This window comes from Canis lupus, chromosome 30, assembly GCF_011100685.1.
Source record: "Canis lupus familiaris isolate Mischka breed German Shepherd chromosome 30, alternate assembly UU_Cfam_GSD_1.0, whole genome shotgun sequence".
NCBI classification, from domain to species: domain Eukaryota; kingdom Metazoa; phylum Chordata; class Mammalia; order Carnivora; family Canidae; genus Canis; species Canis lupus.
The window spans coordinates 36,716,878-37,184,527 of record NC_049251.1 but is presented as its reverse complement, the minus strand read 5'-3'; the positions used below and the strand labels follow the sequence as shown (position 1 = coordinate 37,184,527).

General features: G+C 42.6%; 2 protein-coding genes, 1 long non-coding RNA gene and 2 pseudogenes across 8 annotated transcripts; 2 read left to right on the top strand and 3 right to left on the bottom strand.

Annotated features, from left to right (window-relative positions):
- Positions 1-62,268: 62,268 nt before the first annotated feature.
- HCN4 (hyperpolarization activated cyclic nucleotide gated potassium channel 4) lies at positions 62,269-106,242 on the top strand. Its single transcript, XM_038579892.1, has 9 exons — positions 62,269-63,032; positions 86,666-87,089; positions 96,093-96,254; positions 98,233-98,451; positions 101,381-101,527; positions 101,636-101,876; positions 102,100-102,264; positions 102,370-102,847; positions 102,910-106,242. The coding sequence occupies exons 1-9, from the start codon at positions 62,269-62,271 to the stop codon at positions 103,493-103,495; spliced, it is 3,186 nt and encodes a 1,061-aa protein (XP_038435820.1). The 3' UTR covers positions 103,496-106,242.
- Positions 106,243-115,768: 9,526 nt separating this feature from the next.
- On the bottom strand, positions 115,769-116,949 carry LOC100685547 (annotated as a pseudogene).
- Positions 116,950-120,173: 3,224 nt separating this feature from the next.
- NEO1 (neogenin 1) lies at positions 120,174-355,286 on the bottom strand. Of its 6 annotated transcripts, none has more exons than XM_038580915.1 (29): positions 355,145-355,286; positions 288,550-288,867; positions 281,718-281,996; positions 277,740-277,893; positions 261,835-261,971; positions 227,005-227,159; positions 225,521-225,641; positions 177,646-177,865; positions 170,138-170,292; positions 167,609-167,757; positions 166,906-167,044; positions 162,877-162,926; positions 161,799-161,946; positions 157,634-157,744; positions 156,389-156,583; positions 155,154-155,249; positions 152,237-152,460; positions 152,014-152,152; positions 150,004-150,111; positions 148,198-148,392; positions 147,491-147,523; positions 143,827-143,895; positions 139,645-139,792; positions 133,465-133,703; positions 132,786-132,878; positions 129,183-129,341; positions 124,977-125,240; positions 123,001-123,137; positions 120,174-122,800 (listed from the first exon to the last, which is right to left on the bottom strand). In XM_038580915.1, the coding sequence occupies exons 1-29, from the start codon at positions 355,284-355,286 to the stop codon at positions 122,717-122,719; spliced, it is 4,461 nt and encodes a 1,486-aa protein (XP_038436843.1). In that variant the 3' UTR covers positions 120,174-122,716. The 6 variants fall into 6 exon arrangements, with proteins under 6 accessions (XP_038436843.1, XP_038436845.1, XP_038436844.1 ...); XM_038580917.1 differs by having other exon boundaries at positions 177,646-177,805; XM_038580916.1 differs by lacking the exon at positions 355,145-355,286 and adding an exon at positions 310,618-310,742.
- Positions 219,468-220,204, bottom strand: LOC119866937 (annotated as a pseudogene).
- Positions 355,287-384,681: 29,395 nt separating the features above from the next.
- Positions 384,682-394,244, top strand: LOC111093401. The gene is made up of 3 exons (XR_005381387.1): positions 384,682-384,801; positions 391,658-391,865; positions 393,147-394,244. It is a non-coding gene; the product is annotated as an uncharacterized LOC111093401 (long non-coding RNA).
- The last annotated feature ends 73,406 nt before the right edge of the window (positions 394,245-467,650 follow it).

Below are 467,650 nucleotides of genomic sequence, written 5' to 3'. Positions count from 1 at the left end.
CCACGTCGGGCTCCCTGCGTGGAGCCTGCTTCTCCCTCTGCCTGTGTCTCTGTCTCTCTCTCTCTGTGTCTCTCATGAATAAATAAATAAAATCTTTAAAAAAAATAGAGTTATAATGCAAATAGTTTCTAAAATTGCATGTCAAAGGGTGGTAAATGCATAGACAATGGTTAGAGAGGTGGCAGTTTATTCATTCCACGAAGCAGCGCATAACTATACCAAGTCAGCAGAGAAAATGGAAAAGCCATGCATCTAGCCTCCTGGGACCTCAGGATCTTATAAGGAAGACGATGAGAGATACCCACGATACCTCATAGCTACTGCCACATGAGAAATACAGACCATGTGCTCCAAGGATTTAGATGAAGAGTGGCAGAGGCAATTCAGTGTGAACTGGAAGGGTGAGAAGAAGTCCCCCACACACACACCCAAGAGGAATATAGAAGAAAACTGGTATTCCATACGGAGGGCAAGTTTGAGAAGCCAAGTTTCAGAGACGAAGATAGTGACATGACCAGCCGGAGTGCAAGGTGTTTCAAGGAAGATGAGGCCACAAAGCTGAATTGGGCAAAAGAGCACCGAACAAGCAGCTCGGGAGAGTTAAGTTTACTTGGTAGGTGATAAGGAGCATGGGAAATGTGTGTAGGGGAGTGACACTGTGAAAATGGTGGACTAGGCAGGCTAATCTTTCAGGGACATTTAGAATAAATTGCATTCAAAGCAATTTTTAAAAAAGATTTTATTTATTTATTCATGAGAGACACAGAAGAAGAGAGAGACAGAGACAGGGACAGGCAGAAGCAGACTCCATGCAGGAAGCCCGATGTGGGACTCAATCCTGAGACTCCAGGATCACGCCCTGAGCCAAAGGCAGACGCTCAACCGCTGAGCTACCCAGGCGTCCCTTCAAAGCAATTTATATAGAGGATATATGTTACTTATCTTTCCATTTCAGATTTCAGAAACTGCTTCCGAAGGTCCTTAAATGACACAGCACTACTGCATTTAATATAGTAGTAAATAGTTCGAAACTTGGTGTGAGTCCCAGTTCTGCCACTTGCCAGCTGTGTGACCTTGGAGAAGTCATTTAACTTCTCTGTAAAATAGGGATAGCAAATACCTATCTTACAGGGCCATAGGAAGGATAAAATAAGATCATATGAGGGAAAACACATGGTAAATTACAAAGTGGTACACATGTTGGTCCTTTCTGTTTGCAGAGTTAAAGTGACTTTCTGTGGGCTCCCTATAGGCAGGAGTGTGGGAATGGGAGCCTGACATTCAGTCTCAGAGGCACTCACCTTCCAGGTCCAGGGCTGTGGATGCTGTCAGACACCCTTCACAGGAGCAGATGGTGCTCACAGTTGGGACCCTGTCAGTGCCCAAGGACACCCAGGGCCCTGCTGGGTTCCCACCTGCAAGCTCCCTTCCTAGACAATGCACCTGTGCTTGAGCTTCTGGGGCAACCAACGTCTGCCAAGAACAGATCATGTCTGCAAAGGGAGATATGAAAAAGCCAGAGCACACGCACAGAGGCTCTTAAAAACTTAGGATATTAACAAACGTGGCTTGAGCATTCAAAAGATCCCAGATGCTCTACTTGGTGCTGGAGATATAGTGGAGAACAAACAAGGTACAGCTTCTACCCTCCTGAAGTTTAGAGTCTAGCAGGAGGGTGGAGTGAGTAAGGGAGAGCATGCAGAGCACTGAGCAAATTACTCCACATTTTGAAGGGTCGTTGTATTTTCTTTTTAAAAGATAAACCTATAATGTTTTTCCAAGGTACAATTTTATGCAATAAAAGCACAGATAGGGCAGCCCGGGTGGCACAGCGGTTTAGCGCTGCCTGCAGCCTGGGGTGTGATCCTGGAGACCCGGGATCGAGTCCCACATCGGGCTTCCTGCGTGGAGCCTGCTTCTCCCTCTGCCTGTGTCTCTGCCTCTCTCTTCGCTCTCTCTGAATGAATAAATAAATAAATCTTTAAAAAAATAAAAGCACAGATAATACATGTTCAATTAAGCAAGTTTTGACACCTGTATACACTTATATAATCACCATCCAAAACAAGATATAGAACATTTCCAGGGCAGCCCAGGTGGCTCAGCAGTTCAGCGCCACCCTCAGCCTAGGGCGTGATCCTGGAGTCCCAGGATCGAGTCCCACGTCGGGCTCCCTGCATGGAGCCTATTTCTCCCTCTGCCTGTGTCTCTGCCTTTCTCTCTCTCTCTCTCTGAGAGTGTGTGTCTCTCATGAATAAATAAATAAAATATTTTTTTAAAAAATTTCCAAAAGCCCCAAGTCCCCTTAAAAGTGTCTTGTTCCTGTCAGTCTCCAACTATCAAGGACAACCATTGGTCTGATTTTTATCATTATAGCTTGGCTTTCCTGTTCTTGGACTTAATATACACGAAACCATACAGAATGTACCCTTTAATATATGCTTCCTTTGGTTGGTATAATTTTGTTTTTTATCTCGATCCCATGTTGTTATGTGTAGCAGTAGTCCATCCCTTTTCAGTGCTGAATAGCATTCTGTTGTATGATTTATCATAATTTGTTCTTCACCTGTCGATGGTCATTTGGGTTGTTTACTGTGTTTTTTTAAAAAGCTGTTATGAACATTTTTGTACCCGTCTTTTTTGTAGATACATGTGCTGTCAGTTATTTTCAATCTATACCAGAAGTGTGAATTGCAGCATTAGAACATGTCTAATATCTCTAATATGTCTCTAGAGAGAGACATGTGTTTTATGCTATAAAAAAAGCTGCAAACAAGTTTGTGGCAAGAGTGCTCATAACATTTTGCACTCCTACCAACAAAATACGGGAGGTCGTTGCCTTGCTGACATTTGCTTTGTCAAGTCCTTTTAGTTTAGCAACTGTAGTAGATTTATAGTGATGTCTCATTGTGGTTTTAATTTGCATTTCTTTGATGATGAATAATATTGAGCCCCATTTCCAATGCCTTACTGGCCATTTGTATATCTTATTTTGTGAAGTGTCTGTTCAAATCTTTTGCCATTATTCATTTTTAAAAGTTCCTTACATATTCTGGATATAAGTCTTTTGTCAGATATATGCGTTAAAAACATTCTGTGACTTGCCTTTTCATTTTCTTAATAATGTTTTGCAAGAGCAGAATTATTTAATTCTGAATGGAGTCCAATATATTAATCTTTCAGATGCTTTAAGTTTTTTGTGTGTCCTAAGAAATTTTGCCTACCCTAAGGTTTTACGTATATTTTCCTATGTTTTCTTCTAGAAATTTTATGGTTCCAGTTTTTATATCTAGACACTTGATCCTTCTTTCATTAAATTGTTCATAGGAAATGAAGTAGGACTTAAGGTTCATCTTTTCCCCATACAATTAATGTTACATCGGAACAGCCTTCTACCAATGACTGCTGGAAATTGGCATATAAATACCCCAATTTCTTCACTCCTCACGTGGGATAACTCTTGAGATTTGTGAAATACCCTATTTCCCAGAGTTCACCCATGGGATTAGGCTCCTGTTACCCATGGCATAACTTGCTTTGTAAAGCTTCAGTTTTTGGCTAACTTCCCTTTCCTGTCTCCCTCCCCAACCACTGTTTCCTGGAATCACCTCTCAGATAAATTATTTGCATAAATCTTTGTCTCAGGGTCTGGTTCGGAGGGAACCCAAACTAAGACAGTGACAAACAAGGCACAGTTTCCCTGCCTTCCTATATTTGGCTACAATATTTGCATACAAAAAGATAGTACAAAAGGCGGTAAGAGGAGGGAGAAGTCACTCACACTCACTTCCAAAGCAGACGTTCCAAAGCCGTGTTGACCAGCAGGAACAGAACAGCAACATCTATGATCAGGATTAATGAATGATGGGTGACCCTGAGTGAGCACATCTCCTTCCTTTGGAGGCTATTACCTGTTTTTAAAAAATACAGACAAAACCAAAACAGACAAAAAATCCCCAAAATGACAACAACAAAAACCTAGCTCCTAAAGTGAAAAAAGCTTCTTTATTTCACTGGACATTTTCAATCCCAAATTCTTTTACTGTGCAACTCTATTTTGCAGGTGGCATGAATGACAGAGAGATATTGGCTACATGAGTAGTCAGCATCGTTGTTGGATGCAGGCCACAGGGCTGGCTTTGAAATCCTAGCACCTCCCTTTCAAAGCAGACCGGGGACCCCATACATTCAGTCAGTAGAGGAAATGATGGCTTCAGTCCTGTTGGGTCTGTCTCCTAGATGACAAAGAAATATGGACCTTAACTCTGCCTGCCGTGTCCCTCAGCAACAGCTCTGAGATCTACACAGAGTGACTGGGAACTGCAGGGCGCTGTTGATGGCTGAGGGGTTTCCCAGAAAAGCCATTCCCATCAGTCAGGCCAGATCAGTCCTCATGATGTCAGACCTGGGCATGCTGTGTAAGACACACATATTTCCATGGAACTCTACACCCCCTGCTAGAAAGCAACTACTGTCAAGTGTCTACTCTGTACCTTTCACATGCAAAAACTAACTGCTCCATTTCAGATAATTCAAGGGATTTCGAAGTAAATGGGCACTGACAATCCCAACCTGTCCACAGGCTGCTGATCATTAGCACAGCATGAGGAGAGATTAACAGTTCATTGTTCCAGTTATTAAAAACACAGAGAATAATAAGGTAGTGGAAAATGTTTACCAGCTGGCAAATTTGGGGGCACATTTTACAAAGCTGGATTAGAGTCAGAAATGGGAAAGAGGATCAAATCCTAAAGAAAGATTACGAACTCATACCCGGAAGGGAGGGATTATATTTTACTTATGTTGGAATCCAGAGTTCCTGGCACCTGGTAGGTTCTCGATATTTGTTAACAAAAGGATTGCAAATTCATCCGAGAGAGTGAAAGTGATCATTTAAAAGTCATTATGAGGACATAAAGGGCTGACATGAGGGAAATGGTTAATGACTCCTTCCCCACCTTTATCTCCACAGGAGTTGGAACGAGAAGAAACATCTTCAGCCCTGTCATAAAGGATTGCAGCTAAAGCCAAGGAAGACATTTTTACATCTCAAAATCTTAATCTGATAGCTGGTATATTCAGAAAAGGTATAAACCTGAAGCCTACAGAGAGGGAGTCTATAGGAGCTTAGACAGGAAGACCCCTTTGAAGTCTCAGTTTGATGCATTGTTTATTTCATTGTTTGTTGCCTAAGGGGTGGGGGGAGTCATTTAAACCCACTCTTGCAGAGTGAGGCTGCCTATATTTGCATTTTATGCCCTAGAGGACAGATGGGAGCATCGTAAAAATGCTTTGTGCTGGAGGGTGACTCAGCAGAAGCCTCTCTGAGCTTAGTTATTGGGAATATTTTGAACAGTGGAGCCTGTAGCCATTGTGACTGCTCCCCAGCAGATGCTAGGTGAGATCTGGTGGAGGCTAAGAGGTCAAAGTTGTAGGGGGCCCCAGGGACCAGTTAGGGCTGCTTGCCCTGTGTCCTTATACAAAAGGTTTCAGTTCTGAGTGCGCCACAATATGTTCCCGAATGAAAATCCTTTCCCCAGGGGATAACTCTAACAATAAATTGTGAGACCTAGAGGAAGAGTGTGATTTTTTTTCTGAGTGGTCTCGTGAGTTTAACTAATTTGTTCATTCATTTATTCAGCAAGAATTTGTTGGGCTTACTTTGTTCTGGACACTAAACCAGGAAACAGAGAAACAAATGTGAATAGGATACACTCCCCTGGGGATCCCTGGGTGGCGCAGCGGTTTAGCGCCTGCCTTTGGCCCAGGGCGTGATCCTGGAGACCCGGGATCGAATCCCATGTCGGGCTCCCGGTGCATGGAGCCTGCTTCTCCCTCTGCCTATGTCTCTGCCTCTCTCTCTCTCTCTGTGACTATCATAAATAAATAAAAATTTGAAAAAAAAAAAAAAAAAGGATACACTCCCCTCTTCAAAGTGCTTTATGATCTGGTAGTGGGACAGGCACAAGGACAAATAACTTGCAATATAATGTGAAAGATGCTCACCAAATGTATTGACCTGGTATCATGTTGGTACAAAGAAAGAAAGATACGTTCAAACAGCACTAGTTAGGAAGGTTTGCGGTAAGGTGTCTTGTGGTACAATTCATATAACATAAAATTCGCAATTGTAAGCATTTTAAGGTACACAATTCAGTGGCATTTAGTACATTTACACTCTTATGCAACTATCACCATGAAGATGGTTCTAGCTCTGAACCATCTTCATTACCCCAAAGGGAAATCCCATACCCATTGGTAGTCACTCCCCATTTCCCCCACCCCCAGCTCCTAGAAACCATCAATCAGCTGTCTCAATGCATTTGCCTATCGTGAATATTTCATATAAATGGAATATTACAATGTATGGTCTCTCTTGTTTGGCTTATTTTCTTAGCATAACGTTTTCAAGGTTCATCCATGTAATAGTATATAAAGGTACTTCATTCTTTTTAATGGTTGGTTAATATTACATTGTATAGATCTACCACATTGTGTTTACCATTCATCGGTTGATGGACATTTGGTTGTTTCCACCTGGATGGGGACTCTTGAACAGTGCTTTATTTATTTCCAAATAGAAATGCTGCTAAAACAAAGCAATACAGACTTCTAGATAGCATAGTAAAGTTCAGCCCTCAATTTCTCCCATCTCCAGACACAGCAATGACAGGTCAAATATAAGAAGAGATAACCAGAAATAGAGAGGTAGGATGAAGGAAAAGGTGAACATCTATGGGACCAGAAATCCACAAAGGTGAGCAAGGATGAGGACAGGGGCATGCCAGGCCAGGTCTGGACCCAGACAGTGATGGTAGGAGACAGAGTCCAGCAGAGAAGCAGGAACAAAACTGCTCCACACAAGGCACAGAATAGAGTCAGGCTCCCTGCATGCAGCCAGCAGCTAGAGTGGGGTGCCCTTTCTTTGAAAGGGGTCCCGAAAGCTGCCACTCTGCTGCTTGGTGTAAGGATTTCCAGGAAAATCAGGACCTACAGAAGCAGACAGACACAGCCTCACAAGCAGGACCTGAGCCAAGTCTCCTGCAGGCTCTGAGACTGGAGATCCCCAATGTTGCTGCAGAGGAGGTATGCTGAAGAACCCCCTATACAGCTGGGCTGGCAGCTGCTGAGGTTAGGAGAAAGCACCAGTACACCCCCTACGACACTAGAAAGTAAGAGAAAGATGAAGAAGCAGAAAGCTTTCTACCTGAAATGAACTTAAAAATCAAAAATCCAAAATTAATGAGGAAATATAATTCTAAGAAAGCCGAAGAAAGCAAACAAATTCACTTCTAACAAAATTAATTCGGAATGGACCAATAAAAATGCTTTAAGGGGCACCTGGATGGCTCAGTCGGATAGTGTCTGCCTTCAGCTCAGGTTCTTATCTCAGGGTCTTGGGATTGAGCCCCGTGTTGGGCTTCCTGCTCATTAGAGGTGTCTGCTTCTCCCTCTCCCTCTCCCTCTATCTCTCCCCCTGCTTGTGCACATACGTGCTCACACTTAAATAAAAATGAAATCTTTAAAAACAATGCTTTAAAATGAGCGATGCTATTACAACCTGCAACAATATGGATAAATAATATAATATTGAACCAAAAAAAAGAAAGCAAGAACAAGAGTACAAAACACATGCTTACATTGATATGAAAATAGGTAAACTAATCTATGATGTTATAAGTCAAGATAGTAGTTCTTCTTGGAAGAGAGCCCAAGGCAGATGCTGGAGACGATGTTTCTTGACTTGTGTACTTGATACATGAATGCTTTCACCTTGTGAAAAGTGTTAATGTTATACCTACACTCAATCTTCATTATTTGCAGATTTTGTATTTGCATATTTGCCTACTCACAAAAATTTCTTTGTAACCCCTAAATCAATACATGTGCCTCTTGTGGTCATTTGCAGACATAGACAGTAAAGGGGGAAATTTTGAATCATCAGGTATTTATGGTCCCATTAGAGGTCAAACAAGGCAACACTCCGCCTTCTTGTTTCTGTTCTATTTTGTAAACAAATGTCCTTTTTGTAATGTACCTAGGTGCTACGTTCTTTGCATCTTTTGTGCTTTTTGTTAGTGATTTAGCAAGCATAATGCTGAAGTGCTGGCTAGCCTTCCTAAGCTCAGGAAGCTGTGCCTTGAGAAAATACATGTGTTAGATAAGCTTCCTTTAAGACACTAGTTATACTGCTGTTGGCCATGAATTTTGTGCTAATGAATCAACAACATGTATTAAGTAAGATATCATTAAACAGAAATATACACTAAACAAAGTTATATGTTGATTGGTTTATGAAATGTCTCCATAGACTCTCAGGAGCCTAGCCCTATATTTTCCCTAGGAGCAATAGTTTGATATTCGCTAATTTTATATTCCATTTAAGCAACAAATGCATTTTTAATGTAATAACAGCTAAGAGAATTTATACTTCCAGACACTCACTAAAATAATTATTAGAAGGTGCACTGAATGCTAGCACAGAAACTTGTTTAAAATGTAGAGAAATTTAGGTATTAACTGTAAAAAAAATACCTTTTGTGTAAAAATGTAAAATGGAAATTCTAAAGAAGTATAATAAAATGAAGGATGAGAGACATTCAAAGAGTAGTTAAATTATGACAATGTCCAAAGGTAGGATTGAAATATTTAGTAACACTACTTTTGCTAGAAAAGTGAAAAATTGTGTATATATTCAAAAAATTAGAGAAACTACTAAAAAAAATGGAAGTATAGTCTGTAGCTTTCAAAGGAGTAGACTAAAACATGAGACTAGGGATACAGAAAAATCTATCAACAGAAAGAAAGAATAAAGAAAAAATAGAAAACAGCAATCCTCATAAGCTGGTACTGAAAATTCAGATCTGCTCATATTCAAGAAAATGTAAATAGATCATACATACATATTAAAACATGTATTGTCAGATTGGATTTTTTTTAAAAATCTAGCTATATGCTAGAATTAATTATATAAGGTTAGAGTTATAAAATTATCAATTAGAAGAACAGTAGACTGTAAAACATTCAAATTATCAGATGAAAACCCTGCACATGCAGGTATATACAGATATCCCAGGAAAGCAACCTCAGATTATAAAGTGAAACATCGATATAGTAAAATAACAAAAAAAGGTAAAAAACAAATGAATAGGGACTCCTGGGTGGCTCAGTGGTTTAGAGCCTGCTTTCAGCCCAGGGTGTGATCCTGGAATCCTGGGATCAAGTCCCACATCAGACTCCTTGCATGGAGCCTGCTTCTCCTTCTGCCTGTGTCTCTGCCTCTGTGTCTCTGCCTCTCTCTCTCTCTCTCTCTCTCTCTCTGTCTCTCATGAATAAATAAATTTTTTAAAATCTTAAAAAAAAGAATAACTTAAAAGACCAAATGTATTGCCATAGCAAAAAATGTAGATTATCAACTCACCTGGAAAAAAAAGATTATGATCTCAAAGCAAAATGGAAGAGAGATTTCTACAAGTTTCTGAAGAGAGAAAATTACATAAAGAAGGGTAATAGATAGAGTAGGACAAGGGAATTTTCAGCCTGGAGCATACCAGGAGGACAATATAGCCTAGAAGAAAGCCAACATACCCACAGAGATAGCATGTATCCCCAGAGGGCAGGAGTAAAATGTAGAGCCTACAATAAATGGATTAATTGAACATCTATGAATGCAATACCTTCTCACAACACATTTTTGGATTGGTTTTTACTCCTTTCCTCTCGCACTCTTCCCCATCTTCCCCTCTCTATGTCCTGGGATCACTTCCCAAAACAAACAACTTGCACGCCAAACCTTGTCTGACTTCTGCCTTTGGGAGGAATCTAGGCTATGACGTAAATGGTTCCCAAATTTTTTATGATTATAAAAGAATCCTGCTTTATTCTCTTATATGTTTCCATGTGACCATGTGTAAGTTTTTCTCTAGGGTGTAAATCTAAAAGTAGATTGCTCAGTCACATAATGCCTCCGTTTCCAATTTAATTAGAAATTGCCAAGTTACTTGCAAAAAAAATATTTTTCCCTTTACAGTTTATAATTTTGTTTACATCTTAAGAGGTCCTTCTTTTCATGGAGGTTCATGATATTACTTGTTATCACTTTTCATAGTTTCAAAATTTAGTTTCACATTTAGGTCTTTAATACATCTGCAATTTATTTTCATGCATGGTGTGAGGAATCAGTGTCTTTTAGCTAACAAGCATTGAGAAGAAGCTCCTCTTTGCTTTTAAAAAAAATGCTTTTTGCCCAGAAGTCTCGGCATTTTGCATAATGCACATTTGTCAGACCTGGAAATGGCATTAAGGTAGCAAAGGAGCGGGGAAATATGAAGAAACCAGAGATAGAAGAGGAATTCCACATTTCCTCCAAATGTGGTACCAAGACCTTCTCCTGGGTAAAGCAATCATATAAAGCCACTTTTGAAAAGGTTTATAGCAGGCCTCAGTTGTTTATAGTGGCACATTAGTGAATATCTTTGGATCCCTTCTCTCCCATTACTCTGTTGAAATATACTCAGGGAAATTGTGAAAACTGGGAGAAAAGAAGTAGCTTTAGTCTGAATGAAACGTGATGAAAAAGAGAAGTCTGCAGCAGGAAAATCACATTTCAAGGACTAAGCTAAAGGTTTGGGGATTTTCTGCTATTTTGGAATAGTTATGTACCTTATATTCACTAGTTCATTTATTCGTTCATTCAACAAACATGTATTCAGGACCTACAGCATTCTAAGGACTATCCTAGATGCATAAGAGCTATAAAGAGGAATAGGTCCCTCTTCCTGCCTTCAATGAGTTCCTTTCTAGACAAAAACCCCACAAATGTATATAAGGAAATAAATCTCCATTCTGTGTGATCCACAGAAAAGCAGCTATGGACACCATACAAAGTTGGTACTGAGCAAAGAGGAATGAAGTATCAATGTTGGGGAAGAGGAGGTCAGGGAGATGTTCCTAGAGAACTTAATATGTGTGGGGTTATTCAAAGGTGAGTAGTAGGGAGGCCTGGGTGGCTCAGCAGTTGAGTGACTGCCTTCGGCTCAGGGCCTGATCCCAGGATCCGGGATCGAGTCCCACATTGGGCTCCTTGCCAGGAGCCTGCTTCTCCCTCTGTCTCTGCCTCTCTCTCTTTGTCTCTCATGAATAAATAAATAAAATCTTTAAAAAAAAAAAAAAAGGGTGAATAGTATTTACCAGGTAGGCAAGGGGTGAACAGGAAGAGTCTTGAAGGACATTCCAATTGGAGGGAGCAAGGAAATCAGGCATGAGAGGCAACTGTGCCTCCAGGGAGTAGGGGAAGGTTTGAAAATGTCACAGAAGCAACATCTGTGGTCTCCTTTTCAATATGAACTTGTCTTTGTTCTGAAGAAAAGACACAATTTCAGCAAAGAAAACACACACGGACTGAAATTTACCTTCTTTTGCATGTATATCCAGATTCCTTTCATCCATCTAATAAAATTCTTGGTTAAGCACTGCTGTTTGCCAGGTGCTGGAGATACATGAGGAATTCTTGTGAAAAGACAGGTGTGTTGTACACCTAAAATTAATACGATGTTATTTGTCGACCATACATCAATTTTTTTAAAAAAAGACAGGCAGACAGAAATATAGATGCTGATAAGACTGGCCCTCCAAAGACGGTATACAGATGCTGACACTCAGATGGTACATGTGTAAAGACGGCACCCTGTTCTGCCTGGGAGAATCAGGGAAGAGAGACCAAAGAAGCAGTCCTTGGCAAATAGAGTTTGTTTGCATAAGTAAAGTAGGAAGGAGGCCATTCCAGTGGAGGCTGCAAGATGTTATGTTAGAGGCCTAATCATCATGCCCCTGTCAGATGCACTACCTTATTCACAGCACCTAGCTCAGAGAAGAGAAGCAAAGTCATCCTCTGAAGTACAGTGGCCACTGATTGGACCAGAGATGACCTCATGACAAGAAGGTGATGTCCTAATGAAGCAGGTGGGTCAAAGGGCTTTACCCAATTAGGAAGCACTAGAAACTGAATTTACCCAATCTGGTTGGATCCTTCAAGAATTTAGAGACTCAAATTGGACACCCCCCCCCCCCCCCCCCCCCCGGTCAATGTAGAAGGATGATGAAGCAGGTGTACAGGGAGAACAGATGACCTGGTTAGGGCACCTGGTGCCTAGATTCCCCTTAGGGCCTGAATCGCTTTTTGGATGCCAGATCCAGTCCACATGTTTTGTTTTGTTTTTTTTCACATGTGTTCTTATAATAAAGTTCCTTCCTTTCATAAGTAGCCTCATGACTCCAGGTCTTGCAGATGAATTCTGCACACCTGCCCACACATGCATACAGTGTGCAAAGTATTGGAGGGTGGGGTGCCATAACATTTCAGGGAACTTGTAAAGGTTTAGAGCAACTTAGGGTGAGATATAAGGAAGGTCATAAGAGGTATTATTTACTGAGTGCTTACTATGTGCCAGGAACTGTTTCACATGCCTCATAAATATAAACTAATCTAATCCCTAAAGGAATCCCCATGATATGCTATTACCTCATTTTATCAATAAGGAAACCCAGGTGTGGAGAGGTAAAACAACGTACCCAAGCTTGTACAGCTAGGAAGTGGCAAAGGATTTGAATGCAGAAAGCTTGGCTCCAGAGTCCTCCACCTTAGACACCGAGCCACAAAGATTCTATAAAGTTAAGAGATGTTGTTGGAGAGGTCCGCAGGGGACAGAGCAGGAAAGACCTTGTATGCTTCACTTCGGAGTCTACGTAATTCAATAGAGCAGTCCTGCATTTATCTGCTTTACATACTGCCCTTCTGTGTGAAGATTTCATTTAGATACAGGGTCTGCTTCTAAAGCTGCTATAGGCAATGGCAATGACAGGAATTTTGAGCTAGAGTGATGTAGTCTGATTTGCCATTTAGAAAGATCACGTTGGCAGCGGTGTGGAGAATGAGTTGGTGGTATCTGCTGCTAGAGGCAGGGTCGTTGCAATGGTCCGGAGGAGAGATGACAAGGTTTGATGAAAAGCGTGTAGCAGGAATGGGTATGAGCTATATTTAGGAGTGGGACTTGCCAGGGTAGAAGAAACAGACCGAATGTGGAGGAAGAGGGGAATAGTGGGCCCACGTGACTGGGACCTGAGCGCTCCTGTGCACGCTCAAGGGCATGCCCCGTACACATGCATCATTATTTGCATGCACACACATACATAAAGAAGTATTGTTGGGCAGCATTGGGTGGCTCAGAGGTTTAGCGCCGCCTTCAGCCCAGGGCCTGATCCTGGAGACCTGGGATCGAGTCCCACGTCGGGCTCCCTGCATGGAGCCTGCTTCTCCCTCTGCCTGTGTCTCTGTCTCGGTCTGTCTCTCTCTCTGTGTGTGTCTCTCATGAATAAATAAAAACTTTTTAAAAAAGCATTATTAATCAGGTAGAAACACACATACTCAGATTCATGAGTGTACTTCCACACGCACTAGGTAAGAGCCTCCCAGCCACATCTGCAAAGCTCCCTTTCTCCTCATACCCTCTATCAGAACCCTGTTCTGAAACAGGATGTTGCTCTGTTACAGAGAGGTCTATTCTAGATTGTCTTTTGATCTAAGTCCTCTGCAGCCTGAGGTATCCCATCCTCCCACAAGAGGTTCGAAAAAGTGCAGGGGCAATTTTAGTTGCTATAATGACCCAGGTATCCTATTGAATTTTAATGCCTAGGGACCAGAGTTGCCAAATATCATGCAATAAAAAACTATCTCTCCCCAAATACCACAGCACCAACCACCTCTGAGAAATTCTGGACGAACTCCATAGTCAAAGAGCCCTAGATTTGACACTCAGCTTCTCCCCTTACCAGGTGGACCAGTTAGCATTTTTTTGAGCCTCAGTTCCTTCCCCTGTAATATGGGAATCTCTTACCTGCCTCTCAGGATTGTTATGAGGCTTCCGCCTCACATACAGGGAGCTCTTGGTAAGAATAGTTTCCTTTCCTTGTTTAGCATCACAGTCCTCTGCTCAGCTTCCCCTTAAGGGCCTTGAACTAGTGTGCTAATTTCCAGGAAGCAAATGTTGCTCCCGCCTCCTCATGATTCTGGGTGCAGAGCAGACCCGTGCAGTCCACTTCAAGGGTACATGATTGACAGCAAAGTGTCCCTTGAAATAACTTATGAACAGCTCGTGGAGGTTGAGCTGTTAGAGATCCCAGCTCAGGAAGAGCAGTTTCCAGCCCTAGTGGCTGACAGTCCAATATATTTATAGAGACAGGGGCAGCATGGATGAATGGATGGTTCAAGCCCAAAACGGGGGTGAAATTATGGAGAGGCCAGTGGCTGAGCTTCCTTGCATCAGACATCAGAGAGCTAATCTTCCTACAAGGACATTTGTAAGCCCTTGGGTTCTCTGAGGTTTTTCAACCACTCTCTTTGAAATGCTAATAAGTAATGCTTATCATTGATTAGCTAAATGACTAACTAAAGCGTCTAGCACTGAGCTGGACTTCTTATTCACACTACTTCTAAATGTGCATAGGCAATTTTCAAGGCCAATTCTTGTATTTCTTTATAGATGTGAACATTGAAGCTTGGCAAGGTAGAGTGGCTTGCCCGAAATGACACAGCTCTAATGAAAGGATCAAGCTCATTGTGATGCTGGTTTATCTTGACTCCTGTGCTATCTCTCCTCACTAAATTCAGAGGGCCAGGGAGGCTTGGGGGGGAGTTTTAGTTTTGTTCTCTTGAGTGCATGCTTCCTTTGGTGCTTCACAAATGACAGTCCTGACCTCCCTTGAAACCATGAAGAGGGGGGTTCCCTCTGTCCAGGCACAGTGTTGGGTTGGATATCAGTGAGGGTCCTCTGGCTACAGGATGCCCCATTCTAGGGGCTAAAGGTAGACTGGACAAATTATATGAGATATTCCGAGTTGATGGGGACTGCTCTGCAGTAACAATTCTAATGGTGGCTGAGGTTACTGACCCTCTGCTTGGTTGGATGGCTGCTCAGGTTGACTGATAATTGTGCCACAGTGCTCATTAAATATTTTGAATATCACCCCTAATTGTGTTATCAAAGTAATTATCAAGGCTGATTTCAGAACGCTGGGCCTATTCTAAATATTACTATGGAAAATGCTAGTGAAAGGGGTTTGCATATAGAACACTATTATAAAAGAGCATTTTTACATTTATGGTTTCTAAAGCTCCCAAAGAAATACAAGCTCACTATAAAAATTAGGAATACACTTAAATACATTCATTTGTTTGATGCCTAGCTAGCATTCTAGCAATACCCAGACTTTTTTTTCCAGGTATCTACTCCTCCCCGTTGGAGCCCATCTGCTTTGGGTTGGCCCTGTCTGTCTATTCTGAGATAATCAGGATAATGATTCAGAGATGGAGATGTGACACAATCTGATCAAGGAGACTCAGGTGTTAGTTGTCTGAGTCATACGAAAATGAAATTTCCTCTTCTTTTGAAAGAGCTACCAAGAGAGGGATCATCTCCCCTGAACAGCATGGTAAGTAAATACAAAGCCTGAAACTTTTGTAGCCATTTTGGCACCATGAAGGAAGCCCATCTAGGGGTAAAGCTGGAGCCTTGAAAAGCAGAGCAGAAAGAGACAGGAAAACAGGTCCCTGAAGGGAAGGAGCATTGCTGAACCTCTGAACCAAATCAGCCCTATTTTGACTCACCCCATTACTGGTCTTTTCAGTTATGTGAGTTGATAAATTCCCTTTATTTTTCAAGCCAGTTTGAACTGGGTTTTTCATTTCTTGCAACTAAATGCAGAGTTGGTTGGCTATTTGTTAACTGCTATAGAAACCTAGAAGGAAAAAAAAAATAGCACACTCACGTCTGCCTACTATCAAATCAAGACACATTATGAAGCCATAGGGCTGCATGGCAATGTTTCAAGTGACCCTCATCTCCATCAGATAGAGGAGACAGATTGTGCTAAAAAATCAGGCCATTTGATTGCAAAGGAGGATGAATTCACAGCCCTAACAAGTCTATGCTGAAATCAAGGCCCTGTAAGGTGAGATCAAGACTCTGGTACACAAGATAGGGATATTTGGATAGATGCCTTTGAGAAACTGGAATCCTCTGGGTCAGCAGAGGTGCTGCACATTTGCTAGGAGAATAGCTAGCCTCCTATTGCCATCCTTAGATTGCTAACTGTAGTCAGGTCTCAAGTTGGCTTCAGTTGGGAAGTATTGTCCTTGCTACAGAATAAAAGGGACTATTTCCCAAAAGAGCTGCAGGACCTGGCATATTTGTGGGAGGGAAAAAGAATGTATGTGGGAATGGACCTCAAGATTGCTGGACAAAGGGTTGCCTGGGTGGCTCAGCGGTTTAGCGCCTGTGTTTGGCTCAGGGCGTGATCCTGGAGTCCTGAGATTGAGTCCTACGTTGGGCTCCCAGCATGGAGCCTGCTTCTCCCTCTGCCTGTGTCTCTGCCTCTCTCTCATGAATAAATAAATAAAATCTTAAAAAAAAAAAGATTGCTGGACAAAAAAGTCTCAAATATAAATCTGGTATGCAAGATTTAATGATATGAATTTAATGATATGAAGACACTTTCATGACTTCAAATTTAACATCATTGCAAGGAATCAGTCAACAAACAACCTGGAGCTAGTCCTCATATGCTGCTATAATGATTCCTTGAGTCTTGGAACCAATGATGGTCTATAGGAAATAAAGTAGAGATGCCTTAGCAGAGTATTTTTTTTTTTTTTTTTGCAGGGGAGGGGGAGGGGGCGCGGCGGGGCGCGGCGGGGCGGGGCGGGGCCCGGGAGTGCGCGCCCCGGGGAGGGGCCCCTTAGCAGAGTATTAAAGAGGAGGTCAAAACAACTCAACACCAAAAACCAATCTGACTTAAAAATGGGCAGAGGATGAGAATAGACATTTTTCCAAAGACATACAGATGGCCCACAGTCACAGGAAAAGATGCTCAACATCACTCATCATTAGCGAAATGCAAATCAAAGCCACCATGAAACATCACCTTTCACATGTCAGAATGGCTATTATCAAAAAGATAAATAAGTGTTGGAGAGGATGTGGAGAAAAGGGAACCCTCATGTACTGTTGGTGGGACTATAAATTGGCACAGCCATGGTGGAAAACAGTATGGAGGTTCCCTCAATAATAAAAATGATACTACCATAAGATCCAGCAATTCCAATTCTGGATATTCATCTGTGAAAACACTAATTTGAAAAGATATATGAACCCTATGTTTATTGCAGCATTATTTACAATAGTCAAGATATGGAAGCTACCTTTGTCTATCAATAAAGAAAATGTGATATATATACACATAATGGAATATTACTCAGCTCTAAAAGCATGAAATCTTGCCATTTGAAGCAACATGGAAGGACCTAGGGAGTATTATGCTAAATGAAATAAGTCAGCCAAAGAAAGACAAATACTGTATGATTTCAATTATATGGGGAAATCTAAAAAAACAAAACAAGTGAACAAACAAAACAAAACAGAAATAGACTCGTAAATACAGAGAACAAATTGGTGGTTGCCAGAGGGGAAAGGGTGGAGGAATCGGAAAAATAAGCAAAGGGGATTAAGAGGTACAAATTTCCAGTTATGATATAAATAAGTCACAAGGATGAGAAATACAGCATAGGGAATAGAGACAATAATATTGTAATAACTTTGTATGGAGACAGAGGGTAACTAGACATTTGGTGATATTTGGTGTCACTAGACATATGGTGATCATTTCATAACGTATATAAATGTCAAATCACTGTGTTGTATATCTAAAACTAATACTATATATCAACTACTTCAATTAAAAAAAAGCCTCAGAGGGATAGGCATCTTCAAATGAATTTATTATGTAATACCAGAGAGTTCTCTAGCTGACTATATTCCCTGGGAAGGCCCTAAAGACACTTCCTTCATTAAGGAAATAAGGAATATGCTAATGAAGTGGCTCAGTGGTTCCTGTCTTCTGAAGGCCAGGGTTGCTAGTAAGAGATGCTACTGTGGAACAGGGGTCCCAATGTCAATGAGATGATAGAATTCTTGAATAGAGGGAGACCAGGAAGTAGCACTTAACTGTCAGAGACAATGTGAGTGCAATTACCATAATGAACAGGAAGACCAGATGGAAAACAAAGGCCTTGATCTTTGGGGATCAGGACAATGGCTCATCAGCAGTGTTTCTAGGAGTGAGGTAAATGGACAGTGAGGAAGCTGCTTAAATCCTATAACCAAAAAAATCAAGAAAGAGTGAACAAAAGATTGGTTGCAATAGAAAAATATCATGATTTCTTACCTGTTTTCCAAAACTGAGCCAGTTTTTAGAGCTCTTGATTCAAGGGGGCTGGGCCCCTTGAAGAACCCTGCAATGTCACAACAAGTTTATGCAGCAGAGATTCTTCCAATTATTCCTTCAAAGGGGCCTACGTCATGTATCAGAGTAATAGTACACTGAATACAAGGGGATATCCAGATTTTTGAAAGCTATTTCATATAGGATCTGAGCTGACACTGACACTGACACTATGGGGACCCCCAAAATGCCATCATAGTCTTCATGCTTAGAGATGGCATATATGGAAGCCACGTGTTACATGGAGTCCTGGTCCAAGTCCATTTTATCCATCTCTAATTGTATAATTGAGATGGATAGACTTCACAACTGGTTCCCTGGCCTGTAGGGTAAGAGTCATTATATATAAAAGGCAAAATGGAAGCCCCTTACCCTACTGCTCTTCAACCAAGATAGTAAATTAGAATACTGCATCCTGTGGGATAGAAGACATTAATGCCACTCCAAAGGATCTAAAATCAAATGAATTGAGGCAAATGATGATACATTACCATATATTTTTTTCTTCAAATTTTAATTTAAATTCTAGTTAGATAACATATAGTGTAATGTTGGTTTCAGGAGTAGAAGAATTTAGTGATTCATCACTTACATATAACATCCAATGCTCATCACAAAAGTACACTCCTTAATACCCATCCCTATTCAGCCCATCCCCCACTCACCCATCACCTATTTAGCCCATCCCACCTTCAGCCCTCAGTTTATTCTCTATCATTAACATTCTCACAGTTTGCTTCCCTCTTCCTTTTTATTTATTTCCCATATATTCACCTGTTTTGTATATGAGTGAAATCATATGGCATTTGTCTTTCTCCAAATCACTTATTTTGCTTAGCATAATACACTCTAGCTCCATCCATGTCATTGGAAATGGCAAGATTTCATTTTTGATGGCTGAGTAATATTCCATTGTATATAATACATATATACACCATATCTTCTTTATCAGTCAATGGCCATTTGGATTCTTCCCATAGTTTGGCTTTTGTTGATAACATTGCTGTAAATATCAGGGTGCATGTACCCCTTCAAATCTGTATTTTTGTATGCTTTGGGTAAGAGCCTAGTAGTGCAATTGCTGGATTACAGGGCAGTTCTATTTTTTAACTTTTTAAGGAACCTCCGTACTGTTTTTCAGAGTAGCTGCATCAATTTGCATTCCCAACAATAGTTTAAGAGGGTTTCCCTTTCTCCACATCCTCACCAACATCTATTGTTGCCTATGTTGTTATTTTTTTTTAAGATTTTATCTATTTATTAGAGAGAGAGAGAGAGAGAGAGGCAGAGACACAGGCAGAGGGAGAAGCAGTTTCCATGCAGGGAGCCCGATGCGGGACTCGATCCCGGGTCTCCAGGATCATGCCCTGGGCTGAAGGCGGTGCTAAACCACTGAGCCACCGGGACTGCCCACACATTCATGGTCTTGCCCAGGGCTAGATTAACTCTCTTACTCTCTGCCACAATGTCTTTCCAAGGGATCTTGACCATCTTGCTGTTCCACAGAACTTCATGCTGGTCTACTTATATTAATGAAATCACATCAATCAAAATGGGTAAGCGCAATGATAAGTATCCTGGAAGCCCTGGTGAGACACCTGAGTGCCAGAGAGTGGGAGATAAATCCTACAAAAATTTAGGGAACTTAACACACTTGTGAAGCATTCAGGTATCCAATAGTTTGGGGCATGCTGGAATATCCCCTCCAAAGTACAGGAGAAATTATTGTGCCTTCTACCCCTACCATAAAAAAGGGGAGCACAGTGCTTAGAAGGTCTCTCTGTATTTTAGAGACAGAACATACCATGGGACTTATTTATCAGATGAATTAGAAAGCTGCTAGGTTTGAGTAGGGCTCAGAGTAAGACAGGGCTCTTCAGGAGGTCCAGGCAGCAACAAAAGGCCCTACAGTCATAAAACCCAGCAGGGACAATGAGGCTAGAGATATCCGTGGTAATTAAAGTGACTGTGTGGCCAGTTTTATTAGGGAAGTAGCAGTACAAACAACTAAGGTTCTAGAGTAAGGCTATGCTGTCTGCAGCAGAGAGATATCCATTGTTTGAGCAGCAGTTCCTGACATGCCACTGAGCTTGGGCAAGGACTGAGTGTTTAATCATGGGGCATCAGGTGACTGTCTAACTAGATGTGACCTTCATAAGTTGGATCTTGTCACATCCACCAAGTCCTAAGTTTCAGAGGCACAGCAGCAATCACTCATATGATGAACTCTGCCCAAACAAAACTGGAGAGTTCAAATAAGTTACACTCTTAAGTGTTCCAAATCTCCATGCCACGTCCCTCTGTTGCACCAATACCTCTTCCTCAGCTCAGACCTAAGATCTCATGGAAAGTTCTGTATGACGAGCTAAGGAAGAAACAAGGCAGGAAGAAACAGGGTCTGGTTCATAAATGGAATGCCTTGATTTGTTCCTGTGAACCATAAATGGTCTGTTGACCCCACTACTGCTCCACTCAATACCACAAATCTTCTAACTTCTGCAAAGCTCTATGCAGTACACCTGGCCATCAACCTTTGTGCTGGGAAAAGTGGCCTGAGATAAGTGTACTAATGTTCCACTGTAAGACTCTCCTGCCTTTTGTTTATCCATTCATGAGCTGATGAACTTTTAGGTTGTTTCCACTTTTTGACTATCATGAATGATGCTCTTATGAATGTTTGTGGACAAGTTTTCATTTGAGGGATGCCTGGGTGGCTCAGTGGTTGAGCGTCTGCCTTTGGCTCAGGGCGTGATCCCGGGGTCCTGGGATCGAGTCCCACATCGGGCTTTGTGCATGGAGCCTGCTTCTCTTTCTGCCTCTGTCTCTGCCTCTCTCTCTCTCTGTCTCTCTGTCTGTCTCATGAATAAATAAATAAAATCTTTAAAAAAAAAGTTTCCATTTGAATGTGTGTTTTTCCAATTCTCTTAAGTGGAATTGCTGAGTCATATAATAATTCTGTATATAATTTTGGGGGGAATTGACAAAATTTTTCACAATGGCTACACTATTTTATATTCTTGCCAGGAATGTATAAGGGTTCCAATTTCTCAGCATCTTTACCAGATCTTATTTCTGTCTGGTTTTTAAAATTTATTTATTTTTTTTTTGTAGCACATTATAGTCATCCTAGTGTCTGTGGAATAGTATCTCACTGTGGTTTTGATTTGAGTTCCCCTGGTGGCTAATGAAAGATTCATTTTTCTTTCTTAAAAGCTTGACCATGCATTTTAAAAAGTGATATTTGTCATATTTTCTGTGAGTTTGTAGTGGACATACCCAGAACATTTTTCCCACCACAACTCAGAGTTTTTCTCTGCAGTCAAGGGCTATTATTAGTAGTAAGGAAGAAAAGACTAGACTTAAGTACACAGAGGCACATCTAGAGAGAGCAGTATGTTTTAGATCTCCTAGAATCAGTACTAAGAGAAAACATTTCATATCAAAGTTTTTGGTTTATGGAATAAATAGCATAGAACTGAGATGACTATTGGCAAGGTAAGTGTTTGTTGAGGAGCTGGCCCACTTGGTCACAACAGAAGGCTCATTGCAGGAGTGTACATTTGGAGAAATAGGGGCTCTCAAGCTTAGCTTCTCCTGTGTCCAAAACCTTCTCTTACTCTAGGTTCAATTTCTCCTAATCCGGGATCCCTGGGTGGCGCAGCGGTTTGGCGCCTGCCTTTGGCCCAGGGCGCGATCCTGGAGACCCGGGATCGAATCCCACGTCGGGCTCCCGGTGCATGGAGCCTGCTTCTCCCTCTGCCTGTGTCTCTGCCTCATTCTCTCTCTCTCTCTGTGTGACTATCACAAATAAATAAAAATTAAAAAAAAATCAATTTCTCCTAATCCCATATTTCAAAATACAGGATTCAAACCTTACCCACGTGACCATCCAGACTATCCCAGCAGGTTGCCAATGTGACGACACAGCTGCAACTCATTTATTCCACCTGTTTATTTGTTCAGAACTAGTTATCAAGCATCAAGGGCCAGCACTGAGAACATTGTTCTAGGCATAGGATATATGGTGGCCGACAAGACAGAGCTGTGCCCAACTCTCCTGAGTCTTATGTTATGGCAAGACACAGAACTAGATAGCCTCCAACTGTTTTCCGGACTGACTCCTCTCCCTCTTGAGCAGGGCTTTTACCTGCATACAGGACAGTCACTTCTTCAAAGCAGCCCCATGGCACCCTCAGAATGCAATTAGAATGATCGAGATAGAGACCATCAAGTGTGCACTTTCACAAAGAGACAATCTGGATTTAATTAGAGAGAGGATGCCATTAACCCATTATTCAATCAGCTGAAAGGCCCTCTAACCTGAAAATTTGGAAATGCAAATGAAGGCAGACACAGTCAGAGAGATTTTTAATATCTAAGTGTCCAAGGGCCAGATTCCAGCTCACTCCACACACACAGTTGATACTCTCCAAGCCTTTTCCCAGTAATTACTGTAAAAAGCTTTGAGATACCTTGAGCATAATCACAGTTCCAGGAAAACAAATTAGATAGCACATTAATTACATTGATTGCTGAAAATATGGGGGCCAGGGGGACCAAAATGCAGAAGGATTGGGGCCTATGAGACAACCATGATGGGACAGTGTACTTCAACTTGTAAAATATGCAAACCAGGGCATCTGGGAGAACTGTCATCTGGAACCCAGAGACGGTCAAGGGGAAGAACACGGCTGAACAAGACCCTGAAGACCAGAGGGGCCTTCAGCCAAGTCACTGAAGGTGGAGCTCTGGGCTGGGCCCCATACAGTAGGCATTATCTCGACTTGCAAGAACCTTTGGTGAGATGAGGGGCAGCACTGGGACGAAGCCCTGCAGAATGCCATGTCAGAGAGGGCAGAGAGACACACTGACTGACCTCCAACTGATGCACTCCAACATAAACAATTTGCTGAGGTCAAATTGATCACTGTCCCCAAGCTGGTTGGAGTCCCCCCACATCACTGCCCTTGTTCATGCTGGAAGCTCTTCCATTCTTTTTCCACTTACCAATTCCTGTTTATTGTTCATGACTCAGTTCAAATGCGATTGTTTGGACCAGATAACCTACCTTGATCTCTTCCTTCCCTAAGCATTGTTGGCTTTAATTTGTATTTCCTTGATTAGTAATAAGATTGATGGGCAGCCCGGGTGGCTCAGCGGTTTAGCGCTGTCTTCAGCCCAGGGCATGATCCTGGAGACCCAGGATCGAGTCCCATGTTGGGCTCCCTGTGTGGAGCCTGCTTCTCCCTCTGCCTGTGTCTCTACCTCTCTGTCTGTCTCTCTCTCTCACTCATGAATAAATAAAATATTAAAAAAAAAAGATTGTGTCCCTTTCCTTAAGTATATTCACCATTTAGATTTCTTTTTTTTTTTTGTGATGTACCTGTTCAAGTACTTTGCCATTTTTATTTTTTATTTTATTTTTTTAAAAGATTTTATTTATTTATGATAGACATAGAGAGAGAGAGAGAGGCAGACACACAGGCAGAGGGAGAAGCAGGCTCCGTGCCGGGAACCCGACATGGGGCTCGATCCCGGGGCTCCAGGATCGCGCCCTGGGCCAAAGGCAGGTGCTAAACTGCTGAGCCACCCAGGGATCCCCACTTTGCCATTTTTAAAATGCTGTTGTCTTTTTCTTATTAATTTGTATGTGTTCTTAATGGTCAGTTGTACGTGTGGAAAATCTCTTCCCCTTCTCCATTCTGTGGCTTGCTTTTTCACTCTTGTAATAGTACCTTTGGGGATCCCTGGGTGGCGCAGCGGTTTGGCGCCTGCCTTTGGCCCAGGGCGCGATCCTGGAGACGGAGGATCGAATCCCACATCGGGCTCCCGGTGCATGGAGCCTGCTTCTCCCTCTGCCTGTGTCTCTGCCTCTCTCTCTCTCTCTGTGACTATCATAAAAAAAAAAAAAAAAAAAAAAAAATAGTACCTTTGATGGGGAGCTTCTCTTTCAGGGTTGGTACTTTCAGCAATCTTCTCTTTTATGCAGAACAATGTAGAATAATATTCTTTTTTATGGTTGATACTTTTGTGTGTCTTATGAAATTTTTTTCCTATTCTAAGGTCATGAAGATATTCTCCTATATTATCTTTTCAAGGCTTTATTATTCTATCTTTAATTTTTAGAACTCCACTCTGTCTAGAATTTTCCAATCCATCTGAAATTCAATTTTTTGTAGATGGTATGAGAATACGGATCAGATTTTTTTTTCCACATAAATACCTGATTGTATGGTTACCTCTTACTGGAAAGGCTATCTCTCCCTTAGTGCTCTGCAATGGTATTTTTATCATGTATTGAGTGTTTTTCTGTTCCTGAGTTCCTCGCTGAGGATACCATTCACCCCAGAGCTCCTTGTCCACTCTCCCCTCAAGCCTACGCCAATCCAGCAAGGACAAAGACTCTTTCTCCACTTCTACCTTCTCAAGCCATTTACCTGTTCACCATTTCTCTTTGAAGCTATCCTAAATGCTGTAGATCACCTCTGCACCAACTCAACAATGATCACAATTCTCTGTCACCCCTCATGCTGCTTGCTGGTATGACAAAAGGTTGCAGGCAAGTGGCTTTGAAGTGTTGGTGGGACTTGCCATGAATACTTCCCTGAATTCCTTCTCACAGTTGCCTGTAAATCCCCATGGTAATGCTCCAGCATCAGACAGTTCGTTTTGCAATCTCTACACTTAGTGGCCTCAAGAATTCTATAAGCCTACACTTCCTGTCCAAGGTCTGAGGATACCTGCAGGTACCTGAAGCCAAGGAGGCTGAGATGGACACTGAAGAGAGGTATCCCTTCACCTCCCGCCACCCCCACCGGCAGTGCGATGCACAGATTCTCCACAAGGACAGACTGACATATGTTCTGTAGTCCACATTCCCTTAGTTAACTCAGGCATATCATGTGATTTTCTCAGCTGTAGATTCCTCACCTGCAAAATTAGGATAACACCTACCCTGGCAGCTGTGATAGAAGAGCTGACTCAGCATCCCAGTCAACCATTATTATCTCCTGCCTTACTCTACTGCAGACGCTGGTGAGTGAAATATTTATATCCCAGTCTCTTTTTCAGATAGAGGTGGCCATGATATGGCACAGCACCAGCTAGTAGGATGCAGGCAGAAGATTCCAGGCAGGCCTTCCCTTCCAAAGTGTCTTCTGGGTGACACCTGATGAGGAAGAGGCTGTTGCTTTTTACCATTTACTTTTTGCTCCCCTCTTTCTGCCTGGAACTCAGATGGGATGTCTGCGGGTACAGTATCAGTTCTATTTAAGGGAGGAAAACATGCTAATGGTGATGGAACTGAAACCTAGTTCTTCATAACGACCTTGACCAGCAATACAGTCCTGAATTTTCTAACCTGAACACCTATTGATATGGGAAAATATAAACTCCTTGCTGTCTGAGTATGTGGTGAGGTTTTCTGATGCTCGTGGCCCAAAGCACACAAGGATGTGATGGGAAATAACAACAATGTATGGCAGTTGCTCAATAAATGGCAGTTATTATTACAGACCCCTGTGTGTGAGTCTGTGCCTATTGCAGACAGATTAGGGACTTCCTCGAAGACAAGGCCCAAGAAAATGAACTGGGCACACGGTGGAGGTCAGGACAGACTGAGTCAGACTTAGGGGATCTAGCAGAGGATGGATGCATTCATCAGTTCAATGCAATAAACAGAAATCATTCTATGTAGTTCATGCATAAAGAGAGATAGTAGAAGGGATGAGGCATGTTTTTGGAAGAGATTTGTGGTGTGGAAGTTAGGGTTCCAGCCTTGGTCTGCAGAATAAGCAAACATACTGCCGAAGCTACTAGAACCCACTGCTGTTGCCACCCCTGCAGCAGGACTTTTGTGCCACAGACTGGACTCTAGACACTGGAACTCTGAGTCCAACTGCCACTAGAGCCTGGAAACACACCCAGCCTTGCTTACCACCAGCGGCAGTAAGATGGCCTCCCCCTACATCTTGCTTCCAAATGCAATTCAAATGCATTTACTAATGAAAGGAACTTTGAATCCAGGAACCTAGCTGCAAAGGAATCTGAGAAATGCAGTTTTTACCTTTCCAACCTCTTTAACTAGAGAAAGGTAGAATGGAGTTTGAGAGGCCAATCTCCCCTGCAGAGATGTGGAGAGAAGAGGAGATGGGTAATAGGAGGGGAGAGGGGGGAAGATGTGTGTGATCCACGCTTTTCCTCTAGTTCTGTTGGAGGCGGCAAGGAACAGGGGACCAACAACGGTATCGTCTGATCACTGATGGTTTTGCAAGAATAAATTCTGACAGGCAAGCTGACAGCTTCTGGAGAAGGAGTAAAGCCGACCACATGCTCAAATGGATCTCATTCTCCTAGTGAAACAGAAGCAAATAAGACTGAAAGACTGAGCTAGGGGACGCCACACCAGGGGGTGGGGAGGCAGCCTCTGTGAATCGTCAATGCTCCTGTCATTTTTACTCTGGCTCTGTGTACATCAGAGTGTGCCTAAGAGAAGCCAGGGGAGGGGAGGGAGGCAGGAGTGACCCTTTCACCCTGATCCTTCATCCCTGGACTTGGTCAGGGAGATAACGATCTGGGGGACACTTGTCTGGAGAGTCTATGAGGGCATCTGCTCTGCCAGGATCTCACCAGCCAGCACCCAGGGCTGCATCACCGTGTGCCAGGCCCTGTGCTAACTGCTCTGTGTGTGGGTTTCATTCAACAGTCAACAAACACTCACTTAACAAATGTTGGGCGTCCCCCTGGGTGGCTCCGTCAGTTAAGCATCTGACTCTTGATTTTGGCTCAGGTCATGATCTCAGGGTCGTGAGATGAAGCTGGCCATGGAGCCTGCTTAAGATTCTCTCTCTCTCTCTCTCTCTCTCTCTCTCTCCCCCTCCCTGCCACCCCCTCCCCACCTCATGTGCATGCTCTCTCTCTCTCTTTTTCTCTCTCTCTCTTCAAACAAACAAATATTGGAAAGGTAGAATGTTTTTTGTGTAGTAGGCTCTGGTCTAGGTAAACAAAACAAAAGTATTTTCTTATATAATAAATATAAATAAGAGCCATGAGCCTCAAATGCAGGGATTTTCAGATTTATGTATTTATTTTTACAGACCAAAATAAATCATCCTCTGAGCACCCTAACATTTCAACATATAAAGAAGTGCTCACCACATCTGCCCTAGTGCTTTGACTTCTTTGTTACCACTACTTGGTCATACTTGGGTCATACTTGGGCCCCAAGGGTTACTTGGGGCCTGGTCCTTAGCCTCATATGTCCTCTCTCCTGTCTCCTATCTCCTGCACTGCTGTTCCTGGTGGACTATTGACTCATTCATCGTAGGGATGTATCTACTGACCACCACTCTTGTGCCATTCCAGTCTTCCTTCAACTCATTTCACCCTAATGTCTCAAAGGTGCATGCCTCCTGTGACACAGTGAGGCCTTCAACTTGCAGAAAACCTCCTTGATGAGAGTCTTCTGCTTGTGTGAGTGCTTCTCAGAGAAATTTTCCTGTTCTTCCAATGAGAGGGAAAATGGCTCATCAGAGAAGCAGCCAGAAAGCCTGAGGACACTGATTCATTGAGACCTGACGTCTATCATCAACTATGTATCTATGTATCAACTGCAGCTGGATAAGGAGGAAAGGTATCCTGTTCTAATAGTGGTGGTAGCCATTCTCCTGCATCCTCTCTAGATGAATCTAGCTGGCATACCAGCCCATGTTGGGACTCTGAAACATCAACACATTTAAAGAGAAAATCTATGTGATCTTCTTAAGAGAAGCAGAGAAAGCAGTTGATGCAACACCCACTCGTATTTAAAGGGAAAAAAAAGTGACTCAGCACAATAAGAATAGGGGGAAGGAGCATCCTCAACCTAATAAAGGATATTAATCAGAAACTTACAGCAAGTGGGTTAGAAGCATTCCTTTTAAAGTCAGAAATAAAACAGGATACCCACTAATACCTCTTGTTTTCAAAGAGGTAATGGAGGTTATAGCCAGTACAGAAGGAAAGAAAAGATGTTGGAAAGAAAAAAAATCCTTCTAATAAAACACAAAACAATTAGTACAAAGCTGCCAAAAATGTATGGAAAATAAAGATACAAAACCATGATTATTTGCAGAATATTATTTGCATAGAAAAATGTAAGACAATCTACAGGAAAATTATGACTAAGAGTAGGAGAATTGAATGAAATATAAATTTCATTCATATACAATGTGTTAAAAACTTGTAAAATGTAATTTAAAAATACAAGCAAGACAGCAAAACAAAACCATTAATTGACTGAGAATAAACCTAACCAAAACATTCAGAATAAACCTAACCAAAAGCCTTTAATGGAGAAAATTAAAAAACATTATTGAAAGATTTCGAAAAAGACCCAAATGTAAGTGAATAGAGATATATTTCACATTTATATTTGGGAAAACCCAAAATTGTAAAGATGGCAGTTATCCCTAAATTAATATCTCCAATCAATATAGTTTGAGGCAAAATATCAATAGGGTTTTCTGTGGAGCTGAATAATCTGATATTTATATGATATTTATATAATATTTATATGATATTATGGAGGATCATATTTATATGATATTTATATAATATTTATATGATATTATGGAGGATCATATTTATATGATATTTATATTTATATGATATATATTTATTTGATATTTATATTTATATGATATTATGATATCATATAAATATTTATATGATATTATGGAAGATCAAAAATAGGTAAGGGAATTTTGAAGGAGATACTCCCCCAATTAGATATCAAGATTTAGTATAAAGCTATGGTAGCTAAGAGTGTGTTCTTGGAATAAACTTTGACAAATTGAAAACCCTGTGTAACAGAGAGCCCACCAACATGTCTATGCCTATATGGATATTTGATATATGATAGAGGTAGAATTTTGAATCCAAAGTAAATGGTGCTGAGGGGTGCCTTGGTGGCATAGTCAGTTGGGTGTCTGACTCTTGGTTTAGGCTCATGTCGTGATCTTGGGGTGGTGAGATTGAGCTCTGCACTCAATGTGGAGTCTGCTTAGGTCTCTCTCTCTCTGCCCCGTCTCCCCCCATGTTCTCTCTCTCTCCCTCAAATAATAAACAAACCTTAAAAAAAAGTGGTGCTGAAAATGTTGGTTATCCACATGTGAAAAATTAGAACTATAGCTCGTAGCATACACACAAAAATAAATTCCAGATGGATTAAAGTCCCTGTTATGAAAGGAAAAACTTTAAAATTTTTAGAGGAAAATATAAAAGAATATCTATCTATATGATCTTGCAGTAGGAAAGGATGTCTTAAGGGGGGAAAAGCATCAATATTAATAGAAATAACGGATAAATTCAATAGCATTAAAAATTCAAAATTCTGTACAAAAGAGATATCACAATTGAGAAGTCAGATTAGTGACTGGGAGAAGATCTATGCATAAAATCATAAAGAGTCAGTATGGAGAATATACAAAGAGCTTCTACAAAGCAATAAGAAAAGGACCAACAATATCAAGGAGAAAAACTGGTCAAACAGAATTCACAGAAACCAAAGCTTCAGGAATAGAGGGGAAAAGATGCACAGCCTCACAAATAATCAGAGATATACAAAATTAAAACAACTGAACATAGGATTTTATACTCAACAGACTGGCAAAAATTAGGAAGTCTGATGCAACAAGGACTCTCATACCACCACTCTGGGCAGAAGCTACAAAGTAGGAGATGTGTATACCCTAGAAATCAACAATTATTTTACCACGAGCTTTATAGAAACTCTCATACATGTGCATAAGAAAATATCTACAAAATTTTCATTTTAGCACAGTTTGTAATAGAGAAATACTGGCATCAACCCAAATGTCTATCAACAGGAAAGCGAATAAAGAAATAAATAATGATGTGATCTGAATCAACATAATAGATCTTGCAGAATGCGAGTGAAAAAGCAAATTGCCAAAGGATATGTAGGTATGGAACAATTTATATAAAGTTTAGAAATACATAATACAGTGCTAAATACTGTTTACAGATGCATACCTACATAGTTTAGGAATAAAACCTTCGTGGGAATGATGAACATCAAGTTCAAGCTCATGGTTGCCTCTGAGGAGAAAGGGAGAAGGAAATTGCAGACTGGCTCATAAAAGCTTCCACTGTACTAGTATTTTATTTCGATCCATTAAAAAGGTCTGAAGAAAGATGGCAAAATGTGAAGATTTCATAAACTGAGGGGTAGGTACATGGATATCTGCTAAACTATTTTATATACTTTTTTTGGTGTTTGAACTATCTCTTAATTTTAAAAATTATTTTTAAATGTAAAAATGTTCACATTTTTAAATGTGAACAGAGCTACCGTGGGGTTCAGTCCATGGGTTCTCAGGGACTTTTCTGTCATCCCAGGCATGTCTAGTCTTCCCTTCATCTCCAGTCTTCCTGGTGTGAGCTGACCCTACATAGATAGACCCCTCTTTGTGAAATAGGATTGGAACAGCCTATATCAAAGTAGCCACACCATCAGCTGGTTATATGCACATCTGGAATTGTGAAGATGTTTAGTTTGTCCTTTCCTTAAGGTCCAAGTACTTTCATACCATTTTTATCTAGCTGGTTGGTAGGAAAGTTCTTGCCTCTGGACTGTTGCTCCCTTGATTGGCATCTCCTGCATGTGGGACATGTGACTGCCCTCCCAGGAGGCAGGAGCACCTTCTCGGCACCCTCTCTTCTCTTTGACAATCGTCCTGTCCTTTTACATTTCATTTTACTATTTTTAACTCTGTATTATGAAAATTTTCAAACATATAAAAGGAGAGAGAATGGCAAAATGAAGTCATATCATCACCCAGTTTCAACAACTATTAATATTAATACTTTGTCAATCTTATTTCATCTATCTCCCTGATTTTTTTTTTTCTGCAGCATTATAAAGCAAATCCTGGACATCATTTCATTTCATCCATAAATACTTCAGTGTTGGCAGATGACTTTAAAAAATTACCATAATACCATTATCACACCTAACAATATTAATAATAATCCCTCAATATCTTCTAATACAAGAATACAATATTACTTTCAGAACTGAGCAAGACTGTCTGTAGAAGTTCCCACATATTTCAAACACACAGAAAATAAACTTATTCGGTAAGGGAGGGAAAACCAAATGGAAAGTCATCAGAGAGGGAGAAAAAACACGAGAGACTCTTCACTATAGGGAACAAACTAGGGGTTGAGGAGGGAGGTGGATGGGGTAACGAACTGTGTGATGGACATGAAGGTGGGCACCTGAGGAGATGAGCACTGGGTGTTACTTGCAACTGATAAATCATTGAACACTACATCTGAAACTAAGTATGTACTTAATGTTGGCTAATTGGATTTAAATTAAAAAAAGAAGAAAATATATTTATTAAAGAACTCACGGGCACTTCTACTACTGTGGATACAATGCTGAGGCCTGCCACAAGTGGGTGACCCATAGCCCTGACATCCGCTCTAGTGACTGACGCAACTCAGACACCAGGGCATCATTTCTCCACCCTTCTTGCCCTACAGCCTCTGGACAAAAGGTGTCTGCATTCAAATACCTACTCAGTAGGCATCTGAGCTGTGCTGCTCTTGAGGCTGGAGATGGGTCCACTGCAGAGAGCCTGCAGGATTTTAGCAGCAGAAGCACGTAAGTATAAGACTAATTAACATGTCACATCCTTCCTCTTAGAGACTGTGGTTGTGGTAGATTCTTGCATAATGAATTGTCTGTTCCAGTAGTGCTAAGGCACCATTTCTTGCTTCTCTCCATATTCCAGTTCATGGCTCTGGAGGCACTTGTGAATTAGCACAGTATTTGCGGTAATTGTACATGGAGAGGAATGTTTTGCAAAGTTAAACAATTCATGGTATTCTTAAATTTGTGTATGTTAGGTCTAGATATAAGATCCCTGAAACGTGAGCCTTAGCTTATGATTCTTAGGCAGTTAGAAAGACAATGGATGCTAAGATTGCAACTATTTTTAATAAAAATACTCAATATAGCTGCTTTTTAAAAATATGAACTTCAGCTTCAGTTAAATAATTTGGACTTCAACTCTTGATATTCGTTAGTTATGATTTGTATTTTGCCTTTTAATCCAATAGATAATTTAGAATATTTCAGACCCAGAATTCCAAACTTTTCCTGTAAAGATCCAGACACTAAAAATTTAAGGTTTTGTAAGCTACATATAGCAAACAGCCTCTGACTCATATTCTTCTTGGTTTTTGTTTGTTCTTACAACCCTTTAAAAATATAAAAACCAACCACAATGAGATACCACATCATAGCCTGTAGGATAGCTAAAATAAGAAAGACAGACAATAATAAACGTTGATAAGGATGTGGAGAAATTGCAACCATCACACGTTGATAGTGGGAATATAAAAGGTACAACCTCTTTGGAAAACGATTTGGCAGTTCTTCAAAAAGTGAAACTGAGGGATCCTTGGGAGGCTCAGCGGTTTAGCGCCTGTCTTCAGCCTGGGGCGTGATCCTGCGTCCTGGGATCGAGTCCCACATCGGGCTCCCTGCATGGAGCCTGCTTCTCCCTCTGCCTGTGTCTCTGCCTCTCTCTCTCTCTCTCTCTCTGTGTGTGTGTGTGTCTCATGAATAAATAAATAAAATCTTAAAAAAAAAAAAAGTGAAAATGACTCCAGGGTACGTATCTAAGAGAATCAAAAACACATGTTCACACAAGACTCGTGCATGAATATTCACAGATGCATTATTCATTATAGCCCAAAGTGGATACAATCCAAATGTCCATCAGTTGATGAGTGGATCAACAAACTGTGGTTTATTGTGGCAAAATAAAATATACATTTGGTCTTTGTCCCCAGTTCCTGGTACAGAGCTCCTAAAACTCTTGGAATGTCCTAAGTGATATTGTTGATCATCAGAACCCCTTCAAACCACAGCTGAGGCAACTCAAGGTGGAATCCTTAGAGTGGTTCAGGATGGGAGCTGGTCACCAAAAAGACCAAATACATGGTTAGAGGGTTGAAATTTTCAGCCCCATCCCTGACCTCCAGGCAGGAGAGGGGAACTGGAGACCAGGTTATTAAAAACTCTCCAACACGAAGATCCCAGGTGCTTTAGTGTTGGTGGATACATTGATGTGCTGGAAAGATGGTACACCTGGAGAGCATGGGAGCACCATGCCTCACCCCCTATACCCTGCTCCATGCAGCTTTTCCATTTGGCTGTTTATTTGTACCCTTTATTATAAACCAGTATTTGCAAGGAAGGCATATTCCTCAGTTCTGTGGATTGTTCTAGTGAATTGTGAAAATGAATAGGATTCTGGAAGCTCTTGACTTTGTAGTCAGACAGGCAGAAGTGTTAGTAGCCTGGGCACCCCGTTTGGAGCTGGCATCTGAATGGAGACAGTCTTGTGGGAGCGAGCCCTTAACGTGCAGGGTCTGTGCTGACCCCAGATTGTGTCAGAATTGAAGGGAGTTGTTGGACTCCCAGCTGTTGTCTGAGAATTGGCTGTTGGTGGTGTGGGAAAATGACTTGTATTTGCTCCGAAAGAGAAAAACCACACATCTGGTGTCAGAGGGGGTATCAGAAAGCACCACACAGACGTCCACACAATGGAATGTTGCTCATATATACTACATATATGATACATGCTACACCATAGATGAACCTTGAGAATGTTAAGTTGAGTAAAAGAATTCAGATAGAACAGGCCACATATTGTATGATTCCACTTAAATGAAATTTCCAGAACAATGTCCAGGAAAATAGATTATTGGTTGCTAGGGACTAGGAGGATAGGGGATAATGGATACAGATTTCTTTGGGGAGTAATGAAATATTCTGGAATTAAATAGTGGTGATGGTTGTCGAATTCTGTGAATGCACTGAAAACCACTGAATTGCACACTCTAAAAAGGTGAACTTTATGGTGTGTGAATTATATTTCACCAAAGCTGCTATTTAAAAATGTAAAAGCCATTTTTTTTAGCTCAAAGACCATAGAAAAATGGGCTGAGGGCTGAATTTGACCTGTAGACTAGCGTCTGTGGGCTCCTGTTTCAGATGACAAAACTTTTTTTGAAGCCTATGGGAAAAATAATTCAAATTTCTACCCTTGACCCAAGCTCTGTAAATGGAAGGGATGGTCCTGATCTACTCTCTAATCTAATTTTAAATGTTCTTGATTTTCTCGGTGTCTTTAACACATTCATTGTCTGCCCCCCAAAGTCTGTCCTCTCTTGTGTCTCCCTCCAGAGCCATAACCTGGTCCTTCTCCATCCACCATTCCATCTGGTTCCATAGCAATGAGGGAAGAAGAGAAGCAGGGAGAGGTCCTGGGCCAAATATCTGAAGCACAAGCAAACCTTGCACACTGTGAGGACTCAAGAGTGCAAATCCTACATGTGTTATATAATGACGTAATTGAGCTAGTGATGGTGACCTGGGCCCTGGTGGTCATGGGTGATGACAGTGGGCAGGATGTGTTGGTGGTATTGTTGGTGGTGGTGGTCGTGGTGGTGGAGGACAGAGTCTTGATGCAGATAATAGTGGTCCATAACGGGATGATTATCAAATGGGAGATGTTTGGGAAGAGCTCCTTTTTTGCTGGCAATTTTGCTATTTTCTCTCATTCTTGAGTAAGCCCGGAAAATGAGTCTCTGCCAGGGTCTGGGCAAGTAGGAGTCTGCAGTAATATTTAGCGTTCTATTTTGTGATTTTATGGAACTGCTGAAAAGGTCAAGAACATTTCTTTAAATGTCAATGGCCTGAGGGTCCAATTACCCAGGGGAGGACATTCTTGGAAGAGGAGTTTTTGTAAGTCTGGCAGAATGGTGTGGGAGGGGCTCGGCAAGTAGGGAGCCAAAGGGGTGGGCCCAGGCTTCCCACCGAGAGGGTCCTGGGCAGAGCAGCAGGGGGAGAAGCTGTTGATGCGTTCCCTGGTGGATGGGAAAGCCTTGGTAGAGTCACCTCTGAGCAGAACTGACTGTCCCCTCTGCCCTCCTCGTGAGGCTGGGACCGACCTAAGGGAAGGAGTGTGCTCCAACCCCTGAGGTAGTGTTTTTAGACTTTAGCGAACATAGGTCTCTCCTGGACAATGTATTTAAGATGCAGAATCCTGAGTCCCATGTGGATTCAAACATCTTACTATGAACAGTGTTATTGTTTTATAATCGAGAAGGATGCTATTTTCCTGGGGGTTAGATAGCTTGTGGAAATGAGAATTCCTAGGCTGCCCCACCCCACGGAATCAATACCTGAAGGAAGAGGGTTCAGGGAGGGAGGGGATGGAACCTAAGAACTTGCACTTGCAGCAACTTCCCCAGATAATTTTGAGGCTGGTCCTCTTTAGGCCTCCCTCCAAGAACCAATGCACCTGCCTGAAGAATCATCTGTCTGTCCCCTTTGAACCTCCGAAAACCACGCTGTTATGGTGCCCAGGTGGGTGCAGGGGAAGAGGACCTGGAATCAGATACAGCTGGGGTTGAATGCTGGCTCTGCCACATTCTGCATGACCCTTGGGCAAGTTATGTAACCCCTGGGCTTCCAGTCCCTCATCTGTAAAACAGGTACACTGACGCCCATCTCTGGGATCGTGGAAGAGAGTTAATGACATCACGAAGGTGAAGATGTTAGGCCCAGCGCCTGGCACGTGGTAAGTGCTCTGTTCGTGCAGTCTCAATGACTATTATTAGGCATCTGGGAGGCTTAGACATCAGGTAGGGCTTCTGGTCTCGGCCATCTGTTTCCCTCTGCTCACAGGGCCGGCATGTGCGAGGGTGCGTGTGTGTCTGAGAGTGTGCTTGCATGTGTGTCCACAGCTTTGATCCTCCTTGCACCCCACCCCCACCCCCGACGCACACACACGCACACACACACACACACACACACACAAACTACTATGTCTACCAGTCAGGACCTCAGGGACGCTGGCCCAAACAAGGGAGAGGGTTGAGGCTGGGATGTGTTTGCCAACGTCTCATCCCCAGGCATGGCCAGCTCCTCAGAAGGGACAGCTTGCACTGATACACACAAGGCTGATTTGAACACAAATGCAGATTGTGGTCACATGGGACTCTGTATTCAGGGTTTTCCCTGTGGCCTGAGACATTTGGAAGCTGAAGCTTCCTCAGAACAGATGTGGCCAGGATCTCATGCAGGGTCTTCCTCCCTTGATCCACTCTGCTTTCAGGCCGGACTCTAGGGTATCAGTCCCTTTCTTTGAGGCCAATGGCAGGCCCGAAGTCTTTATCAGGGCCTTAGCATCCACTCAGGCAAGAGAGGGCTCCCTAGAGTTGACCTGAAGGGATGTGTGTGGCTTAGTGGGGGAGGTGGATTGAGGTTCTCTCTGTCAGCCTGCATCCGGGAGCCTAGGATTTGAAGGAAATCCCCACCACCTGTCCCCCACCTATCACAAACAGTACTTGCTCAGATACAACGATCTTGCTATTTGAGTAAAGAGCTGAGAAGACTCTATACCTTGGCATGGCTTTTTTCAGGCTACCACTTCTTGAGTCCCTACTACGTACCATGAGCTTACACTCACCATCTCTTTTAACCTGTAGCGTAACTCTGTTGGCTAGGTGCTATTACCTTCTCCATTTTATATGTGAGGAATGAGAGGGAATTAGACAAGAGGAGCTAAGATCCAACAGGTAGTAAAGAGAGCTGGAACCTGAGACGCTTAACTCAAACTCAGGTAGATTGAACTCCAAATCCTAAGCTCCTATCTTTGGTCTCTATTTCAACTGCTAAGCAAAGCTGACCAAGATGAGAGAATGCCAGAAGAAGACGTCAGGTGTCGGTGACCAGGGCCACATCTGGGGTGACATGTGAGAGCAGTCCATGACTCAGGATGATAGGTTGCTGTAGACGAGGGAAGGACATGCATCCAGCTGTTTGTGGTCCTAGCAAATCAGAGGTGGTGAGAGTCATATTCACAAAGTCTCTGTAATAAGACCTGCAAAAAAAGGTCCACTGTCCTCGTGGTCAGAGAGCAAATGAAGTAGATACCTACTGATTGGTCTCTCCATCCCTCCGGTCAGTTTCTGGAGTGAGCACCCCCAGCTTATAGTAAACTGCTTCTTCCCCCTTTCTACACACAGGGATCCCATAGGAGCAGCCATTTCTTCCGATGACGAATTGAGTGCTCCGGGGGCAGGATCACCGTCCAAGCTGAGCCAGTCAGGCTCCTTTGTTGGGATTTCTTTGAACTGGTACTGAGAAAAAGGGCCCCTCTCTCTCCAGGAGCTGAGATTGTGCGGGGTGAAGCTCAGGAGATATAGGGAGCCAATCTAGTGTCAGGGAGAGGCAAGGACCCAGATGGAGATGTAAGGAGGAAGATGGATTCCTGGCAGCATTCAAGACTGAGTTCACATGTCCCTGCTTTCTCAGGTCGACCCTTCCTCTGGTTGGGATATGTTTGCCAATACCTCATACTTGACCCCTGGCTGACCACAGCTACTAACAAAGTCTCTTTTTGTGCCCATGTGAGTATGAACTGTCCTGCCACCAAGTGACTTGACCAATCTGTCTCTTCATCTATCACCACTGCATGAGGAGGACACAGTAAGTATATTCCAGAAAGTTGGGGCAGTGAAGCAGATCAGAGGGGCCCAGGTGCCTGATGGTGACATGAGGACAAGCGCAGGGGAATCTCAGGCCTGGAACAGCTGGCCCCACCCTGGCCTGCAGAGCCCTGGTTGGAAGCCAATCTTCTGGGCCAGGCTGGCTCTTGGTACCCAAAACGGAAGCCAAAGAGATTGGGCTTAGAGGTGGCTGCTCTAAATTTGTCATCACTCAGATGCCCGAGCCAGAAATGATGCCTTTCCTCTGACCTGGACAGCAGGACTGACTTTCAGGGAATCAATATGAAACTCGCTGGGCTTTCCCTGGGAGTCCAGGGCCTATCGGAACCTTCTGGAATCCCTCAGCTAGATGTTCCTCAGAGCCCACAGGGACTGGGGAGGGAAGAAAATATGGGAGAGAGAAGGACACAGAGGAGAGGGGGAGGAGAGAAGAGAAGGGAGATGGTAAAGAGGAACCTGAAGACAAATCCATCTTTATTTCTTTTGTCAGCAGTTCCCAAGAGCAGCTTCCCCCTCTTTCCTTCCCTCTTCCCGTAGGCACCGTGGAATTTACCCTCCTTTCAAGAAAGAGCCTTTCTGCTCAGCTGGAAGGAGTAGTCAGGAGCGTCAAGCTGGACAGCAAAGCTTTACCAAGGTTCTGAGCTGCCCCTCTGGGTCTCAGCTACTCCCCTAGGGGCTTCTAGATCACAGGGGAGGGTCCTAGAAGATGCCCACTTTAGGATAGAGAGAGCTTGAACCTGAGCCTCTGCAGCTGGCCCTCTTGTCCATACGGGACACAGAGCTGAGTACTTGGGCCTCAGTTTGCTGCCTGTGAAATGGGGATGGTGCACAGCCGATTAGCATCCCACTGCTGTTGTGCTGGGGTTCTCCTGGTGAGGGTGCAGGGCAGTAAAGAAGACACTCGCTGCCCAATCCCCAGTCTCTTTCTGGCTCACAGTGGCCTTTCCCTCACATCATCTCATAGGAGGGACACAAGAGTCCCCAGAGAAAGACCCAAGTGATGGCTAGCATCTCTACATTCCTGGAAGGATAAGCAGTGGAAGTGGGAGGCCCACTTGTTCAAAAGCACTCAGTACCCTTCACCCCCAGAACTGAGTTCTGCCCATGCACCATTTTGCCTTTTCCTGCAGCCTTGTGGCCACCTCTATGGCCCTGCAGCTCGGCACTGCCCCTGGTCCCCTGGCTTGCCCTGAGCACTTCTGCCTTTTGTCACGGGTTAACTTGTGACATATGATGCTCAGCCTCTTTCACTAGGTGAGCTGGCGGAGGCCAGAGGCTGTGTTTCACTGTCTCTTCCTCCCACTGTCTCTGGAGCCCGGCTCCCTGCCCCTCGCCCATCCGCCTCCAGGAGCAGCCCTGTCTCAGATGCAGCGGAACTCAACAATGTCAGGGGACATGCAGGCTGACTGGAGGGGCTTGCTGTGCATGGAAAACTGCTTGGACCCCACCTTAGCCCCTCTCCCTTCCCCCTCCAGTCTTCCCAGACACCCCTGAGGCGGACCAAAGGCAGGTCAACCCCCTGAGTGCTTGGGAGATAGGGAAGGGGGAGGAGGCTGTTCATTAAAATTCACATCAAGAGAAATAACTAATCAGAAGCCGTTGGTTGCTTAATTGGTTTTAAACTTCAGGAAGATTCCTCATTAGCCTAAGGGTGGCCTCTGCACATCAGCCCACCTGGGAAAGGGCTAATGGGGGGAAGGGAGCAGAAGCCCCCTCTCCTGCCAGCCTGCCCCCTGTCTTCCACTGGACATTGAGAGAAGGTTCTGCACTTCCTGCGCCAAGCACCCTAGCCAGGCTCCAGCTCTGCAATCCTCTTCTTCCTTCAAGGCCCCCTCTTCCAGGAAGCTTCCTCGGAGTGGCTCCCAGGCTCCAGCTCCTGCATGTACAGTCTGTGCTACCCAAGCTGGGTACCTTTTAGAGTATTTGGCGGTGGCTTGCCGCCTGGGAATTCCTAGAGAACTGAAGCTTCCTTCCCCTTTTCTTCTTTGACTTCTCTCTCCTTTCCTTCTACTTCCTCTGCCTCCTCTCCTCTTCCCATTCTTCTACCTTTTCTCCCTCCTCCTCTTACCCCCATTCTCCACCTTTGTGCTTCCTCCCCAGTCAACTCCTCTTGCTTGGCTAGAGGAAACACCAGGTTAGTGACCCGGCGCCAAGGGATGCTAAAGCCCCTCCGTGGTTTTCATCAGCATTCTGGTAGATACTTCTCAGATCTGGGCCCCTTCCAGCTTCCCCCAGATTGCTGCCTTCTGCCCAGGGGTAGAGGAGGAAGAGAGATGGAAACCTATTGCACTGAGAGAGATGGAGGAACTAGAACTTGGCTTGGAGAGAGAATAGATTGGGGAAGTCATAAAGACTCTTCATATTTCTAAGGGGCAGGCTCAGTTGAGTGAACAGCTGTGTCCTTTGAGGGCCAGGACAGAGCTAGGACTGCTGCTGGCCTGGAGGTCAGCAGAGGGACAGAGAATCAGACCTAGTGTAAGGAAGAAGAGTGGCTTTCCATAGGCTTCTAGAAACATTCCTCCCTTTGGGGATTCTATCCTCCCCCATTCCATATGGTTCCAATCTGGCTACCACTTAGCATTGCCTATCCTCGGGTCATGTAACAAGGCCTAGCCAATCACAGCTGCCCCCGGGCCTGCCCGTGGTGATTGACCCGAGGCTGACCAGGCTCAGTCCTTCTCTGGGACTTTGTGTGTTGTCATTGGGACCAGGAAGCTGTCTCTTCTGATTCACTGAGATGTGATGATAGACGCTGAGAGTTGTGGGCCGCCTTCTCTGCAACCACGTGGAGAAACAAAATCAAGAGTTGCTAAGGGAGAGAAGGAAAGTCCTGACAACGTTGTTTGGGTCTCAAGAGCCCTCAGGGTCACCTCAACTCCCGCCCTTTCCAATTTCTTCGGCCAATAAATTCTCTCTTTTTTGGTGCACCATTTGAATTGAATTTCTGTCACTTCAACTCAAAGTGCTCCCGACTGACGTAAGAACTTTCTCACAGTCAGAGCTGTCCAAATGGGGGCTGGGCCCCACAGGAGGCAGTGGTGCCTTGGGGCAGAGCTGCACAGTCTCCAGCCAGAACACTGTGGAGAAGACCTCTGGATCCCGTTGTGCCAGAGAACAGCTAATAGTTATAGAGTTCCTGGCGCTTTATAACTATTACCTCACTTAATCTTCACAGCATCCCTGTAGGGAGGCAGTATCACACACGCTCCCCCCTCCATTTTATAGATGAGGAAACAGAGTCTCAGGGAGCTTCATTAATTTGTCAAGGAGGCACAGATCCAGGGTAAAGTGCAAATGTTTTCTGGACTCCCGGCCTCACGCTCCTTCCTGCAAGCCCAGAGATTCAGAGGGCTTTTGCCTACACTCCACCTCAAAGCCCTGCCACCTCTGGAGGGGGCAGGGGCAGACCTGGTCTCAATGGCTCTTAACTAGGACAGTCGATAGAGGCACAGTGCTGTGTCCAGGTGAGCAGAGAGGCACACAGCTCCAGCTGGCTCTGGGGACAGTCAGCCTCAGAACCACAGCAGTGGAAGAAACCCCGAGGTGGGGCTGGGCAGGCCTCAAGGGAGGGCACAGTCCAGCGGGAGGTGCTTCTTTCCCCAAAGACCTGGATCAGGGGCTCTACAGTTTTTGTGTGTCACAGATGCCTTAGGGAATCTTTTTTAAAAAATATTTTATTTATTTATCCATGAGAGACACACAGAGAGAGGCAGAGACACAGGCAGAGGGAGAAGCAGGCTCCGTGCAGGGAGCCCGACGCGGGACTTGATCCCAGGACCCCCAGGGTCACGCCCTGAGCCAAAGGCAGACGCTCAACTGCTGAGCCACCCAGGCGTCCCACCTTTGGGAATCTGATGGCATCCGTGGCCCTTCTCCTAGAAACAGAGACACATGTGTGATGTTTTGCACACATCAGGGGTTTCAGAGACCCCCCCGAAGCAATGCATGGAACCCCAGGAGCTCAGTGAAGAACTCCTGACCAAGGAGCATGAAATATGCTTAGAGGCCTGCCCCAGGCCAAGTAGCAGTGGCAATAAAATTTCAGAAACGCAGACTTAGCACAGCCAGTTATTGTAACCAGGATGTCTAGCTGGGGAAGGTGACCAAGTGTCTTTGTCCCCTTTCCCTTAGGACCCTGCCCACCAGCATCTTGCTGACCTATACTTCTACCTTCACGGCTGCTCCTGCCCAGGTGAGGGTGGAGGGAAGTATCTGATGAGCTTCTTCAGCTCCTAATGGGGGGGACACCCACCCCCACATCTTTTCTCAGTCCACAGCTGCCCCAGCCTGCACCCACATGACACTGTCAATCAATCCACCCTCTCCAGAGTGAACTCGCAAAGTGAGACTGGTAGCTGCTTCTCTCCGGGGCCCAATAATCCGAGACCCATGAGTAAGGTCTTAGACCTGTGTTGTCCAATAGGGTAGTCATACGTAGCCATTTATTTGTTTTTTTAAATATTTATTTATTTACTCATGAGAGACACAGAGAGAGAGAGGTAGAGGGAGAAACAGGCTGAAAGCCTGATGTGGGACTCGATCCCAGGACCCTTGGGATCACGACCTGAGTGAGCCAAAGGCAGACACTCAACCACTGAGCCACCCGGGCGCCCCAGATGTAGCCATTTAAGTTAAAATGAATTAAAGTGAGATGAAATTTAAAACTCAATTCCTTTGGTAGTCACCCTAGCCCCATTTTGTGTGCTCAATGGCTACATGTGGCTAGTGGTTACTGCATTGGGCGGTGCAGATGTAGAGCATTCCTGAACTGCAGAAAGCTCTATTAGACAGCACTGGTCTAGATTAGACAGATTCTGAACAAAGACATAGCCCTGGGGTCGGGGTGCCTTGCCTCAAATCTGTAGCCTACCATTCACTAGGTAGGATTAAGGTAAATTTCTTAGTTTCTCTGGGCTTCAGGTTCCTTCTTTCTAAAATGAGGATAATAGGGGTGCCTGGGGATGCAGTCGGTTGAGTGTCCCACTCTTTGTTTGGGCTCAGGTCATGATCTCAGGGTCGTGAGGTTGAGGCCTGCTTTGGGCTCCATGTTCTGCGCAGAGTCTGCTTAAGACCCTCTTTCCTTCTTTGTGCACACTTGTGCTCTCTCTCTTTCTCTCAAATAAATCTTTAAAACACAAAATAAAATGGGGATGGTAATAATGTCTGCTTCATAAGATTCTCATGGTCCCTAAATGAGTTGAGCTATATGACACTACAGCACATAGTCAGATGAGCTGGATGCCTTCAGTTTACCCCTCAGGAGCCACCATCCACTCTTTTCCACCCTACTCCGTGCCTGAGAACCTGACCTTTATGGACTGCATCAATGGATTTTCTTGTCCTGTTTTCCAGGTGGATTTGGCCATTGGAAGACACCACAGAACATCAGAGGGCAGGAAGAGAGAGACATCGGAGTGTTTGTTTTGTGGCCTTCTCCCCGCCAGGCCACTGTGCGTAGGCACTCTCCCTCTATGAAAAGCCACACAGCACTGTCAGGTGGTCCTCTCTGGAGAGCTCCTCCATCCATATGGCCCGAGGTGGAAGCTGCTTCTTGCTGATTCTTGTTGGGGTGCTTCCCTGTCTTTGTTGGTTTCCCCTTATGATATTCTTCATTAAGCTCTCCACCTTGACCTACTGGGAATATGCCTCCTCTGTCCTGATACCCAGACCCCCACGTAGGCTAACCCTACTGGTAGCACCACCGGGCAGCAGGGGAGTATGGATGCTCCTCTCTCATCACCTCTGCGTCTGCCTTCAAGCTTCCTCAGAAGAAATTGAATTCTAGGAGCTATCCAAATGAGGAAAGATGGAAAAAATAGCTCAGGGTAGGCTGATGAGGCAGGAGGGATGAGTTGTTAGCGAGGTGGAGAGTCAGCGAATGGGAGGAAGGAGGTAGAAAACAAGGCAGAGTTCAGGAGTCATCTAGGGCTTCGTAGAGAAGCTTTGGCCTCTAGACAAGACCGATTTGGGTCGAAGAGCAGAGCCAGTTTGACTGCCCGGGGATTGGAGGGCCTGCTGAAAAGGTCCTGGAGCTCGGGCCTCTGCCACGGGGTCTAAGCTTTCCCCCTGCATCCCTTCAAACAAGATGTCAAGTCCCTTCCCTCCTGAGGCCTCCCTCTGGGGTCTGACACCCCTGCCTGGGGCCTCTTTCATTTGAGCAGGCTGTCCTGCTTATCTGTCCCCTTTGCCTCTGAGCTGTGACATTTATCTGGTGCTCTCACTCAAGCAGGAGACAGAGTGGCGCAGGAATGATGGAGGGTGGGGGGATGTGTCTGGAGAGGCTCTAAGAGGAAGGTGTGGAGTTCCTGCTTCCCATCCCAAGCTCCCCCAACCTGACCCTTCACCCCAAGTCTGGGCTATGTGTCCCTCCTCCAGGCTCCCAAAGCCAGGTGCATTTTCCTTACCCTAATTCCTAGCTCCTCTCTTGTCAAAGTGCCATCTAGTCCATCATTGTATCATCAGCACCTAGCAACTTGCCTGGCACACAGTAGGCTTGCAGCAACGACGTGGTTTCCAACCAATATCTGTCTATAAGAGGAACTTCCCCCGCTGCCCCAGAGCAGCAGACCTCCAGCAACACCAGCATAGACAGGGAGTGGCTCAGCAGTTGAGCATCTGTCTGCTTTTGGCTCAGGGCATGATCCTAGGATCCGGGATTGAGTCCTGCACCAGGCTCCCTGCGGGGGGCCTGCTTCTCCTCTGCCTATGTCTCTGCCTCTCTCTGTGTCTCTCATGAATAAATACATAAATCTTTAAAAAATTACAAAACTCATTAAAAAAAACCAAAAACAAACAAATAAAAAAACACTGGCATAAACACTGGGAAGAGCCCTACAGGGTCCAGGGCCAAGAGGACTGTACTGTATTTTCATTTCACTAGGCTGCTCGCTTTGGACACCCCCTTTTTGTTCTGGACCTTGGTTTTTCTTTTTCTTTCTTTCTTTCTTTTTTAAAATATTTTATTTATTTTTATGATATAGAGAGAGAGCACAAGCAGGGGGAGTAGCAGGCAGAGGGAAAGGGAGAAGCAGGCTCCCCACTGAGCAGGGACCCTGATGTGGGGCTCGATCCCAGGACCCTGGGATCATGACCTGAGCCAAAGGCAGATGCTTAAGCATCTGAGCCAGCCAGGCACACTGGACCTTGGTTTCTCTTATCTAAAACTTGGACTCGGTTGGACTTGATAATCTGTGGTTCCAGTGCCAAGGAAAGACTTTTTTAAGTATCATGATTAATACATACAAATGATTAATACATACAGATTCTGAATCGCAGTTACAAACTTTGGCTTCTTAGCATTTCTTTTTTACTCATGGCTGAGCACTGTAGATATTTTTATCTATGTGTTCCTAGTCTAAAAAAGAGTTGATCTCCTCATCCAGCCACGTAAGGCCTCTGTGCCCACAAAACTAGGTAATAGATTAATTCACTCCCTTATTCATTTGTTCGTTTAACAAGGATTTATGGAGTGCCTATCACAAGTCAGAGATGAATTGTGTGTTTCCTTCACTGTCTTTGTAAGAAGCTCAGAGAAAGCTAGTAGGTACCAGAGAGGGCACCTGTCCCACTTCACCCCTGCTGTTTCAGTAAAAGGACCTGGGAGAGGTGGCCTTGCTGCCCAGGGCAGAAAGGTCTGGCTGCGTATTGGGTTTCCCATGGGGTAGATGGTGGCATCTGATTTAGAGGTCAAAAGCTCAGGGGTCTAGAAAGAGTAGAGGGCCAGGTAGAGGTCCAGGCTTTTCCACATGGCCCAATGGAGACATCCTCATATCTGCCAACTGTGCCCTTATACACACGAGCTGAATATAGGTAGGAAGCATCACTCAGCTCCTCTCCAATGGGGCTGACCCAGAGCAAAGCCTCTGAGCCCAGAAGCTGCCCCAAGGGCTTTACTTGAGTCAGACTCACTGATGCATAGAGGATGGACCAACAAACTAGGCCAGGATGAGTGTGCTCATGAGCCAACTCAAATTTGAATGCTGTATAGGACTCATCAAGGATTCTGGCTAGAACGGAGAGGGCCATCCTTCCAATTGCTGGATTCTGGTCCACCAATGTGCTTTTTCTCTTTGGTCTGGGTACAAGTGGTCTCCAGATAGTTGTCTGCAGGGGTTGCAAAGAGGGGAAAGTTTCATTTATGTAGATGGATAGAAGATGCCAGCTCAAGGATGGTGGACTGTCTATGGAGCCCCAGGAGGGGAATGTAGGGCAGCTCTTCCTGGATGTGTCCCATGGGCGACCTGTGAACGGCACTGGGCTAGGTACATCGCTAAATTTGGCCAGGTTGTTTTCCCTTTGGTAAGGGAAGCTGCTGAGTGCAGCTGGAGGGAGTGCATTCAACCTCATACATGGGCCCCTTGACAGATTTCTCTTCCAGGCTCAGATGGGATCCTATTGCTTCTTGACAATCCTTTTAAAAAATAACTGTGTTATCTAACTTACTAAAAAAAAAAAAAAAAAAAAAAAAGGCAATACAAACACACTGTTGGAAGTTTTAAAAACAAGTGTAAGTGGAAAAGAAAAATCACCCTGAATCCTTACATTCCACCACTCAGGAACAGTGACTGCTAACTGGTGTATATTCTTACAGTCTTATATCTGTCCATATATATTATATTTTCTTTTAAAAGAAATCATTTTGCCAGGGGCACCTGGGTGGCTCAATCAGTTAAGCATCAGACTCTCGATCCTAGCTTAGTTCTTGATCCCAGGGTTGTGAGTTGAAGCCCGACATTGGGCTCCACCCTGGGCATGGAGCCTACTTTAAAAATAAATAAGTAAATAAATAAACAAATAAATAAATAAATAAATAAATAAATAAATAAACTGAAAAATAAAAAAAATCAGATTGCCATGTTCATACTAGTTTTTCAATTAATATGTCCTAAATATTTTTTCACGTCATCAAATGTGCTTGTTTTATTTTCCAGTATCATTTCAAATGGTTGCATTAACATTCTACTATATGTACCTGTTTAATCAACTTGGGGTATAAATAAGAGAAACATTTCATAAATATTCATATTAACTACTAAAGCCTATCTGAAGTAACAAGAAATACAGTGTCTCTCTCTTGGGTTTTTCCTTCACCTTGAATTGTTGAAGCATACAAGGACTTCCTCAAAAGGGCTGGTTCATCCAAAGCTGGGTGACAGAAGAGAGCACTGGAGCCTCTGATTAGCCGTGGCTTCTGTTGTCACACCAAGGTATCCCTATAGAACCTGGTCCCACACAATCTCTACGTCCTCGTCCACCAAGGCAGTGATGTGATTTCCTCAATGGTCAAGATTTACAAGGGATTTCTAAGGTAGTTCTCCAGTGGAGAAAGACTCTGATGTGCCAAAGTGCCTGGGATGGGAGAAGCTTCCAGCCCCAGACCGCACTACCCAGAGCCCTGCCAGCTTAGGGCCTGGCACTGAGCTAGACAGTCAGTGCCAGGCAGGCCCACCTGCAGTGGACTTTACTCAGAACCATTTCAATCCATCAGAGAGGGGTCGACCATGTTGATCCCCAAAGGGACCAAGGGGCCTTTCCTTTTGGAGGCTCTTTGCCACCCAAAGATTGACCTATCTCCTTCTCAGCAACCATTCTTTTTTCTTTTTTTTTAAAGAAGTGATTTTTAAAATTTAATTATTTAGGAGAGAGTATGAGAGATCACAAGCAGACTCCCAGCTGCTGATCAGGGAGCTGGATGCAGGGTCAATCCCAGGACCCTGGGATCATGACGTGAGCCGAAGGTAGACGCCCAACCAACTGAGCCACTCAGGTGCCCCTCAGCAAACCATTCTTGAGAAGCTAAATGAGTTCTCTTAACTTCCTTTTCTGCACCTCAACTTTTCCCTGGCCTGTCATGCATTTTTGCACTTGCCTCTCACATCAGGAACTATCCTTCCTTCTCTTCCGGGCTAACCTCATGTCTTCTCCAGAATGTTGGTGCGGCTTCCTTCCCTCCTGAACCTCCTCTCTTTATTAATTTTTCCTTCTACATCTTGCATCTTCAACCTCTTGCTCTTTGCTAAGTCCTTTTCCTCCCCAGACCGACAGATCTCTCAAGTATAGAAGGCTAACAAGCAAGTAAATCCTCCTCCAACCTTACTTTCCTTCCAGCTATGACCCAACTGGCCAAACTTCTAATATGAACAAGCTACTCTTATTGTCTTGACACCTCAACCCAGACAATGTGAGCACCGTAGGCATCATCTGCTGAGACCACTTTCTCAGAGATCACCGTCATCAGCGTCACCGTATGTCCCAGTTCACCAGAAATAATCCCTGCTGTCTCAGGGTCTTCAGTGTGCTAGTTTAAAGCTTGCATTATACAGTCACCTTACCGCTAACCAGCCACAACCAACACAACCCACAGCTTCATCACAGCCATTTCCCCCTGAACTCCCAGCAACACCTGCCTCTGTTGACTGTGTCCTTCTTGAAATGTCCTCCTCTGGCTTACTTGACACCTCTCAGCTAGTTTTCAACTCTCCCTTCTGTGTGCTCCTTCAGCCACATCCACCACATTCACTTTCCCCCCTAGAAGCTAGAGCTTTGTAAGGTTCTGTTTCTTTCACTTAGCATTTAATCTTCTGAATTTCACCCACATCCACAGCCTTGGCTCATCATCTCCGCCTTCGCCCCCAGTTCAGTGCAAATCTAAAGACTTCTGGGAATCATGGTGGCTTAAATGCTGGTTTACAAAACTACCTTCCCCCAACTTGACAGCAATGAACAAAAAGAAACAAAAATGAGAGAAAAGGTTACACCAGGGCTGAAAGCATGGCATGATTCTCCTCAGACACAAAAGAAGATTTAAATAGAGACAGTCCTTCTCCTTGGATGGGAAGATACCGTGATATAAAGATATCTATTTCCTCTGGATTAATTTGTAAATCCCATACAATCCTTTTTTTTTTTTTGTAATCCCGTGCAATCTTAATCAAAATACCAGCATGATTTCTAACACAATCAAATAATTATGTGATTAATCGTGCAAGAAATAGCTCGGAGAATTCTAAAAGAGATAAGCAATAGAGGAGGAAGATTCTTTTATCTTCTTTTTTTTTAAAGATAATAGTACATTACAACAATCTTTAGGAGGAGTTGTGGATAGGAACAGGAATAGGAAGAAAATCATGGGATGGATATAGACTCCAGAATCTATATCCATCTATAGAGAAATGTACTGTATGAGAATTGGGTTTTGCCAATTAATAAGGGAAGCATGGATTATATATGTATTTGAAATGTATTTATAGATAAGAAAACATAAATGAATATTTCTTGAGGTGGGGAAGAGCTAGCTATTCAAGTGTGGTATCTAGGTCAGAGATCATAAAAGGAAAAGGTTGACATTCTTCACTATATAAAAAATGAAAAATTTTGGAGCACCTGGTGGTTCATTTGGTTAAACAACCGACTCTTGATTTTGGCTCAGATTATGATCTCAGAGACGTGAGATTGAGCCCCGCATTGGGCTCCAAACTCAGTGGGGAGTCTACTTGAGGATTCTCTCTCTCTCTCGCCCTCTGCTCCTTTCCCCACTTGCATTCTCTCTCTTTCCTTCTCTTGCTTGCTTGCTCTTTCTCAAATAGATAAATAAATCTTAAAAAAAAAAAAAGGCAAGAAAATCTCTGGCATGGCAAACACTCCATATCAAAAGCCAAATAACAAATGCGGGGTAAGTGTTTATAGCAATGAATGACAGGAAAGGGACTACTCTGCCCAATATAGAAAGTACTTCAGCTCCATAAGAAAAAGATAAAAACTGAATGGAAATGGGGAAAGGGGATTAAAATAGTTTGGGAATTATTACTTGCTTCATCAGCCACCTTGTTTGTATAAAGGCAGGGAGGCAGTAGTGAGCTAGAAGAACAATGTGACACAAATGTTATCAGACCCTCCCAGTCTGGGACTATAAATAAAGTTCTATCAACATCCATCATCCAGAGTTCCTGCTGTTTCTCTTCTGGCACCTACAAGACCTCTGCCCTCTTCCTCCTCTGCCACAGTATTTCTGGGAGTTCCAAAAAGGGAGCCCACATATGCTGAAGCATCACCCCATCAGCCGCAATCCCCATATGGCTTCTCTGGAGTTCTCTCCCGGTTCAGTGCCTGCTGCCAGCAAAGCCACCCTAACAGTGACCCACGTGTGACTCCTGCTCTGAGGAGGTGCCCTCTTTTCTAATGTTCCCAAGGCCCCCATTCCCCGGAACCAGAGGGCCCTGGGCCCCAAGTAGAGGTGAGAAGAACGGCTTTCTGTTTTGCTCAGTGTCTGGCCTCCCTGCTCACACCAAGGGGATTAACCCAACTCAAGAGGAAGACAGAGGGGACAGAGAAGAAGGACGAAAAGGGACCACTTCGTTCGCTACCACTGCTGTAACTAATGACTACAAACCTGTTAGCTTAAAGCCATACACCTGATTCTCTTACAGTCCTGGAGGCCAGAGGTCCTGAAATCAAAGTGTTGGCAGGGCTGGACTCCTGCCAGAGACTCTCAGGGAGACGCGTTCCCCTGCCTTTCCCGGCCTTTAGAGCCGTGTTCTTTGTGTTGTTCCTTGGCTCCATTTTCAAAGCCAGCAGCAGAGCATCATGCTTCAGTGGTGACATTGCCTTCTTGTTCCATGTCACATCTCCCTCTGCTCTTCTCTTACAAGGACACTAAAGGTTGCCTTTAGGACCTTCCCAGATAATCCAAAATAATCTTCCCATTTTCAAGAGCCTTAATCACATCTGCGAAGTCTTTCTTGTCACATGAGGTAACATTCACAGGTTCCAGGGATTATGACTTGATTATCTTTGGGCACCATTACTCAGACTGCCACAGGGCCAGGTGCCTTCTTATCCTCCTCCAGGCCGCTCGTCGCTTTTCTTACTTTCTCCCCAACCTGCCCCCCACCCCCCCCAGTTTGGGAAGATAGCCTCCGTGAATATTTGTAGATGCAAATAGATACCAATATTGGGGGGGGATGCTGTCTGTACCGGAAGTGTCCGAGGCCCAGAATGGCAAACCAAGGCCCCAGGATGGGGTTCAGGCCACCAGTCTTGGGCATATATGGGAAGTGGGTGGCTGGGACACCTGGGTGGCTCAGCGGTTGAGCGTCTGCCTTCAGCTCAGGGAGTGATCCCGGGATCCTGGGATGGAGCCCCACGTCGGCTCTCTGCAGGGAGCCTGCTTCTCCCTCTGCCTGTGTCTCTGCCTCTCTCTCTCTCTCATGTCAGTGGACATGGTAAGGAGTAGACATCTGAGAGATATTTATTTATTTATTTATTTTTTCTGAGAGATATTTATGGAGGAGAAATAGCAGCACCTAGGAATTAATTGGGTATGGGGGCTGGTGGTGGAAGGAGTCAGGAATGATGCTCATGTTTCTGGCTTCAGCCACTGGAAGGACGATGGAACCATTCACTGAGTGGGGAGAATGGGTCTTTGGAGAAGAGTGTGCAGAGCACGGCTTGTGAGACATCCAGGAGGCCATTGAACAAACAGGTTTGGATCGCCAGGGAGAGGTCTGGGCTGAGGGATGGATGGGAACCCAACCTGAGGGCCTGGGCGAGAATGTCTGAGGAGAGAGATCGCACGAGAAAAGCAAGCACATACCACAGAGCCAGGAATGACACCAATGGGTGAGGAGTCAGCAGAGGAGGGAAACTGAGGATGGCCAGAGATGTAGGGGAAATCAGGGGAGTATGTGTTCCTGGTCAAGGGAAGAGGATGTTTCGGGAAGGGGGGAGTGGTCAGCTGCGTCACATGATGCTCAGAGGACGAGGAAGGAAAAGGATGAGAGGTGGGTCTGGTCTTGCTGAAGACATGGCCTAGTGCAGCCTGCTGGCCGTGCGCTAAGGTACGAAGGCAAGGCCAGCCCCCCCCTTCAAGATGAGACGTGGTGGGAAGGAGAGAATGAGACAGTGGGATTCAAAGAGGACCTTTTGGGATCCAAGAGATCTGATCAGGCTTCAATGCTGACGGGAAGGACCCTATAGGAAGAGGCTGAAAGCCTGAGAGAGCGGGAATGGTGGACCGGCACGGAGACCAGGCAGCTGGGAAACTGCAGCGGGACGGCCAGGCGGCACTGAGGCGCGCTAAAGGCCGTGAACCCGAGGAAGCACCAGTCAGGGCGACCATGTGGCTTTCTCTGGCGGCCCTGGCAGGGCTGCTGTAGGCTGTGCACGGCAGGTCCCAGCCAGTGAGGGTTTGAGGGCCTCCTTTCCACTGAACAAGTCTCTGGCTTTAAAATTTCAAAATACATCTGACCTGAGAGCACTTACGATCGAGAAGGCAGCCAATGGTGGGCGAGGAGGACGCTGCGCCAAACGCAACGGCCCGCAAAACCTGCTTCTGCCTCTGCCGGGGGGACCTTAGGTAAGTTAGTCAACCTCTGCTGCCTCAGTTTAATCATCTGTAAGATGGAGACAAGGGCACTTACCTGACCAGGACTCCAGCCAGGATTACACGAGCCGATCCCTGCCGAGCGCTTGGCGTGGGGCCTGGCAGTTAGCTCTCCAGGAGCGGCAGTCGTCGCGGCCAGGGATTCCGTTCTACTTTAAAGCAAATTGTTGTCTGGGGCACCTGGGTGGCTCGGGGTGAGCACCTGCCTTCGGCTGAGGGCGTGACCCTGGGGTCCTGGGATCGAGTCCCGCATCGGGCCCCTGCATGGAGCCTGCTCCTCCCTCTGCCTGTGTCTCTGCCTCTCTCTCTCTCTCTCTCTCTCTCCCTCTCTGTCTCTGTCTCTCATGAATAAATGAATAAAAATCTTTAAAAAACCCAAACAAAACAAATCGGTGTTTTATTCATCACGCCAGCACCCACACATGGGGAAACGGTTGTTCATGTGTGGAAGGCACGTTCCTTCTTCAGTCAGCAGGCTGGGGCCGCGGAGACTTCAAGGGCCCTGGCCACGGCTGGGAGCCTCCCAGGGATCCTTGGTCCGTCCGCATCTGCTCCTGTCTCCTTCTGCGACCTGGCCTCTCGCCACGGCGGGCATGACTGAGGAAACTGAGGCCCCGAAGCTCACCCAACGGCCACACGCGAACCTGGGGCAGAGCTGCTGGGAACCGGCCTCGCTCACCCCCCTCACTCTCCTCCTGTGGCAGCTCCAGCCTGTTGGCGTCTCCACAAGTGCCTGGGCCTGGCTGTGCCCATGTGTTTGCTATGTTGCTGCTGTCACCGCCAACTGCTCTGTCAACCGTGGGAGTGTGGGCCTGGGCTCCAGGAGCTGTTGTCCCAACTCTGATTGTGGTTCCAGCCTTAGTCACATTTCTGTCCCAGGCTCTCTCACAGTCCCTGTTTCAGCCTCTGCCATAGCACTGTGGCAGCATCTGTCGTAGTACCTGTCACAGCCTCTGTCACAGCCTCTGTCACAGCCTCTGTCACAACCCCTGTCATAAACTCTGTCACAGCCTCTATCACATACTCTCTCACAGCCCCTGTTGCAGACTCTGTCACAGCCTCTGTCACAGCCCATCACAGCCCCTGTCACAGCATCTGTCACAGCCCCTGTCACAGCATCTGTTACAGCCTCTGTCAGAATCCCTGTTGCAGACTCTGTCACAGCCTCTATCACATACTCTGTCACAGCCCCTGTCATAGCATCTGTCATAGCCCCTGTTGCAAACTCTGTCACAGCCCCTGTCACAGACTCTGTCACAGCCCCTGTTGCAGCACCTGTCACATACTCTGTCACAGCCCGTCACAGCCTCTGTCACAGCCCCTCTCACAGCCCCTGTCACAGCCCCTGTCACAGCGTCTGTCACAGCCCCTGTCGCAGACTCTGTCACAGCCCCTGTCACAGCCCCTGTAGCAGACTCTGTCACAGCCCCTGTCACAGCCCCTGTCACAGCCCCTGCCACAGCCCCTGTCGTAAACTCTGTCACAGCCTCTATCACATACTCTCTCACAGCCCCTGTCGCAGACTCTATCACAGCCCCATCACAGCATGTCACAGCCTCTGTCAGAACCCCTGCTGCAGACTCTGTCACAGCCTCTATCACATACTCTGTCACAGCCCCTGTCACAGTGTCTGTCACAGCTTCTGTCACAGCCCCTGTAGCAAACTCTGTCACAGCCCCTGTCACAGCCTCTGTCACAGCCCCTGTTGCAGCACCTGTCACAGCGTCTGTCACAGCCCCTGTCGCAAACTCTGTCACAGCCCCTGTCACAGACTCTGTCACAGCCCCTGTTGCGGCACCTGTCACATACTCTGTCACAGCCCGTCACAGCCTCTGTCACAGCCCCTGTCACAGCCTCTGTCACAGCCCCTGTTGCAGCACCTGTCACATACTCTGTCAAGCCTGTCACAACCTGTCACAGCCCCTGTCACAGCCTCTGTCACAGCGCCTGCCACAGCCCGTCACAGCCCCTGTCACAGCATCTGTTACAGCCTCTGTCACAGCCCCTATCGCAGACTCTGTCACAGCCTCTATCACATACTCTGTCACAGCCCCTGTCATAGCGTCTGTCACAGCCCCTGTCGCAAACTCTGTCACAGCCCCTGTTGCAGCACCTGTCACATACTCTGTCACAGCCCGTCACAGCCTCTGTCACAGCCCCTGTCACAGCCCCGTCACAGCCTCTGTCACAGCCCCTGTCACAGCCCCTGTCACAGCCTCTGTCACAGCCCCTGCCCCAGCCCCTGCCCCAGCCCCTGCCCCAGCCCCTGTCGCAGCGCCTGCCACAGCCCCGCCCCCGTCTCCCTGCCGCTGCCTCTGCCCTGGGCCCTGCCGCGTGGCCTGCGGGGCACAGCTCTCATTACCCAGCGGAACTGTCTCTCTCTGGAAGGCGTCCAGGGAGAGGCTCATGTAATAGCAGGTTACCCTGACGTGCAGGGCTCGCGGGGGGGGGGGGGGGCCGCGCCCGGGGCCTGCACGAAGCATGTGCTTTGCGGGGCGCCGAGAGCCGCTGCCAGGCCTGGCTGGGGCTCCCGCACGCGCCCGGGCGTCCTCCCCCGCAGGGTGCCTGAGCGGACTGTGATGCCCTCGACCCCGGGGCCCCCAGGGAGGGGCCGGATCATCCCTGGCCTGTTCCCTTGCTACACCCGACTGCAGGGCGGCGGGGCCCAAGCGCGGGGTCACGTCTGCTCCCCTCCCGGGCACCTCCGGACCCAGCCGGCGGGGGTCGCTGTGCTCACCCCCCCGCCCCCCCCCCCCGGCCATCCCAGGCGCGGGCTCCCCTCGGCCCCTCTCTTGCCCACCCTGTGCCCTGCACCTCGGATGTGTCACCTCCTGCTCCCGCTTTTCCAGATCCCACCCGCCTTCCGCCAACGCCACCTCAAGCAGGACCAGGCCCCCCGCCCCCGCCTTCCTCGTCCTTCCTCTGCTCTCCTGCCACTTGTCCGCAGCACGTGGCCCTCGTCCCTGACTTCTTTCCAGAGCCCCGTCCCCGCCTTGCTGTGGCGGCAGCAGCGCTGGCCGTCGGGCCTGCATCCTCAGCTCTCGTCCTAGGGGCTCCGCGGCCGGGACAAGGACAGGAGCGTGGGAGAGCGGCTGGACAAAGCCGGGCGGTGAGGTTGGGAGGAGGAGCGGAGGGAGAGAGCGAGCGAGAGGGCGGCGGCCTGGCGGGCAGGACCCAGGAGCCCCGCTTGGCAGGAGCGAGGACGCGGCGGGAGCCCGGGCCGCAGGCCGAGCCCGCCCTGGGCCCCCCGGGGCTGCCCCTTGCCCTCCTCCCACCCCAGCACCGCCCCCCCTTCTCCCAGGCCGCCCTGTCTCTTCCTTCCCTCCCTCCCCCCGGCCGGCCTGTCGCGATCGTCCCAGGGGGGCCCCCTCTGAGCTCCCTCCACCCCTGACCTATGGTGAACTCCAGACTCGGGGCGCAGGCGTCTCTGGTACTTCAGCTCCTGGCAGCTCAGCTCAGCCAGCACCTTGGGGGCCTCCCCCCGCCCAAGTGCCTCGCTCCCCAGCCTGGCTCGGTGTGCAGGTGGCCCAGACGTGCTGGAGCCCCAGTGGGACACGGAGACACAGTCCAGGCCTGGCTAGGCTGTCGGCACATCTGTCTTCTGCCCCTGCGAGGAGAGGGGCGTGGAGTCCCCGCGGCGCCCGGGCCAAGTCCCAAGGGAGTAGCTGGGACCACAGGTTGGGAAGATTGGAGAGACCAGGAGGTGGCCTGGAAATGAAGGGGCTGCGGGCACCCTCGGGTGGGGTGCTGCACAGAGGCAGGGGGTGGAGAAGGGGACAGTGCCACGGCCCACGGTCCCAGATCCTAAAGAAACCAGGCAGGGCTGGGACGACACCGGAGGTAAACCGAATAGGAAACTGAGCCTGTGGGGTCTTTCTCTCACTAGTGCCTTAACGACATTAGGGGAGGTGGGCACGTGGCCTGCCAGTGGTTTTTGCAGCCAGACTCTGGGGGTGAGGGTACTGGGAAGAGGGAGTCAGAAGGACCCAATACCTTCCTTCTGTTGGGACAGCCGACTTTCTCCCCGGGTCAGCTTAGAGCAGCCGTTCAGGCATCCTAGGGTGGACCCTCCGCTGGGTGCGCCCTTCGGCAATGCCTCATTTACCCCACAGAGATGCAGCAGGCCTTACCCCCACCTGGCAGCTCCGTTCACTGTTTCCCCCAAAGAAGCACACATCCAGTAGCCGCCGTCTGGAAAACCCAGTTCACTTTCCACCCCCGCCGGGAGGCCCACCTTGACAGTACTCAGGAGCACCACTGCTCTGAGCTCCTGAACCACTTACTCTGACCCTTGGTGACAAACCTCCAGGATGGTCTTTCACCACTGACCAGACTGAGAAGTGCCCATCTGGGCATCTCACTCCTCGGCCTCCATCCATTTGCGGCTGTGCTCAGGGATGGGCACCAAGGCTTGGTCAAGACGAGGTGCTTGATTTGTTCTCTCCATACATCCACGTGCACTCGGCCTTGCTCCCCATGTCCTTCCCCCCTTCCAGTTTCTGTCTTCCCTGGGACAGGAAACCTGAGGCAGTGTAGCAGAGTCCAATATTCCTCCGTGGGTCTTTGTCCCCAGGTCAGGCCTGCCAGCGGGAAGTTTCCATATCCCCGATTCCAGCCCATAGAGCAGACCTGCCTCAGAGCAGAGCAGAAGGTGCCCTGGGAGGACCATATGCAGCCTAAACAGAAAGACGAAGCCGCACCTGCGCACAGCGGGGCTTTGAGTGTGGGGTCAAAGGTGTGGCCTCTGAGGTCTCCCTTCTCTCTCAGACCCAGATTTTTTCTGGGTTTACATTCCAGGAATACCCAGGCCCCCTGCAGCCCTGCAGGAAGCACCTCAGTCTCCTAGAGACACGCAGTTCCCAGTTCCCGCACGGAAGCCGAGAGCCACACGTCTCTATCTCAGGCCTCAGGCAGGGCCCTTCCCCTTGCTGGAGGCCCTAGGTCCCCTCTGCCGTGTTACCAGATGAACCAGAACAGACCTCCGGCTTTCTAGAAGGCACTGGAGAAGGCATGAGACCTGGCTGGAGCAATGGGGAGAATATAGAAGGTGAGGGCTCTGTTCTTTCCTCTGATCCCACTTAGGCAAGTGCTCATCCTGGAAAGAAGAAAGTCTGCCTTCTGGAAACCCAGCCAAGCCTTACCAGGGATGGAGAATTTGAGGAAAGTGATCCTGCATAGCAAGGCATCACTTCTGTCCACACTACAATTTTTAAGACACATATATGACCTAAATTGGATTCCAAAGGCCAAGTGTCTCCTTTCCTTTTTTTTATTTTTTTATTTTAAGATTTTATTTATTTATTCATGAGAGACACACACAGAGAGAGAGGCAGAGACACAGGCAGAGGGAGAAGCAGGCTCCACGCAGGGAGCCCGACGCGGGACTCGATCGCGGGCCTCCAGGATCACACCCTGGGCCGAAGGCGGCGCTAAACCGCTGAGCCACCCGAGTGGCTGCCCAAGTGTCTCCTTTCCATCGGCGACTGCAAGTTTTATTCAATATTCCCCCACTCAGTGTTTATTGAGAACTTACTACAAATGAGATGTCGTACCGCACGCATTCATTCTCTCAGTCTTCGCAGCAGCGTGTGAGGCACACATCGTTCGACCCATTTCACATACACGGAAGGAAGACGGAGGCATACACGGGCAGTAAATGACAGAGAAGTATTTAATTCTACAGCTTTTGTTTCCCAGTCTCGCGCTCTATTGTTTACAGCAGGGGGCCCCTAGACTTTTGGAATTCACAGACCAATAACATTTCAAAAATGATTTTTGGGAACAAACACAGGATCCCATGCCAACTTTTTATTTAGCCAAGGACAAAAAAAAAAAAATACCATCTCCTAGCACTATGATTTCATAAAAGGGCATTTTAACACAGAAAAAGCGGCAAGGATATAATGTTAGAATAAAGACAGACTTCTAAGAAGGACAGTTGGCAACCTTACCCTAAAATATCCTACATTGTTCTCTCTCTTTCTTTCTCTCTCTCTCTGTCTTTTGTTAAATTTCAGCGAACCAGCCAAAACCTTGGCATTACGCCCTGTGGGAGCCACGCCCCTACCTCAGAGCTGCCCCTTTAAGCAAGAACAATGCTCTCAGCCAACAAGCAAATAAACTTTCAGAATTTCTCACCCCCTTCTGCCTGTCCAGGTTCCCACCAGGTAAGATCTGAGGTGGACCTACAATAATAATCAGCTACCTCCTTGCCCCCCCTCCCAGGTGGTCTTCCGAATCAGTATCCCTTCCAGGGAAGAAAGCCCATCTTCCCCAGCTCCTTTCTCTCTCAGACCCAGATTTTTTCTGGGTTTACATTCCAGGAATACCCAGGCCCCCTGCAGCCCTGCAGGAAGCACCTCAGTCTCCTAGAGACACGCAGTTCCCGCAGTTCCCGCACCGAAGCCGAGAACCACACGTCTCTATCTCAGGCCACAGGCAGGGCCCTTCCCCTTGCTGGAGGCCCTAAGTCCCGTCTGCCGTGTTACACAGATGAACCAGAACAGACCTCCGGCTTTCTAGAAGGCACTGGAGAAGGCATGAGACCCGGCTGGAGCAATGGGGAGAATATACAAGGTGGGGGATCCGTTCTTCACCTTTTCTCTGCTTCAACCACGCCACACTCAGAACTGCCTGTGCTCCCTCCCGCACCTGTGCCCGCCCCCCCCCCACCTGCACCTGCGTGAGTCAGCTGGGCAGCAGCGAAGAGCCTGACCGGTGGGGCGCTTGGCCCGAGGTCCAGTCCAGCTCCACAGTTTTTCTTGCCATGAGACATTTGGCAAGGACCTCTCGGTGCTTTATCTTCTTGCTCGCGAATGGGAGTAAGAATGTTAGGTTGGGACACAGAAATCATAAAATGGTCCACAAAAATGTCGTGCGGTTTAACAGATGACATGTAAGGTGCCGGAGACACGTCTCTTACCAAATCGGCCCCCTCCGTCCAGGGAGTCCTCTCTAGCTACGCCAAGCTCAGCGAGGTCCCCCTCAAATCCCTCACTGGTTGAGGCATGAATTTAGAACACATTCCTTTCCTATCTGGAGTTTTCTCCTCTCTCCTCTGGAGAAGTCTAAGATTCCCCACAAACTGGAGCCCATCACGGGCTGAGTTTCTGGCTCCTCTACCCGCCACACTGCTGGCATGCCCCGCCGCCCCCCATTAGAGTTTGCACACAGAGGAGACAGGAGAGGCCAGTGTCACCACATGCCTACTTTACCTACTGGTCATTTCTGCACCCAAGGGTGGTCCTAGGTGGCCCTGGATGAGTGGTGCTAACCAGACTGAGGGTAGGTGAGGTACCAGAGGGAGAGGAATCCAAGGGCCCTGACCCTTGGCCAGCCTCTGGCAGCATATCCCAGAACACAGAACCTTGGTTCTATCCTCCATCGACTTCAAGGAGCCCCTTCAATGGCACTAGCTAACTTCCAGGGTCGCTCATGCTTAGTTGACATCTATCCATCTGCTCTCTGTCCCTCCTTGTTTTGGCGCTGAGCTCCCTGATATGAGTCGAATCTGTCCTTCGAGGAGCTCAGTCCCGAAGGGGACACAGGCTGCACTGTGTAATCGGTGCTCGGGTTGCTGAGAGCTCACCGGGCCACGAGGGCTAAAAGGTGGGACACGGCCAAGATTTGGGTGGCCGGGAAGGGTACCTAGAGGAGAGGATGCCCTTGCCACTACAGGTCGTTGGGACCCAGCATTTGGGTTGACTTCCTGAAGCCGGGGTAGGGCAGGCTAGCTCCTGGCTGTATACAGAAGCCCAAAGAAGTGAGTTAAATGGAGGTCTTCTCCGTAAGGCTGGCACATCAGGGCAGGCGGGGCTCCCAGCCGGTTAAGAACACTCCTCAAGGAGACCCAAGGACATTCAAGGATTAGGCCTCCCAGCATCTGTGCAGAGAACTGTCAGCTCAGAGCTGCTCAAAAGTAGAAATGTGGTGATGTCATCACCCTAGTCCTTCCCTCCCCCTCCCATGGGAGGCCCTGTGGTCCAGTGGGTAGAGCAGAAAAGCCCCTGCCAGGCTGCCTCCTCATACCTGGCTACCAAAATTTCTGCTCTGAACGGGGTGGGGGAGAGATGGTCCCAAGTGGGCTAAGAATAAGAGTGAGAAATCCTTGGAAGAACAACTCGGTGTTATTCCTCAGATGGCAGGGCCAGGGGACCTTTTTGCATCCCTCCTGTCAGCCTTGGCTGAGGATCCACTTCTGCAGTAACCCAAACTCCAGCCCTCCCTGGCCAACGCCTTCCTTCTAGCCTCCCATCTCCATGTTTGAGCTGGTCCCGGGGTATTGGCCCCCACGGGATCTGAGTAATAACCCCTGAGCCATCTTAGGGGCCCCCAGGCCTAGGAGAAGGCATCTGGCCACCCCGCCTGTGCCCCGCCTGTGCCCCGCCTGTGCCCCGCCTGTGCGGAGGGGAGGTGTCAGGCTGTCCTGGGGCGCGAAGGGGACAAGAGCCGTATTTCCGGGGGGGCCTGGTGGGATTTGTCCATAGACCCAGAGACTGTCCGCAGGGGGAGGAGGACACACAGCTGGATGGCCCGCTGGCCTGTGGGTGGGGGTGGGGAGCGGACTCGAGGGGGAGGGGACTGTGCAGCTGCTTGGGGTTAGGAGGCTCGGGTGGGGCGGGAACTCCTCTCGCCTGGGTCACACGGGGGGGTCACAGTTTGGATGGGAACCCAGGCTGCAGGAGGGCGGCTAGCCCCAGCCCGCCCCAGCCCGCCCTCCTGCTCCCCGCTGCAGCCCCGCGCGGCTCAGGACCCCCCACCTGCACCGCCGCGGAGGGGTGCGCGCGGGGACCGGACCCCGCGGCCGCTGTGGGCGCATTTCCTGGAAGTCTTACCTCGAAGGGCTGGGTCTCACCCGCGCGCCCGGCGCCTCCCGGAGTTTTCCCTCGTTGCCGGGCTCCGCGGGGGGCCAGGCCGGCGCGGGGTTCGCCCCTCGACCGTGCCGCAGGGAAACCCCGGGAGCTGCCCAGAGGCAGCGCGATTCCTGGAAACCCCCTCTCCGGGCGCCTGGCGGAAAGGGCCGGGGCTGCGCACTCAGGCGGCCCGCCAGCCTCCCCAGAGGTGGGTCGGGGACTCGGCCGGGCAGCTAAGCCGCCGCGGGAAAGGCGCGCCCGGAGCTGGGGGAGAGCTCGGGAAACCCCGTCCCCCGCCCCTTCCCCCCGCCCAGTCTCCTTGGGGTGGGAGCCGGCAGCCCAAGCCCTGATCCCAGACTTGGGGCGCGCGCCCAGCCGCGGCCAAGGAAAGGTGCTGGAGGTGCAGGGCGCGGGACGCCCCGCGGCGCCGCCCGCGGGGTCCGGCGAGGGCCCCCCGCGCGCCCCCGCGCCCCCGCAGGGCCCGCCCCCGGCCCCCGCCCCCCGCCCGGCCCGGCCCGCGCGCCGCTGCTCCTTTAAGAAGCCCAGGTAGGCAGGCCCGGCCGCGGGAGCCGCTCCTATGGCAACCCGCGAGCTGCGGCGGCTTCATGAATATTCCGGGGCGCGGGAGCCCAGCGCTGCCGGAGGGCGCTCCGGGGAGGGCGGCCGCTGATGTAAGCCCGGCGGGCCGCGGCGCTCCGCGCGGCTGCGGAGGGGGCCCCGGGACCGGCCGGCCGCGCTCGGCCAGGGCAGGCGAGGCGAGCTCGCGGGCGGCCGGCAGCAGGGCCGCGGCGGCGGGACGGCCTGACAGCGCGCGGGCCCGGGGGGCGCACGGCGGGGAGGCGCGCGGGCCGTGCGCCCTGCGCCCCGGAGCGGCTCTCCAAGCGGCTGCCCCGGCGCCGCGGCCGCTGCGCCCATTGTTCCCCGCGGGGGCGGGGCGCCTGGAGCCGGGCCGCGCGCCGCGCCCCCGGACGCGGGCGGGGGGCAGCGGCGGAGCGCGGGGGCCCGGAGCCCGGCCGGGAGCCGCCCCGCCGCCCCGCGCCCGCCCGGGCATGGGCGCCTGAGCCCGCGCGCCCCCTCCGCGGCCGGGCGCCGGCCCCGCGCGCCATGGACAAGCTGCCGCCGTCCATGCGCAAGCGGCTCTACAGCCTCCCGCAGCAGGTGGGGGCCAAGGCGTGGATCATGGACGAGGAGGAGGACGCCGAGGAGGACGGCGCCGGCGGCCGCCGGGACCCCAGCCGCAGGAGCATCCGGCTGCGGCCGCTGCCCTCGCCCTCGCCCTCGCCCTCGCCCTCGCCCTCGGCGGCGGACGGCGCGGGCAAGGCCAGCAGCAACGGCGACTGCAGGCGCTTCCGCGGGAGCCTGGCCTCGCTGGGCAGCCGGGGCGGCGGCGCGGGGGGCGCGGGGGCCGCGGGGGGCGCGGGGGGCGCGGGGGGCGCGGGGGGCGGCGGCCACGGGCACCCGCGCGGCTCCGCCGAGGAGCGGCGGCTCATCTCCGAGGGCGACGCGTCCCCCGGCGAGGACAGGACGCCCCCGGGCCTGGCGGCCGAGCCCGAGCGCCCCGGCGCCCCCGCCCAGCCCGCGGCCCCGCCGCCGCCCCAGCCGCCGCCGCCGCCCGCCTCCTGCGAGCCGCGCTCGGCGGACTCGGCCATCAAAGTGGAGGGAGGCGCGGCCGGAGACCAGATCCTCCCGGAGGCCGAGGCGCGCCTGGGCCAGGCCGGCTTCATGCAGCGCCAGTTCGGGGCGATGCTCCAGCCCGGAGTCAACAAATTCTCCCTGAGGATGTTCGGCAGCCAGAAGGCGGTGGAGCGCGAGCAGGAGAGGGTCAAGTCGGCCGGCTTTTGGATCATCCACCCCTACAGCGACTTCAGGTAAGGGGCCCGGGGCGATCCCGCGGCGGGGGGTGCGGGGGCTGGGGTGCGGGGTCCCCGGGCGGCCTCTCCGCCGGAGTTAACTTTCCTGCCTCGCGCGGGGAGCTCCGAGACCAGTGGGGCGCCTCCAGGCAGCAGGACACCCCCAGGCCGCCTCCTGCCCCGCGCTGGCAACTTTTCCTCCGTGTTCGGGGCTCCAGTCCCCTCCCTCCTGGGGTCTGGGCCACAGCCGAGGCAGGCTGGAAGGGTGTTGGGCGCCCGGCCTAGCCCTGCAGGCAGCCAGGACCAAAGCTCTGCCGCTGTAAGGCGCACATCCCGCCTCCCCGGGCTGGGCATCCTAGGCGCAGTGGCAGGTCATCCAGCCTGAAGAGCCAGGGCCACGAGGGAAGGAAGACACAGGTGCCAGCTCCCCGGGCACTGACCCCAAGGGTTAGTTGTCTCCTTCTGGTGCCCCCGGAAGCTGCAGCTGGGAGGGAGAGCTGGGCCCCTGGAGGACTGGGGGCGCTGGAGCCTCAGGTCCCGGATTAGAGCCCTCCATGCCCACCTTACCCCTGGGTCCAGACCTTCATGGCGAGCGCTGGGCCAGGCACCCGGGGCACCTGGCATCTGGACTGGCAGGACAGGATGACCTTGCTCATACAGGTCAGGGAAGACGCCTGGTGTCCCAACTGATGAGCAGCTGTCCTGTGACCCCCCAGGTTCATGCAGTGCCCCATCTTCACCCCAGAGGCCCGAGCTTCAGTAGCTACTAGGACTCTCATGGGTCAGTCATGGGTCCCCAAACAAACGGTGTGACTGCCAGTCGGGGAGAGGGACCCTGTCCCCTCCCCCATCACCTGAGTCAGATGCCACTGGGGGGCCCACAGGGGGTATCTGCAAAACAGGAGATTGTTTTCTGTTTTGGCAATGGCGGATTGCTTCTGAAGTTGAAATAAGAGAGCCCCCCCCGCCCCGTCTCCCAGTCAAAATCTTGGGATTCCCCTGTCCTCCCCTCTGAATTTTCCTGACACACAGGACTGAAGTGAGGGTCTTCAAAACGTTCACCCTTTAAAGCTGGGTCTGATTCATTCTCTCTCTCAGCCCTGCCCCCTATTTAGCTCCCTTCCCTGCCTACCCTGCTTGCCTGCCAGTATAAATGAACATTTTACCAACCCAGAGCCCTCTTTGCAAACTCCAGGGAAGCTAGGTTTGTAATGAGAGCAAAGCCATTTTCCATCCAATGAGAGAGATTTCTCGTGCTGGGAGTGACCAGTCAGGCAACACTCGATGGCTTAAAATAGTGGTGAACAGAGCCCCCCGCCCCCCCCCCCCCCCCCCGCATTTTCTTGTTTTGAGGGACTGCTCTTTGTAGCCCTAATATCTAGGGTTCCCATTCCCTGAATGAGAAGTGTGGGAGGCCACAGGCTAAACAGATGAGCATAGTCTTCAAGGTGTGTGAGCAGATGTGAGACACTCCCATTGGGAACTGTGGCTGGTTCCCGGGGCCAGCCAGTTTCCTGAAGTGTGGCCTCCCCTCTGGTCAGTGCTAGGACTTCAGGCTCCCAGCCTGAGCCAGGGAGGAGTGGGCAGGAGTTGGATCTCCCGCACCCTCTGGGTGTCCTGGGCTTGTCCTCCTCCCTTTGAATGCCCTGCAGGTGGTAGCAGGTGGGCTGTGCCCTCCCTTCCCTTGCTCATCTCCCCATTGTCTGAGAGCCTCTGGTCAGGGTTCTCCTCGCCAGCCCCATTGCGTGGGATGTGAGGGGGTGCAACCCCAGGCATGCCTGGCCTCCACAGACCGCAGGCTTTGATGGAGCACCTTCTGGGAACTGGGCCTTGCCTTCCCAGTACCCCCCCTTACCCTGGATGGTGGAGGGTTAGGGCTGGGTTGATTGCATCCATGGGAACCTTTCTGCCTTCCTGATCTTCCTCTGCCCGTCTTGGCATGTCTGTCTGCAGTACCCCCCGTTGCAGACTCTCTCACTAACTGCAGGCTGCCCGGGACGTGGCGGAGGGTGGTGGTGGTGGTGGGGATAGGGAGGGGTGAACACAGCCGGATTGATAAATGGGCAACAGGATAAGGGTCAGACTGGCCTTTGAATCTGTGTTTGTAGCGACAAGCAGCAGGGACAGGTAGCTGGAAGCACACGTCTGAATGCGCAGCCTTGTAGCTCTCTGGGGCTGGGTGGAGTGTAAGAGAAGAAATCCAAGAAGAAAGACCCAAGGGTGTGTGTCTGGAGGGGCAGTGGTCATACCTCTAAGCCAGGGCAGCTGGTCTCCTGTGCACAAGGTCAAAGAGGCAAGGGCCTGGCTGAGTCTTCTAAGTAAGCTAAGGAAACCCACCACTCAACCTGGCATCGCCCCAACCCTCAGTCCCTTGAGTTTCAGCCACTGGCCATGGGCCTCTGCATGGAGCCAGTCCCCACTGCCCAGCTCAGCCTTCATAAGAGCTTCTGCAAGCACTGCTCAGACCAGTTGAGGATTTATTCATCATTTTGACGGGCAGGAAGCATTGATCCAGCAGAATTGGTTTAATAAAGAATCGCCAGCAAACCATGATAGATTGAGTTTGCGGTTTGGAGTTCAGGGCTCACTGTCATGGGCTGCATCTGGCATCTCCCGTTCCTAGGGGAGGAAGGTTGGGTGCCTTTTTCGAGGGCTGGAGTGGACTATGCTCTGAGGGACCTGCAGAACCTGACCCATGTCTAATAAGAAGCTTCTTGGCTGCCTCCTCCCCAGCTATTGCATGGCTCCTCCAGGCTCTACAGACTTGTCTGGCCTCCCCCCCCACCCCTGCGCCTCCCCGCCTCCACCTCTCCACTCCCCCCCCCACCCAACTTTCCAGTTCCCTTTTGAGACTTATATTTAAGGTTGGTAAAGGAAGAAGCCAAGACACACAGCCCCTCAGGACATTCCTTCCCGGGCTCCTGCCCAAGGCTGGAGCTCTTGGGTTCTGGATGGGTCCTTCCTTCCACGTGAAGCCATGTCCTGGGAGCTGAGCTTGGCTTGGCTTGGAACAAATAAAACATATTGTTTTTTCCAAAAGGATAGGAAAGGAGTGGGGACCCGAGTGAAATGTACTTGTTTTTGTTCCCAGGAGCTTGTCAGGCTTTCAAGTGTCAGGCTCAGGGTCTTCCTGGGTGTGTGTATGCCCAGGTATCTGTCTGAGCAGGTGTCTTGGAGCTGCGTGAGTGGACATGAAGGCCGGTAAGGAAGTCCCTATGTGGGATGTCAGTTATGGAGCTACTCCTGTGCCCCAAACTCTAGCTTGGCCTTGAAAATAGAGGCCAACAGAAGCTTGGCCCTTCTCATCCCTCTGCCCCTCCCTGTCCTAGCCTGAGCCTTCTGAAGCTGTGAGGAAGGGAAGGGAAGAACTGCCCTCCAGGGTCCTTTCCTTGGGACAGAAACAGCTAGACTCTGAAATCATGGAAACTGGACTAGTGGCCTGATAAATCCCAAGGGTGACCTGAAACTCAATGACTTCCTGTGCTGGTCCCTGGCCCCAGGCAGTGCCATGGCCCACCTCACGTCACTGGCCCAGCCCTATCTGCTATGGGGCCTTGCTTGGGTTAGGAGCTTTGTCTGAGCCTCAGTTTCCCCACCAAGGAGAACGGGAATCCTGTTGCCCACATCAGACCCATACAACTGTGGTCGCCCTGTGGAGGTGAACGCTCCCATGCACCGTCAGAGACCAGTGATGCTGCTGGGCTCCATGCGGCCCCCACTGGCACTGCCTCCTTCCCTTTGTCCTGGAGGGACCAGATGGGCCTCTGTCCTTGTCTCAGGCCAGCGGTTCCAAACCTGGGTCCTGGACCTAAGTGAGAACCTGCAGGAAACCATAGAGTCTGTATTGAGAAAGATGCTCGTATATCCAGAATCAACACGACGCTCAATTTTCTGGGGTCTGTGGACTTCCTAAATTGGAGACCACCTAGGTTGCGAACCCCGCTCTATCTAGACCAATCCAGAAAAGAGTCCTGGCCTGGCAGGCGCAGGTGCCAGCCCCTTAGAGCTAGCCCTCCCCGGGGCCCTCTGTACCCTGAGGCCGAGTTAGATGCTAAAGGAGGGACTCTGAGGACTAGTTACTTTTCCATTTCCTCCGCCCCACACCCAGCTCTCTCCAGCTCTCTCTGCTTCTTCAACCAGGCCGGAGTGCATGCACAGGAGGGGGTGAGGAGGAAGGAGGGAGCAGCCCGGCTCTGGGGGTGGGGGCTGGGGGGGCTCCTGGAGGCTGCGCACAGGAACGCTGCTGCCCCCAGCAACAGGGGTGCTCACTCTGTGCTGTAGTAGGACGAGGCTGAAAGGAGCTGCGGGCCTTGCCTTGCGGCACCGGGCGGGGGAAGGGCGCCTTGGTGCAGAGGGGAATTCCAAGGTGAGCTGCCTGGGCGCTGCTGTCAGCTGGCACGGTGGGCAGCCGGGCTCTCCGCCGAGGACGTGCTCCACCTGCCAAGACCCAGCTCAGGGCCCAGGTGCCACCGGGATGTGGGGTGTGTGGAAGCCCCGCGGGGCCAGGCCCCTTGTGTCGCCGGCTGGGGAGGCCTGGGCCCCGGGTCCTCCCCCTTGTAAGGCTTCAGTTATCTGTACGACCGCGCCTGACCCAGCTGGGGGCTGCCCTCCTGCCCTGCCCTGGCCCTGTTCGTTCTCTTAGCTGCCGCGAGTTGGGAGGCTGTGGGCTGCGGGTGGCCTGCCTCACGCAGGGCTGGGCTGTGTGCTTGTCTGTCCGCTGGGCCAGCTGTCCTCCTCCCCCCTGCTTCAGGGGCCCCTGGGTCTTCCGGGATGCCCCCTGGGGCCACACAGCCACCCCCATCCGTGGTCCCACCTGACCGCCTCGGGGCATCTGGCTGGAGCTCCCGGTTTGTTCTACGCAGGGCTTCTCACGTGGTCAGGGCATCCGGCTCTCCTGGGGACCTTGTGCAACTACAGATTCTGACTCATTAGGTCCGAGGTAGGGGTGGGGCCTGAGATTCTGCATTCCTGGTAAGTGCCCAGGTGATGCTGATGCTGTTGTGCTTGGGGGACTGGGGTTCATTCACATCATGTGTGTGTTCTCCACTCAGCCCGGGCTCCCGGAGGGCAGAGACCCCGGCTTCCCCTGTGGGCCTCTAGCACCGAGCACAGCGGGGCGAATTCTGTGACCCGGGTCGAGCAACCCTTAGTGATAGAGGTCAGCTGCACGCTTAGGGGGGTTGACCTCACAGCCTTCCTCCCCTCCCGCACTGCGGCTTGGACCCGGCTGTTCCTGGATGCTGACTGATGGTGTGGGATGAGCAAGAGGAGGCCAGATAGCCAGAGGGCCCTCAGGAATCCACCCTGTCCCATGGCTTGGGCAGCTTCTCTCCGACTCGAAGGGCCAGAGGGGTGGGCCCAGCTGGAGGAGCAGGGGCAGAGGGAGTGCGGGGACCGCTGTGCCGCAGTGAGGTTTCTGGGAAGGAACAGATGTCAGTGAGGGAGTCCAGACATGTCAGGGCAGGAGAGTGGGTGTGAGGTGGCCTTGACAGTGGCTGCCTGGGAAGGGGAAGAGACATCCAGTAAAAGCAGCTGCCCTGGCACCTTGAGGTTGTGTTGGGGGGGTTGTCTGAACCCTAATGCCCCTTCCACCGCCCCACACCATGCCTAGCAGCCCCCCTCAGTGGGCTGGACTTGCCTGTCCCCCCCTCAGCCCCCCTCCCACCCTGGAAGGCACTGTCTACACACAGATGACAGAGCTGATGGTGCCATAGCAGCCCGAGCGGCCCCTTGTCACAACACTGGCCATCATGGGGGAGTTTGCCCAGAGCAGAAGGCGAGGTCTCAGCTGCCCCCGGCAGGAAGGAGGGCTTGGCATATAACCGAGGAGGCAGCGGGCTCCAACATATACACCCCTTGGCTCAAGGACTCTTACAAAGCTGCTACTGCCAGTTGCTAATTAATAGAAGGGCCACTAAGGCTGGCCAGGCGGTCCTGCTTGGGCCCAGGGGATATTGAAGAATCCACATTTCCCAGCCAGAGCGGGCCTTGGGGAGGGCAGGGGCATTGCCTTGGCTTTGGAGAGGATGTTCTCTGCCAGCCGGGCTTTACTGAGAAAGCATTGCCAGGGCCCTGGAAATCTGTGATTCCAAAGCCTAGGAGGCCACTCACAGACACTCTCAATCATCAGCACCTGCCCAGAATTGAGGCAGAAGTAGCACAAAAAGATGGTGAGCTCCCCGTCACCAAGGGTGCTCAAGATGAGACAGCAGTACATAGACCAGAAGTTGCTAAGCAGCATCCCATGGACCAAATACAGCACCCAGATGTGTTCTGTTTGGGCAGCACAGTGTGTCATAACAAATCTGAGACACTGTTTTAAAATGGAAAGATGTAACATAAGAATTTGGCTTTCGGGCTTCTCCTAAAAAATTGGAAACTCTGGCAGCCTTGGCCCCACGTTCCCACACCACAGCAGGCAGCAGGGGCACACTAGAGGCCTCTGCTCTCTGGTTGCCCACTGTCCCTCAGGTCCTATACGAAGCCGTGTCATTCTTGCACATTTATCAGCCTGACGCCTGTAGGTTTGAGTTGACAACCCCAGAATCAAACCAGCAAAGACTGAAGCCAGGATGATTCACAGATCGGTAACCGCCCCCTTATGAACCGTCTATACTATGTACCAAGCGGCTAGAAGCGTTGTATCTCATGTTTTATTTACTTTTCACGGTGGCCTGAATGATAGGTTCTATTGTCCCCAGTTTACAGATAAAGAAACTGAGTCTCTGATGGGAGGAAAAAAAAAAGATCTATCCTAAATCATGCAGCTCTCGAGTACCAGAACTGCAATTTGAACCTGGTCTCTAGGACTCTCTCTATCCCTCTTCCTTCCTCTCTCCCGCTTTGTCTCCTCCTTCTTCTTTTCTGTTAGCTTTACAAAGCTAAATTACAAAAGTAGTTCAAGAAGACATTCTCCTGAGAATGCAAACATTGCCGGTGATGTTTGCCCACATGTTACCGGTATGGTGGGGCTGTGGAGGGATGGGGCTGAGCTGGCAGGGGAGATTTACCACCAGATCTGGACGGGCCTTAGCGAGCTCCTGGCCTAAAGCCTTCGTTTCTACAAGGGGACCAGAGGGTCAGAGAGGGGAAGCCACTGGCCCAAAGTCACAGAATGAGTCTGTGTCAGAGGTGAAACCAGAACCCAGTGGCTTATGTAACATCTGGCTGCAGAGACCCCAACCAGAGGTCCTGAATGGTCTTGTCACTGGGGCTTTTTTTTTTTTTTTTTAAGATTATTTATTTGAGAGGGAAAGTGAAGAGAGAGAGAGAGAGCACATGAGGAGGGGCAGAGGGAGAGGGAGCAGCAGACCCCTCGCTGAGCACAGAGCCTGCCATGGGACTCCATCATAGCCTGAGCCAAAGGCAGATGCTAAACTACCTACCCCACTGATCTACCCTAAGAGGAGCTGAAATCCTATTGTCGTCTTTGCCGGGTGGGTACCGTCCTCTATGATGGGTAACAAGGGTCTTGGAATGCAGCGTCTGGTCTCTGCGGGTGCCACGCAGTGCCCGGTCACTGGAGCTGTTTCTGGTTGTCCCGGCTCCATGCCTGAATTTTGAGGTGATAGATATTTTCAGAGTCCCTTCTGAACTTAAGCTTATCCGTGAGAAGGGAGTCTTTCCATATCGGGGGATGCAGCATCTGGAGGCTGAGCCATGCTTGCCCTAACCCCCCGACTCTGGGGCTGCTCTACTCCCGGGGATGCAGGATCAGGATGCTGACTGGTGTGGAAGCCTCTGGGATTTTGGAACCGCATCCAGATGCCGTTGAGGCATCTGTTCTTCAACAGGGGTGAGTAGGGATCCTAGAGGAAGGGGACAGGCAGCCAGTGGACTCTGGGTTCTCTCCACCAGAGAACTAGGTGGTCACATGGTCTATCTAGTACATCCTTCAGGGATGTGAGGAAGTGGAGTCCTGATTTAGGACCGTGCGTCTGGGGTCGGAGTGTGATCAAGGTCAGATCTTTATCTGAGGCCACGGTCTGGGCCCACACTGTGACCAGGATCAGGGTTCAGCCTGAGACCAAGATAAGGCCTGGGTCAGAGGTCAGGACCCGAGTCCTTGGACAAAGCCTCGGAAGCAACCCCAGTGCCTCCCTGAGGCACCAGGGCTGGGGGCAAGGTGAGCACCTGGCCCACCCCGCCCTGCACCCTCCCCTTTAGGATGCCCTCCCTTTAAGCTCCCCGAGCTCCTACACCTCTTAGCATCTGAGCCAGCTGCCTCTGGTCCTCTCTGGGAGGTAAAGCACAAATTATAAATAAACAACAGTGCCACTGCCGCCGCCGCCGGAGCCACCAAATCTCACACGTGACGGCTCCCCGCCCCACTCGGCTCTCCCATTGTTTGGGGCTGGTGTGTGTCTTCCCAGCCGGGCAGCCAGCTCAGGGCTCCTGCACAGCGGTGCCCAGGGCTGGGCAGGGATGTGTGCTGGCTTGACGGAGGGACTCCCTGCGCCCCGCCGCACTCCCCACTCCACAAACTGCTGAACCTGCAGCGGGGCCTCCAGGTCGGCTCACGGCAGCTGCGGGGGCCTGATAATTGGCTGCTGATGATTTTGTGTCTGTCTAAGCATTTATCCGTGTGGGTGGACGTGTTATGTCTGCGTGAACAAGGCTTTCAGAAATTAATACGTAACATGGGGCTGGCTAATACACCGTCTTCTGGGCGTGGGGAGGGACAAGCGTCAGGGGTGGGGGGGTGGGTCATGCTCCTGCAGAGACCAGATGCTCTATTCCAAGACTCTTGTCACCCATCATAGAGGACGAGGGTCACTACCAACTGGCAAAGAAGACAATAGGATTTCAGCTCCTCTTAGGGTAGATCAGTGTGGATTAGTGGTCAGGGAAGGCTTCCTGGAGGAAGCAGATCTGAGCTGGATTTGAAGGAAAGAGAGAACCATTCTGCACACTTTCTTGGAAGCAGGTTTCTGGGAGATGGAGCTAAGGGGCTGGGGTGGGTGTTGGTGGGCACTACGGGCAGGTTACTCAACAGCTGCTGCTTTGGACCTGTTCTTATTAAGCTCTGTGCTTCACCCCTGAGGACTGTGACCCCACTGCCCTGGGGCTCGACCCTGATGCTGTCTGAGTACATGTACTCGTATATTGGCACGTGTGTGCATATCTCCCTAGCCTCTCACCCCAGGTCCTTGTGGCCCAGGGCGCTCTCCTGGCTCTGGCCTCAGCCCCAGCTGCACAACCTCTGAGATGACCCCCTTCTTTTGCTATACTACGCCTGGAAGGCAGCTGTTGCCGCCGCATTAATGTCACTGAGTGTGTGGCCTGGAGCCCAGAAGTAATTACCCTGCAGTTCCCTGTTGTAGGCTGGAGCAGCCCCTGTCAATGATTAACGTGAGTCCTCAGCCACTCATCACCAAAGCCAGCTTCTCCCACCTAGAGTCTGTCAGAGGACACAGGGCGCTTGTTCCTTCTGCAGGGACAGGAAAGACCCTCCAGCCCTCAGGCCTCAGCAGTGCCATCGGCATCTTTTAGAAGCAACACGGGCTGGCGGGGGAGACTCTGCAGCTGGGGCCTCTCTGTGCAGCATCGGGGCTGGCCCACCCTGGAGCCCGGGTTCTCTCATCCTGAGCTTGCTTAGCTTGTAACTCAGTGTGCTCTCCTGACCCTTCTCCTGTTCCTCTGTATGACCTCAGCAAGGTCCTTTCCTGTCTCAGTGTCCAGGGTCAGGGCTCAGTCTGAGGCTGAGAAGAGAGCAAAGCTAATTGCCCAAATAGGTATTGAACCTGTAATCCTGACCCCATTAGTACAAATTGAGCCAGCAGGGCAGGGACAGCGCTGTTGATGAGTAGAGCTGATGAGCACCTCCCTCCCTCTTTCTGGAGACTCCACAGAGGCCTATCCAGGCAGGATCCTGGAGCTGTGCGACGCCTGTGCTCCTGGGGCAGCGGGAGTCCCCGACACACGGGCCTCTCTACAGAGGGCCAGCCCTCTGTGCTGGGGAATGGGGCGGAGGCTCCCCAGCAGGTTGTGCGGCGTCTCTGTGGTCTGCTGAGCACCCCCAGTAGGTCGTGGCTCCTGTGGGAGTGGATGTCGGGTTTTTTTTGTTGTTCGCTGGGCAAAGGACCCCGCCCCCTTCTCCTCCCAGTTATGTCTCCTGGGGGATGGTTGTCCCCTCCTGGGAGCTCAGACCTGGCCTGGGGAGAGTTCAGATGGGAGGCTCCATGGGGAGTGCAGGTCAGCCTAGACAGCTGTGACTGGCAGCACCATGGGCTTTGGAATTGGCAGGGGAAGGAAATGCGGCAAGCTGTTCATCCTGTCCCAGAGGCTCTGAGGAGTCATCATCCCGCTGTGTTGCTTCACAGCTTCTGGGGACAGAGCCGAGGGGGCCCGTGGTGAGTAAGAGGCCAGTGGATGCTCTCTCGCCCCATCCAGCAGTGAGGACTGAGCCGAGGCCTCCCCTCCCTGCGCCTTGCTTTCCTCATTGAAAATGCTTCCAGAGAGGGATGGGGTTCTAGCAAGACCCCAAGCTGAAATTGGCAGGCCCGGGTCGCCTGGGAGCTTTGTGCAACCCCGGATGCCTGGGCCTCCCGGCGTGCGGCCCCAGGGTGGGTATGATTTGGGGGAGCACCCAGATGATTCTGCTTCTGTCACTGGAGGAGCCAGGGAGCGGGGCACTTGTAAGGCCCCTGCAGGCCCATGCACGGTCTGCAGCTCCACCCACACCAGCCTGCCCAGGCCCTTGGCCCTGGGCCCCCGCCTGGGGGTGAATTGCTCGCTCCCTAGCCCGCTGCTCCCTAGCCCGCCGTCCAACCTCATTTGTGACAGGCCCCTCTCCAGGGAGTCGTTACCTTTCTTCTGTTAGCGATCAGAATCAGAAAACTCTGGGCTGGCGGGACCCCAGGGACCATGGCCCTTGCTCGGCAGCGTCCTTGTCAGACTGTGTTTTCCTAGACGGAAGGCAGCAGAGTCCCATCTGGCTCGTGTTGTCAAGAGCCCAGGCACCTCCAGGGAACCCCCATCTCAGCAAGAAGGGGCCACATAGACCCTCTCAGAGCCGGTACTTAGCTCCCTTCTGCGGGCAGCCCGCCCACCGCGTCCCAGTCCTCCCGAGGCTCATAGTCACTAGAGCACCACTTCTGCGCTGAGTCCATCTGGTTCCCCCTTCACCCCGGTGTCCCCTCCTTCAGGAGCAGGTGAGCTCTCCTACCTGAGTTCCCCTGGGGTTGTGCTCACGTGCTGCTCCTCAGCGGTATGCTATTTTTGTTCCAGTCTCCTGAGTGGGGACAGCCAGAGCTTGAGCCTTTGTTTCCTGGAAGCTGGGCGGGGAAGAGCTCCAGCTGCTAGTCCCCTCCCAATTTTTCCCCAGATGGTCTGGCCGCCCAGCTGGGTGCAGCTCAGAGAGGCTAGGCCACCAGCCTGAGGGAACACAGCATTCTGGCATCTGGGGGCGCTATAGGGCAGATGACCCCCGCCGTACACGTTGGGGTGTATGTGTGTGCACGCACTCACTCTCACATTAGTGTATCTGCGTGCACAGGCTTAAAGTCTCAGCCCTTCAGAGAAGCAATGGGCTGATATCTCGGTTTTCCTTACGGTCGGGCCCCTGCTCTGTTGCACCGTCGAGAAGGTGCAGTCACAATCCCTTCCCCGGAGGAACTCTCTTCCTCTGCAACCTTTGTGGTCTCCCACGGCCCCGGAAGAGGGAAGAGTCCCAGCTACGCGGTCTGGCTTTCAGGATGCCCCCGTCTTCTCTACAGACCAGTCTCGAGTGGAGGGACAGGATGCCAGAGTTCTCTAAGGTTTGTACTCTTCTCTTGGCGAGCTTTCCATCTGGCCAGCTGCCCTTGGTTGGCCTCTTTAGCCTCTGCACTGCAGAGATTCATGGAATTGGTGTTCTTTAGAGATCGTCCAGCTCCATCCTCCCTTATCAAGGGGGAAACTGAGAGAAGGATTAGGAGAGGCAGGGACTTGTTCGGGGCACACAGCAAGTTGGGGGAGGGAGAGGGAGCTAGAACCCATGGCTCTTGGCCCCTGGCCTGGATTCCTTCTGCTGGTAGCATGGGCCCTGCTGCTCCCTGTTCCTTTCCGGCCACATTCTCAAGGCTGGCTGAAGTTCCCCTCCAGCTATCCCCAGCCCACACAGCAGAGCCAGACAGTCCCCTCACTACCCGCCCCCACCAGCTTGTGGCTCATCTGCCCTTGGAATTGGTCTGGCCCATCAGCTGCCCTGTAGGGGTGGGTCTGTGCCTCCCTAAGACTGCAGGCTCCTCATGGTGAGACTGGCACCCACGTCAGTGTCCCCATAGCCCTCAGGCCAGGAGCTGCGTCTTCATGGTCACAAGAATAACAATGGTGATGATAACAGCCAGCATACACTGAGTATTTACCTGGTGTAGCACATTATAAATATCTCATTGAATTCTCCCAGAATCCTGTGAGGTGGGATTCATGTTCTCGTTTTACGCATGAGAAAACGGGCTCAGGGAGGTTAAGGAATCTGTCCGAGGCCACACAGCCAGGTATTTAAACACTACAATGCCTAAACTCCCTACTGTCTGCTACAGCCTGGCTACTGCGAGTGAGGTCTGGGGACCAGCAGCCTCACTGTCACTAGGGAGCCTATTAGCAATGCACATGTCAGCCCTCACCCCACACCTAGTAAATCCCCGTCTGTGCTTTAGTAAAATCCCCAAGTGATGTGTGTGCAAAGCAATGTGCTGGATGATTGAAAGATCACAGAAGGAGGAAGATTCCATGGGTTACAGCCCTCAGCTCACCTCTGCTTGGGGAATAGCCGAGAGCTAGCCCTCACTGTATGCTAAAGGCTAGGCCCTCGGCCCAGGAGAGGGAGAGACTGAGCAAAGAGACAGCAGTAACGGGTCTTCTTGGGGCTTCAAAACCAAAACCCAAACCAAATTTTCTTCCTTAAGTCACATAGAAAACTTAAAAAATAAAAATACACCAGAATCCCAGCTATCTCACCCATAAACGAAGCACTAGATGCCCTTGGCTCTGAATCTGTTCTGGAGGCAGCCTCAGGCAGCTGAGGGAGCAGCTACCTGGGAGCCCTGTGATTCTGAGTCAGAGAGTTTGAGGTGGGTTAAAAATAGAGCCCTAGTGGCCAGAGGCGGGTGGGAGGAAGAGAGCAAGTCATCTATTAAAGGGGGGGTGGGGGAGACCCCAAGTCGGGGAGGTTGGGCCAGAAGAGGGGGTGGTGAGGATGGGGGGCTATGCCCTCGGAGGCAAGAGCTGTGGGCCCAGCCTGGCTCTGGAAGGTTGTGGGATGTGGAGTTCTGGCCTGGGGGGCGAGGGGGAGGAGTCTAAAATGCCAGGTCCAGGGCATAGGCAGGGAGGACCCCCCCTCCCCACCCTCAACCCCCAACCCCCACCCCCAGTCCAGCCCCCAGGGAGCCAGTAGCTTCTCTGGGAGGGCATAGGGCTGGGCAGCAGCTCTGTCTCGAGAATACTGAGCAGGAGCCTAGACACGGAGGGAGCAGGCAGGATTGGTGGAAGATCCCAGTTTTACCGTTGGGAGGGAGGAAGGCAAGGAGGGAGGCTCTCCTGTGTGCCTGCCCACGTGTGTGGTGTGGGCAGGCACGTGGTCTCCTTTGCCTGTCGCACCTGCCCTTCAAATGGCCTCCCTCCCTCCCTCCTTCATCACCACCCTCCTCCAAAAAATCTGCTCATCCTGACCTCCTCGTCATGCTAACACGCTCTCTGCATGTTTATGCTGGCTGCCTAAGAGTTTCCCCGAGGACCCAGTGTGTCTCTCTCCTGACACGTGTGAGGGGACTTTTCCCAGCATGGGGCACCGGTCATTGGCTAAAGGCGATTTCGCTTTTTGATCATAAAGGAAATATTTGCCCTTTTAAAGAAAATATGGAATTTAGAAATAGAACAGAATGTAGGAAATATAGAAAGGTGTGATGAAGCAAACAAAATCACTCATAATCCCACCATGTAGCCATGATCGGTGTTAACATTTTAGGGTAGTTTCTTTATTTTTATTTTTGGCAGTCCTCCTCCCTGGCAACAGCCTTTAGTCCATCCATCCATTTAGCAATAAGACAATTTTACTGAGAGGCCCCTGCACCCCTCACTCCCCACCCCCAGGCCCAGCTATGTGTTCACATCTCAGAAAAGGAAAAGCAATCGTTTCTGCTCTTGGGGACGGTGGGGAACAGGGCAGGGCTGAGGACATAAGACTCATCCTGGGTCTGCAGATGGGGGCAACACAGGAGGGTTCTAGAAGTGGGACTGTCTCCTTCCTGCCCTTGCCCTTTGCCTCTTCCCCTGCCCCAGGCCCCCCTCCCCTGCCCCATCTCTGTGGTAGGCCCATTTCCAGCCAAGAGGCAATCCTTAAGATCCCCACCGAGAGGGCATGCCCCTAATGAGGGGGTGTTCTGCTACCGTAGGCCTGTGTCGGTCAGGCTGGAAACAATTGTGCCAAGGTGGAGGTCACTGTGTCCCCCTACCAGCCCCCTCATTCACCCCGTTCTGTCAGAAACCCAACCCCCATGCTTCTGGCCTGTCTCTTGTTCATCTACTCTTTCTCCACCCCCCCCCCCCCCCCCCCAGCTCTGCCCTTCCTTCTCTGACTTTTCCACCATGGTTTTCAGCACCAGGTGGCGGCCATCCTCTGATGGGTGTTCCCGGGAGTCTTGGAGTCTTGAGGGGTTTGGACAGGACACGTTCCACCCTGATCATCGGAGGCCTGTGAAAGCCTCGTGGGTCTCCGTGAGCTGCCATTTCCTGCAGCTTCTGCTGGGCCACCTGTCACTCAGCTTTGTGCATGCATCCATTCACACACCCATTCACACATTTATTAGGACCCACCGTGTAAAAGGCCCTGTGCCAAGTTCAGAGAATCTCGTACGCCGTAAGATGTAAGCACACAAATCAAACACACAATTTCATCATAGTGTGATAAATACTATGCTGAGGCAATGCTGATAAGGGGCATCTAACCAGATTGCCTGGGATACCAAGAAACAATGCCTCCTCTGAACCAAGGGGCCGGGGTGGGCAGGGGTGGGGAGGAGAGGCCAGGCAAACGCCCGCATGTGGGCTAGCCCAGAGGACAGGAAGCATGGTGCATTTGGGGCACCGAGAGCTGGTGGTATGTGTGGAGCAGAGCGATGAGGGGAGGAAGGGTGACAAGACATGGGAAGGAGGCAGAGTCCAGATCCAGAAGGACCTGGGGGACGACAGTGAAACTTGGTTTAGCTGGGAACACAGGACTCTGAGCAAAGTGTGGAGAGTGGGTTGCTGGGGGATGCGGACCCCACCCAGGACCCTGAGGTGTGTGGGGTCCTGGAAAGGCCAGGAACCCAGCTAGGAAGCCGCAGGGTAGGAGGCTGCTGATGAGGCTCAGTCCGACTGGTTGGATGTTGGTAGGTGAGGGAGGTGGAGGGTAGCTCCCGGGTGTCTGGATCGTGCGTTTGGATGGCTGGAGGAACTCCTGCTGGGAGCGCAAGAGTTTCAGAGGAAGCTGTTTAGTTCTATCTGGAGGTGGTGAGAATGAGGTTCCTGCAGGACATCCCAGGTGTAAAGGTGGAACGGGCAAGTGAGCGCACGGGTGTGGAGCTTCAGAGAGAGGCCTGGCTTGAAAGCCAGCAGAATAATGGAGGCCGTGGGAGTTGGTAAAATCACGCAGGGAGAGTGTGGAGAGAGAGAAGAGGCTGGGGCCCAAAGGAACAAAAACACTTAAAGGTCACGCAGGGGAAGGAAAGAGAGAGGCAGAGCAAAGGGAGAAAACCCAGTCGTCTCAGCGGAGTGGCTCAGAGGCAGGGATGCTGAGGGTCAGCCAGGAACAGACCAGGGAGCACCCCCTGGCCTGCGTGGCTGCTGCGGGGTCCGCAGGAGTGATGGAAGGGAGAGGGCGGGCCCTGTGACACCTCCTCCAGGAAGCTTGTTTCTGCTGGGTGAGATAAGGCGGCAGGATTCGAGAGTGGTTTCATTTTATTTTTTAAATGTAGGGAGCTTAAAAGAACGAGCTGATGGGAAAGGACACTTGGGGAGGGAGACTGAAGGCAGAGGCCAGGGTCAGGGTCCCTGGGGAGGCAGAGGGAACTAGTCAGGAGGCAGGGGGTGGGGTCCCCAGTGCTCTTGCTACTGGAGGAGGGGGTGGGGAAAGAGGAAGGGGACATCCCTGATGGCTTCTCTTTTTCTCTGTAAAGTAGAAGGTGGTGTTATCTGATGAGAGTGGGGTAGAAAAGTGGTTTTAGAGCTTTGAGGAGGGAGAAGATAATTTGAAGTGGCTGCTGGAGGAGAATGGTGGCGAAAGTTTCCAAGGCTATCCTGGAAGGCTGGGCAGTTGGGGGTGAGGGCCATTTGAGTATGGAAACCCCGATGGGGAAATTGAGGCACGGGAGCTAAGGTGCTTACATAGCAGGGTGGGCCTGAGGCTGTGGGATTTTTTGCACAGTCCCCATGAAACCTGCAAAGGGTGAATGCTGGCCCTGATGAATGGTGAATGGTGTGTTGTTGTGAAGCGAAGGCTAGAAGGACAGGGGTGGGGGGGATGGGGAGGGGGGTGGGAGAGCTGGACCATTAGGTCTCAGGGGAGGGGAGGAGGCAAGAGGGTTCCTCTGTAACTCACAGGTCCTGGGACAGACACTACAGAGTAGACTAAGCAAGACTCCTAAGAGAGCTGGAGGGAAAGGAGGTCGGGGTGAGAGATGGAACAGCCAGGGAGGGTGACATGGTCCATCCCACGCTGAGGGGTGACTGACATGCTGTCATTAGACTCAGGGCACCAAGCCCTCGAGGGGCCGGCTGTTGGGGGTTGATATATGGAGTAGAAGTCACCAGGACCGTGACAGGGTTTGGAGTGGAATGGGAGGTTGTGAACCAAGTGCCAGCACTGCCAGGGTCCCCGAGCGCGGCAGATGGATGCCGGCAGGCTGGCCAGAAAATGACAGGCTGCTCAAAGGATCTTGTAAACATCCCTAGCACAGGCAGGAAGCGGCACAGGGTGGAGTGGGGAGGGTGCCGGCCCCACCCCTGACTCGGCGGGGTGTGGGGTTTAGGAGAGGGGCATCTCTAGGATACAGCTTGTGAAAGGGAAGCGGTGGAGGGGTCAGGGAGTAGAGATGTTGAGGGTGCAGGTGCCATGGTGGAAGCGGGAAGGGCAGGGGGAGGTACAGAGTGTGGGAGGGAGAAAAATACTAGTAGCCAGATTCCTATTTCTCCAGAGTGGTTAAAAGTGGGACTCTGGAGGCAGGCTCCTTGGGCTTAATTCTTGATCCACTATATATAGCAAATTTCTCAACTTCTTGTGCCTTAGTCTTCTCATCTGTAAAATAGGTGTAATCGTAGTATCTCCCTCACAGGGATTTTATGAGGATCAAATGAAATAATCTGTGTAAGGTACTCCGATTAGTGCCTGGTACACAGTAAGCGTCCAGAAAACATTGACTGCTGTCCTCCACCAGTCTGATTGTCGTCGCTGTCGTCTGTGCTGGGCCTGGAAAACCAAGGGCCAGCTCGGGAATCCAGGGGGAGTTCCCCGCTCCCATTGCTGTCCCAGACACAAGGCTTCCTGGATTCCTGGTTTCTGTGATGTGTTGGGAGGCTAAGAGGAGACCTAGGTGGTGCCTGATGGAAGGGGCAGGATGTGAAAGCTGCTCCCAGGCACACAGCATGGGTAGGCAGACGTCCTGGAGGAGGAGGCAGTCAAACTGGGTCTTGGATGAAGGAAGGCATTTCAGGAGGTGAAGGTTCAGGAGGCAGGGCCAGTGCTTAGGGGGAGGAGCTGGAATGTGGATGGAGATAGAGCCAAGGGCTGGGTGTCCGTGGCTACTGTGAAGGAAGCAGGAGGGAGAATGGGGAAGTGGGGCACAGGGGATGCCAGACCTTGGAGCTCAAACTTTCTTCTATAGTCATGGGGAGTCTGCCAAGACGGCTCAAGCAAGGGGTGATATAATCATAATATTTGGGAAGATAACCCAGAGATCATGTGAGCTGCAAGGAAAGAGTGTGGAGGCTAGAGACAGGCAACAAGGGCAAGGGTCCAGGCGAGGAGCAGTGAGGAGCTGATCTGGGACACAGCAGTCACGGACAGATTCAGAAGCCATCGTAGATGTTAGACAAGGCGTGTCTGGGTGGCTCAGTCGGTTAAGTGTCCAACTCTTGATCTCAGCTCAGGTCTTGATTTCAGGGTTGTGAATTCGGGCCCTTCATGCTGGGTGTGGAACCTACTTAAAAAAAAAAAGATGCTAGACAAGACTTGACACTGCATGCGGGGCCTGTAGGAAGGAGAAAACAGCTGAGGATAGCTTTGAGGTCTTGAGCCCGGGTGATTGAGATGCTGAGTGTGCCATTCAGCTCTGAGGAGGAAGATGCTGAGTTCAGCCTGGGACTTGGGTGGAGGAGCCAGCAGGCCTCCAGGTGGCAGATGGGAATGCAGGTCTGGTGCTAGGAGAGGTGTCTATACAGAGGGAGGGGTTATCGATGGGGCGCTGGGTGTGCCGCTCACCTGGGAGAAGGCATGGGGCCCCTGGCCTGCAGTCAGCATGGCAGGAGTGCAGGCATGTCTGGGACAAGGCCCTTGCCTTCAGGGAGCCACAGCATTCCAGGGCGTCCAAAGTCAGGACTCAGGCTGGGCTGAGGCTCCATCGTTGAGGGGTTGGAGAGGCCTGGAAGGAGTAGCACTTCAGACAAATCCCGAAGGATGGCAAAGAATGTAATGGGCAAAAAACTGACACTCTCTTCTAGCTGGCAGGATTCCCAGTGGATGTCATTTGTGTCAAGATGTATGCAAGCGGGTGTGCAAGAAAGTATGCATGTGTGGACAAGGGCAAAAATGAGCAGGAATGCATAGGTGAGAGTATGTGCAAAAATGTATTATGGGGGTGTGTATGTAGGTGTGTACATGTGCGTGCCTGCGTGTGTGCAAGCGTATGTGCTAAAGGCAAACATGGGTGTGTGTGGACAAAAGGAGGCTGAAGGGGGCCATCCCTCTTCTGACTTGTACTTCTTCTGCCCCATTTTATTACCTTTCACTCCTCTTCACCTCTAAGGAAGGAGAGGGCCCTTGGTCTGGTCCTTGAGTCTCTGAGTTCAGGGTCAGGAGCCTTCCATTGCCTCTTCCCAAAGGTATTGGGGCCATATCTTTCCTTTCAGACCAAACCATGAAATATTCTAGGTATCAGTGTAAAAGTGCTGCTTGGCTTTTTGCCATCCCCCCATTTCTTCTGCACATGACACCTGCTCCTTCAAAGCTGCCCTATAGGCCATGCCCACCTGCTGAAGGTTCACCTGTCTGCTTGCATGGCCAGGTAGGAAGTAAGGTCCAGGATTAAGGGAGGACAGGTCTGGGGTCCTGGGGCTGAAACTAGGGTGAGGTGTCTTTGCTGGCCAGGATTTCCTTTTAGCTTAGAGGACACTGGGATAGGGGAGGGTTGTCTGGCTTTGGAGAGAACAAGGCCTGTCATTCAGGCATGTGCCAACGCCAGCATGGCTGAGTCTGGCTGTCCCTTGCTTCCCTGCCAGGACCTGCCACCCGCCACCATGGATGCACACCCTGGATTGTGGGGGTTAGCCATGAATGATTCTAGGGCAGCGAGGTGCTGCGGGAAGGTGGTGCATCCAGCTTGAGGTTTTGGAAATGTTACTATTCCCTCCTCCATGGACCTGAGTTTGTACCTCCCTTTTTACAGGATGGTGCAACTGTGCCCGACTGATCGCTTATGACTGGGATGCTTTTAATATTTGAAAGGTGTGCTACTTCCCCCACCTAGCAAGTACCTCAGAAGGCTCCAGCATCAGGAGGATGGGTCCCCTCCAAACCTCTTCACAACTCTCTCTTCTCCTCTCTCTTTTTAAAATTTTATGATTGAACTAGAGGTGACATACAATGTTATATTACTTTCAGGTGTAGAACATAGTGATTCAACAGTTCTATACATTATTCAGTGCTCACCACTATAAGTGTAGTCACCATCTGGCACTATCTCCCTCTCCTCTCTTGTCTACAAGAGAGGACTACACCCGCTGTGATAGGCTACCTCCCCAGTGTGATGCAGAGGTGCCAGTAAGGCTGGTCTCCCTCACTGCATCCCAATGAGGTGCCTAAAATCCTAAGTGGTCAGGCTCTCAAGTGTCCCAGACCTCTCGGAATCTCGTTCTGTCCCTCACTAGCTGTGCGATCTTGAGTAGATACTTCTCTCTGAGTCTCGGTGTCATCATCCGCAAAATAGCAGCCACCTCAGTGCTGGTACAGGGATTCAGTTAAGTAGTATGTGGAAAGCTCAAAGCAAGTGCTTGATACGTGTGAAACGTTTTGGAGTCTTTATGAATTCAGTCACCAAGAAGCCCCCCTAATAAAAAAGCTCAGAGACATTATGGAATCACTTGAGATGCTTCTGATCACTGGGGTTGGCAAGAAGAGGGGCCCAGGGGCTGAAGATGCTGTGCGGAGGCTGCTGCCAAGATCCCCTGGCTGAGCCGCCCAATGGGACTGGCCGAGTGCCGGGAGCTGTCCGTGGTGCTGAACCCCCAACCCCTGGCCTGCTTTAGAAAATCTGTGCAGCTGTCTTGCAAGAGTAAGGAGAGGTAGTCTCCAGGGCCAAGGGCAGCTCCCAAAGCCCAGCTCCTCCAGGAGCACTTTTTGGCCTCACCCTTCTGGGCCAATGGGACCGCACCTCAGATGGCTGGGCTGCTGCCTAGGATGGTTTCTTACATCGTTGCCCAACTTGTCTTCTAAGTCTTATCTTCTGACGGGACCATGAGCTCCCTGAGGTCAGGACATCAGTTTGCTGAGTTAGCCTGGTTCTGTTGTCTGTTCACAGAATCCTTGACTTCCACCACTGGACTCTCTCAGGACCATTATAAGTTTCCTTCCACCACCCCCCCCCCCCCCAGCAGATGCTTTGTTTTGACTCTTCCTTGGACGTTTTCATTTTCCTCCCTCACCTTTTTCCTGTGAATAAGGTCTTGAATCCTTATTGACTCATTTAATAACATAGATAGGCATAGGTCAGAGCATTTTACAAATATCAATTCCTGTCATTCTTATAACAGTATAAATTAGGTACTGATTTTTTTTTAAGGGTTTATTTATTCATGAGAGACACAGAGAAAGAGGCAGAGACGGAGGCAGAGGGAGAAGCAGGTTCCCTGTGGGGAGCCTGGTGTGGGACTCGATCCCAGGACCCTGGTATCACTACCTGAGCTGAAGGCAGATGCTCAACTGCTGAGCCACCCAGGCATCCCAAGTTAGGTACTGTTATTTTCCTCAGTGAGCAGACAAGGAAACTGAGGCATGGAGAGATTAAAAGCCTTGCTAGTAAATGATGGAACCGAGAATTGAACCCAGGTTGGCTGGCTCTGAAGGCCTTTCTTCCCATCATATTATGCTGCCTTTTGGGTAGCTCTGTGATGCTCCAGGATAGTGGTTTGTGGGGAGGAGTGCTCCAGCATTCTGACCCTAGCCCAGATCAGGCACCAGAAATATGCCTTAGCATCTGGAAACTCACGATTGAAATAATTAGTCAGAATGCAAGGAAATGGTTGTTTTTGCCTCATGTAATTTGGTTTTTTGAAGACCACTAAATGCAAACATTCTCCTGTTAATTACTGTCTCAAATTTGGTCTGTAATTGAGGGAACTAGAGCTGGGGAAAGTGTAGAAACCCGCTGGAGTGGCAGGCCTGCCCAAGTCAGCATTCTCAGCCGCCTTGCTCCTGCTCTGTTAATTTTAGAAACTCCTCTAGCTTGGGTGTATTATTAGCTTTATGTACAGAGGGCCATGAGGCCCTCAGTAGCCTCTCGATGCCAGTTTTGTTTTGGTTTTCCCAAGAGATTAAATGAAAAGGCACAGTGACCATGTGTATATAGGGGTGTTTGCACACTCTGTGTGTGAATGGGGATACCTGTTTGTGCTTCTAATGAGTGTCTGCAGCTGTCTTTGAGTGACGTGCATGAGGCTGTGTAGAGAGTGTACACAGCTCAGGAACACCCCATTGAAGCTGAAACCATCCTGCTGGGGCCCACGCGTCATTAGCAGGGTGTGCGGTATTCTGTGTGTGGGGTGTGATGGCCAGGGTGGGTTCTTGGGTCTTAGGTTGGGTTCTCCCAGATGGCATAGAGGCTCGGAGCTGGAGGAAGGGTGGTGGGTTGCAGGTCAGGGAAGGAGCTGAAGTTGACCTTTTGGCAACAGCCTTAGAATGAGAAGCTTTTAGCCTGGGAGGCTCTGACTTGAGGCCCTGAATGGCTTGGTTTTCAAAGGAGCTGTCCAAAGCTGCCCTTCCAGAAGCTGCCCTTTCCCTGAGCTGTGTGATGTGGGACGGCTGTCTCATCCACTTTCAGTGAAGCAGACCCTGCCCTCTCCTTGACTCATAGCACCATTTTGAACCTGGCAAAGACAGCAATTTGCTGTGAAGTGATTTTTTTCAAACCTGGAACTCCTCTGGCAGGTTTTGGAGAGGGACTCTCTGAAGACTTGGGGGAGGCTGGTCTTTTTGTCTCCTACTCCCTCCTGGCTTTCTTGCAGTCGAAAATTAAAGATGGCTGAAAGGTTATTTCTCTTGGGAGAGAACATGCTTACTTCTGCCTGACTTAACAATACCTTTATCTGTCATTTTGTAACTGTCTAAATTAATAGCAGAGGGGAAATAGCTATGCAGTGCAGGTTTTAGATCTTGGGGCCAGCCCTGGGGTGGCTGGTACTCGGGCAGGGTCCCTGGGATTGATTGGTCATACCTTCTAGACATGGGGTCTGTGCCTGCGTGTGCTGTGTGCACACTCCAGAGGGGCCCCTGCTAGTCCAGGTGGCTTCACCCTGGAGCCCTTCCCACCTCCCTCAGGAAACCCTTGCAATTGGTTTGACACCTTAGGAGAAATGATACTGTAAACCCCCACTGATCTCACTCCATTGCATTGAGTGGCACCTTACTGGTGCCTGAAATCCCCTCATTAACACTTCATGCCCTTGAAGATCTCACTGTCCTTCTCCAAACCTGTGTTAGAATGTAAACCTCTGGGAGAGGGAGATGGCCAGACATTTTCTGACTATAGGGGCTAGACTAAAGGGAGAGCCCCAGAAAGCCTGTGTGGGTGAGGGCCAGATCAGAATTATGGGACAGAGTGTTTAGACTCCCCCCCTCATTGCACAGTGAGGAAACTGAGGCCCAGAGCAGGGAGGGTCCCTGCTTAATGTCACACAACATGACTGTGACAGAGCTGGGGCTAGATCCCAGGCATCCTGCCACCCAGGTACCTGCTGTGTGTCTGGACTTCCCCTGCTCTCTGGTCACAGGCTGTAGCATGTGACCTGCCAGCCTGTCTCAGGCCATAGCTGACCCTCAGGGAGGATGGAGCAGCTTGGCCTAAGGCTGGAGTATTGTGGGGCGAACTGCTCCTACTGCTGAAACAGCTTCACACTTGTCTCTGGACATCATTGGTTTGCTTCTCAGCCTGACTCCCACTGGGAGGTGGGGCTGGGAGTGGAAGGCCTGTCACTGGGGAGCAGACAGAGGGACAGGCAGGGGGCATCCTTAGGGAAAGGGGAGCCTTTCTCTGCCAATCTCTATATCTTGCCTGTGGTACCCCTGTGCCTATCTCACACAGTCACTTAGAACCTTCTGAGACTTCATTCTTCCACATGTGCTCTCCCTTGGAGTTTTCTCCCATGGTCTGTAACTCATTCTTTCTGTCTTCCTGGAGACTGACCCCTGTGTCTCTGGGCAGATTTTACTGGGACCTGACCATGCTGCTGCTGATGGTTGGAAACCTAATCATCATTCCCGTGGGCATCACCTTCTTCAAGGATGAGAACACCACACCCTGGATTGTCTTCAATGTGGTGTCGGACACATTCTTCCTCATCGACTTGGTCCTCAACTTCCGCACAGGGATTGTGGTGGAGGACAACACAGAGATCATCCTGGACCCGCAGCGGATTAAGATGAAGTACCTCAAGAGCTGGTTTGTGGTGGATTTCATCTCCTCTATCCCTGTGGACTACATTTTCCTCATCGTGGAAACACGCATCGACTCAGAAGTCTATAAGACTGCCCGGGCCTTGCGCATCGTCCGCTTCACCAAGATCCTCAGCCTCCTGCGCCTCTTGCGTCTCTCTCGCCTCATTCGATATATTCACCAGTGGGAAGAGGTGAGTGGTAAGACCCAAACCTCTCAGAGGATGGGGTATTTTTCCCACAGGGGGAGTGAAGGGCCAGCAGGTAGTCTCAGATAGTTGGATTTGGGCTGTCGGATCATAGCAGGCACATCTGCTCCAAAAGGGCAAATATTAGTAATTTCTTGACTTCTTATCGTGTGCTCGATACTATGAAAATTACTTTACAGGCAGTATCCCATTTAAGTCTCTGACAACTGTAGAGGTACTCACTTTTTACGTAAGGAAACCAAGAGACTGGAAGTTTAAGGGATTTGTATGAGGTCACAGAATCAGTAATTGGTGAACCCGGATGCCAGAGCCTGCACTGTTAACCACTGGACAATATTGTAGAGAACGTAAACTCATGAGGCTGTAGGGGCCAGGCAGGGAACATAAATGGGTGAAAGGGGCCAGTGGGAGGCAGTACGGAGTATGGTGAGACTGGGGATAACTGAAGAATACACCTCCATCTGCCTCTACTCCACTGTAGCCACTTGTTGCCAAGAGAGAATAGGCCCAGGGTTTCAAGATCTACAGACTGATCATGAGAAGCAGAAATCTGGGTTTTTGTGAATTTTGTTGGCAACATTCTTAGGTGTCCTGGGGGTTCTTCTGGAGCAGACCCTGAGGTGAGGATCTGCATCAAAGTGGCTTTTTCCCCCAGTGGGGCTGAGGCAGGGAGCATTCCCAAGAATAATCTGGTAGGGGGCTGGGGAAGAGGGACAGAGGGTGGAAGGAAGGAAGCCAAATAAAGGTGACACCAAGGAAAGTCCCGTGGGGAGCTCTGGGGACACTGTGCTTCACACCTTGGAGTTGTCCCAGTCAGGGCAAGGAGTTGGAATTTTTATATCCCCTTGCACGGCAGCCATTGGTTCAGGGCACTTCCCGCCCTTGGTGCTAGGCAGGCAAAGAGCAGCCTGGGGTGGGTCTCTGACAAAGAGCCATAGTGGCTAGCTGGCGGGAGTGAAAAGCCCACAAGCGAGGAGGCTGGAGTCATGTGCACAAGAACCGTAAAGGGATCCTAGGGGCTGTGGGCAGAGTCCTGGCTACAGAAACTAAATAAAAAATTGTAAAAGAACTGGGTGGGCCAACACTGTTTGGAACAAACCTAACTCAGCCATGGGCTGAATGCAGTCCTCTGTGGGAGGAAGAGAGGAGGACTGTGGGCTGGAGTTTGTAAAACAGCAGGTGACTGTGCCAGCGCTTCTGTCTGCATCTGCCACCGTCCAACTTATGCCTTTTGGCAGTGGCAGCAGGCTGGCCAGCCTGGAGGTGCCAGCGTGGGGGTAGGTATACGCTGTGAGGCTGCCCACCTTGGGGTGCAGAGTGGGCTGGAGCCTGGGGAAGGTTCTGCAGAGGCACGTTTCTTGCCATGGCTTACTGCCGGTCTGCTGGTCTTCAGGACCCCTGCGCTTGGTTGGATGGAAGTTCCCATGCTCAGGACATAAGGCCCCCACCCCAGCAGCAGCTTGGGCCCTCACAGTAGCACCCGTGGCTGATGGTCGAGGCACTGGCAGATTGAGGTCAGAGGGAGCAGGAACGTACACCTGTGCTGCGAAAGTGCCTACACCAGCCTGGCAGTGTCACTCTGTGGCAGAAACTCTCTTTGCGTAGGAGAATTTGCATTATTCCTGCTGACAGAAGAGGGGCAATGACTTGCCCAAGGTCATGTGGCAGGCATCTGGCCGAGCTGGAGCTGGAGCTCAGCCCAGTTAGCTCTCCTGACTCCCAGCAATGAGGAGTGGAAGCAGTGGAAGGTCTGGGGGCTCTAGCAAGGGTTACACATGTGAGGCCTGAATTAGAATCCTGGCTCTGTCTAGCAGGGTGACCTTGGTGCCAGCTTGCCTCCCTGAGCCTCAGTCTCTCATCTGCAAAGTGGTATAATCCTCACTGGATTGTTGGAAGGATTAAATGAGATGATGTTTTGTTTTGTTTTTTAAAGATTTTATTTTTTTATTCATGAGAGAGACAGGGAGAGAGGCAGAGACACAAGGAGAGGGAGAAGCAGGCTCCATGCAGGGAGCCCGATGCAGGACTCGATCCCAGGACCCCAGGGTCATGCCCTGGCCTGAAGGCAGACGCTCAACCACTGAGCCACCCAGGTGCCCCGAGATGATGTTTATAAAATGCTTAGCATAAAATTTTTAAAAAAGATTTTATTTATTTATTCATGAGAGACACAGACAGAGAGAGAGGCAGAGACACAGACACGGGCAGAAGCAGGCTCCATGCAGGGAGCCCGATACAGGACTCGATCTCGGGTCTCCAGGATCATACCCCAGGCTGAAGGTGGTGCCAAACCACTGGGCCATCGGGGCTGCCCGCCCCCCAAAAAGATAAATAAAATAAAATAAAATAAAATGCTTCGCGGGAAGCCTAGTGGATGGTCTGATAAATGCCCCTCCCTGGTCATTTGTCTGAGTAACCCTCCATACCTCTATGGGAGGGCTTACGTTTCTCAAGTACTTTTTTTTCCCTTAAAGACATATTTCCTTATTTTAGAGAGAGAGAGAGGAGAGAGAGAAAGAGAGCACGAGCAGGGCGGACAGAGGAAGATGGAAAGAGAATCCCAAGCAGACCCCACACTGAGTGCAGAGCCCAATGTGGGGCTCGATCTCATGACCTTGAGATCATGACCTGAGCTGAAACCAAGAGTTGGATGTTTAACTGACCACGCCACCCAGGCGCCCCTCAAATACTTTTTACCCTTTGTTTTATTGGCTCCTCACACCTAGCTGGCAAGGCGAAGCAGGCAGGATTGATTATTCCTGTTTGTCAGTGAGGAACAGGGGCAGAAAGTCGGGCTGGCCCAGCGGTAGGATTTTGGAACTGGGCCTCCTGATTCTGGGTTCCCTGCACTTCCTGCATTCTTAGGTCGCCTGAAAGCAGGATGCCAGTGATTTTGTCATCTGTCCCTCTGTTAGGGAAGACTCCCAGCTGCGCTTGGGACGGCAGGCAGTGGGGCAGGCAGCGGAGCGGGCCGAGGGGTGGGGCAGTTCTGCGTGATGGGTCGGACGTGTGGTACCTCTGGGACCTCCAGGTGCAAAGAGATAGATGTTGGCTTGGGGATCTGAGCTCAGACCTGAGAGGGGAGAGTGTTGGGGTGGGGCTGGGGGCCGGGGGCCCCCCTGAGTGGCTGCAGAGGAAGAATGGAGGCATATTTCCTAGAATGTCCGGACAAGTAGTCTCTTGGTTTCTGTCCCAAGTCGAACTACAGTGGCCTGGAGGTTGGACCGTAGAGACCTCCAGGTAGACCTCCAGACCATGTTGGGTCCCTCAGTCCCCAAGGCCACCCCCCAGCCTTCAATTTGTCTTAAACATACAGCTAGACTATCATCAAAAGCAGTGAAGTAGCCACTCTTGACCTTCTGTGGCATTGGTTCAAGTCTCCAGGCTCCAGCCCCCCGGGAGCCACCCATGCTCCTTCCTTACGCCTGGGCCCTGGGGGCCATGGTATTTGGGGAGAGTTGGCAGATGGCAGAGAAACCATGTCCCCGCACCATGCATCGCGGGAGCTCGGTCCGGAGCTTCTGTCCCCACCGCCTCCTTGGCCTGGCTCCCCGCTGGGCTCTCCAGAACTGGATAGGCAGGCCTCGCCGTGGCTCTTCCCCGGGGTAGACAGAGGCCCCAGGAGGCCTAGGTCAGAGCTCTGAACTGGACATTGGTACTCAGTCTCGAGGGCAGGGACGGAGATCCCAGGAGGCCAAATAGATGACTCCCCGCCGCCTCCGCACACACCCTTATCTGGCCACCAGCGGGGAGGAAGTTGCTTTGAGCTGGCTTCTGCAGGACACCACCCAGCCAGGGGCTCCCACTGGACCCCCAGGATTGGATCGGGCTTCCCCAGCTGGCCCCGGGAACCCTGTCTCCACATAGCCTGCCCTAGGCCTGGGGCTTCTCGCCTCAGCTTGGCCTGAGATAGTAGTGGGGGGACCCCAGAAGTCCCAGGTCTTCGTGAGATTCAGGAGAGGAGGTATCCAGTAGAGAAAAGCCTGCTCTCTCTCCTCTAACTCCCTGTGTGAATCTCTTTCCTTTTGGGGACCTCGGTTTTCCTGACTGCGCTCTGATGTTCTGGGGTCGGGGCTTGGTCCCCGCCCTGGCCTCCCCTGGCAGGGACCATGTTAGCTGACCCTGAGGACACTGTCGTGGCCCTGGGTGGCCCTGGTGAAGCCGTGGAGATGCCAGACTGCCTCGCCCAGCCCAGCCCCCGGCCAGAGAGTCCTCAAGCGTCTCGGGAGTCAGGAGAGGCGGAGGGTCTCGGGCAGGTTGCAAGCCAGCCCCTGCCTCCATCCCGGGCGATCTAGGTCAGCTTCCTCTTCCCAAGCTTCTCCCAGCCAAGCCTCTTCCCTCCCTGGGAGGTGTGAGCTTGTTACAGGCACAGAGGCTATTGTTAGAAACCGTGGTCGCCGCCCCCCCACCCTCCGGATGTTCCCCAGCAGGCCCAGCACCCCAGCGACCCATCCCAGAATCCTCTTTCCCTCGCAGCCGAGAGCCGGGGGAGGAGGGCTGGAGAGAGGAGGCTGCGCCTGGCCGAGCCTCCCGAGGAGTCTCCTCTTCCATGGACTTCGATTTTTCTTTCTCGCTCAGAATTGAGGAGTGCTCTTAAGGGTAGGGGTTGGCACTCTATAGGCCCCAGGAGGGGACCCAGGGTGACCTTCAGCTGGGCCACCTCCAGGCTGTCCCCAGGACACTCGGGCACCAGCCGTCCTCTCTGGCCTGGGATCGCTGACCCCAGGGTGGCCACTGGTCCCTCAGACGCAGGGAGAAGTTGGTCTTTTCCCTGAGGAGAATATGAGTCTCCCTGGGAGGGAACTCAACCCTGCCCTGAGCAGAAGCCTTGGCGGAAACTCCAGTTTCTGGTCTCTCCCCAGGACTGAGAAACCAACTCTTTGTTTGAAGGCTGGGGAAGAGAGGGAAGGAGAGGAACCAGCATGCATTGAGTACCTACTGTGTACCAGCTGTGGACATCATCTCTCCTGATCCCCAAGACAGCCCCGGGAGCTGGCAGTTACTGGTCCATTACACAGATGAGCAAACAGGCTCAGAGCAGAGAAGGCGCTTGGCCGAGCTGGAGGACATGTCGCTCTGTCTCCGCACGGTGGCCGGCAAGCTCCGGAGCCTCCCCCGAGGGCCATGTGGGGACAGAGGGCCAGCCGCCCAGGCTGCCCGCCCAGCGAGCCTTACAGGGCCTGGAAATGAAGGTACTCAACCCCCACAGTCAGAACCAACATCGTAAAAGGGGGTTTTAATGAAGTATAAAGAGCAAGACAAATATTTGTGCAGCGCAGCTGACTTGCGGGTGGCCTGCGGCCCCAGCCCACAGCGGGGACACACAAGTGGTTAGCCGCCTCTCCCAGCAACTGCCAGACTCACTCTCAGCAACCACACCTGGGTGCCGTCGTGTTGGGGCCAGAGTGCGTGTGCGTGTCTGCCCCGCCCGGGTTACCCTCCTAGCCTGGATGGATGTGCCCCCCACTCCACCAACCCTTGGCAGGAAGTTCAGATTTTGCCACGTAGGTGCCTTTGGCTTTGCATGGAGAGCTATCCAGAGTGCCCCTCCCGCCGCCCCAGAGTCCCACCCCACACCCCTCCCCACCCCCATCAGGCCCCCCTCCAGCTTCCTCAGCCCAACACCGAGCTCCACCACCGCTACCGCCACCACCACCACCACCACCATCACCACCATCACCACCACCACCACCATCACCGCCACCACCATCACCACCACCATCACCACCACCGCCATGCAGGACCCGTGAGTCCATGCCCACCTGCAGGCAAAGGCCCCTTTCCTTCCCGTGAAGGCAGAGGTAGGGTCCCCCGTAGGCTGCACCTGCCCAGAGCCTTTTCCAAACGCCACCATATACACTCGTGGCAGCCCTGATTACCATCATCCCCATCACTGTCATCGTCACCTTCCCCTTTACCTCTGTCTCTGAGCACTTCTTGGTTCCTGAGACCCTACCATGTGGTCTGCTTTGTTCATTGCTGAGGTCCTGATAAAGGCAGACTAGACAAGTACCTGATCCTGGAGGAACAAATCACATAGGTGATACCCAAAGAAAAGAAGGTATTGCATAGGGCAGCCCGGTGGCTCAGCGGTTTAGCGCCCCGTTGGTCCAGGGCCTGATCCTGGAGACCCGGGATCGAGTCCCACGTTGGGCTCCCTGCATGGAGCCTGCTTCTGCCTCTACCTGTGTCTCTGCCTCTCTCTCTCTCTCTCTCTCTCTCTGTGTGTCTCTCATAAGTAAATAAATCTTTAAAAGAGGGGAAAAAAAAGGTTTTGCATAAAAATATACCAACCCACTACTTGTGTCTCTCAGGCCGGGAGTGGCTCATGCAGAAGAGCAGTTTCCGTGAGCTGCCCCAGTCTGGGACGCTTTCTGACGGGGTCCGCGGCTCCTTCAGCTCCGGCACCGTGTTATGTGGCATATACTGCAGAGGAGGACGCTGCACCATACCCTGTGCCCTAGACACCATACGTACGGTGCAGCTGGGGCTGTTAGAACAGAGAACTTGCAGACCCGAGGGCTTACACTATAATCATTTGCTTCTCATGGTTCTAGAGGCTGGAAGGACAAATCGGGGCGCCAACATGGTCGGTTTCTGCCTAAGGCCCTTGCCCTCCTTGTTGCGTCCGCACATGGCGGACAGAGATCCTCCTTCTCATGTCTCTTCTTCTGAGGGCACTGACCTCATTCATGGGGGCTCCACCCCAATGACCTAATCACCCCCAAAGGCCCCAGCTCCTATTGCCATCAGTGGGGGTTTGGGCTTCAACATATGGCTTTTGAGGGACACAAACCTCCAGTTTGCAGCAGCTGGGAAATGAAGGAGCTTCGTAATAATGACCCACCGCACGGTGTTGTGTTCAGGGCCCAGAGGACTTTCTCAGCCAGTTTAATTTCTCCAGCGACCTTGAGAGAGGGGGGGCAGATGTGTAGCTCGTCTTAACCGAGGGAAGGCTGAGATCTGGTGGGATGGGAGGGCGGGTGCTGGTCATCTCCGACACTGGATGCGCCCATGTCACTTGCCTTCCCCATCCTCCACGTCCGGGGAGAGACTTTGAAAGGTTAGTGGCTGGCCCAAGGTCCCAGGGCTGTTGTGCTCACTTCAGACCTCCCGTCAGAGCCGCACGGGGTGGGGTGCTGGGCTCAGGAGCTGCTGGGGGTGGTGGGGAGAGGCTGAGGAGCTTCCGGGCTCAAGGTCCAGGCCCCAGGTCAAGGCCGGCAGCGACGGTGGCCAGAGGCACGGGTGTCACGCTCAGGCACGTGCGGCCTTCTAGACGCAGGCCCCGGTCCCGCACCGCCCTGCCCGGTCTGCGGTGCCCGCCACTGCTTACGTGTATCAGTCTGCTGGGCGCGCGGATGCTGGGCACCGCGGCTAGCCCTGGGGCCTGTGTGGCCTGCGATCCCAGACACATCCCTCGGCCACTTTGGGTTAGAGTCCTTTCATCTGCAAAACAGAGCTCCTGGGCCCGTCTCATCGTCTGCAGGCAGCCCTGGGTCAGATAGGCCTCTTCCACTGCCACCGTGGTGGCGCCCAGTTCCTCCTCCGAGCCGTGCTGACAGTATTTTCAGCAAAGGGTCGTCGTGAGTTTACATGAGGATGACTGTGGGACCGCATGCCCCGCATGACTGGGATGTGGTGTTACTGTCCCCCTGTCACTGGGGCCGTGGGGGTGATGGAGCTCCATCCTCCATGAACCTTAGGGTCTGCTTCATCCTGAAAAGACTCCACAGCCTTTGGGCTGGAACATCCAGGGTCATGCTACTAAGGGGACCGCAGGTGGGCACGGCCCCGGAGGTGGTCGACCAGTAGTATTCATGTTTGACTCCTCAGAACCTGGACCCATACCAAGCCCCCTTGTTGAAGGGGAAACAAGTCACTGGCATCAGAATATCCTGCCACCCACCAGAGTCCACCCCATCCTGCCTCCAGGGTCTCCTAGGCCAGAGGCAAGGCCAGAGCTTCCAGAGGCCTCCCTCTAGACCTCCTCCCCTCTCTGTCCCCTCACTGCCCTGTCAGCATGGCGACCCCTGCCCACCCTGGACCAAGCAGCAGCTGTGGCAGGAGGGCCTTGGGGCAGGGATGCTGGGTATGCCCACCCCACCCCCTCCCCACAAACTTCGGGGCCTCACTAGGAGCCACAGCAGTGGGCACACTCGGGTGGCACTGGGCTGGGGTTGAGGGGGTGGAATGTTGTTAAATGATACTGGAGAGCATTACTACTACTACATATTAACTAGTCATAAAGATTAATTATTAATAACAGCTCATTAATTAATAATGGTGTGCAATTTATGGAACATGTCTATAGCCAGGGCCGGGCACTTTATATGTATAATTTAATCCATTTGATAATCCATTCAGGTAAGAATTTTTATTGCCATTTTCCAGATGAGCCACGTAATCAGAGAGATTCAGGGACTTTCTCAAGATCGCACAGCTAGGAACTGGGTGGAAGTGGGCCTGGGATCAAGGTCCGTGTGAGCCCAGGGGACCCCGTGTGTCCAGGCTGCTTAGCCCCCCGCTGCTGCTAGGTCCTTGGTGTCCAGTGGCAGATTTGGGGAGACACAGTGCCCCTGGCCTGATGACAGACTGTGGTCCCCCGAGGAGCCCCACGCTGGCTGACTTTCTCCCTGTCGTCCTCCCGGCCAGGCCAGCTGATGAAGCAGCGTCTCTGCCCACTTCAGGGCTGTAGGGGGGATGTCCTCCCTTCAAGCATCAGGCCTGAATGGATGGCTGGACTTCCGGGGAGGCCCCCACACCCGCAGGAAGCCCTGGAGGTGTCCCCCTGGGGCCCTACGGCCTGCTGCGAGCTTCTTCCAACCCCCCGCCCTGGCCACCTGCACCTGCCCAGCCCCAGGCCGGTGCCCGCCAAGCAGGCGTGGGGCAGTGCCCCGGGCAGCTGCAGGCTGGGCAGGAGCGGCCACCCCCTTTCCCGGCGGGCCGGCCAGCCACCTACGAGGTCCATTTCTTTCCCTGTGCCCCCAGATCTTCCACATGACCTACGACCTGGCCAGCGCTGTGGTGCGCATCGTGAACCTCATCGGCATGATGCTCCTGCTCTGCCACTGGGACGGCTGCCTGCAGTTCCTGGTGCCCATGCTGCAGGACTTCCCCGACGACTGCTGGGTGTCCATCAACAACATGGTGGTGAGCGCCCAGCTCGGGCCTCCCTTGGGGCGTCGGGGGGTGAGAGCACCAATGGGCAGCGTAGGTCCACAGCACAGGTCTACACCTGAGCCCCGGCACATGGGGTCCTGAGGTGCCAGCACGGTGGCCAAGGCCCACGGCTCCAGCCAGTGCAGGCCCATCACCCCCACCCTGCGCCTCCCTCCAGCCCCCTGGCGCGGGCCCCGACTCCCCTCAAGGAAGTGAAGACCTGCTGGTTCTCACTGTATCAAGTGTGGCAAAGCTGGGCTGGGGGTTGCCATCCTCCCTCTGTCCCCCAGAGGCCCGACCAACCCTAAAAGCTGAGCCCGAGAAAAGGGAAAGTGGGGAGGGGCACCGTAGGCGGCTTGTGGCGGGCTTCTGAGTGGGGGGGCTCCCTCCCCGGCCCTCCCCCCAACCCCACCCCCTAGGCCCCCACAGGTGGGGGCCTGAGCCCCCAGGAGGGAAGATGGAATGGGGGCCGGGAAGCCATCACGCAGAGCCCCCCACCCCACGCCTCCCACGTGCAGAGTGGGCACCAGGCGGGGCGAGGACCCCCTGGACCCGTGAACAACCCCCCCCAGCTTTGGGAGGCCCGCCTCCCTCCTCCTCCCACCCTGTCCTGTGGTTCACCTGAGGGCCAATCCCCGGAGCCCCAGGGGAGGAGGAGCCAGCTTTGAAAGAGGTGAAGGGACCTGAGGCCTCTTTCAGCATCAACTAGGCCTTGACCAAACAGCCTTTTGATGAGCTAAGTGTAAATGAATCGGCCAGATGGATTGAATATCCGGTCCCCCGAGGCTCAGCAGGAAGCCCCCCCTGCCCCCCATGCCAAGCCCTGACTAGAGGCAGCTGCAGCCACCCTGGGTCCCCAGGCTGGGAGCTGAGGCAGGCACCCCAGGATCAGCCCCGCTGACCTCCCAACCGGGTCTGGACCGAGAGCCACCAGACCGGCTCTGCTTGTCTAGGACCACCTGAGTGGCCTTGACTGTGGCTCACAGCTCCTGTGCCTTGCCCCAGGTGCTAGCAACAGCCTGGGAACCGTGGAAGGGTTTGGGGCCCCGCGCCCCGGTTCTTTGGGTCCTGAGCTAGGTCATGCACAGAGTTGCTCATCCATCCCCTATGTGAACAGGGAGGCACAGGGGAGGTAGCAGATGCTGGGGTTCATCTGGCAGCTTCCTCTTTTGGGACAGTTTCCTCTGTGTGAGGGTGACAGGCCCACACATGCACTAAATTCAGGAGATGGCCCTTCTGCGCCCAGCTTTCCCACGCGGAGGCTTCCTTGAGACACTGGCTGGCTTTGGAGACAAAAATAGCCGGGAGCCTCGCTCACTCCCTTCCTCCCTCCTCCTGCCCTCAAGCATTGTCTGTTCCAGACAGTCCATCTCCTGGCAGGGGGGAGGATAACTAGCGGCCTCAGCCCTGAACCCATTCCGGCAGGGCTCACCCAGGAGGTGAGTTAGCTCTGCAGCGCTCAAACTTTGCTCGCCCAAAATGAGGACAGTGTTTTTGGCTCAGTCTGCCAGAGCTTGTCCCCCCCGGGAAGGCATATCTGGTTTTGTAATTGAGGTCAGTGGGGAAATGGGCTTCACTTGGCAGTAGTTTGGTGGTGGTGGTGGGGGGTGGGGATGGAGCTATTTTCAGCAAGTAGAGGACAGCAGGGTGGCTCAGCCTGGGGCCTTTGGCGGCCTCGGGGCTCCAGGCTGCTCCCTGAGGACTGAAAAGTCGGAGGGGGGTGAGGCTGGCTCCTGTCCCTTTGCTGGGGCTTCTAGTCTGATCCTGTCCCCCATAGCAAGAGAAAGGCCTCAGTCGGGGGTTCACTGTCCCTGCACGTCGCCAGTGCGGGCTCCTGCCCCTCACCCAAGGCTTCCAGCCAACAGCAAGGTTGGAAGCCCTCCCTGGGCTCAGCCACTGGGAAAGAGTTAGGTTGAGGGGTGGGAGGGGACAGGGACCTTCTAGCTACCCACCCACAATCTGTCCACAGAACAACTCCTGGGGAAAGCAGTATTCCTATGCCCTCTTCAAGGCCATGAGCCACATGCTGTGCATCGGGTATGGACGGCAGGCACCCGTGGGCATGTCAGACGTCTGGCTCACCATGCTCAGCATGATTGTGGGCGCCACCTGCTACGCCATGTTCATCGGCCACGCCACCGCCCTCATCCAGTCCCTGGACTCGTCTCGGCGCCAGTACCAGGAGAAGGTAGGGCAGAAAGCTGTGCTCCGTCCTGGGAGCCTTAGGAGAGCACCTGACCCGTGGTCCCGAGGGGGCCCAGGCTGGCAGCCAGCGGGTCCCCGACGCCAGGCCCCCGACATGTCCTGCCATCTACCCTCATCTGGCTTGGGCCGTTCTCTTTGCTGTTGTCCACCTCTTTTTCCTGGACAGATTCCTAAAGCAAACAAACGCCCACCTTGTTCATGATTGCTGAACCCATGGCTCAGCCCATAAACTGAAGTTCACCGGTGCCCTCCGCTGTGCCAAAGCCCATAGATCCTTTGGGGTCCTCATCTTGCGCAGCGTCTCGGTGGTATTTGCCAGTTAGCACTCCCATCTTGGCTTTGCTCTTGGTTCCTGTAACTGCACACCCTCCCGCTCTGGCTGGTCTCGGCGGCATGTCCTCTCAGTCGTCACACGTTGGGTCCCTGGTGGCTCAAGCCTTGCTCTCCGCTCCTCCATGCCTTCTGCCCTCGGAGGCGCTATGCTCTGTGGGCAGCTCCGCGCAGTGGGGCCCAGGGGCCTAATCGGCTGTCCATGGAGCATGGGCATGTTACTGCATATCTCTGCCCCAGGTGCCCATCTGTAAGAGGGAGACAGGAGAAGGGCTCCTGTCGTGGGGCTTATGCGGAGTAATACATGCCAACCTGTAAGACAGCACAGAGCAGGCTAGTCGATATTTATTGGCTAAGTGGGCTCCATCTGCCACCTTCCACTCCTTTCTCTGTGTGGCAGATAGAGCAGAGATTTAAAAAATGTAGAGCTGGTCATATCCTCCTGCTTAAAACTCATCCGGGTCTCCAGGTTACTCGTAGACGCAGAGCAACTCCGAGGTGTGGTTCCTCAGCCTGACATTTAAGGGGCATAATCTGGCCCCTGCGCTTCCCATGACCACATCATGCCCTGGGCCCCACAGCCCTCTATTCCAGCCTGGCCAGCGCCCTCCCCCGCCCCCGCCCCGGGCACGGCCTCCTGCAAGGCCTTGGCACAGACACTAGCCTGGAACTCTCCTCTTGCCTTTTCACCTGACCACTTCTCCACCTCTCAGCCTGCACTTGACCTTGGTGGGCCTTCTGTGACCCCATCAGCTCCCCCATCATGTGACCTCTAATTCCCCTTCACCACACTTTGTCCTCCTGATGGATTTAATTCATGGTGTGGTCCTTGTGTAGTGTCCATCTTTCCTGTCCAGGCCGTGGCTCTGTGAGGGCAGGACCCAGGTGTCCATTGAATTCCCAGTGTCCGGCACATAGCGGGGCTCGGCGTGTATTGATTAACTGGCTGCCTGCCTGCCCCGGGTGCCCTCCCTTGGTGGGGTGACCGAGACATGGATGCCCGGGTGCCACGCTGCCAAAAGGAAAGCTCAGGAGAGCCTGCAGAGCCAGGGCAGGGTGGGAGGGGCAGTTTGGGGTAGCAGAGGAAGGAGATAGAATTCTAGGCAGGCATCATGAGGAGCATGAACAAAGGTATGCAGACAGGTAGGAAAGAAATCAGCCTGATGAGAACAAGGGGTCCTGGAAAGGGGACGGTGAGAAGGCGTCAGGTCGTTCCAGCCATTGCTCAGTACAGGGCCTGGTGAGGGATCAACGTGGGCCAGCATCAGGGCCCAGCCTGTGACCGGGTCAGGACTCCGTGTGTGACCCGGGTGGGGTCTCAGTCCGGGATGACGGTCAGGGATAGTTTAGAAAAAAAGCACCAGGGTTCACTCGAGGGCAGAGTCAAGCTGCTTGGGGCTCTCCATTCGAGGGGTGTCTTTATTCTGTTCCTTAGCTAATGGCTCTCCAATCTGAGTCCCCCATAAATCTCTCTGAGATGAATTCCCTCCCACTGGTCTCTACTCGTCCTTGCCTGAACCACGTCAACAAGCTTGCTCTCCGGCCGGGTCTCCAGACCCTGCCTCCCCACCACTGTGCCTTCTCCCCTGGCACGGGAAAGCTCTAAACTATGGCTCCAGCTGTTCCGAGTCCCCTGGCCCCACAGCTGGCCAGGAAGTCCCTGTCCCCTGGGGCTGGGCACAGCCTCGAGCAGCCGGAGCCAACGTGGCCGGAAGAACGTAAGGAACTGTCATCTCCCAGCCCTCGGTTGCCTGCAGGCACCTGCAGCCGGGCTTGTCCCCGCCTCTTGGGAGCACCAGTCCCCGGGAACGGGCTCCCCTCCTCTGCTTGTTCCTTGGGTACAGGAACTGCCCTTCCGTGCCAGTGAGGGAACGGTCCGGTTGTGCCTAATCTGTTTCTGCCGAGCGTGCTCCCGTGGATGCCCGCTCTGCACCCACAGTCTCAGGACGGCCGGAGCAGCACCCGCCCATCACCCCTGGATGGATAGGAGCATTTCGTATTTGCTTGGGGCCTGGGCACTTGGGCTCACCCATCTTTTATCCCCAACCTCTGATTAAGGGCCTGGCCCTCCCGTGGGCTAGAGTCACTCTGACAAAATGACGTGGAGCCGGCTGGGGCCACATTTGGATACCCAGCATCTGGCGGGTCAGGCGCTCTGACTTTAGCCTCCAGTCCCCCAACCCACTGCAGCCCAACCCTGCTGCCCATGCCAGTGTCACCTGGTGGCAAAGAGCACCTCCTGGCGCCAGTGGGGCCTCTCCGGTCCACAGCGTGACACAGAAAAGACCCGTGTGGGGAGGAAACTTGGTGGACCTCCTGGTCAGTTGGCCTGGACCCGGGCTTGGGTCAGGCCCTATTGCCCCTGGCCGTCTCCACGGCACCCAACACGCTGAAGGAGCCCCTCCCTGACCCCCAAGACCCCGGGAGTCAGGGCCATTGCTTGGGGCACACCGACAGCACGGATCTCGGTCTCAAGGAGCCAGGGTCGGCCAGGGAGGCCCACAGGTTGGTGCCAGCTCTGGTCAGCAGCAGGGCTGGGGCCCTCCCGGGGTGACGCCCTCTCCCTGTCTCCCGTGACTCAGTACAAGCAGGTGGAGCAGTACATGTCCTTCCACAAGCTTCCGCCCGACACCCGGCAGCGCATCCACGACTACTACGAGCACCGCTACCAGGGCAAGATGTTCGACGAGGAGAGCATCCTGGGCGAGCTGAGTGAGCCACTGAGGGAGGTGAGCCGGCGGCGGCGGCGGCGGGGGGGCCGGGAGGGGAGCGTCCTTCCTGCTGGGCGGCCCCCGCACCTTCTCCCTCTCTCCCTGTCCGCCCCGCCCGGGGACCAGGAGATCATCAACTTCAACTGCCGGAAGCTGGTGGCCTCCATGCCGCTCTTCGCCAACGCGGACCCGAACTTCGTGACGTCCATGCTGACCAAGCTGCGCTTCGAGGTCTTCCAGCCGGGGGATTACATCATCCGAGAGGGCACCATCGGCAAGAAGATGTACTTCATCCAGCACGGCGTGGTCAGCGTGCTCACCAAGGGCAACAAGGAGACCAAGCTGGCCGACGGCTCCTACTTCGGAGGTGAGGGGGCCGCGGGGGCCCTAGGGGGACCTGGGCTGGAGAGGCCGAGGATGACCGCCGGGGCCCTCTGCGGTGGCCGCCTGGCGCCTGGCGGGTGTCTGCGGCCCAGTGGATGGGCGCCGGGGCTGGGGGAGAGCCCGGCCCCCGCTGGGGGCGCCGGCATGGCGATGGTGGGGACCAGGCCGGAGCCCGCTCGTCCTCCCCACTCCCGCTGTCCCCGCAGAGATCTGCCTGCTGACCCGGGGTCGGCGCACGGCCAGCGTCCGGGCCGACACCTACTGCCGCCTGTACTCGCTGAGCGTGGACAACTTCAACGAGGTGCTGGAGGAGTACCCCATGATGCGGCGGGCCTTCGAGACGGTGGCGCTGGACCGCCTGGACCGCATCGGTGAGGGCGGCCTCCGGGAGGCCGGGAGGCGGGGAGGCCGGGAGGCCCCCTGCACCCCGCACCCCGGTCCTCCGGCCTGAGCCCCCGCTCCCTTGTGCGGCGCAGGCAAGAAGAACTCCATCCTCCTGCACAAGGTGCAGCACGACCTCAACTCGGGCGTCTTCAACTACCAGGAGAACGAGATCATCCAGCAGATCGTGCAGCACGACCGCGAGATGGCCCACTGCGCGCACCGGGTGCAGGCCGCCGCCGCCGCCGCCGCCGCCGCGCCCCCCGCGCCCGTCATCTGGACGCCGCTCATCCAGGCGCCGCTGCAGGCGGCCGCGGCCACCACGTCGGTGGCCCTGGCGCTCACGCACCACCCCCGCCTGCCCGCCGCCGTGTTCCGCCCGCCCGCCGGCCCGCGCCACCCCCGGCGCCTGCAGTCCCTGCTCCCCGCCGCGCCCGCCGCCGCCGCCGCCTCGCCCGCCAGCAGCCCGTCGCAGCTGGACACGCCGTCGTCGTCGTCCCTGCACCTGCCGCCGCCGGCCGGGCCCCCGCCGCCGCCCTCGCCCGGCTCCCCGGCGCGCAACGCCCCCCGCCGGCCCCGCGCGCGCCCCGCTGCAGCCCCCGCCGCCGCCCGCCGCGCGCTCCCCCCGCCGCCAGCCCGGGCCAGCCCCCCGGGGACCCCCGCGCCCGGCGCCCCGGAGCCGCCCCGCGCCCCCCCGAGCGGCCCGGGCCCCCGAGAACGCTCCCGAGCGCGCCGCCCCCGCGGGCGTCCGGCTCGCACGGCTCCCTGCTGCCCCCGCCCGCGCGCAGCCCCCCGGCCCCGCAGCCCCCGCAGCGCCGCGGCACCCCGCCCCTGACCCCGGGCCGCCTCACCCGGGACCTCAGGCTCTTCTCCGCCTCGCAGCCCGCCCTGCCGCACGCCGGGGCGCAGACTCTCCGCGGGGCGTCGCCGCACTCGTCGGGGGAGTCGGTGGCCGCCTTCCCGCCCGCGCCCCGGGCGGGGGCCGGCGGGGCCGGCGGGGGCGGCGGGGGCCTGGGCCCCGCGGGGAGGCCCTGCGGGGGCGCCGGCCAGCGCGTCACTCTGCCTCGGAAGACATCCTCAGGTGCCGCGCCGCCCCCCCTCTCCTCGCTCGGCGCAAGAGCCGCCCCCCCCGGGGGCCCCCCTCTGACTGCTGCGCCCCCGAGAGATCCCGGGGCCAGGCCTGAGCCCGCGCGCTGCTCCAAACTGCCGTCCAACCTATGAGCAGGGCCCCCCTTCTCCCCTCCTGTTTTCTCTTTTTTTGTTTTTCCTTCTTCTTCTTCTTCTTCTTCTCCCCAACCCCCTCCCTCCTCCTCCTCCTCCTCCTCCTCCTGCCTCCTTTCTTCCTTCAGGTTTAACTGTGATTATTAGGAGATATACCAATAACAATAACGATTATCATTAAAAACAACAAACAAACAAACAAACAAAACACCCCACACCAGAAAAACAAAAGACAGCAGAAAATAACCAGGTATTCTTAGAGCTATAGATTTTTGGTCACTTGCTTTTATAGACTATTTTAATACTCAGCACTAGAGGGAAGGGAGGGAGGGAAGGAGGGAGGGAGCAGGGGAGGGAGCGGGAGGGAAGCAGGCAGGGCCCAAAGGCAAAAGCCCGAAGAAGGCAGGCGGGGTCTCTCTCTGGCTGGGGTCTCTGGGGTCTCTGGGGTTGGCCGCAGGTGGGGTGGCCCACGTTTGGGGGTCTTAGAGCAGGTCTGTTACTGTGTCCATCTTAGGGCTGCAGTCCCCGCCACCACCAGCCCCTTAGCTGTGAACTTGGAGCTCTGCGGGGGGGATCCTCTTGTGCCCCCACCCCCCAACCCCCGCCGGAAGGGGTTGCCCCTGGATGTGTTTCTGGGGAGCCTCGGTCACCTGAGTCCTTGAGACGAAACGGGGCCAGGGCCCTGAGAGTCTTGCATTTTTTTTTCTACTGCAAACTTAGCCAGATCCGTATATGACTATGTATATGTATATGTATGTAAGATGTGTACACGTAGAGCTGCGTAGCGCCCCTAGAGCCGTGTAGATAGCCACTGTCATGTGCGCACACTGTAACCCCGTGTTGCCAGGACACCCAGGTCACCTTACATGCAGCAGCCCGCCTTGGCCCTCGGGCTGGGCACCGCAAGGTCTGGGGGAAGTGCTCTCTCCAGTCCTCAGGGAAGAGGACCCCAGGACCCCTCAGCAGGCCCCCCCTTTCTCCGCATCTCTGGTCTCAAGTCCAGTCCTAGCCTGACCTCTCACCGCGCGGAAGCAGAAGACGCCTCCTGCCCTGAGGGGCCTCAAGCACATCCCCGTCACCTCCACGGCCCTCAGTTTCCCCGTCGGTACCGTGGGAGGTGAGGGGAACTCGTAGTTCTTGAGTCTGCTCTGTGCCAAGCACTGGTTTCGCACTTTACACACGTTGACTCCTTTAATTTCACAAAGACCACGAAGCAGGTGCTTTGATTCTCCCTGTTTCGAAGATGGGGAAAGGGAGTTTGGGGTAATTTTTCCAAAGCGTGGTAACTCGGAATGGCAGAGCCAGGGCCCATCGGGGACTGAAATCTGTGCCCGCCGGAGGCTAAGCGCTGAGAGGGACGCAGTTAGTCTCCGAGCAAAGCGTGGTGGGAAGAGACCAGATTATGGAAGCAGTCAGACCTGGGTTCAAATCCCAGCCCTGCCGCTGCTTAGCCGGCTGACCTAGGGCAAGTTGGCCGGCCTTTCCGAGTCTGTTACCTCATCTGTAGAACGGGAGTCACTACGGTACCGCCTCCCAGGGACCCCCGGGGACCAGATGGGAGCAGTAGCAGGTGCGAACCGCCCAGCCTACGCCCGGCACAGGCCATCGTAGGTGCTCGAGGAATCCGGTCCTCCGGGCCTCCTCCTGTGCCCAGCCCACTGCTCCAACAGCCGAGGCGAGAGCCCAGAGCCCCTCGGCTGAGGGCCCCAGGACCTGATGGTCTCAGGACGAGGGAGGTGGCCGGGCCTCCCGAGGGGCAGGTGGCCACTGGTGGGTGTGAGCCAGGCCTCCAGCGAGCGGTGGAGAGTTAGGCCGAAAGAAGAGGAAGGAAAGAGCAGGGAGGAGGGGACCAGGCGGATATGCAGGTGCAGACTCGGGGCTTTGGGGGAGCCCCAGAGGCCTTCGAGGCAGCCTCCTAATGGACTGGCCCCCATTCTGAAGGCACCCGGAGCCGGAAGCAGGTTTAGGAGGGGCGCCGATGTGAAAGCAGCGCAGATGTCCCCCGAGGCACGCTCTCGCTCCCCACGAGGCCCTGCCAGGCCTGTTAGTGGCCTGCGTCCGCCGGTCAAGACCTGAGTAGTGGGTAGGGCTGGTCCCGCCTTGTCCACCCAGGACCCCCCCTCCACGCTCCAGCCAGAATGATGTCAGGATCAGGTTCGGTCCCGAGTTGTCCAGGGAGGTGGGGCAGGCCCGTGTCTCCACGGATGGGCCCACGGAGGGGGCGGTCATCCGGGAAGGACGGTGGTGAAGGATCCTGCGATCTTGGGGAGAGACTAAGTGCCTGGCTGGGGTCTCCAGTGGGCAGGAGAACGCCCCGTGGGCCCAGGGAGTTCTCGGGGCTGGAAGGGCTTAAGTGGCGGCCTCCACCTGCGCTCTGCACACACCCCTGCCACCCTGCCCCTCCTCAGGGAGGCAGGCCTACTCGATCCCCAAACCCATCTAGTCCTGGAGGTGGGCGGGGAGGGCACAGGAGCAGGAGTGGAGGGGACAAGGGCATGAGGCGTGAGGACCACCCCGCTTGCCATCAGGGCCTGGCCTCACTGTCCTCGACACACACGCACACACGCATTTTATAAAACCTCTGACCCAGCCCAGCTGCTCCTTGGAGCCTGGGGAAGCCAGGTCCAGGTCCGCGGGCCCGCCCGTCCCCAGTCCCCCCAAAGCGATTTTCAAATCTACCACTTTTAAAACAGAAAACGGTAAATGCACCGTGTTGTATATTTTATTTAAATAAAAAAATGCCAGCAGATGCTGTCTTCTTCCAGGGGTCAGGGTCAGGGGTCAGGGATGGGGAGCAGCCGAGAGTAAGCTGAGCGGGGTTCGCCGAGGCCCAGGAGCCAGCAGGAGCAGGGGGCAAAGGTGCCAGGGAGCGGGAGGGGGGCTGCGGATGCAGGGGTGCGTTGCTCCCCGCTGGTGGGACCTGGAGGGGGAACGAGAGGGAGCGAGTGTCCTCTGCCAGCGGGTGGCCGGGGGAGACCCTGACCCCTGCCCGAAGTGGGGGCCCCTGAGCGGCCTCCCTGGTGCACCCTGACCGGGAGGCAGGAGAGTCCGGGGCACCCGATTGGATGGGCCCCCAGGAACCAGAGGGCGGCTGGGGAACAGAAGGTGGCTGGCCCAGGGGAGGGGTCAAGGCCAGGCCAGCGGGTTTGCAGCGGCCAGGGGTGGACCTGAGGGTGCAGGCGGGATGGGCGGCCTCACTGTCGGGGGTTCAGGGTGTCTGCGCCCTGCTGATGGGTGCGGGCGCTGGGCTGGGCCCCCAGGCCCCTGAAGCCTGCGGACGGCTGCCCCCACCCCCCGGGGGCTCAGGGCGCCTGCAGCCCTGCGCCCCCCCTGCGGGAGGGGAGTCCTCACGGGGGCGGGGACCCCGGGCCCGGCGGTGGCTGTTTCCATGGTAACCGGCGGAGTCTGGCGGCGGGCGTCCCCATGACAACGGCACCCCGGGGACCCGCCCCAGGCCCGGGGTGGGGGGCGTCCGAGCAGGGTCTCGTGCAGCACACCTGGAGAGGCGAGGCCCCCGTGGGAGCCCGCGCGGGACGGAGCACCGGGGACCTGCCCGGGGTCCGCCCCGCGGTCCGAGCGGGGGCGGCGGGAAGCCCGGGCGTCCCCGAGGCCCCAGAACAGGGGCGCCCGCGGCTGTGGGCGCGCATCCCCCCGCCGCCACCGGCCCGCCCCCTCCCCGCCCCACGGCCCTGACCGCGCCCGGCAAACTGGGGTGAAGTCCCTGCCTCGACTGTCTCCCCAGCGCTCCAGCGGGGTCGCCCCGCCCAGGCCCCCCCCCGCCCTCCCCCGGGCCCCCGGAGCGGCATCCGGCACCTGCTGCTGCGGTCACGTGCTCCCCTCTTCCCCGAGCCCCCCTGAGCACCTTTCAGGTGTGACCCTGGAGTCCGCCCCGGAGCTGCCCTCTGCGGCCTGCCCCGCCCCCCGCGATTCTGCGCCTTGAATTTTCTCTCTCTTGGGGGTAGAGATGTCATACACACACAAGATACAAGTAAACGCGTAAAACGTAATAAATAACTAAATAAGCGATTAAAAATCCGACAAGCAGCCACGTGCCCATCATTTCGGTTTTAAAAGAGCACAAGGAGGGGCGCCCGGGGGGGGGGATGTGGGGGGGTGCTCAGCCGTTGAGCTTGGGCCCAGGGCGTGACCCCGGAGACCCAGGATCGAGTCCCACCTCGGGCTCCCTGCATGGAGCCTGCTTCTCCCTCTGCCTGTGTCTCTGCCTCTCTGTGTCTCTCATGGATAAATAAATAAAATCTTAAAAAAAAAAAAAAAAAAAGAGCACAAGGAATTCCTTTGAAGGCATCCGTGCTGGGTCCCCCCTGTACCCCTCTTCCTCTCCCCACTCACCTGAATTCTCCTTCTCTCATTCCCTTGCTCTTCCCCACATGCTTACTCCTGAAATAAAGTGTCTCTAAACCATGTGCTCAGTTGCTTACCGACGGTGTGTGTGTGTGTGTGTGTGTGTGTGTGTGTGTGTGTGTGTAGGGCGGGGATTGGAAGTAGTTTGCCTTTGCAGGGAGGAGGATTTTATCAATAATATTCAGAATTGTTGATGTACGGGGATAATCGAAAGCAGACCGAGTTTTAGCTCATCTTCTTGTTTTTCATTTCTTTACAAATGATCTACTTTTCATGGCCTGCTCCCCCCACTTCTGTTACGCCCCTCAGTACGCTCCTAAAACTCTGAGCTTTACCTCAGTGGTTTCATGCCACAGGTAGTCTCTAGTAATCTGCTAATTTTGTGCAATATTGTAATCTTGAGACCCTGTTGATGCGTGGAGCACGGTTAAGTCTTTTCCACGGCGGACAGCGCCGGGGTCCGCTGTGTCCCCACTGGTGCAGGCGTTCTTGGGGACATAGCGGTCTTGGTGAGCTCCAGCTCCCGGTACCACAAACACTGCTACTACAACCAGGCTTGTTTGTGGCTCCTGATAAAGACATGTGCGAAGATCTCTAGGCTCCCTGGGTCGTAGGGTAGACTAATCTTGGCTTTGTAAGATCACGCCAAACCGTCTTAAGTCCTTCTAACAATTTATATTCCCACCTGCAGTGTATCAGTTACTCTTGCTCCGCATTCTTGCCAATAATTGGAATCATCAGACTTTATTTTTCCCAATCTAGTGATATCGGACAATGTGCAATTTTTTTTTCCAATCTAGTGATATCAGACAATGTGCAAATCCCTAATTCCTAGTAGGGTTGATGTTTTCTCATATATTCATTTGCCATTCGTCTTTCCTCTTCTGAGAAATATTTTTTCGTGTCTTTTGCGTGATTTTCTATTATCTTGTTATTGATTTGTAGCAGTTTTACACATACGCACATCTATTGGGGAACCACACTGTTCATGAGATGTGTTACAAATATCTTCTTCCTGTTTAATGGCTTTTATTTTCACTTTTTCTGGTTTAAATAAACAGAAGTTTTATCTTTTAGTGAAGTCCAGTTTAGCGATTTTATTTTATTTATTTTTTTTTAATTTTTATTTATTTATGATAGTCACAGAGAGAGAGAGAGAGGCGCAGAGACACAGGCAGAGGGAGAAGCAGGCTCCATGCACCGGGAGCCCGATGTGGGATTCGATCCCGGGTCTCCAGGATCGTGCCCTGGGCCAAAGGCAGGCGCCAAACCGCTGCGCCACCCAAGGATCCCCAGTTTAGCGATTTAAAAAAAAAAATCTAGTATTTCCTTAGTGTCTTTTCTGCTGGTTTAAGAAACCTATCTGCCTCTGATGTTATAAAGATATTCTTCTATATTAAATTTGTAAAAATGTGAAGTGGTGCTTAACCTACCTGACCTGAACTTTGCTATGGTATTGGGGCGGAATTCAATCTCATTTTTGCCCAGTATGGACAACCAATCATTCCTACTAATTTACACCGTCACTTATATAGCATCTCTGAGTCTATGTTGAGGCGTGTTCAGTCATCAGCTTGCCTATCCTTGTTCAAGCAGCGCCCTGTCTTAGCCACTACAGCTTTATAAAGTACGATGATATCTAGTTGAGCGAGTCCCCACCTTCTCCATCTTAAGGAATGTCTTGGTTATTCTAGGCACTTTGCACCATCATGTACATTGTACAATCAGTTTTTAAGATGCGTGAAGAATTCAATGGATTTCTTATTTGAAATTACATAAATATTACTATTAAAATGTGTATTCCTATGGGTGAACAGAGTATAACTCTCTATAACACTTGAGTCTTCTTTAATGGTTTGCTTGTTCAGACTAGTCAGGATAATTAGCACTAGCTGCCCCAGAAGAAAAAGCTCCAAATTTCAATGGTTTCACCCGACAAAGGTTTATTCCAGCTCCAGGAAGTTCTCCTGCAGGCCGGGCAGCCACTCTTCTCACTGATGTCAGCTGGAACCTCTGGTCTCTAAGATCGAGGAGCAGAGACAACCGAGGAGATGAGTGATTATGAACCACTTCTCTCCAGCAGCGACACACTTCACTTCTTCTAGTGTTACTTGGCCACCACGTAACTGCCAAGGAGGCTGTGTGAGGGAGCATATGGAATATTGCTGGGCATTAACTGCCTCTGCGAGATCTTTCACATGGCTTTCTAGTTTCTTCATGAGGGTTTGTGCATGTTGTTGGACTTATTCCTCATACCCTGTCTTTATGTTGTGATTGCTAATTGTATATATTTGCTATATTGAAGCTGTTTTGATAAACATACACAGTCCTATAACTATCCCCAACAGTTAAGACCTAGAACATCTCCATCACTCCTCTAAACCCTCCTGTCCCTGTGCAGTCAACCCCTGTGCTCTCACTCCTGGACCATGGCAGTCTGCCTGTCACCAAATTTTTGTTTTTTCTAGAATTTCATAAAAATGGAATCATAAAAGATGTGTCTTTTATGTCTGACTTCCTTCATTTAGTCTAACGCTTTTAAGATCTGTCTGTGTGGTGTGCATTGCACAGCGACACTCCCTTATATGGGAACGTCACACAATTTGTTTACTCATTCACCAACTGAGGAACACTTGGGCTGGTTCCAGTTTTAGTTATTAAGAATAATGCCCCTATGAACATCCATGTTCAAGTCTTCATGTGGACATGGATTTTCATTTATCTTGAGTAAACATCCAGGAGTAGGGGCGCCTGGGTGTCTCGTTAAGCATCTGACTCTCAGTTTCAGCTGGGGTCATGATCTCAGAGTCGTGACATCAAGTCATGCCCTGAGTTGGGCTTGCACTCAGCACGGTGTCTGCTTCTCCCTCTTCCTCCTCCTCTGCCCCTCGCCCTGCTCACTCTCTTTCTCTCTCAAAAAATTAAATAAAATCTTTAAAAATATATCAAGGAGTGGCACTGTGGGGTCATACGGTAAGTCTATATTTAACTTTATAAGAAACTGCTAGATTGTTTGGTGAGCTGGAATACTATTTTGCATTCCCATTCACTAGCAATTATATGAGAGTTCCGGTTATTGCACATCCTTACAACATTTGATATTGTCAGTCTTTTATTTTTAACATCGAGGTAATGTGTATACACATCAAGGGTGTGTAATGTTAACTTCTGGGTTTAATCTGCGTTTCTATTATGACTAAAGATGCTGAGCATCTTTTCAGGCATTTATTTGCTATCCATATGTGTTCTTCAGTAAAGTGACCATTCCAATCTTTACCCATTGCTTTTTTGCTGGGTCATTTGTTTTCTTAGTATTGAATTGTAAATAATATATTCAGAATGCAAGTCCTTTGTAATATATGTTTTGTAAATATTTTCTCCCAGTTTATGGCTTGCTTTCTCATTTTCTTAACCATGTCTTTCAAACAGTAAACATTTTTAAAGCTTTATTCATTTTAGAGAGAGAGAGAGCATGAGTGGGAGGGGCAGAGGGAGAGGGAGAGAGAGAATTTCAAGTAGACTCCATGCCCAGCACCAGTCTGACTGAGATCATGACCTGAACTGAAAACAAGAGTCAAATATTTAACCGACTAAGCCATGCAGGTGCCCCAAGTGGTAAACATATTCAGTTTTGATGATGTTCAACTTACCAAATTTTTATTTTATGATTTGTGACTTTGGACAAGGGAATTAAAAGGGTAACACTAGAAAATATTTACTTATCACAAAGAAGGCAGTGACAGAGTAATAGAGGGACAATAAAAAAAAAAGACATAGAAAACAAATAGCAAAATGCCAAATAGCAACCTGCCTCATCAGCAATTATATAAAATGTAAATAGATTAAACACCCAAATTAAAAAGCAAACTAAAAAGCAAATTAAAAAGCAAATTGGCAAAATGAATAAAATGATATAATTTTAATATATATGTATTAATATATAATAAAATATATTATAAATAAATATGTATTAATATATTAATATGTTAAATAATACAATCCTATTTGTTGATATATTATTTAATATATTAAATATATATTATATATAAAATTCAACTCTACGCTATGAGAGAGACATATCATATTCAAAGACACAAATAAATTGAAAGGATGTGAAAAGATACATCATACAAATTTTAGCCAAAAGGGAGCTGAAGGGGCTGTATTAATATCTGACAGGATATATATATATATATATATATATATATATATATATATATATAATTTCAGGTGTTTTTTTTTTTTTTTATGATAGTCACACAGAGTGAGAGAGAGGCAGAGACATAGGCAGAGGGAGAAGCAGGCTCCATGCACCGGGAACCCGATGTGGGACTTGATCCTGGGTCTCCAGGATCACGCCCTGGGCCAAAGGCAGGCGCCAAACCGCTGCGCCACCCAGGGATCCTTATATATATATTTCAAAGATTTATTTATTTATTCATGATAGACAGAGAGAGAGAGAGAGGCAGAGACACAGGCAGAGGGAGAAGCAGGCTCCATGCTGGGAGCCCGACACGGGACTCGATCCTGGGACTCCAGGATCGCGCCCTGAGCCAAAGGCAGGCGCCAAACTGCTGAGCCCCCCAGGGATCCCCCTGACAGGGTATATTTTAAGGCAAAATCAGTTCTAAGGACAAATAATATTTTAAAATAATAAAAGGGTTAATCTATCAAGAAGATTTGATGATTAAAAACACATATGCACCTAACAACAGAGCCTCAAAATCCGTGAAGCAAACCTGACATAATGGAAGGGAGAAGTAGGTAACAACAATAGTTGTAGACTTTAATACCCCACTTTCAATAGTGGATAAAATGATTGGATAGATGATCAGGAAGGAAATAGAAAATTTGAACAAGAGTACAAACCAACTGGATCTAACAGGCACCGAGAACACCACACCTAATAACAGCAAAATACATATTTTTCTCAAATGCCCATGGAACATTCTCCAGGATAGACCATGTATTGGCCATAAAACAAATCTCAATAAACTTAAAAGAATTAAAATCATACAAAATATGTTCTGACTACCATATAGTGAAATTGGAAATTCATGCCAGAAGGAAATTTGCAAAAAATGAAAATTAAACAATGGACTTCTGGGCAGCCCAGGTGGCTCAGCGGTCTAGTGTTGCCTTCAGTCCAGGGTGTGATCCTGAAGATCTGGGATCGAGTCCCATGTCAGGCTTCCTGTGTGGATCCTGCTTCTCCCTCTCTCTGTGTCTCTGCCTCTCTCTGTCTCTGTGTATCTCACAAATAAATAAATAAAATAAAATAAAATAAATAAACAATGGACTTCTAAAGAACAAAAGGGTCAAAGTAGAAATCACAAGTTGTATTAGAAAGTAAACTGAGATGAATGGAAACAAAAGCACAACAAACCAAAACTTAAGGGTTGCAGCAAAAGCAGTGCTCAGAGGGAAATTTATAGTAAAGAAGCTACTATATTTTTAAAAAATTTTAAATCAATAACTTCAATGTTCACCTTAGGAAATTAGGAAAAAGAAGAAGAAACAAATCAAGTAGAAGGAAGGAAATAATATAGATTAGAGCAGAAATGAATGAAATATAGAAAAATGATACAGAAAATCAGCAAAACCAAAAGTTGTTTCTTTGAAAAAAAAAACAAAAACAAAATTGACAAATTTTGACAGTTTGACAACTGACCCTGTTGGAGGCAATAAGGCAATTTAGTCCAGTTCCAAAAATGAGATAATAGGCATGTGCACACTTTTTGCAAAATGTACATGCTTTCATATAAAGTGGTTATATAGAGAGTATCAATGTGCTGCTCACACAATCAGCAGAGAGAGTATTTTTCCCCACTGGTAATTATGACTCTGGATGGAATTACCATTATGGAACTTCCCAAGTAACAACAACAACAAAAATCTGTGAACAAATGTATAGTTTCTTTGAGTTTTATTGATCATCAAATCAATAACCTTAAGAAAGTCGGACTACCTCAAGGAAAGTCTTCATATGCAAATGTTATAATTTTACATCATTTGGGGCATCAAATTAACCCTGTTAATTCTACATCAAAGAAAATGAGCTTACAACTTGTATATTTTAAAAAAGGAGCTAGGCTGACAAAAAACAACAGCAAACACAAAGAAAGAGAGAGAGAGAATGAGAGAGAAGACTCAAAATACTAACAAGAAGGAAAGAGGGGATATTATTACTGACCTATAAGCAAAAGAAAGGAATATAGGGGGTATACTGTGAGTAGCTGTATGCCAACAGGTTAGATAACCCTGAGAAATTGGGAAAATTTTTAGAAATGCATAGATTACCAAAACTGAAGCAGGGAGGAATAGAGAATCTGAGTAGATCTATAACAAGTAGAGAGGTTAAGTTAGTAATAAAACTTCCCATAAAAAGAAAAAGTCCAGGACCATATGGCCTCACTGGAGAATTCTCCCAAATGTTTACAGAACAATTTACACCAACCCTTCAAAGTAGAAGAAGAGAGAAGACTGCCCTTACTGATAAGGAAAACCAGATTGTTTTTAAAAGGAAAACCAGATTGTTTTTTAAGATTTTATTTATTTATTCATGAGAGACACAGAGAGAGGCAGAGACACAGGCAGAGGGAGAAGCAGGCTCCCTGCGGGGAGCCCGATGTGGGACTCGATCCGGGTCCCGGGTCTCCAGGATCACGCCCTGGGCTGAAGGCAGGTGCTAAACCGCTGAGCCACCCAGGGATCCCCCAAGGAAAACCAGATTTTAAAAATAGAAGAAAGAACCCCTACATACCAATATCCCTTATGAATATAGGCACAAAAATCTTCAACAAATTCTCCAGGAGAATGACAATTTTTACTTATTTTTAAAATACATCAGTGCGAGTCAGGCTTCCCGATAGGTTTCTCCTGGGGCCTCCTGCCGGGCGCTCCCTCTGGCTGTGGGCCGTGTTAGTGGCTCCCTCCATCCCCTCCCGCCTTCCAGGTTCCAGGTGTTAGGATTTCCTTAGGGCCGGAAGCACCAGCTTCCCTCTTCATTTACCACCCGGGGGCAGGTTTTTGGTCCTCTGTTAGGGAAATCCTTTACTTTCTTTTGAGCCAATCATTTCAAAGACTCTCTGTTGTAATTTCGCCAGCATCTGAATTTTCCCTGCTCTGCAGATCTAGTGCAAGCAGGGTTGGAAGAAACGCTGGCTCCTTTCTCTAGTGGATTCCCCACCAGCCTCGGGTTAACTTCCCGTGTGACCCCCACATTCTGCAGCCAGGGCTGAACATTCCTTCCTCGCTTTACCAGATCACCACTCTGTTGGGTCTCAGTTCTTGTGCCGGATGGTGATCTCCGCCTGGTAAATGTCTGTGTTCTAGACTGAAGAGATGTGAACACATTAGCGGAGATGTTGCTCTTCCTCATTTTGCATCTTTTTTTTTTTTTTTCTCATTTTGCATCTTCAGTGCATGGCATAAAGTGAGGCTTTGGGGGGTATTTGTGAGCAATACCTTCCTCTTGCGTGAGGAAGACCCTTATCTGACTGGCCCCAGATACTCCTCTTCTCACACCACTTGCCCATGGCAAGATCTCTTTGACTCCAGTTCCAGCCCATTTCCCTCCTGTGTGTTAGTCTAGCATGTTCATCGGCTGGTTCTCCTGCCATGCCCTAGGCAACTTTGTCTGTGGGAGTTTGATCCATCCTTTGGTCTTCAAGAGTAGATCTTCCTGTCCTCTTTCAGAAAGCTGCCCAGAATTCTCAGTAAGACCTGGGTTTTGAGTTTATAAAAGGAACCCACTTCATTCTTAACTCACTAGGACCACTCCCACCCCGTGGTACCCGGTTAGCCAAACCCAGCGTCATGGGCCCAAAATCAACTTTTTATTTTTAAAATTCAAAAAACTTGTTTTTTTCATTTAAAAAAGCATTTAGAACACACAAAACAAGGCAACATTTATTCTTTCTTCTCACCTTCTGCTGTGGGGTCTGTCGGTGGCTCCTGCACTGTTGCACTGTTGCTCTCTGAGCCAGTGTTCCTGTCACTGTCCCTTCCTCGGCCGTACCGTCCACCCCCTCCTGCCCGCTCTCCTTGTGCTCAGGAGTAGACGTGCCTTCTTCACCGGTCTGTTGGCTTTCCGTTGCCTCTTCGAGGTGTGTCTCCTCTGGCCCCATAGGGATGCTTTCGTGTCCTTCTTCCCTGGGTCTTGCTAGCAGCTGGCTCTTCCTGGGGAACCACGCTGCTCTGACCACGTCCAGGGGGCTCTGCTGCTTCTGTCTCCCTCTGCTCTTGCCCGGTGTCCTGCCTGTGCAGTCTCAGCGGCAACCTTTTCCATACCCGCTTCTGCTTTCAGACCGCACAACCCTTTAAGTTCATTGTTAAATGGATCTGTGCTTTCTGGGACCTTCCTCTTCTTTTCCTGGTGTCGCTCCTCTATCTGAAGAAGTTCAGCTTCTAGTCTTCGCTGATGAACCATTAAGGACTGGACCTGTCGCTCGAGGACCTGCATTCCAGCCACTGTGACAAGTGACCGAACGTCTGGCACCACACTCCAAGGATTTCACTGATGAGGTGGTGGTTTCTCGGGAAACGTGGGTGGCTGTAGGCTTCACTGAAAGGCCATCATCGTAGTCACCTGGATCTTCAGCAGGCTGGATGCTCATGTAAGGTTGTCCTTTCTCCATGCGAGACTCTGTCAACTCCTTCCTCTAAAGCAGCCTCTGCACGACTTTGGGCCTTTATTAAGCAGGGTGGCGGGGGCCCTATGATAGGCCTCCATAGATTCATCGCGCTTTATCTTTTCTGCCTCGTATTCATTTAAATATTCTTGTTTTTCTTCATCAGTGAGATCTCGCCACATGCCACCAATAATCTTGCCAATCTCCCACAACTTTAGGTCAGGGTTGGAAGCTTCTACTTGGCCCCAGACCTTTCTGCTGTCCTCACGTAGGGCATCAGCGGCCTATCTGGTGGCTTTGGGGGTTTGGGAGGATACTGGAGGATGCCGCGACCCGGCTGTCGGTGCCCGGGCTCCCTGGCAGCCTGTAGTTGTTGTAGGCGAGGTGACTGTATGGATCGTACCCCACAAACCCTGGTGTGCTGGGCATTTGTGTTGCAGGAGCTGGGGTGGGAGGTGGGGCATGTTGACATGTTGGAAGATTAAGTTCTCAGTTCCTTAAGAATGAATCTGAGACACTGCGGGCAGAAAAAGCGCCCACAGCTCCGGCCTCGTTTCTCTTTTCCCCAAAATCAACTTCGCAGGGTTCCAGGGATTCTGGGGAGGATGGCTCTGTGCGTCCTCGACACCCTCTGCTCTGGCCTGCTGGGACTCCAGTGCTTGATCCAATGATGGGCTGAACACGGTCCTAGAGGCCTTGACCTTACTAGGAAACAGGAGGGCGGAGACTGGTTCTCTTCAAGGTATGCTGGTGGAGGGAAGAAGCTTCCCAGCTCGCAGGGGCTCCTCCTTCTTCCAGAAGATGGCCTCAGTGATTCTACACTCAGCTCAGCCTTAACGTCCTCTGCAAAACTGGAGTGTAGGCTCCGGGCAGGAGTTAGGAGGTTGCCCAACCGCCCCAGCACCGGGCCATGGTAGCTCCAAGTCCATCTTCCTCGGGGAAGTCCATTCAGTGAACACCTAGATTGTGCGAGGTATTGGATGGAGGAACCCAAAACCTAGCCGGATCATTTTCCTTGAGGAGTTCACGGTGTATTAGAAAAGGCAGAGACGTGAATTAGAACAGTCGGAGGACCGACGGTTGGGTCGGGCCCTTAAAGATGGATAGAAACTTACTGGCAGAGAAAGCCGGTCATGGGGGTAGTGGGTAGGGTGACAGTTCGAGGCCAAGGGAATGGTTATAGAGGCCAGACTTCAGGGCCTAAGTGTAAGTGCAAATTGTAAATAAACGAGAAGAGGCAACCAGGGCTGCACTGGTTTCTCTTCCGCAGGGCACGTGATGAGGAAGTGATTGCCCGGTGCTGAGTGGGGGGGGGGGGGGAGGCCAGATCGGGTTAGAGCAATCACCTTTGTGGTTGTGTGGAGGCCGGACTGCTGGTGAGGCAGAGGCGGGGGGGGGGGGGGGGGGGTGTCGGCAAGGAGTTTGCCCAACACGCGACCAAGAGGAGCCACTCTGGGGGACATTCGCTGAGCGCGTGCTGGGGTGTCAAGGAAGCGTTAGGATGGCTCTCAGATTCCTCTCTGGGAGGCCAGGTGCAGAGAGGGTAGACCCGTAACAGGAGACAGGAGCACAGCCTGCCCGTGTCAGGCGAGGGGCTCTGCTCCAGGGCGGAGACGGAGGGGTGGAAATCCAGGGTTGCCACCAGGACAGCAGCCGAAGTCAGCCCGTCTCTTAAAATCTGAATACAGCTGACTGGCCCCCACGCTCCTTGACTGTGAAGGGTCTCGTGTCCCGCCTTCTGCCCCCTACCCGCCCCCCGCGTTTCTGTGAGTTCTCAGGTTAGATCCCTGTAGTCATTTCTGGCTCTGGGCTCCTGATCCTGGTGAACCAATCCCATTTATGGTCACCCTCACCCGCTAGATTTGTGGTCTGTCCGTCACCGCGTCGGTCCATAAGCCCCTTTCCTTGTTGCGGGGAAGCCAGTGACTCATGTCAGGCCTGGTGCACATGGCGCACATCATGCAAGATGTGGGAGCTAGAGGGGGTTTGTTTCTCGCTGTGCAAGGAGCACACAGCCTTGTATTACCTCTGAGATCCTCCCATTTCCAAAACCCATCAAGTTCCTCCTTGTTGAGTAAAAGAGCATCTTGAGATGAACATCATCTCCTCTGCTTAGAGAGTAATTGCAGTTTTTAATAGCATTTTTCAACATTACATACTTAAGAGATTATGAAAAATGCAATGTATTATTTCCCTTCACTTAGTCTCTCCTACCTCTTCTCCTTCTGCTGAACTTCCTCCTTTGGAAGCTGGAAACCCAGGGTGAATGGTTGTACGTGCGGTCTGGGGCCCCTCCTGCTCCCTGCTTCTCTGTCCCTGCCCATGCCCCCTTCCCCACCAATTTGATGGCATGTTCAGTGATGTTCTCCAGTCTCCCCTGACGATACCACACCCCCGGCAGGAGACGGGGAGGGGCAACTGGACTGGGGAAGGAGGGCATTTCTCTTTGACATCAAGCCTTGTTCGTAATGTTCATCTTAGAACCAGTGTGGAGGACATCCTTGCCCCAGTTCCCAGCCCCGAGGTGGTCGCTGTGGCATCAGCATCGTTTCTCAGGACTGCCAGGCACACGGGCTTTGTTATGGTTCACGTTCACCCCAGGACACCGAAGGGCTGTGGCCCCTGGAACGGGAGGGGCCTGGCGCCGGCATTAAGAGAGACCTATTAGGATCCCTCCAAAGGAGGGGTGGGCTGGCACTTGTGTGGGCAATCTTCCAACACGCTCCAGGCCAGGAGTCCTCAAAGCTGTCTGTCCATGCATCCAGGAGACCAGCATCTGCTGCTGTCACGCCTGCCCCTGGCGTTAGGCGTTGGGGAGGAGGCACCGACGCGGCCCCACGAGTCCACGGTCCAGCGGAGAAAGACTCGGGCTGATGGATCCCTGTAAGACGTGCCCAGGGCTCCTCCGGGGACGCGGCCGGGGCCAGGCCTGGCGGGCTCTCCGCTGTCAGCCAGGACGGGGCGGGGGGGGCGGGGGGGCTGCAATGCCCTGGGCCCGGCTCACTGCCCGGCCTGTGGCGGGAAAGCCGGGCGCACAGGGTGGCGGGGGCTCAGCCTGGAGGCCGCAGCGACACCGGAGCGCGGACCCCAGCCCGAGGCCGCTCACGGGAGCCTGAGGCTTGGGTTCCCACGGTGGGCTGCGCCCGGCTGGGCGGCCGAGGGTGAAGGGCTGGGGCCCAGGCGCCCAGCAAGGCCCCCCCCACGGCCAGTTCACCGAGGGGCCTACGGCTGCTGCGCTCGCCCCGAGAGATCTCCCGGCCGCAGGGACTGCGCCCCCAGACTCGTATGTTGAAACCCTAATTCCCAGGGTGATGGTATCTGGAGGTGGGTCCTTTGCGGGTGGAGCCCACGAGTGGGCCCGGCGCCCTTCCAGAAGGGGCCCCGGAGGTCAGGAGGGTGGAGCCCCAGTAGTGGGCCCGGCGCCCTTCCTGAAGGCCCCCCGAGGGCGCCTGCCCCTCCTGCCAGCGCCCCGCAGGTGCCGGGTGAGGCCGCAGCGGGAGGGCGGGAGCAGGTCCTCGGGGCCGCCAGAGCGGCTTCTCCTCGGAGCCTGGACCCCGGCCAACAGGGAAGGCGCCGGGGGCCCCGAAGATCGTGAGGGCGACAGGGAAGTGATCTCGAGGCTGAGACCCCGAAGTTCTGTTTTCTTAGGGAAAAAGGAAAAAAACTCTTTGACCACACCAGACTTTGATTGGATTAAAAAAGTGTATTGGATTTCCAATACTAAATAAAAACATGAATTTTTTTTAAAAAGCCATAGAGTTTACAGCATCAACTACAGAAAAGGCCAAACAAAGTGTACAGAAACTAGTCCCCAGCAGCCCTCCAGGCCCCCCTCCAGCAGGCAACAAGGCAACAGACACATTTGTTCCAAATCCTCCTGAAGGAAGCTGCTGAGCAGCAGCTCAACTAGGACATTACAAGACACACAATGGTTTAATTTCAAAAATCACAGGAAAATGTAAGAAAATGTATTAAATTGTGAAAAGGTGCAATACAGAATAGCTTTCCTTTTTCTTAATTTTAAAAAATCCCCCAACTTTGAACAGTTACTTTATTTAAAAATAGGCCCCTCCCCCCCGCCCCAGCTCTGCGGCAGTATCCAGGTACCAAGGCCCTGAGGTAACACAAGTGTCAGGGTTCACGGGAGGGAACGCCCCGAATACTGAGCACGTTTCTTTGGGCAAAAGGTAAGACAGTTTCTGGGGAATCTAGCCCTCCTGGTGTCCAGAGTGCTCTGAGTGCTCTCTTCAGGATCAGTTTAAGTGCACTGGTTTTCCAGAATCCTGCCTGGCACTATCCTGTGTGACCGGCTAGCGTGGCAGCAGGAGATCCAGCATTGCACTTTTCATTGCCCCCAAATAATAAATACAAAGAGTTCATCTTCTACAAAAGCAAATATGTGTTAAGACCTAAAAAAGGGGAAATAACGAATGTACAAAGGCAAGTGGGTGCCTGTGGGGCCAGGGCAGCGCCCGGGGCCCTCGGGCTGGTGGGCTGGGGACCCACCGGCGGTCTCAGCAGCTGACCTCTTCTTGGCTACAGAACCAAAGCCTGACGTGTCTTCTACTCTGCCTTCCACACTGTCTCCGGGGCACGGTGGGGAGTGGGGGAAGATGCTTGAGGGTCAGGCCTGTATTTTGTTAATATTCTCAGTATTTAAAAGAAAACAACACCTCAGCTCCTTACCTTTTTGAGACGAAAAACGTTAAGAACTGTTTGCCAAGGCAAAGGCTTCTGTGTGCGTGGCAGGGCCTCTAGCACGCTGCAGGCACCTCCTGCCACCCCCGGTCTAATCAGGGCCTTTGCTGAGCTGCTGGGATGGGGGTAGCGGCCACCTCCTCTGTCCCTCTCCGCTGTCCTGTCCCCTGCTGCCCACAGAACAATGTTCGGAAGGAAGTGGAGAGCCTCAGGGGTGCTCAGCCCCTGCTTCTCCTAAGGGGCTCTGAAACACGGCAGCGAGAGTCAGAGTGGCCGAGGACGGGAACTAGAGAGAAGCAAGGGGTCCTGCGTGGAAACAAAATTCCTTCCCTCACCCCCCGCTGCCCCCAGGGAGCAGGTGATGACGGAGGAAAGGGGCTCCACGGTGCCCCCTGAGTTTCCAGGAACGGGCTCAGGCTCTCACCCTGTTCCGTCCGCTTCACTCCCGCGATTGGAAGTACAGCACTGGCTTCTCAGCATGGACATTCTCATCGGGATATGACCAAGACATCAGGGCAGCTAAGTCCTCGAACTCACCTATTGCACAGAAGAATTTTTTAACTAGATCCAAATGAAAGTCCAGTTGCAACTTAGTGACAATAGAGATGGACATGCCAGGACAGGACGAAAAAGAAGATGCTTCCGTTCTCTGCAGGCTTCTGGAAGAAAGCACGACGACTGAAACATTCACAGACCTCAGCAGCCCCTCCACTTCTTATTCCCAACCCCCCGGCCCACCCCCACCCCAATACTTTGAAACTGCACAGAAAGCAATAAACAAGTCTTTTCAATGTTACATTTCATTCAAATAGATCTGTGATCTCACAGTGATGAGAGGAGAAAGTCAGGCCTTTAATAATTATAATAAAAAAAATAATAAAAAAAGCTTACAAACAGCAATGCAACATTTCCTCCCCCCTCAATGTGATGGATTAACAGCTGGTAGAGGATGCAAAGACTTGGAATTCAAACATAAAAACAAAAACAAAAAACAAGCCAACCCCTGGAACTACCCACACTGTCAATTACTTTTCATACATAATTCGAACAAGTAGTCAAATGTCAACCACTTGTGGAGAACACCATGGACTCCCTTGGTTTTTGATAGTGTTTTTCTTTTGAAGGTAAAATAAAATAGGACACAAATAAAATCGTACGTAAATGCCAATGTCTACACTCCATAAAGGCGATGCAGTTGCAGCACGAAGACACAGCCTGACCACAAAGTGAAATGTAGGGTGCACTTCTTGCCTCTTCCCCGGACACAAAATTTTGGCCCATGGTGCCCAGTCCTGCAGGATATTAGCAGGCAAAGGGAAGCCGCCTTGACACAGGCTTCTTCCAGGCCGACCAGGAGAAGGCAGGTGGCCCGTGCCTGGAGCCAGCCCCACACAGGGGCACCGGCTGGCTGGCTTGCTTGCTCTGTGTTCTCAAGTGCTGTCCTCACGTGCTCTGTACAATCCTTGCTTTCCAGGCTCTGTCCCAAGACTTCTAGACCTAGGTCTGCAGTCATGTCCTGGGGAAGGTCTCATGCTGTTGTGATGGCGTTTAGGTCCTTCATTAGTCCTTCCAGGTGGGCCATCTCTTTGGTCAGCTCATCTGGTTCATAGCTCTAGGGGGGAAGAGAAAGCACATAAATCCTCAGCACAGCTCCTGGCTCAGAGGAGATGCTCAGCGTACATCTGCTCAGTGAACGAGTGCATCTGTTTCACACCTCTGGGCCAGCACAGAAGACCAGCGTGACCAGTACACTCCCCGCCCGTGACACATACACCCAGACATCCTGGCTGGGCTGATGGCCCAGGAACTTACACTCTCGGAGTCCTCCAACATCCTTGTGGTCTCCTGCACTTCAGGGGCACTGGGAACCACCACTGGCATAGGAGGCCGGCTCCTTCCTAAAGTCCCAATGGAGGCAGTCTTCACCGAGTGAATGTGATGGTTCAGAGCTGAAGGGGAAAGGGCACCATTAGGTGTATGGCTGAGCCGGCTTCCCGAGACCTCATGACGGCAGCTAAGGTCCAAATGCTGCTTTAGGGTGAGGGATGCACCCAGGCCCAGTGCACAGGTCCTGCTCTGAAAAGGCACTGCACTAGACAGAAGGAGGGAGACCGTGGGGCATCTCAAGGCCAGAGAAAGTATTCCATTTGGCTTTAGAAAACTACTCTGCCTCGATTACACGTCCCTCAAGTATTATTTGTGGCAAAATGGAAAGTATGTATAAAGTACTTATGCTAAATCCCACAGTACGGTGGCTGTCGGAAGCTTAAGGCATTTGTGACAGGTTGGGTTACAAGCGGACTGTGGCTTTTGTCATGAAACACCAATGTTAGTCCAAAGAAAGACTGACTGACAAACCAGGTGTTCAGACTTGAGCATCTGGTGGACCTTTTCTAGAAAGTAAAGTAAGCGAAACAGTTCAAGAAAAACAATGGACAGTATTTGTGGCCAATGATAAAATTTATGTTTCAAGTGAAAATTAGAATCTTGAGAAACTTGTATCTGCCACCATGAGCTTGAGAGCCTCCCGATACTTGGGGACTGTGGTGATATTAATAAATGTATTTTCAGATATTGTATAATGAAATCCATCAAGATTTAAGGATTTGTGTAACCTATTGAACCAATATTTTCCAAATGACCAATGTGTGATGTTGGGTATCATGCATTCAAAGTGTAAGATTAGATGGATTTTAATGGAACAGAGGACAAGCAGTTCATGGATATGGTTGTGTTACATTACAAAACCTTTAAGAAAAACAAAAAAACAAAAAAACAAAAACAAACAAAAAAAAACCAAAACCTTTAAGAAACTACAACTTCTTGTGTTTTGCTATAGTATCAAAAAAGAATATCCAGTTATCTGAAAAGGTTACAAAAATACTCTTCCCTTTTCAACTTCATACCTGTGAGGCCACAGTTTTCTTCTTACATTTCAGCCAAAATAACATATTGTAACAGAATGAATGCAGGAGCAAGTATGAGAATCCAGCTCCTTTCTACTAAGCCAGACACTACAGGGATGTGCGAAAATACAAGACAATGTCACACTTTTCTCTATTTTTGTTTTGAAAAGTTATTTTTCATAAAAAATGTTATTTATCTTAACATGACAGATTTATTGCCATTTTTAAGTGAGTTAATAGTTTAAAATGTTCTCTGTTTTAATTTCTAATATACTAAATATTGATAAATACAGCCCACATAAAGAAAAGCTCTTTCATGGTCTCAATAGCTTTTAAAAGTATAAAGAGGTCCTGAGACCAAAAAAGCTAGAAAACCACTGACTTGCTCTAAAACAAACCATCATAACAGATGCGGTAAGTCGGGAAAAGCATGCCTTTCAGGTCAAGGGACTTTCCTGGGCCATGTGAACTTGACGGATTTCCGTCCCATCTGAAGGGCCCCTTAACTTGCATGTCTTGTCCTCCCCGATCCTTCTCTAGCTTGTAGGAACCCTGTAGAGTGAGGCATTTCTGGGAACTAAGTGGACTAGATCTGCTGCCTACACCCTCAGCCACCGGATTTTATCACCAAGAATTCTGCACCCAAAACACAACTCAAAAAATCAGCCCTCACTCCCCACCAAATTATTTTCTAGGTTCATATGCGTTCCCCGAGGAGGGGAGCCCACATACTCCCCGAGAGGGACAATGACTCCCAGCTACCCTGAACTGCTAGGATAAGCTTGAAGACATTTGCTTTGTTATTTTCAAAGAAGAGGTCACTTTTGCCATAAGCCAGAGCCAGAGGGCCCTCCGGGGGGGGGGGGTGCTGTCCTCACTCACCTTGCTGGGATAGTAAAGGTGTGCTTGGCAACGCGGGGTCGTAGGTGGGAGGACCTGGGGGCGGGATTGCCGGCACAGCAAAGCTCTTCAGTGGGTGGGAAGGGCGAACGTGGGCTGTAGGAAGACTCTGGCCTGAATCTTCCTCTTGGGAGCTGGCCAAGTAAGAGGAACTGGTAGCACCTTCGGGATCCTGGTGGTCAGTGCAGCATGTCTGAGACGAGGAGGCTGGCATGGTGTCAGTGCTGGGGGTATTCCGGACGGATTCTACAGCGGGAGAGTCTGAATGTTAGCATTTCTTCTGCTGTTACATTGTACGCACAGACAGGGTTCTGGCTCCTTCTAAGGGCCCCTGAGACCAGCTCAACGAGCACTCAGGCTCAGTGCCGGTCCAAGGGAACGTGGGTGAGCACCACGGCCAAGGCTAGGTGAAAATGGACTAATCTAGAGAATCCCAAACAACTGTCAACCAGCTGCTGGGCTGAAATATTCTCGCCTACGCAGCTAAGTGGCCACAATTTTACTAAGTTCTCCTCACTACCCCCTGTGGAGTACACATAAAGGTTTCTGAGACTGCCTTCTATTAAGATGTAAGTAAGTATAAAAGCAGATTTACATCACTCGTTGGCTGTGATGTCACAGATGACAGGTGCAGCTACTACGGCTGGCTGGGCACCGGCCAAGTACCCGACCTGCCCACGAGGCCTGGTGGCTACTGCAGGCCCCGCATGCCCTCTGGGGACTGTGCACAGCCGCACCAGAGCAACAGCCCCGCAGCTCAAGTGAGACCTGGACAGTCAAGCGGTCTAGAGGTCACTGGCTTTAAGAGCAAGCCATACGAAGAGTGTTTGGGTCCAGAGAAAAAAATAGGGGTACATCAGCCTGGAGAAGGGGAAGACTAAGGAAGAACAGGACAATCTCAAAATATGTGAAGAGGGGTCAGAGTTGTTCCAGAAGGCAGCACGGTGGGATTGAAAGAACACTGGCTTTGGAGTCAGATAAAGCTGGACTGTGATGCTGGCATACTAGCTGGGTGAACCTGGCAGTCACTGAATCTCTCTGAGTTTGTTTCTTCACCTATAAAACAGGGAGAACAAGGTAATTCAGTGAGGATTAACTGAGATGTACGAACCGTGAACACAGGACCTGGATAACTGATAAGGTTCTTTTCTTTGTGAAGTACGGAGGGCTCAGTCTGAGCCAGTGCTATGCGCCTGCCTGATCCTCACTAGCTCGCTCTCTCCTCATGCAACTGAGAGGGCGCTGGGCGGTCCGGCAGTGAGTGCCCAGGACACACTCAGAACGGCCAGGGCAGGAATCCCAATCCTGCACCCTGACTCCCAAGCCCTATGCTCTGAACTGCCACACTATACTGCCCTTCCATTTCCAACACCACCTGTGCCCTGACCCTGCAGGGGCAGAAGTAGCACCAAGACCCAGGTACACCGCATGAGGAAGCCCTTTCAATCGGTGGGAGCTGGTGCAGGCCAACCACCCTATCCTGAGGAGGGGCCTGGAGACGGCAGCTCAGGGCAAAGAGGCTGTACCAGGTAGCCAGAAGGAGGGCCTCCCTGACTCCTAGAGTCCTCAACATTAAAAAGGAAAATAAGCTCTTTGAAGTAGTAATGCACGAGCAGTCTGTAGAAATTCAACTTCTTTCCCTGCCTTTGTCACTGAGGCATCATTGAATCTACTCCTTTGGGCTCTCAGGAGACAAGCCATGCCAGTCATGAGTGCTACCCCCTTAGCTTAAAGATCTTAGGTCTCAGGGGTGAGGGACTCACACACTTTCCCCAGTGTTGAAAGCCTGGCTGTGATAACCCTACTAGGCCTAGGTCACCTCTCACCCTCTCAAGAGGTGCACTGAGGACCTCGTTTCTTGTGCTTAAGCCAGTCATAGCCACAGCTGGGGAGCTGCTGGTCCTACTCCATGTGATCCTGGGCTGGCGGGAAGCTGGTTAGGGAGGGTAGCAGGGGGTAGGAGAGAGAACTCAGACTCTAGCCTGGACCAGGTCAGCGTGTATTGGCAGATGGGTCAGGTCAGCTCTGGGCACACAGGCCTACCTTGGCTGCTTCAAATGCCTTAGTCTGACATATAAGCTTCTGCGGGACAGTGGGAAATGTAAAAAGGAGAATAGGGTCGCCCTACATGAGCCAGGCCCTGGCCTGCTGCCACATACAGGGCCACCTTGCTGCATAACTGCAAGAGGACACTGGGCACAATATATTCCTGGTGAAGGGTGTGTCTTGAGAGCGTGCAACACTGCTGGCCCACAAGGAAAACGATGCTGCAATTGGAATTTCTGCTTTGGTGAGGGGCCTACCCCCTTCCTGACCGACTTACCTCTCAGGGTCTAAGACACACAACGTTCACACTGACCACGGGCCTGGACGAATGGAAAGCGCTCTCGCTATGTCGAGTGGTGGTGACACGGTAAATGCTCTCTAGAGCAAGGACTGCCCTGGCCGAGTCCTAGACATGCTTAGCCCACATGTACAGGGCTGCTGGCAGCACTGAGCTCCAGAGACAAAGGAGAATATAATAGTGAGAGGATCCGGATCATTTCTAGACACGTGCTCTGTTTCAAATCAGTCTTCAGGGATTTCCCTGTCATCTGTTTACCTTCTGGTCATTAAAGTGAGGAACCCTGTAATGATGTAGATCATTACTTTTTCCTCTCTTCACTGTCTGTCTAAGTTTGTACAGAAAGGACCTTTTAGCAGCACTAGACCACCTGGACCAGGGCTGGGTGGGGGCTGCCCTGCTCCTTGCAAACCTTCAACCCCCTCCTGGACAAAAGGAAGGACGAGAGGGGCTAATCTGAATGGAAAGAGCCTGCTGTGCACTGAAGCAGGCCCAAATCCAAGCAGGTGGGATTCTTTTGCCTTACAGATAGAGAATCAGAGTCAGGACACAGGAATTGCTTTCTGAGAGCAGATTTGGAAGGCTGCCTCCTGGTCCCTGTTCCATCTGAGACTATGCCTGTGAGGCAGAGTTTGGTTGTCCAGACAGACACCAGTAGACTGTCTTGTCCTAAGGCAGGGGCCCCAAACCTGGATCTGGAGGGAGAGAGCAGGAAGGCCAATTTTAGACATGAGTTTAAGTGGCGTTCTCTAAACCAAGTAAAGGTCTGCGAGAGGTGACTTTGGGAGTCAGCAGGCATTCCTTAATAAAGCTTTGATCTTCACTTGATGTTCTGGGTAGGTTTCAAACTGGTCAAGACTTAAAGGAGAGGGGGAATGTTATTGCCAACCCAAACTTCTGGCATGAGGTTCTGAGGTGCTTTTTAAAATGGAATTCACTTGAAATTCCCATATTTTCCCGAATGACCAAAATTTAATTCTACTAGTAATGTCATAACTGTTAATAGACAAGTTTCAAATGATGGAAAAAAGAACATATGGTACAGATGAGAAGTTACTAGATTTGCACCTCAACACTGAGAGGATGGAAGTTAACTTTCATTTAATGAGCAACAACAGTATTTGTTCCATTTACCGTCTCCTCACCTTCACTATTTTCTCCTTAAAACACTTTGATAACACTATTTCTTAAGATTTCCAAACTGGGACATGTTTGGTAATATATTTCTTTAAATGCACCGCATATTTTTAGGCTCATTTCCTATCTGCTTTTTAGAGATGATTCATGCCTCTTTGGCCCCTTCTAATGTCAATACTCCGCTGGGTGGCCTGAGGCTTTCAATGTGGCTACTGGTGCCACTGGCCCTGCTGCCCCTGGATGCACTTCTTACTTTGGGCCACAGTATATATATATAGAAAGATCTCATATGAGAATTGTCTCATGGCTTCCCTACAGATCTTCAAGGTAACTAAGGCAAAGGCTACATCTAGTGTCTGAAAATCATCCAGAATGAGTTTTCCTTTCAGATTAGAAGACTGAAAAATAAACAAACTGAAAATACGACTGAATCAAGATGCAACTTGATGAAACAGGACATGATTATGTGATCAGAGTTATTGTGTTTTTACTAAGAGGACATCTTGTATTGAGGACTTACCAACTTAGGGAGAAAAAAAGACGGGGTGAATTTTACAGAAATACATTTGAGTCGGTAACAGAAATGTTATGATACATAAACAACACGGAAAAATTCCAAATCCTTCTAAGCAGGACAAGTCCTTCCCCATTTTGGCTTGCCAACTCTTGGAATGCTTTCCATCTGGGGCTCGAGCCTCATCTCTCACCTGTGGAATTGGCCCTGTCTGAAAGGGACAGGGATGTGCCAACGGGCCACGGGCTGCCCGGGTGGTAGAGATGACTGCGAGCTGGAGAAGCGAGGCTGCTGGAGTGGAAATGATGGTGAGGGTTATCGAGGGGATGGATGGGATGGGCACTAATCACAGCTGTGGATGAACACAAGACAGAGAAGTGCTTAACATGCTTGCACAGACACACACAAGTCACAGTTCAAGAGCAAAGCCACCCCTGCCCCTCCCATGCAGTACAACCATTTCCTTGGCTTCTAGGTGGCAGCTGGCTGGATGCGAACAATCAGCCATGGATGTTACATTTCTTTCTTTCTTTCTTTTTTTTTTTTTTTAAATCAACACGCTCCTATGCATACGTACACACATAAAAAAACCTCTAAGGAATATGTACTAAAATGTTACTGGGATTATCTTGTGGGGAAGTGTGGTCAGGAGTTAAAAAAATTTCTTTTGGTTTATCTGTATTTTCCAATTCTTCTACAATAAGTATGGATTACACGATATATTACAAATATCCATTTGAATATGTCACAAAATATAAATCCACAGGCAAACAAATGATGGTTAGGTTTCTATTATTTTTTCTCCTGCTAAAAAAGTAGAAGTTTCTTTTCCTTTGAGTATATTCCTAATATGTTCTGTTTTTTCTTATTGTTGAATGAGGCATGTGATAGGTATTTAGGCTGAATGGATGAGTAGCTGTTTAATCAGTTTTCATATCTTAAAAGGAACTCAAACAGAACTGAACTCCAGTCTAGTATGAAAGCATGAAACACAGGCCCATGGCACCATCTCTTACTGCTTCTAGTCTGGGAGCTCAGCCACATTCATTCACATTTTAAAATATAAATGGATCTTTCCTAATTGCCTCCTTCCTTCCCACAATGGTTAAGGAATTAAATTTGCTGTATTTTGCTAACAAATCCAAATTTCCACACAGATATTCCATATACAACTTTCTATGAAGACAAAACACTTCTTTAATGAGGCTTCATTATCAATCCTAAAGATGCAAACAAACAAAATCAGAAGCCCGGTTGGGGAATAAGCTTCTCTTAGGTACTCCCTTAGAGTAGTTGTAGAAACAGAATGTTTAAAACCAACATGGACAGCTCTAAACCCCTCTAATAGGCAAAGAGGTGGGGCTGACTAGGAACACAGGGGATCTTTTTTGTCCTCTAAGGCAAGAACATCACGAACCGTGATAAAACTTAATTAGCCTTTGGAGTCTATTAAATGTCTCTGTCACCAAGGATCTCCCTAGATCTCTGTGGGGCTACTCAACATTACTCTGGTGAAGAAAAAATCCTAGTCAACAAAATAGACACTTTTATTCTCCAGTTATTTCCTAACCTGGCCTCCTGTCAGACAAGCAGATGGCACAACCAACCAAGGACCCTGGAGTGTCCTTCTTTTCCTTAAGGCCTGGGCAACAAAACAGGGGCTTTCCCTGCTCTCAGAGACCAGAAGGCTCAGGTGGTCCTTTGGAATAAAACTTGGAAAAGCGGGCAGAGGAGGTTTCAGGGGAGTCTGGGGATCAGCATCTCCTTTAGGGGAAGAGAAGTGGTTTTTAGAAGCGGGGAGCTTCAGCATCAGTGTTTTCCAGAATTAAATCCAGGGCAGAAGAAGCCTCCTGACTTTTACCTAGGAAGTACAACCTGAAAAGCCTTCTAAGTATGTAGGACTCTGACACAGAAAAACAAAATTGACTTTCTCTTTTTAAAGGCATTTCCAGTCTTTCCAAATTGGGTAAATAAAAAAGAAGACAACGTGAAAGTGCCTGCTTAGAACATGGCTGGCAATCGGTGGCTGTCAGCTGCCTGGGGTCCTGGCACTTCTGAGCAAGGCCTTTTACAAGGTTGACTGAACCTCAGCCCAATGTTGGCAAGCTCTCCCCAGCAGTGCTCATCTGAAGGCCGGGTAGGTGAATAGTGGGACAGACTCCAGGGAACCCCAACTTGAGAAAAAGGTGGAGCCACGTGGGGAAAAGGGGATCTCAAAACCTGAAGGTCACAAGTGTACCAGAGTACCTGGTTTCAGATTCTTGAATTAAAGATTCCACTCACTCTCTTAAATACTGAGGCACAAATTAAATAATATTGTATATTTATGTGTACTCCCCATCCCCAAAAAAAGAAAAAGAGAAAAAAAATAACTGATACCATCTGGTACAACATATCTTTTCTCCTTAACATTTAAAAATAAGCCAGTTCAAGTAAAAACTAAAATCTTGTACAAAACAAACAGTCAAGCTACCATCTTGCTATACATCAAAGGCAACTGGAATGGATTTACTCTTTTCAGTCAATGTCTGTAGCCCTGGGACCCTAGCCAGGGTACCTCTTATGAGAAGAAAACCATGTTTTTCCCTTTTAAGCTTCTGGGGTCAGGTCCTTTTTTCATCACAGTCCCTACTTTGTGCAGAAATAACCTAGTAATGAATTAGCCCTTTCTCTTTCAAAGCTGACTTTCAGAATCTAATGCCCACATGTCTGTGCACAGTGTGTGAGACATTGTGCGCGTGCGTGCATTTACACACTTGGGCGTTTCACCAGTTTCCAAGTATAAGGAGCCATGGCTCACTTCTTTGTGTGTAGGCTACCTGTGATCATTTCAATCTCTCTCACTTGTCGAAAGAGAGGTGGCTGAGAGTTCTTGAAATAGGCTATCTTAAATGAATAAAAAATTCAAAAGCTCATTTAGGTTAAACTGAAAAGTGATCTAGTGGATGCTTTCAGGATTTGAATCTAGGTATCTGTGTTCGGCTTACTGGGCACCTGTTCAGCTTACAGTAAATAGTTCTGGTATAAAACTTAAAAAACTTGCTATTAGTAGGCAGGTGGCCTTTTCACCCTAGGAGGGCACACAGGGGACCTGCACCTGAAAGCTCCACTGTGCTAGGTAGTCTGATGGCTTCCCTACCTTGAAAACAGTGACAAGAGAGAAGACACAGTAGTTTGAAAAAAAAAAAAGAATTTGTTTGTTCTATTGTTTTTTTGGTTTCCAATCATGATATTTAACTTACTTTAAATTTCAAATATGATTAAAGGAGGCCAGGTAGCTTTTATGCTTATCAAAGTGAGGCATGATCAGATAAGGTAGGAAAATTTTCTTTTAAAAACTCCATTCTATAAGCTTAAAATTCTCTAAAATATAAAGTCCACCAATTAAAAATAATGACAGATGCCCATCAACACTGAATGTGTATCAGGAAGTCTAAGGAATACTGTGACATCCTGAGCTCCAGCCTGGAAGGATGCTTCTCCATCCCTACTGTGGAGATGCTATGCACACTGTTAGGGGGACTGGTTACTTCTCTGTTAAATACTGTGCCTCAGTATTTAACCCTGGGAGACTAGGGTAGTTGGCTTTTTAGCTTGTTTATCTGAAGAATAATAATCTCAAGAATAATGTTAACTGCAGAATATGAAAGTGTTTGGTATTTCTTGCTCAAGGTGCCAAGGCTCTGGTAGGTCAGCTTTTATGTCAGGATCAAGTAAAGTAAAAGAGATCATTCATAGTGGTTCCCCAGAATGACTGGGTAGATTGGCAGCACAGGGGAAATAACTTTTAACTTACGCTGGGGTGGCTGGGAGTCAAAGGGCATCATCATTTTTGGTCTCATTCCCCGCCTTCCAGCCAGTGTAGACATGCTGTCCTCTGATTCATGCCCTAGACATCAAACATGGAGGTTAGTTATAAGCATGTGCCCTAGGCCACTAAGCAGCCTCAGAAGTAAAACATTTCCAGTGGAGGGTTCAGGACTCACAAACAATATAATGGGATAAGGTGTTTCTGCAGGAAGTGAAAAAAGAGGAAAATGGTCAGTAGCATATTACAGGAGTAGGTGCAGTTGACACAATGCTGCCTACCATGCTTCAGTGTGGTGTCTGTGAGTAAGAGCATCCAAACCAAGAACATTCTGAACAGCACAATGAGAGGTAGACTCCAAATGAAGGGATAAGATAAACAGAGGCGTAGGCTCGGCTGACTCAAATGCTTCAGTTATCAAGTTGGTGACACATGAGAAGACACCTAACATATCTAGAAGGCTGTCTCATCTGGGTACAGAACCTCTCCCCTATAATAAGCTTTTTTTCCCCCAAGCTATCTATTTTTATCAGATGTTGACCAAATTCCACAATACACAATTCTTTAAACCTAACCTCATATAGGAATCACTAAATTCAGGCGACTGTAGGAAATGGAAAATGATTTAAATGGAAATAGTTTCCCCACATCTGGGGACAACCTGCACCTCTATATGAATTCCGCCTTTGATGGATGTTGCTGTCCATGGAATTGTCAACTGGTGTGATATCTTGAGAGTTACGAGGAATTGGAGTATCAGTCATGATGGGGTTTGGGTCTGGAGACTTATCGATGGGTTTCAGCTCCAGTCTCTCATGATGGATCCAGAGGTCAGGGGGTTTGACATCTTTGGAGTTCCCTTTGTACTTGTGGGAGCCATTCACTGATTTGCAAGCAGCTCGTTTCCTAGGCACAAATTTAAGAGGGTGTTTTTTTAAAGTAATTCTTTGGAACTTATTTATGAAAAGGCTTGAATAATTAAAACTGCCCTCTGAGAGATGCTTCAAGCAAAGGCAGAAACTACAAACACACAAACAACAAGACAACAGAAAACAGGGGCAAGAAGTTTACTGGGAACAGTAAATGTATCTCTGCTTTGTCCCCACATATTTAAAGATACATATAAGGACATATTCAACTACTTGCCTGTGCCTACTTTTTAAAATTATTATTATCAACACACTAGACAGCATTCTAAAGCAGGTTTCTCCTCAAGTTCCAATCAACAGAGAGAATGTCAATTAGAAATATAACAATAGAACAGAGGCAGAATTTGTGGCTTATACAAGAGGAAGGGAACAACATTTCAGGTAACCCGTACCAGGACTACCAAATGGGTAAAGTCAAGAATGCAGACAACAGCGTCTACTTCTTTATGCCTTAATTTCTTCATTCACTCACTCAACACTCACTCGCCCACTCAATAAGCATTTATTAGGTATCCAATGAATATTGGTCAATCCCTATACTGGAATGCTGTGCCCTCAGCATTCTCATCAGGTGAGAAAGACAGATGTTCAACTCATTATTTTAAAATATTTTGAGCTTAATGAAATGCCAAGTGTCATAGTTATCTCTTAATAGCTGGCATACAGTGGATAGGACAAACCTGGAGAAAGAGGTGACACTGAAGTTAAGACTTAAAGGGGGAAGGGTGGAAGATGCTTTCCAGATTAAATCAGCTTATATCAAAGCCCTGAAGCAGAGCACAACAGCCTGTATATCAGAGGGACTGTAAGAAGTTCTGAGTGGTTGAAGCACAGTGATTCATATGGAGAATGATACGAAATGCTGGAAAGGTAGCCCAGATCATAAAGGGTTTTTAGAGATATGTCAAGAGTTTAACTTCCCTCTATGAGTAATGAGAAATCATTACATGATTCTAAGCAGGAGAGTAAGGAAATAAATTCTGAGTTAAAAATTTATATCAACTGTGGTATGAAGAAGGGATTTATGGGGGTAGGGGACAGAACGGGAGACCAGCTAGGATGCTACTGCAACAGTCTTAGCCATGACTGATGGTGCTCTAGGACCGTGGAATGGAGAGAAGAGGCAGATTTGACAGTTATTCAGGAGGCAGCAATGATAAGACTTGGTGAATAAATGATGTAGGGTGGGGTGGGAGTAAAGAAGTAAGAGGAGCAGATGATGATGACAGGGTTTGAAGCTAAGCCATTTCCTAACACTGGAATCAATGAGGTAGAAGCAGGCTTGACAGAAAAGATTATAAATTCTGTCTTGAATCTGTTGAGTACCTTTGAGACATTCGAGTGGAAATGCAGAAGAGACAACTGGGCGTGCAACTCTGAGACTCAGAAGAGAGGCCTTGGCTAGAAATAGAAATACAGAGTAACTGGAATGAAGATAGTAAATGAAGCCATGGGAGCAGATATTACTGGGGGAGAGTACAGAGGGAGAAGTAAGTCTAGGACCAGGTCCTGAGGAAGGTTTGATAGCTAGGTAGATAGGAGGAGCTGTGAAAACGTACAATCATGACATACAGGAGAAGATAATGTTTCGAGAAGGAAGGAGTAGTTGAGTTAAATATTGTTGAGAGATTAAGACAAGGACTAAAAAATGTCTGCTGGCTTTAACAATATGGAGGTCCTCAGCAAAACCAATTTTGGTAAAGTGCCAGGAGCAGAATCCAGATTGACAAGAACTGAAGTGTGAGTACAATGAAGGAACGGACGAGTGTATACAGTAATCAAGAAATTCTGTAGCAAAGGGAAAGACAGGCTTATAAACAGCTAGTGGTAAGGACAAGGCAGCAGAGTAAGGGTTATAATTGTAATTTCTTAAGATGAAAGAGGTTTGAGCACACTTAACTGCTAAAGGGACAAAGCCAAGAGAGTGAAAGGTTACCTGTGCTGGAGAGGTGGTAACAGCAAGTATAAGGTCTTAGAAAGATGAGAGCCACCAAGATCCAGAGGTTAAATGGAGAGCTGGCTTCAGGTGGGAGGAAGTACACTGAAGAAGGTGTTGGACTGCACGGTGGCACCGGAGGTAGTTCTCACCTGCTGAGGGTGAGGTAGCTAATAAGGAATATGTTGAGAAGCAATGAGGGGCTAGGCCCTAAATGCTGTCAAGCTTGAGGTTGTGAGTATATAAACAGCTACAAGTAAAGTGGGAGGTACTTCAGATATCAGAGAGGAAGAAAAGTAAGAAGAAAAGCTCACATGTATTTTTTGGTGGTTTACGAACACCGGAAAAGATGGTCTTTGGGAGCTGGGGAGGGAAAGCCCCATGAAGACTCGATAAAATTCTTTTAAGCAAAAGGATCCAAATCTTTTGCAGATTTGCAGATTCAAATACAAATAAAGATATCAAGATTTCTGAACCTAGATATAAAGCCAAGTTCATAAGAGCAGATAAATTTGAAATGCCAAACAAAGAAGCTTGCGGAGGGACGCCTGAGCGGCTCAGTGGTTGAACATCTGACTTTGGCTCAGGGCATGATCCCAGGGTCTTGGGATCGAGTCTCACATGAGGCTCCAGGTAGGGAGCCTGCTTCTCCCTCTGCCTATGTCTCTGCCTCTCTCTGTGTCTCTCACGAATAAATAAGATCTTTCAACAAAAAACACAACAAAGAAGCTTGCAGAAAAGTTCTAGAGTAGAAATAACATCATCTCTGATGCTTTTAAGAGAAACAATTTTCCATAATCAAAAGGAGACAGGGAGAGGTGTAAGAGGCAGAGATCAGGACGTTTATAAAAGGAGCCCCCGTTCCCTCAGAAAAGAGATGCAATGCAAGCTACAGAAAGCTATTTTGTGGTAGGCCAAAGAAATATTAAAAACCTAACATAACCTATACAAGGGGACACAGAACCATCACCAGCAGCAGTAAAAAGGTAGCCTGTACTTGTTCTCTGAATTGAAAACAAACACACTTATTGTTATTAAACACATGCATCTTGCCTTGGGCAGGGGAATTCTGAGGGATAATCACAAACACTGACATGAACTTGTCTTTCTCTTTTATGGAGCAATATCTCCATCTTATGATTTTCTAGGATCCTGCTATTAAAGTCATTTTATTGCCCATAATGTGTTTTTTGCTATTAGGGGTAACTCGGCAATCTTTTTATTTTTGGTATCTGTCTCTTTGTCGAGATACTATATGTGAGTTGAAAGTGGTCTAGGTCAGGGATTCTCTCAAGTTGAGGAGCGTAGGCTGTTATTAAGCAGTATTATAACTGAATTACCTCACTATCTGCTCTAGACAATGACCACAACTCTCAACATCCCAGAGGAGTTCAGGGGGAGCAGCCATTTAATCTGATATGCCAATTATAAATGAGCCTTTCTAATTTACTAAAGCGGTATATCTCCCCACTGACCCCCAACCTGACCCTGCCAGTCCTAAACTTTTTTTTTTTTTAAGATTTAAAAATGTATTTTAGAGAGAGTGCATGAGCAGAGGGTGGTGGTGGTGGGGGGTGTGAGGGAAGAGCAGAGGAAAGGGGAATGAGAAACTCAGACTCTGCACTGACCATGGAGCATGACGTGGGGGTCTATCTCACAACCCTGAGATCTTGACCTGAGTTGAAACTAAGAGCTCAACCATCTGAGCTACCCAGGCACCCCTTGAAAAATATTCTTAAATTTAGATGTAAATAAGAGGTCTGTAGTTTTCTTTCATTTCAGGTGGCATTTGTACCTGAAATGAAAAAGCCTTTAAGTATACCCAGCAACTCCTGTGCATCTGGTTCACCATGTGCATGCACAAACAGTACTCCAAAGCAGCTACCAGCAAGGCTGGACACAGTCCACTTCCCTCTCTCCACGTCTATCCTCTACTTGGCTCTGTGACTTGAGAGGTTGAGTTAAATGAACTCGATCTGCTTTACTTGGCAACCCTGCTCCTGGCTTCCAATGGATTTGGCCAACCGAAGACATAGCCAAGAGACTGGAGTGTAGGAGGTGTTTTTATCCTGTCCTTTCCCTGCTGGACTAGAGGTTGGCAGAGGCGACATTTCTACTACCACACCTAGCTCCTGTTAGGAAGCCCTCTCCTACTGCTTCAGACCTCTGAACAGGGCTCTCTTCAGAAAGACCTCACGCCCTTTCAGGCCTAAGGGTGACAGTGGCCTATCACTGCTGCTGGGCCTTGAACATCTCTGCATTGTCTCCTAAGCCTACCAATGACTCTGTAAATGGTCCCTTTATTAAACTTCCTTTCACCCCTTTTGAGTGTGCTTCCTTTTTCCTGCCAGAACACTCATATACATTTAATAAGAAGAACTATTCTGCATTTCCCTTCAAAATACTTAAAACATCACTTTTCATGTATAGTTAATCCTTGAACAACATGGGACTAAATGGGGGGGGGTGTCCACTTACATGCAGACTTTTAAAAAAAGCTTTTATTTAAATTCCAGTTAGTTAGCATACAGTGTAGTATTAGTTTCAGTTGTACAATATAGTGATTCGACATTCCCATACAACAGCCAATGCTCATCACAAGTGCCCTCCTTCATTCCCATCACCTATTTCATCCCTTCCCCACCCACCTCCCCTCTGGTAACCACCAGTTTGTTCTTTATAGTTGAATCTGTTTCTTGGTTGGCCTTTCTCCCCTCCCCGACCCTTTTAAACTTGTTTTACTTCTTAAATTCCACACAAGTGAAAATTATATGGTTGTCTTTCTCTGACTTATTTCACTTAGCATACTACGCTCTAGCTCCATTCACATAGTTGCAAATGGCAAGATTTCCCTTTTTTATGGCTGAGTAATAGGTCATTGTATATATAAATATCACATCTTCCTTTTTTCCCTTCATTTCTAGGGTTAGGGTTAGGGTTAGGGTTAGGGTTAGGGTTAGGGTCAGCATGAGGGTATGTACCTAAGATCCTGCAATTCAGAGACCTCTCCAGAAGGTTAGGTGTAGGGTCAGGGTTTAGGATTTGGGTGAGTGTATGTGTCTGATATCCTACAGTTCAGAGACCTCTTCAGAGAATAAAACTCCAGACTTCTTGGGTAAGAACAGACATGGCAGCCAACTACTGGGCTGAGGTAAGGAAGAGATTTGGGTTTCTAAATACTCTATAAATAGATATTCAATTGTCTCTTAGGTTTTTATCTTTACCTTTATATCCATTTTCAGAAATATCACCAATTCTTAAATATTTGGGGTCTTCTCCAGAACAACTAGGGTGCTTCTCAGCTTTTCTTACCATGTGTTCAGAAACCCACTTTTCACATCTAGGATTAGGGTTAGGGCCAGGGTAAAGGTATGTGTTTAGTAGCCACGTGTGGACTATTTTTTGATACAGTATAGTACTGTAAATGTATTTTCCTTATGATTTCCTTAATCCTTTTCTTTTTTCTAGCTTTCTTTTTTGTGAGAATACAGTATATAATATATAACATACAAAATAGGTGTTAATCAACACTCTATGTTATCAGTGAGGCTTTCTGTCAATAGTAGGCTATTGGTAGTTAAATTTTGGGGGTATTAAAATTTATTTATTTATTTTTTTAAATTTTTATTTATTTATGATAGTCACAGAGAGAGAGAGAGAGAGAGAGAGGCAGAGACACAGGCAGAGGGAGAAGCAGGCTCCATGCACCGGGAGCCCGACGTGGGATTCGATCCCGGGTCTCCAGGATCACGCCTTGGGCCAAAGGCAGGCGCTAAACCGCTGCGCCACCCAGGGATCCCGGTATTAAAATTTATATACAGATTATTGATTGTGTTGGGGGGGTCAGTACCGCACCCCCCACATTGTTCAAGGATAAATTATATTCTATGTTTTAGCTCTTTGTACAAATCTAAATACAGAAGTCACATAGAAGCGAAAGAATACATAGCAAAAATCATGGGTTACATTTGGGGCTCCTTACTTTTTCTGGTGAGAAGTGGTGCGCCTGGTGCAAAAGACAGCAATGACCACAACCACCACAATGGTGACAACGCCAACAGAAACAATGATGACCAGCAGCATGCTACTGTCCAGGGGAGAGGTGGGGCTTCCATGCGGGCTGTTACTACCTGTACAGGGAGAACCAGTACATTTGTTAGTGTTAGAGAATTCCAAAAATGCACACACTCAGAGTATGGAAACTTCATGGAGCTTTTTTGTAATACACTCATCACCTTGTATACAAGTGTTCGTGTAATTTAGAGAGCCAGGTTTCTGCACTGTGTACAGTTCTTAACAGTGCCTTGCACAAACCTGGAGTTCAATAACAGCTTCTCAAATTATACTAAACATTTTACTCAAAGAAAGGGCCTGCCCCCTGGTGTTTTATGTTACATTATGCATAAATTTGTCTTATAAAACACCAATTGTAAATCATTTAGTTTTCTGACTTTCAAAAGCATTTAAAAAATATATAGTCACAACAAGCTTAAGTTTTTTTCCCACATATAGATGTCTGAATGTCTGAGATCACACACACACACACACACACACACAATACAGTCTGCTTTTATAAATATAGTCTTTGCAAAGTTAATTCTCTTATTCAGTTTCAGGAAAAAGTAAGTCTGTACATGTGAATTAATTTGAAAAGTATTTACTGAGTAGTTAAGTGCCAGACATTGTTCTAGGTACTAAGGATGCAACAGTGAACAACAAAGATGTAGCTTCTGGGATGGGGGCAGAAAAATAAACGAGTAAGAAATTATTAGTAATAAGAGCCATAAAAAAATAAAATGAGGGGATATGACACAGTGACTGGGTGGCTATTTTAGATTGAGTGGTTGGAAAAAGCTTCTCTGAGGAAATGGCATTTGAGCTCAGATTTGAATGACAAGGAAGGTCCCACCATACAAAGATCTGGAGGAAGAATATTTAAGAGAGGGAACAGCTGTGGAAGGATCCTAAGGCAGGAATGAGTTTAGGAATGAGCTTCAAGGAAGAGAAAGGCAGTCAGTGTTGCTCAAGAAGAAAAGTGCAGAGTTAGAGGGAAGCAAGTGAGCAGAAAAAAGACAGACATGTGTGTCCAGAGGCTAGATCATTTAAGCCCTTGAGGAAGTTTAGCTTTTCTTCTTTTTTCTTCCAGTTATTATTTCCCCATTGCAAACAGGAGGAGGACCAAGCTTTGTATTAAGGCCTTTTATAATCTACCTCTATTCTGTTTTTTTTTTTAAGAGTTTATTTATTCATGACAGACACAGAGATAGAGAGAGGCAGAGACACAGGCAGAGGGAGAAGCAGGCTCCACGCAGGGAGCCTGACATGGGACTCGATCCCGGGTCTCCAGGATCACACCCCGGGGCCAACGTGGTGCTCAGCCGCTTGGCCACCCGGGCTGCCCTAATCTACCTCTATCCTAATTCTTGCTCTTCTACTTTCTGAAACACATTTTTTTTTTTTTTTTTTTTGCTTCCCACCTCATTACAAAAGTTACACATACTTACTACTTACATTAGACAATATGGGAAATCCCACCACACAGCTCTGACTACCACAGGCATCTGGTATCTTTCCTTCCAGTTATTCTCTCTCTCCTATGTAACAGAGCTGTACAAAACAGATAAGCTTACCAAGTAATGAGGGTTTAGTTTCTAGAAGTGCTTAAGAAGAATCATTCTACCAGTCTGGGAGACTGTGGAAGAAATTCCTAACATGAAGATATGGTTTGGGAATCTGTGTTTTAAAAAAGTTCCTAAAGTGATTCCCAAATATAACCTTGGTTCATAACCTTACGATCTAATTCAAACTATACTTATTGACACTGCATTAGCGGACCTTCCAACTTTTGATTGTATGATTTTTATAGACTACATCTAAGCACAGTGCTAAATCTGGGATGATTCCGGAAGGCTTAAGAGCTTATTCTTCTCCATCTGGTTCAATCATTTTTATTCCTCATTTCTGAGAAAAAGGTAAGCAGACAGACAAAGTTGTACATATTGATCTTTAATAAATAACATTTTTATATTTTGTCAAGACTACAGAACTAGGGACCAATAAAATTAGACTATATTGGGGTTTTACACAGAACTTCTATTAATAGCAATGCTGAGTTCCTGGGTAGGGTATGTGGTGGGGCAGGTGCTGCAAATCAGAGGCTGGAAGCTGGGGTGCAGAGGCTAGCAGAGGAGGTGGTGGCAGTTGTTGCTTGTATTCAGCAGAGGTAAATTCCCATCTAACTGCATTTGACTTCTAACTTCTTTTAAATTAAAATTTCTTTTTTTCTTTTTATTTTTTAAAAGATTTTATTTATTAATGAGAGATACAGAGAGAGAGAGAGAGAGAGAGAGGCAAAGACACAGGCAGAGGGAGAAGCAGGCTCCATGCAGGGAACCCGATGCGGGACTCGACCCCAGGACTCCAGGATTACACCCTGGGCCGAAGGCGGCGCTAAACCGCTGAGCCACCTGGGCTGCCCTTGACTTCTAACTTCTGAGAGGACCAAAGGCTCCCATGGAAGAGTGATTAAGAGCTGCCAAGGGAGCATGTCCTGCCAAGGACATTTATGATAGACCAGTTCTAAAACTTCATCTGGACGATGGCAACAGCTTCTTAACCACTCTCTCGGACTTCATAATCTGAGCCCCCAACTCCCTCTTCATTCACTGGAGTAGGAACTCTTAGTACTCAATAAATGGAAGTCACAATTTACTCATGGTACAAGGTACCTTATGTGTGTTATGTACAGGATGAAGCTCACATATTTTTTTAAAAATATTTTATTTATTTACGAGAGAGAGAGAGGCAGGCAGAGACACAGGCAGAGGGAGAAGCAGGCTCCACGCAAGGAGTCCAATGTGGGACTCGATCCCGGGACTCCAGGATCAAGCCTTGACCTGAAGGCAGATGCTCAACCGCTGAGCCACCCAGGCGTCCCAGAAACTCACATTTTGTAGCACTGGTACCTGAACTTTTGGCAAGCTGGTTCTGACCTACCACCTCCTCTAATGTGAGAATCTTTTTCCTGTCTTCAGACAGTGTGATCCCTGGAGAGAACCGGCTGTTTTGCTGCCATGCTTTTGCACGTGCTGTTAGTGCTTCCTGAAATGTCCAACCCCCTGACATTTAGCCATCTTCCACGCATCCCTTCATATCTGGGTCAGACATCACCTCTATGAAGCTTTTCCCTTTTCTCTGTTGGCTGGTTTGCTACTCCTTTTGCTCCCATAGCTTGTTACACAGAACCAGAACCTTTAAAAACGTGTGAATGAATGAATGTATGTATGAAAGAAAAGACAAGGAAACAGTTGTGTTTCTCATGGCCTTGAATATTCTACTGTGGACAGCATGTAAGTACAATACACACACCTCCCAGGAAGAAAAGTGCAGAATCCTGGAAATCAGCCTAGGACTCAGATTCCCACATCTGGTACAGAACCCCAGGCTTTTCAGGCTGTGTGTGATGATGGAAAAGTCATAATCAGGAGTCAGAAGATCTAGATTTTGGTTGTAGGACTTCCATAATTAATGGGTGGATCCAGGTACATTACTTCACTGGGTCTTTTAGTGCATAAAATGGGACTATCTGTTCTCCCCATTTCACTGTGTTAGAAGGACTAAATGTAATTTCAGGTGTGAAAGTAACTTACGAACAACAAAGTTCTATAGAGAAGAAGGTGCCATCATTTAAGTAATAACAAGGCACCAGCTCTTAGGCTGGCTAAGAGAGTGGAAGAATTTTTTAGAATTCCTAAATTAAAAACACTGGGATAAGCAGTGTGGGGAGAAATTCATGATTCTGAAGCATTTCTTTGGCTTGCTCTAGGGGATGGATAATCTCATTAGAGAGTTTATTTTTGAAAGCAAGACTCTAATTCTTTTCTAGAGGCAGGCAGTGGGCAAAAGGAAACTCATTTGTTTAGAATTAATCTTATTTTAAGTTGGGTATATGGGGAGACCATTTTATTTATGGATCCTATAATGAAAGGATGTGCAGTAATTCAGCAAACTGTTGCCAGAAAATGCCTAAAGCTAATACTACTAAATAGAAAGAAATAGGTAATGTGCTACAACCCACCACAAAGTAGCTACAAAGACATTTTGGGATTCAAGCAGAACCATGTCATGCCCACCATGGGCCAAAAAGCCATAAGAAAGGCTTTACCACTCATTGGAGGTTTGTAGTCAGATCCCAGGTCTGGCAGCCGGCTTCCTTTTCCCGCAGACCCTGAGGCTGGAGAAGAAAAGAAATCATGTCAGTAATGACCCAAGCCATTGCTGTGACGAGTCCACTTCATAGCTAGTGAGTGTTTTCTACAAAAAAATATTTTCCGTCTACTCTGACCATGAGAAAATGAAGTAGCACATAAACAAGAGAGGACAGAATAGGCTGTGCAAAGCAAACATATGTATAGCTTTCTACGCAATGAGGCATCTGAAAGGCTGACACCCTTGGTCCATGGCTGTAGCTAGCATGTAACTAGACTGCCACTTGCTGTTCATAAGGTGGGAACACACCCATTTCTCTTGCCCAAGAAACGGCTCCTGCAAACTGCACAGGGTGCTCATGGCAAAAGTAGCTTCTCCCAGAAAAGGAACCAAGGGACCAGTTAGGTTGACTTCTGCATTACAAAAGTGCACTTTTCCAAAGGACCTGGCCATGATGATCTCCTAGTAGGTGTCAGTACTGTTTGGATATTTTCTTTTTTCTTTTTCTTTTTTTTTTATTTATTTATGATAGTCACACACAGAGAGAGAGAGGCAGAGACACAGGCAGAGGGAGAAGCAGGCTCCATGCACCGGGAGCCCGACGTGGGATTCGATCCCGGGTCTCCAGGATCGCGCCCTGGGCCAAAGGCAGGCGCCAAACCGCTGTGCCACCCAGGGATCCCTTTTTTTTTTTTTTTTGGAAGGTGGATATTTTCCTCAACTTATAAAGGTGCCTTTTCCAATATAAAGATATCCTAAGTAGGACCAGGAAGACACATGGAGTTCAAGTTGGGTTTTTGGTTCCTGTTCAGTTACCTGAATACCCAAGAATGGAAAAACAAAGTCTTCCCTTTTGTTGCTCACCTAGCACTCTCTCTCCTAATCCAACATCATAAAATATAATGAGCGAGGCTGCCGATCTTAGGCTTGGGACCACCTCACAAACAGACTTCATAAAACACAAAGACCAATATTTTAGTCATTCATATTCTCCATCCTGAATTTTGTTCTTCATGATTATAGAAAAAAAAGCTGCTTGGGTAAAGCAAATATAAGGAATCCTTTCCCAGTACAGCAAAGGTATTCATCAATCCAAGGTTCGGATTCCTCCCGAAGAAGTGTGAAAGAACTGCAAAGTCAAAACTGCTCCTTGTGGTTAATATAGTACACTGCCTGCACCTGAATATTAGTCTATCACGTACTTGACTTCTGGCAAGTCATTTATTATTTCTGGGTTTCAGTTTCTTCATTGCAAAGCAGCAACGATAATGGTATCTACTTCACAAAATTGTACTGAGGATTAAATGGAGATTTGCTCCTATAAAATATTTTGAATCCTGCCTGACACATAGCAAACGTTAAACAAATATTAGCTACTATTATTACAAATAGAATAAAATCTTTAGGGAAGAATATAATCTTTCCCTTTGCAGAGGCACAGAGCATGAAGCTTCAGAAAACACTCATAAATGAGTTATTTCTACAAATAAAGCTTGACCAGAAATGCATAAACTAGATGTTTCTATAAAACATTACAGCTAATGTCAAGTACTTCGATAAATTACCAGAGTCAGACTAAATGAAAAATTAAAATCTGAATGTTTCTGTATATAGTTCATTTAACAGAACAAATACAGAGATGAACACAATGATTTCTATGTTTCCAGAAGCTCAAAACTCCCAAAGTAATGGAAGTTGCTGGGTATTGGAAAGGGCATATTTAACTCACAGTCCCTGATCCCTTTTCTGTTGTCTATACTTGTTACTTCATCCCCTTACGTCCATGGTCATCATTCCTCGCAAATAAATGTACACACCATATGTTATGATTCCAGTAGTTCTTTTCACTATGATGAGGTCTAGTTGGAGGAGATGACGTAGCACTTGTAAGGGTCTTCAGATTTAAGTGTGCTTATTTTTCAGGGTAGCCCACATGTAAGCCCAACTATCCAGAGTATCATATTATATAAATAATTGCCAAAGAACATATTTTGCTAATAAACTGGTTGGTCTAATTCTTGTATTTCCCGGCATTTTTTCTAATGCTATAGGTTAAATATAACCTATAACCTATGAACAAGAAATTCCAAGGATTAACCAAACATCAAAAATTACTATGGGTAAAGAATTTTAAAGGCTGGAGGTGTGGTACAAATAAGACCTGCACTCTGGCTAATCCAGCAAAGGCAGCGGCAGTGGGGGGGGTGGTAGTGAAGAGGGTGCAAGGGTAAGGGGGTAATGGGAGGACCATGAACACATTTATACTCTGTGCATACACAGTATAGTTATTTTTCTGTTCTCACACTTAAGTCAAAATGTCTACCAACGTTAGGGTGCCTCACACATACACGCAAGCATGTTTGCAGTTTCTCCAACATACAATAAAAGACTCACTGAGTACAAATACATTTCTAAAGCCCTTGAAACATGCAACCTCAAGTTCTGACTCTTCCTTGCCATTAACAAGATCCATAGAATTTTTCTTTCTTTTTTTAAAAAAGGTTTTATAAAGTAATCTCTATTCCCAATATGGGGCTCGAACTCACAACCCCAAGATCAAGAGTTGCATTCTCCACTGACTACGCCAGTCAGGAGCCCCAAGACTTTTATTTCTAAAAACTACTCTTCTTTTTTTTTTTAAAGATTTTATTTATTTATTCATGAGAGAGACAGAGAGAGAGAAAGAAAGAGGCAGAGACACAGGCAGAAGGAGAAGCAGGCTCCATGCAGGGAGCCCGATGTGGGACTTGATCCCGGGTCTCCAGGATCTGCCCTGGGCCAAAGGCAAGCACTAAACCACCGAGCCACCCAGGGATCCCTAAAAACTACTCTTAAACCTTGAAAGCAACCATCAAATTTACTTTCATTGGTCTCAGTACAGAAAAGATACCAATGTTGGCTGACTCCCCAGAGATGAAAACCACAGTCAGTGATCTCTCCACCACAGCAATTACAGTGGAAAAACTATGTTGACAATTTCGAGAATGGTGACACTGAAGCCTCTGCTTCCTATGTTTCCAATTTAAATTGTTTCTCTCTTTTAAAATGAACAGATATATTTAAGGGAAGAAACAGAAAAAGAGCTCTGAATTAAGCTTATGGTAACAATAAATAGCACTACTTTTGTCACAGTCACACAATTCAAGAGGGTAAATCTGTAGATTCTTTGTGGGAGGAAGAAAATAAGGTATTTGCTGAATTTGACTACAACCGTTCATTTAGAGGAACTAATGCAATCCTACATGCTACAAATATGACAAGTTGGTATGCCTGTTCTCATCATGGTCCAAATATCTATCATCATTACAGAATTTCAGTATCTTAGTACAGAGGACAAACTGACCCACACTTACTGCCAATTTCCAATAGCTACAGAACCCCATTTATTCTACTTAGTTTTTCCTTGCCTATGTAGCTCCTAAGTAGATTCCCCAGCTTTTCAGATACCCCAAGTGCCACAAACATGGACTCAACTCCACTTTGGCCAATAAATAATATGGATTTTAACACACAGTACTGATTTTCAGAAAAAAACAAAAAAAGAAACAAAAACAACAAAAAGCTAATAATAATAGGTCACAAGAGAGGGGAAAGGAGAGAGAGGCTGTCTACTGATTTACCTTGATCATTAGGCATTTTATCAGAGGAGTCCGCTAACAGGCCAAGCACAGGGGAAGAAAAAACAAGAGCAAGGATCACAAGCTTTGAAGATGGGACCAGTAGAATTTTTAAAGGAAAAAAATAAAACCCCACAAACTTCCAAACAAATTACAAATTGAGTCTTGCTTTCAGTACTAACAGAAAAGAAATCTGTAACATGGTTTCCACATTTCCACAGACTCAAGCCCCAACTAAATTTTATTCCTAGGCTCACTTCCTTCAGTATTTTATCTTCACTTTCTTATCTAGTGTTTTCTTCAAAGCTCCCCTGTTAGTGTCTTTTCTCTCTACAAAGTTCCATGAATAAGCCTTTCAGGTTAAGAGCCTGCATGTGTTGAAAGGGAATCATCCATCACAGTAACATGCTATTATTCTGAGAACCAAGAGAATCACATCTGATCTGACTGGTAAAAACTCTGAGATCACTGCAATTCGTCTGCCTTTGAACAGCCTTGTATGTGATACGGTTAGACCAGGAACCTAGGGAGCACTGATTTGGTGGTCAATGGGTGAGGGATCATTTTGAGATAAATGTTCACACTGTGGCTCATAAGCTCATCACCAGGGCTTCTTATATTCTTCATAGTCTCTATATCCTAAAGTGGTATGTACAAGCACTGCCCCACTAAAGAGACATATAATAAAACACTGTTTAGTGGAGTTTTACCTTTAGGTGTTCTGAATTGGACAGCTTCAGACATGGGCCCCATGCCCTTTGAGTTTCGAGCTTGGATTTTGAAGTAGTACGGTGTGTCAAGTGTTAACTCTTGTATCTGGTGAGTCAGCCTGTTTCCCACAACAGGCTCAATAACCCAGTCATGTATCTCTGCATTCACATCTGTACTATAATATATGATGTAACCTGTCCAAAGGAGGAAATGATAAAAGATATCTTATTCCTGCCTTTTCTTTTGGAATCAGAAAATCAATAAAGATATACATTATAGCATATACAAACAGAGAACCAGTTATTGATTAAGGACCAATGGTAAAATGCATTCAAAATGCTACACTGAACACCATATAAAGGAAACCACAATTTCAACAGTGTCAGGCTGTAAGTTATCATCTGTATCAGTAGCTGAGGCAATAAAAGTGGTTATGATAATAATATAGAGTTAGGAACTCTCAGAAGCGAAGAAATATAAGGAAAACAATCCAATCGCTTCAATGTCCTAATATCTGAATAATGTCCCTATCAACGATCTGCAATTAAAGCACTTTTGAAAACAGACACTTGATGGGATGAGCACGGGGTGTTATTCTATATGTTGGCAAATTGAACACCAATAAAAAATAAATTTATAAGAAAAAAAGAAAACAGACACTGGTCCAACATGCTCTTTTAGCTCCTGCCAATGTGATTTCCTAAGAGAAAATCTCCAGGGAGGTCTGGGAGATGTGGGTGGTACCTTTATTAAGGCTCTTCCAGACTTGAAGTGGGTCAAGTCACAGTGAAACATCACCTGATACTCCCACCAGGGGGCACTCAGTCTCCATGGTTGAGGCAAGAAGAGACAACCACAAGCCTACCTGATCCACACAGCGCAAAAATGCACTGCATCATTAACCGGTTTTTAAAGATAAAATGTAATCTAAGCCAAGTTATGCTTCATTCTCTTACGGAACAGACAAGTTCAAAAACCTAAACAATGACACAGACCAGGGATTTATTATGGAAAGGAGTTCTATCTGAAAGTCGAAGCAGGATAACATTAGGAAATGCTTTCCTTACTCAATGCTTTCAGCCCCGTCGTTCATACAGTGGAACATCAGAGAGCACACTCCTGTTCCTCAGCATACACCTACATGGAGCAGAGGTTCCGAGGGGAATAATTAACAGTTAAATCCCATCAGGCTTTCCTCCTTGATAAAGCTGAGGAAAGCACAGTGTCCTCTACTGTGGAAAGTTCTCTGGACGTCCAAGGAAAAATCCCAAGTCCCTTCAAAGGCCTAGGCCAACTGAAACTTCTAACTCTAGTGTTAGAACACAGAAAGCTGAAATAGCAGGCCTGCGGGGGGTAGAGGGGATACGGAATTAAAAGTCTAATGGGCTTTTTGGGGCATTAGGTTAAAAGAACTGAATCTATATTTGGTGGGTATTACCCTGTAGAACCAGGCAGGGTCTTTAACTCCAAAGCTGATCATATAGTTAGAGGCAGAGAAGAACAGTTTTTCTGATGAAAATAAGTACGTCCATAAGCTCCCACTGTAACCAAAGACTGTCTAATGTAACAATGCCCACCAGACTTTCACATAGTGAGTCAGAACAACCAAATGACAAGCCATTCTTACGTTACTATGAGCAAACAGTACCCCTTTGGTCCACTTTCAAGGACCATCATGACCCCCTGTGCTTCACAGAATGACCAAGCCAACTTTTGGACTCCCACTTCTCCCAACCACACAGTAGTGGGCTGGAATGCTTCTGCCAGATTGGAACAGAGAACACACACACTCAGAGGGATCTTACCTGTAATCTTGCCATTGGCTTCAGAGGGAGGTTGCCAATTTACAATTATGGTCCTAGGTTTTCCCTCTTTACTCACAACTGTCACATCCTTGGGTGGAGAAGTAGGAACTACAAAATAACAAGACTTTCAATAATTCCTGTCCATTCCAATTTCATTCACTATTTTTGCAACCCTTTCCTAAGGTGCAACAAGAGGTATAAGGGAAAAAAGCTAACGCCTCCTGGCTTCAAAGAACTCATAGTCTGTCTACCTGTAAATAGCTCCAATAAAAAGAAGAATATGAAAAGTATCAAAGAAAAAAACACCATACTACGAGGTTACAGAATTGGTATCTTGGGCTGGAGCTCAGAGGTTTATAGGGTTCTTAAGTAGGGCAATCAAAAGACCTCTGTAGTTAATATCTACAAGTATTTACATTATGCCAGGCATTTTACAAATAGTATTTCAATTTATATTTATGGCAACCTGAAAGGCAGTTACCACTATCTCTGCTTGACAGATCAGGGCATCCAACAATGTATAAAGTTATGTAATTTGCCCAAGATGACATTCTTCCCCCTACATCTGGATTATTTTGTTAGAATATTTTCAAGTATAAAACAATTTTCTCTTTCACTTATAGGTGGCTCTCTAAATAAAATATAATGTTTGAAACCCTATTCCCTCAAAGAATAAATGAATTATAAACTGATTTTTTAAGTTTGTACTAAAAACACACTGTCAACTATTTGAGATTATTGCTCTGAAATCTAAAACTGTTTATGAAACAAACATGAATTGAATAAAAACAACACTGCATTTCTTGTATTTCCATGTTATGGCTGATAACTTTCAAGGTACTAGTAGAGAAATGAGCAAATTAAGTACATCCTTAAATTTACTCTTCTCTTCCTAAAATACTGAAATTTTCCAAGCACAAAATTGAAGGAAGCCTGGTGAAATGCAGACATCCTAAGGGAATACATAATATCATTTATTAACTAATGGATTGGAATGAAGCAAAAAGATATTCTTAAGTCTAGCAAAGAAAGCAAACTCAAGGTCTATTTAAATTTTTGTGCACTGTTAAGTCTAATCAACTGTGCAAGAGACAAAAAGACATTAGGGCTAGGCCCAGTCTGGAGAGATTTGATAGCTCCATTTTTCCATTATTTATGTATAGGAGAAAAAAGCCATAGACAGAGACTCCCAATGGTTAGCTATATCCCTGTGCTAGAAAAGTACAAAAGGCAAACCGAATCTCAAACTTGGATAGCTTGCTCTCCCTTTAATTTGTTTGGTGTCTTTTATCTCTCTTGTTTACTTATAGATAAAATCCCTGAGGCTGCCTCAATGGGAGATTCTACTAGATGTTAACTGGTTGTAAGAAGGCTTCTGGGGCAGTTTTGGGGTCCCCTGATTAAGTTCTGAGGCTCTAGGAAGAATGGCATTGGTAGCTGCTTGGTGAAGAGCAGGTCACTTCATTTTTTCTATCTCAATTTAGCAATAAAGCAGGATTAATGACAGTAATCATTTACGTCTACACAGTGCTTTATAATTACCATGTGCCTTTTCATCTGCTCATTTTACCCTTAAAATAACCCTGTAAGGTAAGAAAAGCAGATATTATTAACCCTCTTTTACAGATAGAACACATGATAGGCTGGGTGACTGACTTATGACTTACACAGTCAGTATTTGGTTGACCTGGGATTGAACTCAAGTCCCTTGATTCCTAAAATCTAGTATTTGCATTATATTATCCCATTATTTGCTAATGTTCTTGTTCAGTGATGAAGAAAACATACTTCATCAGCTGAAAAGGCAAACACAGAACTCCAGCTATAGCTGCTCACTCTGTTTTGTAAATGGGTTAATTCACATCCTCAATTCTTTCCTTGACAGTAGAAGCAGGTGACAAGAAGACTCCTGACTTGGAATGTGGCCCAACATTAGCATGGACTTCCACTGGCTTTCACATCTTCTAGGAGAAGAAATGCCACGTGATGTAAGATTCAGACAACACATACCAAATTCAAAGGTTGTCCCATGGGCTGTCATACTCCATGTGCTTGACCTTCGACCTTTGGTCACCATCACAGAGAATTCATATAGTGTATTTGCTTTTAAACCAGTCACCAAATAACTTAAAGTTGTTGCATTTGCATTCTGGAAGCATAAGAATCAAGAACTTTAGAATTGGGAAGTATCGATAAGTTAGCTTTTCTCACCCAGAGCCAATGTGACTAGTACCTTGTACTTGGTGTTTGCTGGGATGTTGGTTTTCCATCGGACTGTGTAGTACCGGGAATCTGTGATCTTCTGGTGTTTGGGCAGCGAGTTGTCCGCCCATGTGATTCTTATGGTGTCATGACTCAGAATGGAAGCCTGAACTCCCACAGGTGGCATCATGGGAGTGGGATCTGGCACTGGAGTGTATGGAGCATTAATAACAAATAAATCAACTTCAGAAGTGTCTGGGTAAAAAGTAATTAAAAAAGGGAAGTGGCATTTTAACATAAACAAAAATAAAAGAAAAGGAAAATGCAGGGTAATATAATGGAATGGAAGGTGAGAAATGAAGAAAGAGAAAGAGAATCTGAGTTAATAGATAACCACCATTCATTAAAAAGAATATTTCCACTTGTGTTCTTTCAGGAAAAATTTGCAGGAAAATGTCAAGGGAAATAATTAGCTATATTCTCTACTGTACTCTGTAGGTATATTAACATTTGATATAACCCAGTTATATTATAGATTATATTATATTTATACTTGAATTTTCTTTAAATTATTTGAAAATTCTACCTCCTTTCCAAAAAAGGATTGTGAGAAGACACAAACAACTTTTAAAATCAAGGGTGTAATTTTAGAACAACCAACACAAAGCTCATGATCTGTTCTGATATTTCAGTGAATGTGGCTGAATTTTTGGGACATGGCTTATCAATGCAATGTACATGTAAGGGTCCTATTCTTGAGCCTGAGACCTGAATGCCAGCCAATGGCAACCTAGCCTGGCCTTGGTATTGGGGTTATCTGATACCCACATAGGGTCCAGTTCAGACCTGGTTGGGTCTAAAAGCAGTACAGCAAGATGGCTCACATCCAAATAAAGCAAAAGAAACTCAAGGGCATTACTCATTCAGGGGAAGAGATAAGCCAACACCATGAAGGAATATCTGCTCTACTTTCTCCAGTAGAATCAGAGAGCAACCCACTTAATGAATCCCAAACAGTTGTGGGAAATGACATACTTATGGGTCCAGCCTTCATGAACGTTAGAAATCAGAGTACTTATTTGATAGAAAGGAAAGTCTATACTCATGGATATCCTGAGCTGTATGCAGCAGACAACTCTAAAGCTCAATGTCAAAACAGAGGCTAGAATATGCCCAATGGCACCAAGGCCCATGAGCTCAGAGCAATACAGCAGGACCCATTGGTCTTTATTAACTCTTGGTCAGTTTTCTAAGTACACACACACACTGATTTATTTTAAGTTAAGGTTTTAAAATGGGTTTCCCACATAGCTATGGAGACTAGCCCTTCCTGTAACTCAAAACCTGAAATGGTATGGACCTTGTTTATGAATAATTGCCAAACTAACATAATAGCCTCCATTTATGTATTTCCTACACAATGAAGACTAAAAGTAACAGAGGAACAGTATACATTATACTCAAGGGCTTTGTCCAATGATCAGGACGCAAACCAATTAGTCATAGAAAATGTATCTTCAGGTGCAAAAATCATTAGACTTCTTTGAGAAATTTTTAAAAATCTGTGATAATTCTTGGAAAAGATAACAAGGTTACATGACTTAGGGACATTTCCCTGTATATTTCTAGCCAAATGGCTGTATTTTTAAGTCACATAAGAGGAAGTAATTTCAGAAATTTTTTTTTTCTATTACAGGCTAATTTAAGAAAGTAGCAAACCACTTATTTAAATATATTTTTTTCATTTTACCCCCCCTCCCTTTTTTTGAACTTTCTGGAATACCAAAGCCCTTTGTAAAAGAGCTTAAAAACTGTGAGCCCACAACAGAAGATAGGACAGAACTATCAGACATGTAGTGATGATGCTGGTCTTGTTAAGTAAAAGCAATAGAGAAAAACAAGGGACACAGATTACAATTTTTAAAAAGAATAATGTGAAATTTGCACTATTTTATACAAAGTGTCCAAAAAACACAGCAGGCAATAGAGAGACACAGTTCTGGAAAAAAAAAACGGAAAATAGCATTTCTGAAGATGATAAATACTTGGGTTTTCAGGACCCTTTAGAAAAATTTACAAATCTAATATATTTATTTCAATAAACTTCCTCATTCAGCTCTACATTAGGTATTTTATCTATAAAAATTTTACATTACATGAATATTCCTTTATTATAAAAAAAAACCTGAGTATTTTGGTCTCTTTTGTAATAAATGCACAGCTGATCAAATGGATAGTACAACTGACTTTATACTCTTTATATAAATAAATTTATGAAAAGCAAATAGAAAAACACTTTCCCAATCAACTCAGGTGACTAATAAAGAAATTGTGAGATGCACTGATCATACATATTTACTGAGACCACCAGTAACCTATATAATTTCTCCAGAGATAGGGAGATCTGTTCATTTTTTTCACTCATTTTAGTTATAACTCACATGACCAAAAGATGAAAATCACTTTTTCTTTTTTTTTTAAAAGAGAGGGAGCAGAGGGAGGGGCAGAGGGAGAGGGAGAGAGGAAGTCTTAAGCAGGTTCTATGCCCAAAACAGAGCTGGACGCAGGGCTTGATCTCACAACACTGAGATCATTAACTTGAGCCAAATCAGGAGTCAGACACTTAACCGACTAAGCCACCCAGACACCCCCAAAATCACGTACAATTCTCTCACAACTATGGTTTCTAGATCCCAACATATTATAAATATGTGATACATATCTACATGGAATTATTTATACAACAGTATTGTTAATATTTTCTAAAAAGCAAAATAGAAATTAATGGAAATTTCCATGCTGAAAGCCTACTTTCCTATATGAAACCTGTAGCCTACACTGGCATATACTTTTCCTTCTGCTATACCTATGGGGCAGACCTCATGTCAAGATTCCACATAAGCTGCTGGAAAAAGTGCTGAAGACTAGAGATGGACAGGATGGCTTACCTGTGTGAGGTCTGGTCACAGCGCTCTCATACAGGGGGATGCCCTCACCCACGTTGTTAAAGGCTTTCAGGGTTATCACATAGTGAGAGCTGGGGTCTGAAGGAAAGAAAAACAATATACTTAGAAACACTTAGAAAACAATCCTCACTCCAGAATTTTAAAAAATTCAAGGGTGATGGTGCATGATCTTAAGTGCAGAGGAAGTCAAGAAAGATTTTAGAAAATTTTGTATGGGATTCCTCCAGAGTGTGGGGAAATATTTGGAGACAGCAGCTTATGCTCTCCAGGATCAACTTCGCAGAGTTAGTCCCAGGAGTGAGGTTGGCTGTGCCTGAATCCTCTCTTGGCTTCAACTAACCAACAGTTTAGTGATGCTGCTGTACACTGGAGGGTTTGGATGAGAAGTTAAAGCACATGCTGGCATATACTTTTCCTTTCATTGATACCTGTGGGGCAGACCTCATGCCAACTGAGAGACATTCTACAAAGTATAAGTGTTCTATATTTATCAGAAATGTCACAGTCATAAAATTCAAGTAAAAAACAAGGAACTGTTCCATATTAGAGAAAACTAATGAGACATGACAACTAAATGAAACAGGAGATCCTGGACCAGAAAACAATGTTTTTCTTTTGTTATAAAAGACAATGAAACAACTAGTAAAATATAAAGGCTGTAGATACTGTCTGAGTGTTAATTTGCTGACTTTCATAACTGTGCTGTAGGGATGTTAGAAAATGCCCTCATTTTTAGGAAATACACATTAAAGTATCAGAGGGTAGAAGGGAATCACATCTGTAACTTACTCTCAAATGATTCAGAGAAACAATATGTACATACAAGAAGACAGAGAATGATACAGCACATGTGGTAAAATACTAACTTTTGGGGACTCTTAGTGAAGAATAAATAGGAATTCTTTGTACGATTTTCTTTTTTGAGAGAAAGAGAGAACTTGGGCATATGAGCGGGGATGGGAGGGGCACAGGGAGGAGGAGAGAGAATCTTAAACAGATTCCATGCCCAGAGCAAAGCCTGACTCGGACCTTAATCTCATGACCCTGAAATTATGACCTGAGCCAAAATTAAGAGTTGGATGCTTAAGTGAGCCACCCAAGTGTCCCTCTTTGTACTATTTTTAAACTTTTTCTGTAAAAATAAAATGATCATACAATAAAAAGTTGAAAAGAAAGAAATCCCATGTGCAATTACTTCCTCTACTCAGCATACATACCCAGATTTTCGATGGTGTAATAGCGCTGCTTATAGTCCACTTTGATGGTCTGGGCATGAGGGCTGCCAATGCCATAGCCAATGGCATAACCCCTGACCACAATGTTCTGATTCTCTGGAGGAGTCCAGCTTACTACAATGCTTGTGACAAGTGGCCGGACGTGAAGAGAGCTAGGCACTTCAGGAACACGAGTTTCTGGGAAAGAAAGTAGAAAAGCAAGAATTTGAATATTTCACCATCCTTGGGGCATGGTGTTTAGCCTCCTGCCAAGTTATTTGGGGTTAAGATTTTTTTCCATTATGCCCAAGGATTCACAGAGAATCTGTATGTAGGGTAAAGTATGATTACTGGTTTTACTACATTCTAAGAAAAAAAGCAAACCCAAATAGTCTGAAAGGCAAGACAATACAATACTAATTTGGAAAGGAAGACAAAGAGATCTAAGAACCTTTGCCCACTGGAGAAAAACAAATAGGCTGCCTTTCAATAGTTATTCATTCCTCTTGGTCCCACATCGGAGTACCAGACTCAACTAGGTGGAATGAAAAAGGCCTAACCCCAACTAATTAGAAGCCTGTTGTCAACAGATGATCAAGCATCACATTACAGCAACGGTATCAATTACTTACTCCCCTCAGTAATGTAAGTCAGAAAATAGGAACCTTAGAACCACATATTGATTTAAATGGTGGGAAACTAAGAGGCTTAAAAAAGGTAGTTATTATAATGTATCTTTCAAATCTGTTACTTCGAGGCATAGCCTGCTGTCTAAATTTTAAAAATTAGTAAACTACAAATGAGAATAAGGACCAAGGTGTTTTGTCTCCCGAGTGCAGCATCTGTGTCTCATCGTATGCACACCTATATATACACAGGTACTCACTGAATGAAGGGGTAGAAAAAAGGCAAGGTGTCCAGAACTAAGGGAAAAGGGGAAACTAGCTGAAGAAGGTGGATTGATGTGGCTCAGTGTTAAATTTCAGATCACCCATGTATTCAATGGTCTTGATAAAAAATTAGACTCAAAGCACTTGTACGTTTTTTTTTGTTCTGGTTCTGCTTAACGGGACAGGTCTTTAAAGCCACTGGGGGAGGGGAAGTACTAATGACAGCAGTGTGATACATTAAAGTTCACAGATTTAAGTCACATACACCCCCCCAAATCTGTGGCTTTCTAGTTTAACTAATTTGACTATAGTTAGTTAGTACCTAGCTTCTGCCAATCCTGTGGATTGTCGTTCTTACCATCTAAGTCACTTTCAAAAGTTTCCGCAGCCAGCCAGTCCGTAGCCGGGCCTGTACCATTGACTGTCAGAGCAGCCACTCGGAAATTATACTCAGTCCCCCGATCGAGACCTGAGACCCAAATGACAAAAAGGGGGGGAGAAAAGAAAAAAAAAAGAAAAAAGACAAGCTGAAATAAGAGATTTGCAAAACAAAACATTAACAACTTCTCATTAAGTATCTTGTCCACCAAGTCAGTACATAGCTTGATAAAGTTGCAGTTAGAGCTAATACAGCACGAGCAATACCTCACCACAGCACAGAGGAGCGCCTGTATCTCCAGGAAAGGCTGATGCCCACACAGTCAAGAGCAAAACCAATGAGCAGAGTTCCCAGGAGATTACAGATCCTTTTTTTTTTTTTTTTAAAGAGCTTGAAGGCCCCTCAGGGATCACTTAATGTAATCCCTTCATTTTGTTACTAAGGAAGCTAGGGTTAAAAAGAGGTCGAGGATAATGAAAGAGTCATAGCAAAGAAACAAAGTCAGTTGGTCTCAGAAGACAGCCAAGACCAGAAAAGAATTAATTCCTTCTGGTAAAGATAAAGATATCAGTTATTTCAGTCAGTTTCTAAGCTGGGCCTGCCATCATATCATGATACCATCTTTATCTTGATATTAGTTATTTTACATCACTGTGACTATGATGTGAACAAAGAAAAAAAAAAGAAGAGATGTAATTCCTGCTGGGTTACCTCACTCTGTTCTCAGAGCCACCCCATAACAAGAGTAGAACAATTTTAAACACCAAATATGGCCTAGAAATCTATTTCACAACAGCCTACCTGCATAGTATATATAATAACTAAAGGCGATTAAGCCTATTATGCGATTTTTCATAATGACTATCAGTAATAAATTTACCAATATATTGAAGGCAACAAAAATCCACATGCAAAAGTCTACCCTACAAAGTAGGGCAACAGCCAATAATATGGTCAGCTATCCATATAGTCATGCATCCCTTTTTTTCTTTTATGTTAAAACACATAACATAAAATTTACCATCTTAACATTTTATTTTTTATTTTATTTTATTTTTTTAAAGATTTTATTTTTATTTGTTCATGAGAAACACACAGAGAGAAAGCGAGAGCGGCAGAGGGAAAAGCAGGCTCCATGCAGGGAACCCGACATGGGACTTGATCCTGGGTCTCCAGGATCAGGACCCGGGCTGAAGGCGGCGCTAAACCGCTGGGCCACCTGGGCTGCCTTTAACAATTTTTTTAGTGTACAGTTCACATGAATATCTCTTTAGAGCACTTAAATACTAGATATTACACATTAGATCTTATAAGGTTATGAGAAATGATCCTACCTCCCCATATGAAAATATTGGGATCTCTGGCCAGCAGCATAGTACAGAAATTCTAAAGAGAGAACCACCGAGAGAGAGAACTTGGCCAGGATGCAGGATGGCTCTGTTAATGAATCCTGTCATATGGTGAGAGGAGAGATGGGAGGTCCTGCTCTCAGCAGACCCCTCCTGAAGCTATCTGCCCACAAGAAAGTCACCAGCAAGGCAGAAGGAGAAGCAAAATGGCTGGGCCCGAGTCAGTTTACCTGTCACCTCCCTGCATACACCGAACCAGAACGTGCCAGAGAGGGCTGTGCACATGTTCATAACTCTTAATAGACAAATACGATGGACTACTGGCAAATGTGGCTCAACTGAGGTCCCAAAAGAATTCAACCAATCAGATTATCATTCCCTGCCCTCGGAGGAGAGTTAGGATGTTTAGAAAGCAAGTGAGAGAAGAGAGAGAGTGTGTGCACAGGTGGAGGTGGACGCACGAGTAAAGAGGCTGAGAGGTCCTCTCCCCCCAGGTAACCTACAGAGTACATAGACTCAAAGTAAGGCCCACTATTCATACTATAAAGATAGGGAAGAATGTGTTAAGTGCTGTAAGTGGCCCAAAGTGAAGAAACAACAATCACTTCCGGCTAACACGGAGTCAGAGAATTTGTGGTTCAGGACAGGACCCTGGTCATCCATATTGCTCTCTGATACTTAATAATCTTCAAGTTAATGCTTCAAGAGAGCAAAGATGTCCTTTTTTTTGCTCAGCATTGTATACCTAGTGCCAGCCCACACTAATAAGAGCTTAATAAAGTCTGGTAAACAAATGAATCTAAATATGCTTTTAAATATGCCAATGATAAAATTTAAAAAAATATGCCAATGATTTTCTCCATAAAGAAAAAGTCGTTTTTACCATGAAGGCGATCGTTCTGCTTATACATCAAACATTTCATTGAGAAAATGAATAATCTTTTCATGGTCCAGGACTATATATTTTTTTCTATTATAGCAACAAGAACAGTACCTGGTATATGGTCAATATCTACTACTAAATATTCAAAATAAAAGCCTTACAGATGAGAAATGTTATCTGTATTTGGGTTCAAATCAGAAACTGGTTTTCAAGAACACCTGAGACCAATTCTACAGTAACATTCCTTTAGTGAGATGTCTCGGCAACACCACCGCAACCATTTACTCCCTGCAGCTTAGAGCTATGGGGTTCATGTGAAGAAACTAAGTGATTGAAAGCTACCCTTGGAGACAAACATTCACCTATATTGAAAGAAGTCAATCCCATCTGGGAGGTGAGGAGTATGGAGAAAAGCTTGCTGGATTACTGGAGTATAAGCTTTCACTGTCCAGTGACTCACCTAATTCCTAGAAACTCATTGCAATTACACTTTTTGACCTCAGATCTTGGTTCTATCAAGAACGTGGCCCCTGGAGGCATAGGAGAGTGGTTGATGTCAAGCTTCTCTACCCAGGAGGGGGCAAGGTAAGGGAAGCTGAGAGCTCCCCAAAGGTGCTGGAATTAATTCTCAGAGCTTAGATAATGTCAGTATCTCAAATGCTTGCAGTTTTCTTCTACCAGTGCTGCTAGGAATCCCCAAAATGGTTTCGTAGGGGCATCTATCTCTATTTTTTGTAAGCACAGTACCAATATCCAAAAATCAAAAAGCATTTCATCTTCTTCCCAAGCTTCTCCTGCAAAGTCAATTGACCATCGCAGAGCTAAGTCTAATCCTCCTACTGGGGGAAGGAAGATGGGGCTATTTGGTCATCTCTAGAGGAAACCCATATTAGAGATCCGGTAAGTCCCATTTTTAGTGCGTATGCCACTTGCTCTGCAGCATATAAAGGGAAAAATACAGAAAAGGAGCTATCCTTGCCAGAATTCCCTAAAACTTTATCATGTAGCAAGTAGTAGCAAGAAAGATTACTCGATTGCTATCGTTATTCACAAATGTCTCAGGCCACATACACATGAGTGGTATCAGTGTTATAAAAATCATTTTGTAGACCTCCCCTACCAGCTAGACAGAGCAGATTTTTGGCCTATATAGCTTTGTGCTATCTTGTTTTGAGATTTCAAAAAAACCAATACAGACTAAGGGTAGTTCAACTTATTATTTTTTGACTTTACAATGATGCAAAAGCAATATGCATGCAGTAGAAACTATACTCCAAATTATGAATTGTGATCTTTTCCCAGGCTAGTGATAGGAGGTACAATCCTCTTTTGTGATGCCGGGCAGAGGCAGATCCCAGTTAGCCTTGGGATCATGAGGGTAAACTCCTTATACACTTAGAACATTCTGGTTTTCACTCTCAGTACAGTATTCAATAAAATACATGAGATGTCCAATAACCTGTTATAAAATAGGCTTTGTGTTAGATGGTTTTGCCCAACTGTAGGCTGATAAAAATGTTCTGGGCATGTTTAAGGTAGGCTAGGCTAAGCTCTGATACGTGTTGAGTGTATTTTTGAGCTAGGAGATTTCCAAATTTTGATGGGTTTATTGGGACATAACCCCATCTATGTTGAGGAAGATCTGTATATATATATATTCAAAAAGGAAAATGTGGAGAATACAGGAAAACACAGTAAAGAAAGAAAACTCAAACCCAATCTCAACACTCAGAGATGAGAGAATCTGTAAGATTGTGTTCCATTAACTTTTATCAAGTCAGAATAACTGAACCACTAGAAGTTCCTTTGAACTGTTTTTACTTTAAGTCAACAGTTCAGAGTAGTCATTAGACTAGTGTAACTCAATGCCTGAGAAAGATCCCACCTCCTACCTTTCACACCCACAGCTTACCTTCAATCAGTTGAGACAGCTGTGTCCCAGGTACCAAGGTCTCAGTGACATCACTCTTTCGGGAGGCCTTTCGGTAGCGAATCTTGTAGCCAATAATCTGACCATTTTGTGTGGCTGGAGGAGGTGGCTGCCAGTGAATCACAATACTCTGGGGAAGACAAGATTATAGGGAAAAGACTGAATATACCAAAAGCTTGGTCCTGTTTTTATAAATTGTTATCCGGAAGTCCCTGACATAAAGGCAGCAGGATCACTCAAAATTACTTTTTAATTTTAAAATCCTCAATGATCAAATGGGAAGATTGTATTTGTAGGCGACATGCACTGGGCCCTTATTTTCCTGGGTATTTAGACATTAGGTAAAAGTTTCAGAAAAGCTTTCATGAGGAAAAATATAGGTCAGAGGCAGCACGGATTAGGAAAGTACACTATGGTCAGGTGTAAGGATCTCCTCTATCTCCATTGTGGAATGGCTGAAATTAGACAACTTCTGCCTAAAACTCTTCAAGAAGGGAATCATTAATTAACAGCTGGTTTTTAATTAAAGGAAAAGGAGTCCCATGGTACTATTTGAAAGGACTGAGTGTCTCAGTTGTCAATGTAGCCCAGAAGGGGCTCTGGGCCTTTGAGAGGCACACCTGCCTTCAGCGTACAGTGTACAGTGTACAGTGAACTTGGCTAGGAGGGAGTTTGAGCCTATGCAACAGCTGATGGATCTACCTTTGCTTCACAGTGGGCTCATCTCACAGCACTAAGGGGCTATGGTATCATAAACAACTTACTTCTTTCTACCTTATCCCCAATGTTCTGAACTGCTAAGATCTACAATGTCATGATTTGTAAAACCACAATGTATCTGCAGAAACTAGAGTAATTCTGGGATCACAGAAACGCAGTAAAGCTACACAGAAAACCCCGGAGTCGGTTTCTAACTCCAGCTTTACTGGCAGGTATAATATCTATGACACCTTATTTCTCTGCTTGATTATCATTCTTTTGATATAGAATCTCCCTTTCTATACACCCTTCTGAGGCTTACTAGTATGCCAGTAAAAATGAATAGCAATATAAAGCTTACCTTTGAATTTCTTACTTCTAGGGACAGATTCTGAGGAGCAGCACCAGGTACTGGACAGGCAAAAAAGGAAAAAAAAAGAATTTTTTAAAAATCACCCACATATCGTCCCATCATGTGATATTCCTAGCCAGACTTCACACAAGTGCGCATCTCGGACACTAATTATGCAACCCAAAGGTCTAAACCTAGCAGCCAGTGCTCTCATGTTGATAGCAGTATGTGGATAAGGTGTGGCCATATTTGGTTCACTTAAAAAAAATGAGACACATTCTTATAAAGGTACCCACACCCAAGTCAGATTGCACCTTTGGGAAGTCAGATACTTCATTCAAGGATAGGACAGTGACTCTAAACTTCTCTAGACCCCAGATACATTCTGAACCTTCGATGTATTCTTTTGATGGCATATCTTTATCTTGGGGAGGAGCCACAAATTTTCCAGAAACAAACCTAATGTATACGGCAAGTAAGTGTACTGGATAACACTGTTATGAGTACAAAATACGAGGTACATAAATCAGTGAGCTCTGAATTCTTGTGGGGTTTCTAAACTGATTTTGAAGGCAATTTCCAAGTAGAATAAAGAGGTATTTACAATGACAGGTTCAGTAAAGGGACCATCTGACTTCCCAAGGCAACTTTTATAGCAGGGAACACTCATTTCGATATGAGAAGTTGGGATTATTGGTTAAATAGCTGCATAAATTTAGTTTCTCACATATGAGAACACAAGACAGGGCTATCTCAAATTTTATGATCTACACACCTCTTTGTAGTAACTATAGTAAGCAAAAAGAATTTAAGTAAATCTGATTAATTTCCTCTCTACTCACAAAATGTTGGCTTTAACTCTTTTCTCCTAATCCACCCATGGAAACTTCTCTCTCCCTTTCTCTCACATTTGGTGCTCAGATATATGACTAAGTGCCCACTGTGCTATATGCTTCTGGAGGACAGAGACTATATCTTGTTCAATGTTGCATCTTGTGCTAACAAAGTTCATTAGGCCTGAATCCTGAGATTCAGGCACAGAGGATCTGGAGTAGGACTTAAAACAATCGTGTTTTGATAAAAACCTATGAATGGTTCCAATCACCTCCTTGTTAAGAACCTCTGACTTAGGTGCAGAGGCAGCCAACATAGGCTGTTGCTGGTTTCTCCATCTTCTTCATCATCATAGCTAAGATTTGCTGCATGCTCCTATATGGCAGGTATCCAATCCTTACAACAATTCCATGGGTGTTTCACTCCTTTAAAAATTTTTTTTTAGTTCACTTATATTTTTTAATTTAAATTCAATTAGCCAACATATAGTACATTATTAGTTTCAGATGTAGAGTTCAGTAATTCATCAGTTGCATATTACACCACATGGTCATCACATCACGTGCCCTCCTTGATGCTCATCACTCAGTTACCCCCCTCCTCTACCCACCTCCCTGCCAGCAACCCGCAGTTTGTTTCCTATGGTTAGGAGTACCTCATGGTTTTTCTCCTTCTCTGACTTCCTATTCAGTTTTTCCCCCTTCTCCTATGATCCTCTGTCCTGTTTCCTATATTCCACATAGGAATAACATGTACACACACACACACACACACCCCACATCATGAAAGACTTTCTGTAATTATTCCCATCTTATAGGTGAGGAAACTATTGAAGAGGTTCAGGGCAGTGAACCTGACTGAGCTTTTGTTTCAGCTAATGTAGGAACCAAGATTTGTCTTACCCTACAGAGCTGCCCTTAACCACCATGCTAAGACACAGTCATGTGTCACGTCATCCCATGACAGCCACTGTAGTCAGTATGCAAACCCATTGAGTACGATTAAAACTGGTTCATGTGTAGATTTAAAATTCTACATTAATCATTTTTCCCTCAACTTTTCTGAAAAGTCTTGACCAAATAAATGGCTTATGCAGTTGGCTGACCAAACTATAGTTTGTTATCACCATACTTCACTCCTAAATACTATATAGTACATATGACCTAAGAAAAAGGCACATTCCAACAAAACTATAAAACAATCACATTCATAAAATTTAATCTTAACACAAAATATTATCTAGAAATCAGTTGCATTTCTATACACTAGTAATGAAGTAGCAGAAAGATAAATTAAGAGAACAATCCCATTTACAATTATAGCAAAACAATAAAATATCTAGGAATAAACTTATCCCAGGAAATATAAGACCTATATTCTGAAAACTATAAAACACTGATGAGACAAACTGAAGATGACACAAACAAATGGAGAAGACATTCTATGCTCATAGACTGGAAGAACAAATATTGTTAAAATGTCCATACAACCCTAAGCAAGCTAAAGATATGGTAACTATACTGGAATTAAGATTTTCTTAAATGTCAAAAAAACTTTTAAAAATTATGTAACATATCTAATATTTAATATTTAAAACTGCCTAACAGTATATCTACCTAGCACTATGTAATTGTCCCAATACTTCCTTTACAGCTGATTTTACTCCCAGATCCATAAGCCAAAGATAATACACGTTTTATTTCTTTTTTTATGTCTTTACTCTTTTTTAACCTAGATTCTAGAATGGTACACTCTCCCATATTTTCTCTGAATAGTCCTTTTACTTTTTTAATTGCTCCCCTCCCCGCACCACCAGTTTTCTTTCATGAGACTAATATTTTTTGAGAAGTCAGGCCAGTTTATTTATTTTTTAATAGATTTTCCCTTTAGACATATCCAAATTGAGGAAAATTCTATAAATAAACAGATCTGAATTCTTAAAAAATATTACAACTTTCAGAAAATACATATACTTATTAACTGCAGTAAACACCATTATTTTCTGTTCTATTGTAAAAATATTTTTTAAAAAATGCTGGTCCTAAAGATACAAATGTAGTGACCTGAAGGGGCATCTGCACCCCAATGTTTATAGCAGCAATGTCCACAATAGCCAAACTATGGAAAAAGCCCAGATGTCCACCATCAGACAAATGGATAAAGAAGATGTGGTGTGTGTATATATTTATATACATATATAAATATGTGTGTGTGTATATATATATAAATAAAATGGAAGAGTACTTAGCCATCAAAAAAAAAAAAAAAGAAATCTTGCCATTTGCAATGATGTGGATGGAACTATAAGGTATTATGCTAAGCAAAATATGTCAGAGAAAGACTATCAGCATATGATTTCACTCATATGTGGAATTTAAGAAACAAAACACAGGAGCATAGAGGAAGGGAGGAAAAATAAAACAAGCTGAAATCAGAGAGGGAGACAAACCATAAGAGACTCTTAATTATAGGAAACAAACTGAGGGTTGCTGGAGGGGAGATGGGTGGGAGGATGGAGTAACTAACTGGGTGATGGAGGGCATGAGATGTAATGAGCACTGGGTGTTACAGAAGACTGATGAATCACTGAACTCTACCTCTGAACTAATAATACACTGTATGTTAATTAAATTTAAATAAAAAGTAGTAAAAAAACAAAAATAAAAATAAAAAAAATGCTGATCTCAACCTCTTCAATCCCCTTGGCAAACTATGGTTTGAAAAATACTGCTCTAGGTCATGGTTCCATGAATATAACTTAGCTTAAAAATTCAGTCACAGGTAAGAAATGAAACTCACAAAATACTGAGGAATTAAAAAGAGCTATTTGGCATACAAATATGATTGCTAAGTGGAAGTAAAGCCAGCCTTCCATCAGCCCTGGAATGGTTTGTGTCATGAACAAGCAACAACATTTACTTATACAAAAGCCCCTACTAAAAAAACAAAAAACAAAAAAACATAAGCAACTATTCAGTACCAGGCACTCCATGTTCTATGCTCTCTCAGCAAATCTTTTAAACCCAGTGAAGTTGGTATTATCTGCATTTTGTGCATAAAGAAGCAAGCTCAAACTGTTAATTTACTAAGGTCCAGAAAAGGGGTAGAACTGGGATTTGAACTGAATCTTCTTGATATCAAAGCCCATGACCTTACCAGGACCCCCAAGTATGGTATATGTGTTTCAAAGGAAGAAAGACTCACCATCTGACAACGTTCGAACAGCAACATCTTGTGTGGAGACTCCAGGGCCGTGTTTGTTGTAAGCCACCACTCGGAAACTATACTCTGTGTATTTTTTCAACCCATTAATGGTATGGGAGTGACTTGAAACATCAACATCCTTGATAAAATAAAACAATTTACACATATACAACTCAAGCCAAAAGAAATGCTTCAAAATAAAGAATTAACTCTACAAGTTCTGCATTTCATACAATGCAGACTTCCATCCCTTTTACAAAACGCTACTTAACAATCAAAGCAGATTAACCACAAACACTGGTAATTTACTGAGAAATACTACTTGATGTTTAGTGACACTTCCTGATAAAAACTGCAGAATAAAACTTGGTACAAAGAAATAGAGTCTGTTGACTCTTCATTTCTTCTATATATCTTTTTTATTCTGAGATATCTAGACAAGCAAGTATTGAGTTTTGGAAATATATTTCAACTCTACTATTCCAATCAATGGATTGAAAAATGGCTTTGGAGTGCCTAGGTGGCACAGTTGGTTAAGCATCTGACCCTTGGTTTCAGCCCAGGTCATGATGTCAGGGTTCTGGGATGGAGCCTACTTAAGATTTTCTCTCTCCCTCTTCCTCTGCCCCTCCCACTCATGCTCTCTCTTTGTCTCTCTCTAAAATAAATAAATATTTTTTTAAAAAAAGGCTTCATCTTATACCTGTTCTTTATCAGTCCCTTTTTCCATATAGTACAATTTGTAATTCTGAATTTCCCCATTGCCAGACAATGGGGTCTCCCAGGTGACAGTGATGGAAGTAGGTGAAGCTGCATATGCTCGGATGTTTGGTGCTGGGCCAGGGAGCTGAACTAGAAAGAAAATTTTGGGACAGCAAGATATGAATGAAATTTACGGCACTCCTCAATAACCATTCTCAGCAATAACGTCATATTGGCCATGTCTTTAAAAACAATAAAAACTAAGTAAAACAATTGATTTGATTGAAGTGTTTCTAGGATAATATAGAATTAAATACATTTCCCTTTATATGACTCAAATTATAACTAAAAAGTCTCTGTGAGGTATCTCAAATATATTCAAAGGAAAAAATAAACATTGCAGAATTTTTCTTGTGGTTTATAAAATCTGAGTTTTTCTGCAGGACCGCAGCACGTAAAAGCTGCCATCACAGGAAGAGAGCCCTCTGGGGATTAAAGAGTACACATATGATGAGCATGAGTAAAGAAAGTATAAAATTGTTGAATTGCTCTCTTGTGCACCTGAAACTAATATAACATTGTATGTTAGTTATAGTGGAATTAAAGTAGAAAACAGTAAAAAAGAGAGAGCCATCTTTTGCTAGGCACTGGGGATACCGTGATGGACAGAGTCCCTGCCCACAAAGAATTCCCAGTCTAGAGGGAAGTCAGACATACAAAGAGTTGCAAATGTCACAAGTGCCATCAGGTCTCATAATGATTGTAATGAAAACAGAAAAAAGAATACACGACTGTAATTTGGAAGGGGGGTGTGCAGGCAAGGGAAGGACTGGGAAGCAAGAAGAAGCAGCTTCCTCAGATACCAAGGGAAAAATCATTCCAGTTAATGGGGAGGATGTATGAGAAGACAGTGTAACATGGTTCAGGTTGAAGAGCTTCTAACGTGCTGCTGTGCAGTCTGCATTTTCTCTTGTAGGTATTAGGTAATTACTGAAAAATTATGAGCAGGAATGTGACATGACATGATCAGATCTCTGTTCAGAAAGGACATGTGAACATATGCATAGAAGAAAAACAATACTTTTAAATCAGCTATGATTTACTGAATGCTTATAATCAGTCCAGCTTAAAGTGCTTTATGTGTATTTAAATTCCATCTTATTTAATCTTTGCACTAACTCACATGAGAGGGATGCTTTTATCATCCCTATTTACAGATGAGGCTGAGAGGCTAAGAACCAACCGTTCCCCTATGATGGGAAATTAGTGAGTGGTGGGGCCAGGAGTTGCACACTTTCTGATTCTAACACGTGGACTCAAGAAGACCAGGTAGGAGATTATTATGACACCCTCTGTGGGACGTATGTGACTGGAAGACTTGATGGCTGGTTATGGGCTGACTGTCCAGCTCTCACTCCTACAACAGCTCCCATACCTTTTTGCTACATTCTTTTTGTCTAACAAGTTCCAGTCCCAATTTATACAGAAATTCCGGAGGTTGCCTATACCTACACTTTGGTAGACAGTCTATATTTGAAAACAATTTCTCTGGTGCCAGTGTTTCTGTAACAGAATCCACTAGGTTTAGGAACAGGAAAAAAACGAGCAAATCGTAAAACGAACCAGCTTTCTTAAACAACAGCTCGACAGTTTCGCTACTAGAGTAGAGAAACCTGAATGTGCTTATTCTGACAGTTGTTTGCTTAATTTAGTCATGAATCATGTTATTCACTTAATGTTAAGAGCATTATTTTGTGCAGCCTGACAGGTGGGATTTGTCACACTTTGGGAGCTACAGAAAACTTTCCCCTAAGTTATTAAAGGGGAAGGAAAATAAAACAATCCTCCAATTCTCTTGAAATCACTTTCAAAATATTCATTGGATAAACACAAGCAAATATGATCCCAAAAAGGCACTTAGAAATTCTTTCACTTCACCTGCATAGTGGCATAATGAATGGAAAAAATTTTAAGTTAGTTTGTTCAGCTAAGTATGTAAAATATTTTCTGAGGGTTGACTCCAATATTTATACCTCCCCTCCTGCCACAGGCTGAATACCTCCAGATGAAGTACAAATCTTTCCATTAACTTGTCTTTTGCCAAAACATGTTATAGCCACTTTCTATCCTTAAAAAACCTCAAGAGAATCACGTTCCCCTTTCATCTACATTCTAATTTAATCTCTTTCTTCTAATCAAACTCCTTGAAATGATTGTGCTGCCTACTTTCCTTAGAATTACCGAGGTACAATATTAGATAGATAGGATCAGAGGAAAGCGGATAGAAGGCATCTGAGCTAGGGCTTAAAGAATCAGGAAAATTTGAGTGTGTATCAGCAGAGTCATATTGCCTTCCACTATTTGCTACTGTTTGATGTGAACTAATTCTATCTCCCCTCGCTAATTCATAAGGTCCTTGATGGCAGGGACCTGGTATCTTCTGTACGCTGTGGTGTACACGGCTACATAGAAGGTAGACCTTCCTACAGTCTACCTACAGGCAGGGCCAACAGGCAGGTGGAAGACTTACCCTCAGGCTGTGTTTCGACGCGGAGTGGGGCTGAACTCTCTCCGGAGCCATGTTTATTCTGAGCCACAACTCTAAAGACGTACACAGTCGCTGGCATTAGGTTTTGAATGGTTACCTGCATTTCTCCTGGCCGACTAGTGTTCTCAACACGTTCCCTTTGGACAAAGAGGGGTGTGGAAAGAAACAGCGTGAATTAGGAATCCCTCCAGAATGTGCAGTTTCATTTTCATGGAAATTTCTATAGATATAATAAATACCACATCAAAATCTTCATTTAAATCAAGTAAACTCTTCAAAAAGCAAACCTGTGGGGGTTGAACAGTAGAATATGGTGAGTGGTAAAGAGCAATGTCCCACATGGCTGATAATTTGCTGACGTTTTTTGCTTAAACATCACTGACTCTCTGGTCATAACCATAACTTCCTTTCAGAGAAGGCACAGACAAGGGTCTTCTCACTGCCATTTCAAACAGGGCAGCTGGCCATCAATTTTGTAGGCTTTAGGAATCACTGAGTTTTAAGGAGTGATTTTCAGGGAGACAAACACAAGGTGATTACAGGTAGGACCAAATTTGCAAGAAAATATCAAAGAATTCTGTGTATTTTGAATAAAAGACTCAATAAAAAGAAAGCTAGAGATGATCACCTTTAAAGTTGGGAACATTAAAAATTTAAATGAATCCTAAAGTAACCCAATCTATAAAATAAGCGAATCCTGATATTAATTTTTATGATTTGTTTGTTAAAACAAATACTCTTTTAGAGTGATTTCTAAACTGACTTGAAATGTTTGACAAATTTTATGACAAACAGGACAAATGAATCTAGCAGTCTAGTGTCATGAACTAAAAACACAGAGGCAGTATTCTGGCTTCTTTAAAAGCGATAGTTTCCAGGCTCTACCCTGGGGCTCTGTGTGTTCACACTTGGGTCCATAATTATACTCAGTCTACGCACTATAATAAAAACTAGTTTATATTACACAAGAGTTTTCGACAAATATTGTGGAAGAATTCATTTGTTTTAGACAAAAAGTTGGTCTTTAAGGATTGCCCATCATGTAAGGAGAGATCTTATCCTGACAGAGTAATAAAAAGGCCCCAAAGTACTGTGGACAAAATTACTTGAAATTACATAATCTGTTGAAATAAAATACTTACTCTAAGATACTGGCAATTTTCCCTGAAATCACTGATTAAATCTGTTTCATTTTACATGGCCATACGCCAATTTGGCTGATTATATGTGAACATTTACGTATCAGAGATTTAAGTGTTTTTCAGTGGTTTTCTATAGTTTTAAAAACTACCTTATTTTAATTTAAAATAAACAGGACTCACATCATATTCACAGACAGTGCTTGTCTATATATAATCAGGTCCATTGGACAACGGTACTATGGCAACAAAAGTTATTGCTGAAAGATACTTAAGGTCTCGACAGGTATTTTCTCTTCAGCTAACCCTCTAAAGCACAAGACTTAAAAGCAGGGTTTCAGCTGATTTCTTACACTCTGAAGTTTCTGACAGTTGCTCTGACCATAAATGATTGCTGTCTAAAAGGAAAAGTGGTATTTTACACTTCACCGAACTACAAGCTCCATGTGAGAGCACAGATTAGGTCTGTTTTGCTCACTCTGTACATAACAGTTTAAACAAAAAGTCTGACTGTATACAAAAAATTGAAATTATCTTGAGAAAGATAGTTGGGGGGCACTATTTTACTTTAAATTGAAGTGAGTGTCTCATTCATGTTCCCATATTACAGAAGAACTTAGCAGAATGCTCATACGTGGAAGCAGCATCACAGATATGTGTGCAGAATGCATGAATGGAAATTTGCCTTCTCTATATAAACTCTGTGTAGTAATATCATGTATATCTTTTTTCATTCCTATGTGAAAGGAAAAAAAAAACAGGAGAAATGAGTGAAGGGAACTAAAAACATAGAACAAATTTCTATAGAAGCACAAGTAAAAAAAAAAAAAAGAAAATCAGTAATAGGTATGATTCCTTAAGATGAAACAAATACCCAGGACCTGCAAAAGCTTTATCTCTAGATTGGTCCAAGGTCCCAGAACCAAGTGCCTGTCTAGAAAAAAAACTTTTGACTTCAGGACAAGATCCAGGGTGAGTTATAAAGTACAAGTCACGTAAATGTGTGAGGTTACAATGGAACTTCGGTTAGAATGTGTCAGCTAAGAGTCAAAGGAGAAAGAAAAAGGTACATTTTATATTAAGATAGTGCTAGGCTAGGCATTAAGAGTTCCAATTCTAGGGCAGCCCGGTGGTTCAGCAGTTTAGTGCCACCTTTGGCCCAGGGCCTGATCCTGGAGACCCGGGATCGAGTCCCGCGTCGGGCTCCCTGCATGGAGCCTGCTTCTCCCTCTGCCTGTGTCTCTGCCTCTCTCTCTCTCTCTCTCTGTCTCTCATGAATAAATAAATAAAATATTTTTTTAAAAAAGAGTTCCAATTCTAGTTCTAGCAAGCTACTACACCTTGCTAGGGGACTGTGGGCAAGTCACTATACTCAGTCTACGCACTGAGTATAGTCTGCTTCTGAGCCAGACAGTAAATATTTACCAGCTAAGAGACAAAATGGAGAATATTAAGTAGTTACTTATATGACCTATTAAAAGGTAACCATTTGAAAATATAAAAAATATTCTTAGCTCGTGGGTCATAAAAATAACGTCTGATTTGGTGCAGGGTCCGTAGTTTGCTGACTCCTGGGCTCAACTAAGATACCTAAGGCTTCATCTATCTCTAAAATGTTATTAACTTCTGGAATAACTTACTCTGCATCTTCCACTTAGTGGCTAATATCAGAAAAGTACTCCCATTTACACTAAAGGAACTGGAGAAAAAAAGGGGGGCAAACATTTCATATTTGAAAAGGCAGAGGAAGGCCCATTTGAAATCTCTGGCACCCAAGAGAATTAGACCTCATGACCCAGTCACAGAGTGCCACCTGGTGGTTGATTTTTCAAATCAGGTAGTAGGATTTTTTGTAAATGCAGGCAGCGGATTCCAACCTCACACTGAATTCTTTGGTCTGTGAAGAAAAGTTCCCATCCTCATTTTTTTTTTTTTTTATGAGAAAACTTAAGCTTATAAAGGTTAAATAAAAGTTCTGTTTACAAAACAAGGAAGCAGGATCTAGTCTTCTGACTTCATGTTCTTTCTACTTCATGGTCTGTATTCAGAAATCACAAACTTCATTCACAAATGAAATGACAAAAACATGACAGTCTCCAAGAAACTTCCTTTGAAATATTCCCCAGATTTATTCTGTCCATTCCAAATCACTATTTTTGCCTTTGTCCGGGCCATACCTACCACATGTCCAGATTAACTAGATTTGTCTCCCTGACTTCATTTCTCCTCCTCTTCTCTTTATGTAGTGCTCATAAACTAAGAAAAGCTATTTAATAAAATCACAGTGCACACTTGCTCAGGAGTCTAAAATGGTCCCTTCTCAAGTGATTATGTCCAAATTCTTACTGGCGTTATGAGATTTGGCTCCAAACTGCCACTTTATTATAATCTCTTACTAATTCCGACCAAAACTCTGGGCCAGTTAAACTAGCTTTCTTACTTTCCCATCCATCAAACACCAGACACACATATTAAATTGGATCCTCCTTGCATCTCTTCTTCCTTTATATATACTTGCCTTGTCTTCCCGCCTGACAATTTAATTTTACATTGAAGTGACAGATTCTCATTAAAAACAAAAGTATATATAGTTTTAAAAAATCCAAAAAATCCCAGTTTTTCTCTCTTCAAAACCTGTCCTTCCCTGACATCTAACTGTGGCACATACTGACCTATATCCTACCAGATAGCTTCATGTCAGGTTTCTAAACCTTAGTGCTATTGAGCTCTTGGGTGGGATAATTCTTTGTTGTAAAGGGCTATCCTGTACACTGCAGGACATTTATCAGCATCTGTGGTTTCTACTCATTGGATGCCAGTAGACATCCTCTCTCATCTGAGTTTTAATAACCAAAAATGTCACCAGACATTGCCAAATGTCTGCTGAGGGATGGGGGCAAACTGTCCCTAGCTGAGAATCACTGCTTTAGGTATTTACACGCACATCAAAATATACAGATATGTTGGGAGACCTGGGTGGCTCAGCAGTTGAGCATCTACCTTTGGTTCAGGGCATGATCCTGGGGTCCTTGGTTTGAGTCCCACATCGGGCTCCCCAGAGGGAGTCTGCTTCTCCCTCTGCCTGTGTCTCTGCCTCTCTCTGTGTGCCTCTCATGAATAAACAAAATCCTTATAAAAAATATATAGATGTCATTAAAAAATTCCTGTATCACATTTAATATACAGATGTTAATTATGTGCCCATTCGTCCATCAGTGGGTGTTTACTTTTTTTTTCATTCTTACAAATAATGTTACAATAAACATTTTTATGGGTGCCCTATGCATATGTATATCTGTTATCTACAGAACATCTGGAAACGTAATTGTTGAATTGATGTGCATTGAAAAGATTTTTAAAAATTCGGCTAAATCACTTTCTCCAAAGACTACTCCAAAGCCTAGAGAGGATTTCTTCCCAGCATTTAAACTTGCTTAACACTAGATATTATCAACTTAAAATTTTTGCCAGCCTTTTAAGTAAAAAAGTTTCACTTTTTGTATTATTTTGTATTTCCCAGACTGTGATCAATAGCAAAAACATTTTTTAACTTTAATGAGCCTTCCCTTAACTTCTGCTAATCATCTACTTGTACCATTTGCCTCTTGTGATATTTGTCTTTTTCTCAGGATTTATAGGAGCTCTTTATATAGATTGGGTAACAATACAATGTTTTATAAATGTTACATATTTTTTCCCAGCTCACCACTTGATGTTTTGATTTTATTTATGATGTTTTATCACATGGAATTTTACAGTGTTATATAAAAAAATTTGTCGATGTCTCCTGTTGTGGCTTCTGGATTTCCTGTCTTTCATTAAAAGGCCTTTTATACTCAAATGATAAGTTGTTTCTATATTTTCTCCTGATACATTTATGAGCTTTAAAATCTCTTAATCTGTCTATAATTTATTGTTATACATGATATAAGACAGAGATATAACTTCCATTCTTTCCACTAAATGGAGCTAATTATCTCAACATGATTTCTTGAATAAGCTATTATTTCTCCATTGATTGAAATGAATTTATTCACTTAACAAGTGATTATTTAGTGCTATTGTATGTCAGGCCCTATTCCAGATGCTGGTGATACTCTGTTGAATAAGGCAGACATAAGAAATAGGTTAATAAAAAGAGACTTCAGAGTGTTAAGTGTTCTGAAAACAAAACAAAAGCAAAAAAACCAAAACAGCATATGACAGCAGTGGTGTCCTGGTAAATGTTTAATAACCAGCTCCGGTTTGTAGCCCTTATCACAATAAATACTCATGCCATGCCCCGTTTTGAGCTATCAAGTGGTCATCAGGTCTGCAAAATTTCCTGAAAATTTAAAAACTAGCTTGGGAACAAACTGGCTCCAGAACACACTGTGTGACAAGGGTGAAGGGGGCCAAGTTGGGTGGGTATTCATGGAAGGCCTAGGGAGGCATCATTTGAAGGTGACAGATAAGAACCCAGAAACACCTGTTTGTGAGGGAAATGCATTTCTGGTAGAAGAAACAGCAAGGACAAAGGACCCATAGTGAAAAGAGGTTTGTTATTCTGAGGAATTACTGAATGTCTTTTCCTTTTGTGAAACACTATGAAATTAGCAATGAGATATGAAAGACTACTGGAGACATTTTAACACAGATGCCACCTGGTAGTAATGTCTTGCCTTTTTGTGTCTAGAACTGTTTATAATTCCCAAAACATCTTGTACAATGTTCAGAAAAACATTATTCTATGAGTAGCTCCATCTATCTGGCTCAAATGAGGTCACATACACTTCTAAAGAGTGTTAAATCAAGTGGTTTTGATGAAGGTTTCTATATGTGTGGAACTTGACAGTCTAGTTATTAAATACAAATGTAGGGATGCCTGGGTGCCTTAAGGGTTGAGCATCTGCCTTAGGCCCAGGGCGTGATCCTGGGGTCCCGGGATCGAGTCCCACGTGGTGCTCCCTGCATGGAGCCTGCCTCTCTCTCTCTGCCTGTGTCTCTGCCTCTCTCTCGGTGTCTCTCATGAATAAATAAATAAAATCTTAAAAAAAAATGTATCAGATGTAAGCTCCCTGGTAGAGACGCAAGATTTACTTCATGAGTGAGAGCCCTAACCAAAACAGAAAATTTTAGCTTTCTTGTTTTGGTGTAAATGAAGAAATCTGCTTGGCAATGCTAAGAATACATAGCACATGGCATAGTTCCTCCCAAAAGTTTTATAATTGGGTTGGGAAAACAACACAATACACATAAAGTAGCAGAAGAGTACGACTTATTGCAGTATAAGATCATGTGTTATCATAATTAAGTGCCAATATTAGTGCCACAAACACATATAAGGGAAAGGCTGTAAATGCTGAAAAAGGTAAAGCAAAATGCTTGAGGGCTTCATGGGGCTTAATCTGGACCACAAGGACGAACTGACCAGCTTCAGGTGGGAAAGGGGGAAATGACTGAAGAGAACACACTTGAAGAAAGGTGGCACAGTGACAGCAATTAGATTGGCTTCCTTAGAAAGTGAGTTAAACTGGGAGGAGAGACAAGTAAGGTTGGACAGATAAAATAAAAGCTGGACTATAAGTAAAGTGGCCTGGGGATTCTGGACAATCTTCTATAAGCAATGAAGAAGCAATGTGAACGCCTGAAAGAGGTGGAGATAGAGAGGAACTTGATGAGAATGCAGTTTTAAGAAAATTAGCTACTAATGACTCTTGTGTCATTAAGGGGACGGGGACCCCCTGTGGGGCTCAGCAGCCCACATCCACATAAGGGTGCAGGCAAATATTCATTTAAGATTACTTCTCTAAATTAAGTCTACCTTAATTTCTAGAATCTCAATGTTTTTTTTTTTTTTTAAGATTTTATTTATTTGAGAGAGAGAACACACAAATTGGTAGAAGGGCAGAGAGAGAGGGAGAAGCGGCCTGCCCGCTGAGCAGGGAGTCTGATGTGGGGCTTGATCCCAGGACCCAGGATCATGACCTAAGCCGAAGGCAGACCCTTAACCCACTGAGTCACCCAGGTGCCCCTAGAATCTGAATGTTCTAAGCCATGTCCTATAGGTTGTGCTGACTGAACCTTATAAAAAAAGAGTAGCCTTAGTTATATCTTAATTCTTCTACCTAAATAGCTCTATCTGTCCTTTTCCCATGTCATTCCCGAGGGCCAGGAAAGAATACCAGGACTTCAGTCTGATTGGGATAAAATTTAATGACCTGCAACTGAGAAATATGCATTGTGGTGGTCATATTTTCTGGACTGAAAATCTGAAGTACAGATTCTGCACAACAAAGAGCCAGAGTGGGTATAACTGGCCTGAGATAGACCAGGATGCAGCCAACTGGCTCCACACATATGGACACTTACCTAGCAATACCCTCCTTGGTGTAGAAGACAGAGTAGGTAAGGTTGTCTCCATGGGGATCCGATGCAGGTGTCCGCCATGTCAATTTGATGAAGCGGGTAGAGACGAGGGAGGCCACGACATCCCGAGGAGCTGAAGGTAGTGGTCCCGTTGTGGCTGGTGCTAGATGGTCAGTAGTGGCACTGGTCAGTGAAGTGGGAGGTAATGTTGGGATGGCAACATCTTGTCATGTGCAAACATTGGGGAATATGAAGGGCAAACCACGACGGTTTTAAAAAAGAGAACAGAAAAAACAAAAAACAAAAAAGAAATAAACAAAACCACGATGGGAAATAAAATAAAATGAATGAACATAAAAAAGGCCATTAAACTGAAGGCTAACATGCAGGCCAGGGTTAACTACTGAAAACTAATGGGCACTATTCAAGACGTATCACTGTAGAGCAAGCAGACTTTCTGGTCGCTATAATGGTTGTGGGCCAGGCACAGGGAGGTGACGGCTGAGAATAAAACATCTCACAGAAGGACATAGCAGTGACCAAGTAATTTTCTTTAATTGTGAAAACAGCATGCAACATCTGTCAAACTTTGCACATAGAAATATCATCACCAAGGAAAAACCTCAGTTCTTTTAGCTACTGTATCAAATATGGAATAATATGTAATAAGGATGAACTCAGTTACTCTCACCATGAGCTTCCTGCAGAGCTGGGGTCTTCAGCTCTGCAGGAGACTCTCAAGAGCCATATTTGTAACTGTAGTCTAATTTTTTAAAAAATTTTATTTATTCATGAAAGACACAGAGACATAGGCAGAGGGAGATGCAGGCTCCATGCAGGGAGCCCCATGTGGGACTCGATCCCGGGACTCCAGGATCATGCCCTGAGCCCAAGGCAGACGCTCAACTGCTGAGCCACCCAGCCATCCCTGTAGTCTAATATTAAACTCTGCTCTCTATAATTCGGTAATTCCTAGGCAAGTCTGATAGCCTTCCTCGCTTCACTACTATTTTATTTGCTATCTTTTTCAATTCATTTAACTACAACAGTATAGAAACATGAATAAAAAATTCTCAAACCAGAACACAATAATCAGGTAGTTTGTTAACAGTCCTCTATAATATATATTGCCATGGCTTGCAGACTTCAGGAACTTGAGGGGACGGGTGAAGCAGTGGCAAGTCAAAGCTTTACTCATTGAAGCCTGGAAGCTTGTGTACTTGTAGTCATAGGCAGTCCATTCTGTTGTTGGACACTTTGGATTTTCCTAACATTGGACCAAAAATCTCCATCTTGGGGCCTGAAGGTATAAATATAGTCTCACAATTTTTAACTAAACAAGGTCATCAGAGTTGTGTCATAACCTTAATGGGAAAATCATCAGAAGAGAGGCAGAGAGGAAAACATGAAAATTCTGGACCTAATTTTCAATGAAATCATAGGTCAACAACCTCTAGGAAAGGTCTGTGAACTGTAAGGGAATCTAAAGTGAGGCAGTCAAATAACTAAGCCACATAGAGTAAGTTTTCTAAGGGAAAGTACAGAGGAAGACCAACCTAACGTGGCTACTTAGGTGGGGAAGAGGCAAGGGTCATCCAACAGCTACCATTTCTACGTGGCACTCTGGCTCTTGATATGGGCTCACTGAATCCTTACAAACCTATGAGAAAAGTACCGTCATTTTATTTCTGTCCTGTATGTAGAGACTGACATTTAAATAGGGCTAAATCGCTCATCCTAGGTCACAGACAGTAAGTGATGGTGTGTTAAAACCAACTCTGGTTTTTAGTTTAAGAGGTTTCTGTGTTTAGCCAACAAGGAGTTCTGCTCCTGCTGTGCCACTTATCAACGGTGTCACCTTCAGCAACTCACTTACTCGCTTTTCCTCTCCTTATGAGAAAGTACTTTGAAGAGTCCAGAGTGCCATCAGAATGTAAGACTATGAAGTCACAGCCACAGTCCCAGAAGATACAAGTCCACACACTCCACTGGTACAAGTGTCACTATTGTAAGAAAGTCACACCTGAATGGCCTGTAAGGGCTTATTCTTATCTTTGATGCTTCAAGAGATGTGCTGCATCAGAGAAAATACTTCTCCTTCACAGCGTTCAGAGTTCTTTTTCATATACTGTGTCAGTTTATTCACACAACAACCCCATGAGGGAGGATGCAAATGACAAAACTGGATGCTGGGGTGAAGGTTAGAAAGGACTCAAGGACTCTCAGGTTTCTGGCTTGGGAGGACAGGTGGTTGGTGGTATCATTCACGGAGTACGGCAACATTAAGAGAGGCTAGAGCCTGAGGGAGAGATAGCAAACCTGATTCTGAACATGCGATGTCCAAAGTAATGATCCAATATCCACCAGAGAAATGTGTAAGAAGCAACTGGAAATATGAATCCCTGATTATTGTAAAACTAAGTCACTAAAAAAGAAAAACCCTTAGAGGGAAATAGTTCAAGGAGTAGCCTGCAAACAGTCTAGCTTTGTTGCCTCATTTCTGTGCCTGTGTAGAAACACACTAAGTAAAAACTGCTTCCAAGTCTGACCGAACTCAGTAAGCTAAATTTTCCCTAACTATCTGCTGGCTGGAGAGGAGAGGAAATTTGTAATGTGAGAGGCAGTACAGCATACTGGAAAAAGCCCAGGATTTCAAGTACAAAGACCTTGTGTTCAAAACTTGACTTTGCCACTTCCTAATAATGTGAAGTTGGGTAAGTCACTTAGTTTCTCTGATCTCAGTTTCCTTGTCTATAAACTGGAAACACTCCCCACCCATGTCCCAGGCTGATGTGAACCACATGAATATCAGTAGGAAAAGTACATGTGGAAGCACTAGGTACATGTTATCACCATAATTAGCTTGAACAGGTGACAAAAAGAAGAAGGTAAGTGTAAAGGCAACCAGGAGGGGTATGTAAGCAGGAAGGACCAGGTGACAGAAGTAAAGGGTGATAACTGAAAGAACTGGTCAGGCAGGGAAACTTCAATTAGCCTATGGAACTTCTAGAGCACGCATCTGTAAGTCTTTAATGGCATCCAGCACTTCCCGCTTCTGTTCTTCATGTTCACGCTTAATCATGCTAACCTATAGGCTCCTTGAGGACAAAATCTGTATCTGCTTCCTGTTGGCATCATTCATTGTGCATGTGTATACATTAGATAATCAATAAATGTGTATTTATTGAATTACTAAGTGGAAGAAAATTCAGGGAGAATGTTACTGCAATGAAGACCAGTGTTACTAGAATCTCATCAAGTACAACAATATTTTAATCTTTCTAGCTGACTCAAAGTATATACAAGTAACATTTATTATGTTATATAAAAATTTGCTTTGCAGTTGTATTTTATCAGTTATACCTAGAGTAAAAGTGTAAATAATACCAGACCATTGTAAATGATTCCTAGTTAACTATGGGTAAAATCTATGTCCTTTCTGGTCCTAGTATTTTATACCCACTTCCCCCAAGTTGGTTCTTTTTCTGCTGTTCCATGTTCTACTTGGGCAGGTATGAGCCCAGATAATCAAATAGGGGGTTAAGTTATACCAGGATCAATGGCAAATGATACTTCTAGATTGGGACTTAGACTTCCAGCATTATGGTTTGTGGACGTCAACAAATGCTCTTCCCCCCCCCCAAAAAAAAAACAACTATAAAGCTGCACAAAACTGTCAAAGGTTGAAACTGGCCAAACAACAACCCAAGAAGCATTTATTCATGAAAATTACCATATTTAGGTGCAAACAGCAAGTATGTGCCATTTTTGCCTAGGGCTGTTCCATGCTCTCCAGCTCTGCTGGAGTAGTTTACTCAACCAGGGCAGTGCAGGCCCTGGAAGCTGGAGGCTTTGCTGCTGTCAGCAGGGCTCATCTGATGGGGAGTAATGTTCGAGTGGTAATCTTGGTGGCAAGTGAACAGGAAGGGTCAATGTCTTTGCTACTCTGAGGCTGTGATCATTTTTGGGAGCAAACCGGACTACAGACTAGCAGGACTTACGGGGAGTTTGGGAAGGTGAAAAAACACTAAGAAGATGATAAGTCTCCAGGAAGACGGAAAGCCATGAGTATGTGCGGCAGAGCCGAGAGTAGGTCCAGGTGACCCACGTATTCCTGGCTGTTGGAACCGATGTATGTATGCACAGGACAACTGAGAGAGCCTCACAGAAAGCAAAAGCTAAGGCTGACTAAAAAGTGGCCTCAAGTTTGAACGCATGCCCCAAAAAACATAGGATCCATCAGCTGAGAGTAGAAGGCTTACTGGCTTGAGGTGGTTGAGCACAACTTCTGACTGATACTTGGCTAAACACGAATTGATACACACACAAGGGTTAACCCTAGAAAGCGAGGATTAAAAATAAAAACAAAGAAAAAATAAAAGGTAAGCAGAGACATCTATGGTTACACAGTGTGGGGAAAATGGATCTCAAAGATTTAGTTCAAGTGAGCTGCTGCACAAACAAAATAACAGCCCTGGGGGAGGAGAGGAGGTGTCAGAACCCACAGTTGCTACAATATGCTATACAAAATATCCAATAATCAACAACAACAAAAAAAAATGAAGAGACATGCAAAGAAACAAAGTGTAACCTATACCCAGAGGCTAATGTAAAAAGTGCAGTCAATACAAAAGGTCTCAGGGGGTCCTTGGATATTAGATTTAACAAAGACTTCAAGGCAGCTGTTAAAAATATGTTTAAAAACTAAAGGAAAAAAAACCAAAAAACAAAAAACTAAAGGAAACTGTCAGGAACTCTGCAGGGTCTGAGATTTCCCTTACTTATGAGCTAACAAGACAGCCTATTCCTGTTTCATGGGCGCTGGCAAAAACAAGTTTTGCATCAGAGACAAAACTATTACTTAGGGCAATGGCCATAGCTAGGTCTTTTTGTTTGTTTTCATCAGTTCCCCATGCACCCCAAGTCCCACAAAGGCCGTGTAAAGCGCCCAGGATGGACGCGTACCCATGCAGCAGGTTGTTATAGGAGAACCGCGGACTTGAGGAATTTCCCACTTCTAGAGCAAGCCCAACAAAGAACAGGCCTGCTGTGGATATCTGATTTAATTCTGTTGTGATGAGGCACATAATTTCTACGGATACAGTCTTTTAAAATTTCCTAAGACTTGCTTTATGCCCCAGCATGTGGTCTATCTTGGAGATTGTTTTGTAGGTGCTTGAAAAAAAATCTGTATCTGTAGTTTAGTTGGAGATTCTGTATTAGTTAGGTCAAGGTGGCTGAGAGAGTTAAGTCTTCTATACACCTTTGTCTCAATGTTTTAATCATTTTTTGAGAGAATATTAAATTCTCAGTTATTTTCACTGAATTGTATATCTCTTCTTTGTATCAATTTTAAGTATGTATACGTCTAATAACAGAGCCCCAAAATACATGAATTCAAAGAATATGGAGAAATCCCAAATTTTTGGAAATCAAACAATCCGCTTCTGAGTAACCCAAGGATCAAAGTAGAAATTACAAGAAAAATTTAAAAAATATTTTTAACTGAATGAAAATAAAAACACAACAAACTAAAAAACAAGGGAAGCAGCTAAAGCAGAGCCTAAAGGGAAATAAATTTCTTTATCAGAAAAGAAGTCTCACATGAATTACCCAATTTCCCACTTAGTGAAGAGTATAGATCTTAAGCATTCTCACATACACACACACAAAGTAACCCTGTAAAGTGAAGGAGAATTTTAATTCACTCGTTAACTTGAGTGTGGGAATTCTTTCACAAAATATACATATATCAAATCATCATGTTGTACACTTTAAACATATTATCATTTATTTTTCAATCATACCTCAATATAGCTGGGAGAAATTAAATTGAGTAATATGTTAGCCAACTTAAAAAAAAAGACACAAGATTAAGAAATTATTATTTTTTTAAGATTAAGAAATTAATAGAAGATACAAGTTACCTAAATCAAGAATCAAAGAAGGGACAATACAACCAACCATACAGATTGGGAGGTTACGAAGTAAAACTATGAACAAATTTGTGCCCATAAATCAGAGGAAATAGAAAAATTCTCAGAAAGACAAAACTTACCAAACCTACTTACAAAGAAACACAAAATCTGGGTAGAACTATAACAAATACAGACATTTAACTAGTAATCAAAAATCTTCCCACATAGACAAGTCCGAGTCCAGATAGCTTCATTGGAAAAATGCTACCAAATATTTAAAAGAAGAAATAATACTAATCCTTCACAACTCTTTCAGAAAATAGAAAAGAAACACTTCTAGCTCATTCTGTGAGGTTAATATTACTCTAATATCAAAGCCAAAGGAAAAGAAACTATAGACAAATAACCCTTATGATAACAGATACAATACCTTTTAATGAGATACTAGCAAACCATATTTGGTAGCATATTAGAAGGGTTATACATCATGACCAAGTAGGATTTATCACAGGAATCCAAAACTAGTTTAATATATATATATAAAAGATCAATGTATTATACCATATTAGAGAAAAAAAAGAGAAACTGATCAGCTTAGTAGATGCAGAAGCAGCATGTGACAAAATCAAACACCTACTTATTCATGGTAAAAACTCTCAACATACTAGGAATAGAAGTTCCTCATCTTGAAAAACCTACAGTGAAAATTATACTGAATGGTTAAAAAGTAAATGCTTTTCCCCTAAGCTTGGATACAAGATAAGGGTATCAGCTCTCATTTCTTATATTAAAAAAGCTTTGTACTTAAAGTTCTAGCCAATGCAGGAAGGCAAGAAAAAGATTATAAATAAATAAAGATTGGAAAGGAAGAGGGAATACTGTTTTTATTTGTGGGTGACCTAATTATATTTGTGTAGAAAAAACTAATAATCTACAAAAAAAGCTACTAAAATTAATAAGTTTAACAAGGTCATAGAATGCAGAGTCAATATACAAAAAACAACTCTATTTTTTTTTAAGATTTTATTTATTTGAGAGAACAAGCAAGAGAGAGAGAGAATGAGTGGGGTAAGGGTCAGAGGGAGAAGCAGATTCCCTGTGGGGCAGGGAGCCTGATGCAGGACTTGACCCCAGGACCCTGAGATCATGACCTGAGCTGAAGGCAGGTGCTTAACTGACTAAGCCACCCAGAGGCCCCAATTCTATTTCTATATACTAGGAATCAATAACCCAAAGATGAAATTAAGACTACAACTCCACTTATAGTATCAAAAAAGAACAAAATATTTAGGAATAAATTTAACAAAAGAAGTGTAAGATTTGTACTCTGAAAACTATAACACATTGCTGGAGAGAAATTAAACATCTAAATAAAAATACTTAAATGAAAAGAAGATCTAAATAAATGCTCATGGATTAGATGACAATGTCATTAATATGACAATCTGCTCCTAAAATATAACAGAAATGCAAAAGACCTTGAAGAGCCAAATCAATTCTGAAAAAGAAAAGGTTGGAGGACTTGCATTATCCAATTTCAAAACTTATAATAAAGCTCCAGGAATCAAGAGAGTCCGGTATTGGCATAGGAATAGGCACATAGATTAATGGAAGAGAACTGAGAGTCTATAAATAAACCCTTAAGTTTGTGGTCCACAGGTTTTTGGCCAAAGCATCAAGAAATTTTAAGTCAGAAGAAGAGTCTTTTCAACAACTGGTGCTAGTACAACTCTGTACCTATATGCAAAGTAATGAACTTAGATCTTTACTTAGCTCCACATACAAAAATTAACTCAAAATGCCTCATAGACTTAATGGAAGAATTAAAACTTCTAGAAGAAAATAGAGGAGGAAGTCTTCCTGTCTTGGGTTAGAAAAAGCATTCTTAAACATGATGACAAAAGCACAAGATATAAAAGAAAAAACCTGATAAACTGCATTCTATTAAAAATAAAAACGTCTGCACTTTAAGAAAAACACAACTAAGTAAATGACAAGACAAGCCACAGGCTGGCAGAAAATATTTCTGGATCATACATCTGATAAAGGACTTGAACATATAAATTCAGAATATATGTTCAGGACCAGAATATATAATGAACTCTTATAAATCAATTTAAAAGTGGGCAAAGACTTCGATGTTTTGCCAAAGAAAACATAAGAACAGCTAATAAACACATGAAAATTATTACATCATTAGTCATTAGGGAAATGTAAATTAAAACCATAACGACACACTACTATACACTCACTAGAATGGCTATAATCAAAAAGGCTTCTGAGTATTGTACCAACACAGTACTAAAGTGTTAGTGAGGGAACTGAAGAACTGGAATCTTCACACATTGTTGGTGGGAATGTATTAAGTCTTTCAACTGATGAACACAAATTGTCTCCTTTTATTATTTAGATCTTTAATTTCTTTCAAAAATGCTCTATGTTTTCAGAGCATAAGTTCTGTATTTCTTTGGTTAATTTAATCCTAAGTACTTTATTCTTTTTGATGCTACTATAAAGCAAATTATTTTGATTTTTGTATACAGATACTGACTTTATTTGCACATTCTTTATGATTTTCTATATATAAGATGATGTCAGCTCTAAACAGAGAATTTTACTGGTACTTTCTTAAAAAGTTAAACACAGACTTAGCATACAACCCAGAAATTTTACTCCTAGGAATCTACCCAAGAGAAATGGAAACAAATGTCCAAATAAAGATTTGTACACAAATGTTCACAATATCATTATTTATAATACTTAAAAATTAGAAACAATCCACGTGTTCACCCACTGGTAAATAGGTAAACACAATGAGGTATAGCTCTATAAAAGATATTATTAAGCAATAGAAAGACAGGAAATACTGATATATACCACAATGTGGATGATTTCAAAAACATGCAACGAATGATCCAGTTGTAGAAGACTACATATTATATGATTCCATTTTTATGTAAAAGAACTGCAAAAGGCACTTTTATAAGTGACAGAAAGTAAATCATTGATTATCTGTGGCTAGGGACAAGAGTAGATATTGACTGCAAGCAGATATAAGCAAATTTGGGGGGATGGAAATGTTTTGTCTCTATATTGTAATGATGACTACACAGCTCTATAAATTTGCTAAAAATTACAGAAGTATACACTTACAAAGCATGCATTTTATGGTATGTAAATCACACTTCAATAAAATCATTAAAAAAATGAAATGGCTTCACCTGGCTAGCTGGAACTATTCAACATACTTTCTCCAGTATAGTTAAAATAGAGGTACAACAGCAATAGTTACAGAATCCAAGGACATCCCCGTGACTCAAAACACCTGAGCTTATAACCAACCTATCTGAAGTCTTTGCAAAAGTATCCAGAAATTACTCAATGATTTTACATACCAATTAGTTATCAAGGGTCCCAAAACGTAACTGAAATCTTTTTTTTTTTAAAAAGAAGTCTGACTATATTGAGTTATGCTGCTTCCTTTCCCTTCTGCCCCCAAAGTTCACTCCTGAAAATAAAAGATCTGAACCCATCACTCCCCAAAACTATTTACAGGATGAAGTCCAAACACCTCAGTTCAGTGGTCAAGGTCCTACATGCTGTGCTTGAGGTTTGCCTGGTTATTGAACAAAGATGGATTGTTCAGCTTCCGTACCTATGTTCACACTGCTACTATATTTAGAGCAATAAGCACCACATAAATCTGACTCAAGTCAAAGGCAACTGGGAAATATGTTTGAGAAAAGGTATTAAACTTTCAAAATTCACACACTGAAAATGCTATTAGCTTTGACCTGTGCCCAAACACTTGGCAGCAGCTTCATGCTGGCACTTTCACCGAAACCTAATGACCTCAATAGGCTCTGAAGTGGAACTAATTGAAGTGACCTGTGTGGGACCCTGAAGAAGGACTATGTTCCTCCTGATGTAGTATGCTCCTTGAGGAAACCATCAGAACTCTTTTCATTTTTCTGAGAAATCACTTTCAAACCAGCTCTACTGTGGCTGATAGATCCGGTTTTAATGATACATAAGATTTGTGATAGATGAAGTGTCACTTTTAGTAGTTTAGTAACTATGAGTTTAACCAATACATCTATGCATGTAAAATAGTTTCTAGGTAGAGATCATTAAATTCTGTGCTGGGCATTTTGCCCTCAGTTAAGTGGATCCAGTTATCCTAATCTGACATCCACTCACACCAGCCAAGTGAGCTGTATCACGTGTAAGTTTTCTTCTGAAGTCCAAATTTTGTTCCTTCTTCATAATCTTTCTTTGAAAACATATTAGTTTTAAAATTTCTTTCTCGCCTATTGAAGGAGTTCAGAAGATTCTGAAGTTATCTTGGGAAAAATGTCTAATCTTTCTAGATCTTCATTTCCTTGCATAAAAGAATTTACTAAATTGGTATTCCCCAGGAACATGCATAGCAGCATTATTCAGAATTCACTGCTCAAAACTGAATCATATTAACATGGTGCTTATTGCTTTAAACATAACAGCAATGTCAACAAAAGTACAGCTCCACAGAGCATTTCTTTTGAGAGATGTTAACAAGTGTATTATAAAAAAGAGAGAACAATCATATTTGTGAGATCATACAGATCTGCCATACTTTTTAGCATGTTAAAGATTCCCAGTAATTCTATAGGAGAAAAACCTGTTCAGTTTGTTAACCTAGAATTTCCCATTCCTCTATGATCATGAAATCTCTTTTCCCCAAATAATCCAGTTTGAGCAATCCTTAATGATACCTGAGATAGTGTCTAGCAGAGTTCTTTAAGAGCCTCTGTCTGAAAACCAGTCATTGTTCAACTACTTCTGGAGGCAGTCTATTTCATATTTTTATTTAAAAACCAAAATGTAGGGGCAGCCCGGGTGGCTCAGCAGTTTAGCGCCACCTTTGGCCCAGAGTGTGATCCTGGAGACCCAGGATCGAGTCCCACGTCCAGCTCCCTGCATGGAGCCTTCTTCTCCCTTTGCCTGTGTCTCTGCCTCTCTCTCTGTGTCTCTCATGAATAAATGAATAAAATCTTTAAAAAAAAAACAAAATGTAATGAACTTGTTATAAAATAATTCATACAATACAGAAGTATACAATGCAAAAAGATTAAAGTTCTACTTTTCATCATTTCTAAAATACCACTCTTACAGGTTTGATTTCCATTCTTCCAAATATTTTCCTTTTCAATTATTCATATATATATATGTACATATATATATACACACACACACAAATATGAGAATAAAATGATACCAAAAATATTGTTCTGCAAACTGCTCTATGGTGTAATATGTCTTTAAGAGCTTCCCATGTCAGTATATATAAACAAACCTCATCATTCCTAACTGCTGCATACTATTCTATAATACAAACATACATAATTTATTCAGTCATCCCCTTACTGTTACTTACATGTAGGCTAATTCCATTATTCATTTATTTTGGCCGCTATGGGCAATGTTTCTGAAAATTTTCCTATACATGTATCTCTGTGCACATGTGCAAATAATTCTGTAAGATGAATTCTTAGAAGTGAAACGCTGAGCCAAAGGTTTGTTTATTTGAATGCTTCAGAGATGATGCCAAATAGTGTTCTGAAACCTATTTTTGGCTTCAGTTTTAGGAGAGAGGGCCAAATACATTGCTGGGTACACCACTTTATAAATACCCCTAATCAACAAACACGACAAGAAATACGAACACAAATTCCACTTCGGACAAAACTAAGAGATATCTGTAATACCAACCCAAAATACATGCAAAAAGAAAGTAGATTAATGGAGCAGAGCTGAACCAGGTACTCCAAGAGGGTCGACTGATGAGACTCAAACCAACTGACCATGAGAAAGTGGCAGCACTCAGGAGACAGGGATGATGTGGGGGACAGGAACTGGGAGCTATTAACTCTCCATCGCACTCCTGGGGACAAGAGGTTTATACTTAGGAGAAACTATATCAGAAAGGCTTGGGCTCAGAGGTAACCAACAAGTGGATGAAGACCTCACAGATCAACGTGTTCCTTCCAAGGGTTGTTTTAAACTGTTAATGGTGGTTCTAGAGAAGCCTTGCATCTAGATACATATTAGACCTACTCTCAAAATACAGCCTTTCTGAGGTCTGCGCTGGAGACCTGGGGTGTTCAACAAGCTCTCTCTACTGTGATTGGGTGGAATATAGATATTTCCCAGCCCTGTGTATGCTCGAGTTTTCCAGCTCTTCAGTAATTGTTCTTTCCTTAGATGTTCTTTGCTAAACTTGTGGACTCTTGCTCCGTATACGTGCAGCTTAGTATTCAGTAAAAGACTGAGTGGGAAAGGGTTCCCACAGCTTTCTTGAGCTTCTCTGCACGTTTCATTTCTCTCCAAAAGGCTGCTCCACAAATTCCAATTCCCTCACCCTAGATTCTGATCTGTCTCCTTAGCTTATCGAGACTGCAAAGCTGTCTGTTCCCTTCTCTCAACTCAGTCCTGCAGTCTGAAAAGTGCTTCCAGGCAGAAAGATGGGGTGACTGTTGGGCTCATCTCATTTGTTTCCCTTCTGTTAGGGATTATGGTCTTGCATATTCTTAAATATCTAAAAATACTTACTACATGTATTCTGTCCAATTTTCTAGCTGTTTACATCAAGAGGGCTAGTCTAGTACTAGTTCCTCTGTCAGGGCCAGAATATAAGTTTCTAGTACTCCTAAGATATTACGATAATTTAAAATACTCTTTCAAAGAAGTACCACTGTAATAAAAAACGATTGTATTAAAAACATTTCTAAGCTCTATTCATTAGAAAAAACATTTATTTTCACTTAAAGTGCTATGTTCATTTGTTTCCTTTGTAGAAACTAATATCTACTATACATTTGATAAATGTTCATTCAGTGACTGAATAAATAAAAACTAAGAAAAGACTTAAGAACAAAAATATATAACTGTAGGGATATGAAAGACTTTAAAATATGAATTTATATCATAAACAAATTTTTGAAGCTGAATTTCTAAAGAGAACTTAGTTTACATGAAAATAAAGACTTTTAACTATGCAAAAATAAGCAGCTTTCTCTAGATTCTTAGACAAAGTAAAAGTAATACCCTTATTAGCCAAACAAGGTCAGAATGATATCTGTGTATATGTAAGTATACATATGCTATTCAACTTCCAAATTAATCTTGAACAATCGGTGCATGGGTGGTTCAGTGGTGGAATTCTCAGCTGCCAAATTAATCTTGAACTGTCTTTCTCCATTTTGTAAAAGTTTCACCCAACTTATTTTTCAAAGAAAAGTTTACATGCATTCAACACTCAATTTTACAAGACAAGCTTTCAGATTTTCTTATTAGTTTTGAATTCTTATTCCACTACACTATTAACAAATGTAGCTGGCTTCTGATTAGGGCTAAAGAAGTACCCAATGTTTAGTGCCAAAGAAGCCTAACCTGAAACTCTGGATTTCTGAACAAAAGGAAAATTGCTCTGTGGTAACACAAAAGTGTTTTCTACACTTCTGCTCCCAGTCAGGCTTCTGAGAGTGGATGCAGGAATGACCAGACTGAAGAGTATCACCACTTCAAGAGCAAGAACAACAAACAACTGTCTATCGATGAGTGGGGCACCAGATTCTTATAAAAACTCAATGCACAATTTCTCAACTTTCCAATGATTTTTTTCTACCTCTTGTCTTACTTTATAATTTAAATCTAATTTGCAAGAAACAAACAAACAACAACAACAAAAACAAAGAACAACTTAGTGAAAGTACCCTGGCATTTCAGCAAGCATCTGTAATGTAATATCATCAGAATACCAGTAGTCTAAAGAGACAAGGTATTTTCATAATTGCCACTGGAAAATCAATCAGAATTGTAATAAATGCTTGTCCCATTCCAAAATTATCATAAAAATATATTTATGAATGTTCAAGTATGTCAGTATTCATCCTTAACATTTCTCTATTGGGTCTTACTCACACAATTCTGATAGAGAAGTTCATTTCCTCCTCCCACTATAAATAGCCCAAAGAAAGCAATCAAAAAACCTTGCGAAGCAAGAAAAACAACAAGAGTCCAATAAAACAACTGTTCCTTCAGATTAAAGACATTAAAATGAAGCATTTACACTCAACAGGGAAACAACAATTACATTAGGCTATTAATCATAGCACTTTATTAAAAATAAAAACTCTAACAGAACATGGGAAGAGCTGCAAATTATTTGCTCCTGAGAGTAATCTATCACATAAAGGAGCCACTGAAAAATCTGTGGCAGTTACAATGAGTTCAAAGCTGTGCACTGGTTGTTCCCAATGGTGTCTCTCAACAGAGTAGGCATATTTCATGGAAGCTTGTAAGTGAGAGGCATAGGGAAAAGACAGATTTCTTCCCCCTTTCTCAAACTAACACAATTTCACCACTATTTCCAAATTTAAAATATAATGATACTGAATTAAGAAAAGTAAAGTAGAGGAATAATGTTATATAGTGGTGATAATTTAGGCTTAGCATCCTCTTATACTGCCACAACCTGATTTATAAACATCTGCTTTTAGAAGACTCGTATAAAGAAATAGCTAGAGCCCCAGAGCCTATGCTTTCATTCTGCTGGATACCCCACATCAGAATTAGTGTTAAAACTCTTAAGGTTTTGGGACACCTGGGTGGCTCAGTGATCAGCTCAGGGAGTGATCCCAGGGTGCTGGGATCGAGTTCCGCGTAGGGCTCCCTGAGGGGAGCCTGCTTTCCCCTCTGCCTGTGTCTCTGCCTCTCTCTCCCTGTCTCTCATGAATAAATAGAATATTTAAAAAAAAAACAAAAAAACAAAAAAAACAAACTAAAGGTTTCTACAGATTCTAAAGGCCCAAAATACAAGAAGCCCTAAAAAACAGAGATTTTTAAAAGATTTTAGTTTAAAGTAAGGAATAATTTTTTAAACATAAAGTTCTATTCATAACAGTAGAATGGGATGTCTTATGAAAAAGAATGCTCTATCACTGGAAAATGGTAAGGGTTAGTTTTACGACAATCACTGTATAAACAGAACTTGCAATTCTCAAATTCTATGATTTTCTGAAACAGAAAAAAATGATCTTGCTAATAGATCTTAGCTACTCTGTTTAACATATCATTTGTTTGAAGTGGCATGTTTCATTGCTATGTACTATAAAAAAACAAAAGATTGCTTTGTGAAATTGTGATGTGAATTTTAAGACTTGGCAGATACACGCTATTTTCCTTCAAGGTGTATGTGACAGAAACAAGAATTTATTTGTTGCCTACTTATGGGATCATCTTCCATATTATAATCCACATTGTTTAACTTCTAAAAGAAGAAATCAAAATGTTTATTGAGCATGGAAATGACTCCCAGATATCTTGAATTTTCTTGAAATTTTCATGCAAATTTAGGTACTTTTATTGATGTCAGTGTAAGAAGGGAGTCTCCATCTAATTAATTCTAAAACTATTTTCCATTTCTTAGATATTCATAAATATTAATCCCATCAGCAGGATTTTTTTTTAAGATTTTATTTACCCAGGTGTTCTCCATCAGCAGGATTAAAACAGATATGCTCAAAATCCCTACTCATATTTAAATAAGATCCACACAAATATTTACAAGTCAACAACCCTGCTGTAGAAATTGATTTAAAAGGATGCGGTTATAAAGACAAAAATTAAACTGAATAAATATACATTATTTATTAATAATGTTTACTGAAATGCTACATGTCAATGTTATAAATCATACAGATAAGGGACACAAATAATAAAAGGCACAAATCCTTTTCCTGGTGACCTTACAGTTTAGTAGGGAAGAAACTGTATGCATCCAATGATTACATTAAAGGAGAAAGCAGATAGTGCTAGAAAGGAGATAAATATAAAATGAGGTAAAAAGAGATTTATTTCTGCTGGAATACTGCCAACAGTGGTGCAGCTGTGGTGGCATTTAAAATTGGGCCTTGAAAGATATACAGGATTTGGTCCTAGGAGGAGGGAATTGAATTTTAAGAGCAAAGCAACTTACATGCTAAAGTATAAGGTGGGTGAGAACTAAAGTTAATTGAGTTTGGGTGGGGGATAGAAGCTATATATCCACAGTATTACTAGTGTTTAAATCTGTTTGTCTGTCAGTTGGACAGGCTAGGTTCATATCTTGGCTCTGATACATATTTAGTTGTGGGATCCTAGACAGGTGGACTTAATGTTTTTAAACCTCATTTTTCTTAAGCATACATACAAACCCATTTTACTGTGTTGATGTAAAGATGAAAAGAGATAATATACTGGAGGCATTTAGCATGTTCCCTAACACATATTGTAATATATTTTAAGAAATATGTCTGTTTTTCACAGTTCCTGAAAATGCTTCAGTGCCATGTAAAGGTAGAGTATCTTATTATTAATGAAGGTGGACTGTGGACCCTGCCCAAAGATGGGGGCTGGTTGCCAGGAGGAACAACTACAGGATTAAAGGGTTTTAACTCTTAGGATATCCCTCCCAACTCCCACCACATCTAGGGAGGGAAGAGGGGTGAAGGCTGAATCAGCCAATAGTCAATGAGTTATCCAACGATGTATTATGTAATGAAGCCTCCATAAAACCCCAAGACGACAGGGCTGCTTGGGATAGCTCAGTTGGTTGAGCATCTGACTCTTGGTTTTGGCTTATGTTATGATCTTACAGTTGTGGGATCACCTCCACAATCGGCTCCATGATCAGTGGGGAGTCTGTCCTTTTCCCTCTGTTCCTCCCTACTCATGTGCTCTCTCTTAGAATAAATAAATCTTAAAAAAACCCAAAAAACAAAAACAACCCAAAAGACCATGAGGACAGCTTTTTGGCCTTTTTGGAGAGCTTCCAATGCTTGGGGAACCAGAACACTCCCATATGTCAATAAGCCAGGCTCCAAGATCCATGGGTATAGAAGCTCCTTTGTTTGGCACCCTGACCTATGTATCTCTTCACTAGCTATTGATTCATATCCTGGGTCATATCCTTTAATAAACTGGTAAACTCGTTTCCCTAAGTTTTGTGAGCCACTAGCAAATTAATTGAATCTAAAGAGGAGGTCAGGGCAGGCCCGGTGGCGTAGTGGTTTAGCACCGCCTTCGGCCCGGGGTGTGATCCTGGAGACCCAGGATCGAGTCCCGCGTCGGGTTCCCCGCATGGAGCCTGCTTCTCCCTCTGCCTGTGTCTCTGCCTCTCTCTCTCTCTCTATCACGAATAAATAAATAAAATATTTAAAAAATTATTTAAAAAATAAAATAAAGAGGAGGTCACTGGAGCCTGCAACCTGTAACCAGTTGGTCAAAAGCACAAGTGACAACCTGGGGCTTGGGACTGGTATCTGAAGGTGGTGGTGGTGTCAGGGGAAGGGGTGGGCGAGGAGTACTGTAGGAATGAGCCCTTAACCTGTGGAATCTGATGCTATCTCTGAGCAGACAGTGTCAGAGTTGAGTTGAACCCCTGAACACCCTTGTCAGTGTCTAAGAATTGCTTCAGTGTTGGGGGGGATCCTCTTCATGTTGGAATTCAATCCAGGAACCCTATAAGAGCAGGTATTCAATTGATACTAACTTCTTATAAACAATACTAACAGTTAAATCTATTTTATTAAAGTGAACAAGACTAGATGAAGTTGGACTTAACACACATGTACCTTCTCCTCCAATCAAAATTTCTTGAAATTACAGAAAAAAATACTTGAACAAGAAAAGATGCCATCCTTAAAATTAAAATGTTGAGGATGTCTTTAAAAAAATAAGTGGTTTGGTGAAAACAAAAGAATAGAGTAAATCTATAGCTCAATCTGACAAAGGAGAAAACAAATCTTTCAAATGAACAGATAAGAGCAAGCCCAAACATGTTCCACAGATTAAAGACATTAGAAAAGACATGGGAAAATAAGTAAAGAACAATCTTTGGAATACCTGGGCCAGATGTTTCCCCTTCTGCTCATACTGGGTCACACACTGCCCTGGTGTGCTTGGGACTAAAACCTGACCTAAAACTGTTTCCCCCAAAAGAGTACTTAGGGCAAAAATTCATGAATAGACTACACAGGTAAACAACAAGCAAACAAGCTTAAAGATAAATATATACTGGAAGCTAAGGCATTTGGAATCAATGCAATGAAAGAGAGGTACAAAACTCAATAAAAGAAATAACCAAAAGAACAAAATAAGCAAATGGGAGGAAACTTTAAAAGATGTCAAAGATATTTTTTAAGAGTTTTTTTTTTCTTTTTTGGGGGGGTGGGGAGGTAGAAAAGATGGGTTAAATAGGTGATGAGGATGAAGGAGTGCACTTGTGATGAGCACTGGATATTGTATAGAAGCGCTGAATTACTACATTATACACCTGAAACTAACATTACATTCTATGTTAACTGGAATTTGAATAAAAATTTAAAAAGATGTTAAAGATAGGAATACCACAGAAAAAGAATAACATTATTTACAAAACATTAGAGATCTTGGAAATTAAAAATATAGGCAGGAGAGATGTCTGGTTTAAATCCTGGTATGTAAAGAGCCTGAAAGTCATCACTCCTGTCCAGGAAAAAGCTGGACAAACTTAAAAAAGAATGAAGCTTAAAATGAACACCTTGGGCAGCCCAGGTGGCTCAGCGGTTTGGCGCCTGCCTTCAGCCCAGGGCGTGATCCTGGAGACCCGGGATCGAGTCCCATATCAGGCTCCCTGCGTGGAGCCTGTGTCTCCCTCTGCCTGTGTCTCTGCCTCTCTCTCTCTCTCTCTTTCTCCCTTTCTGTGTCTCTCATGAATAAATAAATAAAATCTTAAAAAAAAAATAAATTGAACACCTTTTCTTGGATTCATTAGAGAACTGAGATTACAAGCCAAATATGAAGACACGGTGCATCCACAGAAATACAGCAACCAAGATCTGCTTACATGAAGTTGAAGCCACTACAGACATAAACTGACAGAACACTTAAATGGTAATTTTGATGAATTGCTGGAGGTTGAATGTGGACTACGTAAGAATAAGAAATTCCTAGAGACCACATCTTAGGAGATGGTGCTATATTTCTGTGGGCTTTCTTTCATGATGAGAACTCCACCAGATTCTCACCATGAGGATTCAAAAAAGATCTCCTTCTATACTCAGGTGGGAGGAATAATAATTGTAAAACAAACAAACAAAAAACCCACCCAGAGTCTTTTCCATAACAAAAGCCTACTTTCCAGAGGAAACAATTTTGTTACAGCACCATTTTGAAATCTTATTCCAGGTAGAGAACAGGAAGTTCTATCCCTTCCAATTTATAGGTTTCTTCTTTCACCTAAGAGGAGTGGGATGGGGGAGCAAAAACAGTACGAATATAACCCACAGTGGGACAGGGCTTCAAGGAAATAGATTGGAAATACAATCCCATGGAAGGGAACAGTAAGTAGGTGGGGGGGGGGGGGGGAATCTATACCATTAGAGAAACACTTGTGACCATCACAGCCATGAGACATAAGCCCACTTAAAATCTGAAATATAATCATAAAATGGTCCTCCTTGTCCACATCTTAACACCACACAAATGGGACTCAAGGAAAGTAACAGTGGATTATAGGTGAAAGAACGGTAAGAAGCACTGAGGAACAGAATATATGAAAGTTCCAAAGTCAAGAGGAAAGTCCAAAATGATCAAGTATGCCAGAGGTATTCGAAACCCTTGGTATCTACAGCTACAATAAACATTAAACACAACCCAACTCCTACCTGGATTAATATGAATCCTCACACTAGAGGCCTCTTTACCTCCCTCAGTTCCCATTACCTGAAACAAGATGCCTAACTCTCAACAACAAATTACAAGGTATGCCAAAAGGCAAGGGAAAAAACACACCATAAACAGTCTGAAGAAATGAAACAACCATTAGAACAATATCTTATGTCACAGATGTTGGAATTATCACATAGGAAATGTGAAATATGGGCAGCCTGGGTGTCTCAGCAGTTTAGTGCCACCTTCGGCCCAGGGCCTGATCCTGGAGACCCGGGATCGAGTCCGACATCGGGCTCCCTGTGCCTGTGTCTCTGTCTCTCTCTCTCGAATAAATAAATAAAATCTTAAAAAAAAAAAAAAAAGGAAATGTGAAATAACTATGACTAATAGGCTCAGGGTTATAATGAAAAAAGGACATAATATATAAGAACAGATGAGTTAACAAAGAGAATCTAAAGGACCAAAAGGAAATGCTTCAAATAAAAAAACAGAGTAACAGAAAAGAATAATGCCTTCAATGAGCTCATCGGTAGTAGTCTTGACATGGCTGAGAAAGAATTAGTCAGTCTTAAGATAGGTCCCAAACTGAAATGAAGAAGAATGAAAAAAAAAAAAAAAAGAACATATAAAAATTGTGGGACAAAATAAAAAAGTGTGATATGTATCTAACTGAAATACCAGAAGGAGAACAAAGAGACAATGGAGCAGAAAAAATATCTGAAGTAATAATGGCTGAGAACTTTCCAAAATTAATGATAAATACCAAACCATGTATCTCTAGGAGACTCAGAGAACACCAAATAAGATAAATATTCAAAAAATTCATACCTAAACATATCATATTCAGACTGCTGAAAACCAAAGACAAAGAGAAATTCTCGAAAGAAATCTGTGCGGGGAAAAATCATCTTCCTTGTAGAGGAACAGTTAAGATTATAATGAACTTCTTGTCAAAAAGACACATAGGGAAGAAGAGAGTGAAATGAAATCCTTGGTATTGAAAGAAAAAACCACCACCAACCTTGAATTCTGTATCTATATTTTTTATCTATCTAATTTTCTATTCAAAAACTATCCTTCAGAAGTGAAGGAGAAATAAAGACTTTCTCACACAAACAAAAACTGATGGAATTTGCCACTGGTTGGTCTATCATGAAAGAGATGTTAAAAGAAGTTCTTCAAATGGAAGAAAAATTAAATAGGTCAAAAACGTGGATCTACATTAAAAAGAAGTGTCAGAGAAGGAATAAATGAATGTGAGATAAAATCTTTTTTCCATATTCTTAACAATCTAAAAGGTAACTGTTTAAAGTAGTAATATGGGTAAGTGAAACGAATGATGGCAATACGGAGGAATGGGAAGGAGGAATTGGAAATACTGTTATAAAGTACATACACTAGAGGAAACAGTCATAGTGTTATTTGAAGATGAACTTAGGTTTGTTAAAAATGTATTTGTAAAATCTAGGGCAACCGCCAAAAACTTTTTAAAAGAAGTATAATTGACACTAAGAGGAAATGAAATAGAATCATGTAAAATACTCAAAACCATAAAAGGCAGAAAAAAGGGAGGGAAAAAAAACAATAAAAATTCAATGAATAGAAGAAAACAGTTACAAACACAGTAGCTATTAATCTGACTACATCAATAATCAGTTTAAATGTTAATAAACACACCTTTTAAAAATGACAGAGATGGCTAGATTGGATTAAAAAAATAAGAAAACTATATGTTGCCTGTAAGAAACCTATCTATCATCTATCTATCTATCTATCTATCTATCTATCTATCTATCTATCTATCTATTGGAGTTCAATTTGCCAACATATAGCATAACACCCAGTGCTCACCCCGCCAAGTGCCCCCCTCAGTGCCCATCACCCAGTCACCCCAAACCCCTGCCCACCTCCCTTTCCACTAACCCTTGTTCGTTTCTCAGAGTTAGGTGTCTCATGTTTTGTCACCCTCACTTATATTTTCACTCATTTTCTCTCCTTTCCCTTTATTTCCTTTCATTAATTTTTATATTCCCCAAATGAATGAGACCATATGTTTGTCCTCCTCTGACTGACTCATTTCACTTGGCATAATACCCTCCAGTTCCATCCACGTCAAAGCAAATGGTGGGTATTTGTCATTTCTAATGGCTGAGGAATATTCCATTGTATACAGAGACCACATCTTCTTTATCCATTCATCTTTCGATGGACACTGAGGCTCCTTCCACAGTTTGGCTATTGTGGACATTGCTGCTATAAACAATGGAAGAAACCCATTTATTTATTTATAAGATTTTATTTATTTATTCATGAGATACACAGAGAGAGAGGCAGACACAGGAAGAGGGAGGGTAAGCAGGCTCCATGCAGAGAGCCCAATGCGGGACTTGATCCCAGGACTCTGGAACCATGCCCTGAGCCAAAGGCAGACACTCAACTGCTGAGCCACCCAGCCATCCCTAAACCCATTTAAAAGTAAAGAGATGACCACAACACATCCATTAGTATGGCTACTATCAAATAAAAACAACAAAAACAACAGAAAATAATAAGTGTTGGCAAGTACATAGAGGAAATGGAACCCTTCTGCACTGCCAGTGGGAATGTAAAGTGGTAAAATGGTATAGCCACAATGAAAAATAGTATGGCAGTTCCTCAAAAAAAATTAAAAATAGAATTCCTAAGATCTAGCAATTCCACTAGCTATAAATCCAAAAGAATTGTATGCCCATGTTCATAGTAGCATTATTCACAATAACTAAAATGTGGAAGCAACCCAAGTATCCATTGATGGATGAAAAGATAAGCAAAATGTGATATATACATACCAAAGAATACTGTTTAGCTATTTTTTTAATTTTTATTTATTTATGAGAGAGAGAGAGAGAGAGAGAGGCAGAGACACAGGCAGAGGGAGAAGCAGGCTCCATGCACTGGGAGCCCGACGTGGGACTCGATACCGGGTCTCCAGGATTGCGCCCTGGGCCAAAGGCAGGCGCTAAACCGCTGCGCCACCCAGGGATCCCACTGTTTAGCTTTAAAAAAAGCAGGAAATTCTTACATATGGTATAACATGAATGAACCTTGAGGACATTATACCAAGTAAAATAAACTAGTCACAAAAAGACACTATATTAAAGTTACAGTTTTGCAAGATTAAAAGAGTTCTGGAGATGGACTGTAGTAATGGGTGTACTATATTAATGCACTTAATGCCAATGAACTTAAAAATGGTTAAGAAAGTAAATGTTATATGTATCTTATTGTAATTAAAAATTGGAAAAATAATATCAGCAAAAGAAGATAAGATAGAGAAGAAATAAAGGACAAGGATAGGTAGAACAAAAAACCATGGGCTGGGGCAATTCCAGTATATAATATTAAAAGGACAAAGGGGCTGTGAACAGGAAGTTGATTACAAATTCTCTTCTTAGGCCCTGTCCAAGGAGGCTCAGCTGAGTTAGAAAGATCTTTTTGTTAGAGATTAGAACAATAAATGCAAAATGTTGAGTAGGAGGATTCCTTTATATATACATTTTTTAAAAAAGATCTTTATGGGTTAGTGGTTGTAGTTTAAATATTCCTTGATTAGAAGTCTACATGACTAAAAGTTAAAATGAATTCAGTAAAAAGAAAAAGTACAGGGATGAAGAAGGACACACAATGCCAACACTAATCACAGTAAAAAACTGGAATAGCTAGCTATATTAATTTTAGACAAAGCAGACTTCAGAATAAGGAATATTATTAGGGATAAAGGGGACATTACATAATGAAAAAGTTGTCAATTCTTTAAGACAATATAATAATCCTACATACAAATGCACCCCAAAAAGAGTGCCAAAGTAGATAAGGCAAAAATTGATAGAACTGCAAGGAGAAATAGGTAAATTCAGCATCATAATTGAGAGTTTAATCACCCTTCTGTCAGTAAACTGTAGATCAAGCAGGAAGAAAATTAGTAAGAATATAATGTCCTGAATAGCATTATCAATCACTCACCTTGATCTAACTGCCATTTAAAAAATATTCAGCCAACAACAGCACAATGTGTGTTGTTCAAACTTACATGGGAATTCCCTGAGACATCTGTGACATAAAACACATCTTAATAGACTTAAAAGGATAAAAATCATTTAAAAAAAGTATGTTCTCTGACCACAATGGAGTTAATATAGAAATAAGTAACAGAAATACAGATGGAAAACCCCCAAATATTTAAAAATAAATACACATATAAATAATCCATGGGTCAAAGGAGAGGCACACAGGAAATTAGAAAATATTTTGAATTGAATGAAAATGAAAACACAGCTTATTAAGCTTTGTGGGATACAACAAAGATAGTGTTTAGAGAAAAACTTATGGCATTAATGCATACATAAAAAAAAGAGAAAAGCCTAAAATCTATAACCTAAGTTTCTACCTTAGGAAACTACAAAAAGAAGGGCAAATGAAACCTAAATCAAGAAGAAAAAATGAAATAATAAAAATTAGAGCAGCAACCAATGAAAATGAAAACAGGAAAACAACAGAAAAAACAAGACTAAAAGTTGCTTACTTGAAAATATCAGTAAACTGATAAACTCTAGCCCGGCACCAAGAAAAAAAGAGCCACAAATTACCAATATCAGGTATGAAATGGGGCCATCACTCTGGTTCTCGCAGGCATGAAAAGGATAAGAGGATATTACACATTTCAATAACTTTGATAAAACAGACATATTCCTTAAAAAAACACGCTATTAAAACTTACACAGGAAGTAGATAACTTCAACAGCTCTATGACTATTAAAGAAATGAAGCCTATAATTAAAAATTTTCTTTTTTTTAAGGATTTATTTATTTTTGAGAGAGGAAGAGCGAGCTGTGAGAGGGAGAGAGTGCCTCAAGCTGGCTCTGTGCTGAGTGCAGAGCCTGACGCAGGGCTTGATCTCACACTCCGAGATCATGACTTGAGCTAAAACCAAGAGCTATTTACCTAACTTACTGTGCCACTCAGAGGCCCCAATTTAAAGCTTTCTATAAAGAAAGCACCAGGCCCAGGTGGTTTCACTGGTAAATTCTGCCAAACAGGTAAAGGACAAATAATACTAATTCTCCATAATTTCTTTGAGAAGGTAGAAACAGAAAGAATACTTTCTAAGTCATCCTATAAAGAAAGCATTATCCTAATACCAAAACCAGACAGACATTACCAGAAAGTTACAAAACATATCTCATAAACACAGATGCAAAAATCCTTAAGAAAGTATTAGGAAATGACTGAATAAATAAAGAAGGGGAAGAGAGACAAATCCTCTGCACAGAAAAATTTAAAATAGTTTATGTGGATACTCTGTCTATAAGAAAGTGGCATGTAACTCCCTGCTTTGTAAGTATGGGCTGTGTACAGTGACTTCTTCCAAAGTGCATGATAATAGAAAAGTAAAAAAGAAGTCACTTCACAGTAGAGACACCTGCAAAGTACTACTCTTAGCCAGGTGCTCAGGGTCAACACACACACACTGGTCAGTCATGTGGGCAGGATACCTTGATATGATGTGATGAGAATGGAAATTTACCTGTTTGGTCCTCCTCCCCCAAAACAGTATCTCTGGTATAATCATGAGAAAAATGTCAGACAATTCTTTTTTTTTTTTTAGATTTTATTTATTTAATCATAGAGACACAGCTAGAGAGAGAGAGGCAGAGACACAGGCAGAGGGAGAAGCAGGCACCATGCAGGGAGCCTGATGTGGGACTCGATCCCGGGTCTCCAGGATCACGCCCTGGGCTGCGGGTGGCGCTCAACCGCTGCGCCACCAGGGCTGCCCTCAGACAATTCTTAATAAAAGGACATTCTACAGCATTCTGACCAATGCTTCTTCAAACAGTTAAGGTCATCAAATACAAGGAAAGTCTGAGGAACTGTCACAGCTAAGAGGAGTCTTGAGAAAGGCAGTCTACTGCTGGCAGTAAAATAGTAGGTCTGAAGAGCATAATGGTTTAAAATAACTGATATGCAAGAAAGGGGGAGGAAGTAGACTAGAAAAACCTAGTAGGATCTTGGAGGAGTCTGAGGCCCAACTGAAGTTGATGCTTATGAATTTAGTAACAGTCTTTTAGGGTTGTGAGAGAATAGCATCCTCCAAAATGAAATAATTCAAAACCAGCAGCACAGCTGCTAAACAGCTAGGAGTCTGGTTAGGGGCCCAATGCAATGTCAACATAGACTCATAAAAATTCTTTACCAAGGCTACGTATTTTGAGTATTCAAATAATTTCAAAGCAAGAGAATAAAAGTTGCACGTGATGACCCCACAGAGTTTAGAGCTCTTCCTCTGAGGAATTAAATCCCAAAGGTAGAGAAGAACTAATCCGATATCAGAGGAACGCACTCTACTGGAGAGTTTCAGTAGGTGTGTGTTCTGATAAGCAGTCCTTGCAGTGAACTCCTGGTTTAAATAAATGACTTATATAAACAATTGAAGGAAGTTATAAAATAAAATGAACACAAAATACTCCTCCCATTCTTGTGTGCAGGAGAGATGTTTCAATTTTAAGGAAGTCATCTGACATTTTCCTGACATCAAAAGCACTCATTAAAAAAGGTGTGCCAGATGCTAATGACGCACCTACCACAGCAGTGAGCCCAGAAAAGATAGCCTTCTCTCCTTTCATCCTAAATCAAAATGCTGCCTCCTCAATAAGACTATAATACCCCAGAAAAAAGGAAAGACAAAATGTGTACAGATATTTTTGCTCATTACCCACCAATAAAAAGAGAAAACTGACTTTGTTGCAAAGTGCTTAATGATTTACATTAACTCTAATCAGTTTTCCAAGATATAGTTGAGAGATAAAAAGCATTAACATTTTTTAAGATTCAGATTCAGAAGCCCAAATTCTAGCAGTTTTTATTTCCCGACAGAATTCGTTAGTACTTAAACCGGATCTTTAAAGTTTGACAAGAAATATCAACTACTGAAATTTGTAAAGGAGTGTAAACTTAAGAGGAATCCTAAAAATTAGGAGAAATTTGTCATCGTGCTAGAATCCAAGCTAAAATGTCTCTCACATTCTTTTTATCATTTGAGGTCTACAATGCTCAGAGATACACTGTAGACAAGGAAACTCTCCGCAAGTGATTCTGGTGGTAAACAGAGGTTGCTTTTTAAAGTATGTATGCATATGAGGACAATATTATAGTAGTTCTGATATAGCAATAGCAGGTAAATGCTAATACTATAGGAAAACATAACTCAAAATGCTTATCAAATTATACTATACTTTTTAATTTCTGGTGATCTCTTACGTATGCATCAAATGGGAGATGTTTTCAACACCAACAAGACTATAACCTAAAATGAATAATACACTGATCCAGCATTGAAGCTACAGGAAATAAAATCTATAAGCAGCCAGACTGTCAGTGATGTCTTTAGACCCGAATGACATTCTGCCAAATATGACATTACTGTATAATTTAATCATCTCGTAAATATAGCTACTGATTACAATATTCAGACATACCATCTTCCTTCTGGTGTTCTAGCACTGCATAATGTATTCTTTCTTTATACAAAATAACAGCATCAAATTAAAATTCAAGCTTTCTCTCTGATAATGTCTAAATCCATCTTTCTGTCCAGAAAGGTTATTTGCAGAACCTCTATTTAATTGCTTAAAATCAAAATTTATAATTGAGGCAACTAAGTTATTACCTGGACCTCACAAGTTCTAGCCTCAAAATTCATGAATTTTGTCAAAGATGGAATGCTAAACATTAAACGAATCATACTTTAATTATATTTCTACTTCTCCAAGGTCCCTAAAAACAGAGCAGTCATTACAACACAACTCAACAGTAATAGGGACAAACTTTTCTCAATCTAAGTAGACTAAGATCATAACCTTGGACTTATACAGAGAATCTCTCTGAATGTATTCAGCGTGAAACTTAAGTCTTCTCTCTCTTAAGTATCAAAAAAAAAATACAAATCTTGTCCTCTCTTCCTTTGTAGGAACATCTATCTGACATATACTAAATATTTACCATGTATGAGCCATTGAGGGATAAAAAGAGTTCTCTTTCCACTGTCAATACCTAGTTGAGGTCTTTTTCTTTTAAGATTTTATTTATTTATTCATGAGAGACAGGGAGAGAGAGAGAGAGAGAGAGAGAGAGAGAGGCAGAGACATAGGCAGAGGGAGAAGCAGGCTCCATGCAGGGAGCCAGATGTGGGACTCGATCCCAGGTCTCCAGGATCACGCCCTGTGCTGAACGGAGATGCTCAACTGCTGAGCCACCCAGGTGTCCCACAGTTGAGAGTCTTAATCATATAATCTGATGTGGCACAGAATTCTTCTAATCAGTATCACAGATTTTGTGTTTTCCTCTCTTACATTCACTCAACACACCTCCAATAGAATCATCCTTGTATACTACTTGTATACAGAGTGCTACTTATTTCTTCATGTACCCCAAAACTGCTGGGGTGTTTTAGCTACTCATCCAATCCCACCCAGCCTTTTGACCTATTAAACAATCTGGTTTAGATATACCTCTAGATGTGTATTCTTGTATTCCTACTTTTTTTTACACTGGTAAACTAGGCTACTTGCTATTCTTTTAATGCACTTTGAGCCTGCTTACTTATAAATCTGAAATGTCATCCTTTTTCATCTTTGTGTAACCTGACCAATCTCAATCCTACTCAGCCTTCTATGCTCAGCTCAAATGTCATATTCTTCAAGAAGTCATCCTTGTCTGTCAAACCTAACAGCAATCATTTCTTCCCATTCAGGATTACAGCAGCACTCTGCCATTTAGCACAGCTTTTGCAACTCTTTAGATTCACAATCCAAAATCTTTCCCCTGGTACTATGCACAGCTTTTCAGATTCAATAAATTGTCAATAATTGGAACAACTGTAGAATATACTGTCCAAGGCCAGATAACTTTGAGAGGGAAAAGAAAGCACTTTTGGTAATTATGCTGGAACAACAGACATAAACTGGGACTGTCTCAGGCACACTAGATGCATGGTCACCCTTGCATAATGGTACACTTGACCAAACTTGTCAATAAGTATGACCATAGTAGACTGAAAGGACTGCATTTGAAATTAAGAGAATGTAAATGGTCTTGTCTTGAAAACATTAAACTTGCTAATAAAGTGGTACAGTAAATTCTGAAACTGGAAACATAGAATACTGGTCCTGACTTCAATGCTAACTAGTGATGTGATATAAGGCAAGTCACTTAACTGAGTGTCCAACTCAGCTAAACTAGACACTCAGATCTCTAAGATCTATCCTAACCAGACTCTGTGATTTTATATTCTCTCTTCTGCTGGCCTATATGTTAGGGATCTCTGCTAGATAACTAGGAATCCCTATTTCCACAGTACACATACTCAATAAAATACTTGCTGGTTTAACGAATTTGCTTTAATATATTAATAAACTATACCTGACTGCCATAGCACTTATATGACATGATTCATCTTCCAGGAGAAATAATGCTGTAATAGATGATACTATATTTTTTCCTCCCATGGCACTGTTTTCAAGAAATAAAAACTCAAAAAGTTTTCAACTATCTCGAACAAAGTAAAAATTACTATATGTACAGAGCTGATTGCAATATTCCAAATTTAATTTCTGAATTTTAAATAAAAATTTAAATTTATTTGGCTTTTCAAATATCTAAAATACATTGTTTGTCCTTCCTTCCCCATCTTCATACATTTCCAATCACATCCCTCAGATATAAGCACAATTAACAGATTGTTGTGTAGATCTGTAAAACTTTGCTATACATACAAGCATATATACATCTATGGTAGACTCTTGAACAATACAGGTTGGAAATGCATGGTTCACTTATATGTGGGTTTGTTTTCAATAAATATATTAGAAATTTGCAACAATTTAAAAAGATTCACGGATGAACTTCACAGTCTAGAAAGAGCCAAAAAATTAAGAAAAATGTGTGTCATAAATACATAACATATATATAAATACTAGTAAATTTTGTCATTACTACCATAAAATATACACTAATTTAAAATACACAAAGTTAAAATTTTCAGTTGAGAGAATGTAAAAAAATGTAAAGATAGTATTACACTGTAATTGCATAAAATTAGTTGTCCTGCATACTGTACTACTGTAATAATTCTGTAGCCACCTCTTGTTGCCACTGTGGTGAGAGAAGGTGTTAGAAGTATCCACTTACAATGCTTTGTGAAGCTAATCATCCCTGTATGATACCAATCATCTCTGCATAAGTAGTTCATCTCTCCAGCAAATTGTGTAAAAGGTAATCTCATGGTTCTCATGATTAGTAAAGTTTTTAAATTTTATTTATTTATTCATGAGAGAGAGAGAGAGAGAGAGAGAGAGGCAGAGAGAGAAGCAGGGTCCACGCAGGAAGCCCGACGCAGGACTCGATCCTGGGACTCCAGGGTCATGCCATGGCAGGCGCTAAACCGCTGTGCCACCCGGGTGTCTGTCCCATGATTAGTACAGTTTTTGAGGAGTCAGAGTTATAGGCAGACTTTTGACTGCACAGGGGTTGATGCCCCTGGCCTCTGTTCACAGGTATCACTATCGTTCATGTATCACAGGTATCGTTCAAGGATCAACAGTGTAGCCTTCTGCCTTATCTTTTCCACAAATGAAATGAGACTACATATACTTTTCTGCAACTTGCTTTAACAATATAACTCAGATATTTTCCCACATCTACTGTATTTTCCTTATTTCTTAACAGCTACTTAGTGTTCCATTGTATTCATGTTATTTAATCAGCCCCCTTATTAACTGCATTGACTGCACTGTCTCCAGATTTATCCCAGTCTAATATAAATATCTTTAAATACTTGGTAGTTATACATGCAAGATAAATTATTATAAACAGGGTTGTTTGATGAAAGGGTATATGAAATCTAAATTCTTAAACTGCATTTCCAGACAATTTACCCTGCTATCAAGAACACAGATAACACAAGTTTCCTCATACTCCAGTCTGATAATAGAGTAGGTAGAAAAAGAAAAAAAAAGTAAACCTGTATCAGCATGTCCATAAAATACTGTTCAGTGAGTTCACAGAATATGACTTCACTTCTGCAAATAAAAAGGTTATACATGATGTGTATCTATGCATGTGTGAGTATATAAAATACACACACAGAGGCTTCTTCTAAGGCTTGGGTTTCAACTGACATATCCCATTAGAAAGGCCCTCTCTATCTATTTAAAGTAACTCAATATACCCTCAATAATTCTTTATCAGGGAATTCTTTTCATTTCCTTTAGGCATAAAATCTATAATTATTTTATTTATTATTTGCTCAATGTCCATCTTACAGTACATAGATGCTGTGAGGGTAAAGAATCATGCCTGTTTGTTGGCTATTTCATCTCCACCACTTAGCACAATGAATATACAACGTGATATAGCATATGGAATTTTGCTCAATACTGAATGAATAAAAACACAGACAATGTTTTGTTAACAAAGGCTATCTCTAGAAAGTGAGATTAAGGGAAGGGTTAAAAGGTACATTTACTTTTATTTTAGTCAATTATACATTCTTATTTTTGACAATAAGCATGTGTTATGCTTATTAAAACTATTTTGTGCAAGTTTAGTTTTAAGCAAACCATTTCAGATGCCTTGCAATCTGGTCACATAAGATTTTTGTCTTGTTTTGTAAATCCAAATGATCTAGCTAAATATTAAATGGATTACTGTTGTCCTCTTGAAAAAATTCTCAAAAAACTTGCTTCATGAAGTTAACCTTTTATCTTCATTTTTGATTTAGTATTGGCTAGTAAAATCCCAATCGGTAGCTTTGCCTTTGTACATTCTTTCAAATTACTATTACCTTAGAGTTTCAGAGTACTTAACAATTTACAAATTGCTTTTCATATACAGTTGACTCTTGAACAACATGGGTTTGAACTGCGCAGGTCCACTTACAAAATTTGATAGATATAGTACTGTATTTTCTCTTCCTTATTATTTTAAATTTCTGTGCTTACTTTATTTAAGAATATAGTCCAAAATACATATATAAATATGTGTTTACCTTACTGTAAAGGCTTCTAGCCAACAGTAGGTTATTACTAGTTAAGTTTTGGGGGAGCCAAATTATATACAGATTTTTTTTATTGTGTAGGAAGGTCAGTGCCCTTAACCCTCATGTTGCTCAAGGGTCAACTTTATTATTCTACTTGTGCCTCAGAGGTGTGCTGTGCAAAGATTACTGTTTACACTTATGGATAAGGAAAATGATGCTTTGAGAGATTAACTACCTCATCTACACTGGGGTTCAGATCTGTAGTATGAGGTCTGTTTCATTACACACATTTTGGCAGGTTAACTGGCAATGCCTCAATCTTTCTGCAAACAATGTATCTATTTAAGTACCTAGACAGAAAAAATGTTCTGAAATTCCTCTTATATTTAATGCATATATCTCTAAAACAGCTGCATTTAATAGCATATTTGAGTGATAAGGAAATCATATAATCTAAATCCTTCATTTTACAGAAAATAAAAATCAGAGAATTTCAATACCTGAACCAATCACTCAGCAAGTTAATGCAGATGAAAATTAGAACCCAAGCACTGATATTAGGTGCATATTCAATCATAGAAAGTTTCTAGTCATGGAATTCATGGTTAAGATGTCACATTTTATCATAGTTGTCTTGAGTTAAAACTTTTCTTAAAGTTGGGATCCCTGGGTGGCGCAGCGGTTTAGCGCCTGCCTTTGGCCCAGGGCGCGATCCTGGAGACCCGGGATCGAATCCCACATCGGGCTCCCGATGCATGGAGCCTGCTTCTCCCTCTGCCTGTGTCTCTGCCTCTCTCTCTCTCTCACTATGTGCCTATCATAAATAAATTAAAAAAAATTAAAAAAAAAAAACTTTTCTTAAAGTTATAATTACTGCTACAAAAAAGCAAAATAACTGATTAGAATTTATTCTTTAATTAAAATCAACACAAATAAAATAAAAGTCAACACCAACTATCATACATCCTAGTGCTTCAGATTTAAAATATTCCACTAATGACTAATGATTTCCTGCTATCTAGCCAACTTTTAATCATGCCAGGTCATTAGTCACTTATTCCAGAATTTCTATTATTCAATATTTACTTTAGATACTATATGGAATTTTTTGGAAATATTTCTGTCAAAGAAAAAAAAGTAAAGCTCAATATGTATCCTTATCTACCATGGCCATAATATCCTAGAAGTCATTTGATGAGTTGGTAAAGTATGAATTTCCTTTACTAAAAACAAGTTCATGTTACTCCCTTTTCACCAACCCATCTTTCCTACTGGAACTAAAAAACTGCCAAAGTATCAGACTGGATATGAATGAATGTACAAAGAAAAAAAAATCTTGTGTTTTTAAATTCAAATCTTACAAGGTAATTCTGGAATCTATTTTTAAATTCAAGTGACAGGAAGAAAGGCTAATAAAAAGTTAATGGACAAAACACATTGTACTTAATTCTTATTACTCTACACTGTAGTAATTTATAATGCCAATACTTGAAAAAATCATTCAGTAGACAATTCTAAGAGAAAGTATTTTAGCACAAAGTGACAGATTTTAATTTTACTGGCAGCAGATAAAAATACTGTTGCAATCAATTATTTTAAAAACTACAAGATTCTCTACAATCAAGAGCTTCTGTTCCTAGAAATGCAGGAAAGTAAATACTAAAAATACCATTTTAAATATTTTAAGAAAATTATGTTTGACACTGAACTCCCACAGAGTAGATTAACAATTACAAGGGACTGAAGGGTGAGGGAAATATGAAGATATTGGTCAAAGAGTAAAAACTTCCACTTACAAAGGAATATGACCTGGGGATGTAATGTACAGCACGGTGGCTCCAATAAATAATACTGTACTGTGTATCTAAAAGTTGTAGGAGGGGATCCCTGGGTGGCGCAGCGGTTTAGCGCCTGCCTTTGGCCCAGAGCGCCATCCTAGAGACCCGGGATCGAATCCCACGTCGGGCTCCCGGTGCATGGAGCCTGCTTCTCCCTCTGCCTGTGTCTCTGCCTCTCTCTCTCTCTCTCTCTCTGTGTGTGACTATCATAAATAAATAAAAATTAAAAAAAATTAAAAAAAAAGTTGTAGGAGAGTTGAACTCACCATGTTCTTACCATAACAATAACAAAATGGTGATTATTTTAGGTAAAGAATATGTTAACTAACCTTACTGTGGTAAACACTTTGCAATATGTACACCTTAAACTTACACAATGTTAAATGTTGATTATATCTCAATAAAGCTGGAGGGAAAAAAAGAAAGTATGCTAGAAACATATTCATTCTCAAATTCTACTTCCCAATTAGAAATTCTGCTTCTTAGTGTTATTGCTTACATAAGACACTGTTTCTAGTGTCTTATATATTTTAACTGTAATTATGAAATTTCATTTTATGTTCAAAGGTGATGACTTAAAAAACTATGCCATCCAAATTACATCACAGGCCAACTGTGGGTGCTCTGAAGTACCTTCTTGCAAGCAAACACTAGCCAGCAGGCTGACAGCCAGTATTACAGACAGTATCTAGTAGGATTCATCAAATTCCCTCTATAGAAATAAGACTTGGTCTCAAAGATGCTCAAATATTTATTTTTAAACCAGATACATGAAGATAAACATCATCACAAGAAATTTCTTTCCACTTTTTTTTTTTTAAGATTTTATTTATTTGAGAGAGAATGTGTGAGTGCTCACCCATGAGCGGAGGAGAGGGGCAAAGAGGGAAGGAGAGGAACAAGCAAGCCCCACGCTGAGTGTAGAACCTGATGCAGGGCTCAATCACAGGACCCGGACATCATGACTGGGCCAAAACCAAGAGTTGGAGGCTTAACCAACTGAGCCTCCCAGGAGCCCCTCTTTTCACTTCCAATAACGTACTCCACTATGTTTCTAGTACTTAAGTGTCTCTCAGATGTCAGCCACAAAGATGTGCTAGCAAACTCTGTGGTTTATAGTTCTGTTAACAGCTCCTCCTTGGAATCAGTCACCATCGCACATTTCCTAATCATTCACACACCAAGTCTGACTTTTTTCTCTATCCTTATAATCATCACTCTCCTGTCCTCCTTCTGCCTTTTCCCACCTACCCCCACTTTTTTCCATTTAGTAACTTTTACCTGAGACAGACTTCCACTGATCAGAAATAACTTAGAATCACAAACTGTCAGAGCTGAAAGATGCCTATCATTTACACCAGCGTTCGGCAAACTTCTTCTGTATAGGCCCAGAGTAACTGTTTCCGGCTTGGTAGGTCATAGGGTCTTGTCTCAACTATTCAGCTCTGCCATTATAGTATAAGAACAACTACAGACCAGGCACAATCATTAAACAAGTGTGGCTGTGTCTCAATAAAACTTTATTTACAAAACCAGGAGGTTGGTTGGACTTGGCCTGAACGCCACTATTTGTCAACCTCAATTTTGTCCATCTTCCTTTGAATATCTCTTTTTTTTAAAAGATTTTATTTATTTATTTATTTATGATAGAGAGAGAGAGAGAGAGAGAGAGGCAGAGACACAGGCAGAGGGAGAAGCAGGCTCCATGCTGGGAGCCTTACGTGGGACTCGATCCCTGGACTCCAGGATCGCGCCCTGGGCCAAAGGCAGGCACCAAACTGCTGAGCCTCACAGGGATCCCCTCCCCTTTTTTTATTTTTATTTTTCATTTATTTTTTAAAAAATTATTTATTTATTTATGATAGTCTCACACAGAGAGAGAGAGAGGCAGAGGCACAGGCAGAGGGAGAAGCAGGCTCCATGCACCGGGAGCCCAACGTGGGATTCAATCCCGGGTCTCCAGGATCGCGCCCTGGGCCAAAGGCAGGCGCTAAACCACTGCGCCACCCAGGGATCCCCTTTTTTTAATAAACTTATTTTTTATTGGTGTTCAATTTGCCAACATACAGAATAACACCCAGTGCTCATCCCAGCAAGTGCCCCCCTCAGTGCCCACCACCCAGTCACCTCCACCCCCCGCCCTCCTCCCCTTCTACCACCCCTAGTTCATTTCCCAGAGTTAGGAGTCTTCCACGTTTTGTCTCCCTTTCTGATATTTCCTACTCATTTCTTCTCTACATCAATGTTTCCCAAATTGTGCTCTTTAAGATCTTAATGGGTCTACTTAAAAAGAAGTCAAAAGTTCCATGGTCAAACAGCTCTGTGAATGCTATATACACATATTCTGTCTTCCTCTTGGAGATTCACAATATTAATGAATGCAAAGATAAGGGGGCTCAAAGCAGGCCCATTTCTAGCCTTCCTCTTGCAGGCTGCTCAAGTCTCCAGGACTTTTCCTACAAAATCAGGGGTAGCAGTGAAGTCTACTGGAAATTGCTCCGTTTACTTCCTGCAATACAACCCAACACTTATGAAAGGAAGTATTTGTAATTCTTCCATCTATAATGTTTTGGGCAGGAAGTCCTCAAAATTATGTGGTGTATTTTCTAAATTTCAGCACTGAAAGGTAGCTTTAGTATTAGGTTAAGAAAAAAACTTTACTGATTATAGAAGGAATGTATGGTTATTTTAGAAAATTGAAAAAATATCAGTATCCAAAGATAACTGCTGTTAACGTTTTAGTATGAGAATGTCTACGTGTGTGTACATAATTTTTTAAACTAAATTCAGATTGTTTGGTATATATATTTTTGTATTTTACTTCTCTACTTGACATTTCACTCTGAGATTTTCCTGATGTCATTAAAGAGTGTTCAAAGAGGTGTTTTTTTTAAATGGCCAAAAAACTTGTCCATCACAATATTGTACTATAGTTATTTTTACTTCTTCTATCTATTTTGGGACGAGTAGGTCCTTTCCTATTCTTTCTCTCTTCATCCCTATCTTTTTCTTTTTATATTACAAATGCTGATATAAATAGTCTTTGTCCATATCTTTGATTTCTTCCTTAGGAAAAAATCCTAAAAGAACAATTAATGGGTTGAGTCAGTAATTTTTAACATATAACTGTCAAAATGGTTTCAGTAAATAATGTAACAATTTATATTTTCACTGAGTGAAAGGCACAACCCTAATCATACTCTAATCAAACATTATAAAGTAATGTTCATTACAAGATATAAAATCTTCATTAGGCAAAAGTAACATCCCACTGACTTAATCTTATATCTTTGTGAAGTGGAACATTTGTCATATTTAGAAATTATCTTTACTTTAGTCTGTTATGAACTGTATGCTTAATCATATCCATTTTGTGTACTCTTCTATATTCAGAATATTAAATTTCTTCCCAACTTGTCTCTCTCTCTTTTTTTTAAAGATTTATTTATTTATTCATGAGAGACACACATACAGAGAGGCAGAGACATAGGCAGAAGGAAAAGCAGGCTCCATGCAAGGAGAGTGACACGGGACTCGATCCCGGGACTCCAGGATCATGCCCTGGGCTGAAGGCAAGCACTTAACTGCTGAGCCACCTAGGCATCCCCAACTTGTCTCTTTAATTAAGGTATTTCTCATACTTTATATATAGGAAAATTAAATTTTTATACTCTAAAATACCAAATTTCCATCTGTATTATCTCTTACTTCTTTTATATGTAAAAGCAAGTGTCAAGACTCTTCTATCATCTTTCAACATTTTTATGGATTCAATTAAAATTTTAACTATTTTATTTTGACACAAGGTAAATACAAAATTTAATTCTTTACAAATCACCAACGTCTATGTACCATGGTAGGAACCTTTCAATCCATACTGATTTGTAATTTCATTTATAAAGAGCTATTTCTACTATATAAGTTTCTTTTCCCAGCTTCTTATAGGCCATCATATTTTTTAAATGATATGCATATGAATGGGATTAAAGAGAAGATTTTTTTTTTTTTAATCAGCAGGATAGAAGAGGTTCTATTAGAAATAATTTAAATACCTGGAATCAGTAAGAAGGAAAAAACAGTAAGGGAATAAATGCTATTTTTAAGTAGATAAAATAAGAGGTTGAAATGTAAGTCCATAGAAAACTGTGGTGGTTTAAGGCAGAAATAAGAATGAATTTTTTGATCATTAAGAAAAAAAAAACCACATGGCAAAAAATTTATCCAAAGACTACAGCAAGGGTGTCCATGCAGATCTTCAAGACAATATGTAGGGATTAACTCTAGCTAAGACAACTGTTATAGAGGCAGAGAAATAAGACTAGATAATATATGATCCTCTTATTATTCCATTTACTAAAGAGAGAGTTATGGAGTTTTAATTTACAATAGTTTGAAAGATTACCACATAAAAATTGAGGACACAATATTCTCTACATACAAAAAATAAAATACTTAAGATGTTTTAATTTGTAGCAAGCTTGGTTAAAACTCTTAAAATCTATCAAAACCAAAGCCTGTTGTTTTCCTCTTTAATCTCTTTCCTGACCTTCTGACATGAACTGCTCTGATTCTAGGCATTTTTATCTAGTTTTCTATTATAACCTAAACTCAATACATCTTAAACTGATACTTTACGTCCTGAACAAACCAGTGCTATCACCTTCTTTTTTAAACTTACTGACATAAAGTTGTTCCTAATATTCCCTTACATCCTCTTAAAGCTATAGGATTTGTAATGATGTCCTCCCTTTCATTCTTGATTTTTCAAAATCACCAGATTTGTTTTTTTTCTTGATCAGTATGGTTAAACATATTCCAATTAAATTGATCTTTTCAAAGAACCAACTCTTGGTTTCATTTATTTTGTTTTCCATTTATCAGTCTTATAATTTTCTTCTTCTGAATGCTTTAGATCTAATTTCCTCTTCTTTATTTAGCTTTTAAAAGTTTCATTCCACAGATGCCTGGGTGGTGTGGTGGGTCAGTTAAACAGAAACTGCTTAGGATTCTCTCCCTCTCTCCCTGCACCCCTCCCATTCATGCTTGCTTTCTAGAATAAATCTAAAATGATGATGATGATGGTGATAATAATAATAATAATAATAATAATAAAAGTTTCCTTCAAAACACTACTTTAACTGCATTCCACAAATTTTGGTAAGTTCTATTTTCATTTTCATTCAGTTCCAAATAGCTTCTAATTTCCTGTGACTTGTTCTTTGACACATGGATTATTTAGAAGGCTGTTTAAGTCTCAAATATTTGAGGATTTTCCAGTATCTGTTATTGAGTTTTAGTTTAATGTCATTGAAGTCCAAGAATATACTTGGATTATTTAAATACTATTAAATGTTTTGAGACTTGTTTTAAGGCCTAAACGATTTACATATAATGCAATAACTGATATAGATTTAAATCTACTATCTTGCTAGTTGTTTTTTATTTGTCCCATTTGTTCTTTATCCTTTTTTCTCTTTTCCTTACTTCTTTTAGATTGAGTAATTTTTAAGACTCCACTGTATTTCCACTATTCACTTATTAGCCAGATCTCTTTTACTTTTTAGTAGTTCCCCTAAATTTTATGATATGCATTTTAAAATGATTACAGCTTACTTCATATAATATTATGATCTGATATGTGATATAAGGATCTTACAACAGTTTATTTTCAATTCTGCTGTAATTTTTTTGTTAAAAAGTTTTTGTTAAAACTGTCACTGTTCTGTCATGCTTTAATTTTGTTATAAACTATTTTTCTATTGTTTTATGTTATAAACTATTTTCAATTCTGTAATTTTCTGTTAAAAAAAGTTTTTGTGGGATCCCTGGGTGGCGCAGCGGTTTGGCGCCTGCCTTTGGCCCAGGGCGCGATCCTGGAGACCCGGGATCGAATCCCACATCGGGCTCCCGGTGCATGGAGCCTGCTTCTCCCTCTGCCTGTGTCTCTGCCTCTCTCTCTCTCTCTCTGTGACTATCATAAATAAATAAAAATTGAAAAAAAATATATTTAAAAAAAAAAGTTTTTGTTAAAAACTTCACTCTGGGGGTGCCTATGTGGCTCAGTTGGTTAAATGTCTACCTTTGGCTCAGGTGACAATCTTAGGGTCCTGGGATCGAGCCCCTGCTTCTCCCTTTCCCTCTGCCCCTCCCTCTGCTGTGCTCTCTCTGGCTTGCTCTCTCTCAAATTAATAAATGAAATCTTTTTTAAAAAAAGATTTATTTATTCATGAGAGACACAGAAAGAGAGAGAGAGGCAGAGACACAGGCAGAGGGAGAAGCAGGCTCCATGCAGGGAGCCCGACATGGGACATGATCCCAGGTCTCCAGAATCAGGCCCTGGGTCAAAGGCGGTGCTAAACTGTGGAGCCACCCAGGCTGCCCCAAATGAAATCTTTTCTAAAAACACTTCACTGTTGGGACACCTGGGTGGCTCAGTGGTTGAGCATCTGCCTTTGGCTCAGGGCGTGATCCCAGAGTCCCACATCAGGCTCCCCTTGGGGAGTCTGCTTCTCCTTCTGCCTGTGTCTCTGCCTCTCTCTCTCATATGAATAAATAAAATCTTAAAAAAAAGACTTAATTGTTTTGTCATATATTTTAATTGTATATGCTATGAACTATTTTTCTTTAGACCAGAGATCAGCAAACAAGGACATCCACTTCTTTTTTGCAAATAGAATTTTCCTGAGTCAAGGTTGCTTGATTTATACAGCTGATTTCACACTGAAAGGGCAGAGTTAAGTAGTTGAGACAGATACCAGCCCACAAAATATTTACTGTCTAACCTTTTGCTGAAAAGATTGGTGCTCTCCTGTTTAGATAGTAAATTATCTCTTAAAGAAAGAAAGAAGTTTTTATTTACTTTTTTGTTTTTAAACCATTCTGGCCTGCTTTCTTTGTGAAGACCCTGCAACTTTCTGTCAGGTATCATACTACTTCTACCTAAAGATTTAACATTTAACATTTCTTGTAGCACAGGTCTGCTGACAATGAATTTTATCCGCTGCTGTTCTGAGAAGTTCTCTATTTCACTTTCGTTTTTGAAAGATATTTTTGCTGGGTATATTATTTGGATTGACTTTTTTTTCCTTTTAGGACTTTAAAAGTGCTGCTCCACAGGGGGTGCCTGGGTGGCTCAGTCAGTTAAGTGTGTGCCTTCAGCTCAGCTTATGACCCCAATGATCCTGGGATTGAGCCCTACAAGGGGCTTTCTGTTCAGTGGGGAGCCTGCTTCTCCCTCTCCCTCTGCAGGCTACTCTGCCTACTTATTCTCTGTGTGTGTGTGTCAAATAAATAAGTAAAATCTTAAAAAAAAAAAGTGCTCCACTGTCTTTAGGCTTGCATCATTTCTGGTAAAATGTCTGCTGTAATTTTTATCTTTGTTCCTCTGTGTCTTTTTTTTTTTTTTTTAATGAGCACTGTATTTCTTATTTTTTTTTAAGATTTTATTTATTTATTCATGAGAGACACAGAGCACCAGAGAGAGAGAGGCAGAGACACAGGATGAGGGAGAAGCAGGCTCCATGCAGGGAGCCAGATATGGAACTCAATCCTGGGTCTCCAGGATCACAACCTGGGCTGAAGGTGGTGCTAAACTGCTGAGCCACCTGGGCTACCCCTGTATTTATTTTCTGTGTACAATACAGATTCCCTTCTACATCAGGTAAAGAAAATATATCCCTATTTTATACCTATAACCCTAAACTGCAATCAATTAATAAAGGTGCTGTCCTATTAGCAATTAGCCTTTATCAACACAGTTACTCCCCACAGGATCTCTCTGGTTAGCTCTACTTAGGTCCTCCTACTTTGGCCCTTGCCTCACAATCACAGTTGAAACCAAGGATTTCAGGGAAAGCACAGAAGCATTATGAGCCAGGCAGCCCTAAGAATAAATGAACTAATGTTCCTCTGGGACAATAGAAGGCTGAGTTCAAACAGTGAATGCACAGTATATTCAGGTCATGTGTCTTTTCAAAGATTTCATTGAAAGTCCTTACAGAGCAATCCCTGGGTGGCGCAGCGGTTTGGCGCCTGCCTTTGGCCCAGGGCGCGATCCTGGAGACCCAGGATCGAATCCCACATCGGGCTCCCGGTGCATGGAGCCTGCTTCTCCCTCTGCCTGTGTCTCTGCCTCTCTCTCTCTCACTGTGTGCCTATCATAAATAAATAAAAAAAAAAAATTTAAAAAAAAAAAAAAAAAAAAAAAAAAAAAAAGAAAGTCCTTACAGAGCAATATCCAGACTTTGGATCCAGCTGCCAAGGAGACTCTGTTATGCTGTGGGTACCGGCTTACGGCATGGCAGTGGTTCTGGCCTCCCACTCTTCTGTCCTAAGATGGGGGTAGGGGACAATCTCCCATCTTTGGGTTCCATAATGCTCACATGGTCAGGCAGGGGCTTCTGAGGTCCAATCTTACCACTTGGATCCCAGGGAAGCATGATCTTCATTTTGATGCTCAGCACACCCTGTCTGAGCAGCAATAAGGTGCACAGCACTATCAACATAGTAGTTAACGGGGTCTCTACTGTGAATCATCAGGCCAATCACAAACTTCATGGATTAAGCCCTCTGTCCTTGGAGTTTCCCAGGCACCATGACCTCATAGCCTTTGGCCCCACTCTCCATGATGAACCACAGCACATCACAGCAGGCCCACTAGATAGCAAGGCTCCCTAGGAGTTTGTCACATAGACTCTGCCTGGGCAATAGCATGCAGACCTCTTGTGGCCACTTTTTCAGCATAAAACTCTACACTGCCCTCAGGGAAGCCAAACCTCTTCTGAACCACAGTGGTCAACTCCCAGATCACCTGGCCCTTCTCACCAAGAATATTTTGCATCCTGATGGCCAAATTAATGATTTCAGTCTTGGTTGGTGTAACTTGGAACTCAACTCCATAGCCATCTTCAGCTTGCTCCTGAGTCAGAAACTCATTCAGTCCAGCTCTGAAGATGCCATCAGCAACAAACTTCCTCTTCTTAGAAATCTACACCACCATCCTGCCATGCACACCATCGAAAGGAAAAAGTTCTCTGTGTCTTGTTAAAACCTTCTGGCTGCCTTCAAGACTTCTTCATTATGTTTGGTTTTCAGTAATTTAACTATGATGTGTATAGTGTTTTCTCTTATTACTATTTACTACTACTACTACTACTACTACTACTACTACTACTAGTCTACTTGGGGCTGTCTGAGGTCCTTCTTTGATCTTAGTATGATCTTGTTCATTTTTTTAATTTTAAAATTTTGGCCATTATATATTCAAATATTTCCTTTGTTTTTGTTCTGTTCTTGAGACTCCAATTTACTTATGTTATACCATTTTATATTTTCCCATCTTAGATATTCTGTTCACCTTTTTCTTTTATTTCAGTTTAAATAATTTATATTGAACTATCTTCAAGTTGGTTGTTTCCTCAACTATGTTGAATCTACTGATCACCCTGAGTAAATGCTGTATCTCTGATATCATTTTTTTATAGTTTCCTTTTCTCTGGTTATATAACCCTTTCATTCTCTGGAAAAACGTAAGTATCTTCAACCTCTTTATGGTTTACATCTTTCTGCCAAAATTCCTCCTCTGTTTCATTCAAGTTATCTACCATTTCCCCTAAATCTTTTAAAATAATAATAATTAAAGTCCCTATCTGATAGTTCCAATAACTGGGTCTCCATAATTTGGTTCTGCTGATTGCTTTATTCCTCAACAATGGGCCAGTTTTCCCTTGCTCTGTTTACGTCCAATAATTTTTTACTGAATGATACACATGATGTACAGAATAGCAGAGACTGAGATCATTATTATTTATACTTGGAACATGACATGTCAATTCTATCAAACCATTAATGTGAGGAGATTAAGTCAGTTTAGATAGGAATTGAATTTGGCATAGATTGTACTGTTATTTTAGTGACTTTTAGCACACCACAGGCTTAAAATTCTAATGATGGACTACCATTATCTTGTGTTTAAATGAGACATAAAGAGCTGGAGTGTTTTTTTCAATTTATCTTTTTCCCTCTCAGCTTTCAACCATTTTTGCATAGAGGTGATAGATTCCCTAACCACAGGAATCTCTCTATATTCTTGACTTTCCTCCAGCCATACAAAGCTTTTGTGTGTTACCTGGTGGTAGGGCAAGTAGGATTTTCAGTTGTTTCTAATTAGGCTCAGTATTATGTAGGACTGGTTCCTCCCCCCAGGAGCAAAGAGGTTTTGCCTCTAATCTCTTCCCACAGAAATTTATGAAATAAATAAAAAAATTTAAAAATTTAAAAGTTTTTTAAAAAAGAAATTTATGAAATAAGGCTTTCTGCACGTTCCTCATTGGTTTGAGGCTTAAACGAGTCTTAAAGTAAAAATGAGAGGGGCTTCGCACCTATTTCGCAAGTGCCATAATTACCGCTTTCACCTCTTCACCACCAAAATGACTTTTCTCAAGTCTCTGCCTTGCCCTCAATTTTCACAGTGAAAATCCTGCGGAATTCCAGGGAGATGTATTTGCAAGCATGTATGAACTCCCCTTTCATCTGGGGCCCCCAAGTATTCCAAATTAGTTCATGCTGAGTCTTTAACAATCAATTAAAACTTTGGCTGATTTCTTCTTACCCACTTTTATGACAACCATTTCTTTCTCTCATGTTCTGCATAAGGTCAAAGAATTAATGATCCATTCTCTGGGGGCAAAGAGGTGTTCAATTCTTTAGAATTTAGGTTACCTGGCTGCTTTGCAAGCTGAATTCTCTGATGAGCTCAGAGAAATTATAATTTTCTAGGTCATCCAGCTTTTTATTGAAGGTTAAGAGTGAGATGTTCTGTGCCCACTCTTTACATGCTGAGTAGAAGTTCCCTTCCACTTCGATTCACCTTCCTTTTCTATTTTGTAAAAGCATCACCACTTTTTTATTCCAGTCACTCAGAGAAAATCTTGGAAGTATGTCTGACTTCTCTATAACAATGTTTAATAGTCAATCAGTCAATATAGTCTGCATAGATCAATCACTAATACCTTTATTAGAATCCTTTCTATTTTTCTGGTATAACTACTTATCTCACAATGGTCTCTTATAACAATAGTCCTTCAACTAGCTGCCTCTGCCAATCTGCCACCTTCTTCTTTTTTGTGTGGAATAGTTATATCTTTATTTTGTTTTTTAAAAATTTTTTTTTTATTTTATTTATTTATGATAGTCACAGAGAGAGAGAGAGAGAGGCAGAGACACAGGCAGAGGGAGAAGCAGGCTCCATGCACCGGGAGCCTGATGTGGGATTCGATCCCGGCTCTCCAGGATCGTGCCCTGGGCCAAAGGCAGGCGCCAAACCACTGTGCCACCCAGGGATCCTTTATTTTGTTTTTTATTGTTTGGCTTTTTAATTCTTAATTTTAATTCTGGTTAGTTAATATACAGTGCTATATTAATTTTAAATGAACTTTTTTTTAAAAAAGATTTTATTTATTTATTCATGAGAGACACAGAGAGTGAGAGAGGCAGAGACACAGGCAGGGAGAGAAACAGGCTCCATGTAGGGAGCCCGATCCTGGGACTCCAGGATCATGCCCTGGGCTGAAGGCAGGGGCTTAACTGCTGAGCCACCCAGGTGTCCCTCAAATGGACTTTTTAAAATAAAGATTTTATTTATTTGAGAGACAGTGAGGGTGTATACAAACAGAGGGAGGGGCAGAAGGACAGGGAGAAGGACTCTCAAGCAGACCTCGCAGAACCCAATGCGGGGCTTGATCTCATGACCCTGAGATTATGACCTGAGCTGAAACAGAGCTGGATGCTTAACTGAGCCACCCAGGTGCCCTCAAATGGACTTTTTCTAATTAAAGCTGACTTTATCATCAGACTACCTTACTACAGTACTGTGTTTGACTGTTTACAATCAAGGCCATGATCAATCTGATCCCATTACACCTTCACAGGCCAACTTCGTAAAGGAACAAAGGTTCTGTTCTATTTCCATACTGACCCAAGCCCTCTTCTTAACATCTGGAAATTTTAAAATTCAAGGTCTATTACAAATGGGACATTTTCTATGAAATAACTTCCCTGATCACACAGAGAGAATTCCTCTCTTCCAAATTGTATGTTGCTTTATATGCATTATAAAAGTAACACTTATTATGGACTGGTATTAAGTTGTAAACATCTCTTGCATCTTTATGATATGATAAACTCCAGAAAGAGATCAGATCTTATAAATTATTATGTTCTCTTTTAGCTTTCCCACATATTTATTTTGAAATTAAAACAGCAAAATTAATAACTATTCTATTTATAATCCATACATTCTTAATTCATCCTGACAAGGTTCTAAAAACTTTTGCCAGCCCCAAAATATTGTGTTTTTGAAATGTCTCAAAAAGGAAAAAACACACGTTGCAACTATAATTATTATGCCATTCAAACATTTTCAGAGGAAAACCCAATTAGGATTAGTTTAGAGACCTCCTAGAAGAGCCAACCCATTTGTACTATTAGAGTTAAATCTATAATGGTAATCCCAAACACATATACTGAAATTCCTTTATTTAGGTCCATGTAAATCACCCCAAGAGATCCACAAATTTTACCAAGGAAAATCACTGTCATTAATAAAAAGAAACAAGCCTATCTACCTCAGTGCCTGATTTGGCAATCATACTCAGGCCTTTTGCCAAGATGGAACAGCGACAAGTTTCTATAAATCCTTTTCAATAAATAGGGAAAGGTATAACCACACACATAGAAAAAAGATAAGTTCTAATATTTTTTCCTTTTTCTAATAGTACTCTCAAATACATTTTCAAGAAAGAGCATATAAGAATCTTGTATGTTATTTTAGTGAAAAGCCAGAGTAGGCACCATCTTTGCCAATTAGCTCCCACAGCTAGGCTATACAGCTGGCACCACAATGGAATCTCAACTTAATTTGACTCACACACCAGATTACATGTCTAAAGAAATATCTTTTTCATGTATTCTTGAGAACTGCACAAAATGAAAAATGCTCTTCTTGCTAAAACAAACAAATAATATATCCCATGGGTATCCTTATCAATTTGACATCGATTATTCAACAATTCAACTTCTAGTAATTTAGTATGAGAAAATAATCATATAAAGAAGTTCAGCATAGCACTGCTCATAGTGGTAAAAGATAGGAAAGAAGTTAAATGTTAACCAATGGAGAATCATTTACACAAAAGAAAAGTGCATATATACTGTTCATCAATGGAAAATGTTGATAGAGATCTATATAATTATTGACATGAGATGTTCACAGGATGTTGTTCCAAGAAAATGTGTTATGAAACCATATACACATTTGTGCATGATCATATGCAGTACTGGAAGGCAGGATCTGGAGCATGTGCCATCACTAATTTATTGCCCCTCAACTCCAAGTCCATCCTTTTTGGCTTGCTCTGCAAAAATGAAGCTTGGCCCTTTATCTATCTTTTCTTTGCAGAGGACATATATTTTAAATTTTATCAGCTCATGAGCAGCTTCTCCCAGTACCCCAACCCCCCTGGTAGTTTTGTAGCAGAATGCCTTCAGGGAAACACCTTGTAACCGGTTGCCTACACACCAGACTCCGGGTTTGAGAGGTTTCAACAGTACAGCAACTTTTCTGTTGCCCATTAAAATATGGCCATAGCCTCTCCAAGACAGTCTGGATTTCAGTCCTGAGGAGCTAAACACTCTTAGACCTATAGCTTGTGGCTGCACTTTATATCTGCCATTCTTATATTCACTAGACTGGTCTTTTTTCTTGCCAACCAACACCCTCTTACTCTAATCCTGTTAATAGTTTTTTATATTTAAGATTATCTGCTCAAATTATTGTGTGGTTTTCTCAGAATTGACTTTGACTGATAAAGGGTAGGGCTTTTTTTTTTTCCTTTTCAATGTTGTCTGAATTTATAATAAACATTTTGTGTTTGTGTGATGATCGGAAAAGGCATGTTATTTTTATTTTGGAAAAATTCAATGCAAAATTAAAAGTACTTTAACTTTTCCTATTTTGATAAGGCAGAAATATAATTATTAGATTGAAATGACTGAAATATGAAGAACATTCATTTGTGTAAGACTGTAATTTTTCAGTTTTTCAACATTATACAAAATTGTGTTTGTAGGTCATTTTAAGCAATAGAAAATATTTGGACTTCTGTCTTTTCCTCTTAGCTATGCCATACCCTGGCCTTTATAAACAGATTATTAATCATGAAGTTTCCTACAGTAATAGGTATGTGATAGATACTATCACATACAGTTCTTCAAACACAGTCAGCCTTTTTCATTTTACTATTTCAGCCCCTCTTACCATGTTCAAGGATTATCAGTTGGGCTCCAGCTTGTGCATTTCCAACATCATTCTCAGCAATGCATTGATAGAACCCTTCATCTGATTTCACCAGACCCAAAACTTGAAGATTATGTTCCTTCTGAGGAAGAAAAACAGGAATAAAATTTTATAATTGAACTGATGAACATTAGTTCAAAATCTCAAGGATGTGCTCTTTCTGGGGAGGAAAAACAAGTAAAACTATATGATTCAGCTACTAAATACCATCTATCTATGTACCTGTTAAGTCAATTTTATTGACAAGGTACTGATTGACTAGAACAGGGAACACTGCAACTGACCTCTTAAAAACTTAATCCTAATGGAAAGTAATACCCACAGCATTTGCAAACCTATACCTTTTAGGTATAGGGAAAAACATCTGATGTGCAATACAATGTGGTCACATGGTATTTCACATCAGATATTTGTAAAATTTTGAATTTGTGAATTCACAGCATTTTCTTAAAATTATCTCTAATATCATTAGTTCTAATAGATTGGTACAATAAGTTAAATGAGGATGCATATATACAAACTTCTCTTAAATTATAAAGAACTATACAAATGTCATTGTTATTAATATGGTTTTAAGATTTTTAAGAATAATATGAAACTGATAAAAGAAAAAATGCTCATTTAGTGGTAACACATTGCTTTTTAATTAGCGTTAAATACACATGAGAATTATTTTCTTGTAACATACAAGATTATGCATTTCAAAATAGAAAATATATTCCTATTAAGAATGAATTACTTATATGAGAAATTTATAAGACATGATACCAGTAACAACCATAATTACTTCTGATTATTTCTTATGAACATCATGTATACACCTTAAGATATTAATTATTACTAAAACTTAAGATAATTTTTTACTTGGATTTAGATAATCCTACTAATAATAGTAGACAATACTTACTAAGCATTTAACCATGTACAAAGCAATAATGACTGAGTGTTCTTAAATACATTTAATGCTATTTAGTTCTTAAGAATCTTTTTATCCTGTCACAACAATCCTCCAACCCTGGGTCGTACTTATTTTGAAAGGCCTAGCCATCAGTATACGAAGGACAGATTTCTGCTCTTTGAATGGAGAGCTATGAAGACAATTGGTATACACACAGGATAATCATTACCAAGAAAATAGTGACAGCTGCATTTAAGAGTACTAGCAGGTTTGAGTTGGAATATATGAAATGGAATATGTGATTGTTGGTCAGGAGACGTTAGGAGTAGTTCAACTACTGACTTGCTATGTGATCTTATATAAACTACCAAAATAAGTCTAGGCTCAGCTTTCTCATCAGCCAATGAAGAGATGATGTTCCATGTGCATTTTTCTGTCTTCATCTGCAGTACGTAAACTGGTATATATAAGGCAACAGTTCTCTTAGTGATTACATTTAAAGACATTTAAAGGTTTCAGAGATGAGTGTCCTTTGAAAAATACTTACTACAATCTTAAAGTAATCACTTGGGATAACCATATCCCCATTCTTAATCCACTTCACAGTTGGAGTTGGTTTCCCAGTCACTTCACATTCAAATACAATATCCATTGATTCGTGAGCATATATATTAGTAGGCTGTTTCAGGAATTCAGGTTGGGCTTTAAAACAGAAAGGAAATTAGCATATTATTAAAAATAAAAATAGCCAGCTATGTGTATTTCAAGTAGTATTTTTAAATCCTAGAATTCACAGGATATTTACTTATTATTTGAGGGTTTTACATATTTTTACAAAAGCATGTAACAAATACATATTTAAAATTATGTTAGGGGGTGCCTAGCTGGCTCAGTCAGTAGAGCATTGTAACTCTTGATCTAAGGGTTGTGAGTACCAGCCCCACAAGGGACATGGAACCTACTGAATTTTTTTTTTTAATTTAAAATATATGTTAGGAATACAGTATCTTTAGGAACTGATATTCTCCTACAATTAACTGGAAGAATAATTATAAAAATAATTTCTGAGTTTCTTTGTTGATATTTACTAAATTGACTATATTGAAGAAATTGACAAAATGAATATTGTAAGCTGTCTAAAAATGAGTATTAAAAGACTATTTCCCCAAGACTTAGAGCATTTTGGAAGAACCATAATCAAAATTTAAAAAATTGAGAAGACTAATGTTATTTTCAGCCAGCTTGATAAATAACAATAAGAACTCTTTAAAAAGGCATACAAATGTCACATTAGAGGCCTTACACAGGATGTAACCCTCCATTGGTAACATCCCTCATTGCATGAAATATATTTAAGGATGGGAAGAAGAGTAACAGGATCTTTGAGAAAAAGCTAAGTATATCTGCAAAAGCCTAAATAGTCCAGTATTTCTCTTTCCCCTTGCTCCAAAGTTGTAAATCACTGACTTATAAATATCTGAGTAAGAATTTGGATTAGAAGGGTAAAAGCAGATCACCTACTTCAATTTTCCACCTAATGCTGTAATCTCCTCTATGACTTCCTTGACAAGGGGTCTCACTGATCCCTGTTTCAAAGTTTCAAATGATAAACCTCCCTGTATTACAAAGCTGCAAAGCACAAATATCGGCTAATTCTATTAAAAAAGCAATGATGACAACGGTACTTTTTTGGTTTTTGCTTTTGTTTTTTAGGTTTGAGCTAAAATGTGTTTAGCCTGCCGGGGTTTTGATTTGGATTGGGTTGCATTTGTAGCAACTTGACATCTAACAATACTGAGTCTTCCTTTCCCTGAATATGGGTTATTTCTCCGTTTATTTAGTTCTGTGGTTTCTCCTACCATTGTTTCATAGTTTTCAATATACAAATCTTGTTCATACTTTATTAGGTGTTTCCCTAAGTATTTCACATTTTTCGGTGCTACTGTAAGTGGTACTCAAAAATTTTTTAAGTTTCCAATTATTCACTGTTAATATGTAGAGATGAAATTATTTACATATATTAACTTTTTATCCTGCACTCATTCTAAATTCACTCATTAGTTCTAGCAGCTTTTTATAGATAATTGTGGGATTATCTACATAAACAATCATATTGTCTGTGAATAGAGATAGTTTCATTTCTTCCTTTCCAATTTGCTTTCCTCTTTTTTTCATTTTCTTGCTTACTACATTGGCTAGAGTGGGGCAGGTCCTGGCAAGAGGTCCAGACAAGCTTTATAATTTGGGTTAATGAAGAGTGAGAGTAGAACCCCAGGAAGGGGTAGGATCCAAAGGAGGGAAAGAATGTGTAGTCTGAAGAAGCAACTTTCTGCTCATCATCAGTCGGTTCATGGCACCCCAGCAGGTGACTTTGCACAAAGGAGCTCAGTTCTGTGGAATCCAGAAGGAGATCTGTGGGCCAGCCTGGGCCATTAGGGTGTCCTCTGGCAGCAATTATACCCTCTCCAAGGTCTGAACTGCAACATCAGACAGGGGGGCCCTCTTCCAAATCTGTTCATTTTTGGGGTTCTTTCCTTTGGCTCTAAAGGTAGTATTTGATCCTTATATTTACTATTTCTGTATTCGTCAAATACTACTTTGTCCTTTTCAGTAAATTATACACTTTTACTAGTTAATAATTCTTGATACTAAGATTTCCTTCTTCAAATTCCTGGTGTGATTTCTGGCTCCTGACTGCACCTGAACTAATATAGTAGTCTCATACATGCTGCCAATATTTCTTCTCAGTTTTTTTTTTAAGATTTTATTTATTCATGAGAGACACACACGGAGAGAGAGACAGACAGAGAGAGAGAGGCAGAGACATGGGCAGAGGGAGAAGCAGTCTCCCTGCGGGGAGCCTGATGCGGGACTCGATCCCAGGACCCTGGGATCACAACCTGAACTAAAAGTAGACGCTCAACCACTGAGCCACCCAGGTGCTCCTCTTCTCAGTTTTTTCTTCTCTCTTTTACTTAAATCATCTGTTCTACCAAAGTTTTCAATTTATATGTGGTAAAATTTATCAGTCCTCCTTTTTTTGCCACCTATATTTTATTATTCTTACTCCAAATGTTTTCCCTGCTTACATACTATAAAAATATTCACTTGCATTTTCTTCTAGCACATCTATGAAATAATCTAGACTTTATCAAGTATCCAGCTTTACCTTTTTCTAAATGGCAAACCCAATAGTCCTAGTAAGAGTACCTGATTTGAACAACTTTTAATATTAAAATCCTATGTGCTCTTGAGGAGGAGTTATTTCTGGATACTAAGTGGTTTTACTGATCTGTCTATTCCTGCACCACAGCCACAAATTTAATGATTGTAACGATATAATATTTTTAAGTATTTGGTAGAACAAGTATACTCCTTTTATTCATTTATTTCCTCAAAAGTTTCCTAACATTGTTCATTAAGTTTTTGTTTTTAATTCCAGATGAAATTAGACTCATCTTTGGCTAAGTTTATCTGTTCCTTCTCAAAGCAGACAAAAAAGAACAAACTAGAATTTTCATCTGAAGTGCAATAAATTTTAGATGCAGGAAAACACTAACATAATTTTGATCCTGAGTGTTCCCTATTTAAGATCAGATATTTAAGTGTATTTGAATATTAATCAATAATGATTTACTGTAAAGACACTGCAATGGCTGAAGTCAGACACTTATAGTTGAGTTCTGATTCTACCAGTAGATACATGTTGGCCGTGGGCTTCAGTCTGGACCTATACTAAGTAAGTAACTCAACCGCACTATTCCTGAATACGCCAAGGTTTCTAACCAACTGCAACTTTATGATTTTAGTTTATATATTTGATGTATGCTAATAGCTAACGCTTACAAATATTTTCGACTTATTATTATTTCCCACAACAATCCTATTATTTAGGTATTATTATATTATTTCCATTTTACAGACAAGGACACTAAACACAGAGAGTCCAAGTAGCTCCACAGGGTCACAAAGCTTAGTCAGTGACAGATCTGGATTTTGAAGCTAGGCACAGTCTGACTTTCAACCCTATGTTCTCTCTCTCTTTTTAACTTTTTGCTATAGAGAAAATAATAATAAACCCTCAATTATAGCTTCAACAATGATCAACTCAAGGCCAGTGCTGCTTCATCTACATCTTAACTCATCTTATGGTCTTTCCCTAGATCACCCTGAAAACAAATACTTTTATATTCTACATATAAGTATTTAAGTAAGTTCCTCTATAAAATAAAAATTCCCAATTCTAAACAAGACTATAACACCATCAAGTTGGTACCTAGACTAATTTCTCAATTATCATCAATCTACATTTTAAAAGAATGGTTTATTTGAATTGAGCAAATGAGGTACATTCATTAATTTGTTTCTTACGTTTCTTTTAATCTACAGGTTCCTCCTTTATTTTGTTTACAAATTATTTGCTGTAGAAGTCATTTGTTCTGTCAAGTTTCCTATAGCCTATGTTTTGCTTACTGCATGCCATGGTGGATTTAACATATTAGTCCTGCATTTAGCAGTTAAATGTAGAAGGTTGACTGGAATTAGGCTCTTTCTTTTTATTTTTCCAGACTACTTTATACGCAGTGTCATGGTCCTTCAATCAGAAAAGTTCATAATGTGTAACTATCTCTCTTTTGCTTAGGCTAACAGTCTTAGATATTGTGAAACAGTAATATTTTTATGCGGTTATTCCTTCTATAAAGAGAAATATACCCTAATCAATTATTTGGTTATCTTTAGATATACCTTTCATAGAAAAAGCAGGATAAATGCCTGATTTTTTCCCTTTACTTATCAATTTTCAAAACAATGGTCTGGTTCTCTAATAGTCTTCTGACTGAAGGTCATCATGGAAGGGTCTTTTTAAAAAGTATTCTTATGACTTTATGGATTAAAATACATTCAATTTGTTTCGATTCAAGCCAGTTATTGTTCTTTTGATTCTCAACTATCCCATCCCTAACTAATGAAAGCTTGAGTCCACTGAAAATTCCTAAGTCCTTTTTAACAGGATCCTAGTAGTTTTTAGTATCTTCTGGTCACTGGTTTTAGGTGCTACTTGTGGATAAAGCCAGGAATTATGTAATTTTTAAATATAAAATTCATCATGATTTCATTCTGTTATCCAATTAAATCCTGGGCTCTAAGTTTTAACTGGATCTTAATGATTTTACATCTGTATCTCTTTTAACTCATGCTAAAAGTCTGTTCTGACACCAACTTAATTATTCACATGTTGTATCTTACACTCAGTAGTCTCAGAGTAACTGTACCAGTAACTCCACCAACAATATAATTAAAAAATAGCTGAAGATTTTGCAGTTCTTTTTGTTCTTAGAGTATATCCCATTAGATATATATGGTTCAATTACTATTATAAATTTATTTGTAATAATAACTTTTACTTGGAATTGTAACCTTCTGTGTAGCTATACTACTAAAGTAGATACACATTTAGAGTTTTTTGTTTCATTTTACTTTCCCCTTTCCATAATTACTTTGTAAAATCTCAAATCTACAAAGACAAGGTATATTAAAAATGAGTCTTGCTTCTAACTTTTTTTCCCCACCCTGTTCTCTCCTTTCCCCCTTTAGGTAGTCATTTAAAAATTTAAAAAATTTTAAGGGTTAGCCTTCCATTCTAAAAATTATAAGCACACATACACACAATTCATCCTTGCCCCTCTTCTTTAGATTAAATAATAACATATTGAACAAACATATCTCCAAAGCCTGCAATCTTAACCACTAGGTACCATATTTTTGAGGCGGTGCTATATTCTGGTCTAAAGGACTGAGACTCCCCCTAAGGCAGAGTAAGTAATTTTGGAAAACACAGCAAAATCCACTTCAAAAGAAATCTAATTAATCTAATTTTAGTATGCATTTTTAGTAAACAGATCTTCAAAGACTATTAGAAAAAAATGATCACAATGTTCATCATTTACTTTTCCCTTTAATGAATTATAAAATATTGCCTTTAATATGTTCTTTGGATTTTAACTTCTCTGTAGCTAGTATTCACACCAATTAAACACAATGTAAGAGCAGATGTTTGTGGTTGGGAAGTTAAATTGATAACCAGAGAGCAAATGAGTCAATTACCATAAGAAAATAAGCCTTGTAATGGAAGATTATGCATTTTGTTACCAAAGAGATAATTAAGCTTCAAATTCTCTTTGACAGCTCCCTATTCCTTCTAATGCCATCATCATTACAAGAATAATTTTAATTGCTAAATGCACAAGTAGAATTTAATACTAAAACATATTATACTTGCAAAATTCTTTTACTGGAAACATCACTTAATTCCATCACTGTTTTGCAATGCTGGAAATTGCCACTCAATTCAAACAGAAAACAATGTAGGGCCAACACCAATGTTTCAAGGTTACTTTATTATGCTGTTATTTCGAAGATTATAACCGTTTTCATTTACATTAGCTCTGCACCGTTGGAATTTCTATTGTTTGATTTTAAAGGTTTAAGCACTGGAATTCTTAAAAAGCTCTTTAAGTAGAGAAATAAATCAATTCTGCCCATTTTATTTTAAACTGCACACTTGCTGTTCTTAAGCTTCTTTTCAGTAATTCACAAAATTACATATAAGTCCTTTAAAAAAAAAAAACCAACAAATAAAACCCAAGCAGTCTTAAATCCCTTCAAAATGTTGTTTGACAATCTAATCACAAGTCTGCTATAAATACTGGCTCAACTAACAAAGCAAAAACACATTAGAGCCCTCCAACACTTCTTAAGAAAGCTTCTCATTCCAATGAACGTGAATCAGTTTTCCTTAATCTCCAGAAGGAAACGGGAGAAATTATAAATATGAAGCAACACTGTGAACACAGTTGCCACATGACTTTGAAATTATATTTCTATACTGCATTCCCCAAATCTCTAGCTTCACTGCATTTCCTTAACTCTACCCCTCAATTTTGCTAATTTAACTCATCCTTCAGACCTTAACCAAAAACATTTCCTTTTTTTTTTCTTCCAAAAACGTTTCCTGACCCACATCTCCCCCCATTCTTGGCCATCACTGCCCTTTGGGTTTACCATTGAAACCCCAGTGTCCAAAACCGTAACAGATGCTCAATATATACTTGTTGAAATGGGTGGCGACCTGAATTCTAAAACTTCCATTAATCAGCACTATAAGAAAAAAGATGTTCAGGATAAGAATTTTTTCAAGTGTTCCCAAGTTTCTCATGGATTCAATGTTTTATACCATTGTTTTTCTAGGAGGAGTTCATAAATTTATCCTTTACTATCTGTGAATTTTCTGCATGTATTTAAAATTTTGCTTTTAAATGTCCATGATAATGTAAAGTTTTAATAAGCACGTTATTTCAGCTCTCATATTCACGTTTATATTTACCAGTTGATGCTGTCATCACAGAATTCAATCCCAATACAATGTTGCTCAAACTTGGGTTTTATGGTCCTTAAAGATCTTAAACTTGAGAAACCGTGATCTACACATAACTTTTTTTTAATTTTGAAGAATTCACAAAAATCGTTACTAAATAGAAGCTCTCATTCCTTAACAAGGTTGAACATACTTAATCTTTAAATGGTGTCACAGTATTACCATGATTAACACTGTGTACCACACCTAGACAGAGAAGGTATGAAGGCCTAAAGGATGATTACTTTTTTTTTAAAGATTTTATTTATTTATTCATGAGAGACACACAAAGAGGCAGAGACACAGGCAGAGGGAGAAGCAGGCTCCCTGCAGGGAGCCCGATGCGGGACTCGATCCTAGGACCCCGGGATCACACCCTGGGCTGAAGGCACACTCAACCGCTGAGCCACCCAGGGGCTCGGATGATTACTTTCACTTGGCACCATAAGTACATTAGAAATGCTCCCTAAATAGCTGAACCCAATTTGTAAAGCCTTGTAGCAGCATACAAATGACAGGACGAGGTTTCTCTGAGTGAGATATACAGACTATTTGAAGAGATACATAAAATTGAATATTGGGCCTTAGCAAAATGTTGAGTAGCCACATGCTTCAGAACTGCAATAGTTAAGGCCACAAAACCTGCACTTCAACAAGCTCTCTCAGATTATCCTCAGCCGTGCTTAAGTGGGAGAACCCTGCATTAGGGATCATTAAAGATATGACTATATGCATCATCGCAACTTATATACACAGAGAGCTCCCCAATTCTTGTGCCTCTTGGGGCCACTGAATTCATTCACCTGCTCAATCACTGAACAAATATTTAATAAGCAACTACTAAGCTACAAAGACATTTTAGTGGATGCTGTGAAGGAGACAGATAATAAAGACATGCTTAGTAAGTGTTATATAGATGGGAATCCAAGAGAGAGCTATGACTAACTACTAATGCACTGAGGAATATACAGAAAATTGGTCCGGTGGTTATCTCACAAAAGGATAACTGGGAGACTGGCAAATAAAGAGAGATGGACGGTGACTTATCATATTCTTTATCTGCCAAAATTTTAAACTGCGGTGAAGTAGACATTACAGAAAATGTACCATCTTAACCATTAAGTGTGTATGTGTAGTTCAGTGGTATTAAGTATATTCACATTGTTGGACAACCATCCTCCACTGTCCAGCTCCAGAACTCTTTTCATCTTGTAAAGCTGAAACTCTATACCCAATAAACACTAACATCCTTTCTTTCTTTCCTTCCCAGCCCTGCAACCACCCTTCTTCCTTCTATCTCTATGATTCTGACTACTCTAAGAACAACATATGATTCGAATCATATGGTATTTTGTCTTTCTGGGGCTGGCTTATTTCACTTTGTATAATGTCACGGTAAATCCATATTATGAAGCACGTGTGAGAATTTCCTTCCTTTGCAAGGCTGAGTAACATTTCCTTGTGTGTACATACCATGTTTTGCTTGTCCATTCATCCACTCATGAATATTTGGGTTGCTTCTAATATTTTAACTACTGTGAATAATGTTGCTGTGAACACAAATGTACAATTAACTCCTGGAAACCGTGCTTTCAATTTTTTTCTGAGTGTATACTCAGGAGTGGAGTTGCTGGATCATATGGTAATTCTATTTTTAATTTACTGAGAAACCTCCAAATTGTTTTCCACATTGGATATATATTCCCACTAACAGTAATAGAAGGGTTCCTATCAATTTCTCCACATCCTCACCTATAGGTTATTTTCTGTTTTGTTTTTGAGAGTAGGTACTCTAATTGGTGTGAGGTGGTATTTTATTGCACCATATATGCTTTCGTACCATCTGATTTTTTTTCCAGGTTCATAGACTGTCTATTTAAGAAAATTTTACTGACTACTGGATGGTTTGGATTTGTCTGCTCCCTTCTCCCTAGTATTCTTTTAGCTAGTTCTTTCTGTTGACTGAGAGTGTCTTTTGCTTTCTTTTATCCTTCCTACTTTCATCATTTTCAGATTTTAAAAGCAGAGTATTTGGTATAGAAGTTGTAAACAACACACAAAAGAATCAGAAAACAGAAAAGACTCCCTATACTAAGCCCCAAACTACCTGTCAATACCACTACCCTTCCCAGAGATAAACACTATGTTTGGTGCGTAAGCTTCCAAAACTTTCTTCTATGTATTTCAAATACCTTTCTCTCTCTCTCACACACACACAGCTTTAAAATATAAAATGGATCAGCCAATAAATACTCTTCTGCAACTTGTGTTTTTCTCTTAATAACTTTACATATGTCAGTATTATGATCATCTCTTTTTTGACACCAGCACAATGGTCCATAGCCTGACTATACCACAATTTATTCAATCATTCTCCTACTAATGGCCATTTAAGGTTGCTTGTAATTTTTCTATTACAAGTAGTGCTTTAATATGCATCTTTGTACATAGACCTTTGCATACATCGCTCAGAGTTTCAGAAAACTAGATTTCTAGAAGGAATAATGAAGTCAAGGTGTTTTCATATTTTAAATTTTTATAAATATTGCCAATGGCTGACTCAGTTTTATATTCCTGTCAGAGAATCACTATCAATGAAACTATTCAACATGCTACCAGAAGTTCTAATAATGCAATAAAATAAGAAAAATAAATAAATAAATACAGGGGTGGGGTTAGAGAAATCTCCCTCTGCAATTCCCCCCTCCCTAGTATACAATGGCATTGACTGTCTACTTAGAACATTCAAGAAAATCTCTGTCATGACAAAATTTCAATGTTCATTGCTGTACTATTTGGGGGGGGCAGCAATGATTTAATCAGCTGGATGATAACTAAACTATGGTACATCTAGTTAAAGAATAGTCTTCCTACTCAAAATGTAGGGACTAACAGCAATGGCATCATTTGGGAGTTTGTTAGAAACACAGTCTCTGTACCTTCCCTTAAACATTCTGTCTAAATCAGTACTGGCATTTTAATAAGATCTAGTTAGCCTAGGTGATTTGCATGCATATTAAAAGTATGATAAGCACTGCTTTCAAGCATTTAAATACTGATGTAGTCTTATATGTACAAACAGGAAAACAACCTAAAGATTAAAAAGTCAAAAAGCAATGTACAGAGCCAAACAGATGGTATGATCCTATTTGTTAACAAAACAACATATTTCTAGATGTACATGTATGTAAATGCTTTTAAAAGACATCCAGAAGTATACACACTAATGACAAAGGTCGAGAAAGACAAATATATGATTTCCCTATTATGTGAAATTTAAGAAATGCAACTGATAAATCTCTAAATCTACCCCTGAAACTAATACACTATATGTTAATGAAATTGCATTCAAATAAAAAATGTAATAAATAAACTAATGTCAAAGGTTACTTCTGAGAAAGGGGGTAGGAATGGGAAAAGGGAAAAGAAGGAGATTTATTTGTTGATATGGCTTGATCCTTTAATAATGTTATTATATTACTAATATAATTTTAAAAAGAAAAATAAAAAATAAACTGAAAAGCTCTCAGATATATAAATTTAATATAAATTAAATATAACAACAGAAAAAATGATTAACGTATTTTTTTACCATCACTCACTCTTAGTTTGTACAAAAAAATATAAACTAAAAAATCTAATTCACAGCACAAATAATTAAATATCTGAGACACAAATGTGCAGAGTCATATTATGTGACCATATTCTAAACACTGGAAGAAAAAGACCAAATTAACTTTCTGTTCTTACAGAGAATGACTTTAAAAAATCGTTGTTATATGAGGAGCCAATCAAATAAAATACAGCCAAAACAAATACTATATAAGACAGTAAAAAAGAAATGTTATTTTTTTGGATTTCTGTGTTTTGTACTTTTATCAGTTCTCTTAGAAACTAATTTGTTGTGGTTTCTTTTCTCATTGTAAGTAACTACTCATTTTGTACCTAATTAGACACTCATTTTCTAATACAAGGCCTCAGTTTTCACTCCAGGTCCCAGAGAAGCTGTATCAGCTTGTTACACTTAATGTTATTTTTACACACATACTTCCTTGCATAGGCACAGAATATCACTGGAAGGATACAAAAGAAATTAATATTAGTAGTTGTTTCTGTAAAGGAGGAGTAGGACATTGGGTAACACTTCATCATAAATCACTTTTTATCTCCTACATATATTACCTATTAAAAATGTTTAGTTAAAAATAGGGGGTGCCTAGGTGGCTCAGTTGAGTGTCTGCCTTCAACTTGGGTCATGATCTTGGGTCCTGGGATCAAGCCCTGTGTCAGGCTCCCTGCTCAGTGGGGAGTCTGCTTCTCCCTCTCCCTCTACTCCTCCCCCAGCTTGTGCTCTCTTTCTTTCTCTCAAATAAATAAATAAATAATTTTTAAAAATTTAGTTAAAAATAATAAAAGTGAGGGGATCCCTGGGTGGTTCAGTGGTTTAGTGCCTGCCTTGGGCCCAGGGCATGATCCTGGAGTTCCGGGATCAAGTCCCGCATCAGGCTCCCTGCATGGAGCCTGCTTCTCCCTTTGCCTGTGTCTCTGCCTCTTTCTCTGTGTCTCACATGAATAAATAAATAAAATCTTAAAAAATAATAATAATAAAAGTGGAGAGACATACATACACCTTGCTAGGCAGATATGATTGTGCAAAAATGGCCAATCATAACTCTTTTAAAGTCTACAAATTCAATCAAATGCCATTTAATATTCCAAGAGAAATTTTAAGAATATCTGACAAGCTGATTCCACAGTATATCTCGATGAAAAAAATTTTAAGAAAAATAATTTTTTGTAAAGAACAAAACATGGGATCTTAAAGTATCAAAATAATAACTGAAACAGTATAGTATTAATGTAAGAATAGACAAATTGATCAATAAAACAGAGTTTAGAAATAAGACCTATGTAATTTTGGAAATTTAGATTATAAAGAGGTGATATTTCAAGTAACCGGGGGGACAAGAAGAGTATTAGGCCAACAAGTAATCCATTTGGGAAATATTACCATAAAAAGAAACTTCCAGATGGATCAAAATTCAAAAAGTAAAAGTAAACTACAAATAGAAGAAAATGGGAAAGAATTTCTTTTTTGAATGAAAGGGAGCAAGGTATAATTCCAGAAGGAAAAATCCCAATATATTGACTAAGTAGAAATAAAAATTTTCTGTACAATGAAACACACTTTAAAATTAAAAACAGAGGAGTCCGGGTGGCTCAGTGATTTAGCGCCGCCTTCGGCCCCGGGCGTGATCCTGAGGTCCCAGGATTGAGTCCCATGTTGGGCTCCCTGCGTGGAGTCTACTTCTCCATCTGCCTGTGTCTCTGCCTCTCTCTCTCTCTCTCTCTCTCTCTCTCTCTGTGTGTGTGTCTCTCATGAATAAACAAATGAAAAATTTTTTAAAATTTAAAAACAAATACAAGGAATGTTCATGGCAGCTTTAAGTTGCCAAAATTTGGAAACAACTCACATGTCCATCAAAATGAATAAACAATTATGGTATATTCATGCAGTAGAATTCTACTCAGCAAAAGAAGGAATGAACTACTGATACATACAATAGGATGGCTGATCTGAAAAAGTATGCTGAATGAAACAAGCAAGACAAAAACAAAGTGTGTACCATGCAATTTTATGTATGTAAAACTCCAGAAAATGCAAACTAATCTATAATAACAGAAAAACAGATTCATGGTTACTTGGAGATAAGGGAGTGCAAAGGACAGGTGGGGGGTGGATTATGAAGAGGCATCAGAAAACTTTGGGAGTGATAAATAAGTTAATTATCTAAATTGTGGTAGTAGTTTCACATATGTAAACATAAAATTTATCACCTGTACATTTTATTTGTTTTTTTACCTGTACATTTTAAATATGTGCAGTACATTTGAAGCTGCTAAAAAAGAAAGGCAAAATATTTGAATAAATTATTTGTAATTCATATGTCAAAGAACTGATATTCAGAATACATTAAAAATTCTACAAGTAAAAAAAACACTGTACAGTAAGAATGGACAATTAAAGAAAATAAAAACAGTCAATAAAAATATGAAAGATGTCAAACTTCCTATGAATTAAAAAGTAAAATAGTATTTTTCCCTATCTTTATTTGCAGACTATAAAACTTAATGGCTCCAATACAAGGGAAGTTGTGAGGAAACCAGTAGTCCCACACTACTGGTGAGTAAATAAAATGATTCCAACTTTCTGAATGGCAACCTAGCAAGATGTATCAATATTTAAAACATGAATGCATTTTATTTTAGCAATAAGGGTCCTAGGAATTATCATAAAAGATAAAGTGTACAAATGTATATGCATAAGAATGTTCATAGCAGATTATTTATGATAGTAAAACACTAGATACCATCTAAAAATTTTAGTGGGGGCCTGGATAAACAAATGCAAACACTGGAATTAGCAGGGGTCAACAAATTATGTTCCATTTTTACGAATAAAGTTTTATTGGAATACAGTCATGCTTATTAGTTTAGGTACAACCTAGAGCTGTTTTTCTGCTACAAAGGCAAAAATGAATAGTTGTGACAGAGACCAAAAGGCCCACAAGACCAAAACAAGTTATCTAGTCCTTTAAGAAAAGTTTGCTGATGGCTATATGCCACTATATATAATGTACATTTTTATAAACTGACACAGAAATATGTGACCATGACACCTGATTAAAAAACATGCAAAAGCCAGAACGAATGGTATCATTTCATTTTTTTAAAAACGCTATTTATGAAATAGTTTGAAATACATAAATTAAAATGTTAATCACAAAGCTCTTTGTGGGTGATGAAATTATAAGCGACTTTTCTTTTTCTTCTTTATACTTTCCAGATTTCTTTTGCTTTTGCAAAGGGAATATAAAATATAAATTATTCCTTGTAATCTAAAAAGAGTGATAAAATTATTTCTGTAGTATCAATTTACATTCTGGAGAAATAATTTTATAATCTCATTATGGAAACCTTGAATAAATGAATATGGTTCTCTGAAGAATAATCCAATCAAACTCAGTAAATGATCATTAAGCTTATTTTGAACTAATTTTTCATCTCCAAAGATGAAAAGCTTGTTCTTAAACATGTTCTTGATTTATCAAACTGCTATTGACATATTTTTCACTCCTTATTACTCATGAAAACTCTCCAAATTGGCCTAGCTTAGAAAAATCTTTGTATACTTTGTCTATGTGCAAATTAAAGCGTACATATTTGAAAATTCCACAAAGCAGCTAAAAATAAGCATTTAGTACTTAGTAGAACTTTAGTAAATCACAAGTTTCAGCAGTTCAGTACAAAGTAGAATATTTATTTTTCAAACTGCTGACCCACTGAGGTACCAAGGGGAGGCCAGTGGCTACAGTCAACTTTGGTGTAGGCACTGAAAATAGACACTATCAAACTGACTTAAAGTTAAAATTGGTCTGCTTTTTATTAACCACCATGCACCAGCATTCTCGACAATGTCAATGATAAAAGACTCCTCCCCATCAAAGCAGACTACTCTCATTCCTTTGTCAGTTGACCTATTGATGTTTCATGTAATCAATTTTTAAAAATATAGAATAGCCACGTGCAGAAGAATGGTACTATTCCCTTACACCAGACACAAAGATAAACTAAAAGTGACTGAAAGATCTAAATGTGAGACAAGAATCCACCAAAATCCTAGAGGAGAATACAGGCAACACCCTTTTTGAACTTGGCCACAGTAACTTTTTGCAAGATACATATATGAAGGCAAGGGAACAAATGCAAAAATGAACTATTGGGACTTAATCAGGATAAAAAGTTCTGCACAGCAAAAGAAATAGTCAACAAAACTAAAAGACAACCTACAGAATGGGAGAAGATATTTGTAAATAACCTATCAGATAAAGGGCTAGTATCCAAAATCTGTAAAGAACTTACTAAACTCTACACCCAAGAAACAAAAAATCCAATCATGAAATGGGCAGAGACATGAAGAGAAATTTCACCAAAGAAGACATACACATGGCCAACAAGCACATGAGAAAATTCTCTGCATCACTTGCCATCAGGGAAATACAAATCAAAGCCACAATGAGATACCACCTCATACCAGTGAGAATGGGGAAAATTAACAAGACAGGAAACAACAAACATTGGAGAGGATGTGGAGAAAGGGGAGCCCTCCTGCACTGTTGGTGGGAATGTGAACTTTGCAGCCGCTCTGGAAAACTGTGTGGAGGTTCCTCAAGAAGTTAAAAATAGAATTACCCTACGGCCCAGCAATTGCACTACTAGGAATTTACCCCAAAGATACAGATGCAGTGAAATGCCGGGACACCTGCACCCCAATGTTCATAGCAGCAATGTTCACGATAGCCAAACTGTGGAAGGAGCCACGATGTCCTTCCACAGATGAATGGATAAAGAAAATGTGGTATATATGTACAGTGGAATATTACTCAGCCATCAGAAAGGATGAATACCCACCATTTGCTTCAACGTGGATGGAACTGGAGGGTATTATGTTGAGTGAAGTTAAGTCAATCAGAGAAGGACAATCATCATATGGTTTCACTCATATGGGTAATATAAGAAACAGTGAAAGGGATTATAGGGAAAGGAAGGGAAATGAGTGGGAAAAATTAGAGAGGGAGACAAACCATGAAAGGCTCCTGACTGGGAAATGAACAAGGGGTAGTGGAAAGGGAGGTGGGTGGGGGGACGGGGTGACTGGGTGACAGGCACTGAGGAGGGCACTTGATGGGATGAGCACTGGGTGTTATACTATATGTTGGCAAATCAAACTTCAATTAAAAAATAATAAAAAATATGGAACAAGAAGAGAGAGAGTGGGGTGAAAAGAAAACAGTGCTTATCTACTCACACTATGTTTTGTAAAATATTTGCTTTGAAGATAATAATCTCTATGTAGAGATTACAGATATAGATAAATAGAAAGATGTAGGATTCTATCTATCTAATCTATCTATAACTGCGGCAAAACACATATTCTTACTATTTTAGTAGTTAAAAACGTTTTAAAACTACTGGGAGAGAATAAAGACCCCCATGAAGTGGCATATACTGCTTGAAGAGTACTCAACTAGGAATCAGTTCTGGGCTTTTCATTCTAGCTCTGTCTTCATGTGTGTTTTGTGACTTTCAGGGAAATTACTTTTCCTTCAAAGGATGTAAGACATATGCATGTGAAAATTCTGTTAATTCAAAGGATATTTAAAGAATTTTCTAAGTATACCCATGCAATGGAAATGTAATAAAGTATAGATTATATTTTGTGAATAAAAGTGCTTGATGACATTTCTACTATAATAAAATTTCTTGGCAAATAAAAATGTCTCATAATTCCAATATCTTCCAAATTTTTAAAATTCAGCAGCAACTACTGTCAGTATCTCAAGAAAAAGGCTGAAGAGGAAATTTTAATTTGGGGACTTTGAGAATCTTTATCACTCAGCAGATTAGTAACAATACCTCCTCCAGAGGGTTTTTTTTGTTTTTTTTTTTTAAGATTTTACTCATTATTCATGAGAGACACAGAGAGAGAGAGAGGCAGAGACACATGCAGAGGTAGAAGCAGGCTCCATGCAGGGAGCCCGACGTGGGACTGGATCCTGGGTCTCCAGGATCACACCCCGGGCCGAAGATGGTGCCAAACCACTGAGCCACCCGGGCTGCCCCTCCTCCCAAGTTTTATAAGAGAAAAGGGAACTAAATTTTGTGGACTATTAGGTATGAGTCAGGTATTATAAGAATATGTACTTTATTAAATTTCTTTAGTCTCAAAATATAAAGTGCATTTACATGAGAAGTATAATTCTGTTACACAATCAGTGGAAATCAGTCATTATGCTCCCCTGAAAAGGGCTGACAATAATAAACTCTGGCCAATGTAACATCTTGCTTACATACTATTTTCTCACTTTAACACACTAGTGTGTTTGGTGTGTAATCTGCAGTTCTCTTTGATCTGGAACTCAGAGCTAATGCTTCACAAATAATTTACCTCACGTTATGGAAATGAAAAATTCTCAAGGGTTTTGGAGAAATGGTATTTTACTTCTGTTAACACAGTGATTAGATTTTATAATTAGATTTTAAAAAATACTTGTAATTAGATGAAGACTAATATACTAGACCAATTTAATTATTTACAGATACTATGAAATAGTAGTTTATGGAGGCAAGCATATTTGGAATTGAATTGTAAATTATTGATATTTCATAGCACATTTGACACTATTCCTTTGTTTCTTCAAGAGAATTTCAAATACTTACATTGAGAAAAATTTCAAATACAAAAAATAATAGAAGTAGTAGTGATAGCTAAAACTTAACTATTTCTAAAGCCATCTAAAAGCAAAGGCCTTGGGATCCCTGGGTGGCGCAGTGGTTTGGCGCCTGCCTTTGGCCCAGGGCGCGATCCTGGAGACCCAGGATCGAATCCCACATCAGGCTTCCGGTGCATGGAGCCTGCTTCTCCCTCTGCCTATGTCTCTGCCTCTCTCTCTCTCTCTCTCTCTCTCTGTGACTATCATAAATAAATAAAAATTAAAAAAAAAAAAAAATAAAAGCAAAGGCCTAAAATTATTAAAATTTTAAATTTTAATTTTTATTATATAAAAATACATTAAGAATATTTTAGAGAGGGGCAGGAAGGGCAGAGGTAAAAGGAAAGAATGTCTCAAGCTGACTCCACGCTGAACACAGAGCCCAGTGTGGGGCTCAATCTCACTATGTTGAGACCACAACCTGAGCTGAAATCAAGAGTCAGATGCTGAACCAACTGTGCCAGCCAGGCACTCTAGTATTTTAATTTTTCTACTTCCCATGTCTTTCAGGTACCAATAAATGGACAATTCCTTAGCAAAATAAAGAATTCTCTAATATGAGTGACAAACAGGTGCATCATCTATATATAAAATCAATACTATTTAGAAAATTTAGAAAATTTTGCAAGATACAAAAATGACCAATAAGCAGATGGTAAAATATTCAACATCATTAATCATCAGGGAAATGCAAATTAAAACAATACAAGCAATTACAAACCCACCAGGATGACAAAAAAAACTGACATCGTCAATGCTGGTGAGGATGTGGAGCAAAGAGAATTCACACACATTGTTGGCAGGAATATAAACTGGTACGACCACTTTGGGGAAAAATCAGGCATAACAGGAATACTCCTTATCGACAAAAAAACACAGACTCCTAATACATGCAACATGATTTGTGAAAGAAACCTTATATAAACAAGTACTGATAACACGATCACATACAGCTTTGGAACAGGCAAAACTAATACACCCTGGGAAAAAAACACAAGAGCCAACGCCTCTAGGGTAGTAAGGAGAGGATCTGCTCAGAAGGGACATGAGGGAACTTTCTACCATAATGGTAATATTCTATATCTTGACAGGGATTTTGGTTATACAGGATCTGTTAGAACACATTAGCAGTTCACCAAGATTTACACATTTCACAATTTAAAAATTACACATTTCACAATTTAAAAAAATTTTTTAAAAGAACCACAAACAAAATATATGTTATTTAGTTAATAGTATGAATACTGAAGTGTCTGGATACGTTTGCCACTTACTCTAAAACATAAAAATTAAGATGGATGGAGTGATAGACATGTGATACAGCAATTACAGTAAAATGTCAATTGAATACTCCAAGTGGTGGGTGTTTGCTGTAAAGTTCCTTCAACTTTTTTATTAAAAATTTTCCAACACACAGAAATGCTGAAATAATTAGGGAAGATTTTTTTCCTCAGGGAAAAGATATTCTTCAACACCTCATGCCTCTTACAAACAAGGAAATTACTATGATTAAGAGTTCTGAAAGAAAAAAAAAAAGACTGCCATCTTAAGACAGAAGTAGAAATGGGTGGTAAAGATCAGCATCTTGGGCACCTGGGTGGCTCAGTCAGTTAAGGGTCTGACTCGCGATTTCATCTCAGGTCATGAGCTCATGTGTTGTGGGATGAAGCCCCATATTGGGCTCCATGCTCAGTGGTCAGTCTGCTTGAGATTTTCTCCCTCTGTTCCTCCCCCAACTCGTGCATGCAATCTTTTTCTCAAATAAATAAATTTTTTTAAAAAAAATCAGCACCTTAACAACTGATTTAGTCTTGGCAATGACACAGAACACCTAGCTGACTAGACATTTCTCAGTATTTCAAAGTTTACAAGACAAATTCTGTCCATATAAATTATGCTTCAAAACTATAAAAGAAAACAATTTAGGCTTGTGATCATTACTGAACTTTATCTTTCACATATATACACCTTTCTTAAATAAAGAAATTGGGGTAAAACTGACATATAATGTCATATTATTACTTTCAGGTATACAAGATAACGGTTGATACACGTGTTATCGAGACATGATTACCAACAATAATTCTAGTTAATTACATCCATCACCACATATAGTTACAAACTTTTTTCTTGTGATGAAAACTTAAGATCTGTTCTCAGGAACTTTCAAATATATAATATAGTATTATTAACTATGTCATCATTCTATATATTATATCCCTAGGATTTATTTGTAAGTAGAAGTTTGTGACTTTTGACCACCTCCACCCATCTCTCTCTGTCTCTCTGTCTGTCTGTCTCTCTCTCTCTCTCTCACACACACACACACACACACACCCTCTGACAACCACTAGACTATTGTCTGTATTATGATTTCAGGCTTTTTGTTTTTGATGTTTTTTAAAGATTCCAGTTAAGATCATATAGTATTTCTCTTTCTCTGACTTTACTTATTAGCAAAATGCCCTCAGGGTTCATCCAGGCTGAAAATGGCAAAAAACAATGTTTAAATAAAGTCTGCTGATTATTTCTGATGTCAAGAATTCAAGGAATACATTTATCTATTAAAAACAACTAGTGTCAGTTTTCTTCTACTTTCTGAGCAAGAATCACTGAAAGCAACTAGACAAGAATGAGTCTCAAAGACAAAGGTGACACATAATAATACAGCTTTTATCATCTTGGACAAGAAATCCCTAATTACTTCACTGTGTCATCCCTGAGGATGAAGACTGCATCCTATTTGCCTTTTTATCTCCAGTAATACTAGATTCTGTCTTCTGCTTAATTTGCTTGAAAAATATCTCTGCTATTACTTTTAAGATAGTCACTGAAATGCTTTATTATTTTAAAGATTTTATTTATTCATCACACACACACACACACACACACACACACACACACACACACACACACAGAAAAAGAGGCAGAGATACAGGCAGAGGGACAAGAAGCAGGCTCCATGCAGGGAGCCTGATGTGGGACTCGATCCCGGGACTCTGGGATCACACCCTGAGCTGAAGGCAGATGCTCACTGAGCCACTCAGGCATCTCATGAAATGCTTTATTTATAATCAAGGACAAGAAAAATATTAACACAAGGAATGGAGGAGATGGGAAATGGAGACTAGCCCCATCCTACTCAGCTTCCATCAGACTAGTTCCGTGTTTATCCATTTCAAATTTCTCACTTACAAAGACCTTGAGTTCCCTTCTTTCCCACCACCCTCAACAAAAAAAGTTTGAAAAGCACTAACATTGATCTCACCTTCAGAAATTTCTCCTGACAAAAAGACCAATAAAGTGTTCATTACCATTAGAATGGGGATTGGGAGAAAGCAGAACAGATTTAGTTTCATTTAGCTTTTTGTTAGCTATTCTCAGAATTTAGATCAATGCAGGGCAGTTAGATTTCAGATACATTGAGGATAACTGCTGTATTGATATGATATTCTTGTTGGGGCAAGATCCCATTCCTGTGTGTAAACTGGGTTTACCTGAAAGTGTCATCAAAAAATACTTAGTGGGGATGGGAGTGAGTAAACAGGGAAGAAATCTACATTGAAGAAGAAACCCATCCTAACTGTTCTTCCTACTAGGGAGATCATCTTGCTGTGGACCATTCCACAGCTTCTAAGTCCAATTTTTCTGAGAAAGTGGTATTTTTAATTCATGAAATTACTCTACTTTTCTTGATGTTCCTAATTCTCACCATCAGCTCTTTAATGAAGAGGAGGATAACTAAAACTATGAGAATGGGAAGTTTAAGAAACTCCATGTATTTAATATGAGACTTACTACCAATATGACTAAAATTACTAAATTTTCTTTTTTGGCATGAATCTCTTTAACCAAATCTGGAAAATTGAATAGTGCCCCTTGAAGTAAAAGAAATATAGTTGGTAAAATAGTAAATAATATATGGAACCCATTTCTTCAAAAAGACTGAACATATAACAGATTCAAGAACAGATAGCTAACATTAGTAAGAGACATGGAGTAAGCTAAGCTTGAAATTCTGAGGTCAAGACAGACAACTTTACTAGGAAGTAGATTAATGCCAAGGATGACAGTCAAACCTTCTCACTTGTTTCTGAGCTGGAAAAGGCATGACTCTTTCCATATTGCTGTTCTTTTGTTCTTTAAATAAATGCTGAAAAACGTTTACTAATATTTCATCCAATCTGCCAGAGTAGACAAGCAGGCGCGCAGCATGCATGGACTTAGGTGAGAGCCTAAGAAGCTGGATTGGGCATCAGAGTGGCATGTGATTAGCCTGCCTCACGGATAACAAAACATGGAGCCAAAGATATCTGGTGGTTATGGCATAAAACAAACCAAAACAGAGTGTCACCTGAGACATCCATTTGAATGATCCAAGGAAGAAGTAGACTCTAGGTAAATAGGCATAAAATAAAACAAAGAAAGAATCAAGTGAAGAGCATTTAGATGGAAAGGAAAGATTCTCTGAACCCCAGGGATATTAGGTGAGGCATATTTATTAAATGCCCACAAAGCACCAGGCACTGTATTAGGCATCTTTCTTACATCACCACTACAAAAAAGGCATTCTCATCTCCGTTTTACCAATAAGAAAAATGAAGCTCAAGTAAATGGATTAATTTGCCAAGATTACATGGCCAGAGACTGGCAAACAAGGACATGCCTCCAAAAACACAGCTCTCTTCATAATATCATGTTTCTTCTACGAGCCGCAATGCTGACCTCTTAGTGGTCAGAGATCCATTTCTATACTGTGATTCCTGCTTATTTGTCCCACAAAGCTTCCTCCTGATTAGGGTCATTTGGTAACATAAAAGCACAACAGAGTTCTTCTCATGCTGCACTTTGAGTTTGCACAGGTAGGATCTTCAAGCATATGAATGGTTCTTCTATTTTGCAGCATTTTCATGGCCAGAAACGATGTGTCTCTATTCCACATATATCTAGGTTCTAATCTTACATCATATTTCATTTTATTTCATGTGGCTATTCCTCATCTCGTCTAGAATACCTGCAGGTTATCTTCTGAAGGTGGTTAGTTACCATGGAAATGAGGTTATTGTACTTCAGAATAAATTTACATAACTATTAGAAAATTATTTCAAGCTTGTGAAAAATATGAGATTTACCTGAAAGCGAACATGGCCACTGATGTGATAAAATATGTGAGAAGAGCTGCAAACCAATTTAAGATGATTCAGGTCCCAATACAGGACTATAAAACAATTGTAAAACAGTCTCTAATTTACAACAATGACTTCAAAAATAAAACATCTATGAAGTGAAATTGCGAAATATTCTGGATATTGATAGCAAACTGTAAAAATGTCCAAACATCTAATCCACTTGTTGTCAAAAATGTAGTGTCAGGCACTATATTAGGTGCAGGCCTGTCCTCAAGGAACTCAGTCAGGTAGGAGAAAAAGATAAATTGAGGAGAAAAAAAACCTTAAATGTGACAAGTAAAGTGAGAAAGATATATTCAAGGTGTCTATATATAAAATCAAAAAAGGTGGGGAGAAGATGGGTGTGTAAGCAATGGGAGTAAACAGGAACAAGAGTTTCAGAGCTGAGGAAAGCCAGGCAAGAGGGTAGAAAGAGGAAAACTCTAGGGTGAAGGGACAGCACAAATAAAAGAACTAAATGGGGTTTCTAAGAAGCTAGCTGTTGCCCTTGAAATTAAAACACCATAAGAAGAAATGGCAAGGGGCACCTGGGTGGTGCAGCTGGTTAAGTGTCCAATTCTTGATTTTGGCTCAGGTTGTGATCTCAGGATGGTGAGATTGAGCCTCCCATTGGGCTCTGCATTCAGAATGGAGTCTACTTGGGATTCTCTCTCCCTCTGCCCCTCCCACTCATGCACGTACACACACTCTCTCTCTCAAATAAATAAATAAGTCTTAACCAAAAAAAAGGAGCAATGGCTATACCGGACTGATCAGGCTCAGACTCTAGTTCTCTCTCTGCTTGATATTCAGAAGAAAAATGACCCCCATCAAGATAAGTAAACATTCAGTATTCTGAATATATAAGACTTCAAAAGGAAGACATGTAAGGCTTCTTGTTAATTAGTTTGTGGTAATTTGTAAAAGAAAGTCAAAGGACATGATTCAATTTATACCATAACTTTATGACACAAATATTATTTAATATATTTGAAGCATTTAATGTTGCCATTTAATAGTCTTCTAAAATAGGACTTTGGGGATCCCTGGGTGGCTCAGCGGTTTAGCGCCTGCCTTTGGCCCAGGGCGCGATCCTGGAGTCCCGGAATCGAGTCCCACGTCAGGCTCCCTGCGTGGAGCCTGCTTCTTCCTCCTCCTGTGTCTCTGCCTCTCCCTCTCTCTCTCTCTCTCTCTCTCTCATAAACAAATCTTTTTTTAAAAATAGGACTTTTGTTAGATGCATAGGGTTCTAATATATGGATAGGACTTAATTTATTTTACCAAACACCTATTTATTGTTGGCCATTAAGATGGTTCATAATTCTTTTCCATTAAGTATGTATAACTCCAACAAATATATATCATTACAATTTCTATGCATAGGTCTTTGCACACATCCTGAATTATTTCACTAAAAGAAATTGCTAGAAGCAGAACTATGGGCCAAAGGATGTGCAAATTTTAAGACTTTTGATTATATTATCAAACTGCCCTAACAAAAAGGTTACAATAATTTGTACTACTACCAGCAACGTATAAGAATCCTCATTGTACTATAATTTTGCCAAGAGTAGATTATTATTTTAAAACTCTCCCTAGGGGTGGCCCCGGTGGCACAGTAGTTTGGCACTGCCTTCAGCCCAGGGCGTGATCCTGGAGACCTGGGATCGAGTCCCACGTTGGGCTCCTGTATGGAGCCTGCTTCTCCCTCCTCCTGTGTCTCTGCCTCTCTCTCTCTATGTCTATAATAAATAAATAAATCTTTAAAAAAAAAACTCTCCCTATAAGTCAAAAAAGGGGCTACTTTAATTTGCATTCCTTCTACTATTCATGAAGTTGAACTTTTTCAGGTCAACTTTCCATTTCTGTCTTGTGTCTGTAAATAGATGACTTTCTCTTTCCCCTTTTTTCAACTGAGGCATTCATTCAGCTCTTGTTAATTTATAAGTCCCACTTTTATATGTGGCAATTATTTTCCCAAGTTTTTAACAGAAAGAATTTGATCATTTCTGCTATTCTGAGGAATGGATTTGAAGAAAACCAGGTTAGAACAAGAAAAACCCATTAGGGTACTAATGAAGTAGCCTAGGAAGGAGATTTACTGAACTTGAATAATAGAATAAAGGAGAAAAAGAGCCAGAATGGGATGTGGGAAGAAATAAAAAGGACTGAAATGATCAAAAATGATTCCCATGTTTCTAGCACGAGGGAAGAAGTGGGTAGTAACACCACAAAGGTAGAGAAAACCAGAGGAAGAAAGGAAGAAAGTTAAGTTAAACTTTGGACATGTGAAGTTTGAGGGACCTGTGGGATACCCAAATAGAAATGTCTGATGCTCAGCAAGGGGTCTGCTCGAGGACTTGGGAGTTATTGTTATATAAGTTATATCAGAAAACACAAGCATGAAGAACTACTAGTTGAAGACAGAACTTTGTAGAACACTAATATTTTATTTTATTTTATTTTATTTTATTTTATTTTATTTTATTTTAATTTTTATTTATTTACCATAGTCACAGAGAGAGAGAGAAAGAGAGGCAGAGAGAGAAGCAGGCTCCATGCACCGGGAGCCCGACATGGGACTCGATCCCAGGTCTCCAGGATCGCGCCCTGGGCCAAAGGCAGGCGCCAAACCGCTGCGCCACCCAGGGATCCCCAAACACTAATATTTTAAATGAGAATGTTAAAGAAAAGATGCTTATGAAAGAAAAGCAGAGGAATAGACAGAGAAATAAAAGGAGAAACAGGATAATATAGTGTTATCAAGACAAAACAGTGGAGCATCTCATGAGGTTGGAAGTAAAGATGAAAGGATTCAATGTACACAGTCTTGAATTACAACAGCAAATAAGGAATATAAGGGTTTTCAAGCACCCATTTGGAAGAAAGCACATCTCTAATGGCTTTGGTACTTCTGTTTAAACTTTATGTTGGCTTATGGGAGGCATCAAAAGGTAAAGAATGGCAATTGATAAAAACAATAGAGAACTGTTTATAAACATAGGTATGTATGAATATGGTCTCAATTATATAAGTTAGCATAATGATTCATCTTCCTCCAGAATAACCTTTAAAAGATTTTTTAAAATCTCAGTTTCTTTTACACTAGAAATCTATGAAAAGCAAGGTGCAAGGGAAAACATGAGTAAGAAAGTAATCACAAACATTAAATCATTTTAGTTATCACAGTTAGCAATTTTACTACAAAGTTTCACTCATTCAATAATTATTTGCTGATAATCTATTATGATAAGTCATAGTTATTAATACCAGTCCCTGGGGTTTTTTTTAATATAAATTTATTTTTTATTGGTGTTCAATTTGCCAACATATAGAAAAACACCCAGTGCTCATCTCATCAAGTGCCTGGGTTTTTTTAAAGTTTATTTTTAGCAACCTCTACACCCAACATGGGGCTCGATCTCACTACCCTGAGATCAAGAGTCACATGCTCTACCAACTGAGCCAGGCAAGTGCCCCAAAACCAGTCCCTGTTGATAAGGACTTTGGTCCAGCAGTAGTGGGAAAGGTATATAAATAAGTCAATGAGAAACACTACTGGTAAAAAAGGAACTATTTTGAGAGACATCATAATTACCTGAGGGTGAGAGGATGGTTATGAAAAGCTGCATAGCAGAGTTAAAATCAGAACTAATCTTGATGGACTATGAGAAAATTTTAACTGGGGGGGGGGTGTGAGGATACAGGGGAACAGTGCTATCAAACTGCATGTTCAGGAAACTATATGTAGTTTGGTAAAGATGACCTCCATTTCCATCCCAGGCTCAGGGGGAAGGGTGCCAGAAGTTTAACGAATTAATCCTTATAAAAACTTATTGAACTGATAAAAGAAACATAATTTGCCCATGTTCACATAGCTAAGTAAGGGATACAAATGAGACGTAAGCATGCTGGGTCCATTAACAATGAAAAGGGCAGCCCAGGTGGCTCAGTGGTTTAGTGCTGCCTGCGGCCCAGGGTGTGACCCTGGAGACCCGGGATCGAGTCCCGCATCGGGCTCACTGCATGGAGCCTGCTTCTCCTCTGCCTGTGTCTCTGCCTCTCTCTCTCTCTCTCTCTCGCTGTGTGTCTCTCTCATGAATAAATAAATAAATAATCTTATTAAAAAAAACAATAAAAAAGTTGCCTTTATATGAAGAGTCTGGTTATGTTTTATATATATGCCAGAGAGAGTTTATTTTATCCTAAGCCAAGAGAATTGAGAGTTCTAATAAATGAGAGCAGACTATTATAGTTCATCAAGAGCTAAAAGGAAGTGAAATCAAGCAGAAGACTGGCAGAAAAGGAGAAATCACTGTCTTAATGTAAACAGAGCTCAGAGCAGGAGCGTAAATGTAGAATGACATTAGGCTCTGACTTCAGAGAAAGAGCATAGAATATGACAGATTTGTTATAAGTACTAACAAAGTCTAAGAGGTGGCCAATTCAGAATTTATCAATTTATCCCACAAGAATACAAATGGAAAATTTTCTTCTTTTTTGTGTGTGGGGGAGGGAGTGGAGATGTGTATCACAGACCGTTATGAATGTTATAAGAGAAAAGGAAAAATTCCTCTTAAAAAAAAAAAAACAACACAACTCATGACCAATGGGTGTTATCAGCTGAGATGACAGGAAATACACGATGAGCTAATTCACGTCACAGCATGTGTAGAAATCCCCGGAGTTAATGATAAAACAATAACTTTGAAATATTTAACAGATGAAGAATGAACTTATAACCTTTTTCTGCATTAACACTCACTATGGCATTTCCTGTGGCTGTAACTTCTTAAAAAACAACAAGTTTGATAGGTATGACCATACATATATAGAAATAACTATATAAATGTGTGTGTAGGTGTACGTGTACATGTATATAACTCCAGCTATATCTCATAAACTGCTTTCCCCATTTGAAAAAGGAAATACTTTCATGGGACAAAGTTCAAAACAAAATTTTCCAAACCTTTTTTTTTTTTTAATACATAATGACTTCTTATCTGTAAACAATAAAAAAGAAAAGACCTCATGTGACACACATTAACAGTACAGGTTCAGTTATTTTAACTATCATCCAGATTAAGAAACAGAACACACCAGAGGTCCTGTTGTTCCACATTTAGTCACTACCCTACCTCTGTCCAAAAGTAATCACCATCCTGATTTCTCAAAAAACAGATTAGTTTTGCCTGGTTTTGAACTTTATAAAAATGGAATCATACAGCCTGTATTCTTTTGTGACTGGCTTCCTTCCTTCAATGGTGTTTGTTTTATCGATGTTGTTGAATGTAGCAAAGGTCTGTCAATTTTCACTGTTGATAATATGTCACTGTAGGATTAGAACACGACTTATCAAAAAAAAAAAAAAAAAAAAAAGAACACGACTTATCCATTCTACTGCTGATGGGTGTTTAGCTGTTTCCAGCTTTGATTTACTCTGAATAAGGTTGGTTATACTAGATGAGAGTATGAGAATATGAGATAGAATAGAGAAAACTATTGTGTGCTTTTTGATACATGTATTTATACATCTAGAATACTAGATAGAATATGAGAATACTATTTTTTTAATATGAGAATACTATTGTGTATTTATACATTTCTGGTGTACATACTCTTAGGAATACAACCACTGCATCATAAGATATGTTTGTACGTGGTTTCAGCAGATTCTGCTAAACAGTGCTCTGAAGTGATTTCATCAGGGTATAGTCCTACTAGCAGTACATCAGAATGGTCCTCATCTTAACCAACACCTGCTATTTATTATTCTTTAATTTTAGCCACTCTGGTGGAATACAGTATCTCACTGTGGCTTTTACTTGCGTATCTCAGAGACTAATGATGATAACCACTTGTTCAAAAGTTTAGTAGCCACCTGGAGATTTGGGAGGTAACCGCTCAAGTCTTTTGCAGAGTTTTTAATTGGTTTATCTGTCTTCGTTTACCTTGTTAATCTGTTAAGAGTTCTTTATAGAGCATACATCAAGAGTTGCAACTTTTTGTGAGGACCAGATAGTGAATTTTAGAATTCATGGGTCATGTGGTCATTGTCATAACTATTCATAAAAGCAGTCACTGCCAATATGTAAATGAATGTGACTGTGTGCCAATAACATTTTTATTTATGGACAATAAAAGAGAATTTCCAAAATTTTCATAGATCACTAAATTATTCTGTTTCAACCATTTAAAACTGTATAAACTATTTTCAGCTCACTTTGGGCAGATCTGGTGTATAAGCTGTAGTTTGTACACTCTTGGTCTAAATAAAGACTTCTGTCAAGACTTAAGTCTGTCAGGTGTTCATCAATGCCGTTATGCTCTACAAGGAATTAACTTTGGCTCTGCTGGAACTCTATTTTGAATGATTTTTCCTGTTTTATGAATTTTGCTCTTGTCATTACTTCCCTTTTTCTATTTCCTTTTGTTTGCCTTTTTTTTTTTTTAGCTTTTTGAGATGGATATATAAATCACTGATTTTCTTTCTTCTCTTCTAATACCTGTATTTAAGGCTATAAATTTACTCTAAGCATCCCATAAATTTTGATAGGTCATATCTGTATCAAACTACTTCCTAATTTTCATCATCATTTCTTTTCTGACTCATGGATTATTTCAAAGTGATTCACTTAATGCCCAAATATAAGATCTTCAAGTTACTGTTTTTTAAAGTTATTTTTTTTGTAATTAGTTTCCAACTTAATTTCACAGTCGTCAGATGTATAGAATTTCAATCCTTTAAAATCTGCTAAGAATTGTTCTATGGTCACTATGTAGTATATTTTAGTAACTGTTTCACAGGCATTTATTAAAAAAACATTTTATTAATTTGTTTGGTGCAGTATCCTATAAATGTCAATTGTATTGCTAATATCTTACTATTCTCCTGAAATAGATTTATTATATGCTTATTTTTAATTACTGGTTATCTTTTCCCAATAATTCTCCACCAATAGTATATATTATTGTGCCCCCACACTTGGTATAGTCAAAGTTTTTAGTTCTGGGTTATCACTCATATACTTTTTCTTTGGTTCTAGCCTTTTAAAAAACGTTTGCACTTTCCCAAGTTACTACTGCTGCACAGCAAACCAGCCCAAAACTTAGTAGCAGGTGGCATAAAACCACCACCATTTTCTTATGCTCACAGATCCTTGGGTCAGGAATTAGGACAGCACAGAAGGAATGGCTTATCTTGCTCCCTAATGTCCACAAAACTTGAATGTGTGAGGCTGACTTAGAAAGCTGGAGGCTCAAATCAACTGGAGACTTCTTTATTCACATGTCTGGTCCCTTGATTAGATGACCTGCAGTGGGCTCAGTGGAGCTGTCTACCAGCACACCTACAGTGCAGCCTTTCCTGTGGCTTGGGCTTCGCAAGCATGGTAACTGGGTTCTGACAGGGAAATCCCAGGAAGTGACTGGAGAGCGGTAATTCCAAAAGAACCAGGAGGATCGGCATGGCCTTTTACGAGCCTCAGAAGTCACAGGACACTACTTCTGCGATACTCTATCTGTGCAAATAGCTCCAAGTCCACTCAAATTCAAAGGCAAGAATATAAATCCCACTACTCATTAGGACTGCCAGAGAATTTCGGGGCTGTGTCTTACGACTCCTATATCTCTTGTAGCATTTCTGGAAGGTGTCTCTTCTTAAGTATGTATTCCAGAAGTGTTTTCAGTGTATATCTTTGTATAGCAGACCTTCTGAGGTCTTATGTGATGAGAATTATTACACATCACATTTTGGATGGATATAAATTCCATGTGGATTCAATGTTCTTTTCTTTTAGCACATTAAACGCATTATTCCATTCTCCTTGAAATCAGGTTTCTCAAAATCAATGATAGGTACAATCTAATTCTTGTTCCTTTGTAGGTGCTCTGCTCTTTGTCACTGGAAGCTTTTAGAATTCTGACTTTGTCTTTGATATTATCTGTCACTTATGGGTCCAAGGATGGGTTTTCCTTCCTACTTATACACAGAAGTCTTTAAGTCCTTTCAGACTAAGGTCTTCCATTACTTTCTGAGAAATTGATCTTAATTATTTCTTCAAATATTTTTTCCTCCCTCTTTTTCTCTATAGAATTCTAAGATTCCTATTTCTCTGGATAGAAACTTTTCTAAATCTAACTTGCATGCCTCTTCTGTATGTTCTATGTGTTCTCTTTATCATTTAATGTTGCATCTCAGAGTTTTTTCAGCATCATTTTCCAACTCATGAGTTTATCAGCTGTACAACTTCAACCATCATCTAGTCTACTATATTCTTTATTTTTACATTTTTCATACCTAATATTTCTACTTGGTTCTATATTGTTATGCTTTCTTGTTTTTGCATAACATTGCTAATAGCTTTCTAATCTCCTGAAATGTATTTGTCACATTCATATTTAATTCTTGGTCAATCTTTTCCAGTAACTCTACAGGAGATGGTATATGTTATTCACTAATTTGTCTTTCTCTGAGAGTAACTACTATTCAGGTGAGTAATTTGGCAGTAAATTGTTTTTTTTTTGGGGGGGGGGGGGAACCAGTCACTGTCTAATAATATATATGGTTATGGGACCTCACTGTATCTAACCTGGTGAAATGGAGGGGCGAGTAAGCCTCAGCGCAAAGAGCCCCAGGGACCTCAGAACTACTATTGTTTACTCCAATCTGCCAGGCATTCCACAGACATTTCCTCTGGTCAGGGTTTCACATTTGAACTCTTAGGGAGAAACAACACTGGGCACAGAGTCTTCCTAGGTTGAAACCTACCAATCTGGGACTTTGGAAGGGGTGAGAAAAAGAGGTAGTTATCCCCTAAGGGCAGTTAGTCAGGCCATACTCATTTATATTCATGCCATCAGAGTCCCAGCAGATCTTTTGAATAATCATGGAGCTCTGGGCCACTGCTACTCATTTCTGTGGTGAAAGAACACAGAAAGACAATCTCAAGGCAACACCAGTGAGAAATAACAATAGAATTTAAGAGCCTTCCAATCTATTTTCTCACTGCTTCCTCATGCAGTCCTACTCCTAGGCTATAGCTACCACGCCAACACAAGGCTCCCCTCTCCCGTAAACACAGACAGATTCATAAGACCCTTCATCTCCCCACAACTTCCCTAATTTCTCTACTTTCTTTAGAGCTGATCTTGAGTGAAGGAGTCAACAGCTGGGACCAGTTTCACAGAAAATGGAAACCAGCCTAGAAACTATTATCTATATCAATGGTGTAGAACTTTTGTTCAATTTCAACCACTCATAATCCAGTTCAGAAATGAGATGCAAGCAGATAAATGAACAGTTAAAATTTATTAATACAATATTGTATTACCATAAAATTTACCCTGGGGCATCTAATTTAAAGAGTAATGATAAGTACTTCCTAATTCTTTCATGGACACCTAACAAACCTACCTTCATACCTTTGAAAACACATTTATTTTTTCTAACTTTTCATCAACCATGGATTTATAAAGCATTGTGTATAAATTTTGGGGTAAATTAAAAAAAAACCTCAATAGTTCTGCTCATCAATATTTCTGACTTCTAGGTGTCTTTAGGCACCACAACTCCCCAGTCCTCTACTGCAGATCAAAGGCCATGGCAAGCACTCTCAAACACATACGTACTACTATCAGTCTCAAGCTGATGTGAAACTGTATTAGAAATAGACAAATTAAGGGCACCTGGGTGGTGCAGTGGTTGAGCATCTGCCTTTGGCTGAGGGCATGATCCCGGGGTCCTGGGATCGAGTCCCGCACCGGGCTCCTCGCAGGGAGCCTGCTTCTCCCTCTGCCTATGTCTCTGCCTCTCTCTCTCTGTGTCTCTCATGAATAAATAAAATCTTAAAAAAGAAAAAAAGAAATAGAAAAGTTAGTAGATACGATGTTTTTTCAACAGCAGGCAAGAAATGAAAGGATCTAACCTAGAACCTTACACATCCTCCCCATGTGAGGTTAGAAAGGAAGAGATAGAATCGATGGACAGCTGATAAAACATGGTAAACAAATGAATTTGGTTGTTCCCTAAAATAAAAGTATCAAAAAAGCTAATTCAACCTTAAATTTCACTGAAGAATACAATATTTAGTACTGAGGAGGTAATGTTTTTGCTCTATTCTATACTGGTAAGATGTTATCAATAATAATTTTCAGTTCTCAACACCATCCCACATGCTCTGGAAATCAAAATCTTTTCAATATTTTTGCTTATACAATGACTGGGGAAAATTGTATCTTTTAAACTTAAACTATAATAAGTTTCTGGAAACTCTATTTTCAGGATTTTGACTCTTTCTCAGTTATGTGTTATAACTATTTTTTCCTAGTCTATCACTTGCATTTAGCCTTTATTTAACTCTTCTATATAACTTGTAAAAAATGTGTATGTTGTCAACATTTGTTGGTTTTTCTTGACATGCTCTTTTCTGTTCTTTCTGAGACAGTCTTTTCCAGCATAGATAATACAAACATTAAACCCATATATTCTTCACTTTTTCACATTCTGACCTTTGGTTTGAAAGGAGGGATCCAGCTTTATTTTCTCCTGTTTGAAAATCTATTGTACCAATACCCTTTAATAAATAAACGTTCTTCCCTCTGAACTGAATTGTGACTTTTTAAGCTCCATTATTACTTGTAACAGCTGGATTTTATTCCTTTTGGTTGCCTCCTCTTGGGCCAATACTATACTGCTTTGATTAGAGAAGGTTTGTGGTAATTTTTAACATTTAGGTTTCCTCACTCTTGTTCTTTCCTCAGTTTTCTAGCCTGTATTCATTTAAAGAGGATTTTCTCTAGGTACAAATAAGATGGAATTAGGTACAAATTATAAGATGTATGTATTATATTACAACTAAAAAAATGTAGTTAATAAATAGGAAGAGTCTTAATTCCATACAATAAATAAAAAGCACCACCACAGGGACAAATACAACTGACATGTCTGGCAGACACTAGGCCTCACATCTGAGGTTAATAACAAGACACATTACAGTGGAGGAAACTGAGGCACAGGTAGGAAATGGAAGAGAGTGTTAGGCCAAGAATCTGTCTAATGGTAAAAACAAAAAGTGAAAAGATCTACTAAGGGAGGCACAGGGACCAAATAAGATGGAGTTCACTAATATTTTATTTGTACGATCCTGCCCACACAAAGAAATAAATTGGTCATTCTACAACTAGTCATAGCCAACCTTCCACCTAGCCAAGAATAATGGTTAAGCTCAAGTGGGGCAATAGTTATGTACTTAACTGTAATAGTTATAGTCTAAGGCTTGCTCTTTTGATTTTCAGAGATTATGAATCTATCCACAAATAGCCATAGAGAACATAAATATTCTGCGCTTTTGCCAGCATAGAAGAACCCCAAATAGTCTATTCCCTAATTCATATCCCAAACAAATTTATTTATTGAGAGAATATATATGTGTATATATAGTGTCCTTTGGTGACTATCAGAAGTATAAATGTGGCTATCATTCTTTCTACTCTGAAACCCACCAGTGAACCAAGAGAAACAAACTTTCATAAAAAATATGAAACAATTCTAAACCACAGATCAGAAAGTATTCTATCAAATATAATACTTTGAGACAAGGTAATAATGAATATCATGAGCCAAAATATACCTCTACATATCCAAGCAATGTTGAATTTTCCTGCAAGTAACAGGAAAGGTCTTAAAACTTTTTATTTGAAACAAATATAAAAAGAGGATGTAGACAAATTATAGGAGAGATAGCAAATATTCATCTGAGGGTACATTTCAATATGGAGGAAGAGCAAGGGACATGGGGATAAAGAAGAGATTATGCCATGTTCATTTTCTCTGATTTCTAAATCAGAGAACCTGTAAGGGAAGATGCTGTGATGACCAGGATTAGTTAAAAAGAAAGAACAAATCATCAAATCATCAAAAAGATGACCAAGATACACTGAGAGACACAGTGCGTTCTGTCCTGGGCGATCTATTCTCCCAAGAGAGGGAACACCAATGCTTAGAAGATAAATGGTTCTAGGTCAGAGTACAAGAAGTCCCTGTGAGAAAGCATCCTGAGACAAGAAAAGTGAACTGAACCTTCCAGATGCCCCAGAACACAGTCTTCCACATACTACTACCACTACAGATAATATCAATAATTAACTGGACTCTTACCATTTTCTAGTCACATATTCTAGGAGTTTTACAAATATTAACTCTTTTAATCTTAAAAATAATCTCAATGGGTAAGTACTCATTATCTCCATTTTACAGATGAGGTAAATGAGGGTCAGGGAGGTTAAGTAAATTTCCTATAGTTATATACCTAGGAAATATAAGACCCAGATTTTAAGCCTAAGCAATCTAGTGTAATGCTCAGCATTTTAACTACTACACTGTATTGTCTCTTCTACTTTAATGTTATTTAGCAAACCCATAAAGCACGCAGAATTTATTTATACAGGAAATATTTACATACCTTGTACTGTAAGTTCTGCTTGAGCTTCAATTGTCTCATTCCCATTATCAGCTATACAAAAATAAGTTCCTGCATCATCCTCAGTAACATCACTGATCTCCAGACTACCACCTGCCAGCAACACCAATTTTTCAGAGCTGCATAAAAAAAATATTGACACATTTTAGAAATAGGAAAATAATACCCAAGAAACTCTCCACATAAAACAGAGAAAACACTTAAGAAGCATTATTATCTATATGGCTACAGAGAGATTAACACTAACATAAAATTAGCAGAATTTATATAGAATTCCAATAAAAAATATATTTTAAAAATCTTTTTAAAATTTATTGTCTAGTAAAATGTCTACAACTAAAAAAATAAAATTAAAAAATAAATTTAAAAAATTAGCAGAATTTAATTTAGTCCAATTTGCTTTGCTCATATTTTACATGCACAAATATCACAAACACAAACCAAAATGTTACAATGAATTATCTCTAACACTTACTAGTATTTTTTATTTTTTGAGAGAGAGAGAGAGAAAATTTTTGCATGAGTTTGAGGTGAGGAGGCACAGGGGAGACGGAGAGAATCTAAAATAGGTTTCACACCTAATACAGAGCCCAATGCAGGGCTCGATCTTACAATCCTGAGATCATGACCTGAGCTGAAATCATGAGTCAGATGTTCAACCCACTGAGCCACCCAGGCACTCCTCTCTCTAACACTTCTAATTATTCTCAAAGATACGCTACTATTATGACCTATTCCACTTCCCACAATCCATCTTTGCCTCTCAACTCTGCCCAGTTTCTCTGCAAATTATGCAATTTTGAAGTCTGGACTCAATCTGAGAGTCACTCCAACTACAGCTATGCCACACTGAGAGGACTACTGGAGAGGGTAAAATGTCAGATCAGAAACAGAGTCATGGGGTCACAGTGCCTACAGAAAGTTTCCTATGGTGGCTTGGGTAGGAAAGGGAGGAGAAGAGACAGGGAAGGGAGGGAACACAGTTGCCAGAGAGCAGCAACCTGGGTGTGGTTGCCAGGCAAGAACCCACTGTCATTCCATTATCAACAAGGACGCTGACCACTACAATCCAAATCTACAGAGTGATTTAAATCTTTTAAAGAGAATATTTAAAGAAAAAGTGATCCTATAATAGAAGAAAAAAATCACAAATCAGTATTTTCATTAAGTTCTTATAAAGTGAACAAGTTTAGTTGATTTGGAGTTTGTAGAGTTCTATTTTTATTTTGAGATTCTATGTCTAAACTGGTTTTCATAGATTATTCTCTCTAATCTTACTATTGTCATGTTTCCTATCTGTATCTATACTCAACAACAACAACAACAAAATATGCGGCTTTTCATATAGAATCCCTGATAGGGAAAAAATAGAACAACTATTCAGTCTGTGCACATTTATAATTCTCATCCTAAGTAGAGCTATTCTGGCTTAAATTTCAATACACCATGAGCCTGGGTAATTAGTCTTCCTCAATCTCATAAACAAGATTAAGTTTCTGGACAAAGAAAGAGGAAAACCAGAATCAGATTTGGTGGCTTCTCTATGAAACGCCCTGCAAGGTCATGACTCAACTTTATCAAATGGCCTTCTAATTTGAAACATCTCTATTATGATCTCAAATCCCAATTTAATGTGATGAGATAGAGAAGCAATACAACATATCATGCATAGAGCAAGAACTACTAGGACAAAACGGAGAGAGAAAACAGGGTTTCTATGCCTCATGAAATAAGAAAATTTACAAAAATTAAAATCTATTCACCCTTAGATTAAATTACTACTAATCTTCAGGATGGAAAACATTGCTCACAAGTGGAATACACACACACACACACACACACACACACACACACACAGGATACCCAGCTGAGGAGAACATAATTTGAAATATTAGTTGGTATGGTACTTTTAAACTGAAATATAGTAATTTCTAGCTAATAATTATACTAAGAAATACTCCTGATACTTGCTTTGCCTCATATTTGCCATAAATTAGTGTCAGTGCAAGAGTCAGTCTTGCTTAATGAAATTGATTTTACTTCTTTTGAAGCCTGGGAAGAAGACTGTCTGTTAGCTTGGCAGATTCGTTTAACTCTTTGGCATGATTATGTGATAGATCATAGTAAGACGGCAATCAACTCTAAAATTCAAAGATACAAACAAAAGGAACAGTATGTGAAAAGTAAGCATGGTCATCAGACCCAAGTTAGGTTGAGTGTTGCTGGACAAAGGGAGTGTGTGCACCTGAGTGTGGTCAGTCTTAGGAGAGCCTAGTGTGCTAAGGAGACCATTTGTTTTATCAATGGAAAGGCCTTAAGGAAATAAATCACATGATTAAGTGGAAGACAAGAAGAATGTGAAAAAAGATGAGAAGCAGAAAGCCTGGTTGTGAAATTACTATGATGGTTCAGAACTGAAGAAAGAAAGATGAACTCCGGTGGTAACAATAAAATAAAGAGAAGGCAAAAAGTATTGACCACTCTTAAAAACAATGGATGATGAAGGTAAAGACAAGGGATTTAGCCACTCATTTACTGGTGTACCTCTATGTGTCAGGTAGCAGCTGGGGATGCAGCAAAAACACAACCAGTGTTCCCATGCAAGTCATTGGAAAAGACACACATGAAAGATAATAATTCCACAAAACAGTATACCAGAAGAACCTACCAGGAAATTAGAAATAAAAAAATTTTTCTGACCAAAGTAACCTTTGAACTGAGATCTGAAGAATGAGAATTCTTCTAATTCTAACTAATAATGAGAAGGATAAAAAGATTTCAGAAAGAAAGACAAGCATATTCAAAAGAACAGTGGCAGAAAAGACCACATTGTATTTCAGGATCTGATAATAACCAGAGTGGCCAAGTTTAAGAGAGAAAAAAGAGAAAGATGAGGATGGAGCCACACAAGGTTTTGAAAGTCATTTTCATAATCCGAGTCCTTAACCTAAAAACAAAGAAATCATACAGTATTTTTCTCTTATTACCTTTAGCATTACACTCTCTAGATCCATCCATGTCATTGCAAAAGGCAAGATTTCATTGTTTCTATGAATGAATAATATTCCATTATGTATGCATGTGTGTGTGTGTATACACTCACTGTAGTTTTGATTTGCATTTCTCTAATAATGAATGATTGTCAAGGAAATATAATTGATTTTTATGTTTATCTTATATCATGTGACCTTGCTAAACTTCTTAGTCCTAAGAGGCTTTTTTTTGGCGGATTCCTTGGGATTTTGTTTGTAGCCAAACATATCATCTCAAATAGACTATTTTATTTTTTCCTTTTTAATCTGTGTGCTTTTTCTTTTCCTTGTCTTATTGAACTGGCGAGAACTTCTAGCATGGACAGTGAACTTCCTTAACTAGTTTTTGATCTTAAGGGGAAAGTATTGTCCTTCACCATTAAATATGTTAGCTTGTAAGTTTTCTGTATATGTTTCTAAGTTATTTTTCTGAAGGTTTCTTTAAAAATAATGAAAGGGTGTTCAATTTTGTTAAATACTTTTTCTCTATTAATTTGATCATGTAGGTCTTTTCTTTGTTAGTATGATAGATTATATTGATTTTGGAATACTGAATTAGCCTTGCATCCCTGAAATAAACCCTACTTGGTTATGGTATAAAAATACACATACATACACATTATATAAAAATATACACACATATTTGAATTTATATACACACACATGAATTCTATTTGCTAGTATTTTGTTAAGGATTTTTATATTTATATTCATGGAGAATATTCACCTGTTGGCCTGTAGTTTTCTTTTTTGTACTATGTCTGGTTTTGGTATCAGTGTGATACTAGCTTCAATTCCTTCTCTTCTATTTTCTGGAGAGATTGTGTAGAACTGATGCCAACTGGCTTTTTTAAACACTGGAATTCTCCAGTGAAACTATCTGGGCCTGGAGACTTCTTTTCTGGGAGCTTTAAAATTACAAAGTCAATCTCCTTAACAGACACTTATTCAAGCTATTTCATATTGGGTTAGATGTGGTAAGTCGTGTTTTGGAGCAAGTAGTTTATATATATAAGTTATCAAATATACATCTGTATAGTTGCTTATAGAGTGCCTTTATTATCTTTTTGATGCCTGTAGGATCTGTAGTAGCATCCTCTACTTCAGTCCGAATACTGACCATTGTGTCTTCTTTTTTTCTAGTTCACGGATTCTTTCTTCTGTCCCATCTAGTCTACTGCTAAGCCCATCCACTGAAGCTTTTTTTTTTCTTTTTTTATTGTCTAAGTTCAAATTTTTCTACTTGATTCTTTAAATCTGCTATTTGTTTCAGGAGACTTTTTTTTTTTAAGATTTTCTTTATTTATGCATGAGAGACAGAGAGACAGAGGCAGAGACACAGGCAGAGGGAGAAGCAGGCTCCATGCAGGGAGCCCAACATGGGACTCAATCCCAGGGCCTCCAGGATCCCACCCTGGGCTGAAAGCGGCGCTAAACCACTGAGCCACTGGGGCTGCCCTGAGGAGACTTTTCTATGTCTCTGCTGAGATAGTCTATTTTTTTCATTTGTTTCAAGTGCATTTCAAGTGAAGAATTTTTATGGTGACTGCTTTAAAATATATCAGATATTCTAAAACATGCCATCTCATTGTTGACATTTATTGTATCTTTCATTTGAGATCTTCTTGGTTCTTGGTATGGTGAGTGATTTTTAACTGAAATCTGGATCTCACTAAACCTTTCATATTAGCTGGCTTCTTTTTTAAAATTTTTTTAAATTTAAATTTTATTTTTATTTATTTTTATTTTTATTTTTTTATTAGCTGGTTTCTGCTGACTTGCTCTAGAGGAAGGAGGAGGTACCACTCATTACTGTCAAATGGAGGTGGAAGTCCAGGTTCCCTACTCAGTCTTCACTTTAATACCTGAGGGGAGGTGCTGATTCCTCATTATTCCTTAACAGGGTTGGGAATTCTGACTCCCCACTAGGCCTCCACTAATACTGCCCTCTGGCTGGTGCAGTTGGAATACTTCGCTGCCATTCTCCACATGGTGTCCACTGACACCATGGAGGGGGGGCCTCAGTACTACACGATGATGAAAGTTCTAACTCTCCACAAGTCCACCTTTAATATCACCCCTGTGGGGGAGGGAAGAAATGTTTCTTATTTACTGCCATGTGGTTTCTACTAACATGGCAAAGGAGAGGGTCTTCATACTGCCTGGTTGAGATCAAAGTTTTGCCTATTTAGCCTCTGATACCATATAGGCTGGGGTATCTCATTACTACCTGGTGAGGGTGGAAGGAAGTCTAGCCTTCCCACCTGGCTTTTGCTCACATGGGTGAAGGTGGGGCCACAGTTTCTTCTGTAGTGTTTGGTTAAAGTAGGAGTAATTAGAGTCTAACACTTTTTGTCTTGCTATGCTTCCCCTTTCCTGGTCCTACGGCTAGAGAGAGCACACATTTGTTAAGAACTCTAACTCTTCTGAATGTGCCTGTTTGCATTTCCAGGTTGCCAGCTTCTTCAGCTCAAGTTTGGATATATGAGGCAAAAACAAATTCCAAGAAACTCATCATCATGTTCTTCCTTGGGTCACAAGGCCTCTAGCCAGTCAGTCTTCTTCTCTCTACCTTTTAGAGTCCATGTCTAGCATGGAGCCCAACGCAGGGTTTGAAGTCACAACCCTGAGATCAAGCACTGAGCTGGGATCAAGAGTTGGATATTTAAACTGACGGAGCACCCCCAGAGTCCTCTTAGGTTTGTTTTACATATAAAGCCTGGGGTTTTTAGTAGTGGGAAGAATAGGGAAAAAAACATCTATTCCATCTTCCCAGAAATGATACTCCTGCACTTGTTTTTAGAATAATCTAATCTTTCTACTATTGTCAATTATAATACATTAAGCATTTCTATAACTATAACCTGTTCCTTTGCAGATGGGCTCTGATCTATCATTCCATCAAAATAGAACATTTCTTGGTTACCAAATAACATTGTGCTGTCAGCTGCTCTGCACTTTAGCATTGTATTTTCTGGATTCTCTCCATTTAAAATAAAACTACTCTACGAATGGGATACATTTCTATTACCTCTCCTTCAATAGCTATGTTTGGTTTGGATCTGAACAAATGTGATGGGAAGATCAGGTAAATATATCAATTCTTAAGACCGTTACAGAAATCATGGTAATGTTTATTTATTTATGGTCAAAAAATCTATTCATTTATTTATTTAGTTTCAAGTTTTTATTTAAATTACATTTAGTTAACATATAGTGTAATATTAGTTTCAGGAGTAGAAATGAGTGATTCATTCCTTACACAGAATAGCCAGTGCTCATTACAATTCTAGCCCAACCCCCACCTACCTTCCCTCCAGCACCCCTCAGTTTGTTCTCTATAGTTAAGGTTCCTTGTTATGGTTTGCTTCCCTCTCTCTTTTTCTCCCCCCACAACCATGCTCATTTGTTTTGTTCTTTAATTACACATATGAATGAAATCATATGGTATATCTTTCTCTGACTTTTCTCACTTAGCATAATACTCTCTAGCTCCATCCACATCATTGCAAATGGCAAGGTTTCACTCTTTTTAATGGCTGAGTAATATTATTCCATGGTGTGTGTGTGTATCTTGTATTTGTCAGTTGACAGACATTTGAGCTCCTCCCAAAATTTGGTATTGTTGATAATGCTGCTATAAACATCAGGGTGCATGTGTCCCTTTGAATCAGTATTTTTGTATCCTTTGGATAAATACCTAGTAGTGCAACTGCTGGATAATAGAGCAGTTCTATTTTTAACTTTTTGAGGAACCTCCATACTGTTTTCCAGAGTGGATGCACCAGTTTGCATTCCCACCAATAGTCTAAGAAGGTTGGTTCCCCTTTCTCCACATCCTCATTTCCTGTGTTGTTAATTTTAGTCCTTCTGACAGGTGTGAGGTGATATCTCATTGTAGTTTTGATTTGTATTTCCCTGATGATGAATGATGTTGAGCATCTATTCATATGTCTGTTAGCCATCTGGATGTCTTCTTTGGAAAAATGTCCCTTCAAGTCTTCTGCCTATTTCTTAACTGGATTGTTTTTGAGGTGCTGAGTTTTATAAGTTCTTTATAGACTTTAGATACTAACCCTTTATCAGATAAGTCATTTGCAAATATCTTCTCCCATTCAAAAGGTTGTCTTAGTTTTGTTGACTGTTTCCTTTATTGGGCAAAAGCTTTTTATCTTGATGAAGTCCCAATAGTTCATTTTTCCTTCTGTTTCCATTGCCTTTGAAGACGAGTCTAGTAAGAAGTTGCTAGGGCCAAGGTCAAAGAGGTTGCCGACTGTGTTCTCTAGGATTTTGATGGTTTCCTGTCCCATATTTTGGTCTTTCATGCATTTTGAATTTATTTTTGTGTATGATAAAAGGAAGTGAACCAGTTTCATTCTCTTGCATGTTGCTGTCCAATTTTCCCAGCACCATTTGTTGAAGAGTCTGTCTTTTTCCCATTGGATATTATTTTCTGCTTGTTGAAGAGTATTAGTTGACCACGTAGTTGTGGGCCCATCCCTGGATTTTCTATTCTGTTCCATTGATCTATGTCCGTTTTTGTGCAAGTACCATACTATCTTGGTGTCTATAGCTTTGTAATATATAGCTTGAAATCTGGAATTGTGATGCCTCCAACTTTGCTTTTCTTTTTTAGGGTTGCTTTGGCTATTTGGGGTCTTCTGTGGTTCCATACAAATTTTAGGATTGTTTGTTCTAGCTCTGTGAGAAATGCTGGTGGCATTTTGGTTAAGAACTGCATTAAATGTATACATTACTTTGGGTAGTATAGACATTTTAATATCTGCTCTTCCAATCCATGAGCATAGAATGTTTTTCCACTTCTTTATGTCCTCTTCAATTTCTTTTGTCAGTGTTCTATATCAGAGTACAAATATTTTACCTCTTTGGTTGGGGTTTATTACTAGGTATCTTATGGGTTTTGGTGCAATTGTAAATGGGATCGATTCAGGACTGCACTTTCTGCCACTTCTTTATGGCATACAGAAATGCAATAGGTTTCTGTATGTTGATTTTGTATCCTGAGACTTTACTGAATTCAGGTATCAGTTCTAGCAGTTTTTTGGGGGAGTCTTTTGGGTTTCTACATGAAATATCATGTCATCTGCAAATAGTGACAGTCTGACTTCTTCCTTCCTTGGCTGTCTTTTGTTTTTTTTTGTTGTTGTTGTCTGATTGCTGAGACCTGGGCTTCCAGTACTAGGTTAAATGACAATGGTTAGAGTGGACATCCCTGTCTTTTTCCTGGCCTTAGAGGAAAAGTTTTCAGTTTTTCCCCATTGAGGATGGTATTAGCTGTGGGTCTTTTGTATATGGTCCTTATGATCTTAAGGTATATTTCCTCTATTCCTACATAATTGAGGGTTTTTATGAAAAGTGGATGTCGTACTTCATTAAATGCTTTTTCTGCACTTATTGAGAGCATCATATGGTTCTTATCCTTTATTTTACTGATGTGGTATATCACAGTGATTGACTTGCAAATACTGAAACACGCTTGTAGCCTAGAAATAAACCTCACTTGATCATGGTGAATGATTCTTTCAATGTACTGTTGGATTTGATTTGCAAGTATCTCATTGAGAATTTTTGCATCTATGTTCATCAGGGATATTGCCTTGTAATTAACTTCTTTAGTGAGGTCTTCATCTGGTTTATGAAATCAAGGTAATGCTGACCTTGTAGAATGAGTTTGGAAGTTTCCTTCCATTTCTATTTTTTTGGAACAGTTTAAGAATAGGTAGTAATTCTTTAAATGTTTGGTAGAATTTCCCTGGGAAGCCATCTAGCCCTGGACTCTTGTTTGTTGAGAGATTTCTGATTACTGATTCAATTTTTTGCTGGTTATCAGTCTGTTCAAGTTTTCTGCTTCTTTCTGTTTTAGTGCTGGTAGTTCCTATGTTTCTAGGAATTTATCCATTTCTTCCTGATTGCCCAATTCGTTGGCATATAATTTTTCATAATACACTCTTGTAATTGTATTTCTGTGGTGTTAGTTGTGATCTCTCCTCTCTCATTTGTGATTGTATTTAGGTCCTTGGTAAGTCTGGCTAGGGGTTTGTTAATTTTATTAATTCTTTCAAAGAACCAGCTCCTAGTTTCATCAATCTGTTCTACTGGGGTTTGTGTGTGTGTGTGTGTGTGTGTGTGTGTGTTTTTATATCCTTTATTTTTCTCTAATCTTAATAATTTCCCTTCTTCTGCGGGCTTTAGGCTTCATTTGTATTCTTTTTCTAGCTCCTTTATGTGTAAGGTTAGATTACATAATTGAATTTTTTTTTTTTTTTTTTTTTTTTTTTGCTTCTTGAGGAGGCCTGTATTGCTACATACCTCCCTCTTAAGACTGATTTGCTGCATCCCCAAAGTTGTGGACTTTTGTGTTTTCATTATCTTTTGTTTCCATATATTTTAAAAATTTCTTCTTTAATTTCCTGTTTGGCCCATTCATTTTTTAGTAGGATGTTCTTCAACCTCCATGTATTTGTGGTCTTTCTAAATTTTTTCTTGTGGTTGACTTAGCGTTTCATAGGGCTGTGGTTGGGAAATAAGCACGGTATGATCTCAATCATTTTGTACTTGCTGAGGGCTGATTTTGTGACCCAGTTTGTGATCTATTCTGGAGAATGTCCCATGTACACTTGAAAAGAATGTGTAATCTGCTGCTTTAGGATGGAATGTTCTGAACATATCTGTTAAATCCATCTGGTCCAGTGTGTCATTCAAAGCCACTATTTCCTTGTTTTTCTGCTTAGATTATCTATCTGTTGATGTAAGTAAGGTGTTAAAGTCCTCTACTATTATTGTATTATTATCAATAAATTCCTTTATGTTTGTTATTCATATTTGGGTGCTCCTAAGTTGGGGGCATAAATATTTATAATTGTTAGGTCTTGTTGGATAGATCTTTTTATTATGATATAGTACCTTTAGTCCATTTACATTCAGAGTGATTATATGAATTTAGTTCCATTTTATTACTTGTTTTGTCATTTTTGAAGATTTTCTTTTTCTTTCTAGTTTTTGTCACTTTTAGTCTTTCTTTCCCACTCAAAGAATCCCCTTTAATATTTCTTGGAGGACTAGCTAGTGTTCACAAACTCCTTTAGTTTTTGTCTGGGAAACTATCTCTCCTGTTCTGAATGACAGCCTTGCTGGATAGAGTATTCTTATCTACATATTTTTCCCATTCAGTATGTTGAATATATCACTGCCTTCTGGCCTGCCAAGTTTCTGTGGTTAGATCTGCTGCTAACCCTATTTGTCTTTCCTTCTAAGTTAGGGATTTCTTTGTCTTGCTGCTCTTAGGAATTTTTTTCTTTATATTTTGCAAATTTAACTACAATATATCTTGGTGTTGGCCTGCTTTTGTTGGCTTTTCTGGGCGTTCTCTGTGCCTCTTGGATTTGGATATCTGTTTCTGTTTCCTTCCCCAGGTTAGGTAAGCTTTCAGCTATAAATCCTCTATCCCTTTTTCCCTCTCTTCTTCCTGTGTGACACCTATGATATGAATGTTATTATGCTTTATGGAGTCACTACATTCCCTAAGTCTGCATTTGTGATCCAATATTTTTCTTCCTTCTTTTTTTAAGCTTGTTTTTCATAATTTAATCTTCTATACCACTTATTCATTCCTCTGCTTCTTCCATCCTTATGGTCACTACATGCAGTTGGTTTTGCAACTTGGTTATAGCATTTTTTAATTTCGGCTTGACTAGTTTTTAGGCCTTTTGTCTCTGTGGTAAGGGACTCCCTGGTGTCCTCTATGCTTTTCTCAAGCCCAGCTAGTATCCTTATGATTTTTGCTTTAAATTCTGAATCAGGCATATTGCCTGTATCTGTTTTGATTAGATCCCTGGCCATGACCTTTTCTTGTTCTTTCTTTGGGGATAAATTCCTCCATCTTGGCATTATGTCTAGGTGTCTCTCTTCTGTGTGTTAGGAAAGCCTGTTCTATTTCCTGCTCCTGAGAATAATGGTTTTATAAAGAAGATGTCTAGGGTCTGCGTTTCAGGAAGTGTCTCTGGTATATGCTGTATACACTCTGATGCTGTGTTTTGGCTGCTCTTTCCCTCAGGTCAGTCCTCTGCAGAGTTTCTCCTTGCCTGCAGCAGAGAGTGTTCAGACCTCGGCCAGAGTGTGGTGGGTTTTAATGAGGTGTGCTCTGGTCTGTCTGCTTGTTAAAAGAGATCTGATGCTATTTCCACTAGACTTGAAGCTTTGCAGAACTCTATCAGCAGTAGACTTGGTACATGCCGGGGGTTTATGCTGATCTTCTGGGGGAGAGGCCCACTACTCTGGTTCTTAGGCAAACTTACCTGAGAAAAGCAGCACTTGCAGAGTGCAGGGGGTGGAACTTGGTGTAAGTGGCTTAGGCTGCCATTGTTGGCACTGTGCTGCTTATTGAAGTTAGTCTGTGCTGAGGAGTAGGGGAGAAAAATGGCACCAAACCCCTGCCTTGTCCATGGAGAGGGGAGTTTGCACTCATTGCTGTCTGGAAAGCCCTCCCAGAAGAGTGAACAATCTCCCCTCGTGTGTCCCAGGTGTCCCTTACCTGTCTGTGTCTGGGCCATCTTCCCACCCAGCAGCTCAGTGCACCTGTGTTCTATCCCAGGCAGGCTGGCTATGTTTTAAAGCTCTAAACTTTTGGGATGTGGCATGGTATGCCCCCCCTCACTGGTCCATTAGGGAAGGGTCTTGCTGTACTGGGACTGATTCAGGTTTGTCCCAGAAGGGCAGTTGCACAAAAAGTGCAGGGGTGTGGAATTTGGAATAAAGCACAACAAAGAACCAGTGTCCAAGTTGGCCACCCTCTGTACCTATGCTGAGAAGCAGAGGAGGTAATGGTGCCTGCTGGCTCTTCTGTCCCCAGAGAGGCAATGCCAATTCCAATTCTCCCAGATATGTTCCAAGAAGGCGGAACTGTCTCTTTCAGTGCATCCCAGGGGATCCTCAGATTGCACTCTCTGCCCCTGATTATCTGCCTCCTCCACAGGAGCACTGCAGTGCCCTCAGGGCTCCATACCACTCATGCCGCAGACCTCTAAAACTCCAATCTTTGAGCCTCACTGGTTGTAAAAATTCACAAAAATCAGCTGCTCTAGCTTTCCCATTTTGGGAAAGTATTTTCCTTGTGTGACCTCCTGCATGTCTCTCTCTCTCTCTTCCCCCCTTCCCCCTCCATGATCAGGGCTCCCTGCCCTCTGCAGCATCTGTGATCCGTTTCTTCCCTAAATCACATCTCCATACCTCCTATTTTCCATGTTGTGGCCTCTTTCCCTCTCATTGTGTAGTTTGCTCTGTCAGTCCTCAGATAATTTCTTGGGCATTTAATTTTGATTTGGTAATGATCTGGTGTTTATCTCGCTGTATTCGAGGGAAGAGGCAAGCCTAGGGTCCTCTTACTACTCTGCCATCTTAGCTCCTCCCAGTTAAGGTTTTAAAATATTCATTTTCAAAGAGGCCTTAAGATTAGTAATAGAGAAGGATGTCTATTAGTTTAAGATTTTTACCAGAGCCAGCCTAGCACTATCTAGACTCCTAGCCACGTTTCTCCTAATTTCAAAATTTCGGGCAGCCCGGGTGGCTCAGTGGTTTAGTGCAGCCTTCAGCTCAGGGTGTGATCCTGGAGACCCAGGATCAAGTCCTGCATCAGGCTCCCTGCATGGGGTCTGCTTATCCCTCTGCCTGTGTCTCTGCCTCTCTCTCTCTTTCTCTGTCTCTCATGAATAAATAAAATCTTTAAAAAATTTTTTCAAAATTTCTTTCTAACCTGGAGTTTAAATGATTTATTACCTAAGGCCCATTTACATATCTCATAAAGCACTGTAGAATCAGACATTTTGAGTAATTACCTATATCTAACCTGAAGTACTCTGACTTTCCTATACTACAGACATCTGACCAAAAAATATTGGTCACCACTCTCCCCACCCCCATTACATGCCACTCGCTATGCTAGGGTCTGGAAAGACCGATGTGAACACCATCAGCACTGTCCACCTCTTACATGGTTGTAAGAGGATGGACACACTGAGACAGTAGTATATAACAAAACACTGTTTCTCAGACTTTTCTACCACATAACCCAAGTATTCAGAAGCCTAGAGAACTCAAGGTAGAAAACAATCTATTCAGTCTTAAGTCTTCTGATTTATCCTTCAAATTCAGAGAGATATATTACTAGCCATGATATACCCACATTTGGTTTATTTTTTTAATATTTTATTTATTTATTCATGAGAGACACACAGTGAGAGAGGCAGAGACACAGGCAGAGGGAAAAGCAGGCCCCCTGCGGAGAGCCCAATGCAGGACTCGATCCCGGGACTCCAGGATCACGCCCTGAGCCAAAGGCAGACACTCAACCACTGAGCCACCTGGGCATCCCCCCACATTTGGTTTAATTCAAAAACATTTCCCCTAAAAATATCTTTGAATAAAATCCAACATAATTTTATGCAACATAAAAGGAAGGTATGTAACATTTCTACCATGATTTGTATAACTCAACCCACATCTAGACCTCAGAATGAGAATCACCTTACTAAGAGAACAACTATCCAACACACTATATAAGACAGCAATCCTACCTCTACCTCTCTTAGCACCCTGGCATACTTTGTCTTAATTTTCTTCCTAGCACTTATCATAAACTGAAATTTTACATGTTTAAATAATTACTTCCTGACTCTTCCCCACTAGAATAGCTGATTCATAACAGCAAAACTCTATTTGTTTCACTACTCTGTTCCCAATGACCAGAATAGTGCCTAATATAATTGGCATTCAATAAACATTTGTTGAATAATTATTGAATAAGCGAACAAGAATCACAGCAATCCTCATTTTTATTTTTATATAAGAAACCAAATTCCTTTATCATCAATTATCTTCAAAATGTCCCTTCTATGGTGATAAAATAAAAAATCTTTTAAAATAACCTCTTTCAGCTTTCCTTTTTTTTTTTTTTTTTTTTTTTTTTTTTTAAGATTTCTTTATCTCTGGGGCACCTGGGTGTCTCAGTTGGTTAAGCGACCTACTCTTGGTTTCGGCTCAGGTCATGATTTCAGAGTCCTAGGATCAATCCCCAGGTCAGGCTCCAGGATCAGTGCAGAGTCTGCTTATCCCTCTCCCTCCTCCTGTGGCTCCTTCTCCCCACCTGCGTTCTCTCTCAAATAAATAAATAAAATTTTAAAAATTTAAAGATGTATTTATTTTAGAGAGTATATGCATGTCGAGCAGAGGGATGGATGGGTAGAGGGAGGGAGAGAGAAAAAAAAATCTAAGCAGACTGCCCACTGAGTATGGAGCCCAACTCAGGGCTTGATCTCACAACTCCGAAATCATGACCTGAGCCAAAATGAAGATGGACACTTGACTGACAGTCACCCAGGCACCCTAGCTTTCCTACTCCTGATAAAGATTTTGTTCTATCATGTAGCCAATTAAAACTTCTACTCTAAGAGCTCAAATTTTTATCCCCTTTTTAAACTTTCTCTATGTTTCAGTTAGCATAAGTTTTAAATATCCCCTTGAAGTCTTATAAATTTTTTGCATGATACTCAACTGGAGAAAGGAAGTATAATATAGGTAGAAGTAGTTGGTGATTGGATGGGTGCTGACAAAGAAAGAGGTGATATCGAAAATGATACCATCAGTTTTGCTAATGAACACCTTATACTGCATTCTATCATCCTCATCTTTCACTGATGGTTGTTCACCAAGCTGATGAGACAGATACCTCTCTCCCAGGTCTTGGTTACTGCAGGACATAAAAGACTGTCAACTTACTTTGCATTACTCAGTTGGGAATCTTTAGACCTGCCTGGTCGAAATCAATAGCCACTAGCCACAGGTGTCCTCTGACAATTGAAATGTGGCTAGAATGACTGAAGAACTGAACTCTGAATTTTATTTAATTCCTATTTAAATGTAAAAGCTGAAGCAACACTAACCACAACTTTATTGTTTTGGTAGACCTACATTTCACTTTAACTGGTGCATCATATAAATTATTATCATACTTAGTAGTGCACGTGTACATCTCAGTTTTTTTTTAAATCTAGCTACCAAAATTACATACGTTAAATTACCTATGTGGCTTGTGTTGTATCTCTATTGGATAGCACTGCAACAGTGGTCTTCAACTGGGGACCATTTTGTGCCCCAGGAGACATCCAGCAACATCCAGAAACATTTTTGGTTGTCACAACTAGTGCTATTGGCATCTAGTGAGTAGAGGCCAAGGATGATACTAAACATTCTATACAACACACAAGATAACTTTGTTTTGAAAAAAAAATATCTAAATACCACTGTCACCACTACCTCAGTTCTTTTATCACATTACAACAGAGAAATAAGGAAATAATGAGGGATGACAGGATAGCTGATGTTAAGAGGAAAGGTTTTTGTGGAGGATGGAGAATTTGTGATCATAAAAGAAGGCTGGTATGATTCTAAAAGGCAAAAACAGAAGGATGGAATATATTCTTTTTTATTGTTAGAATAAAGGAAAAGACTACTATCAACAAAATGTATGTGAAAAGGAATGAGAAGCCTCAGGCCAGTAAGGACCAGAAACTCCTGCAACAATTTAGGGAAGGAGGTCTTGAGGCCTTAAGCTGAGGATACTACAACTCAGAAAGAGCTTAATATTTTGAAAGCAATTTTTTCTTTAAACATCCTAATCATAGATAGCATATAAACTCTTTCAAGAATGATAAATGAGCATTATAATGGATTTAAACAAAAATAGATAACCATTTTTTTTTCATTATTAATCAGTAGTCTCAAATTAGATTAGACCAAGTCTCAAGCTAAGGTTCAAAGAGGCTTTTAGGCAGACAACATTACCTTTCTGTGTCAAGAGCCTCCTCATTTTTCATCCATCTAATGGTTGGAGTAGGAAGTCCTGAAGCAACACAGGGCAACACCACACTCTGACCAATGACTCTGACTAAGGAAGAAGGTTGTTTCAAAAATACCAAGTTTGAAGTGAACTCAGGATCTAAAAAATAAAAGACAATGATTAAGAAAGCATTTTACTACATTAATGATGAGGAATGGCAATTTCCTGTTCAGTCTGTGTGGGCTTTTTTTATTAGTTTTTTAAACTAGATTCAATGCCCAAAGTGGGGGCTTAAACTCATAACCCCAAGATCAAGAGGTGCATGCTTTACCAAAACTGAGCCAGCCAGGTGCCCTATGTGGCTCTGCAAAACAAAATATTTAACTAAAAATGATTTAGCTAAACTTAATTATATTTCCATTTAAATTAGGAAAAATATTTCAGGGCACCTGGGTGGCTCAGTAGGTTAAACATCCAACTTTTTTTTTTAAGATTTTATTTATTTATACATGAGAGACACAGAGAGAGATGCAGAGACACAGGCAGAAGGAGAAGCAGGCTCCCCATAGGGAGCCTGATGTGGGACTTGATCCCGGGACTGTGGGATGATGCCCTGAGCCAAAGGCAGACTATCAACTGCTGAGCCACCCAGGTGTCCCATAAAGGTCCAACTCTTGACTTCTCTTCAGGTCATGATCTCAGGGTTGTGAGATCAAACCCCACTTTGGACATGGAGATATTCTCTGTCTCCATCTCCCTCTGCCCCTCCCCCACTAAAATAAATAAATCTTAAAAAAATAAAATTATCAAACATTTCTTAAGTCACTTGAATGTGCATTGTGCAAGGCTCTCTGGGAGCCTTAAAGATATAGAAGGTATATAGCTCCTAACTTCAAAGTGCTTATTGGTCAACTGAAGGATATTTGACACAAGTCCCCTTCACATTAAGACTAAATAAAGTAAATGTTTCATGAGTGGTACAAAGAGAGAAAAGACTGAGCAAGCCCAGAACCTTACCAGCATCCTCTCCATTCACAGAGATATTGTAAGAGGTTTCCTTTACATCTCCCTACATCTGTGTGTTACTTCTGAAAATCTTTCTGAATTTCATCTCTTTAATTTATTTACTTAGTCTGTCAATCCCTTGATTTTTACAATGGTACAACTATTAGGCTACCACTCTGTGTATGTTCACTTTATATAGCTGCCCTCTTACAGACATCTGAAAAGGCCACACTATTGGGTAGAAGACATGGTTCTCTACTTGATGGAGAGGTATTTCCAATGTTAAGTTTTGAGGAAAAAGATCATTCTCAGGTAAAGAGATAGACTTTTGTCCCCATACTCTCAGGAAAAGATGTTCTACAGCCATGGTAACAACCACTAGGGCTGGCTTTAAACTTGTGCAACTAATCGATGACAGTTCTGTAGCCATGGTAACAAGTAAACACTGTCTAATGGATCAGTGACAGCTCGCTTCAGTGAACATGCCTTTGAAAGCCAGCCAATGAGTGACAGCCTCAGGCTTTAAAAGTCAGCCATTCAGCGGTGGAATCACTTGCTTCTGTAGCTGACATTAACCTGTTCTCACCTCTGTAACCAACCATAAAATATGCCTCTATGGCTGACATCAACCCACTCTTGCCTCTTAACAAACACACCAAAAATAACGTCTTCCCCAAAATTCCATACGAGATCAGTAGTTTTCATTATTCAAGAAGACTACATGCTTAACAACTATGGTTTTTCTCTTATATAAGTAACTAAAACATTCAATACTTTGTTTTTGTTTCAGATATTGAGTGGTGTGGTTCAACCTTTGGCACTGAAAATCTCGTTTCCTTGGATCTGATTTTGAGGATTTGCTTGAATGGTACCCCAGGCACAGAGCAAAGACAGGATCTCTGCCATGTAAAGCAAGTCAGAAAGCAGGCTGGAAGATGCTACAAAGTGGCAATAGTTCTTTTTTTCCCCATCTGTATTTAGATAGATTTAAAAAAAAAGATTTATTTATTTATTCATTAGAGACACAGACTGAGAGAGAGAGGCAGAGACACAGGCAGAGGGAGAAGCAGACTCCTTGCAGGGAGCCCGATGCGGGATTCGATCGATCCTCGATCCCAGGATCATGACCTGAGCCGAAGGCAGGCACCCAACTGCTGAGCTACCCGGGCTGCCCTGGATTTAGTTAGATTTAATTATATTTTGAAAGAAACAAATAAACTTGAACAAATATTTACTGCCTTCTATGTGCCAGTTACCATTCTTGGCAGCAGACAAAATTCCCTACCCTTGTTAACCTTATATACTACTAGGGGAGAAAGATAAGAAATAAAAGACATTGTATGTCAGACAGTGGATATGTTCTGAAGTAAAATTAAGGAGAAAGAGGAAAGCACCACAGTGGATATGGAAGATTGTTGTTTTAAACAGCAGTCAAGGAAGGCTTAACTAATAAAGTGATATTTGAGCAGAGAAATAAGATGGTTGTGTCAGCCGTATATATGAGGGAAGAGGATCCCAGGCAGAGCAAATGGTCCTGAAGTAGAAAGACTCTAAAGCAAAAGAATGTCTGGAGTGTTCTGGAAACATAAGGTGGCTACAATCACAGAGAGAGAGAGAGAGAGAAGAGTACCAGATGGAAGGAGAGAGATTAAAAAAAAAAAAAGGAAGGAGAGAGATGAGGAGGATGGTGGCATTAAGATGATACAAAGCCTACAGGCCAAGGACTTTAACCCTTACTCTGAGATGAGAAACCATTAGGTTTTGAGCAGAGATGTAACATGATCTAATATATATTTTATTTTGTAATCTAATATACATTTAAAAAAATAACTGTGGCTGCTGAGCTGAAAATACACAGGGACAGTAATGATAAGAGCATGGATGATGATGACAAAGAAAGAAAATGCATTAAAAAAATCAGTCCAAAGCCCACCAAGAACACCCTCAAGCGCTGCTGCTCAACACTGGTCTTGCTTTGCAAGCCAATCAATACACTAAAAATTAGCCTCTGGGGAATAGTTGTATGTAAAAAATCTGCCCAATGTAAGCATGGCCCAATTATATTCATAAACTCAGGTTTGAAGGAAGAAATGTGGAATCAGGCACCCAACAGTGGGAATCAGGCACCCAGCAGTGGGAATAGAAGCCGAAAGGCCAGGAGACAGCAAGAGGCTAGCAGGACTCTGATGAGCAACACAACGAGAGGAAGTTATGAGTAAGCAGAAGTTACACAGCTGAGAAAAGACACACAAAGCAGACCAGGAGAGCCAGCATGGACAGAGAGAGAACCCACAGAGCGAAGAGGGGGGTGAGTTTACACTAAAATGGGGGAATGTTATAAAGATCCAAGAACTCTTGCTCACCAGTGTCTCCAGAGCTGATGTATTAGTTACCACTCTGCCCATCCCTTATATGAACTAGCCTGAGTCTCGGATTCTGACAAGAGATCTAACTATGTGACATATCCTATTATAGGGAAGGACCAGATACAGGCTTGACTAAAGACCTAGACCTCGTGCTTTGCTGGCCAAGAAGAATGCCACTGATGTTAAATACACTTTATCACTTCATAAATGTCTACTAATGTGTTCACTAAAGAGTGAATTTTCTTGGCACATTTTCTTTTCTCCGCCTATAAGAAACTGAGACTCCTTATGCTGACATTAATTTGTCATACTACGTATTTAACAGTCTTTATTAAAAAAGAAAATTCTGGGCAGCCCCGGTGGCGCAGCGATTTAGTGCCACCTGCAGCCCAGGGCACGATCCTGGAGACCCGGGATCGAGTCCCACGTCGGGCTCCCTGCATGGAGCCTGCTTCTCCCTCTGCCTCTCTCTCTCTCTCTCTCTCTCTCTCTCTATGAATAAATAAATAAAATCTTTAAAAAAAATATAAAAGAAAATAAAAAAGAAAATTCTAACAGAACAATTTTTATCCATTAATAAACATAAAGCTGTAAATCCTGATAAATAAATACCTGGAAGAAGAACTTTTAATTCAGCTTCATCGCTATACTTCGGTGGCCCACCACTTTCAACTACGCAGCGATAAAGTCCCCCATCTCCTTCAGTAGCATTGTTGATAACCAGTGTTCCACTTGGAAGTTTGATAATTCTATCATCCAGAAGAAGAGGCTGTCTGTTCTGTTCCCACCTCACAAACGGGACCAAATCTACATTAACTTCACAATTCAGAATTGCACTGTTCCCAGCATAAACTGAAGAAGGTTCTGGTTGGCTGGCAAATCTTGGGAGACCTGGACAATAAAGGAAAAGAAGAAATAAAATGTAGTTAAATGTTACTTTAAAGATGTAGCCATGGGAGCCAGGAGTAAGTCAGCCCGTGTGGCCATATGTATGGTGGAACCAGGGTCAAGAAGAAGGTCCATGGGGTCAGGAAATTGGCAACAGCAAGGATACAGGTCAGATAGGTAAACGTACTAGGGATAACCGGAGTCACGTTCCTCGCAGTTGGAGAAGCAAAGTACAAATACAGAAAAGCAGAAGGGTAGATAGAGTAAATCCCATGGTACGGACAGAACTGAGACATCAGTATAAACTTACAGTTTTATATAATTATGCAAATATAGTAACACACATATATAAATATAAATGTATATGTATGAAGTATATATACATTTCATATATAGTCATTACATTACGTACACATGTATTTATACATAGAGATGTATAAATCTCCTAGCTCTGTCTAAAAAGTCCAAAATCAATGCCACTTGAGTAACAATGAGTACATATGGTGACATCATCTTGATTTCCAAATACCATTTTCCACTATGAGGAACCAAGGCTCCTTGAAGAACAGCCTGATTCCACCACTAGAGTAAGGAAAGTACAAGATAAACGTGGAATGTCCTGTGATGACAGGAAGTAAGGAAGTATCCAAAGAACAATATGGACATATCAAAAGGACTTCTCTCAGACTGAAGGGAGTTTCCGCTGGGCAAATCTAGGATAATGATAATGCAGAAAAGAATAATGAATAAACTCATTGGTGAAAGTTGGATAAGGAATAGGATATTTATAGAGTCTCAAATTAGTTCTTCCCAAAATGCTTACTACTTATTAATAAAAGTACAAAATATTTAACTTTACAGTGGGAAACACAGCAATAGACTATTATCAACAAAGTAATAAAAGTTAACCTCACCAGTACCGAAACAAAACATCAATCCCTTCCTGATATGATGCACTTACAAAGGACACAGCAGTTAATTACTGTGAGATTCCTCCCCAAAATGCAAAACCTGAATCTATTCAGAGGGGGAAAATCAGAAAACCCAAAATGAGACAAGGATAAACTGAAGGATGATTTGAGGCCAAAGAAGCCTAAAGAGGCACAAGTACTAAATAAAACATATAATCCTGGACCAAAAAGGAGTGGCAGAGGGGCAAAGCTTCTGCTTTCGTGTTTTGCTATTAAGAACATTATTGAGGGATCCCTGGGTGGCGCAGCGGTTTGGCGCCTGCCTTTGGCCCAGGGCGCGATCCTGGAGATCCGGGATCGAATCCCACGTCGGGCTCCCGGTGCATGGAGCCTGCTTCTCCCTCTGCCTATGTCTCTGCCTCTCTCTCTCTCTCTCTCTCTGTGTGACTATCATAAAAAAAAAAAAAAAAAAAAAAAGAACATTATTGAGACGGGCACCTGGGTGGCTCGGTGGTTGAGTGTCTGCCTTGGGCTCAGGCTGTGATCCTGGGGTTCTGGGATCGAGTCCCACAACAGGCTCCTCGAAGGGAGCCTACTTCTCCCTCTGCCTATGTCTCTGCCTCTCTCTGTGTCTCTCATGAGTAAATAAATAAATAAATCTTAAAAAATAAAAGAACATTATTGAGACATCAGTAAAATACGAATGATATCTATCGTAGTATTGTATTAAGGTTAATTTCCTAGAATCAATGGATGGTTATTTAAGAGAGTATCTTTGTTTTTAGAAAATACACATGGAAGTATTTACGTGGGGGTAATGCCTCCAGCTTACCCTTAATGGTTCAGAAGAAAACACTGATTTGGGTATGTGCATATTGTGGGGGATCATTAAGGCAGACATGGTAAAATGTTAAATACCGGGTAATCTAAGTGAAGAATATATAGGATTTCTTGGTTTCATTCTTGCAAGAACTGGATATGTTTGAAATTATTTCAAAATGAAATGTTATCAAAAATGTAGTCACAAAAAAAAAAAGAAAAGAAAAGAAAAGAAAAATGTAGTCACAAATACACTGCAGATGCCACAGAATGTAGTGGTTAAGAGCCTAAGTTCTGGAATCATATCATTTGAATCCCATCTCCACCACTTCATGGCTGTGTGACATTAGCAAGTTACTTCACCTTAAAGTCTCAGCTTCTCCATCAGTAAAATGAGAATAAAAAATGAGAATAAAATAACATTTTAACAAATGTTAAATATGTTAATACTTGGGATGCCTGGGTGGCTCAGCTGTTGAGCATCTGCCTTTGGCTCAGGGCGTGATCCCGGAGGCCCAGGATCGAGTCCCACATCGGGCTTCCTGCATGGAGCCTGCTTCTTTCTCCCTTTGCCTGTGTCTCTGCCTGTCTCTCTCTCTCTCTCTCTGTCTCATGAATAAATAAATAAAATCTTAAAAAAATTAATACTTAACATAAGTACTTCATATATAGCATACTGCCTCGCACATAAAAACCAAAATGGTAGGGGTGCCTGGGTGGCACAGTCGGTTAGGCGCCTACTCTTATAGGCTCTGTCTACAAGAAACAGCTCTAGGTTTTGTAGTGTTCTGATGGTGAATTCGTCCATATGACAACTTAGAAGTTGTCTAGGCATCTTACAAATTTTTTCTTACTTTTTATATCAAGGGGATTTTTAAAAAAGATTTTCTTTATTTATTCATGAGAGACACAGAGAGAGGCAGAGACACAGGCAGAGGGAGAAGCAGGCTCATGCAGGGAGCCTGATGTGGGACTTGATCCCGGGTCTCGAAGATCACGCCCTGGGCTGAAGGTGGCACTAAACCGCTGAGCCACCCAGGGATCCCTATCAAGGGGATTTCTGAAGGAAAGATAAAATTAGCCATATATTAACTTTACAGAAACCAAAAAATTAGAAGAATGGAATTAACAAAGATAAACAGAGAAACTAATAAAGTAGGGGGGAAAAGGAAGCTGAAACAAAACCACAAGCTAATTCTATTTTTAAAAAGTCAAATATTCTCCCCTCCTGAGGTCTCATGAAAATGAGTAATTTTTAAAAATATAAACCTACAACAACATATGTGGAATTATTTCTAAGTTTCTGAGTAGGGAAAGCAGATGAAAGAACTAGTCCTGACATATCACGGCAGAAACAGCTGCAGCTTCCTGCGCTCCCAAGCAGGAGGACAGTTTGTCCTGCTGCTTCCAGAGAATTGCAAGAGAAAAGAGAGAAGGTAGGAATGAGACACAGGCTTGACAAGAAAAGATTAACAATGTCTGTATTCAGACCACCCAATTCCTCCACCTTTACACACAAAACACTCACAGCTGGGCTACTGCCCAGGCAGTAAAACAAAAATTTCTGCTGTGGAGAAATGAGTGCAGAGAAGACGACTTCTCCTATTTAATTTTATGAGCTACCTACTTAGTGTTCTTTCAAAAATTCCCCTTCTTACTTAACTTGGCCAGAATCCATTTCTATTGCTTGCGACCAAAGAACACTAACAAATGTTCTTTTAGAATGGCAATTTAGCAGTATCTTTTTTGCGGAAAAAAAAAAAAAGTTTTATTGAGATACAATTTATAGACCATAAAGTTTATCATTTAAAGTCTACAGTTCAATGGTTTTTAGTATACACAGAGAGTTGTGTAACCATCACTATAACCTAATTGGAGAACATTTTCATCATCCTCCAAAGAAACTGTGTACTCACTTGCAGTCATTTTCCATTTCCTGCACTCACCCACTCAGTCCCCTGTGCCCTCATCTCCCTCCCCCCATCCTCAGCCCTAGAAGACCACCAATCTATTGCTTGGCTCTTCATATTTGCTTCTTCTGGATATTTCATACATACGAAGTCATATGATACATGATTTTTTTTGTGACTGGCTTCTTTCACTTAGCATCATGTCTTTCAGGTTTATCCTGGTTGCAGTACATATGAGAATTTCACTCCTCTTTATTTCTGAATAACATTCCAGGTACAAATATACCACATTTTGGTTACCTAATCATCACCTGATAGGTTGTTTCCACTTTTTGCCTGTTACAGATAATGCTGCTATAACCATTCATGCACAAATTGTTGTACAAACCTATTTATTCATTTCTCTTGATTTGGTACATAGAAATGGAATTGCTCAGTCATAAGGTAACTCTGGTTAAAATTTTGAGGAACAGCCAAATAGTGCAGTGTTCTTTTAAAAATCATATATATACACACACAAAGTACATTGTACAATCCAGCAACTAGTAGAATTACTAATTGCAATAATCTTTTCTTTAGAAATTTATAAAAGATTGTTCACTATAGAACTGCTTTTAACATCAAACAATTTTTATTCATCTAACTGTTCATCAAAAAGGGAGTCTTTTAGATGAATCACAGTATATGTATACAATGGATACTATGCAACTATTAAAAGAAATTTTATTCATATCTTAGCTCAGATATCATTTCCTCCTGATACTCAGGCTATGAATGAGTTAAATAACTCTCCTATAGAATCTTGTCTGCAGCCAAATAATTGATTATATTGTATTAAAATTGACTGTTTACTAAGATATTAGGCCAAAAAATGCTTCCTGCAGGTATAAAAGCTAAAAAAGAAGGATGGACAGACCCAGCAGAGTAGAAAGAAAGGAAGAAGTAGAGGACAGGCTTAATAGGCAGTGAGGTAGTCATGAGCAGGCCAGAGGCAGAGAACAAAAGGAATTTGAAAATATTCAGTATTGGCAGAGCTTAAAATATGGTGAAGGTGGTCCCACTGATGATGATGGTAGAGGGCAGGGACTGAGGGAGAATGAAGTGCTAGAAAATGAAGCTGGTGGTTCAGTCGGTTAAGTGTCTGACTCTTGATTTCAGCTCAAGTCATGATCTCAAGGTCCTGGGACAGTCCCGCATTGGGTTCTGCGCTCAGTGCGAAATCTGCTTGAGATTCTCTCTTTTTCTGCCCTTTCCCACCATCACCCCTCTCTCTTAAAGGAGGGAGGAAGGACGGAAGGAAAGGAGGGAGGGAGGGAGGAAAGGAGGAAGGCTGGAGAACTGGAGGCCAACTCATGAAAAGATCTAGAGGTGTGTGCCAGAGTTTAGACATCCTCCTGATGATGTCACCAAAGAGCTCCTGAAGGGTGAGGAAAGAGCCTTACCACTGGACTGGACGAGGAAAAATGAGGCAGCAGACAGGTACAAGGCTGTGTGTGGTGAGGGATGATGACACGTAGCCTCAGGATCATGTACAGAGAAACTAGGAAGCAGAAATCACTTGGTGAATGGCTGTGGGAGACAGCTGAGACCAAAAGTCCCGATTAAAGTCCAGCTTAAGAACATAAATGATAGGGATGCCTCCGTGGCTCAGTGGTTGAGCATCTGCCTTTGGCTCAGGGCGTGATCCTGGAATTCCGGGATCAAGTCCTACATTGGGCTCCTCTCAAGGAGCCTGTTTCTCCCACTGCCTGTGTCTCTGCCTCTCTCTCTGTGTGTCTTATCAATAAATAAATAAAATCTTTAAAAAAATAAAAGAACATAAATGATAAAACAGGAACTCACCTAAGTGACACTGTAGGGGCAGTCATAATGCTAACTTATTTATCAACATGTTGGAGAAAGCCTGGCAAGCAGATTAAAGGAAGAAAGGGAGGGAGGGAAGGAAAGGAAAGGAAAAAAGGAAGGAAAAAAGGAAAAGAAGGAAGAAGGAAAAAAAAAGAAAAGAGGAAAGGCTAATTATTAAAAGAAGTGACTCCCCCTCCCCCTTTCTTTTTCCATCCTCAGTCTGTGAGTATGGAATAATTACAGTAGCTTTATATCACACTCAAATTCAGCTTTGAGTATCTGGTTCCAAAGAGACAAAGAGCCATCATACTCTGAACGAATGAGCAAACAGCCTAGAGTGAGCGGGAAATGGGGAGCTAGTCTGTCAGTCTTGTTCTTTTTTCTAAATGTGAGCATTTTAGCAAGATGAGTATAAACATAAGACTTAAATGTAAGACAATTTTTGTACAATGTGACCCTTAGCAAAACTATTTCATCCAGTACTCAAGTGAAGAAACACTGGCCTGAGGAATACCAGTGCCTATGACCAGTATGACTTATGCAGCTTACACTTTCCATTATTCTTCAAATAAGAATGCTCTGAAGGGGAGTGCATGTTTGTCTCTTTACAACTTTCTGCTCTTCACCTTCCTACCCATATCCTACAGGTTTTTAAATAATTAATCCAATTAAATGTCATTTCCTTGGCTGGGGCATAAAGGAACCAAGATTCTGGCTATATGGCAAGTTTTACAGAGACATTATGCTGGGAGGATAAAAGTTAGCAATCAAAAGGAATCAATTTTCCTATACAACTTCCTCTGTCATTTCCAAGTTAAAAAGAAGAACGGCCTTAATACTTCTGATCCCAACTGCAAGCAATCTAAATGACTAAGTGGAAAAGTGCTACAGTTTATTCCTGAAGGCAAGTTTTAGCATAATCTCATATGCCTAGCAGATGCTCAATTGATACTTGTTAAATGAATATTTCTTGTTACCAAAATCAAAACTCTAGGATAATACTGCTTCTTATCAAGATATACCCTCTATAAAAATTCGAAAATACAAATAAATTACTTAAAAACAACTTACCTGCTACTGTGAGCTTGGCTGTCCTGCTGACAATGGTTCCAAGACTCTCAACAGTGGCCACACACTGATAATAACCTTCATCAGGTTTATTGTGTTTGGAATGCACCACATTGCTGATAAATAAAGACCCATCTGGGAGAAGCTGGCGTCGGTCATCTGATACTAAGTTTAAAAAAGTTCCATCTTTTTTCCATTCAATTTTTGGAGAAGGTTCAGAATATGCTGAACAGTTCAATATAACAGAAGAGCCTCTAACTGAGAGTGTATCCACTGGTTCCACCAGAAAATAAAATGGAGTGAATGTTCGAATGCTGGATCCTACAAAAATAACAAAAAGAACAAAGCTAAGCAAAACTTTCTTCTTCTATTTCTGTAAGAAAATATCATTTGAATAAAAATTATTGTTAAATAATTATGCTCTTTGGATACGATATATAAGAAGTCATTTCACTATGAGGGTCTAATAAATAAAATTTATTTTACTAGGAAATAAAAATATGACCCATTTAGAAGAAGAGGAGAAAAAAGACCCTGCCAGATGAGATAATCCAACCTTATTAGATTTATGAATATCTAATAAAAGTTTTATTTCAAACTCTACAATTGGATTTATAAATATTTAAAATTATTTTATTCAAAGCGAAATATTCTATGATTCAGAAAGGAAGCAAAAAATTGAAATGATTCTTTGTTATTATTAATAAGGTATGTTTGTTGGCTATATTTCTTTCATAAATTCACCATACATATACTTTATCCATTTTTCTAGTGGATTACTCATCCTATTGATTTAGCAATCTTTGGGCATAGCTATTATGATTTGCAAATATTCCTTTTTCCACTTTGACTTTATTTTTGTCATAAGAAAACAAACTTTACTTAAAATTAAATCTGTTAAAAGGATTTTTATTCCAAGATTATAAAAAATTTTAGCCTTGTTTTATGCTAGTACGTTTGTGATTTAATTTTCTACATTTAATCTTCATCTAGAATTCATTTTTTTTAAGTAGGGAACTCACAACCCTGAGGTCAAGGCCTGGGCTGAGATCAAGAGTCAGATGCTTAACCAACAGAGCCACTCAGGCGCCCCTGAATTAGTTTTGATGTAAAGAGCAGAGGAGGGATCAGTTTAATTTTTCTTAGTTCCTTGAACATGAGAAGAACATAATTTTTGTTTCATTTGCTATAAGTCTTATATTTTAAGCCAAAGAAAACTTTCCAACTTTAAGCTTTACCTCTTTTCTTCAAAAAGAATACTGACCAACTCCCTTGCAATCAGACTATAATCAATTCTAATCAGATTTCTTCATGTGAGCAATTAGGGAGGCTTAGTCCAATAAATGAAACCAAGACTGTTTTAAAATGTACCTACACATCCCTTTATCTATAGTTTATATTGTGAATTTAAGGATGACACTAGCTCTTTATTACATAATGAAAGAATGGTTCTAAGTAAATATGAAACATACTGGCAGAGGAAAGAAAATAATACTCACTTGTTTTAAGCTTTTCTAACACTTACAATGCTAATCAAATTCCAAACAGACTAATCTTCCTCCCTCAAACACCACGACGTGGGTTCCATCTCTACTTGATGGTTATGAAATTGATTCTTTAGGCCTTATTAAAACTCTTGAGAATGAGCTTAGGAATTTTTCAGAAGTAACCTGCAGTGATTTGCTTCTTATTACTGTAAAAAATGTTACATTGATACTAAAGTAAAATAAATAAAAATATCAACTCCAGGGCAGTACAAAATGATAGCTAAACTAAGATAAATTACTTTTATACCATTCCTGTGTAATACTAAATCTTTATTATACCACCCAAACTAAACAATTCAGGAACTTAAGAGATAAAATGTATTAGATTGGCAGTAAAAATATACAAGATTAACAAATTAAAATAAGTATAAATAACTACTAATAAACAAATTTCATTTTAAAATTTGGACAAAATTTTTGCCATTTAAAAAATAATTACACAAATGTAAATGTTTCACAGCTTAACATTCTATCTTGCTTTCGGTTTCCTTTCATTTTAAAAGCCCATATCAGCCAACTTGAGAGTATATGCCTGCAAAGAATGTCTGAATATCAAGGCCCTTCAAAATATTACCATAAATATGCACTCTGTATTACTTAGAATACAGCATTCCTTAAATATTTATGTATATCATCTTTGTATTTTTTTCCCTCAGTAAACATACAGTGACCTAAGGTACTATTCCTTCACTTAAAATCCCTCAAAGGCTTGACACTGCCCTTTATAAAGGAATCTAAATAAACTCCCTAACTGGACTTCTAGGCTGTGTGCCCTGGCCTCTGCCCACTGTCCAGCCTTCCCCCAGCATCACCTCCCCCCCACCCTCTAAGGCTTACTGCACCTGTCACCCCCACAGCTCCTGCCCTCTTCACACAAGCTAGTCCCACCATCATCCCTCTCCAATGAACCTTGAGTCTTCCTTCAAGCCCAGTTTAAATACTGCTTTCTCAGAAATACTGTCTGTCCCTGGTGCCCAGATGAGATTACTTAGTTTCAACTTGTTACAAGCAGGCATGGCATACAGTACCTACACAGAACTTCAAATGTTCTTAATTTTAAATATTTGTAATCACTTGTTTGTTAAGGACAGAAGTTCCCAAAGTTTCTTGGTTCCTGGTGCCCTTATTTTTTTAGTTATTTTTTTTCATGAATTCCCTCAGCTAAAAGAAATACCTAACAGTTCGGTTTCATGTAATAGGTTCAGACAAATGAATCAATATTTATGTCCCAAGTTAGTATTTCCTATTAAAAAAAAATCATACACGTAAGTTGAAAACTATTTTAACTTTTAAACAACCACAATTAGTTATTATGGGATGTGTACACCAACTAGACACTGCATGAGTTCTCAAACTTTGAAATCAAATTGGATACTGCCATCTTCATTTCCTGTTCCACACTGACTTGTGCATGGTACTTGGTATTTATCCCAGCAAACACCGAAACCCAATTCCATAAACATCACAGCACTAAAATGAAGGTAGCATAATCAAACGTTGAAACTGTAAACTACCCGCATCACTTGCCATCAGGGAAATACAAACCAAAACCACAATGAGATCCCACCTCACATCAGTGAGAATGGGGAAAATTAGCAAGACAGGAAACAACAAATGTTGGAGAGGATGTGGAGAAAGGGGAACCCTCTTGCACTGTTGGTGGGAATGAGAACTGGTGCAGACACTCTGGAAAACTATGTAGAGGTTCCTCAAAGAGTTAAAAATAGATCTGCCCTACGACCCAGCAATTGCACTGCTGGAGATTTACCCCAAAGGTACGGATGCAGTGAAACGCCAGGACACCTGCACCCCAATGTTTATAGCAGCAATGTCCACAATAGCCAAACTGTGGAAAGAGCCTCGGTGTCTACTGAAAGATGAATGGATAAAGAAGATGTGGTCTATGCACACAACGGAATATTCCTCAGCCATTAGAAATGACGAATACATGCCATTAGAAATGATCGAACTCCAATAAAAAAAAAATAAACCAAAAAATAAAAATAAATAAAAAAGAAACTGTAAACTACCTTGACCTAGAAGTTTGCACTGTGTCCAACAGATGTCGCTGCATTTCCTTAGAAAGTTTTTTGTTTTTTGTTTTTTTTTTAATTGGAGTTCAATTTGCCAACATATAGCAGAACACCCAGTGCTCTCATCCCGTCGTAGACAATTTAAAATACCCCTCGGAGTTCTGCGAGGTGCCCTGGGGTATCTGAGGATAGTTTGGCACTTAGAAGCTTACAATCTTTCTATAGTATTATCATTCACCATGTCCCCAATGTCCATTTACCACAATGGATGGTATTAATCTTTAGGTGATACAACCAACCAACTTCTAAAAACTTCCACTGCTTGAAGTATTAACAAAACCACAGGTTCCATTCCAATATTAGTCAATTAGTATCACTCTCTTCTATGTAAGATTAATAAACAGGGTTTTGTAAGTTTTGATAAGTCATTAAAAAGTTATATAGAAAAGCAAAGAAAGCCAAGAAGAGGCAAAACAATTTAGAAGAACAAAGTAAAGGGACTGCAGTCATCAGTTTTCAGTATTTATTAAGCCACTATGGCTCTGGAAGCAGGGATAAACAGAGCCACATAACAGGCTAGAGAGCCACAAAACAAACAAATAAATAAATATTTGGAAACTTAATATGCAACAGAGATGGCATTTGATATCAACTGGGGAAAAGAATGAACTACTCAATAAATGTTTCTAGGACAACTGGTTATCAACATGAGGGAAAAATAAGAAGCCTACTTATAACATGTGATAACAATAAACACAACATGTTTCTATGTATAAGACTGCTCTAAACACTCTCTACATACTAACTACTCAATCTCCACTACTATCTTATGAGATAGGTACTATTATTATCCTCATTTTAGAGGAGAAAACTAAAGCATAGAAATGTTAAATAGCTTGTCCAAGATCACACAAGTAGTAAATAATAGAACCTGAATAGAATAATAGACTCTGGTCTGGATGTTAAGCACACTACACTATAATGCCACTCATACACATATAGAAAAAATACATTTCAAACCAACGAAAAAACTTTGTAAAAGAATTTTAGGGGGCGCCTGGGTGGCTCAGCTGGTTAAGGGTCTGCTTTCAGCTAAGGTCATGATCTCAAAGTCCTGGGATAGAGCCCACATCTGGCTCCCTGCTCAGCAGAGTCTGCTTTTCCCTCTCTCTCTCTGCCCCTCTACCCCTGCTCCCCCACCACTTGTGTGCATGCAGGCTCTCTCTCACTCACTGTCTCTCTCAAATAAATAAATCTTTTTTTTAAAATTTAGGAAAATACAAGAATAACTCTGGAGTCAAGCAATGTTTTCAATCAAAATAGAGAACTTCAAAGTTAGAAAAGATAGATATACTTCACTTCATTGCATTTAAATTTTAAAAATTTCATGGCAGGGATCCCTGGGTGGCGCACCGGTTTGGCGCCTGCCTTTGGCCCAGGGCGCGATCCTGGAGACCTGGGATCGAATCCCACATCGGGCTCCCAGTGCATGGAGCCTGCTTCTCCCTCTGCCTGAGTCTCTGCCTCTCTCTCTCTCTTTCTCTGTGACTATCATAAATAAATAAAAATTAAAAAAAAAATTTCATGGCAAATATAACAAAGAAAAATATGACAAGACTGAGAGGAAATATATTACACATAACAAATAATTTTAAGCCATGTCACTCAATAAAAAAATGGATGAGGCCGTGTTTCAATAAATATTTATAAAAACAAGCAGCAGGATGGATTTGATCCATTGACTATACTTTACTGACTTCTGCCTTAAAATATTTAGCCAGTAAAAAATAAGTGAGTCCCATTTCAGCTGATTTGGAATGAATTCTGGGAAAATGAACAATGCAGACATATATAAATAATAAAATGTCATATGCATATGACGGTACGAGCACTGAGAAAATAGGAAAGCTAACCCAGGTTGTTACCACTGATTTACTGGGAGGAAGTACAAGAGTGAGTGGGTAAAGATCTTCACACACATAGAAATTAATTTCATAATAAAAATCAACTTGTGTGTATAATCCCTTTATAAATACTATATGAATATGTGGTAGGTGTGGGTGATGTGCACACTTGTGTGAATACCTAAAGGGGTAGGTTTTTCAAAAACCATTAAAATGCAGATTATCTCAGGGTGGTGAGATTTCAGTTGACTTTTAATTTTCTCTTTCGCCTTTGCTATTGTGTGAATACTTACATAAAACACAATACTATTCAAGCAGAAATAAAGCTATTTTCATACATAGTCTGCACAAGAGTGGGGGCAACATGAAAAGTCTGGGGCATATTCACATATCAACACTCAAAAATTGCTAAAATATATATACTGTTAAATAAAAAATATTCAAGTGCAAAATGCATGTAGTATGACCTTACTTACATAAAAATATATACGTAAATGAATATATATGTATATGTATATATTTAAATGCAAATATCATTAAATTACTGGGTGGCGGGATCCCTGGGTGGCGCAGCGGTTTGGTGCCTGCCTTTGGCCCAGGGCGCGATCCTGGAGACCCGGGATCAAATCCCACATCAGGCTCCCAGTGCATGGAGCCTGCTTCTCCCTCTACCTATGTCTCTGCTTCTCTCTCTCTCTCACTGTGTGCTTATCATAAATAAATAAAATAAAATAAAATAAAATAAATTAAAAAAAATTACTGGGTGGCTCAGTAGGTTAAGTCTGACTCCTGATTTTGGCTTAGGTTATGATCTCAGGATGGTAGGACTGAGTCCCACATCAGGCTCCACGCTCAGCAGGGAGTATGCTTGAGATTCTCCCCCTCTGCACTCCCTCCCTGCTCATACGTGTGCTTTCTCTAAAATAAATAAATAGGGCAGCCCGGGTGGCTCAGCGGTTTAGTGCCGTCTTCAGCCCAGGGTGTGGTCCTGGACACCCGGGATCGAGTCCCATGTCAGGCTCCCTGCATGGAGCCTGCTTCTCCCTCTGCCTGGGTCTCTGCCTCTGTGTGTGTGTGTGTGTGTGTGTGTGTGTGTGTGTGTATCATGGGTAAATAAATAAAATCTTTAAAAACATTAAAATAAATAAAATCTTAAAAATAAAAATAATGTAGGGAAAAAGCTAAAAGAATAAACATAGTTTAACAGTGTTTTCTCCCAGGGAAAGTAGTGGGATTCAGCTACTGATGGGAGAGCATACAGGGGGGAAGACTTTTTATTCCACGGATTTCTGTACTGCTTACTTATTAAAATATGAACAATTGCTGATGCATCCTTCTTGTCATCTTTTTCCTTTTTAATAACAAAATAACTTTTTGTTGCTGGTAATAAGTAATCCTTTCTTGGGAACAGGAGTTTTTGGGTTTTTTTTAAAGATCTATCACCAAAAAAAGAAAAAAAGAAAAAATAAAGATCTATCACCATTTCTTTTTTTTTAATTGATTTTTATTTAAATTTTAGTTAACATACAGTGCAATATTGGTTCCAGGAGCAGAATTCAGTGATTCATCACTTAAAACACCCAGTGCTCAGATCTATCACCGTTTCTTTAACTATTTTTCCTTTGTCACAGTAGAAGCGTAACAGACACTCACTCCTTAGCTGACTTTGTATAAAAACTGGCCTATAATTCCCACCAGGGTCCTAATTCCCTATTCACTTAAGTTTGCTTAATTTGAGTTTACTATGACCACAGTCACGATACACATTATTCTGATGATCTTGTCTGATCTCTCCTACATTTTGCAGTCTCTGCAAATTTCTCACTTTTTAATGGAATAGCTCTCACTTCTTGATAGACTATTCCTCACTTTTTGATAAAATACTTCACACTTCTTGATAGAATTCTATCTTATGAAAGGAAAATATCCACAGGGAACTTATTTCAGTTGTAATTCCCCCCCCCCCCAAATATCAACAAATCATATCACTTACATACCAGCATGGCCAATAATCCTAAATTTTATCGTGCCCAGAGCAAAAAAATTACATACAGTATTTGAATACTGGAAGAAATAAAATGAAACCTATCTTTTTGCCCACAGAGGTTCAAAGTTTGACAGCAGCAGAAATGCAGGACAGAAAGATAAGAGAGCCTTTTTACAAACCTACAAATGTAAGCATTCTGTACATAATGTCATTCAACCTATGAAAACTGTGTTTTCTTTATAAACTAAGATACTAATGTCAAAGGACTTCATACCTCTTTTATTCCTTAATAACATTACTTTTGACCATAGTATCCATCCAGTCAGTCTGTAAATCCTACATTTCATACTTCCTGATCCTTTGGTATCTATTCTCACCATATAATTTAGTTTCTCTTGCTTCAAGTTCTCAATCTTAAACCAAAAAGTCTAAAAATTAGAAAGTTCAAATAATACTGTATTCAAAGGACTCAATAAAATAAATATATTCACATTATTGATTACAAACAAGCAATACTTAGGAGTTAAATGTTTTCCACCCTGCTTTGCTACATAACAATTAGTGCTCCCAGCTCCAGAGCTCAGCCCCTCTCTGCCCTGCAGAGCTAATTTCTCCAAAGACTAAATCTACAGGACATGGAACTCCTTCCCTGGTATTTCAAGTAAGGCATGTGGTTAGCTGTTTATATTACATGGATGGTTTTAGTCGCCTGATATACTTACGCTTTGAAAAACTGTGATGGTATGGGTAGATCATAAAACAGCAGATGTCAACTTCTAACCAAAGCTAGACCTGAAATTCTTTTACAGGCCACTAATATCCTATTAGGGAAATGTAATCGGATTACTCTAATTTATAGCACCTACTTTCCCAAACATTCTCCCAAAATGAAAACTGAGTTTATTCATGAAACATCTGTTATTATAAGAGTGCTTTCCTTTTCTTCAATTTTCAGCCTTCCTCCTCTCCCCCCAACCCACAAAAAAACAGCCAGAGTGGAAAACTCTTTTGTAAAAGGAAGTCAAGCAGACATGATTAATTCTAGCTCTGCTATTCTAGTTAATTTCTCTCTGTATCTAAAATTCTCTCCCTTATAAAACAGGAAAAACAATGCCCTCCTTTCAAGGAAATCTCTGTGAAGACAGGTATAAAGCACCTAACCTCACTGCTTGGCAGATAAGCCCTCAATGAAAAGTGACTATTCAGAGTTCAAAAGCCTACAATATTTTCTCCCAAACTAATATGTAGCACCTTAGTTTTCACCAGTCACATTTTAGAAACTGCTATGCAAAATATGGATCTTATTTTTTTTTTTACTTTTAATCACATTTTGACCATTACATATAAAATAACAGTAAAAGTGTTCTTAAAACTCAAATCTATACATCTTTCTCCTCTGCCTAATTTTTCAACAGCTCCCCCATTACAGTGAATGTAAAATCCAATTCATCACCATGGCAATCAAAAAGCACTGCACAATCTGGTCCCTGACTCTTTACAACCTAATCTCACATCATGCTCCTTCCAACTCAGTAAACTCTGGTCACATTCTTCAATTTCTTGAACAAGCTACATTCTTTCCCATATTAAATAAAGCCTTTGCATTTGTGGTACCCCCTCCCTGAACACTTACTCTGCACCCACCCTTCCATCCAGAGCTAGCTTCCTCTCATCTTCCACGTTTCAACCACCTGTCACTTCGAAAGAGGTCTTCTCTGACAACTATCTGTGTGAAGGTCCATGGCTCCTAATCCCACCCTTTCTATGCTCTTCCCAGCCATTCACTTTCTCTGTTTTTAAGGCCTGTCTCCCCTGGTAAAAGGCTAGACTTCATGAGAGTATTCAAGTAATCCCTGTTTTGCTATTGCTACTTGCTATTTGTACCTTGGTTTCTGTGTCTTGTTTGTATCCTTTTCAGGATCCTAAGGTTGGAAAGGTGAAGGCAAGCTGGGCCAGTATGTAATGATGTATGAGTATTCTTAGTGACTTCGTATTCCATCAAATCTCCAATCATTTCTAAAATCAACCTCAGACTCAAAAATTTAACATTCAATAACTTCAAATCTGTCTTTTGTAAAAATGTTTTAATATCACTTTTTAAAGTGTCAAAGTATTAATATTTTATAATAACTTCTATATAATTGGTAAGAAGACTAAGTGCAATCTGATAACCTGCAAATAATACCACCAACGTTCTGAACAGTTACATGGAAATTCTGTAAGACAATTCTAAGAAAAGTTATGTTAATAACAGTCTTAGTTTAACATGCCAACGATATTAGCAATATTTATATTTCAGCTCAAAATCTGTGTATTTTTCATTCTGCTAGATGAGAAAAATGTAAGAATTTTCACATTAATTGTACAGAACCTTTAATGAAAATATCTTATGAGCAACTTTTTGTTAGTTGTAGCCAGAAGATTTTCCTAAGACATTTTATACAGTACTTGCTGCAGAGTATTTTAAATTTCTGAAACAAAGAGTATTTTTCAGTTCTACTTTTCCATAGCATACTAATGAAAATATGCGCTCAATTATAATATATTGTGAAAAGCAGCTTGCAAGGGTGCCTAGGTGGCTCAGGTGGTTGGCATACAATTTTTGGTTTCAGCCAGAGTGATGATTTCGTGGGTCATGGGATCGAGGCTCCACTCCCCCCCACTGGGCTCCCAGCTCAGTGGGAAGTCTATTTGAAGAGTCACTCCCTCTGCCCCTCCTCCTCCTGCTCGCACTCTCTCTCTCTCAATAAATAAATAGATTTTTTTTAAAAAAAGTAACTTGCAAGTATAATCCAAATATCTGAACTGTGATATTGTTTTATACTTTAATATTTCTTTGATTATTAAGTAGTGTCATATTCTTCTACCATTTTGAATATAGTACTTTACTAGCATTCTGAGTACAAAATGTTTTTGTTTTATTTTTTAAGATTTTATTTATTTGAGAAAGAGAGAGCGAGCACAGAAGGAGAGGGAGAGGGAGAAGCAGCCAGTCGCAGGGCTCCATCTCACAACTCTGAGACCATGACCTAAGCCAAAGGCAGATGCTTAACCCACTGAGCCACCCAAGTGCCCCACAAAATGTTTTATCACAGTAAGTTATCAAATTATTTTTAAAAAGGATATCTCCTTTGCAGGTCTTCATTGAATACTTTTCAATTATCTACACCTACCTTGACCTAATATGAAAACGGATACTTAACTATTTTAAAACACATTCTAGAGGCAGCTGAGTGGCACAGTTGGTTGAGCATCCAACTCTTGATTTCAGCTCAGGTAATGATCTCAGGGTTGTGAGATGGAGCTCCAAGACGGGCTTCCCACTGGGTGTGGAGCCTGCTTAAGATTCTCTCTCTCCCCCTCTCTCTCTCCCACCTCTGCTCTCTCTCTCAAAAAAAAAAAAACCCACATTCTAAAAAACTCTAATACAACCACACTTATGAATATACAAGACTGCCTCTCCTACACATGCTAATATACCATCTTACTATTACACAGACTTTTGTAGTAAAGAGGTATTTGTGGGTCAACTTTTTAATAACCCAATCTACTGTAGCTCTCAAACTTTTTTTTTAAGATTTTACTTATTTATTCATGATAGACAGAGAGAAAGAGAGAGAGAGAGAGGCAGAGACACAGGCAGAGGGAGAAGGAATCTCCATGCAGGGAGCCTGATATGGGACTTGATCCCGGGTCTCCAGGATCACACCCTGGGCTGAAGGTAGCGCTAAACCTCTGAGCTACCCGGGCTACCCCTTTTGTGAGATTTTTAAATCATAAGGACAAATCCTTTATTAACTCATTAACATCTGCAGAGCCATTCATTTCAATGAATTATGGCAACAGGAGGAGAGAACACTTGAAATCAAAACTGTCCTGGAAAATCTAGTTTATGTTATTGGTTTACAAAGTCAGCACAGCAGAGATAAAGCAAGAGACTGAGGGCTAGAAACAATAAGATATAAAACAGCAAAAGATCCAAGATCTAGTCCTAGCCTAATAAAATACAAGGATACTTCTTTTAATTAATTAATTAATTAATTTGAGAGAGAGTGAGCACGCATATGCACAGGAGAGAGGCAGAGAGGGAGAGACAGTCTTAAGCAGACTCCATGCTGAGTGTGCAGCCCAATGTGGGGCTCCATCTCACAAACCTGAGATCACAACCTGAGCTGAAATCAAGAGTCAGACGCTTAACTGACTGTGCCACCCAGGTGGCCCAAAATACAAGGATTCTTCTAAGACAGAATGGGAATCAGAGAATGAAGCCTAAAGGTATAATAATTATAATAGTTAACATTCACTGAACAGTTACTACTAGTTTTAGTGCTTTACCTGTGTAAGTCTTACAACCCTAGTGGTAGGTGTTATCCTCACTTACGGCAAAAAAACCCTGAGCCACAAAGAGAACAAATAATTTGCCCAAAGTCATGAAGCTAGCTATGGAGAAGGTAAGATCTGAAAGAAATCAATTTGGCTCCCTTGTGCCCAAGACCATAACCATTAAACCTGCACTGTTCAATACAGTAGTCACTTTAGTGACATGTGGCTATTGAGAATTTGAAAAGTGACTAATCTAAATTAAGATTTTCTTTATGTATAAGAAACACACTGGATTTTAAAAGCCCTAGTGAGTGTGCATACACACAAAGAATATTAAATATCTTGTTAGGGACACCTGAGTGGCTCAGCGGTTGAGTGTCTGCCTTCGGCTTGGGGTGTGATCCTGGGATCTGGGATCAAGTTCCGCAACCAGCTCCCTGCGAGGAGCTTGCTTCTCCCTCTACCTATGTCTCTGCCTCTCTCTGTGTCATGAATAATTAAATAAATCTTTTAAAAAATCTCCATAATTACTTTAATACTGATTATATCTTAAAATATTTTGGAAATAATTATTTAAATGAAATGTATCATTAAAATTAAGTCTACCTGTTTTGTTTTTACTTTCCTAATGTGGTACGTGGAAATTTTAAAATTATGTATGTGGTTTGCATTATATTTCTCCTGGACACATGCTACCCTTCATTCATTTGCTTTAAAACAAATGTGTGTGGTTTTTTTTTTTTTAAGATTTATTCACTTGCTTTAGAAAGAGAGAGCGATCACGCATGGGGGTCAGGAGTGGAAGGGGAGAGGAAGAGAATCTCAAGCAGATTCCCCACTATGTGCAGAGCTGGACACAGGGCTCAATCTCACAATCCATGATATTGTGACCTGAGCCGAAATCACCAGACACTTAATTGACTGAGCTACCCAGGAGCCCCAAACAAGTTCCTTCTAAAGAAAAAACGTTGCATTATTTCTGCAAAGGGTAAAAGATTATGAATCATGACCGCAGATGTAAAGGATCAAAGCAAAGCTCTTTTCACTGTCAAATATAAACAAGTGGTCTACCATCTAAACAGGAAAAATTAAAGTATTTTAAGCAACTACTGGCACCGTCTAACACCTACTCCAAAATGTCTATTTGGAAACTAAACTTCTTAGAAACTTTTAATAAAAAATTAAAGAAATAATTTTTAATTGATGAATTGGGTAAAAGATTTAGGCAAAAAGGACAGTTACACAAGTCTAGAGTGTCAACCACAAATTACTTGTTAATCACAAAGTAGAAAATGTACCTTCATAATGGACAGCAATCTAGAGGTCACCACCTTAACTAAGTGATCAAGTTCAGTATTAGCAGTAGTGAGAAACCTGACATCATGCATGTTCTGATGGGATGCAGTAAGAAACATTGCAATATTCTTGCTAAAAGCATTTCATCTAAAGCTAGGCATGAGGGCAGCTCAGGTGGCTCAGTGGTTTAGCACCTGCCTTCGGCCCAGGGTGTGATCTTGGAGTTCCAGGATCGAGTCCCACGTCGGGCTCCCTGCATGGAGCCTGCTTCTCCCTCTGCCTGTGTCTCTGCCTCTCTCTCTCTCTCTCAAGAATAAATAAATAAAATCTTTTAAAAAATAGTAAATTTAGGCATGAGGAAATAACTATCGAAATCTGAAACTTAAAACATTCTATAAGACAACTGCCTGGGCTCTACTAAAAGAAGTCAGTGTCATGAAAAACAAAGGCAAGAGGATTGTTCTAGATGAAAAGAGACTAAAGAGACAAAAACAATGCAATAAGTGAACTTTTATGCTGCCTTGGGCTACAAAAAATAGAAAATAATTGAGTTAATTTAAATTTTGAATATGTTAAACAATATTATTGAATTAACTTTAATTTTCATAGATGTGATTAATGGTAATGTTATGTAGGAAAATACCCTTATTTCTTGATACTTTTGCAGTATTAAAATAGAGAGAGAAAAACACTGTATTAGGTTATTGATTATCTAAGCAATTATAATATGCCAGAAACTATGTAATACATAGCATATACTCTTAGGCATCAGAATGCAAAAATATTCAGAGAGGTGGAATTAATTAAATAACCCAGAAGAGTTATAATTTAAGAAAAAATAATCTCTTTGGCCCAAATGAACCAGTGGCCATTTGTTTGGTTTAGTTTTTCCATTGATCCTTTAAGCTACTTGACATCATACCAATAAATTCCTTTTTTGCTTCAGTTAATCACAATCTGTGATGTTTACAAAAAAAATACTTAAATGAAGGCCTTGGTATATAAGATTTTTAAATGAATTTACTATCATGTTTTCATATAATTGGTTAAAAATTAATAAAGTAACAGCATTTTAAGGAAAGTATTCCACATAGTCTACCAATTTCAGATAACCTACTGATTATTAAATCTATATTTTAGCTATTTGAGGAGAAATTTTTCTGATTTCAGGATCTAGGTCTTGACCTTCATTATGACTTAATAATTTATATTTGTTATTATTTAAAATATTTGGCTATTTCATTTTTCTAGTTTTGAAGTTAAACATTACTTCTCACTACTATTTATAAAGTGTACTTATAATAGCCTTTGTTTACCTAGCTTTGTTCAGGGAAACTAGATAAAATAAAAACAAAATTAGGTAAAGTAAAAGGCTCTGAATAATAACCTAATTACCACAGCTTACTCTAATCAAAAAAGGTGTATTAAATTTTTAGAGAGCAAAGTTTCAAGCTTAAGTCAGTAACAATGACATCAAAGATTTATGGACTTCAAGGGTTTGTTAAAATAATTTATACATTAATATTTCAAAAAAATTGGGATCCCTGGGTGGCGCAGCGGTTTGGCGCCTGCCTTTGGCCCGGGGCGCGATCCTGGAGACCCGGGATCGAATCCCACATCGGGCTCCCTGCATGGAGCCTGCTTCTCCCTCTGCCTGTGTCTCTGCCTCTCTCTCTCTCTCTGTGTGACTATCATGAATAAATAAATAAAATCTTTAAAAAAAAAAAAAATATTTCAAAAAAATTACTAAGGATCCACTATACATAAGAACAAAATTCTTTATTTCTCACTTCACCCTAATCCACTCCCATCCCCATAATACAAGCTTGATGAGAGCAGGAATCTTGCCTGGCATCTATAGTGGGTACTCAATAAATATTGTTGAATGAATGAAGGATGCTACGTACTTAAATTATAACAGTAAGACAGTAGTACCTACTCTCAGAGTGCTGACAATGGAAACACATAATGATATAATCATGGCTCATACAAACACAATAACAACAACATGGTGGAAGCCATGACAGAGTGTGTACAAGGGCAGAGAAAGAAGTGAAGAGCCCTAGAGAGTCAGAGAGGACATTCATGTAAAACATGATTATTAACATGAAACCTAAGGGATGAATAGGAGCCCAGCCAGTAAAGAGCAGAATGCATCATCAATGGAACAGCAGGTGCAAAAGCCTAGAAACAAGGCTTTTGTGGAAAAAATATGGTGGAAGGGGCAAAAATATCTAAAGAAATTCAGAAGTGAGTAGGCAAGGAGAGATTGTAAGGATTTTTACATGCTAAGAAGTTAGTAAGTTTGGCAAAGGCTTTAAGATAAGAAGTGAAGATCACATTTACTTCTAATTAGAAGTACAGTGCTTGCTGCACAATGGAGATTTGTTTGAGAAGGCTAGAGAGAAGGAAACCAGTTAGGAAGCCACTATAGCCATCTTGGTTGAAACCCGATGAAGTACTATTTAGGAAAAGTAGCAACAGTAACTAAGAGATGGAAAGATCTGAAGAATCTTTAGGGTCAAATCAATAAACCCTGGAGAATGATTAAATGTGGAAGTGAGAGTGAGTAAATGTAGAGTAAGGGCAGTGGAGGAGTCAAGGGTGACTGAGGAGTTTCTGGCTTGGACAATGGCTGAATGGAGGTGCCAGTCACTGAGGACACAGCTGGGAAGATCAGGGTGTCTGCTATAAATGTGGAGAATTTAAGGTGTTTATGGAACACAGGTGTGGATGACATACAAGCTTGGAACTTTGTAGAGATTCATGTTGAATTCATGAATTCCATTCATGATACATGTTGAAACTGAAGTTGCAAGAGAAAATGAGATATAATAAGAAATGTAAAATCTGAAGAGAGTCAAGGACCACATTCTGCAAAACACTAACATTTAAGGGAAAGGCAGGGGGAAAAAGCAAGCCTACAAAAGTCACATAGGTCAGAGGACAAGAGAGCAGACATCCCAGAAGCCGAAAGGAAAAAAAAGAAAAGAAGAAAAGAAAAGAAAAGAAAAGAAAAGAAAAGAAAAGAAAAGAAAAGAAAAGAAAAAGGAAAAGGAAAAGGAAAGGAAGAAAAGAAAAGAAAAGAAAAGAAAAGAAAAGAAAAGAAAAGAAAAGAAAAGAAAAGAAAAGAAAAGAATGAGGATGCAAAATAGATCTGCCCTACGACCCAGCAATTGCACTGCTGGGGATTTACCCCAAAGATACAGATGCTGTGAAACACCGGGACACCTGCACCCCGATGTTTATAATAGCAGCAATGTCCACAATAGCCAAACTGTGGAAGGAGCCTCGGTGTCCATTGAAAGATGAATGGATAAAGAAGATGTGGTCTATGTATACAATGGAATATTCCTCAGCCATTAGAAACAACAAATACCCACCATTTGCTTCAACGTGGATGGACCTGGAGGGTATTATGCTGAGTGAAATAAGTCAACCGGAGAAGGACAAACATTATATGGTCTCATTCATTTGGGGAATATAAAAAATAGTGAAAGGGAATAAAGGGGAAAGGAGAAAAAATGAGTGGGAAATATCAGAAAGGGAGACAGAACATGAGAGACTCCTAACTCTGGGAAACGAACTAGGGGTGGTGGAAGGGGAGGTGGGCAGGGGGTGGGGGTGACTGGGTGACGGGCACCAAGGGGGGCACTTGATGGGATGAGCACTGGGTGTTATTCTATATGTTGGCAAATTGAACACCAATAAAAAATAAATTTATTAAAAAAATAAACCAGTTATGCAAATAAAGAGAGTAATTTACACCAAAAAAAAAAAAAAAAAAAAAAAAGAATGAGGATGACTTGCTGAGAGTACAATACAAATTGGCCACTCATTCATTGGATATATATATTGAAAGGGTCGTTGATGACCTAGGCAAGAGCAGATTTAGTGGTGTAGTGAAGACAGACACCAGACTACGATGCACTCAGGAACAAATGAAAAATGAAGAAATAAGAGCCTATAAAATGAACAACAGCACTTCTCAAATTTTAGTTTGCATAATCACCTTGTTAAATCCTGCTAAAATTCTGATTCTGTAAAAATTTAGGGTGGAGCCTGGCTACATTTCTGACAAGTATGCAAGTGATGCAGATTCTGCGAGACCACAAGTAACAATTTTGAGAAGCAAGGATGTTAGAGACCATTTCAAAAAGTTTGACTGTAAAAGGCAGAGGAGAGATAAATCGGTAAATAAAGACAACCTGAGCTTGGTCTTCTTTTATATTCTTTGTACTGCAAGAGAGACTTGAGCATATTGAAAGATGAAAAGAATCAGTACAGAGGATAAAATCAAATACTCAGGCCAAAAAATGGTAAGATTAGGATCCAGGCTTTTGGCCATAATGGAGTAACGGGAACTAGACTTACTATCTTGCCTCAGACAACCAGATAACTGGACAAAAATCAATGAAACAATGTTTTTTCAGGCACTGGACAACATGAAATGCAGGACTGTGACCCCTGAGAGACAGGAAACAAACAAGATGAGCTGTAAAATTACCCCATCTTCCCGCCTGTAGATATCTCATCTTTCCAGTCCTCAGCATGAGAAAGAGAAAGTAATTTCTGAGATCTCACAGTTAAAGAAACAGATCAGAATTGAGGAAGCCAAGGTTACTACAATTTGCAAAGTATGAGAGAGGAGGAAGCTGCTAAGAGAGAGAAATGCACACAAACTCTGGAGTTGGGTAGAAAGTCCCCTTGATTTTGTAGATAACTACTCATGTACATATGAGGGAACTGAAGTTGTACAGAGTATATCTCCTAACCACAATGGAATTAAACTAGAAATCAGTAACAGATAACTGGAAAAGCCTAAAGTATTTGGAAATTAGGCAATGTACTTCTAAATAACTCACAGATTAAAAGAAATCACATGAGAAATTACAAAGTATTTTCAACTTAATGAAAATACAGCATGTCAAATTTGTGCACTTAACTAAAGCAATGCTTTGAGGGAAATTTCAAGCATTAAATGTCTATATTTAAAAAAACATGTCAATTAATTCTAGATCAGAGAAAGGACACTTCTTTTGCTGTAATGAGAAGGAAAGATCAGGATACGAGTAAGCCTGGTGTTAGCTATGGGAGTCATAGTTAATTGCTTGTACAGTCGCTGAAGTAGGAGATGAGTACAACTGTTTCTGGTGTGGGTAGGCTGAGCTGTCAGGAAGGGTCAGAGGTTTGCAGGTAAACATCTGCAGTGAGAAGGGACGGGAGCACCAGAAAGGGAGAACAGGATCACCGGGCCATACTGAGCACATTTAGGCTGCTATTTTGAAAGAAGTGCAAATATGAGAATGTGGTTTTGCAGACTATAAAGGAAGAGAACATAGACATTTAAAACCCAACCTTCCTAAGTAGACAAGTAGGTAGTGACAATGAAGTAAGAGGGTTGAAAATACCAGCATATAGCTGTCAATGAATCTAAGACAGATAAAGAAGAAAATACACAGGAGTGAAGAGAAAATGGGTACATGATGCCAGCACAATGTGAGAAATCTGGTAGGACAAGAGACTGTGGTAAGACTGTGATACTATTTAATAATATTTCAGCACTGCTGAGAGATGACAAGGAGTAGGGTGCAATTCTGGAAGCTAGTGCTGCTTGAAGAGGCATGAAAGAGAAGCCACTGGAGATGAAGGGAATGTGAAGAACTGATAATGGTATTAGAAAGTAAGCCAAAGCAGACACTCACATTTTCCAGAACAATGACAGACCTTCAATGGAGAAGACTGCAAAATAAGACCTAAAGTTTTCAATGAATGAAAGTGAATATTAAGTACACAGATGACAGAGAACAAGCAAGACATAAAACTTAGTGGCCCATATCTTAAAAGAGCAGCAATTTTTTGAGTGATTATTCCACAATTTTGAAAGCTATTTTTCCATTATTCTTCAGTAATCAGCTATGTTTTAGAGAGCTGATATTGCTCTAAATATTGCTAGTAGAGTACTTTTCTTATATGGAAAACAAGCATCACAGATTTTATGTGACTATACCACCATATGTTTACGAACTGCTACCAAGTTCAGCTAAAAAAAAAATCTGAGTAAAGATGCATTAATTCTTGAACACAGAAAACAAACAGCACATGAATAATTTATTGAAAGCTTCTGCTGTCAGCAGCTTTACTAACAGAAGTAATATTTATGAAATCCCACAGGACAATCTAACAACTTAAATATATGCAAAAGAGAAGAACACAAGACTAAAAATCCTTAATAACAAATCTTATAATATCAGAGTTGTTTTCTGCAAAGAAAGCTGTGTGTGCCAAGCTCTCACTGCAAAGTAATCAGATATTTCAGAAAGATCATGTCATCGTTTCACAAGGTCTGTAGACCAGGTTCTAGAATTCTTCTATTCAACTGTGTATTTAATGATAGAAATACACTGAATTCAAAAGCTGGTTAAGCCTGATTAGCCTAAAGCTAATTCAAGCCTACATTAATAGACTGTCATATTAAATCACATATTCACATTTCATTCACGGAGTTCTTAATCTCTTGATTACATATTTCTGATATGAAATAATCCTGGGGGAGGGGGGAGAAAAGAAGAGCAGACCTAAAAATCCAAGAAAGATGTTAACAGTATCAGAAGGGTAAGACAGAAACCCCAGAATACTCACAATGAAGCCACGTATACATTAAACAGGCAACTGTAAATACATTTGTGAGAGTAAAATAGGACTATTGCATGCTATTGTAACTGCAGACCATTTTCATACAGATGCAGTTAGTTAGTAAAATGAAATACACATGGTCCTTAATCATTTGAAAAGATACTCAACCTCACCCATAATAAGAGAAATGCAAATTAAAACTACACCGAGATAAAATTTCTCACCTACCATATTGGCAAAAATCCAAATGTTCAACAAAATACTCTGTAGGCAAAGTATAGGGAAATAGGCTAATGGGAATGCAAAATGGTATTTCCACTATAGAGGGAAGTTTGCAATATCTAGCACAATTATAATTGCCTTTACCCTTTGACTTAGTAATCCTACATCTGTGAATCTATCCCCAAAATGCGCTGGCCAAATATGAAAATAGGTACAAGCAAGATTATTCACTGCAACACTACCTGTAGTAGCAGCCTGGAAACAACCTTGGTGTCCAACAATAAGAGACACACTGAACACACTGTGTACACTGATACAATGAAGTAGTGTGCAGTTGTAAGCTAGATGATACAATTACTTTATCTTCTATCATGGAGTGATCTCTAGAATAAATTATGTGAAAAAGCAAGGTTGTAGAAAAGTGGATATATTTATCTTAAAAAGGTAGAATAGTAATAGATACACACACAATTTTTAACCCCTACAAGGAGAGGAAATCTGGTTAGAGGGGACAGGAATTGAAGCTAAATGTCTCTAAGTAGGGATCCCTGGGTGGCGCAGCGGTTTGGCGCCTGCCTTTGGCCCAGGGCGCGATCCTGGAGACCCGGGATCAAATCCCACGTCGGGCTCCCGGTGCATGGAGCCTGCTTCTCCCTCTGCCTGTGTCTCTGCCTCTCTCTCTCTGTGTGTGACTATCATAAATAAATAAAAAAAAAATTAAAAAAAAAAATAAATGTCTCTAAGTAGAACTTATACATAGATTTGACTTTGGGATCATGCAATTGTTTTACAAATTTAAAAGAGAAAACTAAATCTTAAAAATCCCTAAACATTTAAAAAAGTGAAACAAGCTTAAATCTCTAATTGTCGTCATAACCATCCAGACAGGAACTAGTGTAAGAGAATTTAAGCACACAATAACAAAGCTATACTTAGTAGAATATGCCCTCAGGACCAAAAGGACTACAAAATACTTTAACTGTTTTAATAACCACTTTGTTGTAGTTACTATTGGTATTGTTATTCTGAGACTGGTGTGTGTATGTGTGTGTGTTGTAGAATCCAGCAAATGAGTAATTTCATTAATGTCATGGAGAATAGGATTCTCCGTGTGGAAGAAAAGTGATATGGATCTAAAATCAATGAGGTGATCTGTCAGAATGATTAAAATCAACAACACAAGAAACAACAGGTATTGGCAAGGATGTGGAAAAAAAAGCAACACTTGTGCACTGTTGGTGGGAATGAAAACTGGTGCAGCCACTGTGTTAAACAGTATGGAGGTTCCTCAAGAAGCTAAAAATAGAAATACCCTTCGATCTAGCAATCCCACTGCTGGGTATTTACCCAAAGGATACAAAAAAGACTAATTCAAAGAGATATGTGCACCTCTCTGTTTATAGTAATATTATTTACAATAGTCAAGTTATGGAAGCAGCCCGAGTGTCCATCGATAGATGAATAGATAAAGAAATGTATACACACACACAATGGAGTATTATTAGGCTATTAAAAAAATGAAATCTTGCCATTTGCAACAACATGGAAAGAGCTAGAGAACATAAGGCTAAGCAAAGTAAGTAAAAAAAATTTTAATGAGCAAAGGGGAAAAAGATATATATATGTGTGTGTATATATATATGTGTATAAATATATACACATATATATACACACACACACACACACACACACACACACACCTAGAAGCACTCTTAACTATAGAGAACAAATGTGGTTACCATAGGGAAAGGGGAGGGGAGATGGGTAAAATAGGTGATAGGGATTAAGGAGTGAACTTGTGATGGGCACTAGGCATTGTATGGAAGGAAGTACTGAATCACTATTAAAAAAAAATCAATGAGGTGAAGTAAAAATCATTTATCCCTCAGTTTTAATCTTTTTTTTTTTAAGATCTTATTTACTCATTCATGAGAGACACAGAGAGGCAGAGACACACAGGCAGAGGGAGAAGCAGGCTTCCCACAGAGAGTCTGATGTGGGACTTGATCCTGGAACTCTGGGATCACTCCCTGAGCCGAGAGCAGATGCTCAACCACTGAGCCACCCAGGTGTTCCCCTCAGTTTTAATCTTAAGTACCAATATGAATTCATACTTTACTTACCTAAAAAATACGTATTTCCTAGCTCACTTGACTGAAAAGCCCTGGTAACAATGATCAAGCCAGGAGCAGTAAGTTCTCTCCACGATGAGATTTTGGCTCTAAACTCCATTTTCCACATAAAAGAACCTTTAAAAAACTTGCTAATTTCAGGTCTGCAAATGGAATAGGAAACGAATCTGCAACATCTTGTCATACCAGAAAAGAAAAAGCTATCAAATGACTACTAGGGTCATCACAAAAGACTCCAGAGGTTTTTACTGGCCAAATATGGGACATTTAAGCACTAATAATAATAAATTGAAATATTCAAATACATTGAATTCCATTACTTTATTATGACCTCAAAAAAAAACAAAATCAAAACCAAAAAAAAAAAAAAAAAAATAACCCCACAAAACCAAAAAACACAAAACTGATCACCTTTGGAGACTGTGACAGAACCAAGTAATTAGTTTGAAAAGTGGCATGTAAAAGAACTAAGCATTTTTCCTAATCAAACTTTCTTATGGCAATAAAATGTTGATGAAAGTAAGTTTCTATTTATAGAAGTATTCCACTTAATAATAAGAGAATGATAGAAAATCACCATTTTGCAACCTTTAGTGAACTGACAGCACTGCATAAAAACATCAATGGCCCAGGAATCAGCAAACTTTCTCTTAAAAGGGCCAGAGAGGAAAAACAGGGCCAGAGAGTAATTAAGTTAGGTTTTGCAGGCTACATACAGCTTCTGTCCCATATTCTCTTCTGTTTTTAACTGTTTCTTTTTATAATACTTTATTTTTTTTAAGATTTTTATTTATTTATTCATGAGAGACACAGGGAGAGAGAGAGAGGCAGAGACATTGGGCAGAGGGAGAAGCAGGCTCCATGCATAAAGCCCAATGTGGGACTCCATCCTGGGTCTCCAGGATCAGGCCCTGGGCTGAGGGCGGCGCTAAACCGCTGAGCCACCTGGTCTGCCCAGTTCGATTTCATTTATAAAAAATGTCTTGACTAGGGAAATCCAGAAACAAAAAGTGTTATAAAGGGCAGAAGGGTAGAGGAGAGAGAACACAGGGAATGGGAAGTGACTGCTAATGGGGCACAGGGTTTCTTTTTGGGATGATGAAAATGTTCTAAAGCTGATTATGGTATACTTGCTCAATTCTGTAAACATCCTAAAATCTGAATTGCACATTTTAAATAGGTGAATTATACAGTATATAAATTATATCTCAATAAAGATGTTATTTTAAAATAATAGTTATGAAAAGAACAGGGCTCCATGGAAAAATGGCTAATTCTAGGATTGGGGCAAGAAATACAATAGGTAAGTCTGGAGCATAGTGTGGTGCCAGGAAGTAAGGAAGCGCTTAAAAACAAAAACACAAACAAAACAAAAAATAAGATGGAACTATGCCAAAGGGGCAAATAAGCCAAATAAAAAAACTTCCAATGGCCAAAGCTGGGAACAATCAGAGCAACAAAAAAAGTACTATTATATTATAATCCAGAGCATAAAATAAATATCCATGAGTTCATACTGATAGAAATGGTTGAATAAATTTAAAAACAGAAATCTTCCATATAGAGAATTCCAAATTATTTACATAGACATCCACCCTCGAGGCAGGTGTCTTAAAGTGTAGACTGTGCAGTGATTTCCTTCCAAAAGGGAAGAGGACACGCTAACTTTACAGTGGAGAAACTTGGCAAACATTAACCAACTCAGCCAAGGTGATAAAGGTCAGCATCAATATTGATAAGTCATGTTGATATTATACATCCTGGATATGAAATGATGATTTGATGATTATAATTGACACTTTACCTCTGTGGTTTTCCCCCTAAACCCATAAACCCAGTCTAACTAATCATGAGAAAAACATCAGACAATTCCCAACAGAAGGGCACTTTATAAAACATCCAGTGCTCCTCAAAACTGTCAAGGTCATCAAAAATAAGGAGGTCTGCGAAACTGTCTTAGGCCAAGAGGGCCTAAGGAAAGATGACAACTAAATGTAGTATGGTATGCTGGATAGAATTCTGGAACATGAAAAACAGAAAGGACATTAAGTAAAAACTAGAAATCTGAATAAAGTAGGGATTTAGTTAATAATAATGCATCAGTATAAGTTTACTAATTGCAACAAATGTACCACTCTAACGTAAGATGTTAATAATAGAAGAAACAGGTGTAAAGTATACAAGAAATTTTTTTCTTTGCAATTTTTTCTGTAAACTTAAAACTGATCTAAAAATAAAATTCAGTAAGAAGTAATTGTGACATTTATAAAACAATTGGAAATATAGACACTAAAGGAGTATTTTATGATACAGTAATCATTTTCACTTATCATTTTTTTATGTGTGAAAATCTTTGTGATTGAGGTAAAATGCAAAGGAGGGTATCTGTGAGAAGCATTGGGTGTTATATGTAAGTGATGAATCACTAAACTCTACTCCTGAAACCAACTGTACCACATATGTTAGCTAACTAGAATTTAAATAAAAATGTGAAATAAGCAATTAAAAATATAAACAATGAAAAAGAACAGTACAGAAGTTACACTAAGTAAATAAATACCAACGCCATTCAAGATTAATAATGAACATTTCCAAAGAAACTCATCAAATAAATTTTTTAGAAAGATCATCAAAAGTGCCATAAAAATTATGTTATTTAGCAAGGAGGATTCTAAGTTATTTGTAAGAAAACCATATGTTTTGCTCTTGTTTTAATAGGTATCTAGAAATCCAGCAGGTAAGCTTTGAAATAAAGCTCTTATCGCCTCAACACAATAGCAGCTGACTCTTGTCTAGTATTTAGGTTCCCCTATTAAATTGATACTCTATCCCCCAAAGATAAAAGAGCAGTAACTAATATTGGCTTAAAAAGAAAGCTATTTAACCCTTCCTAAGTTACAAATGTGACTTCTCTGTATGAATCTGTAATTTCACCCTATTTTATTTAAGCATAAATGCATACGCTACAGGCAAACTAGGGACTTGGGGATTATCCACACACATGTCTCCACTTGAAGATAAAGTTAACTTCATGTGTAGTCACAAAACACGTTAAATGTTCATTTAAATTATTTTTTTGCAAATGCCATATAAAAGAATATTGCTCGCTATGTATAGAGAGAATTTTTAAAGGCATCAAACAGTCCTGAGTTCATTTTTATTAATGACTTTCTAATTATTTGAGAACAATACTTGTTTTCCATAGGACAACATCTTTAAAATACTGACACTCCACCAGAAAAAAAAATCATTATACAAATTTTCATATACACTTGTATATGCACAAGTCTTCAGGTAAGGTCAAATAATGCTAAATCATAACTACATACCAACACCAATTGTACCTAAAATAGGGTCCTGCACAGAATGGGCATCAATTTGTTTAGTTACAAATGTATGAGGTTCAAATTTTAAAGCCTATAAACTAGATATATAGCTAGAAAATGGCTAAGTGAATTATGGTATACTGGTGTTACACAAAATCACTAAAGAATTGTAAAGGGAGGCAGTAAGAGTGGTAAGGGCGTGAGTTGAAGAGTCAGGCTGCTTGAGTTCAAATCCCATTTCTGTCATATGCTAACTATTTGGTCTTGGCAAATTACCTCATGTCAGTTTGTCCATCCTATGGTTGGGAGGATTACACCATATAATACATGAAAACCATTTAACACAGTAAGCTTTCAAAAATACTAACTACTAGATTATGGCAAAAATACACTAAAGAATGTAATCTTTAAAAATATATATGTGACATTATATCTGTGCTCTGATTATCACTATGTAAGAATTATGTATATAAAGATACAAGGAAGGAAGGAATTTGAAAACTTTATCCATCTGTAATGGTGGAATGATAATGATAACTTTTTAAATTTCCATTAGTACATTTTCAAAAATATAAAAGTTACTATCTGTACAGGACAGAGTACAATAAAGTTTAAAATTCTTAGATTAATAATAATTATTTTATTAATGCTTTCTAGTTAAAAATTATAGCACCAGCTAGCAATCAACAGTTCCATTTTGTTGTTGCTTTTATTAAAAAAATAAATTAACATATGTTCATTCCTGGAGTTGACACTTCCTCCAGAGGTTATCAAATGGACAAATCAGTGTGAATTTTTCCACACCTTTTTAACCAACTCTCTCACTGTGTTTCATTCACACAAAAACAAAAGGGAAAGTATACATTGTATTGCAACTCATTTCTCTCCCTTCACGTATCAACTATAGTTCCAGGCCAGTGCATATAGTTCACTTTTTTCACAGATGCATAGTGATCCATGCTATTAATATACACATATAATAAACACGTAAGTTACTATCCAAAACAGGACACTTCTGAGAGTGAAAGGAAGTGCTCTTAACAATTATGCTGGTAGCACAGGTGTAAATCAGATCTATCCCAAGCTAACTGGGACATACGATTATCCCAAGCTAACTGGAACATACAATCACATTACATAAAAGAGCTACATCTACTGGCTAAGCTTAATTTAAAGTCATCTCCAATTTTTTGCCAATATAAACAATGCTTCAATAAGCATCCTAGTACCTACAACTCTTTGTGCATGTAAAAGATAGGATAGATTTCTAGAAGCAGAATTACTGGGCCAAAAATAATGCACGCCTTAAATTTTGATAAGTATTACCACATACAAAAAGGCTGTATCAACTTATATTCATTCCTGGGGTTGACACTTCCTCCAGAGGTTATCATATGGACAAATACCCTGTCCCCCTTTTCCTTTGTCAAAATTGGGTAGCTTTTAAATGTTTACCAAGTTAATGGGCAAAAAATGATACCAAATTGTTTTACTTTGCACCTCCCTCAACATGGGTAAAGTCAAGTATCTTCACCATATTTGTTATTTTCCATGCACTGCATATTTTTGACTGCTTACCAAAGCCTTTATTCTATTTCCTAAAAGTACTTCCAAAGTTAAAAAGTATAGAATTAAAAATTGTTTTAATTTAGGAAAAGAAAAAACTTTCGCTACACCCTCATCATGGTGAGGTAGATGTCTAAAAAGGCGAAGTGACCGGTCCACTAGTTCATCTTCATCATATTTCAAAACATTTTCATTTATATCCAAAAAAACCCTGTCTTGCCTATCAGACATTTTTTCTCTAAGATATCAAAAACAATGATAATACCTTATCAGGTTATTTACAAATCACTGCGCAAATTAATTTTAATCTGTACTCCCATTCCTATATTATGCCCAGTCTTAAAAAAAGCAAAATTTCCTATTTCTGAAAAGAGGGTGAGAGGCAAAAGAAATTATTTTCAATCATATATAAAATCTAGTAAAAAAAAAATCTAGTGTCCACGCATAATCAAGAAGCAAAGATGACAAAATCAAAACAACTAGGACTACATCAAACTAAAAAGCTTCACACAGCAAAGGAAACAATCAACAAAAAAGGCAACGTACCAAAATGTGGTATAGTATACGATGGAATATTACCCACCCATAAGAAGAAGGAAACCCTGACATTTGAGACAATATAGATGAACCTTGAAGGCATTATGCTAAGTGAAGTCAGTCAGACAGAGAAAGACAATTACTATATGGTCTTACTTCTATGTGGAATCTAAAAAAAAAAAAAAAAAACTGAAGTCAGAGATAGAACATATTGATGTGGGAAGTGGGGGGGTGGGCATGGGTAGGTGAGATTGACAGAAGTGGTCAAAAGGCACAAACTTCCAGTTATAAGATAAATAAATCCTGGGGATGTAATGTACGACATGATGACTATAGTAAATATTGTACTGTATACTCAAAAACTGCTAAGAGACAAGATCTTAGAAGTTTTTATCACAAGAAAAAACTGTATGTTGATACCATTATTTCGGAACATCTAAGTAAGGTAAGTTGTATGTCAAATCTCCATTAAAAAAAGAAAGGCATAGCAAGATAAACAGTCTGAAGATCTCAGGCACTGTTGATTAGCCAATAAAAATAAAATTATCTTTTATCTGTATTTATTTTCTCAAACCATTTACTCATTGTCCAGACTCCCACTATTAACTGTGCACAAACCTGAATCTCTTCCTTCACATCAATTCAAGCTCAACCAGTTAAAGCCTAGTATCTATCTCTCCTTATTCTGTCTAGAACATCTTAGGAACCATCAGTTTTTCTATTCCTCTAGTCTCAAAACTTTATTATCTTCTACATCACCCACTCTCAGACCCAATGAATTTACCAAATTCACTGGAGCAATCTCTTGTGAACGAGCCCATCTTCTCCTTCCCTAGAGCCTCTCCATTAATTCTAGTCTTCACTTTATGCTGAGACCACTGCCTCTTAACTCATCTTTGTCTCCCTCTAGTTTCACATTCTCTAAATTATATATCCCAAAACGCTTCACGTGTTTTGCTCTGAGCCCATTCTATTAAGATGACCTTGCCTATTTACTGAGAAAACGCAATTCCTTTTACGTAAATTGGACTTGTCATCTTTATACTTCAAATTTTCTTTATCCTCATCCTTCCTTTTTATTTCACGTCACAAACATCAGGTTAAACCATTTGAAATTTTTAAAAAATTCAGTAAAAACTGGTATCAGCAATTTCATATGGTTCAACCCTAAAGGAATCCCAATTCCTTTGATTCCTCCATTGTATCATTCCCCCCCTACATTTTCATCTAGATTCTATTTTATCATTTGAAATATAACACCTGCTCCCTTGCTCCTGTTCAATCTCTTCCTTTCTACTGTCTTGATCTTGCCTTGATCTTGATCTCTAGTTTATCAAATAAAAAAATATTTTTTAATCTTTCTCTTATCCTTGCTATACCCTGAGATACTCTCTCCTCTCTCACTCCTTCCTTTCCCTGTCAAACTTCCTGAAATAGTTGGCATTCCTGCTTCCATCTTCCTTACCTCCCATTTCTTAACAATAACCTGGCTTATCCATTCTGCTGAAACTTTTTTTCTGGAGCTGCCAACAATGGCCATTTTACCAAAAATCAAAAGCCTTTAACTTCTGAAGTCTGCAAGTGTTTCATGTTGACCCCCTCCTCCCACCCTCGCTGCACTGTCCCCTGCCACGGTGCATTTGCGAAGCTCTCCTTTATCTCTACCTCCCTGACACTTCTATCATTCTCTAAATGAAAGTATTTCACAATGATCAGTCTTTAGTTTCCTCTTTTCTTTTTCTATACTCTTTTCCCGTGGTAATTTGTGCACATTTTTTGCCCTCAACTATCAAAATCATTTCTGAGAGGATGCTACAGTATCCTACCAAATTCATCTCTTTGTAAACAAATCTCCCATCCACCCTGAGTTAGTCATAATTCTCCAGTCCTGAAACCTGTCCTGAAACCCATGGACAATCTGGGCATTTCTCTACATCCTGTAACCAAAGAACAGAAAGTGACTTCAGCACTCTCCTAATTTCTATTGATACCTACAAAACATTACTCCAAATTTGTATTAACACTCCCCCTCTCCTTTGAAGCTTGCGCCAATTATTAATTTATTACCTCTAAGCTTTAAATCCACCCACACTGGCCTTTTTTCTATTGGAACTGCATTTTTTAGACTGTGCTTCCTCTGTCAGCTGAGTTTTTATCAGGCTCAGCCAAGAAGAGGGTGCTAACAGAATGTACCTACCTCTATACATCCTAGAGTTCTCTTTTACTCCAGTCAGTAGTTAATTGCCTTTGACTTGAACAATTCTCATTAAAATTTCCCTGCTCAAATTACTGGTATGGCTTCTGTATCTCCTTGGATCCCCTTTAGCTATAACACTCTTACTGCCTTCTTACTGCTTCTTTCCCTTCCCCTTCTGAACTTAACTTTTTAACTTCATGATCAAAGCCTTTAAATGATATTGAGACAACTCTGGCCCCAAATAAACATAAAACTATGTTCTAAGATGAAGTTCTTTTCATGAATGTTGGTAAATCACAAGTCTGGTGACCAGTGTGTGCTGGTTTTTCAGTTGTCATTATTTCAGGGGTAGTCAATCCTCTTTGCATTGCTTTTATTTGAAAGAGACTTTTGGGCAGCTTCATCCATCTTCACTATGATGTCAAAAGTATGATAGTCTCATTCAAGCCTTCTGAAAGTGTCAACTGTTACAATGCTAGGTAATTTTATTACTGTTTTGGGTCAAAGCTCAAACTCTACCTTCTCCATGTCACTTTTACAGATCACCACAGCCATAAAAGTTCTATCTTCTGAGTAACTCTGAAAATCACTGCTATAGATGGTGGTGATATGTTGGCACTTCTTCGGCTCAACAAGTACTTCTCACTTTTATAATGCAATAGGCCGTTTATGAAAAATACAAGACCATCTTTGTCCTCAAGTTTACAACCCCATTTGGAAAATAAGTCTTTTTTAAGAAAGATTTTATTTATTTATTCATGAGAGTCACAGAGAGAGAGAGAGAGGCAGAGACATAGGCAGAGGGAGAAGCAGGCTCCATGCAGGGATCCCGATGTGGGACTTGATCCCAGGACTCCAGGATCATGCCCTGACCCAAAGGCAGATGCTCAACCACTGAGCCACCCAGGCATCCCTGGGAAATCAGTCTTACGTGATGGAGCAAAAGGCACTTTTGATTACAAACAACAGAATTCCATACAAATTCGCTTGAGACAAAAAATTTTAAATACAGTTACAGAGGTAGTCTCACAATATCACATTTCTCTTCCAAACTGATATGAAACCCAATTGCACTTCCTACCCTACAGTTCATGAGATGAAATGTAAATTGAGACGGTATGGCCCAAAGCATTATATTCTAAAGAATGTGAGACCCTGAGAAGATACTTCAGGACAGTGCTATCCAACAGAAATGCAATGAAAGCTACATATATGCCTTTAAATATAGCCACATTAAAAAACAGATGAAATTAATTAGAACTATATTTAGCCAACTATACCTAAAAATCATTTAAATATGTGATCAATAAAAAGAGTTTTTAGTGGGTTATTTTACATTTTTTATATTAAGTCTTTGAAATCCAGTATAATTTTATACTCACAGTAAATCACAAATCGAACTAGACACATTTCAAGTGTTTAAAAGCTACAAGCAGATAGTCGACTACTATACTAAACAAAACAGCTTCAGGAATTCTTAAAATATTCAGTAGTCTTTAAACACAAAATGCATACTTCAATAAACTATATGCATATTTAAATGTGTCACAGCAAAAAAAACAAAAAACAAAAAACAAAATAACAACTTACCACATCAGAAGTGACAAATGCACTGCTTTATGCATCCAGATTAACTCACTTTTAAGCAGACCCAGAATAAAGCTTCTCTGTAACTCGACTTAGAACTGAACACTTTATAAATTTGTCATTGATAAGAAAAGTTGTTACTATGATACTAGGATTTTTATTACATTTAAGCCTATATTACAATTCACATAAAATGTGTAAGCTAGAACAACTATAAAAATGCATCTAGCTTGATTAAATTCCAAGCAAAACCAACCTACATCTATTCTATGTAGGTTCGTATAAATTATGTGGAAATGAGTGAATGTCTAACACATCACACCAGGATATTAGGGTTTCAGGACTAATTTTAAGTTCTGGGTACTTACTGCCTAATTTTAGTAAAGCGTATGTGTAGTATTTGGACATTTTAAATATTCCTTTGCCATCATCCGTAAACATCTACCACATTTCACTTTAATTATTTATTTAGGGGGTGCCTGGGTGGCTCAGTTGCTTAAGCATCAACTCTTGATTTCACCTCAGGTCATGATCTCAGGGTCATGGGACTGAGTCTCGCATCAGGCCCTGTGTTCCACTCCATTCTCTTTCTCTCCCTCAAATAAATAAATAAAATCCTTTTAAAAATTATGTCTTTAAATATTCAGCCTTCCCACTACATTTTATATCCCATAAGGGCAAGGACTGTGTTTGCCTTATTCATGCTTATCCCAGAACCTAGAATAGTACCTAAAATACAGTATGCATAAAATAAATTTGTTAAATGTCCCATAATTTTATGATATGCAGACTGTATTTCTTTTCTTACGGTCCTGAAATAGTGTTCTTTGTATTTGGATTCTTCTATCATTTTGCAAATATTGGCAAAATGATTGTCAAAAATTAAGCATGGTTTAAGTTTATTTTTTAAGTCCAGAAGACGATCTATACATAGTAAGATTGCATGGATATATAATCTCTGCTCTTTGCACTACCTCAAAGACTTGAAAACATAGTCTACAGTGAGTTGGAAGAAGCAATAATTGCTGTCCTGTTATTTTGTTAAAGGGATATAATAGAACTGAACATACGTTGAGATGGCAAATTTTAACCTATTGATATACAAATATAAAACCAGATTTTTTCAAAACTTCCACTAAAAAAAGACATAGTTGATAATGTATTACCAGAAGTCCAAAAATACTATTTTTCTTAAGCACACATGATTTCCTAGACACTAATTTCAAAGTCCTTGGCTGGTTAAACTTGGTTTAAGGCTTCTGACAAGTTTACAATCTGAAAAGGACCAATTTATCTTAAATACAGGGTTAATATATACTTTATTATCCAAACCACGACATTTCTGAGGATAAAAGGGGGTGCTAAAAAAAATAATTATACCAGGAACAACAAGCAAATCAGGACCTATGGTAACTCTACATATATGTGGCCTTGCTGAAATACACCTAAAACTAATTATGGGCTACTTCTATTTTAGGAGCCTTGAATACTTTTTTACCAAAGAAATCTTGTAAATCACAATGTCTTTGATACAAATTAAATAAATACTTCATATGAAAAACTTAAAGCACATATTTAAGGATGATTTCATTAAATTATATTTCAGAGTATATTAGATGATAAACAAAAAAAATCAACAGAGAATAAAATACAGACTGAATCACAGGTCACATTGTTATTATGATAAGAATAATCCATTACTGGCATTTTTGCAAACTCATAATTTAAAAGCTTTCATTTCTACATCAAAACTATCTCTGCAAGTGTGTATAGTCATAAAATATAGTCATACTCATTTGGGAAACTGATTTTTTAAGAATAATATACTCCACTCCTTAAAATTTCTTAAACCATTTATATACATAAAGTTAGATATATGTTAATATGTTTTATATGTATTTATTCATAAATACATAAAATATACATACACACTTTTTAAAGTATCCAATAGGGACTAAAAATTTATATATCCTTCCTAGAAAGCAATTTGGCAATGTATATAAAGTGCCTTCAATATGTCAAACCCTTTCTAGTTCCAGACATATAACTTGAGTTTCAGGAAAAATACTTTATATAATAAGGAATTTATACTCTTAAATTTTCAACACTAATGTTTATGTAAAGTTATGGCACACAGTGAAATTAGGTAGCCCATACTGGATACAGGTATAAAATAATACTTGTAAAATGATCCCCAATTTTGGTTTTCTTTTTGTTTTTTTACTCAATTTTGTTTTAAAAACACATACAGAGATAAAAAATACAAATATATGTACAAGGGAGGAAAACTAGAAAAAAATACCAAAATGTTAACCAAATCATCTAAATTATGATATATGTGATTTTTATTTTCTGTATTCATTTCTATAGTTACTACATTTTTAACAATATTTTCTAACTTTTCTACAATAGAAATGTTACTATTCTGATTATGAAAGTTTTTACATTTTAAAAGACACATGTGGAGCACCTGGGTGGCTCAGTCAGTTAAGCATCTGACTCTTGATTTTGACTCAGGTTATGATTTCAGGGTCATGAGATGAAGCCCCAGTTTGGGCTCCATACTCAGCAGGGAGTATGCTTGGGATTCTCACTCCCTCTCCCTCTGCCCTTTCCCCCCACCCTCTCGCTCGCTCATGGTCTCTCTAAAAATAAATAAATAAATATTTAAAAAAAGGAAAAAAGAGAGACCCATTTGGTTTCGATGGTTTCAATATTGAATTCTAACAAACATTAAAAAAAATAATAACATTCTGTTCAATTCCTTCCAGAACCAGAACAGGAAGGAACATGCCATAACTAATTTTATGAGGCCAGCATTAGCCTGATACTAAAACCAGACAAATACAGTACAAAGAGGCTACAAACCAAAATCCCTCAACAACATAGATGGAATAGGGATGCCTGGGTAGCTCAGCAGTTGAGCATCTGCCTTCGGCTCAGGGTGTGCTCCTGGGTCCCAGGATCGAGTCCCACATCAGGCTGCAAGGAGCCTGCTTCTCCCTCTGTGTCTCTGCCTCTCTCTCTCTGTGCCTCTCATGAATAAATAAATAAATAAATTTAAAGAAACATAGATGGAATAATCTTTAACAAAATATTAGCAAATCAAATCCAGCAATACAAAAAGATTAAGTCACAATAAAGTGGAGGTTCGGCCCAGGAATATAAAATTGGTTTAATATTCAGAAATCACTGTAATCCATCAGAATGACAGACTGAAAGGGGAAGAGTTGTCAAAACTCAACTCCCATTCATGCTAAAAACTCTCAACAAACTGGGATTAGAAAAACCTTAACTTGATAAAGGGCATCTTAAAACAAAGAAACAAAACCCTTAAGTTAACATCACACCTCATAATGAAAGACTAAATTGCTTTCGCCCTAAGACTAAATTGCTTTCACCCTAAGATCAGGAACAAAGCAAGAACAACTCATTATCACTATTCAGCACTATACTGGAAATTCTAGCCAAAGTAATAAGGCAAGAAACAAATAATAAAAAGGCATAAAGATTGAAAAGAAAGAAATGAAACCATCACTATTGCAAACAACATGATTGTCTATTTTGAAAGTCACAATGACTCTACAAAAAAGCTTTTAGAACTTTAGGTGAGTTCAGCAAGGTTGTAGGGCACAAGGTTAACATATCAGTCATATTTTCCTATGCTGGCAATCAACAACTGGCAATCAAAATTAGATAATAACACTTACAATAGCTCTAAAAATATGAGATACTTAGGTATCTGAGAACTACAAAATGCTGGTGAAAAAAAATCAAAGACCATCTAAATAAATGAAAAGACACTGTATACCCGGACTGAAAGACTCACATAGCTAAAATGCTAATTCTTCCCAAATTGTTCCATGGATTTAACACAATTCCAATCATAATCCTAACCAGAAGTTTTGTAGATAAAGACAAAAAACTAAAAGTTATATGAAAAAGTCAATGAAGCAGAACAAAGAATTTCAAAAAGAGAAACAATGTTGGAGGATTCAAACTACCCTATACGAAGACTTACAAAGCTACAGGAATTAAGATAATGTGGGACTGGCAAAAGGACAGACACATAGATCACCAGAACCAGAGAATTCAGAGATAGGTCCACACAATTATGGTAACTGATTTTTGACATAGGTGCAAATATAATTCAATGAAGAAAGGGAAGTGTTTTCAACAAATAAGGCTGAAACAATTGGGACATCCATATGCCTCCCCTCCAAAAGACAGAGAAAGAGAGGGGGTGGGGAGAAAGAGAGAAAGCACCTTGACTTTATATAAAAGTTAACTCAAAATGGAACATAAATCTAAATACCGAATGTAAACTATAACAATCCTTATAGGGACACCTGGGTGGCTCAGCAGTTGAGTGACTGTCTTTGGCTCAGGGCGTTCCTGGTCCTGGGATCGAATCCCACATTGGGCTCCCTGTGAGGAGCCTGCATCTCCCTCTGCCTATGTCTCTGCCTTCTCTCCGTGTGTGTCTCTCATGAATAAATAAATAAAATATTTTTAAAAATAAAATAATATAAAACTCTAAAAATCAGGAAGAAAAATGTTTGCATATCTGAATCAGGCAGTTCTTAGACATAACACTAAAAGCATAATTCTAAAGAGACAAACTGATGAATGGAGACTCCCCAAAACTTAAAGCTTTTGCTCTTGCAAAAGACACTGAGAGTTTGAATAGACAAGGAGACTGGGGGAAACTGGAAGCAGAATAAATAAAAAACTAAAAAGTCAACTATCAGAAAACAACCCAATTTTTTTTTTTATTAGGCCAAAGATTTAATTAGACATCTCACCAGTATTGGCAAGTAAACACAGAAAAAGGTGTTCAACATGAGTCATTAGAGAAATGCAAACTAAAATCACAACAAACCACCATACTACCACTATTACAGTGGCAAGAAAGAAAAAAAAGAAACTGACATTACCAAGTACTGGCGAGGATGCCAAGAACTAGAACTCTTATACGTTGCTGAATAAAATACAAAAAGGTACAGCCACTCTGAAGAACAGTTTGGCACTTACTACATGGCCCAAAAATCTCACTATGGGAAATCTACCCTAGAGAAATGAAAATATGTTGACAGAAAAACCTGTACGTAAATGTTTGTAAGTTTTATTCATAATACCCACAAACTGAAGACGACCCAGCTGTCCACCAACCAGGTGAATGGATAAACCGCAGTACCTCCATACAATAGAATATTACTCAGCAATAAAAAGGAATAAACTATTGACACAGGCAACAACATGGATGAATCTCAAAGGGACTATGCTTAGTGAAAGAAGTCAGCCTCAAAAGGCTCACATGACTCTGGGAAAAGCAAAACTATAGGGCTGGCGAAGATTAGTGAGTGTCAGGAACAGAGGCAGAGTCTGACTACAAAGGGCGAGCATGAGGGAAGATTGGGAAACCGTTCTGTGTCCTGATTATGGTGGTTAAGGAATCCATCATATACATGATAAAACTCAGAACTGCACACAGTTACTTTTATATGTTAACTTAAAAATGTAACTGAACTGGGATGCCTGGGTGGCTCAGTGGTTGAGCGTCAGCCTTTGGCTCAGGGTGGTCCCGGAGTCCCAGGATCGAATCCCACATCAGGTTCCCCATGAAGGGCCTGCTTCTCCCTCTGCCTGTGTCTCTGCCTCTCATGAATAAATAAATATAATCTTTTAAAAAATGTAACTGAACTAAAGATGTGTATGCCATACAATCCCCACGCCTGCCCCAAATTTCCTCATCACCCATGTTTTCTAAATCAGTAAAGTTGCTCTTTCATAAGCTCCATGAGTCAGCTAAGCACTCTTTATTTCTGGTTCACAGTTCTATTCTCTAATGCCTAGAATATGGGATGTACTCAATAAATATTTGTTATCTAAATGTGAAATGTAAAAGTATATTAAGAAAGAAGAAAGTGTAGGAGACCTAGGGTCACTAACACAAAGAAGCACAAAAAGTAAGGTGAAATTTTTAAAAATCAATGGATTTAGCCACATTAAAACTAAGGATCTCTGTTCAAAGAACACAATAGGCAAAGTAGACAGATGACAGTGAAAAATGATTTGCAATGACTAGAACCAACAGGAATGGTATCAGGAATATACAAAGACCCGCGAATCAACAAGAAAGACTATAAACCTGACATGAAAATGAATACAGGATATAAATAGGAAAGCCACCAGAAGCAGACAACTAAATGGCTGCAATCATTGCAAGTCTCATTAGTAATCAGAAAAATGCAAATTTAACCAATACTTAAATAACTCTCTACACCCAAGTCAAAATGGCAAAGTTTAGAAGGTAAGTCCTATCTGATGGTGCCAAGGATAGAGAAGACGGTAACTCACGAATTGCAGGTGGGAGTATAAACTAATGCAAACATTCTAGAAAGCAGGCTACATTTAGGGAAATCAAATTATACATATGCGCCATTTGATGCCACTCCTGGATTTATAGCTCAGAGAAATGTATGTAAAGGTCCGTAAGGATTCGCATACAAAAACTTTGATCACGGCTGTATCTGTGGCAGTGGAAGTTGAGGCAAAGCTAGGAACACATAATTTACAAAATGGGTAAGTAAAACGTAATGGATGCACGCTATGAAAACTACAGAGCAATTAAGGCAAATAACTAGGCACACATATAACAACATGGATACATCCTGAAAGCACCATGTTGAAAAGAAGGAGAAAAAGTAAAAAATAGAACATATTACTATGTAATAATACATATGTATCTGTATCATAATAGAACATATCACTCCTTCAATCCTCTCAACAACCCTAATATTATTATTATTTCCTCATTTTACAGATGAGGAAACTAAGACACAAAAATTGGCCACCATACCCAATCATTCATCAACTCTTGTCTATTCTACTTCAGTTACATCCCAAATGCCTCTCACCACATTAATACTACTCTCTGGTTCAAGCCAGAACTACCATAATAGCTTTCTCACCAACTGCCTGCCCTCCCCCTCAGTCTTGCCCTGTCCAATTCATTCATCATTAATCTGATTTTAACAGTCTTTGCCTACACACTTCAACAGCTTCTCATTACTCTTATGATGAAGTCCAAAGTCCCAGACACACCCATCAAGGCCCTGATTTACTTCCATCCTACATTTCCTGTTTTCTCTCACACCACAATCCCTCTCTCTCCCTACACCTTGGCAATCCTGATCTTCAACTCCTTATACTTGCCAACCTCCTTCGCACTTCAGGGGGATACACACCCACATGTGACTGGATTAGTATCTCAGATTCCAGCTGAAATGTCACCTTCCTACAGAAGCTCTCCCTCACACATTAGTTAAGTTAGGCCTCACTGTGATGTACTTGCGCTTGATGGTACTTAACGATCAATATTGCAATCAATTATTACATGTACTTGCTTAATATCTGCCTCTAGCTAGGATCATAAATGCCATAAGGACAAAATACATTCAGGTGTTATTCATTACTTCTCCTCTACACCTTACTATTAACACAGTACTCAATATTATATAATACTTATTTGAATTAATATTCCTGTTGGGGACCATAAAATACTGTTAATCTTTCTATTTGCTTAGAAAAGAAAGTTTTAAAATGCCTGCTGTTGTTCTTTGAAGGAAATAAACAAAATGCTCTCTCTCTCTCTCTCCAGAACATCGCCTTTTTCGATGATCTTTGTTTTTCTTATTTTAAAAGATTTTATTTATTTATTCACCAGAGATACAGAGAGAGAGAGAGAGAGAGAGAGAGGGAGGCAGAGACACAGGCAGAAGGAGAAGCAGGCTCCATTCAGGAAGCCTGATGTGGGACTCGATCCTGGGACTCCAGAATCATGCCCTGGGCCAAAGGCAGACTCAACCGCTGAGCCACCCAGGCATCTCTGAGCTTTGTTTTTCTTATAAGTAAATGACTATGCATATTAAAAGATTTAGAATTAACAACAATCTTCTCTTCTCAATAGCTCATCTCTTTTGAATTTAAGAAAGTACATTCTCAAAATGCTCAAGGGTTTATTTCAAATCAGTAATAAACAAATTTCATGAGCCAGGAAGAGTCCTATGCAATACAGTAGACAGAAACACATTAGTCAAAATTTCCCCATTCTATCACATTTAAGTAATAGCTCTTAATCAAAAAAAAAACTTAGGGGACGGAAATATCATACATCTAAAGAGCCTAAGTAGACTCTAAATCCAAGTATGATGCCCACAAAGGCAAGAATCCATTATTAAACTCATCAAATATTCAGTACTTGCTATAATTTCACCACCAGGTGGCAGATCCATACAACTTTCTAGAAATGCCCTTGATCAGTCCTGAGAAGTCCAATTAGAAAAAAATTTAGAAAAAGTGAAATAATTCTAAACACATTTGCACCTGATTACTTCTAACAACATTAAACATCTATTTAACTATAAATCTGTCTCCAGGCCATGTAGAGCATGCAATTATCTTTAAATAAAGAAGACTAAAACACAATTTTAAAATGTGGTTATCCACAAATTATTCAAAATCCTCAGAAGTATAAGAGCAAGTTTCAAATACAAAAGTTAAAGTGAGAGATAAAAAGGAAGTGCGGGAAAAGACATGGTGAGAAAAGAAGAAAGGACAAAGAGAAGAAACATGTCTCAAACCTAGAAGCTGTAAACCAAGTTAATAGCAACCCAAAAGAACCAGTGACATTTTTGTTTCCAGCAAAATTATCTTCTAATCAATAAAGGCTTTAATATCAAGTCAACCAGTTAATTAAGATACTGACTTTTCAAATTTTTCAATAAAATCATCCTAAAATTCTAAAAATGTGTTATAAAATTTTAAGATGAAATCTACCATCTTGGGGTGACTCTTCAGTTATTTTAAAATGCTATCAGAAACCTTAGTTGCAAATGTATTCTTTCTAAGGAGACGCCCTGGCTGTGGCACCCCCTTCCCTCCACCACTCCTATTCCTACTTCTGTCTCCAGAAAGAGACCCCTGACCAACACAAACACCAGGCAATAGCTCTGCTTCCTCAGTAATCTCTCCTGAGGACCTCAGCCACAACTAGAAATCAACACTCAGCCTGCTTCATGCACAGGGCTGAGCTGAATGTTACGGTGTTTGAAGAATATATAGTTAGGGGGCCCTTTTTAAGGAAAAACAATACTAGAAAAAATTCAATTGTTGCAGACTTTACAGAAATCCACAAATACAGAACATATTGCTAGAGCCTCTCCCAGGCCCTAGGAGGGGCCTCTGCAAGTGAGGGGATCCAGACCCATCAACTGAAGAGTAAATCCTCCCTGCCACGAACACATGCCGAGGAAAAATCAAGCCTCTAAACCCGGTTTGTTAAGTAAAACAAAAACAAATGGTTCACCAATTCCAGTCAGTAAAAGGAAAAATACTGCCTAGAGAGTTACAATGGTCCCAGTTACTTTAGAACAAAGTGGCTAAAATTAAGGACAGAGCCAAACTGTCTAATGACTATATGAGAGCAAAGCACAGAGAAGAAAGCGGTTAGTGGGGGGAATGTATACTCACCCACTACCTGTATACACTCTTAAAAAGCACATTGCCATCAGGCTCCTCCAGGAACACTGATCCTCATTGGGTTCTTACTCACATAACCCAGCTTCAGAGAGCTCTCACTTTTCTTTCCTGACAGAAACACTCAAATAGAGAAAAAACAATTCTCAACCTAGCTTGGGGAAAATTTTATTTCAATTATGCATTATACACTCCATCATTCTGTAGTCCAAAGTCCCTAACACTATTAGAAAAAAGTTGCCAACCCTCTCAGTCCTTCCTCTAATATAAACTGTTTTGATATATACAAAGGTCTCAGCAGCTTATCTGAATGAACAAGAACACAAGTTCTCATTTCCTAATAACTTCCTGAATATTTTATTATCGTTTCCTCTCAGGAAATTTATTCACTCCATGCAGCTCCAACACTAACAGTCCATTTTTGAAGGGAAATTATTCAAGTACACCAGAAGCTCATATAAAAGATTACCTCTACTACTACTTTATTGTTTGACAACAGATCTGAGTAAAAAAGATATGAGTTGAAAATACACGTGGGTTTTATTAGTACATAGAAACAAAGCAAAGAGAGACAACTATTTAAAAAATAATTTAAATAATTATTTAAACATGTATATTTTCACATACCAATTAAAAATATGCAAAAAATAAATAAAATGGTACAATCATCAAAACTGATTGACTAGTACACCTGAGATCTATGTCTTCATTCAACTATATCTATGTTTCAATCACACCTGAATTAAAAAAAAATAAATTAAAAAGGAAAGTCCAAGACTAACACTGGATAATTTTTCCCACTAAAAAGAAAAATCATTGGTATTCTTTTCTAATTCTTATTTCAGGGGAAAATATTTATAGAGGTTACCTTGTATGTTTTAACTCCAGGATATTTTTAATACATCATTTGTATTCCTAGAGTCACAATTATGGGCCTATTATATGACTTAACAACATATAATATATGCCAAACTTTTCACAGTAAAACGTCTGCTCTTTGGAGCAAAGGCTTTGGGGCATTAACTAACTAGTAAAAAGACTCCAAAGCAAAATCTATTTCAGCATTCTCTTTGTCATAGACAGTTCTGAACAATTTTTAAAAAGTTTCTTATGTCAATCAAAGCCACAAAGAGATACCACCTTACACCTGTCAGAATGGCTAGGCTAATCTCAAAAAGACAAGAAATAACAAGTACTGGTGAGGATGTGGGGGGAAAACACTCTCATGCACTGTTGGTGGGAGTGTAAACTGGTGCAGCCACTGTAGGAAAACAGTATGGAAGTTCCTTAAAAATGGAAATTCCATTAATTTGGTAACTTCATTTTCAGAGAAAATGAAAACACTAATTCAAAAAGATACACACCCCTATGTATACTGAAGCATCATTTACAATAGCCAAGATACAGAAGCAACCCAAGTGTCTATTGATAGATGAACAGAGAAGGAAGACACAGTATATACACACAATGGAATATTACTCAACCATAAAAAAGAATGAGATCTTGCCATTTGCAGCAACATGGAAGAATCTAGAGAGCATAAAGCTAAGTGAAATAAGTCACAGAAAGGCAAATACTGTATGATTTCACTAATATATGAAATTTAAGAAACAAAACAAAAAGCAAAAACAGACCCATAAATACAACAGAGGGATTGGGGGGGTGGGTAGCAGGATGGGCAAAATGGGTGAAGGGGAGTGGAAGACCCAGACTTCCAGTTACTGAATAAATAAGTCACAGAGATAAAAGATACAGCACAGGGAATGTAGTCAATGGCACTGTAACAGTTATATGGTGACAGATGGTAATTACACTTGTGGTGAGCACAGCATCAGGTACAGAGTCGTCTAAGACTGTGTTGTACACTGAAACCAAAGTAACATTGTGTGAGCACTACAATAAAAAAATAAAGTAAAAAGAGCTGCTTTCCTTTCTCATTGGAACAGGGGAAGTAGGTTTGACCAAACAAAGGGGACGGGAATGAGTCCACATTAGAGGGAAAGAGCCAGCAATCCAGGAGGGAAAACCACACTGTCCAGGATCCTGTAGTATAGCCAACTGGTTAATAGCCTCATTTGGGTTCCAATTCCTGCTTGTCACTTACTAGTGCTTTCCACATGAGAAAACTGAGGCATAGACAAGTTGGCCAACTTGCTTCAGGTCCCCAAAACCTTGGGAACACCCAACACTAGTGAGTTATCAGGCATGAGGAAGAGATCTGCAGAAGACACATGGAAAATATAGCCAACTAGATCTTAACACAGCAGAAAAACAGGGCATCCACTGTATCTGCGAAACCAACAGCTGCCCCTGCCACACCCTACATTATAGTGTCTCTAAAACCATTTACAACCCTTTTATGACCCTGGACTACTACTTTTTTTTTTTTTTTTAAAGATTTCGCTTATTCATTAAAGACACACAGAGAGAGGCAGAGACACAGGCAGAGGGAGAAGCAGACTCTCTGTGGGAAGCCCAATGCTGGACTCACTCCCAGGATCCCAGGATGACGGCCTGAGCCAAAGGCAGACCCCCAACCACTGAGCCACCCAGGTGCCCCTGTACTGGACTTCCTATTTAGCGAAAGGTAGAAAGCACTGCCAGAAACTAACAGAGCCCTGGGTGAAGTGAGAAGAGAGGAATGAGACCAGCCCAATCACTTACACTGCTGCTTTTCGATTATCCTTGAAGACACCAACATGAGAAATTAGACGAGATGTCAACTGATAAAATCTATAAAACAATGGATTTTTAATGCCGTAACATGAGTGAATACAATATTATCACAGAAATCATTCTAAAATAGCAATCTTTCTCCCTCTCCTGTAGGATCCTCTAACTTCTATGAGCAGAGAATACTTTTTTTCATGATGAAACTATGAAGTCTTGGAGGTGCAGAACAATGGTCCGTGAAACACTAATCTTTGGCCAATAGCCTAGACTCAACCCACTCCTCTAATTCATAATATACTCAACTGCCAAATCAAGCACCCTAACTTTCCATCCCTATCTTGTGCCACTTCACATTAATACACTGCATCTCAAAGTAAATTACTTTCTGCTGACCGTATCACCAATTCTTTCCTACTTATACACATTTGCTCATTTCATTTTCCTCCCTTCCTTCCCATCTCCATAGGTCCAGATCCTCTACTCAGGGCCAGCATCCTGCACCAAGAGCCTGTGCTGCCCACGCAAGACCACGTACTCAGCCCTCACAGTCCATCTCGAAGTGTACCACCCCTACCGAGTCCACCCTGAGTTACTGTGTCTGGAAGCACCTTCTCCATCTTCAGAATTCCCAGAGCACTCTGCATCCCCTTTCACAGCATTCTTCACTTTCTACACAGCGTGATCATTTTTATACATGATACACCCTTTATCAGACTGGTAACTCTCATTTCTCCCACCTCCCAATGCCTCCTAGCACAGTGCCTTGCTCATGGTAGCTACTCCACAAATGCATGCTGAGTGAATAAATGAGCCCGAGAGTCTATTTCCCACTGGAGAATCGTAATTAGCTTTCATTAAACACAGCTAAACAGACTGGACTTCTCCCTCGGAGAACACAGATTATCCGAAGTTGCCAAGAGCTACATCTTAAATCAGAGAAAGTCACTGCGCTATACAGTAGAACTTCATTCACACAAGCTTCCTTGTACTTACTTGTTTACGTGTTCTTCTCAGTGAAATAGGCCTTTATACTGCCAAAATTGAGGAGGGTGGAGAACATAACTAGTTTGTTTTTAAAAATGCAGTCAATTAAAATGTAGTTATGACAGCCTGAAAACGTGGCTCAAAAAATTGCTATGTTATTATAAGATATCACCTATCCTACAGAATTTTCCTCTTAACAATCATAGATGTTTCTGAACTTTTTTTTTTTTTTTTTTTTTTTTTGATAACTCAGGTTTTTCCCAGGTAGTACCGCACCTTTTTAGGGGCAGAGGGAACTAGGACCAAAGAAAATACGATCAATTTAGAAACCAAAACACGATCCTTCTAAACCCTAAGAGATAAGTAGACCTGAGAAGAGAAGAAAGAAAGACGTAAGGACGTGGCCAAAACAGTGGCAAAATAAAAGTGAGAGACGTCAGCCTTGTCTCTAAAGAAAATTAGTTATCAAAAGGAAAGGGCTGCTTCAGGTTCCAAGGAGGGCGAGGGAAGTGCTGAGGTCAGGAGAAGTTAGAAACACAAGATGGGACACAATGAAGTACTTGCCCTTTGCCACAAAGCTGCACAATAATATCCCAGGCCTTCTCCGAATGCCATGACCTAAGAGCCCCCCTGTGTTTGCTGCCAGTGCCTCTGTCTGTCCATCCAACCAATACATACAGAGAGTAAATTATGTGCTTGGGCACTGTTCTGGGCACTAGTCTGGGCACTGGGGAAGTTTTAAGCATTCATTTGGCACAAAGATATATAGAATTATTATGTGACTTCTTTAGGTGACTTCTTTAACCCCCTGGCTAACTGCAAGCCTTCTGGAGGCAGTTATCTCTCAACTAGATTACAAATACCTTGGGAACAGGGCAAATAATATATACTACGTGTCCTTATCTTCACAACTTTTTTTTTATCTAGATACATCACAGGATCTACTCATACCTCCATTTTGCTACAGATAAAAAGGAAAATATCCACAATGGCTATTTGCAGGCAAAGTCACACCATCACAAATGAAAAGCAGCCAAAAGGGAGACCAGAACTATATCTACACTCTTGCTTCTCAGTACTTGTGTAAAATTTCCTGGAAGCAACATTTCACCATTTCCTTCCCCAGATTTCTTTCTTTTTTTTTTTTTTTAAGATTTTATTTATTTATTCATTTACAGAGAGAGAGAGAGGGGCAGAGACACAGGCAGAGGGAAAAGCAGGCTCCATGCAGGGAGCCAAAACAGTGGCAAAATAAAAGTGAGAGAAGTCAGCCTTGTCTCTAAAGAATTCAATCCCTGGTCTCCAGGATCACATCCTGGGCCGAAGGCGATGCTCAACCACTGAGCCACCGGGGCTGCCCCTTCCCCAGATTTTTACCTACTCCTTCCACACTCAACTTTTCCCCAAATATGTGCAAATATGAGACATTCATTTTCTACCTGGAGAACATCTTGCAAAGTATAACAAGAAAGCAAATTCAACAGAGAGAAAAATAAGCTACAACTTAACAAAAGGACATGCCATAGTGTCACAGCTCAAGTAACATGTAACCTAATCAAGTGATGCAACCTCTCTGGACCAGAAAGAAGGGAAGGGGTGAAGCAGTTAAAAAAAATTCTAGGATTTATGAGTTCTCACACATGCACACACACAAGTGGATGAAATAATTTTGCAACAGGACAGCACTATTCAACTTACTTAAATGGGCTGAATGAATTCCTTGGCTGCTGACAAGAGAAGCCATCAACTGGCTGAATCTCCTCACACACAGTTTATGCTAAGAGATACTTCCCATCACCTCTATCAAGTGGGTAATAATCACCAATAGGTACTTCCAGATAAAGAGTTCTCCCAACTCAATCTGTTTCCACTTCTAGAAAAGGAACTAAAGATGCACGTCTTCTTGAAGATGGATCATTAACTTTTTTTTTCATTTTATGAAGTTGGCATATATAAAAGTGTACCACTCATTTGACTTTTAATCATATACTACTTTGAGACACACTGATTCTTTTTTTAAGATTTTATTTATTCATGAGAGACACAGGCAGAGGGAGAAGCAGGCTCCATGAAGGGAGCCCCATGCGGGACTCGATCCCGGGTCTCCAGGGTCACACCCTGGGCTAAAGGTGGTGCTAAACCGCTGAGCCACCCGGGCTGCCCGAGACACACCGATTCTTATGTTATCTCATGTTATATTAGACAAATTCCTTTAGGACAAAGCTGTCTTGAGCAACTCTGTACTGCCATAACAGTATCCAGCAAATACAGGTACCAAAAATAAAACAAAACAAAGACTACCACTACTACCACATCACCCCCACTCTGCGAAAACAAAAACAAAAACAAAAAAAATACCGAAAACCAAAAAACTCTAAGATAAATGGCTGCTTGACTTCCTACTTAGGATTCCTTGAAGGCTGGGACTATTATATTCACTTACCTCTATGTATGGTCTAAAGTATAATTAGCCATGTTACAGGAATGTACATAACTGCTACTGAATCTAAGCCTCACTCTTCTCATCTATAAAAGCAAGAAAATTAAATGATTCCTATTATGACTCTGTAATTTTGAAAGTTCTTCATTCAAAAACAAATACTTCCAGAGAAGTTATATGTCAAGTATTGTTGTATTAGGTCCTGAGGATATAGAGATAAAATTTAGGGCCACTACCTAGAGGGCCATGGTCTAGCGACCATAATTTGAATCCCTCCATCTGGTCTCTGCACCCTGCCTGACCTTGGCTACAATCTGCCCGGGTCACCAGATGCCAACATTTCCTATGCTTGTGAAGCAATGAGTATAAGCAGTGACAAGAAAAAGGAGGCCGGGGATGCCTGGGGCAGTCATACTGGGAGGGGATGTGAAAGCAATACAGGGCCACCACCACCACCCCCAGAAAAGGCCATATGCCTATACTGCTTCAAACATAAGAAAATAATTATGCCTAGAACTGTTAATTGTCTAATAATCTAAATAACATGAGGGTTTCCTGACACACTGAACTCATTTTATTACACTGAATATTATTGCCATTTCTTTTTTTTTTTTTAAGATTTTATTTATTTATTCATGAGAGACACACAGAGAGAGAGAAGCAGAGACACAGGTAGAGGGAGAAGCAGGCTCCCTGCAGGGAGCCCGATGTGGGACTTGATCCCAGGACCCCAGGATCATGCCCTGGGCTGAAGGCAGCACTAAATCGCTGAGCCACCCGGGCTGCCCCGATTATTGTCATTTCTGACAGCGTCCAATGAGCTACAGACATAAGGCACAAGAAAATGAATAAACCAAAATGGTACTTCATTTTAGCCATTAGTTTATCTACATTCTCTGTTTTTCTTCTCCCTATCTAACTCATGAATTTAGGATAACAAAATGGCCAATCAGAAGGCTAGGTTAGAAGAGAGTGAGAAGCAAAGGGACTGCCTAATCTTGAGACAAATAAAATAATTAGCCCCTGAATAACTGGGAATTGGTTATAAAAGTCCCCACTTTTAGACACAACAGGTTTTTAGAGATAGATGTCTAAAGTGAATTGCCCCAAGGTGAAATTCTGATTGCATTTATAATGTATCTTAACTATGCCCGAGCTGTTACCTTTATCTGTTTAGACATGGATTGAGTTCTCAAATGAGCAAAATCTGCTGTGTAAATCAGGTACTTAATTAAAGAGAAAAGCTTAGTAGGCTGCAGGGAGAAATTTGTTGAAATGGTGTATTAAACACTGCTATAGAAGAGGCTTCTTTCACTTATTAATTCTATTATTGTCAGTCAAAAGTAGTTACTGTTTATGCGTTTTTCATTTAAGATTCTAGTTTAGGGTAAATATTTACTGAGAACCTGCTGCCAAGATGCTCATGGACCCCCAGCAGATGAGGGGGAAAAATGCATAGAAAACAATGCTATCCCCATAGAACGCAAAGATCTCATTAAATCTTCTAGTATGATACATTCTCATATACTTTTTAAAGTATTGATAACCCAACTTCTCTGATTAACCATTTTCCCAATTCCCCTGGAAACTATATCTTATCACTCTTCTTCACGCACAGTAGAAAGACTTTCTTCTTTACTAATGTTCGCCTATACTCATGTTCCTTCCCTCCAGTTACAGTGACCTTATCATTCCTCCTCTCTGATCTAATCCCAATCTTTCTACCTGTGCTCAGAACAAATCCCATATTCCCCAGGAAATTTACATTATTATTTCATTATTTTCCTTGTATATTCAAAACTACCCTTCTCAAACAGTCTTCCACTGCCTTTTAAATATGCTCAAGAATCTTGTCCACTAAACACACACCTCATTCTTATTATGCTTCAACCACTACATGTAGTTGTCCTCTTCACAGCTAAATTTCTGGAACTTTCCACAGTCTTCATTTCCTCCATTCCTCTACCTGCTTCAAATTCTACTTAAATCTCTTAGTAAGGCCACAAATGATTTTTGGATAGCTAAATGCGAAAGATATTCTCCTCTTCCAGTAAAACCTGAGACTCCTTCTTAACTTCTGTGATACAACCCTCCCCCTGATTTTCCTATTTCTCCACTCACTGCTTTTGTGTAACAGCCCATGCATCTCAATACAACCACATCCTAAGCAGAGGACACAAATCTATAGCACATGTCTTCTGCTATGTCCCTGGTTGGAATCAAGAGCCCTCTGGGTAACGCAAAGGCATATCAAAATTCATTAAGTCCAAAATAAAACTCATGCTCTTTTGCCCCCAAAAACTTATTTCTTTCCCAAAATACCAACATCCATACTGCTATTTAAACCTTAAAGAGCTTCTGGAACCAATCCTGGATATACCTCTTGCCACAATACCCAACCCATCACCAAATTCTATTTTATCACCTATATATCTTCCCACTCCATAAACTTTTCTCCACCTCCATCATCGTAATCCAGGTTATCTTGGTACACTATCTAGAACATGATAACAGCCTAAGTGTGAGACAATACCATGACTATCACCACCTCCACACACAAGTGCACCTGGGTTTTTTTCTTGCATGTATTATAATGATAGCAGGTTATTTAATTACCTTTTACCGAAGTTTCAAATTCCTTAAAGTTTGGCAAAGCACAAATCACCCGCTCATATACATTCCTTCCCTATCTTATTCCCACTAGAGTGTGAACTTGACCAGAATACAGCTTAAGTTTTAATCATCCTCATGGCCCCAATATAGAGCTTGGTATGCAGCATGTACTGACAAAACTATACTGAATGAATGAGTCTGAATTTCATTGTTTGAGAAAAAAGAATGCCTTAAAGTTTACATATGTAATACTTTCTACCAAAAGTTGAAGCAGTCAATAAAGCACAACTAAAGCTTAAAAAAAAAGCATTATAATTTTGGGGCACCTGGGTGGCTCAGTTAAGCCTCCGACTCTTGATTTCAGCTCAGGTCATGATCTGAGGGCTGTGAGATTGAGCTTGCATTGGCCATGCTCAGGTGGGAGTCACTTGAGACTCCCTCTCTTTTGCCCCCACTCCTTCTCTCTAAAAAAATGAATTGTAATCTTGAATCTCCCAGATATTATGTTAATAGAATGCAGTCCAAATTCTAATGATATTTTATAGTTGAAGCAGCATTAAAAGTCACTAAATATGATTATTTCCATGGAAAAACAACTAAAATAAAAGACTCCCTGAAAAGTGGAGTTCTTTTTCAATAGTCCAAATGTTCATAGCTATAAAAAGACACTTCTTAAATAAAAATGATTAAATAGCAACTACCCCATTGTATGCATTGTATTTTTCCTTGGAGAGGAAGTTCATCTTAAGATATTATTCCTTTAAAGCAGCCCAGGTGGCTCAGCGGTTTAGCGCTGCCTTCAGCCCAGGGCCTGATTCTGGAGACCCGGGATCGAGTCCCACGTCAAGCTCCCTGCATGGAGCCTGCTTCTCCCTCTTCAAGCTCCCTGCACGGAGCCTGCTTCTCCCTCTGCCTGTCTCTCTCTCTCTCTCTCTCATAAGATCTTTTTTTAAAAAAAGATATTATTCCTTTTAAATTCAGAAGCAATATTCTGAGCTTTTCCTCAAATTTAGAAAATATTTCTCAAGTCGTGTGAATAAGAAATCACTCAGATGCTTCTTAAACAGCACAATGACACTAGCCATTTTCTTTTCCAATCCACCTTTTGGCTCCAACTATCTGCTTTTCCTAATTCCTTCTATATCCAATCTATCAAAACCACTTCCAAAACATGGTTTCCAGACTGGCAAACTCCAGATTTAAGGCTAAAGCAAATTCCTAATTCTTTTCCTAAGTAAAAAGTTGCATAATGAATATATAATACTTCTACTTTTCTCTGTTTCATGTCCTACCTTACTAAATTCTTAATTGGATTCCTTATTTTTAAAAAGAAGCTATGCTATCCTACTTTCCATATATGTGTAACAAATGAGTAAATTCTATCACATATATAACATTAGCCCTACTTTTTGATAATACATGATCACCTAGTCAGAGAATAAACTGAAATTTATTTTATACATGAAAAATAGGTAATAAAACCAATATTGTAAATAAGATTTTACTGGAACATTTTCTACATACATAAAAATTATCATCAATACCTTTATATTTATTTATACTCAACAATGTAACTAGTGGTTTTTAAAAAATCAAAATTTTAAATGAGCATTGACACTTTCATTCTCCTAGTCTCTCAGCCTCAGAGAAAGGTAGCTCTGCCTCAAGAACAGGTACATAAGACTAAGAGACCTGCTCATGTCTATAATCCCAAAGTCTGGCACAGCTCTGGAAACAAAGTCACCATTCACAAAAATGTAGAATAAAAAATGTCCCATTCTATCAAAGAGTTCTTAACAAATAAGAGTTAGTCTATTAGTCCTTCAATAATTGCATAATTATAACCTATACGTACATAAAAGTAAAAAGAAATTAATAAAACTACTATTTTAATTGGGTCAGACACCAAACTAAGCCAAGTTAAAAAAAAAATACACAATGTAGATTATCAATTCAAGATGGCAAAACTGAGCTCCTAAATTTCACTAATGCCTACCTGACATTCCACCCCAATGTCCACTGAAATAACCAAAGGAATAATTTTTTTAAAAAACGAATGAAAACATCTGGGGGAAAAAATCTGTAGCCCACTGAAAAATCACAGAAGAGTACCAACCATATATGGACTAGGAAGTGTCCAAGAAAAAAGGCTGATAAAGCATTCACGTTGTAGATATATGCTAAGTAAAGTTTACGGATGTGGTAAAAAGAGAAGAGGCACTACTGCTAACTCCATAACCAACTGTTTCATAGCTGTCTGACTCTATTTTGCCCCTAATCTCTGCAAATCAGGAAACCAATAATCTAGCAATGTAAAATTATTGCAAATCTAAAATTTTCCATTTTTTTCATTTGGACCTAAAACATCAGAACAGGAACTCATGCAAGTTCAAAAAAGTCCATCTCCACAGCAATAATGAGCATATAGAAACCATTCCATCCTCACAATTATGCTCCAATGGATACCTGAAAAGACCCAGAAGCTAAAGGAGTGATTGTTCTATTAACTGGAGCAAAATATTTCCCTGGAAAATTCACTGGGAGAGAACAAACTTTAAAATGTCATAGAATTCCTAACTGAGAAATCTCAACCATAGAAATCCCCCCCCAAATTTTAAGAGAATACTGTGGATATGAAGAGAAAACAATCTGAAATAAGGAAAGACAGCCCTCAGCCACAAAAAACTAAATCATTTAAAAAAATAAAGTACAATAGAAGCAATAAATTGTAGAATGAACATGACAAAAAAAAAAAAAAAAAAAAAAAAAAACCCAGACAAGCTTGAATATTTCTTACAGAACACAAATAAGAGAAAAGATGAAAGGAGCACTGTCAAGAGTTCGGCTCCCAGAAATGACAGATTAAGTAGTTCAGGCCAAATCTTCCACTGGAACTGAAAAAAAAAAAAACTGGACAAAATACAAAAAATATCTGTATGAAAGTAATCAAAGTGATGAAAAATTAAGGGACCAATATTAGGAAAATGAGAAAATCCAAAGAGGCAAATCTGGTATTTGAAGCTGCTTCTTGTCTAGAAGTATCTGATTCCAAAGGCCACTACTGCTGAAGAGCCTGAGAAGATGAGCTCAGCTTCTGACAAACTCAAGCCCTGAGAAGACAAAAATGAGATGAGGGCCTGCCAAGAAGGAGGGTGAACCCCTTAAGCTGTGGATCAGGACCTCAAAAGGCTACATCCACGAAGTAAAAGTAAACCTAAAATATTTCAACTCATAGGTCTGAAGCCCAATTTGAAATTATCTGAAATCCATCTCTGAATAGATTAAAGTGATCCGAGATTGTTATGTCTCTACTATAACCACCTACCAGAAGAGAAGCAATGGTAAATCCTTCTGGGAAAAGACAGCATCATTCAGACTATTTCTATAATTTTTCATACATAATTGCTGGCCCTCAATCACAAATAAACAGGCACATAAAAAAAAAAAAAAAAAAAAAAAAAACAAAGCAAGGGCAGCCCGTGTGGCTCAGCGGTTTAGCGCCGTCTTCAGCCCAGGGCGTGATCCTGGAGACCTGGGATCGAGTCCCACGTCGAGCTCCCTGCATGGAGCCTGCCTCTGCCTCTGCCTGTGTGTCTCTGCCTCTCTGCCTCTCTCTCTCTCTGTCTCTAATAAATAAATAAAAATCTTAAAAAAAAAAAGACAAAGCAACCCCTAAATCAGGAGAAATAACAGAAAAGCAAGCTTTCATGGGAACACTTACGACAGAATGTGTTAAAAGAATAAGGATACAGGATGGAGAATTTCAGCAGGAACCTAGATACTACAGAAGAAAACTGAATGGGGATTCTATAACTGAATAATAAACAAAATTAATAAAAAGAGTGTCGCCTCTGGTTAGAATGTAGAAAGTCACAAGAGACTATTGCTCTTAACCTAACAACCCAAGGAGGGCAGATAAGCTACAAAATCATAGTCTTTCTGGACCCATCAGTGTGATGAGGATTCAAAGACCTAAGTGAATTTCTCCAATGGGAAGGAGAAATATTTGAAGAGGTAATGGCCAAGAACTTTCCAAAACTGATGAAAGTGATCATCCCCATTGATACAAGAAGCTCAACAAGCAGGATAAATACAAAGAAAATAACAACTAAGTATAACACAGTCACATTTCTGAAAACCACAGATAAAGAGCAAATCTTTTTTATTTTTTAAGATTTTATTTATTCATGAAAGACAGAGATGGGCAGTGACACAGGCAGAGGGAGACACAGGCTCTCTGCAGGAGCACGATGTGGGACTCGATCCTCGACCTCAGGATCATGCCCTGAGTCAAAGGCAGACACTCAACTGCTGAGCCACTCAGGTGTTCCATGGAACAAATCTTAAAAGTGATCAAAGAGGAAAGATGGGAGAGAAGCACGTTATCTACCAAAGAGGAAATTAAGGCTACAGCTGACTTCACATCAGAAATGATAGAGCACAGCAGACAATGGAATGGCATATTTAATAGGGCTAAAAGAAAAAACTATCTACTAGAATTCTACACCCAGTGCCTCCCATCCCTTGCTCCCCCCCCAAAAAAAAGTGAAGGTGAAATAAAGATGTTTTCAAACAGACAAAATTTGAGTGAATTCACCGCCAACAGACACATCTCCTAAGTAAATGCTAAAGGGTATTTTCTAGGCCTAAGAAATGATCCTGGATAGAAGCTCAGAGATGCAGAAGGAAATGAAAAGCAACTAAGAAAGTAAATATGGAATAAATCTAAATGAATAATGACTTATAAAATAATAATGTCTTATAAATCTTAAATATAAAAAGAACTAAAATATATACCAAGAATAACAAAAACAGAGAAAGACACAGAAGGACAAATAGAATTAAGGCACTCTAAGAAGCCTTGCATTGTCCAATAAATGGTAAAAGAAAGAAGTCAAAGATTAAATGAACAGCAAAAGAATATATACCTGATAAGCTAAAAGAGAGAGAAATTGCACAACTGAAAGTAATCAAAAGGCAAGAAAACAGAGAAATGAGAACAAAAAACAGGCGAAATAAATAGTAAATAATGGAAGGTTTAAAGCCATATATATTAGTCAAATATATTATCGTTAAATGTAAATAGACTGAACACTCTAGTAAAAGGACAAAAACTGTCTAACTACAAAAGAGAACCTAACGATATGCTACATGGGTGACATAAATAGACTACAAAAGGCTGGAAATAAAAGGATGCAAACACTTCACCACCACCCAAAGTCAGCTGATAGAGTTCTATTAGTATCAGAAAAAGTAGACTTAAGGTAAATAGCATGACTAGAGATAATGATGAGTCCATTCACCAGAAAAGTAAAATTCCTAATCTGTATGCATCTATTAATATAGTCTCAACTGACACACACAGAAATAGAGTGTCATGGAGGAAAGAGACAAGACAGCAAGTATCTCTGGAATTCCAGGAAAAGAAAACAGAGTACAGGTAATAATAAGAAAACTGTCCTAGTCTAACAGAGATGTGTGCATTCAGAACAAAAAGACTCACTAAACAGAGAAGTCACATCATACAGACATTTTAAGTTAAAAGAATTCACATTTGAGAGAGAATGTGAAATAATTTACACAGAACAAGCCATTCTCTCTTCCATTCAGTATGAGCATGTGATCTGAGCCATGAACTTGTTCTCCCAGTTGAGCTCAGCTCCAGGTGCCTTAGCAAGAGCATCTCAGCACACCACAATACCAGAGTTTTAAAAAACGTTTTTGAACAATATAAATGCAAGTGTTCCTCTTCATTTGGTACTTAAAGGATATAATTTGTTCCAACACTAAAAGGAAAAACTATGCCCAACATATTGAGAGATGAAATATCAGCCTCCAATGTGGGATTTTTCTAAGGTATGTTGAAGAGAAATGTTACTATGTAGTTTTCACATTACTCACTGTCTTTATATCTAATGCCTAACTAAAATGCAGCTCCACTGTACCAGGTTGAAAAAAATCAATTAATAGACTCCCACCTAGTTGTATCCTGGGGATACTTCTATATTTCTATATCTCAAAGTCCATACACTAAAAAAAAAAAAAAATCTACAAATATGCAGATTAAAAAATTTAAAAGATGTAGTAGGTATTAATACTAGATACAACATTAAACGTGGGGGTTAGAGGGAGAACTGTCCAGTGAGTTTTCAAAGAAAAAGACTGTGATGCAGGAGTTTTATATCAAGGTCAAGTTATCATGCATATGCAGAGGCAACTTTTAAAATTTTAAATGTGAACAAAATGGAACTACCAAGTTAGTACCACAATGTGCCATAAGATTTAATCACTGATAAGACGAAGGTTGAAACTGCAAAATCTCTACTTGACTACAGCCACTCTGAAGAAAGAAGTACACCCTTCCACAAAACTGCCACAAAATCTTTTTTAAAACAAAGATTTCCTTTTTTTTTTTTTTAAAAAAACAAAGATTTCTTCCGAGAGTGGCGAAGATTTACTCCTCGGAACTTCAAGATACACATTATCCCAAAGCTTCTTTCTGTGACTCTGAATAAACTCCAGAGAAATCAGTGTTTCATAAAAGATGCCCACGACATCTAGCATGAAATAAATGATGTCTTAAGAAGCAGATATGGAATGATGAAGCTGATTTTCAGGCATTAAATGCTGCAACAAGCAGGGTCTCTAGCTTCTTTTTTAGAAGGAAACTGCAATCTTTAAAAAATTATCTGGTCTATAATTTCATCATCTAACGATCACCTTTCCACTTCACAACAAATGATAAACTTCAGAATAAAAAAATGAACCTTTCAAGAAATGGGTCACTGATCAAGAACATTTCAATTGATTTTGCCTTTACTCTGCCTCAACTCGTACCGCTCTTCACTTCATCCTCCTTGTCACAAAAAAAAAAAAAAAAAACCTTCCCATCTAAAAAGCCTCCTCATGCCTTTAAAACCAGGTCAAGTCCCACCTCCTCTAAGAAATTTAACCAAATACTCCAAACTAAACAAATCCTTATAACAATCTAATTATACACAGCCATCAAGTAAAAATATAAAACAAATTATGTAAGCACTATCTAACATCCATGTACTTTTAGCTAGGCTCTTCATCCAGTTTATAAAATAAAAGCAACAATAACAATGGTTTACGTTTAATGAGTGATTAAGATAAACCAGGCTCTATGGGAGACACACATATTTACTCAGTCATCTTTTACCTCAGTCCAGCATATACCATATATATATGGTAAGTGAATATATATATAAGTGTGTGTGTATTTTTTTTTTAAATGTCAAGTTGTTCAGAATTGTCTTTGTAAGCCTCCCCTTTCCCTCCCTGGCACCGCAACCCAGGGCCACACCACGCATGTGGCACTAAGGGGAAAGAGCCAGTATCACTCTGGCACTATCCCATTTATTCGTACAGAGGTTTGTGAATAAGATATCCATAGGGACAATGAACTCAATGTTATGTTATGTATCTCTGACTCTAGGCACTTTTTTCCAGCAGACAGGGTAATATTTCCCTTCCTTTGGACACCCGACTATGCCTGTATGCCCAAGTCTTTGCCCTCCGTTTCCTTTCTCCTTCCTCAGTGATATGATCTACCCTCATGACAAACCTCTATCCAGGTAATTCCTGAACCTATATTTTGAGTGTTGAGAGCTAGTCGGGCTTCTCACCAGAGCCTAATTCTCTAATGCCTTTACAAAGATGTTCTGCTGGCACCTCAGGCTCAAGGTGTCCAAAATGAAAATAATACCCTGTCCCTTGAACTTGTCTCTTCTGCTACATTCTTAACCCATTTTCCATTTGAAACCGCTTCAGTACCTTGAGCCAAACTGGCATTCAAGTCTTTGATTAACTGAACTTACTCTAAACCAAAACTGCTCATCCTGTCTTTAAAGAGGTACTGGACCAGTTTCAATTCCTATTTTTCAATAAAATCAATAAGTAAAATATTTAAGTTATTTCCTTCAAAATAGAAGTTTGAAAGCTTTATGAAACCATATTAAGTGAGCATAGCAGTGGTTAGCAGAAATCAGAGAAGTAGACTGACTTGATTACTCAGTTCACTTCTCATTAAGTTAAAAATCACAAGCAACTATGGGAGTTTTGACAATTATAAAATGTTAAATTATTCCCATTCTTAATTATATATTGTTTACTTTATATTTATAAATGAACCTTGATGATCCATGAATGAATATAGGAATATAAACAAAAGATCTGAATAGACAATTCTCAGAAACCAATAAAAATCTGAAAAGATGCTCAACTCTACTAACAATTTTAAAATATAAAATTTAAAGAGATACACTTTTTTCATCTATCAAACTGGCAAACCTAAGAAGTCTGAAAATAGTATGTTGGCAAAGGTGTAGGTATGCACCTTTGCAAATGCAGTATAAATTTTAGCAATCAGGATTAGAGATGCTGCTAAAAAAAGATAAATTCCATGGCCAGAGGGATAGGGGCCAGCAGAGAAGGAACCCTGCCTTGTCACCTCACCTCTCTTCCTATTCACATTTCCTGTATCAGGAAATCAGGTATCAAACTGGCCCATATTATTCTGAGGTGAGATGAGGTGAGATGAGACTCCAGAGATTTCTAAGGGAAGACAGATCTCCCAGACAACAACTGTATCTATAGTATAAGGGGAAAAGAAAAGGCAAGGAGCAGGGCAATGCCCATGAGCAGTGATGGAGAAAGAAACTTTCTGCAACATGGCTGAGACAATGATTTCTGTTTAAGCGAAGATCTTTGCATTCTTATGTTTACTTTAAATATTCTTCCTTACAAAGGTCACAACTTGCTGTTGTTAGGGGGCCTTCCCAAGATAGCCTCTGCCCACTTTTGATCAGCAATGGGCTTAGAAATCAATACAATCTGTTAGAAATGCACATGAATTAAAGGTAAATAGGCTCTAAACAAGAACCTTTGGGGCTCTGAGAAACTTACTTTGATGCGAAAACTTTGAGAATTTATTTCTTATTCCCTAGTCTTTAGTTATATTCTAGAGGGAAGGGTGCATATGGTTGAATTCTATGTAGATGAAGTGGCTACTAATAAAGGGGTTATTGCCATAAAAAGTGTAACAATCCCCCTGGATGTTAACATCACATAAATTTAAAACAATAGCCCCATCTCAAACTGCAAATGCTTTCAAGAATTAACATAAAAAAATCCTTAAATCTTAATTGTTACATTAAAAGTTATGCTATGAATAAAAAGTTATCAATAAAACATAACTTGTTATTCCATCCTTAAATTTATAAATTATAATGCTATCAGCTTAACTAGGCCTTATGTATCAAAATATATCTAGGTTAGTTTTTTTTAAGATTTTATTTATCTATTTGAGAGAGAGCACAAGCTGGGAGAGAGAGAGGCAGAGGGAGAAGCAGGGTCCCTGCTGAGCAGGGAGCCTGATGTAGGGCTTGATCCCAGGATTCTGGGATCAATTTTTTATTCACTTAACTCTACAACTGAAAAAACAAATATTCTGTATCCAGTTTCCATGTAGTATCATGTTAAAAATTCACTCTGCTCAGGACTTATTCACCCCGTTTTACTGGCTATTACTGACCAATAATAAATTCTGAAAAACAGTATAATCAATTCCTGCATTTCCCAAAGACATGGAAGTAGCTGACCCCAGATGGTTCCATTATTAGAATTCTCATATATTCAAACATTCCAGTAACCATATCACTTAGAGGAAATGAAAAAAAACTCCCTCTGAGAATTCTAGTCTATTGAGTTGGTAAAACTAAGTTAGGACTACTCAAAAGCTACAGAAACAAAATTATGAGAGAAAGCAGAACTACTACTTGATTAACAGTAACACAGTGATTCCAGAATTTGGTTTTCTACCTACAGTAGTAATGACACTTTCTCCCTCCAAATCAAGTTATCTATCATCTATGGGGATGTCTTCTTTCTGCTATTAGACCAAGACTTCCTACGGATAGAAACCATGTCCAATTCATCTTAGGATCTCCACAGTGTATAGTTTTGTGCATAATCACTGTTGATAAAATGTTTGCAACTAGCCTAAATTACCTAAATTTTTAGTTTTGGCTATAGAAAAACTGTCTGACTAGAAAATTAAATTTAAAAATTCTTGCTATAAAAAATTGCTATGAAACAATTTTAAAGAAGGTCATTTTCACGGTTCTTTTTAAGAGGAAAAGCAAAAAAAAAAAACCCACACATTTGACTTTCAGACTGCCTAATTACTAACTCCTTTCAAGAAGAATTCAAGTACTGATTGCCATAAAGTAAAACATATGTAACCACTACCTCTCTCTCTCTCACTTTTCTTTACATAAGGGAGTCAAAAGAAGGAATCACAACATGCTAGTTTCAGCCACATCTATAACCTAGGCAATTTACTTTTTGTCACTTATAAGCCTAAGAGTAAGCATCTAATATTTCAAGTAATACTGCAACTATCTCACAGTTTCCCCAGTCATACCCAACTTCATACCAGAAAAAAAAAAAAAAAAAGATGTACCAAAACTGGAGATCCAAAGAATGATAAAAGGTTAATTCTTGCATCCAAGAACAGAAATGATCAGTATTCAAACACAAGAACTGAACAGAGGTCATTTAGATATCCACCACTCAATTTTATGGACTCCAGGGTTATAGAAACTTGGAGGTAGAAGGGACCTTTGAAATTACCTATTAATTAGGTAATTAACCCCTGCAGTTAACAGATGAAACAGAGAAGCAATAGGACCTGCATTTTAAAATAATGGACTTAAGTACTCAAAGTTCACAATTAAAGGTGAATATCCCTCGAAAAAGTTGCAGAAGTACTAGTAAATGGTATTATTCTTAATGATACCATTACTCTTCTTTAATAAATGGAAACCCAGGGCAGATCCGGTGGTGCAGAGGTTTAGAGCTGCCTTCAGCCTGGGGTGTGATCCTGGAGACCCAGGATCGAGTCCCACGACCGGCTCCCTGCATGGAGCCTGCTTCTCCCTCTGCCTGTGTCTCTGCCTCTCTCTCTCTCTCTCTCTCTCTTTCTCTATATCTATCTATTTGTAATAAATAAATAAAAAAATAAATAAACAAATCTATCTATCTATCTATCTTAAAAAAAAAAAAAGACCTGGATTCAAATAACAACTTTTCCATGACATAAGAGCTATAAGACCTTTGTCACTTAATATTTGAGACTCAGTTACTTCATCTGTAGAATGGGGGGATCTTACCACCTTCCTCACAATGTGGCATAAAGAATTAAATGCATGTAAAAGATTTTGGCACAGTGCCCAGAGTTCAGGGAGTGTTCAAGAAATACTACTTTTATTGGTCACTATTAATGCCATATTAATTCACTGGAATATTATGGAGACATTTTCAGTAATTCTTACAGGAAAATCTACACATACTGGAAAGATCTCTAACATACTGTTTTAAAAAAAATCAAGTTGAAAAGCAATAGGTAGGATGATCCTGCTTATGTGTAAAAAATACAACTATACATGCATATGTAAACGTAAGAGAAAAAAATACTAACAGTGGTTAGTTATGGGTAAAAAAGGTATTTGCTGGTAGAACTAATACTTCTATGTTGTTTTACTTCAAACATATTTAAATATTTTTAAAATAAAATTTTAAAAATAAAATTATTTAAATATAGCAACAAAAAGCTGACATAATGTTGAGACAACATCTACTTATAAAATTGCACATACGGCAGGATTACAATGTAAAAACTGATGTGTCATATTAATGGAGAATAGAAAGAAATACACCAAAATTATACCAATGGGTCTAAATGACTTTTATTTCTAAAATTTCTTAATAAAAAAAATTTCATTCTAAACGAATCCAAAATTTGGGTTATATTTTAATATCTTCCACTGGCTTGTGTTCCAAGACAAAGTCAATTTTTAAGAATCATAAACACTAGACTTTTCCCTCATCTCAGGTAGCTATCTGGTCAACATGATCTTATCTATGGTCATCACTTCTGTTCTCACTGTTGATGCAATTTTACCTAGAAGCTAAAACACCTACCAATGGCATGGTAAATACCTCCCAACACAGAAGTCACTGATAAAATGTTTGGGGAAAAGACTATTAAATTGGGCCTAGAGCCTCCACATATAAGATTAATGTTACCCCAATATTTTTTATTACTGTAGAGAAAACTCATAAAGGAACCAATAGTGATCAATTATATCAACAGAAGAAAATCTACACTTTCAAAAAATTTAATAGAATTACAGCATTTAAAAAAAAAGAATTACATTTTTTAAAAGTTCATAGAGAAATGTTAAAATCATTCCACAAAGATGCAATACTTTACAACTTAAAAGCAGTTTTATATTTCATTCTTCCGACAATCCAGTTAGGTAAGCAAGGTTACCTTAGCCCTCAACAGATATAAGAGGCAGTATGGAACCATGAGTGATACCCAAATGCTCTGCCTCATACCTTAAGTCTTTTTTTCACTATCCCACATCACATACTAATTTTCATATGGTCTGCCAAGAATAGCCACATTTCTTACTTCCTTTGAACATTCTGCCTGGAAATCTACAAATTCTTTTATACCTCATCCTGTTAGAAAAGCAGAGCAGGACATCAGTCTCTGTTTATCATTGATCTTTCCAAAGATGATAAACCTAATACACACTAAAACTGAAGCATATCCAGAGGAGGATAACCGAACTCACAAAGGGTCAGAAAACTAAGTAATGTGAAAAATAGCCAAAGGAATAAAGGATAATTAATTTAGAAAGAGAAGGAGAAAGTGACATACTTACACACAAATGTTGTTTAATTAGACACGTGAAAGGCTGTCATACAAAGAAATCAGACTTGTGCTATGTGGCTCTAAAGAGTAAAAACAATGACAATTCAACATTCATTCAACAAACATTCACTGGTTATCCACTCTGTTCCAGAAGCCTATGCTACACTAGATATACAAAAGGTAAATAAAAGAAGTCCCAATTCTCAAGAGGTTCAGACTAATTGAGGAAATAAGAAAATAAGTAACACAAGATTTTTTAAAAGTACTCAGAAAGCTATGGGAACAGAGGATGACGACTCTAACTCTCTTTGGGTAGGGAGATAGCTGAGAAAAATTCACTGAATGATGAATAGGAATTTCAGAAGTAGACAAGGTGAGAAGTGGGATTAACAGGAAGAAGGACAGAAAAAAAAAAAAAAGAAAAGGAAGAAAGGACAGCATGTCAAAGGCATGGGGACATGAAGCTCCGCAATAAACCTGAAGTGGTGAACACCTGGTACACATTAGAGGTGCCAAGAAATGAGGCTTTAAATTGAGGGTGAGAGAGGCCAGTGGTGAAGAACACAAAAGGCCTCGCAATCTTCATGCCAGAGTTTAGACTCTAACACTCGAGCTGTAGAACACTAATAAGAGATATTAAGTAGGAGTGTAGCTTGCTCAGAAAAAGACATAAGAAAACTCACTCCAACGGGAAGACAGATGTCCAGAGGGTAACCGTGGAGATAAAGAGATTAATTACAAAGCCACTATTGTTAGTCTAGGTGGGGTAAGGATGAAAAGATTCAGATTCAAGAAATATCTAGGCGGTAAAAATAAAAAAAGAAGTGTTGGCAATAGGAATGAGGGAAAGGGGAGAGTCCAGGATGACTTCTAGATCTCACCTCGGGTGAATGGCGCACAGAGATGCCCAAGACAGGTAAGGTAGGAAGACAAGTCCATGCAATCATTCAAAAATTTGAGAGCCCCAGGCCAGGAATTGGTTTATTACTGTCTAGAGAAAGAGGAGGAGGAAAGGAGGAGGGAAGGGGAGCAAAAAATGAGTTCACCTTTGGTCTTCTGTAACCTAAGGTGCCTATTTAGTGAAGCTACTGAATGGCACGTAAAGCAGAGTGGACCAGGAGAGTCATCAGCTTACAGGTAGTAAATGAAGACAAGACAGAATGAGATCAACTCTGACACCTCCACTTAATAAGGGAGTGAAAGAAAAACTTAGATAACCGATAACGAACTGATCACAAAAGAGATGAAATAACAGGGTGATGCCAAAAAAGGCAAGAGAACAGGGGGGGAAGATCAAGGATAGGAAGGTGAAAATTAAATGTTCTGCATAAAGCAAACCTACTAACAGAAGTTATTCGAAAGAGGAATAGACCACCTTGTGAGGTAACAAATCACATCATCAAGTAAATGATCCAGACAGATCGCATCATCTGTGCGGGATGTTGGCCAGAGGACTCTTCCCTTGATAGGAGAAATGTAGCTACAGTACACCTCTCAAGTACAGGATGAGGTTAGTCTCACCACTACTACGACATTTCATCCAACGCTTTTTTTGTATTCGGACCAATGAATGGAGTATTCGATTACTCTAGTAAAAGTTTTTAAAAAGGTTTCTACGTATTTCATGTAACTCATAAGCAACCAAGCAACTGTATTAAAACTACACTAAGGCTGCTCTTGGCATACAGAAAGTTGCTGGAGAAAGCACGGAAAGAGCTGATCTAGTCTACTTTAAATTCAAACTGATTTCAACTGAGCTCTCAACACGGACTTTGCTACTTTCCCCATTCCTGCATCTCAAGTCTACCATCCACTCCTTAACCCTCACTCTGATTAGAGAAGACTTGCACTGCACAGGCCGGCTGCTCTGTCCTGACATCCTTCCCTAGGTCCCTACCCACCTTTTCAGAAATCTTCCTTTCCTTCTTTCCTAAAACCATACAGAGTGCTAATTATTTCCGACCCTCTGCAGCTGATCGTTTTCTATCACTAGCTCGTCCATCTCTTTTGTCCTCCTCAACATCTATCCTAAACTGGAAAACCACCCCCATTTATCCCTGCGGTCCTATACCCTAATTTTCTTTTTCTACCAAATACTCCCATCCCCCTACCACCTACTCAGTGTAATCCCTTACAGAAAGGTGTCTGAGTCTACCCCTCTACAAAAATAAAAAAATTAAAACCACTGACAAATGGCCTGTGATCTACTGACCACTTGTTTCAGTCTCCACTTACTCAGCTCTCAATTCCCTGGATCTCTCTGCAGCTGATGACAGAAAGGACCAGCCCTTTCTTATTCCAGTTATTCCTTTCACTTTTGGAATGAGGCAGGGTGGCTTGTGAAAAGGACTCTGAACTAAGAATCAGATCTATGTTCTAGTCCCCACTAGGCCACTAACTAGCTGTGAGCCTTCCCAACCTCCAGTCCTCCTCACCCCTCAGATTTCACTTCTCAGACACTCTGACACCAGGATTACATTAGGTTCTGGCAGGACACACTTTCTCAAAAACCACTCTTCTCCTTTCTCGTGCTTATCACATTACTTAATTACACAATTAGTAGTCTAATGGCTATTTTCCTACCCATTCACCAGAATGGAAGCTCCACGAAGGCAAGACATACACCTAAGCAATGCCTGCCCCTCATCAGCACAAAACAAAAGCCCATCGATTGAATCAGTGTTGAAATAACACGTTTCAACCACTTCTAAGAGACTGTTTGTGTTACTTTTATTAACCTAATAAAATGATTAGCACTTTTACTTACAAAATTACAAAATTCTAAACAGACTCCTCCAATTACGTAAAACATACATAACCCGAACTACATATAAAATTAAGAGCAAGGCGGAATCTGTCTTCTAAAATAGCTCCATCTCTCTTGCCCATATCGGCAAGAACAGAAAGGTTGGATCAGTTAACCTACATTTCAGGCCCAAAATGTGTATTCTAACCCAAGTGCAGGCTGAGTGTGCGAGTGCAGGCTTGATACTAAAACACTACTGCTTATAACCGGGTTTTAGATAATGCCCATTCCTACTCCGGTTGAAAGCTTTTCTTTAACACTGGCATCAGCCACGAGCTTATAATACTCTGCAAGGAAATCAAAAGAAAGTTTATCAGTCAAGTTACGTGAGCAGTGGGATTTTAAATACTATACATTGTGAATCCGGAGGAGGGGAAAAAAAAGAGAAACAGGTAAAGGTTTAGCGATTAGAAGCTGCCACTGCGCCGGATCAGATGACTTTCAAATGCAAAGATTTCAGATCTCATGCTGCTAGTAGTAGTAGGTGAGAGTTGGGTCAAGTTTTATGATACACCACCTTGGTCAAAGGAGTTAAACGGATCACATGCTGCTTTGCCCTTCAACTGCTCAACTACACTGTAAGGTCTTCCACAGGCAGGCCTGGGGTCTGCTCACAGCCCCCCTCCCCCAAACAAACAGGGATGCAGACCATTTCAGTAAACACACGATACCCTAAAATAACACCTGAAAATGGCTTTCCGGGCTAAATACATACACTGCCACTTGGAAACATAAAGTCCTTAAATCCGATGCTTAGACAACCCCCCTAGCTTAAGAGCACAATTCCCAGGCGGTAAATATAGTTGTGATCCCCAGAAAGGAGGCATTTCATAACGGAAAGACCGAGAGATGGAGTCGGCTGGAGCGGTTCTGCAAGGCGCCCGCATCGTGGGGTCAACACAGGCCGCTGTGGGGGGGGGGGGGGCAACCGTGCGCCCCCCCCCTCCGGGCACCCCCTTTCTCTCCTGCAGCCCCGAGGCTGCAAACCCCGCTCGAGGAGTCCCCCCCTCCCCGCCCAGACCGGCCTGCGCTTCCCGGGGGCTTCAGCTGGGAAATCCCGAGCCCGGGAGTGGGGAGCTCAAGCCCCCCGCTTCCCCTCCCTTTCCTGAAAATTAATGAATTGGCCGTGCGATTGTTTATTTAATGAGGTGTGTAGTGGCCTCTACTGGTGCTTGTGCTGAGCACAAGAATGTCCCACTCTTACAAGTGGGATGAGCCTGGGGGAGGGGAGCGAGGCGAGGGGTGAACCTGCCTCCGGGTACAAAGCGCGGAGCCGGACCGGGGCGCCCCCGCCGCGCCCCCGCCGCGCCCCCCGCGGCCGCCCCTCCCCCGCCCGCCCGCTTCGCTCCCCGCCCCGCGCGACCCCCTTTCTCTCGGGCAGCCGGAGCCCAGGCGGAGAAGTTCCTGCACGCTTCCGCCGGGATCCTGCACAAAAACACCGCAGCCCGCGGTGCGGGAGCGGGGGCTGGAGCCGGCCCCCCGGGCCCCGCGCCCCCCTTACCTGCGGACTGCGGCGGGGAGCCGCTCCTGGCGGCCGCGGCGGACGGCGGGCGCCCGAGCAGCAGCGGCAGCAGCAGCAGCAGGCAGCACAGCCGGAGGGAGGAGGTGCCCGGGAGCCGCCGGGCTCCCCGCTCCGCCGCCATCTCTGCCCCGCGAGCCGCGGCGGCGGCGGCGGCAGCGCCGCGGAGCCCTCGCCGCCTTCCCTTGCGCGCGCCCCGGCCGGTCCCTCGCTGCAGGCTCGGCTCCCGCGGCCGCCGCCGCCACCGCTGCGCCCGGCCCGGCCCGCGCGGCCCCTCTCGCGGGAGGGGAGACTCGGGGGCGCCTCCCTCCTGCACCTCCTGCAGGGGGGCGGAGAGGGGAGGAGAGCAGAGAGGGGAGGGGGAGTCAGTGCATTCCGGGCCGGGCTGGCCGGCGGGCGGGCGGGCGGGCGCGGGGGGGTCGGTCTCCAGGTTCCAGGCGCCGCCACCCGCCGCCGACTCCGGCTGCACACACACCAGCCAGGGGGGCGGAGACCGCGGGCGGCGGGGGCGGGGGCGGGGGGCGGGGGCCCGGGGCGCGCACCCCCGCGCACGCGCAGGCGCGCGCCCCCCTCGCCCGCACCCCCCTCCCCTCCGCGCGGGCTCCGAGCGCGGCCCGCCCCCGCTCCAATCGCGGCGGCCGCCTCTCGGGCCGCTCCCCTGCCCCCTCCCCCTCCTTCCTCCTCCCTCCCCCCTCCCCGGAGCCGCGGACGGGCGCGGGGCGCGCGCGCTGGGCGCTTCTGCTGGCGTCAGGGAAACCCCGGAGAAGCGGATCCTCCTCCTCCTCCTCCTCCTCCTCCTCCTCCCGCGCGCTCCGGGGAGAAGCCCCCCCCCTGCGCCCCCCGCGCCCCCCCGCGGACGCGCCGCGCTGCGGAGACCTGGGGGCAGCGGCGCGCGGAGCTCGGGCGCGCCCGGGAGGCCCTGGCGGGAGCGCACCTCGCCCCGGGCCCCGGGCCTCTATATAGGGCCGCAGAGGAGCCCGAACGGCCTCCGGGAGGAAACCCGGGTGCGCGGAGGGTCGGCGTGCGGATTGATGTGCTCGCCAGGAACAATAGCGATCCCGCCCGGCGCTGGCTGGGAGCTGGCGCGGCTCCCGTGGGAGGGGACCCTCCGCGCCGCCCTCCGGCTTCCAGGCCGGGCCTCCCGGGACCGGGGCAGGGGCAGGGCCGGGCCGGGCCGGGCCCGCCCGACCTCGGGGCGCGCGCCCCCACCCGCGTCGCCCGGCCTGGGCCCGGGGAGCCGCGCGCACCCCCAGGTGCCCGGGCCGCAGAGCCCGCGCCCGCGCCCGGCCGCCGGGAAACCGGGAGCGAGGGGCAGCGCCCCGGCTCCCCGGGACCAGGGAGCGCAGCTCGGGCTTAGCTGCTGCGGGGAACGCTGCTAATTTTCTAAACTGCTCCCGTGGAAAATTTGAGAAAATCTCTTTGTGTGGTTTTGCGCTTGAAGAGTCATGGCTCGTCAATAGGAGTTGGATTTCTTTTTTTCTTTTTTTTTCACTGCCCTGTAGAGTCAATAACCAAAATGTGTTGCTTCCCACAAGAAGAAAGAAGAGGGCTGTTTTTCCTCTGATTTCCACATCCCTGCATGTTTTCTCGTAATGATTTTCTTCAGATATTTTCTTTTATCCTGGAGTGCCAAAATAAGCAGCATGAGGCTTGCGTTAACGTTAGGAGGGAAGAGCGCAGACTCCTCGTAAAACCTCTTAGATCATCAAAACGGTGGAATTAGGAAGCCTCTTCCCAGTTCTTTGAAACAATTGACTCCTAAAAGAACAAACATGCTCATTGTTTTCCACCAGGGAGACCATCTAAATATCTTTTTGTTTGGGTTAGAGTTGTTAACCAGCAAAAATATTTCCTGAATACCCCTGATTGACCTGTTAAATTAGAAATAGATTACCTCCCAATTACTTCACAAGTATTTGCTTAATTAACCTTTAATAATCATATCATGAATAATGTGATTATTCAGTTTTCTGAGATAATTAATGAGCGGGGGGAAACCCTTTGGAAACTATAAATTGCCTCGCAAATGTTAATTTCCAGATATCTTTTCTAAGTCTGGAAATTTTTCGTTAGTAAAACTGTGAAGTGTATGATGTGACTTCTAAAATGAAGCTTGCGTGTATCTCCGAGTTGAGGAAATAGTGAGTTGTGTGCCTGATAATGTAATCAGATTGATTTTCACGTGTATGACTTTTGTGAAACGTGTCACTGATGTCCCAGCCCACTGATGTCACTGATGTCACTGATGTGCACAGCCCACTGTGCACGCTGGGGCTAAATCAAAAAGTTTGAAGCACTTTCTGTAAAATAGGGTGACTGAATCATGTATTTCTTATTTGTGATTAAATCACAAGTTTAACTAAGCCCACGAATACACCACTAGGAGATGGAGCCCCAAAGAAAAAGTTAGGGATTCCGTATCAGTTCAAGAAAAGTAACCCAGGCAACACACTGGAGTTCAGATCCTCTACCTTGTTGCAACCTAACCCACATTGTAGATGTTCCCTTTGAAGAATCCTTAACCTCTCTTTTCTTTCATAAGGCATCTCTGAGAGATTTTTCTTAGGCATCTTGTTTATCATTTTCATTCTCCCAGTAAGATTTTCAGCTAACACTTCCATCCGCGTTTATACTGCTAATCAACATATTTTTATGAGGTCTAAACTATGGATCTACAGAGAGATATTAAGCCATTCATGAAATTAACACTTTTTTTTCATCTAAGTTAGAACATGAGGCCCATGCTCACGGAATAGTGCACAAAGAAAGTTTTAGAGCAAAGAAAACAGACTGGCCATTGTATGTTGGTGTAAGTTATCAAAGTGCAGGCCAAAAATAACTAGACCAAATATTCTTGTGAAATTTAGTCTAAGTGTACTTTGATATAAAAATTAAATGAAAAATTAATAAAGCCAATGAATACAAAACTTGGTAAGAATCTTATTCTCTGTGGTAAAGGGATTATTTTTCAACTTTAGAGGGGCAATATATTTCAGTGTTTAATTGCTGGCAGTAATTAGATTCTGTAGCTGATTCCCTGGCTGAAGACCAGTATCCAAGGTAGCAAGGAAGAAAGCAAGCCCCCTGACTAGTAGATCCGAGTATAGAACACCTCCTAGACAAAGAAAATTTTAACTAGTAGTTACCCATGTCGTAGACGCAAGATTTTCTTCACAGGCGTTAACATTTTTACATTTAACTTTTACATTTCACTAGGTAAGAATTTTTATTTCTCCCTTTCTCCTCCAAGAGCCACCTGTCCTAGGGAGCCATCTCTGAATTAAGCCTAATTAAGAAGGATCTGTGCTCCTTAAGGACAAAGCCTAGGCAATATTAATTTTGCTAGTTACACGTTCCTTAATTAATCATATATCTGTAGTTCCACAACAATCTATTAATTCAACAAATATTGCTGAAGACCTTTTGTTTGCCGGAGATTGTGCTGGGTGCTGAGAGAACAAAAATTTTCATTCATTCATTTAATATTTATAAAACACTGTCTCGTGCTCTGCCCTGTGTTCAAGGAACGCAATGGTGAGCCAGATAGACAAGGTTCCCAGTCTAGCAGGAAAGATAAGGAGTTTTAACAAAGAAGTGTGAAGAGTGTTATGGTAAGGGAAGATAAGGAGTGTGGGAAACATAGTGAGAGCATCTAACCTGACTAAATCCTTTGTGGGGGCAGAGGGAGGGTGGGGCTGGGGAATTAGGGAAGAAGCATTGGTCTCTAAACTGAGCCAAATGGAAGAAGATGGGTAGGAGTTAGCCACCCTGCAGTGAGAATTGACATCAGTTTTGCATTTTAGAAGGATCACTGGGGCTGCTTCAAGAAGTGTGGGTTGGAAGGAGGACAAGACCTACGAAACCAGTACCGGGTTCGGATTTTGTTAACAGTAGGCTGGGGAGGAGATGGTGGCGGCCTGGAGTAAAGCAGAGGGGGTTAGGAGAAGTGAGCAGATAAGAAGAGAGATTTAGGAGATAGATAGAAACAACAGAGGTGTGTGGGAGGCCAGAGGCAAGTGTGACTCAGATTTCAGCTTGGGCATCGGAAGGAAGGTGGTGACATTCACTGAGAAGGGAGGTAGGAAGAGAAGCAGATGCGAGGAGATACGAGTTTAACTTCGGACAAGTTTAAATGAAAGTGCCTAAGGGACATCTAAGTAGAAATATCAGTAAACTGTTATTGGGGTCTGGGGTTTAGCCGGGAGAACTGGGCGAGTCATCAGCATATGCCATCTATGCCTAAATATAAGGCACTGATGAGTGGAGAGTGTGCCTCATTTTCCCAATTAAAATCCGCCCCCCAAAAAGCTTTGTAGCTAAGCTTAAATAGATGAGCTTTTAGAGATGTAGACGAAATAATCAGAGATCTACTGATAATATTTAATGCATTAACTCAATTATACTAATACGCTTTAAACCATTAATGAAATATAATTTTAAAAACAATTTTCTAGAAACTCTTCACAGTGTTTTTATCATCACCAGAGTCACATTTTGAGTCTCTGACATGGTTTCCCAAGATAATCTTTAGATTTTCTTCCACCTAAATTTTTAACTTTTTATAGGACATTGTCACTGGGGATTTTATTCCAGGCTCCAGGATCTAATCACACTACATCATTCATCCTATACCCATATTCACTTATGTATATATATATATTTTTTTTCCATAATGACTCTTAAGGCCTTGTTTACAAGCACATCCAACATTTGCAAGTTTGAAGGTATTTCCCTGGAAGTAATTTCTAAATCTGTGTTAAATTTCTTTGTTTCCTTTCTTATCGAGTCTGTCAGGTGGCTTCTATCTGAACATTGAATGAGATTATTACATGCTAATGCATATTCCCCCAAAGAGCATTTTGATGTTTAAAATAACTGAAAGAACATCCAGTAACATGAAGGACTTTTTTCAGGTCAGAATATAAGGTGATTGACTCTCTTCTAAGGGATAATGGGGAGGGGGCTGGTATCACATCCCAGTATATACAATAATGCCAAGGAAGTGGTTGAGATTGCCCTGGGAAAGTTTCAGACCGGAGAGGAGGACCAAACCCAAGGAACACCAACACATTTAAAGTACAGAACAAGAAAAGGGACTTGCAAAGAAACAAGCAGACATATAAGAAGAAACCCCGAAGCATGTGGTGTCACAGAAGCCAAGGGGGAAAAAGTGCTTTGGGAATGCAGGAGCGGTCAATAGTATCATGTGCTCCTGAAAGGTCAAGTAAGGTAAAACATGAAAAACTCCCATTGCACATAGTGATAAGATGATCACGGACAACCTCACCACGAGCAGAGAGCAGAGCAGAGTAGCAGAGAGTAAGGCACCTGATTGCTAAGGCTTCCTCAAGGTGTTTACTTATAATAGGAAGAAAGAGTGGGGAAGTCTAGAATGGATTTTGTTAAGAGGGGAGTGAACTCAAGTTCTGATCCAAGGAGCCAATAGAGAGGGAAGTGTTGAAGATTCAAGAGAGCAAGGGGATAATTGATAGCTTCCAAACAGCGTAGTAGATAATTTGGCAGCTGTCATTCAGCAAGGCCCATGATTATCTGACCTCAGTAGTCTCAAGGAACTGGCAACGTGCAAAAAGGACTTCACAGAATAGAGTTACACCCTGGCCCTGTGGTTTCCAGGCAGCTTTCAGCTGTATTTGAGCATGTGTCGTTCTTGTAACACCTTAATGAAAACTGAAAATAAGAAGCCACATCCTGACGATGGCTGCCCAGTCCTTTCTCCTCAAAGGAGACACATGGCTGGATCCTTGTCACAAGACAAGGCAGTTCAGCTTTCCAGCAAGAATGACAGGATCTTGCTTTTTGGTTGCAAGTGATAGAAACCCAACACAAAGTATTAACTTAAGCAGAAAGAAACTTTATTGGAAGGACCCTGAATCTTAGGACAAGGCTGTAGCCAGACCTCAGAAATAGAACTAGAAACTGGAGTGCTTTGGAGAACCCAGAAAATCACCTTTTGGGGAGTCTCTTGTCTCTGCACATCTTTCTAAATCTGCCTCAGCTTCACATTTGTTGCAGAATGGCTCTGTGTCCTAGTCCATGTGACAGCAAGTGGCTACTGCCAACAACTTCCCAGTTACCCTGTCACAGTCTGCTTCTGACTCTCTGTCCCAGTTACAAACTTCCCAGTGAAAGGACCTTAGTTTAGGTGCCTACTCTCACTCATTCGGGTGGTAATATGAAAGCTCTTGCCGTAATTAAGTAAATAAAAGGGGAATGTGCAATTCCTGGAAAAGAGGTACCAAAATAACTCAACAGGCATCAGTTGCTGCTGGGTTCCATTTATCACTGTATCCCAATTGCCCAATCTGGTACCTGGTATCTAATAAATATCTCTCTAAGGCATAAGTATTTGATGTCAATACAAAGATTTTTTAAATTATGGAAGGCAGTTTAGACAGAGGTCAAGGTATTGGCTTGGATGAGAAGACAGAAAAGAAGAAAGCACAGATGCATATGTGCAGATAAGTTCATAGGCAAGAGGATACAAAATTCATTCTTGAGGATCTCGATATTCTCCATGAAGTAGGAGCAAGGCCTCTGCTGCAAGAAGAGAAGGAATGTGGTGAGGTGTTTAAGGAGAGTGGAATATGTTCGGAAGAGTCAGAGGGGATTAAGAAAGGGAAGTATACGGGGGTCCAGCTGAAATTCTTTTTTTTTTTTTTTGTACCTAGCTGAAATTCTTAATGACACATTTGTGATTTTTGTCCATCTAGTACTTGTAAGGCAATGCATAGTAAGAGGTGAGAACGTGAATGGCTAGGTTGACCCAGAGTTGGGGATTTCTAAGAGTGGGTGAAGAAGTAAAAAGACAAGGGATTAAGGCACTCAAGGATGCTGAGAAGTGAATTCTTTAACTGCTAAATCATGTGCTCTCTTCTAGATAGGGAAGGAAAGGAATCCAGAATGGTTAGAATGACTGGGATAAAATGAGAGTATCAAGATATTGGAACAATCAAGATCCAAGAATACGTGTACTATGTGTGAGGAAGGCAGTAAGAGCATAAAGATAGAAGGCTACATATTTGAGACTAGAAGTTGACTGTTTCGGAAGAGTCAAGGAAGCCAAGAAACTTTTACAGTAGGCAGTAGTTTTTGGTGCATTGCTTACATGTTTTGGAAATGTTGGGAGTTTCCTGCTTTCTGCTGTGGACTCCGCTCTATCTAATTGCCTGCCACTGAGCTTGTATATCCCTCCCACACACATACACAAACACATGCACGCATGCACGTACACACACATGCTTGCACACCACACCAAGATCCTTTCTACAGCAGAGTTGAAATGGCCAAAAACAGAGATTACCAGAGGACAGCCTGGCTCCTATTCCAAGCTACAGCCCTCCCCACCCACCTACCCACCACCATCACAAACATCCAGCCTGCTCCCCAGGGAGTTGAATTCAGTAACATAAAAACCTCAAGAAGCTCATTTATTCCTTTAGCTTATGTCCAGTATAAGAGCTACCTGTGTTTTGGTCCCTTTCTATTAGCCCTGAGAAACTCTCCAGCAGAAGGTATCCTTAATCTTACTACTAATTGGGAAACAAAAAAGAGACTTGCCTTTCTCCAGGTTCTCCTATAGAAGGAATAAATGGGAATGCTATCCTAAATTGCCATTTTCCTGCCTTGTATGCTGCCATGCAAGCTCCTCTCTGGTGTTGAAGATGGTGGCAAGGGAGAGGGAGGAGAGCAGGGTCAGTGTGGCTAAGAGATGGGTCATCGACAAAGCCAATGAAGTCACCCAGGATGGTGGGCATGGAGTGGCTGGAGTGGAGAAAAAGAATATAAGCCACTTGACACTTAAGATATCTGAGAAATGACTCATAAGTCGATCATTATATGATGACAACAACAACAAAAGACACTGAGCTGGATGCCATGATTCCCAAAATCAAACAGAATTCTTGTTTTCCTTAGGATTTTTTGTTTCTGCCCCAAAATGCCCCAAAATCAAAAGTGATTCGGTGGGAAAATGACAGTGGAATCCCACGTGAATATGAACACCACCTACTGGTCACTTGAGATCTGAACAAATGAGGCCACAGAAGTGGCCTCCCGAGAAAGTCAGATTTTAAAAAACAAAACAGGAGATCGAAGCAATGCCTGCGCAGAGAATGGGTATGTGGAGGCATTTGTTTACAATGCAGTGGGACTTCCGGGGGAACAGAAGAAATGTTTGGAATAGATTAAGCACTGAGAGCTTGCATCAATTTTACTTGCATCAAGTAAAATTAAAATGGGAAGCCAGTGCAGGACATGATTAAAAAAAAGACCCTGCAGGACAATGACCACTAAGATGAGAGGTTCTGAATCAGTGGTGACATTAAGCCAATGTATCATGGTGAAGACTGTGACCTGTGAGGAGCCTCGCCCAGCCCAACAGAGCTTTTGGTGTTCTAATAAGTCTATGGAAGCCTAAGTGAGGAGGGCCAGTCTCTTGGCTCCTTGCATGAGGGTTCCAGAGTCTGCACGCATACCCTCAGGTGGACAGCCACCACCACAGCAGTTGGAGGAGCAGTGCAGGAGCAATAGTGACCCAAGGGCAGATATGAGTGAGCTTCCTCCATTCCTGAAGTTCAAGGATACTGCTGCTCTCAGGAGAGAAAGCCTCCCTAATACTTAGTGCAGGGGTCCCCAAATATAGAATCACCTAGGGAATATGTTTTAAACACACAAAGATTCCTGGGCTCCACTGCAATCTTCTTGAATTATAAACTCCCAGGGGTAGCCCCAAGAATATGTATTTTTGAGAAATCACTCGATGGCTTCAGAATTTACATCTAACAGAAACTTAAGGATGGTGATGCAATTGGTCAATAGAAGTAAACAGTGACTCAAAGGATAATCAGCTTTATAGATTTTCACATTCTTAAGCCCCCCGAACTTCTCTAGTTACCTGAAAATAAGCCAAAACATTAACTTGTAACTCCCTATATTTAGTACTTTTGCTCTCCTTTTCCTTCTTGCCAGTATTTTCCTTTGAAATCATATCCTCTTGTCATTGGTGATTTTAAAACCATCCCTTTTGACGTTGCATTTATCAAATTCCCTAATATTAAAGGATACATATTATGGAACACGTGAAAAATGCCCAAAAGTACATAGACAAGTAAAATTAAAATTACCTGTATTCTCTCTCTCCACACCATTCTTAACATTTGGCTGTATCTCCTTCCATTTTTATTCCTCTCCACAAATGTTTTTTCTATATTTGTAATTATATATAGAAAAAACTTTGTAATCTTTGCAAATCTAGTACAGTTTCTTATACTAGTTTTTAACTTTCTAACTTCATAAGAAACTAGTGTAAGAAAATTTGTAATCATAATATATATTCTACTTTCCTAAATTTATTATTATAAATTCTGCTTCTTAAACTTATCATAAATACTTCCTTCTGTTATATTGTTCATAAAAACATATGCAACACTTTGCAATAGTATATTGAGTAGACAAATCATAATTGCCTAAACCACTTTTTTATTTTCTTATTGTTGGATGTTCGGTGTTGTTTATTTATTCCACAAATATTTACCAATTTCCTACTATGTGCTGGACAGAGTTCGGGGGCCTAGAAATACAGTCATGAAGAAAGTAGGCAAATTCTCATAGGCTTACATTCTAGTGAGGTGGAGAATGGTAATAATTAAACGTCAGGTGATAATAAATGCCCCCTCCCAAAGAACAAAAGGGATAAAGGCTGACAGGGCACTGTTTTATGTAGCATGGTTAACACAAATAATACTGGAATGAGTACATTGGTTTGTAACATTTTTAAGTTTTTCAAATTGTTTTGCCAAGATACTTTACTGGAGAAAGAATTACTGAATCGAGAGTGTGAATATTTTTCATATTTGTTGATACATATTGTTAATGACATTCCAAATGGTGGGACCAATTTGTATGCCCCACCTTTGAGATAATTTTTTAATTTATTTTTTTTTTAATTTTTTAATTTAAATTCAATTTGTTAACCTAGTGTATTATTCGTTTTAGAGGTATTCACACTATTTTGTAATCTTTGCTGATTTAAATTTCTTATTGATTTGAACGCGCTTTGAAAAGAGGAAAAGCTTGGGGTACCTGGGTGACTCAGTCAATTGAGCTTCTGGCTCTTGGCTTCTGCTTAGGTCATGATGTCCAGGTTGTGAGATGGAGCCCCACGAGGAGCCCTGCCTGCAATGAGCCTCGCATCCAGAACTTCAAGGAGCCCAAGGTGGGGCTCTGTGCTCAGTGAGGAGTCTGCTTGTCCCTCTCCCTCTGTCCTTCCCTCACTCGAAGATAAATAGATAAATAAAATCTTTTTTAAAAAAATAAAATAGGAAAAGTTTAACTTTTATCATATTTGCTACAAATAACTTTTCCAGAATCTCGATTGACTCTTAACTTTGGTAGTGTCCTCCTCTCTCTTTGCATAACTACCAGTTGTCCCAACACTCTTAACTGAATGATTTTTTTCCTCATACACTGGTTTGTGCAGGTACATTTACTATGTATTAACATTTTAAAGTATATCGGAGTCTGTGTCAAGGTTATTTATCTTGTTCATTCATCTATTTACTTTGCATCAATATTGCACTGTGTAGTTCTCTACGTATAAGACATTCTAACACCTGTCAATGCCAATTCTCCCTCATTCTACTTACCTTTAATATATATTCTTTTTTTACTCTTTATGATTTATTCTTCTAAATAATTTTTATACCAATGCTATGAGAAATGGCTTTTCCTTTTTCATCACATTTTTAATACGTTATTGCTGTTAAACAGGCTAGCTATTGATTTTTGTGTATTTATCTAATCCTACCATTTTATTGAACTCTTTTTTATCAATTCAAATAGCTTTTTAATGGCATCTCTTTGGTTTAGAGATGTACTATTTATTTTCCCTTATACAGTAGTTCTAGCAGGTTTTATTGTGTGTTTTTGATAATCTGCTACTTGACGGTTTAGGATTTATTACTGTTAGGGTTCTTTTTTAAGATTTTATTTATTTATTCATGAGAGACACAGAGAGAGGCAGAGACACAGGCAGAGGGAGAAGCACCCTCCCTGCATGAAGCCCCATATGGGAATCCATCCCAGGATCCCGGGATCATGACCTGAGCCAAAGGCAGACTCTCAACTGCTGAGCCACCCAGGCATCCCTACTGTTAGGTTTTTATTCTGAAATACACCTCTTATCAAAAGAAAACTATACTCTTGGCTAAGTGGCTTTGGCCTTAAATTTTACTTTCTTCGTGTTTATTTGGTTTGTTTAATGCATCTTTGCCTTGCTTTTATTTTTCAACATTGTTGTTTTTGTTTGAGCTGTGCCAGGGGACACCTGTGGGACTGGCTGTCATCCATCCCTTCTCTTCCAAGCCCTCGGTTCACACTGCAGCTACCACTAGGGAAAAGCAATCGCATCTTCTGACCACAGTGGATTGGGCCTGGTGTGGACACCCTTCCCGAGACTGGCCCATCATGCTGTCCTCATCCTCTGGCCACACTCATGCCTGGAAGAGACTCTTTGACTTGGAGGATGCATGGAGAGAGAGAGAGAGAGAGAGAGAGAAAGCAGCTTCTTTCTGGTGGAGAGAGAGAGAGAGAGAAAGAGAGAGAGAGAGAGAGAAAGCAGCTTCTTTCTGGTGGTTTAAAGTCTAAACTTTTAAAACTGGAAACTGTCCATGGCCTTGTTTTACAACATGTGGAGAAAACTAGTGACCAGCAGGAGAGAATGAAGCTGACACACAGAATCTCAGCCGTGATGAGCGAGACAGTATTTGAACAGTATCCAAGTTCCTCAGTGTCTCATGTTCCTGGGGCACAGCTGCATCTCTACACCCATGGTCATTTGGCTCTACTTTGGGTTTGGTGAAATGCCTCCGTCTTGGTCCAATAAATCCTCCTCTTTAGCTCGGGTGGATTTGGTTTGCACCCGAAAGATTCCCTACTAATATAATCTATGTTTTGTAAACAGCTGAGATTTACTCTAGAGGCAGGAATGCAGGCCAGATAGCATTCTAAGTTCTGGAGGTGATAAATACTTATTTTTTGATGTTACATTTGGCCAGATCTGCAGGGAATTAAGAGAGACCCCTCTCTTAATACAACACACCGGTTTAGGCTGCTTGGTGCTGTGCTCCTCAGCTCTCATGTAGACAATACAAGCCACAGTTTCTGCTACTGCATTGAGATCCTAAGTAGTCTCAGTCACAATGTGAACACTTTTGCAAAGCTCACCTATCTGAGCAGTGGAAGATTGGTTTCATGGCCTCTGGATGAAGTGAGGGGGAAAAGAGATAAGATTGATATCCTTTAAGAATAACATGCTCCATTTCTAAAACATGCCCTGCAGTACTGTCTTCAGGGCTGTCAGCCTATACCTTTTGCCGGCTAAAGGCAGTAGAGTGGAAAAAGAATCACTTCGGGGTACAGACTTTCCAAGAGGACCACCCTTCCTGTCACCTTCCAGAATCCTCAGGGAATTGAGTGGTTAAAGTCAGACTCTCCAGGCGTGTGACACTGAGGGGCACTAGTCCTGGATGGAGATTGTATCAAAGACCAGCACATCCACTAGTCCTGGATGGAGATTGTATCAAAGGCCAGCACATTTCCCCGGCAGTTATGCCAAGAATGTCAAGATCTGTACATCTGCTTTCAGGACCTGGAGTTACCGTTTTGGATGGTTCTTAGTCCCTTACCAGCAGCTTAGAAATCAAATCACTCTGCTGAGTGCCAGAGGCCCTAGCTCACGGACGGAACCACTAAAATCAGACTAATTGAAGTAACAAATACGCTTGAACACTGCTTCCTTGAGAAAATGCAACCCTCGGAAGACATGACATTTACTTCTGACTTGGCTGGACATATTGACAACGAGGCGTTTCTGAGACCGCTTTTGATTTGTATTGATTAAAAGAAATATGGCATGAATTTCAAGAGTCCAAATGTACCTTTGCCCTGATTCAAGCACAAACAGAAAGACCAAAGAGAAATGTGCAAGTAGAACACAAACCTAGCACAAGCCAGTAACAATTGAGAGCTTTTATCGCCTGACAGCAGCTTTCAGACCCATATGCGATGATTTCAGGGGTTTGGTGCAGTTCATAATGGGCTGAGTGTCAATGTCACAAATGCCTTCCAGAAATTATTATAGTTGTTTGGCTACTGTTTGGCAGTCTCAGCAGGACACCTAAGAAGTATTATGTTACCAACAGCATACATTCCTTCCTCACCCCTAGCTAGATGTGGTGCTTTGAAGACAAAAATGAGGTGAGGACAAATGACTTTTGCTATTTCTGTTGGTTTGACAGCTACCTTCAAAACATTCGGTTTAACTCTTTTAATTACAAACAAACAGTAAGGAAAGAAAGTCGAAAATCCCTTTAAAAATTGGATCGGAAAGTTAGTGGCAAGAAGAAAATCTTGTAATAAAATGCAGTGTGATACGACGCACAAGGGATCCACCACAAGTGTGTAACAGCGCAGAGAGAAAGATGTTTCCCTGAGGTTTGCCTTGCACCATGCTGGTATGTTAAACAGGCTGATATTTTAATCAATGCTTAGGACCCTAAAATAAGCTCACAAGATATTGAGATTTTACTTTAAATGAATTATTCATAGACAAAATAGCAAATTAAAAATAACAGTATCGCATGATCCTTTTTTTGCCAACACAAAAACTAAATACAGAGAAAGAAAGGGTAACCATGGCAAGTAGGGTACTTTGGCTGTAACTCAAAAGAATTGGACATATTTTGCTCTTAACTAAATACTCAGTAGTTTAGTTTCTCATAGATTATCCAAAATCCCTGTGTCTACATGTGCCAGTTTCCAGAGATACTTCAACTATGGACAATAGCGAGGGCCTAATCACTATAGAAACTCCTCTGTGAACCATAGTTCATTGTTCTTCTTCTGACTCTGATACTGAATGGTATCTATGAGCCAACATGATTATCTTCTAGGAGGTGGTTCCTGAATATCCCCCGCTTCCTTGATTGGCCATTATGGGTGATTTACCTATTTTTGTATACTTTGGGAGAGAAATCCTCCTCAAGCACAGCTCTGAGAGGCAGCACGGTTGAATTAAAAGAGAAGGATGAGCACAACTGGAATAAGAACACCAAAACTTGGCTTCCAGCTCTACTCTAGATAAGCTTGGTTATTAGTACTTAATCTGTTTTCAAAACAGGTAGACTGAATGCCATTGAGGCACAAGGCCTTATGGGTGAAGCTGAGCTGCTGATTCCCTCAGCCTTTGGACTACGAGCAGACTCAGTAGCGTGCTCAACCCCAGTACAAAAATGGTTCTACATAGCTTTGCCATAAGCATCTTTGCCACAGGCATTTTTATCTTATTTTTGCTGCATAACTAATTGGCTATAAGGCAATTTTACCATAAAAGATAAAATCATAAAAAAATAAAAGAGGACATTCATTTAAAAGGACATAACAAAACATAAAAATGAGCGACAAAATTAAAAAGACTTGATTGTGAAATACAGAATATTTGGATATATTTAAAATGTGTAGTGTAGATTCATGGCAATAGTGCACAAATAGATGATTTTATTTGTGGGTTGTACCTAAGCACTTGTCTTCAAAGTCTTTCATTCATAGGATTCATATATATATATATATATATATATATATATATATATATATATGTATTTTTGTTTGTTGATTTTTCTCCTCGTCCAGCATTACACCTTTTTCTTTTTTCACTAAAATTTCTTCCTTCTAGGATGCACATTTGTAACCCAGCCTTGCATTGTGTTGTGAAAGCCTTGTTGGCTTATTGTCACATGTCTGCCAATGGACATTCCAAAGTTCTTTGGGAAATGTGGGTTCAAAACTCTGTGCTGTTCTACAGACCCCTGTGAGGACTCAGATTTACATACTGTAAAAAAATGGGAGTACTATGTCAATGAAGAAATGAAACCAAAGTGTCAACCAGTTGATGAAACCAATAAATTGTCAAACCAAACTGTTAACCAGTTATTTTTTTTTTAATCTTTTATGGCAGGATTGCCTTATGGCCAATTAGTTAAGCAGCGAAAATGTTTGCAGAGAAAATGCTTGTGGCAGAAATACCAAACATGGTAAAAATATGACTGGTTTCTATGCAATCCATGATATTAAAAATACTGTGTTGACTAACATTGGCCATTTCTCAGCCTAGACATACAAAGTCTGAAACTATGGGCTTTGGGTGAATACGTGTCAGTGTAGGTTTGTTGAGTGTCACAAATGTACCATTCTTGTTTGGGTGTCAATAAAGAGAGTAGGTTATGCATGTGTGGGGGCAAGGTGTGTGCGTGCTGGAAATCCCTGGACCTTCAACTCAATTTTGCTGTGGACTTAAAACTCTCCTAAAAATATATATTTTTAAAAGGAACAAAGCTTTTTTGAAAAAGCATGATGTGAACACAGTGACAACTTGCCCTTCTTGGGTTTCTTGTTTTGCTCTCACTCTCTTCTATTCTCCTTATCGCCATCATAGAGATTATTCTAAATACGTATCCTTCTGAAGTCCCACCAGTGAAGCCCATTATCTATAGGGAAATGTCTAAACATCACCTGTAAGGTTTGTCTTATTCTAGCCTGTGTCTGCTTCTCCAGGCTCATTTCCCATCATGGCCACACAAAACCCTGCGGCAATATTACATGGCTTCTAGCTCCTTAGCTAACCCATGCTTTTTTATATGCCTCTGTGCCTTTGCTCAAGCTGTGCCCTCTGATTAGAAAGTGCCTGGTAATTTCCAACTCCTCTTTAATGTTTCAACTCTTCTGGAAAGTTTTTCTTGCCTTGAACCTCATGCCCCCACAATCAGGCTTCATATAGCCAACTGCTCCCTCCTTTTTGGTTATCTGTCCACCTTGAACACACTTCTGTGATTGCACTTATTGCCAAATTATGATGTGCAGGTCTGTCTCCCCAACTAGGGCAGGGACCATGCCTTGTTTGTCTCAGTAATTCTGAGGGCTGGCGCTGTAGGCACTGGGGTAATGTTTGTTGGGCAGATGGACACACCAACAGATGGTTGAATGGATGAATGAATTCTGGTTAATGCGGTCTTGTTCACCAAGTCTGAAAACTCTGGTACAAAAGCTTTATGAATAAAAAGATATAATTTTACATAATGTACACTTATTTGGTACTTGGCATGTCACAATTGATCCTTTTATATTAATTTCCTGTTTCTCCTGGGAGATCGCAAATTGCCAGCACACATACCAGTGAGGCGTGCTGTACGTAGCATGAGACTTGACTCTTCTCAGACTTTGTATTGCGAGTGTCTAATCTCTAAGACAAGCCCAGCCACTTACTGTTCCAGGGGTTCTCTTAGAAGCAACAGTATTTACTGGCAGTCAGAAATGTGGAGTTTAAGATTTGTTTGCAAAAGCTGAAGGTGAAGGCATTCATGTGACTTGGTAAGAACCCTCCCTTATCTTTACTTCTGAACCCAGAGCTTAGTTGAGTAAAGTAAATACGGGTAGACTCGAGTAAGTAAGTTGCTTCTCTAATTCAAAGCATCATCTCCGAATAGAATAACAGAGTTTAATCATGGATTTAGATTTTTTTAAGTCATTGCAAAAAAAAAAAAAAAAGAGTGGTTGCTACATCAAAGGAAAATATCAGAACAAAATAGGATCTCAGATTGAGCAAGACTTCTCTTTCTGCTTCATTCTCTTCCTCTCAGCACTGGATGCTAGAACTAGGGTGATTATGATGGTCTTGTCTACTGCTATTCTCATCGAAATCAGAGGCTCCAAATCATGGAAATATAATTGGCTAGTGAAACAGGACTTTCTGCCACTAAGTAAAGCTCCATGTGACACCTCTGGAAGAAAGCCCTGAGCTTTTTAGCCCTGATCAGCTCAGCCCTTACAATGTCATGTTTGGGGAAATAGTGGACTCTTCTAATCTTGCAGAGCTCCTGCTTTCAGGAGGCATTTTTACTGCATAACTAGAAGAGTGCCTTTTTGAGTTTGGACTTCCTAACCTTGAGAAGGAGTTGACGTGCTTCTTCACTCAGTGTGAAATGAGCAGATGGTGTTGTTTCACTCCAATTTGTTTTGCATGGACTGAGGAGGAGGCTGTGGGGGAAGGGATAAATGTGTTCTATCCTTGATTGCTGAACACAACTTATTGGCACAAAGAATCCACTTCACTAACATTGGATCATCTACTTCTTAATAAGGACTGACTCTTTACTTACTCCCCTCCAGTCTGGAAGTTATTATCACCAGGTTGTTCTCTTTATCCAGCGGGGATTATATTCTCATTACAGCAGAAAAACCCAAAACAAAGCAAAATAAAAACTCGAAAAACCCACAACATAGGGGGTCTGCCCAACTTAATAACTGAAAGAGCCTACTGTGGGCCTTTTGGGATAATGAAAGTCACACTCTTTAGAAGATCAGTTGCTCTCTCCAGGTATGTTCATCTCATTTTCATTGATTTCTGCATTCAGCTCACCGACACCCAAAGATGTCCCCAGTGAACAGAGACAAGGAGCTTCCATACTAATGGAAGACAAGAATCTTGTCTCCATGATGACTCTCCTGGAAAAGTTGCTAAATCCCCAGTGGTGGTGAGACTTCCTCTTCCACCCTAACCTGGGGAACATTTGGGCCTTCTCCCACGTTTCTAGGTGGAACCCCAGTCCAATCTCATCCAAGGTAAAAGGCTCATACGGCTAAGAGAGCCGTCTGCCCTGTCAGCTGTCACCATGAGTGCCCTCTATTCCTAACACACACTGCTTTGATGCAGCTACAGCACCTTTTTGTGCTCCCAGCCCCTCCTTTTCATCCACTGGCATATACCCCCCAGTGATTAATACACTTTGCTGAAGATTTCACTGGGGAGAGGGAAGGAATCTAGAACACACAGAAGCATCCCCCAGTCATCATTATCCATGCGAGCATAGTGTTTCTCTCTTTCCCAGTTTTCTACTACCCTTCATCCACACACACCCCCTCAATTCAGCTCTGCCCCTAACTTGCACAGTACCCTTAGTAAAAGTTTTGCAGTTAGTGGACCTATCACCCTTTTTTAGAAGGAAAGTTAGTAACCACCAATTAGTATGAAAGCCCACTCTCTGAGATTCTTTATTCCCACCCCCATGAGACACGGAACAATGTGTAATATAGTCCCTGGTTGGTAATCTTGTTAGTACAATCTTCACCTCCTTGTATCAGGTCTGGTCCAATCTCCAAAATTCCCTGAGGCTACTTCCTACTTTGCCTATTTAACCTACTTCTCCATACTCTTGTCTCCTATTTCATTGACCTCCTTTTTTCTCTGCCCCTCAGCAACCACGCCAGACTCACCTTAGTCCTTCCTTGCTTTGGCCACCTGTTCTGGGTGCCTTTCTTTAAGCCAAGTCCACTGGTCTACGACAGGACCCATGCACCCACTCCTTTTGAGGGGAGACCCGGCAGCTTCCATCCTGCCTGGACCACTCACTGAGAACAGTGGGTCATCGGTCACCAAATCACTATCCTTAAGTGAGGTCCTAACACAGCATGAAAGGAATCTTCAAAGGAATCCGTTTGTCACCATTACCTTTAGAGCTGAGGGATGGGCCATAGTGGCTCGGGGACTGCCCAGAAGATGGAGATGGCCAATCACAGCCTGGCTCTGGAATTCTTCCTGGCTCCTGCTCTGTCTGTTTCTCGCTGAGTTTAATACTTGTCGGTTGGACAGCTGTCCGTTTGGACCCAGCTCTGCCTTTGGAAGGCTAACCCTTAGAATTAGGGCCTAGCTTCTACACTTCGCTGTCAAGTTTGCCACTGCTTTGGGGGTCCCCTCTTTTGGCTTTGGTGGCCTTGCTTTCCTGGGGAAAGGCCCCTGCCTGGGACCTGTGTGGTGGGCATCTCCCATCCCCCACCCCCCACGCAGGTGGCACAAAACAAATTCACAGTTTCCAGGGAAAGAATGAGAAGAACCGACAAAGTTATAATAGGTTTGCCAGGTGTCTGGTATTGAACCAGACAATCTGGTATTTTAACTTCCTGTCTAGTTAAAACAACAACACAATTTTTTTAAGGGAGCACATATTTCTGAGTAGTTATGAAGTGAAAGAACTATTTTTAATATATAGTCATTGAAATACACAGATAAATTACTTAAATCAATTTTTATATCACCCCCACTTCCCCTTGAGACCCAACCCAAATGGAGTTTTGGTCCCTAGAAACCAAAATTATTTTTGAATGCTGAGCCTCCTTCCCTTTTAATCTAAAAATGTGCAGTAACTTGCTCTGTTGTTTTTCGAAACAATATACGTATGTTAGGGAGCTATATAGATAGCAGAACTGTGTATTCAATCAACTATTTAGAACTATTTTCAAATGTTTGGTTTTCAGCAGAATGCAAAATGTGGTCTTCCCGCAATTTGTCTCCTAATCTTGGGCTTCAGAGGGCATTCAATCATGATTATCAACTCTTTTCACTTAATAAGATGGTTTTAAAATGCTATTTGATATCTAAGAAGGCCTTGTGAATTCTTTTAGCGATTTCCTCTGTTTTGACCTAAGAAGCATTTTTGCCAAAAAGAGCTGAAACCTACGAAGTTTTGGGACTGTATTAAACTATACTACTTTTTCATTTTTTGAAAGCTTGCCAGAATATTTATCTTCTCCAGTTTATTATTTTCTCCTTTTTTTTCTTCACTTACCAATTGAATAAAAGTTAAAAGTTCACATCTTTCTCATCCTCTCACCAAAGTAAACATTTCTCCAATTACCCATAAAGAGCAGATGTTTCCAGGGAATTATTTATTGTTTATTAAGAAAAAAGGCAAAGGCTATAATGGAAGGCTCTGTGTCACATACAGGAGTTCTTAGCAATAGCATTTAAGTATCCTTAAGCCTAGGGAAAAAAAGAAAATCAAAGAACTCATGCCACATCAACTATATTTCTAAGAATTTGTTAATCAAGTGCCTGCTAAAATGCATCTCTACTGTGAATCTGAAGAATTGCTGCTTATAAGTATCACCTTCACAATTCACTTGTTTCTCAAACGTTTATTGCCTGGCACTGTTTTAGACACCAGTAATATAGGAGTAAACAAGAGAAAAATCCCTGCACTCGACAGCTGTGAGAAGACACTCTCCACTTCTTTAACAGTACCAGCTTATTAAAAGTAAGTACAGAACACAAAAGATTACTAGAATCCAAAGAAATCCAGGCTTCACCAGCCAGATTTTAAATTTTTTTCTGGGTGGTACCTCCTAGAGGAAGGACTGAGAGGCATTCAACTCCAAACTCCTCCTCTCCCCAGACTGGTGTTTTTTAAACCCATCAGTAATTTGTTGTAACCATGGATGGTCCATTTCTGGACAAAGAACATCTGAATCCTTGGAACGATTTCTTTATATAAATAACTAACAACTTTTCAGGCTTAGCCGATTATCCACATGCAGTTACCATTCTTTAAACATCTCTGGCATGAGAAAAAGGAGTGTTCATAATTGAAACTTAATCAAGTGAAGTCAGGAAATAGTCTCACATTGTCACATCTGCATTGGTCTTGGAATACAGCGCTCGAGAATAGCATGAGTTATGGAGTAAACTGAGAGAAGGCCAGGGAAGTCCCATCTACCCATATTCCTCTCTCCCTCCTGCCCCCAATCTATCTCTCCTACCCAGATGTCTCGCTGCTGGGAAAAAAAAAAATCTATCATTGGACTGGACGTTGCCCTGTACTGAATTGCCTTCTCTAGGGATCATTTTTTAAATATGCAGACACCTCTTGGAAGATTGTCACACTCTGCTAACAGTCAGCGCATCCAGAAGATTGCAGGGAACTCACACTGAAAGGGTCTGAACTAAGTGCTGGGCACCTTACAGGCCACATTGGTGAATTCCTACAATGATCTCTAAGAGCAGTTGACTCATCTTACTGATGACAAATATAGGGTCCAGAGAGGTTAAATGACAAACTCGCAGATCACAAAGCCTTCAATGCTGGAGCCAATAGTCAAAAGTGACTTTCATCTCCCTTAGTCGGAATTCATTTATCAAATTCCTTTCCTCTGTGGCACACAACCCCTAAGTAAGGAGAGCCTTGAGAGTGATGACTGCCTGGCAAGAGGGATGAAATGGAGGGGGAAGCACAGAGCGATGAGATGAGGGACAAAAAGGAAACATTTTGCTGACTTTCCAGTTTCCTCTGAAGTCAGATTCAGCACAGGGCTGCATTCTTACCGCTTTGATAAAATTCCCGATTCTCAGAAATACTGACTTGGCAGGACCTTAGAGGTCATCTAGCCCAACCCACCATTAAAAGCTTTATTCAGTCATTAACTCACTTTATTACTGTTGGTGATCTGGGAAGGAGTGTCATTGACTTGGCAAGTGAGAACATTTCTCTGAACCACAATTTTCCACTATCTCATCACGGGCTTGTCTGGAGAGATTTGACTTTAAATAATAAAAATTGTTTACATCTCTAAGCTTTTCACAGTTGTCAAAATGCTTTCACATACACTCTACTCCTTAAACTCTCACTTCTGTAAGGTAGGGAGGGGTGGCATTTTATAGTGGCAAGAGCCTGGACCTCGGCCAGGTAGGTCTGGGTGCAAATTCCCCACTCGATGACGTACGAACCAAGTGTACTTGGGATCCCTTAATCCCTTTGAGCTTCTGCGGCAAGTCGCTTTTAAGCCTCCCGAGTCCTCATCTGTAAAACGGGGACAATCATATCCCCGACATGACGTTGATCTAAGGTGTGTGTAAAGCGTTTGCTCGTGGCAAGTGCTCAGGATTGGTTGCTTTTTCTCTTTCCATCTCTTCTTTTTATGGCTGAGGAAGCAGTGCTAAGAAGAGGTTAAACAGTTTTCCCAAGATCAAACAGCCGGTGGTTCATGAACAGAGGCCAAGCCCTTTGACTGCAATTCTAGGGCTCTTTGCGCCTGGCCATCCCACTTGGAAGAACTTCCTCCCTCTCTGCCCTTTAGGGTTTGTAGGCACCCTATCCTTTTACTGACTCCTGGTTGCTTTGCAGTGCAAACTCTTCGGCTCCCTTTCTCCACACTGGGCTGGGCCTTCTGCTGGTCGCTGTGCAACCGCCTCCGGCTGTCTTCTGTGCTTCATATGCTCGTTGCAAGTTCAGGACAAATGTCCTAAACTCAGCTGTGTGCGTCGACTGTGAAATCTGGTTCTCCTAGAGGAGACGGGGCAGCTGTGGTGGCATGTGGGCAGATGGGCTCCTGGTCCCCTGGCTTCTGGTGCTGAGTGTAACGTGCCACCGGCTGCCTTCTGGATTTTGATTACTGCTCCCCTGGCACTGCTGCTTCCGCAACATTCCTCTAACAAACTCTGATTTAAACAGCCCTACACTCAGCCTTTCACATACCCTTGTAACACGTGGAACTGGTGCAGCCCGTGGGGAGCCCCCGAAATGAATCGCTGCCAAAGGAATTGGTGCTTTTAAAGAGGTCATTCTTTCATGCCTCTACAGAAATACATGCAAGCCTTAAAAACTATCTTTATTTAAGTCATTCGAAATGCATGGTCACAGGGTTGCATCAGAGTGAAAACTAAATGTGTAGGCAAGCAGATTGACAGTACAGTAGCCTACGTGACCCACGTATTTACACAGAACACATAATAAGTAAAAAAAAAAAAAAAGAAGAAGAACACATAATAAGAAAGCTACTCGGCACTCATTTCCTTTGTCTTAAATTCAGGTAGGACAATTGGAATATCACCCAACCCAGAGAAAATTACAGCACCATAGATCTGAGAATCCTCAAGAGATCATCTTGTCACCCTACCTCTCTATCTATAAGCACAGGAAATGTCCAAATTAATCAGAATTAAGAGTTGATGCTCCCTTATTGAAGATTTTTATTCTGCTATGAAGCTTATTTACATATCTAAAGTTGTTTTCTTACCATCGAACAAACAACCTCTTGGGAATTCCCACGAATAAGAACGATCATGTTTATTTTCCCTCCCGGGACAGGAACTAGGTATGTGTTCTTAGAAAACTTGTCAAGATGCGGTGCCTAGGTGGCTCCGTTGGTAAGCGTCTGTCTTTGGCTCAGGTCATGATCTCAGGGTCCTGGGATCGGGCCCTGTGTCGGGCTCCCTGCTCAGTGGGGAGTCTGCTTCTCCCTCTCCCACTACTTGTTCTCTCTCTCTCTCTCTCAAATAAATAAAATATTTTTTCTTTTTCTTTTTTTTATAAATTTATTTTTTATTGGTGTTCAATTTGCCAACATATAGAATAACACTCAGTGCTAATAAATAAAATCTTAAAAAACACACACACACAAAAGAAAACTTGACAAGAGACTCTATGTCACATGTCCTGGGGTCCATGGGGCCAACTCTATTTCCCCCAGGCTTGCCTCCCCTTGTCCCTAAGAATCCTCAGCTGTTTGGCCATCACAGCCCAGCTGGTGCAAGGCGGATTGTCTACTTGATGCCTCTTGCCCTGGGACCACTGGAGGTTTCCAGATATCTTAGTTTCTTTCCCAGGAGGGCAGAACAAAAATAAATTTAGGTGTTGGCAAGATTCTGCGCTCTTCTGGGCCCCCTTTGGAACTGAGGTTCTCATGGTCCATTGCAAACCAGCTTTACTCTTACACTCTATTCATTCCCTGCCCATCTCCTCCCTTCCTCCCCTCCCCTCCCCCTGCCCCAGACACACGGCCCCAGGACATTGGCCCATTCTTCAGGGGGTGAGAGAAGAGACGGGGAAGGACAAGCTACATCATGAGTGATGGAGATGCTCCTCTTGATTCTGCACATTCAGTCCTGCATGCCCCTCCCTTTGCCCCCTTCCATTCCTCCTGCTGGTCCTTCCTCACACTGAGCAAATCAAGAAAATCAAAGCAAAGCAGAGCCGGCAAAGTAAAACTGCAGATCACATGTGGGAGCCTGTAGAATGCGAGGAGCCTTTTCTGCACCCTGCCTGACCATCCACTTGGACGCTTGGCATGCTCTTAAATTCCTTTACACAGTTGCCAGAATTCATTTGAAAGGGTAACTGGAGTTTGTCTCCCTTCCCCTGGATTCCCATCTGTCCAGAAAGAAAAAAAACCTATTGTGGAGTAACGAAATACCAATATTCCCCCAAATGGTTTTAAAATATACTTATAAAAACATTGTAAGAAAGAGAGAAAAACAAGTATGCACTACAACTAGCTTCGCTGTTATGTAAGCTGATTATAGAAAAAGAAATCTAATTTTATTCTTTCTGTGAGAAGAAAAGGAAAACAAATAGGTGATATGCAGCCTAAAGAGTCGGAGTCTACACCACCACTGGGCAGCCCCGTCCTCACCAGGAGCTATCCACCTCTAACTGACAGAGACATTCTCCCTCTAAGGTCCCTCGCAGAGCCTCAGCAGCCCCAAGACTCAAATATCCACTCTCTGTGGACCCTGCCACTGGCTCAGTGCTGATTTGGGACACACATGCTTCCTCCTAAGTCTGTAAGTCTAGGGAGAGCCCCATTGACATCCTAGGATTTATCTTCTGTTTCTCTTTCTTAGAGTGCCTCCTCTTCCTGGTCAGAGCCTGGGATTTTGTCAGCTTCGGCCTGGCCCAGCCTAGGCGCTGAGCCTATTACCTGAATTGTTGGCCTTGCCCCTCAGTGGGTTCCTGTGTATTAACCATTATCCATCATGTTTCAAGCAAGAGACGAGCACAGCTGATCTTTGGTGGTGAGGACTGGTTGCCAGCTGAGTGAAGAATGCAAGGTCAGAACAGACGTGTCTTCTCAGCTGGGCTCTGTTGAGACTCCAGTACTTCCAACTGAACTGTGAGTGATCCTAACCCTGCACTTAGTTTCCCCCAAAGGGAGAACTGAATTGGGCATGTATTAGTGTGTCAGGGCTGTCATAACAAAATACCATAGAAACAACAGAAACTTATTTCCTCGCAGTTCTGAAGGTTGGAAGTCCAAGATCAAGGTGTCATCAGGTTTCATTCCTCCCGAAACCTGTCTCCTTGGCTTGTGGACAGCCACCTCTCATGTGGTCTCTCCTCTTTGCACACATGCTCCTGGTGAGTCTCTCTGTGTGCATCCAGATCTTCTTCTTGTAAGAACACCAGTCAGATTGGATTAGGGCCCACTCGGACAACCTCATTTTAACCTAATTGCCTCTTTAATGGCTCTATCTCCAAAACAATCACATCCTGAGGAAGTAAGGGTTAAGGCTTCGATATAGGAATTTGAAGAAGACACAGTTCCACCCATAACGGCCAATACAAAGTGCTCTCACTGGGCAGATTTCTTGCCAGGCCATCTCAGAGGCCGTTGGCATGACCGGTTCATGGGTGGTTGCCTTTAGCTTGGCATCAGCGCCCGGTAAAGCCAGTTATGGTGAGGGCACTGAGTCGGTTTCACTCAAAACATGTCATAAGCAATAGCCACAGACACAGGGGAGAACCGGTTTGGGCCACTTTCCTTAAAAGGTAACTTCAGGTGTGGCAGGTGTTCTTGGATGCCTGTAGCGCAGGCTAAGAATCCCCGAGGCTGCCAGCTGCCCAACGTCTATCAGGTGCTCCCACCCCTCACCCCCCAGCTGCCCAGGTCTCAGCCTCTAGGATCTGAAACCAGCGCTGTGTCCTCACCTCGGCCCTCTCCAGCCTTGAACCAGTTCTACATCTCTGTCTCACCTGGTCTGACTCTTCTAAACACACGTGTGCCCTGGAAAAAAGAAAAAAAAGCAGCTCTCTCGGGTTTGTTAGCCACCCCTAGACTCACCTTCCATTAAAGCTTCTTCATACACCATTTCCTCCTCTTGGCTTCTGATTTCAGTTCAGCTCCCTTATTACTGCTTTCAGATCTCCACCCCTTAGCTCAGGAGTCCCATGACCTGCTTTCCAGGTCACACTTGACTTGGCCCTCAGTACCTCTCCATCTGTCTACTCCCCCGACGCAGCCCCTTCCCGATTAGTCTAGAACCTGGACACAAATCTGTACACAACTCCTTGAGCACGAAGGTGAGGAACCTGATTAGCATGGTGAGATTTTAGCTTCTGGTGAATGCAGTAGTGAAACTGCTGACACAGCTGGAAGACTTACAACCTTACACACTTTGACAGTTCTCAAGGTGGCCAAGAGGATGGCTGTAATAGGATTCTCTGGAGAAACAGACCAAATATCTATCTATCTATCTACATCTAAAATGAGAAATTGGCTCACATGATTATGGAGGCTGCAAAGTCCCGTGATCTGCTATTTGCAAGCTGGAGACCCAGGAGGGTAACTTAGTCCATGTCCAAAGGCCTGAGAACCAACCAGGGGAGCTGTGGTGTAAATTCTAATCCGAGCACAGGAGAAGAGATGAGATATTCAGGCTCAAAGCGTGAGGCCAGGGGCACCTGGGTGGTTAAGTGTCTGCCTTTGGCTCAGGTTATAATCCCAGGGTCCTGGGATCAAGTCCCGAATCAAGCTCCCCGCAGGGAGCCCACTTCTCCCTCTGCCTGTGTCTCTGCCTCTCTCTCTGGGTCTCTCATGAATAAACAAATAAGATCTTAAAAAAAAAAAAAAAAAGAGTGAGGCTAAATAAAAGGGACAAATTCTTCCTTCCTCTCTGCCTTTTGTTCTTTGCAGGCCCTCAATGCTTTGAATGATGCCATTCACATTAGGGACGGCAATTTACTGAGTCTGTTGGTTCAAATGCTGACTTCATCTGGAAACGCTCACTGACACACTCAGAAATGTTTAATCTGGGCATCCCATGGTCAGCCAAGTTGACACATAAAATTAACCATTCCAGTAGCCTTTCTGGGTTTCCACCTGCCCAGGAAGGGTAAAAAATAGGTCATCCTCATGTGCCGTTAGACCTTAGGCACAGATCATTTCTGTGGCAATCTGCTCCTTTGGGCGTGGTGAGAGGTGGTTAGGCCCACGCTGGGAAGGGGGAGATGGAGAGACAAATGAGCCTCTTTCCAGAAGCACCCAGCCACTGGTCAGGTGGCGAGGGTACACCTAGGTTAAGAAGCTTGAACCAGAAAGACCTAGACAGTGACTACGGTAACCTGTACCTGGGCAGGCAGCTGCCTTCTCCCCCAGGAAACTCTTGGCCTACTTCCCCCCAGGGCTCAGATGATCCAAGAGAACACAGACTGACCCCTGGAAGCAGAAAGCCAAGAGGCTTCCCCCTTCTTCCTCTTCACCCCAGTTCAGCCCTGGCCTGCCTTCTGGCCTGGACTCCGCTCTTCCTGAGGGTCCTGGTGCTGTTTGAAAAGACAGAGCAAGCAAGCTGAGGCCCCACCTGTTAACCAGGCCTGAAGGAGCATTTGCTGAGAGCCCATACCTGTTCTCATTCATCCATTTGCCGAGGGGCCCAGAGCTGCCAACCTGACTCTTTAAGGGGAGCAGCCAGGTCTACAGAGCTATGTTCACTCATGGAGGCAGGACAAGGCAATCGTCAGAGAAACATGGCTCTATGGGTTCCACTGCCCAGCAGAAGGCATTTCATTTGCCCTTCAGGACCTGGAGGTAGGGAGGGTGGGTATTTAGGCTGGGGAAACCTCACGATGGGTTCCTGGCTCTCCTCTCAGGAGATGTGGACGATGCTGTCAGGGTGACCCAAATCCTGGAGTGGTCTCTTTGAAATGGAAAAGCTGCCATCACTCTATTATATCCGTCTGAAGAGGTACAGTTTCACCTGGTCTTCAGTCTAAGGTGTTCAAGAATTCCTTTTAACTCATTTTGTTTGAATTGTGCTTTTGTCGGCCAGGTATCTTCGCTTCTGGAGAAATGCCCCTCCCTCACGCTATATGATTCAGGGGAACGCCACAGATCCTGGGGCCCTGTCCCTTGCATCACAGTCCCCACTCAGGCCCTTTCTCCCGGGTATTTGTGTCTGGAGCTAGAACACAAGAGAGTCAGATGGGAAATGGAACCAAGCTTTCCCAAAATACCATCTCACAGGAGGGAGGCAGCAGTGACCTTGTGTTATCGATGATCAAACAGACTCAGAAAATTAAGTACCTTCTCCAAGGTCCCACACTAATAAAGGGCAGAGCTGGGCTCCAAACCCAGGTCTTTGTGACCCGGAAGCCCATGACTGTTCTGCTCATCAAAATAGCCTTCATCTACAAAAAGTACTTTTGCCACTTTATGCCATGGAGAAATTAGGGGGGAAATGGCTCCAGCGCCTGCCCACTTCATTCAGGGAGTTAGCTGCAGAAGCATATATGAGATTCGGTTCTTTCTCATTTATATGCATGGTATCATGATGTCTCATCTCCCCACCTTGCTGTAATTCCCCGCAGTAGCTCCTTATTGTGCTTCTCACACATCCTACTATTAGCCGATGAAGGGTCTTCGGTCTTTCTGGATGCACACTAGTCTCCGATTTCAGATCTGCCCTCATCTTCACCTCCATTAGACAGGCACTGTCCTGTGCATGTCCTCAATTTTCCTGATTCTTTCTTTCTCAACCAATTACTGTGCCCCCGGCAGTCCCCCCACACCACCCCCACTGCCTATAGAAGCAGGCTGGAAGCCAGAGTGTCCTGGTAAATACTGAATTTGTTGTTGCGTTTTGTCATTAGACATGACGCTTTAACCAAATAAAGCAAGTCTGCTGAGGGCACTGGAAGCTCTTCAGAGATGGTTTATTTTCATAGGCCCAGCGAGCTGCTTTCTTCCTGATGAATCAGCACCGCCGCTCTGCTCTCGATGCTCCAGCAGTAACGAGGCACAAAGACTGTCAAGCTTCAGCCCATAAATGACTCTAAATGCACCTATTATTCCACTGTTTTTCCAGCTGATTCTCCTGAGCTCAGTACCCTGTTCTATGCGGTTGTAGGCATCCGTGTATCCTGCTGAAGGCTCGCGGGCTATGAAAGAGCTGATTGCTTGGGGGTGCTGCGTGCTTAGGGAAAACCGAACCAAACCAAACCAAACCATTCTTATTGGAGAACCATATTCTCTTCGTAATCCTCAAAGGGAAGACTTAAATACAGGGTCAGCCTCCTCTAAGTAGCCCAGAAGCACATGTCAGGCTGTTTCTGTGAAGATAAACTCCAGAAGAAAAGACCTGCTTGACATACCTCTTGATGGGCCTGAAAAACCCTTTGGGTGCTGCGGGGCGCCTACCTGGGTGCTCACAGAAGCACTGGAAGGAAGGGGCGTGCAACTCTCCTTAGCTTGAGTGCGATCACTTCCTCTTTAGGGCCCAAGGGTCATGATCAGGTGTGCTGGTTGGGGTAACTCTTGCTGCCACTTCCCAGCCTCTGCTGCCGACTCCACCAACTTACAGCCCCCCCACCCCTTCTTAAGTGCCCCTCTTTCTAGGCGCTGGGGGAGGGAGGAGACACAAGAAATGGCCAGATAAATCCCTTTCAAGGGCTTCTCAATACCAGTAATATAAGCAGATTGTATCACTGGTGGCTGGACCCTGAAGAGAATTTCAATTCTCACAGAAGCAGACGGAAATAGGCTTTTAAAATCCTTCCTCGCCGGATTCTAACCTGCTCGGGAGCTGGCTGCCCACTTTTGCTGGTCTCCTAGCAACCGAGCCCCTTCCTCGCAGGCAAGGCTGCTGTCCCCGGCCGGGCTGGGGGCCCCGGCCTCTCCAGGCTCCCCACGCGCAGGGCCGGGATGTCACCGAGGGAACGGGTGTGAGCACTTGGAGAAATTGCTAAATGGTCTGTAAATTCACAGTGAGGACGACGATCTAAATGGAGCCACCTTTCACACATTTTTCAGGGGATCTTGGGATTTAAATTCATCCTTCTGCTTCCTTCCAATAATAGCTTGCATGGGTGGAATGCTTTGTATTTTACAAAACACTGTTGCATCCATTACCTCATGCAATTCCCCACCAGAGCCTTGAGAGACCTCTATAGTGGGAAAAAGACAGGGAAATTTTATGAGTTCTCTTTGAGATGCTTTTAAAGAACCCAAGAAGAAACTCCAGGTCATTGACGGAGTATGGTTTAAAAAAAAAAAAAAAAGTGGGGTAAATTCCAAACACCAGTCTTTTGTATTACTACTACTACTACTACTACTACTACTACTACTACTACTATTACTATCAGTCAGTTAGGGTTCTGGCCAGCTAACCTTTGCCCTTGATCCTGGGAGTTAGAGTGGAGGCCAGAAAAGATGATGGGTTTTCTTTCTCCTTCCTGCTCTATCATCCTTGTCCCTTCTCTAACAGCCACTATTGGGATTAGGATTGATGCATTTCTCTTTGTTTCTAACAACCTCATTCTGAGTTTTACCCATACATTCTTCCCTTCCGGTCAAAAGAGGAAAAGCAGAATGGAGAAATTATTATTAGTATGCTATCTTAGTCTGCTCAGGCTTCCATAACAAAATGCCACAGACTAGGTAGTTTAATCGATGGAATTTATCGCTCACTGCTCTGGAGTCCGGGAAGTCCCAGATCCAGGTCTGGCTGGATCGGGTTCTGGTGAGGCCTTTCTTCTGACTGCAGCCACCTTCTCACTGTGTCCTCACAGGAGTGAGGGGGAGCTCTGGTGTCTCTTCATCTTCGTCTAAGGGCATCAGTTCTACCAGATTAAGGCTCCATCCTCCTTGCCTCACTTAATAAAAGATCCCATCTCCAGCAAGGTCACAAAAAGTGTTCGCGCTTTAACATATGGACTGAGAGGTGGAGGGGCACAATTCGGTTCATAGCAAGCTCCTTCGTTCTCCTGCAGGATGGAGGGAAGAGAAGTAAAGTCTTCTCACTTAGAAACCCTGCACAGTCCCTATTAGCTGGAGAGAGAGACCAGTCTTTAAGCTGTGAGTCAGGAAATGTGGCCCAGTGATAAAAATCTGTTTGTGTTTCCCTCTCTCATTTGTGGATTGGAATCCTTTGAAAGAAGTTACTGATACTCTGTGGTTTATAGCATCTTTGTCATTTTAATGGTGTTCAAACAATGAGCATGATTGTTCTAAAAGACTCTGCTAGTAAAGATGGGGCCCCAAAAATGCCATTGAAGAAGTTGCTTCTGCCTTCTATTGCAGCACAGTTACTAGCAGCCTGTGCTCCTGGGGAGAGATGCAGCAGCTGGAGACTTCAGAGTGACACCCCACCCCTCGTTTTCACCACCATAGAGGGCAGCAGCTGCAGCCAAGGCGGTAGATACCCAAGCATCCCAGCAGCCAGGAAGCCCAGACACAGGGTCTTCCAGGACACGTACACTCCCTCACTCTTGTCCTGGCTTTGATGTCATCTTCTGGCCATGCCCTGGTCGTCAGGCTGAGGGGAGAGATGAGATCTCAGTTTTGTAGCAATAACAGCTTCCCATGCTATGACGCAGGACTCTGGATAAACATAGGCAGCTACACAAAACCCTAACTTCTCAGGCTCATGATCTTGAAAAGAGGAGATACAAAATACTTATGAATAAACCTAAATGAGAAGGTGAAAGACCTGTACTCTGAAAACTAGGAAACACTGATGAAAGAAATTGAAGATGACACAAACAACTGGAAAGATATTCCATGTTCATGGATTGGGAAAACGAATATTGTTAAAAAGTTCATATTTCAAGGGGTGCCTGGGTGGCTCAGTTGGTTTAAGCGTTTGCCTTCAGCTCAGGTCATGATCCTCAAGTCCTTGGATGGAGCCCCTCATGTTGTTGGACTCCCTGCTCAGTGGGGAGTCTGCTTCCCCCTCTGTCCCTCCCCCTCCCCCTGCTTGTGTGCACACATTCTCTCTCAAATAAATAGTCCATACTTTCCAAAGCAACCTACAGATTTCATGCAATCCCTATCAAAATACCAACAGCATTCTTCACAGACCTAAAACCAACAATCCTAGCATTTGTATGGAACCACAAAAGATCCCAAATAGTCAAAACAATCTTGAAAAAGAAGAGCAAAACTGGAGGCAGCACAATTCCAGACTTCAGGTTATATTATAAAGCTGTGTAATCAAAACAGTAAGGCACTTGGCAATGATGCAGATGGAGCTAGAGAGTACTATGCTATGCAAAATAAGGCAGTCAGCAAAAGATAAATACCACATGATTTCACTCATATGTGGAATTTAAGAAACAAATGAGCAAAGAGAAAAAAAGAAGGAGGGGCAAACCAAGAAATAGACTCTTAACTCTAGAGAACAAACTGATGGCCACCGGAAGAGAGGAGAGTGGGGAGGGGGTTAAACGGGTGAAGGGGATGAAGGATGGCATGAGCACTGGGTGACACACAGAACTGTTGAATCACCATATTATACACCTATAATACACCAATATGACACCGCATGTTAACTATACTAGAATTAAACATTTTTTAAAGATTTTATTTATTTATTCATGAGACATACAGAGAGCAGCAGAGACACAGGCAGAGGGAGAAGCAGGCTCCCTGAAGGGAATCCGATGCAGGACTCGATCCCAGGACCCCAGGATCATGACCTGAGTCAAAAGCAGACGCTCAACCACTGAGCCACCCAGGAGCCCTAGAATTAAAATTCTTAAAAAGAAAGAAAAGGGGAAATACAAACATAAACATTTTAAAATAAGCTTTTAATCTTGGAATAATTTTCGATTTACAGGAAGGTTGCAAAGACAGTGCAGGGAATTCTGTGTCCTCCTGGCTGGCTGCAGTGCTCCATGCTGCTATCTCACGTTACTAAGATATACTTGTCAAATTCACGAACTGGTACTTTGCTATTAGCCAAATTCTTACTTTATGCAGATTTTGCCAGGTTTTCCACTACTATCCTTTTTCTGTTCCAAGAGCCAATTTTGGAACCACACTGCACTTAACTGCCATCCCCTTAGGGTCTTCTAATCTGTTACAATTCCTTAGCCTTTTCCTGTCTTTCATGCCTTTGATGTTTTTGAAAAATAGTGGTTAGGTATTCTGTAGGATGTCCCTCAATTTGTATTTGTCTGATATACTTTTCATGATTAGATTGGGGTTATGGAGAGTTGTTTTGTTTGGTTCGGTTTTTGTTTTGGAAAGAATGAGGTCATGAGCCCTTCTCATCATCCTGTAGGCACATGACATCACTGATGATGTGAACTTTGATCATGTGGTTAAGGTGGTGCATCCCAGGTTTCTTCACTGGGAAGTTACTGTGTTTCCCTTCTCATGCGCTTTTCTGTGGAAGTAAGTCATCAAGTCCAACTCATTCTGGGTGGTGGGGGATGAGAGAGGAGAGTATCTACATATATTATTTGGAAAGACTTATCTCTTCTCCCCTATTTATTTATGAAACATGCATTTAAAAAATCACAATCCACAATCTGTAAATTCAATGTTTTTGGTCTGAAACTAAGTCAAGTACTCTCAGACAAGAATACCAAGGGAGAATGAAGACATCAAGTACTCATCTAAATAAAACATTAGAAAATAATAGCATTTTGAAATTTATAATGGGGACTTTTAAAAAAAATGTGTTAAAATGCCCTGTATCAAGAGAAGAACAGGTTCTTTCACTGCTTTGTAATATGTCCTCATTATTAGAAAGGATATTGAACCCCAAGACACCATTGTAACAGACCTTGCTGAGGACTGGAGATTGCTTTTGAATTAAGGCTGCAGAGGGGAAGTTTCTGGGCAAAAATGGTATTTCATGTGGATTTAGAATTAGAACACTAATTCTCAGAGTCAAACAGAAAAGGAAAGGTACAAGATCCTACACAAAACAGACTGCCGAATCCCCAGAAGGTACTGCAGGCCAGATATAACCCCTCTCCTATCTGGAAATATAGAGAAAAAAATGAAGTTGTTTGATACCACAAGCATCCTGGAAGTTCTCTTAAAGAAAAGGTGCCTCTTACCAGCTTGGGTTGGAAGAAAACACTCAGCTGGATTTGCAGAAACGAGTTGTTCTTTGGAAAAGTCCAACAAGGCAAAGAACCAAGCAATGGGAAATCAGAGGCTTCCCAAATCAGAGCAGAATCAGTGGGGAGGTTAAGACCAGCATTCATTCTAAAACCAGGGCAAAAACAGCAACAACCAGAAAAAACAAAACAAACAAAAAAAAAACCTACATTTTTTTCAATGTTTATTTGTAATTTAAAAATAAAAACAATTTATTGCAAAAAATAAATGTAGTCAAAGGGTACAGATTGAGAAAGAACTCTCCTTGTTTCAAATCTCTGGGCCCATTTTTGAAAAGCGACCTCTATTAATGGTTTCTTATGTTTCCAGAGATGCCCACTGCAGCATCATTTGTAATAGCAAAAAAAGCTAGAGGTTAGCGAAATGCCCATTGGTAGTGCACTAGTAAAATAAATGATGGTTCATTCATACAATGGGAGGCTATGTAGACATCACAAAGAATGAATTCACCTTACAAGGGTTTGTATGGGAAGGTCTGCAGAATATATTATTAAGTGAGAAAAAGCAAGGTATGTAGAGCATGACTTATCTTCCTGATTTAGGTCACAAGAGCTTCATTCAAAAATAATTGCCACAATATCATGGCTAGGGTTGGTCTTATTAGAAAATGCCTAGAGAGAAGTCACAGACTTGGCAACAGTGTGTTGGAGGATACTATCCCTACTAAAGTGATATTACTACTACGTTGTCCAGAATCTCAAATGTCGCTAGAAATTTTGCCCTTGACATTAACAGGGCACGTCCCACTATACCTCGTGGCACCCTGGGGTACCCTGTTATGAATGCTGTGCTTTAGTGCTACTGAAACACTTTTTGTTGTTGCTGTGGGTCACATTTTAATAGCTCTGAAATCAGGATGTGTCAGCCAGGTGGCAGTTGGCGAGGGGGCCGTCATTGCCTGCACACACACACACCAAAATTTGGTCAGGGACTTGGAAAAAAATCCAGGAGATGTTAGTGAAGAACTCTTTAAAAAAAAAAAATGTTGCAACAGCAGAGATGAGACAGAGAAAGAGAGAGAGAGGAGGGTGTGTGTGTGTGTGTGTGTGTGTGTGTGTGTGTAAGGAAGGAAGCAGCCTTCAACTCTAATTCAAAAAAATGATTTAGAAGAGGCAGATGTTAAATGTGAAAAAGGTTTTGGTAAATATTTATTTATTTATTTAAGAGAGAGAGAGAGGGAGAGAGAGGAGGGAGAGCATGCGGGGCGGGGCAGGGGGCAGAGGGAGAGGGAGAGAGAGAGAGAGAGAGAATCTCCAGCAGGCTCCCTGCTGAGGGGGGGCTCGATCCCAGGACCCCGAGGTCATGACCTGAGCCAGAACAGTTGGATGCTTTACAAACTGAGCCACCTAGGCGCCCTTAAATGTCAAAAAGTTTTAAGACTATTATAACCAATTTGTTTTGCTCAGGTTTTTTCCTTTTCTTGATGTACACACAAGAGTAATGCAGGATAAAAACCTGTGTCTAAATAAGTTTAAAGAGTTCTTTCAATAAATATAAAAAATTCAAGTGAAAATAGCAAGAGATCAGAGTTTAATAGGCAACCCTCATTATTTGTTAGCAGAACATGAAACAATGGTGTGATTGGGGAGTGTTTTTCCCTCTTCAGAAATTTTTAAATTTTAGGATATCTACCTTTCTTTGTGGTTCCTACCTTTAGTGACAAACATCAAATAGAACGTTTCCATTTATTCTTTAGATATCTTTATGGTTCAAGTTTTTAGGTTCTTTTTTTTTAAAGATTTATTTATTCATGATAGACAGAGAGAGAGAGAGAGAGAGAGGCAGAGACACAGGCAGAGGGAGAAGCAGGCTCCATGCCTGGAGCCCGACGTGGGACCCGATCCCGGGACCCCAGGATCGCGCCCTGGGCCAAAGGCAGACCTCAAACCGCTGAGCTACCCAGGGATCCCCAAGTTTTTAGGTTCTTAATTTGTAATCTCTCATGAATTTACTTTGATATAAACAAGTACAATGTGGGTCTGGTCTTTTTTTTTTTTCTTCCCCCAAAATGACCAGTAAGATGTCTCAACAAAATTTGTTGAATGTTATCTGATTTCCGTGAATTTGAATTCTATTCCATTTACCTGTCTTTTTGCCACAACCAGATTATTTTAACTTCTATGACTCTGAAAAATGTTTGGTATCTCCTAAAGTAAGTTTGTCTCATCAGGAGGAAAGCATAAATCTCCACTAGACAAGTTTTCCCATGACCTCTATGTAAAATGTGTTGTTGTTGTTGTTTTTTTCACAGAAATTAAATATATAAATTTGTTTACATCTTTTGTCAAGGAGATTGTTTCTATCAATTTATTTTATGTTTTCTGCTTTTTGTGTCATCTAGGTATTTCCTTTGTTTTCTATATTTTATTCTATATTCTATGCTGTATTAAAAGTAGTAGAAATGTTTAATTTGCTTAAATTCCCTGTGGTAATATAGAATCCAGAAATTCTATTTTTAATTATTCTACTAATGTCTTTAGGCTTAGAAAATTAATCCTTAAATCTTTTTTTTTTCTTTATTAGTAGCAAGAACATAAACCTTTTCACAAACCTCGTGGCTGGTTGTTTTTTGTTTATTGTTTTTTGTTTTTCTGTTTAGTCACCAATGAGTGAAGCAAATAGATTCAGTCTCAGGGGTTGCCAACAGGCAAGATATCTTTCCTTGTTTATGAGTTTACTTTGCTTTTTCAGCTCAAAACCCATAGATTGGGCTAATAGAAGAGCCTGTACCAGACATCTGTTGGTGTATTTCTGCTGGACCCAAAGATATACTTCAATCAACCTGCAACCCATTCCAACAGAGAGTCAGGTGCAGCTGGTGGCTTTTCTTTAAACCACGTTGGACTTGAAGACCACACACCTCCTCCAGTCTTCCTATCTTTCCACTCCCGCTCACAAGGTAGAGGTGGCTATGTCTAGGATGCGGTACTTCTCAGCTTGCTCCTACCACTTCCTGTTCTATTGCATACTGGGGGTGACAGTCCCCCAGGAACTGTGGGGAACAATGCTGACAAAGCTGTAGGGGGCCAAGCCCAGCTCATTCAGTACCTGACTCCAGCACAGTTAGGAAATGGCTATTTGTTTGTCTAGATTGTCTGATCGGCTCCTGAATTATGTATAGATAATAAAGGAAGACTCTAAATAATTCCTTCCTTCTCTAGGGCCATCTGCCCTGTTTGCCTTCAGAGGATGGAGCATGCAGGAGGCAAATCAAATCATACGCTTCTTAATCCTTCTTTTTGTCTGCCCCACTGCAGGCCTACAACATTGCCTTATTTATAGTTTCTAATGCTGGTTGCTCGTTTTGTATTTTGCTCATGGCATTTTTATGGGGAGGCAGGAGGAACTGTATCAGAGACAGCATTCTGCTGCCATGCAAACCCAGAAACCATCTATATATTTTTCCCAAAGTACATGATGTAACTAGAAACCTACCCCATTCAGGAAATGCAAACTTTGCAGTTCTTGTGGGAATATTATATCACCATCTTTGCATTCACTTAAGGTATTTCACATAAAAGGCAGAGTCGCAATCTAAGATACTTTCTACTTTACATGTATTAATGCAACAGTCGTAGGTTAATATTTCATTAGGCCTGAATTATGTATTTACAGATGTGCATAGTAATGGTGGGCATCCTAGGGTTGCAGTGGTTGGGGCGGTGGACAAACCCACCCATTTCAAAATGGTTCGTCCTGGCCCTAATGATGTCTCATTTTAAGAAAGTGTAGTACTGCATTGGCACTTTCTCCTAACGGGACATCAGGAACTTTATTTTCTTTAAGGAGTCTCGGCATAGTGCCTGCAAATATGAAAAAAGAGATTTTGATGCTGAGATACTGAGGCCACAAAGAGAAAAAAAAGAAGAAAATAAAATTTTAATTATTTTCTTAACACCCCTCCCCATTATTGTTTCTTTGCTATGAAGTGCGGTAGCCCCACGCTTTGTTGTCTCAGTATTTGCTTTTATAACTCTGCCTCTACGGACGAGGCGAGCCTGGGTAAGTCCTGCAGCTGAGTTTCATAAACTGTAGGACAAGGCCGGAATACCTGGGCAAAAGGAAATGGGTGGCAGGTGACAGCAGGTGTATCTGAAACCCTGAGCTGAGGGTTTCAGTGAACCACTGGGTCTTGAGGGTGGAGGGGGAGAAACAAACATTTATTAATCTCTGTTAATAGACTCTGACATCAGAAGTCTGCGATCCAGATGCTGCCGGACTCAGCGCCAGGGCACCACGAAGGAGGCATCACGCTCCCATCCAGCCACCTCATTTTAAGAAGGATGCTGCATGGAGGGAATGAATTGCATCTGGGGAAAGAGTATCCAGGTGGCAGAAATTAAAAAGAAAGAAAACACACCCACGCCACAAATTGGAGAACAGATTGAGGAAGAGACGGAGTATTTTAGATTTGGAATATTTTAAGTGGCACTAGGAAGGAAAGATGCTCCAATCTGCCTCGGTCGCTTCAGGGGGCAGGATCAGCGGTAACTCCTGAAATCTCAGGGAGACAAACCTGACTCAATGGAAGACAGTATTTTCTCACAACAGGGGCTGTTTAGCTGTGGGAGAGAAGGCCGACTGCGTCTAGTTCTTAGAGTTTATGTGTTGTCAGGGACTCTGGAGAAACAGGTCAGGATTCCTATTTGGAGGGAATAGATAATTACACGATCTCTAATGCGTAACTATGATTTCTATTCCACTTCCTAACTCTGTGATTTCTATCCGACTTTCTTTTTCTAGGACAAAATTTTACAACCGAAACATTAGGATATTCAAATTCATCTAATACTTTTATGCACAATCAGACCATGCTGCCGTAGAAACGTGTGTGGTGGAGCATCTGACTCACAAGGAGCTCTCAAAGGCCTATTCCTAGTTCCAGAATTTCAGAGCAAAACTTTTGTGACCCCATCTTTTGACAGTTAAAAAAAATGCTTGTTTTTTTCAACGTCAACTGTAATTTCAAAATACCTCTTGATTTAGGTTAGTTTATTACTAAGAACTCCTCTCTCCCCACCCTCCCTATTTGCTAGTAAGGCTTAGCCATGAGGAGGCTAGGTTAAGGAGAATTACGTGGAGAAACAGGAAGAAGGTGCCAAACCTCTCCTGGCCCAGGTTACTGAGACAGGAGTCCTGCACAGACAGGAAGGGGGAGGAAAAGAAACCCCTCCTCCTCTGGCGTAGGAAGCTGGAAGGAAGGGAGAGAAAAAGCAAGGGAAATAGAGAATGTGCCCAGAAATCTTCATGGAGGCCTCAGCTCAGAGTGGTGAGGAGTGTCAGATGGGTCACAGGGAATACTGGGCGGGTGGGGGGTGGGCAGATGTTGGGTTGGGGCTCCGGGAGAAGCTCACCTCAAAGGCTGCTCTGCCCCAGCCTGTGGGGGTCACATCAGAGGACACTGACTGGGCAGCATGATTTGCAAGGGAGAACTGGAGTTTGGTTTTCCTAAACAATTGCTGGTTTCGGTGTGCCATGGGTAGGACCTAGGAATCCCCACTCCTCTGAGTGGGAGCATATTTGGAACATCACTGAGTTGAGAGCTGGTGGGTCTGCAGTGGGGCCTGCGATGGTGAGGGGCGAAGAGTCAGATTGCCCGGGGGTTGGGTAAAAAAATGAAGCAGAACCTCAGCCAGGTCTCAGACAGGCTCCTGCAAAGGGCAAGGAGCCAGTCAGCCAGCAGGACCACCGTGGCTTTGTCAGGCTGATGATTCTATCAAAGACCGTGGCAGAGGAGGCTCACAGATCAGAGAGAAGTCAGAAGGAGGCATCGCTACCACGGAGGCCAGCCAGGACGTGGAGGGCCATATAGACACCTAGATCTGGACCTAGGACCTTCTTTCCGGCTGCCAACATCACCGAGCCATACCCCTTCCTCGTAAGTCTACGTGCCATCCTGTAGAGAGGTGAGGACAGCTAGAAATCTGGGCAGCAGAGCAGGTTTTAAAGAAATTGAGCATTTTCTTAAAGGCACTGTTTAACTGATTGTACCAACACGCCAGATTTAGTCCAAAGATTGGACGAAAATGTAGGAGTTTTTTCTGGCTTCCCAGCAGGTTGGATCTCATGAAGAAGATCTGTTACAGACCACACAAAGAAGCAACATTCTCTTTGCACGTCTGAACTGGAGTACAAATAAATTTTTTAGTCCATTACAAATGTCAATAGCACAAAAATTGTGACATGGAGCTTGTGGGCAGACACTTGTGTTTCCAGCGCCAAGGGTGGTGGCTAGAACATAGAATGTGCCAAATAATTATTTGCTAAGTTAATAAATTAATTGATAGCCAATTTTCAGTAAGTAATGGGGTGGAAGTAGAAGAATATTTTTACAAACTCAGATATATTATTGTAGAAATATCAGTCACTTCCTTGGTTCGATGCAGGCTCTCTGGGGAATCTATATAATTCAGTCTCCATCTGAAACAGGACCAGCAAGATAAGGTGATCTCATCAGGGAGAAATTGAAAAGATGAAATGGAGTAGGAGGGACTAGCCTCAGAAAGGACTGTGTAATAAAGGTCACTGAAAGGAGATGGAAGAGAAAAATCAATGAAGAGCTGCAAAAGAAAGAAAGAAAATTTGTAATAGCTGAAGTTAATTTAAGTCAATGACAAATGGAGTTGCACTTGGGTTATGTATATGAGGCTACCCAGTGTAGTCCATTTTATTTTCATGCAATATTCTTAATACCCCATGTCACAAAGCACTTAACATAAAACACTCAATGAAAGAATCGATTACAGACTGCAAAAGACAGAAAAATAATTTAAAAATTTTTTTCACTTTGCATTTTCATACCAATTAATTTCAAAATGAGTTACTGGTTTGTTGATTTGCTTATTTACTCTTGAACACAATTCTTTTTGCCTCAGCACAGCCCAATACATTCATGGGATAGAATCAGAGTCCTGGAGAAGATGTTTTCACAGTACACTTTATAACAAAATTTCTGCAAGGCAAACGTCATTCCACTCATCCTAGATACCCTTTTCTTTCTCATCCACCTCTTTCAATTCTTTTTTATTTTATCAACACACTATGCCTTAGATCTGTCCAGCTTGGACTTTCTATACCTCTTGTCTAAGTGAGGAATAGAAGACAAATTTAACTCTTGTGCCAGTTCAAATGGGCTGCGTTGAAAAGGATTCGGAGGCATCGAGCTGGTACCCAGGGAAAGACTGTCAAGATTGTTTGGTGATGTTTCCTGTGGAGATGGAAGAAGAGCCCATATGTCAATGGTCATGTACTATCCCTGGCGAGGTGTTTTAACAACCTCTCCACTACCTCCTCACCTTTAGTCTCTTTCCTGTATAATACTGTCTTTCTAAAATAGGAATATTTACCTTCCCTCCTCATACACCTCTATGGCTCCTTAGTTCTTCTTCTTTTTTTTTTTTTTTTTTTTTGCTCCTTAGTTCTTAAGAAGCCTGATCTCCTTAGCATGGTGTTCAGGGTCATTAGACTCTGGTTTTTTACCTTTCTAATCTTCTATTCTGCTGTAGCCTTACAACACTTTACTAATCACCCCACTTTCCAGCCACTCTGAACTATTCAAATAGATCCTAGGAGTATGCCTTCACTCATGGTGTCCTCTTTCTTTGAAACACATCTGCCTTTCCCATATGCATATCTTCAACATCTTTCATGCTCCGCCCAGTTCAAATGCCCTCGCCTTTGGAAAACCTTCTTAAATCCCTCCCAACCAGTTGGGTTTCACTGATGATTCCTGGAATGTACTGTGCACCAGATGAAAATGAGCTCAGCTAAGCATTCTGAACAAGAAGCTGCCTACCAGGTTTTACCAACACTGGGATCCAGGACCTTTACTGTGATTGCCAGAGTGGTGGCTTCCCGTCTACGGATATGTGTATGTAATATCTGGAAGGACTTTATGAAAGAAACAAAGAGGTTGAGAATTAATAAACAAATTAATAATAAATTCTGAAACAAAACTCTATACTCTATTTATTTATTTGTTTGTTTGTTTGTTTATTTATTTATTTATTTATTTATTTATTTTACTCTAATTTTCTTTAAGCCTAAATATATTTGGTGGGGTTTGAAATTTACATCTCACATCTTGGTGGGGTTGGAAATTAAGTTCTTGTTCCTTATCACAAATGAACTTGTGGAAATCTTACCCAGACCCTGTTCTGATTCAACAGCAATGAATGTGAATGGAATAAAATTGCCTAGTAAAAGTAAAAGACTTATGGACTGGGTTTTTATTTTTTTACTTATTAATTTTTAAAGTTTTTAAAAAGATTTTATTTATTTATTTGAGAGAGAGAAAGCATGAGTTGTGGGGCGGGGGAGGGAGAAGGAGAGAAGCAGACTCCTGTCTGAGCAGGAAGTCTGATGCAGGCCTCAATCTCAGGACCCAGAGACCATGACCTGAGCTGAATGAAGGCAGATACTCACCCGATTGAGGGTCACCAAGGTGCCCCTAAGATTAATATTTTTAAGTAATCTCTACTTGAAATGTGGGGCTCAAATTCACTACCCTAAGATCAAGAGTCACATACTACCAACTGAGTCAGCCAGTGCCCCTGGGTTTTTATTTTTTAAGCAATATCATATAGGTTATCTATTTGAGATGCTTTTATAGCATAGTGACTCTGAAAAATGGAAAATGCAATGATGGGAAAAGATGTGCTAAGAATGTGAACAAACAAAAAAGAAGCAGAGATTGAGATACTATCATGAGATAAAGCTGAACTCAAGCAAAAACAAAAGGCCAAATGGAAAATATTTCATGTGATGAAATACAATAATAATTAATCTTTTTGTACTAATACACCTCTCAATGAAATTAATCAATAGGCTGTGCTAGTGAGAATGAGTGAAAATAGGTGGCTTTCTGGGCAAACACACACAGGGACCAGGTAACTCTCTCAGGCCCAGGCTTCACGGAATGACAAGCTACCTACGGAAGGTCTTCATTGCACATCTAATAATTAGGCGTGTTAAACTTAGATTTTCAAAATCAAATTCCTCCTTCATTCCTGAATCTGTTCTGGCAATTTCCAACCACTATAAACGACAACTCCATTATTCCAATGGCTCGAGCCAAAACACCTTGGTGTTTCTCTGGACTCCCTTCATTCTTCCATACCCACGGCTTTTCTTCCAGCAAATTCTCCCCTACCTCCAAACTATAGCCCAAATCTCATTACTTTGTGTCACCTCTTCAGTTGACACCCTAGTCCCATGCCATCATCTTTCACCTGGATGATTCTAATGCCTTTACGGTCGGTCTCTCTTGCTCTCAGTAGAACAACCAGGCTGGTCGCTTTAAAACCCAAGGCTTGGGACGCCTGGGTGGCTCAGCGGTTGAGCGGCTGCCTTCAGCCCAGGGCATGATCCCAGGTCCTGGGATCGAGTCCCACATCGGACTCCCCAAATGGAGCCTGCTTCTCCCTCTGCCTCTCTCTCTCTCTCTCTCTCATGGATAAATGAATAAAATCTTAAACAACAACAACAACAACAACAACAACAACAACAAGTCTCTGTCACCTCTTTCTTCAGAGCCCTTCAAATGCCTGCCATCTGCTCAGAACAAAAGCCAAAGTCCTTACCTCGGCCTAAAAGGTGCCACCTAACCGGGCCTTCACTTACCTCACTTTATCTCCTCACTTTCCCTCAGACCCACTGACACCCTCGCCATCCCCACTACTCATAAAATATGCTAGATGTGTCTTTGCCTTTGGGCCTCTGTCTCGTCTGTTCCCTCCAGCCGGAACACTCTTACTTGGAGAGCAGTCCGATTCACTTGCTCGCCGTCTTAGTTTCTACATAAGAGTTGCCTATCAAAGGAGGCCTTCCCTGACCACTCTCACTGAAATAGCAATTCTCTCCTTCTCCTCATTTCCCATCCTTGCTATCTGCTCTGTTTTTCTACATAGTCCTTATCATATCTGACCTATGAAATATACTTTTTACAAACCATTATTCTGTGTTGGAGTTCCTCATTCCTCTCTAGAATGCAATCTCCCTGAGGCCCAAACAGGGATTTGGAGGTTTGGGGGGGAAGGCGGGGAAGGAGTTGGTTGTTTGTTGCTGTAGACAACACCTGGCATATGGTAGAAGTTTGATTCTTGGTTGAATGGTTATGCCACCCTTTGCTATCCCCTGGGACTCAGGAAGGATCCATGAAAGCAGGGAGGGAAAGGTGGTTGGTCTAGCTGGCCTAGACTGACCCCTCTAGGAGGGACTTAGGCACTTGGCAGGCCATCTTATTAAGGAAGCAATTGTTGGGGGTCCATGCCTTGTTTACACAATCTCACTGTGTCTCAGCTTTCCTTGCTTCCACTTCCCTCCCTTTGCTCTCACTACCAGCACCAGCACCATGGTCAAGAAGCCCTTACAAAGGCTTTATGAAGTACTTCCTAGCTGTGAGCATCTGCCATGAGCAGCTGTGGGGCTCCGGGGTGTGGGCTGTCTGATATTTTTAGGCAAAGAGAGTGTTTCACAATGAGCTCACCCCTATGAACTGGAACAGAATAGGGTCAAGCCACCTGCCCCTGCTACTACTGTGTAACTGATGCCTCCAAGTGCTGTTAGCAGGCCAGATTCAATTAGTCCTTGTTTAAGGCCAAATGCGATTGGTCAATGCCTGCAGAGGTTAAGTGTTTGCCTTTTGACAGACCTGAGTTCAAGCCCTGCTCCTTAGTAGCTCTGATACCTTGGGAAAGTCACCTAAACTATCTAGGCCTCAATTTCCTTATTCATAAAATGTAAATAATATCAGTACTTGCTCCAGAGAGCTGCTGGCAGGGTTAAATGAAAAGGCTAGTCGAACATTTAGCATCTCAGCACTTACTGCTTGGCCTACAGTAAAGACTCAGCTAGGCCTAGTCCCTGCTATTACAATGGTCGATATCTCCAACCAAATTATTTTTAAAAGCTCAAGTACCATGAGAGATGTCCCAAAAAAGGAAATCACTTAACTTTCATCCTGCACCCAATGCTCAGTATGCACCATTTGGACTCTGAATTTTCAACTGTGTCCTTGAAGTTGCCGAGGTACTAAAAGTAGGGAGAGTCCCCAAGACAGTTCTCGAGGGATTAAGAAACAAAGTGAATGTTTACCTGCATTTTACATGCTTGCTGTGAAGTAGCTCTGTTTTCAGCGACTTGGCCCAAATTGATCAGTGATTCACAGGAGACATTAACTATGTACTTCTATATTTAAAGTTGATTTAGCTGTTTGTCTTTTAACCACCTTGGTATTTTTGGACTTTCAGAGCATACTTGACTATTATTATCACCTGGAAAGTAATCTGCCCTGCTCAAAACGGATTTCCAATTAGGTAGCCACTGCTGAAAAAACTGGAACCATACCGGTGTTTGTGTGTATCATGGCCTCGCTGCTATGGGACACTTATTTCCCTTGCTTGATGTAAGTCTGTGTAGTTTTTGCACATCTGTTAAACTGAAAACACTTTGAGATAAAACAAAAATGAGGTCTCGTCTTCTTTTGCTCTCCTCCATAAATTCTAGTTGTGGTCTATACAGGGATAAATGGTTGAATGCCTGAGGAGTGGGTTCCTGACCAACATTTGCATTCTGCGATCTCAGTGCTTTTGGAATTGCAAATGGCCTTTCTCTGTAATCTCTGGGGACTCATTTGTTCACATTAGTAGATCCACAGGTCTCTGGTTAATGTGTGTGTGTGTGTGTGTGTGTGTGTGTGTGTGTGTGTGTGTATGCATGCATGTGAGAGAGGGAGAGACCTCTCTCAGGCCTGAGATAGGATCCAAACCTATCCAGAAATGTCTGATGAAACAAAGAACAGATCTGAAAGAAAGAGCTGATTTAAATGAAGATTTAGTATGAAAAATAAGGTATTCGTTGGAGCTTAGGAAGGGAGAGCCAGCTGTCAGCCTGGAAACTTACTTCATAGCCTCCTCCTGAGGATTGAGGCCTGAAGTGTGTGAAGAAAGAGAGGAACTGGAAGAAGGAATCATTTCCACAGGGTTTGGACAACCCAGAGATCACTGGGTGGCTCTGACACAGTAAGGAACTCTGCTGGTATAGGTCTACTTTGGCAACTTCAAGAAAACAAGGTGAGAGGACTTGTGGTCCAGGCAGCAGTGTTCTCACAGAGGACCCAGCGAAGGGGACAGAGGGGTCACAGATGAGGCACTTGGCCCCCCACCCCCATACACACCGACTGTAAGGGGTGGGAACCACACCAGCATAATTATCCTCACTGTTGACGTTGAGTGTGCCCACATGCCAGACACTACGCAAGGCACATTTAATCCCATTTTACAGGTTGAGATAGGAAATTGTCTAGGTCCTACACATAGCATGTGATGTATTTGAATGTAATCTAGGTAGTTTGATTCCAAACCTCTTGCTCTTCATCACACCTTGATATATCTTCAGGGTTGTATGAAACAGAATAGGAAGTTCAGAAATTGATCCAAAAACATATGACTGTTTTATACATGATGAAGGTATATATTTTAAAAGGGCAGGTAAAAATGTATTTATAAACAAATGGTATTGGGGCAAGTGTACAGCATCCAGAGAAAGGTAAAGTTGGATCCCTACCTCGCACTGTACACTAGGACAAACTTTATATGAATCAACCATATGTTTCAATAGAAACATAAAATCATGCCTATGCTAGACAAAAACATGGACAAATTCCCTTTAAACACTGCAGTAGGAAAAGCCTTTCTAACAATGACTCAAAAGTCATAAATGAAAACTATGATAAGTTTAATTATATAAAAAAGTCAAAAGACAAATGACAAAAATGGGGAAAAAATGAACTATCGAAAAAAATGAACTATCAGAAAAGGACTAATCTCTGATTATATAAACAAGCCTAAAAATTGATAAGATAAGGACCAATGACTCAGTAAAAAGTTAGGCAAAGGACATGGACTGTTAACAGAGAAAAAATGCAAATAATTCTATTTTTAGAAGGGGGAGGGCCGGAGGGAAAGAGAATCCTAAGCAGGCTTCACAGCCTACATGGAGCCTGACACAGGTCTCGATCTAACAACCCCAAGATTGTGACCTGAGCCGAAATCAAAAGTTAGATGCTTAACCGACTGAGCCACCCACGTGCCCCATAATATGTGAAAAGATTCTCATCTTAACTCATAATAAAAGAAATGCAATGAGATGCCATTTGAAATGATAAGATGCCACTTTTCTATAATGTAAAATAGTAAAAGTGTCTTTTGGGGCAGAGGAGTGGAAAACAAATGGAAGAGAGGATGGGAGAGAAAACTTTCACCCTGTAACTTCTTATATTGTTTTTATTTTTAACCCTGAGAACATATTATCTAACGAAAAAAATAAAAGAACTCAAAGAACTTAATTGTCTATACATTTATGTTTGTTGGCTGCTTTCCTCAATTCTGGGTGCTGATTTTAGCCTTGGATGACAGGCTGACCTACTTCTGATCTGCCTTCAAAACAGTGAACCAGCCTCAAAGTTATCAGCTGTCCAAATTAGAACGAGGTCAGTTGTATTTGATCCAAGAGTGCAGACAATGGAGGCTGAGCAGGACAATTCCTTAAAGATTTTGGAAAAGGCTCATAACTGAGTGTTTTTAGGCCAAAGAGTGACAAGGATCCAATTTAAGGTTACACGCAACGTGGCCTACTCCGAGAGAAATACGGTTCTCCAGATTATTCCAGAATTGAGCTGCAGGTTCAAGTCAACATGGGGTCGGCCGTCAGTTCTGTGGCATTCGAGAGCTCTCAGCATGTCCAATCCATCAGACAACAAGGGGGACGTCAGTTTCACACGAGAGGCACGGTGAGGGACAAGGCTTGGCATGTGTGTACCCTTAGCCGCTATCATTCTTTGGAAGCTAACAGAGGGAGCTAAGATTGAGAAAAAGGCCTGGCTGAGGAAAAGAGGAAGTGAGTCAAGAAGACAAAATAGAGGGAAGAAGGAAGGAGGAGGGAACTCGTGTTTTTCGAGTGCCTACTCTTTGCCTGTATTTTGTATTTTGTTGTTAAATTCCCCCCACGGCCTCTTGAGGTAGGTTTTGTTATATACATGTCAACGATAAGGAAACTGAGGCTCACACAGGTTTAACTGAGCCAAGCTCAGGAAGGTAATAAGTGGCGAAGTCAAATCTCTTGGATGCCATGGTCTCTGCTTTTTGTACCGTAACTCACTTGTTCATGTTTTGCAACAGACTCTTCCAGGTCATTATCACCCCTTTTCCAAACAGCCTTTCTCTCTCCTGGTGTCCCCAGCCTCGGCTTCCAACGGAAGCAACTCTGAAGCCTCCCGAGCCTGACCTTTGCTGGCCAGAGCTCCCAGCCTCGCACCTCCTCCTGCGTCTTTCCTGCTGGTCTCGGCCTCTCCCTGCCCCGGCCCAGGCCTCACGTGCGGCCCGGGTTACCCTTCTTGCAGGCGCTCACTGAAAGCATGACCATAGTCTCTCGGGGTCTGGGGCTGTTCGTAGAGCTCTTTTCCTTGAGGAATTTGCTCTGGGATTCTTGGTTCCCAGTTGGAGTGGCCTTAGCTTACAGCAGAATTCATGTTATCTTGCATGCCTGCTGCTGCGGGGGAATCCGGGCTTCCCCACCCTCCCTCCCGGTGACCAGTCTCTTGCTCATTACTTCAGGGAACTCTCTGTTGGGTTAGGATGAAGCCTGTGGACAAAAGCCTCTCTTTGACTTGGAGGCTCTATCTTGAGGTGGAAGATCTTCCTGATTTCCTGTCCTCTCTACTAGATCACGGGTCCTGATGCCAGCCCTTGAGACGCCAGGTCGTATGGCTAGATTTCCCTCTACACCTTTGACAGGCCCGCAGCCATATTTGATCTGGTCCAGGAGGGTGGAAACTAATGCAAGCCTTTCCCCTGAAGGCCCAGCACTTCCCAGCACCCGTGGAGACCGCACATTTTTCTCTTATTTCCAACCTACACACTCCCTTTTGCCTGCCCAGCCCTCTCTTTAAATGCCATCTCTTCTAGAATCAATAAAATATCAAATACACTTAATCACTTAAATACCAGTTTTGTGGTGCTATTCATCTCACTGAAGTATAAACATACATGTATATACATGTGTAAAACACACCACATGCTGGTGTTTACTCAAGTTAATGTGCTGCCATCCTGAGGCGTTTTGCACTGTTTTTCCCCCCTCACCGAGTCTCTTCAGCGACAGCCCAGTGACCTTTTGTCCCACACGAAGCCATATCTGTGAAGGTAACTTCCAATGGGGCGCACATTTGGACTTGTAAGCCATACAGGGACGGCCACAAGTCCTGACTCTTTATAGATAAATTTAACACATGCATATGTATCATCCCCAGGCGCCTCAGATGAGAGGCCTTTGGAAGAACACAGGGTTCATTTCTATTCCTCTCCTAGCTGGAGGCAGCGTTAAGCAGTTGCTTTTTTATTGATGAGCCTAGAGCCCGAGGGCCTGAGAGTTCCCACTGGTCACCCCTCAGGCCGGCCCGCTTCTGGAGCCTATGGAAACCATTCCCCATCTTGGACTAGCTCGGGAGCCCTGTGTGGAAGCATCTCGAAGGTGCCACCGGCAGTTGCAGTCCCCGCTTGAACTCTGGGAAACAAACCGCCCACTTTCCACGCTGTTGCAATTTACTACAAGTCTTAGCACGAACAGTCCCTGTTTCAGACTGGCACCCAAATGTCTGGGGTTTGGAAATTTATAATTGGGACTTGAAAGAGCCACCAAAACTTCTTGGAAAAAAAAAAAGGTTGAAAGACTTTCTTGCAAACCTCAGGACTCACACATGCCAGGTAACTTGCACCATAGTCCCAGTGCCCCCTTTGCCTGTGCGAGGGGGGGACCGAGTTTCCCTGGAGGACGGTCTGTGCCTTTCTTTTCTTTTTTTTTTTTTTTTTTTTTTTTTCAGGAAGCCCTTTAATGTGATCACATATGACTTTTAGCTCTGGGAAATGTTCTATATATATATATATATATATATATAAATTTATTTTTTCTTGGTGTTCAATTTGCCAACATATAGAATAACACCCAGTTCTCATCCCATCAAGTCCCCCCTCAGTGCCTGACCTGAAGCCACGGCCAGCCTTTTGTGGCTCTGATTTCCCTCTACTCTGGGAATTAGGGAGGAGCGACTGGGGATTCAGGTGGGAATGTTCTGCAGGTACAAATGAATCCCGCCAGTGATGAGCTCATGTGCCTGTTTGCTTACAAATATCCCCTAAGATTTAAAAATGGTGAAGTGAGCAGTGTAAGCCCAAGGATTCCCAACCTTCTTCATTAAGGCTCAGGGCTGGAAACCCACAGGACAAAGTACTCAGGACCCAAGCATGTTGAGACAGATGCCCACGTCTCTGTATTTAAAAATCCTAAAAAAAAAAAAAAAAAAAAAAAATTCCTGAGCCCTCCAATGTAAAATAGTTAGATTTATTTTTTATATTATGAAAATGATAAGGTCTCTCTGTAAAATTTTTTGGGGAAAAAAAGTAAAAAGAAGGGGTGGGGGAGATCATTATCTTACTATCCAAATCAAGTGTTGTAACACTTTGTCATTTGTCAGGTTTTCTTCCAGAATTTTTAAAGCTTTGGCTTTCAAAATTTTGCTCTCTCTCTCTCTCTCGTTTTTTATTTTTATTTTTTAAAGAAATTGATTCCCTTGCCAATATTTGCCTCACCAAATACAAACAAACGTTATAAGAAACTCAAAAGGGTGTGTCAAAGGAAAATGCCTTTTCCCCACTCACCTCTGGGCCGTGTGGGCAGCCTGGGGGCCTTTTTCTCTCCCTGGTCCTTTACGGCTTGGGAAGTAACCTTCCTCTGTCTCCTCTTGGAATCTATAAACTAAGGTTTTGGGGAGTGGACCTTAATTTCCCTTTATGTGATTGTCTCATGATTTAGCCAGCAGGGCCCACCTCCCCTCCCTTGGAACAGGGTTTATCAAACTCTGTTCCCTACCCCGCCGCACCCCAAGCCTGTCCTGCGAATCAGCAATTCCCTCCGAGAGAGACAGACATTCCCCTTAGCAGCACCCCAAGAAAGGTGGCAGGGTCTGAGCATCTCGCTGCCAGGCTATTTCTGGGGTCAGTTCTATTTCAGAGGAGCTCAGCTAAAATGTGACAAGATTAATAAGCATGTTAGAGAAATCTAAACACAGGCTGGAGGAGTGCCACAAAAGTCATTAGCACATGGACACACACAAACTTTCCTCTCTTTCCCAGTGCCTTGTTGCCATCAGATTCTAGAGGAATTTTTATTCATTTTTGTTTAAAGCTGGATGAGAACGCCATAGGAAGATGGGAACATGGTGCAAAATGAAATTGCCCGCCCCTTGTTTAAAAAAAGTATTAAGAATGGTGCAGTGGTGGGACGCCCGGGTGGCTCAGTGGTTGAGCATCTGCCTTTGGCTCAGGTTGTGACCCCGGGGTCCTGGGATCAAGTCCCACATCAGGCTCCTCGCAGGGATCCTGCTTCTCCCTCTGCCTGTCTCTGCCTCTTTCTCTCTCTCTCTGTGTCTCTCATGAATAAATAAATAAAATCGTTTATTTATTTATTTATTTATTTATTTATTTATTTATTTATTTATTTATTTATTTATTTATTGTGTTTTTAAAGAATGCTCTCAGTGGTGAGAGCAAGGCATGAACCCAAGCAGTGTCTGAGCGGAGGCCCTCGGTCTCCCAGCACAGCCTGCACGCCCATGAAGCCTGCACGTATGATTCATATTCTTGTAAGCTGTATGAATGTGTTCTGGTTTTAGGGATCTGCTCTGCATGTACAATTCTGCTTCACTTTCTTTAAATCAGGGGAGTAGAGATGACCTGTAGTGGAAAAAGCCAAACAGGATACTCACAGACACCTGCCTCAAATAAACTCAGCTACTAATGATGAATTCGCGGTCAAGAATTCAAGCAGCAAGGGGTGAAGGGGGAAAATATCGACAATTGATGCGTTGTGGGTCAATGAGGCACTGAGCACAGTACTTGGCACTCAACTGATGTTGAATGAATCAATTCAGAAATGGCCAGAATGTCGGGTTTTGGAGAATGAAGGGACAAATGGAGAACCAATGCCCTTTATTTCTTAAAAAAAAAAAAAAAGTTAAAAATACAGGAAATGTTTCTTCGCTGCGCCCGGGCAGAGCAGAGACACAATTGAACCGTGTTCAAGCTTCGGTGGAAAAGAGTAAACAAGGGAGAGATTATACATAATTATAGACAATCATGTTTCAGGGGATAAACAGCAATCAAAAGCAAGGAGGTGCTGAAGCCTGGCCCCTTTCCAGTCTCAGCCAGGACCCAGGAGTGGAGAGAAAGCACTAGGTAGGAAATGTTGTCCTGAAAAACTGTTTTAGATTAGTTAGGGGATGGCCTGTTGAACTGTTTTGTGTTTGTTTGGATTTTACTTTTTCTGCCTGGGGGTGGGGGGTGGCAGTTATAGAGTTGCTTTGACTGTTCCTTTGGCACTTTGGATTTTTTTCCCTTTGCCTAAGGCATTACCAAAAAAAAAAAAAAAAATGCAACTGTCCAAAGAAACACTGAAGCCAAAGCCAAATCATTTGAAATACTTGGAAATAGAGAGGGGGGAAAAAAAATCCCTGAACCAAAATCTCTCCATTTGTTTAACACATCATAGCATAACACATTAAAATGTATAATTTGTAAAACAAACACCTAAAGTCCCAGTTTCTGCAAAAGCCAAAACAAGAGAACAGTCAGATTTTGATCACTCAGACCCCAAAAATTTATGTGGGGGGAGAAAACTGCATTTCATTTGGCACATTTTATGGTCAAGTTATCCAAATAATTATACCTAGATCTCTGCTGGGTGTTAGCTACAGGGACTGGACTATCTTTTTTTTTCCTGAGCTTAGGCAAACTAGCGGCATTAGGACTTAATTGGATGCTATAAAGACTGACTCGAAAATCAGGAACATTCTACCCACACCAGATGGCCGTGGCCTAGGAAGCCAAGGAAAGATCAGCTTCATGACCTGCTCAGAATCTGCTCTGCACACCCTTAGGCCCCTGAGCATCATCAGGATAATCTTTGTCCCTCTGCTTAAATTAAATGTGTATTTCACACATAATTATAGGGTACTATGGGACTTCCAAGATGGTATCCACCTGAATTAATCATGTTACAGCTTCTACACAGGTAATTAACTGGCTAGAAATAGCCTGGGGCATCGAAATAACCCAAACTGCTTCATTGTTGGGACACTGAAACATCTTCAGAGGCCTAGCGAGGGTGAGGCCCTGGAGACAGTTCTTCAAGTTAGCATCACCTGGGAAAGCTTGTGAACAATGCAAAATACAGGCTTTGCCCTCAGAGCATCTGAGTGGGTGGGAACTAAGGTGGGGGTCACCGAATCTGCACGCTGGGGGACTCTGATGAAGGTGGTCAGCAGCTAATGCTCAGAGAAGCATGCTGCAGCTTTTCAAACTTGGGCAGGCATCAGAATCACCAGGAGAGGTATTTGAAATGCAGATACCAGGCCCCACCCCCTGAGTTTCTGATTCAGGAGGTTTTTTTGTTTGTTTGTTTGTTTGTTTGTTTGTTTGTTTGATTCAGGAGAAATTTGTGGAGAACCTGAATTTCTAAAATGTTCCCACATGACACTGTTGCTGCCACTGGTCCCCGCATCAGACCTTTAGTATGTGTTGAAAATCTGGTTCCTAGAAATCAACAGCATTAATATCACATGGAAGCTTGTTCGAAACCCAGAATCTCGGGGCACCTGGGTAGCTCAGTCAGGCATTGGACTCTTGATCTCTGCTCAGATCTCAATCTCAAGGTTTTGACTTCAAGCCTGGCATTGGATTCCATGATGGGCATGGAGCCTACTTACTTAAAAAAAAGAAAAAAAAAAGCAGAATGTAAGTTCCACACTATATTTTATGAATCAGAATCTGCTTTTTACTAAAAATCCCCAAGTGATTTGTGTCGCATGCAAGTTTGAGAAGTGGTGATTTCGACTATAACAACATTTGCAAAGTATACTTGGGAAGCACTGGGAAGCATTGTTGAAGGACTAATGATATCTGGGGCCCAGGTGCAGAAATTTCTGGTTTCATTGCTTTGGGGGCAGCCCTGGTACTACTAGGATTTTTAGAAGTCCCCAGGTGATTCTAATATGCAGCTAAGGTGGAGAACCACCGCTGATGAAGATGCTGGACAAGCGTTTGTTGGGCGACCACTGATAGAAATTTCCAGCAATGCCAAGGACATAATCTTCATTTTAGCTTGAGTCGCCTTCCTGTTGAGCTGCCCCTGACTCATCCAGCCCCACAGAACATTCACAGCCCTAACACCACCAGCCAAGACAGAAGAAAATCTCTTAAAGCGTGTGTTCTGGGCGTGCACAGAAGCTAATACAGAAAAAAGAAGAAAGCATTAAAAAAAAAATGCATGTCTAATTAGTATTCTCAGTGAGATTTGAGAGGACACCGCAATGCTAAAACAGAAGAAAAACCTGTCACGGAAAAGGAGCAATCTGAGAGAACAACAGAGTTCTTGGAGATGAGAAACATTGTTAAAATAAAATGTTCAATAGAGCAGTAAAGAGCAGAACGGGTATTACAGAACCTAGATTTAGTGGATTATAAAAGTCATTTCCAAGAGCCCAACTAGCTGAATTAAGAATTTGGGGACCACTCAGTTAGAAGACTGGTCAAAGGATTGTCCCAAAACCTAAGAAAGAGACAGAGGAAAATTTAGAGAGAGAAAAAAACAGAGAGGCAGAGAAAGGCCACAATGTGGTGAAATTCCACTGGGCCGCGGGCCGGAAGAGGAGGGCTTGCTGATGGGCCTCCACTCTGGAGCGCGGCCCTCCGGGTTCTGGGCCTTGGAGTGGAGGATGGATGTTGGAAATATCCTCTATGTACCAGAAGTTCCCGAAGTAGATAACCAAGCAAGTGCAGATGAAATTATCAAATAATTAATAGAAGATCATCTTCGGATCAAGAGGGACACCAGATGTGAGTCTAGCTTTATTTTTTTAGCAGCTAGTCTGGACCTTTCACATAAATGAAATGATACGATATTGGTCTTCTAGAACTGGCTTCTTTGACTTAGCGTGTTTTCAAGGTCCATGCAAGTTATAGCATGTTTCAGCATTTCATTTCTTTTTATGGCTGAATAACATTCCACTGTATAGATAGACCACATTTTATTAATCCTTTCATAACTCGATGAAAATGTGGGTTGTTTCCACTTTTTGGCTATTATGAATAATGCTGGTATGAACATTTGTGTACAAATTGTTATGTGGATATATGTTTTTTATTTCTCTTGGGCATATACCTTGGAGTGGAATTGCTGGATCCTCTGGTAACTCTATGTTTAGCATTTTGAGAATGGCTGTACCATTTTACAACCCCACCAGTAAGGTATGAACATTTCAATTTCTCTACATCCTCACCAATAGTTGTTATTGCCCGTCTTTTGATTTTAACCATCTTAGTGGGTGTGAAATTATATCTCATGGTTTTGATTCGCGTTTCCTTGATGCTAATGGTGTTTACCATCTTTTCATGTGCTCATTGGTTACTCATGTATCTTTGGAGAAATGTGTACTCAAATAATTTGCCTAATTTTAAAAAGATTTTTTATTTGAGAGAGAAGGATAGGAAGAATGAGCGTGAACAGAGGGGAGAGGGAGAAGAAGCAGGCTCCCTGCTGAGCAGGAATCCTGATTCAGGGCTCCATCCCAGGACCCTTGGATCATGACCTGGGCTGAGGGCAAATGCTTAACTGACTGAGCCACTCAGGTGCCCCTCATTTGCCTATTTTTAAATTAGTTTGTCTTTTTATTGAGTTGCAAGACTTCTTTATATATCCTAGACACTAGACCCTTCTCAGATATATGATTTGCCAATATTTTCTCCCATTCTCTGGGTTGTCTTTTAATTTTCTTAATGGCGTCCTTTGGAGCACCAAAGTTTTCCCTTGCTATTTTTTCTTTTGTGCTTTTGGTATACTACCTAAGAAGGATTTGTCCAACCTATGGTCACAAAGATGTATTTCTTTGTTTTCTTAGAGTTTTATAGTTTTAGCTCTTTCATGCAGGTCTGGTATCCATTTTGACTTAAAATTTATGTATACAGTATGGGTAGGAGCCCAACTTCATTGTTTTCCATGTGGATATCTAGTTTTCCCAGCACCATTGGTTGGAAACTCTATTGCTTCCCCTATTCGACTGTTTCGGTACCTTTTTAGAAAAACAATTGATCATAAATGTAAGAATTTATTTCTGGATTCTCAGTTCTGTTTCATCGACCTATATATCTACCCTGATGAGAGTACTACATTATCTTGATTACTGTATCTTTGTGGTAAGTCTTTAAACTGGGAAGTGTTCTTTGTTCGTCTTTCTCGGGATTCTTTTGGCATTCCAGTCTCTTCTATGTTTATGAATATTTTAGGATCACCTTGTCAATTTCTGCAAAATGCACAGGCAGCTTGGATTTTGGTAGATAGTGTATTAACTCTGTAGATCAATTTGAGTATTACCATCTAAATAATATGAACCTTTGCGATCTATGAACATTTATTTAGGTTTTTCTTAATTTCTTTCAAAACGGTTTTATAGTTTTGAGAATAAGTTTTGTACTTTTATTAAATTTAGTCCTATTTATTTAATTCTTTGTCGCTATTGTAAACAGATTTGTTAATTTTTTTTTTCTTAGAGGGGGGAGTTGGGAGGGGAAGGGAGAGAGGGAGTGAAAGAATCCTAAGCAGGCTCCATGCCCAGCACAGAGCCTGACACGGAGCTCAGTCTCACAATTCTGAGATCATGACCTGAGCCAAAATCAAGACTCCTATACTTAACTGCCTGAGCCACCCAGGTGCTCCTAGAATTGTTCGTTTTATTTTCAGATTTTTTTTCATTGCTAGTGAATAGAAATACAATTAATTTTGACTCTGTGTCCTGCAACTTTATTAGGCTTATTAGTTCTAGTAGTTTTTAGTGTATTCCTTAGGATTTTCCATCTATATGAACATGTAATCTGAAAATAGTTGTATTTACTCCTTTACAATATGGGTATCTTTTATTTTCATTGCCTACTTGCCCTAGCTAGAACCTCCAGCACAATGTCTACAAGAGCAGTCATTTTTCTTATTCCTGCTTTTAGGGAAAAAAAGGTTCAGTCTTTCACCATTCACTATGGTATTAGCTATGTGTTTTTTGCAGATGCCCTTTATCCCGGTTGAAGAAGTTCCCTCTCACAGTAGGCAGAATAGTGACTCCCCAAAGATGCCCACATCCCTGGAACTTGTGAATATATTAGGTTACATGGCAAAGGAAAATTAAATTAGCAAGTGCAATTACTGTTTGCAAATCAACTGGCTTTAATGTAGGGACATTATCCCGAATTATCCAGCTGTGCCAATATAATCACAAAGGTCCTTAAAATGTGGAAGAGGGCAGAGGAATAAGAGAAAGAGATGTGACAGCAGAAGTAGAGCCAGAGACATGCTATGTTGCTGGCTTTGAAGCTGGAAGAAAAGGACCACTAGCCAAGGAATGCAGGCACCTTCTAGAAGCTGAAAAATGAAAGGAAACAAAACTCCAGAACCTCCAGATGAACACAGCCCTTGATTTTTATTCCAGTAGGCCATGAGTATCAAGATTCTGACCTCAGAACAATAAGATAATAAATTTGTGTTGTTTAAGCCACTAAGTTTCTGGTAATTTGTTACAGCAGCAATAGAAAATGAATACACTTCCTATTCCTACTTTGAGTATTTTTATGGCAAACAATGGTCGATTTTTTTTTAAGCCTCACATCTTACAGATTTCCAAAGTACGAAGAGAACATTCTAAAATCATCCTGTCAGAAAATAGTGCGTTTCCTACCATGAAAAGTGAAGCAGATTGGAGCTAGCCTTTTCCTCTGTGCTATTAAATGTGGAGCTACGACCAGGCAATGTTAACAGACATCTGAGGGTAGAGGATTGTGCCTATCGATTCCATGCCAAGCCAATGATGCTTCCTGTGTAAGGACAAGAGAAAAACATGCTCAGATGTGCAAAGACTTGGGAAGGATGCCACCCATGAATCCTTTCAGAAAATTTTCTCAAAGAAGAATTTCACCCAAACACAAACTGAGTAAGAATAAAGGAATCGAGAAAGGGTAAAGGAGTCTAAAAAACAGAATCAAATGCAAAAGCTGATACTGGGGCTGTAAGTTACAATGCAAATGTTTTTGAAAGTTTCTTGAAAGTGGAGGATCTATGATGTCAAGCACAATCAATAGTTCTTGAAATTCTTCACCAAGATTGTAAGGTAGCCGAGAAGGGAGGAATTGACAGCTACCAACCGCCTTTTCTTGTTAAGCAGGGAGCTCTCAGAGAAACATGTGCTCAGATGCTTTTGTTACAAATTGTAAAGTAAAGGTAACCGTAGATAAATCAGAAATAAAATTGTACCTTTTAAGTTCTTTTTTTACTCTTTTAGAGAGAGAGGGAGAGAGTCTTACTTGAGCAGGCTCCATGCCTAGCCCCGACTCGGGAGCTCAATCTCACGATCCGGAGACCATGACCTGAGCCAAAGTCCAGAGTCAGATCCTTAACTCGACTGAGCCACCCAGGCACCCCCTTCTTTCAAATTCTAAAAGATAAAAAAAGAGAAGGAAACAAAGGCATTATGGGGGTGACAAAAAAGGAGGAAATTAAACCCCACCAAAACAATACACTAAGAGACAAATACCATAAAATACATAGGAGGGTTGAATCCCTAGGTTAAAAGATAAAGATTGAGATTGGGAATAGTTTCTAAAACGTAACACAAGCTATAAACTACATTCTAAAGCTAAAACAAAATGACATAGCCAGTTCAAAAATAGAAAGACGGATGAATACATTCCAGGTCAAAATGAACTACAAAAACCTGGGTCCCAAACCTAATTTCAGACAAGAAGAGTTCGAGGCCGAAAGAACAAGGTAGAGTGAGAGCAGACACCATTGGTTAGATGATCGGACACTGACTGCCCATCTGGTCATCACGTCCTTCCTCTAGCACAGTCTAGAAAAGCTAACTGTTCCCTTTACTTTCTTAACCTCCCTTAGGACTCTGAATGGCCACATGAGTAGGGTTGCCCGACTTAGCAAGGAGAAACACAGGACGCCCAATTCAATATTTATTTCAGATAAACAACAAATAATTTGTTAGTATAAGCAAGTTAGCCAATACTTGGGACATACTGAGGTAAAAAACAACATGTTCGTTTACCCGAAATTCAAATTGAATTGGGAATTCTGTATTTTATTTGACAACCCTGTGTGTGACCAGCTCTGGCCAATGAGGCAGCTGTGGCATCCGTTAAGCTGGTGTTTCTGTGTCTTATTTATTTATTATTGTGGTAAAATATACAAAGCATAAAATTTGCCATTTTAACCATTTTTTAGTTTACTGATATTAAGTGCCTTCACATTGTTGTGCAATCCATCCCTGGCACCGTCCCCAGAACTCTCACCTTAAAAAACTAGAACCCCAAACTCGTTAAACAATGATGCCCCCATAGTTCCTGCCCTCTTCTGGCAACTACTGTTCTATCTTTTTTTTTGGCTCTGATTCCTCAAAGTACCTCTTGTAAGTGGAATCATATCACATTTGTCCTTTTGCGATGGGCTCATCTCATTTATCATAATAGTCAAAGTTCATCCCTGTCATAATATGTCAGAATTTCCTTCCTTTATAAGGCTCTCTGATATTCCATTGTATGTATATCTCACAGTTTGTTTATCCAGTCACCCATTAATGGACATTTTGGTTGCTTTCATCTTTTGTATATTGTGAATAATGCCACTATGAACACGAGTGTACAAATATTGATTTGAGTCCTGGCTTTCAATTATTTTGGAAGTGGAATTGCTGGTTCATATGGTAGTTCTATTTTTAATTTTGTGAGGAACCACCATACTGTTTTCTAAAGAGGCTGCACCATTTTATATTCCCAGGAGCACTGAGGAAGGTTCCATTGGAGGTAGCTGGTGTTTCAAATTGGGCTTTTCTGTTTCTTGGGACAACATGCATCCTCGTTGATGTACCATTTCCATAGATTCAGGGGGAGACAGAACTAGATCTAAGTGAAGCCAGTCAGATTCTTCCTTGGGGCTTTTATGCAGGAGTTATTTAGACAGACCTTTCCTTTCTATTAGCATTGTACATTAGTTAGGGGGTCAGCTACATATAACAAAACTCAAACAACAGTGGAATAAACTTATTTCCTCATGTAAAAGAAATTTGAGATAAGCAGTCCAGAAAAGAATAGCATTCCACATTATTACTAATTACTCATGATCCTTGTTTCTGCTCTTTCTTAGCATGTAGCTTCCATCCTCAAAGGTACCTCATGGTTACAATATGGAGGCTGCAATTCCAGCAATCATATCCATGAGCCAGGTGGGAAAAAGAAGTGAGAGGGCAGAAGGATGCATGCTGAGTCAACATCCCTTAAAACTTGGGCTGTAGCCCCATCTTACGACTTCTATTTGTGATCAGCACTGCATCTTACCTGCAAGGGAGTCTCAGAAATTTAGTTTTTACCTGGGGACGTTGATTCCCAAAATAAAACTGCGGTTCTGTTCAGGTACTGGGTAGACTAACAGCAGTCTCTGCCACAGATTAAGTCTATAAAAAGTGAGTCTAGAGCACCTGGTGCACTGTGCACAGCAGATGGAGAGAGCCTACCAAGAACTGGAGAGACAGAAGTCTAACATCAATTAACTCCTTGTTCCAGCTGTGCCTTCACCTCCCAGGTGCTCATGTCGATACAATCCTTCTTTCCTTACAAGCTAGTCTGACGTGGGTTTTTGTCATTTGCAACAGAAAGAGTTCTGTGCAATGGAACAACCACAAGGAGAGGATTGGTTTAACAAATTTTGGTACAGCCCTAGAATAAAATGCATACATCTATTAAAGTTAAATGTGTATAACAATATACGTATATTTATCTCTATGTAGCTCTGAAAAAAAATTCTTTAAAATATGTTGAAGTCCACGGGACTTCCAATGATACTTTCTTCTTTATATCGTTCAGAATGCTGCATAATGAACATGTATGACTTCCAAAATAAAAAATATATATGGCTATTTTCTTTGATAAGAATCAGCAGAGTTTATAGCATGATCTCATTTTAAAATATGTATATTTGTATTTGCATGGAATAAAGTCTGAAAGGCTACTCAGTGAGAGGTTAGCAGTGGTATTTCTGGATAGTGGGTCTCCTGGTAGTTTTCATTACATTATGTTTCTGGTCTAAATATTTTGCACTGTGTGATGATCAGTTTTGTATGTCCATTTGGCTAGGCTGTAGTCTCCAGTTATTCAGTGAGTCACTAGTACAGGTGTTGCTCTGAAGGTATTTTTTGATGTGATTAATGTCTTTAATCGGTTATCTTTAAGAATATTACCCTTGATAATTTGGGTGGGCCTGATTTAATCAGTTGAAAGGCCTTGAAAAAGCAACAGCTGAGATTTGCTCCAAGGAGGGGAAATTCAACCTGTGGCCTACAGCTTCCGCTTGTGCCAAAGCTTCCATTCTGTCCCTCCTGCCCATTGGATTTAAGACTTGCCCAGCCAGCCCCACAATTGAATAAGCCAATTCCTTGCAATAAGTCTGCATATGTGTGTGTGTTTCTTAAAAATGGTTTTGTTTCTCTGGTAGATCCCTGACTGAAACAGATTTTGGTGCTTTGGAGCAGAGTTGCTGAAACAAATACCCAAAAAATATGAATGTGGCTTTGGAATTGGATGATGGGTAGAGGCTGGTAGAATTTGGGGCCATATGCTAGGAAAATGCTAGATTGCCTTGAGTGGACTTTGGTAGAAATAGAAATGTTGAAGACCCTGCCAGGGAGGGCTCAAGAGGAAGTAAGGTGCATGGTGGAGAAAGCCCGTATCATCTATGAATATATACATATCGTCATAAATAGAGGCTGGGTAGGAATATGAATGTTAGAGGCATTGCTGGTGAGACCTCCGAAGCGAATGGGAAACATGCCATCGGAACATGAGGGACGGCTGATCCTTCTCACACAGGGGCCAAAAACCTAGCTGAACTGTGTCCTATGGTTGTGTGCAAAGCAGAACTTGTAAGCAATGAACTTGGATACTTAGTTGAAGAGACTTCCAAAGTGTCTGAGGTATGCCTGGCTTCTTCTTATTGCTTATGTAAACTGTAAAAGGAAAGACACAAATTAAAAGAATTATTAAAGAAAGAGGAATTTAACACTTGATGATTTGGGAAATTCTGAGCCTATCTAGATTGAGGGGGGAAAAAGCTAGTACTAAGAGGTTCACTGTTAGGAAATGTGCTCTGGAGAGAAAGTCAAGAGTGTCGTGGATAACCTTTGCTAGGGCTAAAGCAATCAAAGGTGTGCCTCATGAATCCTCTTGATCATCTCAACAGAAGCCAGGAGTAGACACGCAATTATCCAGGAATGATCTGTGCAAAACCCTCTGGTCTAATGGCAAGAGTTTCTGTGAAGGATGGGGAGATACACAACGTTTCTGAGCATGGTGTGCCAGCAGAACACTGCTAACTCATGCTGAAAGGGACAGAAGGAGGCTGAAATAAAGGGAGCTTTTGGATTCCCAAATCCTATAAGTAGGTAAACTACTGAGCAGCAAACAAGAGGAAACAAGGAGAACTCAGAGGGCAGAGCCTCGGGCCTGGAGCTAGAAGAATGCTGGGTCAGGAGGGAGACCCAGAGCCCTGGGCCCCAAGGGCACAATCTTGACCACAGAAGGTTATTCCCAGGCCTTGAAATCTAATGGAATTTGACCTGGTGGGTTTTGAAATTGCTTGGGAGCTGTGACCCCTTTATTTCTTCCATTTCTCCCTTTGGAATAGGAAGATCTACAACTATTATACTAAGCCTGTGCCACCACTGTATTTTGGAAACAGAGAACTGTTTTTCCAGTTTCACAAGTATACAAATAGGGATGAATTTTGCCCCAGGATGTGTTATACCCAGAGAGTCACCCATTCTTGATATTGCGGGTGAGATTTTGGACTTGAGTTGATGCTGTAATGGGCTGAAACTTCGGGGATGTTGGGATAGGGCGACCGTATTTTGCACGTGTGACAGACACGAATCTTGGAGGGCCAAAGGATAGATTGGGAAACTGAAAAAAAAAATGCTCTGCCAAAGATATCCATATCACACTTTACTTTCTATGGAAAAAAAAGGTCATTGCAGATGTGATTAAGTTAAGGGTTTTGCGATGAGGTTCTCGAACTGGGAAGATTATCGTGTATTATTCAGGTAAGCCCTAAGGCAATCACATGTATCCTTATAAAAGGGAGGCAGGAGGGGGTGGTTTTCACACGCCCAGAAGAGGAAAGACAATGTAATGATCTAGGCAGAGAGAGAAAGATTTGAAGATACTTTGGGTTTTGAAGATGGAGAAAGAGGTCATGAGCCAAGGCAGATAGCCAGAAACTAGAAGCTGAAAAAGGCAAGGAACGCAGCTCTAGAAGTTGGAAAAGGCAAGAAATAGATTCTCTCCTAGAATCTTTGGAAGCAGCACAGTCCTGGCAGACACCTTGGTTTGGCCCTGTGGATCTGTCAGACTTCTGGCCTCCCAAACTGTAAGAGAATAAATGTGTGGGTTCTTAAGGCACCAAGTTTGTGTGAATTTGTCACAGCAGCAACAGGAAACCAAATAGCTGTATGATCAGAAACATAGTGCAGCAATATTAATTGGATGTGGTGCTGTATGTAAATGCCTCTGAGATTGAGTTCTCCTATTTTCTCAGGAACATGTATATCTGTATCCCTCAAAGGGTTGGTCTATACTTTTCTTCCACGTACTATCTTTGTCAGGTTTTGGTGTCAGGATGCACAAGTCTCTTTTTTTTTTTTTTTTTTTTTTTTTTTTGATGCACAAGTCTCTTAAAAAGGAATGAGCTGCCTTTCTTCTCTTTCTAGGTTCCAAAACTGCTCAAATAGCAATGCAAGCACACTCTGTGACTCCAGCGTTCTGATAAGGGTTAGCTCTCGGACCACATTCTTGATTTCTTCCATGGTCTTCTAAAATTTCGATGATTACAGAGGTTCGGATAAGCTGTTGATGTGAACCTTTGAACCCTTGGGGTAAATTCTGTTGTTTGTGCTGAAGGTGAAGACCTTAAATAATTTGGTAAGTTTCCACAGCTGCCAAAAGGCAGAACTGAGACCAGAAATGAGGAGTGTCTTTGCTTTAATAACAGCTCCTGGTGTATACTCCTTGCTTACATTTAGTAATTTGCATTGTCTTAGAAAATCTTTCATTTCATCTGGGTTGTCAAGTGTCTAGTGTATCCTAAAAAGTATTCTCTTATAATTCTTTACATTTCATCTGTATTTGTGGCTCCATCTCCTTATTCTAAATTTTGTGTAGTTATGCTTTGAACTGACTGAGGAAATCATCCATTTGACCGCCTTTTCCTGCCCCATCCAGCTATCTGACTTAATTTCTGTTTCCAAACTAGTAATTAAGGTTTTTGGATGTATTCTTTTATCTTACTTTCCCTAAATTTGTATTGTCATTTTTCTCTAATTTCTTTGCTCATTAACTGTTTATTGATTGCTTAATATGTGCCAGACATAGTCAATGGATTACTTAATTCATTGCTCATTTTTATCTTTTCTAATTTGGTAACCGAAGTGTTCAAGTCTATACATTTCCTTCCAAGTACAGCTTTGGCTACATCTAAAAGTTTCAACATGTAGTATTCGCAATATTGATATTTACCAAACATTCTGTAGTTGCAATTTTTGTTCCAAGTAGTTAGAAGTTTTTGGTTATTCTCCCATTATCTATTTATAGTCGCACTGAATTATAATCAGAGAATATAGTTTATTTTATTTGTACATTTTCGAATGGCTCATAGGTAAGATAGCAAGTTTTATAAATATTCCATGGACATGAGAAGACTGTATTCTCTAGTTACTGGATTTAGAAATCAGTATTAGTATAAATCAATATTAGATCGTCCTTATTCTTTGAATTATTCAGCTTCTTTGGATTTCTCTCTCTCTCTCTTCTCTCTCTCTCTTTTTTTTTTTTTTTATTTTGCTGGTTTAACTGTCAGTGACTAAAAAGGATATGCTAACTAGAGATGATTTTTTATTCAACAGGATTTGTTGTATACATGTCAGTTGAACACTGATGGTACAGGCTGTCAGCCAGGACATAAAAATAGAGTACAGCGGTATCATGAGACTGGCACACCCTGCAGAATGTCTACAGTTTGTTTTCCCAGTAGAATCCGCATTTAATACCCAAACTTTATTGAACACATGTATTCGTCAATATATTTTTGGCTGATGTTTACATAAGAGAGAATCATATTTATAGGCCAAAACCTCAATTCAACATTTTAGCAAAAGAACATTCAATAAAGTCTTAACTGACTTTCTGAATATGAATAGTAGAATATTAGAATCACGTGCAACTGTTTTGTAAAGCACGCTGAGTGTCCTCACGGGTCATGGGAACTATACATGCTGCCGCATACCAAGAACTGCCTTTGTTTATTTAGTTGCTGTTGTTTATTAAGGCATGATTTATATACAGTGAAATTTGCCCTCTGAAAAAGTATACAGTTCTGCAAGTTTTGACAAAAGTAACCACCACCATATTCAAGATGTAGAATATTTTCGTCAGTCCAAAAATTCCCCTGTGCCCCTTTGTGGTCAACTCCCACCACCCACCCCCAATCTCTGGCAACCTCTGATCTACTTTCTGTCCCCATGTTTGCCTTTTCAGAATGACCTAAAGATGGAACTATAAGTAGACTTTTTGAGTCCGGCTTCTTTCATAATGCATTTGAGAATCATTTGCGTTGATGTGTGTATCAGAGTCTATTCCTTGTTATCGCCATTAACATTCCATCATGTGGAGAAGACAATCCATGTCTCCATTCCCCAACTGAGGAATATTTGAGCTGCTTCCAGATTTTGATTCTTATGAATAAAGATGCTGTGAATATTCATATATAGGTTTCTGTGTGAACATAAATTTTCATTTCTAGGGGATCCCTGGGTGGCTCAGTGGTTTAGCACCTGCCTTTGGCCCAGGGCATGATCCCAAATTGGGCTCCCTGCATGGAGCCTGCTTCTCCCTCTGCCTGTGTCTCTGCCAATCTCTCTCTCTGTCTCTCATGAATAAACAAATAAAATATTTAAAAATAAATAAATAAATAAATAAATAAATAAATAAATAAATAAATTTTCATCTCTGGGTCATATGATTATTGTATATTTAACCTTATAAGAGACTGTCAAACTGTCTTTCAAAGTGACTGTCATTTTACACCTCCACCTGCAATGAATGAGAATTCCTGTTGCTCTATATCCTCATCAGCACTTGGTATTATCAGCTTTTTTTTTTAATGTTAGCTATTCTAGTACGTTCTATAGTACATTTATCAAAAATAGTGAAGATGAGCATATGTATTTCTTTGTCACCCATATACCTTCTTTGATGAAGTCTCTATTATATCTTTTGCTCATTTTTAATTGAATTACTTCAGTTTTCTAATATTGGGTTCTAAAAGTTCTTTAGAAGTTCCTGAATCCAGTCCTGTATCAGATGTGTAACTGAAAATATTTTCTTCCAGGCTGTGGCTAGTCTTTCCATTCTCTTAACAGGGTTTTGGGGAGGCAGAAGTTTTTAATTTTGATGAAGTTCAACTGTGCAGTCTTTTTTTCTGGTATAGACTGTCTTTTTGGTGTCCTGAGACATTTTTACCTACCTTCAGAGTCACAAATATTTTCTTCTAGTAGTTTTATAGGTTTAGATTTTTCACTTACGTGTTAGATCCATTTTGATTTAAACTTTGTAATTTTGTAATTTTTGAAGAGAGAGAGGTTTAAGCACTTTACAAGCAAAGATGAGAGTTGTTACACATGTACATAGGCATTTTGCCATGTTTCAATTATGTTTTAGGAAATTAGAATTGAAGGTTGTTACGGGATACATTATCCCCCATTTAAAATAATGATTAGTGTTTGGGGCAGGACATCTGTTTTTCAGGAACATATTATTGATGTTAAGTGAAATATGCTTGTTTTCATTAAAATGGGATTTTACCTCTCTAGGTCTCATCCAAAATGTTGTTTGACAGCAGCACAAACTCTAACTTTTTTCATAACTGTTATTCAATATCAGGGTCAGATGAAATGTGAATGGATGAAGCTATATTCAGGTCACTAAAATATGAGGGGTGGTATTTTTTGCTTCATTTGAGCCCCACTGAACATCCTTGCTAACATGCTACAGCTCTAAAAAAAGAGAGAAATTTTAATAAGCTGGAGGAAGCAGGTGCCCAGGGGAGGATGGATCTGTTGCATTGTCAGAAAACCCCTCTGCCAGCACACACACAAATAAAACGTGCACGGCAGAAGGAATGAAAAGAATCAGCCAACTAAGGAGAATCATACAGATTGTGTTTGCACCTGACAAAACTGCGAGTGGGCAAAGCATTAAATTCTTTTTTGTATTCGTTTGCTGTTTTGTTTGAAATTTTTACTGTGAGTAACTCAATTTGATGTGTTTCTTTCTGGAGATTCTCCATAAATCAAGAACTACATACATAATCAGATAATTCCTCATGACATTTAGTCACTCATTCGTTCTCCCATTTACCAAATATTTACTGGTGTCTACTACATGCTCAACATACAACAATGAATAAGGAAGACACGGTGCATTGGTTCAAAGGCACTTAGTGATTTTAGAGTGATGGGCACTGGGCAGAAGGTTCAAACTTGGAGGATCTTGAAGAATAACTGCCATAATCACTACAAGAATGAGGCTCTACTGAGAGGCCACATAGTTATAGTACAATTGCTGGGGCCTCCAGGTGCTCCATCCAATACATAGCATGGCAAGTTTGGGTATGGTTCCCTGAGAGTTCTCAGGAGCAGGAACGGGTTTTCCACTGTGTATTAGTTTCCTACTGCTGTTGTAATAAATCACCACAAACTTAGTTGCTTAGAACACCACCAATATGTCATCTTACAACTGTGGAGGGCTCCAAAATGGGTCTTACTAGACTAAAATAAAAGTTTTGGCAGGTTTACCTTCTTTCTGGAGACTGAGGGAGAATCTGGTTCCTTGCCTTTTCTAGTTTCTAGAAGCCACCAGCATTCCTTGGCAAATTGTCTCCTTTCTCCATCTTCAAAGGCAGCAGCATAGCATCTTCAAATCTCTCTCTGACTTTGATATTCCTACTTCCCTCTTTCACTTGTAAGGACACTTATCATTGGATCCTCCCAGATAATCCGGATTTATCTCTGTATTTCCACATCCTTAATTTAATCACAACTGTGAAATCCTCTTTGTCATGTAAAGTAACCCATTCACAGGTCTTGGGGATTGGGATATAGTCTTCTTGTTGGAGCGGGCATTCTGCCAACTGTACCTTGGGCTTCCTGAGCCTATCATTTGGCTTATGACCTACAGATATTTCAGGTCATCATGAAAGATGCAAGGCCTCAGAAGTCCACGTTACTATTCTGAGTACCTGGGGGAGGTACTCAGGCCAGGTGGTCTGTGGATGTGTCTGAAATGGATGATCACTCCTGGTCCAAGAGACCAGTTTGTCAAACCTAGTCAAATGCTCACACTCAAACACAATGGGATAAGGAAAGACAACCATGCCATGTGTCCCAAAGGCAAAGAACCAAGAGTATTTGGTGAATAGCATTAATGACTACCATACTAAGTGTTTTCTTCTGGTTCCTGATGTGAATGAGGATGTACTTCCAGCAAGGCCACTTCTGTGAATCCTAGGAATGATCTGAGCTGATCCAAGAGCTGGCATCAAGTAGAAGCAAATGGCAACCCCATATCATCATCACGTTCACCCCTGACAAGCCTCGTTGGTCCTGAGCTTCCCTCTGCAAAAAAAGCCTCATGATGTGGCGGAGATCTCATGCGCCTTTGAGCACCTGCAGACCTGGGTAGAGGCTTTGAAAGCCAGTCTTTATACTTGGCAAGGTCTGTGCCAGGATGGCTCAGAGATTGCAGGTTTGCTTGGTTCCTACTGAGGTGGGCTATGGGAGTATTTGCATGGGCAGTAGAGACCAGGACACTGGAGTGAAGCTGGCAGGGCGATGGGATTCATGGAGGGAAAAACATACATGAATAGGAAATAAAAACACGAACATAGGTGAGCAATAATACTTACGTCTCCTTTGTACCCCTCCAACTCCAGTCACCCACCTCAAACTCCACAGGTAAGACTCAAAGCATCTTATAGGTGAGAGGTTCCACTCTCACTCCTACTGTTCTGCCCCTGTTGTGGGTGCTCAGCAGATACAACCACCTGGATTGGGATCAACATGCACCAGGTGGCTTACAGGGTCTGTTGAGCCAGGGTTCTGCTCATACATTTGGAATAGATGGATTTTAATCAAAATCTCCTTGCAGTTTGGTGAGGACCCAGAACACTCTCCACTTAGAGACGAGCTTGAGGTGGTAGGTGAAAGACTCAAGGAAAGCTGGTTAATTCTTCTCCCCTCTTCTTGTAGATGGACACAGGACCTACCAAACTGGGTCCCCAAGCAGCAGACTTCATTCACTATGGTAGTCAGGGCAAACTGGCCAGAGCATCATGGGGTCAGCCTGGAGAGGTCAGTGTCTGTGGCTGCTGCGCTGGCTGGGCGGTGCAAGGGGACTCACAAGGTTGGAAGCTCTCCTTTCACCTTCTCCTGGACTCCAGCCCAGCAGCAACGTGGCTCCAAGTCTGTGTAAATGGTAAGAGCCTGCCACTTGTATTTCCACTTCGAAATGAGAATTAACTACCTTTTCCCCTGGAGATGACCAGCGTGCTTCTCCCAGGCAGGGAATGTCTGGTTCTTCCTTTGGTCAAGGCCGGAATTCCCAGCGCTGTGTTCTCAGAAGAGTCCATCATGAATCTGGACAGATTCTCAATAGGACAGAGGGCAGCTTAGGGCTTCTTGATAAAAAACTATTTGAAATGCAGGGAATTGAGAAAAGGAAAATCAAAGCCTAAGACCGAACCAGCAATTAGACTGGCTCCTGGAATATATTTAAGCCAAATCAATGCGCGAGGGAATTTCAGTCACGGCTGGAACTCTAGCCCTGCAATCAGACCTCCCCAGAAATACAGCAACATCCATCTTCTAAAATGCTTTATCACAGTTGCGCAAAGTCCTAGTCCATTCTCCTGCTCTTGGGGATTTATTTACATGTTGATTTATTTATCCCTCTCTCTATAGCAGCAAGCCTCTTGAGATTATATTATTTACAAAGATACTGGGGTTGTACATCCGGACAATGGAGTGAGGGAGAAGGCCATCCTTGGATGTGCTGAGCTGCACAGATCAGCCTTGTCAAAAACCAAGTGTCAGGAAAGGGTGTGAGGAGGCGGCCTGGGGCCTTCTGACTCAAGGTCATCTTGCCCCCAAAGGCAAGGGCTTTCTCTGGAGGGAATTCAAGAAGAAGGAAATGGGGAAGGGGCTAGAAAAAGCAGCAGGAAACTCTGGGTATGACCTCTATGGGACCCACCAGGCAGAGGAGTGGGATCTCCCTACTGTAACCCCCAATGGTCCAGGGACCCCCTCAGGGGGGCAGTGGGTGGCCTCTATTTCCAGGTCCTGCATAGCTCAGCCCCTCTGGCTCCCCTGGATTGTGTTCCCAGACAGAGAGGACTCTATTAAGAGAGAAAGAAAGAGAAAGAAAAGAAAAGAAAGAAAAGAAAGAAAGAAAGAAAGAAAAGAAAAAAAAAAAAAAGGAGAACACACAAGAACAGAGCTTGGAAGAAACTGAGATGAGGGAGAGAAATCTGTTCCCTGGCAAAGGCCCCGGGCTGCAAGAAAAAGCCTTCCAGTGCTTTTTATAGATGACTTTTTTTTTTTTTGGCTAGCAAGGCAAATGCTGGAAAACTCCCTTCATTCTGATTAGCATTCTTATCACTCGGCATTTCCCCTACTCCACTCTGTCTCCTGAGCACTTTGATTTTGAAGGGAAGGATTAGGGGAGACACAGAGATGACATCTTGGGGTGGTCGGAAAGGAATCCTGGGGGCATTGAGTCGGAGCAACAGCTGACAGCCTAGAGAAGCTGAGGGTGCCCGGAACTTGGCATGCAACTTCCTTTCAGGGTGGAGGCTCTCAGACTTCAGGGTTTAAAAGGAGATGTTTGTGTTAGCGTGGGATGAGTTTGAGGATGACAGCCTTGTAGGAGAAAGTCAACCCAAGGCCGGGCAGCAGCGTTCTGGGCAGGACCAGTGTGTTCAAATTGTGGCTTGAACTTCCAACTGAGGTTTGCAGTTGGAACCAGAAAGTGTCCCCTTCTTAAAGGGCCAGGTCTCACCGGGCACCAGTGGGGCAGTCGGAGGAGCTCCCAGTCGGGTGGGCTCCAGGCTCCCAGCCTAAAAACTTAATCCCCAACCAGGGCTACGTTCTTGAACCTGCAGCCTCAGAGGTTTGAAGACAAAGTAGTACAACGAGCCTCATCCGGGAAGAGTTCAAGCTAATACATCTTGGCAAACATCACGAAAAACACAGACAGTTGCTTTAAGAGAGGAGCCCAGAAAGAGGTCAAGTTCTGCTGAGAGAGGCAGAGCGGCAATTAGATGGGGGCTTATGTTGCAGCGTGGCGGCACAGGGGTCAGAGAGAGGGTAGGACACTCTGCATCTGATGGGGGGGGGGGGGGCTGGAAAGGGGCCGGGGGTGTAGTGCTGGGCGTGGGGGAGGCGGGCGCCGGCTGTTCCAGAACAGGCTGTGTTGCTGGGTCTGCAGGGGAAGCCAGCGCTTACGCTGGGATGGCCCAGCCACATGGACACAGTGTAGTCAGCGGGGGAAGGAGGCGAGTTATTTACTCTGATTTGAGGTTTCAGAGTGAAGAGCTCTCATTGGAATGCTTAAAATAAAAATTTCAGCCCAACAGAAAAATAAGGGACCCTGAATCCCATCAGCTTGTGGAATATTCTTCCTAGGGAAGCACTGGAAAGTCGCATCAGGAGATATTTCTAATTGTAGAGGGGAGATTAGCACCACGTTCGTAAATTCCCTAACCAAGACCCTTCTGAGACATAGGAGCCCACGTTTTATCTTAGATTTAGGATCAGCCAACTGGAGAAGGAATGTGAGGAATGAAGGGGCAAGACCGGAGGTGTGATTTCCACTAAGTAACCAGTCTGGGCAGCTGCCATGGTCCTCAGCCCCCCAGTCCCTAGCCAGGCTAACGCTAAGACACTTATGGGGGGCCACAGGGGAGAGGAAAACCCTTTCATAAGCTCTGCTTGGACTCCATCATGTGAAATAAATTGCTGTTTACCAACAATTTTTCTTTTGAAAATTGATTTTTAAAAACTCACATCTGGGGTGCCTCGGTGGCTCCGTGAGCTAAGCGTCTGCCTCTGGCCCAGGTCGTGATTTTGGGGTCTTGGGATGGAACTCCAGGTCTGGCTCCCGGCTCAGCAGGGAGTCAGCTTCTCCCTCTGCCTCTGCCCTGACTCAAATAAATGAATAAAATCTTTTTTAAAAAAATGAATAGAAACTCACACATATAAATCCTGTCTTTCCATCAGGAGCTGTATTTCAAAGTCACAAAATCGCCCCTGCTGACAATGGAAAGCTCTGTTTCACAGAAGAAGGCAGGCTAATAAACAAAGAATGATAAAATTGGAAGATTATCATTTTGCAACCCCTATAGGGATAATTGATTCAGGCAAGGATCATCAGTGGATGCTAAAACCGTCCAGCAAAGGTTGATAGTGCATTACATATTTACAAGGTACCAATTATCATCCCACAGTTTCGTTGCTAGTTCCAAGGGGGTAGGGGGGCTTACTCTGCAATGAAAGGATTAAGCCGTCACCACCATAACCTAATGATCAATCAGTCTTAGCATCATTAATAGTAGGCCAGCCTGGCACTGTGTACCTCCTGGTGTGATGCATTGCTAAGTACACAGCATCACCTATGAGCTTTTCTGGATAAAAATATTTAACCTGAATCACATCAGGACTTTGCATTGAGCTTCCATGACACCGAAGTGTTAGGGGTCACCTCAAAGAAGCAATCAGGCAAATCCAAAAGATGGGCTAGCGTATCCTCAGGAAATCAGTGTCAGAGAAAAAAGAGAGTGGGACTAGATCAAAACAGAGAGAATAGAGCTAATTACCAAATGTCATTTTGATCCCTTATTTGGTCCTGATGTGAAGAGATCAGCCGTAAAGCATATTTGAGGGACTGATGGAAGAAATCTGAATGTGGACCAGGTATCATAGGATATTTAGGAATTACTGTTAATTTTATTGGTTATGATAATGACTATAGAGGAAAAAGTCCTACTTTTTAGAGATGTGGACAATAATATGTAGGGGTGATGTGTCGTGATGTCTATAGTTTCTTATGAAACTCTTGAGCCAAAAGGGAGTTAGAAGGGCTAAAATCAAAAGATTTTTGCCACTGACCATACAAAGCAATGAGAACAAGTCAATTCTCCCCTACAAATACTTGTTGAACCTCTGTCATGTGCCAGGTTTGCTACATGCTGGGGATATAGTAGCGAACAACATAGGCAGATGGGTTCTCCTCGTGAAATTTAGAGTTTAGAGAAAAAGACCAAGAAAACCCAATATAGTAAGTAGGATTATGATAGTAATAATAATGAACACTATTTAGAATTTATTATGTGCCAGTGTACGAGTGCTTAAGTGCATGATCTCTTCTAATATCCCAATAGCCCTACAAAACAGGTACTCTTCTGCTTCAGCATTAGAGGTCTCTAATCCCAACTCACAGAGCTGGGGAGGGGCTGACTCAGGTCCTAAATCTTAGATTTGTGTGCTGGTCCTGGCTCCTCCCCAGGTGTGTGGCAAGAAGTCCATGTGACTACAGTAAGTCTTAGTGTGGATTAACGCTGCCTTTTTTCCCCTCTCTCTTTCCTCCTCTTTTTTTTCTTGTAATCATTGTAAAATGACCCTGATCTTGGCTGCCAACCAAAAGGGAAGTGCTGTTTCATTTACATAAAAGGTATAAAAGCAAAATAATAAAAACCTAGTGCCTCTCATCTCTGAACCCTGTCTCTAGACTGCCTAGATTTTTTCTTAGTCTCTGCTAGAAATTTCACTTTCAACTTCCTCTAGTTAAGCCTGCTTACTTCCCAATGAACACATTAAGATAAATACATGGAAGATTAATTATTGAATTATTTAATGCAATGGATGGTCTGTTATTTTAATTGCTAACATTAAGCAAAGTTGTTTCCTATATTGAAAAATATGCAGCTTTTGGCTACATTTGGTTCAAATGTATCTAAGGACTAGAATTGGACCTTGGCCCCCACCTGGTATCACGGGTCATCAAATATTTACTGAGTACATACTATGTGCCATGTACCGTGCTGTATCTATCACCTGGTTTCCCTGGCACTCCAGGTTCCTAGGGACTGCTTTGCAAACAAGGCTTAGGGGGCACCTGGGTGGCGGAGTGGGTTAAGCACCCAAATATTGGTTTAGGCTCAGGTTGTGATCTTAGTCTTGAGATCAAGCCCCCAACTGGGCTCTGAGCTCAGCGCAGTCTGCTTGCGATCCTCTCTCCCTCTCCTCCTCCCCACTACATTCTCTCTCATTTTCTCTCTTTCTCTCCCAAATAAATAAGTATGAAAAAAGAAAAACACACACACACACAAGGTTTAGAATCTTAGCTCGCTTGCAAGTTGGGAAGGGCCTGCGTACTGGCCATATACACGCCCTCAGGGCTAGCATTCGGTGTCCACAGGGAAGTCAGGTTTTATGAGCCTGTCACCACTGCATGATGCATTGCCAAGAACAGACAGCTTTATGGCATTACGGTAACTGGTTCCTGCAGCAGAGGCTCCTCCTATCAGAGGAGCAGTGGTGGGTCCCAGGCAGCTCCATCTGCCTGTGCGGAAAGCTCAGCCATTCCCGGAGCACGTACCCCAGCAGTGCTGCAATGAGAGGGCTGTGACATGGGAACCTGGGAAGATCCCAAGCCAAGGCTCTTAGCAGTTCAATCGGAGGCAGATGTGTAGTGTTTCCCATCCCGCTGGCTGGCTGGCCGGGGTGGCTGTGGAAAGCCACCTTATTTGTAGCTTTTATTCCCTTCCACTCTTGCCCTGAGGCGCCCTATTGATGTTAGAGGATTTCCATATCCGAGAGGGACTTAAGGAGCTCCCGAGGTTAATGGACTTCGTCCTTGTTACCCAGGAAGTTCCTACAACCAGAAAGGCACAGCTCAGCACTCCTGCCGCCCATTAGAGCCTGTCTTAGTTACAGCCAGAGGACCCCAAGTCCCCCTGTGTCATTAAAGGAAATACTCAGTGGGGCTGCACAAGCTTTGGCATGTGTGAAATTTCACACCTCGGAGATAGCACTTCTGTGTGTGTCCAGGCTGGTTTCTTGCATGTTAGGTTTTTTTTTTTTTTTTTAAGAGTTATTCTATATCAAGACCTTCATCATAAACTATTTAATTTCTTTTCCAGAAAAACATTTCTCCATGTTTTAAATCACCTAGCCGGTCACAGAAGCAATACTGGGTCTTTTTTGAAAAATGCATTTCCCTCCCTCTGCCCCTCTCCCCACGATTACAGAAGTGTTACATGTTTGTTGTAAAAAATAATAATAATAAAGGCAGAAAAGCATAGAGAAAGCTATTTAAACGGCCTGTAATTCCATTACTCAGACAATAACTGCTGTCAACATTTTGTGGAATTTGCTTTTATTCTTTTCTTTATACGTATATAATTTTTGAACAAAACTAGATTCATATTACTTGCTATGATTTAGGCACTTTGAATTACAGAGAACATCATATTGTGAGCATAGTCTTGGCAGATAGCCTCAAAAACATCATTTTTAGAGGCCACATAATTTCAGCAAATGAATTAACAATCTATTTAACCAACCTCTGAACATTTAGCTTGTTTCCAGTATTTTTTTCCCATAAGATAGACTTTGTTAAACAACCTTGAGATGAATTTTTGCCCTCCCAGGATTATTCCTTAGAAAAAATTTGTAGGGTGGAGTTACTACATTATAGTGAATGAACTCTTAAGTCTTTGATCCCACTGAGGGGCGCACTTGATGGGATGAGCACTGGGTGTTATTCTATATGTTGGCAAATTGAACACGAATAAAAAATAAATTTATAAACTTGAAAAAAAAGTCTTCAATCCTACAGAAAGCTTGGCCAATTTACCTTTCTGTCAAAAAAGTAGCAACCCATTTGGTAGCACTACACCATTTTACACATTTTTTAAAAAGCTTTCCCAATTTAATAGGCATAAAATAATATCTCTGTATTGTTTTAAGACTATTTTATTACTGCTGAAGCTATGCCCTGACATACCATAAGTTTCTGGGCAGGAAAAAAATATATCCTTGCAAGCTTTGGTTCTATTTTGTGGTTACAATTTATTTCAAGATTTAATTATTCAGAAGTTTCCTGTTATGAAAAGAAAGAACTTGTTTGGCAACTATTACTTACAAAGTATTAATTGTGGAGGGTTTTCAGATATTGCTAATTATTGCAGACACAGGTAAGGAAAATGCCCAGGATATTTTTGCAAAGACTATTACAGATTGGTCTTGAAAACACTCTCTAAAGACTCCGTCATTGGCTGTTTTGCTTCCAGTGTCCCCAAATACAGGTTTTCTCTAGGGTTCTGCACTCATTTCTCTCCACATGGCTTGAAATTAAATTTAAATCAGTAAGCTCTATCTACCTGCTACTTGGTGCTTCACCAAAACAGAACAAGACATGGGCCTTGGCTTATAAAGTCTTACGATTTAGACAGATGCCTGCATATATAATTAGATTGAAATGCCTATAGTGCCAAGTGTTGCTATAGGGCTATAAAATGCTAGGATACTGATGAGTGGGAGTTATACCAACCATCAGGTTTGGGGAGGCTTTTTACACTATGTTTTGGAAAAAGAAGGAGGCTTTTTTTTTCCTGGAATAACTGAAAAATATTTCTGGTCTCCCAAGCTCTTGCAGAACCTTTTCATTTGCCTACGGAGAGGTGGCGTCTGTACCACCTCCTCTTGAACCTGGATGGGATTTTATGAAGGCTTTGAGGACTGGAATGTAGCAGATGTAACGCAGTGTGACTTCTATGGCTAGGTCATAAAAAGGGATGAAGCTTCCTCCTGGCTCTCTTTCTCACTTGAGACAGGAATCTTTGAAGCCACCATGTGAAAAGCCTGGTCACCGGCATACTTGACCCACCATACTGGAAAGACCAGGAAGAGAGAGGATGGAAGGGAGAGAGGAGGGAAGGGAGATGTCTGGGGAGCTCCAGCTGTTCCAGTCCCCACCTGTTGGATTCTTCCCAGCCTGAGCTCTAGACACATGAGGTTATTTCAGCCCTAATCACCGTCTGATGACAACTACTTGAGACATCCTGAGCAAGAACAACCCAACTAAGCACAGTCAATCCTCAGAACCAGGATATTGTCAGAACAATTGACAATAAAATGACTGCTGTTGTTTTAAGCCACTAAGTTTTGAGGTTGTTAGTCACTCAATGATGGATAGTTCGAGCACCAGGTATAAGAAAAAAGTGTGCCAGTCAGAAGGGCAGTCAGCAATTTTCCCTTTAAGCCTGCTTTCTTTTTTCTTTCCAGTGGCTCCTTTCTAAGCAGAGGACTCCTGTAGCTGGAGCTACAACCCTCCCCTCTCCCAAACTGATTGCTAGAGTCCCAGCTGCTTGCTAGACGGCTCTATCTAGGTATCCCACCCAAACCACAAAATCAACATATCAGAAAGGGAACTCAAAATGACTTCCTAGAAACATATATTTCTCATAGTTGGTATTTTTGTTAATGGTACCACCACGGTCCCACTTCTAGGCTGATCATCTTGGTATTTTCATTGATATTCCCATTCCCCAAATTTGACCTCCTACGTCCTTCCTATGTCCTGCAGTTTCACTTCTGTAATAGTCTGTGCCTGTCATACCATGACCATCACCACGTTTCCCTGCCACCTTTCTATTCAAATTTAGATCTCTCACATGGCCTAGGCCGGTACCCCCAGCCTCTACTGCCATGATAGTTTTACCACAGAGCAACTCTGATCATGTCATTTTTTTGCTCAAAAGCCTCTAGGAACTGATTTCTCCTTACCCCCCTGCAATTTCTTGCCAATATACTTTACTCAAAGTAAGAAAAAACAAAGAAGGATGTGAGACTTCTGATTTGAGCAGATGATGATGATATGATACCTGGAGGGTGGGGGAGGCAGATGAAAAGGTAGAAGGCCTTCTTTATTTTACATTAGTCTCCACTCACCTTAGCATGATATCAATAAGCGTCCTACATTCCTGGGATTTGTCACCTGCCTGGATCATATTCCTCCAAGTCACACAGTCACTCCCTCTTCCATCTGCAAGGCTGTCTCAGGGTGGGACTGGAAAGGGGTTCTGGGGAGAGCACGGAACCAGCCTTGAATGGTGTCTGAAAGCTAGGGACTAGGGAATGGTCGGCGATGTGCACCGAGGGGTCTAACCTACTCATTGGAATAAGGTCAGTGCCAGGGAGGCAAAGCAGGGAATGAGGAACAAGATGCATAGAAATTACAGCTGGGTTCGACGCCAAGGAGAGTGAGGCAGAGGGTAAAATTATAGGCACTGGGTAGTTGCCTGGGGTGGAGCAGGGGTTATGGAGGGGGTAGGTATGGAGTCGGGATATTCCATGAAGTAATGAGGTTGGGTACAACTCACTGCTTAGGGCATCAGCCTTGGCTCTCTCCAGGGAATCTTTACATGATCTTCCTCCCCATTCGTTTTAAAAGTAGAAGCAACAAAGCATCGGATCTCATCCTTATTCCTTTGTAGATGAAAAAACTGAGTGTTTGGAACCAGCAGAGCACAGTAAAGAGGGTCAAGCAGGTGGAATGGCAGCCAAATGCCAGGAGGAGAACTGAATAACAGGCTGGCCAAGTGTTGCAACTTCTAAAAGCAATCATTGGTCCCACGGGTTCTGGTGTTTTCAACAATTTAAAAAAATGGCAAGAAATCTGCCTCATTTACCTGAGTAGGTCCTAGGGAGTTCCAATGTAGAATACCCCATATAGATGGTGACTGGCTCAGACTATGTGAGTCGGGGAGAGCTTCTGAAAAACTGTACAGACCATGAAAAAGCTGTCCTTCTAGAAAGTGCCAAGCCTGGAGAGCTGAAGGTTGGACAGGGTTATGTGGACAGTGATGAGGGCTGCCTCCAAGGATGGGGTAAGGCGGGTATTTCAACCATCAGTATTCATCAACAACTGTTAGCTGAGTCCCCACTATGTGACCTCTTACACTAGCCTAGGGAAATGATGGAGAAAAAGCACAGTCTCTGGCCTTGAGGCACTCAGTGTATTAGGAGACAGAGCAATAAAGGTGATTTCAGTAAAGTATGAGGCAGGCAGAGAAGCACTAGGTTGGATACCTAATCTCACCTGGGCAGCAGTGAAAACTTCCTGGAGAGAATCTTGATCATTTGTTGAACACAGGAAACCATCTGTGTTCCCCAAACCCAAGCCAGGAAGAGCTCAGTACAGAAATTTGGCACAAAAATTCTGCATAGTCCTTGGAATCTCAGAAGTTTAGGATGCCCTTGACATTTTGAGGAGCAGCTTATCCCCAACATTATAGGCCTGGAGGTCTCAAAGTGGCGAAAGCATCGCAGGTCTCTGGCTGAGTGGCTCTCTATGGGTGAAGCGTCCCTCCACTGGCAAGTGTGGTCAGCTAGAAGTCATGGTGGCAGGGCACATGGTTTTCAAGAGCCTGGCCTCACAAATATGTGAGTCAGCAAACACCCACACCCTCTATCCCCAGAAATGGAAGGGCAGCCTTCAATTTCTGGTTGAGACCAGAAATAGATGAAGGTGGGCCCTAGGGATACACTGCATTGCCTACTCTTCACAGCCCAGCACAGCCTCCTTCTAGCTTCTTCTTATCTCCCCACCCTGCCCAAGGAAAGAATAGTTGCTAACCTGACAGGCCAGAGTCCAGAATGTTCATTGGGCCACATTTTATTGGTGAATGGGGTTATCATACTTTAATGGCACCCACCCCTGGTTCTGCTTTCTCCCTTCAACTTCCTACCTTGTGCCTAGGAAGGTCTTGGTCTTTGGGGCCTACGGTGCTTCTGCTTCCAGCAAGTACGTAGTAAGCACCCCAGGCCATGCTGCCACCTGGGCATGGGCCTGGCCCTGGCTCTCTCCCTGAATATGTAGTTAAATGAGTAAGTTAGAGTGGGGCTTCCTCACTGTCTGGACACATACCCGCACTTGCTGCTCCTGGATTAGTTTCAAGAGGAGGGCCAATGGGGGATCTTGCTTAGACCTCAGCCATCTTATACATTCATCCTCTTACCAGCTTCTTGATTTGAGTATCAGCCACTAACAAGGCATTTTTTTAATTCTCATCCTGCTACTCTTCCCTATATGGGATAGCAATGAGCGGGCTGATTGGCAGGATAGTATTTTAGCCTCCCTGGCTGTAATACCATTATAATATTTATACTGAAACTTTTAACCCCAGTCTTTAATGGTCCCTGTAAAGGGAAAGCAGAGCCTTCTACTTATGGGCACATTGGACTAAAGCCCAAAGTCCTTGGGATCCTCCCAGGCATATTGGCTCTGCTTCAGGAAACAGCAGTGAGCCGACAGATTGGGAAGCTCAGGGTCTGGGGTGAACGTTCCAGCCTTGCCCCCAGCTCTCCAGAGGGAGTGGGCTATGCCAGGTGCTCAGCCCCTCCTGGAGCATGATGCATTGTGGCATGAGTCTGGTGAGATTTTTGGCTGGGATGCCTGAGCCAATTGGTCCTAGGGAGGTGAATGGGTGTGGAAAGGGGGATGAAGAGGAGGGGACCATGCAAGTCTTCCTCAGACTGATCTGTGAAGAGTCTGGATTAATCCTGGCCCGAGAGATCATGGTAGTCCAAATATCCAAAAAGTGTCCCCCACTTCTGATGTCCCTGGAAACTGTGAAGATATTAAGTTATAGGGCAAGAGGAACCTTGCATTTATAATTAAGACTATGGATCTGAAAATGGAAAGATTGTTGTGGGTTGTACGGGTGGGTTTAATATAATCCCATAAACCCTCAAAAGAGAAGAAACTTCCCCAGCTGAAGAGAGATGTAGCATAAAAGAAGGCAGGGAAGATAAGACAGGAGACAGACTTGAAGGGGGGACATGAGCCGAGGAATGTGGGTGGCTTCTAAAGGCTGAGAGCCCCTGGCCAACAGCCATCAAGGAAATGGGGACCTCAGTCCTACAACCACGAGCAACTGGACTCTGCCAACAACCTGCGTGAGCCTGGAAGTGATCCTAAGCCAGCACTTCCAGCAAAAAGAAGAGCCCCACTCGCACCTTGAATTTAGCCTGCTGGGGCCTATGTCCAGCTCCAGGCCTACAAACTAGGATGTAATAAATGGGTGTTGCGTTAAGTGCCTGCATTTGTGGTGATATCAGTAGGAAGCTAATACAGAGGTGGAAGGCTGAGAGAGATCATGGCATTAGTCCATGGCCCTGGTCTCAGCGTGCACTTGGCCATCTCTACTTCCTTAAAGGGCTGGTAGATGGGGTTCCTTAAATACAAACTGTGATTCTCACAGGGATTCTCTACCAGTCTATCAGGGCTCTGGTTCTAGACAGACAACTTTACCAGTTGCTCACTCACGATTATTGTCATGAATGATATCTGGCCACTCCTGTGGCGGGCCTGGTCCCATTTACCTGTTGACAGATGGCTTCTGAGTGAAGAGACCCCCTATTTGAAGTGAAGCCTTCCAAGCAGAAAGAGTAGGTCCACGGGCAGGGAATAGGTATGTCCAGTGCAGCCAGAGACAGCGTGCTGTGCCCTAAGAGGACAGCGCTGTGGCAGCTAAGGATTAACATCTTGTCTTCAAGGGTATGGTTCTAGAACCTGAGGTCAGAGACATCAGCTTTTCTTCCTAGAGAACAGGTCAGATAGAATTATGTTCATTCTGAGCTGTGGGGTTAGCCAAGGACAGGCCTAACCCTTCCTGTCCCTGGGAATGACACTTGGACACCAGTGAGCTAGGAGGTGGCCCTTCTCAGGCAGGACCCAGTGAGCCAGGAGGATATTGTTGTAAGCAGATTTTACTTGTGGTTGGGTCCACCTTTTGTTTGTCTCAATCACATCCTCCTATGAAAGAGGAGCAGATTCATCTGATGAACATGGGGCATCACTCGCCCAACTTCTCGCTGAAGTGGCCAGCCTCCTTAGAAACCCAAACTCCCCCAGGTGGCAAGAGGGCTGACAATTTGGGAGGGAAATCAGGGCTCTATGCCTTCACCAAATTTTTTCCGGCAAGTGAATAAATTAGTGGGCGAAAGTCATGATTAGAGTCTAGCCTTTCAACTCAAATCCTATCAGAAGATCCAAGAGGGAAGAGAGTCAGGGAGATTTCACTTACACCATTTTTAAGCAAGTGGTAACCCCTAATAGAACTGCCCTCAATTAGAGATGAGCAAGCAGGAAAAAACGCAGCATGGAACCTATGCAAAAAAGCACCTACAAAAAGCCCACAGTAGACAAAAGATGAATGAAGAGAATTCTTCTGAAATTTTACTCTTGGAAACAGAAGAATGACAAAACCTTAGACTGGTGAGGGGCTGGGGCTCAGCCCTTTCATGCTCTGCTGGTGGTGACATAAATTGCTCCAGCCTTTTTAGAGTGCACAAGGATGGAAGGAATGAACGTTTTAAGCAAGTGTACCTTTGACCCAACAATCCCACTTCTTATCATTTTCCTCAAGACAATAATTGTTCAAGCAGACAGCGATCTAAAGATAAGGATTTCATCTCAGCTGTGTTTATAATAGTGAAAAAAATGGGTGTTTACCTCAATGTTCATTCACTAGGGTTAAATCATTGGTTAAAGAATTATGGCACATCCATATAGATAATATATAAGCGATGACGTAAATCTCTATTTGATGATATGGAAATTTGCCTATGAAACATATAACTGAGTGCAAAAAGGGAGCTAAGAGAACAGCGTGATCCCACTTGTGTCATATTCTAATAGGTACACAAAGAGATGTCTGGGAGGAAGTTCACCCTAATAGTCGTATTTTACTTTATTCTTTGTATATTTCAATATTTATAATGAGCATGAATTTTAACAGAAGAAAGCTCTTTTCCAAATAAAGAACAAATATAGAATTCTACTCTATCTACTGGATATGATGAGATCCATAGCTGGCAAATGAAAAATGAGAGTTCCTGGGGGAAGTCATAAAGAATGACATAGGCATGTGTTAAACAATGTATTTCAATTTAAAACATATAAATGAACACCCGTTCGCTGTTTTTTTGATTTAAGGATAAGACATTTTATTTTTATGGGTCGTAAAACTACAGTCTGAGTGCAGAATTCTTCTAGATTTTTTTCTCCATAATATTTGTCTATATTTAATTTGGTACTGATTTTTAACTTACCCTTATCAAGTCAAGACTCGTTCCATTCCTACTCTTCCTTGCTTGCCTCTAGAGCAAGAACAGAGAAGGTGAAAACTTGCTTTTTCAGCCTTCTCTTTAGCAAGGGTGGCCATGCAGCAAAATTCTGGTCAACGAGGCATTGGCAGTCTACTGAGGGCTCCTGGGATTGTTTCAGCTTTCAGCTCCCATTTTAACTGTCCAGTCAGTTAGCCACAGTTTATTCCTTTGTTCCTATTCTAGTTTCTTTACTTCTTATACCACTGGACTTGCCAAACCCCAGGCGTGCTGGCTTTGCCAGACATCACTGTAGATTCTGTGGGACTCCTTCACTCCATTGCATTAATTAGAAACTGGCATTGCATCTGCTGGGCACTGCTGTACTTTGCATGCATGACTGCAGCTGCTCTTGAACACGCTGCCATCTCTGCCATGTGTTGCTGCCACCACCATCAACACCACCGCCAATATCCCAGACTTCAGGGTGTCAAAGCTGTATAGAGGTCTATAGAAAAATGGGGAGAGAGTTGGCTTGTCGCATTCTGTTAAAGGATCCCCAAGTGAGGGCTGCTTTTACCCCTCTGCATCCCTGAGTATTTAGCAAAGTTATGCTCTTGCTGGGACCTGAGCCACAGGAGACTGGTTGGGGGCAGGTCTGAGTGATGGGCACCCAGCTGTATTTGGAATTTCCTCTCCTCCTTGAAGTCCATAGGTCCATTAATGCACCAGCTTAGTGAACTTGACTTCTGCTGAGTGAATTCTCTCCTAGCAGACTCTTTAACCCACCCTGCTCCCTCACAAGTTCTCTAGGTGTGTTTTGAATTTATGGATGACTATACTTAGACCCAAGGGGTGCCTTCCACTGCAGGGAGGGAGGCAGGAGGGAAGAAGGTAAAGATTTTTAGGTATTTTTACTTTTAAATAAATAAGTCTTATTTATAAAAGTGATACATACTCTATGAAAAAAAAAAGTAAACTACATAGAAAGGCACAGTGAAGAAAATGAAACTCACCCATAATCCCACTACTGAGGAATAATCACAATGCTTTGATGGTTTACACACCTCCATTGTTTTACACTATGAAGATCACACTGTTTATATAATTTTTACAGGCTGCTTTTTTAATGATTCACCATTTATCATAAATATTCTCTCTTGACATAAAAGATTATTTATAAGCAATCTTTAATGGTTACATAATATCCAGAGATATACGTAATAGTCTCTGATTATTAGTCTTATTAGTCTCTTAGACTTATTAGTCTTAGTCTTTTGATTGAAAGTTACAGAAACCTATTCAAGCAAGTGTAAATTTTTTCTTAAGTGAAAGACATTTGTAATGAGGATCCAGGGATGTGTCCTGGAAACTAAAGGCAGAGAGGCAGCCAGGCCTCAGGGCTAGATTATGAACAGAGACCAGACTAGAGCGTAGGGAAGCCAAGAAGCCCCTCCCTTCCACTTGCTCCTGTGTTCCTCTGTACTTCTCCTCTGGTGTCTTCTGTCTTGGTAGATTGGCTTTTGCAGAAACGTGATCACTGACCCCTCTTGAGTTTACTTGTCCAGGAACTCGAGAGAGAAGCTGATCTTCTTCAGTTCTAGTTTCAGTATTTGGGAAGATGCCCTGATTGGCTGTTCCTATTGAAACGAGTGGTGAAAGAATAAGGGGATTCTAGAATGCCCAGACAGCCAGTCTGTCAGACAACATGTGTGTGCACAGCTTACCCTACAGGTTCCAGAGCTTACCAAGCCATTTCCTCCATTGTATTACTTAGCACCTGCAAGTAGATGCTGAGTGGGAGTGAGGGTCGAGTTACCTCACTCTAGTGCCCAACAACATACAATTTTCAGATCCTGCCTGGCCAAGATACCAACTTCTACTCCTAGATGGGCATCAGTGGACCTGACAGAGAGAATTCCTCTAACTTAGCAGAGGCTGTTGCCGGATACCTCCAGACCCGGGCTGGAGGATTTCCATATGCAGCTCTCCCTTCCTGGAAAAGCTTCAACTTGTCCATAATACAAGAAGCTTCTCATTCAGTAAAGTTAATAACTGGTAAAGTTTAACAAAGGGAAGGAAATACATCTTTCCACCATGAATAACCAGTCTGCTGTAGGGGTAATTGTGTCGGAAATAAGGCTTAGATTTTCAAAGGAGTGGGGTGGTTTTATGATCATTAATAACATTCACAGTTCTGCATGTGTGCATTTCATACTTCATGGTATGCGCTGATTTCCTGGAGGGGTCAGGAAAGGCTATTTCTAGAATTATACTAGTGCGTCGGTCCATTGTCAAAGACTTTTACCTTCTTCTGTTGGTTACTGACTTGATGAAATGATCAGAAATGGAACAAACAGAGCCCTGTGTATTTATATGCTTCCCTTGGGCTTGTTGCCATGGTCTCATCAACTTACCAAGAACCTTGGTTCAGTGGTCCTAGCTCAAGGCTGGGAGCAGGCAGGGGCTTGAACTGAGGCCAGCATCTACTGGCTCCATTCTGATTTCTACAGATTGACCAAATAAGGGAATTTGCTGCCTCACACATGAAAGAAGTTTTCCCTGCCTCACCAGTAAGATCCAGCAGCAAGAACTGGCTCATGTATCAGTGCCCTTGCTACATGGGACACTGGCAAATGCAGGTCTCACCTTCCCTCCTCCACACGTCCTGTAGTGGAAGGCTAGCTTGGCCAGCAAGAAAGTGTTGCTGTTGGGTGGACACCCATGAGTGTCTCCCACCCTGCTATGCACAAAGCCTGGTGCTAGGCCTCACAGTGAGACACAAAACAAGTACAAACTCGTTTCTACCTGCAAGAAGCTCAGCATCAGTTAAGTGTAACCAAAATAATAGTAGTGACTCTGAGTTAGAAACGAAGCAAAAAGATGAGTAGACCAGTATGTGCTGGCAGGGCTGTTTTAGGAAGACGAATCTCAAAGTATAGTGTAGGGCTAGAGGAGAGAGAGAGCCTTCAAGAGCTAGGTGAAGAGTCTGATGCAGTGGCCCAGGTACAAGGGAGGTACCCCCCCAACCCCACCCTATGTCATGTCCTGGAACTGCCAGTCCAGGGTTCCAGATGAGAAAATAAGGTTTCTGGTTAGAGTCTGGGGTAGAAAACTTTGAGGGACAGATAGTGCTAGCTGGTTATTTAGGACATCTGCACCTGGGAAGAACAGTCTTGGGGTGAGCCATGGGAAATCCCAGGATGAACCCTCGACTCTGTGACAGTAGGAGCCAGAGGCTTGAGAGAGCTGTCATGAGACCCTGGACTTTAGGGACGGCCTCAAGCTGGCAGCAGAGGAGACCCCTGCAGCGCTCAAAACCCAGGGTTCTTGAGACGGACTTGCTAGAACAAGCATCCCTGGAGCATCCAGAGGCTCATCCAAAGGCGTGAATTGGGACTGGCTGCCCATCAGACCAGGCCAGTGGCCTTGGACTATGAGAGGATAGGGCAGGTCTGGGGGTACCTTCAGGCTCTCCCCTCTGGACGGTCTCCAGGCAGAGCACAGACATGTAGCCTCTCAAAAGGAGACCATCTGCCAGACATCACAGTGGAGACACCGAAACCTCCAGGAAAGGAGAGGAATAATGAGAAGAAAAGTGGTCCAGAGAGCAAGGGGGCTCTGACGGGCAACCACCTTGAAAGAAAGCCTTCCTGCTGCCTTTCCAACACTTAGCCACTGGTGTGGATGCTGGAAGGCTGAGCCTGGGTTTGCCAGCTTAGACCCCCCTCTGCCAAGAGATTCACTGGTCCTAGTAGGGTAAGAAACTGGCTTCTCTTCCTTAGGTCAACTCCACGTTGCTCTGGATAGATTTCCCCCTCTCTCAGAGGACACCACCACCTCCTCCCACTTGGCATCCTGCCAGGACTTTACCCTGGGGCAGCCAGCATCAGGCCTCCTGGGGCCTGCAGAGGGCATGGGTTGCACTAAGAGAGCCACAGCTGTGTTGAGAGTTGATGACCAGCTCCTTGGCCTGTGATCTCTTTGGGGTGCCATCCCTTCCCTTGAGGAGCCAAGCCAGGTTCTTGTCATTGTGACTGTCCAGAGACTTCCCTGAGGCTCCACGCAGCCTGCCCTTGCCTCAGCATTTGGGCGAGAGGGGGCTCAGATACACCCTGTGGGTACACAGCTCCCAACAGCACTCAGAACTGCTGAGCTGAAACTTGGCATCACCAGTGTATTCCTAAGTCAAGGTTTTAATAATAAGAAACAGGACATTGGAGCACTGGCTTTCAACCCCTGTTGCACATTGTAATCACCTGGTGTGTTTTTTTGTTTTGTTTTTAATTCTGATGCCTGGTCTAGGATGCGCTTAAGCATCAGGATTTTTAACCTCCGTGGAGCCAAGAATGAGAGCCCCTGAATTAGATGGGGAGAGGACATTTTATATTGCAGTGAAATTATGTCCTCTCATCATTCCACATTTTATAGGCGCACGCAAGTTCATCTGTTGGTTTTGCTTTACCTTCTGATAATATTACAGCAACTTTCCTTTGGGAAACCATCCTATTCATTTCTGTGTACTCTTTCCCAGTTACCCCAGCTTCTGGGGTGGGCATGGCCCAGATGGACTTAGAGGGGCTCAATGGGCCACAAACCTTGGACTTTCTCTGAAGATACCAGGAAAGAGAAACTTTCTGTCTCTGGGACTAAAAGCTGGTAGCCTGTCAGCCTGGAGTTTCTGGGGCCACTATGAAGAGAAGGTGAGCCTAGAAAGGAAGTCAACACAGGGAGAGTGGAGATAAAGCAGAAAAGGCTCAGCACTAGTGACATCCTGTGAGTACCTGGATCCAGCTCTGCCTGAAGGCAGATGTGTCTGGATTTCACCCTTAATAAGTCAATAAATTGCAGGTTTTGTTTACTCTGGTTTGAGTTTGTCAGTTGCATCTGCAAGAATCCCATCTAAGAATATTTGTCAAAACTTTTTTTTTCAAAACCTTTTAAAGACCTTTAAAAATAAGCTCTGATGGATGTAAATTTTTCTCCTTTCCCCTGTGTTAGTTCTGCCTAAATGGGTTAATGATGAGGGCAAGGCAATATTTTAGATTTAATAATAGGACTTAATAATAATAATAATAATAAGACTTAATAATAAATCTGGCTCTATGATGCCTACGTTACAGATTTGCTATGGGGGTCGCATGAGCTAGAATTTACGTAATGAGTGACCCAAAATTTTTGTGCATTATTATTGTGATTGACTGACTGATTGATTGATTGGTTGGTGGATTTCAAGGAAAGCTGCCAGCTGCAGTCTAAATGGAGACAGGGATCACCCAACCTACCCCCTCTTCGTTATTCAAACGTTCAGGCCAGCCCTTGGGAGAAGATGCAACAGGACTTTTATTTGATGCAGCAAAGCCAGATGACCTGAGTATGCAGAACTTCGGAGTAGGAGAATCAATTTTCAGAAAGCACCCAGAGACTCTACTGGAAGGAATGGTGTGATAGCCCCTCTCCTCTCTGAGACCTGGGCCCCTGACCAAGGCCCAGTGCCAAGGAAGAGCAAGAAGGTACCACGAGAGCAGACACAGACCAGCAGGCTGGTCTGTACAAGTCACGAAGGAGAAGTGGGAGAATGACTCTGGGTTTAGGACCCAAGGCTGCTGGAGCCTGCTGTATCCATCCATCCAGCGGAGACCTCCTCCTTGCAGTAGAAGCTGCGTGCGAAGGAGCCATCCCTCCCCACGCCGGGACAGCCAGATCACTGAAGTGACAGTGGTCACAGCTGATGGTTATGAAAGCTCTGTGCCAAGCACATTTACATCATCATTCCCTTTACTACTCCGGACAATCCTATGAGCTTGGTGCATTATTATCCCAACTTATAGATGACAAAGCTGGGGGAGGAGAGGTTAAGCACACACTGTCCAAGGGAGTCTGACTCCAGAGCCCACGCTCCTCACCACTCCTTGGCCATCACCCTACACGGTCTGCCTGTGCCCTCCATTGGCAATCAGCCTCATTGGAACAGATTCTCACCCTGGCCAAGGCTGGGGGAAGACATGGGCAGCACTGTGACTTTGAAGGCCTTGCCCAGTTTGGGACAGAGCCATAACACTGGAGAAATGGAATCAACTTCCACTTCCAAGTGGGGCCTACCCCAAATGGTCTATTTGGTGGTGGAAGCCAGAAAAGATCAGTCGCTCCTCTGCCCCAGGAAACTTTCACAGCAGCTAGAGCTCGTCCCCTGCCAGGACAACACAACAGATGATGGCAGAGACTTGTCTTTTCCCCCTGTATCCCCTTTCCCTTTCTTCCTTTTAGTAACAGAAGTGCCCCACCAAGAATCAGAAGGCCATGTGGTTGAGAGCTAGAGACTATATCTCCTGGCCTCCCTTGCAACTAGGTATATCCGCGTGACTATGAGGTTAGCCAATGAGGTGTGAGCAGAAGTGATGTGTGTCACTTTGGGATCTTAGTTTAAAAGAATTGGGTTTCCTTTTCCCAGCCCTCTTTCTCCTCCACCCAAGTAGGAAAGAGTAATAAATGTGTCATATGCCTTGAACCCAGAGATGGAAGCCGTATATTCAGAATGTACCTCACCAAACCTGTATTGCTGACAGTTACGTGTGAGAGAAATAAGCATCGGAAAGTTCTATCTTGTTTAAGTCACTGCATTTTTGGTTTTGTTTTTAATTTGGATTTTTTTGTTGGTGGGGGTGTCTTTTACTTTGTTGTGGTGGTGGTGGTGGTTGTCTATATCCTAACTAACAAAGCTCAAACTGACTGGAATATCCAACCCTCCCAGAAAAACAAACCCAAAGCACATCTAGCACATGGAAATTCCTAAACGAAAAATTTGGTAGAGGAGGGGGCCTTGAATGTGGTCACCAGATTTCCTGAGAATACCAGCATATGGTTGGCTCTTACTATAAGGATGATTCTTAGGATAGCCTAGGTTATGCTACACTAACAAGCAAGCAACACCAAAAGCGCTGTGGCTCAACACACAAATGCTTATTTCTTACTTAGATGAGTCCAAGTGATTCTTCAGAGCAACCGTCCTCCATGTGGTGACTCAGTGACCTGCACTCCTCCATCTCTTGACCCTGCCAGCTGATCACAGAGCTTTCTCCAAGATCACTGCAGCAGGGAAACAGAGCATTAGAAGGTCTCACACCATCAGTTAAATGCTTCGGTCTAGAAGCGACACATGTCACTTCCATTCACAACCAGTGACCAGAGCTGGTCATACAGTTCTGCCTGACTGCCGGGAGGCTGAAAAGGATCATCCTCCTGGTGCCAAAAGACCATAGGCGGGTGTGGGTGAGCACTAGAAGTATCCACTGAGGAGCGCTTCCACAGGAACATAAGCACCATGATCAGCACCGGAGCTCGGTGCTCAACAAATAAGGGAAAATGGGGAGAAAAAGCCCAAAGAAAGTGAGGAAGAGAGAAAAGAGAAGCAGGGAAGAAATGTATAGAAAAAAATCTGATCCAGAACCCAAAGCAAGAAGGCCCTAGATCATAGCCTGTGGTATGCTAGCGCTAGCTCACATACTAGTTCATGAGAGCCCATTGCTAAATATTCAGGAATTTTGCAAAAGTTGTTACACAATGATTATTAAAAATTATATAAAGGGGCACCTGGAAGGCTCAGTCGGTTGAATGTCCAACTCTTGGTTTTGGCTCAGGTCAGGGTCCTGAGATCGAGCCCTGAGTCAGGCTCAGCACAGAGTCTGCTTGTACCTCTCCCTGTGCTCCTGCCCCTGCTGTCTCTCTCTCTCTCTCTCCCTCTCTTTAGGGTGAATAGAAATCTTTTTAAAAAATTATACAAGCTTACAATTTTAAAAAAAGATTTTGTTTATTTATTCATGAGAGACACAGAGAGAGGCAGAGACACAGGGAGCAGGCTCCATGCAGGGAGCCCGATGTGGGACTCGATCCTGGGACTCGCCCTGAGCCAAAGGCAGATGCTCAACCTCTGAGCCACCCAGGTCCCTAAGCTTACAATTAAATAAACTATCAAAGACAAAGGTCATAAATACTCAAAATGACATCACTTCCTAATTCTCTTACTACATTTTACTGTTTTCTACGTTTCTGGGGGTTCTTTCTATCCACTATAGAGCACGGTGTGCTACTGCGCGTTTCTTCCCAACACCATCCAGAGACGTGATTTGGCAGCTGGTGGGAGTCTTGGGTCCATGGCAATCAGCAACTGCCACAAATCAGGGCTTTTGTTTGCTAAAAAGCTGGTGGTTGAACATTTATCAGCCTGGGTCCAGCCTTCCTTCCCCGGTGCATCTGAACTGGGAGTTTGAGCGAAGCCAGTAAGTGTGCTCTGACCTTTCCAGAGCAGCCCTGGAGCAGGAAATTTCCATTTGTCACCAGTGACTGGTTGAGAGCAGGGAGTTTAGGGAGTACCGATGGGTGAGCATTTCCATTTGGAGTTCCTATGGGAATGGGCTGTGGGGTCAGCAGCCCTAAATCATAGCATTTTGCAAATACAGACGTTCCCTTCCATGTCTGCGAAGCGTGACCCTCACTCTGAAGCCTAAACCATTGTTTGTTTCCCAGGAACCAATGGCTGGTGCTGAATAGTAATCATCACCTGCCAGGAGCCTATTGACCAGGAGGACTGCCTGCTGCCTGTAGCTCCTGGTAACAGGGAGCCCTTCGAGAGCCATCTCTGTGCCGCCTCCACAATGGGACGGTGATGCCTTTCTCTCTGGAAGCGTTTGTACTGGGTCTCTAAGACAGTAGCTGCCAGAACTGAAGCCAACACTGGCAACGTGAAGCACAAGAGGCCTGAGTTTATTTGGCCAACTCAGAATTTAGCTGCGTGCACATGGGGCTGTTTTTTATGGCCACTGTAAAAAGTCTCCTTCCACTTTCCCCCGAAGCCCAGGGCCCTCTCTCCTCCCCCTCCGTACCCAGCTCAGCCATTACCGGCCACTTAGCCTCCAATGTTCAGGGCCCCTTTTAAAGCACTATTAGATGTCTGGATGGTTTATGGATCTCTGGGCTTCTGACTCCCTGGACCACAGCGCTCTAAAAGCTGGGCCATCAGATGCCGTTGCAGAGGGAGGCATGGGGGGTTGGGCAGTGCGTGAGTTTACTCTTTAATGCGTGAACGTGTTACACCAAATGGATGGAAATGCTATGCTGGCAAATTTTGTTTCTTTATAGGTTTCTGATTTAAAAAAAAAAATCAATTAGCGTGTTTTTACTTATATTAACCGTCTCACAATCTTCAGGTTTTGGAATCACTGCTACTCTAGTGGCCAATTAAACTTGCTCGAGCCTCCATCCCATGTACCTGCCAAGGATCTATGAGGGGTCCCAAGATGCTTCACGTTCTCTTGGTTACCTCACCTCAAATTCCTGACCCCTCTGAAATCTTGGTCTTCCCTTGTCACCCTCCTTTGAGTAATGATTTTGCATTCTCTTTTATTTTCCTAAAGCTCCACCGTCCTAAGGTTCTACATAGGACAGACTTTTTGCTAAAGTTTTGGGGATACTTAAGGGGTCTATAGGATATTCCTGAGCAGGAAGCAAGTAGAATTTTAGAGCCCTGGGATCTTAAATACCTGGGCCATACCCACCATAGGGCGGTCCCACTGGCCAGTCCTTTCACTGGGCCCCAACACCTGCCATTCCTTGCACCTGCTCTCTCTTTAACTCTCCCCTTTCTAGTTCTTTCTCCCATTCCAGGGCCTTGGAGGCTCTCTCTGCCTGGTTGCCAAGACAAAACTGGTGATCTTTCCAGAGTAAGCTAGCCCTCTTTGGTTTCAATGTTCTTTCATTTAGAAGATCCTATTTAGAACCAAAGAGCCTATTGTGGAACGCCCTAATCACTAGAGCCATCCACCCGGCCAGCTGTCCTGGGCTGACACACCTAGCAACACAAAGAACAGGGACTTGTTTTGAAATGTATGGCTTTAAAAAGTGTACCTAAGAAGTACCTGAAAACCTCGTTGCTGTAAAAAAAATTCAAACCACACAGACCACACTTTCCACTCCCTCTTACAAGCCTGCCCCGCCCGGGGAGAGGACCCCTGCTGGTCCAGGTGTCACCTCCCAGGCCTTTTTCAACATGTTTAACGTACATATGGAAATATATACGGTTTTTACCCACGTGCAAAATTTATAAATTCATTGTGTTGTTCTACAAGTTGCTTTTTTTATTGATAACAATAACAACCCATCTTTCAGATGTGTTCATGCCAGCATTGTTCAGAAGCAGGAACGTTCCTTTAGGAAACACGTCCATGCCCCTTGGGAGGGAGATAGCGGATGGTGCTTCGTTGAGCATCTGGAACCTCTGGGAGGAGGGAGTCACCTTAGAGCCAGCAGATAGGATGAAGGGAGGCAGAGAAGAGTGGGCGTCCAACCCTCGGCCCCATGCTAGATTTCTGTGCTGAGTCCCAGAGTCCTTCCTCAGACTTAGCCCTGGTCCCTGTGGCGTGGCTCTGGAGGAAAGTACAGAACCTCCTCTCTCTTCTTCACTGACCTTGAATACAAGCCCAGGAGCCCTTTGGATTTAAGAGTTTCACTATGGAGACCCAGGCCTGGGACCAAATCTCCCAGTGTGGCCAAAGGCTCATAGTCCCTGGTCAGCAGTTCCTAACTTCCTCTAGGATGGTACCTCCTAGGACAGGGTTGCCCCAACCCCAACTACAGGGTTATAATTCATGATTAGGCCCTGTGGTCAGCACAAAGGAGCAGGTGGGCCGTTTGCCTCCCTGAGGCCCAGAGGACTGAGCCATCCTGGGTGCCCCAGCCCAGACCCACCCAGCCTGGAATGTCTACCTCAGAGATGCTTTCTCAGGGCCCGTTGGGCTGTAGCCTACAGGCTGGGCTTCATGGTGGATGTGAATCCCAGCAGGATGCGGGGCAGGAAATAGGAGCAGCAGCCCAGTGTGTGACTGGGCCAGGCTGGGGGCCTGTGTTTGTAGAGTGTGGAAGGGCCAGAACTTGTACCCGACCCAGGGAAGACTTTCCAACTTTCTCCCTTGGGTTTGGAGAACAACTGTGAGAACCCCTCTTAAGAGCAGCACCAGGGTGGTGGGTGGGGAACGGGTCTCCCAGAGCTGGTCAGATTTGGTGGTCCTTTCACCATGGCAGCCCAACCTGGTGCCAGAGGAGAGCAACTGCCAAGTAGCTAAGCCCAGAAGACTGCCGGAAACGGGGACCAACAGGACTGAGAAGGAACAGAAGTGATCCAGCTTCTCCGGGAAGCCTCCTTCACCCCCTTCCCTTTGCAGCCCCGGCCCTGCCGAGCCCTCAGTTCACCGACCCCTGCACTTAGCACACTGGATTATGATTGTGTGTAGACAGTTTGCCAGGTGGTGACCTCCTTCCTCACTGGACTAGTATGACAAATAGGTAGAGCACTGTGGCTCCACGCCCAGGCCATGCAGGGCCACCACTGCATGTGTCGGGGTCCCACGGAGTGAGCACGGCTAACGGAAGCACCGGTGGTAGTCCTGACGCCCAGCGCAGTTCTGGCTCTGAAATGGGATGTTAAGTAACCTACGGGTTATCAGTAGAACCAGTGTCTGCAGCTGGGGGAGCTGGGGTGGCAGTGATGTAGGATGAGAACCGTACCTCTTTGCCTGCCTCCTCTACTTGCCTGCCCTGCAGCAGACCCAGACACACACTCTTGCTTTGTGCCTAGCACACGACCTCTCAAGGCTAGCTCTGTGTTATCTTGGGGCTCCACACGTGTTATCATGGAGGTCCCGAGCCTAAATATCACTTTCTCAGAGAGACCTTTCCTCATCGACCGACAAAGCACTTAGCTCCCCTCCTAGCTACTCGGTATTTACATTAACCTGTTTGGTGGTTTGGGGTTTGTTTTTTTGTTTGTTTGTTTTATGTTACTTAGAACCCCCTGAAATGATTGACATGTTCAGTGTGTGTCTCTCTAACCAGGAGACTCCTAGTCCATGGGGGTAAGGGGTTTGTTTGTCTTATCCCCCCTGGTAACCCCAGAGCCTGGCAAAAACTATGCGGGTGAGAAAGTGGGGAAGGAATGGAGGAGTAGGGGCAACTGACTGATGTCCCTCCCAATATCCAGAAGCAGGAACCAATCCTCACCAGTGGGTTCTGGTCAGATCTGGGCCAGGACCTCCCACCAAGGCCTTTTTTAAGACAACTGTCCACTCATCTGCCACACTGCCAGTATACGTGCTAACCCAAAGGGAGCGGAGACGTCGGGAAAGTGAGGATGGGCTGTTGGGGTGATTGGGAACTTGTGCTATTTTTCACATGCCCACAGCAAACAAACAAAACATTGAAAACTTCTGTTCGTGATGGTCCTGTTCCCCCCTTAACTGGCCTTGGCGTTGGTGAGGGCAGCCTCACCCCACGTGGGCCTAACCTAGCTGATCAGTTCCTGAATTCAGTGAAGGGAGGCGGCTGGGTGGGGAGCCTAGGTATTTTCCTGCAGACCCCTGGGGTTTTTTTCTTATAAGAATAAACACAGAAAACTAAAAAAGAAATTCAGTAAGTCATCTTCTTTCCCCACCCCCCCACCCCCTCGACGTCATTCCTGCCATGCTGTAAGGCACCCATCAGGGGCAGCACGGAAGACAGTGGGAGCACCCAGGAATGCAAGTGCCCTTTGCTCACAGGGGCAGGTTCCAGCCCTTCTTCTTTTCTGGTTTCACCAGGCCTTCCTTTCCAGGGCCCAGGCCCCTCCAGGGGTGCTCGGGGGAGGGGGGGGGCTGCTCTACAAAGACCAAGTCTCTGTTTCTGTTTATAATTGAAGGCTGGTGTGCAACCCAAAGGCAGGAGATATTAATCACCACAAATGGATGTCGATTGGCCCCCTGAGCTTTGTCAACTCCACACCACCTCTTGCTCGCTGCCGTGGGCCCCGGTTTACAGCATGCCCTGCCAGAAATGAAAACCTTTCATCAGTGGAGGAGTGGGGCCTGGCTGCCGCAGTGTTTGGGCTGCAGAACTGAGATGGAAAGTGTTATTTTCGGGTGTTGCCAAGAGCCAGGGTTGTGATTTGAGCAGCAAACTCAATTATACTCACCTTTTCGCTTTTCAGAGACAAGAAATAACATTTGGGCCATAATTTAATCCTGTTGATATTTTATTTATTTATTTATTTATTTGGGTCAGGAGAGGTAATTTAAGTTAAATTCATTCCGTCAGTGGACTTTGAGTTATGGAAAGAAGAAAAATAAACTTTCTGTTACCAGAGGGATTTTGTGTGCAAACACACGCAGATGCACGCGCATGCGTGCGCACACACACACACACACACACATGCAACTACAACAGGTCAAATAGGCATATGGAGCTAGTCATTTAGGATGAAAACTTACTCTGTAAGCTGCCGGAGGAAGTTGTTTAAAATACTAGGAACAATTTAAATATAAATCTTCAAACATTTTCCCACAAGATAAAATCAAAGCATAACAAAGTGGTACTATATGTGGAAACTTGGCCTTTAGATACCTGACCTTTAGGTCCACAGATTGTTTATGAGGACCTACTATAGGCCAGGTCCTATGTAGGCACTGTTCCTACTGAGAGTGAAGAATACAGACCCAAACTAGCTCAGCTTACATCCTGGGGCCAGGACAAGGAAATGCAGTAGAAATTACATGAGAGGTTGGCAGTAGGAAGCAAATGAATTAAAGAGAAGCTTCTAGGGAGAATGACCAGAAGTTGCTTGAACCACTAGAGTAAGGAAGGAAAATGGATGCCAATCGTGTATCACCAACTGATGAGAAAAAAATTTGCAATATTCGAAAACAAGCATTTTGGGGGGACGCCTGGGTGGCTCAGCAGTTGAGCATCTGCCTTCTGCTCTGGGTGTGATCCCAGGGTCCTGGTATCGAGTCCCGCATTGGGCTTCCTGTGACGAGCCTGCTTCTCCCTCTGCCTATGTCTCTGCCTTTCTCTGTCTCTCATGAATAAATAAAAATCTTAAATAAAAACACATAAGTATTTTTTTTAATGAATGAAGTAACAAAAAGGCAGATTCTAAGGTGATAGAATGGGACACCCAGCTAGTGGCTTGGTCTGCGGGGACAGGACACTTTCTGAGACCAAGGCAGGCCCATCAACTCACAAACGACACAACTTCTCAGTAAGATTCCACGCAGACCTGTGATTCTAGGACTTTTCTCGAACTACCCAGCAATGTGTTCTTCCCAGCCATTAAAAGAAATACAGAAAATTGGGATGGGAGGGATGAAATATAGAAACCCCAAGCTTAGAATTCTTTTGAATGGGGGAATCTTATGTTTAAGCAAAGTCACAGCTGAGCAACCACATGCCATGACATGTGCACACAAGAGAAACAATGCTTCTGAAAAACGAAACTGTGGGCAGCCGGTGCTGGCAAGGTCTGAGTTGTAGGAATTCATTTCTTGCGTCTAATACATGCTTTAGGCTTGAATTATGTGGACAACCTCATCTGATCTGACGACTTCGCTTGTCACCATCCGAAGGGACAGCCCCGAGGTTGGAGGATTTTGTGCCTCGGTATTCTCCAGATCTTTTTCCTCTGTGTGTTCTGCTCATCATGAGTTGGCAAACCATGGATGCAGCAGTGATTTCCTCTGGCTGCTGTCACAGATGACCACAAACATGGTGATATGGAACAACAGAAATGTGTTCTCTCACACTTCTGGTGGTGGGAAGTCTAAAATCAAGATGTGGGCAGGACCAGAGTCCCTGTGGAGGCCCCAAGAGAGAAGCCATCCCTTGCTTCTTCTAGCTTCCAGTGGCTGCCTGGCAATCCTTAGCAATCCTTGGTGCTCCTGGGCTTGTAGCCACATCACTCCAAGCCCTGCCTCCGACTTCCCATCACCCTCTTCTCTGTCTCTCTCTTCTGGGGGTCTGTTATAGGACACTTGTCATGGATTTAGGGTTCAGCCGGATAATCTAGGATGATCCCCTCACCTCAAGATTCTTAATTACATCTGCAAAGGCCTTTCCCCCCACCCCCAAATCAGGTCACATTTGCAGGTTCTGGGGATTAGGGAGGACATCCACATATCTGGAGGCCAACTTCAGGCCACTACGTATACCATCACAGAGGTATGTCCACCTGTCGATGGTTCTGGTAAACATTTAAAAGAGGCTGCCTGGGGATCCCTGGGTGGCTCAGCGGTTTAGTGCCTGCCTTTGGCCCAGGGCGCGATCCTGGAGTCCCGGGATCGAGTCCCACGTCGGGCTCCCTGCATGGAGCCTGCTTCTCCCTCCTCCTGTGTCTCTGCCTCTCTCTCTCTCTATGTCTATCATAAATAAATAAATAAATCTTAAAAAAAAAAAAGGGGGCTGCCTTCGAGGGGATGTTGCAAGAAGCTGGAGGGAACGCAATGCAGCAAAGATCCTCAGGAGATGGAAGGAGAATAGTGCTTCCAAATTCGAACAGCAAGACAGGGGCCACTTTAAAGTGCATTTTGGCTTTTCTCTCAGGCTTCCACCCTGGCTCTTCTAGCCCTTCAAGTGTCTGTCTGCTAAAAATCAGAACTATCTCAGCTAAACCGAAATCCACGGTCACTTGACCACGAAACCATCTCAACTCCACCTGCGTAAACCATCCTCCCCTCTCCCCACCCCCCGTTCCATAGAGGCAAGGCTCTGGCAGCTTGTGTGTTTTTAAAATGTCAGAGGCTTCCTTTTTCTCGAGAAGAGGTGTGTCGTTGGGGGTGAGTGAAGACACTTCATGCCGCATTAGGCATTGTACACTAAAGAGAAGCTGATAGGAGAATTAATTACAGTTTAACAATAATAATAAAAAGCAAAACAAGAGATTGAAATAAAATAGCCAAGGGAACAAATGCGTTTCCCCGAAGAATGGTGCCTATTCACCGTGGAAAATTTATATGTAGAGTAAATGCTGGGAATTGGAACACAGAAGAGGCCATCAAAGGCCTGAGGAGGCTCCAGCAAGCTGGGGCTGCTTTTCATTGAATTGTCTCATTAGCTGGTTGGAGGTATAAATAAATTCCTCCAGTGTCTTTGTTGTCTGACAAGATGGAAAGCAGAATGAGTCTTGGCGGGGCAGGGGGTGGAGGATTTGGGGAAAGGGAGGGTGACCCTGATGGCCCTTGGAGCCAAGGGAAGCGCTGGCAAGGAGTCTGCAGTGGGAAAGAAGAAGCCCAGATGAAGGCGGCTGCTTCCATTCAAGGCAGAGGCAACCGGCTGTGGGCTGCACTGAGGGCCGGAGAGGGGCCAGGATTCCCAGAGCACAGAGGCTTTGTTCTGAGGCCAGATGCACGGCTTTATCACAGCAAACCCCACTTTGCATCCCCACAGCTTACACTGGGAGCAACACTGTAGAGCCACAAAGCCTTCCTCCGGGCGGACGCACTGGGCCACCAGCTTCAATCACGGTGCCCTCCATAGGCTGCCACACTGTGGCTGTTCACAAGGGGCATCCCAAGAAGCTTGTTGCAATGAATGGAAGCACCAACATTTGTGAATAATTAATATTTTTAAGTGGAAGAGGCTTCTGGCAGTCATGGTAGCTTTGCTGCTTTTTTATGCCTTATTGAGATATAATTCACATGCCATGCTACAGGATTTGAGGGTCTTTAGTCTATCCCCGGAGTTGTGCAACTATTACCACGATCAATTTAGAACACTTCCATCACCTCAACATGAAACCCCACACTCCTTGGCCCTACGCAACCACAAATCTCTTTCCTGTCTCTATAGACTTGCTTATTCTGGATATTTCAAAGAAATGGAATCATATTATATTTGTCCTTTTGTGTCTGGCTCATTTCACTTAACATGATGTCTTCAAAATTCCTCCATGTTGTAGAATGAGTTAGCATTTCCTTCCTTTTTAAGACTAAATAATATTCCCTTGTGTGTATATACTACATTTTGTTTATCCATTCATCTGTTAATGGGCCTTTGGGTAGTTTGTACCTTTTAGCTATTATGAATAATGCTGCTGTAAGTATTCATGTATAGACTTCTGTGTGGACACGTGTTTTCAACTGTCTCGGGTATATAACTCGGAAGTAGAATTGCTGGGTTGTATAGTAACTCTGTGTTTAACACTGTTTTCCAAAGTGGCAGCAGCATAATTTTTGAACTCCTCAATTGCCTCCATAAAAATAAATAAAACAATGAGGACAGCAAAACAGAAAGCTCACACACATCTGTAACGATGGTTCTGAAAGTAGGGTCTCCAGACCAGCAGTGTCCATACCACCTGAGAATGCGCTAGATATGCAGATCCTAAGGCACACACTAGACCTCTGCACCTGTGCTTTAAAAAGCCCTTCAGGTGACTCTGGTGATGCCAATTCTAAAATTTGAGAGCCACTGATCTACAACAAAACTAGATGATGAGGTATTATAACAGACTCCAAAGTATGAGCAGGTGGGTACAAGCTACAAGACCATATGGTTTTGGCAAGTTATGAGAGGAAAGCGAGAAGAGCAAATGGACTCCAGTAGCCCCAAGAGCCAGAGAACCCACAAATTGGCTTTGGGAATCTTGGAAGCCCAATCCAAGAACACCAGCCAAAAGCTGGAGGGAGTTTCACAGGCTCCCATTTGCACAGGAGGGCAATGGGATCTCACGAGGTAGAGGGTGCTGGTATACTCTGGGCTTTCTGTACATTTTTAGCTAACCAAACTTTGTTGTAGAGTAAAGCTCTGTGCTGAAAAGTACCTGTTGAGAGCAGACTTAAAACTGAGCTTCACGGGGACAAAAAAAGAGAGAGAGAGAAGATTCAGATAAAGGTGAGAGAGAAAAGCAATGGTGACACAACTTGGAAAATACTTGGAGATATATATACACATGTAATCATTCTTTAAAAGTTGTGGGAGGAGAACTTCCAGGGTAATGAATGTAGGACATGTAGAATGAATGTAGGACAGTTATCCTTGCCTACCTTTCCTTGCTAAAAATACAAAAAACTCTTCTCATTAAAGTGAGCAATAGCAAATGATCTATTTGCTGATCATTTACTGATGAGTAAATCTCATGCCAAGTCACTACAAGAGAAAGGAAAATAAGGAGCAGAATACTGTCTGTAGAGAGAATGAAGGCATGCTAGGAGGACACGCCCACAAAAGAGATAAAACTTGTAACCTAATATATTAAATGAACTGAAATAAATTAAGAAAAATTATGTTATAAAAGAACAGCACTAATAAGATTAGATTCTAATAAGCTTAGAAAAACTTAGAGTTGAGGTAATTGAGAAAAGAAAGATTTGAAGAAAAAGAGTGACAGGACTCAGAAAAGAATAAGAAAGAAGAAAGCATAATTTGGTAAATAAAGATGAAAATGGAAGAGGGTGTTCTATCTATTGCTACATAATGAATTCCCTCCAGATTTCATGGAATGAAGCAACCATTGTACCAGGCAAGTGGGTCCTGGCCTTAGCTGAGATGACTTGAATGGCTGGGTGCAAGGCAGCTGGGAGTAGGAGGTCTACTTCTAAGGTGGCTTCTTCGGTCACACATCTGGCACTTGGGCTTGGCCTGGGGTTGGGTGCAGATAGGTGGCCTATAGGCATAACGTTCTTAGGGTAGTCAGGCTTCATACACAGTGGCTCAAGTTACTAAGAGTGAGTGTTCCAAAGACCAAGCAGACCTTCTCTGACCCAGCCTTGGATGTCACATAGCGTCACTTCTGCTGTGTTGTACTAGTAAAGCTTTCCCAGGCCCACCCAGATGCAAAGGGAGGGGACATAGATTCTATCTCTTGTTGGGAGGCGTGTCAAAGAATTTTGGCCTATTTTTCTCAGCTTTGTTAAAGTGTAATTTGCATACAATAAAATTCATTCATTAAAACTGTGCAGTTTGATGACTTAATTATACAAGACTGTAATTATACAGTCTTGTAGCCAGCAGCACAGTCAGGATATAGAACAATTTCCCCTTCTGAAAGTGCTTTCTCATGTCTCTTTGTGGCCATGTCTCAAAACTATCACAGAACCTAAATATGAAAGGAACACCAGTTGCAAGGATAAAGACATTTAAATAAAAGAGAAACAAAGAAAGTGAAAAGTGATTCAAGAGAAAATGGTACACACACACACACACACGCACACATGCACACATGCACACATGCACACATGCATGGAAGAGACGTGGAATAGAAACCCTAAAAATGAAAACCAAAGCAACAGAATAAAACAAATACAAAAACATTTAAGCAAAAAAACTTTTTTCCGAATAGAACAGACTTGAAACTTCACTGTGAAAGGTACATCTCATATATGGCAAAATCAACCTACAAGAGAGAATATTCTACTAAAACTAGGGGTCTTCAAAAAAAAAAAAAAAAAAAGAAGGGAAAAAAATGCCAGAAAGACCAAGTCACTTGTAAGGGAAAGACAGACAGATTGCCATCAGACTTTGGACACAACGTTTTAAGCCAGAGGACACTGAAACCACATATTTCCTCAAGGAAACAAACTATGAAAGGAGAATTTTCTAGCAAACTGACCGTCAACTATAAAGGTACAGAGGCTCTGTTATGAACACACACACAAGAGAACTCAGGCAATATTGTCCCATGAGTCTTTCTTGAGGAATCTGCTAGAGAATGAGTTTCAGAAAACCAAAGTTACTAGAGAGGTATCAGCACAAAGACTGGTGGTGAGCATTGAGGATATATTTCCCTGAAGAATTAAGACGAAATGATGGTGCTTAGGAAGAAAGAAAAGCATGAACGGCTTTATGTTCTAATGATGGAAATCGAATACGTCTGCCACAGATGGGGGGAGGATGGGGAAAGTATATAAAAAGCTCATTAGGCTTGCAAATTGTCTTATGGATTTTAACTGAGAGTAAAGGGATATCACAGATTCCATGCTGAGGAGGTAGCCTGCAGAAAGAGGAAGTTGCTAGATAATTTCAATATGGCTCATGGGGGTGGAGGAGCCAACAGACAATAGCCTGGAAACGAAGAGACTCGGAGTGTAAATTTCAGACTCGGTTTAAAGGGAACCAACGTGGGGGACCCGGGTGACTCCGTGGTTGAGCATCTGTCTTCGGCCCTGGGTGTGATCCTGGGGTCCCAGGATCGAGTCCCTCACTGGGCTCACCTCGGGGAGCTTGCTTCTCCCTCTGCCTGTGTCTCTGCCTCTCTCTCTCTGTGTCTCTCATGAATATAGAAATAAAATCTTTTTTTTTTTTTTTAAGGAAACTGTCTTAGAACAAAAATACAAACTTGCCTAAATTCAGTATATCCTTTAATACAAAAGATACCAAATAAAATAAGCCATAAAGACAAATGTTATATTTCTAAAAGATAGGCTTAAAAATAGAAAACTATATGACAAGACTTGAGGCTAACAGATTGATAACGTCCACAGGTGTGAAGTGATTTCGCCTTTTGATTTAAAAATCAAATCAAAGTGATGAACGCTTACCTTTTTGTGTAACTGTTGGTCCTTTGGATGCTTTCTTTGGAAAAATGTCTATTTGGTTTTTCTGCCTATTTTTTAAAAATATTTTTTTATTTATTTTGAGAGTGCAAGTGAGGGGAGGGGCAGCAGGAGAGAGAGAGAGAGAACCCTCAAGCAGACTCCCTGCCAAGTGCAGAGCAGGACTCGGGGCTCAACCCCACAACCCATGAGATCACAACCTGAGCCAAAATCACTAGTCACATGCTCAACCCGCCAGGCACTCAGGCTCCCTTCTGCTCACTTTTTATTTTATTTTATTTTTTTATAATAAATTTATTTTTTATTGGTGTCCAATTTGCCAACGTACAGAATAACACCCAGTGCTCATCCCATCAAGTGCCCCCCTCAGTGCCCGTCACCCAGTCACCCCCACCCCCCACCCTCCTCCCCTTCCACCACCCCTAGTTCGTTTCCCAGAGTTAGGAGTCTTTATGTTCTGTCTCCCTTTCTGATATTTCCTACACATTTCTTCTCCCTTCCCTTATATTCCCTTTCACTATTATCTGCTCACTTTTTAATCAGATTTTTTGTTGCTATTGAGTTGTATGACCACTTTATTTTGAGGGATATTAATCAATAGATATATGATTTGGAAATATCTTCTCCCATCCCATAGGTCACAATTCAGTTTGTTGCTGGTTTCCTTGGCTGTGCAGAAGCTTCTTAGTTTGATATAGTCTCACTCTACTTTTATTTGTGTTTGAGAAAATTTTTCATAATAAAAAGTAAATATGTACATGTGTGTGTAAAAAATAGAAATGAAGATTCTCCGTAATGGCAATCAGATCTGTTTTCTTGGATGTAAAAGAAAGTGTCCCCAAGATTATGCATGACACACAGCTATACCATACATGTGACTGCCATCTGTTCTGTGTGAGAGATCTCCGTTCCTTTGCCATCTGATTTTTCCCCCACGTGCACTATATTGTAGATGTATTTCCATTTCTGTGCATAGAGACCTACGTCACAATTTTAGTGGCTACATTGCCTTCCGCTGTATGAATGTGTCACAATTATTTTAATTACTCCCCTATTGATTGATATTTGGGTTGTTTCCAAATGTTCATTAATTAAACAAGGGTTGTGATGAACATTCTTCCTCATACATCCTTTCACATCATGTGGTTATTTCCTTAGGATAAGTTCCAAGAAGTGGAACTGCTGGGTTAAACAGTCATTAGAGATTTGAAAAGCAGATCTTTGAAAAGATGGGGCCCACTGCACCAGACCTGGCCTGGCGCCAAGAGTCCTGTGGTTGCTCTAGGCCCCAGGAATCTGGTTCTGTGGCCACAGGACGCTGAGCTCCCTCACTCTGGGCAGAAAATATTCCCCACTCCAGATTCTGACTCAGGAGATCTACAGTGGAGTCCAGGCACATGAATTTTTAAATAAATTTCTGGCTGATTCTGATGTAGGTGGTCCAAGATCACACTGGTAAATGAACATCTGACACCTCTGGCCGCTCATCAGCACTTCCTGAGAAGCTCTGAAAAAATACTCGGGCCTGGTTGTAATCCTGGGAAATTTCCTTTTCCACGGATCTGAGTTATAGCTGGTATGTGAATGTACTGAGTTTGTGGACGCAAACACAGGATCATATCATAGTATGTCCTGAGACTTTCCTTTGCGCGGCCTTACTATTTTTTTCCTTGTTCTATTTGTTTCCACCTCCTTCCTTTTGCTCTCCTCTCCATTTTCACCTCCCCCCTTCCCAGGCAACCTGGGTTAATAACCCAGGTATTAAGCTTCATTGCTAACCTGGTTTTCTCCATGCTACTGTAACATCTACAAAAATACGATGAATTACATTTGTGTATCAGCCAGGGTGCCTACCTAGCAAGCAGAAGGAACCAATTCTGGCTGATAGAAGCAGAAAAGAATTCTCTGAAAAAAATACTGAGGAGTTCATGGAATCTCTGTGTGGTTTGGAACAAGAGCCTGAAGTCTGTCCACTCGAGGCCACTGCCTCCAAATCAGGTGCAGAGCAGGCCCTGTGAACACACCGTAGTGGCTCCAGGCTCCATCGCGCGGACCCAGGGGAGGCAAACGCTTCTCCGCCCACAGCAGAAAGTGCCACGTGGGACATCAGCCTTCTTGGGAGGATAAATGGATATTAATTAGGTGCTCTTCATCTCACATTCACACTTGGTTATAGAACTGACTATGTTCTGATTCTTGATTTAACCCTTGCCAGTCTCCCTCGGATGTGCTATGATTGTCTGCTCCCATTTTTGCTTCTGTCTCTCAATTCCTCATGTCATGCTGACGCTGGGATGCTTGGGTTCTGAGGCTAACCAATGCCATGTGGCCTCTCGAGATGTGGCATGTACATACCAAGGGCTCTGCAAGAGACTGGCATGCTCGGTAGGGTGCCAGGGGGAACCTGAGCCCTGTGTACCGGGAAAAGCAGATCTGCTTCTCAGGAACTACCTGAGCTGGGAAGAATGGACCGGGTTTGAAGAATGGACCAGACTCCCAAGTCTTAGTGATGATGACGTTAGCCACGTAGTTACTGCGTTGAGGCATGCAAGGACCCATGGGTGTTAGATCTCCGTTCTTGTTAGCTGGCCTTCCTTATTCTAACAATGACACAGGTCATGGACAATGACCTGCACACTGTTGGCCTTGCTGAGTCAGCCCCAGAGACGTTGAGAGGAGGGCCAAAAGGGAACAAATTTCGGGCAACAAAAATCAGAAGGAGAAAATCCTGGTAGAAAAAGACATCTCACCTTTTAGAGCCCACTTGGGGAGTCATCTGGGATAATTCTTTGCAGAAGGTGGAGAGGAGAGTATTTCTCTGAAAAGAATGTCAAAAACCAAGTCCAAGTTTCTTATATTGTGTTCGAGAACATGGAAGCGTCACATTGGGTCCTCCAGGAAGCAAACAGCAATAGTGGAGATAAGAGATAAGCAATAGTGGAATTATAAGAGATCCTTGGAGGGCTGCCTGTGAAGAATAAAAGGGGATTGGGGAGCCAGAGGAGGCAGGAAATACTGCAGATTGCCAAGCAAGTCTGACACCTGTGGAATGAGAGGGGCGGAGGAAGGAGCGGTGGGAAGAGCCCCAGCCTATGGGCCAGCTCTGAGAGAGCTGTCAGCCCAATGGGGAGCTCCAGCACCATGAGGGCCCAAGGGGACTTCTGCATGGGGCAGGAAGGGCAGGAATGAGTCCCCGCCTCTATGCTCAGTCATTGTGGGGAGCTGCCCGGGAACAGCACCAGTTTGGTGCAAGTGCAGCTGTGCAACCTCAAGAAACTGGAGCCAGAAGCAGCCAGCTTCCTGCACGCCTCATAGGGATACCAAGCTCTCTCTTGAAGGGAGACTTAAGTGGCACGCCTCCGTGGCTGCCACGACAGGTTTTAGCACCATATCCATCAACGAGGGTTATAATTTTTTTTAATTAAAGCAATGCACATATAATCATTTTTTTTATATAATCATTTTGAACATACCGAAAAAATGTAGAAAGAAAAGGGAATTGCTGTTACCCCACTATACGTTGATTTTCTCTAAGTAATGTAGAAAAATAAATCTTTAAAATATATATTAAATACGTAATATATACGAATACATATTAAAAACAAGATCACACTCTACATACTGTTTTAAACCTTTTCTCACCAAAAATATATCGTGAACATTCATATTCCCTTTTAGTTCACACAAATCTATATCTTTTCTAATAATGGCTAGTACTCTTTTGTATGGATGCGCCTTAATCCGGTTAAGTGGTTTCCGATAGATTGACACTCTGGGGTTTCAAGGTCCTTGTCACTATAGACATCGCTGCAATGACAATGATGGTGCATGTGTTCTGCTCCTGGAGGCCTCCACGGATTCCAGCCTGCCTCACCGACCCTCTCTGATGCTGCATCGTCTTGACAGTTAGGATGTTGTCCGATCTGGGAGCCCCCCTGAAATGTTGCCAAGGGTGCAAGAGTGCAAGAAGAAGGACCCCAAGAGAAAGGCAACCGTGCCAGGTATCTCTGAGGGCCCCCATGGGACAGAGAGCGGGTCCAGCATCATGGCTCTGGGGAACCAGATTCCTCTCCTTCTGGTGCATTCCTGCCAGGGGTCATGGCCCTATTGGGCTGTTTGTTTTGTTGTCTTGTTTCCCATCCACCTGCTGCTTTCAGAGATTTAGTCCCCCAGATCCAGAGAGGACGATTCAAAGATGGCAGAGTTACAATCTTGCAAGATTGGCTTGCCCCCCGCCCTTCACCTGAGAACCACCTCTATCCAAGCCCAGTACAAACGATCACAGCATCTTCAGTTTCCATGGTGATTTGCAGGGCTAGCCCCCATGGGCAGCCCCAAAGATTATAGTTCTGTCCCCCCAGCTGTCTCAGGCAGCAGGCCAGGACCTGGCCAAGGCCCCGACAAAGAGGCTGGCGGCGGGGGGCACTTGAAGTCAGGAGATCAGAAGGCAAAGGGAGCTAGACAGAGACCACACAACCGACTCTGGCGTTCGTTGTCTTTTTACAAATGCACTTAGCTTGCTTATCAAGCACCATTCTACTGCACTTATGATTTCGGTCTCAATCATTTCAGGGGTTTGCCCCTCCCCTTCTCCCTGGTGCTGGAACTAGGTTCTCAGGCTTCAGCAACATCTAGCAGGAGAGTTCTGACCAGTTCACAGTCTTTGTTGTATGTCCACCCGACATCTGCGGAGCTGAACATCACCCCTGCTGACCCCACACAGATGTCCACCAAGACTTGTACACTCTCCATCTGCCGAGCAGGCCACGTTCATGCTTGATCACTCCACATCCTTCTCCATCCACTTCCCGGGGTTCTCTAAGGTTTTTGCTTTAAACATGTGCTGCTTTTGAAATTAAGTGGGCAAAGATTATTAAAATATTGTCATTGAAATGTATCTTTAGTATTATTGAGTATTGCTGTATGTGGCTTTTCTCTCTTCAAAGTGTGGCTCTGCGGTGGGAAGTGGACAGGGTTTGGAACAAGCTCTGGCTAAAGGTCACCACTTGAAAACAACACTAGGACAATTCAGGCTATAATAGATGCAAAGCAAGCCGCCCCCCCCCCCCCCACCGAAATCTGTTTATCGTTGCTGGGGATCCTTGGGCAACAATCTGGCTTCATAGGGGAACCCAGGATTTATGTGTAGGAAGGTGTGACCAGAATGTGACTGGGAGCACAGAGCTGCCCTGCCTCATGGCTTTATGGCCACTTGGCTGAAGCAGGGCTGTGTTATAGGGCAATGAACCAAATGCAGGCTGGATCAGAGGAGCATGACACCTTCCAGGAGAACCCTGACTACAAATATGCAAATATACATCCCTCCTTCCACTCCCTCCAGATGGAGATTTGGTAAAACACTTTTGTTTTACGTGTCTGACATTGTCCAGAAGAGAGGATAACCTGAGCAGCTTGCATAAATGTTCTGGTTCTGTTGGCTGGCCCTGGTGTAGAAATGGGTCTTTTTTCAGTAACTGACGGAGTGTGATGATAACACTGTCCATTAAGATAAGCCCATCTGCTACAGACCTTTCTAGAAAGCATATGGCAATTTGTATCAAGAGCCTTTAAAAGGTCCATACCCTTTGATCTAGCAACTCCTCTTCCAATAATTGTCAGAGACTCAAACACAGATTTATGCATGATGGTGCACATTCTGGTGTTCCTCAAAGTGGTAATAAATGGAAGCAATCTCAGTGTTCAACAATAAGGGAAGGAGGTCATCTAAGTCATGGTGTACCCATATCTTGTCTAGTAGGAAGCCTTTAAAAATGATTTCCAAAGAACTTTATTGGGAATGGGAAATGTTCACAGTATAGCAAGCTTAAGAATGTGGATTCAGAGCTGGGTATTTGGTATTATTTTAATTTTATAAAACCATTCCATGCTTATTCCTAAGTAAAATATTATAAAAATATATATCAAGTCTAGGTATTCATAGCTGGTGATTTCTAGTTTCTTCTTTGTATCCCCTACCAGAGATACAGCTTTTCTGTTTGTTTATTTGTAAAAATATTTGAATCTAGTTGTGATTTTACCAAGTTAACAAATTTATCTTACGAAGGCAATTTGGAATTCAGAGATGTCATAGCACATATTTAGCTATAGGTTTATTTTTTTTTAATTTTTTTTTTTATTTCTGACAGTCACAGAGAGAGAGAGAGAGGCAGAGACACAGGCAGAGGGAGAAGCAGGCTCCATGCACCGGGAGCTTGATGTGGGACTCGATCCCAGGTCTCCAGGATCGCGCCCTGGGCCAAAGGCAGGCGCCAAACCGCTGCGCCACCCAGGGATCCCCTAGCTATAGGTTTAGACAAGTTACTTGACTCCCTGCCTGACTTCCCCCATCTAGATAATGGGAATAAAAAGATTTACTTCCTGTGGCTATCGTGATTAATTAACAAGATCATGAATATAAAGTGATAAGCACATAGTAAGTGTTCAATAAATATTAGATTCTTTCCCCTCCCCCCCGACTTGTATTTTAATTTTATCATTAGGAAGTAATAAAAAGAACATGAGTATTTAGATCTAAGTACCATTATGTTATTCATTATAAATTAATTGAATGGCCTAATGGTTGTGGTTTTTAAAAGCACATGCTTCAAGAAGGAGGAAAATTCCTGTGCTTGAGGAAGATGATGTGTAACCAGGGAGGCCTTCAGAGAGAATGCAGACATTCTCAACTACTATTTTCATCTGTCTCTATCAGGAGAAACGCCGTCTAACCAGAATGGACGAAAGTGAAGGTCAAGATTGGAGAGCACATAGCGGTAAACTACTTTAACCAAATATGCAAATTGGACTCTGTCTCCTTTTGCCTGCAACGTGAAGACAAAAGTCACGTTCCAAAGGAGGCCATTGTTCGTTCAAACATTGCACAGCGCCTCTGGACTGGTGGGATTTCTCTGGAACCCTTGAAAACCCCAGTGAGAGCACTGGGGGAGAGGATTGGGGAGGAAGAGGCCTTTTTTTAGTAAGATTTTATTTATTTGTTTATTATTTTAGAGAGAGAGTGTGTGCATGTACTCGTGCACGAGGGGAGGGACAGAGGAAGAGGGAGAAAGAGAATCTCAAATAGACTCCCTGCTGAGCCCCCTGATGGAGCCCAACCCTGGGCTTCATCTCACCACCCTGAGATCATGACCTGAGCCAAAATCAAGAGCCAGTCACTCAACTGACTGAGCCGTCCAGGAGCCCCCAGGGAAGGAGAGGTCGTTGAAGAGAATGACTCGCATGCTGTGGGGTACTTCACCTTCCCTGAGAGACACAGAGAGAGGGAACATGGGAAATTGGAATTTGATTCCTGCCTGGAAAAATCTAAAGAATGAGGGACGCCTGTGGCTCAGTGGTTGAGCATCTGCCTTTGGCTCATGTTGTGATCTCAGGGTCCTGGGATCGAGTCCCATGTTGGGCTCCCTGCATGGAGCCTGCTTCTCCCTCTGCCTGTGTCTCTGCCTGCCTCTCTCTCTGTCTCTCATGAATAAATAAATACAATCTTTAAAAGAGAAATCTAAGGAATGAGAAGGCTTGACACACTTGCCAGGCCCGGATGATGAAGAACCACTTTACAAAAATGGGAGCTAAGAACAAACTTCCTACTGCTCCGCCCCAGGCGAGTCCGAAGTCCAGGTTACAGGTGCAAGTCAGTGGAAAAGGTATATTAAAAAGAAGAAACCCAACGCACTTGCACCAGCTGTAAGCTTTCTGCCTGCAGTAGGCTCAGGCTGATTCGGAAGATTTCACTCTAAACAAAGCTTAAGTTCTGATCCTTATCTGGGAGTAGATTTCTAATACCTAAACAAAGCCTGTATTTGGTGACTTAAGGTGATTATAGAATTTTAGTTATCATGAGTGATGAGAAAAGTCACAGGACTGATGAATTTCTATCCACACACATCAGAAGGATGTGGCTCACTGAATTAATTTTAAAGGAACAAATGGAGACAAAATAAAATCGTTTTCCACTTACACACCAGAAATTAACTCATACCAAATATACTGCCAAGCTTGCGTTGTTACGGAGTTTAAGTCAGCTGGTTCAGACTGATGACCTCCCACATGACCACAAGGGTCACCTGTAAAATCTTTGAGTTATCCTAGAAAATCAGACAGAGCAGCCAAAAGGATAATATTGGGAAATGTTGTCCTGATTTTAAAATAGAGTAATAGATGGAATTTACCATTTGATTGACGAGCACCGCCAGTGCCAACAAAAATCTAGAAAGGATTATTAAACAGATGGTTCTCTGAGTAGTTTAAAAAGAGAGTGATGTTTGCCAGGAACTAGTGTGGACTCACTGAGTCTAATCTCATGTCTTTTTGGTGTGAATTATTAGATTAGTCAGTGGGGGGGAGGGGTGTCAGACTTTGTGTCTTATTTCTGTGCCCCCTTTTCTAAACCCCTCGTGATTCCTTTGTGTGAAGGTAGAAATGTGTCAGTGGGGACGAGGAGGTAGATTTATAGTTGGTTGGGTGGTTGTTCTCAAGGAGTGTCGATGATTAAGCCCCGCCACCCTGGAGGCAAATTGTCTGGAGGCAGTCCAGGGGGGGGTTGTTCTGGTTCTGTCCAATTTATTAATAACTTGGAAGATGACCTAGAAGCCAATTATATCAAAAGTGTGGAAGACACTAAGGCAAAAGGGATAGTGAACATATGTGAATGACGATAATTTTTTTTTTTTTAATTTGCGGTCTTATCTGCTGATGCATTTTGTTTTTTATTTGTTTTTTTTTAATTTTTTTTAATTTATTTATGATAGTCACAGAGAGAGAGAGAGAGGCAGAGACACAGGCAGAGGGAGAAGCAGGCTCCATGCACCGGGTGCCCGATGTGGGATTCGATCCCGGGTCTCCAGGATCGCGCCCTGGGCCAAAGGCAGGCGCCAAACCGCTGCGCCACCCAGGGATTCCCTGCTG

Coding starts and splice junctions, on each gene's coding strand:
- HCN4 (XM_038579892.1), top strand. CDS start 62,269: ATGGACAAGCTGCCGCCGTCCATGCGCAAGCGGCTCTACAGCCTCCCG. Junction 63,033..86,665: donor CACCCCTACAGCGACTTCAG/GTAAGGGGCCCG, acceptor GTCTCTGGGCAG/ATTTTACTGGGACCTGACCA. Junction 87,090..96,092: donor ATATTCACCAGTGGGAAGAG/GTGAGTGGTAAG, acceptor CTGTGCCCCCAG/ATCTTCCACATGACCTACGA.
- NEO1 (XM_038580915.1), bottom strand. CDS start 355,286: ATGGCGGCGGAGCGGGGAGCCCGGCGGCTCCCGGGCACCTCCTCCCTC. Junction 281,997..288,549: donor AGCCAAGCTCACAGTAGCAG/GTAAGTTGTTTT, acceptor TTTATTGTCCAG/GTCTCCCAAGATTTGCCAGC. Junction 143,896..147,490: donor TAAAATGCCTAATGATCAAG/GTAAATCAGTAG, acceptor TTTCTTCTCCAG/CCTCAGGGTCTGCGGGAAAA.